General features: G+C 44.3%; 3 protein-coding genes across 5 annotated transcripts; 1 reads left to right on the top strand and 2 right to left on the bottom strand.

Moving 5' to 3' along the window:
- Nucleotides 1–98,577: 98,577 nt before the first annotated feature.
- PRTFDC1 (phosphoribosyl transferase domain containing 1) lies at nt 98,578–247,012 on the bottom strand. The gene is made up of 9 exons (XM_029588675.1): nt 246,708–247,012; nt 229,865–229,971; nt 180,613–180,796; nt 115,792–115,857; nt 107,550–107,567; nt 106,852–106,934; nt 106,725–106,771; nt 100,716–100,792; nt 98,578–98,913 (listed from the first exon to the last, which is right to left on the bottom strand). Exons 1-9 carry the CDS (start codon nt 246,756–246,758, stop codon nt 98,866–98,868), a joined length of 681 nt encoding a protein of 226 aa, XP_029444535.1. The 5' UTR covers nt 246,759–247,012; the 3' UTR covers nt 98,578–98,865.
- Nucleotides 247,013–331,941: 84,929 nt separating this feature from the next.
- ENKUR (enkurin, TRPC channel interacting protein) lies at nt 331,942–509,031 on the bottom strand. Of its 2 annotated transcripts, XR_003854490.1 has the most exons (6): nt 508,829–509,031; nt 458,873–459,018; nt 447,888–448,117; nt 400,604–400,750; nt 398,989–399,151; nt 332,737–332,835 (listed from the first exon to the last, which is right to left on the bottom strand). XR_003854490.1 is itself a non-coding variant. In XM_029588673.1 (5 exons), the coding sequence occupies exons 1-5, from the start codon at nt 508,918–508,920 to the stop codon at nt 332,662–332,664; spliced, it is 789 nt and encodes a 262-aa protein (XP_029444533.1). In that variant the 5' UTR covers nt 508,921–509,031; the 3' UTR covers nt 331,942–332,661. The 2 variants fall into 2 exon arrangements, 1 of the variants encoding a protein (XP_029444533.1); XM_029588673.1 differs by lacking the exon at nt 398,989–399,151 and having other exon boundaries at nt 331,942–332,835.
- Nucleotides 509,032–509,084: 53 nt separating this feature from the next.
- Nucleotides 509,085–557,589, top strand: THNSL1 (threonine synthase like 1). 2 transcript variants are annotated; one of them, XM_029588671.1, is made up of 2 exons: nt 509,085–509,143; nt 554,084–557,589. In XM_029588671.1, exon 2 carries the CDS (start codon nt 554,123–554,125, stop codon nt 556,364–556,366), a length of 2,244 nt encoding a protein of 747 aa, XP_029444531.1. In that variant the 5' UTR covers nt 509,085–509,143; nt 554,084–554,122; the 3' UTR covers nt 556,367–557,589. The 2 variants fall into 2 exon arrangements, with proteins under 2 accessions (XP_029444531.1, XP_029444532.1); XM_029588672.1 differs by lacking the exon at nt 509,085–509,143 and adding an exon at nt 509,161–510,251.
- The last annotated feature ends 19,127 nt before the right edge of the window (nt 557,590–576,716 follow it).

The following is a 576,716-nucleotide window of genomic DNA, read 5'->3' as shown; positions in this document are numbered from 1 at the left end:
CATGTACCATGATAGCTGGCTCTTTCCCAGCACTCTCTAAAATCCTACCTAAGAGGGACATGGGATTTAGGTAGTGAAGATGAAAACAGTCAAAGGGGCATGAGATAAACACTGTGGATCCCTAAAGGTTAGAGGATGGAAATGAAGAAAAGAGTGCATAGGAGAACTTGCTGGTGCAGTGGTTACTACCCTTAACAGAAGGTATGGAGATTATTACCCTTAATCAATAAGCCTTGATGCAACTGCAACATTGCTCTCCACTTCAATGGCACGCAGGGGGAAAAAGGGAATTGGATTCAGACAACAACAAATGAGAGCCCCGACTTTTATGGTCTGAGGAACTGATAACCATGGAGGTAACCTGCACGGAACGGCAGTTACTGCCCTTAACATAAGGCATGGATTACTACGCTTAACCAATAAGCCTTGATTCCCTTGATGCAACTGCAACATCACTCTCCACTTTGATAGAAGGAGGTGGGGGGTGGGGGGTGGAAAGAGGTAACAGATTCAGATGACAACCAATACAAACCTTGACTTTTGCGGTTTGGGTACTGATACACTTACATAAGGGAGAAAGCACAGGACTGCTTCCACTGCCAAGTCCAAAGCAAAGCGCGTCAGATACTGCCATAAGAAGCTTGCTGGGCAGACTGGATGGACCATTTCGGTCTTTTTCTGCCATCATTACTGTATGACTATGTGCGTAAACTGAATTTTCAAAAAAGGTTATGCACATAAGTGACATGCCATTTTGCAATGGGTAAAATTATGTGTGCACATTTAGTTACATAGAAACCTGATCTTCAAAATCAACTTGTGCATGTGTTTTGTGTTTGGAAATCAGATTGGATTTGTGCACGCTTTAACTTATGCATGCAACCCTGCATTAATGAAAATGTATCCCTGTATGTCTATAAACAATATGTTGAATACCTAAAAGGCTGTTTCCTATAGGCCTAAAAGAATCTGCTCTATGTAAAGAATGTAATGCAACAAATAGTATTTGGATCAACCTGTGTTTTTTTGTCCTAATTATGCTCTACTGTTTATTTTGAAGAGCTACATTATGTAATATTTCCAAAATTATATGTTGACATGGGAAATGCTTTCTGTTAACCAAATCCTTCCTTTTGCAATTTACTTACTATAGTGAGAAATATGTGCTCGATGAGTGAATGCAGGTAGGACAATAAGATCCAGCTGCAGGGTGGGGTTTTTTAAAACTCTGTTTTTTTGCCAAATACAATGAAATCAGTCTGACTCTGAGCCAGCATGCTGTTGATCATCGCCAAAGAAAGATGTTTTCAGTATGACTGTTTCCTACAAAAGAAAAAAAAAATCAAGTGGAAAATCAGGGAAAAAAGTTAAGGAATGCAAGGACATAATAACAAGAAGTGACAAAGATGAAGCAATATATCGAGCATTCATATTTCATTTAATTTATAAAGGGCTGTTCTTGGAAAAGCCCCCACACACTGTACAGTGTACTGAAAAATAATGCAGTTTTAGTTGAATATATGCTAGAACATGAGTGGCCAACTCCAGTCCTCAAGAGCCACAAATGCACCTGGTTTTCAGGATATCCACAATGAACGTGCATGAGGTAGATCTGCATACATTGGAAGTAGCGTACACAAATGCTATCCCCTGCACGTTCTTTGTGGATATCCTTAAAATTAGGCCTGTTTGCGGCTCTCAAGGACAAGAGCTGGCCACCCCTGTGCTAGAATAATGAAACATGAGCAAGGTTTTTCACAGCCTAGAAGTCTTTTGTCAAAAGAACATTTCCCTGGACCATAGTTGCAGTACTAGTGGCTCCCTCATGGCCTGCAGGCAAGTAAGCAGAAGAAGATAGAGAAATGATTGCGTGCAGAAAACTACCAAATGCCCTTGCTGTTCTGGTGAAGGAGGCATGGGATGTTAGCTTTACCAATCTGATAACTACCACCCGCTTATATTTCCATGCATGTTTGTTTCATTGTATCCCGCTGTGAACTGTAGAACAGCGGGTTGTAAATTTTAAAATTGAATTACTTGAGTTTTCTTATAAAGTTACCCAGTAATAAGCAATGGCTGAGAAACCTGAATCCCAAGTCAGTACTTCGGAAGAAAACTAAATAATGATTAAGGACCTTTGTTTTCAGTTTTGATTTCATTTTTCCCGGGAATTTAACAGTATATACTATAATGAACCGAAATAGGAGAAAAATCAGCGGAAAAAAATTAGTCTCTTTTTTTTCTATTGATTTTTCTCATAGTTTTGTTTGGTATAATAAACACTGATAAATTCCGGGGGGAATGAAAACGAAGGTCCCTAAAAGTGATGTATCAAGCAATTGCATATAAAAGAATGAAATTCAATTCTGGCTGTGATCAGTAGATACAGAGAACAGGAACAGATGTAACAATCTTAAGATTGCGGAGATCCCAGAAAAGAAAAGAGGATTGGACCCAATATAATTTCGGCTGGATTTCTTGAGCAGGAATTTACTTCATCCTTGAGAGGGCACACAGCCCACCTCCACACATGCAATAACACCAGAGTCAGGGGAATGACTAGTGTATCATGGCAGCTTATGATACTTCCTAGTAGGAAACTGTAGTGAATAGAAATGGTTGGCTAAAATGTCCAAACAATAAACTGGCCATAGGATTTTTCATTCCACTATAAATATAGCATAAATATAGCGGAATGAAGAGCCGCGGCTAGAAAAGGGGCAGGGAGGGCGATAGTGTGCACCCGGCCGCATTGCGGCAGTGCATTTTCGCCTGCTGTGGTTGTGGCTGCAGCGCACACTGTTGCCCCTAGAGCACTCCTGCAAAAGGTGTGTAGCCAATTCCGGCGCTACTGCCCACAATAATGTGTAAAACATCATCGCCTGCAGCGCAACCGGTCCCGTCCCCCCGATTTTTTAAATCCTACCTAAGCCCCTCCCCTTTCCCTCATTTAAGTTATATTGCCACGATGCGGTCATTATCGCGTGCTTTAGGGCGTTATCACACGCGAGAAGGCCCTAACGCACGTGATAACGGCCCATCGTGGGTTATGTAGCCCCCCGAGGTGAAAAGCTTGTCACATTATCCACATTCCAATACCAAGAGTTGCTTTCATTTTGAATTATCCTTTTCTACTACACCTTTGTCTACAGAGTTGATCTTTCATAACTAACAACTTTCTTCTTCATCAGGCGTTTACAGTGAAACATTTTTGGTAGTGAACTCATGGTGACTACGAATCCCCAGGATGCTGCAAAACCATGAGGCCTCAAAGAGATTTTTGGGATGGAAGTTTTTGGCAGGGGGGGGGAGGGGGTTCTGTTTATCATTGCATTAGCACTGTTCTCTTCATTCACAATAAAGTTGTGTTGCCTGTATAGCTTGGGAGTGTATTGTTACAACATCGGTTCAGAGGGTCAAAAATAGGCAATGTTGATCTAAACTGCTTTCCACCATAGAAACCACATCTGTGCTCTGGAGAAATTTGGTGGAACTGGAGACATCACTTGGTGCTGCAAGAGGTCACCTTCATTCCACATTTATTGCTTACAAAAAGGGATTTGGATATCTGAAAATCAAGTAAGACATAAGGAAACAAGTCTACATCTCACAGCTCAGCTCACACTGAAAGGCTTTTTGGTGAAGCCATAAATAAAATCGGGTTATACATGGAAGGGAATGTTCAAGCCGTCATAGATAATAAGGGATCATTCAATTTAGCTACCATTTTGAGAAAGTTTAAATGCAACATTGAAAGGTTATATTATATTGTATCCTAGCAGAAAAGAAAGGATAGAGGGCATACACTGTATTTTAGCTCTACAAAAAGAGATAGTAGAATTGGATTATTTCCATTAAAAAGTAAGAATGAAGCAATGTCAATGCATGCGGAAAATATAATCATGGGCTAATACTCCAGAAATGAAATAAAAAGCATCTTGGGCAAGGAAAAATAATGTACATAAAATATGTAAGTGATTAAACAAAACTGTTTAGAAACTAAAGAAAAAGCTATAAATGGGGAGAGCAATACTGAAACCCTTTGGGCAGCTTGCATTCCTGTGGCTACTTTGTGCTCGGGGGCTTGCAAGCAAAATTTTCAAAGGAAAACTCTCTACAGTTTCCCTTTGAAAATTCAGGCGGGTCACACAAGACAGGTGGGAGCAGATGCAAAGTATGAAGAAGAAAGTACATGCAGCAGTTTGAAAATACAATCATCACTCCTACTTTCCCTCCCCTGATCTAACTCTGCCTACTTGTTTAATGCAGGTAAAAGCGCACACACTATGAATCGCTGTGCATATTTTTACCCACATATGGGCGGGGGAAAACAATTTTCAAAACACTTTTTTACATATCGACTCTTCCTGTCTGCTTGCCTGCTGAGGTTTTGCCTAAGGTCCTGCCGACCTCAGAACCCAAGAGCTCAACCTGCGGGGGAAGGGCTGATATCAATGAAGCCTTCTTTGTGTCTGCCTGCTGTCAGCGTGGGCCCAGCTGTGTCTAAGTACTACTGATGCCGCAGTTCAAGGACTCACTCGCTGTGACATCTGCCTCTGGATGGTGGTGGGTATTCCCCAAAATGTGCAGGAGGAACCACTAAAAGACCCAGAAAAAGAAAATAAATACTGGCCAATAGCAGACAACTTACTCACCATCTATTCATCCAAGAGCAGAGTAGAAAAAAAAATAAACCAAAAGGAGTCCAATTGGTATTCAAAATAAAGTCAGTTTACTTCTCCTTAAAGACTGGGATCCAAACCAAAATGGTGAAAATCAGAAACAGCGTCAAAAACATGAGTTGAAAAAACCATACTCTCCTTGTCCATATTGTTTCTCCTAGCTGGTCTTCTCCCTTCTCTACCACCTACATGCTCAACAAACCCTTGTCCTGAAGGGCAGGGAAACTGGAATGCAACTCCAGTATGCACCAGTAAAAAAGATGGAAAAATCCCTAAGTTCAATACACTCTCCAAAATCCAACAAGTCAAAAATCTCCAACTGTAATCCAAAACTCTCAAAGTTTCTTCATACCTTTTGACTTCTCTTCGCCCTTGCTATTAACTGGTCACTTGGGCAAAAAAAAAAGAAAAAATCACCAACTCAGGCCTTCTGGATACCAGGGGAAGGACTTTCCTTCTCCAAATATCTTCCACAACAGATCAGAGATCTCTAGCAATGAGGCAATGGCCATCAGGAGCTCCTACTCTTTCTCTCATCTTCTCTCACCAAGCCACTGACATCTGAGCATGCTCCAAGGGGTTTTATACCCCAGTGAAGACTCCCACAAAAAGCTGGGTTTATAGCCAAGGGGAGGTCTCCAAAAGAGCAAAAACCCACTCCCACTGCCTATGATGGAAAAATACTAGGGAAACCATTAGTGATAGGCAAAGCTGGGTCACATTGGCAATTCCAATTAAATTGAGGATATGAATTCAGCTCATTCAAGGTAATCCAACTTGCTTACTGAGGAATTCTTAGCATACTGGGCACCTAGATGGTTTGAATCAGGTCTTACATACATTTATTGTCAATTTTTTAAAATTCTAGTTACTTGCTGTTTTGAACGTTTGCCACTAATGAGAGAATGTATCAACTCTTCAATGAGAAGTGTTAAATATTGCAAAATGTATTTGAATAAGAGTTATGCTAAAAATCCCAATTTCAGGGATCAGGTAAGGACAGCAGACAGGTAAGGACAGGTAAAAACAGCAGAAACCTACTAGGTGGATCCGAGAAACTGCAATGTATTTATGAACATTGATAGGCAAGTCACAAATCTTTCTAAATTTCCCTGCAATAGATATAAGAATTTTGGGTTAGCTAATTGAAAGAGATACTTTTTTTTGCCTGTGCTGCCCATTGTTTGTCTGTGGAATTCCATGTTTGGGTTTTAAGTTTTAACTATTTGTACCTCTTCCTAAAAAAGGGGTTGTTATAATCTTTTTTTCCGCATGAGTTATATGCAAAGTTCAGTGTGCAGATAAATGCAGAAAATGTTCATGACCTGGGATAACCGTTCCTTGTGAGCTGCATGTGATTAACCACACTCACGAAGGTCCGTGTTGAAATGATATTCAGCAAATGCCATACTTTAATGATGAAAGCCTTTTATATCTCAGTTGTGCATCATCCTCGGTATCCCTGGCAAATTCAAGCCATCTCCTGCTTTTACATCTTCAACCTTTTAGCAGCATACTCTGGAATAATCTTCCTTCTGATGTCCAAAACACACTGTTCAGTTCTCTCCTGTTCCAGGCTAAAATAATAAACCCGCCACCTTTTCAGACTAGGCTATCATTGTGGTTAAATTCCACAGTCTTTGTCACAGCTCCCAAGTCCCATTTGAACTTTGCACCATTTTGTTAACTCTGTTGTATTATCATTTGCCCTGGGTAGGGATACATATAAAAACTGAAAAATACATAAGGAAGCAATACCGATTATTCAAAGGTTTTTCTGCTTTCCTACATCTATTTTTACAGTACATGTACTTTCATAAGGTTTTTTTTGAATTCTTTATTTATACATTTTTTCAAATACAAATGTCATAATAATATTATTTGAACATATTGAGAATATTAAGAGAAAAACCATAATCTCATTTCATAAAACATTATATTACTTAAATAAGTAATCATTTCCCAACTATCTCTTCCTTCTCTAATATAACATAACATTGTAAAGAAATATAGTAATTAAATTCTATTTTTGGACAAATTGTCGAGCATTGCTGAGACTTAGGATATCAACAAGGAGAAAACTATTCTGAAAAATCAAAGGATAGACATTTACATAGCTCACAACTCTATATCCAATTCTTACCCTAGTCATTAAGAACCATAGGCGATGATTTGACTGGTACTTGTGCCTCAAAAAATTGCCGGAGCTGTTCTATTTGAAGAAAAACAAACGTTTGTTCACCTCGCTTTATCTCGCATTTACATGGGTAGCGTAAAAGGAATGAATAACCCAAAGACTGAACGTTTTGTCTTGTAGCTAAAAATTCTTTCCTTCTAGTCCTAGTTAGAGGAGCTGGATCAGGGTACAATTTCAATATTTGGCCATAAAACTGTATTGGGAATTTCTGAAAATATCTGCGCATAACTTTATTGACATCTTGTAATATTATAAATGATACTATTAATGTATTCCTTTCTAGAACATCTGTGCTGGAACTTTCAAGGAAACTAGTTAAATTGGCAGGAATATTTTGAGACTTAACACCTTTCCTTTCTAAAGTGAAAAGTATTAATTGAGGGAAAATCTGAATCATTAAACATTAAGACTTCTTTAAAAAGCCTTTTCAAAGTTACAAAGGGAATTTCTCCTGCCAATTTTGGAAAATTTAGTATTCTAATGTTGAGATGTCTAACTCTGTTTTCAATTATTTCCAACCATTATAGCTTTATCATTTCCATTCATTTTAACTACAATATCATTAATTTGTTGTTGTGTATTATTCATCTTTACTTGAAAATTTGAGGAGACATTATCTATTTTACTTTCCAACCTATTGATGGCTGCACTCAGATCAGACACAACATCCCATATAGTCTCAAGCGTTACCGTTTCAGGTCTAGTAACAACAAGTGGTAGCTGACTTATCTGCTCTGAGGGCTTCTGTTCACACTCTTGCTCATTATCTTCCCCTCTAGATGGTTCACCACTTTTCATAGATGCTCTCACCACTTCTACAGAGAATTCCCCCCAGATGCAATCTCAGAGAGTGCTCCTACTGATGCACAAACTTCCCCTTCTACCTGGGGAGATTGTTGGACCACTTCCTCTCCTGAGCCACGTTGTGCAGGCGGTAGACATGCATTAGGGCTTAAGGATGCCTCCTCCGGGGTGGTCACCCGTTCTCCTCCACAGGTTCCTCCAATGGATTCACCAGCAGCCTCATTTTCCAGTTGTGTGAGGAAGCGATCAATATCTAGTTGGGTTAATGCAGGTAAGGGCTCAGTAGGAAAAACCCTTATTTTCTCTTTCCTTTTGGGTGGCATATTAACAGTCTAACTCTTTCAACTGAGATGATGATACTATGCTCCTCAGCACTATACCGTTACTGCTCAGCTCCAGAGAAGAGAAAAAATTCAAATGAGATATCATAAAAAGTTATTCCAAGCCACTCCTAGCTACTCCAAGCTAAGCCGAGCAAAGCTGCGTGCCCCTTAGGCAAGCGTGGCTTTGGTGGCACACCGGCGGCAGCGGTGCGCTGCAGGAGTGCCTGTTCTTAATGCTCCTCTGGCCCCTCCCTGCGACATCAGGTACAGCACTCAGGTCTCACCAGGCAGGTAATTATCCAAAAGAAGAAACAGTTCTCTTGAGAGAAGGGAAATCAAGTGAATTCTCTGGCTGCTCCGAGACTAAGCCGCAGGAGTGCCTGTTCTTAACGCTCCTCTGGCCCCTCCCTCTGATGTCGGGTACAGCGCTCAGGTCTCACCAGGCAAGTAATTATCCAAAAGAAGAAACAGTTCTCTTGAGAGAAGGGAAATCAAGTGAATTCTATGGCTGCTCTCTTTCATAAGGTTTAAATCCTGGAATAATCAGTGATAAATATAAACAAACCTCAACCAAGGTAGGAAAGCCTTAAAATAGTGAATAAGACAAGAAGAAATTATTAATGTTCAGTAATGATAAAAATAAAAACATTGATATCATGCCCAGACACAATAGCTACAGGTCTACACTGTTCTCAGCAGGAAATTAAAAAATGCATTTTGTGTCAAGGGTTACTTTATAAACAAGCATATCCATGTTTTACCTAGTTTCCTACAGGAACACTAGCCTTGTAAAATCATTATGTCTCTATGTTTGTGTCCCCCCCCCCCTTGCAGTAAGTATAATCCCCCTCCCCCCAGCTTTCCCAATAACTTTTGAACTGTTCATCCAATTTGTTTCAAATTTCTGCCACAAATAATAGAAGTATCCCTTGACCCCCCTGGTTCAGGGAGACTGAAGCATATTGCACTAGTAATTACTGAATGGAATGTAGAAAGCCTGTAATTTTCCTATATGTTCCTTATCATATATTCTACAATATAGCAACATACAATACCAGTACACTCGCAAAAGAAAAAAATAGAAAATATAATATCTCACTGAGGTTAGAGGGCATTGTGATGTCACTGTTGCTTTGGAGGTGGACCCTTGGGCTGAGGTGGGGTTGACGCAACCCATAGGTGGAGTGGAGTTTCACCTATACCAGCCCTCGTTCCCCTCGGTGCCGGGGCCGGCAGGACTTGGGTGGGCCTCGAGGTTAGCTAGAGAAGAGTAGTAGTTCCGTCCAGAGACAGCAGTCTGTAGATGGCATAGTTCTATCCTGGACTGGATTCAGTAGGGAGGATCAGATGCCAAAGGAACAACAGGGAACTGGAGGCACCCAAGCAAAGGAAGGCCTAAGCCTTGAAAGTCCACGTCCGGAGGATAGGCGAGAAGAGGTGTCACTGACAGGCTAGGTTCAGAGTTGGTGGTGAATGGAAGTTGTGGCAAGCAATGTAGAACTCTGGACACAGGAAACTCTATAGCGTAATTGTGCTAAGCAAGGGTCAGGGCGCAGAGAAAGCAGGTGTCAATCCAGGCAGTAGTCAAGGTACAGAGAAGGCAAGCGTAGTCAATCAAGGCAATGGTCAGGGCACAGAGAAGGCAGGCATGGTCAGGCGTAGCGGAGGTCCGGGACTGGAGAGAAGCTGAAGAATAGTCAGGTGTAGCGGAGGTCCGGAGCTGGAGAGAAGCTGAAGAGTAGTCAGGCGTAGAGGAGGTCTGGGGCTGGAGAGGAGCTGAAGAGTAGTCAGGCATAGCGGTGGTCAAATCCAGAGGGTCAATCCAACACATAGACGAACAGGAACTAGGAGAACAGGAACTGGGAACCAGGAAGATGAGACGATTCAGGAATAGCAACGAGTACTTGGAGTACGAGGAGACCTGTTGCAATATCAGTGCTATGGAGCAAGGCCTGAGCTTTTATACACTGAGGACTCTGACGTCAGCATCTGGGCCCATGGCCAGGTTCCCGCTGCGGACCCTTTAAAAGAATCAGTGATGCACGTGCACCTAGGAAGGGGCGTGGTGCTGATGGCGGCGTCTCTCCCCGGGCCACGCCAAGAGGCCCGATGAACAGGGACATCTTGGATAGCAACACTGGGTAGCATGGAAGGGCCAGAGGCACTGGAGGGAATCCGAGGTTGGAGCCAGCAGCTGGAGTCCATCTGGAAAGGTGAGTGGGCTGCACCGCAGGGCTGCCACAGCGGCATGCATAACAGTCACTGAGCATTTTTAAAGCTATTCTGTTCATAGTTAATGTTTAGAGACAGGTTTCTTACAGGAAAACGGGAGGAGAGGAGGGTAATATTCAGTCGGTGGCCAGATAGCAAAGTTAGCCAAATAAACGTATCCAACTAACTTTGCAAGGATATTCAATAGTGCAGCCGACTAATGCCATAGACTTACTGTACGGCATGACCCGAGTGAGTTGGTTAAGTTAACTCCATTTAAGAATGCTCCTGGAACACCTCTTTGTAATCTGGCTGAATTTTGGATAATAAGTTTTCCAGCTAAAATTTAGTTGGATAAGTGGGGGACATATTCAAAATCAACATTTAGCTGACCCCTGGTTTTATAAGATAATCATGTCTGTCCATCTGTCTACTTAATAACTTTTTAACCATTCATCCAATTTCATTCAGACTTGCAACACAGATCATAAGACAACCAGTGACCTCTCCCAGCTTACCTTTCTTATGTGTTTATGTTATATATTGTATTAAATTATACTGCTATATATTGTCAAGTAAATTTTCAAAGGCCCATGCGCACAAATACTGGCGGTTACGCGTGTAGCCAGGCCCTGTGCGTGCCGCATGCATTTTCTAAAGGGTTCAGCCATGCACGTAACCACGATACGTGTACAAGTGCCAGGCCTCTCAGAAGGAGTGGGCCAAGGGCAGGCTTTGGCCAGGACAGCATCATTCGAGTCTGTATTGGGGAAGCGCGCACTGGCCAGCAGCCGGTGCGCAGAAATTACTGCTGCTCTAGAGGAACAGCAAGGTAAAAATAAAAAAAATGTACGAGTTAGGTAGGGGGTGGGGGTTGTGGAGGAAAGGGGAAGAGGTAGGAAGGATAGGGTTAGGGTTAGGAAAGTTCCCTCCCAGTCCACTCACTTAATTGGAGCGGACTGGGAGGGAACTGGGGGAGGCCTAATTTTGTTGCCACGCATGGGCTTTTAAAATTTCCTCCCTTTCCATGCGCAGAGGAGGCCATCCACCCGCACATGCATGCACGGATGTTAAAATTCACTGCACATGTGCACATGGATATCGTATTTTATAACAAGCGCGTGCCATAAAATAGCTGTGTCCATGTGTGCGCACCGGGAACTGTGCATACATGGATAGGCGCACACTCCTTTGAAAATCGACCCCTGCATTTTTAGCGGTTTGCTGTAGTCTAGTTTCAGTGAATAAGGAGGTGTAGAAACAAAATGACATTTAGAAATCATATTTTGTTAAACTGGTGGACCCTTGGACCGAAGGGGAGTTGACGCCACCTGTGGGGAGGAGCCCCACGGGTCCCCACCATTAGTAGGCAAGGCAGATGACAAGCAGAGACCCCACTGGAGCTTCTTCACTACCAGCTCGGATTCCCCTCAGATTCAGTTCTCAGGTGCCGGGGCTGGCTGGACTTATGTGGGGCCTCTGCGACGATGGAAGTCCAGAAGAGAGGCAGGCAGCATAAGTCGTAGTGGGTATCCACGCAAGGGTCATGGCAGGCGGCATAGCTCGTAGTCGGTATCCAGACAAATGGTTGTGGCAGGCGGCAAAGCTCATAGTCAAGTCTGGTCCAAAGTCAAAGCCAAAGACAAGCAGAAGCAACAAGAGGGAAGGAATGAAGAAGCAACTCAGGAGCAACATGCAGATTGCAGGAACGAGAAGACCTGTTGCCAAGGCAAGGCCTGCAGGCAGGAACCCGCCTTAACTAACGTCAGGATAATGACATCATCCGCGGCACCCGCCGGTACTTTCCCACCGCGGGCCCTTTAAATATCAAGGAGGAGCGCGCGCACCTAGGGAGCCCTGCCGGAAGCAGCATTGGGACGACAGCAGCTCCCGAGGAGGGGAGCAGCAGAAGGAAGGAAATGGTCAGCTTCGGTTAACAGTGGCAGCAGCAGCTCCCTGCTACAGTGAGGAGACCTGGGGCAGGCCCGTAGCGGCGTCGGGTGAGCGAGGCTGGTTGCGGGTTCCTGCGGCCGGCAAATGTAACACATTTTTATATTTTTCATAGAGAAACAGGCCAGTTGAATTCCCAGGGAGGTCAGAGCATATTATAATGTCATCAAGCAATTGGAAAGCTGCCCTGCCATTAGTTAATAATCATAGCTATATGCAAATTTCTGAATCTAAGAAAGAAAGGCATCCTAGTTCACACATCTTTTTTGCATTGAATGAGTTTTTAAAATGACTTGGAATTAAAATTTGTCATAAGCAGCTCCCTTGCTATGACCAGAAGAGGGTTAAGTGGTTCAGTGTAGGTATTCTCTAAGTTGTGGCATAAACAAAGGGCAGCATTTATCACCAAAGAAATAAAAAGGTAAAACATGAAATAATAGGTTCTGTTTTGTGAGTCAGGCCTCTGATTATTGTTTTGCATCAACTTCCATAACTAAGAAGAGGTGGAACTAACATTTTGTAATTATAGAATGGAATGTAGAAGTGCTGTATTTAATTGGTTGGAAACTAGGCCATACTTGTAGATATATCGTGATGTAACATCGTAAGTTGGAGCTACATTTCTTAATGTTATTTTATAATCATCATTATCCATCACCTTCACTGCAAGGTTTGCAGAGGAACATAGAAATGGGAGACAGTGTGAAAAAGCTGTAGCAGGAGCTTCAAAAACAAAGTAATGAAAGTGAACTTGGAGAATCACTATGCTATTCGTTTCAGCTTTTAGTAGATTTTAAAGGAAGGGAAAACCAAACCTATTATAGCAATGGAGGTTCCACCCTAGCAAAAGGGGAGACCTTTGAAGGCTCTCTGTAATTGAACTAGAGGTCGCCTTGTGAACAGCAATAATAAATCAAAGGAGAACGCAGACCGAAGATGTTCGTATCTGACTCTAGGAAATCTTAAATTATCTCAGGAAACATTTGGAGGCTTTCTGAGGTTTATTTATGTTGACAGTTTTCTCACGACAGCCTCCCTTTGTGTACTCTTGTTTAGTCAACCAATCATTTTCATGCTAATCGTTCCAACTATTAAAATGAATTCATTGTACACAAAAGGGAGAGAATGTTATCTTGAAACTACACATCCCTGGAAAATGCAGGCACAAGTGGGTGGGTGGGCGGTGTCATTTCATTAATGACACATACCCCTAAGTGCCTGATTGCATGTTTTTTGTTGGTGTATAAGCATTATTTTAACCTTTGGTCAGTTCAGAACATTGAGTGTCTATAGTGCTATAAGACCACATATGCCTATGGAAGGAATTGGTAGCCATTTGGGTTTGGCTGAAGTTTTCTGAGTTATTTCTAAAGCAGCTATGCAGCTATTAGTGAAGCAATGTTATGCATTTAGAAGTTTAAAACTAATACTATACAAATAGGAGCTACTCACTTTATTTATTAAAAATTTTCCACAAACTTATTGTGATTGAATCTATATTTCATCTAACAAAAAGGAAAAACCTAGCAGTGTATGGAGAGGAGGTCACAAACCAAATGCCATATTGAGACAGACTGGGCACTTTGGAGTAAAGGAGGACAGGATAAACAAGAAAGACTTGGATACAGAGGAAGTCCATGGAGGACCTGACCAAGGGACAACAATTGGTGGCAGAGGTGCAGCCAGATGGAAAGCAGAGAGATGGGAATTGGTGGCAGAAGAGAAGGGCACAGATAGGAGTGACTTGTCCGATGAGTGGAGTGCATGAAGAGGGGGATAGAGAGAGATAAGAAGAGGAGAGGTAGAGAGGTGCTACAGAGTGAAGGTCTTTGTAGGTGAGAAAGGGGAGCTTGAACTGTATGTGGGAGTGGACAGGGAGTCAATGCAGTGACTTCAGAAGAGGAGTTATACGAGCGTAGTGTCTTTGGTGAAAGATAAGTTGTGCAGCTAAATTTAGGATAGATTGCAGAGGAGATAGAGGGCTTGCTGGGAGACCTGTAAGGTGCAGGTTGGAATAGTCTAAGTGGGAGGAGATGAGAAAGTGGGTAAGGGCTCTAGTAGTGTGTTCAAAAAGGAAAGGACAAATTTTAGCAATGTTATAAAGAAAGAAATGGCACATTTTAGCAGAGTTTTGAATATGCATAGAGAAGGAGGGGGAAGAGGCTAAGAGGAGTCCAAGGTTACAGTCTAATGGGACTAGGATGATGACTGTGTTATCCACAGAAACAGAGAAAGGAGGAAGAGGGAAACTGGGCTTAGGGGAAAGATAAGGAGCTCCATCTTGGCCATGTTGAGTTTAAGATGGTGGCAGGACAACCAGATAGGAATGTCAGACAAGCAGGCCGAGATCCGGGATTGAATTTCTGGTGAAATTTCTGGTATAGACAAGTAGATCTGGGAGTCATCAACATAAAAATGGTATTGAAAGCCATGAGAGGAAATCAGAGCACCAAGTTAATTAGTATACAGTGAGAAGAGATGAGGGCCCAGGACAGAACCCTGAGGCACACCAATTGATAGTGGGATGGCAGTAGAGAAGGAACAACCAGAGGAAATGCTAAAAGTGCAATCTAAGAGGTAAGAAGAGAACAAGACAGGACAGAGTCCCAAAATCCAAGAGAGGACAGAGTATCAGGAGTAGGTGGTGATCAACAGAGTCAAAAGCAACAGACAGGAAAGGGACAGAGTAAAGACCTTTGGCTTTAGCCATAAACAGGTCATTGGAAACTTTGGCAAGGGCTGTTTCAGTTAAATGCAGAGGGCAAAATCCAGGCAGGAGTGGATAAAAAATGGCTTGAGATCTTTGAAAGTCAAGACATTGGTGGTGAACAGCACCTTCAAGTAGTCTGGAGGCAAAAGGGAGAAGAGAGATGGGACAATAGTTGGCAGGACAGGTAGGATCCAGTGAGGCCTTTTTAAGGAGTGGTATAACCACAGCATGTTTGAAGGCAGAAGGAACAGTAGCAGTGGAGAGTGATAGATTAAGGAAGTGACAGATAGAAGGGTTAACTGCAGTGGAGATGGAGATGAGGAAATGGTTGGGGACAGGGTCAGAGGATCAAGTGGTGAGTTTGGAGGAAGAGAGAAAGCGAGCAGTTTCCTTCACTGTGACTTCAGGAAAGGAGGATAGAGTGGTGGAAGCTAGGGGAAGGGTAGAGGAAAGAACTGAAGGAGAGGCAAGTAAAGGCGACATTATTGACAACTCAAGACTAAATTTGTGAATCTTGTGATGTATCACAGTAATATAGTAATGACGGCAGAAATGGACCAAATGGTCCATCCAATCTGCCCAGTAAGCTTCTTATGGTAGTATCTGCCGTGCCTTGCAGGTTACCCCATGTTTTTCTTAAGGGTAGCAACTGCTGCTTTGTGCCTTTATTCAATGAGCCTTCTTAAAAATTCTGATGGTGCTGATGTATTTTGCTTATGGACTTGGCCTTAGAAGCAATCTTGTATATTTTCAATTATGTTTGCATATCAGTACCCCAGACCATAAAAGTCAGGGCTTGTGTTGGTGGTCATCTGAATCCAATTCCTCTTCCACATACCTCCCTCCCACTGCCATGAAAGTGGAGAGTGATGTTGAGGTTGCATCAAAAGCCGTCAAGGCTTATTGGTTAAGAGTAGTAATCCTTTGCCTTCTGTTAATTGCTGCTCCGTGCAGGTTACACCCATGCTTATCAGTTCCCCAGACCATAAAAGTTGGGGCCCTCATTGTTCTTTTCTAATCCAACTCCCCTTTTCCCCCTGCGGTTGAAGCAGAGAGCAATGTTGTAATAGCATCAAAAGTATAAAGCTTTATTGGTTAACTACTGCTCTAGCAAGTTACCCCCATGCACCCTTTTCTTCATTTCCATTCTCATTGAAGTAGTCATTTATATCCATCTTGGAAGTAGTCATTTACAACCATCATAGAAGTAGTCAGCCATAGTCTGGGCAGAGAGTGAAGGGGAGGGCAGAGGCAAGGGAAATTTGAGGAGGGAATTGAGTGTGGCAAAGAGATGGTGAGGGTTGGATGTAAGAGATTTTTCAGATGGATATAGTAGTCTTGTTTGGCAAGGGCAATAGAGTACTGTGGTCAGCATGAATTTGAAGTGTATGAAAGCTGCATAAGCATGGGATTCTGCAGAATGGGCACGGGAACGTAAGTAGCGAATTCTAGGGGTGAGCCAAGGCTGGGTTAAGTATGCCTTACAGGATGGGTAAGAGAAGGGGCAAGAGTTTCTAAGGCTGAAGAGAATATAGTGTTGTAAGAAGAAACCGCTTCATCAACAGATTTAGACAAATTTGTGGAGGAAAGGAGAGAAGAAACAGCTGTGGAAAAGATACAAGGGTCAACAGCTTGGAGATTCCTAAAGATTAAGTGGTGACTGGACGAGTCTGTGGGGCAGTGTGGTTTAATTTGAAAGTTATCAGGTGATGGTCTGAGATAAGAAGAAGGTGGAGAAGACTGAGAGACAGCAGTTGGAAGCATAGACTAGGCAATAATGGCGAACTCCAAACCTCAAGTGCCACAAAAAGGCCAGGTTTCCAGGATAACCATAATGAATATGCATGAGATAGATTTGCATACAATGGAGGCAGTGCATGCAAATCTTTCTTATGCATATTCATTGTAGATATCCTGAAAACCTGGCTTGCTTGTGGTACTCAAGGACTGAAGTTCGCCTTCATTGGACTAGGTCAAGGCAGTGGCCATGCTGGTGAGTAGAGGTGGTAGAGCAGAGTGAGAAATCAAATGAGGAGGTTAAATAAAGGAGTTTTTGAGGCATAAGAGTTAGAGGGGTCATTAACATGGAGGTTAAAGTCACCAAGGATAAGGGAAGGGGAAGATGGGTCAATGAAGAAGGAAAGCCAGGAATCAAAGTCAGTGAGAAAGGAAGAGTGGGATTAATCAGGGGGTTGATAGATGACAGCTACCATGTGAGGTGGTGGAGAGAATAGGTGGATGGAATGGGCTTTAAAGGAAGAAAAACAATGAGACTGAGGTGGGAGAAAAGGTTGAAATCTATAGGAGGGGGAGAGCAGCAGTCCAACACCCCACCGTGAATGGAAATCGGGCAGGGCAAGCCACTCTGCAGGGAAGGTGTGCAGCCATGAGAAAACCTGGAGTGGAGCAGCTGGGGTATTGCAGCCCCAGAATGTAGCAGTCTGAAAGCACGACTGAAGAAAGCTGGCAGGCCCTGATCCAAAATCTCCAGGAGGGAGATAGGAGATTACAAGAAAGCCTGGCAAGGAGCAAAAATGGAACAGGGAAGCATGCTGGGCCGTCATCAACTCCTATATGGAGTGGAGCTTCGTGGCCTTGTCAAAACGTGGCGACGCAGAGTGCCCAGGAGGGGCCACTACAGAATGGCACTGGCTGGACAAGGAGTACTAATATCTCATGGAAGAATTGGATGAATGGCTGGCAGAGTGGTCTGGTGAGCAGACTGAGTAGTCGCAATAGTCTGAGAATGGCGCTACAGAAGGTCCAGAGGAAGACCCTGAGGGTGCTCAAACACTACCGGGAGTCCACAGACTGCTTCCGTGAGAAGCTCTGAGAAGGGGGCTGTGAAGAACCCTGAGAGACGGGGGTCACAGAGAGCCCTGGGGAGGGCGACATAGATTGCCCAAGAGGAGGCAGTATGGAGAAGTTGGAAGTTGGCGCTACAGGAGGTTGCGAGGAAGACCCTATAGGATGCCAAAATACTGCTGAGAGCCCAGAGAGAGAGTGCACAGAAAGGCAAGCAAGAGATGCTATGGAGAGCCCAGAGGGTGGCGCTGCAGAGACACCAGTGAGTGAGGCTATGGAGGAGACAGAGACTGGCGTGGACAAGTGGCCAGAATGTACAGAGGTGGAAACTGTGGAGATCCCAGAGGGAGGCGCTGCAGAGTGTACAGAGAAGGAAACCACAAGAGCCCAGAGGGAGGTGCTGTGGAATCTTCAGCAATTGAGGATACAGAGGAACCAGCACTGGTGGTTCCCCAATCGGTCCATATAACTCCATTGGGGTGGAATTCAAACCCGGATCCAGCAAAGGACTTAGAGGACTGGGGATGTGCACTGCCAAACGGCACACTGGGAGGTTTGGACTCTCCTGGATGGGATCTAGGAGGGAATAGGGAAGTTTGGCCCAGCAGATCCAAGCTGGGGAGGAGAATGTGAGGCAGTGCCCCTTGTGTTCCCCTATTTTCCTGTGCAGGACCAGGCTAGATGTCTGGTCCACCTTAAATCCACTAAGGAGAGTATGCTCTATAGGCAGGATCCTGCAGGGCAGGGGTGGCTCAAAGGGCATAACCAGAGACTGGGGAATAAGAGCTGGGATCCAGGAGGGGATAACCAGACCAGGCCCAGGTCTCTGGGAAGAAGGCAATTCCTGTGCATAACACTGTCCAAACACTGAGCTGAGACGAAGCAGCACAACTGTGAATAGAGAAAGAGTACCCTGTCTGATCGGCAAACTTTGAGAGATTTTGGACATATATATTTTCATTTAAGACCAACCATAATTTGTTTATTCTAACAGAGTTATTACATCTTATATTTTTTGTGTTTTTGTAAGCATATTGCCACAATTTTCACCATATATTTAGCCCCTGAAGAAGGAAGATTCTTGCAAAACATGAATCATGTTGTGCTTTTGGCTCATGTTGGAAAGGCTTCTGATATTGGCATACTAAAAAGAACTCTAAGATAAGTGTCTATGGTAATTTATCTCCTCAGAGTATTTTAAATGCATTAATAAGAAAATGGACATAAAAGCTACTAAAGAGACCAATGATTATAAATAAATCAATCGGGTGTTAATCATCTTAAGGGTTAAGGGTGTAGTATAATATCTCTCTAACCAAATATAAATGATTTTCAAATTAACCCGATTCTATGTATGAAGGTCTCAAAATTGTTCTCTTTTCTTGGTATTCTAACAAGTCCTGATATATGTGATCTTTGTTTCATATATAGATTCTATCACAAATGTATCAGTTTATTGGGTAATTTGAAGGTAAAGGCAGTCTATTGCTGTCTATATGAATGAAGCTGTGAATGAAGATTATGTTTTAAGAAAGGCTGGGGTCAGACTGAATTTCTGCCTCCGGGTCTGTGGGAATCACCACTCGTTCCCACAGCTCAGAGATGGGATCAGAGGTGTATTATCACAAAGAAAAGGTGAGGAGGAACATCCAGTTTTATACCTTAGTCAGAAGTTGTTAAATAGTGAAAATATTATGCTACCATAAAAAAAGAATGTCTAGCAATTAACAGGGCCATTCATCAAAATGCAGTATGATGTTAATCCAATAACGCATGTGGTGCAAAGTTTTCAAAGGGGTGGGATTGATGAAAAGGGAAATAACTACATCTTTTTTCCTGGTGTTAAGCTGGGCGGGGGGGGGGGGGGGGGAGAGAGACTTTTTATAAGCTCTTTATAGTAGTCAACTATTTATATCACTAGAGTGCCAGCTAATAACTCGAGGTGAGGTGTTTGTGGTGGTTTAGGGTTTTGGGGCCAGTTTTCCATGCAGAGTGAGACGTACAAACAGCACAGTACACCTCAGTAAAGATTTGACATCATTTGGAGTGAGGAAAGTCTCACAAAGATGAGATTCCTATAATATTCTCTCGCCCTAGCTTGATAGTTCTTTAAATTAGGGCGAGAGAATATTATAGAAAGCTCTACATCATTACAGGAGGGCCAGCTAATAACACGAGGTGAGGTTTTGGTGGTCGTTTAGGGTTTGGGAGCCAGTTTTACATGCAGAGTGAGATGCACGAACAGCACACCACACCTCAGTGAAGATTTGATGTCATTTGAGAGAGGAATAACAAATCATATTCCACTAAAACCTCACCTCGAGTTATTAGCTGGCCCTCCTGTAGTCGTATAAATAATTGAATACTAGGAAAGCCTTATAAAGAGTCAGTCTCTCTCCCTCTCTCGTGCAAAAACTTTAACACAATACACTATCTATGCAAGGCATGTGGTGCAGTAATTCAAAAATTATCATAGACATGCCCCTTTTTCTCACCACAGGCATTATCCATGCAAAATTATAGCATTTTGATGAATCTAGGGGTAAGTGAGCTATTGAGGCTTTACGGTATTATTTATTGGGCAGATGTTTTGCATTAATAACCAATCACATGCCACTAAAATGGTTTAATTTGATGAGAAGCTCCAATGTCTGTTTAACAAGATATTATATTGCACTACAAATGTTATGATTTCTCAGTAGTCCATAAAATGGGGAAAGAACATGCTGATTATTTATCTAGAGATGACAGTAAAGAGAATATTAGAATAACTAGAGGATCTCAAGGATAAAGATTTAAAGAGATTTAGGGTTTTTATATACCGACATTCTCGATATACATATCAAATCAAGTCGGTTTCCATATAACAAAACTGTCGCCGGTAAGGCGTTACATTAAACAATAGACAGAGTATTGAACAGCGAACGTGCAGCGTTACATTAAACAGTTAACAGGTTATTGAACACAAGAACGGAAATCAATAAATATTAAATATTAAATGTAAAAAAAGATATATAAAATAGGCGACAAAAAAATTCGTCAAATAACATGAATAAATGATACGATAACTGCAAATAATTGGTAGGTAAGGTTGAATTGTACCGGTAGGGGTATACAGGTGATAGTGTTCAATGTTGAAAGACATAACTTATGGGAAGAGCATGAGCTAGAGAGCTGATGCTTCAAGAGAGGATCTTTCATAGCAGGTGGGTGGACTGTCCAGATGAGGTCCGAAGGGTCATGAGGGTATAATGTCGGTAGTGGATTTTATATTGCGCTATTTTGCTCTTTGACCTGTGTCGAAGTGTTCCTGCGATTCCGGATAGGCTTGCCGGAAGAGCCACGTTTTAAGGTTTTTCTTGAAGGTTAGATGGCAGGTTTCTAGTCAAAGATCTGGCGGTAATGAGTTCCAAAGGGTGGGCCTGGCTGTGGAGAGTGCTCGTTTAGCTAGCGAAGTTTTAATCGGGGGAGCATATAAAGAACCTTTATAATTATATCTGATAGGTCTTTTTGATGTGTGAAGGCGGAGTTGCGAGGTAAGATTTAGGTGAGCGCTTCCCATAATATCCTTGTGGATCATTGATAATGTCTTGAAGGTGATTCTAGCTTTTATGGGAAGCCAGTGGAGGTTGAGCAGAATTGGAGTGATGTGGGCTCTTTTGTTGGTGTTGGTGAGTAGCCTCGCCGCAGCGTTTTGTACCATCTGTAAGGGTTTTATGGATGATAACGGAAGGCCTAGCAGAAGAGAATTGCAGTAGTCTAACTTGGACAGAATTATAGACTGAACTACTAAACAGAAGTCACTGAAGTGAAGGAGTGGTTTCAGATTTTTTAGCACTTGGAGTTTGAAGTAACATTCTTTGGTTGTGTTGTGAATGAAAGATTTAAGGTTGAATTGATTGTCGATGCGCACCCCTAAGTCTCTGACTGAAGGTGAGTGGTTGATGGGTGGTATTGTGGATTGTGTTGAGCTTTGGACGTTGAAGAGTGTGTGGTTTTTGTCAGGCGAGATGATGAGGATTTCTGTTTTATTTGTGTTGAGTATAAGGTTGAGGCTGGATAACAAGGAATTGATGGATAGTAAGCAGATGTTCCAATGAGCCCAGGTTTTTTGGAGTGATTCTGTGATGGGGAGAAGTATCTGAATGTCATCAGCGAAAATATAGTGCTTTAGCTTGAGGCTGGAGAGTAGGTGACAGAGTGGAAGCAGGTAAATGTTAAAAAGGGTAGGGGAGAGCGATGAACCTTGAGGTACTCCTCTGATTGATTTGATAGGAGGTGATTCTACGTTATTTATCTTGACTTTGTAGGATCTGTTTTCTAGGAATGATTGAAACCAGCTATGAGCTTCTCCTTGGATACCTATATCCGATAGCCGCTCTAGGAGGATGTCATGATTTACCGTGTCGAATGCGGCGGATAAGTTGAGAAGAGCGAGGAGGTACGATTGTTTTCTTTCGAGGTTAAGGAGGATGGTGTCAGATAGTGATGTTAGTAGAGCTTCTGTGTTTTGTGATTTCCTGAATCCAAACTGAAAGGGGGAGAGTATATTGTTCTCCTCCAGGTAATCGGACAGTTGCTTATTGACGAATCTCTCCATTACTCTTGAGATTAGGGGTAGGTTGGCTATCGGGCGGAAGTTGGCAGGGTCTGTTGTTGGCAAGTTAGGTTTTTTTAGTAATGGTTTCAGAATGGCTATTTTCAGTTGTTCTGGGACCTTTCCTTGAGTTAAACAGCAATTTATGATGTTTGCTAATGCTTTGGAGATGGTGTTGGGAGTGGATAGTAAGAGGTTGGAGGGAATGGTGTCCAGTGGGTGAGAGGATGGTTTAAGTTTATTGAGGATGATTTCAATTTCCAGGGATGATGGGGTCTCAAATGATGATAAGCTGCATTTTTTTTTGTGTGTCGGATTGCTGGGGGGTGTTGCTGTCAGCTGTTGGGTGGAGATAGGCTTGAGGAGGTTGGTGATCTTGTTATCGAAGTAAATTGCTAGTTCCAATGCTTTGTCGGCTGCTTGTTCGTCCGGGATGATAGGTGGAGAGGGTTTTGTAAGGGATGATACAAATGAGAATAAGGCTTTGGAGTCGAATGCGAAGTTATGGATTTTTTTTGCAAAAAAGTCTTTTTTGGCCTTGAGGATAGCTAGTCTGTATGTGTTGAGGTGGGATTTGTAGTTTAAAATCGTGGTGGTGGATGAAGATTTGCGCCAGTTGTTTTCCTTTTTCCTAAGTTCTTGTTTAAGAGTTTTTAGTGTCGGAGTGTACCACGGGTGTCTATTGGCTTGCGGTGGTTTCAGAGGTTTGGTGATGGATGGGCAGGATAGATCTGCGACCTCGTTTGTTATCTTAAGCCAGGAGTTGATTGCTGATGAAGCGTCTGTGAGGTCCAGTCGGTCGTGTTCTTTGGTGAGCACTTTATTAAGACTGTCAATGGAGCAAGGTTTCCTGTAGTGAATAGTGGTTGCTGGGTAGCTAAGACGAGGTTGGTCTTTGATTTGAAGTTCAGCAGAGATGAAGTAATGGTCTGACCATGGGACCAGGACACAAGTAGGGTTGGTGGTCGAAGTTATGCCATTGTTGAGAAAGATCAGGTCTAGCGTGTGACCCGCTTTTTGCGTGGGATCTTTGATAATCTGGTTGAAGCCAAGGTGATTTAGTGCTGTGAGAAGGATGTCACAATTGTGGGTTAAATGAGCACTGTTTACATGTAGGTTAAAGTCCCCCATCAGTATAGCTGGTTTGTCCTGTTTGAAGTGTTTGGTAGTGAATTCAATTACTGGTGAGGGGTCAGTATCTAAGGTACCTGGAGGTGAGTATACTAGGGCTATTTGTAGATGGTCCGAATTGAAAAAGGCGATTTCAGTATTGTTTATTGTAGTGGAAAGTTGTGGTGTGATCCCTAGGCTCTTTTTGGAGGCAAGCAGGATCCCTCCACCCTTTTTTTTGATTCTGGGGATGGAGTGTAAGTCATAGAGGTGGTTGGGGAGTTGGTTCAATAGAACTGTGTCAGTGGGTTTCAGCCATGTTTCTGTAACGGCACAAATGTGGGGGTTGTTATCAGTCAGGTGATCGTTGAGAAGGTGGAGTTTTTTTGTGATTGATTGTGCGTTGAATAATGTGAGCGTGAATAGGGAGATGTGTAAAGGAATCTAAATTCACTTGAGAAAGAGCAAGGAAAATACCCTGTAAACCCCACAGGAAAGGATTCTGGCTGGGAAGTTCCTCCGAGACAGGCAGAATGTAGGAAAAATGGGGGAAGGCTACAACTTCCAAATGCAAAAAGAGTTCTGGAGGGGGAATCTTCAAGAGTAGGGAGGGTGGAGTTAATGATCCAGCACAGGAAGAAGCAAAAGGAGAAAGTCCACACGCAGGAAGTGTGCAAGAAGAAACAGGAGTAGAACCCAGCACCAGGGAGCTAATTGAAACCAAGCTATTAAGGTAAAACTGATTAGCCAAAGAGGGTGGATGTGGTAGGGTTTTCTTGGAAGAAGTACGGAGAAAGAAAAACTTTAACGGACTGGAAAATTCAGAGGATAACTTGATAAAAGAAAAACCAGGCCACAAGAGGGTGCTGGCAGAACCCAGTCAAACTTACGCTTGGACAACGACTGTTTAGCAGTTGTGCTGATAGGAGGTTCCAGAGGAAAATGTTTACCTTTGTGCTCATTCCCCTAAGCCATATCAAAACAGACTAGGCATCTTGGACTAAAGAAGGATAGGGGTAGCAAGAAGGACTTGGATAATAGGGAAGCCCAAAGAGGATGTGACCGAAACTGCCTATACATAAATGTAAATTATATTGGGCTATATACTGAAAGTGGTAGCTGCTGAATATCCGATTATGTTCAGTGGCCACCACTTAACCAGATAAGTCACTTATCCAGTTAAGTAGATAACCGGATAGTCAATGGGCGGGGAATGGGCATATCAGGTTGGCGCTATTATCTAGTTATCTTAACCGAATAAGTGTCTATATTCAGTCTTATCTGGTTAAGTTAACCAAATAAGTTAGACCTGCCCAATAGCAGCTCTAAAAGTTGTCTGGATATAATTTATCTGGATAACTAGAATTTATCAGGTTATAGTCAGCAGCATAGCTGTGTAGCTGAATATCCCTTCTAAGTTATCCGGATAAGTAATATCCGGATAACTTGATATCTTTGAATATTGGGCTCATTGTTTCTTTTAGAAAGGAACAAAATAGAATTACAAAAAAATACTTTAAAATGACATACAACACAAAAGAGCCCAAAAACAAACTTCCTAGCATTAATACCAAAAAATTATTTGTTTTTCTACACAGACTAAACATTTAGGGGTAGATTTTAAAAGGCCTGCGCGCCTAAAAATCGGCACATATGCGCGTTGGAGCTGGTGTGCGTGCAAAGCGAATTTAGCATAGCGCCATTTGTTGTATGCTGCATAACCTTGCACTTAACAGACACATGCCTTCGCCAGAGGAGGCTCCTGAAGAGAATGAGGAGGAGGAAGAGCATCTGACTCAGGAGGAATTGCAAGAAATCCATCGCTTGAGTCAAAGGCAGGCTGTACAACAAAGGAGCACTCTCACAGAAAGCCATTTCATAAGGTGATAGTGGATTTATTTACAATAAAGTGCTTATTTAAGTAACGTGCATGTATGTACAAAAAAGTGCAGATAAATAAAAGTGAAGAAACTAAAATATCACTTCCTTCTCCAGCCTCTCTTTCTGGCTTCAGGAAGCTTAGGCTGCCCCAACCTGAAGCTCCTGCACAGTGGACTCCTCCCACTGCTCACGCTACCCTCAGAGGGCAGAGGAGGTTGGGGCAGTTCCAGTTCATGGCTGCAGGAAGGTACAGCTGGTGGCAAGTGCCATCCACGGATAGTCTGTTGCAGACGGAGGCGCAGGTGGCTATCCCACAGTGGGCTCTTCAGCATGGGCAGGTGCCATCCATGGGAAGGGTGGCCCATAAGGTGGAGAGTAATGCATCCAGGGCACCATGAAAGGCCATGGCGCACTGGTGGCTGCGGCTGCAGAGGAGGCAACCACTGCAGTATCTCCCTCCATACTTCTGTTTGTTCATCAGTTGCCCGGCTAAGGTCCCGTATCACCTGCTGAATCCCCTGTCCTCTCCATGACGGTATCACTGAGGGCTTGTGATTCCTCCCTGATGGTATCACGGAGGGACTCTGCTTCCTGCTGCACCTCATCAGGCAGGACTGAGATGGCATCCAAGAGGCTGGCGCTTTGCTATAATAACAGTCTCTCAGCCTGACTGGCAACCAGTTCAGGTCTGGGCTGGTCAGACGCATTGCTATCCTGCAGGTGATCCTATAGCAGATCAGCCAGTGTGTCCTCCGGCTCCTCTCCCTGCCACTGCTGCTCCTCGTCCTCCTCAGGCTGTTCCAGCTGTTCACAGACTCCCCCTTTCCTCCTCATCTGAGGAGTCTGGGATTACCCGCAGATGACAGTACAGCCTTTGGGGTCGAGTAGGTGCAGGTCCAGGATGCTCATCATCTGGCTCCCCTGAAAAAAAAAAGTCATTAAAAAATTATCACACACTGCCAATCAGTGTGTTATGTACTTTGGTTCATATGTGAAGCATGGTATAGAGCTATGAATGCCCCAGACATTATATATAGCCAACAACCCAGCTTTACTCTCCAGGTGGTATTCCTTGTGGCAGAGGGAGGGATTAAGTCAGGCAGCAGAGTGCTTGGGGAATATGAATTTCAGAGGAGACAGAGCATTGTCATTGTGCTGCACAGAACTGGGCCACAGTCTACCAGTTATACAAACACAAGGCCCTGTCCTTGGAAGAATCAGGAAAGTGTCTAGATACATAAAAAAAAAACCAGAGACCACCAATGCTATTTGCACTGCAGGGATATATGACATTTAGTATCTGCTGGGTACTTTGTGAGGTGGGAAGTGGCCGAGGAGCTAGGCCTAGGGTGAGCATACAGCTCCTTGATAAGGGGGACAAGCCAATCCAGTGCAGGTTTTACCACATTGCTTTCATTGCGAACCTGTTCTGATTTCTCTAGTGATCTCCCTAAGAAAAAGCTGAACAATATCTCATAGCGTACATTGTGGTAAGCCCGGAGCAGGTTCATGGAATTTCATGTTGAACAGCAGCTACTTGGTCAGCCTACATAGGCCCTAACAAAGAACCTCTCCTATGCATTTTAATATACAGGCTATGCAAGTAGACCTTAAAGAATCAACTTCATTAGGCCATAATACATACTCACAGCATTTCTTTATACATACATGAAAGACCACTGCACACTTTGACCTAGCTTATATGACCAAAGCTGCAGCAGATATAAGCTGTATGCTGGCTTTGTACATAAATGTGTAGATCATGCATTCCTACAATCTTAGGATAATGAATGCTCAAAATACAATGGCCCCTATGTTCATTACAGAGCTTAACATAATCTGCTGTACTCTATATTGTGTACATACAGATAGATTTAGATGCCACCAATGTTGCTTTCCATACAGTTCATGAAAACATTTACTATGGGAGTACCTTGAAAAAGGCAGGCTTCATAAGAAGTGCTTGATGGATATGAGTACAGCCTACTTAAAAATATTTATTACTTTGCTCACCTTCCTGCCGTAGATGAGGCATGGTGTCAAGCTGGCCAACTCCGACCACAGCTGCCTCAGATAAGGTGCTCAGTATCAGCTGCTCAGAGGGAGTGAAGCTGATGTGGCTGCCTTCTTCCTCTGCATTCCTCCTGGCCTGCTTCTGCTTCACAAGCTTTACTCAGGTCCCTCCACTTTTGCACCAGTTCCCCAATGCTACGGTTGTGGTGGAACACAGAGTTGACAGCGTGCCTGATCTGCTTCCAGATCTGCTCCTTCCTATTTGCACCTACCCTCTTAGACTAGGGACCATACAGCAGATTCTGGTGCCGCATGACATGTTCAACAAGCATGCCACCCTCAGCTGGCAAGAAGTTGGGCTTGCGAATCAGAGCTGCACGTGCCTGAGACATGGTAAAGGTGGCCAGTGAGTGGGCAAGTGATCCTTTTGTAGGCAGCCTAATTTGCACTTAACCCTACACACACCCGCGTACATCACGCGCACAGGTGGGTCCGATCTGCGCGTATTGCAGTTAAGCGCGCAGTCCGTTAAAATTGATGCGGAACTTGTGCACGCTGGCTGATTTGTGGGCGCTGCCTATTAATATTAATAGACATATGCACGCAGGAAAATGTGTGCGTACAGCTATTACCAATTATATGCAACATGTGCATGCAAGTTGATTTGTGCACTTTACAATCGAAAATGCTGGTGCACATGTATGTGCTGTTTCTTTTTGCCACGGAGAATTAAGATTATTCACCGACCAGAGTTAATAGCTGGTCGCCTTTGTCTCCATCCACTGTTTAATGTTGAGGATGACTTGACTGCCTTGCTGGGTGGGGGAGGGGATTGATTAGCAGCTGGCCATGATTGAGTTGACCTTCTCTGTGACCCAGCCAGATCCTGAAGTGTTCACAAGTATGTGCACATTCTGGTGTGTTGTATGCTGCGGCTATAGGAACCAAAGAAAAATGTTTAGAAAAGAATGCTTTCCTAATTCATGACAAGGAGGTAATGTGTATAATGTTTTTCTGTTCAGGGATACTTGTGTAGAGAGTTAGTATCTCTGATTTGCACGTTTCTGTGTTTGCTCTATAAAGGGATCCATGCCAGACATTAGCTTTCAAACATGTTTTGTCTGTTTCTCACCTGCCTATGTGAGTTTAATAATAAATGTTTTGTAGTCGCTCACATTTGTATGTCACTTGAATCTCTTTCCACTATACCTGCTCTGCAGAATTTCTTGTAGCCCGATGGTATTCTATTGTTTGCTATGTTGAAACCTTTTGAGAGGTAGAGAGGACCTGTATTACATACCTGGGACAACATTGGTTTTTTTCCAGGCTGTACCTGGGACAACATTGGTTTTTTTCCAGGCTGTACCTGGGACAACATTGTATTTTTTCCAGGCTGGGGGCAACCTGAAGCTCTATAACAGTGGTGAGGTAACAAAACAATTTTGCTTTTCTTGTCCTAAATAAATATGAGCATATGGTTGGGGTGTACAAGATTTAAATTGTGGATATGAAAGAATTGTCAAGTGATAAGTAGCAATGAGTACTCTGTTTCTATAATTGACTATGTATGTCCTGAGATATTTGAAGAGTCAGTGATTTATTTACTGATTTATTTGGCCTATGGTTGCTCCCTCTACATGGCTTCATGGTGTGTATAGTATTGCAGAGTAGGCATTCTGTCTAATCATAGAAAAAAGTATAGGGCTGGTAAGTACAAAGGTGTTCTGTCCCTCAGCAGTTCCTCCTTCACCAGTCCTTTATGATCCATATGTGCTCCATACCTACCCCCTGTGAGTGCGTATTTTTAATTCTGTCAGCTGTATTACTGTTACAATGTGTAAAATATGTAAACACATAAACCTAAATGTCAGCAAATTACTTTTTTGCTACACAGCTCTGAGTGCCTCTCTGCGGCCCACAGCTGTGAAGAAATGAGAAGATAGCTAGGGAACTCTTAGTCATCTGTTTTCCTATATGTCTTGCATGTCCATGGCATTGGACATCACAGCTGTTTGTGTAGCTGGAGATGGTGCTGCCGATCTTCATTGATGATGCTGACTTGATGATGATGATCCTTGGCTTGCCAGCTGGTTGTTCCTCCTTGATCATTGGATGATTTGTTGAAGTGTTACTGTAACTATACTCCCCTTCCCCCCCCCACCCCTTTCCTTTGCCCCATCACCTTCCATAACCCACCCATCCATTCCATAACCCCCTTCCCCTTCCAGCCATCACCCCCTCCCTTCAAGCACCCTGCCCTCAACTGAAATAAACACACCTGTTTCAATTAGCTATAATGAGGTTTATAAACTTTTAAAAATAAAATATTTACAGTATATATTTTGGTAAAACAAAAAAGGATAGGAAGGGGAGAACTAGGGAGCAAAACTATTTACAGAAAACAAACCCCCCAGGGAAGTTAGGGAGTTAGGGACAAGGGATGATGGTCAGGACTGAGAGATGAGAAACCACAGGGCCCTTATAGCTACTCCAAGCAGCTGTACGGCCCTGAGGATCCCATCCGTGTTCCGGACCACCCTCTCCTGGAAGGCATGCACAGCCCTCAGTTTCTCTCGCACCCCCCTCATGCAAGGGTGGAACTCACGCCTACTCATAGGCTTATCATCCGGAGAAGGTGCTCCCTACGATGAGCCTCTGTGCTGCTGGCGTGAGGGAGGGCATAGAGGAACCAGAGGGCCGTGCATGCCTTCCTGGACCAGCAAAGGCTGGCCCATGGGTGCCCCCGCGTTCCTAAGTCCCCGGGCAAAACAGGGAGGATGTCTTATGTGGGGGGGGGGGTCTAGGGAGAGGCCCGGGTGCACCTCTTCATGGGGAGGTGGCCGTCACCTCAGATGTTGTCTTGTGGGGGGGGGGGGGGGAGAATCCGGCTCCCCCCCGGAGAGGCTGCAGCTGATCTGTGTGCCGGAGCTGGGCCTGGCCTTTCCTCTTCAGGTTCTGCAGCATTGTAAAACAAAAGGAGGGGTCAGAATAAACTGTACATTCATGTGGAAAAGCATGGAAGGATCACTTACCACCAGGCTCAGCCCGCTCCGCCCGCAGCCGCTTCAGTCACCTCCTCCTCTTTAGGCGCAGTCACTGGGCCTTCTTCTTCAGGTCTTCTATCTATTAGAAAAAAATGGGAAAGAGTACCATGAATGTACGCTGTAGCTTCTAATAGGACTTGCATACTGGAATGTGAAAATGAGTGCTATAACAACATTTAGCTACCATGAAGAACCATAATACTGAGGTTCAATAGTCATTTCTGTTAATTGTGAACCGATGTGAGGTTACTAAACAAATGTCGGTATATAAAAACTGCAAATAAATAAATAAATAAATAAATAAATGTAGGTAATAAGCAATGCCAATAATCTTTGGGTTTTACATTACACTCTCTATCCAAAACCCTATACTATAACACTCTGTTTCTCATTTTGTTTCCTTCTCCCAGGCCTAACCCGACCTTCACACTTCCACAGTGCCCCCATCTGCAGTAGATTACATAACTGTTAAAACTGTCAACTTACTCCAAGTGGGTGTGAGGCCCTTTGCTCAAATCGGGCCTGCACCTCCCACCAGGCCCTCCTTAGGCGGGGGTAGTGTGTCCTCTGTCCACGTATAGGAAAGAGGCGCTTTTCTTTCTCCACTGCCAGGGATGCAAGCAGAGCTACGTGCCTGGTGGTGAAATTGGGCTGCCTCCCCCTGCCAGCCATTTTGCACACACTGGCAAAGCGGGAAGTCCCTCCCTCGCTTTTGCGTGCACACGGGCACCCACTCGAATGTATGTCCTGTGCAAGTATATGTGCGCCCGCTGCAGTGCGCACAAATACGCGCACTACGCACGACAGATGCGCACAAGTCAAGGATGAAACATGTGCGTATTTTGCATAGTTCGCGCACATATGCGTGAACTCTGTAAAATACATGCCGCCCTCAATGCGTACAGCCGTGCGCCGTTATACAGGCGCGCGCGCATCTTTGAAAATCTATCCCTTTATGCTTTATAAAAAGGAGGAATGAAGATGCTCAACTAAATAATCCAACACACAGTCTAGCATAATAAGTCTTTTTTCTCTCCTAGCCTCTTAAAACTCTTCTAAAAGGTCTCTTGAATTGTACCCAGAGGAATGATGAATGATTTACATTCGCATTATAAGCACATACAAAAATGTTACCCATATATTGAAAATAGTTCATGTTTTAATTAAAGTACACTTTTGTATATTACAGAATGCCATAAAAATATTTGAAATTGTCCTGTAATTAGAATACTTTTTTCCAACAAAGGCAACAGATTTATGACTTGGTCTTGGCCTGACTCCCATCCACCAACATTCAGTGTGGGGGAGAACAGAGGTTTCTCTTTCTGTCATTATGGTCATGCCAAGGAAACAGTAAACAAACAGGACTTTTTCAATTTTCAGTATTTAAAGCAGAAATCCTGAAAACATTTGCGTTCAGTTCTCACTGAAGAAAGGGATGGAAAAAGCCCAGGGATAGATGGTTGGAATCCATATTTTATTTTTATTTTTAAAATTTATATCCTGCTTATCTATAGTTTTAATCAGGTAATTAAAAATAATCATGAATATAAAAAAAATACATACATAGAAAACAAAAGTAACTCATTAGAAATATAGATCTAAAAGTAAACATGGAATAAGACAAGTAGTAAAAAACTTAAAAACAAATACATAAAAATTAAATCAATTATACATATTTTAGAGGGGTAGATAGTATTCCATTTACAGAGGAGAGGGTTGGCATAGAAATAGCAAAACTGAAAGTGAACAAGAAAGTGGAGCCAGACAGGATACATCCTAGGATATTAAAGAACCTCAGAGAGGTTCTGGCAGTTCCACTGTGTTCTCTTCAATTGTTCCTCAGAGTCAGGAGTGGTTCCAGAGGACTGCATTTGAGCAGACCTCATTCCTCTTCTTAAAAATTGAAACAGAAAGGAAATTAGTAGCTACAGGCCACTAAGGGGATCATTTTCCAAAGGGATTGCACGCGAAAAGGGACTTTCGCGTGCGATACCTAGATCGGGGGCATCCGCACCGGAAAGGGAGGAGTCGGGGCGGCACTGGGGCGGACGCTGCGAAGACATCGCTGACGGTGAAATGGCGGGCGAAAGCCGGCAGCGATCGCACCACGGTGGTGCGATCGCTGCCGGCTTTCGCAGGCCCGCCCCCCCCCCCCGGTACTGCGCAATTCACAGAGCCGCGTGACGATAGAAAATCTAGCCCTAAGTTTGACTTATGTTGTAGGTAACTTTATGCAGTTGCTTAGAGATTTTAGGTACTCTCATTGCAATACAGAGCAATGTCCCCCAAAATTAACTACATATATATGTGAACAAATAATACAGCAAACATTTACAGGGAGTAAGTATATTGAAAGAAAACATACACAAGACCTGCAAGAAAGGCAAGAGAATAAGGAAAATATCGGGAAGAAGTCAAATATAAAAATATTAGGTGCCATGGAAAATGACAAAGGGGAGAATATAGTGAATATTGTTTAAGAGCTACAGTACATGCCAGCGTAACATGCAGGGAGGAACTGGGACTGGAAAGGACCCACTATGTTTACAGAAGCCAGGTTATGAACACGAAGATAGAGTTTTTCTATGAGTGCTGTCGTTTTAAATGTTTCATGTTGAAGACAATGTGTGATTTATATTGCTGACCAGGTTAGCATTTTGGCAGAAGTACTTTGCAGCAACAGAAGTTTCATTATTAACGCAGTCTTCAGGTAACACAGATCAGAGACTTGCTCAGAAGATTTACATTAGAAGATCTTTGAATGTATTCCAATATGAGGACTCATTGTGTTCCCTGTGGCTTCCTTTGTTAAAGGGTATTTGGAGGGATAATTTTATAACTGTGCACTGAGGGACAAAGTCCGTGAGGTCCATGTTCAGACACAGTCCAGATAGCAAAATTAACTGGATAAACCTATCCGGCTAACTTTTACACTTACAAAATATTGGGTTTCATCCACTTTGGAACTCATTCATGAATAATGATGGCCTCAGCATTTCTGGAAATCTTTTGAGCTTTGTTACATTTTTTTGGAAGGCTTTCTTGAACCGTGATAATATTAAACACTTTCACACTCTAATATGATTTCCAACATATGGACTGTTGTAAAGAATGATGTGATGCATCTGAAAAGGATTGATGTCTGGCTGTCTGTGTATCTGTCTGGCTATCTGGGACTAAAATAACTCCAAAGAAAAAATGGAAAGGCATTAAGTTTGGCTTGCTGGAAAAAACCATGGAAATAATTCAGATGAGTTTGAAATTTAGAAACACTGGGTCAGTATTTTTTGGAGACTGAACCTTCTCAAAAACTTCCCATTGCTTTATTATGCGGGTAGTTAGAAGCTGGGGAATGTTAACAGACAGCCAAAAAAAAAGAAAAACCAGAAACAATAGCTCCCCCCAGCACATTCCTTTACAGGCATACTCCCCCCCCACACATACACAGCACCTCACACATCCCTACACAGGTCCCTCCCGCACACTGACAGAGACACACATACACCTTCACTTGCTGTTTATCATTGTCCCTGTGTTTGAGCACATGTGTGTCTTATGCAATTGTAGCCTACTCTTTCTTGCTTGCTTTGCAAAGTTTGAATTTATTGCAGAATGTTTTGTTGTAAGACAGTAAGCTGCAATACTGTTTCAGGTTTGCTCTGGGTCAAACTTCTGAGGTGGGAGTGGGGCCTTTTGGAATGGATCCAGCATTTCCACTGCATCTGACTGCCTCCCATGAGAGCCACACAAATGAACACCTAATGGACATTCATATAGAAATATACACACATCCCCCCCCCACACACAAACATTCCCAACAAATACACCCTCCGACACATATACATACCTGAACATACCTCTCACACACACACACACACACACACATATAGCTCACACACAACTCGCACACTCTTCTGTAGAGGTGGCAGTTTTGCTGCTCTGGAGCTGGGATATCTGGCTAGTGATTCAGAAGAGGGAAGGGTAACAGGCAGCCTGAAGCCCCACTTATCCCTATCACGTCAAAAGAGAATAATCTATTACAATATTGCAGCATTTTCCTGCTTAACAGACTTTTTCCATTCTCAACAGGGACTTTTCTCTCTCCTGTAAGGGGCTCCTAACGGTCCTATGTCCCTTATTTATTACCTGAGTGTCTCCAGAGCAAGGATGAGGTTTTGAGTAGAGGAAACCAGAAGGTTCTCTGCTCTTGCCCTTCTATTTATTTATTTGCTTTTATATACCGGTGTTCGGTTTACAGTATAACAGAGGTTCTAAGAAGAGAAAGGCTTCTTATTTTACATTGTAACTTTGTATCGTCTGTAACAATATAATTTAGAGTATAACTAGGTGCAACCTTATGTCTTAGGATCAAACAAGGGTAACAATGTTTTAACAGTATAACATATAACATGGTAGGAACAAGTTTTTTACAGTTTGATTTAGGGTAGGTTATAAAAGTTTTATAAATAGGATCAATGAAAAACATAGGTTATAAAAGTTCTATAATTAGATTCAAAGGATAACATAGGTTCAATGGGTAACATTGGTGGGTTACGATTGGTTGTTACTATGAATGTTAGTCGTATTGATAACGTGTTAGGGGGTAATGGGGAGGCATTGTCGATGCGAATGTAGTGCGGTGCAGCTTCTGGTGAGGAGAGGGTAAGGTAGCTGACGGGAATGCTTTTTTAAAAAGCCATGTTTTAAGGTTCTTTTTGAAGGAGTGAGTTGTGGGATCCAGTCTTAGTTGTGACGGTAGGCTGTTCCAGAGCAAGGGACCAGCTATCGTTAGAGCGCGATCTTGTATTGTGGTCAGGTGTGCCATTTTTGGTGAGGGTATTGGGATGAGCCCTGTGTTAGTGGATCGGAGGTTTCTTTGGGGAATGTAGAAATGGAAGGTCATGCTCAGCCAGTCAAACTTGTCACAGTATAGAGCTTTGTAGATGAGAGTTAGAACTTTGTAATGTATTCTGTGTGGGATGGGTAGCCAGTGTAGGTTTTTGAGTATTGGTGAGATATGATCAGATCTTTTGGTGTTTGTGAGTGATCTTGCCGCAGTGTTCTGAAGTAGTTGCAACAGTTTAAGGGTGATGGTCAAGTTTAGAGAATAGTCAAGTTTAGAGAATAGTAGCACTTGAAGAATAGTTCGGTAGTCATGGATATAAAGGAGCAGTTTGACTTTTTTTATGATTTGAAGTTTGAAGAATCCATCTTTTATTATTGAATTGATGTTTTTTTCAGGTTTAGATCACCATCTATGATGTTGCCTAGGTCTTTGACTATAAGGGCTATATTGTTTTCCATCATGCATACAATATATTTTAGAGTGGTGTTAGCAGAATGAATCCTCTCAAAGATGTGAGGATAATGATATATATTTTGAGTGACTGATTATTCATTCTATTTATATGATATTGAGCTTTATTGTTTCTGTGAAACATATGAAAATTGTGTGTTATTATACATGTCAATTTTATGTTTTTATTATGTATGTTGATGATGTAAATCGCTTAGGCCTCCTTGGGGTAGGCGATTAATAAATTTTAATAAATGAAAAAAAATGAAATCTTTGATTTTGCACGATTGAAGCTGAGTGCTGTGGTAAATTTGTTAGTTATGTGTAGAATTTCAGTTTTCTTATGGTTGAGGTGAAGTGACATTTGTGACAGTAGTTAGGTTATCTTCTGGAGATGTGTGTCCCAGAGTTTTAGGGTATTTGCAATGGTCTCTTTTAGAGGGAGCAGGATTTGGACATCATCTGCGTATATGAAATAGGATAGGTTTAATTTGGATAGAAGGGTGCATAGGGGCAGGAAAGTAGCTGAGTCCCAAAGTTGGAGCCCTCAGGCTTTCAAGGAGATGGAGTAAGATTGGGGTCCAGGGGGATCCTGAGTATGAGAAAACCCAGAGGTGATCCTTGTGAGAGGGGACTTAGCACTAAATTCCTTGTCTGCAGGAGAGATGACCTTGTCTTAAGATGTCGATTTACTGTCTGGAGGAAAGGACGGCTGCCAGACTACTGAACCTGCCTCAATGCATGGTGAGAAGCTCATCTTCAAGCATCCAGGAGGATTCTCACAAAGCAGGAATCAAGTTCCTGCTGGAAGGAGGGAATCAGCAGGTACCAATACAGGGTGGGGAGAATCTCTAAAGAGTGCTCTGCTAGGGTTGTGGGAGAAGAGAAAGCCCTTTGAGTTGCTGACTGGTGGCTGGGAACCTTTTGCACTGTGTTTGGATTTTTCTGTTTCTATATGGATGTCAGTGGAAGAAACCACACACTTTGTAACATTACCCGCATTGATCACATACTTCAGTAAGTCTTTCTTTTGGAAAAACAGTTATGTAGGCAGTGGATTGTTTTTTCTCAGTCTGGTACATGTGTCCTAACCCTGTGGGTCCGAAATGCTGTGCTTCTCCCCACTGAAGAATCCCAGGGACTGCAGTAGTCTAGTTAATTATCAGGCGTGGCAGAGACTGAACCCAGAACCCCAGGTGCTGAAGAATGAGAGACCTTGCAGCCCAGCTAGAAAGGCTGCTGACTCTAGGGAAATCATAGTATATGCATCCTTGGTATTAGAGTGAGCTGGACACGCCTCTGCAGGATCCCATTGGACCAGTATTGGGTGAGTCCCAAATTAAGGGCTGGATATAAGGAGTTCTAGCCTGATACGCCTTTGCTGGTCCAGCAGTCCTCTTACAGCTTTCTCTGATAAACTGGTTTATCCACTCTTGTTCTTGGTTCCTGTCCTGTTCTTGGTTGCTACTCTGCATCTGACTCCTGCCCTGTATTTAAGCTCAGCCTCTTGCCTGGTAAGCCCTGGCAGCCTCCTGGATCCCTGGGTGCAACCCGCAGGAAACAGAGGCTACCTCGGGCAGAAGATTGCCTGCTCAGCCTTCAGTGATGCCTGGCCGCTTCAAAGTACATCCTGTGTCTTGGTGAGGTATCTCCTGGTCTCACCAGAGCAAGTCCTTGACAATAATGCCCTACAGCACCCAAATGTGTCCCTTTGTCCTTGCTTCAAGTGGAAAGTGGGTTACGCTCAATGTATCAAAATAGTTTCTTCCAGCATGTTACTGTTTGATGCCTTCATCTGAAATGCATCACAGGAGTCTGAAACCCTTGAAAATTAAGATGCTTGCTCTCCTGTCTCTATTTTGGTCTTATTTGAATTGGAATTCTTTTGTCACACAAAGCAACCTAAAAATTATAAAGAAAAAACCCTTAGGAAACCTATAAAGCTTTGCAGTTTGAGACCTTTCCTTTAAAGATCCTATTATATGTAGAGAATCCAGTAGATTCCTACTAAGAGGATCAAGTCATCTTTAGAGGAGGAAATAATGTAGTATAGATATTGTAGGTTGTAGCTCAACAAACAAATGTAATCAAACGCTCCTTTCAAACGATGGGATGACGTCAGTTCCGGATGGTGAATTTACATCTGGAATTTGGTAAAAAAAAAATATATATGGATGTGGTGAATTAACTGTCTTCTTTTGAACACTTTCTATTTCTATGTGAGGTCGAGCGATGCAGATGATAACCTGTAATTTTGAGATATGTATTGGACGAGTTGTGGTATATCGATTGAATGGTGAATTCACCCTCAGTGTGACATCTGGATCCGATGAAGAAATTCATTGTAGAAATCCAATTTATACATTTAAGAACACCCGATTCATTTTGTGAATATGAAGATTTATTGAATGACTGGTGAAGTCACATTGCTGAGAGGGATTGTATGATCTACTTTATTCCGTTGGAATTTATTCATTCTCTCTATTCAAGATGTTTTTGATGCATTTCGTACGTTGAGTCCATCCCTGAGGAAGCCCTCCAGAGGAAGGGGGTGAAACAAAGATCTTCATAGGATATATGGACTGATATGATTATTCTTTCATGCTTTATGAATTACCGATTGGATACATGAACTGATATAATTATTCTCTCATGCTTTATGAATCACTGATTGATATTGTTGAAAATATTTTTGAGATTACAAATAAGTGAAGTACATGATTTTATATGTAATGTGTGTGTGTGTGTGTGAGGGGGTGTGTGTGTTAGAGAGATTTTAAGTGTTAGACAGGTGTCTAATATGTGTGAATACTAATAAATGTAAAAAAGTATTGCAAACTGTTTCTTCTTTTTGTGTATACTTACGTATTGTGTTAAAGAAGAGGTTGTTATTTTGGACCCGCTGTGTCACCAAACTATTCTTCTGGCATGTGTTCCAGCTCCACGGTCTTCCCAAGCATATTCTTTTGGACCGTGGGGTTCAATTCACCGCACGTTTCTGGAGATCTCTTTGCAAGAAGCTTGATATTTCCTTAGACTTCACCAGTCGGCTTAACCACCCTCAAGTCAATGGCCAAACAGAGAAGACCAATAGAACTCTAAAGCAATTCTTGCGAGCCTATGTGAAGTTTGCAGAAGGACGATTGGGGCTGAACCTACTTCCCTGGGTGGAGTTCACCGTTAAAGTCCCATCTGTCCACTTCCACTGGGTCGTCACTCTTCCAGGTGGTCTAGGGCGCCAACCTATTACCTCCACTTCCGCTCCCGCTCTCCGTGTCCTCCCCAGCAGCGCAAGCCATTGCCCAAGAATTGCATCAACTGTGGCAGAAGACCCAACTACTGTTTAAGCAGGCCGCTCAGAAATCGAAGAAGGCTTTTGATGCTCACCATCGCGCAGCACCCCCAGTTCCAGCCTGGGGATGGCTCAGTATCAAATTTATTCAGCTCAAGCTGCCTTCTACCAGCTTTGCTCCAAGGTAACATTGGTCCCTTTCTGGTGCTTCCGCCATCTGGGTCCCGTTACTTACTGACTATAGCTGCCTTTCTCGCACAAGATTCACAATGCCTTTCAAGTTTCTCTACTCAAGCCTCTGATTCTTTCTGGATTTCCAAGAAAACCACTGGATCCCTTACCGCTTTCTTCTGAAGCAGATGTCACCTATCAGGTCCGAGAAGTTCTAGACATTAGGAAAAGTGGAAGAAAATGGGACTAACCTCCTTGCATGGGAGAGCTTTGGGCCTGAGGAGAACAGTTGGGAACCCATGGCCATATCTTGGACAAGGATCTCCTCCAGCAGTTTCATGCTAAGCATCCTCACAAACACAAAACTCCGGGGAGGAAACCTAAGAGGGGGGGGGGGGGGTACTGTTATGCCCGTCGGTCGCAGGTGGCTGCGACCATCACTTACAATCCTGCAACCATTCTCCAAGCCCTCCCCGGGTCTGCTTGTAGGGCACAAGCCAATCACTACCACCGACGTTCCACTGGCTCCTTGTGGTGGCCGAGATGCCGCCGCCGGCTACATCGTCTCAAGGCCTTCCTAGGCGTGCATGTGCACGTCACCGGGCCCTCCTTTGAAGGCCTCTTCGGCGGGAACCTCTGAGGGCAATTACCACTTGATGATGTCATCGGATCAAGGTACTTAGAACGTCCTCCTTCGCCCTCAAGCTAGCGACTTGGCAACAAGTTCTGTATGTCTCTACTAGCTCCTGTTCCACTGTTCCAGTGGCTACGCTGTTGGACTCCTTTGGGACCTTGGGACTCTGTCTGGTACCCACTCCTCGGGGTCCAGTAGCGCTCTCACGGGGGACCATGTCTCTTGGCCTCTCCCGCTCCTCGGGCTGGCCCTGTGCTTCTTGAAGTCCTACTCTGCAAGGCTCCCTGCTCCTCAGGGCAGTCCCCTGGAACACCCTTACCACTCGGGAGTTACTCCAGCGCTTTCCCGCGCTCCTTGGGGTTGTGCCTATGTGCTGCCAGAAACTGTCCAGCACCTCCCCTGCTCCTTGGGGCTGCACCTCTATATTTCTCAAGAGACTCTCAGCACTGCCCTACTCCTTGGGACAGTGTCCTTGTGCTTATTGTGACTGTGTGCACCTCCCCCCTCCTTGGGGTCGTGTCTACGTGCTATGAGATTACCTGCACTTCCCCACTCCTTGGGTCATGCTTCGCTATCTACAGAGACTGCCGTTTCTCCCTGCTCCTCGGGGGTCTACCTACCTCATCATCGGAGACCTGACTCAGGCTTCCCTGCTCCATGGGTTAGCCTGCGGTCACTACACAGCCTCACCTCCCTTGCTCTGCGAAGCTCCGCCACTCGGGGGTGTGTCTCCGCTATTCTCCTGGCACGCCAGTCTCAAGCCTCGTACTCGACGTCCTGCCTGGCGCCTTCCCCTCCGGGGGGTCTCAGTCTAGGTATTATCAGCAGCCCGCTTGTCTACTGGGGAATCCCTCTCGGGACCCCTCCACAGTCTTACCCAGAACTCCCTGCCGTGCCTGACCTCGCTTCCCGTCGGTGTGGGCCTCTGGGGCTCCTCCCCACAGGTTGTAACAACTCATACTATGGGCCAAGGGTTCACCAACCCACAAACCATAACACAGACTTCAAAAAAATCTAATCTCTAAACACCTAAATTTGCAGTTTATAAACACAGATGATCAGAAGCCCTACTTACAGTTTAGTTTGAAAAGAACTTCCTTTCCTTAGTTTTGAAAGATCTCCTGGCAATACAGCACTGAAAATCCTGACCTGGGGGGATGAGGGACAGCAGACATCACAGATTGGGCTGCTGCTACTGACAGAATATAGATCCTGTCCGGAGAAGCAGGGAGTTCTTGGCACAGTACAGTAAGACAGCTCAAAAATCTGGTGAGTCTAGAGCTTATTGTTAGGCAAATGGTACCTTCAACAGCTAGACAATAAATTGCCTTGAATTTGGAGTATGAGATATGTTTTGGAATATGCTCTGTTACTATAATGAGGATTGTTCAATATTTGTTTACCAGAAAAACAAAAGGAATTTTCCTGCAATGCTCAGGATTTCCACTCAGAACACCAAGGCTTTGTCCTTGGCCTTCAGAATGACCCCTGATGAAAGAAGACATCTGCAGTTTAGGCAGGGAGGGTGGCAAATTAGTTTTTCCCAACTTTTACTTACTATTTAGTAACAATTTTTTTCTGAGTCGGCATCTGAATGCAGAATTCCTTACTGAAAAGATCCTTTTTACAACTGTAACAGTAAGTTATACATTGTGAGTTGGCCCCTTATCCCATTAGACCGTGTGTTTTGCTTCATACAGTGTAATGAGAACTGTGCTGTGCTCCTGACAGATCCTAGCATTGTGTAGCTCTAAGGAGATGAGCGTTTGCCAATAAGGCTCTTCCTGAAACTTTCCCATGGCATATCCCCTGACTTCTTCCTTCCTTCCTTTCTGGTGAAGAATGCATTCTCATATAGTCTGCTTTCTTTCCATAAATAAATGAAACTCTGAGGATGATGCTTACTTATTTGCCTACTTTCTGAAGGAAAAAAAAAAAGGCTCATGAGGTTTGCTATGTGTCTTTGGCTGTTGCGTATGGTGTGCCCTATTATAACATTTTCTGCTTGGTGTTCTATCCACAAAAACTTTTCAGGACATTTTGGTGGACGGGGGATAGCGTGAGGTATGTTTTTTCAGGTTATGCATAATAGGGAAGCATTTTATTTTAATTGAGCTGCATTCTGATCTTTGTAAAATGAGATCACCATTAGTAAACTCACTGCAGTGTGGCAAGATTTCAATATGAGTAATATCAGAGCCTTGAATAACCCTCTTTATAAAAGGGCAATACCATCGTTTTGAGTAACACAAATATTCTGTAATGCAATTCCAGTGAGTATTTAAAGGGAAGATGCATCCTTTACAGTATTTTATTATTTATTTAGATTTAGTGCACTCCTTTCATGGGGGCTCAAGGTGAGTTAATTCAGGTAGGTCCCCAAATGGTTTATAACCTAAGGGCCTGATTTACTAAGGCTTTCCCCCCATTCTGTGTCTATGGGAAAACATCCTAAGTAAATGAGGCCCCTAAGTTTGTATCTGAGATAATGGAAGATGAAATGACTGCCCAAGGTCACAAGGAGCATAGCAGGATTTGAAACCTTGACTTCCCTGGTTCTCAATGTGCTGTCCTAACCATTAGATTACTCTTCTACTCTAGAAACAAATGATCATTGCCAGAGATTACAGATGTAGAAAGTTATATGTATAGCTTGGCCCAGCTAAATTCCGTTTTCTGTAGGCCATTACAGAAATATTCTGAGTTAGTCAGAGTTCCTCCAGCAATAGCTGCAACACTTTGAACATGATCCGCTTGCATGTCTTTCCTAATGCTGCTGGGAATACACAAGCCCCCAGTTTTCTGCAGCAGATTTCTCAAGATTCTGAAGCAAGAGACAGCAACAATCTGTGCAGATTTTTCAAAACATTTGTGGCATTTTTGCATAATTTTGATAAAGATTCACACCTCTAGTGATGCAAAAAAGTAAACTTTTAAATTGAAAACCATGCATTTTGTTGGTTTGTACATACTACTTTAAATTATATATAAATAAAAAATATCATTTTTGTTTTGAATTGAAATAGTGCAAAAATCCTTTTTATATTTTCTTCTGAAAGTCCTTGTCGTCTTTCCAAGGAATATGAGTTTCTGTATGCTATAAATGCTCTCAATATCAACAGTTTTGTCATGCTGTTAATTAACAGAAACATACTGTATGTGCACATAAACTGGATACATGGCAAACAATTAAAAAAGGGTTAAATTAGCACAAGTTGAAAACTTGTCAGCAGTAGTGTCAGTCAAGGCTGCTATAAATTGAAATGAATGCCCTCTCGATCAGCTGTGGGACACCAGCAGGTGCAGACTTCCAAAACGCATCCGGTCTTTCAAATGGTGTACATTGGCCACATATGCAGGTGCAAGAACCTTTGTATAAAGAAGAAATTCTATGGGACATCACTCTGTCCAGAATTATCAAAATCATCTTTAGCTTGATAAGGATCTAAGAGATCTTTGAGGGATCAAACATTCTGATTTTTTTCTCTGTCTACTTCAACTTCATCCCCTCCCCCCCCCCCCCCCCCCCCCCCCGTTCACTTCAGGGACAGAAGAAGAAGGTGAGGGACCCTTGGTCTGACCCAGTATAGCAATTTCTTATGTTCTTAATAAGATTTCTGCAGGCTCTTATTGAGGGGATGGGCTGGAGGCAGGATCAAAGAGAGAGTTGAGACTGAAGGCAGGCCTGGCAACCGTACAGCTTTGTTTAAAAGATTGAATTAAGAGTTGTGAAAGCTTTCAGGAATGTTGATTCTGTGGCAGACTGCACAATTAGATTGTTGCCGCATATTTTACAGTATCTCCCAGTCGTGTACAATTGTGGGAGGCTAGGGCACTGGGTATAGACATGCATTTTCAGTCGCATATGGCAATGATAAATTCCACTATTTGGTAGTTCATATTGCCAGGCAGCAATTCAATATTATCATAACTTCAATAAATAACCCTATTTAATAAGAACATAAAAATTGCCATACTGGGTAAGACCAAGGGGTCCATCAAGTCCAATATTCAGTTTCCACGGTGGCCCCATCTCAGGTCAAAAGTACCTAGCAGGGTCTCAAACAGTAGATAGATACTATGCTGCTAATGCCCAAGGATAAGTAAAGGCTTTCCCAAGTCTATCTGATTAATAACAGTTTATGGACTTCTTCTCCAAGACCTTGTCCAACCTTTTTTAAATACCCAGGAGCTATGCTAGCTGATTTTACCACATCCTCCAGCAATGAATTCCAGAGCTTAATTGTGCATTAAGTGATTTGTTTTAAATGTGCTGCTTAAGGAACCAGGAGTAAAATCATTCCTCAGACTTTGCAAGTTGCCTACTCATTTTCCACCACCTTCCTGGGTGTCTACCCTATTTCAGATTTTGGGTATCATCTTCAAAAAGACAAATGTTTCCAGATAGACCTGCAAATATTGCTTACAATAACATTGAAAAGAACCAGTCGAAGGACAAATCCCTGCAGGAACACTGCTAGTAATGTCCTTCTCCTCAGAGGGAACTCTAGTTACCACTAACTTTTGTTGCCCTCTCACTCAAAACAGTTTCTGACCCAGTCACTTTAGGGGTCCATACCCAGGGTGCTCAGTTTATTTAAAAGTCATCTATGTGGAAACATGTCAAAGACCTTACTGAAATCCAAAATACTATATATGTAGCTTTCTCTCTCCTGAACCAAAATTTCTGATCACTCAGTCAAAGAAATTGATCAGATTTATCTGACCATAACTACCTCTGGTAAAACCATGCTGCCTCAGATTTTGTAATCCATGGGATTCCTCTGTTTTAGCAGCAATTCCATTAATTTCCTCACCACAGAGTTCAGACAAACCAGCTGGTAGTTCCCAGTTTTTTCCTTACTTTCACATACATGAAGATGAACCACAACTGTTTGTCTCCAGTCCTCCAGAACTACTCCTCACTCTGAAGAAGCATTGCAAAGGTCACCCAGCAGAGCTGCCAGAACTTTTCTAAATTCCTTTAATAACCTCAGATATATGTGTCCTGCCCCATTGCTTTATCTACTTTTAGTTTAGCCAGTTCCTCATGAACACAGTCTTCTGAAAATCATTTGCATCTTCGCTCTCCTGACTACTTTCCCAGTTTCTCTTAGCTTTTCCAGATATTGTCACCTGTCTCCTTCTGTCTGCAAGCTCTTAGAGTTTATGATTGCTAACCTTTTTTTCCTTATCTTTTCAGCAATTTCTTTAGAATAACCATAGCATCCTCTTTTCCTTTTGATGTTTACTTTTCTAACAAAAAGTTAATTAGTTGCCTTTACAATATCTCTTTTTAAGTTTTGCCCACTGCACTACTTCCCATAAATTTTCCCATCCGGCTAACAACTCCTTGAAAAACACACCATTTAGCAAAATTAGTTTTCCTGAATACCAGGATCCTCCCCATTGAATGAACCTTCATCACCTATGCTCTAACTTCTAATAGGATCCACACACCTGCTATTAGTAATCTGTAATCTATCTTTCGTCTCTGCTGCTGTATTCCAGGACTGGAGAATAGCCAATATAATGGACCAGGAGTGAATCCAGGAAACTACAGATGGTGCTGGGTAAAATGGTGGAAGCTATTGTTATGGACAAAATTACATATCATATGGATAAACATTGCTTAATGGGGAAAAGCCAGCATGGATTAGTAAAGGAATATGCATGTTTACTAATCAATTATAATTCTTTGAAGGTATAAATAAATATTTGAATACAGGTGAGCTGATCGATATGGTATATTTGGATTTCAGAAGGCACTTGATAAGTCCTCCAGGAAAGACTCCTTGAGAAATTAAAAAGTCATGGAATAGGAGACAATATTCTATTGTGTATTGGAAACAGGTTAACAGACAGGAAACAAAGAGTAGGACTAAATGGTCAGTTTTCAATATGGAAAAAGGAAAAGAGTGGCGTACCCTAGGAGTCAGTTCTGGAACCAGTGTTAAATGTATGCATTAACAATTGGGAAAGGAAGCAACGAGTGATATGATCAGGATTTGGAGATGACAGGAAATTATTCAAAGCAGTTAAACATGAGTAGAGACTGTGAGGAATTGCAGGAGGAACTTGCAAAAACTAGGGAACTGTGTTGTGTTGGAGGTGGACCCTTGGGCCGAGGTGGGGTTGATGCAACCCGTAGGTAAGGACCTACGGGTCCCCACCATCGCAGGGTGGAGTGGGGCTGATAGGCAGAGGGCCCGGAGCTTCACCTATACCAGCCCTCATTTCCCTGTGGGTTGAACCTTTGGGTGTTGGGAACCGGGCAGGACTTAGGTGGCCTCTGTGTATGGTTGCCGGAGAAGTTGGTCAGCCCAGAGACAGCAGGGCGAAAGATGGTACAGTCCTACTCTGGACTGGATAATGTCCTGGAAACTCAGGCATAATGGAACAAAATGCAGACAGGGGGCACTCGAGCAAAGGTAGGGCCGAAGCCTTATGAATCCACTACCAGGTGAGTAGGCAGAAGAGGCTTCCAAAAGTAGGCTTGAGTCAGGGCTGGCAGCGATTCAGAGGCAGTGGCAAGCAAGGCTGAGGTCTGATCACGGAGATGGTCAATAGCGTAGTCCAAGCAAAGCTGAGGTCTGATCACGGAGATCATCATAGTGTAGTCGGACGAAGCAAGGTCTGGGGTCTGGAGATAGGCAGTAGTGTAATCAGGCGAAGCAGAGGTCTGGGTCTGGCGATAGGCAGTAGCATAGTCATGCAAAGCAAAATTCAAAGTCCGTGTAGTCAATCCGAAGCAAAACAGAAGCAGAGAACAAAAGGACAGGAACCAGGAACGTAGGGATGAGACGAATCTCTAAGTAGCAACAAGTAATCTCGACCAGCAAGGAGACCTTGTTGCAAGGCAACTCTAGGGAGCGGAACCTGAGCTTAATACTATGGATAGGTTGACGTCATTATCCAGGGCTGCGGCCAGATTCCTGCCACGGTCCCTACTTAAGGATCAGCGATGTTAGCGCGGGTAGGGAGGGGGCGAGCACGAGTAGTGGTGTCTCTCCGCAGACCACACGGAGAGGCCCGACAAGCAGTGGCAGCAGGACCAGGAGACACCAGGAACTGTGGCAGAGCCGGAGGCGGCGCGAGAATGGGCTGGTGCCCACCTCCGCCGTGAGGAGGAACCAGAGGCTGGAGTCCCTGTGGAAAGGTGAGGGGGCTGTGCTGCAGGTCTGCCGCAGACGGCACACATAACAACCTGGGCATCTAAATAGAAGATAAAATATAATGTGGACAAGTGCAAAATGATGCACATGGGTAAAAATAAACTTTACAGTGCATTCAGAAAGCATTCAGACCCATTCACTTTTTCCACATTTTGTTACATTACAGCCTTATTCTAAAAAGGATAATATGCATTTTTCCCTCCTCATTCCACACACATACCCCTTAATGACAAAGCAAAATCAGGTTTGTAGAAATTTGTGCAAATTAATTAAAAAAAACAACTGAAATATCACATTTACATAAGTATTCAGACCCTTTACTCAGTACTTTGTGGCACATTTTGAAGTGATTACAGCCTCAAGTCTTCTTGGGTATGATGCTACAATCTTGACATACCTGGATTTGGGGATTTTCTCCCATTCTTCTCTGCAGATCCTCTCAAACTCTGTCAGATTGGATGGGGGAGTATTGATGCACAGCTATTTTCAGGTCTCTCCAGAGAATGATCAATCGTGTTCAAGTCCAAGCTCTGGCTGGGCCACACAAGGACATTCACAGGCTTCTTCCACTGCTACTCCTGTATTGTCTTGGCTGTGTGCTTAGGGTCATTGTCCTGTTGAAAAGTGAATAATCATCACCCCAGTCTGAGGTCCAGAGTGCTCTGGTGCAGATTTTCATCAAGGATCTCTTTGTATTTTGCTCTGTTCATCTTTCCCTCAATTCTCACTAGTCTCCCAGTTCCTGCAGCTGAAAAACATCCCCACAGCATGATGCTTTACCAACATGTTTCACTGTAGGAATGGTATTTGCTAGATGATGAGTGGTGCCTGGTTTCCTCTAGATATGATGCTTAGCATTCAGGCCAAAGAGTTTAATCTTGGTTTCATCAGGCAGAGAATCTTGTTTCTCATGTTTGAGTCTTTTAAGGTGCCTTTTGGCAAACTTCAAGTGGGCTTTCATATGCCTTTTACTGAGGAGTGGCTTCCATCTGGCCACTTTGATTGGTGGAGTGCTGCAAGATGGCTGTCCTTCTGGAAGCTTCTCCCATCTCTTAAGTGGAACTCTGGAGCTCTGTCAGAGTTATTATCAGATTCATGGTTACCTCCCTGAGCAAGGCCCTTCTCCCCCGGTTGTTCAGTTTGGGTGGGTGGCCACTGGCCAGTTCTAGGAAGAGTCCTTGTGGTTCCAAACTTCTTCCATTTAAGAATGATGGAGGCCACTGTGTTCTTTGGGAGCTTTAATGCTGCAGTAATATTTCTGTAGCTTTCGTCAGTTCTGTACCTTAACACAATCATGACCCAAAGGTCTACAGACAATTCTTTCGACTTCATGGCTTTGATTTGCTCTGACATGCACTGTCAAGTTACTGCGGTGTGTACTATCCAAATCATGTCCAGTCAAATGAATTTAGCACAGGTGGACTCTAATCAAGTTGGAGAAACATGTCAAGGATGATCACTTGAAGCAGGATGCACCCGAGCTTAAATTTGAGTCATAGCAAAGGGTCTGAATATTTACATAAATGTGATGATATTTCAGGTTTTTTTTTAATTAATGTGCACAAATGTTTACAAACCTGATTTCATTTTGTCATTATGGGGTATTGTGTGTAGATTGAGGAGGTAAAAAAAATGTCTGTTATCCATTTTAGAATAAGACTGTAAATAACAAAATGTGAAAAAAGTGAAGAGGTCCAAATACTTTCTGAATGCACTGTATATGTGCAAAACGCTGGCTTCCATATTAAGAGTTACAACTCAGGAAAAGGGCCTTAGAATCATTGTGGACAATATGTTGTTATCCTCAGCTCAGTGTGCCAAAGTGGTCAAAAAATCAAATAGAATGTTAGGAATTATTTGGATAGGTCTAGAGAATAAAACAGAGAATATCATACTGCCTCTGTATAGATCTGTGGTGTAACTACACTGTGGAGTATTGTGTGCAGTCCAGGTCATCCAATCTATAGTAAACAAACAAACATTTAAAAGAATTAGAAAAGGCACAAAGAAGGGCTCTTTAGCTTGGAGACGAGACAAATGAGAGGTGATATGATGGAAGTTTATACAATTATGAGTAGTGTGGAACAAGTTAATAGGGAATGGCTATTATTTACCATTTCAAACAGTACTAGGACTGGGGGATACTCTATGAAACTAATTGATAGAAGATTTAAAACAAATGAATAAATCAAAAATGGGGTTAAGGTTAATAGAATAGTTGAATTTAAAAATGGTTTGGACAAGTTTCAGGAGGACAATAAAGATGTTCTTTTGTTTCATTTCATTTAAAAAAAGAAAAAAAGAAAAGCTAACAAAATCTAAGGGCCTGATTTACTAAGGCTTTTCTCCCATTCTGTGTCTATAAGAAAAATGCTTAGTAAATGAGGCCCTTGAATAAGAACTTAAGAACTGCCATACTGGGTCAGACTGAGGGTCCATCAACAGTGGCCCATCCAGGTCACAAGTACTTGGCAGGATCCCAAATAGTAAGTAGATAGATCCCATGGTGCAACACCCAAGGATAAGCACTGGCTTTCCCCCATTTCTAACCTGGTGTCAGATGCTGCTCTTCTTAAAGTAGGATCCACAGCGCTTTTCTTCTTAATGAACAAATATATTCTGTCTAACTCAGACTGTGCTTCCTCAGTAAGTTAACCTCGTCAGTAACCAAGGGTCACAGATTACAGGTTCACAACTTAAGCACAACAAGGCCTATATATGTTTTTATCTAATAAAGTTCCCAGCAGAGGGCGTTCTATCTGGTGAATGGGTTTTAGGAAGGAAAACTCATCTCAAATCCTGGTTTAATGCTAAGTCCAAAAGCAAGCAAAATACCTTTCTTCTCTCTGTGCAAACTTACAAAATGTCCCCTCTGCAGTGCTTTAGCAATAAAGAAACAAGAGGAGTTCATTAAACCGTATTTGAACAAGTCCATAGGGAACGGTTGTTTACACTATCAAACATTCGGACTAGGGGATACTCATTAACTAACTGCCAGCAGATTTAAACCAAATTTAAGAAGAGCATTTTTTTTTGGGTGAATGCAAAATAAAGCCGTGGAACTTGGTGCCCAAGGATGAGCTGGGCTTAATAAATGTGTGGATACGTTTCTGGACACCAGGTCCATTTGCAACTATTAGCCAGATAGAGGTGAGAATTGCCACTTTTGAAAATGAGCAGCAGGGAATGGATTCTCAAAATGATCTGTACTAACCACTGCCAAAGACAGTACACACCGGGCTCAATGAACTACAAGGCCTGACTCACCAAGCGCTTATATTCTTGTGCGCTTGCAGCGCCCGTCCCATTCCTGGTCCTGGACACGGGGGTATTTGGGATGGACCACAGACCAAACAAGGCCCCATGACCTCCTGGGGAGGGGGTAAGTAAAGTATTTTCAAGGTCCTTCTGGTTTTGTTCCTTCAAGGGCTCTTCCTGATCACCAGTCAAGCATTCCAAACAGACCACGTCCATGCCAACAGTGTTTCTGACTGCTGGCAGGGAAATCAAAGTCCAACCCAGATACACTTCTGAATAGTGCTCCAACAGTAAACTCAATCCAAAAAGCAAAATAATAATAATATAATAATAATAAGACTAATCAGAGAAAATTCTTTTTCACTCAACGCACAATAAAGCTCTGGAATTTGTTGCCAGAAGATGTGGTTAGTGCAGTTAGTGTAGCTGGGTTCAAAAAAGGTTTGGATAAGTTCTTGGAGGAGAAGTCCATTAACTGCTATTAATCAAGTTACTTAGGTAATAGCCACTGCTATTAATTGCAATCAGTAGCATGGGGTCTTCTTAGTGTTTGGGTACTTGCCAGGTTCTTGTGGCCTGGTTTGGCCTCTTTTGGAAACAGGATGCTGGGCTTGATGGACCCTTGGTCTGACCCAGCATGGCAATTTCTTATGTTCTTAATTAAACCAGTCTCTCTTCACCTCTTCCCCAACACAGGTCAGTTCTTTGGGACAGGTACCCCTCCCACCCTGGGCCCTCCCAGTACCTGTTTGCTAGCTGTAATCTTTTTTTCCAAGATCCTTTTCTCTTTCTCTCTCTTCTTTAGAGCCTTGGGCAGATTTTAGCTGAACCAGTCTGTGGAATCTGGTGAATTCTCCCAGGCAGGCTGCCCCTTCCTCTGGCACTTCCCAGTAGTTCTGGGCCGCAGCTCTCTGGCAATCCTTCTTTCTTCAGTGCTTCCAATTCCATTCTGGTAGACTTTCCTAGGCAGGCTGCCCTTCCTCTCATCACTCTTTTGGAATCCTTTTCCTCGGCTCCTCTGAGCCTTCTCTGTGGAGGGAATGGCTGTCCTGATTCTGCTCTCTGGAGAGACAGCGCCACACTCCAACAGGATTCCAGGTCTCAGAATCCACTCCTTACTTCCTATTGCTTCACGTGGGAGCGGGGGAGGGGGGTGTTTATACTCTCCTAACGCCCCTCCCGGTGGTGCTCCCCTTTAGTACACCGACATCACAGGCTTTCTTCAGTCCTACATGGACAAAGTACTGCTACTTGCTTTTTTTTTTTATGTAAACGCAGAAAGACTTTGGCTTACCTCAAATATGTATAGTCAGATTGTTCAAAATCACTTTTAGCATTCCTAACTGCACTTTTACAGAGGTTGCTAGCATAGTATATTTTGCCATTATTTACTTACCACACACGACCTTCGTTTATGATTAAAAAAAAAAAAAAGTCTTATGTATAATCATTTCCTACTGACGAGGCAGGCAGCTCCACACAGACTCCTATACTGTGGATATACACGCTCAAGTCAACTGCAAAGAGCCAAAACAACAGTATTATAATTCAGAGAAGCAAAGGCAAACTAACAATGAAGCAAAAACCCACATAACATCAGCGTCATCAGAAAAGAGAATGAAAGGAGAGTATGAACTGGAAACTGTCAGGCCACTTCTCGGGATATTGTCATTATTGACTTCTAGTACCACCACTTTTGCCTTTCAGCTGTTGGAAAGGCCATGATAAACTTCCCTTCAGAAAGCAAAAGGTCAGCAAACAAGCTGCATACCAACAATTCCCTTGAAAATTCTGGCAAACATTAGCCTAAACTCATTTTCTACAAAGCAGAGGAAGGTAGTTTAACTCTTGAACACTAATCATACATGCATTCAGTTAGTCCAAAAAAAAAGTGTCCCCTTCGACTTGTTCAATTTTGCTTCTGCATATTTAAATGGAATAACACAATAGCCACACTACTTCCTTGACAGAGGTGACAGGGGAAATAGAACAGTGGAATGCAGTTTCTGAAAGCCAGGCCTCTTATTTTTAATTTGAAAAACCAGCCTTAAAGATGCCTGAGCATTATTCTGTGCAGGTTTCTTTTTGATGGTGAACCTTTCTTGCAACATGAAAGGCTAGCAGAGCACTATTGTAGTTCCGCTCACATTGTGCAACTGTAGTAAATGCGGTTCAACATTTATTAAGGATTTTCTTTTGCATTTCTTTCTATCTCCCCATTCTTCCCTATTGGCATGACCAACCTGCCTTGAAAAAAATTAAAGTAGCTAGCAACCCTGGCAGTGCATCTGTCCTGTCAGGCAGGCAACTTTAGCTCAATGCTTTATTAAGGCCTCCTTCTCATTTACTGTAATTCTTAGGAGCATTGTTCTTCTTCTCCTTGCCTTGAACTAATGTCAGCCTAATGCAGTCCAATAATGAACTGAACTTGGACAATTATTCCCTGTTTGTGTTCCTTCTTGTTCATTTTTCAAGCTGCAATTACCTTTAATTTGATATTTAATATATGGGATAGGTATAACAATGTAAAATAATGCATCTGGACAATTAGTGTCAAAAGGTTTCTGAGTGCAATAGCAGTTAGTAACATATTATTACCTTCTAAAATATAATAATCAGTAAGGGACCAAGTCAAACCTTTCGGTTGCTGTTTAAAGAGAGTTTACAGAAGTAGGACCCAATTTACTAAGCATTTTTCCCCACAGTCAAAAAATGGGAGAAAACTTTTTGAAAAACAGTCTCCTTAAAAAGATGATTTTTTTTTCAACTGGACTGGCCTGTATGATCTGTCATTTCAGTGTTCATCAAATACAGCTCTCAAACACCCCAAACAGGTCAGATTTTTAGGCTGAGCAAAAAATACAAATTAGGTTGATCCATAGACCAAAAGTATGCCCATATATCTTATCCATGTTTATTGTGGATTCTGAAAACCAGAACTGCTTGTGACCATGAGGACTGACATTGTGAATTATCTCTGCTTAAGCAATATCCACCCATGAAAAGGTCCGAACTGTGTATTATCTGCTGAAAAGGTAACCAGCAATTTGATTAGTAATATTAACAATCCTGATTCCAACTCTATGACAAATAGAAACATGACAGCAGAAAAGACCATACAGCCTATCTAAACTGTCCATCCACACAACTGCTCAACTTAACAATCCCTGCCATGCCCTCAGACATCCCCTGTACTTGTTCCAGGCTTTCTTGAATTCAGATACTTTGTCTTCACCACTTCTACTGGGAAGTTATTCCATACATTCACCACCCTGAATCTAATAACTTTTCACCCTCATCCCATGACCCTTCGTTCCAGAGTTTCCTTTCTACTGAAAGAGATCTGCCTCTTGTGCATTGATATATTGGAGGTATTTAAATGTCTCTATCATATCTCCTCATCCCCCCCTTTCCATTAGTTTAGATCTTTAAATCTGTCCCTACAAACTTTACAAGACCACTGACCATTTTAGTAGCCACCCTCTGGATCAATTCCATCTGATTTATATCCTAGTGTGCTCTCCAGAATTGTACACAGTATTTTAAATGAGATCTTAGAAAGGACTTATACAGGGGCAATATCACCTCCTTTCTTCTGATGACAATTCCTTTCCCTATGTACCCAAGCAACTTCCTGACTTTTGCTGTCACCTTATCTACCTGTTTGGCCACCTTGAAATACAGTATAGAAAGTGGCATTCTTCTGACAGATACTGACACCCCCAGATCCTGCTCTTGTTTCATGCATAGAATAATTTCACCCCCTATACTGTACTAATCCCTTGGGCTTTTTCATCCTAAAAGTATTACTGTGCATTTTTTAGCATTAAATCTTTGGTGCCAGTCTCTAGACCATTCCTCAAGCTTCGCTAGAACTCTCCTGTTTACTATGCCTTCCTGGGTGTCTACCCTGTTGCAGTAAAATATGCTTATCTTTGTATCTGTTAGGCAAACAGAGCACTGATTCTGTTTTGTGACTTTTCTAACATAATTGTTGCAGTGTGAATTATGGTAGCAGACATCTGACTGTTTATGTCTTCTGTACTCAAACTTTCCATAATACTGTGGCTCTCACCTCCCTAAGGCCAAGACATGAGGTACTATATTCCTCTTAGAGGATTCCTGAGGTTTTCATCTACCTTGTCATTGAGGCCTTCCATGTTGTGTGTATGCACTCCAGTTCTCTTTGCTCTGCTTTTCTAGTCATTTAACATCGGCAGTTTCTACAAATGTACTCAGTTTTGGTCTGACCTGAATGAGGCATTTTTGATGTTTATACTCCTCTGACTCTGTAACCCAGCAAATTCTTTCAGCTGCCAGTGATTCAGTTTAAAAATTATTTGTACAAATAATATTTGAGGCTCCAATATAAACATCACCATAAGTGTATTTCTTATGGAATGCCTAGCATGCGAGTTCAATTAACCAAACAGCAAGAATATGGAAGCCGTTTCTGGGATGTGGCAGCAGTACTGGGCCAGAGAGAAAACACATGCCAGTCCTCAGACCTTAGAGGAGCTGAAAATGCTCTAAAATTAGTCACATCCAAAAAAAGGGACCTCTGCGGTCTTGAAAGATCGTGCACAACAGCGCTGCTTAATTCCTATGTTCATGCAACAAAAGATAACACAATTCGCAAAGGCTATTTTAAAAGAAAAAGTGAAAACACAAAATTGACCTGGGATGAGAAAAGACATTTTATCAACTTATATATATATATATATATATATATCTATATATCTATATATATATATATATCTATATATCTATATATATATCTATCTATATATATATATATATATATATATATCTATATCTTCAGGTAGTATTTGTCATGAAAGGGAACTTATATAGCTGAAAAGCTTAGTGTCATAGATTTCTAATGGTATGATAAAGGAAAAATTCTCACTGAAAAGATGGTGGAGGATTCAGGAATTATACATACGAAAACAAACACGGCAGACAGCTGGTACTTTATTCTGTACAGTAGCAGCTGTCAGATACACAATAGCTGTCTTTTCCTTATGCATGTACTATGCAAACTTCTTTTTAAGGTTCAGTATTGACGTTTAAAACCTCGTTTGGCAGTTTTATTGAAATTAATGAAGGTATCATTTAAATGTATTGAATTCATCACCAGCATTGTTGCTGGATTTTTTTTATTGTTATCAGCCTCCCTTTGGTGAATAGCAGCAGATATTTGAATTTTCCTACAGAGCAGCTGTTATTAAATGGACTATCCAAAAGATATTCAGGGCTGATAAAAATGTTAATCATGGCTTGAATGAAAATATTCAGGGTGAGCTTTCAGCTCTGCCCCCAAAATATCCCAAAAGTGGTTATTTACCCATCTACTTGTTTGGCCGCTTCAAATGTATTTACTCCTGTCTAGGGCATGAGTAAGTCTAACTGGATTTCCCTTTTGCCATGCAACTCCTATTATGTTCAATGGGAGAAAATTATTTCCTCTCATGGAACATTACTGGAGCCAGGACATGCCACCTTCTGCCCGTTTTTCTCTTTCATATTGAATACGCATGGAATGTGAACAAATATCAGGGCACAGATTTCAAAGGTACCATTTCCACAGCCATTTTGAATGCTTTTAAATAGACAATATAACTTTTTCTGTCAGAGATTCAGATTAGTCTTTTTAAAGTGCTTTGCCAGACTTCACCTACACAACTATCCTAACACTCTCACATGCACCTTCCTTTCATTCATAGGTCATTCACTACAGCTCCCCACACTATATACCAGCAAATATCCTGCTAAACTCATACTCAGTCATGCTCAAACACCGCTGAACCTATCATAAAAGACACATGGACAACATTTTAACTACATATACAAATGTTACTGAAAATATTTTTGTAATCCCATCTCAGGCCTGATCCATCAGTGAGGGACTCACATTCAGTAGCAGAGCTAAATTCTCACACAAACCTGAAACAGGTCCTCCATTAGGGTGAAGGATAAACCTCCAAGGCCTTAGGTGTTATGTATATTCTGATCTAAATGCAAATAAAGAAACTGGACACTGTGATGGTATTCCAGCATAAAACTTTACAGACGTCGTTGTTAAACATGAATAATATGACGCTTGATACACATTTTTCTAGTAATATTCATAATGCAACTGAAAGCAGTAAATATGCCATTATTTAATCTCTCCCTCAGGGTTCCTTCTTTATCCTTAGTTGAAATATAAAGCTGCCCTGGACAAACTGGAAAGAGTCCTCCTAATCCCTTAGGAATTTCCTTAAAATACCTGGGTGCGTTGCTTATTCTTGAACTCTTCAGTTTTCTCCTCTCTTTTCTCATATTCCTTGTGGGCACCTCTGTAGCATGATTGCTCTCAGGGTGCACCAGTGTGGTAGCTCTTTTTCTCCTCTCTCCTCCCAGTTATGGTATCAACTGGGTATCCACTCTTTTTTCAGCAGAATCTCTTGGATTGAGGGCACCTACATGGTAAAACTCCTATCCTCACATCAGCTCTTCACAACTCTCATCCCACAAAAATCACACAATGAGTAAAACACTCAAAAACAAAAGAGAAATAAGTTACTAACTTTGGAAGTGAACTGGAAATACATTTTTCAACTACTGGTACTACTACTATTTATAATTTCTAAAGTGCTACTAGGCATACCCAGCACTGTACAGATAAACATAAGAGAATGTTCTTACTTCATGGAGCTTACAATCTAGTTAACTCATTAAGATTCTTGGCTAGGGCTTTGGGCCTGTACTATACAATCTTGAGGGAATTGAAAGGAAAAGCTCCAGCTCTCTCAATCCAAACTAAATAATCCACATAGACACAAGACTAATTGGAGAAAATTAAGACTAATCAGAGAAAATTCGTTTTCACTCAACGCACAATAAAGCTCTGGAATTTGTTGCCAGAGGATGTGGTTAGTGCAGTTAGTGTAGCTGGGTTCAAAAAAGGTTTGGATAAGTTCTTGGATGAGAAGTCCATTAACGGCTATTAATCAAATTTACTTAGGGAATAGCTACTGCTATTAATTGCATCAGTGATCACTAACCAACCTCTTTCCCTTATTAGTTAATTCACCAACTGGAACGTGTTCAAGGTAACCTTATCTGGTGGTCTCTGTACAGAAGTTTTTAAAAAAGGGTAACCGATTTTCAGTCACCCCTTGTTTACTTCCGTCTATTATTCTTTTATTATTATTCAAACATTCGTTTTTTTATTTTATTTTTTATTTTCTTAAGTTTCTTAAAATCCCTTCTCCCCGGCTGCTTTACCGACCCACTATGATTTTTATGTTATATTCATCAAGGTCGCCGCCTTTGTTGAAATTCATGGGTACGGAGCTGCCTGTCCGACATCGGCCATGTTTCGGCAGTGTGTGCCTGCTTCAGGGACTACGGGAGAGATTACTGTGTCCAATTTTGGGTTCACAGTGTTCGTGATACTCTTCAGTATGTCTTGTTTCAATCATGCGACGCCTTCTGTGCTTGTGCAAGCACAGAAGGCGTCGCATGATTGAAACAAGACATACTGAAGAGTATCACGAACACTGTGAACCCAAAATTGGACACAGTAATCTCTCCCGTAGTCCCTGAAGCAGGCACACAGTGCCGAAACATGGCCGATGTCGGACAGGCAGCTCCGTACCCATGAATTTCAACAAAGGCGGCGACCTTGATGAATATAACATAAAAATCATAGTGGGTCGTTAAAGCAGCCGGGGAGAAGGGATTTTAAGAAACTTAAGAAAATAAAAAATAAAATTAAAAAAACGAATGTTTGAATAATAATAAAAGAATAATAGACGGAAGTAAACAAGGGGTGACTGAAAATCGGTTACCCTTTTTTAAAAACTTCTGTACAGAGACCACCAGATAAGGTTACCTTGAACACGTTCCAGTTGGTGAATTAATTAATTGTATCAGTAGCATGGGATCTTCTTAGTGTTTGGGTAATTGCCAGGTTCTTGTGGCCTGGTTTGGCCTCTGTTGGAAACAGGATGCTGGGCTTGATGGACCCTTGGTCTGACCCAGCATGGCAATTCTTATGTTCTTATATGCAAGCAGGAATAAAATATTGTAACAACCTCCCATAGTAGTGGTACATTCCTCTACTTTATACTGCATGACCTCACTACTAGGCCCTTCTATTGGAGGAGAGAGTATCAGTTTCTTTATACATTTCATGCTTGATTATATTTGACAACATACATATCCGTGTACTGTGCTGAAATCTGTCAGACAGGATTCCTTCCCAGTGTAGGTAATTTTTATACTTGCAAGATCCTGGCATCCTGGAAGGCATAGTCTTCAGTATAAGGGAATGGCTTCTGGAGATGCCCTGTATGGTATATGTGGCAGATATAAAGCCCTTCTGTGGGGCAGATGAGGTTCCATTTCCCACTGTCCATATACTTGTTGACTTTTGTTGATGTTTTCCATGCTTTATGAACTTTTAAACTGGAAGATGTGGTTTGGGATATAGTATTTAGATTGTTTGGGGCAGGGGTGCTCAAACCAGTCCTTGGGGGCCCCCAGCTAGTCAAGTTTTCAGGATATCTTTAATAAATACACATAAGATTTATTTGCATGCACTACCTCCTATGTATGCAAAGATTTCTCATGCATATTTATCAGGGATATCCTGAAAACCTATCTGATTGGAGGAGGATGGCGTCAGGGACTGGTTTGACCATCCCTGTTATTGGGAACAGCTGTTTTTCCCCCAGTGCAACCTGAAGATGTAAATTGGGTGCATTGAGGGATTGGTATGTTTGTATGTTCATTGTACCTTTGCTGTATTGTACCTTTATAATGTAAACAACTTTGGGGCATTTTTTGACTGTATAAAAATACAAACCAGAATTGAGTAAAATGAAAGGTGCAAGAGTTGAATATTGAATAATGTCTGTAAGGGAAAGGTCTACTTTATAAACTGAAGGGGGTCAGTGTGGTACCAACGTCCTAAGAAGAGCAGAAAGATGGCAGGAAAACATTGTGTCAATAAAGCTGTTACCACAATTATTACTTCTATCCAGATGGATACGTTGATCTACAGCAAGAAACCAATTCAGTGTGAAAGATGCCTGAAGGTGATTCAGTCAGAAAACAGATGGTGGACCTGAGAGAGGAGGTACTGAGGCTTAGAAGCATCTGCAACAATGAAGACTACAGTACATTGAAGAAATGGTTCTTGAGGTTTTCTAGAATGGAAAACTCCAGTGGAGAGGAAGGATAAACTGGTCCACAAGATGACAGTGAAACACAATTACCAAAGCCACTAGAATCCTTACTCCTCCATCTTCCTTTGAGGGTCAGAACCAGTATGCAGTCCTACAAGTGGAAGTGGAAAAACCATCCCAGGATGAGGATGAACCAAAGCTTGTGAGCCTAGAATCTACAGGATCATCAACCACTGGGTCTAGGAAATGAAGGATACTGGTGCTTGGTGACTCTCTTCTGAGGGACACAGAGGCATCATCTGCCAACCAGACGTTGTCCTGGGAAATATGCTGACTGCCAGGTGCCAAGATCTGAGACAACACAAAATGATTGTCAAGAATCTTTTGTGTCTGTCGGTTCCCGACGCCCTCTCTTCGCCCTCCTTACCTCTTTGGCGCCTCCCTCTTCATCCGTGGGAAGATTGGCTGCTGCGGCGTCTTTCTGCCATGGTCCTCCGGTGTCCCCGGACCAACTCCACGCTGCTAACTGCCATGTTTCCTGGAGGCCTAGGGACATGCGTGCAGCATGGCCCCGACTGAAGTATTGGCAATGGCGCGAACCTCGGGGGCGTCCCCCGAAGATGATGTCACCTGCGACGGATATTTAAGGTATTAGAATTTGCTAACACATTGAGTTAGCAAGGATGAGGAATGACAACGGATTTGGATTCATTCTATCTAAGCTACTCTGCCTCCTCGGACTAACCAGGGGTATCCGCTCTTTAGGGGCCTCGCTCTCTCTCTTACTTTGTAGATTGCAGTCTGGAACCATCATATATTCTTAAACTATGATTGGACCTATATAATACAGTGTAAGACAAATTACCAGTAATACATCAGCCAATGTCTCTTCACTTTACATCAAACATATGGCACGTGGGACAGATCCTATGACCTCCATACCCCTGGGAAGTTTGGAAGCTTCTGATGAATCTGGCCATCACATTTTAAATGCTGGAGATGTGACTTGGCATGTAATCTAAATAAAATACATCATTCAATGAGGGCAAGCTACTTGTGCTGAATGCTGCGATTGTGTAGAACCCAGTAGCACACAAAGATAAAAAGTTGCAGAACTGCTGAATAAGTTTTTTTTTTGTTATGCTGAACTTTTATTGAACTTTCAGACTTCTGTATTCTTTATATATCCCCTACTGAAAATTACATTACAAAGCTATCTGGAGTCAGTTATGCTCCAAGGGACTGCCAAGTCTGACAACAGTATGGCTCTTTGCTCTAAAGGTAAAAATTATCCAGCAGAAAGCAAAACACAGAAAGATACAGGATAAGCAATTTGGTCTCATTTTTATCTTCTTCAATCAAAGGAAACAGCAAGAAAAAACAATTACAAGAATCCAAGTGATGAAATCTAATTCCAGCTGAAAGCATGACAAATGTGGAGATTGTGTTTGGGAATAAATGTTCAATTTACAGCGCTGAGGAAGAACAGACCCAGATTTGGATTTCACTTCAACAAAGATAAAAAACAAACAAACCTGTAAGTATGGGTAGGTTGGGTGGGTGGAGAGATTGTATCCAAAAGTGAAAATGATATATATACTGCGTATTTATCTGTGCAGAACATTAGGAAAACAATATTTACTAAAAGTTCTTGCTAATTTAATTGTGACCTATGTTAAAATATCCTAGAATGAGAACAGCATTGCAAAAGAACGGCAATATAATTATTAGTGTAAAAATATGTCTACAATAGACACTGAATTTAAAAATCAGTTTACAAAACTGGAAGAAGCAGTCAGCTTCAAATTTGTAGACGTTGTTAGTTATTACCTTTCATTATGGTACAAAACAGCGATTCTCAACCCCTGTGAGGTGAAACAAACCAGTGTGTCTCAAAGCACAAGCACGTGTGTCACCATCCTCCCCCGGCAGGATAATGTGCTTCCCGGTCTCTTACTGGCCCAGATGCTCTTCCCTCCTGCTCCTCTGCCCCAGCGAGACGCGGAGAACTCTTCCTCCATCCGGGACTGAAAATGCCCATGGCCTGGGGTGGGACCTGACAGCAACAGCAGCGGCTCGGCCTCTCCTTTTTTCCACCTGCGCGGCCCAGAAGACGAATTGGTGTGCGGAAAAAGGAGAGGCCATGCTGGCATCAGAAATGAGAGCAACATGGGCCCCAGGCCTGATTAATTAATTAGCAGGAGGAACAGCAGGAGCCCGGAGCAAGAAGAGGAGCAGCCCGTGGTCAGGAGCAGGAGGCAGAACAGGGTCAGCCCCCGAGACCGATGGGAATCTTCCTCTTTCTTAGGGCCGCAGGAGCTGCAGGAGGGAGAAGGCTGCTGCCACTGCAACTTGTGCTTCTGCGGGGGCAAGGGGGGGGGGGGGGCGGAGAGAGAGAGAGTAAGAGAGATTATGCGCGTGATTGAGCGTGTGTGTGAGAGAGAGCATGTGAGAGTGTCGTGTAAGTAAGAGAGAGCAGGTGTGTATAAGTTTGTATATGAGTGTGAGAAAGAGAGTGAGAGGAGAAAGTTTGTGAGAAAAGGAAAACAACCCCCCTTCTCCTCCTGCTAATTCATGACAATCTCAGGACACATGGAAATAAAAAATTCCCAGGTATGGAGAACAGAAGATCCTTATTAGTTTTAATTATTGGGTCTTTGTATCTGCTGTTTTGAAATATTTTATTGGTGTCTGGAAATTTTTTATATTAGTATTTAATTATTGCATGTTCTATTAATCAGCTGTTTTGAAATATTTGTTATTTTTTATTAGAATGGATTTACTACTATTCATTTTATATTTTTTTTATTTTAATGAGAATGGTAATGATTTTGCTTTTGCATTGTTGCAGTGCATAGTCTGACTTGTTGCGGTTTCCAGTTTAGTTTTTGTCTGCACGTGCCTATTTATAGTTTTCTTATTCTGTGTTGGGTGAGGGTCTGTCTGTGTTTTGAATGTTTTGCCAAGGTGAATTATTCTGTTAGCATATAGTTTCTGTGTAGATATCTCTAGCAGCCTGGCTCATTCTGTTTAGGAGGTATATTGGTGTTTTAGAACCTGGTGTAATATTTGCTGTGTTGTCTTCTCATAGGTAGAGTTTTTACTGTTTGAGTGCTGGCAGTTAGTGCTGTTCTGGTATGAGAGGTTTGCTATATTTTAATTGTATTTTGTTTACTCAAGGCTTTCTGAGAGCAAGTCCACACTCAACACATGTTACAATAGGCCTAATATCATATGGATGTTTTTTAATTTTTTTTGCAGGGTTTTCTATATAATCCCATGTGGCAACCCGAGTGGTAGCAGCTAGGGAACAGCCAGAGGGGAAAAAGAAGGCAGGTTCTAGCTGTTCCTTAAGGAGTAGATTTTCAAAAACGGCGCGTTGGCATACTTTTGTTGGCGCTCCAGGCGCCAACAAAAGTACGCGGGATTTTAGTAGATACGCGCGTAGCCGCTAAAATCCTGGATCGGCGTGCGCAAGGCTACCAATTTCGTGTAGCTGGTGCGCGCCGAGCCGCGCAGCCTACCTCCGTTCCCTCCAAGGCCGCTCCGAAATCGGAGCGGCCTCGGAGGGAATTCGCTAACGCCCTCCCCTCACCTTCCCCTCCCTTCCTCTACCTAATCCACCCCCCCGGCCCTGTCTAAACCCCCCCTACCTTTGTTGGAGGATTTACGCCTCCCAGAGGGAGAAGTAAATCCCAGCGGGCCAGCGGGCTGCTGGCGCGCCTAGACGCAACCCGGGGGCAGTTCCGGAGGGCGCGGCCACGCCCCTGGGCCCGCCCCCGAAACGCCGCGTCCCGCCCCGAAAATGGCGCGCCGCTCGGCCTCGCCCCCGACACGCCCCACTCGGAAAACCCCGGGACTTACGCGAGTCCCGGGGCTCTGCTCGCGCCGGTAGGCCTATTGAACATAGGCGCACCGGCGCGCAGGGCCCTGCTCGCGTAAATCTGGGCGGATAAATCCGGGCTCTTAAAATCCGCCCCTAAGTGTAGTTTGTTTACAGTGAAAACAAACAAAAGTGCAGTGCACTGCACAGCAACACCAGATGACTTAAGCAGCTCACTTGGCTTCAGATAACTCACAAATAATAAAAGGATAGAGCAAAGCAAAACAATCACTTGGAGGCAGCTCACCTTGACTTCAGGTAAGTCCCAAACTTAAATATAGCAGTCAGTCTCAAACCTTAAACGTAGCAAGTCTTCTCATATGGTGGGACTCTGTCTCTTCCCTGGGGCCTGCTAAACCTTTCTAGGCCCTGAGGTCTTATATTCTAGTGAAGGGCTCGTCCCTTCACCCAGGATTTCCCGTGGGTCTCAGTCTTAAGGAGGAGCAGGTAAGACAGGTGTGCCTGGTCCTTTAAGGTAAGTCTAAGGGAGTTTTCTGTACACTCCCTCACCCCATTTTTTCACTGTGAGTGGGAATTTTCTGAGCCATAGGCACATTACAACAGCTTTTATAAAACTTATGTAATTTCTGTTCAGAGAGAGTATTCTTTTCCTTCCCTTGTGTCATTCTTAACAATAGAAGTAATATTTAGGGTTTATTTTTTTTTAGTTCAGCTGTGGATTGTAATGAGCAGTGTGTCACACATGTAAGCAGTGTCCGTCAGGTGTGTCTTGATGGGAAAAAGCTTGAGAACCATTGATATAAAAGTCTGTGTGAAAGTCTGGGCCGGGGACCTGCAAACCCTGAGCTACACCCCTTGTGTGCCATAGCACTTTCAAATGACGAAAAGCACTTTCTATACAAAGTACCTGTTAACTCTCTATAAAGACCCAACTGAAGTCATATTTAGAGATACTTTACGATTATGTGTTGTGATTATATGCTTTGTGGATGTACTCCCTCATCACACCTGGTGAAATGGCTCAACAGTCAGTGTACTATGCAGAGCAGCATTAGGCTCAGAAATCCAGGGAAATGGGTTGTCCTTAAATCCAAGACGCTAATTATCTGAGTGCATGAATCCTTTTATGATGTACAGACAAAAACTGTGGCATTACTTCAGGTTCTGTGTAGTCTGCATGGGATTAACAATTGACTCCAGGTTATAAGGATTAGGTTGAGCCAAGGCTAGTTTTCCTTGAGAAATAGGAACTGCAGAGCCATAGATGCAATGGGGTAAACTGAGGACCACACCTATGCCTACCAAAATGCTGCAGGGTCTGCAATAGAAAATCCTATAAGCTAAGACTTAAGAATCTATATATATATATATATATATATATATATATATATATATATATACCTCTAAGGTATATATATATATATATATATATACCTTAGAGGTGAAAAGAGAGAGTGGGCAGAAAATAGAGATATTCAGATACCTCAAATGTATAAAACTATGTATAGTTAATATCTTTACAACTAACATTTCTCTACAACCGATGATAACCGCAATCTGTTGTTAAATAAGCTGTTAGCTTTAACCATTCTGTATTCATTGCTATAACCTCTCCTTATCTGTTATTATTCCAGTTATGTTCTTATACCAGTTGTTTCCTCAATTGTATTTCGTTGTTTTACCTGTAAACCGTAGTGAAGGCAACTAGCTAAACTTCGGTATATAAAAGTGTATGTATAAATAAACCGCTAAGATGGATAGATACCTACCCCTAGTGCGGTATATAAAAACTTTTAAATAAATAAATAAATAAATAAATAAATAAAAAAAAATACACAAAATGCAAACAATTTTAGTGGAAAGGAAGTTCTGGAACTTGATGTCATGATATGAGGCCCAAAGAGTATAGACTCAAGAGTAACATATAAAACCCCACCCTTGGAGCACATAAAATGATGGGAGGGTTTTCTCTATTAGAGTAAGGGTCTTTTTCCCAAATGTATTTAGTAGGTTCACAGTGGTCATACAGATGGTGAAGGGGACTTGGACAGAGAACCGTGCATGTTTGGAGGAACATCTTACTTCTTAAGTGGTCAGGAGAAGTGACAGGTCTTATTTCCTCTTCAATGAACTTCCATCATGTACCTCCTTAAATACTGGCATGGATACTAGCAGAAAACCACAAGAAGCACTGCAAGTTACAACTCAACTCTTAACTTTATTGAATATTTCTTGATTGTCCAGCCAGTACTATAGACAATGAATGTATTAGTTGAAACATTAAAAGCTGAATTCTCAGATTTCAATAATAGAATACACAGTCAAGATTCTTTGAGCACCCCCACTAATTCCCTTGGTATTTGGTTCAAAGGCACTGTGATCTCCTCCTCCATTAACCTTTCTCATAACCCCTCCAATGGAATGTTATGGGTGCATCCCTATTTACTATGGTATCCAGATATTCCCCACCCTTCAAGTATTTCATCCCCCATACATAAACCATCCTACTATGGGACTAGGTGAATCACTCTCTTAGCCTCTGTTCTCTTATAGACCCCCCAAGAAATCACAGCCTGGGGACATATGTGCTATATCCCTTGTGGTTACTGTCTCTGCAGTAAGCAGATTTCCCTGGTACCTCCCTCTCGGTTCTTTCATGGGGCACTCCTCAGTTTGGACTAAATCCGCTCCTCCAACTCTAGACCAACACTCCAAGGGCAGGAATTTTCTCTCCTCCATCCTCCTCTCATACCATTCCTCAGGAGGAGGAAACATCCCACTCTCCTTTGTCCCCAGGCCTCCACCAGCCTATGGAATGCCTACTCCAGGCCACTTCATGCTGGAGGTCCCCCTCACTCAGAGTCCAACCTAGGAAAGGGCTAACTCCCCCCAAATCCCCCCAGTTCTATATTTTTCCGGGAAAGCTTGTCATCCAATCAAAGCATCCCATAAATTTAAGGGGACCAACACACCGCCCCGTATTCACAACATTAAGACATCATATAGACCCTCCCTACAGCAAATGCCATGCTGTGGTCATTCAGTGGTGTTGTAGACTCAAACAGTTACAACATTTTAGATAAACTTTAATCAATGAGAATCCCAGGGCCTTCCCAACCAAATTATCTTGTATGACTAGAACTGAAAAGGCTAACAAAAAATAAACCCAAGAGTGAAGGAATCAAAGTGTCTATGTGCACCTGTGCTCCAAGTGGCTGTCTTGGCGTCTGCATTTGACTACATGCTTAAGATAAGTTCAGCTTGTGTACTGCACTTAAATTTCTTAATTGCAAAGAATGGAAAATATATATATAAAAAAAGAAAGAATATTTGACTCATGATATGAACATTTGAACTTTTCACAGTGACCAATGATTATACCTTTGCACATTTGGGTTGCTAGGAACTCGAGATTACTCGTGCCTGGCAAGTGCAGTATTGGTGGTCACTCATAATATTTAAATAGTGAGTCTTCCTATGGTCCAAGATTTACATATTACAGAGTGAGATCTTTTATTCAATGAAAAGGAGCACAAATTTGGAGGTCTCACAGATAAGTAAATAGTGAGGCATAGAAAGTGTGGTGGATATGTGGAACAGCCTCCCAGTGGAGGCGGTTGAAGAAAAAAACAACAGAATTGAAGAGAGTACGTGATAAACACCGAAGATTTTTAGATGCAAGGAAGTGGGGGGAAAGTCAGAGATCACCTGTAGTTTATGGGATTGCAAAAGGAAGCATACTGGGCAAATTAGATGGGTCTTATCTGCCAGCATATTTCATGTTTCTATGCGTTGGAGCCATCCGGTAAACCTAGGTCTTTGTCCTAAATATTTATCTATTCAAATCAGGGGTGGGCAACTCTGGTCCTTGAGGACCGTAAAATGAACAGGTTTTCAGGCTATCCCTAATGAATATGCATAAGAGAGATTTGCATGCACACTGCCTCAGTTGTTTTGTGCTTATTCATTAGGGTAGCCCGAAAATCTAATCATTTTACGGCTCTCAAGGGCCAGAGTTGCCCGCTCCTGATTTAAATGTAGCTGTTGGCCCTGCAGTTTGTCCAGGCTATCTATGATATGAAAAACAAGTGCTATAAAAACCATTTGTATTACAAAGAATTACTGAAAGAGCGAGATTTACTAAACGCTTGTACCTGTGACAAAAATACGTGAGATTCTGTGTTGTGTGCTACGGCCGCGACCCCCTACCTGAGCCGCAGCAGTCGGGCTGCCGCAGCAGCACCAAGGAACCCAGTCCGGGCATCTCCGCACCCTGCTGCACCTTCCCGCGGTGATGGCAGGTGGGGGAGACGCCCCAGACCTCCCCTCGCGGTGTCGGGCCAGTCTGCAGGGCTTCTGAGGATCCAAGATGGCTGCCCTGCCCTTAAGTGTGAGGCCGCGCCTCCTTGACTGATTTAAAGGGGCCTCATCCTCCTAAATTGCCTGCACCTATTTCCAATGGACAAGAACAGGGGAAGTATATAAGGAGACTTCCTCCGCTCACTCCTCGACTTGGCAACTTCGTTGTTACGAGACTGCTTGCTTCAGTGAGTCTTCCGGTTCCTCGAGTTCCTGATTCCTGGTTCCTGCTTCTTCTCGGTGATTCCTTGGTGTGTGACTTCGGACTGGCAAGCGGTGATTCTTCGGTGTGTGACTTCGGACTGGCAAGCAGTGGTTCTTCGGTGTGTGACTTCGGACTGGCAAGCGGTGATTCTTCGGTATGTGACCTCGGACTGGCAAGCGGCGATCCTCTGGTATTCGACCTCGGACTTCTTCTGGACCACCCGTCTTCAAGGGCCCACCTAAGTCCCAGTGGCCCGGGTCCCTACGGGCTCCTCCCGGGGGGGCCACGGGCTTCCAGTGGCGAAGATCCAGTTAGCCCTTGCACCGACCTCACGCCTCCTTGACCTCTCAAAGGTCCATCTAAGTCCCAGCGGCCCGGGTCCCTACGGGCTCCTCCCAGGGGGCCCGCGGGCTTCCAGTGCGAAGATCCAGTGGGCTCTGCTCCAACGTCACGCCTCTTCACCCTCTCAACTGTTGCCTCAGTCTTCAACACCGAAGGGCCAGCCAGCCCCACCTTCTGTTCCGCCTCGCCACATGACGGGGGAATCTAAGCAGCCATCTCTTAAGGTGATAACCTCCTGTCGGTCCAAGGGTTCACAATCCCTCCTGATCATAACACTTTGAACACATTCAAAGTCCAGATTAGCCAATATGACCGGCAGATGCCAAGTAAAAGCACATATAAAGCACCAGCTCAGCCCACGATTTATGCCCGAATAGGGTCATTAGATAATAAGATCCCAGTCGGTTTCGTTTTCTGCCCTTATTATCCATTCATAATGTCTTGTAGATGTGTTGGGGATGGAAACAGTGTAAGAAACAATGGCATGGAAGATTGAAACAGCACTGGAAGAGTTTAGTATGTTACATAAACTTGCTGTACTGGTGTCAGATACTTCCTATGGAGTAGAAAGCTGCCATTTCAGAGGAGTGTAGGACTGTGTGCTGCAAGGCAAACCAGAAACAGATAAACAGCCAAATACAGAGACACACACTGGACTGAAAAACTACTGATTGTAAAGAACATCCTCTGCTTGTTATATAATCTACCAGATGTTGCTGCACCGATTATAAAAAAAAAACTGGCTCATGAGTCATAGGGTGCAACCACGATCTTGAAGAAATATTTATATGCTCTTTTAATTGAACTATGTTGTTGCATATGAAGTAAGCAATATTAGACATAATAAGAGACAGACACACTATATATACATACAAAGATATACGTAAGTGTTCAAAGTAAAATGCCATTAGGACATATACAGGAAAAACAGGGACCAGTGGAGGATTCTATTCACCGTGGTTCCTTCTCATGAGACCAGCTTTCTTCTGCTAGAAGAGAAAAGAAAGTGTATGACATCATCTTGAAACTTTCCCCCACCGACACATTAATATAAATTTGGTGGCATCATCACATTGATCATTACCTGACACGTGAAACTCATAGAAGACACTAATTAATATAATGGCATCCGAGAGAATAAATGAAGCTACTGGAAGATATTTTCAGACATGTAACAGCTACATAAATTGCATTCCTTGAGATTTATTTGCTTATACATATTTGATTATACAGAAGTGTTAGTCTCTGTATAGTAATGATGGGTAAAAGAGTGTTTACCCACAGCTATGGCCTATTCTAAAGTTGCTTGCTTGACTGTGGTGAGGTGGGGGGAAAATTCCCCAGTCCCTGCTCAGCAAGGCCAAATACTACAAGTGCCAAACAGAGCCTATCCCTAGCCTAGAAAGCCTAGATTAGGAAAAGGATTACCCAGGACTACATTTGCCAGGTTACCTCTCTCCAATTTGGGATTATGGGAGGATGGTAGAGGAGAGACTAGAGCAGGGGGAGGGGGGCGGAACTGCCATGAGAGATAAATTGAGGAGATTGAGAGCCGAAGGGGTAGGAAGCCTGGGGGAAGGAGCTATCCTGATGCTGACCCTATGGCAGTAGAGGAGCCAGCAGATGCTGAAGGAAGTGAAGTACCTATGGAAGCTTCAGAGACAGTGGTCGACCTGAACATGGAGCTGGATTAGGGGTAAAGTGTGGAGTTTAAAGACTGTCAGTTTTCAAGCACTGCCACAATTGAGAAAAACTGTTGATGTGGAAGGAGGGGTGCAGTGAATTAAGCAGTACTCTTTGGATACTTTGGTCTCTGCTATAAGACTGTGGAATGCAGAGACTGCCCCTTTGCAAATACTGCCATAACCAGGGGTGGGTCTATAATGAGGCAGGGTGAGGCAGTCACTTCAGGCGGCAGATTTTTGAGGCGGAAAAAAAAAAAAAAAGCCTCTCTCAGAATGCTGCTGTGGCGCCTGCCTCACACTGCCTGCCCCTGCTGTAGGGTTGCCAAGTGCCAACTATCCGTAATTCCCACTGAAAAACCGGAACATGTCCGGATTTTCAAGTTCTGCTCTGCCTGAAGATTGCAGCGTGCAAATGAGCAGGGGTGGACCAATCAGGTAATCGCCCTGGGTGCCAGCCAATAGGGTGCTAGTTGCCTCCCTCTAGATCCAATAGTGAAAGAGGAAGCAGGCTGTGGGGCCGCCCAGCGGAGTCCAACCTGCTGATGGCTGAAAATGGCAGGAGCTCGCAGGGCCACCCGGTGAAGTCTAACCTGCCTGCGGCCGAAGATGGCAAGAGCTTGCAGGGCCGCCCAGCTGAAGATGGCAGAAGCTCACAGGGCCGCCCAGCGGAGGCCAAACCGCTGGCGGCTAAAGATGGCAGGAACTCACTGGGCCGCCCAGCAGAAAATGGCAGAAGATTGCAGCTGGGAGGAGGCTGCAGGGCTGCCAATGGAGTCCAAACCGCTGGCAGCTGAAGATGGCAGGAGGCCGTAGGATTGCTGGCAGAGTTCAAACCACCGGCAGCCAAAGCTGGCAAGAGCTGCAGGGCCGCCGGCAGAGCGCTAACCACTGGCAGCTGAAGATAGAAGAGGCAGCAGGGTTTTCAGCAGAAGCCAAACTGCTGCCAGCTGAAGCTGGGAGGAGGCTGCAGCATCACTGGCAGAGTGCAAACTGCTGGCAGCTGAAACTGGGAGGAGCTGCAGAGCCGCTGTGCACAGTGCGACCAAAGTGAATTAAATCAGAGATCATCGGGGAGGCCAGGAAGTGTGTGTGAGAGCTTGTGTGTATGTGTGTGGAGGGGGAGAACATGTGAGAGCTTGTGTGTGGAGGGGTAGAACATGTGAGAACTTATGTGTATATGTGGGAGAGCATTGGGAGCTTGTGTGTGAAAGAGCATGTGAGAGTGAGAGTTTGCCTGTGTGTATGGAAGAACATGTGATAGAACAAGCATACAAACGTGTGTGGGAGAGCATGTGAGAGTGAGCTTGCATCTATGTATGGGAAAACATGTGAGAGAGAGCTTGCATGTGAATGGGAAAGAATGTGAGACTTAGAGCTTACGTGTGTGTATGGGAAAGCATGTGAGAGTGAGAGCTTGTGTGTATGTGTATGTATAGGAAAGCATGTGAGAGCTTGTATGTTTGTATAAGAGACCATGTGAACATTTGTGCCTGTGCGTGAGATCATGTGAAAGCTTGTGTGTGAATGGGAGAACTTGTGAGAGTGCAAACTTATGTGTTTGGGAGAGCATGAGAGAGTGAGAGCTTGTGTGTATGTGTTTGAGACAGCTTGTCTTGGGGGGAAAGGAGGAAGAGAAGAAAGATAGAAGAGTGAAGAATCAGAAAGAGAAGAGAGACCCTGATAAAGGAATTAGAAGACCAACAAGGGAAAAGTGGCAAAAAGAGACCGGGACCAAATGTTTGGAAAAATAAGATGAGAAAACAAAGGTAAAAATTAAATGTTGAGTTTTTAGCAATTGTGATATGTCATCTTCGGGAATTTGAATTATTATTTTTTGTATTTTGCTTTTTCTTTAAAGTTCCACTGTTCATTTTGGTTTCTTAGGCTTTCTATTTCGGTTTTGTCTACACATTTCTGCTTCTTATTTGTAGTCCCTTATTTTTGTATTAGGTAAAGGTTAGTCTGTGTTCTGCCTGTGTGTGACTGAGGTGTAGTTTCTCTGCAGAGATTTGTAGCAGACCAGGTTGTTCTATTTGGCCAATGGTATATTAGTGGTCCAGGGTTGGTGTAATATGTGTATTGCTACCTTTTCCTAGATAAGGTTGCTGCTGTTTGAATCCTGAGAATTATTCCTGTGATTGTATGATATGGCAAAGTTCTAGTATCTTTTTTTGCAGGTGTTTGTGTTACTTCACAAAATATTTGGCAGTGGAGGGAGTTTGTTTTGCATGTTTGGTTGTAATGTGAACCATCCTAATTCTGCTCTGGAAACAGGATACTGGGCTTGATGGACCCTTGTCTGACCCAGTATGGCATTTCTTATGTTCTGATTATTGCTGTTTTATTGTAGTTATGATGATCTCTGCCTTTCTGGAGAGAGGATTCATGAAAGAATTCATGGATATGTGTTTTATTAAATGATTGGATCTGATGTTTCTGTTATATGTTCTTTGCTTTTTACATGATATTCTACTTGTGTACTTATAAACTGCAATAAATATAAAATAAGCTAATATACGTTAATAAGGATTTTTTACTGTTGTTAAATGCTTGAAATAAGTGAGTTAAAATTCTTTTAAGTTCACTCATGATGCATAACAGCTGTTGCAGACTACTTAGAAATCCTTTGTCAGGTGCACTCTAAGGCATTATTTATCAATACAAGTACAACTAGTACTGCCCATCCATGTTAATCTTGAGCCCACCATAAAAAATCAGTTCTGATTTCTTCACTGGTAATAGAAAGAGAGAGAGAGCCTGCATATGTGTATGAGAGAGAGCGAGGCCTTCATATTTGTGTGAAAGTCTGCATTTGTATATATGAGAGAGAGAGAGAGAGAGAGCGGGGCTACGTGTGTGTGTGAGAGCCCGTGTAGGTATATGAGAGAGGGAGCCTGCGTCTGCAAGAGAGAGAGAGAGCTTTCATGTATATGAGAGAATAAGCTTGCATATATGAGTGTGAAAGCCTGCATGTGTATGTGAAAGAGAGAAAGCAAGCTTGCATATATGTGTGTGAAAGCCTGAATGTGTATGAGACAGAGAGAAAGTGAACTTGCATATATGTGTGTGAAAGCCTGCATATGTATGAGACAGTTAGTGTGTGAGAGCATGTGTATGAAGGAGAGAGTGGGAGTACGTGTATGAGAGCAAGTGAGGGAGTGTATGAAAGAATGAATATGGGTAAGTGTGTGTGAGAGAGAATGAAGTATATGTGGCTCCCCCCAATCCACAAAAATCTCAGGGTGACTGGAAATCAAGAGTTCCCAGGTATGGACAGTATGGCCTTTTTAAAATCCTTATTAGTTTTAATTATTGGGTGTTATTTGAAATATGTGCTGTTCTGAAATATTTTATTATTGCTTGGGAAATGTTTAAAAAATGTAAATGATTTTAATTAATAGAAGTTATTTTATCAATAGTTTTAAAATATTCTTTTATTAGGCATTTGACAAAATTCCTCATGAGAGGCTTCTAGAAAAAGTAAAAAGTTATGGGATAGGTGGTGATGTCCTTTCGTGGATTACAAACTGGCTAAAAGACAGGAAACAGAGAGTAGGATTAAATGGTCAATTTTCTCAGTGGAAAAGGTTAAACAGTGGAGTGCCTCAGGGATCTGTACTTCGACCAGTGCTTTTCAATATAAGAACATGCCATACTGGGTCAGACCAAGGGTCCATCAAGCCCAGCATCCTGTTTCCAACAGTGGCCAATCCGTTGCTAGTAATAGCAGTGGCTATTTTCTAAGTCATCTTAATTAATAGCAGGTAATGGACTTCTCCTCCAAGAACTTATCCAATCCTTTTTTAAACATAGCTATACTAACTGCACTAACCACATCCTCTGGCAACAAATTCCAGAGTTTAATTGTGCGTTGAGTAAAAAAGAACTTTCTCCGATTAGTTCTAAATGTGCCCCATGCTAACTTCATGGAGTGCCCCCTAGTCTTTCTATTATCTGAAAGAGTAAATAACCGATTCACATCTATCCGTTCTAGACCTCTCATGATTTTAAACACCTCTATCACATCCCCCCTCAGCTGTCTCCTCTCCAAGCTGAAAAGTCCTAACCTCTTTAGTCTTTCCTCATAGGGGAGCTGTTCCATTCCCCTTATCATTTTGGTTGCCCTTCTCTGTACCTTCTCCATCGCAATTATATCTTTTTTGAGATGCGGCAACCAGAATTGTACACAGTATTCAAGGTGGGGTCTCACCATAGAGCGATACAGAGGCATTATGACATTTTCCGTTTCATTCACCATTCCTAATAATTCCCAACAAGGTGCACAAGGTGCACGTATCTATTAAAATCCGGCGTACTCTTGTTTGTGCAGGGTTGTGCGAACAAAAGTACGCCCGCGCCCTTCTTTATAAAATCTACCCCTTTGTATATTAAAAAAAAAAGTAGCCAGAAACTAGAAATAAGCTAGGAGTAGTGTATACCTAAGTAAAAAGGTTGAAAAATTCAGTTCAATTACTCACTTTGGAAAGGTGTTGAGGTAGTGTGATTTGGTTTGATTAGGTACCAACATTTGTTAATCAAAAGAGCAGTGAGTCACTCTGTGGTCTTGCAAGGCCTCGATTCTTCAGGAGGGCTCAGGTGAGACGTGGTTCTGTCCGGTGGCCATTGCACTACTGCTGCGACCCCAGTTACTCACCCACTGTGGGCCCTGTAGGGCTTTGGTCCCGCTTTCTGCTTCACAGCTGCAGGTGCCTGACTGTTGTCTTTAAGCACTGATAGCCGCAGGGCAGGAAGAGGGACTGAAGCCTTACTAGGCCATTATTCTTCAGGAGGGCTCAAATGGGAAGTAAACTGATGACCAGGTGATTATGGGCCATGGCATCACAGCAGCGCTGGTGGGGAGGGGATTGGGAAAGAAGGATGTGAGGGGAGAGAGTGAAGTCATTGTGGGGTTGGGAGTGAATGGGGTGGGGCTCAGAGTGAAAGAATGAGGGGTAGGAGGGAGTGTGAATAAGATTGAGTGAGGATATTGGGGAGAAGGGAGGTGGGGCAAAGGGAGAGAGCAAGGTTGGTGAGAGGATGGATGGGGCAGGGGATGAGAGCAAGCGTGTGTGGGGTTAGGGGGAGAGAGGAGAAGAGGTGGTGGGTAAGAGAGATGAGTTGCTGGAGGAGGGGCTAGGAGCAGAAAGAAATGAGGGAGCTGAGAAGAGAGGCCTGGTCATCAATTTTATTGGGGGGCTCCTTTCTCCACCTCCTCCTCCTCTCCCTTCTGCTCCTTCTTCTCCTTTTCCCTACTCCCACCCCCTACTCTTGCTCACTTCTTCCTCTTGCCACCCCTACTATACTGATGTGGTTCTCTGAAAACAGACACTTAGAGCCAACAGTTATGGAGAAAACGTCTGGAGGGTCATTCATCAAATCGCAATAGGGCATTATCATCTGCATTACCTCATCCCAGTTTGAATATTTAAATTTGAAATTAAAATAAAGGGAGGGGTTTGGGCGGGGTTTTGAATAATGAGGTGCTGGTAGCACTGTGGGTGATAATGTTTTGCACATTATCGCTAGCAGTAGCGCCAGTAATAACTACTCCTGTTGTACTGGTGCTATGGGGACGCAACTCCTTTTCTTCTGGCGGTGGCTGCACACTTTTGCCCCCCACCCCTTTTTTGGCTGTGGGCTATCATTCCGCTATATTTATGGTGGAATGATGAATCCAGGGCCTAGCTTGGTAAGATTTTTTTTTTTTTTTTATAAACAGGAAGCTATTTTCTGTGAGTGAGTTTTTAGCAAGCAGCGTCTATGACTTCTCTGGAGGGGAGCTGTACAATAGTTTGTCTGTATACAAGACTCTTTGTGCATCTCTTCTCTCTGGGATGCTTCTAATGTCTTTGCAGGATCCAATTAAAGCAGCCAAAGACTCAAGAACTAGTAGAAAAAGAAGGGGAATAGAGGTTACTCCTGTCTAAGGCCTCTACTTAAATCAAAACATGGAGATCTTATTTTTATACTTTATTATTTATTGATTTTAACACAAATTCCAAGAAATACATCTTGTTAAGAAAACTGCAAAACATGGGGATCTTGAGTCATTAACTAACGAGTCGATAGCTATTTGGAAAGGCACATGAATGATTTAAAAAGATCACTAGTTAAAGTTGAATCTGAGGGTACACTTGAGGCCAAATAGCAGCGAATCAGATGATAATAAATGTATGGGGCAATTTTGAGTAGCCAGTATAATTGCAAAATCCTCTGCTATTTTTGCCATATGTATTTTTCAAAGGGAAACCATGTGGGTGGGTAGCTGGTAAAGTCTTAAAGTACGTGCTATATATTTTGCTCCTGTTATTTCTGTGGACGATAAAAGGGGGGGGGGGGGGTAGTGTCGGGGAGAAGGAGGTAAAACAGTTTAGATACTTTTTTAAACGCCAAGTACATGCACTGTTTCCCTCCCCAATCTATGCAAAAGACAGCCCGTTTTTAATGCAGCTAAAAATGTGTGCATTAATAAATCCAAATTCATGTGTATATGTGACTTTGAAAATTGCCCTTTTAACAAAACATTTCAGGGACACCTTGCTCTGATATGAGGTATATGTTAGCTGCCTCATTTCCCTATGCATAAACCTATAGAAAAAGGCAAGGAAACCATAGAGAAAATGCTCAGGTTGTGATAGTGCAAGCTAAGGGCAAGAAGTTGAAAATGTCTGCTCAGACCATCTCGCTTTCATACTCTGAAGCATTTATTTATCCCAGCTCCATAAGATTCACTGGAGGGAACTCCAACATTCGCATACATAGAAAAAAAATACTAAATGCTAACATTATCATCAGTGACTTTGGAATGTACAAAATATCATGTGCTGTAGTCTTTAGAAACAAACATATACAAATCCTCTCTCTACTAGCTAGGACTAACGCAATAAAATGCATATCCTAGCGCACAGGTTTCCCTGCGGTTGGATGCAGCAAGGGGATTAGCGCGTCTAAAACATGAGTAGCCAATAGCACTCATCACATGTGAACTCCATGTAGATGAGGCTATTAGCTATTACCCCAATGCATAAAATCCCCCGGCGCCCAATACACTCTTATTAATGCGGCAAACTTAACGCTAGCCCTGGAGCTGGCGTTAATTCATTCTGCACGGCCTTTACTCTGAGTTTACCTTTAAAGGCCAGATTGATCTGTGGAGCCTATGACTGCAGACTCGAGCTCTGGTGGAGAAGACAGAAAATCAAATCCTGACAGCCTTAAGAATTTACCGAGGTTTATGATACACTGCATGATCCGTGAAGTCTGAGGCCCATACCGCTCATGGCTAAAAGGTCTTTTGCTGCCTGAATGGAAAATGATAAGGGGAATGGAACAGCTCCCCTATGAGGAAAGACTAAAGAGGACTTTTCAGCTTGGAGAAGAGACAGCTGAGGGGGGATATGATAGAGGTGTTTAAAATAATGAGAGGTCTAGAACGGGTAGATGTGAATCAGTTATTTACTCTTTCGGATAATAGAAAGACTAGAGGGCTCTCCATGAAGTTAGCATGTGGCACATTTAAAACTAATCGGAGAAAGTTCTTTTTTACTCAACGCATAATTAAACTCTGGAATTTGTTGCCAGAGGATATGGTTAGTACAGTTAGTATAGCTGTGTTTAAAAGTGGATTGGATAAGTTCTTGGAGGAGAAGTCCATTACCTGCTATTAATTAAGTTGTCCTATTTATTTATTTATTTATTTTAAATCTTTTCTATACCGTCATTTGGTGGGGACCGTCACAATGGTTTACTTAGAAAATATAAGAAAACTTCAATGCTGTGATACACTGTTGTGAAAAATTAGGTTATATTACAAAATTAATGATACCGCATCAGCAAGCCAGACAACGGCAGTGAACAACACTTGCCGTCTGGACCACTCGTCATTTGCGGTGAATTTCTTATTTTATATAGTTCATGAACTATATAAAATAAGATTTTCTATACTCGTCATTTGCGGTGAATTTTCTATACTCGTCATTTGCGGTGAATTTCTTATTTTATATAGTTTTATATAGTTCATGAATTTCTTATTTTATATAGTTTTATATAGTTCATGAACTATATATCTCATGAACTATATATCTCATCCACGCCTCCTTATCTCCGCCCACACTATAATCAATTATCTCCACTATCGTTTTTACATGTTTGAATTATAATCTGTCCTTTCTCTTCCTCCCCGCCAAGTTTTTAATTACCCTGTTATATGTAACTGCATTTTCCGCACCACTGTTCTAGTTTATGTTTCACGATGCACCCTTGTTTTATGTGAACCAGCATGATGGGACTGCGATCTCGAATGCCGGTATATAAAAACCTTAAATAAATAAATAAATAAAATATAAAATAAGAAATTCACCGCAAATGACGAGTGGTCCAGACGGCAAGTGTTGTTCACTGCCGTTGTCTGGCTTGCTGATGCGGTATCATTAATTTTGTAATATAACCTAATTTTTCACAACAGTGTATCACAGCATTGAAGTTTTCTTATATTTGGTCTTTTTTGTGTGTTTGATTGTTGATTAACAAGACCAGTGCTGGGGTTCTTTGGTTTTTTGGTTTACTTAGAAAATAGCCACTGCTATTACTAGCAACGGTAACATGGAATAGACTTAGTTTTTGGGTACTTGCCAGGTTCTTATGCCCTGGATTGGCCACTGTTGGAAACAGGATGCTGGGCTTGATGGACCCTTGGTCTGACCCAGTATGGCATGTTCTTATGTTCTTAACCAAGACCCACTGGAAACAAGAAGGCCTGCAGCAATTGTATTGAGTACCCATAGCAAACAGCCACATCCCCTGGACAACTAATGCCTTTGAGTGCTAGGGATGCACAATTTATCCATAGCGTATCTTTTTTACCACACCAGATCATTTAAATATTACATCACGTACCCAGGATAGGTGGCTGTGTGCGTGTTAGGAAATACGAGTGCCCATTTTACTGTGCATGATATTTCATTGGCCCCCTTGTGTTTCAAGAAGAATTGTCCTGGACATAGAGGTAACATACCCTCCTCCTAGCTGATCATCTTTATATTAATTCAAAGAAGCATCACTCCAACATTTCTAGTGCTAGGATATCCTATCATCTCATATGCACTTAAATATGGTGTTATGCTTGCTGCTACGGGACAGGCCGCGAGCAGCTCCCTCACCTTCCCGGATTCCAGCTGGCTGTTCTCAGGCCCATGCTCCGGGCCTGCTAATCTTTGAGGCTGTGAGCTGCTGCTGTTGGCCACTCCCGTGTGGCCTGGATGCCCCGATATCACTGTCCATCATAGAGGCCCCAGTGCCGCTGCTGTCTGTCTCTGTGTGGCAGGAGTGCCACCGCCGACTTCTTCATCTTTGCAGCAGGGATGCCGCCAACGCTGTTGTCTCACTCCTGCATTGGGCTCCATAAGCGCATGCATGTGCCTCTGTTCTTCTTTTAAAGGGCCAGCAGCGGGAAAAGCCCCATGGCCCAAACAGATGATGTCATCAGCCTGTGCCACCTTCAGCCCTATAAAAGGGCTCTCTTCCACTTCCTCGGGGCCTTCACATGGATCCTTATGGTCGTCTGTGCTTCTTTCACCATGCAAGGTTCTCCGTGGTCTTTGCCTGTCTTGATGGTCTTCAAGTTAGATGTTCCTGGTCTCCTGTGGATGTTCCAGCTCCAGCCTGTGCTTGGACACTCTCACCTCCTACGATATGTGCCTTGGGGCTCCTCCCTGAGCCGCACCATGGTCCAAGGGCTCACATCTCTCCACAGCAAGCGACTGCACCCCTGCGTTCGCAACACCAGGGCAAAGTAGCAGCAGAAAACAAGGGGTAGGTGAAAAGGCTTATAAAATTCTCTTCTCTTATTAGTGCATAAAGCTGTCAATCTTCTTTTTTTCAATGAAAATTCCCTGCAATGCAGATTAGAAACTGCAGTGTCATGTTTAATTGGTACTATCTCAGTGGCAAGTGCTGAACATTGGCATGCAGAAGATCAGGATTCAGTTTTGGGGCCAGGTCTCTGTTTCCAGGGATGGGGATGGCCCCTGGAAGGTAAGAAGCCCTCAGTCATTCACAGCCCCTGGGAAGGAGCCCTCAGTCATTGCTCAATAGCAACACCTAACAGTTGGACTTAAGGAGTATAGAAGCAGAGATCCAGAGGAAGCCCTAGTATATGGCCCATGTCGGAGGATTGACACTGCAGTGGATGAGATATAAGGCAGCTTAGTTTATAGTTTGCTTTTATTTTTAATAATTATTATTTATATATTTTTAATATTCATATTTTATTGATTTTTATTTAATGTTTATGCTTTTTCTCATGCTTTGCATGCACTGAGGATTATTTGAGTGATCATTTGAATTAGAAGGTGGTTTAGATTATTTGATCTGGAAGGTGGTTTAGAAATATTTGTAAATAAATAAAATAATAAATGACTGGTCTAGGTAAATTAGGGAAAACAGCCCTAAAGTGTTTGTAAATGAAGGTTCATGGCACAACTTTCAGTCAGTTATCAAATCCATAACACAAGAGTAGCTCAAGCACAATTCTGTTCAAATTTGTGTAATATATTTCTCTCAGAGTACCCTCAGTGGTCTCTACTACCAATTCTCTTCCTCAGATGATTATGCCCAAGCAGCCAGGTACCTCTTGCTGGCTCCAGGATTTGAAGGGTGTCACCTCTAAGGCACACACTTGGCACCGCTGGTTGGTCAGTGGCAGCCATCTTTTTTCTCTACCAAGACTTGAACATGCTATCTCTGTGGCATGTATAGGACTGTCTCTGTTGGATGGGGGGATCTGGACTCTGCTTCCTCGCACCACTGTGTGGAATGTTGCAATCTGAGACATTAGTTAAACCCCAGTTCCAATTTTATTGCACAAAATAATTCTACCGACAAACACTCATATGCATGGCTTGTAATCTACCCATACATTTTACACTGGAATCCCAATCCATGCTTAACAAAGGATCTCTATCAGGGTCGGATGTGTGTCAAAATCTTTAGGCCACCACAGTTTATGCAAGAGCTGTAGCGTTACTGGAGCACCATGGCATGAACAAACAGAAGGAAAATTATTTCTTTCTTTCTTTTTTTTTTTTGTTTAGCTTCTTATGTTTCTGGAAGGATAGGACTTTTTTTTTTTTTTTTTTTTAAAGAGATCCCCTTTTCATAGCATGCTAAAAAAATGGCTTGTTACAATTTGTGAATCATACACAGTATAAACTGCAGGGAAGGGCTTGCAATCAAACTGAGGTGCTTGGCAGTTCTAGACTTAACTGAAACATACTGTAGCGTTACAGCTACTTTTCTATCAGAAGAGTGGAACCAGCTGACTTATTGACTCCAAAACCAGGGACTCTTCCATAGAGCTACAGAAGCAGATCCTCTGACTCATCACATGTAAGAACCCTATCAACTCTATCCTGCTCACTCATTTCCCAACATTTATCACTCTCCCCTGTCACCCCTACTCTATTGTTTCTTGAAAGAGGAAGTCCTTCAAATGTGTTGCAATAGATAAAACAATTTATAAAGCAAAGGGATGTAATTCAAAATGAGTATGTTAAATTAAAGAATTGTTTCCCTTATTTTGAGAGCGCCAGTACTCTGCTAAATTAATAAATAATATACATCACAATATATAAAAAGTCAGCAGGCTCCCAAGAAGTGTAGGCAAAATCGAATTTTGCTGTCCCATTCCCCTCATCTGTCCCTTGCTGCTTTACCTCCTCTGTCACTCTGCTCCATTGTCCCCCTTCCTCCCTGTTAAGAACACAAATATGTCTGGAACACTCTGAGCAACCAAGAGTAGGGAATAAGAAACCGAAGTGTGGTCTTCAGTATTTATAACTCAACTATGACATTTTTTTTAAAATTACAATTATCCGCAAAGAGTGAATTATATAAAAGGGTATCAGGAAAATAAGAAAAAAAGTAATTGCAGTCAATTCAAATAGAAAAAAAACCCTTTCCAAAACCCTATTAAAAATTCTCATTTACAATTTAGAGGGAGAGACACAGGAAAGACCTTTGACTCTAAAGAATATAATTTTCATTAGCAATAATAGCAGCAGCTCACTTACTTTACAATTTGTATAGAATCCATTCTATTATGATTAGCTATATTTCTTGATTTTTGAGTCATTCCATAATTAGCAGAATTCAATTACATTTGGAGCAAACCGACACAAATGATTAATCGAAATAAACCAGCCTTATCTGAGTACCAGCTCTCTTTTGCTTGGTGATAGCACTGAAAAAGATTATTACTCTGTGTTAGAGGTCTTTCTCCAATTGATTCTTCATGGAAAGTGCTGTATTTTAAAGGGCACCATATTTAATTTAATTTACAATTTCTATTTCACCTTTCATGACCAGACAGCCACTTCAAAGCTGAGTACGATAAAGCTGGAAGAGCATCTGCCAGTACTATACAGGGGAAGCACAGTTAAAGAGTGGATTATGATAGAGTTACAGCTACATTGGGGAGCTGAATGTGTAGATATTAAGGGGGTAAATGTTCAAAGTTGTATGCGGAGGGTGTGCATATGAATTCAGCGTATACCCCTGCAAGCAGCCTCTGTGGATGGTAAATGAATTTTCGGAAAAGCAGGAATATTTGCATATTTTTACTGCCACGCTGAAAAATATGCGCGTACAAAAGGCGTTTTTGAGGGTGTCCCTCGGTCGGGTTTCAAAGTATGTGCACATTTATGTATTTCATAAACACAGTCTGTGCATACTTCATCACAGAAATTAAATCCGACTTGCTGGTTGACTGAAATGTTTGGGTGGGGAGTATGGAGCAAGTGGTGGAGAGTGTGGGTGAACTGGTGCAGGGTGTGTTTGAATGATAAATGATAAAGGGCTGGGTCAGCTGAGGTACTCTAGGTCTCAGTATACTGGTCCTTGGAAGTACGCACACAAAAATCAGCCAGCTTTATAAAATACCTGCCTCCACACATAAACTGAGGGTTATTACATGCAGATGTTGTAATTAATGCATATAATTTAACATAGGTGTTCTTTTATAAAACAGGTATATAAATTAGGTGGATCTTTGCATTAAAAAGTGTGTGCGTGTACTGTAATATATGTGCATACTTCCAGAGTGATGATACATGGTACCTTATACTATAAACTGTGTAACTCCTATGCATAATTTATAAAATACAGGCATAACTTTAGGCTCACCTGCTTATGCATGTATGTGCTGAGTTCTGCACACTGTTGAAAATGACCCTGTAAAGGCTGAAAATGTATGCATGTTAAAGTAACAAGGGGAATCGATATATGTTCTTATGGTAAGCCCCATGAAGACGACAGCCAAAGCTATTTATTTACTTGGTTAGCCTATGGGACAGGTCTCAAAAGTCCATGCACTTGTTGGCTGAGAAGCCATTATTTCTGTTGGTCATGATTGGGGGTGGGGGAGGAGAGAGAGAGAGTTCCAAGGGATAGATGCTGCTCCAGTGAAGGTCCTGGATCTGGTTTTTTTTTTCCCCCCCGTTTTTAAAATGTCTTTAAACACCATATTCTCTCAGATCACCCCAGTAGCATTTTGCCTGACCATGTTCATTTTTCCTGAAAATGGATGAGGAATGTCCAGGATATTCTTACAGCATCCTTTGTCACTGGCCCACTTCTCCAATGCATGAGTTATATCATCTGTTGAGGATTCTGACTCCTGTAACACTGAATCTAATTGCATTCCTAGAGAATTATCTTGGAGCCACCAGCAAAGCCCAGGAATCAAATGGCAATGCCTCAGCAAAAGTGGACTTAGCCCTTGTTTCCTGGGCCTTGTTCCTATCAGCAGTTCCTTCACAGAACCTACCCACTGACTCAAGCATGTTGCTTGGAAATACCAGTACACAGGAGAAACTGCAGCTGCAGGCCTCATTCTTTACCATCCTTCATGGGAAATAGTTACAGCCATTTTTAAGATCATGGGAACTCTCAGAAATGGTGAGGAGGGAATCAAAATGGCTACCTGTCAATAGGCTTGAGGCTCTCTTTCTTGTCCCTGGAGTTTCCTGTATTTTCCCTAGTTACTGTGGGTTAGAATAGGACTATCTTCAGCATCTGCTCCTGCTCAGGGTCCAATAGACATCCATGTACACTGTCCAAATTCAGCTGTAGGGGATAGAAGCAAGGATGCCTCTTTTGCTACTGAAGCCTTGCTGTCTCTGGCTGTGAGAATCCTGCTGCCAACACTGGGGGAAGGCCTGATGGCTTCTGATATTGAGCAGAAAGAAGTGATCAGCATTGCTCGAAAGGCTTGGCATTCAGTTGAGGGCTCTAGAACTTGGAAGCCTCCGGATGAGCACTAGGTGTGGAAATGTTGGAAGATTATGGGCTGATCCAGACTCAAGTGAAATTGTTGATAGAGTGGAGGGCTATCCTAGTTATCCAGATAAGGTTATCCCGCTATCTTTAGAATAGGCACTGAATATATGGGCTAAATTAGCCAGATAAGTTTCTCCAGTAAATTAGCTGCATGAATTTATCTGGCAGACTAGCCAAGCTGCACAGTGCCTGAATATGGACCTCCTACTTTTCTTGTGCTACATGTCCGACCAGTGTGAAACTTGGCAATTATAACTACCATCCCACACTCTCAAATTGTACCAAACATATTATTCTGTCTCCTGTCATGTTTGCCTATCATGAGGTCCGAGACAGACACACAATCTCCCCATAAACCATTCTTGTTATATGTCATTCAAGAATGTCTAAAATATAATGCCTAGTCAATAAAGGAAGATAAATATTTTATTTTCAGTTTAGTGACTGGAATATATCAGCCATAGGAAAGTGCATTTATTACAGTGTTTCCCAACCCTCTCCTAGAAGCACATCTAATCAGTTAGATTTTCAGGATATCCGTAATGAATATGCATGAGAGATTTGCATATACTGGGTGTCTAATGCATGCAAATCTATCTCATGCATATTCATTGTGGCAATCCTGAAATCCTAGCTGGATAAGTGTGCCTCCAGGAGAGGGTTGGGAAACACTGATCTATTATGTTTTTGAATTTTGCACATTATAGGAGGGAATTTCTGGTTATATTTCGCCAGTGTTGCACTACATGCAGAGCTCGGCTTCTTAGGGTTTCCATTTCAGTTTTTGTCTGCACAATTTAAATTTCTAATTTGCTTTCACTTATTCTGTATTTGGCGAGGGTCTGTCTGTGTTCTGCATGTAACCAAGAACCATCCCTGGAGGGATAGGGGTGGTAAACAGGAGTAACTGCTTTGGTCCCCAAACTTTGGGGGCAATTGCATTGCTCTGGGAGTTCTATTCCCAACGCTATAATTTAAGTGTCCTATGTTGCGGTCTCAGTCGCAGCACTCGCGACTTGGGCCTTACCTCTTGGCTCCTGGCATCGGGCCCAGTCTTGCTGGAGAGCTTCGCCGGGTTCCGGCCCTGTTCGGCGGCGTTCCCACGGGGGCGACGCCACCAGAACATCCAAGCCAGCCGCCCTCCTCCTAGGCGCGTGCGCACGCAAAGAGGCCGAAGATATAGGCCCGTTCCTGCCATTCACTGCTCCACCCGCTCCCGTGACATCAGACGCCGGCGGGTATGTAATGTCTGCGCCTGCCTCTAGCAGACGCCTTGCAACGAGGTTACCTTGCGGTTCATAGTTGTTGTGTGCCTCGGAATTCGCTAACTTCTCGCTTGTAGCCTGCTTCCGTTCCAGCCTGGTTCCTGCTATTGTGTCTTGCTTCAGTTCCAGCCTGATTCCTGCTTCTGTGTCTTGCTTCAGTTCCAGCCTGATTCCTGCTTCTGTGTCTTGCTTCAGGTCCAGTCTGGTTCCTGTTTCAGTGCCTTGCTTCAGTTCCAGCCAGGTTCCTGCCTCAGTATCCTGCTTCAGTTCCAGCCTGGTTTCTGCTTCTGTGTCTTGCTTCAGTTCCAGCCAGGTTCCTGTCTCAGTATCCTGCTTCTGTTCCAGCCTGGTTTCTGCTACTGTGTCTTGCTTCAGTTCCCGCCAGGTTCCTGCCTCAGTACCCTGCTTCAGCCCCAGCCTGATTCCAGCCTCCGTGCCTTGCCTCAGTTCCAGCCAAGATACCTGCTTGATCCTGGTTCACCTTCACAGTGTTCTTACTCGCCTAAGTCCCAGCGGCCGGACTCCTACGGGCTCCTCCCGGGGGAGTCTCGGCTTTCAGGGTGAAGATACCTCTTCTGTTATCCTAGCCCTAATCCCTCGACTCCCACAGGCTCCCCCAGTGGAGTACGGGCTTCCGGTGTGAAGGCCAGCTCCTTCACCCGGCCCGGTGTCCGCCTCCCGGCCTGCTCCCTCTCATATGGAGACAATAGTCCACCTTACCCTAGTTTCCAGCAGGCCGGCCCAAGGGTCCACTAAACTGTTAAATCATAACTTCCTAGGGCTCCACTGCAGTTGACTTGCCCTGTGCCCCTCAGCCTCCTAAAGTCAACTCCAGTTGCCAAGGTGAGGGATTTTGCTAAGGTGTAGATCTATAGCAGTCCAGCTTGGGTGTTTTTTTTCCAATAGAAGGTGCACTGGTGTTCTAGGACCCAGTGTAAGTTCACGGTTGACTTTTCATAGGTAGGGTTGTTGTTGATTGAATCCTGGCAGTTAGTACTGTTATGGTATGGCAGGTTTGTTATATAAGTTCTGGTTGTCTTTTTTGCAAGGTTTTGTATTTTACCATGTAAAAATTAAGAGGTATGTAAAGGATTACAGGCGAATTTTAAAAGTCCTCTGCACGCTAAAGCCGGAAGATACGCGGGAGTGTGTGTGTCTGGCCGGCATGCGCAGCGTGGATTTTAAGAAGCGCCTGAGTACATGCATATCTCCCAGGATGCATTTGAATCAATAAGTTAAAAAAGGGGCGAGGTGTGGGCATGATTTGGGAAGAGCAAGAGTGGGACATGGGCATTCCAGGAAGGTCACTTCAAATGTGTGCCTAAGTATTTACACGCACAAGTGCATGCCAGGGTCCCCTACCAAGTAATTTTACTTCTGCTTTGGATGGTGTTTACATTTTAAAATAAAAAAATCAGGGCTAGTCAGGGGGGTTGAAGCTAATAGGGTAAAAGGAAGGCTATCTAGCTAGGGGAGTTAGGAAGTCCTATCCTTTACCAGGGCGAACTGGGAATGAACTGGGGGAACGAGCATTTGCGTTGGCACGCATGCCTAGCAAAATCCCCCCACTTACGTGATAAAAGCAGCATTTGCACGCACAGGCATACATCCATATAAAATTGTGCACATGTATGTGTGTACTGCCGATTTTATAACATACCAATATAAAAGATCCAAAAATGGCTGAGAATTATTAAATATCAAAAACAAAAGATCCAGCTCAATGAATAGGAGTGTTTGTGAAAGCTCTGGGAATACCTCATATAGAGCCATTGAAGGCTATAAACTAGTGCATACAGCTCTAGATGGTGCTAGGGCTTTTTAATCATTGGAATCCCAGAGTTAGTGATTCTTCAAAAAGCTATCATATAAATGTTACCAGTTCTGTAGATTTCAATGTTGAAGCTGCCGGTGTGTGATAGCATAGAACTTCTTATGCATGCTGTGTATTATCCGACATTGCAATGTTTCGGGTAGTCCTTCTTCAGGGAATCCGAATGATTAGATGCCGGCGGATGCGACTGGTAGATGACTGGTAAACAACCTAAAATCGAAAAATTGTACACAAACAGTCCTTTGAAAGATGAACACATCTTTGACCTACGGTGGGAGCAATTATTTGTCATGACACTATAATCTCTGCTTTAATTTCTTCTGATGTTATTTTGGTGTATTCAATGATCAATAACATCAGATCCAGCGAACATTTGTTTAATATGGCTGCCCACTTTGCTAAAAAAATCTGCACGTTCAGTGAACATGAGTGGGGCTTTGATTCTCAATCCCCTTGGGATCAATTGCTGTTTGACGTACTCTATTAGTGTAATGCCATGAAGTTCAGCTCTGGCGCCTCTTTTATGCAATTTCGTGAGCTCACCCAGGAGATCTGAATTGGAAGCGGGAGATGCTGAGCCAGAAAACAAGGATGCTTCTTGGGCTACAATAGCTACATGATCTGCGGAGTAGCTAAAGCAGAGATTATAGTGTCCTGACATATAATTGCTCCCACTGTAGGTCAAATATGTGGGCACTAGGGGCTGGGGGGGGGGGGGGGGGGGGAGGGTAATTAGTTCATGGGGGAGGAGTAGGGTGGCAGATTTGGCAAAAATCTAGCACCAGAGTAAATGTTTGCCTATATAATGCCTATATATGCTTTCTAATAGATATATCTTTATACAGGCAAACGTATTTACTCTGGTGCTAGATTTTAGCCAAATGTGGCCTCAATGTTTATATATAGCCAGTATTTCAGTGTTAGGGTCTGTTGCATGGTTCTTCATACTCCACAAAGCTGTCCTCTCTATGAAAACAGATATTCCTGCTCTCTGCACTGCACAGCTACCTTAATAGTGATCTAGAGCAGGAGAGGCTCAAGACAATCTGCTGCCTGAGGCAAGGGATAAGATGTTGCCCCCTCCCAGGTGCAACATAAGTCAAATTACTGAACATAAGGCTTGCCATACTGGCTCAAACCAAGGGTCCATCAAGTCCAGTATTCTGTTTCCAACAGTGGCCAAGTCACAGGTACCTGGCAGGATCACAAGGGGTAGATAGATTTCAAGCTGCTTATCCCAAGAATAAGCACTGGATTTCTGCAACTCTCCCTTAATAATTGTTAATGGACTTTACCTCCAGGAACTTGTCCAAACCTTTTTTAAATGCAGCTATACTAACAGTTTTCACCACATCCTCTGGTTACGAATTCCAGAGCTTAATTATGCATTGAGTAAAAAAAATATTCTCTCTTATTAACATCATTGTCTGACCCCTCGTCTTTGTACTTTTTGAGAGTAAGCAACTGATTAACCTTTACCTGTTCCATTCCACTCATTATTTTATTGACCTCTATCATATCTCCCCTCTCTTCTCCAAGCTGAAGAATCCTAACCTCTTTAACCTTTCTTTATAGGGGAATTGTTCCATCCCCTATATCATCTTAGTCGCACTTCTCTGTACCTTTTCTAATTCTGCTATATCTGCCATGTGGTGACCAGAACTGCACACAATCCTCAAGATGAGGTCGCACTATAGAGTGATACAGAGACATTATCATATTCTCTGTTTTATTCTCCATTCCTTTCCTAATAATCCCTAGCATTGTATTTGCTTCTTGGCTGCTGCTGCACGCTGAGCAGAAGATTTCAACATATTTTCAAAGATGACACCTAGATCCTTTTCCTGAGTGGTGACACCTAATGTGGAACCTTGCACTGTGTAGCTATAATTTGGGCTACTCTTCCCTAAGTGCATGATTTTTGCACTTGTCTACATTAAATTTCACTTTCCATTTGCATGCCCAGTCCTCCAGTTTTGCAATGTCCTCTTGCAATTTCTCACATTCCTCTTGCGATTTGATAACTTTGAATAATTTTGTGTCATTGGCAAATTTGATCACCTCACTTGTGGTTCCCCTTTCCAGGTCATTTACAAATATATTAAAAAGCATTGGTCCCAGAACAGATCCTTGGGTCATTCCACTATTCACCTTTTTTTCCATTGGGAAAATTTACTATTAGCTCTACTCTCTGTTTTCTATCTTTTAACCAGTTGGTAATCCACAATAGGACACTGCCTCGTATCCCAAGATTTTCTAATTTCCTAAGAAGTCTCTCAAGAGGGACTTTGTAAAATGCTTTCTGGAAATCCAGATACACTATATCAACTGGCTCACCTTTTATCCACATGTTTATTTATGCCTTCAAAAAAATGTAGCAAATTTGTGAGGCAAGATTTCCCTTGGCTAAATCTATGTTGGCTTTATCCCATTAAACTATGCTTATCTATAATTTCAGCAATTTTGTTCTTTATGATAGTTTCTACCATTTTGCCTGGCACAGACATCAGACTCACTGGTCTATAATTTCCTGGATCATCCCTTGATCCCTTTTAAAACCTTCTAGTCTTCAGGTACTATAGACACTGTTATTGATAGTTTATAAATTTCTAATAGCAAGTCCACAATTTCATTTCTCAGTTCTTTCAGCACTCTGGGATGTATACCATCTGGTCCAGGTGATTTGCTACTCTTTATTTTGTCAATTTGCCCTAGTACATCGTCCAGATTCACTGAGATTTGTTTCAGTTTCTCTGAATCATCACCTTTGAATATTATTTCTGGCATGGGCATATATCTCTTACATCTTCCTCAGTGAATACTGAAGCAAAGAATTCATTTAGTCTTTCTGCTATGGCTTTGTCATCCCTAAATGCCCCTTTTATCCCTTGATCCTCTAACGGTCCAACTTTCTCCCTCACAGGCTTTTTACCTTGAATGTACCCGGAAACGTTTTTATTATGAGTTTTTGCTTCCACTTCTAGCTTCTTTTCAAATTCTCTCTTTGCCTTCCTTATCAATGCTTTGCATCTGACTTGCCAGTGCTTATGCCTTTTCCTGTTTTCTTCATTCGGATCCCTTTTCCATTTCTTGAAAGATGTTCTTTTAGATATTATAGCCTCTCTCACTTGGTGGTTGCACTGCATGAGGGGAGGTGGCTGGACCGGCTGCAGGCTCGGTGGGCTGGGACTGGAGGTAAGTTCTTTCTCTAGCCATCATGGTCTGTATAGGTCCTGTTTCTATCAGCACACACACATGACTCTGCCTCTCCTTTCAGCTTACAAAAATCCTCATTCACACATATTTGCATCGAGAATGCTCTCAGGGTCACAGGCAGCGCTGTCATGAAGTGTTCATCGAAATGTACCCTCTGGCCTAGCTGGGAAACCTTCAGATTCTTCACAACCATTCAAACATTTCTTTGCATGCAAATTATATGGGCCTTGGGACCACTACCCATCATTTCAAATCCTGTCACAGTGTCAAACACATAGCCCATTGCACATGCAATGCAGCATCAAACACAGTCAGCTGAAATAGGTATTCTCAATGTCAACAGATTTTTCTATTGGTTAAGCATCAGGTATAGGATGTCATAGCCTCATACCTATTAGCTTTTCCCTTGCCCTACACCTTCCCAACTAGAGCAATACCCTCTAACAGAATGGAAGCGCATGACACTATTGCTGTTCTCTTCACAGATGACAACTCATTGCCAGAGGAAGAGGAGGAAAAGCAGGAGGAGGCCAGCAATGACCCAGGCCTAGACCCTGCAGATACAGCTGCCATCGCTGGGGAGGAATAGGCTGCTCTTCTCCCACCCCTGCTACCATCAGGGTGAGAAGCTGCAGCAGTGGCGGTCCCCCACCTCCAAGAGGTATACCCCTGGCCACAGCACCCACTTTGTCTGTGTGTTCTCTCTTTTGTAGGGCTTGATTAATAGTGTTTCACAGGTTGTGAGGGTTTATGTTGTTTGATCAGAAAACCCCCTTCAATGCTAACAGTGCCTAACAGAGTCTCAATTCCTCTGTCTTTCCCAGAGGTCAAGGCTCCAGCAGGCTGATATAATAATCTTGGTGCTAGTAAAATGGGCACAGATTTTCACTGCACATTTTGTAATGCCAATATTATTATTTTGGGTAAACTCCTGATGCAGTAAGCTAATGATATGCTAATGCATTCAGAGTTTATAAATGGTAAGAAACTGTAAACTATAGCCCGGATTTTAAACACCCTGCGCACCTAAAATCCGGGCCGGGCCTTGCACGCACCAAGCCAAATTTCAAAGAGGCCCAGCCACGTGCGCGTACTGCGCACAAGTGCCGGGCTTCTTCGAAGGGGAGGGGCGGGGCAGGGGGGCAGGCTGGGACAGCGCCATTGTTCGCTGTCTCTGAGACTCGTGTGCCAGCCAGGAGCTAAAGTAAGTTGCAAAACAAAGAAAAATACCAAAAAACGGTAGGGTTTAGGGGTCGGGAGGAGAGGGGAAGAGGGAGGGAGTATGGGTAGGAGGGTAGGGCCATGAGGGTAGGGAAGTTCCCTCCCAGACTGGGGAAGGCCGGAATGCGTTGCCACGCGGAAATTGCTAACGCCCTCCCCCTTGTGCGCGCCGCCCGCACATACGTGTGCGGATTATAAAATCCGGCACACATGTGTGCGCGGCCCATGGATTCTCTATCATGTGTGAGCTGGCATGCGCATGATTGAAAATCAGCACATCCATGTGTGTGCACCAGGAAGCGCGTGCACATGGACATGCGTGGAAAATAAGGTGCAATGGCCAGGGTGAAGGCATTCCTGACAGGCTATCTGGGTACGTGGTGGCTGCTGCCACTTACTCGGAGAAGTCAGTTATTATCCGGGTAAATGGGGGTGGTTACCTGCCACTGTGTTAGACTATTTTTCATCTTTGTGTTAACTTTTTATAATAGCGCTGCAAACTTAAATCCAGCTGTGAGCAAGGGTTAACTTTCCAGTGAAAAATAAGGTGCACTGGCCAGATACAATCTCTCTGATGCAGAGAGATTGTATCTGGCCAGTGATTGTATCTGCTTAATGACCTCATTGGCATGGGATTTCCTTGTGAGGATGCTAAGCTGTACTCCCCATTTGGAAACACGTTTTCTACATGCAAAACTCCTTGCTGCATCGGCATTAACCTTTGCCCGCAGAACACACCTTTCTGCATAGACCTGCAAGTAGGGGGTCCTTGGATGTAGATAAATATAGATCTTACTGACAGTTTTCCAATGTGTCTCACAATCTCTCTGTCTTATCCCAAGTTGGCAAGGGATCCCCTGCAACACACAGCCGCTGATGTTCTTCTGTCAGGGCAGGAAGAAGGGGGCATCAAAAGTCTTAATCCCAAGTCTTCTCAACAAACTGCATTCCCAAAAAAATGTCTGAAAAATGAGAAGATGCTGCAATGACTCCCACACCATTCATCTGCTTCCTAGGAAGGTCACATTGGGGCAGGACGTCCCTACCTAGGTCTCCTCAGGGAGAGGATCACCATGCCCTCTCCCCAAGCAACACCCAGGGATCCGACAATGAGGAAGCTCTGCAATCTCCAAATAATCTGGGATAGAAACCTTGCTAGCCAGTGACTGGACTGGAAGGGCAGAGCCCCAATCTTTATCCAGGTACTTGAGTCCAAGGGCAGTGTGGCAATCTTTGAGTTAACTATTTAAAGAGAAAGAAGGAGGGCAGCTGAGAGGGTTGAGTGTGGTGGGAAGAAAGAGAGGAATGCATTGCATACATCATTTGTTGTAGATCCCTCCATTCCACACCAAAGGAGGACAAGAGATCATGCAGTACAATAGCAGGCAGCACATCCATGTCCAAGGAGACTGATGAAGACACCAAGCACACCAGTAGCCTTCCAGTCACTACCCTCTGCCTCCCTAAGCAGAGGGAAGTGACTTGATGAGGAGACCTGTACGTGAATGCTTAAGGAAGGAGAGAAGAGAATGAGACGTGGGCTTAAATAGTAGACCCTAAGGAAGTGGAACTATGGAGCTGGGGAGAGGGCAGAGAAAGAAAGAAGAGGTGTTAGGGGCTCAGCTGTGACCTGTGTGAGGAGAAAGGGCCAGGGCTGGGAATGAACACTCTCCTAAATGCACACGCTCATACACACATAGATGCCAAACATTCTTCTACTTACTTATTCCAGTGATCCTTCACCTTCAGCCTCCTGCAGAGCTCAGCCCTCAGCCATTCTAATTCTAGCAGAGCTCAATAAGCACTGGAGGGCAAAGGCTAACTGCGAGTTGCTGGAGGCTGCATATAGGTAAGGAGGAGGGCAGACAGAATGGGGATCCCTCTCTCTAGCCTCCCTTCTCCTTTCTGCTATGGCGATCTTTGTTCTCCATGCCAAGGCCCCCCACCAACCACCACATTAACCCTCTTGGTCTTCTCCTCACCCTCACACTACTTCCCTCCATTCCCTTCCCCCCTGGGCCAGCTATGGCCATAGGCAACACAGGCAGGTACCTGAAGGCACCTGCAAAATGGGGCAGGTCCATTGTCTTTCATCTCCAAGAGTAAAATCCCTTACCCCCAGTAGTCTGCCTATGTCCACAGATTTCTTTAATGCTGGCCTGCTTCCTGAGACCATCCCCTCATTTACTCTCTTGCACCTTCCCCCTACCCTAGTGTGGTTACCAGAGGAGGTGGGGGAAGCCAGTAGGGTAAGCAGCAACTTGGTCAGGAAGCTGACACTCCTAGTAGTGTCAGTAGTATTGGGACAAACAGGCAATCACCTTATGTGTCTTCAGTCTTGGCCATTAGACTTCATGGCTTTCTCAATTATGACAACATATAACACCCAAATCTGGGGCATATGGCTATTCTTTCTCTGGGTAAGCAGCTCCAACACACTCAGCTCTGCTGTGCCTTCCCGGGCCCTGGGTGACCAGGAATGATCAGTGTTCTCTGTACAGGAAAGTTTGAACAGGTTGCCACCCCCAGCTCAGCTCAATTTCTAGGGGAGAGGCAGAACTCATGTACACTGCTGTCTCTACTCCACTTCCTTGGGTCCCAGAAACATCCTGCTAGACAGCCACTCGGGGTTGATTCCCAAAAATTAATATTGAAATAGATGTACAGAGGTATGTGGCTGGGAGAGGAAGTGCTCCAGACTCACCGGGAGTAGGGGGATTACACACAGGGTGAAGGGAGAAGAGAATATGCAGAAACACATTGGGGTAGATTTTCAGTTTTTCCTGCTTTTCCGTACTTCTTTTACATGCGCTCAGGCAGGCGTTAATATCTGAGACGCACACTTTTTTTTTTTTTAATGCAGAGTGAATGAGTAATAGCCTCATTCACATGCATTTGCATGTGATGAGCGCTATTGCATTCACTCCGCGTCAGACACATGTTAAATAGGCGCTAATCCCCCTATTGGATTAGCGCCTATTTAACCCGTGTCCGAGTGCGGGTTATACAGTGCACTCGGCTGAGCGCACTGTATTGCATCGGCCCCATAGAGCTAGAAAGCAAGCCTTCTACAGTGTCTCAGCTTTTAGTACTTCCTTTCTGCTGCTTGGCCTGCTGGTGCTCAGAGGAATATATCATTAGCATGGGAAAACTTTCTGTACTATTTGTGGGGTGTTCGAAGGTGTGCTGTCAGGAATTATAGAGCTGCAGTCTTCTGAAGAAAGGAAAGCGAAGTACTTGTTACACTTTTTGTTGCATAGGGACATAAAAGATGTTCACTCTCTTCTGTTATGTTCCCCAAGGAGTAGGTAATTTATATTGGGAGAAGGAGAGCCTTCTATGCTGAGAGCAGAGGTGACCTCTAGGGTGTCTGTGTTATCATAGGTCTTTGGAAAGGCACATTTTCAAAGGAGGCTGGATTCACTGGACGGGTGTTTAAAACATGATAGCTTTGATAAGAAATAAGTGCCTAAAATAGGTGTCCAAGTACATACAGGGCCCCCAGATTTCACTGGGTCAGGATGTTAAGGTTTTCTGTCACTAGGGATGTGACTCTCAAGGCAGGGGCTGGGACCATGCTTATCCTCCATAGGGTGGGCTGGCATCACCTCACAGTGACGGCATCCACTACCACTTTACAGTGAAGCCTCAAGTCCAACCAGGCAATGTTCTGTGGCTCAGCTGTGGAAACTCCATTGGAGATGTCCTGCTTTTCTTCTCTTCCTTTCAATCCTCTTCAAAAGATAGGGCAGTGTCCTCCTGTCAGTGCTGGACTGGGGACCTAACACGTAGAGCACAATAAACAGCTCCTTCTCCCTTGATGTCCGAAATACCCTGCCACTATGTAGCCTGGATTAGCCCCTCCTTCTGTCTCAGGGACTCCCAAATCCAGTCTCTTTCTAGGGAGGTGCCGTATAGAACGCTATGCCGCTTCGTAGCTCTGTACCCGAGGGCTAGGAACTTGGGCCATCTAGTGGAGAGCACTGGGGATCCATGCATAAGGAAAACACATGTATAATGGCATTGTTTTGACACTTACCTATTTCATTTTGTTGGGGAGGCTGCTGAGGTGCATGCTAGTCCTGCACCTAGAGGCCCACAAAAGCCATGCCACTTGCAAGTCATACGACACCTCTGGTGAAGAGAGTGAGGGAGAGGGAGCTCCTGCGGTGCAGCGCAGGTCCATGGTGGATGAGGAGGAGCAGCTGGGGAAGGAGCAGGAGGGACCTAATGGCTGATCTCCAAGTGAAATTGAAGGCCCATGGTGCTTCAGCCCTGTCATTAATGTCTGAGCAAGTTAAGGTAAGTTCCAAATGGGCTGGAAGCCCACGGAGGAGGAGGTAGGCTGCTTGACCACACACATCCACACAAAAAAAAATAATGAAAAAAAACTGCATTCTGTTACACTTACACTTCATGCGTATCCAGTACTGAACAAGAATAAATTATGGACAAGAATTAATTCAGCTTTAGCTGGCGGGAACTTAGAAAATTAATCTGTATCAATTAATTTCAAATAAACAATGTTTGCCATTTTTTGTTGACCTGTAACATCATAAGCCTTTCCACAGACTAATATAGAAGGTACTGCCCGACACTCCATTTAACAAAAGTCATTAGTATTCTTTATTGGCCCACTATACATGGTAGAACATAAACTATCCATAAAGGTACAGTATAGAAAAGGTTTTTGCAGGTACAATTATCTAGAAGAAAGAGAATACCACTTGTTAAAAATGGAATCTTATAAAACCTATTTTTACATCAGAAAAAGCTAACTGTCTGTAGGATGTTTGTTCAATTAAATCACCTGAACATATTCAAGTAAAAGGATAAGATGTATGTGTACAATTCCTTAACCTCAGTACAAATGGTATAAAGCAATGTTTACAATGGAATCGCAGGAATACAAACCCATTTCCTTGATTTTGAACTTTGATGACTTTTTTTTTTTTTTTTTTAACAAGGTGGATTTTTTTGAGGAGGAGGCAGGATAAAATCTGAAGCCTTCCTCTCAATTGTATTCAAAGATCTATGCAACATAAATAACATGGTCCATCAGTGTCCAACAGACAGCACGTGGAGAGGCGAGTGCTTAGTTGTTCATTTTGTATCTTTGTTTTTGCAGTGCCCTGGTGGTACACAGAAGTCTTGGGATATGCTCCGAACGGGAAAGCATGCTTTCAGATTCAGCATCCAGGGCTTGATATGCTTTCACAATCCTGGGTGAAGTTTTGCCAAGAAGTTAAGCCACATTTTCTTGGATTGATTCCTCACAGCCTCAGGTAAAATTCAGTAAACTCACTACCTCATAGCTTGAAAGTTCAACTAGCAGGTGCTTTTTATGATTTCATTTCACAAAAATAAACACAGCTGTACATGGAATACAGATAGGGACTTTTGTTTTCAGTTTATATTTTATTTTGCCTGGGAATTTCAATGTTAGAACAAAAAGAAATCAGTGGGAAAAGTCAGTTGATAGGAGAAAAATCAGTGGGAAAAGTCAGTTTTCCACTGATTTTTTTTTCGAACATTGAAATTCCCAAGCAAAATAAAATAACTGAAAAACAAGTTCCCTAAATATGGAAAGAGTGCAACACAGTGTCTCATGAAGTTGAGAATATATGCACATGAATGGAAAGCTGCAATTAAAGATTCTGCACTGTCCCCATCACTTTACCTGTAGGAAAGTATTAAGGGGCAACCACAGAATAATGTGGCATAAAGCAGAACAGAAAGGACTCCAGAGTTTGGTCAGGAAGGAGAACGTTTCCTGTTCCTTGGCCTGAGAGTTTCAGATTCTCCTGGTTGACAGAAGTGCCGTATCGCCAAAGAAAACAACCCAAATGTTGCTCCTAAGCGACCTATACTCGACTTCTATCCTTTAGATTATGAAACTAAAAAAATGTATATAAACTAGGGATGTGAATCGTTTTTTAACGATTTAAATTATCGTCCGATAATTTTAAAATCGTCATTAATCGGTAAGGGACTCGATACAATAGGAATTCCCTCGATTTATCGTGAAAAATCGTTAAATCGAGTACGGGAATTATTTGGGGGGAGGGCGGGAAAACCGGCACACCAAAACAACCCCTAAACCCACCCCGACCCTTTAAAACCAATCCTTTACCCTCCCCCACCCTCCCGAACCCCCCCAAAATGTTAAATTACCTGGTGGTCCAGTGGGGGGGGGGGGGGGGTCCTGGCGCGCTCTCCCGCTCTCTGGCCATCGGCGCCATTTTGGCTACCACTGATAAAAATGGCGCCGATGGCCCGATAAAAAAAAAACCCACCCCGACCCTTTACAAATTACCCCTTTGCTTCTCCCACCCCCCCAAAAACCTTTTACATGTACCTGGTGGTCTAGTGGGGGGTCCGGGAGCCATCCCTTCAATCATACCCTCGGTGCCAGTGCCGGTGCTGGACTGGTTTCAAAATGGCGCCGATCGCCTTTGCCCTCACTATGTCACAGGGAGCGACGGTCGCTCCCTGTGACAAAGTGAGGGCAAAGGCGATCGAGTACTTTGCTCCCTGTGACATAGTGAGGGCAAAGGCGATCGGCGCCATTTTGAAACCAGTCCAGCAGCACCGGCACCGAGGGTATGATTGAAGGGATGGCTCCCGGACCCCCTGCTGGACCACCAGGTACATGTAAAAGGTTTTTGGGGAGGTCGGGAGGGTGGGAGAAGCAAAGGGGTAATTTGTAAAGGGTCGGGGTGGGGTTTTTTTTATCGTGCCATCGGCGCCATTTTTATCAGTGGTAGCCAAAATGGCGCCGATGGCCCGAGAGCAGGAGATCGCGCCGGGACACCCCCCCCCCCCACTGGACCACCAGGTAATTTAACATTTTGGGGGGGGGGGGTTCGGGAGGGTGGGAGAGCAAAGGGGTCATTTGTAAAGGGTCGGGTGGAGTTTTTTTTATCTGCTCAGGCCTCACTAAAAAATTAACGATGTGAATTGGAATCGGAACCGATTCCAATTCACATCTCCAACGATCCGATTTTTTTCTCCCTCCATCCGAACCTGATCGTTAAAACGATCGGGCACATGATTCACATCTTTAATATAAACGTTATACGTAGTAAGGTACATGGTTATCTGTATGTTTCCAGAGTGAACCTTTTAAACGCAGAGAAAAAATGAAAATGATGACTGAAAAAGATTTATCATTCGAGAGATGCTTCCAGGGATGTTTGTCATGACCTTCAGTTATATTTCCTCCTCAGATTTTATATTTTGCCTTGGCTTTTTCACTGATAATACAGATGTGCTGAAACAAGACAAAGTTCAAAATGTTAGCAATCATAATAATTTAAGACAACAGACATCATACTCAACTGCATGAAATACATTACCAATTCTGTCTTTGTAAAATCAGTTCATTTTGTTTAATAGGAGCGTTCGTTTCTTTGTATTCTGCCCAAGATTACAAGCTATAGTTACTACACAAATGAAACCGGCAACAAAATGTGATTAACACCCCCCATAAATATCACCATTTACTGAATTTTACTGAGACATTTCATGGAATATGCCGGTGTCAATCCATCTGATGTGGTCCTAAAAGGAGATACATTTAACATTTCTTCAAATGTCTTTGACTTCTCTCTTGCTTCTTAAAAAGAAGTTATCTGGTGGCGATATTGTTTCCTGACAGACAATCCCTTGATGTGTGGTAACATAAGTGCCATGCTAGGTCAGACCAAGGTCTATTAAGCCCAGCATCCTGTCTTCAATAGCGTTCAGTCCAAGTCACAAGTACCCGGCAGATCCCCTAATAGCTGATCTATTTCTAATATCTCACTCCCAGGGACTAGTGATGGCTTTTCCAATTCTACCTGGCTAATAACTTGTCCAATCCTCCTTTGAACCACACTATGGGGGTCATTTATCAAATTGCTTTATGGCATTTTCGCATGCGTTAAGGCGTTTTCACATGCGAAAAGCACCATAATGCATGATGCGATGCTAATTTGGAAAAGGGGAGGAGTTTGGGGCAGGATTTCTGGCCAAGTGGGCTGTCTTCGCAATTTGCGAAGCCATATCGCAGTTTTAACGTGGGAAATACCTACACCTTTTTCACTTGCGTTAAGCTGTGCGATATGGCTTTATCGCACTTTGTGATGTTTTCGCAAATAGTATTTTAGAAAGAGAGAGAGAGAGACTGCCTAGGTAGAGCCCATCAAGCTAGGTTGAGAGAACATTGTACAAATCTCATCTATGTGTGAGTTTCCTCACTCCAAAGGTCATCAAATCTTCACAAGAGTGTACTGTTCTGTTTGTATGTCTCACTCTGCTCGTCAAAGGGGCCCCTAACCACTACACTACTACTTAAACCTCACCTCGAGTTACTAGGTGGGCCTCATATAGAGGTATTAATACCTAAGTACTATAAGAGCCTTATAGCTAGGCAGGCTCTCTCTCACTCACTCACTCTCTTTCTCTCCCTCCCCCACCCCCTAGTGGTTGTAGGTAGGAATTACCACAATTGTGGTACTTACCACAAAGTGCAAAAAAGTTATCACACTCTGTAGTAATACCTATGCGAAGCGCTAAGACAGCACACTTTGCAATAAACAGGCTATTACCATAAAACACACCCCTTTTCCTATCGCATGCGATATTTACTTCATTTTGATAAATCTAGGCCTATGTTAGTTACCTTGACCAGGCCACTAGCAACAGATTCCATAGCTTGATTGTACGCTGAGTGAAAAAATACTTCCTATGATTTGTTTTCAACCTGCCGGTTGTTGAGGTGTTAGGGCTTTGAAAGAGAATCAAATACTCATGCTCTATCAGAATAACAACAACCTGTAGGGCCATTAATACCTATAAACCTCTCAGAGGTGTTTTTAAATTTAAGGTGAGTCTCATAGAATATTAATTTAAAGATCTGCTTCTGGATTGCCACTGGAGATTGTGGTCAGTGACCCTGCAAATAAAACAGAATGGTGACCATATCTGCCTCAGAAAGGATTATTTGTGTCCAGGCATTTCAGGCCTCTCTCCCCATGTAGTTCATAATTATTAGTAATTAAAACTCTTGTTTTTCTACCATACAGCACTTACATTTAAATCTCTGAAGTATTCATTGTAGTCCAACGCATAGCCTACCACAAACAGATCTGGAATCTCAAATCCAGCATCTTTGAGGAGAAAAATACAAAACAAGCATAAATAACTTAAAAGTGAATTAATTTACTGGTTCTGATTGGCTTAGTTGTGGAAGTGTTCTATTCTTTTTGTTCAATCAATAGACATATAGAGAGTAATTTTATAATTGTGTGGGTAGGGGTAAAGTATGTGTGTACTTTTTATGCCTAGACTTCACCTTGAATTTTCAAAGCAAATTTATACGCATAATTTTGCCTTGAGATGTGATGGTCCCTTTTCCCAGGTCCCTACCCCCCTATGTAACCTCCCTTACCCTTACCCTTCCCCTCTCCTCCCCACCCTCTAAACCCTTTGTCCTACCTTTTTTGTTTTTATTTTGTTGCTTACTGCTCCTTTGGAGCAGTAGCAACATGCACGCACCGGCGATCCATTCCCCAGTACAGCGGCAATGGCTGTACCTGCCGCCTCCAGCCCCGCCCACCGGACCGCCCCTTTAACTGGGCCCGGCACTTTGGCACATAACGGGGGTTACACGCGTGGCTGGGCCCCTCTGAAGATGCGCGCGGTGCACTCAAGGCCCAGCCACGCGCATTAACCCCCATTTTTTGCGCACGGGGGGGATTTAAAATTTGGCTGAATGGGATTGATTTTAAAAGTAGCGTACAGCCGTCCATATGTGCGCGGTACCTGTTACGCCGGCTTGCACGTTATAAAATTTGATGGCCGCATGCATATGCGGTCGGCACACGCGGGGGGGGGGGGGGGGGGGAGAGAATTTTCGGTAAATATGTGTGGCTGCAATTGGGCCTCCTCCAGTTCCCTCCCAGTCCGCTCAATTTAGGAGCGGACTGGGAAGAAACTTCCCTACCCCCTATCTAACCTCCCTCCTGCTTCCCCTCTCCTCCCCACCCCCTAAACCTAACCTAACAAACCCCCAATTTTTTATTTCAATACTCGCTTCCCCTCTGAGCAGAAGTAATCTGCGTGCACTGACCGGCTTCCGGAACACGCTTTCCCAGGACAGTATCTCTCCCGGCCCTCCCCCCTCCACCAGCCAGCCCCTTTGGAGAGGCCTGGCATTTGTGCACGTACAGGGGTTTACGTGCGTGTCCGGGCCTGATATAAAATGCACGGTATTTGCACGCTATTTGCGTGCACGGGCCTTTGAAAATTTACTTGAATACCGGCAACTTTGCTCACACAAAAAGAGCCTCAAGCTGTCCCAAAGTTGATCTCCGGTTTTCTTTCTTCCTTTTTTTTTTTTTTTAAATAAATCTTTAAAGGCAAGAAGGAGAGAAAAAGGGGGAGAAAGGGAGGCAGAATCAGAGAATCCTTTAAATATATGTACTTTTTATATCTGCCAACTCAAACCCCTTAGGCTCAAACAAACCCCATTTGGGGCTGGGAAATGTCTGCACGGGCATGCTATCTTAGTATCAAAAAACTGGGAGCTGGCCCTAGGACACTGGAGAAACTACTGCCTTATTCAAACCTCAAGGGCGAGGCAAGCCTTGTCAGAAAAAGATCCTGCTGCATCACCAGTACGTCCTACTGTCTGCTGGAGGTAAAGACTATTGAGGGATTTTCTGACTGCACCACATGCAAGTAGCTGTGATGATATCACAGAGAAAACTGCTTTTTATCTCCATCTGCTGGAAGGGAGGAACAACCTACTTGTCTAGACTGGTGTAGCAGGACAAGGAGGAAGAAGTCAATTTCTCATGCTGCTTGGGAATTGGATTTCTGATAAGAACATAAGAAATTGCCATGCTGGGTCAGACCAAGGGTCCACAAGAACCTGGCAAGTACCCAAACACCAAGAAGATCCCATGCTACTGATACCAGTAATAGCAGTGGCCATTCCCTAAGTCAATTTGATTAATAGCAGTTAATGGACTTCTCCTCCAAGAACTTATCCAAACCTTTTTTATACCCAACTATACTGACTGCACTAACCACATTCTCTGGCAACAAATTCCAGAGTTTAATTGTGCGTTAAGTGAAAAAGAATTTTCTCTGATTAGTCTTAAATGTGCTACTTGCCAACTTCATGGAGTGCCCCCTAGTCTTCTATTATCCGAAAGTGTAAATAACCGATTCACATCTACTCGTTCAAGACCTCTCATGATTTTAAACACCTCTATCATATCCCCCCCCTCAGCCGTCTCTTCTCCAAGCTGAACAGCCCTAACCTCTTCAGCCTTTCCTCAAAGGGGAGCTGTTCCATCCCCTTTATCATTTTGGTCACCCTTCTCTATACCTTCCCCATTGCAACTATATCTTTCTTGAGTTGCGGCGACCAGAATTGTACACAGTATTCAAGGTGAGGTCTCACCATGGAGCGATAAATGCCATTTTCCGTTCTATTAACCATTCCCTTCCTAATAATTCCTAACGTTCTGTTTGCTTTTTTGACCACTGCAGCACACTGAGCCGACGATTTTAAAGTATTATCCACTATGATGCCTAGATCTTTTTCTTGGGAGGTAGCTCCCAAAATGGAACCTAACATCGTGATCGTTCTCTAAGCTCCTTTTCTCCTCAGAACCTGGTCTGAACACAGGACTCAATTTCTTCTCCAATAGAAGATGGTATTTCAGTACATGATTGTTACAATCAGCCTCACAAACAAGTCTGTTTTCCCAGTAGAGTATGTAAAGTCAGTCCCCAGAAAAGTATTGCAGCTGGGTCTCTCCTGGCATCTACTCCAACTGTGAAACACCACCAAGGAGAACTTACACAGGTTTTCCCAAAAGGAGAAAAAGGAAATTGTTCCCCTCTGTAGGAGACTGGAGAGCAAAGCACCTCACTATCTCACACTTGCGCCTCTTGGCTGAAAACTCCTCCCAGTGGCTCGTGGAGTCATCGTTGAAGATGTGGACCAATAATCTGCCCTGTAGGGCAGGGGTGGGCACATTTCTTTCAACCGGGGCCACATCACTGACTCTTGGCTGCACAGGAAGCATTTCAAGCAGATGGGGAGGGGTAAGGGGGAAATGGGACACCCCTCCTGGAGCTCTGTCAGACAAGTTTTCTCACACTCCTCTCTTCCTCATCTTCCATTTACCCACGCTCTTCCTCTTTCCCTCCTCTCCCATTCATTCATCTCCCTCCCCTCCTCTCCTCCCTTTCTTCCTCCTCTCCCACTCTCTCCCATTTTCTTCCTCTCACCCCTGCCTCTCTCACTCACTCTTCCTCTCTCCTACTCATTCTATTCTTCTCCCACTCACTCTCTTCCTCCTCTCTTGATTTTCCCTCTTCTCCCACTCAGTTTCCTCTCCTGCCCTCTTCTCCCAGTCTTCTCTTTTCCCTCCTCTCCCACTTACACTTCCTTTCCCTCCTCTCCCACTCATTCCAGTCCTCTCCCATTACCTGCCTCCCTCCCACAGTCTTCCTTTCTTTCTCCCTCACTTCTCTTCATTCTCCCTTTCCCACTCAGTCTCTTCCTCCTCTTACTCACTTTTCATCTCTCCCTTCCTCTCTTTCCTCCCTCTTCTCTTTTCTTCACTCCCACTCACTCTTCCTCTTTCCCTCCTCTCCCTCTTATTTTTCTTTTCCCTCCTTTCCCACTCCTCTCTTCCTCCCGCTCAGTTTTCCTTTCTCCCTCCCTCTTCTACTCTCCCTTTCACTCATTCTCTTCCTCCCTTTCACACTCCTTTCTTCCTCCCGCTCAGTCTTCCTTTCTCCCTCCCTCTTCCACTCTCCCTTTCATACTCATTCTCTTCCATCAGATGACCTCAACTGACCTCTATGTCTTTCTATTCCAGACTCTAATTTTCCTCTGTTTATTGGTCTGGAATGTGTGCACTCACCAACCAGTCTTCAGCTTAGTTCGGGAAGTAAGCTGCCGCTTGTTCGCCTACCCACTGATCTGCTTCATTAGCAAATTAAAAGGCTGCAAACCTTTCAACATCCAATGCTGGGGGGAAAAAGTGAAGCCCAGCAGCTAATACCAAATCAAAGCCTGCTGATGGGAGAGTACTCCTTTCATTCTTCCACTCACAGTGCTTTTTTTCTTGCCCTGACACTTTCTTCTGCATTCTCTGGCTTTCCAGCTCTGATGAAAGCAACCTCTGCTGAGTTTATAGCACCGTTAGCCTTCACCTGCAACTACCTGCTGCTTCCCCCTCATTTTTAACTTCCATCCCAAGTAGCCCAGCTATTGCTCAGACAATGCTCGGCCACAGTTCCCCCCCTCCTGGAACCAGTCCCGGTGCCCCTTTTCAGTCCGGTCAGTAGGGGCGTCACTGGTGTGCAGTGAATGGAATGCCTTCCACCCCCGCCCCCCGCGATTTGAGCACTGCATCTGCAGCATCCCCAGTCCCAGAAGACTCGAGGATCAGACCCTGGGCTTGGGAATGAAACCAAGATCTCTTGCGTGGCAGCACGCAACCCTGATGCTGCATCACTGGGCTGGCTTACGGTGTTTATTTGTTCCAAAAGGGGAGGAGGGATAGAGCAAAAATTAAAGTCTAAAATCAAGTTTGCATTTTTACAAATATATTAGCCTTAACATGGCATCAGATCTACCCACTGCCCTGTTTAAGCTAATTTTATTTTTGATGGGATAACACTGACTTAATGTTGAGTCAAGTGAGAAAACTCACAACTTTGTGCATTTTAGTTGCACAAGATTCTTTGTTGATGTAGGACAATAACCACAAATCTTGGGACACATGGAGTGATATGCACCAATATTGTATGGTACAGAGAGAGAAAATAACACAGATAAGAACAGGAAATACTATGGATTCTACCTGATCTCAGACTTTATCCTCACATCCATGTAATTAAGGATCCTCTGTGCTTATTGTATGCTTGCTTGTTTTTATTAAATTCTGTTTCTCTTCAATGCCTTTCTAAGTGATGTTGTGGAAGGGGTAGAAGGGAAAGTGTGCCTGTTTGCAGCTGATATGAAAATCTACAACACAGTAGATACGCCAGAGGAAACGGATATGCTGAAATTATGCTTTAATCCAAAATAATTACAAGCCATGTAACTGCGGTGCAGAAATTCAAGGGCCAAATACCATTTTGGAGGTGAAGAACCAGCAGTTACCAGGCGGGAAAGAGACCTGGGGATCATCAGCTCTGATCTCAAGGTAGCCAAGGTAGCAGCTGGGAAAGCAAATAGTATACCTGGGTGCATCTTGAGAGCTATCGACCACATCTACAGAAGGACAGAGAGGTAGAGGCAGTTCAAAGGAAGATCACCAAAATGGGGTATGGCCTACAATAAGCCATACCCAGAGAAACTGAAGGGGCTAAAATTTGCTCTCTAGAACAAAGCAGAGTAAAGAGAGGTACAATACATTCAAATATCTAGCAGACTTCACTAAAGTAGCAGAAGGCAGCATCTTCCACAGAATGAAAAGCTGAAGGATTACAGGGTTACCAAATGAAACTGAAGGAAGGAAAGCTCTTGAGGAAAGGTGGGAAAATACTTTATCACTTAAGAGGGTGGTGGACACCTGGAACAAAACTCCAGTAGAAGGGATAAGAGTCCGAACAGTGGCAGAACCCAAGTGTGCATGGCCCAGGCACAAAGGGACCTTAGCGGTGGCGGGAAGGGAATGACCACCACAGAATGAGTTAAGACCTATGACAGCACACTAGGCAGGCACAAATAGGTGCTTAGCATTATTCCAGCTCTCACCACTGCTTGGTTGGGCTATCTTGACATTTTTAGAGATGATCATCCCAAGAGCTCTCGCCTTGTTAGTACACATCAGTTCTTCTTCCATCATTGTGTACTGCTCGCTTGAATGTCTGTACTCCAAATACATGGCCCCACTTTTTTTTTTGCTTTAAATTTTACTTATCAAATTCTTGATCATATCTCATGTTTTCTATTGCATCTGGAGTATCTATCATAATACAGATATTTGTTTCATTTGCATTAGGGTGGACACACTCTCATGTACTATATTAATTTTTTTTTTTCTATTTTCAACTACTACTTACAATCTGGCCGGTACCCATGGCCCTCTTGTGTTCTTTTCACCAGCAAGCTGTCATTGAAGAGAAAACAACCAGTTTAGCACAATTTGACTGCAATAGTTTTTAAATTTCATAAATGTTGAGGACTCACCTGACAACCTTTAACATTTTTGGCTTGTATTTTTCTATGTGAGTTAGCAAGCCCCGCATAGTCCTTCCAGTACCAATAATATCCTTGCAACAGAAAAAAAAAAAAAGAGAGAATATACAAGTTGACTAAAGTGCAGGTATGCATACATGGAGGATGTAATTTTCTAAGGGGCCTTTTTACCAGAGGATTTGTGTCTATGGGAAAAATGCTTAGTAAACTGGGCTCTAAATTTGTTACCAAATCAGTTTTTGTGTAACAACCCACTCTAATTTTAACACTCACAGTCCTCACAGCCCTCTTGCATATGCCTACTTTTTAGATAAATTAATGCAGTAGTCTGGTAATATATATACAAAAATACAGCTCCTCATATACCCATGCAGTCTCCCATCCAAGTACTAACCAGGCACAATCCTACTTAGCTTCTAAGATGAGACAAGATCAGCACACTACATACACAGTCTTGAAACAGTTTGGACATTTGATGAAATATTTCATTTTTGGCAAACTTTACTCATCCATCCTTGATTATGAGTTTATGTTATCTGTATTGTGTATTGTGTATTTAGAGAACAGTTCTTCCAGCTCAAATGAACAAGGTTCAATTAATTTTCCCTTTGACACAATGAACATAACAACTGCTAATTACAATCACATTTCAGGTTTTTATCTGTTAGAAATATAAAATGAAACCTTACCTCCACAATTAGCACATTCTGTATCAAAAAGGAAAGATAAACATTTTTTAAATAAAAGTAAGCTAACATTTTAACAGATGTGCATACAGTAAATTTGCGTTAATGAGTAGATGATGGATTCTAACTTAATGTGTTCTATAATTAGGCAATTATACATTGTAAATAAGAATTTACTAAAATCAGTTTCAATAACTTTTTTTTTTTGTTTAACAATACCAAGAAAGATGGTAGAATTAGTACCAGTCTGAAATCTGTGAGCAAGAACACCATGAAGAGTTTTTCTGTTATTGGCCACTCACTCACCTCTTAAAAGCATTAAGGGCTTTAATAAAAACTGAATTTTCCTCATTCTTTGCCTATGGACAAAGTCTTTATTGAATAAAGCCATCAGGCCCCACAACCAGGTCACAGAACAGGAGAAAAAGCAAAAATACCTGCCCAGTATGATGATGAGTGTATTAAAAACGAGGATCTTGGAGTCACGGTGTGTAGAGACTTTGAGCTTCAATAGGGTCTATTGCATTCTCGGAAAGGAAGAGTAGAAACTGATGGGGAAAGCAAAGATGCTTACCTGTAATGGAGGATCTCTGTAGATAGCAGGATAAATCAGACACACTAATGGGTGCTTTCAGTTGATAGTGCCAACCCAGACCAGCTCTCTCAGAATTCAGAAAAACTTCATGCAAGGAGTGTTCCTGTGCAGCCGCTGTCTCACAAGACTCCTCAGTCCTTTAGAAAACTTAGGAGTCAGTTTTCTGGTACAGCGGGGAAGGTATGTGTGTCTGATTTATCCTGCTGTCTAAGGAGAACTCCTGTTATAGGTAAGTAACTCTGCTTTCACTGTCAACAAGTAGGATGAAATCAGCCACACTAATGAAGAATCCTATTGAGGGTTGCCATGGTTCGTTTAGATGACTATTAATTGAAAAGGCTTTGCAGCTGTCCAAATGCACATCTTTCTGGGACATATTATCTAGGCAGTAGTTGGCTGTAAAGACCATGCTGCAGTTCTACGTATTTCTTCAATGGAAGCAGAGTGTAGATGTATGATCGGTACTGCCATCTCACTTACCTGATGCTCTTTCACTGTGTTACTCAGTAGTAGCCCTGCTAAGTTTACAACAGTGAGAAATTCTGTCCCCTAGCCATTTTAGTAGAGTTCTTCTGGCAGCTGCAGTCCTTAGCTGTTAGGATCAAATGAAATGAAAAGCTGAATGAACTGATGATGTGGCTGTGTTCTCTTCATGTAATAGACTTCAGCTCTTTGCCATCCAAAATGTACGGTGCCTGTTCCCCTTAATGTGAATGGGGTCATGGAAAGAAGGTAGGCAGTACTATGGATTGGTGTATGTGGACAACTGGTACCATCTTTGGAAGGAACTTAGGGTGTGTGTTCAAAGGACCACTCTGTTGTGGAAGAACTGAAGATACGGAGAATATGAGACGAGAACCTGAAGTCTGCTTACCCTGTAGGCAGAAGCGATTGCTAAGAGGAACAGAACCTTCCAAGTCAGGAATTTGTGCTTCATCTATTCAAAATGTTTGAAAGGTGGGTTCATGAGCTGTGCCTGCACCACTTTTAGCTCCAAGGGGATTGGAGATTTCTTGACAAGTGATTTCATGGCTGGTGAAAATGTAGAAAGGTATGGTAACTGCATCATGCTGAAATCCAGGCTAGATTTACCCTATATTTTAGATTCAGATTCATACAACCGGAAGGCAGAAAATAGGATTCTGACATGTCCTTAGTTGTAGGTTTTAGCAATATGTGAATTGGGAGCACAGCTGTTTCCTTTGGGGGGGGGGGGGGTGCAGGGGTAGGGAAGGGAGTGTGAATGAACTGCGGAAACTCAAACATGTCCAACTTTGGATCTTCTTCTTTGTGAAGGGTGATGGGTAAGGTTGTCATCATCTTTTATAGGAATGAAGAATAGCTCATGTTTTGCAGTGGGGATATGTGTCTACATAACTTTGTATTTGTGTTAGTTAACTTTCTTTCTTTTAAGTATGTTACTATGTGTTTTATTATATATGTTGCTATGTACATTGCTTAGGGCCTTGGCGTAAGCAACTCATAAATAAATAAATAACTAAATAAATAAGCTCCAGGGCATAGATAGTGGAAAATCTTATGGAAGCCCGATAAACTCTTTATTCTCTGATTACCGAGAGGAGCTTCCCCACAACATTTTGGAAATAGGCGGATTTGGAAGCCAAGGATATCTCCTGGTCTTCTGCAGGAGGAAATCTTGGAAAGTCCACTAATGTTCTGGAATTTATGTCCAATGGGGATTGTGAGGTAAATTTCTGCAAAGGAGAAAATAAATAGAACTAGGTAGTTGCCTGCTATAGTTTGGGAACAGAAATATGTGAGATCCCAACAATCCTATGAAGGAAGAGGATTATTGTAGGCATTCAAACACTGGTTCTATGGGTTCTAAGTAGGAGGCAATGGGGACAATTCTCTGAAGAAACCCCACATGAATTTCCAAAACTAATCTAAACTTTCCTATGAGATCATCATTGCTGTGATTGCAAAGTATATTGCAGGAAAGAAATTGTCAGCTTCTGGGACTAAGACAAGCACCTGCTTCTGAACTGCGAATGCAGGAAGTAGCCGCACTGAGCATTACCCCTCCAGTGTCGAGGTCCTAAGTGCCAGGGTCTTTGGCATTGAGTGTACCATGTTCAGTGCCCAAGTCTTCAGCATCAAGCAGGCTGTTCCAGGTGCACAATTTTTCATAGCTGTGTGACTCCTATCTGGTGTGGAGGTCTTCGGTCTCAGCAATTCTCTGGGACTTTTAGAGACTTCTGAACCAAGCAATGGCCTCAGGGAGGGAAAGGGCATCAGGCAAATCCTGGTGCCAAAGGATGTTTGTAGGTCACAAAGTGCCTGGAGGAGCTGCAGTTTTCCTCAGACAAATTTGTGAAGGATGCTCTCCGCACTAGTAAAGGGTCAGCCTTCTGTCTCAGTTTCTCCTTGGAGCAATTCTTTCTATATCAAGCCTCCTTTTCAACCTCTCTGGAAGCAGCCTTACTCCTCGTGATGGAGTAGCTTCTTTTGTCCCTTGCCACTAGAGAATTAACTTTGTCGCTCTTGGATGCCTTCATCTTACTTTTCGTCTCCAAAGATCGTCTTGAGGTAGATGGGGTCTTGGGGGACTGAAAGCCCTCCATCTTTGAAGAGTAGTATTGCCTCATCCTGGGGAACATCCACCTGCAGTGTGAGCAATTGGGAACCTTGTGGTCTGGGTCAAGGCACTTGTAGCAGATGGTGTGCATGTTGATGATCGACATCTTCCAGCCACACTGGCAGATTTTGAACCCGCTGACATCTATCATACTGAAGAAGGCCGAATTTTAAAAGGCCTGCACACATAAAACCTGAGGTTTACGCATGTGGCCGGGCTTTGCACGCGCCACACAAATTTTCAAAGGGGCCTGGCCACGCGCGTAAATCCCGGTACGCACATAAGTGCCGGGTCTCTTCAAAGGAGCGGGTTGGGGGGCATGGTCTGGGTGGGGAGGAGCAGAGGGCTGGGAGGGATAGTGCATTGTACGCTGTTCCGATGACTCGCGCGCTGGCCTCCAGCCATGAAGTAAGTTGCAAAACCAAAAAAAAGTTCGGTAGGGTTCAGGGGGTGGGGAGGGGAGGGGAAGAGGGAGGGAGTTTAGGTAGGGGGGAGGGAAGTTCCTTCCCATTCCGCTCCTTAATTGGAGGGAACTGGGAGGAACTGGGGAAAACCTGATTGAGTTGCCACGTGGAAATAGCAAAAGTTCACCCCCTCCCTTCCGCATGCCGCCTACACATGCGTGCGCGGATTGTAAAATCTGGCATCCATGTGCGCACAGCCACCCAATTTTATAACATGTGCACACCGGTGTGCACATGTTATAAAATCGGCGCGACCATGTGCGCGCGCTGGGAACTGGGCACACATGGATGCGCGCACGCATCTTTTAAAAATCTACCTCTTAGTCCAACTCAATGAAGATAGAATTAGGGAAAACTAGAGAAGGGACTTTTTTTTCGTTTGTGTTATTTTTTTTTTTAAGGAAACTAGAGAGGATTCACAAGGGAGAAACCTGCTATGTGGCGTCACAGCAGCAGACAGTGAAGAAAATATTTCTGCAAGAGTAGAGATCTGCATCCATGTGCTAATTCAGACAAAAAAGGATTGAGGAGTCTCATGCATGGAACATCCCCTTAGAAAGCGAGTCCACGAGTGAACCATCGGATGACATCACTCACTAGTGTGGTTCATTTTATCCTGCTTGTTTCTGGAGAAAGGAGTGTTGTATATTGGGTGAAGAAAGAAGACTGGGGAGGGGGAGGAGAGAATGGCTGGGAAACTTGGAAAAACTTGTGTTAACCCATTCTTTGTGTACTGCCAAGTATCTGATATATGCTATGTATTTTTTGGTGCAATGTAAAGAATCAACCATTGTCTCTTCATATTACTTGCCTGCCATCATTGACATCTTTGTCATGTTATATGAATTGTCACTTCTGATAATTCCAGAAATAAAGAGGTCAATATTGAAAGGCATTTATCCAGATAACTTCTGAGTTATTCAGATGTCGGCATTTATCCAGATATTGTTAAGTCATCTTTTGAATAAAATGTATCCAGACAAGAGGGAGGCATTTCAGGGGCTTTCTGAGGCAGGATGTTTTACGTTGATTAGTTAATTTATATTCTCTTTCAAAGAAAAAAAAAAGTTTCTAACCTTTGCTGTCTCTGACTTGATTTTCCTGCTCGGCAAGTCTCTGTTTTCTCATTCTTTGGTCATACCTCCATTTCTTTTCAATTTCTCTTTCTCTATGGTGTCCTCAGAGGTTGTTGTTAGGGATGGGCAAGATGGGCAACTGCCTGGGACACCGAGCCCAAGGGGTGGGGAGCAAGCATTGCGTGTTCATAGCCTGATCTCCTGCCACGTCTTCAGAGGAAAACCTGGCCGGCTTCCTTATGGGAGGGCCCACCTCGCTGCAGCCAGCCGAAAGTTTGGAGGGGCCACCTCCCCACCTTGGAGTGCCAATTAACCTAGCAACGGCCCTGCTCTTTCCTTGTCTCTTTTTTGTTTGCTATCTTACTCTTTCTTTGTTTGCCTCCCTTTCCTTCAGCACTACTCTTTCTACCTCTTCTCCTGCCCCTTGTCTTCTTCCTCCTTCTCTTCTACTTTCTATTATTTACTTATTTATAGAGTTTTATATACTGTCGTTCGGTTTTGCCATCACAACGGTTCACAATTTTTCATTTGGTTAACATGTTTAACGATTTTGTATAAGTAATGTGGTCAGAGTGTGGAAATGGGTTAGTTCATATGATACGACTGGTATGGTGTTAAATAGTGTAAGAGGTGAGGTTCATATAAGTGAAAAATAAAATCCTGAAGGAAAGGGAGGCAAACAAAGAAGGAGCTAGATAGCAAACATGCAGAATAAACAAGAGTGACAAGGATATAAACATAAAACATAGATTATAGTATAAAATATAGGCATGAAAAAAATGATTAGTTGTAGATCATCTTGTGCTGCTTTCTCCCCTCCGTTTTCTCTATTGATGTCCATTGTCCTCCTGTACACTCTCACCTCTCCTTTTTCAAACTACGTTCTCTCCTTTGCTGTCTCCCCAATCCTTCTGTTCCCAGCCATGGAGAGGAAGTTAAAGGCCATCAATCCCACGCTTCTGATCAGGTACTCACTTCTTCCCACTGCACCGTACCACAGCCTTGATCTTTCTTGCACACACGATACCCTAAATTTGCATTGCTCGGCCACTTTTCCCCTCCCTGAGCCCCTTGGCATGAGCTGCTCTTAATGTGCCCCTTCCAGTAGCATTGAAGGCAGTGGGTTAGGGACACAGTGAGCGTGGCTCTCCCAGTCCCTGCCTCTGCCAGGAAACACATGAGGGAGGGAGGGAGGGAGAGGCGCAGTGCTGGAGACTGGAATCTTATGATTAGGAGCAGATTTTCAAAAGCTTACGCATGTAACTTACGCGCATAACCCCGAGAAAGTGCCCCTGCACGCGCCGAGCTTATTTTGCATAGGCTTGGCGACGAGCGCAAGCCCTGGGACGCACGTATGTCTCAGGGCTTTGAAAAAGGGACGGGAAGGGGGCGGGACCGAGGCGCCGTGCCGGAGGATTGCGCACCAACAGCTGGCCGGCGAGTGCAAGTTATGCCTGCGAGAGGCAGGTGTAACTAAGACAACAAAGTTAGGGGGGGATTTAGGTAGGGCTGGGGGCGGGTTAGATAGGGGAAGGGAGGGGAAGGTGGGGGGAGTGGAAGCAAATCGGAGCGGCCTCGGAGGGAACGGGGAAAGCCATCAGGGCTCCCCTAGGGCTTGGCGCCTGCAAGGTGCACTAGTGTGCACCCCCTTGCGGGCACCGACCCCGGATTTTATAACATGCGCGCACATGTTATAAAATCTACGCCCACGTGGATGTTATAAAATCTGGCCCTTAATGTATTCTCCTGCTGTTGACTGGCACATCCAGCGTTGCTGTCAAAGTATTGCTCTTGGCTGTACTAAGAGGATTGAGAGGATCTGGGTAGGGGAAGGTTCAGTGTGCATTTCTAGGGGAGGAACTAGGCTTCTGGCGGTGACATACATTACATCTCAATTTTACAATTTTGAGGGGAGGGGAGGGGAGGCTTTTCAGACGCGCATGTTATAAAATCCAGGCTCGGCGCGCGCAGGGGTGTGCACAATTGTGCAACCTGTGCGTGCCGAGCCGCCTGCCTCCATTCCCTCCGAGGGAACTTTTTTCCAGCCCTCCCCCCCACCTTCCCCTCCCTTCCCCTACTTAACCCACCTCCCAGCCCTAACTAAATCCCCCCCATTCCCCGGCCTGGGGGCTGGTTCGGAAGCCTCGGCCACGCCCCCAGAATGCCCCCGTGCCAGCACCACGCCCCCGCCACGTCCCGAATGCCGCGCCGCCCCGACACGCCCCCCAAGCAAAGCCCCAGGACTTACGTGCGTCCTGGGGCTTTGCACGCGCCGGCAGCCTATGCAACATAGGTGCACCGGCGCGCAAGTCCCCTGCGCGCGTAAATCCAGCACGCGCAGGGCTTTTAAAATCTGCCCCTTAGTTCTCTTTTCTACAGAACTGCTTTAAAAGCTGCATTGGATCCTTTTGTGGTAATAAAATGTGCTTGCAGGTGCCAGGATTTTACCTACTTTGAGGGCAGACTAATTCAAATTTTTTTCTGATCCCCCTATAAACTGACCAAAAAATAAAATATGAAAAAAAATATACAACAATAAAAACAAATGAGAACTGCAGTCTTAATTCCACTGGTCCAAATATATTAAGTCCCAGATGGCAAAAACAGGAATGAGTAGGCAACAATAAATGGGCTTTTGCTGAGTAACAACTGAAAAGTATTTATGCAAATGCTTGCTGAAATAGGTATGTTTTTAAACTCTTGCAAAATCTTAATAGGTATGCAGGTATATCCAAACCTCTCTACAACTATAATGTTTTTAATGTTATTTTTATGATGTATTTGTTTTATGGGTATTGTTTAATGATTATTGTATGTGTTTATTGACTTACTTGCTTAAAGATGTATGTACACTTGTAACTCGCTTAGCATTTAAGATAAGTGGGCTATACATTTATAAATAAATAATAAATAAGCCCCAACCTTGGAAATGTCTCTGCTCAATTTGGGTAAATTTAAAGGTGCATATAGGATATATACAGGTGAGTTTACCCACATATCGGGTAAGCAGTTTTATGAGAGGACATGTCTGCAGGCAAAGCACTGTTTTACTCATGGAAGTGGCCTTCAAAAATTACCCTATAAATTCAATTGTCATATATTCTATTGTGTGTGCATATTTTAGGAAGGAGAGGAGCAGAAATGCAAGCATGTTTCTGTCTGGGTGTGCAGGGTAATAAGGTGGCAGCAGCAGCTGCTGTGTGCTTGTGAGTCTGTGCCCCACTTCTTTGCAGTACCTAGTAATGTCTCTGCATGCAAGGCTGTAAAGAAACCATTAACCTATTATATAACGTGTTTTTGACTAGTTTCATAATTAAATCATGCACAAATCATCGAGCATATCCTAATTATTACATTTTGGTGTTAACCTCTCCACATGCAAAACACTAGAAATGCTAAGATATAACTTTCCTTCCTTGCATAAATTATACAAACCAGAAAAGCATATAAGGTGTTTTGTTCTTAGTACTGTATATTTTTCTAATTTAGTCCCACTGTATGATGCACATACCTTTCCAGCCAACTTTGACAGTTCTTCTCCTCCAATTATTTGCATTTCTTCCATAGACTGATCATTCTAAAACAAACAAAAACCAACAAAGTCTTACACTGAATGCAACAATTTTTTCCAGCCATGTTCATGCTTTTCTCATGCTGAAAAAAGTTTGGGAGATATTTGGCTCTGTCCCGTGGAGATTTACCCCATGCAATTTTAAGTGTATAGCTCTGAATGTCACAGAACGTGGACCATACTTAACGTTGAGGAGCACCAAGGATCAGCTTATAATCTTACAAATCTTCCTACTAATTTACTGCGTGGGAGAAGATCCCCACTTATATATCTTGCCATGTCTTCTTACAGCAATGTGTTCCACTCTCTCAGGCTTCTTAATAGTTTGTCAGGCGTATGGTGAATTTTTGCATCGGGACATTTACATGTGATGAGCACTATTAGCTATGTGCTGGTTTGGAAGTGCATTTTGGGAGTTATTCTAGTGCGTACAAAACACACAACCAACCACGCATCAAGCTGGGCACTAGGCTGAGCTCACTATATTGCATCAGACTGAGAGGATGAAAGAGGACTGAAAGAGCAAGAGATTACTCGGAGGGACAGAGACACAAAGTTTTGTGAGATTGCAGAAGAGAGAGAAGGGGATGAGAGATCAAGGAAGAAAGAGAGAAAGGGAAAGACAGACACACAAAGGGGCAATTTTCAAGCTGTCTGTTTTGGGATAAAGTCCACAGATACTTTATACTTATTTATTTATTTATTTATTTAGCATTTTTATATACCAATAATCGTTTGGAACATCTAATCAGTTTACAGCAAAAGTAATGTAGCCACAGGCTTTACAATAAACTTTGAACATTAGATAATAGTACAAATGCGAACAGCAAAAGATTAAGGGGGATTAAACTATAAGATAAGAACAAAGATGCATGACATAATTCGAGAGGCTATAGGAAAGTATTTACAATACAATAGGAAGGAGCGAAGGTTAGGTGGGGGGGTCAAGTAGGGGGGCGTGTGGGTGCAGGGTAGGGGCTGAAAGAGGAAGTGGGAGGGTGGATGCGGGGGAAAGGCTGGGGGAAAGGGTAGATAATGTCGCAGGGGGATTGGATAGTTGAGGATAAGGGCTGGGGGAAAGGGTAGATAATGTCGCAGGGGGATTGGATAGTTGAGGGTCGAGGGGGGCTTGGGTAGTTGAAGTTCAAGTGAAAGCTTGCTTCAAAAGCCAGGTCTTGAGGTTCTGCTTAAATGTTTTAGGGCATTGTTCCTGGCGAAGGCTAGGTGGCATTTTATTCCAAAGTGTAGGACCTGCTATGGAGAGGATGCGGTCCGCAGTGCATTTGAGCTTTACGGCCTTGTGGGAGGGCGTGTGTAGTGTTGCCAACTGTTGGGTTCTGGTGGGTCTGCTATGGGTGCGAAACTGGAGGTGTTCATTGAACCAGGGCATGTTTTTGGTGTGTAGGGATTTGTGGATGATATTGAGAGTCTTGTATAGTATCTGGAGGAGATTGGCAGCCAGTGCAAATGTTTGAGAACAGGCGAAATGTGGTCATTCCTGTGGGCATTAGTGAGGATACGGGCGGCAGAGTTTTGGAGCATCTGCAGTGGTTGCATAGCATTTTTGGGGAGGCCTAAGAGGAGGGAATTGCAATAGTCTAATCTGGACAAGATGGTAGCTTGTAGAATAGTGCGGAAGTCGTTGAGGTGTAGAAGGGGTTTGAGTCTTTTTAGATTATGGAGTTTGAAGTAACAGTCTTTTAGGGTGGCGTTGATTAACTTTTTCAGGTTAAATTGATTGTCTAGGGTAACGCCAAGACTACGAACATGCGGGGCGAACGTGTGAGAGGAAAGTGTTGTGTTGGGTGCGGGAGGGTTCAGATTTATATTGCAGAGTGAAATTGTTAAAAGCTCCGTTTTCGTGGAGTTGAGTGCAAGGTGGTTGTCAGAGAGCAGGGAGCTGATTGAGGCGAGGGCCGATTTCCAGGTCTTCATGGCATTGGGTAAAGTGTCGGTGATGAGTATGAGGATCTGCACGTCATCCGCATATAGGAACTGCTATAGACCAAGATCAGAAAGGAGGCAGCATAGAGGCAGGAGATAAATATTGAACAGGGTGGATGAAAGTGAGGAACCTTGGGGGACGCCTTGCTCCAGGTTAAATGGTTTTGATTCACTATTTTCAATTTTTACTCTGTATTGTCTATTGGAGAGGTATGATTGGAACCAGCATAGGGGGATGCCAGACATACCGATTTCGTGAAGCCGTTGTATTAAGATGTTGTGGTTAACGGTATCAAATGCCGAAGAAATGTCCAATAGAGCAAAGATATATGAATGGCCTTTGTCTAGTGCTTTTAGTACATGGTCGGATAGGGAGAGGAGGAGAGTTTCCATGCTCTGATGTTTCCGGAACCCATATTGTGAGGGGAAGAGGATGTGATTATTTTCTAGGTATTCCATGAGTTGCCTATTGATAGTTTTCTCTAGGATTTTAGATAGAAAAGGGAGATTGGAGATGGGGTGGAAGTTGGCGGGATCATCCGGGTCGAGGGAGGGTTTTTTGAGAATGGGTTTTATGATAGCTTGTTTAAGTTGGTTTGGGACTATGCCAAGGGATATGGATCTATTAATGATGTTGGAGATTGGTTTGGAGATGATGTTAGGTATGGTGAGGAGGGTTTTCGTGGGAATAGTATCGGTGTGGTGCACTGAAGGTTTGATTTTCTTGAGTATGGATTCTATTTCCATTGCTGTGGTGTTTTCAAAGGAATTCAGTTTAGTCGTGATGTGACATAATTGGGGGTTGGTAGTGGTGAAATGCAAGTAGGGGGTTGGAGAGTGTACTGGGTGTGGTTTCATTGTTATTAGTGGCAGGGGCATTAGGTAAAGGTGACGAAGGAGGGAAGCGAGACATGATTTTCTGTATTTTATTATGGAAGTATAGGGTGAGGGTTTCGCAGGTAGCCTTGTTATCAGTATGTGGCGTGGGGGGGGGGGGGGGGAGAGTTTTTCAAAAAGAAAATACTGCTGTGCCTTCACTTTGAAATTTGCAGCAGGTACAATTTACCCATGGACACTTGCACCTGCTTTTTGTGCATTTTGTGTGAAAAACTACTACTACTACTGAAACTACTTATCAGTTCTATAGTGGTACTTGACATATGCAGCACTGTAAAAAATCAGAGATAGTCCCTTCTCAGTAGAACTTACAATCTAATGAAGACAAACATACAGGGCAAAATTGGGAATTTCATTTATCAATAAAATGGTTAAAACCAATAAGGCTATGAGCAGGATAATCAAGGGTTACGATTTAAAAGCAGCCTCAAAGACTGATTTTTAGATGCGATATGAATATAGCCAGAGAGGGAGCATGATGCACCAACTCAGGAAGACTATTCCAGGGAATTGGTGCAGTCAGATGAAAAGCACGGAGTCGGGAGTTGGCAGAAAAAGAGAAGGGCATAGACAGGCGTGACTTGCCTGATCACAATGAAAGGTGTAGGGAAAGGTAAGAGAGGAGAAGTAGTGAGAAACTATAGAATGAATGCTCTCCTAGGTGCATAAAAGGAATTAGAACTGTATGCAGAGACATCAGGAGACTTGTGAGGAGCAGGTTGCAGTATTCTCAGTGGGAGGTGATGAGAGAGTGGATAAGGGTTCTGATAGTTGTTCAGACAGGAAGGGACAGATTTTGGTGATGTTATAGAGAAAGAAATAATATATTTTGGCAGTGTTTTGTATATATGTAGAAAAGGAGAGTGAAAGAGAGAGAGAGCTAGAAGAGTAAAAAATGACCCCAAGTTATCCCTAATGAATAAACATGAAATAGATTTGCATACAAATGAGGAAGTGTTCATGCAAATCTCTCTCATACATATTCATTAGGGATATCCTGAAACCCCGACCAGTCTGCAGCTCTTGAGAACCAGAGTTGCTCATCTCTGATATAGAAAAAGAGAAGTGTGTCTAGGACAGAGCTCTGAGGCACACCAACTGATAGTGGGATGATGTAAGAAGAGAAACAAGACAGGATGGGGTCCTGAAATCCAAATGAGGACTGAGTATCAAAGCGTAAGTGGTGATTAACAGTGTCAAAAGCTGCAGGTACTTCATGGAAAATAAGGATCTAGTAAAGGCCTTTGGTTTTAGTCATAAATAAGTTGTTGGAGGCTTTGGCAAGGGCTGTGTCTGTGGAACACAGAGGATGAAAACCAAACTGGAGTGGATCGAGAATGGCTTGAGAAGAAAGAAAGTTAAGACAGCAGAGGTGAACAGCACATTTGAGTAGTTTGGATGCAAAAGAGAGGAAGGAAATAAGACGATAATTAGCAAGAAAAGTAGGGCACAGTGAAGATTTTTTGAAGAGTGGTATGATCACAGCATGTTTGAAGGCAGTGTTAACAGCTGAAAGTGATAGACTGAGGATGCGACAGATAGAAGGGATGACTGCAGGGGAAACAGAGCTGAGGAGCTGGGTGAGAATGGGGTCAGTGAATCAAATAGGGAGAGTTTGATGGAGGAAAGAAGATGGGCAGTTTCCTCCATGGTGATTTCAGAAAAGGAGGAAAGGATGGCAGGGGCAGAGGAAGGGGAGAGAAGACCTTGTTGAGAATGTGAGAGTAATTTTATGAACCTTGTCCTGGAAATACATAAGAGCATAAGACTTGCCATACTGGGTCAGACCAAAGGTCCATCAAGCCCAACATCCTGTTTTCAACAGTGGCTAATCCAAGTCACAAGTACTTGGCAGGATCCCAAGGGGAAGACAGATTCCATGCTGCTTATCCCAGAGATAGACAGACATATTCTGGGCATAGAGTGAAGAGGGGGTGGGAGGTGAAGGCAGTTTGAGGAGGGTATTGAGTGTGGCAAAAGGACAGCAAGGGCTGGACATAGCAGTCTTGTTTGGCAAGTGCAATAGCAGACTGGAAGGTGGTCGGCATGAATTTGAAAAGCACAAAGTTAGCCTGGGCACGGGATTTTAGCCAGACGCACTCTGCAGAACAGGCACAGGAACTTAGGAAGCAAATTCTAGGGGTGAGCCAAGCTGGGGTTTTGGTGCACCTTACTGGGTTAGTAAGGGGAGGGGAAAAAGTGTCTAAAGCAGAGGAGAGTATGGTGTTCTAAGAACCTGCCTCATCAACTGATTCAGACAATGTAGTGGAAGAAAGAAGAGATAACACAGTAGTGGAGATACACGAATCGAGAGTCTGGAGATTCCTGAAGGTGTTGGTGGTGACTGGATGAGGCTGTATGGGAGGGTAGTTTAGTGTGAAAGTTATTAGATGATGGTCCGAGAGGAAAAGAACTGAGGTGAAAAATTCTGAGACACAGCATTTGGAAGAAAGGTCAAGGTCAAGACAGTGGCCATGCTGTTGAATAGGAGAGGTAGAGCAGAGCTGAAGGTCAAATGAAGGGGTTAAGGCAAGGAGCTTTGAGGCATAAGAGTCAAGAGAGGTCATTGGCATGGAGGTTAAAGTCCACAAGAATAAGGGAAGGGGAAGATGGCTCAAGGAAGAAGGAAAGCCAGGAGTCAAAGTCGGTGAGATAGGAAGATGGGCAGTTATCAGTGGGTCAATAAATGACAGCTACCCAGACAGGTACTGGGGTGAAAAGGCAGATGGGATGGGCCTCAAAGAAATAAAAAAGAGTTAGACTGAGGTAGAAGAAGGGGTTGAAACCTACAGAAGGAAGAGAGCAGCAGTCTAATACCACCACTGTGGCCTACTATGTGAGGTGTATGGGAGAAAAGATAACCTCCATGACAGAGAGTAGCAACTGAAGCAGAGTCCTCAGTCAAGGCAAGAAGATGAAGTGTATGAGAGATAAGGAGGTCATTAATGTAGGCAAGCTTGTTGGAAACAGAGCGGGCATTCCACAGAGAATATGAGAAAGGTAAAGAAGAGGAAGGGAGGAAGATGAGGAGGATAGTGATAAGACTGAAGAGGTAATGGATCAATATGTACAGGTGAGGTGAAAGTTGCCTTGGAGGGCCAGGACTGGGACTGATATCCCCAGCTGAGAGGAGGAGTAAGAGAATGTAAAAAAGAGAGGTGAAGGTATGATGACAGTGATGAGGATGAGATGATTGCAGGGAGAGTAGAGATGGCTGGATGAGAGGAAAAAAACTTTTGAAGCTCAAGAGCAGTGGACAGGAGAAAAGTCAGAATGGCTGGTGAGGTGACACATTCTCACTCCCTTTTCTAAGGATGCTTTGCATTTTTTTGTGCCCAGCCTGTTATGAGTGTATCCAAAAATAAACACTACCAATAGAGCTGAAAATGCAATCTGCATGCATTATTTTCCTCCCCTGAGCTAGACATACCCCTGGGAATGCCCCCTGTAAGGGCGTAATTTTTAAATTGTTTATGGAAGTGCAAAGTCTGCAGGGAATGTTTACCCATGGGCTTTGCACATACTTTCCTTTTGAAAATTACCATACAAAAAGTACCTGTATACATTTAAACCCGCAAATTTGTGTGGCAACAACTCATGGCAAAAAATATGCCCTTAGTTCCAAACCCCAGCCCCAAGACTGTGTTACGAATTCGGGCCAAGGAGGCCTCAGACCAGGCCCTCCTACCTTCTGACGCCGGGCCCTGAGTTCGGTCCCTCCTGCTCTCGCGGTGGTCAGCAGCTCCCTGTGCGGCCATGTCACCGCCGCATGCCCCAGCCCCTCCAGCATGGTGGGGGGTTCCCCTCCATCAGTCTGCATCACTTCCGCTGCATGGCCCATGCCACCACCACCACCATCCTCAGTGTCCTGCTCTAGGCGCGCTATGCATAGAGACTTAAAGGGACCGCGGCCTGCTTTGATGACGTCAGTGGCCCAGAGTATTTAAGGCAAACTCTGCCAGTCAGAGCTTGCCTTGGCAACAGGTTGCCTCACTTGTCCTAGAGTAGTTCCTGAGTTGCTGAATTCCTGATCCTGAGTTCCAGACTTTGTTCCTGATCCTGAGTTCCACCTTTCTTCTCTGGCCCTGCCTTAGTTCTCCTCTGCCTTGCTCCTCGGACGGACTTTGGCCTGACCCTTGGACCGGACCCAACTATGACTTTGCCGCCTGACTCTGACCCTTGGACCGGACCCGATTACGACTTTCCTGCCTGCCTCTGACCCTCGGAATAGACCGGTCTTCTCCTGTTGTCCACTGTGGCTCCTGGACTGGAGCTTCGTTGCTCCTTTCTCGCTCCTCGCTTGGCCGCTCCCAGGATCATCCACGCAGAGGTCCACCTAAGACCAGCCGGCCCCAGCACCCAAGGGCTCAACCTGCGGGGAACGTGGGCTGGTATTGTCGAAGCCCCTATTTGCCTCTGCTTCCCGTCTGACCTCGCCTCCTGATGGTAGGGACCTGTGGAGATCCTCCCTCACAGGGTCCACCTTCACAAAAGACCGTCTTCCCTACTGTGGGTAAAAGTCCATGTGTAGAATCCCCGTAACTGTATGCAGGTGAGCAATCTTCTAAAATCCCTTTTCCATGGGCAAAGCCTTCTCATGTTTGGCGCAAATATCTTGGAACCCAGAGGCACTGCACTTGTTTGGCCGTCAGCCTGCTACACAGCTGCAATAAGATAACAGGCAGTACCATATATTCCTCAACATGAGAAGCTCCGAGACAAAGAGGTCATCATATTAAGCGACTCTTCAAAAGAATATGCAAAATACCAAAAGGGTGAGAGTCACCTGGAACAGACTTCCAACAGTGGTCATGTGAGCCAAACCTGTGACAAAACTGAAGCATACTTGACAAAGAAAACAACAAAACTTAATAGCAGGGCAAGGAAGGGAGAGCAGTGGTCAAGCAGAATCTGTGGACTGCACACTGTAGAGGTACAAATGAGGAAATCAAGTGGCTCTTATCTGCCGACATCCGACGTTCTGTGTAAACACAATGAAATGAGACCCACCAGCCTAATGGTCAAAACACTCTTTTTTTTTTTATCTCGGAGTTTCAACCTATCAGAATCATTTCTAGCACCTTTATGCCTCAAAGCTGAAAAATATCCATCATGGCGTGGCCAAGGCTACTTCTGTTCTGGCTCATGAGTACAGCGAGCCATCTTTTCTTGTCCTCGGAGCACATCTTCTGCAAGCTTGCTGTTGAATTGCCTCAGAAATTGGGTGCGTGGGAGTTTGAATCTGTGTAACCGAAAGCAGAGCTAAGGATTCGAAGTCGCAGCATAAGGGGTGAATATTCTATACGAGACTGGTCTGAATCCAGTTTAGTGCAAGTGTCAGCCCAATACACTCCTTCCTGGGTCATATTTAATTCCACCTCTGGAAATCTGAATGTACCCAGCATTCTTGTCAAATGCCTCTTTCTCAAGTGCTTATAAAGATGTCTTGAATGTGTGGTAACATAAAGGCAGTTTCCATATCTCAAATTTTTTTTTTGGGGGGGGGGGATTTTTTTTCATATGGTCTGCATTACTTTTGACTAGATTGTTCCCAAAATTTATCAAAACAAGCCCTAACAATAACACATTCGATGCACACACATATATGTATGTGAATACTCTGCCTTGGTCTCTTTTGCCCATGCAGAGCTGTAGTTTTCCTTTGCCCAGCTCCGCTGGGAAATTAATAGAGCATGCTCTGCAGGGTCCCGGGGGAGCTGCATTCAGATATTGGCCATATGGGTTGATTGTCTCTGTCCCTCCATCAGATTCACATTCACACCAAGGGGCTGTGGCTGCCTGTGCTGAAAGCATCACTTAATCCTTAAAGTAATTCAGGTCAGATTGGATCTGCTCAACACCAGGTGACAGCTGTGCAGAGTTTTCGTGGCTTTCTCAGGGCAGACATTATTTACAAGCAATTTTCCTAAGGCCATCCGAATTTATTCTATTTCTAGTCTCCCATCTTGAAAGAAAAAAAAATGGTACGGAGGCTGTGCTAATCCCCTTGAATACGTAGAAATTTTGCACTGACCCGATGAAGGGGAACCCTGGCTCTCCGTTAGCTCAATAAACAGATTATCACCTACAACTTGTCTGGAAGCCTTTATTTCTGCTTGTGGCCTCTAAACTGAATCCAAGCGCTGGCCGGGAGAAGAAGAAAATAGAGGAGGTAGCCTGGTAATTTGGTGTCCCACCCAGTTCATAACGCATGACTTAACACTGAAAGAATCCATACAGCAGCACTGCCAATCAACATGCACGCTATGGGCCAGAAAAAACCCAAACAGAACCGTTCTCTAAAGGCTGACAGAGACGAAGAACTGAAAAGCTCGGATTCCCCCTAGGCACTATTAGCTTTCACTGACATTTAAATACATTCTTGAAAATGAAAAAAAGAAGACAAAAAGATCAGTTCTAGCATCTCTCTTCCTCCTTTGGCTTATCTTCCTGTTAGACGCTGATTGCTTTGTTTCCAGTTCTCGCAGACATCAGAGCAGCATGTGTGCTGCATAGGGATGTCTGACTAAGTTAAGAAAATCATTTTTTTATGCTGTTATTTTTCTGTTAACATCTCTGTAACACAACTTGTGCTACTGCGGGAAGACGTTTCTCTGATTTATCTAGAAGAGCTTCTGTGAATCTTCAAATAAAGGCATCAAAGGCAATTCTAATTTTTTTTAAAAGCAATAATATCCCCTACCCCTTAACACATGTTTACATATAAGATTCCCTGGCTCCTTTTCAAATAAATCATTTTTTTTCTTTTTTACATCATTACGGGTTTCTTTATTGCACACCAGTTTTCCAAGTGCAATGCATGGCATGTCTTCCAACCTCTCAACTCCCTCCAAGAGTAAACTGGCGAGAACCAGCCATGACACTAATTAACTCCCATGTGGAGTTCGGGAGTGGTGCAAACATATTTTGGGTTGAAACAAATATTTTCTGGCAAGCCTCACTCTCCATTTTGGCAAACACTGGAGTGGAAAAACTCAACTAAAACCACAAACCAGAACCATGAATCATATTTATAATATTGGTTCAAAGAGTATTTAAGGGACATAGTCAATTACTTTTATGCCAGCTTCTACCATCATCTGTAAACACAGGGAGGCTGACTATACTTCACACAGGACTGAATACAATTCTGTCTGAAAACAGTGATTTGCTTTTATAAAAAGATAAAAATGAAGCATAGTCCTATGGGACAGAAAAATAAAGAACCTCTTTCATGGCTAGTGTAATCCTTGTAATATTAGTGGGTTTGGGAGCAAAAATGCCTCCTTTAAACAGGTTAAGATAAGAAAGCCCAATGATAAGAGGACATTAGTGATGTTCACCCCACAAGAGGAATTATAGACAACTGTAGCTGGCCTATATTGTTTCTAGATCAATAGGTAATAAGGAAGAGTACTTGGGAGAGATCACTCACAAACATAAATTAGATCTACTTTTTATTACCGAGATCTGGCACTATGATCATGATTTGATATTAATGAACAGTTTGCCTGGAAGGATATAGCTATAAACAGAAGGCATGCCCCTTGGAGAAAGGGGGTGGGATTATGATAATACATAGTGAGTTTACGTGACAGGGTCACTATGCTAGACTAGATAGAAAGAATAAAGCTAGGAACCAAAGATTCAAGGGAAGGGAGGGAAGGAAAATACAGCAACTCTAGGCAAGAGACGTCCCTTGGTTCCTTCCCCCGGATGTTACAAGGACAGAAGAACCACAGGTGTGGGAGGTTAAGGGTGGGACCTCCATGGAGCCAATCAGCTGGCAGAGGAGGAGGAGTTTCCACAGGATAAAAAGGACTCCCTAGTAGAGCAGAGTCAGTCTCCTGCTGGGGACTGAGGAGGAAGGATCAGATTTCCTATCTGCTCTGGGAGACTGCGAGGCTGGACATTCCCTGACTGTGTGAAGGACTGCCGCAACTATCACAGAGAAGGTGAGTGTGGGGACTTCTGTTGTTGGATGAACAACAAGGATATTTTGCCTGGAGAACTGCCAGTGGGTGGCTGTACCTCTGGGGAAGGGTTGAGGTATGGAGGGAGGTGGCAGTTAGGCCCAGTGGGGCTGGACTTTTGAACTATGGACTTTGAGAGGGACTTCTGAAGCCAGTGGTTGGAAAGTGAGCTGCTGGCTCAGTGGGGAAGGCATCTGCCTTCCATCCAGGTGGTGAGGGTTCAAATCCCACCTGGGGACTTTTAAGATAAATACGTTTAAACTGCTATTTGAGTTTCCAAGGGACCAGGGAAGCTTGGTCAAGGTTTGGACCCAGGAACGGATGCAAGCAGACGGTGTACGAACCAGGGAGAACGTCACAGTTTATAAAGATACAGGGGTAGATTTTCAAACTGCGGTGTGTGTAAATCCTGGGGTTTACTCGTACGGCCTGGCCTCACGTGTAAACCCCGGGACACATGTAAGTCCCAGGGCTTGAAAAAGGGGCAGTCTGGGGGGGTGGGACTAGAGGCACCTGGCTCAGTGGCCATTTGCCGCTGTGCCAGCACATGCAACTCGCTCCTGCTCTGAGGCAGGAGCAAAAGGTAAAATAAGAAAATTGGGGGTAGTTAGGATAGGGGGAGGACAGGATAGGGGAAGGGGAAGGGGAAGGGGAAGGGGAAGGGGAAGGGGAGGGAGGTTAGGATAGGGATTGGGAAGTTCCTTCCCAGTCCGCTCCTTAATTGGAGCAGACTGGGGGGAACAGGGGAAGGCTCCGATGCATCGCCACGCGTATTTGCTAAAGTTGACCGCCCCTTCATTAGAACCTTGCTAATTTATAATTATAAAGGATATTAAAGATCAAGCTTTTGAGATCATTAAAAACTTGATTACTTGCTCCCATTTAGAAGGTAGAGTACCAAGTATTTTGAAGCAAGCAACAGTTCACCCAGTACTGAAAGATATTAATAAGGGAACAAGTGATATTACCAATTATAGACTGATCTCTAACTTGCAACCTTAGCCAAAATTATTGAAAAAGTGTACTGCTACAATTGGATGAATTTATATCAGAAGGATATATATTAGCTGAAAAACAATTTGGGTTCAGGAAGCAGCATAATACTGAGCTTCTGCTTCTATGCTTATTAGACACGCTATATCATCATTTAGAAACAGGATGGTCTGGATATTGGTGCAGTTGGATTTAGCCAGTACATTTGGCACTGTTAAACATGATATCCTTTTAGCACACCTAAAGAATATAGACATTTCAGGAACTGTAAATAGTTGGTTCTCCTCATTCCTTCAAAACGGGAAACAGAGCACAAATGGACAAGTTTCTTCATGGTGACATCTCTCTTGTAGAATTCTGCTGTACTTTTCAACCTCTGTAACATTCCTTTAATTCTTGTCTTGAAGGGGTTGGACTGATTTTTATATGCAAACGATGTGCAGTTCTATATGTCCTGTGATAGAAGTGGAATAATTCCATTGAAGCTCTTTTAGTATTGTTTAACAGATAAAAAAATGGCTAGCCTGTAATAGTTTATGTTTTAATGTCATGAAAGCTAGGATATTATGGGTAGGGAAGAATCCAATTAATCAGAATATGTCTACATTTTGAAGATTAGCTAATTCCATTGCATACAAAGTAAGGAACCTAGGGGTTCTTTTAGACTCTCAATAAACAAAGCGCCTACAGGTACAGCTGTTGCAGAGGTGGATACTTGGCCCGAGGAGGGTGTTGGCGCTACCCATGGGGGAAGCCCCCATGGGTCCCCACTGTCGGGAGGTGAGGCCAAACGGGAAGCGGAGGCCATCTGGAGCTTCGCCAATATCAGCCCTCGTTCCTTGCAGGTTGAGCCCTTGGGTACCAGGACTGGCTGGAATTAGGTGGTTGATCCTGGAGCAGGTGCCTAAGGTGGGGTGCCAGGAAGCAGCAGAGAGGCAAGATGCAAGGTCGAACTGACTAGAGCAGAGGCAAGTCCAGACTGCAAGACAGGCTGAAATGAAGACAAGGCCAGGTTCCAAAGTCTGGACAGACTGAAGCAGGAAGCACGGTTAAGAACAGGGTTAAGTCCAAACTGTAAGTAGGCAATGCATAAGGCAAGACCATGTCCAAGCAAGGATCCAGGCAGCAGGTTTTTGTGGCCTGGTTTGGCCTCTGTTGGAAACAGGATGCTAGGCTTGATGAACCCTTGGTCTGACCCAGCATGGCAATTTCTTATGTTCTTATAGTGCATTTGCATGTCTGACTTGTTGTTTAATATCTATACATTAAAGCCAAACCCCTAATTTCTTAAGCATTTGTTACTCAGATCTGAAAACAGGCAGCTGTCAAGAGTAGGCATTTTTTGAGGTGTTACCTGTGTATGGCAAAGAGGAGAAAAGAATATGCCAGAGAAGGAATTTCAAAGCATGGTTGAACAGCCAGTGCAGGCAAAATATTAACAGGACCTGAAGGAAATCAGCTCTGAAGTGCCCAAAAGTAGAATATAAATAATAGGGGATGGTGAGAGAGACAAAATGGCTGACCTTTGAATGCTCTGCTCTGGCTCTCTAGCTCTATTTCTTGTTGAAAGATTTCCTATTTTTGTGAAAAAGATGCCACACACAAAGAGAAAAGCAAAACTAAAGTTTGCTTCAGCTACCTTGACTGTGGACTCAATGCAGAGGACCACTGCGGAGTGTTTCGCGGTATCCCCAAGTACTCCCGAAGTGATGACCGCTGAGGTAGGGGACCTAGAGTGAGGTCCCGATCCACCAGCTATACCGTCTCCCTCCCCGGAGCTGGTGGATTGAGACCAGCACAGGAACTGGGGGTTACCTGAGAACCTGCTTTGGAATTGGTGAGCCTTCGGGATGCAAAGGGAGAGGACGCCTGGAGCATGGAGAGGGAACCTGGTGGACAGGCAATTGAAGAGATGTCTGCCTCTGGGGCCTTCGGATCACCTCCCTTAACATCAATGGCGGTAAGTACGCCAATCTTGAAGGACACAGTTCAGGGAAATCAGCAGGAACTGGGGCTGGGGCTAAGCCCAAGCGCACAGGTCAGTGGAAAAGTAATCATTAAACCTCCAGTGATTACCCTAGAAATGCTATGGAATTTAATAGTAAGAATGGATTCCTCGATTTCAACATTGACACAAGCAGTTGCAGAAATAAATAATACCTTGACATTAGATTCCCAAACTTTAAAGAAACAAGAAGAGCTAACTGTGAACCTGGATAGGCGGCTAAGCAAAGTGGAAAAAATTCATTTTCAACAAATTAAAGCAGAGTGACATTTTAAAGAAAATGGAATATATGGAAAATAACACACGGGCATTAAATCTGAGGGTATTACATTTCCCCATTATAAAGCAAATGAATGCAGTGGAATTGTTTAAAAATTATATATTACAAGTGTTAAAAATGCCTTCAGAGTGTATGCCAGTGTTGAATAAGGTTTACTATATTCCTCAGAAGAAAGTACAAAATATATCTTGGAAGAGAAGAAAATCTACCACCACTGGATGAGTCATTGAATCCATCGGAATTTCTTCAAAGTTCTCAAGATTATGAGATCAAACAAAGAGGACATCTTATGGTGAACTTTGCTTTTTTGGCAGATAAAGAGAATGTTCTAAGGTTTTTTTTTAAGTTTAGATCTGTAACTTTTTATGGCCAGAAAGTCTGGATTTATCCAGATCTGGCCAGGAACACCCAGCAGCGAAGGTTAGCAAAATGTTTTGGTCAAAAAGAAAACCAGCTGTAAAAGGTGTTTATCAAATCACCTGCCAGATTAGCAGAGTTAATTGCTAGTGGATGTAAATCAAACATCTGAGACCAGTGAAACAAACTCCAGTGTCTCGTAGTTCTGACACAGTTTTGGCCCTCTTTAGAACGCGCATTCAACAAATAACAAAGTAAAGGTGCCATTTTGAAATCAGCAGTAGGGCCAAAAGGTGAGGGATGAAGTCACTCCTGTCAAAGAAGACTTGAATTTCTGCTGGGGGCAGTGTGTACGTTTGGGGAGAGTAGGAGGACTGGAAGCCTACACTAATGCTGGGGGAGTGGAGGGAGGGAGAAACAGAAGGAATGGAGGCTGGGAGGCCCAACTCTGCTCTCCATACCTGGGAACTTCTGATTTCCTCATGCCCTGACATTGTCATAAATTAGCAGGAAGAGAGGAGTTTAACTTTCTCCTCTCTCTCTCTCTCACACACACACGCACATACACATGTGTGCTCTCAATCACACACATGATCTATCTCTCAATAACACACATGCTGTCTCTCTCTCAATCACATACATGCTCTCTCTCTCTTTCAAACACAGAAGATTTTTGCTGGCTTGAGAAAATAAATGAAGAAATGGGGTAATGGGGTGACCTGGACAGAGCAGCAGTTGCTACTACCCTAAAACTAAACTGAAAATAACTAAGTAAATAAATAAATAAATAATTGCTGGACAGACTGGATGGACCATTTTGGTCTTTATCTGCCGTCATTCACTATGTTGTGCTATGAATTTATTAGCAGGAATAAAATATGTCTTCATTTTCGTAAGTTGGTAAAAGCCTAGCTGATTCCTTCAAGTATCATATTTAATGGGGGGTATGAAGAATCCTTTGTCAACTGGATGTGGTTTATTTTAGTTTGAGATATCCTGGTTGGTCATGTTGAGTGTTAATTGTCTTGTTTTGTGTTATTGGGTATTTTATGTTTCTGTAACTGTTTTCATTATGAGTTTTTTTTTTTAATTAGTTATAATAGTTTTTATTTGTGCTGTTATATTATGTATTTGCTCACTTTATTTGTTTCTAATTCCATACACTACTTTGGGTCACCTGTTTATGGCTGAGGAAGAAGTTTAGAAATGTTTTAAATAGATGGTAGGAATCAGTCTTAGGTCCCGTTCTCTTTGGTATTTTCATAACTGCAGAGAGATTATAAGGAAAGATTTTTTTTTTTTACAGATGATGTTAAGATCTGCAACAGGGTACACACTCCAGCTAGAGCTGAAAATAAGAAAAGTGTGGAATGATAGAGCTTGGCAACTAATAGTCAATGCTAAAAATTCTTCAGTAATGCATTTAAGGTGGTAGGGGAAGCACTGCTGTGCATCAAACAGGAAAGCGATGATGGGGTGATCACAGAAAAAGTATTTTTTCACTCAATGCACAATTAAGCTGTGGAATTTGTTGGACAAAGCATCTAGCATGGCTGGCTTTAAAAGTGATTTGGACAAGTTCCTGGAGGAAAAGTCCATAGCCAGATGCAACCGGGGAAACCCATCGCTTATTCTCGAATGAGCAACCGAGAATTGTATCTACTCTTTGAGATGTGCTGGGTACTTCCTAATGACCCAAACTGGCTGCTGTCAGAGAGAAAATGCTGGGCTTGGTCTGACCCAGCATGGCACATTTATGTTCTAATGTTTGAAGGGCTTGATTTTTAAAATGACTTACATACACAGAAACTTGTTTTATGTGCATAAGTGGCATTTTGTAAAGCAATGAGGAGTCAGTGCATGTAAAAGTATGCATGTAACTCCGTTTTATGTGTACTTTTACATGTACTAAGGAGAGGCTTCCAGGGGGTGGATTTGGGACTTCTGTGCATAATTTCTGAGTTTAAAAAGTATCAAGTAAATTTTAAAAGGAGCACGCATGCATCCATAAACTCGCATATTGGGCACGTGAGCAAAAATATGCTCAATTTTATATTGTGCGTGCAAGTACGTGCGTACCATTGAAAATATCCCTACCGCACATATGTGTTGGAGCCTTTACACGTGTACTCACAAGTGACCGGGGGGGGGGGGGGGGGGATAGAGAGAGAGAGAATCTGATACTCTATATATCTCCCACTGTAAGAGGGGCACTTTCAACTCAGGGTGGGGAGCAGTGTTACAAGGGTCTACAGACCCTTGCGTCCTAGGCAGACCAATGTAACACCGCCCCAACTAAAACCCACATAAGTTCCCTTTGACAATATTTGGAACAACATACACACAGCCTTTACTGCTATGTAGACTGTTATAAAATTACCCTTCCTATATCAAAATTGAAAAACAGTGACACAAGGCAAGGAAAGAACCAGAGGAATGTATAGGAAGATGTATTTGCCAGTATAGAAAATGGAGGCAGTAATACATGTGTAACATAAATCAATGGTGAGACTTCATTTGGAGAACTCTGTTAATGTAGCCAAGTGTTGGCCTACCTGGCCCTCAAACCCTCCTTCAGGGAGGGGTGATCTCCTGATAACAACATACAGGACTACAACGATGAATTCTAGGTGATGCTTATTTACAAAAACTGCTTCATCTTGCACAAAAGTGAGGAACTATAGCAAAATCACAAAACAGGGGAAATAACTCCAGAAGCAGGGCAGGTCCTTCTGAACAGTTTCTCCCTCACTGGCTGCCATTAAGGCTAATGTGTTTGTATTAGATACACAGTCTCTAGCATCATGCTTAATACCAAAGGTTCTCTTTCACAGGATCCACACTGACCTCGCAGGCCTCTTTTTGGTTTGGTTTACAGTCTCCTCTGCTCTCACCGTTTTATGTAGAGGCTTTTAGCTTACCAAAGAAGTGTCCTTCAGCCAAGCCCCCAAGCTGCTTTTACGGTAGACTGTTGTAATTTTCCTGTAAAGGTAGACTATGTCTTAGGAATGTATATTCTCTTATAATTAAATCTGTAGGACTTACTTTCAAAAGGATACAGACTGAGTTGAGGTGATCAAGAGAAAGGCTACCAAAATGGTGCAGATCCTGGCAATAAGCCCTATGAAATGAGACTCAAAGACCTAAATAGGATATACTAAAGAGGAGGTAGGGGAATATGCTAGAAATATTCTAATACGTCAAAAAGGTATAATACAAAAGCAACAAGCAATTTTACTTGGAAATGAAATTGTGAAAAACAAGGCCATGATATGATGTTCCAAGGAGTAGATGGATGCGCACATAAGGAAATATTTTTTCATAGAACAGCCTCTGAGGAAAGGTAGCAAAAATGGTACTAGAATTTGAGAAAGATTAAGTGTTAGGGAGCACTAGGAGAACGGTCTCGTTTCCAAGAAGCTTGTATGCCCTTGGATCTCGGCACGACCCCAGAGGACTCCAAGGCAGAACAGAGGTTGGTGAGACATGTCTGAGCTTGGGCTGAGACTAGGAAGCCAGGCCCCTGCCGACCTGCACAGCCTGAGTGAGGCCAACCATGCAAGGTTGGTCTCTGAGTGGTCCACCGTCTACTCCAAGCCCTTTCGGACCTGCCGCTGGGAACAGCAAAGGCGGCTGGCCGGACAGGAGGCGAGGGCAGACGAAGGCTCTGAAACATGAAGACACAGATGAGAAGCTTGGGACGTGAAGACTCAGGATCAAGGTTCAGGAACAAAGTCATGTACTGGGTTGAGGTTGCACGCAGCGCGCCCTACACAGCCCACCACAGGGCGAATCCACTGGACTGGTCGCGGACCACGCTTGAGTGCGAGGCAGACTCCAGACGAATACGTGGAAGATGAAGCTGGAACATGGCGAAGATTCAGTAGAAGCCTGTACCAAGGTGCGCCCTACACAGCCGCCCATGGCTAGTCATGAACCATGCTGAAATGGAACAGGTTCAGTCAGAGTCTTAGGCATGGACAGAGCAGACTCATGAACATCCGAGGGCCAGAACAAGAGTCTGGACGGAGGACCAAGATGAGACTTGGCTTCGGGCAAGGGTGACTCTCCAGAGACTTGAGCTGCAGACGAGAAGACATGCCACAAGGTGACATAACATGATATGGCAAGCAAGGAGAGGAACCAAGGGTTCAGGACATAAAAGTAGGAACATCAAAGATCATGGAACATCAGGAACGGATCATGGAACATCAGGATCAAGATGAAGGACATCCAGAAGAGACCAGGAACATATAACAACAACGAGCGATCCCACGAAGAACAGGAGAATGCCAGCAGGAGCAAAAATGAGAAGTCCTTGGGAGGAGTAACCCCAAGGAGACTAACTCTTTGCGAAGGCCACCAAGGACTGGAAGCTGGGCACTTATCTAGGGCTGAAGATCAAGAAACGCCCAGGGAGGAGTCCAGGTGGGCCCGGGGCATATCTGGCTGTGGGCCCTTTAAATCTCTGAAGGAGGTGTGGCCCGCGCTTTAGGAGCAGGAACAGGAAGCAGTGCAGGACTATGGCCAGCGGCGTCCTGCTGCTGAGCAGTGCAGGAAGAAGCTCGGCCTCTGCGCAGGCCCCGATGTTAGCGGCGGCATCCAGGCCACTGAGAGTCAGCTGGGGGCAGCCCCCGCAACATAGGCGAGGCCGGGGACTACGGCCTCCGGGCCGCAAAGAAAGGCTGGCGTCGGCAGTGATTCCAGCCGCATTAAGGCCCCGAAGTCCGCGGCTCCCTGCTGCAGTGAAGATCAGTGCTGGCTGCGGCTCCTGCCGTGAAGAACGTCGGCGGCTTCGTGCCGCAAAGGTGAATGCCTGCTCGCAGAAGTGTAACAATGAGTACAGAGGTTCCTTAGTTGTCAGAAGATTATAAAGCCAGAGATTGGATAGGCTCTGTAAAAAGGGTGAGGAAATCTTCATGGTACCAACGATATCCTGCAGAGACATTTCTTTTTTTTTTTATTTTTATTGCATTTTAGATTATTTACACAAAATAACATTGTGAATGAAAATTTGAATGATACATAACATTTAAGCTAACAACTTGGAGATATGTCATCAAAAGAAATAAACTATGTTAATATCATCCTACTAATAAGAAATTGTAGGGGCAGATACTTATACATATTTCTCTGAGCGAGAGAATCTTAAGCAATATGAAACAAGAATTTAATGGCGAATGCGAGGACGCCTACTTCATGCCTTCTGTGCTGCTAATGCAGCTGTCTTGTGTGAGTCAATGAAAAATCGTAATTGAGAAGGTTCAAAGAATACATAAACCAAATTTTGAAAATGAACTACACATTTACATGGGTAGCGTATAACAATTTTGGAACAAACAGTTAAAGCTTCATCTCTTAATTCAATGAACTTTTTCCTCCTCTCCTGGGTTGACCGGGTAATGTCGGGGAATATCCAGATTTTTTGTCCATAGTATTTTTCAGATCTTTTCCGAAAGAAAATTTTCATCACATTATTTTTTTCTGAAGCAAACGTCGCAAATAATACCCCTCTATTAGTAACTGTGTCCTCTGTTGATAATTCTAACAAATCCGGGATGTTCATCTGTGCTTGGGGCTCTTCTTTCTCCTGGTCAACCTCACTTTTTTTCTTTTGAAGTAAATAATAAGCCTTGACAATTAACGGTAATGCTTCCGATGGTATTTTCAATACCTCTGTTAGGTATTTCTTAAATAAATCAAGAGGAGGCATTAGAGGTATAACCGGGAAATTTAGTACCCTCACGTTTAAACTTCTAAGAGAGTTCTCAATATTTTCCACCTTTTTATTTAGCACAATCTCATATTGCATCATAGTTAGATGTTGTTTCTCTATATTTTTCATCTAATTTTCTATTTCACACATTTTATTTTCTTGCAACTCCAACTTTTTCTCATTCTCAATGCTTCTTTTATTCGAATCCATACATACTTTGGACAATTTCACAATGGCTGACTCAATGGCAGCCATTGCTTCCCAGAGACTTTCCAACGTAATTACCCCAGGTTTCACCAGGAAGGGAGTTATTTCTGGATTTGACTCACCCTTTTCAGCTGCAGCAGATACAGTGTCCCGTGCAATACTCTGCGATGGAGTTTTGGGGCTGCCTCTCAATATCGGAGGTATATATCCTCCAAACTGAGTTGTTCCTCTCGTTTCTGCCAGAACTTCTCCTCCTACTACTTCCTGGTTCAACGATGAACTTTTAGGTATTGACTCCCGATACTCGCCTTCTCACAAAGGTGGGAACGGGATCTCAGGCGCGCCGGGACTAAGCGATATCTCTTCTGCCTGGGCAGGGGACGCTCGCTCCTCACCCCAAACCCTCGCGGCACTCGCTCCCGGCTGATTCGGCGTCACAGCAAAGAAAGTCGGGATGACACTCTGTCGATCCTCCATATCTGCCTGACTCTCTCGGAGTCTGGCCTTCCGTTTCGTATGCGGCATTCTATCACGAAGAAAATAATTCAAAGCTGAAAAATAAGGGCTCCACAGCACGGCTTCCTCTGCTTCTCACTCAGACGCCATCTTGGACTCTGCCCCCTGCAGAGACATTTCTCAAGCAATTAAGTGAGGAGACTGCTCATGGTAAGGTGACACTGGTTCTACTACTGACAAACAGAGACAGTGTCACTGAGACTGTGGTGGTTTAATGTAAATACTGGATTGGAACTAAACATTACTAAACAAGGGTCCTGAGCTTCAGAACAAGGGTCCTGAGCTTCAGAACAAGCCTTGTCAGGAGCAGGGAACCTAAGAGGTACACAAACTACGGACAGCAATAAAAAAAATTATAAATTGGCACTCTATGCTGGTTGAGCAACAGAATTCAGAGGGGGGGTCAATGGGGAAAGTGATCAGTAGGGTGCCACAGGGCCCAGTCTTCCTCAATATCTTTTTTTTTTTTTTAGTCAGCGCAGGGCTCCGTACTCCAGACTCGTATCTTGCCCTCTGCCTCTTAACAATACTTTTAGTCCCCTCCCCCCACCCCAACCCTCACATCCAGAGGATGGAGGGGGAGAGAGATTTTTCTCAAAACAATTAATTTGTTTTTTAAATTTTATTTTTACTGAATTTTCATTAATTACAACATCAACAAATGTTCTCAGAAAAATACAGAGAATCAAAAGGAAAAAAAAAAAAGAAACACTATACATCTCTGAAATATCATAAGATGGGTGGGAGCCAAGATTACAAAAGAAGCAGATATTTTTAAGGAAATAGTAATATAAATTACAGATATGCATAATACCACTGCCATCACTCTAATAGCCTACCCCCCCCTGGAGAAAAATTTTAGGAGTGTGAGTTTAGATACTCTCGGAGATTTGAAGGTTCCATAAATATATATTTAGCATTTTGGAAGACCAAAAACGTAAATTAAATTTTGCTCCTCTAGTTACCACCTCATTTCGCATACTTAAAACATTTTTCCTTCTCTCCTGGGTTACTTTTACAATATCTGGAAAGACTCTCACAACCTGACCATTCCTCAATATCTTTATAAGTGACACAGTGGAAGCTAGAAGGCAAAGTGTGCCCCTTTGGAAATGATATGAAAATATGCTACAAAGAAGACATGCCATGGAAAAGAGATACGCTGAAGGATGACTTTATAAAACTGGAAGAATAGTCAAGGGTTTAGCAGCTATGTTTGTTTTTTGTTTACTTTATATTTATTCATTTCAAAATTATAAGAAGGAATTCACTTTACTTATAAAAAAGAGATAGATGGTTATACAATCCACAAAAGAAACAATACAAAAAATAGATATTCATGAAATATTATATACCATTCACCAACTAAGGTAATAATAAAAGAGGGGAGAGAAAAGATAGGAGATAAGAGGAAAATAATAATTTAAGAAACTAGCTTAACATGACTCAAGCAGTGATAAATTGACATGGATCACCATCTAGACCTAATTATTCCCAAAAGAGGGAAATAAAGCACTTCTGGAATTGATGAAGGCCTTAAGCTGCTCAGGCAGAAAAAAAATTACAAAACAATCATTACAATATCTGATAACACATTTACAGGGATATCTGAGAACAAAAGAATACCCTAAGGAAATAGCCTGAGACCTAAGAACAAGAAAAGCTCTCCTTCTCTCTTGTGTAGAGTGAGCAAAATCAGGAAAAATATGAATAGTTTGTCCATGAAATAAAGAAGAAATATTCCTAAAATATCTTTTCATCACCTCTCGCTCATGTCCTGGTCAGAAATAGAAGAAACATGGAACATTCAATAATCTCAGCACTGGAATCTTCAAGGAAATCAGTCAAATGTTCAATAACAACATTAGGTAGATATTCAGTCTGAGACTGCTAAGAATTCCCTTTGTTAGCAGAAGGATAAAGTACATCTTATTTATAGAGGGAACCTTTTCAGAGTCAAACTGAAGATTCTCAAGGAAATACTTCCTCAAGGTCTGGTAGCGCCGGCACTAATTTAAATACTATATCGTGCGCCCAGGAGAGGTGCCTGAGGGGGGATTTTCAAAAGTACGCACGGCGACGCGATCAGGCCTTTGCCCAGTTCCCTCCTGGTCTGCGATATTAAGCTGGAGGCCCCAAAAATTAAAAAAAAACCAAAACTTCTTTAAAAAAAAAAATCTGCCCACTGCTCAATTTTGCCGGTGTCCGTTTTCCGAACCCGTGGCTGTCAGCGGGTTTGACAACCGACGCCAGTAAAATTAAGCATCGGTTGTCAGACCCACTGACAGCCGCCGCTTCCACTAATAAGGAAGCGCTAGGGACGCGTGAATGCACCATATAATGCATGCCGAGTGTGCACAGAGAGGCTCAGTCCAAATTCTAGAAACTTTGACATAACTTTTCCCTGCTCACCCAGGCGTGAGGACTGCCATCCTGCTTGTCCTTGGACAGTCCGAGAATTATCTCCCCCAAAGAAAAGGTGTTTATGAATTCTTCATCCCATCAAGATTTTGAATCACCTGAGGAAGGTGAACAATTTCTCAAAGCAGAGGTAAGTGAAACAAAGCAAGATCTGTGGACTGGTAGCTTACAAATGTTTCAAAATAAAAGGAAGAAAAGAGAAAAAAAATCAATTTGTTTTTTACCCTTGTTCTTCATACCAAAACACTGGAGTAATCAACTCAGTGTCTCAACCTTTTATGCTGGAATGACATGAATCCCATGAAAGCCACTGCGTTTTTCTAGAATTCAGCAAGTGAACCGATATCTTATGAGGAAAACTTTCAAGACACTAGTCCGTCCAGAACCTTACCGAAAGTTGGTCTATTGAACCAAATTATGAGGAAAACAAATCACGCTGGGTGAGTATTACCGGCCAGTTATGTAAAATGTCCAGTGTAAGCATGGAATGTATTTCAGATTCTGTTTGGATAAAATCTTGGATATGATCAGAAATCACGTTCACAACAGGTTCAATGCAGAAAATGATACGGCTGGTAAAACTCAATACATGAAGCTCAAAAGCAGTGATGAACTTTTCTAACAATTGACATAAACATACTGGCAATCTGTTAGAAGTATACAGCAGTTATCATTCACTGCAAAATAAAGACAACTTCTTTGGATGGCCTTTAGATCAGCGACAGAGAAAAAAAAATACAAGAGTGGTGTTAGAGAGCTAGCAGATATTCTAAAAATAAAAAATAATACCTCCAGTCATCCAAATGTGTGCAGTACTTTTCACGCTTCTGTAATTTTTTTTTTTTTTTTTTTTTTTTTAACACTGCCAGTTACAAACACAAGGTCATGTTAAAAAGAAAATTCTGAAAAGTCCATGAGCTAAAACTGGGCTAAAACTAAGCAATCTCTCAATATTCACTGTTGAGCAATGAATGTGCCAACAATACTGATGCTGTAAATGTCAAATGAATCAATACTATGGCTAGACAACATGCAAGAACGGTTTGGTTTGCTCCTATAGAAAGAACCTTTTACCCCTCAATCTGCATGGTGCCCTTATGGGGTTATGAGCACTTCTAACAGGGCAAGCTTAGTGCTTGCCAGACTCAGGAACTCTGCACTATTTCCTGTGGGGCTCAGCAAATTGTCATCAGCTGTAGATTCACAGACAAGTGATTGTCTAATCTCTTCAGATCTTCTACCACACACTCAGGCCGAAGCAATGTAGTGCGCACATCTTAACCCACGATTGGTCGCAAATTTTGGACGCACTAGAATAACTCCCGATGCAATAAAAGGATTAATGTGTCCAAACAGGCATATAGTTAATAGCGCCTATCACATGTAAATGCCATGATGTAGAAATTGCCACCTGGCTAACACACTCTTTCTAACGCGGCAAATTTAACGGCAGCCTGGAGATGGTGTTAAGTCTTGCTGCGAGTCAAGGATGCATTAGTGATTGTTTAAAATCGAACAACCTTCACCAGGGAGATAGAGAGGCTGCAGCTTAGAGCAAAGAAGAGATCGGCCCCTAAATTTAAAGGTTGAGAGAGAGAGGGTAATGCCGGTGGCTGGGGCACTAAGTCGCGCCACAGTCGCTGAGCTAAAAGCTACCTGCTGCTGCTTAGATTACCGGAGTAGAATGAGACGCAGCCTCCCGGGGGTGAGGTGCTGACAGGAGTCTCGGGGCTGTAGAGGGGTAAGTGAAGGAGTGAATAAATTAATATTAACTGTCAGGCACTTAAAATTAATTAATTCACTCCTTCACTGACTACCAATTGATCCATTCACTGTCACATGTCTGTGAAAGGAATATCTCCTTTCAGAAGAAGGCTGTCCTGAAAGTGGATTGGTCCTTTCACTGACAAGTATCAGTGAAAAGGACCAATCGGGTACAGCCCTGCCGGGGGTGGGGAGGGAGCTCTGGCCAGACTGTTGTGGGCACCCAGTCACTTCTCCTGGGTGCCCGATGCAGAGTGCTAGGGACGCACAAATTATCCATTGCGCGAACCTTTTATCGCTTCAGCTTATTGCATCGGGCACCCAGGAGAGGAGGATGTGTGCATGTTAAACACATGTGCACAGTTTGGATGCATGCTTTTTTTTGTGCTTTATATTGCATCAGCCTGACAAAGCACATAATTTAGCAACCGTAAAACAAGACTAGAGTGGACACGGTCATGTCTACAACATTTACTTCAGAAGAAAATTGGAATCTAGCTGGAAGTAAAAAGTGATTGGAGGGTATGATGACATAATTAGACCACAAGGGAAAAGTGCGGATTCACAGATTTAAGTTGAGTGCTGTACTTGGATTTGAGAGCAAATTTCTTTCCCTACGCTGTAGTATTGACTATAGATGTACTTTTTTTTTTTTTGCCTTTCTCTGAATTACCATAAGAGAATTGGAAACCTAACTTTCAAAACTATCCATGGTACGGCATTTGCGCATGTAAAAGGGCATACAGAGATCAATACTAGTATTTTAAAACTGTACAGCTGGAGCTGCACAGTTATAAAAAAGTATGCACCTATGTATATATATATATGTATACTTTAGGCGCAAATGAAATAACCCTGATAATATGCGGAGGCAGGTATTTTATAAAGTATGTGTGCATTACAGCTTTGAAAATGTTTGCATGCGTACTTGAAACCACCACTTCACCTAGACCCTTTAGCACTTCACTCTGAGCCCCCACCAGTTCACCCAGACCTCCCACCCACAAATTGCAGCCAACAGGTAAGTCCAATTTTAACTCGTGCCAGCCAGTGAGCAGGTATAAAAGGGTATGAATAGGCTTGGTAACGTATATGCATATATCTCTTAAAAAATAGCACCTTCCGTGCATCCTTCTGAACCACACTCCGGAAAGCCCCTAGCCTGTCAGTAAAATGTATGCACGAAGTGGAAAATACACACATACTCTCGATGTGTATAAAATAGTATATCCATGTGTGCCTACTACTTATGCATGTATATGCTATTTTTATTTGTGAAAACCCCTTGCAAATTTACTCCTTAGGTTATTAGTTGGACAGGATGGACCTCTGGTCTTTTTCACCCTATGTTACATAGTTTTATTGTACCTCACACATACTGGTAGAGAATACAAAATATTCTGATGTATTATATTTTTAGTTGTAAAAAATGTCTAATCTATATATAAATAAAAGGCTTTTTAAAATGTATTTTTAAATTTAGATTTTTATATTCCGCTTTTCACACTTTTTTCAGCACTGGATTACACTGGATTACATTCAGGTACTGTAGCTTGTGTCGGATGGTCGGACAGAATGTTGTGTCTGTTGGTGGCCACCAGGAAGAGTGGAAGATGCACTGGGGAAAGCCAATATGGTCTGTCTGTAAAACACTGTTGCTAACACACACAGGTACACACTTGGACACAGGCACACATGGACACACACACACACACACACAAACAGGCACATACACATGCACATACAGATAAAGACGCACACAAACACTCACAGACACCCACGTGCTCCCTCAAACAAACAAACACACACAAGCATATGCACCCATAGACCCACACGCTCCCCAACACACAGGCAGAAGTGCACACTCACAGAGGTTGTTATTGACCAGACAACCCATGCAAGGCTGGGTGATGTTCACTAATATGATCTGTCTACAAAGCCCTTTATTCCACATTCCCACACATAGGGACAGGCAGGCATAGACACACACACATAGGCGCACACAAGCTCATGCAAGCGTACACAGGCTCGCACACACATACGCATGCATACACAAACACACAGGCTGTTATAGACCAGACTACCCAAGCAATGCTGGACACGTTTCACTAGTCTCCTATAATTTATATAACCGTGGAACTCTTCTCCTCCTTATGTCCTTGCTACAAATCAGTGCCTAGGCATGCAGAAGAATTTACTGATTTGGAAGAATCTGTTAGGGACTGTAATATGAAAACTTGTGCTATAGCCCCTGAAGCGGGACTGCGATCACCAACTCATTCTTCGTAGGCCACCCTCTTTATAAGTCCCCTACTGGTGGAAAGCTGGACTTCAACCAGTGACCTACAGATGAAAGGCTCATAGCACTATGGGAATTCCTTTGAGCCACCACAGACAATAATTTTGTGATGTAGTAGCAGTGCAAAATGGTGCTCATTTATCGGGTGCCAGCATACTCAGAACTCTGAATTCCCCCAGCTTTTATGCATTTACATTGGATCCAGAACATTACTCTGACAATGGGCTTTTTCAGTGAAAACCTATTCCCGTTCCTAGGCACAGCACTCTTACTTAGTCAGGTACCTAAAGAAATAACACACACAAAGAAAGCAATTTAAACCACTGTCTCAGCAATACTTTGAACTTTGAGAAAATAATTTAAAAGAAAATATGGAGCTACAACTTAAAATGTCTGTTCTTACAATAACATACGGGAAAAAGAATGTGAAACCTGTTTCTGCTCTAAAAAGCAAACAAGTCCTTGGAACCACTCTTGTAGCCAGTTGATTTAAATTGTGATTTTTTTTTTTTCAGAAGTGTGTATTTTTAGAATTTTTAAATGGCATGATAAGCACTGTTTACATAATCTCAGGATGGAAATGTATTTTGTATAATGGCTGTATTTAAACAGGAACAACCTTTTTCCTGTGCTTGTCTTCTAGAAGGGAGACCACAGAATGGATAAATTGTCATTAGTAAGTGTTTGCAAAAGATGCTGCCTTGGGAATCAGCAAGTTATGTGTGAAGTGAGGACCTAAATTAATAAAATGAATGCTGTAATTTTTGGAATTATGCCATGAAATCCTGTTTCAGATGCAAATAAATATCTGCACCATGATTAGATGTGCAGTTTACTGGAGATCTTACTTTTATGCTCAGTTTGCAGCACAACTAATTTTCTAAGAAGACCAAGAATAAAAGTTAGCTACATGTTCAAATGATTAATAAGGAAGAAAGTTAATTAATCTCATATGGCACCTTTTATATAAACTCTTAAAGCACTGACATGGTATCAAAATATTTAGAAAGTTAGGTGCTAGCCAAAACTTTAAGAAGCCAGGGAAAATGTGATTTTTAGACATTTTTTTCTGTAAAGAGAAAAAAGGAACTCCTAATGCCCAATTTCTGTTCATCCATCTGTGCCCTTCTCCTATCTGTGCACGTGTAACATAGGTTGTGTATGCTGTTGCAACATAGGTTGTGTATGCTGTTGCATACTAGGAGTGGGCCAGGAGAGAGAAGCAGTGGAGCCGGGAGCAGGTAAATGTCAATTCTGCTACTGGGTCTCCAGGGGGAAGTTGGCATGGAGATTGGAGGTACAAGGTGGGCTGCCACAGAAGCCATAATGTCCCACTCTGGCAAAACAGCAGTTTCATTGTAAAGGTTACTGTTTGTCGTTTAAAGCTCCTTCTTCTGGACAGCAGGTGGTAGTGTTCTATAGTTACCAGCAGCTGGCGCTGAAGGGGTTAACCTGAGACAGAGGCAGCTGCTGATATCACTGCTATTGCTGTGGAGTCTGGAAAGAATGCCAGTTACAAAACTGTGGAAAAAGATAGCTGGCAGCAGCTGAGAGTGGGAAACATACAACCGGGGTCGGTCTGCCAAACAATACCAGAATTGACACTGTTAACAGAGAGAAGGGCAATGTTAAGCACTGCAATGAGGTTCACTAAATAGTAGTTGTCACTACTTTTCTTTTTCCTCTGCCTGCTGCAATGTAGATTTATGTAATATCTTTTACATTCACTGTTTCCCTTTTTTAATAATAAACTCTTTAGTTTATTACCACTGTGCTTGAGACTGTTTGTATCCCAGATAAATGAGAAGCTGGGTGATCTCAGTGTTTTGGATATGTGGTCTGTAAGCACCTATCAGGGAAATGTAGGACCCCAGATTTCTGGAGTCACAGTGTCCCCAGAAAAAAACCCTCAGAGGGTAATTTTAAAAAGCATCTATATGTTTAAAACTTTGTTTTACATGTGGAAATGTACTTTACTTGTAGAAATGGGTTTTTGAACATTGCTACAATATATGCCATTGAATTGCCACAGGATATTCACGTGTAAGTGCACTTTACATGTGTAAATGGCTTTTTAAAATTGATATGATAGCATATTACATTTACACATGCAACTCTTTTTAAGATTACCCAATAACTTTGTGGGCAGGGTACTTGCCCAAAGGCAAGTAAAACCCCAGTTGATGGGTGGGTGGTTGCCAGGAGAGAGGAACATGCAGAGATGCAGGCAAGACCTACACAGAGGTAACCACGGGTTCAGCCCCTGGTGGTTGTTAGTGAAAGTGTAAAGATATTACATGACACCCACATATTGTGGGGGCAAGGTAAAGGGAGAAAATTGCAGCTTGCCAGGAAAGAACATGGCACTTCTCTATACAGTCACTCTGGGACTGGAACCTTTCCAATTTGTTTTTCATTTACTCCTATTGTTTTTTCCCCCCTTTTCCTGTTACTCTTTTTGTGCTTTTTTGTTTTAGCTTATTTTGCTCAAAGTTGTTTTTGCTTTTCTTGATTTCCCTCTCCCACCATTTCCTCTTTCAGATCCAGCTCTTCTCTCCCTCTAGGCTCCTCTCCCTCCTTTCCCAAAAGCTTTCTTCCTGCATTTTATCAATATTAACCACGTGTGGCAAACCTGACAGGGCCCTCATTAGACTGCCACCAAAAAGGTTTCCTTTAACAGCCCAACTGGGTCCGGCCTGCACATACTCTTCCTCCAGTGGACCCCCCCACTGCATCCCACCCGGCGTCACTACTTCCTCCAGGGGACCACATCGCCTCTTCCCCTGGTGGCGTGTGCTGTCCCAACATCTTCTCTTCCTCCGGCAGCACGCTCGCTGCACCTGCATCTCGTTTTCCCTGGCGACTCAGGGCAGCCTGCCTGCCTCAATACAGCAGGGCCACAGCAGCAAACCTGCCTCAATGTGGCTTGGATGGATTGCGTCGGGCAGGCACCAGCAACAACTTTTTATCCACCTGGGCACCCAGGAGTTTTCCAGCCCCCGAGCACTGCCACTTGATATTTTACACAGCCGAAATGAAGCTCGAAGGTCAAAAAAAAAGATGAAGAATCAATAGGACATCAGATCAAATTCTCATACTTCTCACTCTAAACTTTGAGCCTTTTTTTTTTCCCTCTGTGCTGTACTTGAGCTAAATATGACTGGAGAGACCTAATGCTACCATTCTCAGTCTTTCCAAGCTTCTTAAGAGGCTGTAATGCATTAAAAGTGCCCAGAGGTATTCACTGCTTTAGTAAACGCCCTCTTTTCTTCCTATATTATATTTGTTCCTACAAGAAAATCACCATACAGGGAATATATTTTCCTTTATGACACCAGTTACATCTGGATCCTTTAAGAAGGAAGCACACTCCAGAGGAAGGGGGCTTCCTGTGATCAATCATACAGGAGGCATGGTCTAGTGGTTACAGAACTGAACGAGGAACCAAGAGAATTCATGGGACACAAGTGCAGATCCTTTTTACCTCTGTGTGACCTTGGGAAAGGCACATTATCTTTCAGTTCTTTCCATTCTGATGTTTACCAAATTGTAATCAGAGATGTATGCTAATAGCATTGGGATTGATTCATCCAATTTCAGGCCAGAAAGGAGGCTGAGACAAATAGCTATTTGGAAAGGTCAGTAGAATAGAAAACATGCTATTCAAGCCTTGAGCAGAGGCAAGTAGAGAAACTATCTATCTATATATAGTAAAACACTATAAATATATATAACAGTCCAGTGTCGGTCACACTGTCGTGTCAGTCTGTGTCTACCAGATGGCACTCTGAACAGTGGAAGGTGCACTGTGCAAAGACAATGAGGTCGATACAATAAAAAGCCACATTCAAACTGGAATTAAATTTTAATGCAGGTTTGCCTTGGCGCTAGAGCTAAAAAACAGGGCTCCCACTGGATTCAGTAAGACAATGGCATGCAAATGCCCCAAGAGTGAAAAAACGCGTGTTAGAAGTAAATAGTGTGTTATTTTTTACTCAGAGTCTATTTGCATGTCCACAGAACTGCAAATTCACTCTTAAATGGCTGGGTGAGTCCTCCCTCCCTCCCCAGAGCAGAGGGGCTGAGCTGGGCTTGGGTTGGGCCAGCGGATTCTTCCATCCCTTCCCAAACCCTCCACTCTCACCTTAAATAAATGTTGCCCTTCCGGAAACCCCTCCTCCTCATTTTCACAGGCGGCACCCTCCCCCCTTTCCCAGGCAGCCCCAGCTGGAGAGACCTCACCTCCTCGGTTGGGCTGCTCGTTCACTACTGATAGCTCACTGGTGCCTCCACTGTCAGATGTCAGTGAAAAGGACCAATCCCTTATCAGAATTCTGAAAACATAGCCTTCTGAAAGGGGACTGGTCCTTTCACTGTCAGCTCTCACTGGAGGGACCAATGGGCAGACACTGAAGGAGCAAATACATTACTATTAAACCTTAATATTAATATATTCACTCCTTCACTGAGCAAAACCTGCCCCTGTGCAGCCCTCATTTCCCAGATAATGGTTTCAGATATGGGGGGGGGGGGGGGGGGGGGGGTGTCACACCTCCACCCACCGTCACCTCACAAAGAGGCCGAAGTGGATTTCTCACCTTTCTCTGGAGAGAGAGAGAGGCTCCATCTTTTTGCCTGGATCATCACTCTCTCCTCCTGCTTCACCTCGGACAGTCTAAGAAGGTAGGCTGCGAGACAGGCATCCCCTGTGCGTAGGCCGCGGCAGTTACTGGAACATGATGACCGCCTTCAGGCCAAGGACACAACCTGTTGAGCACTTTAGTGTCTGCTTCAAAGACTCAACAGGTAGCCAAGTCACACGCCATATGTGAAAGGCATGAAGCCACTGCTGCAGCTGTGCACCAGATATTTGATCAACATTTGACTGGCAGGGCCGTCTCTTCTAAAGCATTGCAAACTGACTCTGAAATGGACCTTTTCCCCCAACCCATTCCTGATCCTTTTTTTTTCTGATTCCATTAAAGTGGAATTGGATAGAGTAAAACAAAAAGAGATTTGTAGGGCTGACCTCCCATGATTTTCCATTGGATGAAAAGAAAAAGAAAAATTACATTTTTTTTCTTCTCAAGGGGAACAATCAGAGCTATTCAGCCACCGAGGAGGCCACTCAGAGTTACTCCTGCTCTGAAGAAAAGTAAATGCTTTTGGGGTAGAGGTATCAGGGAAGTGAATAAACACCATGTATCTAGGTGGATGGTTAACCTTTTGATGGGCAGGGACAGAGGTCTGGTAACGAAGAGCTCCTCCTGCAGACTCCAAATATTTTTCAGACCCATCTGCATAACATTTTCAGTGTTCCCAACAAACCAAACAGTGGCCGAACATCTCCTTTTACAAACTGATATTCAGTCACTACCTGCCAATCGGGGGGTCCAAATCTCTGCATGTGGAGCGGCCCCCTTCCTTCATCTCTTGGGAACGATCCCTGCACTCCAGATGCCTATTCCATTCAAACTAAAGATGGCTTCACATATATTTCTGAAGTCGTAAGATCTGAAGTGTGCTGGGTGCTTCCTTGGATGAAGGGTATTTTATACTGTAGTTCCAAATTATTATTATTTCTTATGTACAGATGGGTAAAAAACAATTTTGCAAGGGTTTCTGAGTAGTAGGGCAAAGAATGCTACTTTTACTTGTAGTTTATTCCATATATACGGTAAATAACAGCTACTGTGCTTATCATCAGTGGCGCAATCTCTGCTCAACCACATACCTAAGTCTGTTCTGTTTGACGGGGAGAGGATATGCTTTCTAAATACCCCATAGGAACTCATCCGAGAAAGCAGGGTGTCTTTTTTTTTTCCCCAGCGTCCCCTTTTGTGCTGGGTGCGCGCTACACGCTCAGCTATAATTCAAGTGGCGATAGGATGAACGTTTTGTGTGGGGAACGAAGGGGGTGCTCTAGAATTCCCTTTTCTAAAGCAGTGCAGTGGATTTAGTCAATAATAACTCTAGAAATGATGCAGCAAGGGGGCGCTCTCGCCGCGGAGCAAGATGGCCACCTAATCTAGAGCTCCCGCGCGTTCCGGGCCGAAATCTGCCGGTACCCCCGTGAAACCTGCAGTAAAAGCTGGTAAACCACCTGATTTCTCAATCGGAAACAATCGCGATGGCACAGCGCAAAAAAGGTACTGACTTAAAGCAGTTTGCGTTCTCAAAACTTCCCGATTTAGAAGAGGGGCCTGAGAGCACGCTGGAAGCCTCGGTCTCGAGTGAAATGGCATCCGAGGGGGAGAGTATGTTGAGTGGCACACAGACGGCAGCTTCGGAGCTCCCCACAAAAGATGATTTTCGCCGCTGGTTTGGGGACCTTCGTAAGGAAATGAAGGACAATAAAAAAGACCTCATGGCAAACATTCAGCAACTAAGGGAGGAAATGACTGAAATAGGCAGGCGAGTGGATGATTGTGATCTGCGTTTGGATGTGCACTCTGAGAAAATGGAGGCCATCACTAAAATGGTGACCAGGGTCACACAAGACTCAGATGCTTTTTCAGCTAAAATGGAAGATTTAGAAAACAGGAGCCGACGAAATAACTTGAGATTCAGGGGCATTCCTGAAACGGATATGTATGTTGACTGTGAAGCCACGATTCAAAGGCTATGTACTTATCTCCTGCAACAAGCATCCATGGGCACGGCAGAACAGGACTCAGCTATAAGGGTTGATTTGGAAAGGGCACACAGGACCTTGGGCCCTAGAATTGCTGGAAAACCTCGAGATATAATAGTCTGCTTCACCAGATTCCCTGTGAAGGATAAAATTTTTCAAATCGCAAGGAAAAAGGCAACCTGGGACTGGGAATCCCACAACATACAAATCTTCACAGATCTGTCTCCCCTGACATTGAAGAAACGCATGGAGTTTAAAGAAATCACGACATTGCTACGTAAAGAGAATATCCGATACCGCTGGTTATTCCCCTTTGGTATCGCTATCACCATCGACGGCGCCACGACCACAGCTAAGAATCTGCAGGAAGCGGCAGCCATTTTGAAATCAGCAGGCCATCATGTGAACGCTACTGTCCCAACGGGGAGTTCATCTTCATCTTCTTCTACTGCTCCCCTGGAGACCCCACGATGGCAGAGGGTCCGAAATGGGGGAAAGAGGCTGCGACGTCATTCGGAAGACAGCTCCTCGGACCTGGACAAGGGGAAGGGATGACCCTGTCATGCTTAAACTGGTGATGTTATAATCTGTTGGACTCAGGTTCCTGGTCACTGCGATGTTGTTTCATGTTTCCTTTACCTGTTTGGTTATGGTTTATATAGTGGATTACACTGTGGTTTACTTACAAAGTACTAGGGGGGGGCCGGTGGAGGAGGGGCCGGAATTGGGGGAGCGGGCTTCGCTGGTGACTGACACCCCCGTACCTTTACGGAATGTTATTTGTACAGTTCCGTGAGGCTTACTGGTGGAAGGGGGGTGGGGGGAGGGGGGAGGGAGGGGAAGGGTTTATAAATTCAATGCACAACGGAAATAATGCACAATACCTTCTTACAACGGGGGTCACAAGTTTTGACATGCAGCAGGGATTGTTTACTGGTCTGCGAGGGGGGTTGTATAGAGGACGAAGGGTGGGGCTGATGCAGTGTCTAGGGTGGAGATTAATGCGAAGGGAGGGTGGAGAGGGGGAGTACCATGATGTCCTTTAAAATATGGTCCTTGAATGTGAAGGGCCTCAACAGTCCTCAAAAGAGGCAGCACTTTAGACGAGAAGCCCAGATGTCACAGGCAGATATCTTGCTTTTACAAGAAACACACTTGCAGCAAAAATATGTCCATTTGCTTCAGTGGCATCTCTACCCCCACCAATACCATGCTGCAGCCCCTAAGGAAGGCAAGTACACTGGCGTTAGTATTTTACTCCGGAAGGACTTCCCTGGCACAGTCCTTCAACTTATTGCTGACCCAAAAGGTCGGTTTTTACTGCTCCAAGTAGCGGTAGCTAAGGAAATATACACTATTGTCAATGTATATGCTCCAAATACCTCTCACTCGGCATATATAGATCAGATTGATAACATTCTCAACACAGTAGCGGATAATCATTTAATTCTTGCGGGTGATTTCAATATCACCATACAGCCGAGAGTGGATAATTCTTCTGGGGGTGGATTGGGTTCAGCGGACGGTCGCAAGCGCCTCAAAAAATTTATACAGACCAGGGAAGTGCTAGATATCTGGCGACACAGGAATACTGCTACCAGAGACTACACATTTTATTCCCACCCCCATCATTCTTATTCCCGCATTGATTATTTCCTACTGGACAAAACACTTAACTTTCGGGTGAAAGATATTGGTATTGGTCCCATAACTTGGTCGGATCATGGTGCGATTTGGTTGTCCTTGAGAACACAGGTCACTCAGACTGGGTTACGTTATTGGAAACTTAATGATTCTTTACTGGAGAATGATGTATTTTGTCAAACCATACGATTAGCGATAAAGGAATATCAACAATTTAATAGCTCCGATGCACACTCTAGGCCTACTCTGTGGGAATGTTTAAAGGTGGTTCTCCGGGGTAAATTTATATCTCAGGCTTCTCACCAAAAGAAGGTCACTCAAGCACGGGAGGCAGAATTACTGTCCACTATCTCAGGCTTGGAAAAACAACATAAGGTATCCTTGTCTACCAAGGTTTATGGCCAATTACAGAGAGCTCGCATGGCTTTGAAAGATCTTCAAGCGAAAGATATTGCCCATAAATTACAACTTATTCGGCAAGAACACTTTGAGTGGGGTAACAAAACTGGTAGGCTTTTAGCCCGCAAATTGAAAAAATTGTTCACCCAAAATCAGATTACCAAGGTTAAAGCAGCGGATGGTACCATATTGGACTCTGCAGAGCAGATCCAGAGTCGATTCCAGCAATTTTATGGGGTCTTATATACGGCAGACTCTGGTATTTCTACCGAGAACATAGATGATTACTTAGCTACTATCAATTTACCCCAATTAACAGATGTTGAGCGGCAGTATTTTGAGAAACTTATTACGCCAGCTGAACTTTCGCTTGCTATTAAGGCCCTCAAACCTCATAAGGCGCCAGGTCTCGATGGCTATACTGGCCTTTTTTACAAAAAATTCACGGACCAGGTATCTCCTTATCTGCTTGAGACTTTTAATGCTTTGCGAGACGGTGAGTTCCTGTCCGCTGAAGCTAATGTAGCCGGCATTACGATCCTGGCAAAACCAGGCCGCGACCCCATGGAGTGTGGGTCTTACCGCCCAATCTCCTTGATCAACATTGACTTAAAATTATTGGCCAAGATTTTGGCTACACGACTGAATAGGGTGATGGCGAAATTGACTCATCCTGATCAAGCCGGATTTATTCCGGGGCGAAAGGCAGCGGACAATGTCAGAAAAATTTTAGATTTATTATGGAATGCCAAAAGGGATCAAACCCCGGCCATATTGTTCGCTCTTTGTATACTCCTCCTTGTTCGCCCTCCCTGTTCATTGTAATTTCTACCTTTAAAGTTACATTGTAAACCGGTATGATGTATGCATACTAATACCGGTATATAAAAGTTTTTAAATAAATAAAATAAATAAATATCGACGCTGAAAAAGCGTTCGATATGGTCCACTGGCAATTTCTTTTTCGTACGCTGGAGAAAATGAACTTTGGTCCCAAATTTTTAACCTGGCTCTACAAACTTTATGATAATCCCCGAGCGAGAGTAAAAGTTAATGGGACTTACTCGAATCCATTTCCAATCACTCGGGGCACAAGACAGGGGTGCCCCTTGTCTCCTCTGTTATTCGCTCTATTTCTAGAGCCTCTCACTACGGTCATACGGGGCGACCAGACAATATCTGGCACAGGGGTGGGGGTGGACGATTATAAAATGTCGCTTTTTGCGGATGACGTGCTGTTCACCCTTACAAACCCCCAACAATCTCTGAAGGGGGTAATAGACCGACTATCTGAGTTTAGCTCGGTGTCGGGCTTTCGCCTTAACCTTGATAAATCAGAGGTTTTGAATATATCCTTGCCCCCTGCGCAAACATTGGGCCTGCAACAACTCTTTCCATTGAAATAGGCTGGGTCAAAACTTAAATATTTGGGGATACAAATTGGTCAGAACTTGGAAGATCTGTTTAAATTGAATTACCTACCCCTAGTGTCTAAGATTTTTCAGGATCTGGATACTTGGACTAGTTTGCCTATATCTTGGACTGGGAGGGTAGCTGTAGTCAAAATGTCGATACTTCCCAAATTCAACTACCTATTCCAATCTTTACCGATCTCGATCCCCACGGCTATGTTAAAAAAATTGGCAGAAACATCTGTTCGCTTTTATTTGGAAGCGGAGACCTCCTCGCGTAGCACAAGCTACTCTTTATCGCCATAAGTTACGAGGGGGCTTGGGGGTTCCAAGACTCCAATGGTACTATGCTGCGGCCCAATTAGCTGCCATTCTGACATGGCACAAGTGTGGTGAGAAACCTAGATGGGTAGACATCGAACAGACCAACTTAGGCTCCATCCCGATACGCGCCCTTATATGGCAACCTAAGAAATCTTTGAAAATTGAAGGTTGTATTTCTTTACCTTTACGTACTACCCTACAATCCTGGGATCGGTGGAAAGCTCTATTGGTGGGCACGAGAAGATACTTTATGAACACCCATTTATTCCATCATGCATCCTTTCCTCCAGGGTGGGAATCTGCATTATTCCATGAGTGGAAGCGCAAGGGTATAACGACTGTAGCCAAGCTTAGAGATAGAACTGATTTTATGACATTTCCACAATTGCAGGAAGTGTATCACCTCCCGTCTACTGCCTATTTCTCGTATTATCAACTACAACAATTTCTTAAACAAGAGAACATAAAGGCAGAAATAGCTAAAGGTCGCTCGCAATTTGAAGGTTGGTGTGATATGGCAGATCGCATAAAGGGCGGTCTATCAAAAATATATACACTATTACAAAACTCGTTGTCATCACGGCCCAAATATGTTTCTAAATGGGAAAGTGATCTGGGAATGATACTATCGGAGGAGGAGTGGGATCAGATCTTTTTCCATACTAAGGGATGTTCAGTCTCCTCCTCCCTCACTGAGAATGGGTATAAAGTCCTGTTCCGATGGCATCTCACGCCGAGTAGATTGTACAAAGCTCAACTGTGTGCATCTGACCAATGTTGGAAGGGGTGTGGCTATAGTGGCACGTTCTTGCATATGTGGTGGGACTGTGTTCAAGTCAAGAGACTATGGTCGGATGTGCAGGATATTATATATAGTACATTAAAGAAACGTGCTGTCCTATCACCGATGCAAGGTCTGTTAAATGCACCGGTTGACGGCTCCAAATTTGAAAGTACACTGGTTGGTCAGTTCTGTCTAGGGGCACGATGCATTTTAGCGCTTTCATGGAAAAACCTTACTGTACCCACTAAATCTTGCTTAATCCAAAAGTTAGACAATATGTGTGTAATGTACAAGATCACAGCCCAAAAGCACAGACAACTCCCCAAATTTGACAGGACGTGGGCACCCTATCTTCAGTGGAGAAGGGAAGAGGGTTCTCTTGATGAGGACGCCACTAACTCCCCTACACAATAGGCATGGATCCCAAGAATTCAATCAGATTCAGATGATTATGGTACTGATCTCCTTTATTCACTTGTTTTGTTATAACATGTCATAGTCTTACCTCACATTTATTGCTGACAGCAGTATCCAATCCCATGAGACGAGCAGGTGTTTCCTTAGTGGCCACGGGAAAAATTTTATTCTTAACATTTGTTTATCATATTTGTGCATTTCTTATACATATTTTTCTTTTTGAAACGGCTGTACGATAGACCTTTGTATGTCTTTTATCTTTTGATTATGTGTTTTACTTGGTTCTTGATTGCGTAATTTTGTAAATTTATGCATCTTATTGTACAACGCTTCATAATCAGTGCATTTTTGAATAAACATTATATTGAAAAAAAAAAAAAAAGAAATGATGCGGCAGCCACACCATGAGCCACCACAGACAGAAAGCTGCAGAAAAATGTAGCAAAGCCAATTTAAGGAAAATACAGGAGCAAGTGCAGAAGAATCAGAAAACTGAAGAGAAGAAGCCCGAGCATTAACAAAAACGGCCCATTATATTGCACAGGCATTTTCCCAGTGGCCTTGGTTTTATACATGCCTTGTGTAGGGCTCAAGCCCCGTCACCTCACCGCTTTTTATGAAGTTTATTAGATGGGGGCTCAAAAGCATTTGTTTTGTTTCTATTCGGAGTCTCTGGACTTTTCATAGTTCTTGGTCTGATATTATTTAAAGCACATATCATACATAGAAATAATGTAATATGTCTGGGGGGTGCTTACCCTGGCTGGGAGAAAAGATAATATATTACTTCTTAGCCGTACTGAGAACAAAAACTACAAAAAAAGCATCAAACTCAAACTCTCCCTTCCCCAGGGATATCTGTATAACTGCAGTCTGTACCAACTAGTCCTGGAAGACGAGCAGAAACCCTGCTTGAGAGGTCACACCGCCGTGTCAGAAAGAATCAGAGTAAATAATTTAACCTCAGCCTTTAACGGTGGGGGTGAAGGGGGCGGACGATCATGATAGGCAGCTGTCAGCTGGAGTAATGACAGCGTGGCTCCGCAGCACGACCACCGCAATGAAACCAGCTCAGTAACTGAGAACGATCTGGAGTCTGCCTCAGCAAGGCGCTCGGGGGAAATGTTCAACGCATTTCCAATAATCGGAGGCGTGTGGTCCAATTATTTGCAATGTGCACTTCGTTCAAAGCCTTTGATTCTTTTCATCTGACATCCTCTTTTCTTCCTCTCGGAGACTCTCTTTCCGGGAAAACTCCCCAGTGAGGGAAGAATCTGACTCTTCTTTAAGACACTGTAAATCTCTGGAATGTGGGAAACTCAAACATGGTTCAAATATGGCGTATGCCGCGGCAAAGCGAGAAAGAGAGGAATCTAGCTGAATCATACAAGCTGGCTGAATCAAAGCCCTTTGTGTTAAGAGGAATATTTCAAGCTATAAATGCACTCCATGTGGATCAAAGTTACGACAGCCTGGTGCACAGATGCTTAAAGAGAGGAGGGCTCTGGAATTTCTTAAAATAGCTCAGCTGGGACTTGGTGGCTAGTGTGGTGCACCGCCATGTGTAGGTCCTGGGTTTGATTCCTGAGCCAGGCTTTTTGCTCCTCAGGCCAGCCGAGGCTAGGGATGCTGCAGAGAGGGCATTCATAGCCCCGGGGGGGGGGGGGGGGGCAGAGTCTCAGACATCGCTCAACGGTGACATCTGCTGGCCAGACCTAGGGTCCATGCTAGCCGGGTTCCAGAAGTAGCCACAGTGCATGGTCCCTGGCCACGGACTACTGCTGCAAAAGCTGAGCTGAGGTGGGAAAGGGGCATTAAAGAAAAGAAAAACCTTGGCTAGCTCAGAGGAAAACGGTTCTGCGTGAACTGCAAGCTGAAATGGAGCAGAGGGAAAATAGTTGGGCCAAAAAAAAAAGCCTTGCCAAGAAAAGAGATACAGTATACTATCTTTCAATTATTTATGATAATTTAACCCAATTCCGAGCCATGTTTATTTTAACCATGTTTTGTATGATAGATACATTTCCTGAAGTCTTAAGGCTATTTGTTTTGTCTGTGTCTTGACTAGATTATAAGATTCGTGGGGCAGAGGCTTTCACTTATACGTGTCTGTGCAGCACTGCGTACGTCTAGAAGCACTAAAGAAACAATTAGTACTAATGGTAGAGATGATTCATGGCCTGGCTTACTTCTGCTGGGGTAATCATTTTTTTACAAGGGCAGCCCTCAATGCCTTCCTGCTCCAGGCGTTCTCCTACTCTTCTCCCACTCCCTCCAGGCAATCTCTCCCCTCTCTTTCCTCCAGGTATTCTCTCTTCCTTTTCCCCTTCCTCCAGGCACTCTCTCCCTCCATTCTCTACCTCTCCTCTCTCACTTCAAGCACTCTCCCTCCATCCCCACCTCCCTGCCCTCCAGGCACTCTCTCTCTCTCTGACACTGAACTTTCATCTCATTTCTCTGTCTCTATCTGTTCACTCATAGCTAGATTTCACTCCGTCCTTCTCCCAATCTAGTTCTTGCTGCCCAGCTTTTCACCTCCCTAACCCTCCCTTCCTTGTCAGTCCTTCAAATCTCCATCACTATTCTCCAGACATCCAGCTCCATTATCCTTAGCCCAAAACTGCTGACTCCTTTCTGACTCCTTCACTCACCATCATCTCCAAGTTGACTCTCTTCAATCATTCCTCTTCTAGCTCTCCTATAAGCATCTCTTTATCTCTTTCTCCTTGCCATTTCTCCACATCATCTAATGTTTTGCCTCCTCCTTCACTTCTTTCCATCCTATCTCTCTGTCTCTTGCCCCATTGTCCATCCCAGTTCTCACAATCTCCTATTTTCATCTCTCACCTACCAGCAGTCTATTTCCCAATCTCACCCCTTTCCTAGCTCTTTTTCCACTCTCTATCTCTCACCGCCTTCCCATTTCCCCCAAGTCTCATTCCCTTACCAATTCCTGATTCCCCCTCTGTCTTTCTAGCTCCCCATCCCCAGCCATCATCTACTTTCTTCTCCCTCCCTTCCCCTCCCTCTCTCTCTCCCCTGGCTCCAGACCCTTTCTTCTGCTTTCTCAGGTTCTCATTCCCTCTTCATCCTCCCATCTCTAATCCCCTCTCCAGCTCCCTCCGTCCCCATGTCCTCTCTCTCTCTGTCCCCCACTTCGTCTCCAGATTTAGTCTGGCCCACCCCCAATCCCCTATACACACTCAAATGTGGTCCCCTTTCCCTCTCTGTTCCACCAGCCCCAGTCCTCTCTCTCCCTTTCCTTCCCGCCTCATCCCTGGTCCTATCCCTCTAACCTGGATCCACTCTCCCACTTCATGCCACCATCTCCAGTTCTCCCTCCCAGACTCCCTGTCCCCCCCAACACCTCATATATAGCCTCCCTCTCCCTGCCCCCACCACCTTATGTATAGTCTCTCTCTGCCAATCTCCATCATCCTCTATGATGTAGGTCTCCTGCCACGGCTAAATCTCTGGTTTTTCTTTTGCCCCCCCCCCCCCCCGTGGCTGGCAGGAGTGGTACTTAATAGCGCATCACCTTCCTCTGGTTTGAGTTGCAAAATCCCATAATCTCATGGCTCATAGTGTAAGGCTGGCTCAATGTGGTAGAGGAACTGATGCGCTATTAAGTGCTGCTCTTCCTGCCAGTCTGGCACTGCAGGGGTTCTTGGGAGGCGGACCTGGCCCACCAGCCTTAAGCCTCATTTTATACTGGCCGCTTATGATCACCGCCTCTGGCGGACCAGCCCGTCGGACAATGCTGGCAGCTCCCAGGGGCGCCCTGGTCAATCGCCCAGCTCGCCGTACCCTATCCTTTTTCAGCCTGGAGTGTGGCTTGGGAACAAGTATAAGTATGCAGTGTTTAACAAATTCTTCTTTTATATCCTCTGATTTATATATAACCTTTGTTGTCTTGATTTCCTTGATAGACTTTCTCTTTCTAAGCTCCTGCAACCGCCTAGCTAGTACAATATCAAACTTATTTCCCTTCTTGTAATACTTTTCCTTTGTCATTCTCAACATAGTTCAGTTGTGTCTAGCAATAATTAACTCTTGCATGGTTTTCTTATATGCTTTATGTGATGCCTCCAGTTCTTCGATCTTCATCTGAAAACTTTAATTCTAGATTTCCTAATCTTAAATTTTCTTCTGGAAGTAGAGCTGATTTAAAACCATCCTGAACAAGCCTTCCCAGCCTCCCATACTGTATTTTCTGGGTTCTCCCCATTATCATTATCACTGGTACTTACATAAGCATCCCACTCAGATTTAAGAAGGAAAATATAAGCCATATTAAAGAAGACAACATTTAACCTCCATAATATGCAGTGCTTGCCCACAGGACTCTTTCTGATAATACTCAAACATTACTGGGGGTACGATCAGAAATATACGTACTACCAATAGTACTGTTCTGCCATCCTAACCAATTAATAATCCATTCTTGAACAGGATGAATGAACTTCAGAGAAATATGTAAAATCAATACACCTAATATTGACGGATCTTTCAAACTAGCATGTAAAGACTGAGCTGTCAATCTGTCACCTTTGTTAATACGCTTAGAGCTTCTCACAAGGTGTACTGTCCTTTTAGCAACCCAGACAAGATGATTAAAGAATAAAAAAAATAAATTAAAAAAATCCTCAGATCAAGGCCCCAGGTTTTACATCTGGGAGCCCTTTTCCTACTAAAATTTCCATGTAAATGTGTAATCAAGTACCAAAATAATACATATATATTTTTTTCTCCTCAACACCTTTCTAATTTTTTGAAAGAGAAAATATCTTTATTTTCTAGTTCTTCTTCTTTGGCTCCTGAATGAGTGCATAATAGGCTGTAGCGTAACTCGATCATAAATATAGCTTACTGTATATCAGATCCCATTTTCCTAACTTTGTTTGAAATTATTCCTGTGGTTGTGCTTGGATCCACATATTGAGGACTTTATATGCAGAATATTTAGTTGAGAATTTGTTCATTTTCCCTCTATTTGATTTCTTTTTTTCCTTTCTGTATTTCTGCTTGCAAATTCAAGTTTGTTTCTTGAAATGTAATGTGAAAAGTCATAAAAAAAAAAATCCTCAGAACTGTCATAGGGGCGATAAATGTTAACAAAAATCTGACTACCGATCCTAGCTACCAAATTAAGGCATCTACCCTCTCTGTCATGTACCACATCAATTATGTCTAGGAAGATCCATGTCTTATTAAAACAGTCACTCCTCTCCCCTTTGGTGGTGAGTGAAGAGCGACACACCATACTCATCTGGTTTTGGATAAATTCCAAGCTTACAATCACATACAAGGTGCATTTCCTGTAAGTAAGCAATGTCTACATGCTCCCCCCTTAGGCAAGTCATTTTCTTTCATTTCAGCAAGACACCTTAAATCCAAGTGACTAGCCATTAACGAAGATAAACAATATCAAGCAAAAGGAGGAGCGTGCACACACCAGAGCCCTAAGCTATCATGTGGCAATGCTTTTCTACTACTGGAAAAATAGCAAATGAAAAGTCCAAAACAATCATCTACACAAAAAGTTAGAGAAACTTGTAGTGCTAGCTGATAAACTGAAAGCACTACTTGTGAAAACGTCTTCACCAACAGCCAGATCTCTTCTTCTGCTGCCATTGGTTGATTGTTCTGTACTTTATACCTAATTTTATGTCTGTTGGTTCAGTCTTTATGACTGGGTATATGTCTCGTGATAAAGTAACATTAATTAGTGATTGGGGTTACAATATACATATAAAGGAGTTAGACCATAAGTGAATTTCTCAAATTCCTACGTATGTATATTGTAACCCCAATCACTAACCTCATATAATAATTAGGTACATACCCAATGCTACTGGTCTCAATATAGTATGGAGGCAATATTGGTTGCCCTTTTGGATGATCTCTACTGGTTCTGGGAAAGGGCTAAGAACTCTATTGTTGTTCTGTTGGATTTGACAGCTACCTTTGAGATACTTGACCTCAGGATCTTATTAAGAGCACCTGTGTCCAAATGGTGTCAGAGGTAAGGCACTGTTTTTGTACAGATCCTTTTTTATAAGGGTACAGCAACTATTGTTTGATGTCCACCTCTCTGCCCCTTGGAATTTGACGTGTGGAGTCTTGCAAAACTCAATATTCTCTCCTCTTCTCACCGATGTGTATATTAAGCTACTGTGTAGCTTGATCAGATCTACTGGCATAAATGTCAATATATATGCTGGTAACATTCAGCTCCATTTGGAGTTGGACTCTGACTGGGAGGAGGAGATTGAGAGATTGAACAGTTGTTTGGGGAATATTTCCTGTTGGCTTCAGAACAATAATTTCAAACTGAATCCAATGAAATCTGAGATGCCTTGGGTGTACAAACACTCAATTCAAGTAGATGGTCCACTGATGATCTCGGATGAGAAGCATCTTCAAATGTAGGATTAGAAAAGGGCCGGCTTTTCAACTTGATGAGGATGCCGGAGGCGCCATGCATATGAAGGAGCACAAGCAAGGAGCATGCTCCTTTGTGCAATCCTTCATGCACTCTGAGTCGCTTGAGAAAGGGAAATTGCTCATCTTCTCCTTGTGAATACTTTCTGTGACTTTACCGGTCTAAGCTTGTTTTTGCAGGGTTTGGTTTATGTTCCCCTTTATCAATATGGCTGCCCCTGTGATCCAATCAATGTTATTACAGAGTGAGGCAGGTATGGTGTAAGGAATGGTGTGGGTGAGAGCCCTTAGTGCTGCTGCGTAGTTGATGCTGCCTTGTGGATGACCCCACGAGGCCTCCTCCGGCAGCTGGAAAATGTGCCTTGAAGCAGACCAGGCTGGAGCTTTACCTGTACCAGCCTCCTGCCCCATGGACTGAGCCCTTAGGTTCCGGCAGCTGGCAGGACTTCGTTGGTTCAAGAGATCTAAAACAGAGTCCAGAGAAAGGCCAAGAGTCAGGGCTGGCAGCAGACAGGACATGGTTAAGGTTCAAGGTTAAGGTCAGCCCAAGTGGTGAGCAAGGGGAAGGTCAAGGCATGGGGACCTGTTGCTGAGGCACTGAAGAACAGTTGCAGCTGGGTTTAAATAACCGCAAGACGTCATCAGGAGGCACCTGCTGAGTAGATTCCCGTGGCGAGCCTTCAAGAGGTGCCGCACGCCTAAGGAAGCAGTGCAGTCAGCAGCCTGGGAGCGTCAGCAGCATCGGAGGAAGAGTGGGGTGAGTAGCATATGGAAATTTGAAACAATGCTGGTATTAGAAGAGAGTGAGACCTAGGTCAGGCATAATTCCTTGTTATACAGAAATCAGTGCTTTTAAATGCTATGTGCACTTTGTCAATCTATCCTATCAAAGCTGACTATTAAAAAGCAGATTGACTTTTATCATGGTTTTTTTTTGGTCGATAGGCAGCCAGATATTCTATTTGTTACTGAATCCTGGCTGACTGATACCTACCATGCTTTGCTTATTCAGTTATGTCTTGTCAATTATTCTTTCTTATCTTTGTGCTCCTTCTACATTTTAAAAAATCCTTTAGTTTAATTCTGAGGGGTAGATTTTAAAGGAATCGTGCGCGCATCCATGTGCGTGAGCTTCCCGGTGCGCCAATTTTATAACATGTGCACGCTGGCGCGTGCAGGGGGGCCTAATCTTACAAATATATGAGTGGCGACGAGATTGGGACTCTCCCAGTTCCCCCCCCCCTACCTAATCTCCCTTCCCCTCTCCTCCCCACCCCCTAAACCCTTTCTCCTACCTTTTTATTTTTTTATTTTGTTGCTTACTGCTCTGTTGGAGCAGTAGCAGCTTGCATGCGCCTCCAGCCCCGCCCCCGGACCGGCCCTTTCCTTTAGCCCGGCACTTCTGCACGTACCGGCCTTTACGCTCGTGGCCGGACCTTACTGAAAATTGGTTCGGAGCGCGCAAGGCCCGGCCACGCTCGTAAAGGCCGGAATTTACGCACGTGGGCCAATAAAAATCTACCCGTGAATGCATTGCATTTTTAATCTCTGGATGAGGCATGGTTTACTAGCAATTCTAATGGGGTACATTTGTTTATTCTATTGCCCTCCTGGTTTGCTTGAGAATAATTTTTCACCTGTTATTGAAGCACTCACAGAAATTAAGCTTGAACTAAACAACATACTATAGTTGTTTTTGGCGATTTTAACTTACATGTAAATTCTGTTCCTTTGTCGTTATCTTGTGAGAGATTCTTTTATCCTCTATGGGGTTTCTCAGTTAGGAGCAAACAGTAGCAGAGCCCATTTATTGCCTAGGGCATACTTTGGATCTAGTTTTTTTTAAGTGCTTTACATCGTTCTGGTAGTTATATTGGGATTTAATGTGATGAATGTCCTTAGTCTGACCATTTTGTTTTCCAATTTAAGACTGATGTCCAAAATACTGATTATTATAAATTTGCATATACCAATCAGTATTCCAAATGTCCTCAAATAGATCCAGACAAACGCCATGAGCTATGTTTACCAAAATTGGATGTGATTAGTTCCTCTGATATCACCTTGGATGTTGACTTATGGCATGAGCCTCTATTAAGTGGTTAACAAAATTGCTCCTATGAAAGCAATTACTGTTAAGAGAGGTAATTCTGCAGCTTGGTTTTCCTTTGTGTTGAAATCTGCCAAGTCTACATTGCGTCAGCTTGAAGGGTATTGGCATAAACCCCATTCCAACTATGACTTGGCCAGATTTACCTAAATTTTAGAGAAGTATAGGTCTGAGATTATTCAGGCCAAAAAGGCCTATATTTACAAAGCTATTAAGACTTATGGAAATAGCTCTAGTGAGCTATTTCGAGCAGTAGGGAAACTACCTAACAGCATGTCTCCCTGTGATGCTTAGGGTATTCATTCACAAGGTGCCTCAGGCCTGGATGACTTTGCAAGGGCGTTCAATAAAAAGGTTTATGCTTTAGTATCTCAGTCTCCACCTACTGTAATACGTGATAATACTCAAGTTAATGATCCTCCTCTTTGGGAAGTTTTTGATTTAGCATCTCTTGAGGAAATTAATTAGGCGGTCAAATCTATAAAGGCTTGATCTTGCCCACTGAACCTATGTAGCGCTGTGGTCTTAAACAGTCTCTAGCTGATGAAACTGCTTGCCTGTTAAAGGAGTTAGTGAATGCCTTGCTTCAGCAAGGTATTGTACCAGTTTGCCTTAAAAAATCAGCGGTTTGGCCTTTATTTTAAAAAAATTCAGCTTGATCCCACAAAAACAATGAACTACAGGTCTATCTCTACAAGTACGTTCCTTGTAAAGGTGCTTGAGGCAGTGGTTTTCAAACAGCTGCAGACCTTTTTAGATGATCTTGAAATACTGGACCAGTTAAAGTTTGTTTTAGATCTAAACATTCCACTGAGATCTTGTTAAAATCCAGTTTGGATATTCTTCTTCATGGCCTTGATTGACACAGATTTCATCATAGTGCTTCTTGATATATCTGCAGCCTTTGATACCATTGACCATAACATTCTTATCAATCACCTTGAAGAGATTGGTATTTCAGGCACAGTTCTTTCTTTGTTTCGATCTTTTATGGTAATGAATCATCCACATGGCACCCAGTTAGGAGGACTGAGATGCCCCAAGGGTCACTCTATCCGCTATCCTGTTCAATATCTATTTATTTTTTATTTATCTCTTTATTAATTTTTCAAATCGATACAAATAAGGGTTTTATACATTACCATAAGGTATAGCATATAAACAAATAAATGCAAAAGAAAACATAATATGACTTCACCTTAATTATTATGCTATTACCTTATTTTTACCATGAAATCTGAGAGATCCTTCTAAGGAATTAATGGAGCACTTTAAACATGTCATCAATTTAAACAAAACTAGAAAGTGGTGGAGATATTAATTTATCTCCTGGATTTACAACAGAATTTAAGTTGTTACCTCTTTAGAAATCAACAGTTTTTCTAATTGCTTTTCTAATAGTTTTTCTATTTTTCTATTGTTATAATACATTTACATGGAAATTTAATCAATATTTGTGCCCCTAAAACTCGTGCTGTAGGACATAAATTCAAAAATCTTTTCCTACGAATTTGTGTCGTTCTAACTCATCTGGATATACCTATATCCTTTCTCCCAAATACAATTTATTCCTACACCTAGAAAATTTCTTAGAACATTACTTCTTTCCACTGCTGTGGTAAATGTTACTAATAATGTTCCCCTTCTCTCTATCTGCTCTTCTTGAGAGGTCTCTAAAAACCCTGATAGGTCTTCTAAAGGGGACAATGCCATTGGGTTTTTCTTAGGGGTACCTCTTTCTCCTTCCCCTTCACCTCTTTTCAACATATCAGGTGAAAAATAAACTTTAACTGTATTAGGCAAATTGGTGGAGGAGTAGGACAGCACTTCCCGTAAATATTTATTTAATTGTTCATTAGGAGAAATAAGTTTACATTTGGGAAAATTTATCATTCTCAAATTATTATATCTGAGGCTGTTTTCCAAATTTTCTATTCTTTTATCTGTTCTGGAATCCCCTTGAATCAAATTTGCTTGAATCTCTTTCATCTGAACTACTTGAGTATCCAATTCTTGTATTTTAATAGAATTAGATAATACTACCGGATTTACTATTGTAGACTGGTCTTGAAAACCTTGGAATGCTTGAGTTAAAGAAATAATTGTTTTCTCAAACAGATACAGCATTCCATAATACATCTAAAGTGACTACTTCAGGGGCTGACCTGAAAAAGAAGAGGCGAAGGACTTTGCATTCTAGCCAAGGAGGCTTTTTCTCTCTGCAAAAAAGAGTCCTTTGAGATCCGACTCAGGAGTCCCGGTAAGGAGGAGGGGCATGACGTCACTTCCGCCCCCACCGAGACCCAGCCAATAAATACAGGCTTGCAGCGGCGAGAGACGGGGCTGACCTGAAAAAGAAGAGGCGAAGACTTTGCATTCTAGCCAAGGAGGCTTTTTCTCTCTGCAAAAAAGAGTCCTTTGAGATCCGACTCGGGAGTCCCGGTAAGGAGGAGGGGCGTGACGTCACTTCCGCCCCCGCTGAGACATAGCCAATAAAAACAGGCTTGCAGCGGCGCGCAGCCGACGCTGGCACGCTGCCGAAGGGGCGCGTGCTGAAGGGGCGCGCGGCTTTGGCTGAAAAAGCTCTTCAAAAGCTTTTGAACTTTAATATTTCTTATTAAAATAGTTTGTCTTCGGATTCAAGCAGCCTTCACTGAGGGACCCAATGTAATAATAGAAAGGAGATGGTAAGTGGAACTCAATACTTTGTTTGATGTTTGGAGTTCCTTATTGAACCAATGCCGCATACAAAGAGGAAGGGGAAGGTGAGGGAGGGAACCTCGACCCTACGTCAGCCTTCCCCAGTTCAAATGAAGATAAAAGAGTTCTACCCCGTGGTGGGGACTGTACCAGGAGAGTCAGCTGGGTTATTGGATCAGGAGCAGAATCCTGAACCCCTTGACGAAACATCTTTGAGCCCTGTGGCTCCTGAGACCCCTTCTCCCCCTGTCCATAATAGAACGGCTGATACTGCAGACCCCCTGAGACCGAAGTTGTCACAGTTGGGAGAAGTGATCGAGGGAGGAACAGCCGTCATAAAGAATGGACAGACTCAAGGCGAGAAAGTTTTGTCCGCCTTGAAAGAAATTAACATCGGGACAATATGTGGAATTTGTAGTACATTGCCATTATCCACTGAAGTGGAATGTTCAACAGAAAAGGGTAGATTAGTTAGTCTTTCTCAGAGATCTCCAGTAAACATACCAGAGATTACATTGTTAGAAAAACCTTCAATATCTATTTAAGACCAACTAGTAAACTATTCTCTAGTCTGAGGCTTTATTACCATCTCTATGTAGAGGATACACAATTCTTTTTTCCAATAACTTTATTGGCCTTATTTCTATTTACTTGAATTCAGTCAAGATTTGGCTTATGCATAACAAATTAACATTTAATGTTGCCAAGACAGGAATTATCTGATTGGGCAGGCGTTAGCATCTGTTTTTCCTTCTAGTATTATGTTTGGGTCTGTTCCTATTACCATTCCAGTGAAGTCAGAAACCTCAGAGTTATTTTTTACTCCGATTTATCTTTCAAATCTCAGGTAAGATCTGCAGTGCAAAAATAAATTTTTAAGCTCTGGATACTAAGGAAACTCAAGCTGTATCTCGACGAGTCGGATTTCAGAGATGTATTTCAGTATCTGATCATATCCAGTTTAGCTATTGTAATTCGAGCTACCTAGATCTACTGTATGCTATTAAATCCCTTCAAGCAGTTCAGAACTCCATGGCCAGGATCCTGACTGGAGCAACTTGGTTTGAGCAAATTTCTCCTGTGCTTTATGTATTACATTGGTTGCCAGTTAAACAGATGTTTGAATTTAAGCCCATTATGATGGTGCACAAGACTACGTGTAACAAAATGCCTTGTGTGTCAGCTCTTTACTGAAAATCTATCGCCCTAGTAGGGCCCTCCATTCATCTGGCAAGTACCTACTTGAAATCCCAGATTCCAAATTAATCGAGATTTCCGGAACAAATGACAGATCATTTGTATTATTTGTACCTATGGCTCTAACATTTTTTAAATCATCTCTCAGAGTCATTGAGGAAAGATGTCTGTATAAAGAAATTTAGGAAGCAGGTTAAATCTATGTTGTTTATAGAAGCCTTTGGGTTCCGTTACGTTTTGTGTATTTTTGCACAGTGCTTTGGTATCTGTTTTATATTTTATAGATGGTTTTTGGCTTTTATTGCAACAGTTTTAACAAGTACAGTATCCCATTTATGTGTTTTTAGCTGCACAATTCTTTTGACATCTGCTTCATAGTTTATTGAAGTTTTAGGCTAAGTCACAGTTTTGAGCCTTATAATAGCCCTCTTTTGTATCTCTTTTTTATGTGCTTGTTTTATTTTATTATTAAAAGTATTTTCTATTATATGCTTGTTTATGTATAGTGTGAGTGTAATTCTGTGCACTGCTTAGGAACTGGGATAAGGTGGTTTATAAATGTTTTTTTAAAATTAAATAAATAAATAAATAAATAGATCAAGATCTTAGGAGTCTGAGTTAATGCAAACTTGATAAGGAAGCTTCATAGTCCTGGCATTAGCAACATCTGCTTCTTCTACCTGCAACAACTTCACTAGGCACAACTGATTCTGGAAACCAGTGATCTTTCAACTCTGATTCACTTTCTAATTGAAAATCACTTATATAATTGCAACTCTGTATTGGTAGAGTTACCCAAGAGTTCATTACTGAAATAACAGAATACTCAAAAGCATGTGGCCAGACTTTTATTGCATCTATAACGCCATTATCATGTTTCACCCTCTCAACAATCCCTTCACTGGTTCCCCATTGAAAGTCATAATAAAATTAAACTCCCATTATTAGTATAAAAGGTTCTGTATGGGAAAGTGTCTCCTTATCCAAGTATACATTTTCAATGCTATGTTCCTAGGAGCATCTACATTTGATGAATGAGATTTTGTTTCATATCCCTGTATCTAGGGAGGATGGGTTGGTTTAGACCAGTAAAAGAACTTTCTCTTGCAATATACTGCTCAATATTTTGGATGCATTTTATTTCCTTCCTTTCCATAAACTGCTGAAAACATGGCTTTTTACTCAAGATTTTCCTGATTAGGTATTGAGTCTTGTGTCATTTACTTTACAATAAGAAGGCAAGCTAGAAGTGTAGAGGGTTGACCTGGATAATGACAATGGATATAGTTGTATGTTCTTAGAATTATCAGTTGGCTTAGTGAGCAAGTATTTGATTTTACTTATTATTCTGATAAATGTGACTGAGGATAGGAAGGGACTGAAGTGGAATATTTTTTAGGCAGATTTTCAAACCACTTATGCACCTCAAACTCAGTTTTATGTGCATTAGTAGTGCTTTGAAAATCAACCAGGGTGGGGAGCAGCAAATGTCAAAGCATGCGCGTAACATGGTTTCATATGTACTTTTATGCATACTGAGAGTAGAGGTTCTGGAGGATGGGGTGGGGATAAGACTTACGCATAGACGGTTGCATTTTCAAAAGTATGCATATAAGTTACCATGAGCAAGTTATGCCCTGCTTGGAGCAGGTGTCATTTTGTGTGTGGACACTTCCATACCTACCTGGCCAATTAAGGATTTTCAAAGCAAATAAACTTATTGTTTGATCATTGATTTTATTATATCATGTATTGTATGTTATTGTCCTATGCAATTTTGCTTTGTGATTTATAATAGTAAGGTGAAATATCAAGTTGTAGAAAATAAATATATCTATGCTTTGGAATTTACTTCCAAATGATATGAGGAAAGTAAAGGATTAGTGTTTCTTTACCAAACTGGATAAGAGTTTCCTCTTCACCTTATACTTTGCCTGATTATTTTAGTTTCATGCTATCACTACGGCACTAGATGGAATGTTTTATTCTGGATAGGTGGCTGCATATTTTAAGGGATCTCAATTAGAGACATATTTGTATTTATTTTTTTTCCTTCTCCTGTCTATTGGAACTCCTGTTATATAATCATTGGAATTTGTGATTTGTGTATCTCTGTAGGTTTATTTCTAGGTTATTTATGATTTGTGACTGTGTTTTTCTATTCATTTTTTTGGTTGATTGTATATTTGATATTACTGCATAATATGGATTCTATGTTATTTCATTGGATTTGTTATGGTTACTGTATTTTATTAGATTATATGGTATTTGCAATTTAGCATTGTAACCTGCCTCAGACAATTTGGTAAGGTGAATCAGAGATATGAAGGAATAAATAGATCTTTCACTCACAGCTGTCCTCTCCATGAAGAGACAGAATGCAAGTTAGCTGCATCATACAATCCTTAGCCCCCTGCATTATTTTCGTGATCTCTCTAACTCACAAGCTGCTTTCATTCATCAACCCAGGGCAGAAAATTGAGAGGCACTGGCCACTGGAGTCTCATTTAACACAGACAAGGATGCTATCACTGTATCACCTACTTTGCACCTCTAGCAGTCATAGCAGCCGTGCCAGAATAGAGCAGGTGCTGCCTTCACACCTCCCACTCCCGCCAGCACCCTGCTTCTCACTGCAAAAATTCTGTCATGCTAGGAAGCCCTGTTCGCAGGCTTTTTTTTGTTTGCTTTTTCTTTTACAAATCTGTACAGGGATGCTGCAGCTATTAAGACATGCTGACATAAGGAAATGGACACAGTTGGAGATGGACAGTGACAGCTGCCACCAACCTCTGTTTCTCTGTTGACATAAGAAGCTCTTCTCTATTGAGGAAACATGGCAGGATGTGTGGGATCTTTGCTATGTTAAATGAGGATCCTTGAAATGACTTAGAAGTACCCCCCCCTCCCTTAATACACTGCATAATATTAAAAAAAAAAAAAAATCAGGGGCATGTACTGATGATCCTTGCCTGACTGATAACAAGCATGCCAGCATGGGCCGGCAATGGAGCCACGGGGCCACAGCTGCTGCAGCTCTTCTTCCAGGCCCTTCCATACTCTGGGGGGTCTTCATTCCCACTCACGTAAGTTAGAAGACAATTTAAAGCCCAAAACTGATTGCTAGATGTTAGCAAACACTGTTGATGTGTCCGTTGTTTGCCGGGAGGGTGAGTGAGCAAGCAGAAATATTAGGTTTGGACCAAATTGAAAATGTTGGTACAGCCTGTACTAAACATGGCTTTAGTTTTGTTATTTTCCAGAATGACCTGGGAGAAATCTTAGAAATGGGACTTTTCTCCCAGCTCTGTCCTTGGACTTCACTCTATGCCAATCCACTGGCTAGAATAAAAGAAAACACTGCATCACGAGCTCACTCCCATGATTTTCCATGGAAGAAAAAAAATGTAAAAATACATTTTCCTCCCCAGGAAATAATGGGAGCTATGAGAAAAATTGGAAGAATAACTGGGCTTGTTCCTGCTCTGAGCTTAAGTATGTAGTTTGACATAGAGGCCTCAGGGAGGTGAATGAAAGCTGTGTATCTGGGGGGGAGGTGCCATTTGTGCGTGGGAGCTAAGGTGGACAACAGCCTGCTAATGGAAAGTACAGGCTGGCTCTGCCCCCTGTGCACGCCGAATATCTTTGAGAGTTTGAAAATACACCAGACAGCAGCCGTATATCCCCTTTAATGACAACAGATAATCGGGAAAACCTAGTAGTCAGTAACTATTTGCCTGCAAATGTCTGGGATGCACCAAGCTCCTAGTCTTTTGTTCATAAATTGTTCACATTTCCCACTCACACATCGCCCCCCAATCTTTGTGCTGTAATAAATTTCATACATTTATTTAGTGATATTTGCATTGCATAAAATACATAAGGATGGACTTAAGAACATGTGTATCAAGAAACAATACAAAAAAAACCCTACTTGCATTATAAACAGGAAGAGAAAGAAAAGGAACAAAGACCCCATAACTAACAAACACCGGGAAATGGAATCTGGCCTCGCTTCATGATAAAGTTTCCCAACGTCAAACAGTATCGGGGTACAAGCAGAGCCGCAGCCCTCTCCTGTTCAGCTAAAACAGGGCAATCAGAACACGAGACTCATTCAAAGACGCTATTCTGCATGAGCTTTGGGGTCCAAAATAGGTCCCATGTTCAGAATTAAGGAATAGGGCCTATGTAATCTCAGGTGAAAGAACATTACCGAGAAATTCTCAAAGGAGTGCAATAAAAGCTATCACCAGCTGCAGGACCAGTACGGCATCTACACGTCTGCACCAGGGAGCCAGAACACGGGGAGTGCTAAAGGAAAAATGGCTTTTTCTTTCTAGCTGCTACGTAACTGTTCAGTGGTCAAAAGCATTTCTGTATTGTACCACTATCTGTTTCATATATTCTAGGTTTGTATTAGACTTAGGATTGACTTAGGATTTACCCCCAGGCATTGAATCTTGTGAACAGGGGCCCATAGTTTGTCAAAGAAGACATCTACCAAGGGGAAAAAGCTTCAATAGATTATGTTCTGTGTGCTCATGAATGGACCTACTATATTTGCAGCAACACCCAGAGGTCACGTTAAAATCTCGGTTTATGCTCCGAAAGTCATGAATAATTTCTATTTATTTCAAAGGATGAACTGAATCAACCCATGTAATTCTCCCTAGTTTCCTTCACATGAGCTATGCTAAAACAAACAGCTATTTTCCCCTCTAGCGTGCCTCTCCTCCCCATTTCTACAGTTAAGAAGACTATTCTAAAATGAAGATAAATCTGTACCAGCAAATATCCTTAAGTAGTCTGAAGTTTTTCATTGAAGGGACAAGCCCTTGCCTTTAGCTCCATCATGTATTAGTCTCAGTCAGCTGTTCCATGAGTTGACAGACTCCTTACAGGTACACTGGGGGGTTTTAACCTTTACAAGCAATTTCTGCCCTCATGGAAACTTACTGTTGGTGGTAGGGTTTACTGCCAATGTTAAGCTTTTGATGAGGTGATAAATTCATTACTGTCTGCTCACAAACCCTAATCTTTTGTAATCTTAAACCAAGGGCAATTGGGGATGGATTGCCATGTGACTGGATTAAAATATTTAAATCAAAGTGAGGCAACTAAGTGAATGCTAAAGTGACAGAAAATGGAACATAATGGTACTGCCTATTTTGGACTGGTTACAATGCAGCTGTATAGAACTGTAATTTTATTGTCTGTGCAAACCAGCAGCAGAACTGACAGAATCATCATTGTCACCAACATCAAGCATCATTTTTGATATGAAGATTGGAAACTATGATGTACCAGTTCTCTCTGCCTTCAGTTTTCCGTTCTGTTTCATCCATGTATCTAGACCTTAACTGTTTTTGATGCTATCACTCTAGACTGCTCTTTGCTTTCCCCAATCTCTTTTGGCCTTGTGCCCTTGGTCTCTTGCAATGTAGCAACAAGGGCAACAAAATACAGCCCTTACTGTAGAATTCCCCATTCCCTACGGAATGATCATGGGAGACGGGGGACCAGGATGAGCTGACCGTAACGGCAGGGGTAGCTGGAGCATCTCTCCCCCTCCCCATCCTGCACTGATCTAGGCTTGATGAAGAAACAGGAAAGCAGTGGTGAACTGCTTCGAATTGCTTCCTCTTCCTCTGTTGACTGGAAATAGAGTGTTGCACTTTAAACCATGCAACACTATGTTGCCTCTCCTCCTCACGGTTCAAAGCATGACATCCCAGCCCCAGGCAGCAGAAAAGAAGAAGCCTAAAGTATCTTACTGTCTCTGCCCTCCTTCTACCATCATGCCAAGATATTCAGGAGGATTGTCTGAGGTGGAGGAGGGATGAGATATTGGGAAGATGGGATTGGCAGAGGGAGGGAGTGTGGAATATGAGCATGTGTTAAGGGATCATAGGGTTGTGTGTGTGTGTGTGTGTGTAGGGCTAACAGTTCTCTGTCAATGATCCCATAATTACTTTCTGTGGGAGAAAATGTTCTTGAAAAGAAGGAGCATGGATATAGAACTCCTTTGTCAGAGTGCTGACTCAGGACTGCCCCCACTCCCAGTGTGGAAGTGTCTGCTTCGAGAATAAAGGGGCGCGTGGGATCAGGGTGATGGAGACAGGGCGTTTGAAGAAAGGCATCCTTCAGTTTTTGGAAGGCATTGATGGCTTCAGATGGCCAAAACTTCGTGTTGGCCCCTTTTCGAGTGAGGGTTGTGAGGGGAGCTGCAGTCCAGGAGTAGTTAGGAATGAAATGTCGGTAATAGTTGGCAAAGCCTAAGAATCTTTGCGGGGCCAGTCTTGGATATACTTGACTTTGTCAGGATTCATCTGGATTTACATCAGACAATGTGGCAAGAGATGGGAATACCTTATCTGCTGGGAGGCATATGGTCCAGAAGAAAATACATGGGAACCTGCCACCAATATACCGGATAGATGCCTTCTCAAGGAATTCCACAAGAAACTTCCCTCTCGGGAGAGGGAATTAAGGGAGGGGGTACAGCCGCTCTTACCTCCAGCACCGGATCCGAGTTGGCCCTAGCAGATGCTGAGGGAGACCGCCCGACTCTCATGTGGTAGCCTGCTGCGAGCCATCTGCCTTCCCTGCTCCTGGGACCTCTGACGTGGCTCTTCCCCATTGGCATGGAAGACCGCCATGCTCAACCAACCTTCGACAACGCCTCTGCTCCTGGGCCCTCCTAGGCACGCTCACCAATCTTGCCCTTCTTAAAGGGTCAGTGGCGGGAAACCATGGCTGGCACTACCTGATGACATTACTGGGACTCCAGTATATAAAGTCTGTCAGAACACCTCAATAGCTCAGCAATAGGTCAACTCCATTAGAGAAGTGCTTTGTCTCTGCATTCCTGATCCTCACTTCCTGTTTCCTGACTCTGCTGGGTGTTCTTACCGAGTTTCTGTGTCATGTTCCTGGTTCCTTGTAACAGCCTGATTCCCTAGACCTTATCTCCCATTTTGTGTCTATGGGAAAAGAACTTGATGAATCAGGTCCTAAATTAGCAAATTTAACACATTTATTTTATCATCTGCCTCTTTCAGGCAGAGTTTCTGTGTACTTAACCACAAATCTAATTATTCTTTTGGACCAGCACAAAGTGATCGCACACCTTGTAAAAGACTATAACTCATTCAGCACAATAAATCCCACTGAAAAAGTGTCAAATTTGAGGGGGTTTTTTTATTATTAGTTTTCAGCAGTTTGTGTTTTTTTTTCCTGCAAACATCAATGCTTCTTACATTTTAGTAAAACATATTAGCCAAGGAAGCAGTCAGCTTTTTGAAACTGTGCTCAGGCTGTATGCCTTCTTCAGTGCTATACTTTAATCTACTCTTTCCTACTTTATCCAAATGTGTAAAACCTGCCTGGTGGTACAGTGACATCTGCTGTGCACTGCCATGCAAAGGATCTGGGTTTGATTCCTGGGCCCACTTTCTGTTCTCCATGTCATCTGGGAATGGAGATGCTGCAGATTCTGTGTTTATAGGCCCCTAGGACAGTGATTCTCAATCAGTGTGTCGTCAAGCTTTGTCAGGTGTGTTGCCATCCTCCACCGGCAGGACATCATGCTTTCTGGTCTCCCGCTGGCCCGGCTGCTCTTCCTTGCCCCTCCTCTGCCCTAGTGAGATGCAAAGAATTCTCTCTCTGCCCGGGCTTGAAAATGCTGAGCCGAACAGCAGCACTATTAGTGAAGGCTGTGGCATTTGCGGATTGGTCTTTTCTTCTTTCTCCCCCCTGTCCCGAAAGAGGTAGTGGAGCACACGCTTAGGAAGAAGGAGAAACCATGCCCACTCAGAAGTACCAACAGCATTAGCTCCCAGCATGAGTAGTAATAGCACAGGCCCAGAGCAAAAAGAAGAGCAACTGGTGATCAGTAATAGGAGACAGCAGCATCAGTCCCTACAGCTGATAGGACTCTGCTTCTTTCTTGGGGGCTGGAAGAGGAGGTTGCTGCCACTTGTGCTTTAGAGGGGGTAGGAGTGAGTGAGAGTGAGAAAGAGAGAGCATGTGTATGGTTGAGAGTATGAGTATAAGTGAGAGATAACGGGTGTGAGAGAACGAGACAGAGAGAGAGAGAGAGAACGTGTAATAGTGAATGACAGCAGTCTACCCAGCAATTTATTTATTTATTTTTCTTTTCTTTTAGTTTTAGGGTAGTAGCAACTGCCGCTCTGTGCAGACCACTTCCCTAGCCTAAATGTAAACTATAGGAATAATAGAAAAGTTACCCCATTTCTTCAATTCCATTCTCAAGCCAGCAGGGATCCTCTGTGTTTGCGAGAGATAGAGACAGCATGTGTATGATTAAGAGCGTGTGTGTGTGTGTGATTTAGAAAGAGAACATATGTGTGTGATTGAAAGCGAGATCAGATGTGTGATTGAGAGCATGTGTGAGTGAGAAAGAGGAGAAAGTCTGCAAGCAAAAACCCCTCACCTTGCCTCCTGCTAATTCATGACAATCTCAGGTCATGTGGAATTCAAACGTTCCCAGGTATGAAGAGCAGAGTTTGGCTTCCAGTCCTCCTACTCTCCCGAAACGTACACACTGCCCCCAGCAGAAATTCAAGTCTTCTTTGACAGGAGTGACTTCATCCCTCACCTTTTGGCCCTACTGCCAATTTCAAAATGGCACCTTTACTTTGTTATTTGTTGAATGCGTGTTCTAAAGAGGGCCAAAACTGTGTCAGAACTACGAGACACTGGAGTTTGTTTCACTGGTCTCAGACGTTTGATTTACGTCCACTAGCAATTAACTCTGTTAAACTGGCAGGTGATTTGATAAACCCTTTTTACAGCTCTTTTTTTTTTTTGATCAAAACATCTTCCAACTTCCAAGACTGGAGGTTTTAAAAAAGAAATTAGGTAGAGTTTTCTGAATGTTAAGAACAGAGGCAGGCAACAGACAGGATAACCTCTGGATGATCCCTTTCAGTTCTATTTTTCTATGATTTTATGTACTATGTAAGTAAGACTGCTCTAGGATTTAAAAAAAAGAAAGGAAAATAAGAAAAGGACTTTTTATTCCCATGAAGGGCAGTATTTAACCTGAATAAAAATCATGAAACAAAAATATGCAAAAGACAGAACTAATGATGCACTCGTTAGACTATTATCTGTGCAATATACATCATTATAACTAAAAAAAAACTAATTACAAAATTGAAATGTGCACTTCAAAATGAATATACTCCTATTTGCCTATATTCTATATACCTTGCATTGAAATAAGAGCATTCCACTGGTGTGATGGTAAAGTAACACCAAGATATCCCGAAATGAAAAAGTGTGTTAAGTTTGGGAAAAGGAAAACCAGGAAATTCTCAGAGGAATTACGCCAGTGAAATGATAAGGGAGTTGCCAGTATCCCACAAAATATTTTTATGCCTAGTTAAGAGATAGGAAACCAGGACAAGTTGCCTGTGACAGCGTTTTAGAGATATGCATTGAAAAAATAGTTATTTATATTTTGTTTTTAAATTCCCCCCCTGGGTATCATTTCGTTTAATATTTATTTTATTTCTGACCTTTACAGAAATGAAGTAAACATTTAAAAAAAAAACCCTCCAAAACAAAATAAAACAAAACAAGGCCTCCTCAGGCCCCCCGTGCCCCATCTCATCCATCCTACAAATCTGCCTCCATGGGAGGTCCCATCAACATGGCCTGCATGCAACACTGAGGCCTAGACCCAGTGTTGCAACCCAGCCCAAGAACAGGTCCCTTCACTGAGGCATAGGCCTAGACCCAACACTGGAGCCCAGCCCAAGCTCTAGTCCCATTGCTGAGGCTTTGGCCTAGGCCCAGGCCCAGGCCCAGGCCAAACACTGGGGCTCAGACCAGAGGCCAGGTCCTGTCACCTAGGCCCAGGCCCAGGCCCAGGCCAAACACTGGGGCTCAGACCAGAGGCCAGGTCCTGTCACCTAGGCCCAGGCCCAGGCCCAGGCCAAACACTGGGGCTCAGACCAGAGGCCAGGTCCTGTCACCTAGGCCCAGGCCCAGGCCCAGGCCAAACACTGGGGCTCAGACCAGAGGCCAGGTCCTGTCACCTAGGCCCAGGCCCAGGCCCAGGCCAAACACTGGGGCTCAGACCAGAGGCCAGGTCCTGTCACCTAGGCCCAGGCCCAGGCCAAACACTGGGGCTCAGACCAGAGGCCAGGTCCTGTCACCTAGGCCCAGGCCCAGAAGCCAGGTCCCATCGCAAAAGCCCAGGTCTGATGCCGAGTGCCATCTCCAAGGCAAATGCCCAGGCCGCCATAAGTCCTCTTCCATACAATGTCCTCTTCAAATGATGCTCTCTGCTGGAGGAGGCACTAGAATAATGTCACTCCAAATCCTTCCTCCGAGCGGAGAGTGCCATTTTGATGTGCTGCTGTATTCACCCTCTGCTCAGGAAAAAGGCACCAGAGTGATGTCACTCTGATGCATCCTCCAAACAAAGGGCATCAATTGAAGAGGTTGTATGGCGTGCCTGGGCCTAGACTGGCGACTGGACCCAGCCTTTGGTCCGGGTGTCAGCACTGGACCTGCATCTAGGCCTCGGCAACACGAACAGGCCTCGGGCCCGGGAAGGTCCCGGGGAGCATCGGGTCAGCCAGAGGTGTTTTCCCCTTTTTTTTGTTTTAAAAATGGAATGAAAGAAAAACCAATTAAATCTTATTGGTTTTTCTTTTTCTGTTTTGAAAGTGTCATGAAACGAATGCACATCCCTACAGTGTTTGATCTGACAAATGAGGAGCAACAATGGGTAAGAAGGGGAAAAACAAAACTACTTGCATCTACTAGAAGGAAGGTATTCGACACTTTCCTACTGAAAGATGCAAGAGTGACCAGAGGGAGACTGATACTGATACAGCGCAACACAAACCCTTTTTTGGCTGCGGGAGTTAACGCTGTTAGTAGTTTTTTTCCTCACATCTTGTGCGCTGGATTTTACCCTAGTTATGCAGGTTGGGTCAGATACCATTACCAGAAAAACTCTAAAGGACTGAGATTACGCTTTTGCTTTCTACAGCTTGGATTTACATCAAGGGCTCTGTGCTTAGGATCAAGGCTGGTGCAAAGGCATTAGGTGCCCTAGGGGAATCTTATAGCCTTGCACCTCCCTTCATCCCCAGCCATGCCCTCCACACCAGAGGTCTTTGCCCTTTTGTTTTCTACTGCCAGCAGACAGGCTTTACCGACGGCCCCGCCAGGCCTCTCCCCTCTTTTTTTTTCAGCCTCCACCAGCAGCCAAGGGTTCACACTGGCGAGCTTGCTGCCACCTGAGAGCTGGCGCTCCAGACGACCGCCTAGTTTGCCTAATGGATGCAGCAGGCCCTGCTTAGGATTCCTTTTCTCCCTTTTGGACCTCATCACCTTCATGAGTACTCTTATGGAACAAAGTCATCAACTTTGGTTATTCCCACTGGGGCGGATTTTAAGAGCCCTGCTCGCCTAAATCCGCCCAAATCTGGGCGGATTTAGGCGAGCAGGGCCCTGTGCGCCTATGTTCAATAGGCGCACCGGCGCGCGCAGACCCCGGGACTCGTGTAAGTCCCGGGGTTTGGCGAGGGGGGCGTGTCGGGGGCGGGCCCAGTCGGCGCGGCGTTTTGGGGGCGTGTCGGCAGCATTTTGGGGGCGGGCCCGGGGGCGTGGTTACGGCCCGGGGCGGTCCGGGGGCGTGGCCGCGCCCTCCGTACCTGTCCCCAGGTCGCGTCCCGGCGCGCTAGCGGCCCGCTGGCGCGCGGGGATTTAAGTCTCCCTCCGGGAGGCGTAAATCCCCCGACAAAGGTAAGGGGGGGGGTTTAGACAGGGCCGGGCGGGTGGGTTAGGTAGGGGAAGGGAGGGGAAGGTGAGGGGAGGGCAAAAGAAAGTTCCCTCCGAGGCCGCTCCGATTTTGGAGCGGCCTCGGAGGGAACGGGGGTAGGCTGCGCGGCTCGGCGCACGCCGGCTATACAGAATCGATAGCCTTGCGCGCGCCGATCCAGGATTTTAGCGGATATGCGCGGCTACACGCGTATCTACTAAAATCCCGCGTACTTTTGCTTGCGCCTGATGCGCCAGCAAAAGTACGCCAATTCGCGCTGTTTGTAAATCTACCCCACTCAGTGGGAAATCTTATGGCTATAAGGAAAGCAATTTTCAAAGCCATCTGTACCTGTTTTGCCTGTTATCCTGTTTTCATGTTGGGACAATAAAAATAGATTATATATAAAAAAAAACAGTGCTTTAACCGTGGAAATGGACTTTTTAAAAACTGCTTGTCCTATAGGCAGGTGAAAGTACATGCACTGGGCCTGCCTGTGCGTATTTTTATGTGCAGCGAGCAAAGGAGCTCTTGGGGTCAGGGTTTGGAATTACTTGCAATGCTTTTGCATATTCAGCAGTAGGTGCGTAACTTTTCCCAAAAAAAACGATGCCCACGAATTAGCAGGTATAAATGTGTGTGGGTAGTTTTAATGGGATAATTTAGTATGCATACACTTTCCCTTTGAAAACTGATGGATAGCCTGTGGGTAAAAAGCATCTGCAGACTTTAAACCAATGCGGGCAGTTACAAAATCACCCCCATAAGGACCAATCTTCTCTCTGTGTACATGTTTTGCAATATTTTTTACTGAATTTAAAATCTTGGAGGTTTCCCCTGATGCAAGCAGTGTGCCAAAACATGGCCATGCTAGGATTTTATCAGGTTGTTTTAGTAGAGCCGATTGTTTATTAAATTATTTATTTGATTTTTACCTTTGTTGGTTTTTTTTTTTAATTCATTAATTTCCTGTTATGAATTTTGTCTGCCATTCTCGCTTCCTGTCGACGTGCCTCATTTCTTCAACAGGAAACTCTGGTAGGAAAAGGAATGCAGACGCTCCGCCCCCTCGCCCTTGCTCCATCAGCAGCAAAGCTTTATTTGGTTACCTGATGTATGCCCATATATCAGTAGAAAGAAGACAGGCCAAATATTTCCACGGAGAACTGTTATGACCATAGATACACACACCTAAGCATTTCTTAACATAGACAGATTGTATATCTACCACATTCGTGTTTTAGAAAATTACCATAGAAAGGGAGAATCCTCTCCTAGACCAAATTATTTCTCTTTTTAGCTTGTATAGGATATGGCCTACTAACCAGGATTCAAGTTTTGCTTCTCTCACAGACCCTGTACATAACCTTGGGTAAGACACTATCTCCCTTTGCTTCAGATGAGCCCCTACTCTTTGGAGTAGGGGCTTGTTGTGAAGTGACCTGGTGACCAGCATTATATATATATTCAGGAATAAATAAATACATCATTGAATTGAAAACTATGTTAACTTACACAGTAACTTTTGACTCTGACGAAGTCAACCCTCATGGAGATGAACTTGTCCGAATTTCGGCTGAGACTCTTGATGTGTTCCACGAGGTCAGCACAAAACTTGTAACCGCCTTTCAGCACACAGAGGACGGTGATGTAATTGTCTCCTATGTCGTTCATGATATTCTTTGCCAAGCGCTCTGTCCTGAGTAAAAGTAATTGAAAATTGGAGAAGGCAAAAAAGAAATTCATCAAGGCGCCCATGCAACTCCACATATGCGCTGCTTACACTACTAGATGAGGAAATCTGCACTTTTCATATACAGGGGCCGATGCAATATTTGTGTGCAGAAAATTTGCCACATTGCAATGGGCACATTGGCCGTGTGGGAAATTTTTTGCATTGCAGAGATTAGCTAATAGACTCATCTACATGGAATATACATGTGATGAGCACTATAAGCTATGAGGTGATTTGGACGTGCGTTTTAAAGTGCTAATCCCCATTTTGCATTGGAAGTTATGGATGTGTGTCCAAAATGTGCAACCAATCATGTGTTAAGCTGTGCGCTAGCCGCTGCGCACAATACTGCATCGGCCCCAAAGTCTGAAGTGCTTTACAAGCTTGTAGATGTGAGTGCATTTACAAACTTGTAGATGTGAGTGCATTTACATGACAAGCAGAAAGGAAAGGAAGACAAAAGGTGAGTTGGATTATAGTTACGTTTCAGTATTGCAGATCGAATATTAGGTAGATTGGAATGCTTTGCTATGGGTGGTGTCCCTCTATAGTGTGTATATATATATATATATATCTCCTTCGGAGAAAAACCAAACATTTTTTTCAACAAGTTGCTTGCTCCAAAAGGTCTGTGCTGATTCTGGATTCCAGACTCTCAGCTCCCCACTGACCCTTGCAAGCGCTGATGGTGACTTGCTCCTGGACTTTAGGTCCCTTGAGCAAAAGTTTTGCTGGGATGCCCAGCACCAAAAATTATACAGAAACCAAATTTGTTTTAAGGAAGTGTTAAAAATATTGGTGCCTTTGAAGAATGAACAGTGCTATTTTTTAACACCCTACATTTATAAGGGTGCACGCTTACAATTTGTAAGGGTGTGAACAACAACAACAAAAAAACATTAGAAGCTGGTTTGGCTGTTGAATAAGTAAGGTAACGATCTCCATTACCCAAATTCTTCTTAAAATTGCACAGCACTGCAGTTGTGCAGATTATATGCAAATTGTGATAAAGGCAATATCGATCTTTATTCATCAGTGCCAGCCTAGACTTTTGGCTCTCTCATGATCACCAATGGCTCAAACTCCAACTGGTCACTTTGTCATTCAACGCATGTGATCTTGTCCCACACTGAGAAGTCTATTTTTACAGTCAGTACTGTATCTCTAAATATACACATGGCAATTTTTGTGTGTGCAGAAGTAGGCACGGCAAACATTATACTTATATTTTATAAACTGTACAGTAGAAGTTCCACAATTTATAAAATATGGCAATCTCCACCCTCAAACTTATGTGTGTACTTTTTATGTGCACAAATTTATGCATGTACTTTACACAGCTGCACTAGTTCTACTTCTGGCAAAATGTGGGACCTCTGGCAAAATGGGGTCCATACCCCGCAAGTTGAATTTCACATAGGATGCCACGTGCCTTATCCAGCTCATTGTGGTTGACGAAGGCCAGTAGTTCCCCATCCATTGGGTGAAAAGAAATCTGCAGAGGATGTCCCACATCTAGCTGACACTCTACAGGTAATTTAACCATGGGGCTTTCTACTCTTGAGAGGTAAGAGACTTCAAATAAGCAGTCTCAGGAGCTACTCTGTATAGGTATGGGAAAGGTAGTTGCTGGTGGAAGCTATGAGCCAACTTGTATGCTCTTCTACCCAGCATGGTGTAGCACACCATGGTAGACAACAAAACTGCATGGGATAAGAACTGTGGCAGGTGGTCACACTCTGGTTGGCAGCTGAAACATAGCCTTGGCAGTGTGGACAACAGAACTGGACAGACAAGAGGGCCAATATCATTCTTGTCATGCTACTATGTTGTAACCAAAAAGGTATTAGGTGAATGGAATGTGCTCCCAAGGGAAGGGCTTGACACAGAAATGGTACCTGAGCTACACAAAGCATGAGAGACACATACAGGATACATAGATGCCAAAAAGGCAAGGAAAGTCCCACAGCAACTAGGGTCTAGAGCTATGCCCCTGGAAGGACATGGAACACACTGGACTGGCGTTATGATGTGCATCTGCTCTCGTTCCATATCTATGATTCCAGATTGAGGACCTCAAGAAAAATGTGATATGTTAGGCAAGAATTCCCTTGAGTAAATCCATGTTGACTGTGTTCCATCAAACCATGCTCTTGCTATATGATCTATGATTCTGATCTTTAGAATAGTTTCCACTATTTTTCCCAGCACTGAAGTCAGGCTCACTGGTCTATAATTTCCTGGATCGCCCCTGGAGCCCTTTTTAAATATTGGGGTTACATTGGCCACCCTCCAGTCTTCAGGTGGATGGATGATTTTAATGATAGGTTACAAATTTTAACTAATAGATAAGAAATTTCGTTTTTGAGTTCCTTCAGTACCCTTGCATGCATATCATCCGGTCCAGGTAATTTGCTACTTTTTAGTTTGTCAATCTGGCCTACTACATCTTCCAGGTTAACAGTGATTTGGTTCAGTTCATCTGACTCATCACCCTTGAAAACCATCTCCGGAACTGGTATCTCCCCAACATCCTCAATAGTAAACACAGAAGCAAAGAATTAATTTAGTCTTTCTGCAATGGCCTTATCTTCCCTAAGAGCCCCTTTAACTCCTCTGTCATCTAACGGTCCCGCACAGGTTTCTTGCTTCGGATATATTTTAAAAAGTTTTTATTATGACTTTTTGCCTCTACAGCCAACTTCATTTCAAATTCTCTCTTCGCCTGTCTTATCAATGTTTTACACTTAACTTGACAATGCTTATGCTTTATCCTATTTTCTTCAGATGGATCCTTCCAATTTTTGAAGGATGTTTTTTTGGCTAAAATAGCCTCTTTCACCTCACCTTTTAACCATGCTGGTAATCGTTTTGCCTTCCTTCCACCTTTCTTAATGCGTGGAATACATCTGGACTGCGCATCTAGGATTGTATTTTTAAACAATGTCCATGCCTTTTGAACACTTTTAATCTTTGCAGCTGCACCTTCCAGTTTTTTTCTATTTTTCTCACTTTATCAAAGTTTCCCTTTTGAAAATTTAGAGTCAGAGCTGTAGATTTACTTATTGTCCCCATTCCAGTTAGTTTAAATTTGATCATGTTATGATCACTATTGCGAAGTGGCCCCACCACCGTTAACTCTCTCACCAAATCCTGCGTTCCACTAAGAATTAAATCTAAGATAGCTCCCTCTCTTGTTGGTTCCTGAACCAATTGTTCCATGAAGCAGTCATTTATGACATCTAGGAACTTTATGTCTCTAACATGTCCTAATGTTACATTTACCCAGTCAATATTGGGGTAATTGTTCAAACATTCGTCTCCTTAGGATGGATGAACCTTTGGTTACACACTGGGTTCAATACCAACACACTATTGCTGAATTGCAGTTTTCAGTCTTAGAGGTGGTTGTTCCCCCATTTAGGGGAGGTAATTACTCAGAAATTTTAGGTAGACGGGAACAGAAGTGGATTTTTATGCTTTCCTCCGTCCATCCTAAGGGACTAAACAGGGATGTAGAATGGCATTTGTTTGGTTGAACCGTGTATAGAGAGGGCGGGGGTTATACGAACGAATCTATCGCGATAGCTGCTGTCTTTTGGCGCCAAATTACCTCTTTAAATTGTCTTTCAATTGTGTGAGCCGATGCGCTCCATGATGCATGTACAAGGTATGTTTGAAAATTTATTGAAACTGTGTAGCCATTTTTGTCAGGTCCATCAGCTTTATTATCTTTATGTTCTAGATGATACTGATTGTGGGTCCCTCCCGATGCAGCGACCGCGAAACACGGACCGTGTCGGGGGACTTTAATATTTGTTATTGAAGACGTATGGAGTTGCCACTATTAATATTGAAGAATTTCAGCTAATCAATAAAAATTTATTATAATTTTGAAGGTGGACTTGCTTTACTATTTCCTTGCACGCTGGATGTATGGGTAATTGAGATCTCCCATTATTATTGCACTGCCAAATTGGTTAGCTTCCCTAATTTCTCTTACCATTTCATCATCTGTCTGACCATTTTGCCCAGGTGGACGGTAGTATACTCCTATCACTATACTGTTACCCAACACACGTGGGATTTCTACCCATATAGATTCTACTGAGCATTTAGTGTCTTGTATGACCTTTATCCTGTTGGACTCTATACCCTCCTGGACATAAAGTGCCATACCCCCACCAAGTTGATTCTCCCTATCATTGCGATATAATTTTTACCCTGATATAGCACTGTCCCATTGGTTATCCTCCTTCCACCAGGTCTCTGTGATGCCAATTATATCAATCTCATCATTTACTGCTATACACTCTAACTCTCCCATCTTACTTCTGGCATTGGCATACAGACATTTCAAAGTGTGTTTTTTGTTTGTATTAACAACCTGCTTTTCAGTTCTTAGGGATAATTTGGAAATCTTTAGCTCACCCAGATGTTCCACCTACAAACTGATGACACTAGAAAAACGAGATTTAATTCCTGCAACTTAAATATCGGGTGTAAGGGCATGCATGCAAGTTGGGATAACGTATGTGTGTAATCTGCTTATAAAATACTGCGCTGTGCATTTACTTCTAAACGCCACCTAGACATGACCCTACAGTGCCCTGTTTTTTGTATGTATAGATTTCTGCATGCTGCTATTAGTACTCGCGATCTTCAGACTGTTAAAAAAAAAAACCCACTTATAGGCGTACATGCTGCTTACACATGCACCTTCCAATCCTGGATGCACGAACCTTTTGAAAATGACTCCCCAGTTGTGAATGTTTTATAAGATATGCTACAGAAAATAAAATACAGCCACACAGTTTCAACAAAACAACATTATATTAAATAGCTTTCAGCTCTAAATGAACACTTATTTTTTATTCATTTTTTAAAAATGTATATTCCGCTTGTACCCTACATTGACAGCAGATAGCATAAAACATACAAAGGTCTTAACATAAAATATGGATAATAAAAACATATATATAAATTACAACATGACATATGAGCACATAATTATCACAGAAGATAATCTTTTCAGCAATATAGGCTATATCTGGCTAGCAAGACTAAGTCCTGTGAGGTAAGCACATTGTTCAAAAGTTTTTAAAGGCTTAGGTAAATACATTTTTAACTGCTTTCTAAACTGCTTAGGGCAAAGGATTTGCTGAAGTTGCTTGGGGAGTGAGTTCCAAAATACAGGGCCAGCAATCGGGAAAGCTCGTTTGCAGGTCTCACTGAGCCTTGCATAGCGCACGGAAGGAACTTCTACGAGTCCCTCGTTTGCCAAATGTAGTGATCTGCCGGGATAGCATATTCACAACATGGAATTCAAATCGGTAACATCGTGAGTACTGAGCATTTTATGAATTCAAGTTGCAATTTTACATTTTATTCTTCACTGGATGGGATGCCAGTGGAGAGACTGAAACACTGGTGTGATGTGTTGACAAAGGCCTATGCCATCTAGTATTCATTTTATGTTAAATCTAACCACTGAATCTGAAGTTTCTAATATCTCTGTGGATTGTTCCATCCTGTCTTGACCTACACCAAATGTCAAGAAATGACGGAGGGACAGATCACCATTTGTATAGATGAATCATCTTTTAATCCTTTCATCATATCAGTGGCCAAAACAATGTTTGGACAAACACAACAACCTGTCAGTAATTCACAGGAACTGATCCATGTGTTCATCTTTGCCATCTCACAATGATTTCACCTTCCCTACAGAAAGATGGTATTACTTATATTCAAAGAGATTTCACACTACCAAGGAAGCCAATCAATTACACAAACCAACAAGAAGAGAAAGAAAAATGAAAAGAAAAGTGATTTCTGTACCTCCCGAACAGTAAAAATTCTTAATATCTGTCCTATCCTCCAGTCATAGAGGTTAACACGCTGCTACTGATTCCATTCAGGAATCAAACCTACATACCCTGCGCCTGCTCTTCTGCTCTCACGCTAACACACGAGCATTCTCCAGTGACTTAACACAGCTGCACTGGATTCTGCCAAGCCTGTATAACTCCAAGTAAGTTGGGGGCCAATTCTTAAATCCAACTGCAAGACTTGTGCCATATCCTCAGAGGTATGACCCCACTAAAGAGGTACCGTTTTTTGCACTGAATCTAAAAAATCAGTTAAAATCACAGGGATGGAAACTTTCAAAGGGGTGCGCGGGCGCATCAGCGCACGCCCAGGGATGCGGCTATTTTGTAACATATGAGCACAGTTTTGCAACTGGATGAGCACATCTGGGTATGAGCCATTCAAGTGGAGGAATTTTATAACTGGTGCAGGTCCACCCCATGACCAGTTTCACCAGTTCATCCATCAGTTTGCCAAATATAGAGCTAAGTGTAGAGCTAAGTCCTCCAACCCCCCCCCCCCCTCCAGTTTAATAGCTTGCACTCCCCCCAGTTACCCCAGATCATTTAAACCCCTCAGGGATGGCTGTGTTTTTTTTAAGTTACATCTCCTCCATAGCAGAAGTAAAATTATACAGCACTGGACCTGGGCACATGCCAGGCGCCTAAGTATGTACGTGCACATCTCATGGCCCCACCCCAGAACGCTCAAACCATGCCCCTTTCTGAAGCAGCAAGATATTCGTGCATCAGGAGGTGCGCACACATGTGAGCACTTTAAAATCTGCTAAGTGCGTGCATAGTGCATGCATGTAGTACATGCGTGCGCATCTCCTGATTCTAGCACGCACCAGGCTTTTAAAATTCACCTCTAAGGTGGCAAACATCAAACCATGAATAAATATCATTTATCCAACAGCACTGTTATCTAACCCACTCCATCGTGTCCACCATGATGGCTTCCATACTGCAGCCCCTTTGAAATCCAGCCTGTGCCAGACCTAACTTCTCCCTTTGTCTCCAGAAACTAAAGAGATCTGAGCTATTACAATGTTATCAAACAGTTTGGCAGCAAATGGGAGGTTTGCCACAGGCCTATAGTTGCTAAGGTCTCTGGGATCCAAGTCAGTATTCTTCAAAATAGGGGAAAAAATGTCAGTCTTTAATACTGCAGGAACCTTTCCCTCAATCAAAGAGGAAAATAGCAATCTCCATAGCCCCCTCAGTACCATATCTGATAACTCACCCATCAGACAAGAAGGACAAGGGTCCAAAAGAAAATCAGACTTCCATACGCATTTAAAAAAAGACAAACTCACAAAAGAAACCAAATCAAATTCCTGTATATTTTTCACCTCAACTAAATCCTGAACCCTAGCCTCTTTAAAATGCACCCCTCCCCCCCACTACCACCAAGTCGCCCTCCTCTCCTAAATCTCTATGCTCCCCACCAAATCTCCTACCAATTTTTGACATAGTGTCAAAATCTTTTCCTCAAAACTCCACTCACTCACAATCAGGAATACTCTCATAGAGATTTCTCATTACCATGACCCATTAGCAAACCTACTACTTTAAAAACCACTCTGGGATTCTTATTTGCTTTCTCAATAATTCCAGAATAAAACTTTCTCTTTGCTTTAAATAATCCATAGCTGCCACCCTGGATAAGTTTGAATATACCTGGTTAGGTTTAAAGTTATCCAGGTACAAGTCCCTGGATAGCTTTAACTTCAACTAGCTACATATAAAACTGACAGCCTGATTTTAAAAGGACCATGCATGTAAAAATCGGGTTACATGTGCATTTTAGAAAGGGTCCGGCCACTTGCGTACCAGCCCCCCATTACGTGCAGACGTGCTGGGCCCTGCAAAAGGGGCAGGCCGGGGGGTGCCGTCTGGGCAGGGAGGGGTGGGGCGGGAGGCAGGCTGGGGGGTGCCGTCTGGGCAGGGAGGGGTGGGGCGGGAGGCAGGCTGGGGGGTGCCGTCTGGGCAGGGAGGGGTGGGGCGGGAGGCAGGCTGGAACAGCGCCTTTAGCTGCTGTTCCAAGGAAGTGCGTGCCGGCAGCCAACCAGCGCACAGAACTTACTACTGTTCAAAGGAGCAGGTAAGTTCAAAAATTTAAAAAAATAGGTTAATTAGGTTAGGTTTGGAGCGGATTGGGATGGAACTGGGGGAGGCCCAATTGAGTTGCCATGCATATTTTTCTAAAATGCCCCCTGCGCGTGGAGCAGGCAACCCGCCCACACATGCGCGTGTGGACATGAAAATCCGATGCATATCTGCACGCAGGACTGGTATTTTATAACATGCGCGCGGACTGGAGGGATCTTTCCTGCACCTAACTCTATCCTTCCTCCCTCTTCCCCACCCCCTAAACCTACCCTAACTGTCCCTAATTTTTTTGTTTTAATATTTACTGCTCCTCTGGAGCAGAAGTAATCTGCGCGTGTCGGCTGGCTGCCGGCGCACGATTCCCCAGGATAGAGGCTAATGGCGCTGTCCTGGGCCCCCCCTCTTTCCTTGGCTGGCACTTCTGTGCGTTCCGGGATTTACACGCGTGTCCGGGCCCATTGCAAAATGCGCACGACACGTGCAAGGCCCAGCCACACGCGTAAACCCCGAAATTTACACACGTAGCCCTTTTAAAATCTGGGCTTGAATGAAAAAGAATTTTCTCCAATTAGTTTTAAATGTGCTTCTTGCTAACTTCATGGCGGGCCCCCTAGTCCTTCTATTATCCGAAAGAGTAAATAACTGATTCACATTTACCTATTGTATTTATTTAAGATTTTTTTCTATACCGACATTCATAAATACATATCACATCGGTTTACATGGAACTCGGATAGCAAACAATTAACATCGACTAACTAGGGGAAACAGAAGCAAAGAGAAAAGAAAAAGGGGGGGAAAAGTTACATTGAACAGGGAGAAAGAACTTGGATATCAACAGAGAGATTAAATAGTAGAGTTGGAAAAAAGGTGGCAAAACTGTGGCATAATTAAGCTATTTGATTTAGGCAAACTGAATGTCAACCGATAAGCCTATGATTTATATGTGTTGAGAAGGAATAGGGGAAGAAGAAGGCAATAGGGGTCAGCCTGTATATTTAAGGGTTATGTTGATGAGGTTAAGGGGGAGATGGAAGACGGAGAGGGAGAAAGGAGGTGGGGGTGGGGGGGGGGTGAGAGGGGCAGAAGGGGAAAAGAAGGAAAATTACTGTAGACCTCTGATGATTTTAAACACCTCTATAATATCCTCCCTCAGCCGTCTCTTCTCCAAGCTGAACAGCCCTAACCTCTTTAGTCTTTCCTCATAGGGGAGCTGTTCCATCCCCTTTATCATTTTGGTTGCCCTTCTCTGTACCTTCTCCATCGGAACTATATCTTTTTTGAGATGCAGCGACCAGAATTGTACACAGTATTTAAGGTGCGGTCTCACCATGGAGCGATACAGAGGCATTGTGACATTTTCCGTTTTATTCACCATTCCCTTCCTAATAATTCCTAACATTCTGTTTGCTTTTTTGACTGCTGCAGCACACTGAACCGACGATTTCAATGTGTTATCCACTATGACGCCTAGATCTTTTTCCTGGGTGGTAGCTCCTAATATGGAACCTAACATCATGTAACTACAGTATGGATTATTTTTCCCTATATGGATCACCTTGCACTTGTCCACATTAAATTTCATCTGCCATTTGGATGCCCAATATTCCAGTCTTGCAAGGTCCTCCTGCAATTTATCACAATCCGCTTGTGATTTAACTACTCTGAATTTGTATCATCTGCAGATTTGATTACCTCACACATCAAATTCCTTTCCAGATCATTTATAAATATATTGAAAAGCACCGGTCCAAGTACAGATCCCTAAGGCTCTCCACTTTTACCCTTTTCCACTAAGAAAATTGTCCATTTAATCCTACTCTCTGTTTCCTGTCTTTTAACCAGTTTGTAATCCACGAAAGGACATCGCCTCCTATCCCATGACTTTTTAGTTTCCTTAGAATCCTCTCATGAGGGACTTTGTCAAATGCCTTCTGAAAATCCAAATACACTACATCTACTGGTTCACCTATATCTATATATTTATTAAACCCTTCAAAAACATGAAGCAGATTTGTGAGGCCAGACTTCCCTTGGGTAAATCCATGCTGTGTTCCATTAAACCATGTCTTTCTATATGCTCTGTGATTTTATTTATTTATTTAAAGTCTTTTTTTTTTTCTATACTGTCGTTAAGCAAGGTGCCGTCACAACGGTTCAATCTTAAGAACAGTTTCCATTATTTTTCCTGGCACTGAAGTCAGGCTAACTGGTCTATAGTTTCCAGATCGCCCCTGGAGCCCCTTTTAAATATTGGGGTTACATTGGCCACCCTCCAATCTTCAGGTATTATGGATGATTTTAATGATAGGTTACAAATTTTAACCAATAGGTCTGAAATTTCATTTTTTAGTTCCTTCAGAACCCTGGGGTGCATACCATCCAGTCCAGGTGATTTGCAGTGGAAGGGGAAAGAATGAGGGAATGTGGGGGGGATGGGAGAAAGTCCCAGGGGAAAGTAAATAAGGGACAGTGAGGGAGGGGCTCTTAGGACTGAATGGAAGAGTGACAGAGAGTGAGCGATCAAAGAGTGGGGGAGAGTGAGAGAAGAAAATGACTGAGGGATTGGAGAGAGTGCTATTGTGAAAGTTAGGGAGAAAAAAGGGGAAGAGTGTGAGCAAACGGAAGTGGATATGAATCATGAATGAGGGGATCCCTGTGGGTGCAAGTAGAGTGAGGAGACTGGAGAGGGTATAAGATATGAGAGGACTGGAAGGGAGCACTGGTGTGAGATGGGATCAGAGACGCTTTGGAAGGGGGATGAGGGAAAAAGATGATGAGGATGTGATTGGAGAAGGGGCTGTGACTTCCTTTTTTCTCTACTCCCATCCCAAATTTCTCTCCTCTTCCTTTACCCTCTCCCTCTTTTCTCTTCCACCCTCATCCTCAATACTCCTTTTCTTCCCACTCCCCATCCTTGATCCTCCCTCTTCCCTTTCCTTATTCTCCTGTATCTCCCATCCTCTCCCTCTGTCCTCCTTCCTCCCATATCCTTCTCCAACCCTCCTGCCTACGATCCCTTCATTTCCCTCATCTGCGATCTCCTCTCTTTCCCTTCCAAGATCCCTCCCTCTCTTTCCTCCCCAACCCTAATCACTAAGATCATTTTTCATCTAGTAAAGAACCAAACAAATTAAGTAAACACAGAAATGTCAGAAAATGACTATTTTTAGAAAGTAAAGAAACCTAGCATTATTGAAATTGCAAATATATGCAAATCCTCCACATAATTGCCACAGACTCTCGAAAAAGTTGCCACAGAAAACTGAGGGCTCTGATTATAATTAATGTGCACCAATCGCTCTGCCCCCTCCCTCCAAGCCGTACAAAAGGTTTTACATATTACGGGCCTACTGGCTTCCCCCATAAATTCTGAAATACACTCTGGACTCTGGCCCCCCTAAAGCCCACCCTCCCATCCACAAGGCATCCCTGAAAATCCCCACTGCACGCAGTATAATCGTAGCACGGCAGGCAGCGTCCAGCATTAACCTCGGGACTCGAGACATTCGTTCCGGCAGCTGCAGGTCCGCCCTCTCCCCCCCCCCCTTGTAATAAAACTACTTGACAACTGTATGGTATTAACAAAGGCCGCAGTTTATTAACCTAACCCGAGCCGCTATCTTAATATGCATCCAAATAACAATGCCCCCTCCCCCTCCTTGGCCGCCTCCTCTTCTTCACTTACCACCGCGGCCCGGTGGTAAGCTAGCTATTTGCCCCCCCCCCCAACTTACCCCGCCACGGCATTAGCGAGGGTAAGATTGCGGCCTGAGCATCGGCCCCCTCTTGCTCTTTAGGCCTTCCCGTGTAACGGCCCCAAGTTACACGGGCATTCCTCCCCCTCCTCCGAACAGTCCATTACATTATTCCAATACACAAATACAACATATGGCTCGGGTTTTCCGCCTCCAACTGCGACATGCACCAATATACACAACAAAACACAACATCCAAAGGGAGGGAGGGCGGGAAGCAAAGAACCCTCCGCTTGCTCCGCTGCCTGTTTCCCAACTGCCGGTCAGCCTGGCCTGACTTCTGAGTGCCCCCGACGGTACACCAATGGGAGGACAGCTTTTGACTTTCACCGCCTCCCATTGGTGTAACCCGCCTGACTGGTTCTCCCCCCCCCCTACCTCCCTCTTTCTTCTCCCCGCCCCCCCTCTTCGCCGCCGTCCCTGCTCGAGCCCAGGTTACCTTCAACGACCCCAGACTAGCCAGGGTCGTTTCTTTTAACCTCGGGACTCGAGACATTCGTTCCGGCAGCTGCAGGTCCGCCCTCTCCCCCCCCCCCCCCCCCTTGTAATAAAACTACTTGACAACTGTATGGTATTAACAAAGGCCGCAGTTTATTAACCTAACCCGAGCCGCTATCTTAATATGCATCCAAATAACAATGCCCCCTCCCCCTCCTTGGCCGCCTCCTCTTCTTCACTTACCACCGCGGCCCGGTGGTAAGCTAGCTATTTGCCCCCCCCCCCCAACTTACCCCGCCACGGCATTAGCGAGGGTAAGATTGCGGCCTGAGCATCGGCCCCCTCTTGCTCTTTAGGCCTTCCCGTGTAACGGCCCCAAGTTACACGGGCATTCCTCCCCCTCCTCCGAACAGTCCATTACATTATTCCAATACACAAATACAACATATGGCTCGGGTTTTCCGCCACCAACAAAGACCGTTTACGGCCTTTGTACCCCCACTGCGGCCCCTTCATTTAACACATCTGCTGTCGAATCCCATCCTCCAAGGCATTATTAAACAGATCCAACCCCACTGCGGAAAGGTGCACCCCGCCCCAACAAAGGAACCCCTCCAGTACTACCCAGGACCACTGATGTCTAAGCCAGAACCCCTCCTCCCGCACCAACCATTTCCCCATTTGACGTTCAATTTGTTCGCACCGTTACGCCATAAGGGCTCCACCCGGTGCTTAATCCGAATGATCACATCTGACCCACCCAATTCAGTGTCGGGCAAGCGAGTAATAAGGGCAGCCAAATCCTTACGATTATTTTGATTAATTCTCCACAGGTCAACCTGGGACCACCCATCTGTCAATATTGCCTTGCACAATGTCACACAATTCGCCCCATTGCATCCCCCCTTTTGCCCTCCATCGCACTCGGACGTCTGCACGATTCATATTCAAATGCTCTCCGTAAGGCCTTCTCTTAGCCCTTCGGTAGGCTCGCTGAAGAAAGGAGTGACCCACAATCCATGCACACTCCGTACTTGACCACCTTCCCGAGCCCGATCTGCAAGACAAACAGACCCGTTACCAACAGCAATTTCCGTGACGCCTCCCCAACCAGCCGGATGCGTCAGGTCCCACAGACGCCCGAAAAACCTCCGACTTCCAGCTACCCGACGCTGGCATCCTCACGGCCGGCCAACCCATCTCCGCCGCCGTCGTGGCCGCACCGATACGCAACGAATGCGACATGTACCGAGTCGCATCCCACCCCAAGAGCAACACCGCTCTTCGTAACGAATCGAGACCTGGTAAGAGGGGAACCACCCCTCCTCCACCTCATCCCACTCCTCGCTTACACCGCAGCCCGGTGATAAGCTAACCATTTGCCCCCCCTTTTTCCCCCACTCACCCCGCCGCGGCACAGCGAGGGTAAGCTTGCGGCCTGAGCATCGGCCCCCCCCTTGCTCTTTAGGCCTTCCCGTGTAGCGGCCCCAAGCTACACGGGCATTCCTCCCCCCCCCCCGCACAGTCCAAGCGGGGAACCATCCGCATGCCCCAAGAAAGGCCCCCCACCCCTGGCCCAGCCGATCGCCGGATCAACTCCCATTGGTCACCGCCTCCAGGTGCCACAGGTGCACCGGGACCCGCTCCCATGCCAGGCCGCATGGGGCGCCGCCTCCCGGAAGGCGGCGCCGCCTCCCGGAAGGCGTCCCACTGAAAACGAGAGAGAGCATCCGCTACGATGTGCAGGGCCCCCAGCACGAGCCGCACTCTCCAACCACATTCCACGGAAGGCACAACAAGACCATGACCCGCAATAACGCAGATACCCCAGGACAGTTCGCAGCCTGAGTGATCACGACCTGCACGACGCCTAAGTGTCACACCACCAGACTACCTGTTGCGTAGCTAGGTCCTCCCCCCAGAGGGTCAGCGCCCCCTTGACAGGAAACAATTCCAAGAAGGTTATGTTCCGCCCCACGCCCTCCCTTATCCATGACGCTGGCCAGGACTCCGCGCACCACCGGCTCAGCAAGTATAGGCCGCAACCCGATGCCCCCGCCGCGTCCGTATACAAGTCCCTGTCCACATAGGACACTCCCGGCTCGGGCATCATCCGGATCCCGTGGAACAAGCGCAAGAAGTCCTCCCATACCCCCTACTCCTCCCGCACTGGGCACGACACCCTAGTAAGTGATGCCCCGGCCGAATCCCCGTCGTCCTAGCAGACAGGCGACGACCCCCTGGGGATCACCCAACAGGGGAAATTCAATGAACAGAGGAGATACTGCAACTGGCGCAAGGGAACCTTCGCCGCCCCTGTAACCGTGCGCACCAAGGCCCGCAGCTGGCCGACCGTCTCCGCCGGCACGCGACAAACAATGGCGTCCGAGTCCAATTCAATACCCAGGAAGGTCAACTTGGCGACCAGCCCCTCCGTCCTGGCCCTCACAATGGGTGCGCCAAACCGCTCCGTAGTCCTCAGGAAACCCTGCAACCGCCGTGGACAGTCGTCCGAGTCACCCGGACCCGCAAATAGAATTCATCCAGGTAATGCAACGAATCCTCGCAAGCGGGATGGCGTGTTGTGGCCCAATAAATACACGTACTGAAAGCCTCGCCAAAGGCGCAGGACCCCGCGCACCCCATTGGCCAACCGGTCAATGAAGTAACCGCCCTCGAAGAAAACCCGAATAGCGGGAAACACGATGGGTGGATCGGGAGCAGCCAAAACGCGGACTCTATGACCGCCTCCCCGCTTTGCGCACTAACGCCACCGCCCCGTTGAAGGACGCATACTTCATACTTCACTGTACCCGCAGCCCGCGGGATAAACTCGTAGACGGAGCCCCCCGGGTGCTACAAATCCAGAATCAAACTGCACTTGGCCGCCGCTGGTGTCCGGGATCACCTCTAACGGAGAGAAGCGCCTCTGGGCGAACGGCGGGTCCTGGAACGGCCCTGCCACCCTAATCAATTCCAGCTCATCGATCAGTTTAACCCTGGCCATGTGAGCCAGTCTAGACACCGACCTGGAATTCCTAGCCCTACCCCCCTGCCCCGGGCCCCCATATGGGATGCGAAAGCCCTCCCGAAAGCCATCCTGCGGCAAAACGGCGGCGACCTGATCCCTGAAATCCCGCAGACCCTTCACCAGCGCCACCACGCAGATAGGGGAGTCCGTCTAGCACGATAACACGTCTCTACGTGGCCCCCTAACTGACCCTCCCTTCCACCCCTAGTGAACGCAGACTGGCTGAGTGGGCCCCCCCCCCCCCCCCCGCAGGTATCGCAGGCATGCCTAACTACGCCCTCCGGAAACAAAGAAGTGAGTTTTGCTGAATCCAACAAACTTCCGCGGCCCCGCCGGCGCTCCAGACGCCCATCTCGCCCGCCTGCGCCCCCCCAACTCGAAAGGACTGCCCCATACTGCCGAACCCCGGCGCCATACCCCCCGCCAATCCAGTCCCCCCCCCCCCCCCCGTTAAACCCACCTTGCCACCCCCCTCCCCCGTCCACCACAGAGGTATATCCCGGGTGCCCCAGGACATAAATTTAGTCCCTGCCCGTTTATCCCGAAACTTCGCATCGGAGTTGAGCCAAGCCCGACCAACATAGTCCCGGCACGCGCCGCATAATGCTGTCCGCGTAGGACAGCAACGCGCCAGACTGTGAAGGATCAAAATGGCGTACGACGCTCGCCAGCCGTAAGAAAACCCCGCATCCATGACCCTTCACCAGCGCCACCACGCAGATAGGGGAGTCCGTCTAGCACGATAACACGTCTCTACGTGGCCCCCTAACTGACCCTCCCTTCCACCCCTAGTGAACGCAGACTGGCTGAGTGGGCCCCCCCCCCCCGCAGGTATCGCAGGCATGCCTAACTACGCCCTCCGGAAACAAAGAAGTGAGTTTTGCTGAATCCAACAAACTTCCGCGGCCCCGCCGGCGCTCCAGACGCCCATCTCGCCCGCCTGCGCCCCCCCCCAACTCGAAAGGACTGCCCCATACTGCCGAACCCCGGCGCCATACCCCCCGCCAATCCAGTCGTCCCCCCCCCCCCCGTTAAACCCACCTTGCCACCCCCCTCCCCCGTCCACCACAGAGGTATATCCCGGGTGCCCCAGGACATAAATTTAGTCCCTGCCCGTTTATCCCGAAACTTCGCATCGGAGTTGAGCCAAGCCCCGACCAACATAGTCCCGGCACGCGCCGCATAATGCTGTCCGCGTTAGGACAGCAACGCGCCAGACTGTGAAGGATCAAAATGGCGTACGACGCTCGCCAGCCGTAAGAAAACCCTGCATCCATGCTATTACGGTCTTGGCGATACCCGACCCCGCCCCGCTCCCACGCCTGCGCGTTGTTGCTGTTTCGGACCGCTGCTTCCCACCCCTCCTACCCTCCAACTGCTTAAATAAAGTTACGAATTTCCTCTTTCGAATCCGCTTGGCCAAGCGCTTAGGGACCTCATCGCACAGTTCAGAAAAGAGCCGCCTCAGCTGGGCCAGCCCGGGCACGCACTTGGGGACCCTCACCCAACACCCCCCTTTCCTGCTCACCCCCTCCGCACTAGCGGGCGACATAGAGGACGAGGAGCTCGAACTAGAATCCCCCCGCGACCGCCGCCGCCTGATCTCCCGTACCCTGCCCCCCGGAGCGACCCCAACTTACCCGCATGCGCGTACCCTCCGAGGGCGCCAGCCTTCTGCGGTCCCGTAGCCCTCCGAGCACACGGCCGCCGCTGCACCGCCATCGCCGACCCTCGTCCACCGATCCGCCATGTCCACACCAGACACCAAGCTCTCCCGCATCCCCCATGCGTTGTGGCCGGACCGGCCCAGGAGAGCCTCCTCCTCGCTTGCTGCAACGAAAACCCCCCGCGCCACCCGCCTCCCGTCTGACAACCGCACTCCGGGCCCACCAAGCACGCTCCGCCCCGCGCTGACTCCCGTGGGCCGCCCATCTCTGCCCTCCCGCGCGCTGCACGCCCCGGGGAGTGGCCCGCCCGCCCGTGAAAATTGCTCGCCCTGGGGAGCCCCGTATCCCCCTTGCCATCCAATGCTTTCTGCCTGACGCGTACGCTAGCCTCCCCGGGCCCCTGGAGAACAGTGTACCCCGCCTGGGCCATGTGCCCCCAGGATAACCGCAATTAAGGCCGCGGAAGCCACGGGGCCGCTATCCGGGGGGGGGGGGGGGGGGTTCCCCTCCAATAGCCGCGACATGACAGAAGGGGCTACCCCATGCTGATCTGACCGGTGCCGCGCCGCTCGCTGGGCGCCCCGTCCCCCGGGGACGTCAACCGGTGAGCCCCCCCAGATCCGCAGCACCTCGCGCCCGGGCCGTCCAGCCGACCCTGTGCGCCCACGAAGGCGGGCGGGGCAAGGTTCGCAGGCTGCAAAAAACCGACCGCCGCGCGCCTATGCGCCATCTACGCGGGGTTGGGACGTCGCCTGGGGCACCCCCCCCCCCGCCGTACGAGACGCCACGCTTGCCGGGCCGTCCCCGCACCGCGTCCCCGACGTGGCGCCGGAGTGTCTCCGACGGCCGGGGAGCACAGTCTCTAGGCGGCTTTTTTTTTTTTTTTTTTGTAGGCCCAAACCGGTTCGGATGGCCCGCCACGTGGCCGCGTTCTAGGCCCGCACTTGCTCGCAATCACCGCCAGCAGGACCGGAGTGAGAGCCCGTGCCACAGGTAAGTGAGGGGGGCAGGCCCCCCCGGCTCCGGACTCTTTCACCCGAATCAGCCGCCAGCGAGGTCAGCACCGAGGGCAGGGAGATGTGCGGCGGACTCAGGCCGCGGGAAACCCCCTTTGGAGCGCCCGGGTCAGGCAAGCTTACCGCGGGATACCGATCACGCTCCGCCGCATCGTCCTCCGGAGGCCGCACGCCCGCTCGCCTACGCTGCCTGGACCTCTGCTGCTCCATGGAGCGCCGCATCACGAGCACGCCGCCGCCGACCTGCACAGAACGCGACCCAGGAACCCGAACCGTCAAACGCCCGCACGCGCCTCAGCTGGGACCCAGGCACGCAGCAAGCAAAGAACCCTCCGCTTGCTCCGCTGCCTGTTTCCCAACTGCCGGTCAGCCTGGCCTGACTTCTGAGTGCCCCCGACGGTACACCAATGGGAGGACAGCTTTTGACTTTCACCGCCTCCCATTGGTGTAACCCGCCTGACTGGTTCTCCCCCCCCTACCTCCCTCTTTCTTCTCCCCGCCCCCCCTCTTCGCCGCCGTCCCTGCTCGAGCCCAGGTTACCTTCAACGACCCCAGACTAGCCAGGGTCGTTTCTTTTTATGTCAGATAGCAACGCTGATGTGAAAGTAATGCTGGATTCTGCCAGAAGCATGGCGATCGTACCCCGCTCCTGGTGACGTGGGGATTTTGGGGGTGCCTTGTGAGGGAGGAGGGTTCATGTCAGCTTGTGACTGGCTTTAAAAGGAGGCCCAGAGCCACAATGAATTTCAGAATTTATGAGGGCAAGGGGGTGAGGAAAGAGATGTTTTTCGTGCCAATAGGCACGAAGAGATGTTTCTAGTAGAGATTATTGGTGCCCAAATATAATCATTTTGCAGGGTGGGGAGGGGCATCGGGACTACAGGCCCACTATGTTTTCTTTTAGGCAATTAACCAGTTATAGTTTGAATAGAGCCAGCTAAAGTTAAAGTTATCTGGGGACATGTTCTCGAATAACTTTAACCCTATGCTGATGCATTTCCAGACTTCACCAAATAACTTAAATGGCTAACTTGAATATTGTAATTAGTTGAGCAAAGTTATCAGAGTAAGTTAACTCTGCCCCAGAATGTCTTCAATTTATACAGATAAACTGTATCCCATTAATGACTCAGGTAGATAAAATGTATCTGATTCAGGGGCCAGATATTTAAATCTTGGGGTTTGTCCAGCTAGCTCAAATGTTATCTGGACATTCCCTTTTGAATATCAACCTTATATAGTCTAAATATACACCCAGTGGCTGAGCAATTGGCCGGTACAGGGGCAGCAGGTTCTGAGGGGGCCTCTGGCACCTTTAACTTGCCATTCCTGCCTTGGCTGAGCTTTCATCCAGTCATTTCCCAGCTTCCCAACAGCAGAGCTATAAGTCCCTTCCTCTGGCTGCCCTGCTTCCAGTTTGCACACAGGCAGCCTCCTCCTGCAGCCTGCGGGCTGTCTTTTAAACTCCTTTAATTAGACGTGCTCTGCACCTGCCTCCTGCCAGAAGGGGCTCTGGACCACTCTTCTTCCCCAGGCCTTGCTCCAGGGATCCGACTATGCACACCCGAGCTGGCACCTGCCACTACATTTGACATCAGAACATCTCCCTGAGGCTGTCCTGTCTGCTGCGCTTCACAAAACCTCCTGGGACAGGCTCTGTGTGTACCCTGCTACATGGCTGCACAATTTAACCGCTCACGTTTGTACAGTCTGAGAGTGGCGTATCTTGCTATTCTGCCCTGGCTCTGTGATCTCGTTCATACAATCCCTTATTAGAAAAGAGAGATTTTCACTTTATGGCACCTAGACCATCATTACCGTGTCAATTTGTAGATTAGTCTGCCTTGGGTAAAAGCAACGGGAACAACAAAGAGATGACGTCAAGAAAGATGAGCAGACTCAAGAAAGTGACCCCCTTCTGCTGCTTCACTGCAATGTCTTGTAATTGGCTCATGCCGAGGCTGGCAACACTTGGGGCTTCATGGTGTTTAAGGCAGACTGCCAAAACAAACTCAAGGATTTGCTCAACTGGAAAAAGAGAATTTCAGATTATTTTTTTTCCTGTCTACTTCAAACGTTCGCCTTTGAAACATGTGTGTGCTTTTTAATTTTGGAGGGAAAGGAGGAATAAAACTCCAGAGTGACTGGAGTAGGGTTATGCCATTGTGTAGAGCAATAGGACACCATCGCTGCAATCAGTCCTGGTACAAATAGTGATAAGGCCGGGACGATGGCTCACCCTTCTGGGCTTGGCTGAAGCAGTTCAATGGCCAAGGAATAGCCGAGGGCGCTCTATATCTTCAGCTGGTTCGTGCTTAGGCCTGCCACGGCTATCAAATGGTCAGAGTAATGTAGATTTTCATAGTCTCGCAGCATCGCTATGAAACAGCCATTAATCATCTGTAACACTTCAGAAAAGCTCGAAAGTTGGAAATGATGGGACAAGGAAAGGGGCCTGGTAAAAGGAAACCCTAAAACAACCTTTTGACAAACTGTTTGAAACGCTGCATTAGATTAATATTACAGGTCTCTGATAAAGGCAGCTAAGTCACAACTGTCAGAAAATTCAAAGTTTTTGAAGCCTAGACTACAAGATAAATTATAATTACTTTTCACAATTATGTCTCAATCTTGAACCACACCGAGCTTTACCCTGTATCTATGACATCATCCCACCGGCATGCGAAATACAGATTTTCCAATTTAAAATAGAAAAGAATTTCCAGAAGAACCCTGGCCAGCCATAAGAACGGCATGGCGGCCTTTCCTCACCTGCGGGAAGAGGAACACGCACAATCAGAGGGAGTTGTAAGAGAGAATGCTGCTGCTTGGGGAAAGTATGATCCACTGAGATGGAAATAGTTTATTATGATTGCCAAATTACCAAATAAAACTGATTCAAGATCCTACACGTGATGCCACTCCTTTCCTTACAACACGAGAACAGAAGTGTTTACTGGTGTTACATCTACGTGTTCAAACATTATATGGTATCCCTAAAAATTAATAAGACGTTGAGCAATCCTCTTGCCAGACCAATTGTCTCAAGTAATTGCTGAATATATCTTTGAGACCTTTTGTTACTTCTATGAGATCCTATGTCCAAGATATGACACATGCTCTGAAAAAATTGCAAGATTTACCTCCTCAGACATTACTTGTTACTATGGACGTAGTATTCTTGTATACAAATGAGTCCCATGATTCAGGTCTTCAGGCTATTGAACATGTTTTATCTAGGTTGGATGAACAACGGATGCACAGCTGTTTTTTTTTTAATTGAAATTGTGTTTGAAGGAAGTTTCTACTTGCAAAAACATGGAATCGCGATGGGATCGTCGGTGGCAAATTTAGTAATGGAGGCTTATGAAGGGAGACACATATAAACGTCACCTGATTTTTCCCAAATCTTATGGGTAAGATATATTGAATTATTTTTCATTAGAATGCCTCTAGAGTTGAACTGCAACAATTCCACATTTGGGTGAACTCTATTGATCCATTTCTTTAATTTACTGTTAACAGCCATTCTCAACAGATTGCTTTTTTGGACATTTAAATTTTTAAAAGACAGGATATATTACATACATCAGTTTTTCGTAAGGACATCAACTGGAATAATTTTCTTAAATTTCAAAGTTTTCATCTTTCTGCTTTCAAAACGGTTGCCGACTTTATGGTACATACAGGAAACGGAGAGTATGTGTGTATTTTTAATGAGATACACGCATACTGTCCGTTTTCCCAAGTGTATTAGAAAGTCAGCGTATCTGCCGAAACAGTTGTAACGAATACATATCCCTACCTTCCAGTAAGCCAATTTTTCCTCATTAGACGCATCTGTTCCAGCCTATCAGAATTTAAATATCAATCATGTTTGCTGGCCCACCGTTTTTTTGAATGGGATTACCCCATATTGGCTGTAAAAAACTACATACTGACGGACACTATTCTCTGACCGTGACATGTTGCTGCAATATCGGGCAAAATCTGTTACATCTAATGCAGTGTGTGTTCTTCCTCACGCCGCTATCAGTTTTAATAGCACAGAGTATATGTCACCATTTGGAATATCCTGGTATTACATCCTATTTTTTTTTTAGAGCTTCCACTGATATCATATAGTAGAGGTATGAACATTCGAGACTGGATTATTAAGGCTACTTTACCAGATCTGTCAACATCCTCCACAAGCATTCAGCCGACTGGACACTATCCATGTCATAATTGTGATTTATGTTCTAATATTCTTACAGGAATTACCTGGGAATATCCAAATTCACATGAACAATTTAAACGAACAACTTATACAAACTGTAATTCCAGTAATGTCATCTATTTTAATCAATGCAATTATCCTTTATTGTACGTGAGAAGAACATCAAGACCTATTAAAATCTGTATGAGGGAACACTGCAGTTGGCTTAAGAGATATAAAGAAGATGCCCCGACTGTTAAACATAGTTTGCATTTCTATCACAAATTTGAGGACTTACATTGGTCTGTTAGTAAAGCTGTATCATCACAATGCGGTGGTGATGTACCTTCACTTTTGAATTTTAAAGAACAAGAATGGATCTTTCATTTAGATTCGGTAGCACCAAAAGGGCTGAATGAAAACACTGAGTGGTTTACACCTGTATATTCCTTGATATATGAAGGGGACTCTTTAAATAAATAAACTGTTTTTCTTCCTGGCAAAGTAATTGATGTTATTTTTAGTTTATCTGCTAGTATATAGTTACTCAAACAAAATTACATTTTATTTTTGGGACATTTAGTCTTTTAAGGTTGATGATTAACAAAGTAATCTATGAATGAACATTATTTTTTTTAAAAGGGGAGTAACCTGACCTGTACGTTGATTGGTTCATGTAATCTGACTAAACCGTCTTTGATTGGAGGGGCAGTAATGATATGGTTGTCAATTGGTCCATTCAGTATTCAAATACTTGAAAGTTTGTCAAAATATGCTATTGCCATTTTCATTAAGAACCTAATCGAGCCGCAGAGCAATATGAAACTTTGAATTAGAATACCATATGCAATAGTTGTCACCTACACCGTCTTTGTGTACTCAGAATACCATATGCAATAGTTGTCACATACACCGTCTTTGTGTTCTTTTACATGCATGGGGGAGAGGTGTTCTAAAGGGTGGAATCTGGAAACGTGCATACTTTTTTTTAAACTTTAAAATGTATGGAGGGAATTTTCAAAGGAGTATCGCATGCATGAATAGCAGGTATGAGCGCATATGCTATTTTATACACTCACAAGTAAGCTCGTACATTTTACCAGAGAAAAAAGGGGTGTTCTAGGAGCATTCCAGGCAGGGTTCAGAAATGCACATGAAAGTTGCTATAAGAGGTAAAAGCCCATACATTGCCAAACTTGTCTGAACATATTTACACCTTCTAATGGACTCATGCAAGTGAAATCGGACTTGCCTTTTGGCTGCGTTTTTTGGATGAGAGGTCTGGGTGAACTGGTGAAGGCTCAGGGTGAAGTGCTAGAGGGTCTTTTGTGCAGTGTGATGTGGTTTACCCAATTACTCATTCATCCTCTTGGCTCCAAACAGTCCCACACAAACTCTTCGAGCTTCCCAAGAGTTACTTGTAAGGTTTTAAGGTTGGAAGAGACACACTGTATTTAATTAGCTTCCGAGCCCTGATCTTGTGGAATTCATTACCCTTTCATATCTGCAGTGTACGTGACTATCTAAAATTCAGAAAAATACTCAAAACGAGGGTTTTTACATGATTTAAGTGTACTGTGACCATTAATTTCAAAGATTCTTTTCTTATGATCTGGTATTGCTCATGACCTCTTGCTGAAAGAACTTAGAAGGGCCAACACTTCTTTCTAACATCGCTGATGTTTTATTATATAAACTGAATTTATATGACAGTCTATTACTGAAGTTATTGAGCGATTGTCTATTATTTTAATGTAACTATGTATGGATATTTTTTTATTGTAAACTGCTTAGATTTGATAAATGACAAAGGAAAATTGGTTCTTACCTGCGAATTTTCATTCATGGAATACCACAGATCAGTTCACATGCATGGGGTTTGCCTCCCAACCAGCAGATGGAGACAGGTATGGAACAGTCCTTTGATATGGGAGGTCTTTACACACCATAGCTCGCTCTCTGCTTCCTGCGTCTCCACAAGTTCTCTGGGTCCTGCCAACTTAAGTCATGCTAAAGGGAACTCCCCCTGGACCAGAATCCCTTGTGGTGCTGATCCTTACAGAGGACTGGGCCAGATACCTGTGGCTAGTCTCTTAAGGTAGTTTGATGGAGTTTCTTATGGACTCCCTCACATACCCTCCCCTCAGCACAGTCTTGACAGGTTGAGCATTCAGCTGTGTCCGGGCTACATCCCGGCTCCGCCTGAAGGACATTCCCCTCCCAGGCAGTAAGCCCTGGCTTTCCATGAGCTGGTCCCACAGGGTTGAAAACTAGGGACAATCTCAACCCAGGATTATTGGATATGGGAGTTCTGGAAAGACTCCTGCTTCTATCATGGCCTGTACTACCAGGGTTGTTAACAGGATCTGACTGGTTGGATATTTCTGTTTGTCCCTATGGGGCAGATTTTCAAAGCCCTATGCGCATAAATCCAGGAGGGGTTTCGCGCACTGGGCCTATTTTCAAAAGGCCCAGCGGCACGCGTAAAGCCCCAAGACGCGTGTAAGTCCCGGGGCTTGAAAAAAGGGGCGGGGAAGGGGTGGGGCCAGAGCCTCCAGGCACAGCGGCCATTTGCTGCTGTGCCTGGGATCGCAGGCTGGCCATTGGCTGGCGCGCGCAACCTACACCTGCCTGGAGGCAGGCGCAACTTATAAAATAAAGGTTGGGGGGTTTAGGTAGGGCTGGGGGGCAGGTTAGGTAGAGGAAGGGAGGGGAAGGTGGGGGGGGGGGGGGGGCGGAAGGAAAGTTCCCTCCGAGGCCAATGGGAAAAAACATTTTTTTCACCAGGGTTAGTGCAATACTAGCCAGCCGCACACTGCCAGCGGTCATTGCCAAAGGTCTATCAAATAAATACAAATAAGACATTCTACCATTCCAATTAATATTTATTTTATTTATATTTATTTATTTATTTAAATGCTTTTAAAATATACCGACATTCATAGGACACATCATGCCGGTTCACAATCAACATTGCAAAGGAGGAAGAGGAAATTACAAATAACAGGGAGGGGGGAGGTGGAGCAGTGAAGGAAAAAGGAGAGGATGGGGGTCAGGTGACAGTAAGCGCAGAGGTTGCGGGAAGGAGAAAGGTAGTGAAGTGCTAGGGGAGAGAGAAATTGATAGGAACTGTGTTAAAAAACTGAGAATAAAAAATTAACAAATTTACAAAATCAGCAATTCCCTAGGATGCATCAACGGATTAGAAGGGGTAAGGGAATTGGAAGTGGCAGTGGAGGGGGTTTAGGTCTGAGAAAAGCCAGGTTTTGATGCCTTTTTTGAAGTTGGGTAAGGAAGGTTCAAGGCGGAGAGACGTGGGAAGAGAGTTCCAGAGGGAGGGGCCGGCTATGGTAAAGGCTCTCTCTCTGGTAGTTGAGTGGTCTGCTATTTTGAGGGGTGGGATGTGTAAAGTGCCCGCTGTGGAGGCTCTGGATGGACGATTGGATGTACGGAAACGTGGTGTTTCCTTGAGCCATTCGTGGTCATTTTTGTGAAGCATGTTATGGAGTATTGTAAGGGTTTTGTATTTTATACGGAAAGGGATGGGGAGCCAATGCAGTTCTTTTAAAATAGGTGTGATGTGTTCTCTCTTACAAGTGTCTGTGATGATTCGTGCCATGGAGTTCTGCAAGATTTGTAGGGGTTTAATTGTGGCGTAGGGCAGGCCTAGGAGAAGTGAATTGCAGTAGTCCAATTTTGATAGGATTGTGGACTGCAATACAAGGCGAAAGTCTTGAAGGTGGAGGAGGGGTTTGAGCTTTTTGAGGATGTGGAGTTTATAGAAGCCGGTTTTTAGAAGGGATTTGATGTGTGGATGAAAATTAAGGTGTTTGTCTAATACAACACCTAGGTCTCTTACAGATGGCAGGATGGGGAGGGTTGTGGGGGTAGATTTAGTAGAGGCCTGTGAGGTAACCTCGAGTTTGTTGGAAATGAGGATGATTTCAGTTTTTGCTGTGTTAAGAGCGAGTTGGAGGCTGTCTAAGAGAGAGTTAATGGAGGCAAGACAGGATTCCCAGAAGTTTAGAGTTTCTTGTAGGGTTTTTTGCATGGGGATGAGGATCTGTACATCATCCGCATACATGAAGAAATTGAGACCGAGGTTAGAAAGTAGATAGCAGAGGGGAAGAAGATATATGTTAAAGAGGGTGGAGGATAAGGAGGATCCTTGGGGGACACCCTGGAGGACACCCTGGAGGACACCCTGGAGGACACCCTGGAGGATGATTCAGGAAACCATGAACTTGTCTCCAAAAGACTTGTAGCTTGTGGCATTCAGTAAGTCCTGACATGACTGCTACATTTTAAACAGAGGTCCGAGTCCCATAATTTCATCTTGACAGCTAGAGCCTTAGTAAGATATACTCTATGAAGTATTTTAAATTGGGTTTCATGCAAGTTTGTTGGTTTAAGGTATCTGTCTAACGCTTCAAAGCAACTTTCATATCAGAATCTTCCAACTGAAAACCAAGGTCCTCCCCCCATAATTGAGCTACATTATCAAGATGCTGATTATGAATCCCCTGTTTAATGTGTTGCATCCAAATACCAACTTTATTAAACTGGGGCCTCGTTTCCACAAAAGATTCTTCAGCATCTGTAAATTTAATTTTTTCCACATCTCCTTCTATGAGACTCGTGCAATAATGCCCGACTTGCAGATAAGCAAAAAAGCTATTACTGGGAATATCCCACTCTTCTTATAACTGTTGAAAGGAATATAGACGAGACTGTTCAGGAAGAGTTAAATGTCCTAGACCAGTGGTTCTCAACCTTGTTTCTATCAGGACACACCTGAGAGATGATGCTCACATGCGAGACTCACTGAACACACGACCATCATGGGAGTAAATATAAGCATATGCTCTGCATCCACAGGAGTCCCCCACTTTCTAACAACGGGTGCAGGGCAGAACTAAGACATTTCCCTGTACAACTCACCATACAAAAAAGATATTCTGATTCTGGTGTCATCTTAATAACAGCATCACAAACTCCTTCTACACGGTGGCGGATGGAAAAGTAGCCTGCCTGCATGGCACTGGTACTGGAGGCGGGCTACTTTTCCATGGGCCACCATGTATTACCAGGTGCATTGTAAAATAATACAAACAAACCCCACTCTGTACACGTCTATCAAACCTGCCATACCTCAGCAGCACTAACTCCAAGAAATGGAATAGGAATAGCCCTACCCATGAAAAGGCAGCAGATCTCCACTAGTGCAATATAATATTGAGAAAAATACAAGAAATAAAACTGATACAAACCTCTAGTAAAGTTCCTCATCTGAGTCACATATACACAGAACACAGACAGACCTGCCTTCTCCAAATATAGAATAAAAGACCACAAATTACAAATGTGGAAACAAAACCTGGAATGGAAACCCTAAGACCTTCTGCATGCAGTGCAAAACTGGAGACGAGAGTATGGCCCTTGCACCCAATCACACCCCTCCATGCCCCCATCACCCCTCACTTCTCCCAACTACTCAATCATCCCTTCACATGCTCATATCCCTGTCCAACATTCCCCACACCCCACATCCTCTTCCCCATGCTCTCTCTCTCCCCTGCTCAACTCTTTCTGCCCTTCCCACTCCCCTTCCCTACCCAGAATATCTCTGCCCACCTCTTTCCCACCCCTTCCTGCTCAGCATCCCCCACTCCTCATTCCCCTCTCCCCCAACCCAGTAGCCCCTCACCTCCATCTCTCTCTCCACTTCCATCTCTCTTCCCTGCCCAGCAGCCCCCAACCCCTCCCTCCTTCACCACTCCCTACCCAGCAAACCCAACCTTCCTATCCAGCAGACTCCTGACTCCCTATCTTCCCACGCCTTCCTGCACAGTACATTTCCCCCTCCTCCTGACTCCCAGCCAGCAGAAAAGACTTCAGTCCAATAAAGAGTCTCTCTCCCTCTTTAACAGCAGCAGATGCGGGTAAGAAGCATTGAGGAGAGGAAGATGAGGAGGCAGCAGCAGTGGATCTACAGAGCATGCACCTTTCTTCTCCCTCATGCTCCTGCTTTCACGTCCAGGCCCCATGAGGTGAAGAGAGCATCAGCAACCTCACTGCCAGGCCAGGCAGAGGAAGATAAATTTGGAGTCCCGCCAGGTCCATATGAACAGGAGATGGTGATATCGCACTCTGATCTGTGTGAAGGAGGAGGGAATAACTTCCCACAGGCCAGGAAGAGGAGAAGGAAACAAGAGCAGCTTCCTGTCATACCCAATAAAAGAGAAGTCAGCCAACTCCTGCCCAGACGGATGAGGAAAGATCAGCCTTCTGCTGGCTCTGCGACACACCTCCCAGGACTTCGCAACACACATGTTGACAACCACTGTCCTAGACAGTATAGCCCTTTATCTCTCCAAGTCTGAAATTTAGCACTTTCCATTCCTGCAGGAAATTCTGGATTACTTGGCCTATGAAAAATATCTCTTCACTACCTCCAGGCTCTCTCTTGTTCACATTGGGGCGGATTTTCAAAGGATTACGCGCGTAACCCCGAAAACCCGCTCCTGTGCGCGCCGAGCCTATTTTGCATAGGCTCGGTGACGCGCGCAAGCCCCGGGACACGCGTATGTCCCGGGGCTTTGAAAAAGGGGTAGGAAGGGGGCGGGGCAGGGCGGTCTGGGGGCGGGGTGGCCGCTGTGCCCGGGATCGCGGGCCGGCCATCCGCCGGCGTGCGCAATCTACGCCTGCCTAGAGGCAGGCGCAACTTATAGGACAAAGGTAAGGGGGGGTTAAGTAGGGCTGGGGGGCGGGTTAGGTAGGGGAAGGGAGGGGAAGGTGGGGGGGTATGGACGGAACGGAGGAAGGCTGCACGGCTCGGCACAATTGTGCACCCCCTTGCGCGCGCCAGCCCTGGATTTTATAACATGCACGCGGCTGCGCATGCATGTTATAAAATCTACGCCCGCATGTAGTTTTTAAAATCCGGCCCATTGTGTAGCAAGTTAATGGGATGAAAAGGTTTAAGTAAAGCCTGCAACAGATTCTTGGTATCGTATTTGCTATAGGAGGATGTCCAGTCTTGTGTAAAACCTGCAAGGGATGTCAGCGGGGATGAGGCAACCCTCGGGGCTGAACAGGTCCGGTTCAGGCGGGATTGAGGGCTGTTTGGGGGATCTTCCTCTGTTTTCAGCAGCACAGGTTTTGGCGGGGCTTCCTTTCTCCCTCACAATTTTGCCGTGGATTGCTTAGAAAGTATGCTTGCAGAGATATCCCAATTTGGATCTTTTTCAAGGTTAAAAATAAAAACAAATCTGAAGCTTTTCCCATTTCCCTCACATTGGCAGATGAATGGGGGTCTGGCTTCCCACTTAAATAGAATCTAACGCATTTAAAATGTCTGGAAAGACTTATCAACCCAATATCATTAATAGTTTAGAAAAGGTAAAAACTCTAATTACTAGATGGATGGATTTTCCTCTGTCACTGATGGGACAATGAGCTGTGTGGGACAATGATCTGGGTGAAGGAGGCAGAGAAATACTGTTAAGGCAGGCGTTAATTTCAGCCAGCACTGGGAAAGTGTACAGAAAAGCAGAAAAAACTGCTTTTCTGTACACCCGCCGACTTAATATCATAGCGATACTAAGTCGGAGGCCCCAAAAATTAAAAAAAATTAAAAATCTACCCGCGGCCCGCGGGTTGGAAGACGGACGCTCAATTTTCCGGCGTCCATTTTCTGAACCCGTGGCTGTCAGCAGGTTCGAGAACCAACGCCGGTAAAATTGAGCGTCGGCTGTCAAACCCGCTGACAGCCGCCACTTCTGTTAAAAAGGAGGCACTAGGGACGCGCTAGTGTCCCTAGTGCCTCCTTTTACCGCGGGCCCTAATTTGCATATCTTTCTTTACTGAATCGCGCGCCCAGGAGAGTGGCCTGGGCGTGTGTCGGGAGAGCGGGCACTCGCCGGCTGTCCTGCGCGTCTTACTGTATCAGCCCGAAAGTTTCTTGATCTCATGACTCAGTAAAAAAATCAGTTCGAACAAGTGGGTATAGCGCAAGCAGTAAGATGCAGAACCTGTGGGAGAGAGTTCCACAGCTTGGGGGCTGAGATAGAGAAAGCATGCTCTCGCGTTTCAGTTAATCTGGCTTGTTGGAGTTTTGATGCGTTTAGCAGACCTCTCTCAGCAGATTGCAAGATTTAGGAGGGATTATATACCCACATAAGGACGTTAGCCCATGATAAGGAGTTTAGAGCCAGGCCGTTGTGAACTAGAACAGCTATTCTGTAATTAACTCATACAGGGACTGGAAGCCAATGCAAGGTCTTAAGAACAGGAGAAATATGCTCACACATACAGTAGTTGCACTAGTCTGTAATAACTGTAATGCCTTTAACATTGAAGTGGGAAGGCCAATATATAGTACGTTACAATAATCCAAGGATGGCAATATCAATACTTGCACAACAGAATGAAAATCTGCTATTGAAATCAGGGTTTTAAGGTTAAATAATGTGAATAATTTGAAGAAACCGGAATGAACTGACTTACAGGCCTATACAGTAAAGTGCGGCTGTGGTTACCCTGTTTCTAACCCGCTTTGTACCCAGAATTTGGCCGCATAAGTCTAACCCACGATTCACTATCCGTTTTTACCAATCCTTACCGCTTCTTTAAATCGACGCGTATCCCTTTCCGCCCGCGGCATGTATATGATATGTAAACGATCGGATTAGCTATTCCCTCCCATACAGTAACACGCGGCCCGATTATCACCTTTTTAACCAACTGTTTTGCCGCGTCTTTAACCCGCTAATTTACCGCCTACCCTGACCCTGGCATTAGAGGGACGTGACAGCAATAGGCAGGCTCTGGTCAAATAAGTGGGTGGGTTGGAGCAAGCGAGTAACATGGTGTGGCCTGGTTCTCCTACGCTCGGGCCTGGTTCTCCTACGCTCTGGCATCGGGGATTGCCAGTCCTCTCTCCCCCCCCTCCCGAAGCAAGGCACAGGGCGAAAAGCGACTCGACATGTTATTAAAGCAAATAGAAATTGTAACAAAAGTAAACTTACTGCATGCTTCCAGCAGCCCCAGTCCTCTCTCCCCTCCTCCCGAGGCGCGCACCGTGGCTCCCCTGCCTTCCGGGGGCAGCCGCAGAAGGCAGGGGAGGTGCGTTCATGCACCTTTGCCCCGCCGGCAAAGGTGCATGAATGCTCGTCCAATTTGGGCGCTCAAGGCAGCGAAGGTGCACGAGCACACGCCGTGACCTGAGGGCCCGGATGGGGGGGAGAGAGGACTGGCAATCCCCGATGCCCGAGCGTAGGAGAACCATCCACTTCCTGGTACCTGTCATTTCAAATGTCATTTGAAATGACAGGTACCAGCGCACCCAGGATACTGCATAGGCGCTGTATAGCGCTCTATACAGTAAAATGGATTGCGCTTCATGGACGCGGCTTGCATTTGCGTCTAATTTAAATACTGTATCGAGCGGTATGTGATCTGAACTGTGCGCGCGGCAAACGAGCGGGCGCCCGGCACTGCCGCACTTTTTCTTACGCGCCCTTACCGTATCGGCCTGCTAATCTGGTTGTTTAAGGTTAGGCCAGTATAGATCTGAAAGCCAAGACTCTTTATACAGGAGGATACTGGTAACAGAGTATTCTCAATTCTAATTGATTGACTTGGGCAACCAAGAATGTTGTGTCATAGTTAGGATTTTGCTTTTTGAGATATTTAGAGCCAGTTTACTATGAGTTAGCTATTGATGAACAATGGACACACATCAGGAGACTAGCAGGGAGGTTTCATCCCAGGAAGAGGCCATCTCAATGAAAAACTGTATGTCACTGGCCAGTACATAGCCCGGTGAGTATCCTGCAGACATGTAAATATTAAAAAGTAATGCAGAGAGGGCTGAACCCTGCAGGTCACTAGTATTCACAGAATGCCATTTTCAAGATTCTGTTCCTAATTTATCTAGTTGTTTTCACCCAGACAAGTATGAATGAAACATGTAAATCTGTTTTGAAAATTGGGTATAATTTATGTGTGTATTTGCTGATTTTTTTGTATGTGTGATGTCACAAAATCACCCCTGTGAGGGCAATTACCAAAGTGATATTCGCAGGTAAAAAAACTGTTTTGCATGGATATACTGGCTCTCTGAAAACTGGCCTCCAGGCGATAAGGTAAACAAGCAGGTGAAGAGCTGCTCAACATGTAGACTGTTACACACATCGTAATGGAGGCATTACTGGAATGGGTTAGGTTGGGGCAGAAAAGCACGCAAGTGGTGGTCTGCAGCACGGAATAAGATTGGGGAGGATTAGCATCAGGAAATGTAGATGGAGTGAAGCCATAGGAAATAAATAAAGGAAAAAAAATCTACTGACTGGAGGTAATGCTATGGTGCATACCTCCTGGCCAGCTGGTAGAAGCCCAAGGGGGTTGAAGGGTCCTCTGAGGCAGCTGGGGGAAATATGCAGATGCTCTCCATTGCTTTTGATGGATAACTGTTAGAATGCTGACCAGCACTCCATTGCCAACGCCCCTCCCTTCACCCTACCAGCACTTTGCCCAGAGCAAAACAGGCAGAAAGACAGAGAAACTGAGGCTGGTAAAGCTTGATACAAAAAGGGGCTTTCAGTGGTCATACACACACCCCATCCCCATACACCCCCAACTCACTGCCATGCACCCACACACTAACAATCCCTCCCCTCCCCCCCCCCCACACACACACACGCATCCCACATCAATGGACACCATCACACTCACAAACACTGCCCCAACCACAAACCCGGCTCATGTGCAAACCCTATACACACATCACCCCCACACAATCATACAGCCCACAGACATCACATACATTCTTGCTCCCAGTACACCTAACCACCCCCACAGAAACAGGTAAAATAAATGACTCAGTTTCTCAATTAACTCCACACACACACACTTACGCCAAACACACTCCTTCAGCCCCTCCTACACAACCCCCACAACCACATCCATCGCCTACAAATACACATAGCCATACTACCCATAAAAAACCCATCCCAATTGTTTCTTTCTGTATGATATAATCCTTAGCATCTTGAATTACTTCTTGTAAGCTTCAATGCTTGTATATAATTTTGAAGCATATAATTTAAAAAAACACACCCTTCTACTCCACTTAGACATACAACCCTGACACACATTACCCCCATACACACACCCTAACACCTACACATTCCCTTTTATTCCCATACACACACACACCCATACTCAGAGATGCTCCCATGCACACTTCGCTACATAGTATAACCCCCACCCAAACACCCACATCTGCCTACCAACACACAACCATACCCCCCAAAACACTCACAACCCCCATACAAACTGAACCCTACCACAGACCCTCCCACTCTCACAACCCCCTACCCACCCAAAAGCACATCCATACCCAATACCCCCCAAAGAACCACACTATGCACAGCCCTGTACCTCACACACATAAATACACACCTCCACCACCAAATACACAGACATTGCTTCCCCTCCTCCAACAAGCCCACCCGTGCACCTACACCCTGCATTCCTCCCAAACACACCTCACACGCCCTTTCAACAAATTACTATCAGGCTGATACAGTACAGTGCGCTCTGGCGGAGCGCACTGTTAACCCGCGATTGGATGCGCATTTTCAACGCGCTAGCTTTACCCCTTATACAGTAAGGGGTAATAGCGCGTTGAAAACGTGCATCCAACTCCCCCGAACCTAATAGCGCCCACAACATACAAATGCATGTTGACGGCCCTATTAGATATTCCCACGCGATTCAGAAAGCAAAACATGCAGCCAAACCGCACATTTTACTTTCAGAAATTAGCGCCTACCCAAAGGTAGGTATTAAGTCGGAGGTCCCAAAAGTAAAAAAAATAATAAAAAATAAAAAATAAAAAAATTTAAAATCAGTCCGCGGCTTGAAAACCGGACTCTCAATTTTGCCAGCGTCCAGTTTCCAAACCCGTGGCTGACAGCGGGTCTGAGAACCAACGCCGGCAAAATTGAGCGTCGGCTGTCAAACCCACTGACAGCCGCCTCTTTTTACCGCGGGCCCTAATTTAAATATTTTCATTTACTGTATCGCGCGCACAGGACACTGGCCTGTGTGCACGCCAGGAGCGCCCACTCTCCCACGACTTTTACTGTATCGGCCCGTATGTCGGAAAGCATTCCCAAAGCCATGCCTCTATATGCTTTTCCTACTTGTTTACTTCTGTGCAATATTTTTAGCCACTGCTACTCCACCTTCCCCTCCCCTCCCCCACCAAAAAAAAGCAAAAATTAGCTTGTTTTTAAATTGTAGTAAACCAATGAAAATTAAATTAAACCAAACATTTTGTGCCCTCAGCATAATCCATCCTGCTCTCAGTTTGTACCTGGGCACATCCTAGCACTTCTGTGATCTTTACTTCTGCTGAGTACAGGGCTCCCGTTTGAGGCAGATGGCAGCATCTTAACAGGATAATTCGCAGAGGAAACATATTTTGTGTTTATTTGATTTTTTTTTATAATATCAGAATATAACTTGTTTTCCAAAGAGAGCATCAGAATTCTCGTTTGTGCTCAGTTGCGATAGATGATTTGTCAGTCAAGGTAATAATTAAAGAGAAGCTAGACAAAAGAACTTTTTATGATTAAATATGGGCTATGGAACGGATGGTGTGGGTGTGAGCCTTTGTGCTTTGCAGTAGTTGGCACAGCCTCATAGGCGAGCCTACGTTGGCAGCTGGCAAACGTGCCCTATAGCGGGACAGACTGGAGCTTCACCTATACCAGCTGCCTCCCCCGCAGGTTGAGCCCTTGGGTTCTAGTGGCCGGCAGGTCTTAGGCGGGTCCCTAGGATGGTGGCTAGAGCAAAGGTCCAGTGGCACACTGTGGTCAGGGCAGGCAGCAGACTAACGGAGTCAAAGACAGGCCAAGGTCGGGGCAGACAGCTAACAAGAATGGTCAGATATAGGTGGCCGGCAATTGTGGACAGGTCCAAGCAAGAGGTCAAGATTTGGAGAGTCAGGCCAAGGGTGGATGGATGAAGACACACAGAAGACACACAGATGAGACAGGCAGGACAAGGCAAGGCTAGAAAAACAAAACTGGATGACAGGAACCACAAACTTGAAGCAATACACACCATAAAGGCAGGAAACCCGTTGCTGAGGCGTCTGATGCTCCTCGGGAGGAGGTTTAAGTAGCCAGGGCCTGGTGATGTCATCAGAAGGCACCGTGGCTAAGTTCCCGTCGCAGGCCCTTTAAGAGTGGGACTGTCAGGCATTCGAGCACCTAGAGGAAGTCGGGAGGAGTGAGGGCTGGCAGCGTTTGAAGTCCGAGACAGCGTCCTGAGCGGGTGAATCCTAGCTGCTGGCGGCATCCCAGCTGTGAAGTTCTGTTGCTGGCATCGAGGTGAGGTAGCTCACGGGGCAGTCCCAGGAGCCGCTAAACGTAACAGGCTATATTATGGCAACCAATGTTGGGTCTTAAAATTTTTGGGACATGACTCTAATCAAAATAGGCAGTGTGTATAAAGTTGTTTTTTCAGCCGAGACCACATAATCTGCTGATTAAGCTGGTCCGTTTGTCTTAGATTTGCTTCAGTACTACCTGCAAACATATATTATAAATTAGTGGCAGTTAAAACACCAGATCAAAAGGTAAAAAGAATCTTCCTTTGATCTGCCTTCCCTCCCAGCAGTAGTGAGTCAGCAGGGTTGAATGCCACGCCATGTCTCCACCTCCACTCTGCATCACATCTAGTTTAACACACAATACCTCAGACCATCATTTAAGGACGAATACGGCCGACATAACCACTTAACTCTAATCCATCATGGACACTTAGCTAGCTCTGGATTTCCAACGCCCAACTCTGACAATTTGAGGATTTGTAATCCTGCATTTCGTATTAAAAAAAAGAGAATGAAAAAAAAATCCCTGAATGCTTAACAGATGGAAGTTTAAAGCAGGGCTGGCTCGAAGCGTCCCTGCTGGCTTGGCATTAGATGAGAGGCAATCTGCCGACCAGGCACAGCTGCCACCGAGAGGCCGAGCTGGGCAAGGTTCCTTTGCTCATATCCAACCCTTGGATCACGCTCCTTCTGGCAGCAGACAAGTGCTTGCTGTGCCGTCTGATTCAGTAAAAGGCATTCAATAAAGCTTAGAGTACAAGATTTCATTTGAGAGCCAACTGCAGAGGTCACGACAGCTTTTAACCAGCAAAAAATAAAACACACCTGCACGTAAAAGGGGCCAGCACTCTCAGACTATCTATACATGCCAATTTCTTGGAGAGATGTTATCCCGCTGTGCTCTCTTCTTTTTGCCCTCCTCTCAGGTTTTTCTATCCTCAAATTTCTTTCCACTTATCAGGATTCCCACTATGCCCATTCATCCTCTCTTTTCTTCATCTCTCCTCATGAACTCTGGTATTTCTTTGATTCCCCCTTCCCCTTCCTGCCACACACACTATTTTCCCCAATCATAGAAATCATTCTCCCTGCTCTTATTCCTAGCTCTCCTTCTAGTCACTCAATCTCAGACTTTACCAAAGTCATATTCTCTCCCTTCCACACCTGAAATGCTTCCCCTAATCACAGCTTGGCTTCAGATCCTTCCAGCCATTCCCTACATAAGAAGTGCCATGCTGGCTCAGACAAATGGGCCAGGATTCCTGGCTCCAACCGTGGCCAGTCCGGGTCTCCTGGAAGTAACCAGCAAATCTCAATATGAAAGTCCTTTTTATGTTGCTCTCCCCTGCCTGGCTCCCATTCTCTCCCTTCCTGTGGATTGCCTGCTCACTTGGCCACCAAACTTTTCTCTGCCCATAATGAACTGCTTCCCCACCCACTCCATCTCCTTGTCCTCAGAACACTACCTCTTACCCCTGGACTTGACTCATTAGCTGCTCTGTGGTCTCTCCTGCTCCCATACCCTCACCTGTCCAAAAGGGTGAGGGTGGCGCAGGGCTTCTCTAGTCATGCGGCATTTCCAGATCCTCCCTTCCATTTTCTTCCTTTGTAGCTTGTTTTATCAGTTTCTTTGCCCCACCCCTTCCCCCTGACTGCACCTCCCCCCCCCCCCCCATTTTCATCACCTGCTCACCACCTCAGCCTCTTCTTCTGCCTCTTCCTCAGATGATGATGTTTAGCTGTCCTGTTTATCTTTTAACTCAACCACTTTTATTTTGGGTGATTTCATCTGTACTCATACAGTGCCTTCCTATCAGCTCTCAGTATCCTCCAGGTCCATCTTCATCACTTATCATTCTAAACACACCCCCCCCCCCCCCCCCCCCAAAAAAAAAAATACAAAAACAAAAAAACAAACAGTTTAGACCCCTCCTCTCTTCCCATTCATGTCCAGACTTCCGGAACATCTCATCTACTTCCCGTAAACTAGATTGCCTTTCCTCGTACTCTCTGCTTGACCCCCTTCCAATCTGGCTACTGTATCGGTCATGCCTTCACCAGAGTTTACAATATACAAGTATGATGACGAGAAATGGATTAGCTAATCTCCTCGGTGGTTTTACGGAGCGACACACTGCCATGCAAGAGACCTGGAGTTGGTTCTTGCCATTTCTCCTCAGGTTGCCAGGGGCTTAGGGGTGCTGAGAAGGCAGTGATACAGCCCCTGGTCAGACAGCCATTAAAAAGCACTTCACCCATCTACCAGGCTTAGGACGCGCATGAAAACACAGAGTAACATAGAATATGATGGCAATTGAGAACCGTAAGGCCCATTTAGTTTGCTCGGTTCACTTCCTTTACAATACCATACAGCCTAGCTCATCTTTGGCTTTCCCTTCATGTCTTTGCAACCAGGACTCCTCTCTGCTTATCCCACGCCTTCCTGAATGCCATTACTACTTCTGCTATGGTCTGTGACCCCCGACAACAGGAATGTCACTGCAATAGATAAGACTACAGGGAAAGGGTATAAAAATAATCAAAAATACAAAATCCCAGGGTATAAAGATAAAATAAGAGAAGATGCTAGTCCTCCTTACATGACTCTCTTCTGTTAGAGAGCCATTCATTGCTTTTCCAGATTAGCTCCATGTCATGAAAAAGCTTAAACCCCTACCCCACGCACACGACTTCCGCACAGTCCTACAAGCAACCATCTGCGCCAAATTGGACTATTGCAACTCTGTACTCCTAGGCCTCCCGTACTCTACTATCAAACCGCTCCAAATGCTGCAGAACGCAGCGGCTAGAATCCTTACCAACACCCGCAAATCTGACCACATCTCCCCTGTCCTCAAAGAACTCCATTGGCTCCCTATCTCCTCTCGCATTCTCTACAAAACCCTTACTATGATCCACAAAACCCTACATAACCCCAACATACATTGGCTGGATGACTCCCTCCGCTTCCACTCATCCAACCAAACCACTAGAACATCCTATAAAGGCAGCCTATACAGGCCCTCCCCTAAAACTACCCCCCTCCCCCCCCCCTTTGGAATTCCATGCCCTCTGAACTCCACTTAGAGCCTCGTACCCTCAAATTAAAAAAAAACTTAAGACGTGGCTCTTTAAGCAAGCATTCCCGGAATAGGATTCTTTTACCACTTCCTACTCTGCTCTCTGTGTACCACCTTCCCCCCCACTTCGTTTTATTATTTATAATGTCCTTTCAGTTCTTATCTCAAGTTAATTTCTTCTATCCTTTTTTCCTGTACTCCTCCTCCTAATTTAATCTGTACATAAGTCCTCTCCTCTTTTTCTCCTCCTGCTCCCCTGTTTTACCCTTCCCTGTTTATTGTATTTCCTAAGGTCCTTGTAAACCGATAGGATGTTGTCACGAATATCGGTAGAGAAAAACTGTTAAACAAACAAATAAATAAATAATAAATAAAAGAAGCTGTAACAGCTAGATCCTGGAGGGCTGTAAACGGGTCTGGTTTTCAGAATATCCCTGATGAGCATATATATTTGCATATGACCGAGACAGTATGTGTCATGCAAATTCATTAGGGATATCCTGAAAATCAGACCAGTTTGCGGCCTTCAAGGATTGCAGTTTGACGCCTCCTCAGCTAGATTCTTCAAACCATCAGCAAACTCATTTATTCGGGCTAGCACTTCCTCACTTGGTTTTATTCTAAGCAAAATTAAAAAAAAAAAAACTGGCAAAAAACAAAGTTGTGTAAATTGCACAAGATCAAAAAATACTCTTCTAAACTAAAACTTTAATCTTGATTCATGCACTTGATGTTGAAAAGTGATTTATAATTTTATATCAGGGAGGAAAAGACCTCAGAATCCAGAAAGGAAGATTTTGTAAAATCTAGAAAACTTGCTACGGATATTGTAATCACAGGTCCAAAAACCTCCCAAACTAACCTATTCTTTATTACTGCAAATTAATTTTTTAGTGGTTCTTCCTTTTTAATAAAATAGATCAAAAACGTATCTTGGAATAACTTGATCAGTTAGTGCTAGACTGAACCACCATGCCGCCGCCGATGGCTAGTGTTTCACATTACTGCTGCTTCAGGGCAATTATTGAGTAAGGTGGATTTTTATAACCAATAGAGCACATGTCTTTCTTGGAGATGAATGCTCTCCCATTGCCCTGAAGTAGCAATAATGTGAAACACTGGACATCGGCGGCGGCGTGCCAGTTCAGTCTAGCATAAGAACATAAGAAAATGCCATACTGGGTCAGACCAAGGGTCCATCAAGCCCAGCATCCTGTTTCCAACAGTGGCCAATCCAGGCCATAAGAACCTGGCAAGTACCCAAAAACTAAGTCTATTCCATCTTGATAATGGCAGTGGCTATTCTCTAAGGGGTAGATTTTTTAAAAAAGCGCGATCGCGTACTTTTGTTGGCGCAGCAGGCGCCAACAAACGTACGCAGGATTTTATAAGATACGCGCATAGCCGCGCGTATCTTATAAAATCCTGGATCGGCGCGCGCAAGGCTGCTGATTTTGGGCAGCCTGTGCGCGCCGAGCCGCACAGCCTATCTCCGTTCCCTCCAAGGCCGCTCCGAAATCGGAGCGGCCTCGGAGGGAACTTTCTTTCGCCCTCCCCTCACCTTCCCCTCCCTTCCCCTACCTAACCCACCCCCCGGAGGCCTGGACCACGCCCCCGGGCCGGTGCCACGCCCCCGGTCCCACCCCCGAAACGCTGCGTCCCGCCCCCGGAACGCTGCGTCATCCGGCCCCGCCCCGACACGCCCCCTTCAAAAAAACCCCGGGACCTACGCGCGTCCCGGGGCTCTGTGCGCGCCGGCGGCCTATGCAAAATAGGCGCGTGAGGGCCCTGCTCACGTAAATCCGGGCGGATTTACGCGAGCAGGGCTTTTAAAATCCGCCCGTAAGTGAACTTAATAGCAGGTAATGGACTTCTCCTCCAAGAACTTATCCAATCCTTTTTTAAACACAGCTATACTAACTGCACTAACCACATCCCCTGGCAACAAATTCCAGAGTTTAATTGTGCGTTGAGTGAAAAAGAACTTTCTACGATTAGTTTTAAATGTGCCACATGCTAACTTCATGGAATGCCCCTAGTCTTTCTATTAACTGAAAGAGTAAATAACCGATTCACATCTACCCATTCTAGACCTCTCATGATTTTAAACACCTCTATCACATCCCCACTCAGCCGTCTCCTCTCCAAGCTGAAAAGCCCTAACCTCTTTAGTCTTTCCTCATAGGGGAGCTGTTCCATCCCCTTTATCATTTTGGTCACCCTTCTCTGTACCTCCTCCATCGCAACTATATCTTTTTAGAGATGCGGTGACCAAAATTGTACACAGTATTCAAGGTGCAGCCTCACCATGGAGCGATACAGAGGCATTATGACATTTTCCGTTTTATTCACCATTCCCTTCCTATTAATTCCCAACATTCTGTTTGCTTTTTTGACTGCCGCAGCACACTGAACCGACGATTTCAATGTGTTATCCACTATGACTCCTACATCTCTTTCTTGGGTGGTAGCTCCTAATATGGAACCTAACATTGTGTAACTATAGCATGGGTTATTTTTCCCTATATGCATCACTTTGCACTTATCCACATTAAATTTCATCTGCCATTTGGATGCCCAATTTTCCAGTCTCATAAGGTCTTCCTGCAATTTATCACAATCCATTAACCTTGTGATTTAACTACTCTAAATAATTTTGTATCATCTGCAAATTTGATTATCTCACTCGTCGTATTTCTTTCCAGATCATTTATAAATATATTGAAAAGTAAGGTTCCCAAAACAGATCCCTGAGGCACTCCACTGCCCACTCCCTTCAACTGAGAAAATTGTCCATTTAATCCTACTCTCTATTTCCTTTCTTTTAGCCAGTTTATAATCCACAAAAGGACATCGTCACCTATCCCATGACTATTTACTTTTCCTAGAAGCCTCTCATGAGGAACTTTGTCAAATGCCTTCTGAAAATCCAAATACACTACATCTACCGGTTCACCTTTATCCACATGTTTATTAACTCCTTCAAAAAAGTCAAGCAGATTTGTGAGGCAAGACTTGCCTTGGGAAAAGCCATGCTGACTTTGTTCCATTAAACCATGTCTATCTATATGTTCTGTGATTTTGATGTTTAGAACACTTTTCACTATTTTTCCTGGCACTGAAGTCAGGCTAACTGGTCTGTAGTTTCCCGGATCGCCCCTCGAGCCCTTTTTAAATATTGGGGTTACATTAGCCACTCTCCAGTCTTCAGGTACAATGAATGATTTTAATGATAGGTTACACATTTTTACTAATAGATCTGAAATTTCATTGAGTTCCTTCAGAACCCTGGGGTGTATACCATCTGGTCCAGGTGATTTACTACTCTTCAGTATGTCAATCAGGCCTACCACATCTTCTAGGTTCACTGTGATTTGGTTCAGTCCATCTGAATCATTACCCATGAAAACCTTCTCTGGAACGGGTATCTCCCCAACATCCTCTTCAGAAAACACTGAAGCAAAGAAATCGTGTAATCTTTCCGCGATGGCCTTATTTTCTCTAAGTGCCCCTTTAACCCCTCGATCATATAACGATCCAACTGACTCCCTCACTTGCTTTCTGCTTCGGATATATTTAAAAAAGCTTTTACTGTGAGTTTTTGCCTCTACGGCCAACTTCTTTTCAAATTCTCTCTTAGCCTGTCTTATCAATGTCTTACATTTAACTTGCCAACGCTTATGCCTTATCCTACTTTCTTCCGTTGGATCCTTCTTCCAATTTTTGAATGAAGATCTTTTGGCTAAAATAGCTTCTAACTGATCAAGATATTCCAACATAAGATATTACCGCATATCATTTAAAAAATGATATGCGGTAATAAAGAATAGGTTGGCTTGGGAGGTTTTTGGACCTGTGATTATAATATCCGAAGCAAGTTTTCTACATTTTACAAAATCTTCTTTGCTGGATTCTGAGGTTTTTTCCTCCCTGATATAAAATTATAAAACACTTTTCAGCATCAAGTGCATGAATCAAGGTTAATGGATTAGTTTAGGAGAGTATTTTTTAATTTTATTCTAAGCAATACATTTACTTGTCATACTAGTCCGAGGGTAATTTTACAGCAGGAGGCACAAATTTGCAGGCCATTATGTGCCGAAGTTACAAGAATTTTCAAAGTGAATTCACACATGCTAAGTTTTCTTTGAAATTTACCCCAGCAACCCTACATGCACACAGTTACACTTGCTGTTCGATCCACAGTTTTGATGAAACAAATTTTGTATCTATTTTTTTAATCTGAAACATATGTGTGTAAGAGCCAGTCCTGCCCAGGCTCCAACCCCTGGAACGCCTCTCTCTGCGCTTGTAAAAGTACATCCATATGGTGTGTATGTACACAGTTTTACATGTGTATGAGTTGTGCAATTTTCTAAAGCAGCGATTCTCAACAGGTGTGTCGCCAAGCACCGGCAGGTGTGTTGCATGCTTCCGGACTCCCGCTACTCTTCCCTCCTCTTCCTTAACTGAGCGAGAGGCAGATGATCTTCCACTGCTGCCGTTGCTGCCCGGGCTATCAGCACGTTCAAGCCCGGATGAGAACAGCAGCAGCGTTAGCAGAAGCTGGCAACTGCGACTAGGCCTTTACTTCTTCCTGCACCTGCCCCCGTGGCCCAGAACAGGAAGTGATGTGCAGTGGGGTGCGTGGGAAGAAAAAAGCCATGCTGCATGGAAAAGCAGTGGTGGCAGCATCGGCCCGAGCAGTAGCGTGGGCCTGGAGCAAAATCCGAAGCAGTTGGCAATCGGCAAAGGAGACAGCAGCATTAGCCTTCCACGGCCGATGGGATTCTTCTTTCTTGGCCTGCGGGGTTGCAGGAGGAGGCTGCTGCAGCTACCATTTTTGCTCTGGGGAGGGGGAGCAGGAAGTGAGAGATAGAGAGAGCCAGCCAGCCAGCCTGTGTGTGAGAGAATGTATTTGATTGAGAGCGTGTAAGTGTGTGAGAGACAGCATGTGTGTAATTGAGAGAAACTGGTCAGAGAGGTGAAGTATGTATATGTGAGAGACAATGAAAGTGACTGGTCAGGGAGATGACTGGAGTATGTGTGTGTGTGAGAGAAAGAGAGACTGGTAAGGGATGACTCGCATGTGTGAGAGTGAGAGATTGGTCAGGGAGGTAACTGGTGTGTGTGTGAGTGAGAGAGAGAGAAAGCATGGAAGTGAGAAACCTGTGTATGTGAGAGAGCATGGGAGCAAGAAGCCTGGTGTGTGGGAGTGTGTGTGAGAGCATGGGAGTGAGAAGCCTGTATATGTGAGAGAGAGCATAGGAGGGGGAACCTGTGTGTGTATGCATGAGAGAGAGACTGGTGGGTGAGGTGATTGGTGTGTGTGTGTATGTGTGAGAGAGAGAAATAAAGTGATTATGGGAATGAGAAGCCTGTGCATGTGGAGAGAGTGAGCATAGGAGCAAGAGAGAGACTTGTGCATGTGTGTGAGAGAAAGTGATTATGGGAATGAGAAGCCTGTGCATGTGAAGAAAGCGAGCATGGGAGTGAGAAACCTGGGTATGTGTGAGACAGCATGGGAGTGAGAAGCCTGTATATGTAAGAGAGAACATGGGAGTGGGAAGCCTGTGTGTGTATGCATGAGAAAGACTGTTCGGGAAGGTGACTGGTGTGTGTGTAAGAGAAAGACTGGTCATGGGGGTGTAACTGGTATGTGTGTGTGTGTGTGTGAGAGAGAGAGAGAGACTGGTCTTGGGCCCTAAGGAAGAGGACCATGAGTACAGAGCTTCAGCCACTACTGCTTTTGGTGTGTGCTACTGGCCTGCATGGAAGAGGAATAGGAGAGCTGCTGGAGAGGGTTAGTACAGATGGCTTTTAAGTTTATTTTTCTTGATTGACTGCCATTTTAATTATTGAATATTATGTGATGTGTCTGCTGTTTTAAAATATTTTATTGGTGTTTGGACAATTTTAATAATTTTTATGAGTTTTTAATTGTTGGATGTTATTCCGTTCATAGCTGTTTTGAAACATTTATTCTGTTTATAAGTATAGTTTTACAATTATTTCTGTCTGGGGGCTATAGCTGCTTGGCTAGTTCTGTTTTCCTAATAGGAGGTGTATTGGTGTTTAGGGCCTGATTTAATATTTGTAGTGTTGCCTTTTCATAGATAGGGTTGCTCCTGTTTGAGTGTATTCCATAATACAGGTGTAACTGTGTGCGGATTAGTTTATGTGCATTACTACAGATCCTGGGAGTATGTTAGGTCGGTTCTGTGTCTGTTACCGAGATGAGATATTTTACTAGCATGTAAGCGTTTGTATCAGTCTTATTTGTTGTGTTTTCTCAAGAGGACATGCATTGGTGGTAAACTGCTGTCTTTTCATAAGTAGGGCTATTGAGCCTGGGAGTAGAAGGAGTTTGAGTTGCTGTTACTGAAATAACACCAGAACCAGGATACCATTTTTGTAGGGAGAGTTGTATGGGGAATGTCGTAATTCTGCTTTACATCCATTATTGTGGGTCAGGGGGGTTCCCATGGATGCAAACTCTACTTTTACATCTAGCCCCATGACGATCATGGGTCACTGTGTCATGCATGTGAGAACCATTTGTCAGGCGTGTCCCGACAGAAAAAAGGTTGAGAAGCACTGCTCTAAAGGACCATGTTTGCAGGTAAAACACCACTCTACCTGTAGAAGCCTCTTTGAAAATGATTCCCCCCCAACGCATAAAAGGTGTCTTCTTTTATTACACCAGGTCACCGCCTTCCTTAAACCCACTTCTCAGTTCTTTGTGCTCTATTCCTAGTTGCTGTATTTCAGTGCAAAAGTCACATGAAGTTTTATAGATGCAACAGAGCGCCAACAATACTTAAATTCAGAATGCAGGAACATTGAAGGATGTTAAACATCAACTCAAAAATGAACCGAAACACACAAGAAAAAAATGGAAATCTGTCAAATGTATTATCTAAAAATTATAAGGTTTTATTCCCACCAAAATGTAAGACTATTACATAAAAACAAACTAATATAGTTTAATATATACACCAAGACCTGAATAAGTCTTTTGGTTTCAACAGATGCACATGTCAGCAGGGCCCTTTGGCCCACATAACTCTAGCTAAGGGCACCATCCCAGCATTTAAATATTGTTGGCACTCTGTTGCATCTATAAAACTTCATGTGACTTTTGCACTTCATTAGTATCCTTTGAAGATACCTCCCTCCGAACATGCACTGCTGAGCGACTGTTGGCTTTTCCCTTTGATTTAGTTTAAAAGCTGCTCTATCTCCTTTTTAAAGCTTAGTGCCAGCAGCCTGAGAACACCCTGCTTAAGGTTGAGCCTATCCCTTCGGAAAAGAGTCCCCCTTGCCCAAAAGATTCCCCAGTTCCCTCCAAACTGAAACCCTCTTCCTTGCACAAATCATCTCATCCACGCATTGAGACTCCTGAGCTCTGCTTGCCTCTGGGGACCTGCGCAAGGAACAGGAAGCATTTCAGAGAACGCTACCCTAGAGGTTCTGGATTTCAGCTTTCTACCTAAGAGACTAAATTTGGCTTCTAGAACCTCCCTCCCACATTTTCCTAAGTCGATAAGAACATAAGAACATGCCATACTGGGTCAGACCAAGGGTCCATCAAGCCCAGCATCCTGTTTCCAACAGTGGCCAATCCAGGCCATAAGAACCTGGCAATTACCCAAAAACTAAGTCTATTCCATGTTACTGTTGCTAGTAATAGCGGTGGCTATTCTCTAAGTCAACTTAATTAATAGCAGGTAATGGACTTCTCCTCCAAGAACTTATCCAATCCTTTTTTAAACCCAGCTACACTAACTGCACTAACCACATCCTCTGGCAACAAATTCCAGAATTTAATTGTGCGTTGAGTGAAAAAGAACTTTCTCCGATTAGTTTTAAATGTGCCACTTGCTAACTTCATGGAGTGCCCCCTAGTCTTTCTATTATCCAAAAGAATAAATAACTGTTTCACATTAACCCATTCTAGACCTCTCATGATTTTAAACACCTCTATCATATCCCCCCTCAGCAGTCTCTTCTCCAAACTGAAAAGTCCTAACCTCTTTAGTCTTTCCTCGTAGGGGAGCTGTTCCATTCCCTTTATCATTTTGGTCGCTCTTCTCTGTACCTTCTCCATTGCAACTATATCTTTTTTGAGATGCAGCGACCAGAATTATCCCTGGTTTCTGCATGGAGCAGAAGGCCTGGTGCATGAAGACCACAAATTCTGGTGAGAATTCCCCTACAGAAGCCCCAGGTAATTCTCCTTCAGACTCTTGCACAATCCCACCTGCGGGATGAGGAATGTTGCTCCCAAACCCTCCCCCCTGGAGCAAGTTTCTATGGATGAGCCTGCTGAGCCTAGATGGTCTGGGAGCAGGAAGTCTTCCTCTTCTGGTGTGCGTTGGACCAGTTCTGACCCTTGCCCAGCTCTCTCGAAATGTCCTTTCCCTCCTCGGGATGAGGCCACCTTGTTGAGCCTGTCTGATGATGATGGATGGGGTCCCCCATTGCATTCAGGCAAAATGACCCAGCATCCCTGGGGACTCACTTTGCCCTGTAGGCTATACACCTGCACCTCTGGGAGGGGAAAAGTGAGTGTTGTTTTTGCAGGCTGCTCATTGCCAATGACTGCTGGCCATACCTGAAAAGCTGGCACTGATTATGTGTTACTCCCTCCTCTCATTTCAGTTGCTCTCCACTTTAATTTTATACACACTCCTTCCAGGAGGCCTTCCAAGCCAACCATGGCCGTGGTCATGTTCCTCCTTGCGGTCTCTTCACGTTACCTAACGGAAGAAGGAAAGAGCTCACCAGGGACAAGCTCTCCTGGTTCCTCAACCAGACTCCTTCCTGGGAAGCAGCTCTGCTGGGGGAAAACAGTCCCACTGGACTGTTGCCCCAGGAGCAAATGGGCTCAACCAGGCATAGACATCACCATGATTCTGGGAGCTTCAGCAAGATCAGTCTACACTTGCTTGCAGCTGCAGGAGACAGAGACTACTAGCAAGGGTCTAGAGCCACACCTCCTTCATAGCCAATGATGAGATCATGAAGGAAGTGTGTCCTCTATCTCTGGCAGCTGAGGAGTGGGGAAAACCTGAGTGTATGCACTGGTCTAGTAGGAGGAAAAGGAAGATAATGCTTTTAATGACAGAAATGCCACTGAAGACTATGGAGGCAAATGAGATGAGGATGAGTAAGAAATTTTACAGCAGGAAAGATGTTCAGCCTTCTCTGGTCTGCCAATTTTGTCCTTTCAACTAGACACCTTGGGGGTCATTTACTAAAGGTTTTCTCCCATTCTTTGTCTATGGGAAAACTGCTTAGATAAATGACCTTGTTAGATCTCCAGCTTTACCTTAATTTCCTCACTGTTAAGGATTCTCTGTGCTTGTTCTCATGCCTTCCTGAATTCCAGTACCACCTGCACTGCATGGCTGCTCTATGGTGGGACTTATTAAGGTCAAATTTACTGTGATAATGGCCCCGCAACCATCATAATGCACAGGGTTCCAGAATATATGTCTGGTAACCTAAAAGACTACTTTGCCGCGAAGTTCCACTATTTGCCGCGATGAACTTAAGTGAGAAAGGATTCCTTACAGGTCCGTGAATGCAATCGCGCTGTATTTGAAGTCAGACGCTTTCCTAACCCCTGCACTGACAGGAATATCCCTTTAAACCTTGCGCCGACATAAACTAGGAACAAGCCGCCCATCTCAGTAAGCTTTCCATTCAAGAATAAGCCGCACATTTCAATGATTTACAGCACACAAGCATACTGTACCCCTGAGGAAGGAAGAACTCTGAAACCCTGCAGCGTCGGGTGTCCAGTGTGTGATTGAATCCGGCTTGAAAGAGAACTAGAAACAGGACTTCAAATACAGCGCGATTGCATTCATGGACCTGTAAGGAATACTTTCTACACTTAAGTTCATCGCGGCAAATAGTGGAACTTCGCAGCAAAGTAGTCTTTTAGGTTACCAGACATAGTAGTCTTTTGAGATAGCTGTTTTACAGCACTCAATGACTCACCGTCAAGCTAAGTATCACTTTTAAATAAGTTACTTAAGAGATCAGCTTCACGAATAACAGAGAGAGAGACATAAAAGGCCCTAAGCAACCGATGATTAAATCTCAGCACAAAGAAGCATAAGCTCTTTTAGGTTACCAGACATATATTCTGGAATCCTGTGCATTATGATGGTTGCGGGGCCATTATCACAGTAAATTTGACCTTAATAAGTCCCATCATTTGTGAGAAATCTTTTACATGTATATATCATTTTGCTTTTTCTCACGTCAAAAGGTTTTTTTCTGACTTGGCTGCTCTATGGAGCATATCTATATATCATCAACTACCTTTTTCTCTTGTTTACATCTCAATGTTTTTGGAAAATATGACCACCATATTACAGGGACACAGAATAACTTACTGCCATTATGCTATAAAATCAAAAGCAGAGTATAGTCACCTGTCCATGATGACACCGTGAGGAATAAACACGCATTCCAAATCTTCAGAGTAGTGGCGTGGAAATGTGAATAAATCCAAATTATACCCAGGCCAATCATCTGGGATCTGAAAATTGGTAATAAGAATAATAAACACCACCACATATTTCCCGTTTTACTCCAAAAATATCCCTTTATTATAAACTTCTGCAGAATGATACATGGGCTAGGCTGGACAGCTGGACAGTATATTTCTAGGAACCGAATTGCTTAAAAGTTTCCAAATGGAACAGAGAGAAGGGAGCAAGGAATGCTAGTTATTACTGCCCAATTACAGCTGAATCAACAGAGACAAAGGGTGTTAAAATGACTTAACCAAAGTCATACAGCTAGGAGGTGACACAGTCGAGACGTGCCTCAGGGCAGTGTTCACATCACTAGATGATATCTTTTCTTGGGAAAATCGTTTGGCAAACAAGAAGTCAGCCCAGAGATCCTGTTTTCAGGTGCGCTCTTCTGAACTGTTTACAGTATCAGAATGAAAAAAAGCAAGGATGTTTATTTATACAGAGGGCAATAATGAAAGCCACGTCCATGGGCAGAAGGTTGTTTCCCCTGTGGAAATTAGCTGTTTATTGTCCTCCCTCTGTGCAGGTAAAAGCATCTGCGTATGTCAACAACGGGAGTACCTGTGGGGATCTGCAGACATTCTGGGGTGGCAACTGTACACACAGCTTTAAACAACAGACACTAATTTGTGCAGGCACTTTTTCATGGAGCTTTGCTTATTCCGGCAAACCCCGCAGACGAGTAAGTTTCATTATTGCCTCCGAAGTTTAAAAAATACCTGATACTTTGACAATTATAGGTACTGCTACAGTTTTACTCCCACTCCCATTTGCATTGTTCATTGGCCAAGGACTGAAAGAGAAGGCTCCTCCTAGACTGAAGACGCCAGTCTCACTCTTTTGCCAGTAGCGGCTCCTTCTCTGGCGACGGCCGTCTTCCCTCCCAGCCAGAGCCCAAGTGCACTGTGTCTCCTCAGTATGCCCAGGCTCTGCTGGCCCTGACAGGGACTCAATCCTCCTGCACCAAGCCACAGAGAGAACGGGTACTGCAGATTTAAGACCAAAAAGTGGGTTCCAAAAAAATGGAAGTTAAACATGTCGTGGTAAAGCTTGTGCAATATTTGGTTTGGCAGTCACTAACATATGCGAGCAGAGAGCTCAGTAGAGCCTTCTGCTTTCTGACTGTGAGGGCACCTGCCCAGGAGATGAACTGCTGAATGGGTCAGGCAAGCACAGCAGAAAATGTGCTCTAGAAACAGAGAGGGGAAGCAGTTTATAAGACTGCCAGATGGATAGGAAGGGAAGCCTCCTGAGGGGCTAGAGATGGAGAAATGGTTCCCAGCGAGGGGAGGTAAAATGGGCATGCTCTGAAATGTGAAGAAAGACTGCGTTTTGAACACTTGTTTATAAGTCATAAGTGGGGTTGGAATATGTCATTAGCAAAACAGGGAGTGGGGGGAGGGGGGGGATATTGCACAAATCCCTTGTATGTGTGCTGTTTCTCCCCTCCCGCATTGCCCACAACACGTTTTTCTCCCAGCTAAAAGGCCATGCACAGTAGAGGCCCATGCATGCTATTAGCCAGGCAGAAAGCAACAATTTTCAGAGAGGTCAATTTACCTTTGGCATTATCCTCAATGAACCTAAGGAAGCTATCAGAAACAAATTCTAGGCCTTTGTCTTTACAAAGACAGAAAGAACTAGCGGTCACAGAATTAACTAGCAACTAAGTCTGTCTGGCAGGAGACCTAGGAAGCTCCGGCACACTATTGCTCATTGTTTTTCCATCTCCCCCCCCCCCCCCCCCCCCCATTTAATTTGTTTGAGTTTTAAATTAAAATGTACATGTCAAAAAGATTTGACTTTACAGAAATTAGAAATCATTTCAAGAAATGTACAAGAAAATGAAAAAGAAAAAAAAAAAAAAGATACCATCAGACCACAACTGGGGGCAGGGAATTTAAGGAAATAAAGTAATTAGACCAAATTTCTGTCAATTAAATTTTGTTAAGCACACATATTGCTGACAAACCTATAATCAAACATGACCTTCCTCTGCAAAAAGCCCTCCAAGTATTCAGGATCACAAAATCACATAATAATTATCAACCCATTTAACTTGATACTTGCACAGAAATCTAAGAACGAAACTAACTCCTAAGGCCAAAACCCTCTGCTCTTTCATCAAAAATAGCTTCCATCTCCATTGAATGGCTTTTGCCACATCAGACAAGACAGCTACTTTACAACCTAATAAGAAACTTTTTTTACATAAAAATACAACTTCAGAGTCCACTCTATCTGGCTAACTGAGTTGCCCTACTACTACTTAACATTTCTATGGCGCCTACTCGACGTACGCAGCAGTGTACACACAACACACAAGAGACATCCCCTACTCAATGGAGCTTACAATCTAATCAAGACAGGCATACAGGTCAAGAGACTTAGGATGTTTCATATAGTATGGCAATGATTTAAAAAAGTTAATGAGGCTGAAGGTGGACAATCAGGCTTAAGATTTAAAAGCAGCCTCAAAAAGGTGAATTTTTAGATGGCATTTAAACAAGGTGAAATAGAAATGCCACCACTCAACCAGATGATCACAACCCTAACAGAACTGAAGAGAATAAAGAAGTTGTGATCACTTGAGACATTCCTATTCCAACCAACGTGAAGATCAACACTAGAAAACCAAGATAGTTGGTAAAGGAGAAATTGCTGAAAGAGGTGTCAGTACCCATCGACTAATCTATGGATCATATAGAGAAAGCAAAGATCCTTAAGAACTAACAGATACAATCAGAGACCAAGAAAATGTGGCAGAAAGATACCGAAATAGTCCCAATTATACTGGGAGCCATGGGCCACATTAAGAAGAATTTCAAAGCACATACAACTGATACCTTATGAACTCCAGAAGGAAGCTCTATTTGGCACAATGCAAGTATTAAGAAGGGCATTAACAATAAATTTGAGAGCCTGAAACCATGCCCAACGTATACTGGCTTATCAATGAGGTTCATTCCTGTCAAGGTATGCGCAAAACAATCCCATTTGGAGACAATGCCCCCTGAAACTGAAAGTGGGAGCAGCTGTCATGTTATTATGCAAATTCAGTCAAGCACATGATATTTGCAATAGAATACAATTCTTTTTTATCTTAATATTCTGCCTTTTCTGACATTTCAACTCAGATTATGCTTTTTAATATATTTATAAACGACCTGAAAATGGGAACAACAAGTAAGGTGATCAAATTTCCAAATGACAGAAAATTATTCAAAGTTGTCAAATTACAAGAGCATTGTAAGAAACTGCAAGAGGACACTGCAAAACTGGGAGACTGGGCATGTAAATGGCAAATGAAATTTAATGCCAGCAAGTGCAAAGTGATGCACTTAGGGAAGAGTAACCCAAATTATGGCTACAAAATGCAAGGACCACATTAGGAGTCACCACTCAGGAAAAGGATCTAGGTGCCATCGTTGAAAATACATTGAAATCTTCTGGTCAGTGTGCAGCAGCAGCCAAGAAAGCAAATACAATGCTAGGGATTATTAGGAAAGAAATGGAGAATAAAACAGAATATCATAATGTCTCTGTATCGCTCCATGGTGCAACATCATCTTGAGTATTGTGTTCAGGTCTGATCACCACATCTTAAGAAAAATATAGTAGAATTAGAAAAGGTACAGAGAGGGGCAACCAAGATGATAAAGGAGATGGAACAATTCCCCTATGAAAAAAAGCTAAAGAGGTTAGGACTCTTCAGCTTGGAGAAGAGATGGCTGAGGGGAGATATGATAGAGGTCTATGAAATAATGAGTGGAATGGAAGAAGTAAATGATCAGCTGTTTACTCTTTCGAAAAGTACAAAGACGAGGGGACACACAATGACGTTACTGGGTAATACATTTAAAACTAATAAGAGAAAATATTTTTTTACTCAGCGCAAAATTGAGCTCTGTAATTTGTTGCCAGAGGAAGGGGTAAAAGCTATTAGTATAGCTGCGATTTAAAAAGGTTTCAACAAGTTCCCGGAGGAAAAGTCCATTAACCATTATTAAGGTAGAGTTGCAGAAATCCACTGCTTATTCTTGGGATAAGTAGCTTGGAATCTATCTACTCCTTGGGATCCTGTCAGGTACTTGTGACCTGGATTCGCCACTGTTGGAACCAGGATACTGGGCTTGATGGACCTTTGGTCTGACCCAGTATGGCAAGTCTTATGTTCTTAAGTCATGTAAAAAAACAGTTAAGTCCAAGTTATCAGAAGGTGTTTCTGAAGTCCCAAAGTTCTCATTTTGGGGGGCCTCTGAGACACTCCCTGAAAAATGAAAAAGCTTATTAATTGGTGGAAAGGATTCAGTGGGCACTTTCAAAACTTCAGAATTAAACCTTAATATATCCATGAGAGAAACCAAACTTGATTTAGGGAAGTTCAAAAACCTGAGATTAGATCTTCTAATATGGTTCTCAAATTTCTCAATTTGATGGTGAATCCAATATTTGCCTTTAATCAAGGACAAATCACATTTACATTAATTTCCCAGCTGCTCTTCCAAGTACCTAAATTTTTCCTTATGGATCTTAATGAGAATTTACTACTTACCTGATAATTTCCTTTTCTTTAATATAGTCAGATAAATCAGAAGACGTGGGTTATGCACTCGTACCAGCAGATGGAGAAGGAGCAAGCTGACGTCACAGTACATATATCCCTGCAGTGATCTCAGCCCGCCAGTATTCTCTTCAAAAGCAACTGCTGACAGACTAACAAAAAACTTGATTAAAAATGGATAACCATGTCAGTACTCAGCCAACAGGCAAAACTGAACTCAAATAAGGCAAAACTGAACTCAAATAAGAACATAACACTAATCCAGGGACTGGAGTAACACTTCCAGTAATCCCTGTAACATGTAGGAGGATCATTATGCAATCATTCGACAGCCAAGGGAGGGAAGTTGGATTCATTTGACTGTCCTAAAGAAAAGGAAATTATCAGATAAGTAGTAATTTCTCATTTCTTAGCATCCAGTCAGATGAATCCAGAACTAGTGGGATGTACCCATGCTACTTGCAAATAGGGCGGGAGACTACCCATGGTCCAGTCAAAACCTCCCGGACCTGAAGATCAAGGCAATAATACCTGAAAAAGGTGTGCAAAGAGGACCACGTTGCAGCTCAGCAAATGTTGATGGAAGACAACAATCTAACTTCTGCCAATGATACTGCCTGAGCCCAAGTGGAATGAGCCCAAATCTGACTAGGTAACAGCTTCCCAGCATCCACATATGCAGCCGTGACTACCTCCTTAATCCAGCAAGCTATAGTAGCCTGCGAGGATTTGAGCTAGCAACTTCCAAATTCGAGCTTCCAGCAGGAACACCTTGCCTTGCTGCGGGTCGAACCAAACCCCCAGGTATTCCAGAGACTGAGAGGGCTGAAGGCTGTTCTTGACTAGGTTCACCACCCAACTGAGCTCCCACAACAGGGAAATAACTGTTCTCCTCCAGCGACTTGGTATAAATCAGTTTCTCGTCCAAATACGGGTGTACTGGGATTCCATCCTCTCTCAATGCTGCCACAACTACCATCATTACCTTGGAAAAGATTCTGGGAGCGGTGGCCAGACCAAAGGGCAGCGCCCGAAACCGGAAGTGGCATCTCAGAACTGCGACCCGCAGGTCTTTAAGCATTGATGCGCTAGTCAAATGGGAATGTGGAGGTATGCCTCAGACAGATCCAGCAAGGTCAGAAATTCCCCCGACTGCACGGCGATCATTACCATGTGCAAGTCTGCCATGCGAAAATGCTTCACTCGCAGATGACGGTTGACGCCTTTGAGGTCCAGGATGGGGTGAAAGGAGCCCTCCTTCTTCGGCACAACGAAATAATTAGAATATCGTCCCGCATTTTCTTGAGAAGTGGGTACCGGGATCACAGCCCTCAGACTGAGGAGCCTTGCCAATGTAACCTCCACTGCCTGATTCTTCTGTGGAGAGTGGCAGGGAGACACCATGAACATATCCTAAGGAATACTGCGAAACTGATCCGATGTGATCTCAGCCCACCTTTGATAAAAGAGAGAGAGGCGACCTCTATTTCCTGTTCCCAGGGGTAGGTCAGCAAACCATTATTGGGAGGGTTGGGAGAGTCCACCACCCGAGCTTGAACCTTGTCTGGGTTGTCAGGGACGAAAGGACTGAGACCTATCGAAAGACTGGGTGCTCTAAAAGGACGCTCTTCTATAGGGTTGAATATGCCTGGATCCTATAGCACGACCTTTCATGAAAAGGGGACACTGTGCCCGTCTCTTATACTCTGGCAAACAAGGAACCTGAGATTCGCCCCACTTACTGGTCAGTGACTCCAACTCGCTGCCGAATAAGAGCAAGCTGTTAAAGGGCAATTTGGTGAGATTAGCCCTGGAGGTCGCATCAGCCGACAAATTTCTCAACCATAACTGGTGCCTGGCCAACAAAATCAAAGACACACCGCTGGCCAAAGTGCGGACCAAATCACAGCCCACATCAGTCAAAAAGGCAGCAGCTGGTTTCATAACTGATCTGGGATTCACTCCAGAGTTATCAACCTCCTGGGAGAGAAGCAAATAAGAGCGAGCCACCAAAGAACAACAAGAAGCGATCTGCAAGGACATTGCCACAGCTTCGAATGCTTGCTTAAGGATAGTCTCAATCTTGCTATCATGAGCATCCTTCAAGGCCACTCCTCCTTTCATGGGAAAAGTGGTCTGCTTGGAAACTGAACATACAACCGCATTTATCTTCGAAAAAGTAAACATTCTCTCACCACAGAATACAAAGGATATAGGCCTTCCAATAGCCTACTCCCTTTGAAATTAGCCTCTGGGGCACCCCATTCAGGATCAATCAATTCCTCCCCTCCTCCCCCCCCCGCACCCTCCCCCTTACCTTATTCTCACAGCTAACCTTGTACCTCCCACTCTGCAGACTTTACTTCTTCCAATATTGAGACTCTCCACCCCAATAACCATCTTTAACATCTATTGTTTTTCTTGTTAAATGTTATACTTGTTACTTGTTCTCCCTCCAAAGTTTTTTCCACTCGTTTTAAAGTTCGCAATCGAAAATAAGTTACAATGTATATTTAGTACCACACAGTTAATGTTAAAATGTAAAATAGTACGACCTTCAGTCATACTATTCCAGCCGTTTTGATGTGAACCGATGTGATGTACGCCAATGAATGTCGGTATATAAAAGCAAATAAATAAAATAAATAAATAAAATAAATAAATAGCTTCTACTACGGGGAACAAACAAGAGGCTTTACGCAAGGAAACCAAAATAGAATTTCTCTATGGCTCAGCAACGGAATCCGCCCCAGGAACTTCAAGCATGGTCAAAATCTGGGAATCAGAGCTAGCAGTTCATCTCTGTGAAAGAACTGCAACATAGTTCTATACGGCTCCAAGCCAGGGAAGCCAGAGGACCCGCTGCTGCTCAAGGGGCACCTCTGGCACTGAAAAAATAGAAGCATCCAGACCGAGTGACATCTGAGGAGTACTTACTGAGCCATCTTCTCCTGCATATGAACAGTTAGGGGAGGTCCAAGGACAGGCGCCCAACCTGTGACGTCTTCAGCCAGACCACATCCAGCTGGGAAAAACCAGGCTTAGCCAAAAACAGAGGAAGACAATCACCCGGAGCCTCCAAGCAGCACGGACACAAATCAGTGAACACTCCTGGCTGAGACGCCCGAATATGACAGGCAGTGCAAAAATAAGGCACTGAGGCTGCTTAGGCACAAGCGCTATTATGGCCAACAATGCACTGAGGGGCGGCCAGAGGCGTGCGTCTAGCTGCGTTTTTGTTTTGTTTTTTTAAATATATATGCGCTCAACTAGGCGCCCAAAAATTATGCATCCAAGACTTAAGTGCGCACACCTAGGCGGCCAACAGGAAAGCGCGCAAAAAGCTTAAGCACGCAGTGCTACTTGTTTGCTGATGTAAGCGTGCAGCCAATAGGCGGCACTGAACATGGGAGCAGAGAATTCAAGGCTTTATTGGGCGTCCAACAACTGGGCACACAGCTGGAGGCACAGCGAGATACGCACGCTGGACCGACAAGACTGTAGAGGGCAGCCTCAGAAAGCAAGCAAAAAGCCGTTGCGGCCTTCCACACTACACGCAGCAAAAAGCCTCGGAGCAGGGCCTAGTCAACAGAGGCTGCTCAACCCACCAGGCTGCCCATGTCCCTCGACTTCCCACGGAGCAGGACGAATGTTGGAAAGGCACGCCAAAGCTCAGAGACCGGACGGAAGAAAGCCTGCACAGTAAAACCTCCCACTAAGTCTCTTTATATATTATATATTTTTTTAAACTTACTAGAACTCAGCCTTACCTGGTTGAGCACAGACATGGTCTCCAGCTGTGGGAGGATAGGGCATATGACATTACCGCCATGCTCGGCTTCCTGAACCTGCTACATTTCAGCTGCACAAGCAGCTTGGTCCACGCCGGCTAAACCAGCTACTGGACCAATGAATACCTCTGAGGGACCACGAAATCACCTCAGGAATTCTCAGCTGGGGGAGGGACCATTTGGTATCACCACAGGAGAGCGGGGCATTAATTTTCTTTACAGAATTCTCCTTCTTAAAATTGAAGCAATCTCCAGTGGAGAGATGCATGTCCACCATCTGCTGGAGACGGAGAATACTGGCAGGCTGAGGTCACTGTAGAGGTATATATACTGTGACGTCAGCTTGCTCCATCTCCATCCTGCTGGTAGGAGTGAATAACCCATTTGTTCTGCATTTATCTGACGGGACACTAAGAAATAGTTTGTTTAAAAAAAGCTACTCATCCTTGTAGTTTTCCATGACCAGATAACACATATCAATTTTACCAGATAATGATTTACCCAAATCTGAAACAGCCAACCATAAAGTATCCAATGTAATCAAAGTTGATTTGGATAAAGGAGAGTCACTAGCAAGGGACAAAGTTGCCAAAGCATCACCACCAAATCCATTACTGGCTCCTTGACAAGGGCACTAGTTGCCCAATACCTTCCCATCATGGAGACTTGAGTGAAAAAACACTTTGGGTATTGAAACCATGTCTTTAGGTTGGGGCACTGAATCCGATCCAAACTTAGGAGAGCGAGCATCTTGGCTGAGGGAGATGGAAGTCCCAGATGAAGTGGCAATGACTATGCCAAGCTCAACAAGCCCAGATTTGGAAGACATAAAACTTTGTATAAACGGCTGGATTGAGAAAACATGGAATTTGACCCTTGATGGATCAGATCTAGATCCCTTTCCTCTTCTTCCCTATATGACCACACAGAGAAAATACAGGGAGAAGACAACATACTTGAGATGTTAAAGGTCCCAAATTCCTACCTAGGAGTGCACCCCACACAGCTTTGTTGGTGCACTGGCAGCTGCGAACCTCAAGCCTTCACTCTTTATAGACAAGATAGGCACCTTAAGGTGACATCAGATGCAGAGATCGTACATCGTTCAACAACAGGAACTGGCAGGTAGATGATCTTGCAGGCAAGGAGTAGCACATGGCGTCTCCTACTCAAATGGCCCCTATGCTTGCTTATTTAAATGTTTATCGAGCTCTGTGGTTAGACATGGGAACGGTGGTGCCATTGGTGTGAGCTAAATAATAGATCTTCATGCTCATTTGACTAAGCAAATGAGGACAAGGACAAAAACTGTCCTGAACAAGGAGAAATATCTAATAAGCAGTCATGATCTATGGCTGTCAGCTGGGATGTATACTTACAGTAAGGACAGGAATAACTGGGCATACTAGATAAGAACATAAGATGTGCCATGTTGGGTCACACCAAAAAGGTCCATCACACCCAGCATCCTGTCTCTGACAGTGGCCAATCTGGATTTCAAGGAAGTACCCAGCAGATCTCAAAGAATAGATCTAATTCCTTTTTCTCACTCCCAGGGATAAGCAGTGGTTTTCCCCAAGTTTACCTGGCTAATAATTGTTTATGGACTTTTCCTCCAGAAACCTATCAAGACCCCTTTTAAATCCAGCTATGCTAGATACCTTGACTACATCTTCCGGCAAATAATTCCTCAACTTGATTGTGCATTGAGTAAAAAAAATACTTTATCTGATCTGTTGTAAATCTGCTACTTGTTAATTCCATGGAGTGTCGCATAGTCTTAGAACTACTTGAAAGGGTAAATAACCCTTCTCTATTTATCTGCTCCACCCCACTCATGATTTTATAAATCTCTAACATATCCCTTCTCAGTCATCTCTTCTTCAACCTAAAGAGCCCTAATCTATTTAGCCTTTCTTCATAAGGAAGTTGTTGCATCCCCTTTATCATTTTTGTTGCCTTTCTCTAACTTTTTCAGTTTTGTTATATCCTTTTTGAGATGTGACAACCAAAATTGCACACAATACTCAAGGTGCAATCACATCACAGATCTACAGAGAAGTGTTATGATATTTACAGTTTTATTCTCCATTCCTTTCCAAATAATTTCTAACAGTCTGTATTATCCACAATGATTCCAAGATCCTTTTCTTGGGTGGCAACTCCTAATATGAAACCCGGCTTTGTGAACCTATAACTGGGATTATTTTTCCCTATGTGCATCACTTTTCACTTACCCACATTAAATGCCATCTGCCACGTAGATGCACAGTTCTCCAGACTGGCAGTTCCTGACAGTCCATTTGTGTTTTAATAACTCTGAATAATTTTGAGTCGTCTGCAGATTTGACCGCCTCACTTACAGCTCCCTTTCCCAGATCATTAATATAAATGTTAAACAGCACTAATACTGGTACAAATCCCTAGTACGCTCCAGTATTCACCAACTGGTCTTTTTCTGCTAACATCAACTATGTTAGCACATTCTGATTCACTGGCAAGATCATATATTTCTAGGATGTAAACTGGATTATTATGAAAAAAATTGAGAGTAAAAGTTTGCATATAAAAAATTTTCCTAAAGTCATGTATGTTTCTGGGAAAGGCCTCTTTATAAGTTATTTGAGGATACTGGAAGGATCTATTCCACCTTTGGCTAAAAGTACATTACCTCCCTTTAAAAATCTAGTCATAAGTCTGAAAAGGTTCTAAGTAAGCGTGTCCTAGAAAGAAGTATAGATTCTTTAAATCTTGATTTATCTGCAGAAATTGTTCCAGTGTCTCGGGAGAAAGCTGCTTTATTGGTTTAATTACCAGACCATAACTGAATTTGAAACCTTTTATTTGAAAGAGAAATATGACATTTCTGGACCATAAAGTTAGAACAGAAGCCGATGTGACAGGGATTCTTGAAGTTTAGACAGAAGCTGGATGTCACCTTCTATCTTAATTATCCATGCAAGGGTACAATTTTTTTTTTTTAATTAAATATTACTTGTTTTTTTTATCCAGAACGATTTAAGTTCCTCCTCTTGGGATCACCACCTTGATGTTAGTGAGGAGGCTTGCCTATTCTAATGACTTTCAGAGCTGTTTCAGCAGAGTATAGAACAGCCTTGCCAAACAGGTATCAGGAAAATACCTACAGTACCTGAATGTAATCTGCTTTGAAGTGCCCTGAAAGGTGAATATAAAGAAAGAAAGAAGTCAAAAAGTGTACCACAGATCCCCCAAGTTGGGGCTTGTGCTGCAGGCTGCTAACCTGCTCACATAAAAATGAATGTACTCATAGCCTTCAAAGCAGAATTAAATCAAAAGGGCCTAATGGTTTCAAATCTGCAAAGGAAAGGATAAAGAACTGGAATAAAAAGCTACGTTTTTATAAACCACAGAATTATCATCGTCAATAGGCAACTCACTAGAGGCCACTTGACTGTAATTGGAGTATATGCCCCCAAAGAAGGGAAAGATGAGGAAACAAAATATTTTATAAGGCATTACAGGAACAAGTGAATGAATATAATTAAAATGATTATTTAATTATAGCTGGATATCTTAATGCCTGGGTTGGGAATCTACCTATCCTTCATGTATAAGAACATTTGGTGAAGATCATATGAATAGGAATGGTTATGAACTAAGGGAATTTGCAACATTTAATGATCTTAAAATAAATACTTTATTTCAACAAGATATACATACGTTTGTATGGAGTATGAGAGGATTAAGATTACTCATTGACTATATTATCGTCAATAAGAAACTATCCTCCCGCGTGAGAGATACAAGGGATTATAGAGCAGTGACATCTATTTCACATCACCTTCTTGTGATTTCCAAATGAGGAATACTGACAAAATGGAAAAAAACCCAGAAAGTTAAACACATAAACAAAAGAGAACAAGTTTATAAAGTATACTAGAGAAAAGTGCCCAGCGTTGCTCAGGTAGTCTATAACAGCCTGTGTGTGCACATGTGTTTGGGGGAGCCTGTGTGTATGTCTGTGCCTGCCTCTGCCTGTGCTGATGGGGGCCTGTGTCTGTATGAGTGTGTTTCTGTCTATGTGTATATATATGTGTGCGTGTCTGCCTGTACTTGGTTGTGTGAGAGCGTAAGGGACAGGGGTTCGTAGACAAGAGCATATTAGTGAACATTAACTGGCATTGCGCAGCGTGTCTAGTCAATAACAGCCTAAGGGGGTCATTTACCAAGTGGATTGTACGCAAAAAGTTCCTTATCGCGTGAGATACCAAGATGGGGGTGGAGTCGGGGCGGCGTCAGCCCCGGAAGAGGAGGAGTTGGGGCGGCACCGGGGCTGACGCCGCAAAGACTTTGCCGACAGCGAAAGGTACGCTTGTTTATCGCTGTCAGTTTCGCGCCAAATAACTACACTTTTTATGGTGTAGTTATTTGGTGCGACGCCGGCAGCGATCGCACCGCAGAGGTGCGATCGCTGCCGGCTATCGCAGGACCGCCCCCCCCCCCCCCCCCCCCGTTACCGCGGGATTCACTATGCCTTGCGGCATTAGTAAATCCAGCCCTAAGTGTGTGCTCTGGTGCATGTGCGCCTATGTGTGTGTGCGCAACAGTGCTTTGCAGATAGAACATATTGTTTTTGCACAGTGCACCTTCCACTGTTCCGGGTGCCACCTGGTGGGCACAGGTAAAGACAATAGTGTGTCCGACAGACCGACTCTATTTATACACATAGATAGATTTGTTGCAAGATGAATAAATGACTAAGTAGTATTTAGAATAGACCACCTTTAGTGAGCAGAAGAAAAAGAAAATATATAGTTGGCAATAAAGACATCAGCCTATACAGTATTAGTTAAGAAAAATAAATTTGTAAAAAATAAGTGTCTAAAAATCTGGAATAGTGAATTACAAAACATTATAAACAAAACAAGTAGCTTATAATATTTAGGTTCAGAAGCAGACAGATGAAGCAAGAGATATAAAATGAAAAAGAATATTCCAAATATAGTAATAAAAAAAGGCACATCAAGCATCTTGGGAAAGATTTATGAGCAATATACGGTGCCTTATAAAAGTCTTCTCATCCTTGTACATTTTTATATTCTGTCTAAAAAATATAAATGAAAATGTATTAAAGAAGGAGTTTGTTTCTGCCCTTTCTGCTTGGCTCTTTCTAGTTGGCTGGGGATCATCTGTGGACTGCAGTGATCTTCTGCAGCAGATTACTTAGCTCATGGGTCCTGCTTCTGGAGGGGGCGGACTGATCTAGGCAGTTTCCACTTTACAGTGATGGACCTGGCGACGCCCCAAGCCATATTCAAAGACACTGAAATTTTCTCATGGACTTCCCCTGATCTGTCCCTTTGAATAATGTTATCCTGGAGCACTCTTGGCAGCTCCGTGTTCAGCATCTTCTGACCTTTAATTCGAATTCACTTCAAATAGAAACTGCTTGATTCTTCATCCAAGAGCATTCGGATCAGCTCAACTGCCATGACTGGACACAAGTGGGATCCATTTAAGTTATTATGGGCCCAGGGAAGGCAAGGTTCTGAACGGGAGCTAATTTGGGTCTGCTATGACCAGGGGTGTGAAAACTTATGCAATCAAGTCTTCTAGATTTTTTTTGTTTAATCATAATTACTTTTAGAATATCCCTATAATTATTCTTTGATGATGAAAGTGTAAAGTATGTTGTCTAGCTCAGTGAAACAAACTCTTCTTACTTTAATGCCTTTATATTTGTATTTTTTTAGGCAACAGAATGTGGAAAATATAGGGAACAAAGTTGGGAAGAAGAGAGCAAAAAAAAAAAATCAAGAGAAAAATAATGAAAAACAAGAAAAATAAATTAGATTTAAAGAAGTAGGATAGCGTGTGCAGAGGCAGGGCGTTGGGGATGGTTTGTTCTTGGATACAGGTAATCACTCCATTCCAGAGCCCCTCAGCATGTCGGGAAGCATAAGAAGAGCAGGCAAGAAGTTCCAACCAGCACTAACTGGGGCCACTTTCCAGGACACACATGCAGGTCCTTGGATAGGCACTGATCCAAAAATAACATCCCCGACAGAGTCCTCCCGTTCCCCTCCACCCCACAGACATATCTTTATAATCTGACTGGATAAGACACCGAACACAAAAATGAATTTTTCTCCCCTTAGAATTTTAGCTGGGACTTAAGTTTTCTAAGAAAAAATCTTTCTTGCCCGCACTTGATTAGAACTTAATTTACTGCCCTGGGACATGAACTAGAAATGTTGAGGCCCAAAGCAGTTTGCCTCTTCGGTTGTCTAGAACTTGATATTCAAACGCTGTCTGAAAGTTTGATGCTAAAAGCAATGTTAGAAGTATCCCTGCAGGCCAATGAAATTGCAAAGATATATCCAAAGGCCAGGTCTTGCGGCATGCTAGCAACTGCTGTGAAGGGAATGGCAGAAAAAGAACCTGGAGGAGAGGTGTACAGCCTTCTATTGCTGAAGACAAGGAGTAAGCATGCACAGGACATCTTCTGTGGGAGAGACACATCATCATCCTGAACATTCAGCATAGACACTAGCATAGACACTATAAAATCTTCACATAATGCACCAGTGAGAGCAGCAGCATGCCTGTAGGAAGTCACATCAGGGCACAAATCCCTCAAACACTATTAAAAAAAACAAAAAAAAAACACCTGCCATTTCTAAGAAACATAAGAAATTGCCATACTAGGTCAGACCAAGGGTCCATCAAGCCCAGCATTCTGTTTCCAACAGTGGCCAATCCAGTCTACAAGTATCTGGCCAACAGCGGCCAATCCAGGCTACAAGTACCTGCACAGATTCCTTCATTGGGCCTAACTGACACACCACTAGAACTGAAAAAAAACACAGAACCATCATCAGATGGCACACCTATGGAGCTGTGATCAGTTGTCTGGGCCTCCTTACTGACTAAAAAGAGACGGTTACATATGTACATGAAGCTATGGTGTCACCACTGCCAAAATGTGGGGCTAATGTTAGGGTGGCATGGGGACCTGGTGCAACCATGAAATGTAGGACTTTTCATAGGCCCCATGATCACTGATAACCTGCCATCAACATGCTGTCTTAGCAGTTGGCCACAAGCTTAGTGTGCTTCAGCAGCAGGCTGGTATAGGGAAGAGATGTGGCCCACATGCCTGACCCAGTTTCCTCTTCCTGTCATTTGCTCATGCTGCATTACAGTTTTTAGGCCTGTAGGGTGTGATCACTGTGGGGTTCCCTCCAGCTGTGTGGCCTGGTGCATTTCATGAATGCCAAAAGACAGCTCAGCTGATACAATCATTTTAACTCATCAAAATGTTTCATCAAACTACAAATGAACGATTTCACTCAGGAGGGGGATGGGGTGTTATGTATTCAGCCCAGCAGCATGTAAACCTTATTTCCAGTTACCAGGTGGCAGGCAACTGTATTCTTGTTCCAGAGCACATTATCTGCCTCCACATCTGCAGCAACTGTCTGTCTCTGTACAACATATATGGATCGTAGCTCCTGAGTAAATCTATACTAATCATACTTTATCCTCACTGACGGCCAGATGTTTCTTTCATTTTATTATAGATATGGGGGAAAATCAAAATGTTTAGTACATCTGGCCCTAAAGCTGGGAAACAACACACTACTGTTTGTTTCTGTGAATACTAACAAATGCTTTTGTGCAGCATTTCACATTTTAGCATGTTTCCAGTATCCCACTACACATCCCTCCCCCATTCAAATGCATAGGCGCAAATGTCCTGCTGGTGACTTTTTTTTTTTTTTTTTCAAATCAAACCGATTCCCTCCCGAACATAAACCGCAGAAACTGCTAAGGTCATCGACCAATAGCTAAAGCAAGCTGCAAAAGGTAGACATGTTGGGCTTCTCCGCCCTGGCAGCCCTAGGGAGCTAGAACGGCACAATTCTGCATTGCTGCTGCTGCAGCGGCGGCCAGGCGGAAACCGGCTCGAGCGGCTGCGGCCTGCTGCCATCGCACGCAGGCAGGGCCCGATTCCCCGCCCCTCACCGTGAAGGGGGAAGAAAAGTTTCCAGGCGCCGCGCTCTGCCTCCACGTGCTGTTACAAAACCTCCCCCTCCCTCGATCCGCAGCATTGCCCCAAAAGCGCTTTCAGGTTTATTCGCCCCCCCCCCCCCCAGGCTGAACACGCGGTTTTCTCCGCCCGGATTAGGGAGCAACTGAGTTTACGTTCAGAAATTAACAACCGGGCCAACCCGTCTCTTTCTGTTGCACCTCGGGGGGGTTGCATTATTGCAAGTGCATCGGGATTAGTCACTTGTATGCGTGCATCGGGCGTTTGCAAAGAGAGCCAGGATTCGAAAGAAAGCGGGGTTTGTTTTTTTGTTGTTGTTTGTTTGTTTTTTAAGTTATTATTTACCACGAGCCCCTGATCTCCGTGCGGTGGAGCTTCCGAGCTGTTCCAAGCCATCTGCGAGGAAGAAGAGAAGCTTGAGGGAGAGTTTAGCTGCTGCCGTTTAGGACCGATCCGCTGGCTGCTGAGCGAGGGCCGCCGGAACCTCCCCGCCTCAGCTAGGGGAGAGCGAGAAAACAAAAGGATCAGATGTCAACGGAACTGCCTGCCAGGAAGCGCGGGGTTTGGGGAGCTGGCCAGGTGGCTTCTTGCGCTCGAGCCGCAAAGGCATGCGCAACCTGGGCAAAAGTTGGCTGGGGGGACGGCGGGGCTGGAAAGTTTCGCGGCTCTTCATCGGCAGCAGCCGGGGGAACCGTGCACGGGGAAAGTACCGAACCCCCAGCGGCAGCGAAAATGTTCGGTTTAGGTTTTAGTGCTCATTCGTCTGTACTGAGCATTTTCATTTAGAGCACTGTGAGACACTAAGCTTTCTCTCCACCCCCCCACTGCTCCAACGACCGGGATGGGACGGAAGTCTTAGTGCAACCGGCCCTTAGAACCGGTTTTTTACTTGGAAATAATGTACTAAAATGCAGCATACCAGTTACAGGAGAAGGGCATTTTAAAAGCCAAGAAGCCTTTGCTGAATATGCCTTGCCGTACCGTACAGCACTACCTTTGAAAGCCTGAGTGCAAAACATTCAGCTCTGTTGGAGAGGGCCCAAAAGCTGACAATGTGCTGTGGGAAGCACCTCTGAAGTAGGAATAGTAGGATCCTCTGCATAGCCTTTGATGTCATACCTGATCAAACAGAAAAAAATGGAAACTTAGGACAGATCACATTAGATTCATTCATTTTATGTGGAGATAATGTATAAGATTAGTGATGCAAATATGTCCGGTTTGAGAAAGTGAATGTGCAGCGTCTGATATCGTATTTTGCACCATACCGAAGGAAATGCATTTCTGTTTGTATTTAGCCAATATTGCACTACATGCAGATTCTGGCTTCACTTATTCTGTATTTGGTAAGGCTGTATTCATGTTGAATGTGTGTGATCACGGTGAGACAGTCTGCAAGTGTGTAGTTTCTGTGTTGTGCTCTCTAGTAGTGCGGCTTGTTTGTTTTCTTATTAGGAGGTGTATTGGTATTTTAGGGTTGGGTGTAATATTTGCAATGGACTCTGCAGCCAGTCAGGCGATATTAAGTTGGAGGTCCCAAAAGTTACAAAAAGTTAAAAAAAAAAAAAATTAGAAGTCTGCTCATGGGTTGAAAACCGGATGCTCAATTTTGACGGCGTCCAGTTTCCGAACCCGTGGCTGTCAGCGGGTTTGAGAACCAACGCCGGCAAAATTGAGCATCGGCTGTCAAACCCGCTGACAGCCGCCGCTCCTGTCCAAAATGAAGCGCTAGGGACGCACTAGCGTCCCTAGCGCCTCTTTTTACCGCCGGCCCTAATTTGAATACTGAATCGTGCGGACTTTACTGTATCGGCCCGGCCTGTATGTGAGTACCAGCACCTTTTTTTTCCCCCAGGAAAAAAAAAAAGCACTGGAAATAACCTTTCTGAAGCACTTGTTGCAAGCTCTTCTGTCGCACAGAAATGGTTTTAGAGTGCATTATGGCTTCTGGATTTTTTTTTTGGCTAAAATCAAATGTGAGGTCTGTGAAATGAGCCCAGGACAGGCCCTTCCTGACTTTTTGGCTAAGTTAGAAAATTTCTGTACTGTGGAGATGAGAACACTTTTTCACCTACTTATACTGCAGACATGAAACTAGATCCTGGCCAAACTGGGAGGATTAAAATCTTTTGTGGAAAAAAAACAGAAGTGCTTAAAAACACTGGATGAGTTATTTATAGATTTTGAGTAACATTCGGAAATGTCAATAATATCTGTACATTGTTTGAAGAGAGTGCATGTTATTGACATAATTGTTGTTCATTACATCACTTGATATATGGGGCTAAATCTGATATCTGGAAATGCTTCTGCATGAATACAGAAGTCATACAGCTGGGAGCTACTGTATCTTTGGTGAAGTTATGGGAGGGTGCCTAGCCTCTCTGTATTGCTCCAAGGTCCCAGTTTTTGTTGAATACTTGTTTGGCAATTTGCCATTAGCAAAACAATGCTTTCTTATTTTGAGATGAGATCTTGATATATATATATATATATGTAATAGTATGTCAAAACACCTGTCCTGGGCCTGGAGGAGAAATTGTTTAGAGTACTCCTTTTGTATCCTATTATGATTAAAATTCTTCAGAAAAATAAGTGAAAATACCAAATTACACAGGGCCAATGGCATTTTCATTGTAGGTTTCAACACTATTTCTCTCCCTCCTGCCACTGCTGCTAAGGACCAGAATAAAAGGCAAGCATTCCATACTGTTTTGTGTGCATCTTTTAATGTGCATGATTGTTTTATCTATGGATTTTTGTTTTGCATCAGATTTTTGTTTATGGGAACCTGACTGCCTGCGGTACAGCTTCATGAGCCTCCTTTTCCATGTGTCCTCGGTGGCGGAACAGCTGCCCTGCCAGTAAGGATAAATATACTTTTCTCTTACACTGAAGAATCGGCATTCCGTCCCTCCAACAATGGGATGCTGCGACAGCTCATAGCAGCATTCAGAGCCGCCTCACACGGAAAGAGTAGGAACAGTGGGAAACAGATCCTCATCTGCCCCATACATGGAGGCCATGATCATCCTTTACCAGCTGAAACACAGGAAAAGAAATTGCATACCAAATTTCAAAGCTACAAATACACACCTTGAGGTATGGAAGGACACTGCCACACGTCTAGAGTTGCTATCTGACTCAGGTCAGCCAGAGAGGCTGATCCAGTTCTGGTTTTGCCGCACTGCATCTACGGACTTGTTCCAATTTCTCTAGGTCGCTGTTTCCCAACCTCTCCTGGAGGCACACCTAAGCAGTTGAGTTTTCACGATTGCCACAATGAATATGTGTGTGATAGATTGCATACCCCAGCTTGCCAATGTATAAGAAAATAAGAAATTGCCATGCTGGGTCAGACCAAGGATCCATCAAGCCCAGCATCCTGTTTCCAACAGAGGCCAAAACCAGGCCACAAGAACCTGGCAATTACCCAAACACTAAGAAGATCCCATGCTACTGATGCAATTAATAGCAGTGGCTATTCCCTAAGTAAAATTGATTAACCATTAATGGACTTCTCCTCCAAGAACTTATACAAACCTTTTTTGAACCCAGCTACACTAACTGCACTAACCACATCCTCTGGCAACAAATTCCAGAGCTTTATTGTGCGTTGAGTGAAAAAGAATTTTCTCCGATTAGTCTTAAATGTGCTACTTGCTAACTTCATGGAATACCCCCTAGTCCTTCTATTATTCGAAAGTGTAAATAACCGATCCGGGAAACTACAGACCGGTTAGCCTGACTTCAGTGCCAGGAAAAATAGTGGAAAGTGTTCTAAACATCAAAATCACAGAACATATAGAAAGACATGGTTTAATGGAACAAAGTCAGCATGGCTTTACCCAGGGCAAGTCTTGCCTCACAAATCTGCTTCACTTTTTTGAAGGAGTTAATAAACATGTGGATAAAGGTGAACCGGTAGATATAGTATACTTGGATTTTCAGAAGGCGTTTGACAAAGTTCCTCATGAGAGGCTTCTAGGAAAAGTAAAAAGTCATGGGATAGGTGGCGATGTCCTTTCGTGGATTGCAAACTGGCTAAAAGACAGGAAACAGAGAGTAGGATTAAATGGGCAATTTTCTCAGTTGAAGGGAGTGGACAGTGGAGTGCCTCAGGGATCTGTATTGGGACCCTTACTGTTCAATATATTTATAAATGATCTGGAAAGAAATACGACGAGTGAGATAATCAAATTTGCAGATGACACAAAATTGTGCAGAGTAGTTAAAATTGCAGGAAGACCTTGTGAGACTGGAAAATTGGGCATCCAAATGGCAGATGAAATTTAATGTGGATAAGTGCAAGGTGATGCATATAGGGAAAAATAACCCATGCTATAATTACACGATGTTGGGTTCCATATTAGGTGCTACAACCCAAGAAAGGGATCTAGGTGTCATAGTGGATAACACATTGAAATCGTCGGTTCAGTGTGCTGCGGCAGTCAAAAAAGCAAACAATGTTGGGAATTATTAGAAAAGGAATGATGAATAAAACGGAAAATGTCATAATGCCTCTGTATCGCTCCATGGTGAGACCGCACCTTGAATACTGTGTACAATTCTGGTCGCCGCATCTCAAAAAAGATATAATTGCGATGGAGAAGGTACAGAGAAGGGCTACCAAAATGATAAGGGGAATGGAACAACTCCCCTATGAGGAAAGACTAAAGAGGTTAGGACTTTTCAGCTTGGAGAAGAGACGACTGAGGGGGGATATGATAGAGGTGTTTAAAATCATGAGAGGTCTAGAACGGGTAGATGTGAATCGGTTATTTACTCTTTCGGATAGTAGAAGGACTAGGGGACACTCCATGAAGTTAGCATGGGGCACATTTAGAACTAATCGGAGAAAGTTCTTTTTTACTCAACGCACAATTAAACTCTGGAATTTGTTGCCAGAGAATGTGGTTCGTGCAGTTAGTATAGCTGTGTTTAAAAAAGGATTGGATAAGTTCTTGGAGGAGAAGTCCATTTCCTGCTATTAAGTTCACTTAGAGAATAGCCACTGCCATTAGCAATGGTTACATGGAATAGACTTAGTTTTTGGGTACTTGCCAGGTTCTTATGGCCTGGATTGGCCACTGTTGGAAACAGGATGCTGGGCTTGATGGACCCTTGGTCTGACCCAGTATGGCATTTTCTTATGTTCTTATGTTCTTACATCTACTTGTTCAAGACCTCTCATGATCTTAAAGACCTCTATCATATCCCACCTCAGCCGTCTCTTCTCCAAGCTGAACAGCCCTAACCTCTTCAGCCTTTCCTCATAGGGGAGCTGTTCCATCCCCTTTATCATTTTGGTTGCCCTTCTCTGTACCTTCTCCATTGCAACTATATCTTTTTTGAGATGCGGTGACCAGAATTGTACACAGTATTCAAGGTGCGGTCTCACCATGGAGCGATACAGAGGCATTATGACATTTTCCGTTCTATTAACCATTCCCTTCCTAATAATTCTTAACATTCTATTTGCTTTTTTGACTGCTGCAGCACACTGAGCCAACGATTTTAAAGTATTATCCACTATGATGCCTAGATCTCTTTCCTGGGTGGTAGCTCCTAATATGGAACCTAACATCGTGTAACTACAGCAAGGGTTATTTTTCCCTATATGCAACACCTTGCACTTGTCCACATTAAATTTCATCTGCCATTTGGATGCCCAATCTTCCAGTCTTGCAAGGTCCTCCTGTAATGTATCACAGTCTGCTTGTGATTTAACTACTCTGAATAATTTTGTATCATCCGCAAATCTATCTCATGCATATTCATTATGGATAGCCTGAAAGCCTGACTGGTTAGGTGTGCCTCCAGGAGAGGGTTGGGGAAAAACGGCTCTAGGAAAAGCAGAACTATGACCTATAAATACTCTGTGCTGGTCCTTAAATAAGAAGGACCTCCCAAAGTCAGAAATCCAATATCTGCCTTCTCTTGCCATTTCTGTAGGCATCTCAAGGGCAAATGGATGAGACGAGCTGAAAAGGAGGATCCCAGGGAAAGTTTAATTAGTGCTAAGTTCCTCCTGCTTTCCTTTGCTCGGGAATTTGCATATGCTTCCTGCCTAGAAGAGGAAATGAGCTGGCTCTATGAAGTTGAATGCATTTAATGCTGGTTCCTGTGAAAGGGGCTGGAGAAGGGCCACTGTTTGCAAGCAAGTCCAGCCTAGTCCCTCCCTGTGCTCCTTGACCAGATACTCCATTTTCTTTCCCTCCCCTTGCTTATTTCTCTCTGTAGCATTGCTCTGGTTGTCAACTTTTTAAATGAGAAAAACTAACCATTTGCTCCTCCCCCTCTACTACCAACAAGTGCCCCCACTCCCAAAGCAAATGATCTGTGTTCCCCAGAGCTCCATCTAATACACATTCCCCAGAGCTCTCTCAACCATAGTAACATAGTGAACGATGGCAGAGAGAGACCAAAATGGCCAATCTGATCTACCCAGTTGAGTTCATGGACTTTGGGGGTCATTTACCAAGCTGCAATAGGCGTTTACTGTGCAGTAAATGCTTTACAGTAGATATAACATGCAGTATTTTAAATATTTTATTCCTGATAACACAGGTATGTATGCAAAACAGCTCATTACTAGGCAATTGTAAGTAAACTAGGGGTCACGAGATGACTCGGAGCCAACGTCAGGAAATTTTTCTTCACAGAGAGATGCCTGGAATGCCCTCCCAGAGAAGGTGGTGAAGATGAGAACAGTTAATGAATTCAAAGGGCATGGGACAAACACTGCGGATCCCTAAAGGCTTGAAGAAAGGAATGGTGTAATATTTCCGCATGGGGGTAACATGCATGGAATGGCAGTTGCTAGCCTTAACAGAAGCATGGGGGTAACCTGCACGGAGCGGCAGTTAGTACCATAAGCAAATTGTTGGGTAGACAAATGGACCATTTGATCTTTATCTGCTGTCAATACTATATTAAAATAATGCAGCTTGTCTGTCATATCGCAACCTGTGTTATTTCAATGAAATTTAGCTACAACTCAGGAGTTGTAGTTAAGTTTCCCTGGGAGATCAGGATTCTAACATGGGTCCTAATGCACCCAGGCTAAGTTATAAGAGTCCAATTAACCCAAATTAACCACCTCTAGAGATGGCCCTAAGGCACTAAAAGTCTAGAAATATATTAAATCATGGGATGACAGCCCCTTCCCAATCCTGCATTTCAGCTTATGTCCCTATTACCTGATGGGGCATAAGATGAAATGCGGAGGTGAGCACCATTTTAAGTCAGATGCCATTGGACCCAGAGCTTAGGGGATGCACTGGGCCCCTCTAGGCCACCAGGGATACTAAGATATGACCAGGAGGAATCAGGCTAGGGTAGGGGGGTCCAGATGCCTATGGGAGGTTTGGAGGCCAGGATGGAGGCAATTGTTTCAAAAGGATGGGACAATTGTCACATGACTTTTAATATTTTATTTTTTACTTTAAGTGCCTTGGGGATCACCTTTAGTGGCGCTGAGGTTCTCACAAGATCCATGCAGGCTTCTTGAATGTCTTCTGGAAATTACAAGGCATTACTGATGCTGTGTTTTGGTTGTAACTACTGCTCCGTGAAGGTTACCCCCAGGGCCTTCTTGGAAGCCCAGAAATGTTATGATTGTATCCACTGGTCAGTGCAAGTCTCAACCAGTGCTTCATTTACATAATCTTGCCACCTGGGATCCTCTGTGTATATCATGCTTTTTGGAATTCTGTTACTTTTTTGTGTCTATCATTTCTTCCAGAAGGGCATTCTAGGCATCCACCACCCTTTCTGTCAGAAAGTATTTGCTGATGTTATTCCTGAGCTAACTCTCTTGGAGTTTTATATCATGACCCTAGTTCAATACATTTTTTTTCTGTTGAAAAAGGATTGCTTCTTGTGCATTAATACCTTTCATTATATTTAAGTGTCTCTGTGATGCCTCTCCTGTCTTCTACAGTGTACATATTTAGGTTCTTTAATTTTATCTCCTATAGCTTTCGGTGCAGACCCCACATCATTTTGGTTGCCTTTCTTTAGATGGTCTCAAGGCTATATCTTTTCTGAGATACAGCCTCCAGAAATGAACATATATTCTAGGTGAGCCCTTGCCAATGATCTGTACAGAGGATTTATCACCTCCTTTTTTCTGCTGGTTATATGTCTCTGTGCACCTCAGTATCCTCTAGCTACTGCCTTATTGCATTTTTGCTACCTTTAGATCATCAGACACTATTACCCTGAGGTCTTTCTCCTGATCAGTGCTCAGCAGCTTTTCACCTCCCATCGTGTACTGCTCCCTTGGATTTCTGTTCCCCAAATGTATGACTTAGCTTTTTTGCATTGAATCTTAACTGCCGAGCAATTTCCTTCAAGCTTTTTTGCTTCATGTTCCATTCTGTCTACTCCCTCCAGGGTGTCCACTCTGTTGCAGATCTTTATGTTGTCCGCAAAGAGGCACACTTTCCTTCTAACCTCTTGCGATATCACTCTCAAAAATGCTGAGCAGAAGTAGTCCAAGAACCAATCCCTGAAGCACTCCACTAATCACCTTTCTCTCTATTTATTTAAAAGATTTATTACCCACTCTACCAATAAAATTTTGACGTGGGATACGATGTATACAATAAAGAATAATGTAGTATACCAAAAATAACAAGCATCCAGTCAACACACTTAAAATAATATTACAACTTAAAGAAATATAAAACATAATAAATCATAACAATGAAGATAAAAACTATGATCCCCTTTAGTCCCCAGAGCTAAACGGTGGAATGAGTGGTGGTATATTATATCATAGAATACAACACAGATTTGTAAAAGCAAAAACTTAGTTTATTAAATATGGTTAAAATAGTAAAGGTAAATAATATCACATATCATCACAGCAATATTATATAAATCAGTAAAAAGCAAATAGCATTATATAAATATTGCAATAATAAAAAGAGATTTCTATAAAGATTTATAAAGAGATTTCTCCCTCACAAGTCTTCCTATTGCAAGTCAACAGATCTGTGAAAACCAGGAGTCACAGCAGGCCTGGAGACCCCAGATGAGATGGAAAATGGTGCTTTCCCTCTCTGATGGTCTAAAAGACAGTGTAATTGCCATTTTCTTATATTCACATTTTCCAGCGCTAATTCAGGTTTATGAGACCCACAAAAAAATTCAGGTTATGCAAAGCCAATAGTTTTAGTTAGAACTTACAGTTTCACCAAGATTTATGTCCCAGCTGTGGCTCATTAGGGAAACATCCTGTTTACTGCTGGACTCCAGGCACTGGCCTTGTTTAGACAGTTAATAGATGTCTCCTGTTCTGAATCTCAACACTAGTAAGCAGACTAGAGAAGGGAAGAAAAACAAGATAGTATGCAGCAGTATCATGTTTAAAACTTATGCTAAATTGTGGAATATACATTGATCAACATAAGAACAGAAGAAATGCCATACTGTGTCAGACTAAGGGTCCGTCAAGCCCAGTATCCTGTTTCCAACAGTGGCCAATCCAAGTCACTAGTACCTGGCAAGTACCCAAACATTACATCACAAGCTACTATTGCTTATTAATTGCCATAATAGCAGTTTATGGATTTAAGTTCTAGGAACTTATCCAAACCTTTTTTAAACCCAGTAACACTAACTGCTGAAACCACATCCTCTGGCAATGAATTCCAGCATTTAACTGTGCACTGAGTGAAAAAGAATTTTCTTCAATTTGTTTTAAATAATCTACTTGCTAACTTCATGGAGTGCCCCCTTCTATTATCTGAGAGAGTAAATAACCGATTTACATTAACTTGTTCAAGTCCTTTCATGATTTTGTAGACTTCTATCACATTCCCCCTCAGTCGTCTCTTCTCCAAACTGAACAACTCTAACTTCTTTAGCCTTTCCTCATAGGGCAGCTGTGCCATGCCCCATATTATTTTGGTCGCCCTTCTCTGCACTTTCTCCAGTGCAGCTATATCCTTTTTGAGATGCGGTGACCAGAATTGCACACAGTATTCAATGTCCGGTCTCACCATGGAGCAATATTTCCTAACATTCTGTTTGCTTTTTCGATTGCTGCAGTATACTGGGCCGATGATTTCAATGTATTATCCACTATGACTCCTAGACCTGTTTCCTGGGTGGTAACTTCTAAAATAGAAGTAACTGCAGCAAGGGTTATTTTCCCTATGTGCATCACTTTGCACTTGTCCACATTAAATTTCATCTGCCATTTGGAAGCCCAATCTTCCAGTCTCACAAGTTCCTTCTGCAATTCACGATCCACTTGAGATTTAACTACTCTGCATAATTTTGTGTCATCCGCAAATTTGATCACCTCATCTTACCCCTTTAAAGATCATTTATAAATATATATAAAAACATCTGTTTAAGTACAGATCCCTGAGGCACTCCACTGTTTATCTTTTTTCACTGTGAAAACTACCCATTGAATCCTACTCTCTGTTTCCTGTCTTTTAACCAACTTGCAGTCCACAAAAGGACATCGCCTCCTATCCCATGACTTTTTAGTCTCGTGCAGGACTTTGTCGAACTCCTTCTGGAAATCCAAATACACCACATCTACTGGTTTACCTTTGTCCACATGTTTATTCACCCCCCTTCAAAAAAAATGTAGGAGATTTGTGAGGCAAGACTTCCCTTGGGTACATCCATGTTGGCTGTGTCCCATCAAACCATGTCTATCTAAATATTTTGTGATTTTATTCTTTATAACAGTTTCCACGATTTTTCCAAGTACTGAAGTCAGGCTCACCAGTCTGGAGTTTCCTGGATCACCCCTGGATCCCTTTTTAAATATATAGGTTATATTGGCCATCTTCCAATCTTCAGATACATTGGATGATTTTAATGATAGGTTACAAATTTTTACTAATAGTTCTGAAATTTCATTTTTTAGTTCTTTCAGAACTCTGGGGTATATACCATCCAGTCCAGGTGATTTACTACTCTTCAGTTTGTCAATCAGGCCTACCACATCTTCCAGGTTCACCGTAATTTGGTTCAGTTGAACAGAATCATCACCCATGAAAACCTTCTCCAGAACGGGTATTTCTCCAACATCCTCTTCAGTAAACACTGAAGCAAAGAAATTGTTTAATCTTTCCGCGATGGCCTTATCTTCTCTAAGTACCCCTTTAACCCCTTGATCATCCAACGGTCCAGCCGACTCCCTTGCAGGCTTTCTGCTTCGGATATATTCATTAGTTTATTTATTGGTGATTGTTTTGTTCCACCATCCCAACTGGGCATACAAAGTTCTTCACGTAATCTAAAATAACTCCCTATTACTTCTTTCCACATACATACCTATCCCTCAGAGCCCACCCCTGCCATAAACATTTCTCAGTACCCAGAGCCCACCCTCTTCCATACACATCTGCAAGTCCTTATAGCTCTATTTTCTAACCAGACCAAAGCAGCCCCCCAGAAAGAGACATTGTCTGTATTGCTGACTGTGAAGCCTGACAGTGGGATTCAACAGTAGCACTCTCAACTTAATGGGCTGGGATTGGGAGGCAGGGAAGGAGAAGCCAAGGAATAAACTTTGGAGGTGGCCCTGAACCTGGGTCCTTTCCCTCCTCTTTCCATTCTCCCTCTGACCCCTTCACGAGTTCTCTTCCTCCTACACCCCATGGCTCTTTCTTGGGTTCTCTCCCTCTTACCTCGCAGTCTCCTTCCCAGCTCCTCCTCCCACCTCCCAATCAGGGGGATATATTTGTTTTCTAAGGAAACAAAATATGTAACAAAAAACTTTTGTTCATTTTGTTATAAAATGAAAAGAAAAACCCAACAAAATTTGTTGGATTTTTGTTTTCATTTTGGAATGCCACCACCCTTCCTTCAGCATGCAGAAACTGAATAATTGAATTCATTCCCCATCATAGCTTTCTCCATCTATGGAGTACAAGTAGTCCAAATGGGGCAGGAGCCTTGCCCCTTCAGATTCCGTTTTCATAATATGGTAACATAGTAATGACAGCAGAAAAAACCCAAAATGGTCCATCTAGTCTGCCCAGCAAGCTTCCCAAGGTAGTTACTGCTGCTCCATGCAGGTTACCCCCACGTTTCTGTTAAGGGTAGTAACTGCTGCTCCATGCCGGTTAAGCTTTCTTATTTATTCCCATCCTCTAGCCTTTAGGGATCCACAGTGTTTATCCCATGCCCCTTTGAAATCCTTCATGGTTTTAGTCTTCACCACTTCCTCTGGAAGGGCATTCCAGGCATCCACCACCCTCTCAGTGAAGAAATATTTCCTGACATTGGTTATAAGTCTTCCTTGCTGGAGTTTCAAACCATGACCCCTAGTTCTACTAAATTGTTTCCAATGGAAAAGGTTTGTTGACGACCATGGATCATTAAAACCTTTCAAGTATGTGTATCATATCACCCCTGCTCCTCCAGGATATACATATTCAGGTACTTCAACCTCTCCTCATAAGTCATTTGATGGAGACCACCCACCATTTTGGTCGCCCTTCTCTGGACCACCTCCATCCTGTCTTTGTCTCCTTTGAGATACGGTCTCCAGAACTGAACCAGTACTCCAGGTGAGGCCTCACCAAGGACCTGTACAAGGGGATAATCATTACCCAGAGGATGGCACCATTCTATTATACAGCTGTATGACAAATGGATGCTAGTTTCAGGGCCAGCAGGCACCATTTTCAGATTGTGATCCAGTGGGGCAGAAGTGACTGGGGATCATTGCTGCTGCCGTGTTTGGACTACCGAAATCCTGCATATGGAGCAAAGCTACCTCCGGGGGGGGGGGGGGGGAGGGAGGGAGTTGAGGGGCGAATTCAAGCTGTCAGTTTCTGCATACAGGGGTGGGGATTTGGAGATGGTTTAATTTCTGCACTGGAGAGGAGGGAACCCAACCTCTGGTTCCTTTTTTTTGTTTGTTTGTTTTCTGGGTTTTCTAAACCTTTGATGTTTATTTTGTTTGAAAAAAATGAAATGAAACAAAATAAACATCAAATAAAACAAAAAATGAATGAAAAATAAAACATTTTTTTCTATGCACATCTCTCCCCCCATGGCCACTTGCAATATGATCCATCTCCCATGCTCCTGGTTAGGTCCCCCCTCGTTATAACTCCCCCATCATTATCCCCTCTTTGCTAATTTTCCTTTTGCACTCTCACTTTTCCTCTTACCTTCTCTACTAATTGTAACCCCCTCCCTCTCCCTTGATGTGCACATTCTCCATGAATGTTAATTACACAAAAATATAATTGGGAAGGCAAACATGAAATCCAAGAGAAATCAACTTCAATTAATGGTTCAAAATGGATCTCTAATATCCAAGAAAAAGAAAAGTATTTTTCCATTTATAGATTGAATATACTTGCCAGTCTAGTAATAGGGGAGGTAATTTTCAAAGGAGTTACACATGTAAATGTAAAATACTATTAAAGAAATTTTCATAAGCCCATTTACATTCTTAAAATGCACATGATGGTAAAACCTATTGACAGTACATATTGTAACTCAAGCATAGTGAGAACAGTCGGAGGAAAAAGGATACAGAATCCGGTTGTTCCTTCAGTGCACTTTATTTACAGTGGAAAGCACACACAGAAAACAAATAGTGCAGCACAACTTAACTTCAAGTTTCAAAACATGCAGTACAGTTCACCTTAACTTCAGGTTAAAATCATTTAGCACAGCTCAGTGCCATTCACCTTAACTGCAGGTCAAAACTTGTAGTGCGCCTCACCTTTAGACATAACAGGTTCTGGCAGATGGTATGTCTCTCTCCGTTTCCCAGGGCCTGTCTAACCCTTCTACCCCCTGAGGTCTTATGCACTGGTGTAGGGCTCCTCCCTTCACCCAGGATTCCTGTGGGTCTCACCATAGTAAAGTCAAAATGGCACCGGTCTCAAGACTGGATGGTGAGATTTTGTTGTACGGCCATATTTTTGTAATCTAAAGATCTAGTGTGGTTTTTGTAAATGTGCAATAATTTTGTGTTTTAAATGTTTATTTTTGTGTATATTAGAACATAAGAAATTGCCATGCTAGATCAGACCAATGGTCCATCAAGCCCAGCATCCTGTTTCCAACAGAGGCCAAAACCAGGCCACAAGAACCTGGCAATTATCCAAACACTAAGAAGATCCCATGCTACTGATGCAATTAATAGCAGTGGCTATTCCCTAAGTAAACTTGATTAATAGCTGTTAATGGACTTCTCCTCCAAGAACTTATCCAAACCTTTTTTGAACCCAGCTACACTAACTGCACTAACCACCTCCTCTGGCAACAAATTCCAGAGCTTTATTGTGCGTTGAGTGAAAAATAATTTTCTCCGGTTAGTCTTAAATGTGTTTCTTGCTAACTTCATGGAATGCCCCCTAGTCCTTCTATTATTCGTAAGTGTAAATAACCGAGTCACATCTACTCATTCAAGACCTCTCATGATCTTAAAGACCTCTATCATATCCCCCCTCAGCCGTCTCTTCTCCAAGCTAAACAGCCCCAACCTCTTCAGCCTATCCTCATAGGGGAGCTGTTCCATCCCCTTTATCATTTTGGTTGCCCTTCTCTGTACCTTCTCCATCGCAACTATATCTTTTTTGAGATGCGGCGACCAGAATTGGTACATAGTATTCAAGGGGCGGTCTCACCATGGAGCGATACAGAGGGCATTATGACATTTTCCATTCTATTAACCATTCCCTTCCTAATAATTCCTAACATTCTATTTGCCTTTTTTGACTGCTGCAGAACACTGAGCCGACAATTTTAAAGTATTATCCACTATAATGCCTAGATCTTTTTCCTGGGTGGTAGCTCCTAATATGGAACCTAACATCGTGTAACTACAGCAAGGGTTATTTTTCCCTATATGCAACACCTTGCACTTGTCCACATTAAATTTCATCTGCCATTTGGATGCCCAATCTTCCAGTCTTGCAAGGTCCTCCTGTAATGTATCACAGTCTGCTTGTGATTTAACTACTCTGAATAATTTTGTATCATCCGCAAATTTGATAACCTCACTCATCGTATTCCTTTCCAGATCATTCATATATATATTGAAAAGCACCGGTCCAAGTACAGATCCCTGAGGCACTCCACTGTTTACCCTTTTCCACTGAGAAAAGTGACCATTTAATCCTACTCTCTGTTTCCTGTCTTTTAACCAGTTTGTAATCCACGAAAGGACATCGCCTCCTATCCCATGACTTTTTAGTTTTCTTAGAAGCCTCTCATGAGGGACTTTGTCAAACGCCTTCTGAAAATCCAAATACACTACATCTACCGGTTCACCTTTATCCACATGTTTATTAACCCCTTCAAAAAAATGAAGCAGATTTGTTAGGCAAGACTTCCCTTGGGTAAATCCATGTTGACTGTGTTCCATTAAACCATGTCTACAATTTTGATCTTGAGAATAGTTTCCACTATTTTTCCCGGCACTGAAGTCAGGCTCACTGGTCTATAGTTACCCGGATCGCCCCTGGATCCTTTTTTAAATATTGGGGTTACATTGGCCACCCTCCATTCTTCAGGTACAATGGATGATTTTAATGATAGGTTACAAATTTTAACTAATAGATCAGAAATTTCATTTTTGAGTTCCTTCAGAACCCTAGGATGCATACCATCCAGTCCAGGTGATTTGCTACTCTTTAGTTTGTCAATCTGGCCTACTACATCTTTCAGGTTCACAGTGATTTCGTTCAGTTTGTCTGAGTCATCACCCCTGAAAACCATCTCTGGAACTGGTATCTCCCCAACATCCTCATTAGTAAACACGGAGGCAAATAATTCATTTAGTCTTTCTGCAATGGCCTTATCTTCCCTAAGAGCCCCTTTAACCCCTCTGTCATCTAATGGTCCAACCGACTCCCTCACAGGTTTCTTGCTTTGGATATATTTAAAAAAGTTTTTATTATGAGTTTTTGCCTCTATGGCCAACTTCATTTCAAATTCTCTCTTCGCCTGTCTTATTTATTTTATTTAAATTAATTTATATACCGGAGGTTCCTGTATAATATACATATCACCCCGGTTCACAAAGAACAGTAACTATCGCTACAAATAGCGGTTTACATAGAACAGAATAAAAGAAGTTTTACATTGAACAAAAACAAAGTAATAAGTTTTACATTGAAGTCAGCATGTGTAAATTTCTGATTAACAAAGGAAGAAAAAAATAGATCTGAATAACTCGTTGTGGGCTTGAAAAGACTTTTCTTCATGTTCTTGGCTCTAGGAGAAAGCTTGTTTGAAAAGCCAAGTCTTAAGTTTCCCTTTAAATGTAGAGTGGCATGGTTCTAAACGAAGGTCTGGAGGGAGCGAGTTCCAAAGTGAAGGGCCCGCTGTGGATAATGCACGTTTCCTCAGAACGGATTTCACAGGTTGTGTGATTAGTCTGTTCTGATAGGCGCTTCTGGTTGGTTTCACAGATGTGTGTAATTGAATTTGGAGTGTTAGGTTGAGAGGTGCGATGTTGTGTAAGGCCTTATGTATCATCATTAAAGACTTGAACTGGATCCTGTATTTAATTGGAAGCCAGTGGAGATGGTGGAGAATTGGGGTGATATGATCTCTCTTTTTGGCATTTGATAGAATTCTTGCAGAGGCGTTCAGGACCATCTGAAGTGGTTTGATGGTGCATGCTGGAAGGCCTAGGAGGAGAGAGTTACAATAATCCAGCTTTGGGAGTATGATGGCTTGTAAAACCATGCGGAAGTCTCTGTATAGGAGGAGAGATTTGAGTTTCTTTAATGTTTGAAGTTTAAAGAAACATTCTTTTGTTGTGTTGTTGACGAATTTGTTGAGACTGAGTCTGTTGTCTATGATGACTCCCAGATCTCTAACTTGTTGTGTGGTGGAGAGCCCTGTGGTGACCGGATGTTGATTAGTGTTAGAATGTGAGGAAGGGGTATAGTTTTCCGGAGTTATAATGAGGATTTCAGTTTTGTTTTTATTTAGAACCAAGTTGAGGCTGGTGAGTAGATTGTTGATAGCTGACAGACATTTATTCCAGAATGATATGGCTTTGTATATGGAATCTTCTATAGGGATGAGGATTTGAATATCATCCGCGTATAGGTAATGTCTTAGCTTAAGGTTAGTGAGAAGTTGACAAAGTGGGAGTAGATAAATATTGAAAAGAGTCGGGGAGAGGGATGATCCTTGTGGTACCCCCCTTTTGGATTCGATGGTGTGGGACTCTTTGTTATTTATCTTGACCTTGTATGTTCTGTTCTCCAAAAATGATTTGAACCAGTTAAAAACTACTCCTGTAATGCCAATGTCTATTAGGCGTTGCAGGAGGCATGAGTGGTTAACGGTATCAAACGCTGATGAAAGATCAAGGAGAGCGAGGAGGCAAGGTTGGCCCTTTTCTAGGTTGAAAATGATAGTGTCTGATAATGATGTTAATAATGATTCGGTATTCATAGACTTACGAAAGCCAAATTGGTTTGAGGTGAGGATGTTGTTTTCGTCAAGATATTCTGTAAGTTGTTTGTTTACAACTTTCTCCATAACTCTGGCAATCAACGGGAGGTTTGCTATGGGTCTAAAGTTTGCTGGGTCTGAGGTGGGTAAGTTAGGTTTTTTGAGGAGCGGCTTGAGCATGGCTAACTTGAGTTGGTTCGGGACATGTCCTTGAGAGAAGGAGCAGTTAATAATGTCTGCTAAAGGTTTGGCTATGGTGTTGGAGATCAGACACAGTTTGTTGTATGGAATATGGTCTGATGGATGAGAGGATGGTTTTATCTTCTTGAGAATATTCTCTATTTCTAGAGTGGATGTGAGCTCAAAAGTGTTGAGTAGTGTTAGTGAAGTGTTAGGTTGTTTGACATTTGGGTGCGATGGTTGTTGATCTGTTGGGAGTGGTGGTTGAGCGGTTGAATGAGGTGTTTGTTGAGCGGGTGATTGCGAAGATTGGGGGGTGAGGTTGATTACGTGTTTTGGATGTGTAGATGGTCCCTTGAGGGGAGCTAGAAGTGAAGTGATTTTGTTGTCGAAAAAGTCTGCTAGTTCGTTCGCTTTAGTGAGTGCTTGATCGTCTGGAATGGTCGGTGCCGGGGGTTTTGTGAGGGTTGATACATAGGAGAAAAGAGCTCTTGAATCAAAGATGAGGTGGTGGATTTTTTTGGAGAAGAATATTCTCTTTGTTGTGTTGATGTTGTTTCTGTATGAGTTAAGGCATGATTTGTAGATGAGGAGGGTGGTTGTAGATGGGTTTTTTCGCCAATTTTGTTCCTTGCATCTCAACTCGTGTTTATGATTTTTTAGCTCTGGTGTGAACCAGGGTCTCCTGTTGTCTTTGTTTGGATTGATAGATTTAGTTGTCATGGGGCAAATTTGATCTGCAACCTTTTTAGTGATGTTGGTCCATGATGAAGTTGCTGAGTTTACGTCGGATAGGTCTAGGTGCTCAAGTTCCTTGGCTAGGTGTTCACCGAGTTGGTCTCCTGAGCACTGTTTCCTAAGCGATATAGTTATAGGTTGTGTGGATTGTGGTGGAAGTTCTTTTATTTTTAAAACCGATGATATAATTCGATGGTCTGACCAAGGTATTGGAGTGCAAGTTGGAGTGGTGTGGGTTGTGATACCTTCATTTATAAAGATAAGGTCCAGCGTATGGCCTGCTTTGTGGGTTGGTTCAGTCACTATTTGTCTGAAACCCATATTGTTGAGAGAGGAGAGAAAAGTTTTACAGTTGGTAGAATGAGGTTGGATATCTACATGTAGATTAAAATCTCCCATGAGGATGGTAGGTTTCGTGGAATTTAGGTGTTTTGCTGTAAGTTCTATGATGGAAGATGGGTCAGCTTCCAGTATTCCGGGGGGAGCATAGATTAGGCCGATAGTCAGATGTTTTGAGTTGAATAGGGCAAATTCAATCTTTGATATGTTATTGGAAGTCTGCAAAGTCAGACCCAGCGTTTTTTTGGCTGCGAGGAGAAGTCCACCTCCTCTTTTTTTAGGTCTGGGAATAGAGAGAACATCATAATCCTGTATGGGTAACTGATTTATTAGTGCAGTGTCGGTGGGTTTTAACCAGGTTTCTGTGATAGCACAGATGTCAGGTTTTGTATCGGATAGGTAGTCGTTGAATATATGACTTTTCTTAGCGATCGATTGCGCATTAATCAATGTGAGTGAGAAGAGAGTTAGTCCAAGGAATTGAGTGAGTGGTGTCAGTAAGATGGGCCTGAGCCTCTGTTGACGATTGTGATGGGGGAGGGAAGGGGGCTTTGGTGTTCTCCATTTGGGATTGTGGATGATGGGAATTGTGAGGGGGTGCATGTTGGGATGTAAGTGGCTGAGGTGGAAGACTGTGGGAATTGTTACGGTTAACAGGAGTGCTAGGCGAATGCTGTCTGAAGAGAGCTGGACGAATGTGGTTTGAAGAGTGCTGGGTGGATAATGTTAGAAGAGTGCTGTATGTATGATGGGGTATGTTGGGTGAGTGCAGTCCGGAGAAAGATGGGTGAATGTTAAGTGGAAGCTTAAGGAAGACCTGGTGGTATTGGGTGGACGTATAATGAGATATTACAAATCTTCTGAGGGGTCTGCTGGTAGATCTGGAAGTTCTGCGAGCTTTCTTTGTGAAGTTTGTTTGGGTTATGTAGATCAGTGGCTTGGAGTCTCTGGTGCCACTATCTACCTGTATGTGGTTTGGTTTACCAGTTCTTTTGTAGATAGATGGGGCTTGAAAGTTAAAGCCGTTCTTTAGTGATGTTTGTGCTTTGATTTGTTGGTGCTGATATGTTGAATGAGCTGGTAGGAGGGCGGACAGAGATAGAATGGAATTATAAAATCAAACCAAAGACCAGGATGTAGACTCGGGGCTTCCTCGGGGCCGCGCCGAAGGGGCGCGACAAAGGGGCAGGCCCCTTTGTCGCGCACCTTCGGCGCGCGACGCCGGAGTGTGAAGAATTTTAAAAGTCCCTCTGCAGCTTGATTGGCTGTTCGCGTTGGTGGGCGGGTCTTGGTATCGTGGGGCTGCCGCTGAGCCGCGGGATCGACGGTCAGGCTCGCCGGGGGGGAAGGGAATTCAAAGGCCTTACCCCGACGGGTCTGGGCGCCGACCGCGCAGGCCTCCCTTCGTGATCGCTGCAGCGGCTGCAGCTTTAGGTGAGTAGGGGCAGCAGGAAATAGAGACGCCGCCGGAGGGTGAAGAATTTTAAAAGTCCCTCTGCAGCTTGATTGGCTGTTCGCGTTGGTGGGCGGGTCTTGGTATCGTGGGGCTGCCGCTGAGCCGCGGGATCGACGGTCAGGCTCGCCGGGGGGAAGGGAATTTAAAAGGCCTTACCCCGACGGGTCTGGGCACCGACCGCGCAGGCCTCCCTTCGTGATCGCTGCAGCGGCTGCAGCTTTAGGTGAGTAGGGGCAGCAGGAAATAGAGACGCCGCCGGAGGGTGAAGAATTTTAAAAGTCCCTCTGCAGCTTGATTGGCTGTTCGCGTTGGTGGGCGGGTCTTGGTATCGTGGGGCTGCCGCTGAGCCGCGGGATCGACGGTCAGGCTCGCCGGGGGGAAGGGAATTTAAAAGGCCTTACCCCGACGGGTCTGGGCGCCGACCGCGCAGGCCTCCCTTCGTGATCGCTGCAGCGGCTGCAGCTTTAGGTGAGTAGGGGCAGCAGGAAATAGAGACGCCGCCGGAGGGTGAAGAATTTTAAAAGTCCCTCTGCAGCTTGATTGGCTGTTCGCGTTGGTGGGCGGGTCTTAGTATCGTGGGGCTGCCGCTGAGCCGCGGGATCGACGGTCAGGCTCGCCGGGGGGAAGGGAATTCAAAGGCCTTACCCCGACGGGTCTGGGCGCCGACCGCGCAGGCCTCCCTTCGTGATCGCTGCAGCTTTAGGTAAGTAGGGGCAGCAGGAAATAGAGACGCCGCCGGAGGGTGAAGAATTTTAAAAGTCCCTCTGCAGCTTGATTGGCTGTTCGCGTTGGTGGGCGGGTCTTGGTATCGTGGGGCTGCCGCTGAGCCGCGGGATCGACGGTCAGGCTCACCGGGGGGAAGGGAATTTAAAAGGCCTTACCCCGACGGGTCTGGGCGCCGACCGCGCAGGCCTCCCTTCGTGATCGCTGCAGCGGCTGCAGCTTTAGGTGAGTAGGGGCAGCAGGAAATAGAGACGCCGCCGGAGGGTGAAGAATTTTAAAAGTCCCTCTGCAGCTTGATTGGCTGTTCGCGTTGGTGGGCGGGGTCTTGGTATCGTGGGGCTGCCGCTGAGCCGCGGGATCGACGGTCAGGCTCGCCGGGGGGAAGGGAATTTAAAAGGCCTTACCCCGACGGGTCTGGGCGCCGACCGCGCAGGCCTCCCTTCGTGATCGCTGCAGCGGCTGCAGCTTTAGGTGAGTAGGGGCAGCAGGAAATAGAGACGCCGCCGGAGGGTGAAGAATTTTAAAAGTCCCTCTGCAGCTTGATTGGCTGTTCGCGTTGGTGGGCGGGTCTTGGTATCATGGGGCTGCCGCTGAGCCGCGGGATCGACGGTCAGGCTCGCCGGGGGGAAGGGAATTTAAAAGGCCTTACCCCGACGGGTCTGGGCGCCGACCGCGCAGGCCTCCCTTCGTGATCGCTGCAGCGGCTGCAGCTTTAGGTGAGTAGAGGCAGCAGGAAATAGAGACGCCGCCGGAGGGTGAAGAATTTTAAAAGTCCCTCTGCAGCTTGATTGGCTGTTCGCGTTGGTGGGCGGGTCTTGGTATCGTGGGGCTGCCGCTGAGCCGCGGGATCGACGGTCAGGCTCGCCGGGGGGAAGGGAATTTAAAAGGCCTTACCCCGACGGGTCTGGGCGCCGACCGCGCAGGCCTCCCTTCGTGATCGCTGCAGCGGCTGCAGCTTTAGGTGAGTAGGGGCAGCAGGAAATAGAGACGCCGCCGGAGGGTGAAGAATTTTAAAAGTCCCTCTGCAGCTTGATTGGCTGTTCGCGTTGGTGGGCGGGTCTTGGTATCGTGGGGCTGCCGCTGAGCCGCGGGATCGACGGTCAGGCTCGCCGGGGGGAAGGGAATTTAAAAGGCCTTACCCCGACGGGTCTGGGCGCCGACCGCGCAGGCCTCCCTTCGTGATCGCTGCAGCGGCTGCAGCTTTAGGTGAGTAGGGGCAGCAGGAAATAGAGACGCCGCCGGAGGGTGAAGAATTTTAAAAGTCCCTCTGCAGCTTGATTGGCTGTTCGCGTTGGTGGGCGGGTCTTGGTATCGTGGGGCTGCCGCTGAGCCGCGGGATCGACGGTCAGGCTCGCCGGGGGGAAGGGAATTTAAAAGGCCTTACCCCGACGGGTCTGGGCGCCGACCGCGCAGGCCTCCCTTCGTGATCGCTGCAGCGGCTGCAGCTTTAGGTGAGTAGGGGCAGCAGGAAATAGAGACGCCGCCGGAGGGTGAAGAATTTTAAAAGTCCCTCTGCAGCTTGATTGGCTGTTCGCGTTGGTGGGCGGGTCTTGGTATCGTGGGGCTGCCGCTGAGCCGCGGGATCGACGGTCAGGCTCGCCGGGGGGAAGGGAATTTAAAAGGCCTTACCCCGACGGGTCTGGGCGCCGACCGCGCAGGCCTCCCTTCGTGATCGCTGCAGCGGCTGCAGCTTTAGGTGAGTAGGGGCAGCAGGAAATAGAGACGCCGCCGGAGGGTGAAGAATTTTAAAAGTCCCTCTGCAGCTTGATGGGCTGTTCGCGTTGGTGGGCGGGTCTTGGTATCGTGGGGCTGCCGCTGAGCCGCGGGATCGACGGTCAGGCTCGCCGGGGGGAAGGGAATTTAAAAGGCCTTACCCCGACGGGTCTGGGCGCCGACCGCGCAGGCCTCCCTTCGTGATCGCTGCAGCGGCTGCAGCTTTAGGTGAGTAGGGGCAGCAGGAAATAGAGACGCCGCCGGAGGGTTTCTTGGTTTGGATATATTTAAAAAAGTTTTTATTATGAGTTTTTGCCTCTATGGCCAACTTCATTTCAAATTCTCTCTTCGCCTGTCTTATCAATGTTTTACACTTACCTTGACAGTGCTTATGTTTTATCCTATTTTCTTCAGATGGATCCTTCTTCCAATTTTTGAAGGATGTTTTTTTGGCTAAAATAGCCTCTTTCACCTCACCTTTTAACCATGACGGTAATCATTTTGCCTTCCACCTTTCTTAATGCACGGAATACATATGGACTGCACCTCTAGGATTGTATTTTTAAACAATGTCCAAGCCTGTTGAACACTTTTAACCTTTGCAGCTGCACCTTTCAGTTTTTTTCTATTTTCCTCATTTTATCAAAGTTTCCCTTTTTAAAATTTAGTGTTAGAGCTGCAGATTTACTTATTGTCCCCCTTCCAGTTATTAGTTTAAATTTGATCATGTTATGATCACTGTTGCCAAGTGGCCCCACCACCGTTACTTCTTTCACCAAATCTTGCATTCCACTAAGAATTAAATCTAAAATAGCTCCCTCTCTTGTTGGTTCCTGAACCAATTGCTCCATGAAGCAATCATTTATTATATCCAGGAACTTTATGTCTCTAGCAAGTCCTGATGTTATATTTACGCAGTCAATATTGGGGTAATTGAAATCTCAGGAACACTGGTGCAGGAAAAAGTTCAATTCCATCCAATGATTAAAGTTATTTTATTGTTGAAGGTTACAGCAAATGTAATACGGCAACTCCATTCAAGGTAGCAGTGAGTAATTTAAAGTCCCCCGACACGGTCCCGTGTTTCGCGGTAGCTGCATCGGGAGGGACCAAATAAAATTTTTATCTACAAAATAACAACAGATATATGTAAATAATGGAACGCGGTGGCTGCTAAATAGAGTCTAAAAATACAGTCACATACCTTTTAACATGAAGTCAGGAGCGCAAGTGCCCTCAGACTTTGACAGCCATTTAAAGAACAAAAAGGCGCAAAATGGAACTCTCGCGAGATGCTGTTACTGAGAGGACAACACACGTGAAGAGAATAACATATCAACGACACTTTCAATAAAATAAATGCCCCCGGGCCGGCCTATTGTGTCCGGTATTGGATCCTTGCTTGAACCTTTGTCCCAGTTTGTGGATGTTTTTCTCAAACCATTGGTACCTAATATTCGATCTTATGTGAGGGACTCCTCCCATCTCATGTCCATCTTGTCACACCTAGAGGTTACTCAGCCTATCACGTTCTTAATTACCTTAGATGTGGTTTCACATTATTCAAATATACCGCAAAGCGAGGCCCTTCTAGTTATTGAAAAATTTTTGAACACACGCCCAGTACCACACAGGGTGACCACATCCTTCTTGGTTCAACTAGCAGAAATTGCATTGACTAAAAATTTCTTCCGATTTCAGGATACAATTTACCAACAGGTTAAGGGGACCGCAATGGGGGCCACGATGGCCCCCAGCCTTGCGTGTCTATACATGGATGACTATGAAACATCATACATCTACTCTTCTGACTGGTTTCAATTCATCCATGTATGGCTACGCTACATAGATGATGTCTTTATTGTTTGGATGGGTTCCGATATCCAGTTTTATATGTTCCTTGATTGGGTTAACTCACTTAATTCTCACATTCAATTTGACTTTAGTATTCACCCTACCCATATAGCTTTTTTAGACATTTTTATCACTTGGACAGTAGATCATTTTGAGACCACTTTGTTCCGCAAGAAGACCGACCGGAACACCCTTCTCTCTTATAATAGTTGTCATCCCAGGGCACTCCGAGATAACATACCCACGGGGCAATTTCTAAGACTCCGTCGCCTGTGTTCCACCCGCACTGAATTCCTTCACCAAGCCCAGAGCATGTCTACTCGTTTTACAGAAAGGGGTTATCCCTTGAGGGTAATTAAAAAGGCATTTAAACGTGCCCTATATACACATCGTGAATGGCTGTTTACATCCCCTCCAGTTTCTGATGACATTACTCACAATTGTATCCTCCCTATCTCTATTGTAGGGAGAACTATAGTAGAGATGTGAATCGTGTCCTCGATCGTCTTAACGATCGATTTCGGCTGGGAGGGGGAGGGAATCGTATTGTTGCCGTTTGGGGGGGTAAAATATCGTGAAAAATCGTGAAAAATCGAAAAAACGTAAAATCGCAAAACCGGCACATTAAAACCCCCTAAAACCCACCCCCGACCCTTTAAATTAAATCCCCCACCCTCCCGAACCCCCCCCCCAAATGACTTAAATAACCTGCGGGTCCAGCGGCGGTCCGGAACGGCAGCGGTCCGGAACGGGCTTCTGCTACTGAATCTTGTTGTCTTCAGCCGGCGCCATTTTCCAAAATGGCGCCGAAAAATGGCGGCGGCCATAGACGAACACGATTGGACGGCAGGAGGTCCTTCCGGACCCCCGCTGGACTTTTGGCAAGTCTTGTGGGGGTCAGGAGGCCCCCCCCCAAGCTGGCCAAAAGTTCCTGGAGGTCCAGCGGGGGTCAGGGAGCGATTTCCCGCCGCGAATCGTTTTCGTACGGAAAATGGCGCCGGCAGGAGATCAACTGCAGGAGGTCGTTCAGCGAGGCGCCGGAACCCTCGCTGAACGACCTCCTGCAGTCGATCTCCTGCCGGCGCCATTTTCCGTACGAAAACGATTCGCGGCGGGAAATCGCTCCCTGACCCCCGCTGGACCTCCAGGAACTTTTGGCCAGCTTGGGGGGGGCCTCCTGACCCCCACAAGACTTGCCAAAAGTCCAGCGGGGGTCCGGAAGGACCTCCTGCCGTCCAATCGTGTTCGTCTATGGCCGCCGCCATTTTTCGGCGCCATTTTGGACAATGGCGCCGGCTGAAGACAACAAGATTCAGTAGCAGGAGCCCGTTCCGGACCGCTGCCGTTCCGGACCGCCGCTGGACCCGCAGGTTATTTAAGTCATTTGGGGGGGGGGTTCGGGAGGGTGGGGGATTTAATTTAAAGGGTCGGGGGTGGGTTTTAGGGGGTTTTAATGTGCCGGCTCACGATTCTAACGATTTATAACGATAAATCGTTAGAATCTCTATTGTATTGTGTTCCATAACGGTTTAAGACGATATTAAAATTATCGGACGATAATTTTAATCGTCCTAAAACGATTCACATCCCTAAACTATAGTAAATATGATAAAACAACATTGGTCAGCCTTGTCCCTTTCAGACCTCTTCCATGGCCCCTTACGTTTTACATTTAGAAGGGGCACTAATTTACGGGACCAGCTTGTACACACAGTATTATCTCCCTTTAATAACCAACCAAGTTTGACTGGTCAGCATGAACCCTGTGGCCACTGCACTATGTGCAGTCACTCGGAGTCGGTGACAGAATTTATACATCCCAGTACGGGACGTGTGTTCAAATTGTACTCCCGGTCAGACTGCACAACTAGAGGAGTTATCTATGTTGTGAAATGTCCCTGCTCACTGTTATACATCGGTAAGACCACATGCATGATTAAAACATGTATTATTGAGCACTGCTCCAACATTAGGTCCTCTAGAATAGATGAGCCTTTAGTAGCTCATTGGCTCCAGACTGGTCATTCCATCGCCGCTCTCTCCTTCCTGGTGTTAGAGGTGGTCCCGCGCCCCCACCGGGGGGGGAGGGGATTTCGCCGGTATACTTGGAAGGAGGGAGCAACGATGGATCTTTACTCTTGACACAGTTTTCCCTAAAGGTCTCAACAAAGACATAGAATGGCATTTATTTTATTGAAAGTGTCGTTGATATGTTATTCTCTTCACTTGTGTTGTCCTGTCAGTAACAGCATCTCGCGAGAGTTCCATTTCGCGCCTTTTTGTTCTTTAAATGGCTGTCAAAGTCTGAGGGCACTTGCGCTCCTGACTTCATGTTAAAAGGTATGTGACTGTATTTTTAGACTCTATTTAGCAGCCACCGCGTTCCATTATTTACATATATCTGTTGTTATTTTGTAGATAAAAATTTTATTTGGTCCCTCCCGATGCAGCTACCGCGAAACACGGGACCGTGTCGGGGGACTTTAAATTACTCACTGCTACCTTGAATGGAGTTTCCGTATTACATTTGCTGTAACCTTCAACAATAAAATAACTTTAATCATTGGATGGAATTGAACTTTTTCCTGCACCAGTGTTCCTGAGTACTTGCTTATGTGCAAGGTTTGCTTCTGTGGATTATCGGTAATTGAAATCTCCCATTATTATTGCACTGCCAAATTGGTTTGCTTCCCTGATTTCTCTTAGCATTTCATCATCTGTCTGACCATTTTGTCCAGGTGGACGGTAGTATATTCCTATCACTATACTCTTACCCAACACACATGGGATTTCTACCCATATAGATTCTACTGAGCATTTACTCTCTTGTATGATCTTTATCCTGTTGGACTCTATACCCTCCCGGACATATAAAGTGCCACACCCCCACCAAGTTGATCCTCCCTATCATTGCGATATAATTTGTACCCTGATATAGCACTGTCCCATTGGTTATCCTCCTTCCAACAAATCTCTGTGATGCCAATTATGTCAATATTGATATGTAAAAGATTTTATTGTTTTAACATTTTATGTATATGAATGTAAAAGAATTTATCTGCCTTGAAGATACGGATTTGGTGGAATATAAAGTGGAATAAATAAGTAAATAAACTAATTAATTTGTAAGGGACATCAGAAGGGCAGGAAGAGAGTGGGCATCCCTCCTGTCCCTTTTACTAACCATGACCCCCCATGGAAGGAGTATGTGGGGGCCGGGGTGGTTCCTGGCCCTGGCACCTATTTTGGGAGGGGTCTGAGGGGGGGGCCCGATTTTGTTGTTTTTTTTTTGTTTGTTTTGGGGGTTTTCTGTGCACCACCAACTTCAGCAACCACCTCACCCTTCTGGCTGCAGATGAATGTGTTGCTTTAATTTCTAAAGCACCACCCTGCCCTCTTGAGTGCTGGCTGATTGTGCTAGGCTTAACAACCACGAACTGTACACTCCTGCTACCCGCGCACATCAGCAGCAAGAGGATTCCATTTTTGTTACCAGCAAATGGGTGTAGAATATTAGGAGGAGCCAGCAGATATTAACCAACTTTTATTATGAACACCAGCATCCATCTAGGTGGGAGCTGCACAGCCTGTCTAGCACAGAACCTGAACATTCCATGCAGAGCACCCTGCTGCATACTTAACAGAGTGGATGAAAGTATATTAAAAGGAAAAAGAGTGAGTGGACGCTTGTCAAGGAAAGAGAGGGAGCAGTGGCGTTCAGGTCCCTCAGATCATGAGAGCACTGACTTTAGGCAGATGCCTCGAGAAAAGGAGCTGCTGATTCCTCATTGCCTCGCCTATGGTCCCCCAAATTGTGTCCAGGAGTAGCTACTGTAGGGACAAGTTAATGTGCTGTACATCCCAGACCCTGGGATAGCTGCTGATGCCGGACATGTTCCAGGGAGTATGGGAGAGATCAAGGAAGAAGCAGCTGATCCTTTTCCTACAGTCCTGTGACGGTGACTTTTCCTGTGGCCTGGCAGCAGCCTCCTCAGGTTTGTTCACTGCATGGGGTGGAATTGGAGCTGCAAGCTCTGGGGATACAAATTTAAGGGAAATGGCATTCTTAGGGTAGAGAGAAATGGGTGGGATACCTGGGAAGCAGAGGAGGGGAAGATGACAGGGAGCAAGAGAAGGTGACCTGGAAGGTGGAGGGAGGCAGACTGAATGGAGAGCAAATGAGTCTTTGGTGTCGAGGAGAAGAGACAAGAGGAGATGAAGGGATGGATGAGACTGTCATGGGGGAGATGGAAGAATAAGGACTGCTTTTCACTGAAATGTTGAGTGAGATAGAGAAGAGGAAGGTAAGTAAACAGGTGATGACAAAGTAAATGGAGAAAGGCAGAGTAAAGAAATGAAAAATGGAGAATAAATGTCAGAGACAAATGGCAAAGAATGAGAATAGAAAAGACAGAAGAAAAGGATAAGAGAACCAGAGGAAGGATGCATGAGGCAGATAAAGAGAGTAAAGGAGAATAGAAAATATTTATTTTGAAATTAAATATCAGATTATGTGACTTTTTATAAAATTGTGTAAATAGTTTAAGAAATCTAGGTGTAATAACTGAGATGTGGTCCTGCTGTGCTCTATTCAGACTCGAGAAATTTTATTGGCATGACAATTAATGCATAGGATGCCAAAGTGGTACATTAAGGGCTTTAAGGGTCAATATTCAGATCATTTGTCCAGCTGAGTTCAGGACTTAGCCATACAAAATGTGAGTTTTAAATTTCCTACCGCTCTGACCACCTCTGGTTTATCCAGCTAACTAGTTAGCCAAATAAAATATAGTTGGATAAGCTGGAGGTGTTCCAGGGCAGAGTTAAGTTAGCTTGTCTGGCAAAGTCCAATATTCCAAGTTAGCCAGATAACTTTCCTGGTTAAGTCTGGTCATGCTGGAGATAAGTCCTAAAGTTAGCCGGATAAGTTTATCGGCTCACTAGGACGTTAGCTGGCTATATTCAATATAGCGCCTAATTGGCAGTGTTCAATTGAATATGCTTGGCAGGTTATTCGTCTAATTTTGGCGAGATAAACTATCCAAATGCTGCACTGATCAATATTGACCTCTAAATATTTTTCCCTTAGACACAAAATAGGAGAAACTTTTAGAAAGTAGTGGTTAAAAAAAAAAAAAGAGGTTTAAAAAAAAAAACAAAAAAGTAAAAAGTTTACCTCTCTCCTGCACTATTTAGCAAATTTTTCTTTTTGGCATTTTATGTGGGGAGGAGGGAAGGGGGAAGGTTGTGTAACCCCCGTCCCCGGGTGCGGATTGCAGCACATTGGGACCATAAAATAATTTGTTGCTCTTTGGGGCTGGAACCTTTCCAGGCTAGCTTGAGCACAGTTTCTTACTCTCAGGGCCTGGATTCTTGGTTTGGTGGGGGGAAAGGTTATCCTTTCAGGACCTGGAGTGCTGCAGGTGCCTTTAGTTTTGACTCTTTTTAGAGGGGTACCTTTTCTTCTCAGTGCGTGCTGCATGTGCCAGTAATCACACTGGAGCCACTGGGTTAATGACCAAAATAAAACTTTACTGATGGAAAAGTCAGATGAAAATGGTGCAATTAATGTAATCCCCAGCATCACAGGGTTTTTTTTCCCCTCTTTTGTTATAGTCCTTCTCAATCTGTGCAGGAGTCTCTAAAGCAGGGCAAGGGAAACTTCTACCCTCCAGCGCTTGGAAAAATAAAGAGTTCCCCGGTGGGCAAGATGTCCTTTAGCTGAGTGGAAGGCCCCGTCCAAAACTGGCAAAATATTAAAGCTCGCTGCACAGAGAGCCCAAACCTCTCTCCCCAGGGTGAACACTCCAAATGGGTGTCCTCAGTGCTCTTAAGTGTCTCTTTACTCACAGTTAGTAGATACTTTTCTTTCTCTTTTCTCGGTCTTTATACGAATCCCTGATGGAAAGGATCCGTCCTGGAACAGCAGCTCCCAAAAGTCCTTAGAATGGGTAGGAAGATGGGCAACCAAACTTCCTCGCAGATCTTCTAACAAAAAATCTTCTTCCCAAAAATGAAATAAACACCGGAACGTCCTGGCCTCGGTTCATCACCTTCCTCAGTCCTTGTTGGGGGTATAGAGAGGCAGGGTCTTCCTTAACCCGAGCAGCCCTAGACCACCACAGGACTCCCCATGCCCTGAGTCCAGGAGGTGCACGGGGTTTCACCAGGCTTCCTACAACTAAAAAGTCTCTTACAAGTCCCCCAAAACACCCCAAGATCAGTCCTTATCCACCAGGGAGTGGATAGCCAGGGCAGATCCATGACCCAGCAGGGATTCCTGGAGTCCTAAGAGCAGGCCCAAAATCCCACTTAGGCAAAGCTCCTAAACTCCTATAACTTTAAAAGCAAACTCCACTGCCCCCAGAGCTCCCAGGAGAGAGCTGCTTAAAAAACCTCTCAAAGGGGATGGCTATTCCAATTCCCTCAAAGGGAGGGGCTGTGCAGAATGATTCCTCCCATCTCTGTAAGTTACACTTTGCCAGCTAACCTATAGAATAGCCAGGACTTACTGGTAACATGACTGTAGGGTCCGTTACAGTTGTGTATGGTATAACTTTTGTTTCTCTCTCTTTTCTCTATTCTCCCTCCCCCCCCCCCCCCCCCCCCAATGTCCTTGAAGTCAACAATTTAAAGTTGGTCAAGTGTTTACAGCAATATCACAATTTACAACACACACACAAAAAAAAAGACTAACTTACAAAATACAGATTAGGGCTGACTTTATGGCTCGGTGGCAGGACTGCATGGGTTGGCCTGGGCTGTAAAGTGGTGATTTCCTTCAAGGTCACATGTTAGGTCGCTGACCTAGAGCCTTTTTGAACTTACTTCCTTTTTCCCGTTGGGAAAAAGTGGAAGAGGGAGGCCTCCTGACCTGGTATGTTTTTGATTTAGAAAATTAACACTGGGGCTGGGGAAGCTGTGGAAGCAGCATTCACAGTGCCTGAGGGGAGGAAGTACAGGCCATTGCACAAGGAGGATAGCACCTATTGGCTGGACTCTAGGTTCACATGTACTGGGGGTTGGAGAAACCACGGCCTACAGACTCTGGCCAAGGACCATTACAGCAATGGCTAGGTTAGCTGGGGGTGAGTTAATAAACAACAAGGGAAAAACCCTGAGGTAGGCTCAAGGTATCCGTAACAGAGGCCATTTTCAATTGAGCTAGAATCCTAAACTAGCAGGAGGAACTTGTCATGCCACAAAATAATTGCAGAGCATGTGCCAGCTCTCTGCTGCAATCCAAGCATGAGCTCCCCATAGCACTACAAAACTGCTTTTAAGGAACAACTCTTGCAGTAGAGAACTAAGATCACTTTTGCCAGTCAAATGCTTTTCTCCTATAAGAAGTATGTAATAGGACCGCTGATTGGATGGTTGGCTGCATTCAGTTTGCTAGAAGTTCATCCGGTGAGGAGGAAGCTTGATTTCCTGGGCCCTTGGCGTAGACATAGTCCGGGGTCACTAACAATCCTTCAAACCTCATTGCTCTTCCGACTATATGCAAAGGGTGATGCTGGAGGGGGCCTAAAGACAGAGAACAACAAAAAAGCAGGAAAAACACCCTACTAGTCTCTCTGTTTCTAAATGATCCTAAGTCCAAGGAAAAGAGCAAGACTTTGAGTCCAACTTGGTGTTAAAAGCAACATTTTACTTCAGTTTATAAATTAAAATCCAAGCCAGGCTGGTGAAAATCCAAAGTAATATGAGGAAAATAAGTGTTAGAAATCCATGCCTCTCCTCCTTGTAGCTCTTTGCTACCTTGTACCATCATCCATCTCTCAGGGTAGGATATCCCCATTGCATCTCCAGCATTAAAAACTGGGAAATAGGTGAAAAATCCCCTCAGTCCAAAACAAGTATTTCAAAAGCAAGACCACCCCAGCCAGTCCTGCTGACTGTCCACGTAAATCTGAGCTCTATTCACCTCTTATTTTACCCCTTCGACAAAGGCAAAAGAATCCCATCCAGTCTATCCAGACACCGGGAGGAATCCCTTCTGTAGGAACTGGCTCTATTTCAGCTGTGGAAAAAGTCCACAATCCAAAAGCTCAGAAATCCACTGTCTAGAATGATCAACTCCACTTCAATGCATAGAAACCTCTATACTCCTGGTCAGTACACCCAGGAGATGGCAAAGACCCAAATCACATCCTGGGTGGGGGATTTTTATAGCCTCCTTAAGCTTATGCACAAAAAAGGTGGGGATAACTGCAAAGGAGGATCCCCCAAAATTGTCCACCCCCTACTGTACTAACATGTATAGCAAGAGCTTAGTGACAGGCAAATCTGGGTCTCAATTAATTTATATATACTGAAGAACTGTGAGGTCAGCCTGCACACATGAGGATTTTGTTCAAAGATTATTTTTCTGTTGGTAAACTTTCAAGACAGCTGATGACTCTTCAGCATAGAAAGAGATTTATATTCCTGGTGCATATTAACAGAGTTTTGGCCTTGCTCACAAGACATTCATGGACATTTTTTTAAATGTTCATTGAAGCACTATTATATTATATCTATAAGGAAATTTTATTCATGATTTTTTGCTCTTCTCTGCTCATTTTTGATTGATGTTGTCACTAACAAAATCCATACATTTGTCATTTTGTGTTGATATGCACAAACTTGCTCTTCTTTTGGATGTGGGGGCTGAAAGATGACTGGTATAATCAGAGATGCGATATAGTGGAGGAGTCTTGAGTGAGCTCTGCCTACCTGTTGGGATGTCCTTTTTGCCATCTGGGGCTGTCGCGGCAACTGTGACATTATCGAGGAGCGACCCTGTTGCACTGTTAAAATCCCTTGTGCTTGTGGCGTGAGCCACCAGCATGTGCCAGACCCACACGCCAAAGGGGCACACACCTTTGGCAGGTTTTGCTCTATTTCTGAGGCCAATGGGGAAGAGGTGGAAAGGAGTTCTCCAGGCTGTCCCAACAAAGATGGAAGCTCCTACCTCTACACTCCAAGCAAATCTCAATTAGTTTTTCAACCATATACAAGCTGTAGGAGCTCAAGAACTGGAAGGCTCGGCATCTCTTTTTCTTGACGTATCCATCTCTCTTAGTCCTGACACCAGACCTCCACCATCCTTACAGAAGGGGGATGTTTCTGTACTGGTAAGGGCTACTTTAATTACCGAAGATGTATCTAAATTGCTTTCCCCTTTGGATCCAGTGTTGATAATAAGAGTTAGACTAATTTTCCAGTTACTCTGGTTAATACTGCCAGTTCCCAGTCTGGCTTGTATTTTTCCAGTTCATCTAACACCCCTTCCCCCCTTATAACTATGGAGACTCTGAGGAACACCATTTCTACCTTGGAGAAACCATTGGTAGTAGGATGGACAAGTCCATGTTATCTATAGAGAACATGCTTTCTGAAATGGGCACTCATTCTCACCAGTTACAAGATCATGAAGGTAGATTAGGAAGTTTACAGGTTCAGATTTCAATGTTGCAAAATTTTTCTTTGGCATTAATTAAACACAATGAAATTCTACACAGGAAGTTTGAATAAAAGGAAAGTCATGATAGAATATTCAATTAGCATTTTTTGAACTTCTCTTATGATATCTTTGTGTCTCCTCTTGATAAACAAATTTTACTTGGATTTTCTTAGATTTTCTTCTCAAGATATTCCTATTATTCTTAAAGCATTTTATTTGTTAGCTGATGGATCTGAATTGTGCTCTTCTGATACACTGTGGCTACAGCCACCACTGATGTAAATTAGTTGCCTCCTAAGTTTTCAGAGACATGAGGGGTTCTCCCTAAGGTGACATTGATTATTTGTTGCGGAAGTGGACCCTTGGACCAAGGTGAGGTTGACGTACCCAAAGGGAGGAGCCCTGCAAGTCCTCACTGTTGGCAGGCAGAGCTAGCTGGAGCAGAGACCCAACAGGAACTTTGCCAATACCAGCCCTTGTTCCCCTTAAGTTGAGCCCTCAAGTGTTGTAGCTGGCTGGACTTAGGTGCAGGCCTCTGTGAAGAGATGAATCCATTGCAGAAGAGGTTTGCCAGCAGGACGAGAACAAAGTCAGTCCAAGCATAGGTCGGGGCAGGCAGCAGACAGCAAAGATGAGAGCAGGCCGAGGTCAGGGGCAGGTGGAGTTCAGCAAGACGAGGAGAAAGCAGTGGTCATAAAGCAGGTAGAAGTCAAACGTGGTTGAGAAGCAGTCCGAAGTCAAGCCAGGAATCCAAGCGAAGACAAGCCAGGGATCCGAACTGAGGTCAAGCTGAGAAGTCAATCCAGGGGGAAGGAGGTAATGTGGAACAGCAGGAAGACACTGAAGATGGACAAGGAACTGCAAGGCAGGAATGCAGGAACTCCGAAGATGTAGGAAGAATCCAGGAACATGAAGACAAGGCACTGGAACAGAAGCAGGAACAGGAAACAGGAACAATGAAGCAAATAGCTACTCCGAGGAGTTCGACCTATTGCCTAGGCGTCTGAGGCCTGTGATTTCTTCCAGGGGTGCCGAGATGGATTTCCCACCATAGGCCCTTTAAAATTGCCTGAGCCACATGCGTGTGTGCCTAGAAACGTCCCACTCAGCTGAGCGGTGTCCCTAGCTCGGTGTGTCGGGCCTGCATGGCAGCTGGCTGTGTCTTCAACTGGGGCCCAGCCGAGGCATCAGCGGGTCCCTTTTGACCCAGGACTGGAAGTAAGAGCAGCCGGTTGCAGGACAGACCCACGACCGTCCAAATGCAACATTATTTACGCATAAAAATGTGTTAAGGATGAGATATTTAAGAAATAATGAAAAGATTTTCTTGGAAATCATATAGCTATATTTTCTGATGTGTCCAGAGGCACACAAGCTATCCATAAGCTTTTTCTCCAGTTTAAAAAGAGGATACTGGCATTGGGAGCCAGTTTTATTCTTCTGCTGTATTAAATTGAATAATGTAAAACAGATTTTCTACAATCCATATCAGCTGGATACATTTCTTCAGTCTAGTTGGCCTTTACAAAAGAACATAAGAAGTTGCCATACTGGGTCAGACCAAGGGTCCATCAAGCCCAGCATCCTGTTTCCAACAGTGGCCAATCCAGACCATAAGAACCTGGCAAGTACCCAAAAATTAAATAGATCTCATGCTACTAATGCCAGTAATAGCAGTGGCTATTCCCCAAGTCAACTTGATTAATAGCATTTTATGGACTTCTCCAGGAATTTGTCCAAACCTTTTTTTTAAATCCAGCTACACTAACTGCATTGCCACATCCTCTGGCAATGAATTCCAGAACTTAATTTTGCATTGAGTGAAAATAATTTTCTCAGATTTAGTCACAGATTGAGTCATAGGGCAAGTGGGATTTAGGATTGTGTAGAATAGGCCTCTTTGGTAGATGATACTTCTTGTACTTCCTATGATTTTCAATTGAAATTAATATAATGTTAACACCCAAGTCACCACAATTTTGCATCCTTTGCTTTGTGAGTCCCAGCCTTACTGCACAGAAGGCTGTCATTTATATTAACAAATCTCTTGTGCAGTAATATGATAAGTATCTTTAACAGAAAATAATTCACTGCATACCACTTTTTATATCAACTTTACTATGACAAGAAATAATGACTCACTGCCTTAATTTGCAGTTTGCTGGCTATGTAAGGCATTACTTTTGCATTTGTATTTATAATATTGTAAATATAATTTCCTCTTTGTGGAATCAAGTTTAAGATCTTCTGCATATTCTCTCATTTTTTAATTTCCTTTTTAAGTTATCCTAATATTTTGTTAATATGTAAATATATTTTCCAGTTATTAATAAAAAGGAATTTGGACATTGAATGGTAAAATTTTATTCCCACAAAGATCTATTCATAGAAATATAGCAGAAAAAGACCATATGACCTATCTAATCTGCCCATCCACACCAACTATTCAGCTTTATTATCCCTCAGAGATCCTCTGTGATTACCTGATGCTTTCTTTAACTCATATACTGTCCTTGTCTCCACCACCTCCATGGAGAGGCTACACTACCCTCTCTTTAAAGAAATATTTATTTAGATTACTCCTAAGTCTACCCCCTTTCACCCTCATCCCATGATCTGTCATTCTAGATCCTTCTTTCCATTGAATGAAGACTACCTCCTGTGCATTAAAATTTGGAGGTATTTAAACATCTCTATCATATCTCTCCTATCCTACCTTTTGTAAGGATCCATTGTTGAGTGCTCCTCTGGCCTGCAGCTGGTGCTGTAAGCCACTTAAACTGTCTATCTAATTCTCTCAGATCTGTGCTCCTCACTCCCCACCAGTGGCCATCTTGTTTCCTGTATAAGTGTGTATTAATACTGAGGCAGTCTCAGCACTTAGTTGCTAGAGCTTGGTCCTACCTTCGTGTGCTCTGGCTCCATTCCTACACCCAGAAGGCTGCATCATCTTCAGCTTCTACCTTCAGTGCTCTAATTTGTTCTCCTACATGGGCTTCCGGATTTCTGAGTCATTCCATCTCCTTACTTTATTCTAGACCTCTCATTCCCTGTTCATGGTGGGGTCCAATCCCACTTTTCTTGCCTTGTTGGCCACCAGCAGCAGAGGGCTCAACCCAAAGGGAAGATGGCTGGCATAGGTGAAAGTCTCTCTATCTGTGGTGGCCTGGATTTGACTCCCTTGGCACTTGGCTGCTCGATCCTGAGGGAATTCACAGATGACAACTGTCACATCAAGCTCTGGCTAATATGGACCCCACTGAGCTAGCCAAGCATTTTGCAGACTTACAGGGTCATTTTTCAAAATGCAATGGACTGTTATCGCATGCATTAGGGCCTTATCGTGTGCGATAATGACCTAAAGCATGCAATAACGAGCACATTATGATAATAAAATTTAAATGAGGGAAAGGGGAGGGGTTTGGGCAGGAAATCCTTGGGAATTCTTATGCAGTCGAAAATCAAAAAACCTAGCCTTATGCCTAACACCTGTGTCTCCTTTTACGTTTTTTTATTAACCCCATATATCTGTTTCCAAGTTCTATCTACCTGTTCATTGTAAGACATCAACTTGTCATTGTTATTGTTTAGAATGTAAACCGAATTGAACAGTAATTCTGTTATTGGAAAGTCGGTATAGAAAAGTGCTAAATAAATAAATAAATAAATTCTCCAGTGATATAATTCTAAAATCCAAATTCAACTCTATCCTTAACCTCTGTTCTGCAGAAATTCACAAAATAGGCATATTATCAGTGCCAGGTGCTTTAATCATAATTTTCTTTCTTGGTGATATTACTTAAACTTTTTGGGGGGCTTGTATAGTACAAAGTGCAACAAGGGTTCCAATTTTTGGGCCTCATTTACCAAGCATTTTTCCCATAGACACAGAATGGGAGAAAAGCCTTTCCTACCCCAGTTCCAGCAACCCTGTTTTATTGTAACTTTTGTTCCTTTCCACTTGTTAAATGCTTAAGGTTATTTACACCCTCTGTTACCTGTAAACCGGCATGATATGATTGTATCATGAATGCCGGTATAGAAAAGCTCTAAATAAAATAAATAAATAGATAAATAAATAAATGAGGCCCTTAGTGTGGATTTTTTGGTGCTTGCATTACCTCACTGGCTAATTTTAAAAGGGACACTCTCGGGTCCATTGGCACGTGAGCAGAGATATGCTTTATTTTATATCGTGTGCTCAAGTACATGCGTATCATTTAAAATATCCCTGCCAGGCATATGTGTGCAGCCTTTCAGGAAGATTTTCAAAGCTTGCGCAAAAATGGACACTTTCTATATATCAATCACAAAGAACACCCAAAATTACACAATGGGGCGGATTTTAAAAGGGCCGCGCGCGTAAATCCTTCCTATTTTGCATAGGCCGCCGGCGGGCGTAAAGCCCCGGGACGCGCGTAAGTCCCGGGGCTTTCGGGAGGGGGCGTGTCCGGGGGCATCCCCGAAACAACGTGGCGTTTCGGGGGCGGGCTCGGGGGCGTGGCGCCGGCCCGGGGGCGTGGTCGAGGCCTCCGGACCAGCCCCCGGGACCGGAGGACGGAGCGGGGCTGCCGGCGACAAAGGTAAGGGGGGTGTTTAGATAGGGCCGGGGGGGGTGGGTTAGGTAGGGGAAGGGAGGGGAAGGTGGGGGGAGGGCGAAGAAAAGTTCCCTCCGAGGCCGCTCCGAAATTGGAGCGGCCTCGGAGGGAACAGGCAGCGTGCGCTGGGCTCGGCGCGCGCAGGTTGCACAAATGTGCACCCCCTTGTGCGCGCGCGCGCCGACCCCGGATTTTATAAGATACGCATGGCTACGCGCCTATCTTATAAAATCCAGCGTACTTTTGTTCGTGCCTGCTGCGCGAACAAAAGTACGTGCTCGCGTATCTTTTGAAGATCTACCTCAATGTGTATTCCAGTAAACCTATGTTGTGGTACCACAAATAATAATAAATGGTTTGGACTGGTATATTTCTTATGCCATTTTCACATAGTCAAAAATAGTATAACCATCAAATATTGTAAGACCCTTACTCACAGACAGGCCAATACAGTACAGTGCGCTCTGACGGAGCGCACTGTTAGCCTGCTCTTGGACGCGCGTTTTCCCTTACCCCTTATTCAGTAAGGGGAGGAAAACGCGCGTCCAACCTGCGGCACCTAATAGCCCTATTAGATATGCGCGCGCGATTCAGAAAGAAAAATGTGCAGCCAAGCCGCACATTTTACTTTCAGAAATTAGCGCCGACCCAAAGGTCGGCGCTAATTTCTTCCGGCACTGGGAAAGTGCACAGGAAAGCAGTAAAAACTGCTTTTCTGTGCACCCTCCGACTTAATATCATAGCGATATTAAGTTGGAGGTCCCGAAGAGTAAAAAAAGTAAAAAATAAAAAAAATTTGAATTCGGCCCGTGGCTGTCAGGCTGAAAACCGGACGCTCAATTTTGCCGGCATCTGGTTTCCGAGCCCGTGGCTGTCAGCGGGCTCGAGAACCGACGCCGGCAAAATTGAGCGTCGGCTGTCAAATCCGCTGACAGCCGCTGCTCCTGTCCAAAAAGAGGCGCTAGGGACGCGCTAGTGTCCCTAGCGCCTCTTTTTACCGCCGGGCCTAATTTAAATAAATTAACTTACTGTAACACACGCACAGGAGAGTGGGCGCTCGCCCGCTCTCCCGCGTTTTTTACTGTATCGGCCCGAGAGTCTGTATAACAATCAAACTCTCATTAGGTGTGGGGTCACTTTATTTTAAATCAATTATACTTTGTTCATTTTTTTATATTGTCATTTTTTATAATGTCATTTTTTGTTAAAGAATAAAAATTCTCTTATGCTGACGAACTTCAAATTTCTATAAGAAATAGGAACAATCCTTTGTTTCAAATGCAAACTGCAAATCTCAAGTCTCAATCCCAAAAATTTCAAAAAGGAATAATCTCAAGATAACCACTCAAAGTCCCAATTCCCTTTAAATCAATTATATTTTGTTCATTTTTTTATATTGTCATTTTTTGTTAAAGAATAAAAATTCTCTCATGCTGACAAACTTCAAATTTCTATAAGAAATGGGAACAATCCTTCGTTTCAAATGCAAACTGCAAATCTCAAGTCATTATCTTGAGATAAGTATTCCTTTTTTAAATTTTTGGGATTGAGACTTGAGATTTGCAGTTTGCATTTGAAACGAAGGATTGTTCCCATTTCTTATAGAAATTTGAAATTCGTCAGCATGAGAGAATTTTTATTCTTTAACAAAAAATGACAATATAAAAAAATGAACAAAATATAACTGATTTAAAATAAAGTAAAGTGACCCCACACCAAATGAGAGTTTGATTGCTACACAGACTCTGTGAGTAAGGGTCCTACAATATTTGATGGTTATACTATTTTTGGCTATGTGAAAATGGCATAAGAAATATACCAGTCCAAACCACTTTCTATCTATCCCACTGTAAGAGGGACACTTTCAACTCAGGGTAGGTTTGGGGGGATGGAGGTGTTACAAGGGTCTACAGACCCTTGTGCTTTAGGCAGACCAATGTGATACTACTCATCCCCAAAACCCACCCTGAGTTGAAAGTGACCCTCTTATAGTGGGGGATATGTAGAGTATCAGATTATCTCTTTAAAAGATTCCCCCTCCCCCTTGCTCTCTCTCTCTCCAGGATCCCTCTGTTTCAAATCTCCAGACTTGTGCCCTATTATATTGAAAGTTTATTTAAATTCCACTCCCCACCAAGCTGCTTTGATGCAAAATCATGCTAAGCAACTGAAGGGGAGGAATTTGTGAAAAAGATTTGTGGGCCTCTTTTTGCACAAAAAAGAAAAATAGAACTCAAAAAAGAGTAGATGTTTTTTTTTGCAGCCTGCGGAAGAGTGGAGTTTTGCATGAAACAAGTGCATAGTTTGCAGGAGTCCCCCCAAGTAAAATACCCTTTTTGGTGGGGCAATGACAGCACCCCTTACACCCCCCAACCAATCCTCCTTGAGCCACTCGGGGAGGTCAAAAAGTACAGTAGCAATGGCACTTTTAGCAACCCCTTTGTGGCTGTTTTATAAAAAGTCAGTATATCAAAAATGCTCTCTCCAGTCCCTGCCCAACTTACCTATTATCTGGGGAATAGAGGGTGCCCTTCCTGAAACAAGAGCAATTCCCACTCACTTCTGCTCCTTCAGCTTCCATTTTCAAAATGGTAATGCCTAACCAAGGCACCTTATTCACTCCCTTGAATGTAAATCCTTTAACCTATGACGGCCCTGGATGGGACCGCCTGCTTGCAAAATATTCCACAAGTTGCCTTGAAGGTTTGCCATGGATACAAATGAACACATAGCAAAAATTCACAAAATGGCAGCTAACCCATGGTAAATATCTCAGATTGGTACATCAGCCTTTAAGATACTGATATGCAGCGCACACATGCATTCAAAGAGCCACATTAAAGGGAGCATGGATTTATGAGTGCATGTGTTCTGAATTTGATACATGTTCCCCTATGCCAGGGATTGGCAAACTATGATTTGTGGGCCAAAATCGACCCTTCAGGATCATTTTTCCAACCTGCCTACCACTTTTTTTTTTTTTTAATTCTTTATTTATCCATTTTCCATATTATACAAGTATCCACTTGCAATATTGCAATTACAGAACCAGAAAATTTATATAATCATTACAAATAAACACTACTAAATAAATATTTCACTTTCTGTATTCTTTAAAGTAAAAAGAGAAAGTTTATCAACTATAGAGCAATCTTATTGCAATTATATAATAAACAGAGAAAAAGTAAGTTGAATTATTCTCCAACTTCTATCTGCTTATGCCTGTTTATCTACCCCTAGAAGTACTCTGAGTTGTTCAGGGTCGGTGAATTGATATTTATGTTCGTTGAAATTTATCACACATTTGCAGGGATATCTTAATAAAAACTGACCACCCTTATCTATTACCAGTTGTCTTAAAGTAAGAAATTTCTTTCTCCTAAGTTGGGTAGTTTTACAAGATCTGGATATACCCAGATTTTATAACCATAAAAGGTCTTCATTCTATTTCGAAAAAAGAATCTAAATATATTATCTTTATCAGAGATGAATGCTAATGTGACTAACAGATTTCCTCTTTTTTCAACAATTAATTCACTTTGAGGCTTTTCAAGAAGATCAGATAACTCAAGTGAAATTTCATCCTTTTTTTGATCTCCTTATTCTTTAATTTGTTTTCCATCTTGCACTTGCTCTTTCTTTCCATTCAAGGTATTTATATAAAAAGCTCTTACTATTGTTGGCATGCATTGGTCTGGAATTTGTAACACTTGTGTTATATAAGACCTGAATAAATCAATAGGATTCATTTTACTAATAATTGGAAAGTTAATGATACGCAAATTCAGATTTCTTGAATAGTTTTCAATATTTTCTATTTTTCTTTGAATCTCATTTTCACTTTTTATCTGATTTACTTGAATTTTCTCCACTAATGATAACCGATTAACAATTTCTTTAGTTTGCTTTTGTTGATTAAGCGTCATCTCTGCATTACTTTTAACCGCTATATTGATCTCATTCGTAACTTTAGTTAAATTCTTAATAGAATTATCCAACTTAGACATATATGACCATAAAGTGTCCAAAGTTATATTGGAAGGTCTTTTTTCCTCTTCATTAATATTCATTTCTTCTCGAATTAACATCTGATCTAATTTTTTGGGAGGATCAATCTATACAACCAGCATCCCTTGTTCTTTTCCTATATTTTCACCGGTCACTTCCACACTCCCAGAATCTCCTTGTGGGGTATCCGGTAAACTAAGGGATAATAATCCTTCTTTACCGGGTGGTGTAGGAGTCTCAGGCGCCCCTGGGCTTAATGAGATGTCGTCGGCCAGTGGTGGTAGATTTTGCCCTGAATCCAACCCCACAGCGGCCCCCTCACCAGGGATGTTTTGTGGAGAATTTAACCAATCCACGACAGTCCTTTGTCCTTGTTCCATAGTGGAAGTACTAGAGATTGTCCGCAACTTAGCCTTTCTCTTTGTGTGAGGCATAGAAAAAGTAATTACTTAGGAACTTAGACTTAGGATTTTTAATGAGATAATAGTAAACTTACTTACTAAGATGAACTTTCTCTTATTGAGAGGCAGAGAGGAGATATAAAGGAAATTTTTACTTTCCCTTCAGTCAATTAATAAGTAAATTATTTTTACCTTGACCTTTAAATCACTTTCAGGAAGTTTCCATTATCCAAAATAGAAAAGTCCATGCTCATCTGTGCGAATCCGGTCGGAGCCGGTCAGAGCCGCGCACGCCTTTGGCTTGCGGCTTTGGCGGCACGCCGTCGGCAGCTGCGCGCCGATAGGGTAAATTATTTATAATTCCTTACCGGCCCCTCCTACTGACGTTTCAGGATCTGATTGGCTGTTCTTAAAGCACTGTCGGGGCAGAACTACGTCTACCCCCGGAAGCTCAGTTCTTAAATTCCAACGAAGCAATTTTCATCAGGTAGGGTAACCAGGTAATGGAAACAGTAGAAAGTAGTGCGCCTTGCAGGAAAAAACCCTCCTCGCCTCTAGAGAAGCCACAGGAGACTCAGTATTTGTAATTCCTTACTGGCCCCTCCTACTGACGTTTCAGGATCTGATTGGCTGTTCTTAAAGCACCGTCGGGGCAGAACTACGTCTACCCCCGGAAGCTCAGTTCTTAAATTCCAACGAAGCAATTTTCATCAGGTAGGGTAGCCAGGTAATGGAAACAGTAGAAAGTAGTGCGCCTTGCAGGAAAAAACCCTCCTCGCCTCTAGAGAAGCCACAGGAGACTCAGTATTTGTAATTCCTTACCGGCCCCTCCTACTGACGTTTCAGGATCTGATTGGCTGTTCTTAAAGCACCATTGGGGCAGAACTATGTCTACCCCCGGAAGCTCAGTTCTTAAATTCCAACGAAGCAATTTTCAACAGGTAGGGTAGCCAGGTAATGGAAACAGTAGAAAGTAGTGCGCCTTGCAGGAAAAAACCCTCCTCGCCTCTAGAGAAGCCACAGGAGACTCAGTATTTGTAATTCCTTACCGGCCCCTCCTACTGACGTTTCAGGATCTGATTGGCTATTCTTAAAGCACCATTGGGGCAGAACTACGTCTACCCCCGGAAGCTCAGTTCTTAAATTCCAACGAAGCAATTTTCAACAGGTAGGGTAACCAGGTAATGGAAACAGTAGAAAGTAGTGCGCCTTGCAGGAAAAAACCCTCCTCGCCTCTCGCCTACCACTTTAAAAAGCTGCACTGTCTATAGCCTGCAGGTGCTCTGTCCTGTCTGCTTGACAACCTTTGTTGATGACATTGGCTGGCAGACTAACACAGGCCGATAACCATATCAGCCACTTCATACCTCCTCAATCCACAATGGCACAGGGCACTGATTCTGCCTTCTGTATCTGCAGTCGCATTGGCATCCCAATGAATGAGCCAGATCCTGGGTTTTGAAAGATCTGTGAGCTGGGAAGGCGTGGCCTAGTAGATTGTAGGTATTTGATGAACTGCATTTTCTAACGGTCAGTGCATTAGGGTCATTGTCAGAATGTGAAGTCGCAGACAAAGCAGACGAGAAAGACTTGGGAGTGCTGTTTTCATGTGAGAAAGCTGTATAAGTGAGAGGAGAGAAATATTATTCTTGGATCAAGAGAAGAGAGGTGATGGCAGCCAATAAGGAGCTACTGCTGCTTCACCTGCACTCTCTGCTTGGGATTAGGGTGCAGGCTGCAGAAAAAAGACTCTCTGACTGGCCAGAGTGCAGGTGAGAGCTACAAATGTGGCCCTGCTTAAAGATTTGCCACCCCTGTCTTATGTCAACTGCTCCAAAATGAATGTGCTGGCTAACCTAAGGAAATATTCCTGGCCACAGCACAATAACCCCCATCTGGCCATTATCCCAAATACCTCCCATCCCCTGGTCCGAAACTCTCCCTGATCCACAATCCAGTAACTCTCCTCACCTCCCAATTCAACAATCGCCTTCTCCCCAACCCAATAACCCAGCTATAGGATGTCTAGCAGTATCATTGGTGCTGCTCATCCACATTGGTACAAATGTTACTGCTAGGCACTGCACAGAGCATATGAAAAGTGAATTAATGGCTCTGGGGAAAAGGGTAAAATAGGTGCCCAGGAGGTATTCTCCTCAGTCCTACCAGTTAAGGATAAAGACCCAGGCAGGGAAGGTTGCATTCTGGAAATGAATGAATGGCTGCATAGAAGGTATTGTCAAAAGGATTTCAGCTTTATGAAACATGGGATGATGTTTCAGGGACTGCTGAGCAGAGACAGCATCCATCTGTAGAAGAGGGGGGGGGGGGGGGGGTGCAGTATTTTCCAGAACAGACTAGCAAATCATTTGAGGAGGGCTTTAAACTAAGATCATCGGGGATGGGTGGACAAAGCTCTACGTAAAAGTGCTTGGGTAAGTACATCTTAAAACACAGAGAAATGGGAAAAACAAGGTAACATCTGGATAGCTATGGACACTAATGCTCATAGCATGTGAAATAAAAGTTATAAAAAAACAACAAAAACATATATGTAAGGTGATATTTTTTAATTGGACTAACTTACGGTAATACATTTCATGACTAGCTTTCAAGAGTTAGTACTCTCTTCTTCAGGTCTGAATTCTGATCTGAAAAAGAGAGAATTAGCTCTTGGAAGCTAGTCATGAAATGTATTAAGTTAATCCATTAAAAAGGTATTACCTTGCATAGGTTTTTTTGTTTTCACTTGGTAACCTTTTATTTCTGCACATTCAAATGGAGTAACACACAGCAGCCAAACAACTTCATCCAGGATGTTGATTGGGACATCTCGGCTGCGGTGTCATCTAGAACGGTGTTTCCCAAACAACGTGCCCTCAGTCGTGATCAGGTGCGCCACGGGAAAGTTACCACTGCCTGATACTTAGAGCTATAGATCGGCACTTGAGCTCTGCTGCTCTCAGCAGCTCACAGAGGCAGGAGTTGCCGGCAGTGGCTCTTAAATGTGTAGGAACTCCTTTCTGAAAGCAAGTGTAATCATGAATGTCTTGTCTTCCTAGCTTCAGCATGAGCCTTGGTATGTGGCAATCAATGGGCAGCGTGCAGGGCACGGATAGCTGGCCCTTACTTTGTGCTGCATACACATTGCATACAACACCACTTCATCTTTCCCCTCCCGAACTTCCTGTTTGGCGTCTGTCCAGCCTTTATTTATTTATTTAAAAGATTTATTACCCGCTCACATCTGAAGTTCGTGGCGGGGTGCAATAGAAACAAACATAGAAGCAAGAACATAAACATAAAAAAACACAGATCTTCTAAATTAAAACAGCAGACAATCATATGACTCAGTTGTTTATCTTATCCCAAGGCTGAGTAAGACAGGGAGCGCATACACTAAGCACTGGATGCAATTCATTCTGCGGCCAATGTAATAAGCTGCACTGACCCTACTGTGGGTTTAATACCTGTTCTAATGCTAACCTAATCTTGCTATGTAATAGCTATTTTAGCACCAGCAAAATCCGCTTTGTAAAACCTGCAGCAAGGTTAGCACATCCCAAGCTAATTAGAGGGTAATAAGCCCTATTAGCTATTACCCCGCAATACAAGAATATGCACTCGTGGGGAAGCTGCCTGCTGAGTCTCCTATTACTGTGGAAAATTTAACGCCTGTTCAGAGGCGGATCCAGTCAAGTTGGGTTGGATCCATCTGTCCCAGCCCAATATTGTCTGGTGGGCCCTCCTACGCTATTCTGTTTCACCTTAAACAAATGAATTGGCAGTATTCAAACTCCCACCCTCCCAAACCCCCTCCTACCAGGAGCCCTCCAAATCTCTCCCCCCCCTCCAAACAGGAACCCCAGCCAGAGAAGATCCTACCTCCTCTAGGCAAAGGTGCTCTCTCAACTGACAACTGATTGGACCCTCTACTGTCACATGTCAGTGAAAGGAACAATCCCCTTTCAGAATTCAGAAAGGACACTCTTTTGAAAGGGGATTGATCCTTTTACTTACAGATGACAGTGGACAGACCAATCGGCAAATAGTGAAGGAGTGAATAAATTAATTTATTTGTTTAAGGTGAGAGAAAGGGGCTGAGAGGGCCCACCAGACTGAATCATACCAGACCAGACCTGAATGGATGGAAGGACCAATGTGACCCAACCCAACTTGATTGAACTTGGCTTTTTTTTAGGTAAGGGATTCGGCATGCTTGGGAGAGGAGGGATGACTCGTCTTGCCCACCTCAATATTGGGCCAAAATAGGAAGGAGGGAGATGTAAAATTGAGGACAAGGAACTTCTTTTTGTATAGTTTGTTAGATAATGACTTGCAAATCAGCCGCACAGTACAAAAGCGGTTTAGCGTACTTTTTTTGTGCCTGTCTATTAGCATGTCATTAGCTTACTGAATCCCATGGGGACCACTTATTTAACTGCACATACAAAAAAAAACAACCCATGCTAAAATCTAACTCCAATTTTAGCATGGGTTTTATTAGATTGTCCCCTCTGAGTGCTGGGCGCAGCAGCAGTGGAAGAGCTCTGGCAGCCTAATGCTGCATTCAAGGTAAAGTCAAACTAGCTGCCTGCTTTTTCCCCAAGTTCTTGCTTCTTCCTTCTCCTGAACTTGTATATAGAGGGAACCGACCCACTGTGATGAGTTCATATTTGTTTCTGCTCCCTCTCGCCCTTTGTTTTAAAATTTGGAAGAGAGATTGGTGGGATGTTTAGTGCTTCTCTAGCTCTTCGTTTGACCTTGAGTCCTCTCCTTGTCTTTACTGGTGTGCTACACAACATTTTTGTTAATGTAGGGGGTGCCTTGGGCTTGATAAGGTTGAGAAACATAGATCTAGAAGCAGGGAGATCTTGCAGTGTATGCAGGAAGAACTGTTGTTCTAGCAACTAGTAAAAGTACTGATAAAGGAAGAAGGACATGCTGGACCTGGTACTTAGAAACAGGGAGACTGTCTCTGTAGTCATAGAGCTGGATCATCAGGGATTCAGTGACTGATCACTGGATGGTGTGCTTCAGAATCAGAATGCAGGCAGTGGCGATTCATTCAAAGGCGAGGGTCCTGAACGTCAGGAAAACTAACTTTGTTAAGCTGGGGGCGTTCCTCAAGGAGTCATTGACTGGATGAGAAGGCAAGGGAAAGCAGAAGAGCAGTGGGCAAAACTGAAAGGAGATATTCCCAAGGGCAACAAACCATTTTTTGTTAGGAAGATAAAAGGAAAAAGAGACCACTGTGGTTTTCTAAAGAATAAACTGAAAAGGTAAAGAGGAAAAGGTAACTATTTATAAACTACAAGAGATCACAGAAAGAGGAAACAGGCAACAATATCTGGAGAAGCAAAAGCAAGGAAAGCAGTCAGGAAAATGAAGGAGTAAATGGACGAAGAAATAGTATGGTAAGAGAGGGCAACAACACTGTTTAAAGATATATTAGTGACAAGAGAATGTGCAAAAATGGGATTGTAAAACTCAAATGGGAAGGTGAGGTGGGTATGAAGAGGCTGCTGAGAGAAAGCAGAATTGCTTGCAAAATATTTCTGTTCAGTATTAACTGAGAAAGGTCTTGGAATAGGACCACAAATATCTGCCACACATAGAAATGGAAAGGAGGTAAATCTCAATCAATTTTCAAATGACTTGAGTTCACAAGAAGCAGGCAAAACTAAAAGTAAATAAAGCAATGGGACCAGATGGGATACATCTGAGGGTATTAAGGGAACTTAGGGAAGTGTTAAGACTAGCGTCAGTCTTGAGCAAGCACTCGAGGCTTAGCATACCAGGGCTCTCTAGGTGGAAGAGAAGTGAGGTGTGCCCTTGCTGTGGTGAAGACGGTCCAAGTCTCGGCCACTCTGCCGACCTACACGCCCCGGAAGACTGCAACATTATGGTGGTCTCTGAACGGTCCTCCGACCGTTCCCAGCCCTTTTGGATCTGCCGCAGGGAGCAGCAGAGATGGCAGGCCGGACAGAGGTCAGGAAGGCACAGGACTGAAGCGGTCAAAGCAAGGTCTTGGAACTTGGAGCAAGGCACAGTGGAGTTCAGGACGAAGACAGGAACAAGAGGGATGAGCTAGACCCGCAGGTGCCCTACACAGCCCATCGTAAACGGGCGGACCCAATGGGCTGGTCGCGGACCACACTGTCTCCTACGTGCCCTACACAGCCAGGAGGCTGGTCGCGGACCACGAGAAGAGCGGGAGAAGCTCGGAAATTCACTTAGCACAGGGTAGTGGAAACCACTCGGATCCTCCAGAGTCGGAACTAGGCAAGGCAACAAGGAAATTGAAGAATCAGAACACAGGAGGAGACTCTCGGAGGCATGGGTCCCACATTCTGGCATCTGGACCAGACACAACAGGTGCACTGGAACACACAGGAAGTCCAAGGAAGACATAGCCTAGGTAGACTAGCCCCTTGCCGAAGCAAGGACTGAGTGAAGCGGAAGTCCTTTTATAGGACAGGAAACAAGCAACTCCCTGGGAAGAGTTCAGATGGGCCACACCTGGTTGGCCCTATAACTGGAGAGAAGAGCTGCAGGCCAACCCCTAGGGAGAAGGGCAAGGCCCAAACCAGGAAGTCCAGGCGAAGACTGAAGCAGGCCTCAAGCAGGCTCCGTGGACGTTGAAGGCCTCCCAGGCCATGGAGCAAAACCTGGGCAACCAGATCAGGCGAGGCCCCAGCTTCAGAGCGGTCTCCAGAGAAAGGTGAGAGGCCTCCCGTAGCTCCAGCTATGGGAGGAATCATAACAGGAAGTTCTGGCAGCTTCGCTGTTTGACCTCTTCAATGCTTCTTTAGAGTTGGGAGTGGTTCCAAAGGACTGGAGACAAGCAGATGTGGTTCCTCTTCACAAACGTGGATGTAAGGAGGAGGCTGGGGACTATAGGCCAGTTAGTCTAACCATGGTGATCAGTAAATTAATGGAATTAAACAGAGGATAGTTTAGTTTCTGGAATCCAGTGGATTGCAGGATCTAAGACAATATGGTTTAACCAGAGGTACATCTTGTCAGATGAATCTAATCAATTTCTTTAACCGAGTGACCAGAGAGTTAGATTAGACAAGAGCACTAGATGTAGTGTGCGTGGAATTCAGTAAGGCCTTGGACACTGTTTCGTATAGGTAACTTATAAACAAGCTGAGCATCCTAGCCATGGGTTCCATTATTATGTATTCAACTACCCATTAGTATTAAGAGGTGAAATTATCTATTGTTTCACAGAGCCTTGAAAATGTGTATTTTAGCCATTTTTTTAATGGTTGAGCTGCGTGTTTGGGAACAGAGCTTTCTGGGATAGGCCTGAACAGAAGAAATTTTTTGGGAGGTGGGGTATGGGTAAGTTGGAGGTGGGTTGTAGGTTGATGGGAGTGATGTCACATTTTTAATTTTCATATATAACAGGACATAGGAACGACAGAAAAATCTTATAGGCATATACTTATATTGTATGAGAGAAAGAAGGGATATCAGCAAGCTGGATACCTATTTTAAGTCTTAGCAATAGACCTGTAAGGGGTCTTAAGACAACCAGGATCTCTCAAACATGTATCCCAATCTATAGTCTAACTTCCACAGCAAAACATTGCTTGACTAAAGTTCTTTGGGTTTCAGCAAATAAAAGTTCAATATGTATTAAAAAAGTAGAACTGATGATTAGGCGATTGCACAGTACCTACTAGGGGTGTGCATTCGGATTGACCGCATTAGTAAAACGCAACTCATATTTTTTTTTTACTTAAAAAATTGATTCGACATAAACGATCGGATTTCCCACATATCGAACATAGATATGTTCGATATGTGGGAAATCGCGATTGTTGAGCCAAAATAAAAATATAAACCCCCTCACCCTCCTTAATCCCCCCCCCCCCCCCGACTTACCACAACTCCCTGGTGATGGAGCGAGGAGTGAGGACGCCATTTCTGCAATCCTTGGCGAGAAGCATGTGACGTCGGCGGCACGTCGAGTGACGCCGGCGTCACGTGATTCCCGGCTCGTTCGCGCCGGACGGCTCGTTCGGCCCAAAAAGAACTTTTGGCCAGCTTGGGGGGGTCAGGAGGCCCCCCCCCAAGCTGGCCAAAACTTGCCGGGAATCACGTGACGTCGCGTCTGAGTGACGCGGCGCCACGTGATTCCCGGCTCGTTCGCGCTGGACGGCTCGTTCGGCCCAAAAAGAACTTTTGGCCAGCTTGGGGGGGTCAGGAGGCCCCCCCCAAGCTGGCCAAAACTTGCCGGGAATCACGTGACGTCGCGTCTGAGTGACGCGGCGCCACGTGATTCCCGGCTCGTTCGCGCTGGACGGCTCGTTCGGCCCAAAAAGAACTTTTGGCCAGCTTGGGGGGGTCAGGAGGGCCCCCCCAAGCTGGCCAAAAGTTCTTTTTGGGCCGAACGAGCTGTCCGGCGCGAACGAGCCAGGAATCACATGACGCCGCGTCACTCGACGTGCCACCGACGTCACATGCTTCTCGCCAAGGATTGCAGAAATGACGTCCTCACTCCTCGCTCCATCACCAGGGAGTTGTGGTAAGTCTGGGGGGGGGATTAAGGAGGGTGAGGGGGGTTTAAATTTTTTTTTTGCACATATGTACATATACCCAACTCATTGGATTTTTTTTATGTCCATATTGGCCGCAAGTGGGACCCCCTTTCGGACATAAAAAATATGAACATAAAATTTTGCTCTGCACATCCCTAGTACCTACCACACACTTTGCTACTTTGTAGACAAATTCATTGGAGTGAGCCCCAGTTGTTGGAGGGTACATACTCACATATGTAGTGGGAATGTCCTGGGATCAGTAAGATCTGGGCAGATGTGACACAAGAGATCTCTGATATCCTTGACATCTCTTTTCATTTGTCTAGAGCCTTGGAATTGCTCGGTATAAGGGCAGGGTCTGGAGTTCCAGTTAAATTGAGAGCTCTGACATCCCAACTGCTCTTGGAAGCTTAAAGGTAATTTTTAAAACCCACGCAGGGGGGACTCGTGCATGTAAGGGGTGAAATTTTATATAGAAAAGGAGACCTCCTGGGGTGGTGAGAGGAGTACTTTATAGACCAACACCGGAAGGGGGTATTGGAGTACCTAATTTAACAAAATATTATGTAGCTGCACAGGTAAAAGCAATTGTGGAAAGTCATTATGCAGGAAATAGGAAGCAATGGGTGGATACAGAGCAGGGACAGTTAGACCCATTGCCTATTCAGTATATCTTTTGGTTGCCACAATGCAGTTCTGGGAAGCAGAGACAGATGTCTCCTTGTCTGCATAGTACTCTTATGATCTGGCATAGATGGAAGAAGTTTATTTTGGGTGATAAAGACGTTTGTTATATGTCGCATATAAAATATCTTAAGAGTTTTGGTGCAGGACAAGAAAATGCCACGTTCAGAAACTGGGAAGTAAAAAGAATTTGTAGATTAGGTCAAGTGTGGACAGGATGGGAGTTAATGAAGATCTGAGACTTAAGTGAGACTGTTGGGGTTACTCCAATTGATTTTTGGAGTATGCACAATTCCATCATTTTATAAATATGCGTACAGTAAATGATAATTTGTTAAAGAGATATTCCTTATTTGAGGGTTATTGCACCAATGCAGACAAGATAACCGGAATAATCTCTAAGCTATATGGTATTTTGATAAAGGACAACCCTTATACTTCTAGGCAGTTGTTAGCCTGGGAGACTGATTTAGGGGAAAAATGGGAAAATAACACCTGGGATCAATGCTTTCATAGTATAGGTAGGTTTTCTCTATTTTCTGCATTGATAGAGAATGGGTATAAGATGCTATTTTGCTGGTACCTATACCATACTAAACTTCAGAAGATCTACCCACTGAGTAGTAACATTTGCTGGAGAAATTGTATTGAGGAGGGTTCTTTTATTCACATATGGTGGGGATGTCCTAAAGTGGGGAAATTTTGGGGAAATGTGTGGAAGTTTATTGAAGAGGTTTTGGGGGTTGAAGTTATATTATTTTCCAAGATCTGATTATTGAACTTACCTACTGTGGATCTGTTTTTAGAGCAACAAATATTATTAAATTTTGTGGCATCAGCAGCAAGGTGCATATTAGCTGCATGGTGGAAAAAAGTAGATTCCCCTCCATTGAGATTGGTTCTGTAAATAAGTTTAGGGGGCAGGGACCTGTTTACTACAGGACACTTTCAGTTTCCCTCCCACTTCATACACGAGCCTAAATTCAGGAAAAAGACGTGTTCTCATCAGAAATAGACTTTTATTTATCAGATTTGGCAGAAATTATCATTTAGAAGATAACAATAATTCCTGTCTCTAACATCCTGGCCACTAAGCGCCAATTTGCCCTAAGAAAGTTCTGTACCATGGGTGGTTACAAACATACTATAAACCATAGCCTGCTTAATATATTAGTACTTATGGATACTTGGATTTGTCCAAACTTGGATTAGTCCAAACTTCAGGTGATAGCCCTTGCTTCACCTCTGAAGCAGTTCTGGCTGGAGGTCTGGAGAATGTGGCCAGGGGAGAAGGCTGGCTTCTGGGTCTGGTACTGGCAGAGCTACTGGGCTGCTCTCCACTCCTTACCGCCTCAGACTCAGTGTCACCATCCAAACCTAAGCAGGGCATCTCTTCTCCCTGGTCTTCTGGCCATACCTAGTCCTCTCCCTCCTTGATAGCAGGGGGGAGGGGGGTGCTGGGCTGCTTTGAAGTCAAGTGTGATGTCAAATTTCTTACACAAGGCTTTCCAGAACTTAGCTATAAATTGAGTTCCTCTGTCTGAAACAATGTGTTTAGGCATGCCGTGTAGGCGAAAGATGTGACTGATGAATAATTTAGCAAGTTCCATGGCTGATGGCAAGCCCGGAAGAGCTATGAAGTGAGCCATCTTTGAAAATTGATCCACTGTAACCCAAATGGTATTGTTACTAGGGATGTGAATCGTGTCCTCGATCGTCTTAACGATCGATTTCGGCTGGGAGGGGGAGGGAATCGTATTGTTGCCGTTTGGGGGGGTAAAATATCGTGAAAAATCGTGAAAAATCGTTAAAAATCGAAAAATCGAAAAACCGGCACATTAAAACCCCCTAAAACCCACCCCCGACCCTTTAAATTAAATCCCCCACCCTCCCGAACCCCCCCCCCAAATAACTTAAATAACCTGCGGGTCCAGCGGCGGTCCGGAACGGCAGCGGTCCGGAATGGGCTCCTGCTCCTGCATCTTGTCGTCTTCGGCCGGCGCCATTTTCCAAAATGGCGCCGAAAAATGGCGGCGGCCATAGACGAAAAAGATTGGACGGCAGGAGGTCCTTCCGGACCCCCGCTGGACTTTTGGCAAGTCTCGTGGGGGTCAGGAGGCCCCCCACAAGCTGGCCAAAAGTTCCTGGAGGTCCAGCGGGGGTCAGGGAGCGATTTCCCGCCGCGAATCGTTTTCGTACGGAAAATGGCGCCGGCAGGAGATCGACTGCAGGAGGTCGTTCAGCGAGGCGCCGGAACCCTCGCTGAACGACCTCCTGCAGTCGATCTCCTGCCGGCGCCATTTTCCGTACGAAAACGATTCGCGGCGGGAAATCGCTCCCTGACCCCCGCTGGACCTCCAGGAACTTTTGGCCAGCTTGTGGGGGGCCTCCTGACCCCCACGAGACTTGCCAAAAGTCCAGCGGGGGTCCGGAAGGACCTCCTGCCGTCCAATCTTTTTCGTCTATGGCCGCCTCCATTTTTCGGCGCCATTTTGGAAAATGGCGCCGGCCGAAGACGACAAGATGCAGGAGCAGGAGCCCGTTCCGGACCGCTGCCGTTCCGGACCGCCGCTGGACCCGCAGGTTATTTAAGTTATTTGGGGGGGGTTCGGGAGGGTGGGGGATTTAATTTAAAGGGTCGGGGTGGGTTTTAGGGGGTTTTAGTGTGCCGGCTCACGATTCTAACGATTTATAACGATAAATCGTTAGAATCTGTATTGTATTGTGTTCCATAACGGTTTAAGACGATATTAAAATTATCGGACGATAATTTTAATCGTCCTAAAACGATTCACATCCCTAATTGTTACCTCCAGAAAGTGGTAGGTCCACCACAAAATCTGTTGCAATGTGAGTCCAGGGCTCATCGGGTGCTGGCAAGGGTTGAAGCAGGCCCCAAGGACATCCGAGCAGAGGTTTCTGTCTGGTACAATTGGAACAGGAGGCTACGTATGCAAGAGTGTCTTCTTTCATGGAGGGCCACCAATAGTACTTTTGTAGCTTAGCCAATGTTTGTCGTTGACCAGGGTGTCCGGCCTTATTCGAATTGTGAGCCCAGGTTAGCACTTTCTTTCTTAAATTGCTGGGTACAATGGTCTTGCCCGGGGGTACCGGATGTGTAGCTGTGAGAATCACTCTCTTTGGGTCAATGATATGCTGGGGTTCATCAGGTACGTCCTCTGAGAGGAAAGAGCAAGATAATGCGTCTGCTCTGACATTCTTGTCACCAGGGCGATATTTCAGCAAAAAGTCAAATCTGTTGAAGAACAGGGACCACCTCGCCTGTCTATGGTTGAGGCGTTGAGTGTGACGGAGGTACTCCAGATTTTTGTGATCAGTGTAAACAGTGATCTGATGTTGTGCATCTTCAAGCCAGGGGAGCCATTCTTCAAATGCTTTTTTTTATTGCCAACAGTTCTTTATCCCCAATGCCGTAGTTCTTCTCCACTGAGAAGAATCGGGAAAAGAATGAACAGGGGTGCAAGATCTTAGAATCACTGGTCTGGCTTAGCACGGCCCCTACACCTACGTCTGAGGCATCAACTTCCACAATGAAGGGTCGTGTAGAATCCGGATGGCGAAGACATGGTTTGCTTGAGAAGGCGTCTTTTAACTTCTGGAATGCTGTCACAGCTTCCATAGACCAAGTGGCAATGTTGGCTCCCTTCTTAGTCATCACTGTTAATGGAACAGTCAATGAAGAGTAATTTTTGATGAAGGTCCGGTAGTAGTTGGTAAATCCCAAAAATCGTCTTAGAGCTTAGGCCAGTGGGTTGTGTCCATTTTTTAATACTCTCAAGCTTCTGAGGGTCCATTTGGAAACCTTTGTTTGAGACAATGTACCCTAAGAAGGGCATGGATTCCTTGTGGAATTCGCATTTAGTCAACTTGGCATACAAGCGGTTCTCGTGAAGTCTCTGCAGAATTCTTTTGATATCTTCCTGATGGGACAGCAGTCCTGAGAAAATATCAAGATGTCGTCTAAGTAGACAACGACACATTGGTAGAGTAAATCACGCAGAATATCATTCATGTTTTGGAAGACAGCTGTGGCGTTGCACAAACCGAAGGGCATCATCAGGTATTGAAAGTGTCCATCCCAGGTATTAAAAGCCGTCTTCCATTCATCGCCAGAGTGGATGCGAACTAAATTATGCGCTCCTTTGAGGTCAAGCTTGGAGAATATTTTGGCTCCCTGTAACCTGTCGAATAGCTCCGAGGTGAGTAGTAAGGGGTAGTGGTCCTTTATGGTGATCTCATTCAGACCTCTGTAGTCAATGCATGGGCATAATTTTCCATCCTTCTTCCCCGTGAAGAAAAATCCTGCGCCGGCAGGAGACTTGGAAGGTCTTATGAAGCCCTTCTGGAGATTCTCCTGGATGTATTCTGACATCGCTTTATTTTCCACTATGGAAAGAGGGTAGACTCTTCCTTTGGGTGATTCCATATTTGGCTTCAAATTAATTGCGCAGTCATAAGATCTGTGTGGAGGCAAGACATCAGCAGCTTCTTTTGAGAATACATCTTGGTAAGATGCATATTGAGGTGGCAACCCAGGCAACAACGGGATGGTTGGCATGCATGGCTTTGGAGAGACGTCCATCAGGCATTTGCCATGACAATCTGGACCCCAATGTGAAAGCTCCAAAGTGGCCCAGTTGAATTGTGGCATATGTTTCTGTAGCCACGGTAGCCCCAGTACCAAAGGGTGCATGGCCTTCTCTAGCACAAAGAAGGAAATTGTCTCTATATGAAGAGCATCGGTGCGTAAGCTCACTGGTTCTGTAAGCAGTGTTACTTCACCCAGTAAGGGCTCTCCATGAATAGAGGACAAAAGTAAAGGAGACGTCATGGTAGTGGTAGGGATCTGCAAATGTTCCACTAGACTTTTCAAAATGAAATTTCCCCCTGCCCCAGAGTCCACTAAGGCAAGGGTCTGGTATTCCAGAGGCCCGCAGATTAAAGATACTGGAAGAGAGAGTGAGGGAGAGGGTGCAGTTAGACCTAAGAAGAGTCCTCACACAGGGCTTAGGTCTGCCAGTTTCCCGGACATATAGGGCATGTTTGAACAGCATGGCCAGCTTGTCCACAATACATGCATAGTCCCAACCTTTTTCAAATTCGTCTCTCTTTAGAAGTCAAATGGCTGCGGCCCAATTGCATTGGTTCTTCTTCACCAGCTACAGGTCCTGGGTGTGTAGGCCTGGGTACAGACTTGACACGAGTCTCTCCCTGAAGTGGTCTTCTGGGACTCTTGACCTCTTGAACCTTATCGTGGAGTCGGCGATCAATTCTCGCTGTCACCAGCTCATTTTTCAACCGTGAGTTCAGGCCTTCAAAGAAGAGGGTTTTCAAGCACCTATGATCCCAATGTAATTCAAAAGCCAACATCTTGAATTCAATGTCGAAGTCTGGTAAAGGTTTATTACCTTGTTTTAGATGAACCAAAGTTAATCCTGCTGTCGAGTACCGGGCAGAGTCATCAAATACTGATTTGAACAGTTCAAGAAACCTGGCAAGATCATTCAGGATAGGGTCATTGTACTCCCACAGCGGTGAGGCCCAAGCCAACGCTCTTCCGTCCAGATTCAAAAGGATATAAGTGGTCTTGGCATACCCTATAGGGAAATGGTTAAGTTGCAGAGAAAAGTGCATGTAACATTGATTAATAAATCCTCTACATTTCCAAACTTCACCCGCAAAGCATGTCGGGGCAGATAGAGGCACTGTAGATTTGACCGTCACTTCTGGCTGTGCAACGTTTTTACCTGCGGTAGTCGGTGTATTCATCTGTGCGTGTAACTAGTTAAAGGCAACAGTCAAGTTGTCCTATGAATTCTGTTGTTCGGAGATTTGCTGGGCCAGGGCCGGAATGGCCTGCAGAGCGGTGGGCTGAGCCGAATCCATGGAGTTAGCATTCTGTTATGGTTTTGAGGTGTTGGAATGGATTCTTGGGTACTGCGGTGATGGCCACGCCCACGGGGAGGAGCCCCATGAGGAACCGCAGTACTAGGCTAGACTCTATACACACAGACACAGAGAATTTGCATTTATTATACAGCTTGATGGTACTGCCCGGGGAGCGGACAGCAATGAGGTAACCCAGTAGAAGTAGTCCAGGGGTCCTCAGCAGAGGAGACCAGTCCCACACTCGAGTAGATGGTAGGCAATGCAGGGAGCAGAGGAAGGTCCCGGATGGAGACTCTGAGTGCTGCAGCTGAAGGTGAGACAGACTGACAAGGTTAGTACTCACTGAAGAATATAGCTGTATGATGGAGATTCTAGCAGGCAGAAGTAGTTCAGTAGTAGGCATCATAGTAGGGAGAGCAGGCCCTCGAGGAGCAAGTACCTGATGTCCCAGATAGGTACCTGAAAGAAAGCATAAGGGCCCCCGAGGAGCGCATACCCAGGTTAGCGATGAATTACCCTGAAGGGCAGAGAGAGAGCTTCCTGCAGCAGCTAGGAAGTGGCAGAGCAGCTTAGACTGGAGGCAATCCAATCCAATCTTGATCCTTGCTAACTCAGTTTGTTAGCAAACGAAGGGCAGGCTAAATACCAGGATGTGATGATGTCACTCAGAGGGGACGCCCCAAGGTTCCCGCCATGATGTGGATAAAGTCATGGGTGGCATGCTTGCATGCAGCCTAGGAGGCCCTCAGGAAATCATGGCAAACACTGTCGCCGTTGCCGTTCCGGGGACGCCAGAGAGAGCAGCATGAAGATACGGCAGCAGCCATCTTCCCAAGGCTTGAGGAGAGAGAAAGAAGAAAGGTGAGGCACAGAGTTCGAAGCCATCTGAGACTGACGGACGCAACAGAAACTATAGACCAGTGAGTCTGACTTTAGTGCTCGGAAAAATCATGGAAACTGTTATAAAAAATAAAATCACAGAACATTTACATAGACATGGTTTAATGGGACACAGCCAGCATGGATTTACCCATGTGAAGTCTTGCCTCCAAATCTCCTACATTTTTTTGAAGGGGTGAATGAATATGTGGACGAAAGTGAACCATTAGATGTAGATTATTTGGATTTTCAGAAGGCGTTCAACAAAGTCCTGTTAGGAATTATTTGGAAGGAAATGGCAAATAAAAAGAAAATGTCATAATGCCTTTGTATTGCTCCGTGGTGAGACCGTACCTTGAAAACTGTGTACAATTCTGGTCGCCGCATCTAAAAAAATATATAGTTTTACTGGAGAAAGTACAGAGAAGGATGACCAAAATGATAAAGGGGATGGAATGGCTCTCCTAAGAGAAAAGGCTAAAGAGGTTAGGGCTGAGTAGCTTGGAGAAGAGATGACTGATGGGGGATATGACAGAGGTCTACAAAATAATGAAAGGACTTGAACAGGTAAATGTAATTCAGTTATTTACTCTCTCAGACAATAAAAGGATTAGGGGGCACTCCATGAAGTTATCAAGTAGCTCATTTAAAACAAATTGGAGAAAACTCTTTTTCACTCAATGCATAATTAAGCTCTGGAATTCAATGCCAGAGGATGTGGTTATGGCAGTTAGTGTAACTGGGTTTAAAAAAGATTGGATATGTTTCTAGAGGGGAAGTCCATAAATTGCTATTAATTAATAAGGAATAGTAGCTTGGGATCTGTATAATGTTTGGGTACTTGCCAGGTACTTGTGACTTGGATTGGCCACTGTTGAAACAGGATGCTGGGCTTGATGGACCCTTGGTCTGACCCAGTATTGCATGTCTTATGTGGTTAATACAGCTAGTGTGACTGGGTTTAAAAAGGTTTGTATAAGTTCCTGGAGAACTGCTGTTGATCAATAGAGAATAGCCACTGCTTGTTGCTGACATTAATAGCATGGGATCTATTAATGTTTGGGTTCTTGTGACTTGGATTGGCCACTGTTGGAGACAGAATACTAGGCTTGATGGACCCTTGGTCTGACCCAATATAGCATATCTTATGTTCTTATGTTCCCTAAAAGGCACCACTGCCTTAGAATATTTTCAAATAGTTTGTGTGCCTTTTTGGATTCAAAGATGACACTGGATATGGGAATTGGATGTGACTACTAACGTCTATAAAGATTCTCAAGGATGCCAATTGAGAGGAGATATAACAATACACAAACATCTACCTGCTCTGCCATTAAGAAGGAAATTTTGCGTCTCCCTGTAGTGTTTTCAATTTGAAAATCCTATTGTGGACCAATGCCATAGGAATTCTATACCTTGCACTCTTTGCCGATACTTTGCTTTTGTGTAATCAATGAATTTGTTTTCAAAGGAAGAGTTGGTTATGAAATGAAGGCACATAACTGAAAATGGATGGAAGTGTCATGTGTGGGCTATCGGATCACTTGTTACAGGGTAACCAGCACAGGGTAGAGCCCAAGTAATCCAGTGACATCAATAGGAAAGCAAACATTATAGATGGGGCCTTTTTTCTGCCAAATGTTTGTTGGTGAGTGGCAAGCCCAATCCTGCCATCCCTGGTTCAAGGGCCCCACTTTCTTGAGCTGCTTTGTAGGGTTGCTTGGAGTCCATGAAGGGTTTGGAGTGGTCCACCTGTGGTTAAGGGCCTCATTCCTTTGTAGGGTTGCTTGGAGTCCATGAAGGGTTTGGAGTGGTCCACCTGTGGCTAAGGGCCTCATTCCTTTGTAGGGTTGCCACCTGGTACCATGCCATAATGAAAACCAAACAACCTGTAAACACTTTCCCTAAAGGCAAATATCCACAAAAAAGAGGAACAGTCTAGCTACTAATGGAAGGCAACAATTTGTACCTAAGTTGGATGACTGCCACTAGTGCTAAAGATGGGTTCAAAAAATGTCATAATGAACAGGCTAAGCCTGTATTTCATGTAGGAACTTGTAGTTCTGATTGTCCATTCATTTACCTATGAAAATCAGAACTACAAGACCTTGCATGCAATGAGGTAAAGCCAGGACTGGATTAGCCTGTTCATTATGACATGGAGCCTAATCCCCTGGTGCACATTTTAAAGATCTCACATTTATTTATTTATTCATTTCTTTATTTATTTAAAATCTTTTCTATACCGTCGTTTAGTCATACACCATCACAATGGTTTACAGATAGGCACATATAGTAATGTTCAAATTGGGTAATACTTTCTAACAAGGTGCCAATAAGGTTCCGGTTACATAGTTTCAAAAATAAAAGCTACTTGATAAGTGTCATGGATCTTTTCCATTTCTATGAGTAATAGATTAACTATACATGTATAGTACTTTATTCTCTCTTTTATGTAGTATTGGTAGTTAGATAGAAATAAAATAATAAAATACGCACATAGATGACTGTGTGCTGCTGTGTGTTGATGTTCTGCTGCCTGTTTAGTCATTTCCCTATTCTCCGTTCTCATTGTAATACGCTTGTTTAAAAAGTCAAGTTTTTAAACTTTTTTTTGAAAAGATTTAAATTTCTCTGTAATCTGATTTCCAGGGGCATGGTGTTCCATAATATTGGTCCTGCTAAGGATAGTGCCCGCTCTCTAACTTGGGTCCTGACCGAAAGGATGGTTAGGAGGGCTTTATTGGCCGATCTAAGAATTCTCTGTGGGACATGTAAACGTAGCGCTGTGTTCAGCCTCTCAGCTTTTTTCTTCATTAATTAATTTTTGTATTGTGCAAAGTGTTTTGTACTGTACCCTTTGTTCTATGGGTAGCCAGTGTAGTTCGGCAAGTGTTTGAGTGATGTGATCTCTTTTACTTTTACCAGTAAGTATTCTTGTGGCAGAGTTTTGTAAAATTTGGAGTGGTCTTATAGTTGAATATGGTAATCCCAGAAATAGTGTGTTGCAGTAGTCTGTGCTTGCAAATATTAGTGCCTGTAGAACTGTTCGAAAGTGTGTTTGAGTTAGTAAGGGTTTTAGCCTCCTGAGGACCATAAGTTTGGCGTAGCCTTCTTTTACTTTTAGAGATATGTGTTGTTTAAGGCTGAGTTCCGTGTCAATTATTACACCGAGGTTTCGAGCTTTCTCGGCTAATTCCACTTCATGGAGGTGATTGTGTTGGTGCGTTTGATCTGGAGTTGATGAGAGATCTGTGTTGGAACAGTGTACATTTTGAAGACATTATGATTCTGTTTCCTGATATCTCTGCAAAGATATAATTTGTTTTTCCAGTTTCTGGATATTAGTTATGGCTTTTCTGAAACAAGCCTGGCCCACTGTCTTGATATGCTCTTTGAAAGGTCTTGAGAGTGCTGGTTGTGTCTCCTGTAAGAAGGTAGGGGAGGGACTGGAGGAAGAGGATTACTTCATAGAGGCTTTTGGTATTGAGCTTATCATCTGCAGGCCTTTTGCAACCCTCCTCCATTTTAGATTCCTGATGAAGCTCCTCCATGTCCATTCAAAAGAGAACCAGGGCCATCTCCAGCAGCTGTTCAGGCTCAATCTGCTTAAAGAAGGGCAGAGTAAGGAATGATGCAGTTACATTAGTATCTTTTCCCTTTCATGTATTTGTCCTTGAGAATTTCACTAATATGCAATGTTTTGTGCAATGTGGAAAAGAAGGTCTTGTCCTAATTCCCCTCTAACACAAATATAAGGATCCATTTCTGTAGCTGAATATGTTTAGATTTAGAAGATATTGATGCAGCATATGTGAATATAGTGAATGACCTAAGTACCTATATAGTTACCAGAACTAACCTGAGAGATATGTATGGATATTACGTGGGAGGGAATGCCAATGTGAAAAGGGACTTGTAATCTGAGGCACAGCTTACTATCCAGATAGTATAACCTAGAAGTCACCCTACTCATATGTGTGTAACTAATGTGAGTGATTTCACTAGCTTCCTCCTCAGCCAGTGCTGCAGCAGTATCTAGATCCCCAGGAAGACCCTTGACCTGTAGAATCCTAGGATGAACTGCAGGCATTCCTCCATTACCATATGCTCAACCAAGGATAGTGGATTTCCTCCAAACTTCGTGGCCTGAAACCAGATCATTTATTTTGACTCAGCAGTTTTCTTCTGCTCCTTTGGAACAGACATCTGAATTTAGAAACATTGCTGGGATGTGCCTCCATGAGCAACTACCTAGGGATTTTTCCTCTTGCTTTATATCACTCCCAAATTACTTAGTCTAGTCATTGCAGTAACAGACCTTCTGAGGCCAGGGAACTATGGACTCTAAATCTGGACACTAGGTGTCACCATTGATTTTGATTCACTTCTCCCAGAGCCTATGAAAGCTGTTTCCACTGCATCCCCATTCCCCAGCCTCAGCCAACCAAAGGAGCAGAAGGCCCATGTCTCTCCTTGTGGCAGTACACAGTATTGCCACTGAGCCACTAGCAGCCACTGGCAATCACAAAAGCTCTTCTTACGATGGTCTGCTGTTCCTCAGGACATCCCAGAGTGCTGACACTGGTCACAATTGCCTTCTGTAGGCTATATTTAAAGGCATTGGACCTCTTCATAGAATCTTTCCCAAAGAGAACCTAGCCATTCTCAAGAAGCTCATGCATCAAGAGTTTGTTTTTTCACACATGTTCCAGATCCCTGGCCTGAGCTGTGATGTCCCAGCACAGCTGTCTCCAAGTGAGCTTAGGTTAGTATTAGGAAATTCAGACTGCTGAGGTTCCCTTCCTGCGTGCCATCTTCTCCCCTGCTTTCATGCCCCATTCCCTCTGCAGACATGCATGCACTGCCAAAACACACCACAAACAGAACCGGAAAGAACAGTATAATACTAGGACTGACAATGACTAACAAACATATAATTATACACACTCTTTCACTCCAATAGACACAGAGGAGACAAGTGGAAGTGAAACAGAAAAAGGGAAGACAAACAGCATGAACATCAGTCAGAAATCACCATGCAGATCTATCACTTGAAATTCCTTCCTTTCCTGGACAACCTCTTCACTCCCTTTGCAGCACTAACAAATTAAAGTGAATTGTGAAGGCCTGCCTTTTTTAGTTTTCTGAGCTGGAGTGGGGGAGGAAGATCCTGCTGATATTTTGCATGATCTTTTTACTGCGTGGTAAACTTTAGCATGCATTAAGGTGGTATCAGACATCACCACATGCAAATTGTGATAATGCACAGAACCGCATTCAAATTTACTGCAACCTGTATTTTGCAAGAATTATCTTATATATAAATTGTCAATAGTCACTCAGCAGTGAATCAGCCAGTTCCATTACAGATGGCTACTAACTTTAAGGGAATTTTCAGTCACAACCTAGCCGGCTATCAACGCAGCTGACTAAAGTTATGTCTGCTATTTATGCACTCTGACAAAGTACTGAAAATTCAAGTTAACTAGCTATTTTCCCCAATCTGTGCCCATCCCCAGGACAGGAATGTCTAATTTTAAAGCAAATTAATATAGCCACCTAACAAAAATAGGCGAGGCATTTCATTTAGCTAGCTGCTCCCTGTGGGTGGGGGTGGGGTAATTTTCAGCCATTTGGATCTAGTCATGACTCATCTATCTCCGTAATTAGGCAGCTACATCCATGGTGCATCGTGTGTGAGCACATACATCTCTTGTAATATGCAATGACTCTGGTTATTTACAAAGGGAAATGACTGAAATGATTCAGGTTCAGTACATGTGCCCCTTCGGTAATGTAAAAGAAGACAGTTTTACAGCTCATGCTTTTGCCAACTATGCTTTCTTTTTTATTCCTAACAAAAAGAGAAGTATTCAAGAGCAAATGCAATTTATTAAAGTAATAACCACAACTATGAGTGGTATGTGGACCGTTTCCCATTCAGTGCTATCACTCTCTAGGTTTTCATAGCCTGGAAAGAAGCTTGTTAATACTGCATGTGACTATTACTGAAGAAAGTGCATAGAGCGTGCTGGACTCTTTCTGAACTGTGCAGGTTTCACATCTGTCACAGTGGTATTCTGAAGTACTTCCTGTCAATAGGAAATGGACAGTACCTTATCTGAGCAGTGGCACTACACTACTACTCCCCCAGTCATTTTCATCAGTGGTGCCCCCTAAGAGGCTGAATGCCTGGGAGGGGAGGATGAGCAGCTTATTCTCTGTTCTAGTCTCTGCAGTGTTAGGAGAGCTGTGGTGGGTTCACTTTACAGCAAGTCAAGATGGGTTATGTCCACCCTTCTCCTCTGCTGCATTGTTAAATTAGTAACGTTCACGGTAGAATTATGGGTTGCAAAATGTTATCTGCCTATCCAAATTGCATCTATTCTGAGCATTATACCTCTGCTGTCAAGCAGCAGCAGTAGGTTGCATTCACCCTTGCTGCTCTTGTCACCCAGATATCACCTTGGACTAGAATAGCAAAACTGAGAGCCATTTATCGGCACTTCCTGCACACATACACACACAGACGGATGTAGAAAACCACATTCCTTGGATTCAATATATCTACTTATCCAACTTCTTGACGTGAGGGAAGAGATAAAAATGCTTTTCTTGTGTTAGTGGTTTCTGTGCGTTTCTCTGTAAAATTCTTTTAGCAGCTTGCCTGGTGCTATAGAGAGCGAATACATCTAATTAAACTATGGTAGATTTCTGGGTGTAAGCAGCATAAAGCATTAGGGATGTGAATCGTTTTAGGACGATTAAAATTATCGTCCGATAATTTTAATATCGTCTTAAACCGTTATGGAACACAATACAATAGAGATTCTAACGATTTATCGTTATAAATCGTTAGAATCGTGAGCCGGCACACTAAAACCCCCTAAAACCCACCCCCGACCCTTTAAATTAAATCCCCCACCCTCCCGAACCCCCCCCAAATGACTTAAATAACCTGCGGGTCCAGCGACGGTCCGGAACGGCAGCGGTCCGGAACGGGCTCCTGCTCCTGAATCTTGTTGTCTTCAGCCGGCGCCATTTTCCAAATGGCGCCGAAAATGGCGGCGGCCATAGACGAACACGATTGGACGGCAGGAGGTCCTTCCGGACCCCCGCTGGACTTTTGGCAAGTCTCGTGGGGGTCAGGAGGCCCCCCACAAGCTGGCCAAAAGTTCCTGGAGGTCCAGCGGGGGTCAGGGAGCGATTTCCCGCCGCGAATCGTTTTCGTACGGAAAATGGCGCCGGCAGGAGATCGACTGCAGGAGGTTGTTCAGCGAGGCGCCGGAACCCTCGCTGAACGACCTCCTGCAGTCGATCTCCTGCCGGCGCCATTTTCCGTACGAAAACGATTCGCGGCGGGAAATCGCTCCCTGACCCCCGCTGGACCTCCAGGAACTTTTGGCCAGCTTGTGGGGGGCCTCCTGACCCCTACGAGACTTGCCAAATGTCCAGCGGGGGTCCGGAAGGACCTCCTGCCATCCAATCGTGTTCGTCTATGGCCGCCGCCATTTTTCGGCGCCATTTTGGAAAATGGCGCCGGCTGAAGACAACAAGATTCAGGAGCAGGAGCCCGTTCCGGACCGCTGCCGTTCTGGACCGCCGCTGGACCCGCAGGTTATTTAAGTCATTTGGGGGGGGTTCGGGAGGGTGGGGGATTTAATTTAAAGGGTCGGGGGTGGGTTTTAGGGGGTTTTAATGTGCCGGTTTTGCGATTTTTTTCGATTTTTTCACGATTTTTCACGATATTTTACCCCCCCAAATGGCAACAATACGATTCCCTCCCCCTCCCAGCCGAAATCGATCGTTAAGACGATCGAGGACATGATTCACATCCCTATAAAGCATTAACTGAAAATAGTAACATAGTAATGATTGCAGAAAAAGACCACTTGATTCATTCAGTCTACCAGCAAGTTTCTCATAGTAGTAGCAGGTTACCTCCATGTTTCTGTTAAGGGTAGTAACTGCTGTTCCATGCCGGTTACCCCACAAGCCTTTTGTAAAGGGTAGTAATATTTACATTCAAAACCAAGCAACTGTCAAACTCATAACAAAATTACTACTAGCAACATTTTTAGAGGGTGAGCAGCTTTCTTGATAATTTTGACAATGCTGCTTGAATGTCCTTTGCTTTTGGACTTGGCCATAGAAGCAGTCCTGAACTTTTCCCCTAATGTCTACATATTAGTTCCCCAGATCGTAAAATTCAGGGCCCAGCGTTGGCTGTCTCTGAATCAAATTCCCCTTTTTCCTCTGCTGCTGTCAAAGCAGAGAGCGATGTTGCCTTCTATTAAGGGTAGTAGCAACTAGCACTCTGTTCAGGCCACCCCCAAGCCTATATGTAAATTATATGTGTAGCAGAAACGTTACCTCAATTCTTCATTTCCGTTCTCGAGCCAGCAGGGATCCTCTTCGTTTGTCCTATACCCTTTAGAATTCCATTACCGTTCTTGTCTTCACTGCATCTTCCAGGGTGACCAGAAAGAGAATAAGCTGCTCATCCTCCCTCCCAGGCATGCACCCACCATCCTTTCTGTGAAGAAATATTTCCTGACATTGTTTCTGAGCCTTCCTCTTTGGAGTTTCATATCGTGACCTCTGGTTTTACAGCTTCCTTTCCATTGGAAGAGATTTTTTTTTTTTTTTGCGCATCATTAATTCCTTTCAGGTATTTAAAGGTCTGTATCATATCTCCCCTGTCTCTTCTCTCTTCTAGGGTATACATGTTAAGATCATTCAGTCTCATCTCACATGACTTTTCCTGCAGACCTCCACATCATTTTGGTTGCCTTTCTCTAGACTGCTTCCATTCTGTCATTATCCTTTTTGAGGTGAGGGCTCTAGAACTGAATGCAGTACTCTAGGTGAGGCTTCAACAATGATCTGTACAGGAGCATTATTATCTCCTTTTTCCTGCTAGTTATGCCTCTCTCTTTGCAGCCCAACATCCTTCTGGTCTTAGCCACCACCTTACGACATTACTTCGCCACTTTCAATTCATCAGACACTATCATCCCAAGGTCTCTCTCCTAATCTGTGCACATCAATCTTTCACTCCCCAAAAACATGACTCCTTCGGATTGCCATGCCCCAAATGCATGAACCTGCACTTCTTGGCATTGAATCACAACTGACAAATCTTCGACCACTTCTTGAGCTTTCCTAGGTCACTTATTCTCTCTACTTCTTCAGGTGTGCACACTCTGTTGCAGATCTTAATATCATCTGCAAAAACACAAATTTTACCTTCTAATACTTCTGCAATATCACTCACAAACAGGCCGATTCAGTAAACCGCGAGGGAGAGCCGACGCTCCAAGGCGAGCGCCCGCTCTCCCAATGCGCACCCAGGCCATCTCCTGGGCGCGCGATTCAGTATGCAAATGAGGGCCCGCGACAAAAAGGAAGCGCTAGGGACACTAGCACATCCCTAGCGCCTCCTTATTGGCAGAAGCGGCGGCTGTCAGCGGGTTTGACAGCTGATGCTCAATTTTTCCGGGGTCGGTTCTCAAACCCGCTGACAGCCACGGGTTCGGAACATGGACGCCAGCAAAATTGAGCATCTGTCTTCCAAACCGTGGGCAGATTTTTTATTTTTTTTTTTAATTTTTGAGGCCTCCAACTTAATATCGCTATGATATTAAGACGGAGGATGTACAGAAAAGCAGTTTTTTCTGCTTTTCTGTACACTTTCCGGGTGCTGGCCAAAATTAACGCCTGCCTTTGGGCAGGCGTTAATTTCTGAGAGTAAAATGTGCGGCTTGGCTGCACATTTTATTTTCTGTATTGAGCGGGACTAACTAATAGGTTCATCAACATGCATTTGCATGTTGAGCGCGCTATTAGTTTCGGGGGGTGGGGGGGTGGGGGTTTGGTCGCGCGTTTTCCATGCGCTATTACCCCTTACGGTATAAGGGGTAATAATAGCGCATCGAAAACGTGCTTCCAATTGGGGGCTAACGGTGCACTCGGCCTGAGCGCACTGTACTGAATCGGCCTGATAGATATTAAACAGAACCGGTCCCAGAATAGATTCTTGAGGAACTCCACTTATCACTCTTCTCTCTTCGGAATAGGTTCCATTGCTGGCATCTGCCAGTCAGCCAATTTGTAATCCATTCCACCACCTTGGAAACCACTTCCAGTTTTCTCATTGTATGTATGAACCTTCTATGTGGAACCATATCAAAAGCCTTGTTGAAATCCAAGTAAACCACATAAATGAAGGATGATAATTGGGAGAAGGTGCAAACAAAATACAAATAAATATATAAGCTCAGTTTGTATTTATTTTTTTCCACTTTTTGCAGAGCAGAATTTGAATATGTGAAGAAACAGAAAAGTGGCCTTTATTTTATTTTTCTTTTGTAAACATCTGTCTTAGAGGGCAATTTTGAAACTCTGTGGCAGGTGCACAAAGCATGGCTACATTTGTACCCTTGCATGTTGCACCTACATAGAAAGGGCTGCAAAATACATGTCTGCACATACTCTAACTTCCAATATCTGGTTCCCTCACCCTCACCCTCTCCCTTCATCCCAGGTCCTCTCTTCCTACCTCCACCCATCCAGTGTTCTTTCTCCCTTAGTCACTGGTCTTTCCTTGCCTTAGTTCTGCTCTCCCCATCCCCAGATCTCTCCTCCTATTACCGTCATTTCTCCATCTCCCTCTTCCCAATACCCAGATTTTTCTCTTTCTCCCTCTCCCTCCATTCTGGGTTCTCTTTCCCTCTCCATCACCCTGCCCCTTATCCAAGGTCCTTTCTTCCTTCTTCCTCTACCCTCCCCAGGCTATCTCTCTCTCTCCCTCCCCTTCTCCTGTCCCTTCCTCTTTCCTACCTCTTGGATTTTCCCTCTCTCTCCCTCAATTTTGTATTTAGTCTCATGCATGAGACTAAATATAAAATTGAATCTTTATGGATAGAAATCCCTTGGGTGTCGGGGAAGACTATAGTGATAGGGGTATATTACCATCCACCTGGTCAAGATGGTGAGACGGACAGTGAAATGCTAAGAGAAATTAGGGAAGCTAACCAAATTGGTAGTGCAGTAATAATGGGAGACTTCAATTACCCCAATATTGACTGGGTAGATGTATCATCGGGACATGCTAGAGAGATAACGTTCCTGGATGGAATAAATGATAGCTTTATGGAGCAATTGGTTCAGGAACGGACGAGAGAGGGAGCAATTTTAGATCTAATTCTCAGTGGTGCACAGGACTTGGTGAGAGAGGTAACGGTGGTGGGGCCGCTTGGCAATAGTGATCATAATATGATCAAATTTGATTTAATGACTGGAAGAGGAACAGTGTGCAAATCCAAGGCTCTCGTGCTAAACTTTCAAAAGGGAAAGTTTGATAAAATGAGAAAAATTGTTAGAAAAAAACTGAAAGGAGCAGCTACAAAAGTATAAAATGTCAGAGGCGTGGTCATTCTTAAAAAAAATACCATCCTAGAAGTACAGTCCAGATGTATTCCACACATTAAGAAAGGTGGAAAGAAGGCAAAACGATTACCGGCATGGTTAAAAGGGGAGGTGAAAGAAGCTATTTTAGCCAAAAGATCTTCATTCAAAGATTGGAAGAAGGATCCAACAGAAGAAAATAAGATAAAGCATAAACGTTGGCAAGTTAAATGTAAGACATTGATAAGACAGGCTAAGAGAGAATTTGAAAAGAAGTTGGCTGTAGAGGCAAAACCTCACAGTAAAAACTTTTAAAAATATATCCAAAGCAGAAAGCCTGAGAGGGAGTCAGTTGGACCGTTAGATGATCAAGGGGTTAAAGGGGCACGTAGAGAAGATAAGACCATCGCAGAAAGATTAAATGATTTCTTTGCTTCGGTGTTTACTGAAGAGGATGTTGGGGAGGTACCCATAATGGAGAAGGTTTTCATGGGTAATGATTCAGATGGACTGAATCAAATCACGGTGAACCTAGAAGATGTGGTAGGCCTAATTGACAAACTGAAGAGTAGTAAATCACCTGGACCGGATGGTATACACCCCAGAGTTCTGAAGGAACTAAAAAATTAAATTTCAGACCTATTAGTAAAAATTTTTAACCTATCATTAAAAAGTGTTCTAAACATCAAAATCACAGAACATATAGAAAGACATGGTTTAATGGAACAAAGTCAGCATGGCTTTACCCAGGGCAAGTCTTGCCTCACAAATCTGCTTCACTTTTTTGAAGGAGTTAATAAACATGTGGATAAAGGTGAACCGGTAGATGTAGTATACTTGGATTTTCAAAAGGCGTTTGACAAAGTTCCTCATGAGAGGCTTCTAGGAAAAGTAAAAAGTCATGGGATAGGTGGCGATGTCCTTTCGTGGATTGCAAACTGGCTAAAAGACAGGAAACAGAGAGTAGGATTAAATGGACAATTTTCTCAGTGGAGGGGAGTGGACAGTGGAGAGCCTCAGGGATCTGTGTTAGGACCCTTACTTTTCAATATATTTATAAATGATCAGGAAAGAAATATGACGAGTGAGATCATCAAATTTGCAGATGACACAAAATTGTTCAGAGTAGTTAAATCACAAGCAGATTGTGATAAATTGCAGGAAGACCTTGTGAGACAGGAAAATTGGGCATCCAAATGGCAGATGAAATTTAATGTGGATAAGTGCAAGGTGATGCATATAGGGAAAAATAACCCATGCTATAATTACACAATGTTGGGTTCCATATTAGGTGCTACAACCCAAGAAAGAGATCTAGGCGTCATAGTGGATAACACATTGAAATCGTCGGTTCAGTGTGCTGCGGCAGTCAAAAAAGCAAACAGATTGTTGGGAATTATTAGAAAAGGAATGGTGAATAAAACGGAAAATGTCATAATGCCTCTGTATCGCTCCATGGTGAGACCGCACCTTGAATACTGTGTACAATTCTGTTCACCGCACCTCAAAAAAGATATAGTTGCGATGGAGAAGGTACAGAGAAGGGCAACCAAAATGATAAAGGGAATGGAACAGCTCCCCTATGAGGAAAGACTAAAGAGGTTAGGACTTTTCAGCTTGGTGAAGAAACGACTGAGGGGGGATATGATAGAGGTGTTTAAAATCATGAGAGGTCTAGAACGGGTAGATGTGAATCGGTTATTTACTCTTTCGGATAGTAGAAAGACTAGGGGACACTCCATGAAGTTAGCATGGGGCACATTTAAAACTAATCGGAGAAAGTTCTTTTTTACTCAACGCACAATTAAACTCTGGAATTTGTTGCCAGAGAATGTGGTTCGTGCAGTTAGTATAGCTGTGTTTAAAAAAGGATTGGATAAGTTCTTGGAGGAGAAGTCCATTACCTGCTATTAAGTTCACTTAGAGAATAGCCACTGCCATTAGCAATGGTTACATGGAATAGACTTAGTTTTTGGGTACTTGCCAGTTTCTTATGGCCTGGATTGGCCACTGTTGGAAACAGGATGCTGGGCTTGATGGACCCTTGGTCTGACCCAGTTTGGCATTTTCTTATGTTCTTATGTTCTTTCTCTCCCTCTCTCCCTCCTTTCCTCCCTCCCTGTCCCCATCCTATATCTGATCTCTTCTCTGCATATCCCCTCATTATCTTTGGGTTCCTTAGGGTCCATTGTTTTCAGTTTAAACCAATTTTCACCCATAAATTCCCTGTTTTTTCCAAAAGTGACACTGATTTTCACCCTAATTTTAGGCTCCAGTGCTGCAGATGCAGCATTTCAAGGCCTCCAGCAACTGCTGGAAGCCAGTGCTGGCCAAAGCACCTGCAATGTTTTAAGTCCATCCCCCAGCTCCCACCAGCGAAAACACTCACCCTCCAGTGCCACTGATAGGTGTTTCAAGCCCCAGCTCGCCCTCCCTCCAAGTAAAGTGCCTGCTGCTTGGTGCCTCCAATGCAGCATTTGAAGCAGGCCATGCCCACTAGACGCACTTCTTGGCGGGCTCCCTGAAGAAGTGCAGTGCTGCAGAGCATGGGAACCTCAGCATGCATGCTAGCGAAGGAGAAAGGAGAAACCTGGAGTTATTAGTAAGGATGAATGCTGTTGCAATGGGGGAAAAGAGGGAGATTCTTGTTGGGGGTGTGGGAAGAAGGAAGGGCATGCTAAGCTGGGGTTGAGGTAGAGGTAGAGATACCGCTGAGGAAGTGAGTGGGAGAATCTGCTTAATATTGTTTTATTGTCCTGACTTCTGTCAATCAAAAGAAACTCCAATATTTACCCGGAAAAATGAGTCCCATTTTTCCCACTGATTTTCTCCTAATGTTCTTGTCATAATAAACCCTGATAAATTCCCAGGAAAATTAAAAAAAAATAAAAACCGAAAATGTACGTCCCCCTCAACCTGTAGGATTGCCAACTGGCTCCAGATTTTCAGGACAGCTTGATCCAGTTCTGGGTTTACCCCATTGCATGCTGGGACTTATTCTGATTTCCCTGTTGCATTCCCTAACATAAGCAAGACCATAAGTACCTGCATGCAGGGGAAATAAAACCAGTACTGGATCAACCTGTCCTGAAAATCTGGAGCCAGTTGGCAACCCTATCAACCTATAATAGCCAGGCTTGTCCACCTAATGCTCTACCTACTCCTGGCTGGCAGCAGCAGCAGTGCCTAATAATGCATTAGTATCCTGTGCCCCCTCCCCCAAACATTCACACCCCTCCTCACCTCCCCCAAGCATTCCCCACCTTTTGCACTGTCTACCCAAGAAATCACCCCTTTCCTTCCCCATAAATCATTCTTGCCTGTTTGGAGTTCTTTCTGTGTGATCCTCTCCTCCCCTCTGCTGTCAGCTGAATCTCTGCAGCACAGATATGTAGAGAGGGAGGGGGCAGGGAGCAGGGGCTCTTCACTGACATTCACTGCTGCTTCTGTGCTCCCTGCTCCTGCTCCCTCCTTCTCAGCCCCTCCCCTTCTATCTTCCACAGTGTTGCCTGGTTGCCTTGGAGACAGGTGGGAGGAGCTGTAGAAGCAAGCAGGAGTTTAGTGCACTGTCCAATATAATTAGGGCATGGGCCTTGGGGGTGGGAGGAAGGAGGGAGGGAGGATCTGTACTCAGGCTGCCAGCATTGCAGCACACTAGCTGTCTGGACAAAACAGATGATGCTTTACATCAGAAACAACTTTTTAACACTCCAAAGATGTGCTTCATGACAGAAGAAATGGACATATGTGTCTCACTGCCCCTTCTCTCTGCTGATGTCCTAGGGTGAGCTACAGGAGTGAGAAGTGAGAGTTGACGCCTATATCCTGTGGAAGCAAATAGGGTTGGCAGCTGTCCTCATGGATTCTGGCCATGTTCATACAAGCCAGGTTTTCCTCCAGCATGCCCTATCTTGTTCTTCATCTTCTCTTACTAAAAGCTTGGCTTTATCTCCATACATGCAATGGAATCAAAGCAGAAGCAGATGGGGCACTTTTGAGCACATTTGCAGGTGTGGCAGATGCATTCCAGCTTCTATCAAACTGCATGCATGGATATTGTGCCAAGCTTTCTTTTGGTTGGGAAATGTAACTAGCATCTGAGCCTCTGTGTCCCTGAGAAATTCACTTTTGAAACAGTCCATGGAGTCCATGCTTAGCCTATGTATAAGGAAGATTCAGGAGTTCTGGAGTGTTTCACCTATGTCTAGAGAAACTGACAAATGGAAGCAACACTAAACCTCAAGCTGAGAGCCCAGAAGGGTCCAATGTATTCCTGGAAGCTTGTCGGTGCTAGGTAGAGTATATCTTATCAGACTGCCAGGCATGATGACCGTGTAGTGTTGTTAGTTATTTAGTCTTGACTATGTTGATTATGTCATTGTGTGAGTCTTGTATAAAATGATTTTATTGTAATCCGCTTTTAACAATCGTTTGTAGATGGCAGAATATACATTTTTTAATGAAATAAATGTAGCTTATTGTCATGGAAAGCATAGGTGTAGATGAAACAAACTTGAAAAGTATTTACCGAGCAGCCATCTGTTGCCATGCTTTACTTGCTGTCTTCAAACTGTTAGAAGGGGGGGGGGGGGGGTTCATGCAGGATATGAGTGATGGATTCCTGTGCAACACATTAAGGGGTAGATTTTAAAAAAATGCGCGTTCGCGTACTTTTGTTGGCGCACCAGTCGCAAACAAAAGTACGCTGGATTTTAGTAGATACGCGCGTAGCCGCTAAAAATCCAGGATCGGCGCGCGCAAGGCTGCAGATTTTGGGCAGCCGGCGCGCGCCGAGCCGCGCAGCCTGCCTCCATTCCCTCCGAGGCCGCTCCGAAATCGGAGCGGCCTCGGAGGGAACTCTCTTTCGCCCTCCCCTCACCTTCCCCTCCCTTCCTCTACCTAACCCACCCCCCCCTACCTTTGTCCACGGATTTACGCCTCCCGGAGGGAGACGTAAATCCACGCGCGCCGAGACGCGACCCTGGGGCGGTTCCGGAGGGCGCGGCCATGCCCCCGGACCGCCCCGGACCGAAACCACGCCCCCGGCCCGCCTCCGAAACACCGCGTCCCGCCCCCAAAACGCCGCGTCGATCGGCCCCGCCCCCGACACGCCCCAACACGCCCCCGACAAAAAACCCCGGGACTTACGCGAGTCCCAGGGCTCTGCGTGCGCCAGCAGGCCTATGGAAAATAGGCGCGCAAGGCCCTGCTCGCGTAAATCCGGGCGGATTTACGTGAGCAGGGCTTTTAAAATCCGCCCCTAAATGTGCGCGTTACAGATAGTTCGTATTCAGGGACTCTTGTCTATTATGGGGAAGTTATTCACTGCATGTGCACAATTTGTTTCACCCATCATGTATGGGAGTCCAGCAACTGCATAGAAATCGTCCTTGACCACCAGCCGTGTTGCCTCTAGGTAGGGAATTAGATATAATTTTTAGCCTGGTTTCATATGGCTTGTAGTACCTGGTGGAGGTGCTGGGGGAAGCTGGCTTTCTCCATTCCACCAACTATGGTTACTGTGGTTTGGTATGGCCTGAGATACAGCCATCAGTAGATCTAGATCATTTTTAAAACTCTGCCACTGCTGAAGTTCACCTGATAATTTCTCATCTCCCAGAAGGCCCAGCAGTGTATTGCAGATATGAAATATGTGCTAATGCATTGGCCTTTATTCTCTCCTGCAGTACCGCACTTTCCTGGGCATAGTACTGCCTCCTGCATCGCACCTACCCCGTTTCTGCATGGGCACGAGCCCTGGCCACATCTCCTCTGGGTTCTGCTAGTGTGCAGCTGAACCATCCAGTGTCCCAAACACAGGCATTTCTTCCTATACTGGTATCTGATGGTAAGGGGCTCTTTTACAGGTTTTCAGCTGTGTAGGCATGCTTGTGACATTTCGGAATCAACAAGCATAACTCCACAGGAATTTGGCAGTAAAATCCGTTAACTACACCTCCAGAGATGTGGCTAATTTTTAAAGTTAAATCTTCAGCAGAGATCGTTACATTCAATAACTCATGTTAATGAGGTGATTTACATATTTTAAATCTCATTTTCTCATTATAATCGTTTTTCATGGTAATTGTGATAACTTCCATATGTTAGCAATAACATCTGTGGGTTATTTTCCAATTAATGCACATTAAGTGCCAAATGTGTTGCTTATGATGCATTGTCAAAGCTCAATAAATAGGCTCTTAAGTCAGTTAATATTTTACTTTTTTGGCTTAGAGCATTACTTTAATGTATTGATTTCACAAACACTTTCCTTCCAACAAAATGTTTACAGGGTGCAACCATGTTACTGAACTTTCCAAGATATTGGATCTTCTAAGCCATTTGTTAAAAGGTTGTGAAATGGAGTGGGAGAAGACTTAAGCATTGACAAAGTAAGGTTACATATTAATTCAATACTTTTGTCATGGTTTCTATTTTTATTATCTATAGCTCTCAATCCTTCTCCTTTATTGTACATGAATATGTACAGAGTGTGCCAACTCTTTACAACACTATCTAAAGTTCAAATTACAGTTTTGTAGCATTCACTATATATCTACAAAGCATGCAAGGTGATAAAGATCCATTTTCTAATTTCATGCCCAACAATAATGTTTAAAGGGTATTTTATGTTGATGTGCCCCTTAAAAACCATGGTTAGTGACCTCTTTAGAAATTATTATTGAGCAGTTGGATTTTGTATAATATTGTTAAATTAGCTAAACATTGATATTTTGAAAACCTGTTAGTTGACAGTTAAAGAGTTTCTGGGCGTGGGCGTGCAAAGATATGTGTTTCTGGCTCTTGTTTCCTAAAGTGGCTATCCATTTTCTGTTCTCTCAAATGCTGTGTGAAGGAAGAAAAAGACAACACTGCAAACTAGCGCCATCCATGGCTGTCATTGATAGCCACCTGAACAGAGAAACCTAGAATTTCATGACAGATAAGAATCCTAACACCTATCTAGTCTGCCCAATTTATTTGTTGGTGCATATGATTTATATCTGGTTTTCCTTTCACTTCTTTGCATCTAATAATTCTTTGTGCTTAGCCCATGCCTTCTGGATTTCTGTTAGTTTTTAACTCCACTGCCTCCCTTGGAAGGCAGTTCCTTGCATCCACCACCTTTTTCATGAAGAAATATCATCTGATTTTACTCTTAATTCTATCTCCTTTGAGTCTTATATCATGACCTCATGTTCTAGAACTTTCTGTTGAAAAATAGTTTGCCTTTTGTGCATTATTTATACCTTTGTTATGCTTGCCGCCCGCAGCAGCCCCGCGGTGCGGCCCACTCACCTCTCTATACAAGCTTAAGGCTCCAGCTCCTCATCGCTGGCGGCGGTGGGCCGCCAGTCCCGACCTCGGACTTCCACCAGCACCTCTGGCCCTGCTCCGATTCTTGGGACCTCCAGCCAGGATGCCCCCATCCATTGGGCCTCTCCGTGGGGTTCACGGAGAGACGCCGCCGGCAGCGCCCTGTCCCTCCCTAGGTGCGCGCGCGTGCACCAGTGAAATCTTTGTAGGGCCCGCGATGAGAACCTGGCCGCGGACCCGGATGTTAACGTCAGTTCCCTCAACATATAAAAGCTCAGGCAGCGCTCCTCAGCGTTGCCTTTGCAACAGGTCACCTTGGTCTCTTGTTCCGGTTTCCGAGTTCTAGTTGCCTTGCGCTTGTCTTGTTCCTGTGATTCCTGGTTCCTGTTCCTTGTGTTCGTCTTGTCTGTCTACTGGATCGACTACCTGATTCTGACCTCTGCTACGCCTGACTTCGCCTGCCTTCTCCAAGCCTGATCTCTGCTACGCCTGACCTCACCTGCCTTCTCCAAGCCTTGACCATTACTACGTCTGACCACGCCTGCCTTCTCCAGGCCTTGACCATTGCTACATCTGACCACGCCTGCCTTCTCCATGCCTTGCCCATTGCTACGAACGACTTCACCTCAGATTTTCTTGAGTCCAGAATTCCATGTTGCCTCCTACACATTCCAAGTGCCGCCAGCTTCCATTCAAGCTTGACAGTGACGTCTTTGTCCCTATCCTCTGGACACGGACTATGAAGGCTTCGGCCTTCCTTTGCTCAGGCACCTTCAGTTCCTTCTTGTCCCTTGGTGCTTGAGTTCCTGTTCCATATCCCGACCGGGATAGGACCACGCCAACTGCTGGCTGCGGTCTCTGAGCTGAACCATCTCCTACCTGTGCTTAACCTTGAGCCTGCCTAAGTCCTGCTGGTCCCGGTATCCAAAGGCTCAACCCAAGGGGAAGTTCCAGTGGCCTCCAGCTTCATCCCACTCCGCCTGCTGACTGTGGGGACCCGTAGGCCCTCGCCTACAGGTCGTATCAACCCCACCTCAGCCCAAGGATCCACCTCCTACACAACATTTGAGGTATTTGAATAGCTCTATATATATCCCAGTCTCTCCTCTCCTCTAAGGTATACATATTTAGGTCCTTAAATCTCATGTCATCGGATTATGTGGCAGACCCTGCATCATTTTTGTAGCTTTTTTCTGGACTCTGCCTATTTTGTCTATACTGTTTTGGAGGTATAGCCTCTAGAACTGGATACAATATTCCTAATAAAGTCTCATCACTGACCTGAACAACAGCAATGTCACCTCCTTTTTTTCTCTAATAGCTATATTGTGCTTCTCCTTGGGCATACTAGCATTCCTCTAGCTTTGGTCACCACTTTATTGCATTGATCACCCTGAAATTTCTTTCCTGCTGGTGGACAATAGAATCTCATCCCTATTCATGTATTACTACCTTGGATTTCTGCACCCCAAATGCATAATACTATACTTTGTTTTATTTATTTATTTGTTTGTTTTTATATATCGTTGTTCGATCTGGCATATCACAACTGTTTACAGTATAACATTAGATCTTTAAGAGTTAGGCATCTTATTTTACATTGTAACTTTGTATCGTCTGTAACAATATAATTTAGGTTAATAGTAGTAATAACAGCATGTCTTAGTGTTAGGCAAGTGAAGCAGTTAAATAACAAGTGAAAGTAACGAGTAATAGTTGCTACAGCATGGCTTAGCATCAGACAAGAGTAACAAGAATTTAACAGTATACCGGTTGATTTAGGAGGGTGTATACCAGTTTTATAAATAGGGGAATGTGTACAAGTTTTATAAATAGATTCAATGGAAAGCATAGACTCAAGGGTAAAATTGGTGGGTAGTGATCGGCGGTTACTATGATTGTTAGACATTGTTAGACATATTGATTGTGTGTTAGGGGGAAGAGGGGGGGCATTGTCTGAGTGAAATTTATTGGTGTCCAGCTTGTGGCAAATAGGAGGAAACAGCAAGGGGGGGGGAGCTGGTAGATTAGAGGGGGTGGAGGGGCAATTCAGGGGGGGTTGCTTTTGTAAATGAGGTTGGTAGGAGGGAATTTTGTAGCTGAAGGGAATGCTTTTTTAAAAAGCCATGTTTTGAGGGTTTTTTTGAAGGAGTGAGTTGTGGGATCCAGTCTTAGCTGAGATGGTAGGCTGTTCCAGAGCATGGGACCTGGTATCGTTAGAGCACGATCCCGTGTTGTGGTCAGGTGTGCCGTTTTAGGTGAGGGTATTGGGATGAGTCCAGTGTTAGTAGATCGAAGGTTTCTTTGAGGAATATGGAAGTGGAAAGCCGTGCTCAGCCAGTCAAACTTGTCGTAATATAGTGCTTTGTGGATAAGAGTTAGCACTTTATATTGTATTCTGTGTGGGATGGGTAGCCAGTGAAGATTTTTGAGTATTGGTGAGATATGATCAGATCTTTTGGAGTTTGTGAGAGATCTTGCCGCTGCGTTCTGTAATAATTGCAGCGGTCTAAGGGAAATGGATGGGAGGCACAGAAGGAGGGCATTGCAGTAGTCAAGTTTGGAGAATAGTAGTACTTGAAGGACAGTTCAGTAGTCGTGGGTGTGGAGAAGCGGTTTGACTTTTTTTAGGATCTGAAGTTTGAAGAAACCATCTTTTATTATTGCATTGATGTGTTTTCTCAGGTTTAGATTATCATCTATGATGATGCCTAGGTCTTTGACTATGGGGGCTAGTTTAGTCTCCAACTTTGATGTTGAGTGGTTGAAGCTGAGTGCTATGGTGGATTTGTTGGTTATGTGTAGGATTTCAGTTTTCTTATGGTTGAGGTGGAGTGACATATGCGAAAGTAGATGGGTTATTTTCTGGAGATGTGTGTCCCAGTGTTTTAGGGTGTTTGCAATGGACTCTTTTAGAGGAAGCAGAATTTGTACATCGTTGGTGTATATGAAATAGGATAGGTTTAGTTCGGACAGAAGTATGCATAGGGGTAAGATGTAGATATTGAAGAGGGTTGATGAGAAAGATGATCCTTGAGGGACACCATATGGAAGGGGAATTTGTTTGGATTCTGATGCATTTAGTCTGACTTTGTAGGATCGGTCTGATAGGTATGATTTAAACCATTTGAGTGTGGTATTGCACAGGCCAATTTCACTTAGTCTGTGTAATAGTGTTTCATGGTTGACGGTGTCGAAGGCAGCCGAGATGTCTAGAAGGATCAGCAGGTATGAGTGTCTGCTGTCGAGGCCTTTGAGGATGGTGTTGGTGAGGGTGAGGAGTAGCGTTTCCGTGCTGAAGTGTTTTCTGAATCCGTGTTGTGATGGGGATAGTATATTCTGGTTTTCCAGGTGTTCGGTGAGTTGATGGTTGACAATTTTTTCGAGGATCTTGGCTATAAAAGGAAGGTTGGATATGGGTCTGTAGCTTGATGGGTCAGACTTGTCGAGTTGAAGTTTTTTGAAGGTTGGCTTGATGACAGCACATTTGAGGATGTCTGGGAAGGTGCCTTGGTCGAGAGATAGATTGGCGATGTCCGCTATAGATCTGGCGATGGTGTTGGGGATTTGCTTTAGTAGTTTTATAGGGATGGGGTCGAGGGGGTGTGCAGTGGGATTAAGGTTTTGGATGATTGTTTTGACTTTTGTTGAGGCAACTGTTTCGAAATGGGTCCATGAGGTTGTAGTTAAGTTTGGTAGTTTGGGGGGAGTCATGTTCATGTGTGGATTAGTTGTGATTATCCTGATGATCTTGTTGTTCAAAAAGTGGGCAAATTCTTCACAGGTTCTCATGGGGTTTTCTTGAGAGGATGTATTGGTGGGGAGTTGTATTAAGTCTGTGATGTATGCAAATAGGGTTTTTGGATTAAATTGGTAATCATGAATCCTTCTTGGTAGTAGTCGCGTTTGGCTTTTTCTGTCAGTTCTGTAAATGTATAGAATGGTTCTGTATCTGACCTTTAGGAGGGGGGAGGGGTCTTTTCTCCATTTTCTTTAAAACTTAACTGCGAAACATTTGACTTCTCCCCCAGCTTTTTTAGATCACTTCTCATTTTGCATATTCCCTAGGGTGTACCCACTCTGTTGCAGATCTTAGTGTCATGTGCAAAGAGACAAACTTTTCCTATTAACCCCTCATGAAGATACTTAATAGAACCATCCCCAAGATAAATCCTGAGAGACTCCACTCATCACTCTTTCTTCCTCAGAGTGAATGCTTTATTACTACCCTCAACCAGTTTCTATTCCAGGCCACTACCTTGGATTGTGCTCTAACGATAGCAGGTCCCATGCTCTGGAACAGCCTACCATCTCAGCTAAGACTGGATCCCACAACTCACTCCTTCAAAAAAACCCTCAAAACATAGCTATGAGCCTTCTATCTGGGATAGTATCAAAACTTTGCAGAAATGCAAGTATACCACATCCATTGCATTCCCTTAATATAATTTTCTAGTCACCTAATCAAAGGGGCTTGGGATGCTAAGAAGGCAGTGTTCACAGCTTCTGGGTGGAAAAGGGAGTCGTGGACATCAATAAGGGCAACAGCTAGTGGCCAGATTTAAAGCCTAGGAGAGAGTTCCAGAAGAAGACCAGGTGCATGGCTCCTCGCCTCAGGAATAATCCTGCAATGCCCAGACTAGGAAAATTGGGAAGGTGAGCATTTTAAAGTAGGAGAAAAATCATCTGATAGATAAGAATGAAGGCTCATTGTTTCAAATGACCTGGAGCAAAAAAGAGAAAGGAGGAACTAGTGGGGTAAAACAAAACAAAAAAAAAATTGATCAGATATGTTTAACATGAAAATGTCTGCCTTTTGTTCACTACTGTAGTACAAAACAGATATACAATAAATTCTACAATAATGACCATACAATTAACAAAAACTTTCCTAAACACAGTTGTTCCTAGAGCTATCCCCATAAGACAGAGCCATAGCTAGTCTCTGGCCAATGTGACCATGGCCATATATGCCATTCCTCTAAGTTCGCTGTAAAGCCATGCCACCCTATAGGTCCAGAAATCATTGGGATGGAGGGGCAAAGGAGCATCTGCCTTGGGTGTTGTGCTTCTAAGGGCATCATCAGGCCACTGCCATGTGCTCAAATCTGATGTCATCCATGGGGCTGAAAAGAAAGTGCTGTGCTATTGCCCCTCACCTGATCCAGCTTGTGAAGGACTGAAGAATCTGCGGCCACTGTGGAAGCCAACCACTTGAGTCAACTGCTAGCACTTTCCTTCCCCATGTTCCAGCACAAGCTGCAAGAAAAGTGGAGATAGCACCTTTCCATTCCTCCCATATGGTTCGGTTTACGAAGTATCGTATTGCATGGGGATCCCTAGAAATCTAAGGTGTACTATGTGGTTCAAACAGCTTCTTAGACCAATTATATTCACCCCCAGCCCTCAAGGGCCACCAACAATTCAATTTTTCAGGATATCCTTAATATTCATTAGGGATATCCTGAAAACCTGATTTGTTGGTGGTCCTCAAGTGCTGAGAGTGAATACCATTGTCAGACTGAACTGCATGGGAGAGAAGGAAAGGTGCTGACTTTGCTCTTCTTCCAGTTTGGGATCAGCCATAGGCAAGGAAGGCAGCAGTTGGGGCTTTTGAGGGGACAGCAGGGGCTAGGAGTTGGGAGGGGGAACAGCAGCACCTGGGATATTTGGGCACAGAGCAGGGATGGGGGTAGGGTTAAGAATGAGGAGAAGGGATTGTGTAGTGTTGGGATTAGGAAGAAATGTACCTGGGGATTTGGGTGGGGGAGGAGCATGGGGATTGGGAAATTACAGTTGGGAGGGAATGAACTAGGAGTGGGAGATTGGGGGTGGGCATGGAGAGCATAGATTGGGGGTGGATGAGTTTGTGGGGGAACTGCAACTGTGAGTTGAGATGGGGAGTGAGTGAGTGGTGACTGGGGGTTTGGGAGTGGAGAGTAGGCATTGGGGGATTAATGTTAGTGGCAGCTGGGGCATGGGTGGATGGGGACTGAGGGACTGAGTGGGGAGCACATCATCTCATGCATCGAGGGGGAGCATGGAGACTGAGAGATTAGGTGGTAGGAGATTTGTGGGGACTGGGAAATTGGAGGTGACAGTGTAGGAACAGCAGCAGTGGTGACTGGGGAATTGGGTGAATAGGGATTGGGGACTGGGATGAGCTGGGGTTTGTGGGGCTAAGGTGTGAGCCTGGAGGGTGTGAACCTGGGATCATACATGAGGACATATAATACAGGGAGCCAGAAGTGTGAGAGAGAGATATGCTATGTGCCTAGGAGATATTAGTGATGAGGTGTAAGATGAAGGCTGAAGGGTGGGGAAAAGGCATGAGATGGTGTGAAGGACTTGGAGGCATGAGTGTGTGGTATGTGTGAGAAACAATGTAAAGGGATGGGGTGAGAGAGGGTGAAATGGAGACTGGGGAAGGGGTAAAAGAGAGGAGGGATGGGCAGCTGGGTAGGGAGTAAGAGAAAAAAAGAAGGATCTCAGCTGCTGGAAAGGGTAAAAGGGAAGGAACTTGAGCTGGTGAGGGAATGAGAGGCAGATAAAATAGATGAGGGATGGGGAGGGGGTGAGTACAGAGGATGGAAATGGGGCCTAGGGAGTGGGTAAAAGACAAAGGAAAAACGGGAGGCTAGGGAAGAAGTAAGAACAGAGGGGAATGGGAGGACTGGTGGGGGAGGGGTAGAGAGAGAGGGAAAAACAGGCTAGGAAGGGGTGAGAGTGGGAGATAGAGAGCTAAAAATAGGGATTGGGACTGAGGACTGGGAGGAACAATGTGGGTAAGAGGTAGAGATGCCAACAGGGGAATGGGAAGTGGCAAGGAAAGGTACAAGACAAAAGATGTGGAACAATGGCAAGGAAGGAGAAGTAAAGAGTCTAGTATGCCCTGCCCCACTGTGAAGAGTATGTGTACAGAGCCTGTGGGGCATGGCTGGTGGCTGTCCCAGCACCCACTTGCTTGTACACCACCACTGTAAAGTCCTCTAGTTATTTATCATGTTGTGCGCAGGGTGAAAGGCACACTTACAGGCCGATTTTAAAAATGTTCCTTGCCCAAAAATGCCCATATACATGCTATGTAGGCCGCGTGGTCAATGCAGATTTTAAAAGGCAGCAAAATACACGTGTGTACCAGTGTGCATGTGAAAAAAAAAAGGGCTGGAGCATGGGCTGGGCATGGGCATTCCAGGGCGGGGCCATGACTTACACGCGAAACTCAGAATTTTAAAAGCAAAACTCATGTAACTTTACTGCTGCTCCTGATGAGGAGCAAGTATGTAGATCTCAAGATTTAGAGCTTATAGGACATGGTGAGGAGTTTGGGTCAACTGGGCGGCTTGCAGGATGAAGAACCAGAGGGGTCTGAAAGACCTCACTAGTACCTGGACAAACTGGTGGACTAACTGGAAAACTGTGAAAGGGCCTCATACGAGCATGTTTTACAATTTGCTGACGTATGTGCTTGAGTAACCTCTTAAAAGTAGGAGCATATGTATGCACGTTTGGTGCATTTTAAAACAAATGTGTGTAAGTGCGTGCACGATTAAAAATTCTAGCGTATCCTCACTCATGCGCCGATACATGTGTGTCCATACGCCTTAGGGTCTAACTGATGGCATCTTATTTCCATTCCCTATTCGCGGGAAAACCTTTGAATCAGGTTCCTTGTTATTGAACCATACCACACATTCCTTAAAACAGTAATGAAAAAAAAATGTAAGCATTACTATTGTGAAGCAGTTGGCTGTAAATTAAGAATTTGTAAAAAGCTGTTAACTGCTATAGTTATTAAACGGTACTTGAATATGAAGTTCCCGTTTATGGGATGACAACAGTAATGGGTCTGCTCCTTCGGCATGTCCTGTGATTGGTCCTGAAGCTGAGAAAGGAAACCTCTCAGGGCACTAAAAGCATTTAAACAAGACTCCGAATAGTGGAGAAAATATATCTGTTTACTGAAAAACATTTTCTCAAACAGTGCAACATTTACAACAACTCACATTAACTTTGAGATGATGGGTGAATTTCAGAACATTCATTATTTCATAATGATTTAGGGATTGCAAGAGTGACTGCTTTTTGTTCAGTACTGTGGTATACACCAAACAAACTCCACAATAATATCAAGCTCACAACACTTCTTCTAAACACCTTTGTTCCCAGAGCTTTCCTTAGAAGTACGGTTAGCAGTTTCCACACTAGGAATCTGGTTTTAAGAAATATCCACACTGGGTACTTTCTTAGGGTAACCTTTTACTAAACCAGGTCCTCTGTTACTGAAAGATGTGGTTATTTAAAAAAAGTAGCTTTTGCAAGGTAGGAAAGATACATAATTAATTAGAGAGTGAAAACCAAACTAATAGGTTTGTGTTGTGTGTTATGCAACAACAAATACTGGGGGTATTAAAAGATGAAAAATGTGATCTCGTAAATGCAGGACAACAGCTATACTTTGATAAAGCCCTAGGGTAATTACATGAACAATATTTCACATTAAATAGTGTAATTTAGTTGCAGCAATTTATTTCCTTCTTTCATTCCTGTCAGAAATGTGTTCAGTTCCTATCTGTATGTATTTCATTTACTATTCTTTTTTGTAACTTGGGTATTTTCATGTCTTTCCTCCAACAAAAGCAGTCATTGTCAGGCAATCCTCAATTGTTGGCAATGTAGATAATTTTGTGCCTTTCAATCAGATGAATGTCTCGCTCCAGTTGTTTCATCTCCATTTCCAGTCTTTCCTTGCGCATTTTCTTGGGCAAAGTATCTATCACAACAGAAAGGCCTTGATATTCGTGATGCACCTCATCCCAGTTCTTTTTCAGCCCCTAAAATTAGTACATAAAAATGGAAACTGATGACTAGGAAACAGTAAACTCATATCTAAAATGCTCCAAATCCACTACAGGGTTTTAATTTATATGTGCTACTTCTCTTGAATTTTACTGAAAATAATGCATACTATATGCTTGAGCATCAATCTTGCAAGACAGAAGTATAGAAACATTATGGCAGAAAAAGAACATATGGCCTATCTAGTCTGCCCATCCACACTATTTAGTTTTACAGTCCTTACCACTCCCCCAAAGATCCTCTGTGTTTATTTCATGCTTTTTTAATTTAGATAATGTCCTTTTCTCTATCAACATCTGTTCCATACATCAACTACCCTGTCTGTAAAGAAATATTTGCAAAGATTACTCCTGAGTCTACCCTCTTTTACGTTCATCTCATGACCCTTGTTCTAGAGCCTGCTTTCCTTTAAAAAAGATCTGCCTCTTGTGCATGGAAACCTTGGAGATATTTAAATGTCTTTATCATATCTCCCCATTCCTCAAGGGTATACCTTTAGATCTTTAAGTCTGTCTCCATATGCTTTACAACAGGGGTAGGCAGTTCTAGTCCTGGAGTGCCACAAACAGGTCTGGTATTCAGGACATCCACAATTAATATGCATGAAATATATTTACATACAATAGAGGCAGTGCATTCAGATATACCTTATGCATATTCATTGTTGAGATCCTAAAAACCAGACATGGTTATGGCACTTCAGGACTGACGTTATCTACTCCTGCTTTAGAAGGAAGACCACTGACTATTTTAGTAGCCACTCTCTGGACTGACTCCAACTGGTTTTATCTCCTTTTGAAGATGTGGTCTCCAGAACTATACACAGTATTTCAAATGAGGTTTCAACAGGGACTTATACAAGCGCAATATCAATTTCTTTTTTTCTGCTGACCATTCCTCTCCCTAGGCAGCCAAGCATCCTTCTTGTTTTTGCTCTCACCTTATTCACCTGTTTGACCACTTTAAGATCATCCGATATGATCACCCCCAGATCTCACTCTTTTGTGCTTAGAATTTCACTCCCTATACTGTACCGCTCCGTTCGGGGGTGATTTTAAAACGTCCGCGTGTGCAGTTCCCGGCACGCGCACACATGGATGCTCTGATTTTATAATTGGCGCGCGCATGTGTGGGCGGGTGCCCCACTCACGTGTGGGGGGGGTGGGGGGAATTTTTCAATTATGCATGGCGACACGATTGGCCTTTTTTCCAGTTCTCTCCCAGTCTGCTCCAATTAAGGAATGGACTGGGAGGGAACTTCTCTACCCCCCTACCTAATCTTCCTAACTTTTCCCCTTTCCTCCCCGACCCCTAGCCCCCTACCTAACTTTCCCTCCTTTTCCCCTTTCCTCCCCAACCCCTACCTATCTACCCTATTTTTTTTTAACTTACCTGCTCCTTTGGAGCAGGTGTAAGTTATGTGTGCCGGCCGGCTGCTGGTATGCACTTCCCCAGGACAAGGCCTAATGGCTGCTGTCCTGGCTGGCCTCCACCCCGCCCCTCCCTGCCCAGACTCCACCCCTTTTTATTGGCCCAGCATTTCGGCGCGTATCGGGGGTTACACGCATGGCTGGGCCCATTCGATGATGCGCACAGCGCTCAAGGCCCGGCCATGCACATAACTCTGAATTTTATGCGCACAGGGCTTTTAAAATTCGGGCATTAGGTTTTTGTAGCTCAAGTGCATAACTGCATTAAATTTTAGCTGCCAGACTCTAGCCCATTCTTCAAACTTCATTAGATTCCTCCCTCAAGCTGGTCCAGTGGTTCACAGAATAGTAAATCACACTGGCATGAGGGTAGATGGAATAGGGGACTTGGTATAAAATCTAATTTAAAGCCTTTTACGCTTTTGGGGTGAAGAGCATGGTGAAATAGATTATCACAGTGTGAAGAGAAGTGCCTTAGGCAGGACAGTAACCTTTTCATCTAAAGGCAGATTTGTGATTAGCTATTAGAAAGTATTACTGGGTCATCAGCATTAGTTGTCTTTGGTCTGCTGCTGTTCTATCTTTTTTACAGATGAGGGGCCTGAGATTACAGGAAAATAAATCCTTGGGAAAAGATACACTATTTTAGAAATATGTAAGCAAATTGTTGCAGGCATGGACCCTTGAACCGAGATGGAGTTGATAAACCTGCAGAGAGGAGCCCTGCAGGTCCCCACTGTCAGCTGGCAGCGCTGGCTGTGGCAGAGGCCTAACTGGAGCTTCACCTATACCAGCCCTCGTTCCCCTTAGGTTGAGCCCTCGGATGCCAGGGGCGGTAGATCCTAGGCACGGGCCTCTGCTGCTGAGGTGGAAGATCTGACAAGGATGCAGAGCTGCAGGCCAGGTCTAGTGTAGGGTGGAAGCACTGGCATCGGAGACAGACTGTGGATGGGGAAGGTGGCATATGTTCTAGGTCAATGTCCAGGCAGTGGTCAGTGGCAGGCGGAATATAAGCAGTCAGTTTCCAAGCTGAAGTCAAAACCAGAGATCCATCCGAGGGGAACAAAGGACAGAGAGAAGGCAGGGAGATGAGGAACAGCACAGGCAGGAACAGAGGACACTGAAGACTAGAGGATGAGGAGTTGAAGACTGACCACAAAGAAGATAAAGACAAGAACTCAGGAACACAAACCAGACTACCAACCCAGGAATGGGAATCAGGAACTCAGGAACATGTGACAGGAACACAGAGACCAGGAGCAGAAGCACAGGAACAACGCTGTGATAACTAGCTCTACCGGAATGTAGTCAATCTATTGCTGAAGAGAGGAAGTGCTGCTGTCGTGGCCTTATATAGGCAGGAGTTCCTGATGTCATCAGGAGGCACCGCGGGCAATTTCCCGCTGCGGGCCCTTTAAATCGGAATAGTTTGGGACAGCCCCTTCTGGAGTCATCGGCGGCTTCCTGCAGCGTGCGTCGGGCCTAGTCAGACATGGCGGGTGGCTGTGCGTGCTACTGGGGGGGCTTGCTGCGGCATCGGGAGAGCTTGAATATGGGTCAGGGCTGGAGGTAAGAACGGCGGACCGCGGTCCCCTCCTGTGGCCCACCGAGCACAATACAAACGGACTTGCAGACGTTTGCAATTTTTTTGCCGTTTGTCTGAAACGTATTTTTTAATCGGTTCTGAAAACCTAAACTATTTATTTTTAATCATTCAAACTGATTATTTCTACATTTTCCTGAAACTGTTTTGCATATCTCTATATATTATTTAAATACAGTATTAGTTCTTTACAGATTAAAAACAATAAATAGCTCAAAATCAAAGTATATTGAGGAAATATGAAAATGTAATATTCATAAGGATAATTAAACTCGAACAATATTAGTTATTTATCAATTTTAGGAAAATCTTCAAATTTGGCAGTAAATTTTGGGTAAGCTGCTTAGCAGCAATATATATAGGTATACTATGTACCCATGTAACTTTAGGAAAATTTTAAAACAGTTCCTCTTTGAAAATCTGCCTAAAAATTACACAGGTACAAAGTACCCAAATGTGTAGAGATTTATACTTGACAAACTAACACATATAGTTTGGAGACTAATATATATGCATAGTTTTCTCCCCTGACATAAACATGCCCCCAGGAACACTTACTTATATGACAAAAAGTGCATACATAATGAAATATGTGCATATATTTCACTTGCAACATGGTTCTAAAGATAAGGATACCTGGCTAATCTGCACATTTCTCCTGGAGACTCAGGAAATTTGCATCAATTGCCAGGTCTCTGAGGAAACACTGAAAAGCTCCAGGTTTTCTGTTTATTATTTCAGCCATTTCCCTTCAATAATCCTGCAAGTAGTTTCCATATTAGGAGCTACCGCCCAGGAAAGAGATCTAGGCGTCATAGTGGATAATACTTTGAAATCATCGGCTCAGTGTGCTGCAGCAGTCAAAAAAGCAAGCAGAATGTTAGGAATTATTAGGAAGGGAATGGTTAATAAAACAGAAAATGTCATAATGCCTCTGTATCACTCCATGGTGAGACCGCACCTTGGGTACTGTGTACAATTCTGGTCGCCGCATCTCAAGAAAGATATAGTTGTGATGGAGAAGGTACAAAGAAGGGTGACCAAAATAACTGCTGCCCTATGAGGAAAGACTAAAGAGGTTAGGGCTGTTCAGCTTGGAGAAGAGATGGCTGAGGGGGGATAGGATAGAGGTCTTTAAGATCATGAGAGGTCTAGAACAGGTAGATGTGAATCGGTTATTTACTCTTTCGGAAAATAGAAAAACTAGGGGGCACTCCATAAAATTAGCGTGTAGCACATTTAAAACTAATCGGAGAAAGTTCTTTTTTACTCAACGCACAATTCAACTCTGGAATTTGTTGCCAGGGGTTGTGGTTAGTGCAGTTAGTGTAGCTGGGTTTATAAAAGGTTTGGATGTTATTGGAGGAGCAGTGCATTACCTACTATTAATCAAGTTGACTTAGAAAATAGCCACTGCTATTACTAGGATCAGTAGCGTGGGATACACTTAGGGGGTCATTTTCGAAAGCTTTCGCACGCAAAAAGGGACTTTTCGCATGTGATAGCTAAATCAGGGCGGAGTCGGGGTGGAGTCCGCACCGGATTTTCTAAGGTCTGTGACCTTAGAAAATCCAGCTTAGTTTTTGGGTACTTGCCAGGCACTTGTAGCCTGGATTGGCCACTGTTGGAAACAGGATGCTGGGCTTAATGGACCCTTGGTCTGATGCAGTATGCAATTTCTTATGTTCTATGAGAGACAATCCGTGGCTTTACCAACAATTGTGGAGAAGCACCAACCAGTTCTGAAACAATCTCACCTAAAGTTCCTCAAACAACTGGCCTCATGCATCTGTCTTCTTCAGAGCTTCCACTCTCTTCTAGCCCTTCCGCTGCTACTGCCACTGGTAAGCCTTCTCCCGAGAGACACCAGGAACAGCAGGACCTTGCTTGACAGCGCCAGCATTCTCCAGGCTACCCTGTGCTGATGCAGACTCTCCGTGATCATTCAGCTCTTTACATGCAGGCGGTCGAATGTCAGGCGAAGTGAAGTATCAGCCCCTAGAGAGTGGACGCTCTCATGTCTGGACTCTCAATGGGGCCAAGTCACCCCTTTATTCATTGGGTTAGACTCTGCGAATCCTATAACCTTCAATTGTGTCATAGATTGTTTCCCAGGCTCCAAAGGTTAAGTCCTTAGTTTCCCTTTTGTGTTTGAGGGACATTGCCAAGAAAACAAAAGCCACTCTCAGGAGATGCCGTGAACCACCATCTTTGACTCGTCCCCTGCTAGTTAAAGTTTTAAAGAACCCACAAACATTATGCATGTGTAGGGAAGAGGAAGGAAGGGATGTGAAGAGAGGAAATATCTACAAGTAGGTCAAGGTCAGGGCACTTATAATCAAGGATCTGGTACTCCCAAAGCAGATCTTGTTTTCTTTGCACTTTTATATTCAGTCTGATTCCTAGAGTACCAGGGACACAGAATACAGAACAGCTTCTCCAGTTTACTCAGTTAGGTATCCAGCACAAGGCTGGCTGCTCAAGGATTTACAAGTGGAGGCTGCATAAACCCCTCTTGAACAGGGCTCTAATTCTGTCCATTTTTGAAAAACATCTATCCTAAAAACAGCCAAATTGCTTACCTGTAATAGATGTTCTCTGACAACAGCAGTTCAATAAGTCACACATATGGGTTATATGACTTCCTCTTGTGCCTACATGGGGGGGTAGGAGCAGACTGGCCAATCAGGGCTTATGGTTTGCCACGGTGGGCAAGTTTGGCCAATCACGTAGTTGGTATTGTTCGAAGCAGCCCCATGTCTGCACAGCCACCACAAGCAATACCAGCACCACAGTAGCATTTCTATAGAGCAGGAGCCTATTCCCAGGCTCTCTGCTCACATCTGCCTTTTTGTTTTCTTTATAGCTGTAGCTGCGGCTCCATTGTCCTGCTCAACTCATCCCCTCCCTTCCCTTCCCCTCACCATCACTGTGTCTGCAGGGGCCTGCTCTCCTCATCCCCTTCCCTCCCTCATTATCATGGTAGTTTGAAACACTCCCATTTCCTCCCCTCACACTCACCCTATTTCTGCCCCTGCCACTGGAGGCAGTCAGCAGACTTCCTGCAGCCTCCTCATTGCTGTCACTGTTCCTCATTGTTCTCTGTCATGTTTGCCCCTACCTTCATGCTCAGGCTGCAGCAAAAATACCATCCTCCCATCACTGAGGCCTTTCAGCTGTCTCTTCCAACACCAAGGGATACCCTCAGAAGCCTCAACTGACAGCCATGCTTGGGTCTCTCCTGTCCATCAATATAAGTAAAAAACAATGTTTTAACTTATTCAGAGGTGAGGGAGAGAAGAGTGAGAGACCCTGTGTGTGTGAGTGTGCATGACAGAGCATTTGTGTATGAGTGAGCATGAGAGAACATGCGAGTGTGAGCATACATGTGTGAGCGTGCAAGAGCATGGATGTGTGCAAGCCTGAGAGAGAGTGTGTAAGTGTATGAATGTATGAGCATGACAGAGTGTATGTGTGTGTGAGCATGTGTGTGATCTTATAAGTATGTGTGAGCAACTGAGCATGCATTTATAAGCACATAAGAATGTGTGTGTGAGAGCATATGAATGTATATCAGCATATGTGGGATCTTGTATGTGTGAGCATGTGTGTGTGAGAGCTAGTGAGTCACTGAGCATGAATGTGAGTATAAAACCATGCATGTAAGAATGAACATGTATGATAGAGAGTGTTTGCGTAAATGAGAGATATGGAGGGGAGGAGAATTTTTTAAACCTTATTAGTTTTAATTATTGGCTGTTAATTTGATTTGTCTGGTGTTTTGAAATATTTTATTGGTGTTCGGGAAATTTTTAATAATTTTTATTTGAGTTTATAATTATTGGATATTTTCTTCATCAGCTGTTTTGAAATATTTATTATTTTTTAGTATGGTTTTACTGTTATGACTGATGTTTTCTATTTCTTTTTGATAAACTTAATTTTTATTATAAAACAGCAGTATACAAATGCAACCATCCAATGTGAGACACATTAGTTTTTAAGCCAGTCTTCAAATCAAGATGAATGTCCAACACTGAGCCCAGCACACCACACCGAGTTCTGGTCTTCGCATCCTGTTGCGAGCGCAGCCTTCAGGGGCCGATGGTGTGGGCTAGGTGTGCATCACTTGGCTCTTGGGAGAGCAGAACCCTTGAGCCACAGGGCGGCTCAGGTCAGGACATGAGTCGCACCCGTGGTGAGGTGTGTGTGCAGGAATGGGCATCACAGGAGCAGAGCTGGACGGAGCTAGGAACACCGGTTACGAAGTAGGTCTCTGGCTAGGACTAGGAACTTGGAACATTGGAAGTTGGAACTAGGAACTCTCGAGGAGGACGACATGGAACTTGGGACTTGGAACGTAGAGACATAGAGCTGAAGACTTAGAACGTAGAGATGGAGACTTGGAACTTGGAACGTAGAGATGAAGACTTGGAACTTGGAACGTAGACTTGGGACAAGGGAGGCGAGTCCCTCAGGCACCCTACTCAGCACATGGAGCTGGTCACGGATCACACTGGAGACTCAGGCGAGGGACAAGACACAGGCGGGATGAGCAAGACCCTCAGGCGCCCTACATAGCACGTGGGTCTGGTCACGGACCACACTGTCTCCTTCATGCCCTACACAGCAGGATGGCTGGTCGTGGACCACGAAGAGATCGGGACAGATTCAGGCAGTCTCATAGCGCAGGTTAGTGGAAACCCCTTGGATCCTCCGGAGTTGGAACTAGGGAACCAGATAAAAGCTTGGAGTATGGAAACTCGGAGTAAAAGCAGGAAATCTCTAGAGGCACGGGTCCCACCTCCTGGTGCATTAGGACCGGGAACATGACGGAACTTGGGAGATCAGGACAACAAGAAACATCAGGATATCAAGGAACATCAGGATATTAAGGAACAGACTGCAGGACTTTAAATGGACTGCAGGACTCACACACATACGGACTTGGAATAGACATCAGGATCCGGACTTCAGGAACAGACATCAGGATCCGAACTCAGGGACAGTTATCAGGATCCGAACTCAGGAACAGGCATCAGGATCCGAACTCAGGAACAGGCATCAGGATCCGAACTCAGGAACAGGCATCAGGATCCGGACTCAGGAACAGGCATCAGATGAAGAGACGTCTTCCAGAGCATCTGAGCTGATGCGAAGACAAAGCTGGAATGAAGCAGGGCCCTCCATTGTTCATCAGGGATACAGGCTGAACTTTCGAAAGGTTCCCCCGATATCCCCTCCATGTCCCTCATGGGAGTCTTCGGTGAACCAGAAAGTACTGCAAGTAGAGCTCTCAAATCTCTTAAAAGCTCAAGTGGTCAAACCTGTTCCACCAAGTTAGTGGGGTAGAGAGTTTTATTCTAGGTATTTCCTGATTCCCAAGAAAACAGGAGACCTCCATCCTTTCCTGGACCCAAGGGCTTTGAACAAATTCCTTGTAAGAGAAAAGTTCAAAATGGTTTCACTGGGTGCTTTAATCTCTCTCCTAAAGAGAGTAGACTGGCTTTGCTTCCTCAATCTGAAGGGCGCATACATTCACATTGTAATCTTTTGCAACCATCAGAAGTACCTTCGCTTCCTGGTGGGAAAGGAGTACTTTCAATATTAAGTGCTGACCTTCGGCTTGGCATCCGCTCCCTGTGTCTTCACGAAGTGCCTAGCAGTTGTGGGTGCCTATCTCTGGAAGCAGTGAGTGCAGGACTTCCCCTACCTGGATGACTGGCTCATCAAGAGTGACACCAGGATGGGGGTGCGGCAGTCACTCCTGTTACGTCGGTCGGCCACCCAGACCGTGGCTGACTGTACTTACCCACCTCCACAACGGATCCGCGGTGCAGGAAATGCCGCGAAGCCTTCTCCCGCGATGGGAGCACTGCCTCCGCCGAGGCCACACCCCCTGACATTGCCTGGACGCGAGCGGCAACGTCAGCTCCTCAATTAAGGGTCTAACACGGGAAATACCCGGGGCCGGCCCAGGAAGTGCCCCACTCCTGTGGGATATTTAAACTTGCTTTCTTCTGACAGATTTGAGTTAGCAAGGACTCGAATCAGTTCCTGTCTGCGCTACTCTGCCGCTTTCCTGCTGCTGCAGAAAGCTCTACCTCTGCCTTTCGGGGTTTACTACTTACTTGGGTACCCGCTCCTCGGGGGCCCTCTGTTCTATTTTCAGGTGCCATTCAGGGAACAGGTACTCGCTCCTCGAGGGCCTGCTCTCCCTGCCTCTATTGCCTGTACCATCTATAACTATCTGGTGGAATCGCATCCATAACAACTAACCCGAGTGAGTACTCATCCACAGTAACTCCTTGTTGGGTATCCTGTTGCGGAACCTCCTGACTTCACCTAGGAGAGCAGGGCTCCCTCTGCTGAGGTCCCTGAGACTACAACTCACCATTGCCACCTGGTGGCTTCTTCAAGCTGTATAATAAGAGTTCAGATTCCGGTGTTTTGTGTATAAGAGTCTAGCCCAGTGCTGTGGCTCCTCCCGCGGGCGTGTAATAACATGTAATAACAACAGATTGCTAACTCCATGGATCCGGCTCAGCTCACCGCCTTGCAAGCCATTCCCGGCTTGGCCCAAAAGAATCAAGAACAACAAAGGTTCCTGGAAGCATTATCTACCTCAGTGGACCGATTAAATGCTCGACGGGATTCGCAAATTGAGGATTTGAAATTGCTGCAGTCAATTCCCGGTCTTCTTCAGAAGGTCCAGAGCTTCCAGACCTCCCTTGAACTAGTAATGGCAGATGTTCATTGTCTGACTCTTCGCCAAGATCTTCTACAAAAACTAGACGTGAATTCTCCCTCGCTAGTCTCAGGACTCATCACTATTTCCAAATGATGTGACTAAGACGACCTTTATCCTCTCCCTATTAGACGGCAAAGCTCTGGCATGGGCTTCACCCTTATGGGAGCACTCTGACCCCCTGCTATCTGATCTATCTCACTTCATTGCCGTTTTCAAGCAGGTGTTCGATGAGCCGGGCAGGCTCCCAGCTATGGGCGCAGATCTTCTTCATCTTCGACAAGGCTCTCAATATTTATATGAATACGCTATAGAATTCCGTACCTTGGCCACTGAACTAAACTGGCAAGGAAACAGTTTAAACACCATATTTCTGGAGGGGCTATCTCCTCAGATTAAAGATGAGATTGCGGCTCGAGAACTTCCCACGACTTTGGAGGGGCTTATTAACCTCACAGGAAGGATCGACTGGAAGTTGCGGGAGCAAGTTCGAGAGACCCATGGGGGTCGACAGGGCCATCTTGCAGACTCACTCTTCTGACCTGAAGTACCACCACTCACTACTGAAGAGCCAATGCAACTAGGTCGGACCCAGGTTTTGGCGGTCATCACTGCACCCTACGTTGAGGAGTCTTCTCTGGAGATGAATTTCCTTTTGCTTCATCTTCTTTGCCCGCGAGGAGGATGCCACATTACTGAAAACCGGATGAGACTATATCCTTCGGCCATGCTGCAGGATCATCTTTTTTTCCTTTTGCCTGCATCTGTGGAATTCTCAGCCTCCAGGGTTTCCTCCCAGGCGCTGGTGGACTCAGGTGCCGGGGTGAACTTTATTCGGCAGAACCTGGTGGATCTTTGTGGTCTTGTTACCTCACCAGTGGAACCTCTATTGTCCCTCTCATCTGTATATGGGAACCCTCTTCCGGGTGAGGTTACGCGAATCACTCAGCCGTTGTCGTTAAGAATTGGAACACATCATGTAGAGCACCTTACCTTCTTTGTCCTACCTAAAGCTGTGAGCCCTATAATTTTAGGGTTACCGTGGTTACAAAGACATCAGCCTTAGTTCGACTGGACTTCTCCTGACCAGATCCTATGGGGTCCCCATTGTGCAAGTACCTGCTTTGAGGTTCCAGAATCATTCCGGTCCAAGAAGACGGCTACCATCATATCGGAACCTATAGTTCTCTGTGAAGAGGTTAAAAAGGATCCTAGAAGAGCCAAATCTTCAGGACTACTTAACTCATTGGAGGAGCTTGCACAGTTAAAAGAACAGTTGAACCATAAGACTTTAGAGAACGAGGAACTGAAGAAATCTCATGAACAAGTCACTTAAGGTCTTTTGGCCATTTTGGATTATAAGGAACAGGAAATTCAGCAACTACACACTTGTTTGCAACAAGGGAATGCTCCAGGGGTTTCCATGGTGTCATCATCAATTATCCCGGACTCTGTGAGAACAAGACCTTCCTCCTTGAAAGGTTCAGAATTGTCCAGTTTGGAGACCGAGGATAGCGAACAGAACTGGATTACGGAGGATGAGGTGGATTGGACAACGGATGACGACAACCTATCAGAAGGGGCCCCTGAAGAGGGGGTACTGTTAAGCCGGTCGGCCACCCAGACCGTGGCTGACCTTACCCACCTCCACAATGGATCTGCGGCGCAGGAAACGCCATGAAGCCTTCTCCTGCAATGGGAGCACTGCCGCCGCTGAGGCCACGCCCCCTGATGTCGCCTGGACGTGCGCGGTGACGTCAGTTCTGCAATTAAGGGTCAAACGCAGGAAATACCCGGGGCTGGCCCCAGAAGTGCCCCACTCCTGTGGGATATTTAAACTTGCTTTCTTCTGACAGATTCGAGTTAGCAAGGACTCGAATCAGTTCCTGTCTGTGCTACTCTGCCGCTTTCCTGCTGCTGCAGAAAGCTCTACCTCTGCCCTTCGGGGTTTGCTACTTACTTGGGTACCCGCTCCTCGGGGGCCCTCTGTTCTATTTTCAGGTGCCATTCAGGGAACAGGTACCCGCTCCTCGAGGGCCTGCTCTCCCTGCCTCTATTGCCTGTGCCATCTATAATTATCTGGTGGAATCGCATCCATAACAACTAACCCTAGTGAGTACTCTAATATCTCATCTGTCTCATCCACAGTAACTCCTTCTGGGTATCCTGTTGCGGAACCTCCTGACATCACCTAGGAGAGAAGGGCTCCCTCTTCCAAGGTTCCTGAGACTACAACTCACTATTGCCACCTGGTGGCTTCTTCAAGCTGTATAATAAAAGAGTTCAGATTCCGGTGTTTTGTGAATAAGAATCTAGCCCAGTGCTGTGGCTCCTCACGGGGCTCCTCCCCGTCAGCATGGTCATCTCCACAGCACCCAAGGATCCATTAAAAACACATAACAACTCCAGTCCACTCTCTAGAGCTTGGAAACCTTGGAGCTTCTGATCAACTACCCAAAGTCCCATTTTATTCCATCCCTTCAGCTGGACTTCATTGGGGCCAAATTCGCCACAGTTCAAGGCCGGGCATTTCTGTCCCGGGACTGGGCTCTAGCCCTAGTGTCCTTGGTGAGGGAGGTCTCCTGGAGTCAACAAGACTCTGCACACAAGATGCTGCTCTCTTGGGTCACATGGCAGCCACGGTTCATGTTATGCCCTTTGCCTGAATACACATGCACAGAGCACAGTAGAATTTATGGTCCCAGTGGTGCTAGGGCACCCAGGACCTCTGGGCACGCATTGCAGTCACCATTCCAATTTAGAGGTGGGGATCTCTTTCCAGGTTCTTCCTCCTCAGTTCATCTCACCACAGATGCCTCCCACCTAGGCTGGGGAGCCCATGTTGCGGATCTCTGCATCCAGGGTTGATGGTCCATGCAGGAGTGACAATGTCAGATAAACATCCTGGAGCTCCATGCGGTCAGGTAAGCTCTCTGGGCATTCCAAGATCGCCTAGCTAACTAGTTGGTTCTGGTCCAGACTGACAATCAGGTCACCATCTGGGACCTGAACAAGCAGGGAGGCATGGGTCTTTCCTTCTCTGTCAAGAAGCAGTCCAGATCTGATCCTGGGCCCTGCCATGTACCTGCCAGGAACCAAGAATGTGGCAGTGGACATTCTGAGTTGCTCGTTCCGTTCCCATGAATGGTCCCTAAAGCAGGAGGCTGCAGATCAGATTTTCTACCTCTGGGGGATCCCAGATCTGGATTTCTTTGCGCCCCCTTGCAACAAGAAGGTGTGGAAGTTCTGCACCCTATTCAGGGAGGACAGTAAGCCGACATCGGATGCCTTCACCTGCCATTGGGCCTCTGGCCTTCTGTATGCATACCCTCCACTTCTGCTGGTAACGAATAATCTCCTGAAGCAACAACAGGACTGGGGAACCATGATCCTAATCGTGCCTTATTGGCTGAGGCAGATCTGGTTCCCGCTTCTACAGGACCTATCCTTCCAGATGCGATCAGTCTGGGAACCTCTCCAGACCTGATCACTCAGGATTAGGGTAGGCTGCATCATCCCAACCTCTGGGCCTTATCTCTCACGGCATGGATGTTGAAGGGATAATCTTGCAGGCCCTGGGCCTCTTGGAAGAGGTGTCTCGAGTCCTGCTGGACACCTCAAAACTTCTGGATTAACTTCTGCACCTCGCAGAGGCTGGTTTGAAGACCACCTCCATGAGAGTCCACCCTCAGTGCTATTGGGGCTTATCACAATGGGGTGGATGGCTTCCCCATCTTGATGCAGACTCTCGTGGGATGCTTCATGTGAGGCCTACTTCAAATCAAGCCGCCGAATCGGCCCCCGGCAGTATCCTGGGACCTCAATGTGGTCTTAGCCCGCCTTATGGGGGTCCCTTTTGAACCACTGAGGTCATGTGACCTGAGGTATCTGCCCTGGAAGGCCCTCTTCCTAGTTGCGGTCACCTCTGCATGCAGAGTCAGCAAACCTTTTTCATGATAAGGTGGTTCTGCGGACACACCCTAAATTCCTGCCAAAGGTGGTCATGGAATTCCATCTCAATCAATCTATTGTACTGCACACCTTTTTTCCAAAACCACATTCGCACCAGGGTGAATATGCTCTGCACACCCTGGATTGCAAGATGGCCCTAGCCTTTTATCTGTAACATACGGCGAGCCATAGACAGTCCACGCAACACTTTGTCTCTTTTGACAAAAACAGATTGGGAGTTGCAGTATCTAAACAAACCTTATTGCACTGGAGGGGAAGTGACATCATCGTCCGATATGGCTGCATAAGCCCGGAGCTCCTGACCCGATTGCAACAGAATCACTGGCATCGTCTCCCCACGGTGCATAATCACGCTACGGAGCACCTTTGCAGCTCTTACCGGCAGTGGAATGTCGTCCCTTAAAAAGAAAGTGGATCTGTTAAAGTTTTCCTTTACAAACACTGCTGCAGCGCTGGCTCTCCTGATGGTGGAAAGCCAGCTGACCATGCGGCTCTGGAGGTGACTGGTGCTTCCAGGAGTGAGACTTGTGGTGGCAGGCTGACCAGGGATGACTTTTTAAGCTGGTTCAGAGCCCTGCGTTCAGACATGGCAAGTCTGAAAACTGAGATACAGGGAATGCTTTCAGAGCTGAGATCCATTGTCACCCAGCTGGGGAAGTGGGTGGATGATACTGAGGCCCGCCTGGAAGATCAGGCCTCAGAATTGGCAGGCTGCAAGACTGCACAGATAAACTAGTGTAGACTAATATGGACTTACAGATCTGCATTGAGGACCTGGAAAATAGGTTCAGAAGAGTGAATCTTAGGTTTCACAGGATACTGGAGAGTCCTGATTTCATGGACTGCAAAAAAGTAGTCGTCACTATCTGTGAGCAAGTTCTGGCACCCCGTGCGGAAAACTCGGAAAACCTGGTGGTGAAACTGGAAAGAGCGCACTGCGCCCTAGGGGCTATGCACAATAATCGCCTGCATGACATTATAGCATGCTTTCACAGTTTCGTAGTAAAAGAGGATGTTGCTGCAGCGGCCCAGAAGTCTGGGTTCACATTGTGGAAGGGCCACAAGGTGGAAATATATCAGGACTTAGTGATCTCAACAATCTGAAAGCGCAGAGTTTAGAGAGGTTGTCTCCACGCTTCATGGGCAAAATATCAAGTACCAGTGGCTGTTCCCATTTGGACTGAGCTTTAGCTTGGCTGGAGTGGCCTCTCATGTCTCCATAGTGTCCGAGGTGATGGATATTCTGCAAGTTGTGGGTATGGAAGTTACCTCCTCTGCTTCCAGTGCACCTGCTGCCGATGGTGGACGACCGTGTAATGAGACTCCAAGATGGCAGTGAGTGGATAGGGGAGGCTGTAAGGAGCCTCCACTCTGAACTGCTTGGTCCTCCTGAGTCATGGACTGGTAGCTTTATATGGAGACGTAAGTGTTCCTGGGTATTTGCATTTTCTCAGTTGTTATACCGTGGATCTGTTTTCCATTGGACTGAGTTAGAAGGGGTCAAATCCCTGGGAGGAGCTGCTAAGAGAACCACACCTCTCTGTCCCTACAAGAAGGGAAGAGAGCCGCGGGCCTGCCCCCTAGGAGGAGCAGGAACAGGAAGTTCAGGACCCTGGATAGACAGCGTCTGTGATGTCATTACATAAGGGGAGGGAGGGGGGGTGAGATTTTGGCTTTTTAAAGCGAAGGTTTGGCGGTGAAGCTAACAGCCGCTATAACAGAGAGTGTATGTCATTCGGAGATGAGGATTGAATGCGGTTGGGTAAGTGTGAATGTGTTGTATATATCTTTTATGGGGAGGATTAGGGGGAGGTTTTCTGAATAGAGGTTTGTCGAACAGAAGTTATATGAGTGCTGTCTATTTGCAGATTTGCATGGAACCAGCGTCGTCAAGATGGAGACTAATATTCAGCCGAGAGGCATTTTGAAATTTTGATATCCATTGACGGTTCTGTGAAGCTGGTCGTAAACCAAATGTGATATATAAACTTTCCCGTGATGCAGGTGGCAAAAGAGCCGCCGAAATACCCGCCATGGCGTCGGGTATTTCTGAATAAGGACAATTCATGTTTGTTGAAATCAAGGCAGTCTGCACATCCCACAAGAAAGGACTGTATTGTCTACACAAGTGATACGGTTGGAGTTGGAACATTGACGGTGATTTTGATACCTTGCAATAGAAAGCACTGGGGACTGTGGAGATCTCACGGCAACAAAGTATCTACTACTTTGAGGGTTTCTGCAAATGAAAGAGATAATGATGTTTAAATGATCGGCTGTATAGTGATATTGTTAAAGTAAAAGGGTTTATTTAAGATATTGATTAGATTACCTTTTAGTTAAGGGTCTTTTCCATGACAATAAAGGTTAAGTTATAGGGGGTTAACGGTTTACAGAGATTGTAGGTATGTGGTTTGTGTGAGTTTTAGTATGAATCGGGATGAATGAATGGATGGTTTGGCTTTTTTAAATAAAAATATGAGTATTATCGATTGAAGACATATTTATACAGTTTAGAAATAATAATAAATTGATAATTAAAAGAATTAAATGAGTATAAGGTTATTTGGTGAGCAAAAATAGGGGCCTTATCTTTGGTATTCAATTAATTACAAACTTCTTTCAAAATGGCGGGGTTACACTAAGAGCTTAAATACCCCTTTCAAGAAGAAACTATTATTTCAAGAGGCTAAAGATCTATGAGCCAATATTATCTTTTGTCAGGAAACCCATCTGCTTAAACACACGGAGCGATTGTTATAGGATAACATTTTTTCCTCAGCAGTTTCTGGTCTCCACTACAGTTAAAAAGAAATATTATGGTGAGGGTATTCTAATCATGAGAACATTAGTAGCAGAAGTCAAGGATGCTAAACACAACTCTGAAGGCAGATATATAGCTCTTAAAGTGATGCTGGATGGAAAATTCTTTACACTCCTTTCCAGATATGGTCCAAATATAGAGCAGGACTCTTTCTTTAAACGTGTATCTGCTCTCTTGAAGGACTGGGCAGAGGGTCATGATATAGATTTTAACCTAACCAGATACCCATATTAAACAATTTTCACTCAGAAGCCAGGGGATCTCGGAGCCATTGCCAGGCGCTTAAGAATTGAATCTCTGATCCGGGTTTAGTTGATATATGGTGTTTGTGAAATCCTACCGTGTGTAATTATACCTACTTCTTGCATACACACCAATCCTATTCACATATAGATTTTTTCCTTATTGATAAATCTTTGGTACAACTGATCTCCAAAGCTGAAGTGGGTTCCCCTACTTGGTCTGACTATTCCTCAATTTGGGTGGCATTGTGACTGAAGGGCAGTGGCACTGGACAACTTTTTTGGCGTTTGAATGACAGCTTGCTGGATGATAAATCTTTTAATGATTCCCTTTCTGATGATATACAAGCTTATCTAGACCTTAATCAGACTGGGGATGTCTTTCCTGGTACAGTTTGGGATTGTTTGAAAGCTGTGGCTAGGGGTAAGCTTATATCAAGGGCCTCTTATCCAAAGAATAAAAGGGCCGCTCACAGGTTGCGCCTTATGCAGTGGATTGCCAGATTGGCATTAAGTCACAAGTGCACCTTGGACCCCAGAAGCAAGTGGAAATGGAGGCTGTAAAGAGGGAACTACAGCCTCTAGATTTAGCTAGAATGGCATTCCAGTTAGACATGCTTAAATAGAGACACTTTGAGCTTAGCAATAAAGCGGGGTGGTTACTCGGCCGGAAATTAAAGGAGTGGGCTGCGCAATCCCTTATCACAAAAATAAAGGATCTATTTGGGTCTTTTCTATATGAGTTGGGGGATATAAGCAAGCGATTTATGGCTTTCTACGAGGAGCTTTATGCTTCTGATGATTCAGTGGGGGAACAGGATATTGAATCCTACCTTTGGGGAGTGGAGCTACCTGCCCTTTCACATAGAGCTCATAAGCTTTTGAATAAAGAAATTATCCATGCTGAAGTTTTCCACACTATTCAGAGTCTAAAGTTAGGGAAATCACCAGGGCTGGATGGATTTACAGCCAAGTTTTATAAATCATAAATCATTTCATCATGTGGTGATTCCTCCTTTGTTAGATATGTTTAATGCCCTTAGATGTGGAGGTTCGATTTCGTTGGAATCTAATCTTCCTAGAATAACTCTTCTAGCTAAAAGAGGGAGGGACTCTACACTTTGGGCATCGAAATGGCAGATGAAATTTAATGTGGATAAGTGCAAGGTGATGCATACAGGGAAAAATAACCCATGCTATAGTTACACAATGTTAGGTTTTATATTAGGTGCTACCACCCAAGAAATGGGCAGATACAGAAAGAAGCATGGGAGAGCCGGCGAGCGTCCGCTCTCCCGACGCGCACAGAGGCCAGTGTCCTAGGCGCGCGATTCAGTATCAGCCCACATGCAAATGAGGGCCCGCAGTAAAAGGAGGTGCTAGGGACACTAGCGCGTCCCTAGCACCTACTTTTTGACAGAAATGGCGGCTGTCAGCGGGTTTGACAGCCGACGCTCAATTTTACCGGCATCGGTTCTCGAATCCGCCGACAGCCACGGGTTTGGAAAACGGATGCCGGCAAAATTGAGCGTCCACTTCCAATCTGCGGGCCGTGGGCAGATTTTTAATACATTTTTTTAAAAAAAATTTTTGATTTTTTAAAAATTTTGGGGCCTCCGACTTAAGATCGGTATGATATTAAGTCAGAGGGTGTACAGAAAAGCAGTTTTTTCTGCTTTTCTGTACACTTTCCTGGTGCTGGCTGAAATTAAAATGTGCGGCAAAGCCGCACATTTTGCTTTCTGTATTGCGCGGGAATGACTAATAGGCCCATCAACATGCATTTGCATGTTGCGGGCGCTATTAGTTTCAGGGGGGGGGGGGGATTGGCAGCGCATTTTCGACGCGCTATTATCCTTACTGTATAAGGGGTAAAAATAGCGTGTTGAAAATGCGCAGCCAAACACTGGCTAACAGTGCGCTCTGCTGGAGCGCACTTTACTGTATCGGCCTGAAAGAGATCTAGGCATCATAGTGGATAACATATTGAAATAATCAGTTCAGTGTGCTGCGGCAGTCAAAAAAGCAAACAATGTTGGGAATTATTAGAAAGGGAATGGTGAATAAAATGGAAAATGTCATAATGCCTCTGTATCGCTCCATGGTGAGACCGCACCTTGAATACTGTGTACAATTCTGGTTGCCGCATCTCAAAAAAGATATAGTTGCGATGGACAAGGTACAGAGAAGGGCAACCAAAATGATAAGGGGAATGGAACAGCTCCCCTATGAGGAAAGACTAAAGAGGTTAGGACTTTTCAGCTTGGAGAAGAGACGGCTGAGGGGGTATATGATAGAGGTGTTTAAAATCATAAGAGGTCTAGAATGGGTAGATGTGAATCGTTTATTTACTCTTTCAGATTATAGAAAGACTAGAGGGCACTCCATGAAGTTAGAATGTGGCACATTTAAAACTAATCGGAGAAAGTTCTTTTTCACTCAACGCACAATTAAACTCTGGAATTTGTTGCCAGAGGATGTGGTTAGTGCAGTTAATATAGCTGGGTTTAAAAAAGGATTGGATAAGTTCTTGGAGAAGTCCATTACCTGCTATTAATTAAGCTGACTTAGAAAATAGCCACTGCTATTACTAGCAACAGTAACATGGAATAGACTTAGTTTTTGGATACTTGCCAGGTTCTTATGGACTGGATTGGCCACTGTTGGAAACAGGATGATGGGCTTGATGGACCCTTGGTCTGACCCAGTATGGCATGTTCTTATGTTCTTACCTTTTATTTACGGTGACAGATTCAGAATCCTCCCTCCCAGTTCTTCTGCAGGACCTGAGAGCTTTTGGTAGAGTTTCTGGTTTTAAAGTTAATGAAGACAAATCAGAGCTCCTAAATATCTCGTTACCCAGTGATTGCTTTGTTCGGTTTGCATTTCATCTCCTCTTTCGTGTGGCTAAGGGATGGGTAAAATATCTAGGGTTTAAAACTGGCCCAGATATTAAGGGGCTCCAGAACAGGTTTCTCCCCAACATCCTCTTCAGTAAACACAGAAGCAAATCATTTGTTTAGTCTTTCTGCAATGGCCTTATCTTCTTTAAGTACCTCTTTAACCCCTCAGTCACGTAACAATCCAACTCCCTCGCAGGTTTCTTGTTTTAGATATATTTTAAAAAGTGTTTATTATGATTTTTTGCCTCTACGGCCAACTTCTTTTCAAATACTCTCTTAGCCTGACATCAATATTTTACATTTAACTTGCCAATGCTTATGCTGGACTGTGCTTCTAAGATGGCATTTTTTAACAGTGTCCACACCTGTTGCACACTCTTATCCATTTTAGCTGTACCAACTTCGGCAGTCAACCTATACCCCTGGCTGGAAAGATGATTGATTGACTGATTAAGATGTCCTTTACCACCTTAAGTAGGAACTTGGGATGGGTATAAAGCATAGTTCTGTTCTGATTGAATTTAGTAGAAGACTGATAAATCAGTAAGGGATCAGTTTTTAAAAGGATCTAGCCATTAGATGCGTAGGAGTGAAAATTATCTCCTGTAGTGTCTAAATGTAGATTCACATGGGAGGCATGGGTGGATCAGAGGAGGAGGAGAGGTGAACTTTGTCAGCGAATGCCAATTTCTAGTGCTAGCTGGCTAAATTTAGCCAGTGATTCCTGTGCACATGGATACCTGACTTAACTCTACTATACTGCTGTTACTAAACATTTATATAGTTAGTTACTTTGATATATCACCTTTAGATAAAACATCAAAGTGGTTTACAATATAGTGCCACAAGGTGTACAGAGCACTGTTCAGATACACATAAGAGATAGTTCCTGCTCTGAGCTGCTTACAATCTAGTCAAGATAACAAACAAATAAGCATAGGGAATAACCAGGAAAAAGAATTAAGTCTCAAAGGTGGGTTAATGCGTAGAGTTTAATTGAAGACAGAGACCATTTTAGGTAATAGGGTAAAGCAGTGAGAATTGAATCCTAGCCCCATAAACAATCTATATAAGAAAACCAGAAAATGGGGTGGGTGGCTGAGGGGTAGGGTAGGAGAAACTTAACAAGAGAAACTCACTCCCAGTCTCTTATTAATAAGGAGGCATATAAAATGATTAATCCACAATAAACTAGCCATCAGAATTAGGAAGACTGACATTTTATTTATTTAAACTTTTTCTATTCCACCTGATCCAAATTCAATTTTTTCTGGGCATATTACAACTCCAACATAGACAGAAAGATACAAAAATAATAAAACGTGACACTATACAATGACAATGCAGGGAACATATCCAAATAAAACAGATTAGAGCCAAGTTGCTAGTAAACCATAGCAGCAAGCAGAACAATACAATGTACATTTCTAATAAACTACTAAATCACATTAGCATATTTCAAGTAAAGTAAAAGCTTGTGCAAACAGGACCAACTTAACTATCTTCCCGAAGAGTTTGTAATCAAGTTCCTCCCTAATGAAAGAGGGAGAAAATTCCAAAATACCAGGACAGCTACCTTACTTGCTTACAGATTTCAAGCAAGCAAACATCTTTAAAGGAAGGGACATCCTATAATGTTTTATCTGCAGAATGCAGGGAATGACCTGGCAAATAATTCACTAAAAGTTCAGCAAGATATCTAAGGCCATCTCCCTTTAGGGTTCTATAAACCAAAGTAATCAATTTAAAAGTTACCCACAATGAATTGAAAGCCATTGGAGGTTCTTTCAATATAGGAGTGACATGATCACAAATTATGCAGCTGGTTATCAAACAGGCTGCAGAATTCTGGAGGGTATGCCACTGGCACTTTCGGAGCTCCAGGCAAAGGACATTACAATTGTAAAAGTTAATCAAAACCAGAGACTGAACCACATTACAAAAGTCTTGGATACTCAGTTTATACTTTGGGTGCATTACCAACCTGTTTAAAGAAAGCAGAATTCAGAACAGATATAATCTATGATTTTAGCATATGGCCAGAATCTAGTATAATCCCTAAATCGTTGACCTTGGAGAAAAAAGGAAATGTGATTCCACCTATCTGAATTTGGGCTGCGTTTGTAGGGCCTGGTTTATGGCTCACCCAATGCACTTCAGTTTTACTCAGGTTAAGAGACAGTTTCTTTTACATTAGATGGCCTAAATACATTTAGAAAATGAGGCAAAAGAGGTTTGCAATCAGGAATCAATAATTAGAAAAAGCTGGCTGTCATCAGCATGTATTTTAAATTGGACCCCAAAGGAAGGGATGAGTTTCCTCAGGGTTTGAAGATAAATATTAAACAGGGCTGCTGAAAGGCAAGGAACTAGGGAAAGCCTTAAGCAACAGGTCATCAAAATGAATTATCGTCGCCCTGCAAAAAAAAAGGACTAAAACCCTCTCTGGACTACGTCTTCAATCCAAATGTAGTGGAATCTGTCTAATAGGACCAGTATTGTTGAGTTGCCTTTATCTAGCTCACATAGGAGAAAATCAGATAAGGAGATCAGCAATGTTTCAATGCTATGGCCTTAATGAAAGCTACACATGAACATTGTGTTCAGCTAGAAAATTGTCTAGCTTAACCAGCACACAATTTTCAATTAATTTTCCCATAGCTGGGAGATTCAAGATAGGCCTATAATTCACAGGTCTGAAGACTGGATGAGGACTTTTTAAGAACAGGGCATACAAAAGCTCATTTAAACACATCTGAAACCAAACCTTTTGAAAGAGAATGTCAGGAATTGCCCAGGCAATGAGGTAGCGTCCCTGGAGAGGCTAGGCCCCGGTGTCTTAGTAGAGCCCAGGCATTGGAAAGGAGCCAAGATCAGGTGATGAAGGCTCACAAAAGTCAATGGAACAACTTGGACAGCAAAAGGATCAAAGGCCAGACAGTTTCCACAGGATAGACCCCAAGGAGTTTATTGGACCAGCAAAGGTGTGCATTCTTGGTGCTGCTTGTATGCTGGTCTCAATTTGTTGTATACCCAATGCTGGTCCAATGGGGAGCCTATAGAGGCATGTCTAGCTTTCTTGAGTGTAAAGGATAAATATTCTATGACTTCCTGGAGAGCAGGTTTCCAGCCTATAGCTGTCAGAGCCACAAGTTCAAAACCTGTCACCTCTGACAGGAGTGATAAATTTTGAACCTGTGACAGCTAAAACTTCTGAGAAAACATGCCTTAAAACACACACTATCCACAAAGGTTATAGTTCCAAAGGACAAAATGATGATCTCATCTGGGACAGTAAAGGATATTTCTGCTAAAGAAATTTGGTGAAATTCTGTCCAAATGGAAGAAATAGTCACCAGTATGGATACAGACAGAAGTATCTAGGAGTGGTTCTATAATGAGGCAGGGTGAGGCTGCCATTTCAGGTGGCAACATTTTGGAGCAGCAAAAAGTGACCCCACCCCCACCGAAACACTCCTCTGGTGGCTGCCTCTCTAACATGCCTGCAGGGTTCCCAACCCTGCGGGCCAGAAGTTCCCAACCTGCCAGCATCCAGAGAAGGCCCATTGGGTCACTGGTGGAGCCCAACCCACTGGCAGTTGAAAAAGGGATGAGGCCCAACTGAGACTCCTGAAGAAGGGAAGAGGCCCAGTGGCTGCTGGCAGTAGAATAAAATAAAACCCCTGGCTCTTCCTGAGCTCATTCTACCCACAGCCAAAAATGAAAGTAAGTGAGGTAGAGGGAGAGCATGTGTATATGCTTGTGAGAGAGCATATGTATGTGTGTGTGTGAGAGAGAATGAATGTGTATGTGTGTATATGAGAGCATAAAGATCCCTTCCCATGCCCCCCACACTAATCCACTGCAATCTCAAGGTAACTGGAAATAAAAAGTTCCCAGGTAGGGAAAGCGGATTTTTTTTATCCTTAGTTTTAATTATTGAATATTATTGTATGTGTTTGCTATTTAGAAATAATTAATGTTTTGAGAAATGTTTCATAATCTTAGGCCTGATTGTTTGCTTCTAGCCTCATTAATTAACCTTATTTTCTTTATTTATTTTTAACCATTGTCTTGTTTTATGAAATACCCCAAGTCTCTTGTCCTGTATAGAAACATAAAAACATAGAAATGACAGCAGAAAAGGACCAAATGGTCCATCCACTCTGCCCAGTAAGCTTATGGTAGTATCTGCTGTGCCATGTAGGTTACCCAATGCTTATTTGTTTCCCAAACCATAAAATTCAGGGCCCCCGTTGTTTGCTGTTTGAATCTAATTCCCTATTAAGCCTTGCTGTTGAAGCAGAGAGCAATGTTTGAGTTGCATCAAAGTATCAGTCTTATTGGTTAAGGGTAAGTAACCGCCGCATCAGCAAGTTACCCCCATACTTGTTTCCCCAGAACCGTAAAAGTTAGGGCCCTCAGTTGCTGAACAAATCCAATTCCCCTTTTCCCCCTACCATTGAAGCAGAGAGAGCAATGATGGAGTTGCATCAACAGTATCAAGGCTTATTGATTAAGGGTAATAACCGCCGCACCATCAAGTTACTCCATGCACTCTTTTCTTCATTTCCATCCTTTAGTCTTTAGGGATCCACAGTATTTATCCCTTTAGAATGCTTTCACTGTTTTGGTTTTCATCGCCTCTTCTGGAAGGGCATTCCAGGCATCCACTACCCTCTCCATGAAGAAATATTTTCTTTTTTTTTTTTTGTAATTTATATTTTATTTGCTTTTTCACAACTTTACATATTTAATAACAGTTACAAAACCAAAATATGAAATCACGATAGGGTTGAAAATTTCCTTCCCTATCCTCATTATAGAAAAATTATACATATCATCTTGGAAAATTGTACTTTTGTCAACCTTTTGTAGAGGCTTTATTAAACACTTGGTAGAATTCCATCACAATATTTTTAACCAAGAAAACACAACCTGTACCCTAAATTAACATTGTTCTTCTCTGGATAGTGGGGAAGAGGTGGTTATTTTCCTCTGATCTACAAATAATTTTAATTGGTCTGGCGAGAAAAAAATAAAAACATCCTGATCTTTCCTTACCACACATTTACAAGGGAATCTCAGATTATATGAATAACCTAAATCTATTACGTCCTGTCGATGAATCAAGAATTGTTTTCTTCTTAGCTGAGTAGTGAATGAAAGATCCGGAAATATCTTAACAGGATTGTCATGAAATATGACAGGGTATTTTGAAAAATATTTTTTCATGACCTTATTCAGATCAGAAAAATTAATAAAAGATACTAAGAGAATACCCCTGTCTATTATAGGATTATTAGAATCCTCTAAGAAATCTGTTAAGTTTCCCTGAAAAGGTAGCTCCATAGCATTCAAATTTGAGTTTTTCTTGGGTAAGAAATAGCAATAGCTTATATCTGGAAATTCTTGTTCTGTAAATAGTAATACTTCCAAGAAAAATCTCTTTAAGGTTTCTATAGCAATTTCCCCTGCTACCCTAGGGAAATTAAGTACACGTAAGTTTAAGTGTTTGGAGTTATTCTCAAATAACTCCATACGTCTAGATAGAATCTCTCTATCTTTCACTAAAGCTGCTTGTAATTCAATATTCCTCTTACCAAGATCTTCTAATATCTTGATTCTATCTTCGGACTTTTTTATCTGACCTTGAATTTGTACAATATCTTGCTGATTTTTCCCTGAGGTAACATCTATCTTTCTCTCTAGACCTTTAATATCTTTTGACATTGATACCATCAAGTCCCACACTAAGTCCAAAGTTACCACAGCAGGGTGTGTCGTTATCTCCATGGACCCACCGGTGGCTTCTGTTCTCTCCCTTACACTCACAGACCCAGAGGTGCCACCTCCCTCATGTTCTAAATTCTGGTCTGTGTTAACTCCAGACCCATTAAGGGAGTCTATTTGGGCAGATGTTTCCACTGGTGATATCTCAATCACCCTTTGCATTGGTGGTATGTCCGGATTTGGGCTCAGCGATGCCTCCTCTATATATGCATGTCTCTCTCCCACCAGACATGAATCCGCAGGATCCTTGGTCGCCGGGGTTTTGGGTACAGAAGCTGTCATAAACTGGACTATTTCCTGTTGGATAGGAGAGGCAAAAGAGGTCGAGGGATAAACCCTGACCTTACCCTTCCTTTTTGACGGCATAGTCATTAATAACTTTAATAAACAGAAAGCCACTTATGTCAGCAAGTTGTGTATTTTCTCACCTCTGTGGCAGGCTGTTGTGGGTCGCTTAGAGTCTTCCGTCCTCCCGGCCTTCTCCGGACTAAGCCGGAACAAGCCGGCGCGCTGCCCCAGGGCCGATTTTATGGGCGCGTGGGACTTCCGCTCACGTCAGAGGCGTCGGGGGGCGGAGTTCAGATCACGTCTCGGGTTTGCAGGCAAAGAGGTCTCAGGTCAGGCCCAGCTGCTCCGACTCTGGCACGTTGACTCCTCTGTGTCCCAGGTAAAGCTCTCGCCACTCACGCAGCCGCAGCGAAAGTCTCTCCCAGGCCGATTTTATGGGCACGTGGGACTTCCGCTCACGTCAGAGGCGTCGGGGGGCAGAGTTCAGATCACGTCTCGGGTTTGCAGGCAAAGAGGTCTCAGGTCAGGCCCAGCTGCTCTGACTCTGGCACGATGACTCCTCTGTGTCCCAGGTAAAGCTCTCGCCACTCACGCAGCCGCCAAGAAATATTTTCTAACGCTAGATCTGAGGTGTCCTCCTTGGAGTTTCATTTCCTGACCGCTAGTTCTACTGATTTCGTTCCAACGGAAAAGGTTTTGACATTTGCACATCATTAAAACCTTTTAGGTATTTGAAAGTCTGTATCATATAACCGCTGTGCCACCTCTCTTCCAGGGTATACATATTCATATCCTTCAGTCTCTCCTCATAAATTTTCTGATAATGACCCCACACCATTTTGGTAGCTCTTCTTGGACCGCCTCTATCCTGTCTCTATCCCTTTTTGAGATAAGGGCTCCAGAACGGAATACAATACTCTAGGTGAGGCCTCACCAAGGACCTGTACAAGGGCATTATCACTCCATTTTCTTACTGGTTATTCCTCTTTTTATACAGCCCAGCATTCTTCTTGCTTTAGCTATCGCCTTGTCATATTGCATTGCCATCTTCAGATTGCCAGAAACTATCACCCCAAGATCCTGCTCTTGGTCTGTGCATATAAGCCTTTCACCCTCCTTCATCTCATACAGCTCTTTTGGATTACCGCATCCCAGATGCATGACTCTACACTTCTTGGCATTGAATCCCAGCTGCCAAATCTTCGATCACTCTTCAAGCCTTCGTAAATCACTTTTCATTCTCTCTAGTCCTTCAGGCGTGTCCACTCTGTTGCAGATCTTGGTATCATCCACAAATAGGCAAACTTTACCTTCTATCCCTTCCGCAATGTCGCTTACAGAACCGGTCCCAATACTGATCCCTGTGGCACTCCAATTAACATGGCTCTCTCTTCAGAGTAGGTTTCATTTACCATTACATGCTGTCTCCTATCAGTCAACCAGTTTGTAATCCACTCCACCACCTTGGCACTCACTCCGAAGCTTCTCATTTTGTTCACAAGCCTATTATGTGGAATGGTAACAAAAGCTTTGCTGAAATCCAAATAGATGACCTCGAGTGCTCTTCCTCGATCCAATTCTCTAGTCACCCAATAAAAAAATTGATCAGATTTGCTTGACAGGACCTTGCTCTGGTGAATCCATGCTGCCTCGGGTTCAGCAACTTACCGGATTGTAGATAGTTCAGTAGCCTTTCTTTCAGCAGCATCTCCATTAATTTTCTCACCACCGAAGTGAGGCTAACCGGCCTGTAGTTTCCAGCCTCCTCTCTGTTACCACTCTTATGAAGCGGGATCACAACCGCTCTTCTCCAATTTCATGGCACCACTCCCATTGAGGGATCTATTGAATAGGTCATTTAGCGCACCTGCCAGGACATCTCTGAGTTCTCGTAGTATCCTGGGATGTACCTCAGCCGGCCCCATTGACTTGTTCACATTCAGCTTTCCTAGCTCTTCTCATACATACTCTTCTGTAAAAGGTTTCTTTTTCCTTGAACTTTTGTTTACTTTTCTAACATACAGATTTATTGCCTTTGTAAAAGTTCCTTTTAATTTAGCTCACTGTTGTTCCACCTTGCCCATTTTCTCCCAGTCTTCTAGTTCTTCCTCCAGGTACATTCCCATTTTGTCAAAGTCGTATATTTGAAATTCAAAACTTGGGTCTTCGTGTGACTTCTTTGTATCTTATTTACAATATCAAACCATACTGACTGATGATCACTTGTACCCAGGTGGGCACCTGCCTGGACATTATAGATATTATCCCCATTTGTGAGTACTAGATCCAGGATTATACCATTTCTTGTGGGATCCATTACCATTTGTTTGAGCATAGTTCTTTGGAGAGCATCCAGTATCTCTCTACTTCCCATAGATTCTGCAGAAGGGATACTCCAGTCTTCATCTGGCAGATTAAAATCTCCAACAAGCAACACTTCTCCCTTCTTTCTCATCTTTTCGATGTCTTTGATCAGATCTCTGTCCAGCTCTTCTGTCTGAATAGGAGATCTATAGACCACACCAGTGTAAATGGAAGCATCATCATCTTTTTTTAGGCTAGCTCATAATGCTTCTTCCTTACCCCATGTCCCCTTGCATTTCAATTGCCTGGATATTGCTTCTTACATAAAGCGCTACTCCTCCCTCTTCCCTGTCCTCTCTGTCCTTCCTTAATAAATTATAGCCAGGGATGGCTATATCCTAGTTATGTGACTCCATAAACCATGTTTCTATAACAGCAACAATGTCTAGATCTGCTTCCATCATTAGAGCCTGCAGGTCTGGGATTTTATTGCTCAGACTATGAGCATTTGTGCTCATAGCTTTCCAGCTTCTCTCCTTAAGGTTATTGCTCTTCTTTGACTTCTTTTGTGCCTTATTCAGCTGACTTCAGTTATCCCCTTCACCAATTTCTTTGAGATTTGGGGGGTGACATTCCAATTTCCTTCTTTCACCCTTTCCACTAGTTTAAATGCCTTAAGACATATAATTTGAATTTATCACTTAGGATCTTTTTTCCTACCACAGACAGATGTAAGCCATCTTTGACATAGAGCCTTTTACTGTTTTATACATGGCCCCAGCCCCCAATATATCCAAAACTTTGTTCCTTACATGACGTTTTGAGCCATGCATTGACGTTATCTATATGGTGTAGCCTCTTGTTCCCCTTTCCATGAACAGGTAACACTTCTGAAAAGGCAATAGTCTTTGCTATGGGACTAATTTGCTTTGCCAGAGTCTGGAAATCTCTCTGTACCAGTTGGATGTTGTTTCTAGCAAGGTCATTGACTTCAGAGTCCTTACTTTCTTCTTTGATTGCATTTGACTATCTCAATAGCATTTCTACCAGCCAATGATCCTGGAAAGCTATAGGGGCGGATTTTAAAAGGAGCGCGAATAGCCTACTTTTGTTTGCGCTCCAGGCGCAAACAAAAGTACGCTGGATTTTAGTAGATACGCGCGGAGCCGCGCGTATCTGCTAAAAACCTGGATTGGCGCGCAAGGCTATGGATTTTGTATAGCCGGCGCGCGCCGAGCCGCGCAGCCTACCCCCGTTCCCTCCAAGGCCGCTCCGAAATCGGAGCGGCCTCGGAGGGAACTTCCTTTGCCCTCCCCTCACCTTCCCCTCCCTTCCCCTACCTAACCCCCCCGCCCGGCCCTGTCTAAACCCCCCCCCCTTACCTTTGTCGGGGGATTTACGCCAGTGGAAACATCTGCCCAAATAGACTCCCTTAATGGGTCTGGAGTTAACACAGACCAGAATTTAGAACATGAGGGAGGTGGCACCTCTGGGTCTGTGAGTGTAAGGGAGAGAACAGAAGCCACCGGTGGGTCCATGGAGATAACGACACACCCTGCTGCGGCGTAAATCCCCGCGCGCCAGCGGGCCTCTTGTGCGCCGGGCCGCGACCTGGGGGCGGGTACGGAGGGCGCAGCCACGCCCCCGGACCGCCCCGGGCCGTAGCCACGCCCCCCGTACCCGCCCCCAAAACGCTGCCGACACGCCCCCGAAACGCCGCGACGACCGGGGCCCGCCCCCCGACACGCCCCCCTCAGAGAATCCCGGGACTACGCGAGTCCCGGGGCTCTGCGCGCGCCGGTAGGCCTATGTAAAATAGGCTTCCCGGCGCACAGGGCCCTGCTCGCCTAAATCCGCCCGGTTTTGGGCGGATTTAGGCGAGCAGGGCTCTGAAAATCCGCCCCATAGTGTTTCCCTCGAAAAGAATTCCCAAATTAGTGCCTCTGATGACTGAGTCACCCAGCACAATGACCTTTTTTCTTAAGATTATTGGTTGTATTATGGAATTTTTGTGCATTGTTTTTCATCTTTCCTTTCAGATACAACTTCAATCTCCATTGCTAGAGCTTCGTCATTATCTAATACAGAGAAGGCATGTGTCTTTGGGTTACAGGTCTTATCCTACCTGAGCCTATTGTAAACCACTTTTTTCTGGGCTTTTGAATTTTCTGTGGTAATGGGGAAACGACTCCTGAATACTGTAAAGTGGGTAAAGATTTCTTGGTGGTTGCTGATTCTTTATTGCAGCTAATTCAGCTTTAAGGTGAGCCAACTCCTTTTTCATGGAAGAGAGTTTTGAATAAATGGGGCAAGCTCTAAGTTTCCAGATGATTTGCCTCAAGATAAAGGCTCTACCATTGTTACATTGAATAGTCCTCATTTTATTTATTTATTTAACATTTTTTTATATACCGACATTCATGAAAAAAGATCATATCATATCGGTTTACAGGGAACAAAGAAATATAACATAACCTTAACTAGTGGAAGCTTAAAAGTTACAATAAAACAGGGGTATGTAACTGGGGAGGAGGAGCATAGAGGGGGACAGATAAGTCATGAACTAATTACAACGAAGAGGAAGTAAGTGCAAGAGAGTCATGATCTTATCTAGATGTGGCTGATGCTATGTGGCTGTTAGCCCTGGTTAGGGAAGGCTTGTCTGAACAGCCACGTCTTAAGATTTTTTTTGAAAGACTGTAGGCAGGGTTCCAGTCTAAGATCTGGAGGTATGGCATTCCAGATGGTGGGACCAGCTAACGAGAAGGCCCGGTCTCTGGTAGTTGAAAAATGGGTGGCTTTGAAGGAGGGGGCGTTTAGAGATCCCTTGTGGGGATCTGACGGGTCTGGAAGAGTGGTGCAGTTTAAGTGGGATTTGTAGGTCAAGTGGGATCAGGTGATGAATGGTTTTATGGATGATAGTGAGAGATTTGTAAAGAATTCTATAGCTTATAGGGAGCCAATGCAAATCTCTGAGGATAGGCGTAATATGCTCTCTCCTATTGGTGTTTGTTAGGATTCTCGCAGCTGCATTTTGGAGCATCTGGAGAGGTTTGGTGGTGGAAGATGGGAGACCTAGAAGAATAGCGTTGCAGTAGTCAATCTTAGAGAACAGCACGGTCTGAAGTACTGTTCTGAAGTCTTGGAAGTGCAGTAGTGGCTTAAGTCTCTTCAGTACCTGTAACTTATAGAAGCACTCTTTTGTCGTGTGATTGATGAACTTCTTTAAGCTCAGCTGGCTGTTGATTATAACTCCCAGATCTCTTGCATGTGTGATTAGAGTGTTAGTGAAGGATTGTTGTTGGGGGTCACAGCTGTCTGGTGAAATAAGGAGTTCCGTCTTGGCCGGGTTCAGTATCAGGTTGAGGTCAGTGAGGAGGAGATTTATTGCTTGTAGACAATTGTCCCACCACTTAAGTGATTTTGTAATGGATTCAGATATGGGGATCAGGATTTGAACATCGTCTGCAAATATGTAGTATTTGAGCTTTAAACTCGTGAGCAAATGGCAGAGGGGAAGGAGGTAGATGTTGAAGAGAGTGGGTGATAGAGAGGAGCCCTGGGGAACTCCAAGGGTAGAATTGATACGCGGAGACTCTTTATTATTCACTTTGACTTTGTAGCCTCGGTTGCTGAGAAAGGAGTTGAACCATCTGAGGGCCATTCCTGTTATCCCTATGTCCAATAAACGATTTAGTAGGATTGTGTGGTTTACTGTGTCGAACGTTGCAGAGATATCGAGAAGCACTAGCAGGAAGGAATGCCCTTTATCTAAGCCCATGCTATTTTGATCATTTGATTTGATAGAGAACACTTAGCTTGGAGTTTGGAGCCCTTATGGACAGGAATTAACCATAAACCAGACAGATTCTAAAAACTCTAGTGAGCAGGGACTGACTTTTTTGTGTGTTTGTACAGCGCTGCATATATCGTGTAGCACTATAAAAATATGTAGTAGTAGCAGTAGTAGTAGTTTTTACTTATTGGTTGTTATTCTGTTCATCAGTTTTGAAATATTTATTCTTTTTATTAGTATGTTTTTACTATTATGATTGATGATTTGTATTTCTTGATTTTATTATTTTGAGGAATGGTATTTTTATTTTTCCATTTTTGCATTGCATAGATTCTAGCTTTTTGCAGTTTCCAGTTCAGATTTTGTCTACATGCTTCTGTTTATACTTTGTTTTCTTTTTTCTGTATTTGGTGGAGGGTCTGTTTATGTTCTGTAAGAGTGACTGTGGTGAGGTGAGGTATTCTGCTAGTATATAGTTTCTGTGTAGGGATCTATAGCAGGTTGGCTTGTTCCATTTTCCTAATAGGAGGTGTATTAGTGTTTAGGGCTTGGTGTAATATTTGCAGTGAGGCCTTTTCATAGTTAGGGTTTTTACTGTTTGAGTCCTGGCAGTTAGTGTTCTTTTAGTATGGGAGGTTTAGTATATTGTAATTCAGTTTACTCTGAGCTTTCTGAGGACAAAGCCCATACCCAACATGCATTACAAAAGGCCTAATATCATATGCACTCCAAGTATGGTTTTTGTTTTTTTTACACGATTTTGAAATTTTTACCTTAGAAGACTATACTTTCAATGTTATTTTTCATGTAAATTGGTTATTATTGATATGGGTGCTAAGGGCCCTATTACAGTCAAGTTTGTGATGGAGAGCAGTGAAGAGGCAGTGAAAACTTTTGGCAAGACACACAAAGAGTCATGATTCTTGTTATTCTATGTTTTTGATCATAAGTAGCTTTATAATTACTCGTAAGTATTTCATAGAATTTACCCTTAAGTTTGTGCATTACTTTTGCTAGGAAGACAGATGCCATAGAAGAGAATATGCTAGATAAAATGCTGCATAAACTAGAAAACTTACTGGGCCACTGTGTAATATTTATAGTACACTAAGGCTGATGCTGACACTTTGACCTAGTTGTAAGCTCATTTTACATGTAGATAGTATTTGCATACTGAGTGATATCGAATTTACATATAGCTACTTGGAATAATTGTTTAAACCAATATAGCCAGTCACAGAAATATTTGACAATTGTGCCTAGTATCAGTAAATCATCAGAGAGAGCTGTACTAGTGTCCCTAACATGGCATTCTGTTACTCTCTCTCCATAAGGTGTATCTTATTATGTTATTTGCAGACTTTAATAAAAATGGATTTTTCTCCTCAGCTGCTGGCTAAGTATTTCTTTAACCACAATAACTATAAATGTGGAATTTTTAATTCTGTGAAGTAAGGGCCGGGGGGGGGGGGGGGGGGTGGCTGGACACAAGGCTGTAAAGTTCACCTATGGTGCCTAATGCTCTTTCACCAGCCCAGAAAAAGTGTGCCGCACAAAGACACCCACCATTCATCCATCTCCCACTTCTCCAGGGAAAAATGCTGGGGGACAGGTAGGAGGCAGGTCTTAGAGCTCCTGGGAGTATGAGAGTGTTGCCAGCTTCCTAGAAACTTTATCATTGACAGTCTGCCACTTCTCTGGGAACTCTGACCCCTGCTTTCCCCCTTCCACAGCATGGCTAATTCTTCCTGCTTTCTCTGAAGAACATTAATAAGCAAAGTTGCTTTCTCTGTCGACAAGGGCTGAATTTAGCCATGATGTGGGAAATTCCAAGATGGAGATTGCAGTACAGCATTTACTTAATAAGCAAGCCAGAAGAGTAAACTGCTGAGTGAAAAGACTACATAAAAACTGCTTGTCTGAGTTTACTGTTACTCTTTGAGAGACTGTCTAGACAGTAATGTGACACAACGGCATGTACTGATGACCATGTTGCAGCTTTGCAGATGTTTTCGAGTATAGCTCGCAGATGAGTCACTGATGCAGCCATGGCTCTAACTTAATAAACCTTGATGAAGTCTGTAATTTGTAGATCTGCTAGCTTATAGCAGTGCGCAGTGCTGTCGGCTAGTCATTTGTATGGTTGGTCCCAGCTATACCCAATCTGTTAGGATCATAAGAGATGAATGGTTACAATGTGTCTGAGTTCTTTTGTAATACACCAATGCCCTTTTTCAGTCTAAGGTATGAAGGGCTTTCTCATCTACATGTGTATGTGGCCTCAGGAAGAACATAGGTAACAAGATGGCTCGATTAATATGGAAAGTTAATATTACTTTTGGTGGAAACTTAGGATGGTTGCAGAACTCCACCCTAATGTGGAAGAATTGCTTATAAGGATCCCAAAAAGAGGAATACAGGGAAGAATACCTGGTGAAAGTGAGGGAGATGAAAAAAGAAATCAGGAAAGCAAAAGGTCAAATGGAAGAAAGGATTGCCAAAGAAGTAAAATAAGGTGACAAAATATTTTTCATATATTTTTCATATATTTTTCATATAGCACTGTTTTAAGTTTTTTTTCTTTTTTTTTTTTTTAATTTGTTCATTCTATGGTAACAACACTTTACCGGCCTTTCTTCTTTCCAGCTTGTTGTAAGCTTCCAAGTTCTCTCCCCCTGTTGATTGTAACTTTGACTTATTCCTACCTATTGTTATCTTTCGTTTACTTGAATTATTACTCTAGTTTTCCCTTTGTTAAACTGTAAACCGATCCGATATGGTTATTTACTATGAAGGTCGGTATAAAAAACTGTTAAAATAAAAATAAATAAAATATATATCAGAGAAGAGAGGAAGGCCCAAAGTGATATAGTAAAATTGAAATATGATAAAGAGCAATTATGGAGAGAGACAAAGAAATGGCACAAATATTAAACAAATACTTCAGTTTGCTGTTCACTAAAGATGACCCTGGAGAAGAACTGTTGCTGGTTGATAAGAATCTAGATGTGGGTGGAGCAGTCAAAACTCCATTTACAGAAGAGATTGTATGGGAAGAGCTAGGAAAACTGAAAGTAGACAAGGCCATGGGGCTGGATGAGGTACATCCCAGAATACTGAGGGAGCTCAGAGATGTGGTGGTGGGACTGCTGAAAGACCTTTCAATAAATTCCTGGAAACAGAAGTAGTGCCATGAGACTGGAGAAGTCTGATTGTGTTCCTGCTTCACAAGAGAGCAGAGAGGAGGCTGGAAACTGCAGGCCAGTTAGCCTCACCTCGGTGGTAGGAAAATTAATGGAGATACTCCTGAAGGAAAGGTTAGTGAACTATCTAAAATACAGTTGGTTGCTCAACCCAAGGCAGCACAGATTCACAGGAGAAGGTTCTGTAAGACACTCTGCTTTATTTTTTTGAATGGGTGACTAGAGAACTGGATCAAGGAAGAGCGTTCAATGTGATTTTCTTGGATTTCAGCAAAGCTTTTGATACAGTCCCACATAGGAGATTTGTGAACAAAATGAGAAGCTTGGGAGTGGGTGCCAAGGTACTGGCTTGCACTACAAACTGGTTGATTGACAGAAGACTGCATGTAATGGTAAAGGAATCTATTCTCAAGAAAGAACGATGTTAAGTGGCGTGACATAGGGATTGGTTTTGGGGCCATTTCTGTTCAATATCTTTGTGAACAACATTGCGGAAGGGACAGAAGACAAAGTTTGTCTATTTGTGGAAAATACTAAGATCTGCAACAGAGTGGATATGCCTGAAGGAGCAGAGAGAATGAAAAGAGATCTAAGAAAGCTTGAAGATTGGTCGTGGATTTGGCAGTTGAGATTCAATGCCAAGAAGTGCAGAATCATGTATCGGGGGTGTAGTAATCCAAAAGAGCTGTATGTGGTTGGGATAAAAAACTAATGGGCACAGACTGAGAGAGTGACCTTGGGATGACAGTGTCTGGTGACCTGAAGGTGACAAAGCAATGTGACATGGTGATAGCTAAAGCCAGAAGAATGCTGGGATGCAGAGAGAAAGGAATAACCAGTAGTCCTGTGCAAATTCTGCGCTACTGCCAATGCTATGCCCTGACTTTTACAGCCTTGGGTACTGATACACTAACATAAGGGATAAAGCACAGGACTGTTTCTATGGCCAAGTCCAAAAGTCCAAAAGTAAAGCACATTCAAACAGCACTGTCTGAATTATCAGGAAGCCTGCTCACTACATAAAAATATTGTTAGCTGTAATTTTTATGGGTTAGACAGCTGTTTTGTTTTGATTGTAAATATTACTATTCTTAACATAAGGCATGGGAGTAACACGAACGAGTAGCAGTTATTACCCTTACCGGACACATGGGGGTAACTTGCATAGAACGGCAATTACTTGCTGGGCAGACTGGATGGACCATTTGTTCTTTTTCTGTCATCAGTACTATGTTATTATGTAAGGAGAATAATGAACTAAAGCCTACAGCTCACTGATTCTTCTGGCTGATGTTTCTGCTGTACATAATATTACTTATCATGTTAGAAACTTGAGAGAAGCTGACTCCAATGGTTCAAATAGCAGTTTCATTAGTTGTGCCGAAACAATGTTAAGATCGCAAGGAACAGGAAGTTTTACAACTGGAGATTTGATATGCCAGATACCTTTCATGAATTTGGATACTAATGGATGAGTGGAGATAGGCTTATCTTGGATTAGAGTATGATAAAGAGCTATGACTTTGAGATGTACTCTCGCTGATAATGTGATCAGACCTGAATCTGAAAGAGAGAGCATATAGGTCAATAAGTCTTTTTGTTCACATGTGAACAGGTACAAAGTACTGTGTTGACGCTATGTGGACAACAGCTTCCATATAAAACTGTTGGCTCTCCTAGTTGATGGTTTTCTAGCAGATACTATTATATCCTCTACTTCCTTGGGTAAGAACAATCCGGCGATCTTGGAACTGTTACGGGACCGGGCCGTGCCCCGGCCCCTCCACTCACCTCGGGGTCGGCCCGTGCGACGTTCTCTTCAGCCCACTGGGCCTGTCCTGCTGCCTGCCGCGGCGTCTCCACCACGAGGGAGACGCCGCCGACTCCCGTCGCTGGCCCTGCCCCCCAGGCACGCGCGCGCGGGGACTCCTTTCTTAAAGGGGCCAGCGTGGGAAACCGAGGACTGCCGGCAGATGACGTCAGACGCTGCAGGGTATATTACCCTGCAGCTCAGAGAAGATCTTCGCCTTGCAACAAGGTTCCTGGTCTCCGGTCTGCTGTTGCTGCATTCTTGGTTTGCTCTTTGTTTTGACCTGGCTTGTCTCCTGACTCCTCTCCGCTTCATCCCTGGTTCTGGTTCTTCATCCCGCCTCTGCTCTGCCCTCCTTGCTGGATTGATTCTTCTGGACTCTGACCCCTGGACTGGATTTGGACCGCTCTCTGGACTCCGACCTCTGGACTGGCTTTGGACCGCTCTCTGGACATCGACCCCTGGATTGGCTGCGGACCGCTCTTTGGACTCAGACTCCTGGACCAGCTTTTGGATTTTCTTCGACTTCCCTACAGAGACTACCTACGACCTGCTGGAGGCGCCAGCCATCTGGAACCTACGACCTGCAGGAGGCGCCTGCATCCAGACCATCTTCCGTCTTCAAGGAGTCGCCTAAGTCCCAGCGGCCGTGTCCCTACGGGCTCCTCTTGGGGGGACTCCGGCCTCCAGGGTGAATCTCCAAAAGTCCCAGTGGCTGGACTCCTAAGGGCTCCTCTCGGGGGAGTGCCAGTCTCCAGGGTGAAGACTCTTTAATCACCAGGGCCCAACGTCATCTGTCCTTCCTCTGGGTACCGAGTCCTTGGTCGCATAGGACTCCACCGTAGTCCAGTATCACAGCCTGCTCCGAGTTCCCCGAACTGCCTCCCGGTTGGGGCATCTGCTGTGGACTTCTACAGCACTCCTTCCTTTGTTCCAACTGGTCCAAGGGTCCACGAACATAACAGGAACATTCAACATTCAAGCTGTCAGGTTGATGGGGTAATTTTTGTATGAAACAGACATCCCTCTTGAGTTAACAAGGATGTTTCTGATCTGAGGAGGATTGGAGGACTGCTGGACAGCTGTCCCAGCTACATGAACGAAACTTGTCTGGGCCATATTGGTGCTAAGAGGCTCAGATGTGCCCTGTCTTTGAATTGGTGGAGAAGTGTACATGAGATCTGCATTCTAGTCAAATAGAAGAGCATTCTTGTGGAAAATACTAAGATCTGCAACAGAGTGGACACACCTGAAGGAGCAGAGAGAATGAAAAGAGATCTGGTAAGAATGGAGTAATATTTCCAGTTTTCTGTTTTGTTCTGATGCAAGTCTGCCTAGACCTAGCAGTCTGTTGATTGTTCATTGCCGCAAAGACCATTCATGTGATCGAAATATTTTGCTTAGGTGATCTGTTAATGTGTTGTAAATCCCTGGAAGGTAGGTCACTTGCAGGACAAACTGATGTTTGCATGCCAATTCACATATCTTTATTGCTTTTAGACCCCCTTGTTTATTCCTGTAGAACATGGCAACTTAGTTGTTGCAATGAAAATGCTCTTCCCTTCTTAGAGGTGAGTAAAAGTTGTTAGAGCATACCTGGTCATTCTTAATGCTAGGAGGTTGATATGAAATTGCTTTATAAGGGATGCAGAGTCCCTTGAGTTCAAAAGGGGCCTGTGTGGGCTACCCAACTCCTTGTGGAGGCATCTGTTGTCTACATCACCTGGTGAGGGAGTAGACAGTGGTGCTCCTTCCTGAAGAAGGAAGGGGGTCTAGCCATCAATGCAATTGCTGTTTAATTTTTTTTTTTTTTAAATGTCCACATTGATTGTCAAGGGTCAAGTTAGCTGGTCTCATTGGGAATGAAGGCCCCATTGCAGGAGCCATGTGTGAAGGCGAGTTAATGAAAGTTTGTAAATTGCCACCACCATGTGGCCCAGAACAACCTGCATTTCCCTGGCTGTTGACTGATCTATGTTCAGTAGTCTGTATAAAAGAGGTATGAGAGTGTTCACTCGATCTGACAGAAGAAAAGCTCTCTCCAGCAGAGAATCTATCCACAATCCAATGAATTCGATTTTTTTGGGAGAGAATTAGAATCGCTTTCTCAAAATTCATCAGGAACCCGAATAATGTTAGGAATTGTTTTGATTTTTGCAGGGAGGTAAGTACAGTTTCCTGGAAATTCGCTGTCACAAGCTAATTGTCCAGGTAAGGAAAGACTTGGATGCTCTGATGATGTACATGTGCTGCTACTACATCCAGGCTCCAGGCACTTGGTGAAAATCCTCGGTGCTGCTGATAGGCCAAAGGGGAGAACTCTCTACCAATAGTAGCAATAGTCCACCATACAGTGCAGGTAATATTAGTGGGAGTGATGGATGGCAATATGAGAATAAGCATCTTTTAGATCTATAGCACACATCCACTCTCCCCTCCGGATTAAGAGAAGAATTTTGTTGAAGGATTTAATTAATTAAATCCAGGATGAGTCTCAGTCCCCAAAAACTTTTGAGAATAAAAAAATAGCAGGAGTAGAACCTCTAGCCATGATGATGTAGAAGAACTGGTTCTATCGCCTGCCATTTGAGGAGCAACTTCACCTTTAGGCCAAGTTATGTCAAATGAGACAGATTCATATTGAAGGCTGAGCGATGAGGAAGTGTGGGAAGCCATGAAAAAATGCAAGTGGTTATCCAGACTCCATGATGTAGAGAATCCAGTGAACTTTGGTGATTTTGTGCCACTGCTCCAGGTAGTACTAGATTCTCTCCTCTACCACAGATGATGGTTGCTGGGTTTGAAAAATGGTTAAAACTGGGTCTAGGTTTGGATTGGACTTGTTGCGTTGCTTTTAGTTGATGGTGCTCACACTGTCGAGCGCAAGTCAGAAGTTGTTGCTTATGTGGAAATAGAGGAGAGATCTGTTTTTCGTTGGTATTATCAGAAGGGGCATTTCTGAAAATACAGTCTTTTGAAAGTGTAGTAAGTAAGCCATGCAGAAGGCTGTTGTTCCAGTCCCAGAGCCAGGGACTGGACTGCCACAGGCAGTTCCTTTATTTGAGCTTCTGTTTCTCTGAGCTTTCTCCCTCCTGCCCCAAAGAGATGATCCCCTAAATAGGGAATATTCGCCAACTATTGGTGGAAAGCATCCCGTAAGATACTGTTACAATTCTTTCTTTACCAGGTGAAAGAAAAGGGGTGAACAGAGATCTGTGCATTGAGTATGAAGCTTTGGAAAACTTTGAGGCTAATAATCAGTAGGGTGGTTAGTGGAAAAGTTATCCACTAGATAACTTTTCCTCTATATTCAGCGGGATAAATGTCCTGCTGAATATACTTGCTTAATGTTATCTGGCTACATGTAGCTGGATAACTTACAAACATAAACGGCTAACACTAAAGTTTATGCTTCCAGTGCTACCTCTATCAGAGCAGTGCTAGAGGCACCAGGAGCTGGACAAAGGGACCCTTGCTCCCGGCTCACATAAAAAAAAGGTTATGGGGCAGATGGCCAGATTCATCCTTCTGCTGGGGAGGAAAGGGGGAGGTGGTCAGATCGTATATTTATGAAATAATCAAGACGGGTTTAAAGCTGGCACAACTTTAATGTTTTAAAGGATATGTGTGTATGGGTTAGAAGAGTAAGATTTAGATGGAGGAGGAAGGGGATTCCGATACTAAATTTTACGTGAAGACAGTGCTACTTAGTCGCTTATCTTTTAAAGCAATGCAGCTAAGTAGTGTATTATCCGGCCACATATGGCTGCATAACTTCAGTCCTTCTCTAAAGCAGGTCTAAAGTTATCTGGGTAACCTAGCTGGATATACCTGATATTCGTCTAGGTTAGCCAGATATCTCAGCTCCTCTCCTGAATACCCTCAAAACGCCCCTTTTTCAGCTAGTTACCCAGCTAGATTTTAGCTGAATAAAGGCTGAATATAGCCAGCTAAGCTATTTAGATGGATAACTGTTAGGTTATCTGCTAAATGGCTTTTGAATATTGACCTCTGTTTTTTCCCCCAAAAGTTGTCCAGTAACCTGGGACCCTTCCCTTGTATTATTTCAAATCCCTTGGGTTTGTGCTCTCTATATCTGAGGTTTAGTTTCCTTGGAATTAAGGCACAGGAAATATTTTCCCATATTCTTGTTTGTAATTCATGTAGGATATCATTGATTGTTCCACCAGCGTATCTGGAATTTGGAGGAATCTAAAGAGTTTTATATGATGATCTCTGTCCTTAAGAACATTAACTCTGAGTGCTTTCTACAACTTGTCCAGAAACCTGGAGTAGGAAAAGTCTTCCAGTGGAGACAAGCATCCTGGAGAAGGGGTAGGAAGAAATCCCTGTTGATCCCTCTTCAGAGGGTAGAGATGAGGTCCTAATCTAGGATCTTCAACAATGAAGACAGTAATCCAAGAGCAGTATTTAACGATTGACTCAGCTATAGAGAATTTAAAAGATACTAGTAATTATGGGTATAGCTTGCATGTTACGGCGGTTACTACCCCGAATCAATTAAGCCTGATACTTCACTTAGATGCAGCTCCAGCACTGCTCTCTACATCAATGGCGAGGGTGGAAGGTAACTAGAACCAAAAAGTTAATAATAAGGGCCAAGAGTAACAGATAAGTATGAGGAAAAAAAAAGTGTGAAAGCTTGCTGGGCAGACTGGATGGGCCGTTTGGTCTTCTTCTGCCGTCATTTCTATGTTTCTATGTTTCTATTAGTATTGTCTGCAACTGGTCAATACTAGACTCACAGACTACCTCGAATCCCACGACATCCTATACCCATCACAATTCGGTTTCAGGAAACGCAGAAATACAGAAACTCTCATTAACTGACACCATCCTGCTGGGCCTCGACAAAGGTCAATCATACCTTCTAGCTCTGTTAGACATCTCGGCAGCATTCGACACAGTGAACCACACAATCCTCATCGACCGTCTCATGGAAATAGGTATCTCAGGTGCTGCTCTCCTCTGGCTAAAATCCTTTCTAAGCGACAGATACTACAAAGTAAAAATAACCAACAAGGAGTCCCACCCTGTAGCTGCTAAACAAGGAGTTCCCCAGGGTTCCTCGCTCTCGCCGACCCTATTCAACATATATCTTCTCCCCCTATGCCAACTACTCGATAACCTCAACCTCATACACTTCATCTATGCGGACGACGTGCAGATCCTAATCCCCATCAAGGAACCCGTCTCCGACACACTAAACTACTGGAATAGCTGCTTTCACGCCATCAACCTCCTTCTCACAAGTCTCTGCCTCGTTCTCAATACGTCCAAGACCGAACTGCTAATCATTTCCCCTAATGATAACAATATACTAGCCATCAATACGAACATACCTCTAGTAAATCAAGTGAGAGACCTTGGAGCCTTCCTAGACTCCAGAATGAATTTTAAAAAATTCATCAACAACACCACCAAAGAAGGCTTTTACAAACTACAGGTATTAAAACAACTAAGACCTCTCCTTCACTTTCATGACTACCATTCGGTCCTTCAAGCCATACTATTCTCAAAGATAGACTATTGTAATGCGCTTTTACTTGGTCTCCCGGCCTCTTCTACCAAACCTCTTCAAATGCTGCAAAATGCCGCAGCCAGGATCCTCACAAACTCCCGCTGCATGGACCACATCACCCCGATTCTAAAAATACTTCACTGGCTACCCATTCGCTACAGAATTCTCTTCAAGACACTTACTATTATCCACAAAACCTTATTTCAAGAATCCTCGCTCCAACTTACCATACCCCTCAAACCACACTCCTCTGCAAGACCCACCAGATCTGCATACAGAGATTCCCTCCAAGTTCCCCCCAAAAAATCCATTTTTCACAACTCTATTGAAAAACGGGCACTATCAACTGCTGGACCGCTTCACTGGAACTCCCCCCCACCAGATCTCCGCCAGGAACATTGCCATATCACGTTCAGAAAAAAATTAAAAACTTGGCTATTCGCCCAAGCTTACCCCTAAAAAAGCCTCAGGGTCACCCACACAGTCTCTTACCTCACGGATGCGTCCATTTCCGCAACTCAAAGGAACTGTTGCCCGACTAATTGCACTATCTTATAACTTGCTTAATTTCATATACACTATGTAAATTTGTAAATTTGCTTAATTTCATATATACTAGGTAAATCTGTACATAATTCTTATCCTGTAAGCACCCTCTCCTCCTTTGCCCTTCTCTCCAGTTAGAATTTGTTTAACTTAACTTTTAAAATTTGTTAGAATTTGTTTAACTTATTTTTTCTCTAACAGCCTAGTTCTACATTCCCTGTTATAATGTAACTTTTTGTTCTTCTTGTTGTTGTTTGCTCTGTTAACTGGTTACCCCTAGTTTACTGTAAACCGGTCCGATAAGACCTGGTCTTGAGCATCGGTATATTAAAAGAATTTAAATAAATAAATAAATAAATAAACTTGTCGGGGTCATATACTTGATCAGCTAATTGTTTCTGAACCTTTAATTGGAAAACGTGTAATTTCAAATTTATCAATTATGCCAACATTATGGTCTGACCATTCGTTAATTACTTATGATTTTTCGCCTTTCAATATTCAGTCACAACCAACGATAATTGCTGCTAATAAAAAGGTTTCATTGCCAATTGATACTGACAGATTTAAAACTGAATGGGTATTAGTGAAAAATCAACTTGACCATACTTCAATTGATAGTCTAACTAATTCATTGTATTCTATGCTGATGACAATCAGAGAAAAGGTCACCCTGTTTAAAGATATAAAACTTGTTCCAGCAAGGTGTAGGGTGCCTTGGTTTAATAGTGAATAGTGAATTCAGTAAAAGACAGATGAGGAGAGCAGAAAGAAAGTGGAAGAAAAGTCCTTCGGATTCCTCGACTATTTTTAAGTGTTCGAACTGAGTATAAAACTCTTTTTGAAGTCTCCAGAAGTCGCTATTATACTTTATGTCTTCAGGTATCAGTTAACCATCCTCAGAAATTGTTTAGGATCATTAAAACTCTACTGAAAGGGCAAAGGGTTCCGATGCAGAATTAAAATTTAGCCCCCAGGAGTTTGCTAACCATATTTATTTATTTGTTTTATATACCGTCAATCTGAAACAATCTTAATGGTGTACACAATTATATAAAAACCTATATAATATTACAATAAAACAAATTTTGAAAATTAATCAATATAAAACATAAGTTATTTGCTACATAATAAAATTAAATTCAAATAAAACTCAAAAATTATAACTAATATGGTAAAATTATAGATTTAAACTTAAGAAATAAAATAAATCCAATAAATTAAAATAAAACATAATTAAAAAATATAAAACATAATTAAAAAATATAAAACACACATAAGCCAGATGTTATAGCTTTAAATGCAACAAAACAGCCAGAATAAGGGATTATTGCTCGCACAGTCATATTGATTTTTTTACTCTGCAGTCAGCTCATATGCATTTTTAAATAATAAAGTTTTCAGTTGTTTTTTAAAAATATTAAAGGCCTTTTGTAGTCTTAATTCTTCGGGTAATGAATTCCATAATATGGGTCCTGCAACTGAGATTGCCCGTTCTCTGACCTCTGCTAAGTGTGCGGTTTTGATTGATGAAATTGATAACAAGCATTTATTTGCAGATCGCAAATTCCTTTGTGGGGTATAAAGGTGCAATAATGCATTTAACCATTCAGTTTGTTTGTTGTTTATGGATTTGAATAAAATACATAGCGACTTGTATTCAATTTGTTGCTTAATCGGTAACCAGTGCAGTTCCATAAGAGTAGGGGTTATATGATCAAATTTCTTTCCGCTACATAACACTCGAGCTGCTGTATTCTTTGTAAAGCTGATAATTTGGTATACCAAATGTTAGTAAAGCCACAGAATATTGCTACCTGCTCATCAGGGTTGGATATGGCTTGACTTAGTAATTTTATTTATTTATTTTTTTTATTAATATGTTTTTATATACCATTGTTTGGAACTGGCATTCACAACGGTTTACATCTGAAACAACAGTACATATAACGTTATGCAGAAGAAACAGTAATACTTGTAACGTTTAACAGGAACAATAACAGATAACATTTAACTAATGTATGGATTAGAAGTATGTATGGTCACAGATTGCGATCTGGTTACAGTTTATGGTTTGAGTAGAGGGAAATAATTACGATGAAAGGAAACGGGGGGGGGGGGTTTACAGGGGGAGGGATGGAAGTAAAGGTCGATGGTTGATAGAGATATCGAATGCAGTTTGTTAAATGATTTATATACAGTGTTAAATGATTTATATACAGTGTAGGTTTGGAGTGATTCTGCGATTGGTGGTTGTGCGTGAGTAGGGGGATGTTTGTGCTTATATTTTCTTATCCAATGCCATCTCTGTAGGCTTGTTGGAATAGCCAGGTTTTTTTTTTTTTTTTTTTTTTGAGGAGTTTTCTGAACATTTTTTTATTGCTCTGTAGTCGTATGTTGTCCGGGAGTTTGTTCCAAAGGTTGGGGCCTGCCATTGAGAATGTTCTTTCATGGGTTGTGGTCAGTTTGGCTTCTGTAACTTGTGGAATTTCTAGTAGTGCTTTGTTTGTTGATCTTGTGTTTTGTCATGGTATGTGTGTGTGTATTATGTCTTTTAGCCATTTGATTTCGTTCCCATGTATGGTTTTGTGTATCATGGATAGTGTTTTAAATTCAATCCTTTTGTCGATGGGAAGCCAGTGTAGTGACTTTAAGACTGGGGTGATGTGGTCTGTTCTTTTGTTACCGGTTAGGACTCTAGCTGCCGTATTTTGTAGGACCTGGAGAGGACGTGTGGTTGCTTTGGGTAGGCCTAACATCAGGGAGTTACAGTAGTCTAGGTTTGTCAGGATTAGGGATTGTAGGATGGTTCTGAACTCGTTATGCTTTAGCAGAGGCTTTAGTCGTTTTAGTATTAGTAATTTGTAGAAGCCTTCTTTGATTTTTGCAGATATGTGTTTTTTGAGGTTGAGTTCGGTGTCGATCCAGATTCTGAGGTTCTTCACTGTGTCGCTGAGTTTGATGTTATTGTTTTCTATTTGGATGGTGTTGTGAGTGTTAGTTTTTGTGGGTTTTGTTTGGAGGAGAATGCATTCTGTTTTGTTCAAGTTGAGGCAGAGTTTCAATTGGGTTAGGAGGTTTTTTATATTGTTCAGGTGTGAGATACATGGTTGAGTGAGTTCTCGATTGTGTCTGTTATTGGTATGATGAGTTGTATGTCGTTGGCGTATATAAAGTAAGTGATGCCAAGGTTGGAAAGGAGTTGACATAATGGGAGCAGGTAGATGTTGAATAGTATTGTGGATAGTGCTGATCCCTGAGGTACTCTGGTTTCTAGTGGTGTTAATTCTGATTTGTAATTGTTGATTTTAACCTGGAATGTTCGGTTGTGGAGGAAGGATCTGAACCAGTTTAGAGATGTTGCGGCTAGTCCGATTTCAGCGAGTCTTTGTATTAGGCATTTATGGTCAACTGTGTCAAAGGCTGCAGATAGGTCAAATAGAATGTGTAAGTAGGTCTGGCCATTTTCGAAGCTTCTTATGGTTGTATCGGCAAGGTTGAGAAGTAATGACTCTGTGCTGTGGTGCTTCCTGAAGCCACACAGCTTGATGTTTCTCGCTGTTGGGATTTTTCAAGCCACCAGCAGGACAGAGACAGAAACTTTAATGGAGCAATTAAAGAATTCTGACTGTCTTCTAAATCCTTGTCCTTTTTCTACTATATATGTATTGCGAGATGATTTTTTTTTTAGATATTTTTAAGTTCCCTTTTTAATGTATCTTTATCTGAAGGAAAGGTGCTTGCAATGTTAAAATGTGCGGTTGTATGTCCAATCCCAAAATGAGACATTACAGCTGTTGGCTCTGTCTCCAGCTATCATCCAATCTCTAATTTAACCAATATAGGGAGTCATTTTCTATCCCTATCGCATGCGAAAAGGGACTTTTCACACGCGAAAAGTTCCTTTTTGCGTGCGATAGCTAGATAGGGGCAGAGTCTGCACCGGAAGAGGAGGAATCGGGGCATCGTCGAGGCGGACGCTGTGAAAACTTTGCTGGCGTCGAAAAAGTAAGACCCTCTATCGCCGCCAGTAGCGCACCCAATAGCACCACCTTTCACGGTGGCGCTATTGGGTGCGAAAGCTGGCAACGATCGGTGGTGGTGTGATCACTGCCGGCATTCGCAGGCCCGCCCCCCGCTTCGCCCCCTGCTCCCTGTTACCACGGGATTCAAAGAGCTCTGCGATATTAGAAAATCCAGGCCATAGGTAGCTTTTAGAAAAAGTAGTTCACTCTCAATAATAAAATTCTATACCCATATCAATGTGTTCTGTCAAAAACAGTACAGAAACTTTGCTTCTCTCTATAACTGATTTTCTATTGTGTGAATTTGATCAAGGTAGAGAAGTAATTGCCATTTTTTAGATGTATCCTCCGCTTTTGACATTGAATCCCTTCCTATACTTCTTGATCGTTTGAAAAGTATTGGTATAAGAGAAATGGTTTACTCCTGATTTGAATCATATTTGAATCAGAGAGAACAGCAAGCCTATATTGCTGAAGTCGCTTCTGATTGGTATACTGTACCATCAGGGATACCTCAGGGATTTATATTATCATACACACTTTTTAATTTGTATTTGACCCCCCTGTGCTCTCTATTGGAACAATGCTCTTATCACTATCAGGATTTACACTTATGACATACAGCTGTATTTTCCTGTAGATATAAATTTAGAATCTACTTTGGTTTTGGCTAAGAAAATTCTGTTAGTTAATATTGAATGTTGAGAAAACGGAGGGATGGTGAATTCTTATCTAAACAAAATACTAGTTCCTTTAAAACCTATTCATTTTAAAGATACTGTCCAGAACCTGGGTTTTCAATTTGACTCAAAATTATCTTTTAAACTACAAATCCAGCAGTTTATCAGAACTGGTTTCTATAAACTATGGATGATTCAATATCTTAAATCAATCCTGGATCTGTTCTGTATTGTGATCTAGATTTGGGATTTTCTGTTGTACAATTTCTTGATTTTTCCTGTCTTTTAATATGTTTCTGACATTAATCCCTATTTTTGTAAAGCATTGTTTTGCTTGTATTTGATTTGTGGAAAATTATTAAAAAAAAAAAAATCCATTCAGGATAGTACAGACTTTCGAGCAATAGTCCAAGCATTTCTTCTCACTGCAACACACTATTGCAATTCATTACTTCTTGGCTTACCTGCTTCTTCAACTAAAGCCTTGCAAGCTCTACAGAACTCGGCTGCTTGATTGATAATGGGAGGCCATTGGTGGGACCACATATCCTCTTTGCTACAAGATTTACATTGGCTGTCTATTAAGCAGCAGGTGGAATTTAAAACTTTTTATTGATTTTTAAAGTATTAAAATGTGATCGTCCCTCCTACTTGGCTAATTTATTTACTCGATATGAGCCAACACATCTCAAAACTAAGTCGTCAGATTCCTATAGTTAAAACGGCTCAATAATCTGAAACATGAAATCATGCCTTTTCAATTCAGGGCTCTTTTTTTCTGGAATGCCTTCCCTGAATCAATATGGGCCATAGATGATGTTACTCATTTTAGAAAGAAGCTGAAGTGTATACTTTTTCAAACAGAATATCCTGGTTCCAAATACTAGATCTTATAATAGGGCAGATTTTAATATGTTTATTTTATATATTATGAATTTTTTTCATAAACCTTTTATTAAGTTTTTTATTATATTATGTACAGTATCATGTAATCTGTTTAGCACATTTTTGGTATATAAGCATTTACATATAAATAAATAAGAAGAAGGTGACTGAGGAGGGGCCCTTGGTTACCTCGGAAAAGTATATTCCTGGTGTACATCCTATGACTGGCTGAACTTTGCTGCAAGCAAATGTCATGGGTTAGAACCACTACGCAGGAGGTCTGATGGAGTATCTGTAGAAACTGGGGCTACTGGGACTTCTTATGGGAATAAATCTGATATCCTGGAAAGGAGAGGTTTGAAGATACCCTCTTTATTCTTAGCCACCAGAGAAGTAAAGAAATCATTCACCAATCCAAACAGGCTGATGTGCCCTCTGTCCTGGTATAGGTGGTGGAACATTCCCTAGTGATACTAGAATGGAATCCTGCACATCTTCTGCACTCTGAAAAGTTTTGATTGGAGACTGATTAGATTATTAGAGATAGTAGAAAGCAAATGGGACCTGCCAATTCCAGACATAACCCTTTGTAAATGCTCTGGTAATTGGTGGGGGGCAGGAGTATCATATCCACTTCTGCCCCTGATAACATTCTCAGTAGGCCAGCATACAGCTGCATAGGAAGTTCTGGAGCAAAATGTGTTGATGATGGAACAGCCTCCTCTGAAAATCAACACATTTCATGTTCCAAGGTTTGATGCATTGTGTGTGTCGAGCATTGATGGGGCTCATGCAGTGTGCATCAATGGGGCTGATGCACCCTGTGTCGATGATGGCACTGAATGACTCTTTTTCTTCAATGAGTATCGCTTATGCTTACTTGACCCCAAGAATTCGTCCTATTCCGCCAATGGGGAGAGATATTTTTGAGGAGCTTCTGCTCAACTCCAATCCCAGAGAGGCAAACAAGGCTGTGTTTCGGGACGAGGACCCAATGTGGCTTCTCAGACTTAACGCAATTCCTCCATTTACCAAGCCCTTGATCTCTGGGTACATGGGGTCCACAATTGTTACAGCTGGTCTGGTTGTCCAGCTGGTCATTTCCATCAATAAAGGACATTCCAAAAATCAGTCCTTGAAATCACTCTTTTGGTTTTCTTCTTCCTGAAGAAAATTTGTTTTGAAAAGTAGCACTAAAAAGTGCTGTTTGGGGGCTTCTGAGGGAGCAAGGCAATTTTTAAGAAAATAATTAAGATTTTCACAGAAAAATAGAGATAGAGACACCAGTCCATGCTGGTGCTCAAATAAAGACTGAGGGACTAACTAACAAGGCATATGCTCAGCAGAGCAAAAGATTCTACTAGCTGAGAGAGAGGTCTGTTTGGTGCCGCCAGATAACATCACCCACATATCATGGCTAATTCAGCTCTGCTTGTAAATGGAGAAAACACAGTGCCCACAAATTTGTGCACAGTACAACGCACTCGCATTCAGTAGCAAAATCAAAATTAACACAAGAAAGTTTCATGAACCAAACTGAAATCAGGAAATCTAAACATTTTAAAACCCAAAAGCCATCAGAATTATGAAGGCTGACTTATCTGAACAAGCTTTGCAGGGGCAAGAAAGTATTATTTTTAATATCCATTAAAGAGAGGTTGGCCCCTTGCCCCCTCTTCTGTATATAGTATTTATTATATTTTATTTCATTTTATTTATATATTTATTGCTCCGTTCACCCCTTCTTTATTTTCCTACTCCAAGTTAAGGCTTCCTTGTTATAATGTAACTGTATGCTGCGTATCTCTTGTTGATTGGTTAATTGTATACTCTGCTTAGTTCATTGTAAACCGAATTGATTTGATTTGTATCAAGAAAGTCGGTATATAAAAGCCTTAATAAATAAATAAATAAATAAATTATTTTATTTATTTTTACTCACAAAAATTGCTAGCATAATTAGACAAGCCTTTAAAAAGTTAAGGATTTATTAGCATTTTGGAGTCACAATATCATCTTATTCTCTAACATCTTGAGCATTATCTCATGATTTTTTAATGGCATTATAGCCATGTGATACAACATGATGAAACATAAAATACTAAGCTGTCTCTGCTTCCTGTGAAAACTGACTTTAACCTGCTGTAAATTATTGAAATATGAGAACAAATTTTTTTTTACAGGTTCCTAGTTGTAACTATGCCAGAGCTCCATCTAGTGAAATCAATTAAACAAACGGCTTCATTTGAAATTTGATACATTTAGTTTTGGTTGCTGTAAAGGACTATTTACTAACAAGCCAATTTTCAGTCCAGGCTGAGTGCCTAATATTGGCTCCCAAATTTTGGCTGTCTATGTTTAGGAGAATTTTCAGCTGAACCATGACTGCTGGGGGGGGTCCTTTAATGGTCAAAGAACCAAGGAATCAGAAAGCACAATATCAACAGATTTCCTTTGACGAGCAAGGAGAGGAGAGGATCACAACTGGGGACCCCGTTCCTCCATATCACCACTAGTATCACCACTAGACAATTTAGCGTGCAAATTGGGAACGCCATTTCCAAACCCCTAGCTCTTGGACAAGGAATACCCCAAGGCTCATCCCTTTCCTCTACACTCTTTAATATTTACCTCCTCCCCCTTTGCTATCTACTATCCAAACTAGGCTTTCTGCACTTTATCTATGCTGATGATGTTCAGATACTGATACCTGTAACTGACACAATACACAAGGCCATGCAAACCTGGAATTCTGCCCTCTCCTCCATCAGCACCTTGCTATCCAACAATTTTCTCGTTCTCAACATGGCTAAAACAGAACTCCTCCTCCTCTCTCCCCCCAACATCAACCATCACCTAACAATGAACTCCACGCCCCCTACTAATATCTCTTTCCCCCCTCACATTTGCAGCCTTGGCGTTACACTCGACAATCAGTTCAACTACAAAAAATTCATCAACACCACAATCAAAGACTGCTATTTCAAATTACACACGCTTAAAAAACTTAAACCCCTCTTACATCTCAACGACTTTCGCACCATACTCCAAGCCCTCATACTCTCTACGATTGATTACTGTAATTCCTTGCTTCTTGGCCTACCTGAAAGCACCTTGCAACCACTACAACTCCTACAAAACGCTGCTGCCCGCATCCTCACCAACACACACAGAAATGACCATATAACCCCGGTACTCAAACATCTGCATTGGCTGCCTGTCTCAGCTCGAATCACATACAAATCTCTCACCCTAATACACAAATCCCTTCACAACCACAACATGCACTGGTTCAAAGAAGACTTCTCCTTTCATAACAGCAGCAGACCCCCCAGAAATCAGTATCTCGCCACTCTTCACACCCCTTCTCCCAAACTCACTAAACTGCGCACTACCAATGAAAGAGCCTTCTCCCTCGCAGGTCCCTCCCTTTGGAACAAGCTACCCTCCTCACTCCGCCAAGAAACCTGCCCCAAAATATTTAAACGAACCTGAAGACTTGGCTCTTCACCCACTCTTACACTTAACTGCCTGCCTCCCTGTTCCACCCCACCTAGTACAGCTCAACCCCAGGAACCTTTTGCAATGTTATCTTTACTTACCCGTTATATAGCCTGTATATAACATGCTTTGCTGCCTCCTTGTAAATTTGTGATGTAAACTCTTCTGCCTCCTTGTAAATATGTACTACTAACTATATTATATAGATTTTTTATGATAACCAGTTCCCTACCCCCCACCTTCCTTTTGTTCTTGCATTCACATTCTTCCCTTTTACCCTTGCATTACTTGTTCTCATTGTTACTTGTTCCATGTAAAGCCCGTTGCTAGTTTTGTTCTCTGTAAACCGACGAGATGTTCCCAACGTACGTCGGTATATAAATGCCATTAAATAAATAAATAGTATCTATCAGGATCCTCATCCTGCTTCCTTCCTCCATATCACCACTAGTATCTATCAGTATCCTCATCCTGCTTCCTGCCCCCACCAGTCTCTCTTAGTCCTCTGATCAGTCTCTTTTTCAATCAATTCCTTTTCCCCATCTGTTTCTCTCAGTCCTCCCAAGCTATTTTCACCAGGCTCTATCTCAGTTCCATTCTATCCCCACCAGTCCTTCTCTCTCTCTGTCCTCCCACAGTTTCCCACCAGTCTCTTTCTCAGCATACCCAGTATAATGCCCCACCTCACAAAAACAATGATGGCTTGGCAGCTGCAATATAATACCTACCACCTAACTCCTTGTGCTACTTCCCCTTCCCTCCCCTCCCTCTTGCCCAGTACCAGTAACCTCCCTGACTCCCTGTCTTTTTCCACCTGCCCCACATCTTTCACTCCTTCCCTATTCTCTTCCTAATCTCAATTTCCTCTCTCTCTCCCCCTACTCCCACCTCCTCTTTCTCTCTATCCCTGACTCCACTCGCTATATTTTTCACACCACCATCCAGTTTTCTCTCTGGATCTCTGCCATTACCCATTCTGCTTTTCAAATACCCCCTTCATCACCTCTTTGTGTTTGTGTGTGTGTCTCTCAAACCCTTCCCCCCTCCCAATCCCAATCTCTGGTTCTCCTCACTCCTCCATCCCTGTCACATCTCTGGATTTTATTATTCCTCCCTCCAATCACCACTTCTAGCTCTATTATCTTTTCTCTCCCAACTTCAACATTTCTGGCTCGCTGTCACCTTACCTGCCCATTAAGGAAAAAGCAGAGTTGCTTACCTGTAAAAGGTGTTCTCCCAGGACAGCAGGATGTAGTCCTCACATATGGGTGATGTCACTCGACGGAGCCCTATCATGGAAAACTTTTCTGTCAAAGTTTCTAGAAAGCTTTGACTGGCACACTGAGTGCACTGAGCATGCCCAGCATGCCATGATCCCTGTGTCCACAGGGGTCTCCCTTCAGTCTCGTTTGTAGCAAAAAGTGCGAGCGAAAAAATAAAATAAACGTTAGCAGACCCAACTCCGCAGGGTGGCGGGTGGGTTTCGTGAGGACTACATCCTGCTGTCCTGGGAGAACACCTGTTACAGGTAAGCAACTCTGCTTTCTCCCAGGACAAGCAGGATGGTAGTTCTCACATATGGGTGATTAGCAAGCTACAGGCTGACTCGTATTACAACAGGCCAATAGCAGACAACTCGTGCAGAGGCACAATAATTGGGGTGCTATTGGCAATGATGAAGCAGCCTGAAATCACAGCAGGTGGTTGTAGAAGGAGTGGGGGATTATAGTGGAAGAAAGCTTTTCAAGACAGGTTGGCCAAAGGCAGAGTCTTGAATGACTTCCTTATCTAAGCAGTAGAGGGCTGCGAATGTGTGAAGAGAGCTACATGTCGCAGCCCAGGAAATGTCAGCAATTGGTATTGAACAATAGCGTGGTACCAATGTTGTCATGGCCGTTACAGAATGTGCCTGCACTCACCCCTAGAGAGGAAGGTCTGCTGCCTCATAGCAGAATTCTATACAGTCTGCTAGTCAGTTGGAGAGAGTTTGTTTGCCCACTGGAACTTGCATCTTGTCTTTGTCAAAGAAGGAAAGAGTTGGGTGTATTTCCCATGGAGTGCAGTGCGGTCTAGATAGAATGCAAGTGCACGCTTACAGTCCAAGGTGTGGAAAAACCTTCTCGCACTGGTGAGAGAGAGGCCTTGGGAAAAAGTGGACAGAGTATATTCTGAGTAAGGTGAGAGGCTGCGTCTACCTTAAGAAGAATAGTAGGGTGAGTATGGAGGACTACTCGGTCACGGAGGAACCTAGGGTCGGGTGAGTTTGCAACAAAGGCTTGCAACTCACGGACCCTTTTAGCAGAAATGATGGGTACTAGGGAAAGAATTTCCCATGTTAGAATGTTAAAGTTATAGGAATGCAAAGGTTTGAATGGGGAACGAATGAGTCTTGTAAGCACTACATGTAGGCCGCATTCCGTAACCAGTGATTGTAGAGGAGGCTTAATCTGTAGAGAACCCATGATAAGCCGACTCATAAGAGGTTGAGCCATTAATCAGGCATCCCCCTACTCCCAGCTGGTACGCTGAAATGGAACTGAGGTGTACCCATATGGAGGATGTCTGGGGACCAGAATCCGAGGGGTATCCTAAATAGCCTAAGAGAGATGGAGTGGTGCAGAAAAAAGGGTTGAATACCTTTTTGTGCACACCATGTGGTAAAACTTGCCCATTTCGAATGGTAAGATTTACGTGGGAAAGGTTGTCATGAAGCTACAAGTACCTGAGCATATCAGTGAGTCTGTGTTATGAGACTGACCTGTGGGCAAGCGAATTGGATACTGGAGTGATAGATTGAGAAGTACGGGGAGCATACTTGTCGAGGCCAGGACGTGGTTATGAGAATCATTGGAAACCTATCCTGCTGTAGCATCACGAGAGTTTTGGCTATGAGCGGTATCGGAAGAGACGCATATAGGAGATCTTTGTTGCAGGGGCGAGCAAAGGTGACCATGGGAATGCATTTCGATACATGTGTAGGGAGTAGAATCTGTCCACTCTGTGGTTTGATTTGGATGCAGAGGTCAAGGTTGGTTGACCTCAGTGCTAGAAGATTTTGCTCGCTACACATGGATTCAGAGACCATTCATGAGGATGGAGACATCGATTGAGATGGTCTGCTAGTGCGTTCGGTATGCCTATTAGATAAGTGGCCCGTAGATGCATGGAGTGTGCAAGGGCCCAGGCCTAGAGCTGCGCGGCCTACTGATAGAGCAGATAAAAGCCTGTGCGTGCTTGTGTGTTGGAATACCACATTGCCTCTATGCTGTCTGTCTGTATGCACAAAGGTTTGTGTGAGAGGCAGTGTTTTAAGGCATAAAAGGCATAACGCATGGCTCGAAGCCCCAGAAAGTTGATCTGAGACTTTTCATGGAGTGGAGTAGATGCATTTTGGGTTGGGAGGATGTGGATTCGAGCTCTCCAGCCCTAGTTGAATGCGACCGTGGCCAAGATCATCTGAGAATTTGGTACTGGATCGGTAATATGGATCAGGGACGAAAGCAGTTGAACGGCTTAGAGCCACTGAAATTTGAAAATCCACTGAATCTTACTCATGGCTAGTCTGGCCATATGAGTGACGTGGATAGTGAAAACCCTGTGGCCCAGCAATGAAAGAATTGATGGGCTGAGGCTATGTTGCATGCGTGCAGAGATGTGGAGAATTTAACTGGATGTCTGCGCGGTTGTTGGGCAGGAGATCTGTTGCGACTGTAGAGCCCAGAACTACTCCATATGGGATTTATGGTAGTTCATCAGAAATCCCAGCCAAATTGAGAAGATTTATAGTGAGTCTTGGAGAATTTAGAGGTCCTTGCTTGGATTGATTCCTATTAGGCAGTCGTCCATGCAAGGAAGGGCATGAATGCTGTTTTTCTCCGTAGAGAAGCGGCAGTCACTGCTAGGAATTTGGTGAAATACACAAGTTGTCGAAGCTAGTGCGAACGGCAGAACTTGGTACTGAAAATGTTGTTGACTCACCTTGCCTGGTCCTCCTTATAATCCAAACCCACAGTGATTCCTGGTTGAAGGGAGAAGCCCCTCACCTGAGTTTAAGAGCTCAGGGCGTGGAAGGTTTAGAAAGGCCCCAGGGAGCAGGTAGGATGCCACTGTATGAGAAAACCTGCTATATTTGAGGATTGTGTGTCTACCTGAAGTATGGTGAGCTATATCAATTTTTGATTTTGCTTTATTCTTCATTCTCATCTGTAATTAAATTGCACAAACTGGAAATAGCCAGGTTTTGCCTCCTTATTCTTTCTGGCTGTTTCCAAGCCACTATGGCCAAGTTACCACATGGACATTGTTTAAAAATACCATCTTGGAAGACCAGACCACATGTATTTCATGCATTAAAAAAGACGGAAGGGCAAATGACTGCCAGCATGATTAAAAGGTGAGGTGAAAGAGGCAATTATAGCCAAAAGATGGAAAAAGGATCCTGATGAAGAAAATAGGAAAAAGCATAAGCACTAACAAGTTAGATGCAAAATATTGGTAAGGCAGGTAAAAAGAGAATTTGAAAAGAAGCTTTCTGTAGAGGCAAAAATACATAATAAAAACTTTGTCAAATACAGTCAAAGCATTAAGCCTGTACGGGAGTCAGTAGACTTCTAAATGACTGAGGGGTAAAAGGGATAGTTAAGGAAGATAAGACCATAGTGGAAAAACTAAATTAATTCTTTGCTTCAGTTTTTATGGAGAAAGATGTAGGGGAGATACTCATGCCGGAAACGGAATTTAATAGTGAAGCTTTGATGTAACAAACAAATCACAGTGAACCTGGAAAATGTAATAGGGCAAACTGACAAAATAAAGAGTAGCAAATCATCTGGACTGGATGGTATACATCTTAGAGCTCTGAAAGAACTTTAAAATATAATTGTTGACCTATTACTAGTAATTTGTAAGCTATCATTAAAATGGTCTATTGTACCTGAAGATTGGAGGGTGGTGAATGTAAACCAATCTTTAAAAAGGGTTCCAGGGGTGATTTGGGAAAGTATAGACTGGTTTCCTGGCACTGATTGACATCAGTGCCAGGAAAAATTGAAGAAACTATTCTAAAGAATAAAATTACAGAACAAATAGACATGGTTTAATGGGACACAGGCAACATGGATTTACCTGAGGGAAGTCTAGCCTCATCAATCTGCAACATTGTTTTGAAGGTGTTAACAAAACATATGGCTAATGATGTGCCAGTGGATGTAGTGTATTTGGATTTTTAGAAAGTGTTTGACAAAGCATCTCATGAGAGGGTCCTGAGAAAATTAAAAAGTGATGGAACAGTGGCAATGTCCTATTGTGGAATGTGAACTGGTTAAAAGACAGGAAACTAAGAGTAGGACTAAATGGTCAGTTTTCTTACTGAAGGTAAATAGTGGAGTGCCCCAGAGCAGCCAGGTTACCTACTTTGAGGAGGGAGATTTTAGGCTAGTCCTGTATTTCAGACAACCTAATTCTGATGCATTATCGGTCCTGCAGCACCAATTTGAATAAGTAAAATCAGGGACTACAACTACCTCACAATTTAAAATCAGAACTGGCCCAAAAATCTCCCTTTTGTAACTGGATAAACTGGCAGCTCTGCTGCACTAGGAGCGATGCTTTTTAATATATTTATAACAGATCTGTAAAAGGGAGTCTTGAGTAAGGTGATCAGATTTGCAAATGATACAAAATTATTCTGAGTGGTTAAATCACTAGTGGACTGTGAGAAATTGCAGGAGGACCTTATGAGACTTGAAGACTGGATATTGTTGCGTCCATCGGTGCTAGACGGCTTCGCCCCGTTTGCCTCACCTTGTTCACGGCTCCTCCTGCTTCCCTTGGGAAAATGTCTATTGCCGCGTCTACAAGAAGACCTCTCCGATGTCCCAGGAACGGATATGGTGCTGTCTCCCTCTATGCTCCTCCCAAGGGCCTACTAGGGTGCTTGCGCGCACGCCACCCACGTCTTTATTCCAGCATTGGCACGAACCTCGGGGGCGTTTCCCTCTACTGACGTCATGCCATCCGGGTATATAGCCTGTACTAAGTTGCTAGCTTGTTGAGTTAGCAAAGGATTGGTCTCAGCCGGTCTAAGCTACTCTGCCGCTTCCGTGCTGCCACTGGAAGCTCTCTCTCTGCCCTTCGGGGTATTGCTAACCTGGGTACCCGCTCCTCGGGGGCCCTCTGCTTTATTTCAGGTACCTTACTGGGATCAGGTACTCGCTCCTCGAGGGCCTGCTCTCCCTGCCTCGGTGCCTGTACCATCTTCTTCAACCTGGTGGAATCACATACCTACATCCACAGTACTGCCTTGCTGGGAAACCTACACCGGAATTCCCCTATACCAACGGGTGAGAAGGGTCCCCTCTGCCAAGGGTCCAGAGACTGCTACATCCAGACTACCTCACTACATTCCACCTTTGGTGGTATATTTCTTTTTTTTTAATTCTTTATTTATGAATTTTGCACAATACATATTTAATGCAATTATTACATATATTCAAATTAACACTTGAATATTCTTAGGAGCAGGGTTACTTCAATCTAATTTTCAGTACATATTCAAACTGACAAAATATTCACCTAACTCCTGTTACAAAACAAATGGGGAGCTTAAGATGAGCAAATAAATTTACCGTAATATTAACTTAACATACAGATCACGGAGTTTTCTTCTATTTACCAATTTACCTGGTGTTCCAAAAAAAATTAAGTGTTACTACTCTCCCTCTGTTTCTTGCACTCTTCCAAAAATTTTTCTAAGTGTTCTGGGTCATAATAAACAAATCTTTTTCCTTCTCTATGCATGACATATTTACACGGAAATCTAATAATTATATTTATACCATAAGTCCTTGCCAAATTGGCTAACATTATAAACTTTTTCCGTCTCTGCTGTGTTTCTTTAGAAACGTCAGGGTAAACCCATATTTTTTGTCCAAGGTAGAGAGTGGCCCTATTTAACATAAACTTTTTTAACACTTTGTCTCTATCTGTTGATAGAGCAAATTTCACTAAAAGGGTGCCTCTTCTCTCTACCTGGGAACTATAAGAGGTCTCAATTAATTCGATTATGTTAAGAGATGTTTCTTGTACTACTGGGGGGGAATTCGTACCCTGATCTTTATTTATATAATATGCACTTACTACCACCGGTAATTTATTCAAGGGTATTTGTAAAATTTCAATAAAGTAGTTTTTTAATTGTTCTTGCAAGGATATCATTTTACATTTTGGGAAGTTTACCATTCTCAAATTGGAATGTCTAATAGAATTTTCCATATTCTCCACTTTTTTTGAAATTGACAATTCACCTTGGATGATAGTAGACTGAACTTTCTTAATAGTATTTATCTCATCTTCAACTTTTTTCAAAGTTGCCCCATAGTTTGTAACAACTGGGTTTATATTCAATAGAACTTCTTGCATGTCTTTAATATTTACATTAAGTTTCATTATATTATTTTGAAGTACAGACATTGCTTGCCATAACATTTCTAATGTCACTGATCTTTTATCGGGCATTGGTGTAAATTGTAAGGCATGAGAATTTTCCTGTTTTTGGTTTGAGGCAGACTTCATAGGGGGAGAGACACTCACACCAGGTGTTTCATTACTTCGGTCAGGAACAAATATATTTTCCCTGACTGAAGACTCTCCCTGGACATGGGGACGTTCTTCTCTTCCTCCCTTTTCATTCGCTTCCTTAAAGTCACAGCTCTCCTCAAATCGGGCTTGATTGAAGAAACGATATACGTTCCATTGTCAAGCCTATTGCTGTGGCAGTGGAAGCGGTCGCAGGTGGTATTGGTGTAATAGGGGCCCCGGGACTGAGAGTCACATCTCCCAACAGAAAGGAAGTTTGCTCACCTACCCTTTCTGTAGCGGGAAACTCCGGGGTCAGTATCTCCGTTGTCGGATAAAAAGTAGTCAGCATTGTTTGCTTAGGGCTCGATCTGGCAGGGGTTGAGGCTTCCTGCCTAATTTTACCCTTGCGCTTTGTATGCGGCATAAGGAAATCTATCACTTCAAATCTTTAACAAAACAAAGCTGTAACTTCCTCCGGCTTCTGTAATTTCTCTATAATCCTTGCGGAGACATGAACAAGGTCCAAGCTAACGTACTGGGCAGCCTCTCAGCCTTCACCGGCCTAAGCCGGACCAAGCCGGCGCGCCCCTTACGGAGCGCGCGGCTTAGGCAGCACGCCGTGACGGCGGGGCGCCGCCTATCTTTTGATTTTATAGGGCAAGGGGCACCCTTCCACCACTCACGTCACTCGGCTCCGCCCACTTTCACCATCCTGCGGTCAGCCAGGTCTCTCGGGCTGATTAGGGGATTCAAACAAAGTTATTCCGGGGGAACCACGCCAAGTGCAGGTAGTAACTTGAACCTCTCACCTCCTCCTTAGGCTCCCCTGGTGGTATATTTCAAGCTGTCTAATAAAAGAACTAACTCTGTGTTTGTGTGTCCTGCATTTAGCCCAGTACTGTGGCGCCTCATGGGGCTCCTCCCCATGGGCGTGGTCATCTGCCACAGTACCCAAGAATCTACCCAAACACCGCTTAACCATAACAGATATCTAAATGGTAGATGAAATTTAATATTGCCAAGTGCAGAGTGATGTTCATATGAAAAGTAATCCAAACTGTAGTTACATGTTAGGTTCCATATTAAGAGTCACCATCCAGGAAAAGGATCTAGGCATCATTGTGGACAATACATTGAAATCCTTGTGTGTGGCAGTCAAAAATGCAAACAGAACGTTATGAATTATTAGGAAATGAATGAAGAATATCATAATACCTCTGTGTGACTGCTTCTACAGGATTGTGAGTTCTGGTTGCCACATCTCAAAAAAAAGATACAGAGGAACTGGAAAAGATTCAGAGAAGGGAGACCAAAATGATAAAGAACTGGAACAGTTCTCCCATGAGAAAAGGTTAAAAGGTTAAAGGTTCTTCAGCTTGGAGAAGAAAAGGCTCAGGGGAAATATGGTGGAAGTCTATAAAATCATGAGTGACGTGAAATGGGTAAATGTGAATCACTTGTTGACACTCCATAAAGTTGCTAATTAGCACATTTAAAATAAATTGGAGAAATACTTTTTCACTCAACACACAAATAAACTGGCATTCATTGCCAGAGAATGTGGTAAAGGAAGTTAATGTAGCTGGGTTTAAAAAAGGTTTGGGCGAATTCATGGAAGAAAAGTCCATAAACTGTTATTAATCAGGTAGACTTGAGGAAAGCCACAGCTTATCCCTGGGTGTAAGCAACATGGAATCTATTTATTTGGAATCCTTCCAGGTACTTGTGACCTGGATTGGCTACTGTTAGAACAGGATACAAGGATTGATGGACTCTTGCTGTGGCTCAGTATGGCAGTTCATATGTTCTCCCTTTGCTGCTTATGGCTCTCTGTCACCCCACCTCACATAACATAGTAAACGATGGCAGATCCAGTCTGTTCAACAAAATATTTGATATTTAACTGCTGCTCCGTGCAGGTTACTCCCATGCTTACTGTTCAGGGTTGTAACTGCCACTTCATACAGGTTACCCTCATGCTGAAATGTTATACCTAAAGATACCACAAATTACGCTGTCTTTTCACTTCCATCCTCTAAGCCACTAGTGATCCTATGTTCTTGTTCCATGCCCTTTGGAATCATTGATGTCTTCACCAACTCTTTTGAGAGGGCATTCTATGAGTCCACCACCCTTTTCGTTAAGAAATACTCCCTGATGCAGCTCCGAAGTCTCTCCCCTTGGAGTCTCATATCATGATCCCTAGTTCTGCAGCTTCTTTTCCATCAAAAAGTTTTGATTCCTGTATTTAAAAGTCTGTATCATATCTCCCCTGACTCTCCTCTCCTCCAGGTAACTTGAGCGACAGCGGCTTGGAAACAGCTAGGAAGAATATGGAGGCAGAGTCTGGCTGTTTCCCTTCTGTGCATTTTATTTACAGTGAACAAATCAAAACAAGCAGTGAAGCTCATTTTAACTTCAGGTAACTCACAATCTTTAAAAGAAGCAGCTCTTAAACTCACGGTCCTTAAACGTAGCAGGTCTTAGCGCATAGTGGGTTCCTGCCTGCTCCTCCCTTCACCCAGGAATCCCTGTGCATTTGGATTTTAAGGAGGACAAGGTGAGATAGCTGTGTCTTGTCCTTTAAGGTAGTCTGAGAGAGTTTTCTATATACTCCCTTACAAACCCTTCAGCTCAGTTCAGCATTGTCAGGATGAGCACCTGCCTGAACAAGGGACACCTCTCCGGACAGGAAATCTGCATTGGCATTTTCCTTTCTTGCCCTATGTCGTATTCGATAGTTGAAGGGCTGTAGGACCAGGAATCACCTTATCACCCTCGCATTGGACTCCTTATTTCTGTTTATCCATAGGAGTGATTGGTGATCCCTTATGAGCATGAACTGCTGTCTCATCAGTTAGCCTTTTCCAGCTTAAGGTTCGGGTGTCAGCAGACCCAATGTTGCATAAGCTATTCCAGGCTGTCTAGGAAATGTTCTAGTGGAAAAGCTTTGGCTAATTCCACTCTGGTCTTCCCTTCTGGGCACAGCCACTTCCAAGTGACATCCTTGAGTCTGTGGAACATGTTCCTTGTATTTTCACCAGCCTAAAGAACACCCTGCCAAAATGGCCGTGGGTAAGCTTCCGGGGTGAGTCCCGCCACTCTAGAATGGCGGTTTTGGCTTCTTGGTATGTGGCCCTCCCTTCCAGACTGGCGGTTTGGAAGGCATCTTGACTTCTCTTGATGAATAGATTCCCAGATAGGTATTACACCTGTCCTCTGGCCAGCCTGCCTGTCGTCAGTGCATTCAAAGTTATTTAAGAAACCATCAGAATCTTCTCCTGGTGTCATCTTAAGTAGTGTTGGTGACATGGGAATTAGACTGGTTACCACAGTTTACACAGCTTGCACTGTCTGTGTTAGCACCATATCCTGCTGCGTCACCTGTTCTTGCAGTGCCTGCTGCTGATTAATCTGGGATTGCAGGGCGTTCTGCAGTTGCTGCTGCCCTGTAGCAAGGACCTGAATTACTTGCTCCATCTCCACTTCTTTCCAAGCCGCCTCCCAAACTGGGTCACTCTCCAGGGAAAAGAGATTGGGGGGGGGGGGGGGGGGGAGGGACAATAACCTGCTGGCCTGTCGGGCCCTGACTCACTTCTTGAACCCTGATTGTACAAGTGAGGCTAGCCCCCTTAGTGCGTTGTATGAAGGTAGGGTGAGTAGAACTGGGAAGCCCAAGGAAAAAAAAAATTCTGAAGGGTTTTTTTTTCTCCTCTGCTGCTGTGGTTGTGGGCCCTTACCTGTGCTTCCCACTTAGGCAAGAGATCCTACTTCTTTTTTGTATTTAAAGATTTTATTGTCAATCAATGCAGCAAGTAATATAAAGAGATCCTACTTCTAACACCACATGTGGTAACTTGGGCGACAGCCAGGAAAAATAAGGAGGCAAACTCTGCCTATTTCCCATTTGTACAATTTATTTACAGTGCACAAATCAAAAACAAACAGTGCAGCTCATCTTGACCTCAGATAACTCACAAACTTTAAACGTAGCAGCTCTTAAACTTCAGGTAACTCACAGTCCTTAAACAAAGCAGGACTTTGCAAATGGTGGGTCCCTTCCTGCTCTCCAGGGCCTGCTTAAACCTTCTTAAACTCTGGTGAGGGGCTCCTCCCTTCACCCAGGAATCCCTGTGGGTTTGGATTTTAAGGAGCACTGGGTGAGACAGCTGTGTCTGTTCCTTTAAGATAGTCTGAGGAAGTTTTCTATATACTCCCTCACAGGATCCTCCAGTCTCATCTCATAAGTCTTTTATAGACACCAAATCATTTTGGTTGCCGTTTTTTGGACTGCTTCTCAGGTCCAGTACTTCCTTTAGAAAACTAGATTGTTGCCTGGAGTGCCATAATTTTGGGGCTGGCAAAATCCTGCCAGTGTAAGGCCCTGAGGGGTGCTCTGCAGATCCAATACCAGCAAAGGGAGGGCTGTGCTGAAACCATTACTGCTGGTAGGAGGGAGCACTAGGCTGGAGTTACTGCTAGTAGGCAAGCTGGGGGAGGGAATGTATGATCAAAGACTTACCTGCGCTGCCAAGTAATCTTGCATCGGCCATGCCACTTCTATACTGTCTCTATCCTTTCTGAGATAACGTCTTCAGAAATGAACAAGGTATTCCAGGTGAGGCCTCACCAATGACCTGTGCAGGTACATCATCATCTCCTTTTTCTTGCTAGTTATGCCTCTCTCTATGCAGTCCAGCATCCCTCTGGCCTTTGTCATCATCTTATCACATTGCTTCATCACTTTCAGACCATTGAAGGCCTCTCTCCTGGTCCATGCACATTGAATGCTTGGCCTTGATCTAATTTTCTAGTCACCCAATCAAATAAATCAATTAGATGTGTATGACACAACCTTCCTCTGGTAAAACCATATTGCCTCACATCCTGCAACCCACTGGATTGTAGATAGCTCACTATCTTTTCCTTCAACTGAGTCTCCATTAATTTTCTCACCATTGAAGTAAGACTTACTGGCCTGTAGTTTCCAGCCTTCTCTCTGCTATTACTTTTGTGAAGCAGGACCACAACCACCCTTTTCCTTTCTTATAGCACCACTCGCCTCTCGAGGGATCTACTGAATAGATCTTTCAGTGGACCGACCTGCACCTCTGAGCTCCTTCAGTATCCTGGTGTAGCATATTTGGGCCAGCTGCAGGAACAGTTCAGAAAAACATTGACTGGACCAACTTAGTTATGGTGCAGGTATTTATTTACAGTGCTTCAAAGATATAAGAATCAAAATAGTAGCTCACCTTGCGTCAGCCACAACTAACAGGTAAATGTCCACTGCCTGAGTGTATCGTGAGGTCCTACCCACTCCCTGTGGCCTCCCCAAATCTTTCTAGGCCTGGGTTCATATGGAATGGTGAAGGGAACTCACCATTCCTGTCCTCCCTTGCGGCAATCTGCCTTGAGGAGGATAGGGTTAAAATCTTGACCCAGGCTCCTTAAGGTAGAATAAGGGTATTGTCTGTACACTCTGTCATACCTGGGATGTATCACATCAAGTCCCATGGACTTGTCCATTTTCAGTTTTGCCAGTTTCATCCAAACACTCTGTTCTGTATATGGGGTGGTATCTATCCCATACTTATCCATACTCTTGCCAACTAGAAATGGTACTCCCCTGAATTCTTCTTTAATGAAAATTTAACTGAAGTATTTGTTTAATTTTCTTATTTTTCATTTTTCTCTACATATTGTTTCTTGTCTCTTTTCTTCCACTTGACCTTTTGCCATCTTGTCTCTTTCAGCTTCACCAAATATTGTTACCTGTGTTTCTCTTTTGAGTTCCTTTGTACTTTTTGAATGGTGATCTGTTTGCCTTTATTTTTTTAGCTGCCTCTTTGTAGAACCATATTGGTTTCCTTTTTCTCTTACTTTACTTCTTTTCCTCTTATTTTTATTTGCCTCTGGCTCTCTTTCACATACACCCTCATCACCATTTCTGCCTTGCCTCACTCCTGACACTATTTCTGTGTCTTTCACACACACCTCTACTCCCCTATCACCACCTCTGGCTTTTCCAGACACGCCATCCCCCTCTAGCTCTCTCAAACCCCCTCCACTCCTCCACACTATTTTAAAAACAACTCTCCTCTCCCACATGGCTTTCCTGCAACCTCCTATCCTAACCCTCTCTCACTTCCTTTATTCTTCCCACCCTGGCCCTGGTTCCATCACACCTGCTACAGAACTCATGGAAGCAAAGACCTTGGGGTGGCAAAATGAAGGTCAGCCAAATTTTTATTGATGACTTCAGTCCTGGGAGGGAGAAAACATTCACCCTCTCTCTCCTCTTTCTAGTATTTTTTACCTTCAGCTTTCCAAACATTCCTTGCTTTTCATGGTATACTCCCAGAAGTATTCATCCCCTCTTGCATCAACCCACCTCAAGCATTCAAACCCCCCTTGCACTGGAATCCCCCAAAACATATAAAACTTGCATTTACCTCTTTCCCCCTCCTTCCATTGCCACAAATCATTATGACCTGACTGGAGCTTCAGGTGACTCCTTCCTCTCCTCTGCTGTCAGCTGGGAGCACAGTAATCTGCTAGGACTGGGGTGGTGTCCTCTCCAGTCATTCCCCTCTGGACAGCATAGCAAAGAGCCACCTACAGAAAGCAGGTGAGGTGGAAAGTGGACAGGATGGTGAGGGTTGGAACAGGGGTCTGACAGGCTCTTCTCTACTGTCCTGTCAGCGCCAATGTTACCCCCTCTCCTCCTGTCATCCAGTGTTGCTAGTTGTAGGTGGGGGTGGAGTGGGGAGAGAAAAAGCAGGGAATAATGGAGAAAAGCCTCTGTCCTTGTCTCCACATCATCCAGAAGCAATGCAAGGACAGAAGAAGTAGAAGGGCAGGATCAGGGAACAGAATGGCTCTCTTCTGCTCTGTTATGCTATGTGTACTCCCTTCTCCAGCCATTCTTCTCCTGACCTTCACAGTGCTTCCCAGCTGATATGGGGGACAGGAGGCAAGAGGCACATTTTGGATATGAAAGAGCCACATGTGGCTTATGAGTCACAGGCTGGCCACTCCTGACCTAGGCACTTAAATTTTCAGCTGAAAATGTTCTTAAATCTAGGTGGCAAAAACTTGGTCATCTAGTTTTAAGCCATTCAGCCTCGGGTGAAAATAGGCACTATTCTCCCACTGAGTTTCAGTGTCTGTTCTTCCTACTGCTGCCTTTCCAAGTTGTTCAGGTGGGCTGCGAGAATGCCCCCCACCCTGCCATCATATTCCATGTTGCAGGAGTAGAACGGGTCTGCCAGCCCCATTATGATCCTGCCAGCTTCCTGATATCTTTAATTAAGTGGTCTCCATCAATTCCCCACCTCCAATTCTCATCCCCCCATAGGATCTCCCATAGCTGCCTATGCCGAGCCATGAGAAAGCTAGATATGTTCCTCTCTGCTTGGCATTCAGCATTGCTCTGACAAGCCTCTATTGTCTTCCCAGCTTGGCATGGGCAGGTTTGGAGGTATCTTTTGGGGGGATGGAAGTTTGAGAGGAGGGAATTGATAGGGGCCACTTAATTGATGACTGTCACGATCCCAGCTGCTAGGCAGCCTCCCCAGCAGCAACAGTCCACATGCAGCCATGCTTGCTCCTGTCCTATCCACCTACTTGATGCTCCTATGATTCAGCAAAGCCAGCCCTATTTAGCCCTGCCTCCCTCACAACTTCATTGAGTCACTCTGACTTTGCATTGGATCACTTTACCTTGCTATGCCTTGCCTTGCTTTCCTGCTGTGTGTTCTTCTTGGCCTCCTGCCTTGCCTTTTTTTCCTATGCACAGTACTACTTTTCCCTGCCCTGTCCATGCCCACTTTTTAGCTACTTAAATTTGCGTACCTTGAAAAATAGGCATCTAGATTTAGGAGCTGAACCTTGTCAGTTTTTAAAGAGGCACCTATCTCCTTAAGTTGAGTGCCTAAGTCCTTTGACAATTTACCTCTAAGCATTTTCCCCCATACACAAAATGGGAGAAAACCTTTAGTAAATAGGCCCTTAATTTTGCTCATGTTTTCAGTAATTTTAACATAACACAAAATTCACAAGGCTTACCAACAGCACATCGTCCCTTTCTTCTTGGGAAAGTTGCTTCATGGCCCCCTCCCTGAGGCGCGCCTTCACATAGGCATCATATTCTTCCTGAGCTCTCTTCACTTCCTCATTTTTCTTAGTCAGGTACTTAGGATTTTCTCCATAGTCCTGAATATAAAAACAAACACAAGGGTAAAAGGGTTTGTTAAAAGCATATATAAAACTAACTGGAGTAAAAGTGCATTATTAATTTTTTATTGGTAAATAATACATTTCTAGGCAGGGATCGTGCTTTCCTTAATAGGATATTATATTCTATAAAAATATTTTGTAAATTTAGGACCCCAGAATCTATAAGCATATTGAAGAGTGGAACTTGCACATGTAATTTTGCAACAAATATGGAAAAAGCAGCTTCCGGATAATTAGATGGGAGGCCATGTGGTACAGACCAACAAACCTCAGGAATATGATAGCAGTGAAGTGGATGAGTCAGAAGAGAGTGAGTAAGCAACTAAGAAGGATGAACTACTAGGGAGGGAGACTGTAACAGGGTAGAGAAGGGACCTATTCATTGTTATAGAGTTACTGAATTAGTGAGTGCAATCCAAGCCAGGGTTTGGATCTTTCCTGCTGGACAGGTGAGAGGCTCGGATTCAAATCTGCAGGGTTCAAGGAAACAGGCTTCCCCGATTTGGGTACAGACACACCCAAATCGGGGAAGTCTGAAAATCCTAGCCTAGAGATTGCTGGCCAGAAGGATGAAGACTCTTCTTCAGAAAACATGACATTCTGAATTCTGGTATATCTGTAGTGTATAAATGCCTTGCTTATGTTGCTGTTAAGAAGTTGTCTTTTAATTTCTATTTAAACTGCTGGCAAGAAACTGTGCTGTTTATATTACTGAATTTGTTTGGCCTACCAGCCTTAAAAAAAACCTTCCTGAACTGTTTCCAGTGTGTCATAGTTTGCCTGTTCCTGCACGCATCTCTACATAAAAGCTGCAAGTGGATTATTCTCTACCACTTTTACTTCAGAGGGTGGAAGAAGTCTTGTCCGAATCATGACTAAATTCTATTGTGGCAGAAATCAGCATGGTAGTATTACCCCTCCATGGCAGCAGTATGATAGAGTGTGTATATATATGTATCTGTGGGGGGTGTAAGGCAGATCTTAACAGTAGTAGCATTAACCGTCCAAAGTGGCAGTAGTATCACGAGAGCAGCATATCTTAGTGGTGGCAGTACTTCCTTCACTGCTAGAGCAGCAGGTCCTACAACACATGCCAAGTTTGAGAGGTCTAGAATGGGTAGATGTGAATCAATTATTAACTCTTTCGGATAATAGAAGGACTAGGGGACCCTCCATGAAGTTAGCAAGTTGCACATTTAAAACTAATCGGAGAAAATTAAGCTCTGGAATTTGTTGCCAAAGGATGTGGTTAATGCAGTTAGTGTAGCTGGGTTTAAAAGAGGTTTGGATAAGTTCTTGGAGGAGAAGTCCATTAACTGCTATTAATCAAGTTGACTTAGAGAGTAGCCACTGCTATTACTGACATCAGTATTTATTTATTTATTTATTTATTTATTTATTTAGAGTTTTTCTATACCGGCATTCGTGATTAGAAACCACATCATGCCGGTTTACATACAACAAGGGATGTGAACAAAAAACTAAGTAGCACGAGATCTACTTAGTGTTTGGGTACTTGCCAGGTACTTGTAGCCTGGATTGGCCACTGTTGGAAACAGGTTGCTGGGCTTGATGGACCCTTGGTCTGAACCAATATGGCAATTTCTTATTTTCTTATGAGGCAACCAACACTGGAAGTGGAAAGGTGGCTCATTCAGCAGAGAAGACGAGGAGAGGGCCCCTGAGGAGCGGGTACCCGAGCGTGTATGTGAGTGTATGTGTGTGTATGGGGGGCAGGGCAGTTTGACGGTATTCCAAAGTGCAGGGGAAACCACATACCAGAAGCATCACTGCTGAGCCTAACCAAACCATCAATAAGAACACAGTATCCAGTGGGATGCACAGCCAATCCTAGAAGCATGGCAGTAGATAGGAACAAAGCAATTGGATCATCAGAAATATCCATTGTCAGACCCAAGAGGCAACAGCCCCAGTGTGTTGAGTGCACATCAGCCTGGCAATACCCGCAACCAATACTGGCCCAGAGCAGCATGAGCAACGGGAAGAGCTAAATGATTTAACCGACAGAATGTAACAGGAAAAAGACAGAAAATGTTGGCTAGCAGTACAAAACAAAGAAGACAAGCAAGGAACACGAGACCTGTCAGATTGTTAGCCACAATACACGAGACACGGGAATTTCTCATGCAATGCTGTATTTATTCATAACAGAAAGGATAACAGGTTCTCTTCGCCTTCATTAATTTACATAGTAACATAGTATTGACAGTAGAAAAAGACCAAATGGTCCATCCAGTCTGCCCTGCAAGTTTCTTATGGAAATAACTGTCACTCTGTATAGGTTATCTCCATGTTTCTGTTAAGGCTAGTTACTGCCGCTCCATGCAGGTTACCCCCAAGTCAAAACCAAGCTCTGTGAAATCCATATCAAAATTACTGCTATCAATATTTTTACAGGGTGAGTAGCAGACTTCTTGATAATTTATAAAATGCTGCTTGAATGTGCTATGCTTTTGGACTTGGCTGTAGAAACAGTCCTACACTTTTCCCCTAATGTCTGCATTTTCAATACCCTGAACCATAAAAGTCAGGGCCCTGACCTTTCCCCCCGCCGCTGAAGTGGAGAGCGATGTTGCAGTTGAGTCAGAATCATGAAAGTTGGTTAAGGGTAGTAATCCCCATGCCTTCAGTTAAGGGAGGTAGCTGCTGCTCGATGCAGTGTACCCCCTGTGGTAACTTGGTGACAGCAGCTTGGAAACAGCCAGAAAGAATCAGGAGGCAGACTCTGGCTGTTTCCCATTTATGCAATTTATTTACAATGGAGAATAAAATGTAAAGCAAAATCAACAAATGATTCAACTCACCTTAACTTCAGGTAGACACATAGTCCTCAAACATAGCAGGTTTTCTCATACAGTGGCTTCCTGCATGCTCCCCGGAGCTTGTCTAAACTTTCCAGGTTCCGAGTTCTTAAACTCTGGTGAGGGGCTCCTCCCTTCACCCAGGATTCCCTGTGGGTTTGGATTTTAAGGAGGACCAGGCAAGATAGCTGTGCCCAGTCCTTTAAGGTAATCTGAGGGAGTTTTCTGTATACTCCCTCACATACCCTCCCCTCAGCTCAGCCTTGTTGGAATGAGCACCTGCCTATATTAGGGACACCTCTCTACATAAGAAATCTGCATTAGTGTTTTCCCTGCCTGCATTATGGTACATTTTATAGTTGAAGGGCTGTAGGGTCAGGAACCATCTCATCACACTCGCATTGGACTCCTTGTTTCTATTCATTCATAGGAGAGGTCGGTGGTCTGTTATGAGTGTGAACTGCTGTCCCAGCAGGTAATAGCGCAAGGCCACTAAGGCTCACTTGACTGCCAAGGCCTCCTTCTCAACTGTTGAGGAACACCTCTCCCATGGCATCAGCTTCCAGCTAGTGTAAACCACAGGATGTTCTTGGCCATCCTTTTCCTGGTCTAAGACTGCTCCCAAGCCTATTTCTGAGTGAAGGGTTCAGTGAAGTCATCAGGACTGGTTTGAAGCATATCGCCTCTTTCAGAGTCTGGAAGGCTTTCTCTGCTTCATCTGACCACTAGTTCTTCTCTGGTGCTTTCTTCAACACCAACCTTGTGAGAGGCTCCGCCTTTTCTGAATAATTGGGGATAAACCTTCTGTAGTACCCTGTAAAGCCTAGGAATGATCATACTGTTAGGATTCTGTTAGAATAGTTGGTAAGTGGCCCTGGGCCGAAGTGAGAGGTGGTACCGCCCACAGGGAGGAGCCCCGTGAGCCTCACTGTCGGGAGGCAAGGTCCCAGCTTACGTCAGACACAGAGACAGTCTTAGAGTTTTTATTAAAGGGATAGAAGCACTACTCGCAGAGTAGTGAGACCCAGAGGCACAGGGTTGGTGAAATAGGGAATGCCTACAGGAATACCTCTGTAGAGTTGGTAATGGTCTGCAGAGCGGGGTACACCAGCGAGGTCCTCAGTAGAGATGGTAGTGGCCCTCGGGAGCGGGCTACACCAAGGAGGTCTCTAGTAGCGATGGTAATGGCCCGCGAGGTGGGGTACACCACAGCGTGTCCTCTGTAGAGATGGTAGTGGCCCGCAGAGTGGGGTACGCTGGTGAGGTCCTCAGTAGAGGTGATAGTTGTCTGCAGAGCAAAGTGCACAGATGAGGTCCCAGTAGAGATGGTAATGGCCCGTGGAACAGGGTACACCGGTGAAGGTCTCTGGTAGAGATGATAGCGTCTGCAGAGCGGGGTGCACCAGTGAGGTCCTCGGTAGAGTGGGTGAAGGTCCAAAGAGTGAGTGCATCTGAAGGGTTCCCCCATAGAGATGGTAATGGTCCGCAGCGCGGGGTACACCAGGGAGGTCTTAGTAGAGTAGGAAGTGATCCGCAGAGCGGAGTATTCATGAAATAGCAGTGTTTGTTCCAGGGAAGCCCCGGGGAGCGAGGCAGGCAAAGTCCCAGGTGTAGGCCCTCCGAGGAGCGGATAGCCAGGACGAGGAGAGGGCCCCCGAGGAGCGGGTACCTGAGACGTCCACACCAGGAGGCAGGAACTGGAACACAGGGTCCTCAGGAAGCGAGGCGGATATGGCAAGGATGGAACTCTTTGCCAAGTCGTCCATAGGCAGGGCCAGCTGGTTTAAATACCCGAGAGTGATAACGTCATCTGGAGGGGACGCCCCCGAGGTTCCCGCCTTGACGTGGCTAAGGCTAGCCCTTGCGCGCACGCTCGCCTAGGAGGTCCTGATGGCAAGATGGCGGTCGGCGACGTCTGTATCGTCCCGGGAGGCCTGGGAGCGGCAGGCAGGTCGTTGGCAGCTGGCGGAGGCTGCCAATCTACCCCACAGAGGACGTCTGTATCGTCCCGGGAGGCCTGGGAGCGGCAGGCAGGTCGTTGGCAGCTGGCGGAGGCTGCCAATCTACCCCACGGAGACAGGGAAGCAAAGAAGGAGGTGAGCAAGAGCGGTTGCAGCCGTCTGCGACTGACGGGCGTAACAGTACCCCCCTTCTTAGGGCCCCTCCCTCGGGGTTTTGGCTTTCGAGGGTGCGAAACGTGGAACTGTTTGATCAACTCCTTGTCGAGAATGTTAACCGCAGGCTACCAGCTGTTCTCTTCGGGGCCAAATCCTTCCCACGAGATCAGATACTCCCAATGCTTCCCAAGCTTCCTTACATCCAAGATGTCCTCCACTTGATAAGTGATATCTTCTTCCAAAGTTAGAGGCTGAGGCTCGGGAGGTTTCTTGGAGAATTCTGATAGGATGAGCGGTTTTAACAGTGAGATGTGAAAGGCGTTATGGATTTTAAGCGAAGTGGGTAGGTGAAGGTTGTAAGTGACTGGGCCCAGCTGGCGAAGTACGGGAAATGGCCCGATGTATCTGGGAGCAAAGCAGGCTGAAGGCAACTTTAGACAAATGAAGCAGGTGCTGAGCCACACCTTGTCTCCGGGGTTCAATTGAGGGACTGCCTGATGATGGGCATCATAAAACTTCTTTGATTTTAGGGCAGCTTGTTGCAAAAGTTGTTTAGTATGCTGCCACACCTGATGCAGTTCTTGAGCAGAGGCTTGTGGAGCCGGAGAAGGTATAGACAGAGGTATCGGAAGAGGAGGCAGAAGTTGACATCTGTACACCACTTGGAAGGGGGAAGATCCAGTACACGCAGACTACTAGTTCTAGGCAAACTCGGCCCTCGGCAATAGATCGGACCAGTTGTTCTACCAGGAGTTCACATACGCTTGAAGAAACTGCTTCAGGGTGTGGTTGGTCCTTTCTCTCTGCCCATTGGCCTGTGAATGATAGGGCGATGTCAAATTTTTTACACAGCGATCTCCAGAACTTGGCCATAAATTGAACACCTCTATCCGAGAGGATGTGCCTTGGGAGTCCATGAAGACGGAAGATGTGCCAAATGAATAGTTTGGCTAGTTCTGGGGCGGAAGGTAGACCGGGCAGCGCCACAAAGTGAGCCATCTTCAAAAAGCTGTCCGTGGTGACCCAAATGGTATTAATAATGTCACTGGAAGGAGGTAGATCCACAATAAAGTCCGTGGATATGTGGGTCCATGGCTCACTAGGTGCAGGAAGAGGTTGTAGGAGGCCCCAGGGATGGCCTGTAGGCGGCTTTTCATGGGCGCAAGTAGGACATGATTCCACGTATGCTTGAGCGTCCTGCTTCATGGTTGGCCACCAATAGAACCTCTGGAGTGTCGTGAGTGTTCTTGCTTGCCTGGGATGACCAGAGAGCAAGGAATCGTGCGCCCAGCAGAGGATCTTCCTACGAAGAGGTCGGGGAACCACTGTCTTCCCGGATGGCACTTTATGTGTAGCGGAAAGGAGTACTTTAGTCGGGTCTGCCAGGGAACATCTGGGACATCATCAGTGGTAAATGAACGAGAGAGGGCATCTGCTCGAATGTTCTTATCAGCGGGTTGGTACTGGAGTAGGAAATTAAATCGAGTGAAAAAAAGAGGCATTGGGTGTTGTGCAGGTTCTCGAGGTTCTTGTGATCAGTGTACACTGTTATTTGATGTTGTGCTCCCTCAAGCCAGGGACGGCACTCCTCAAAGGCTAGTTTGATCGCTAGCAATTCTTTGTCCCCGATCCCGTAGTTATGCTCAACTGGAGAGAAGCGTCGGGAAAAGAATGAACATGGGTGCAAGGTGTGGTTATTGGAATGCTGACTGAGTACTGCACCAACACTGACATATGAAGCATCTACCTCGACGATGAAGGGTCGTTGGGGGTTAGGATGACACAGGCATGGCTCCTGCAGGAAAACCTCCTTAAGTCTCCGGAATGCGGATTCGGCTTCGGATGACCATTGGGATGGATTGGCTCCCTTTTGGGTCATGGCCGTGAGTGGAGCGATGAGTGTCGAATAGTGGTTGATGAACGACCTGTAGTAATTAGTAAAGCCTAAAAATCTTCGGAGCACCTTGAGACCCATTGGCTGGGCCAGTCCCGGATGCTTATAGTCTTCTGTGGATCCATTTGAAATCCTTGGCTCGAAACCACATAGCCTAGAAAAGGAACAGACTCCTTGTGGAAACAGCATTTTTTCAGCTTGGCATACAGCTGGTTATCCCTTAAGCGTTGTAGGATGTTGATGACATCCCAGCGATGGCTCTGGAGGTCTCGTGAAAACACCAGGATGTCTTCCAAATAGACCACGACACAACTGTAGAGCATGTCTCTGAAGATTTCGTTCATCATATTCTGGAACACCGCAGGCACGTTGCAGAGGCCGAATGGCATGACCAGATATTCAAAGTGGCCATCGCGGGTGTTAAATGCGGTTTTCCACTCGTCACCCTGGCGTATCCTGATCAAATTGTAAGCTCCCCTGAAGTCCAATTTGGTGAATATCTTGGCCCCCTGGAGCCTGTCAAACAGTTCGGAGATTAGTGGCAGGGGGTAGCAATCCTTTTGTGTAATTTCATTTAATCCACGGTAATCTATGCACGGCCAAAGGAGCCGTCCTTTTTCCCCACAAAAAAGAACCAGGCTCCAGCGGGGGATTTAGAAGGCCGAATGAAGCCTTTGGCCAAGTTCTCCTATATGTACTCGGACATGGTTTTGGTTTCAGACAGAGAAAGTGGGTAGACTCTTCCTTGAGGAGGCTCAGTGTTGGGCATTAGATTAATAGCACAATCAAAGGAGCGATATGGAAGTAAGACATCTGCAGCTTTCTTGGAGAATACATCCTGGAAAGAAAAATATTGCGGTGGAAGTCTCCCGGGACCAATGGCTGCGTGGCCAGGCAAGGCATTGGGCACATGCTCTCCAAACATTTCTTATGGCAGTAGTCACCCCAATGAGACAGTTTGTGGAGTGTATATTTGCAGCCATGCAATCCTAGGACCACTAGATGTATAGCCTTGTCCAAAATCAGGAAGGAAATAGTCTCAGTATGCAGTGATCCTGTGCGAAATTGAATAGGAATCATGGAGAAGGTAACTTCACCGGGTAGTGGCTTGCCATGGATAGAAGACAGTAACAATGGCTTCGGTATACGGACCGTGGGAATCTGTAAGAACATAAGAACATAAGAAATTGCCATGCTGGGACAGACCAAGCCCAGCATCCTGTTTCCAACAGAGGCCAAACCAGGCCACAAGAACCTGGCAATTACCCAAACACTAAGAAGATCCCATGCCAATGATGCAATTAATAGCAGTGGCTATTCTCTAAGTAAACTTGATTAATAGCAGTTAATGGACTTCTCCTTCAAGAACTTATCCAAACCTTTTTTGAACCCAGCTACACTAACTGCACTAACCACATCCTCTGGCAACAAATTCCAGAGCTTTATTGTGAGTTGAGTTAAAAAGAATTTTCTATGATTAGTCTTAAATGTGCTACTTGCTAATTTCATGGAGTGCCCCCTAGTCGTTCTATTATCCAAAAGAGTAAATAACCTATGCACATTTACCCGTTTTAGACCTCTCATGATTTTAAACACCTCTAACATATCGCCCCCTCAGCCGTCTCTTCTCCAAGCTGAACAGTCCTAACCTCTTTAGTTTTTCCTCATAGGGGAGCTGTTCCATCCCCTTTATTATTTTGGTCGCCCTTCTCTGTACTTTCTCCATCGCAACTATATCTTTTTTGAGATGCGGTGACCAGAATTGTACACAGTATTCATTATGACGTTTTCCATTTTATTCACCATTCCCTTCCTAATAATTCCTAACATTCTGTTTGCTTTTTTGACTCCGGCAGCACACTGAGCCGACAATTTCAATGTATTATCCACTATGACGCCTAGATCTCTTTCCTGGGTGGTAGCTCCTAATATGGAACCTAACATCGTGTAACCATAGCATGGGTTATCTTTCCCTATATGCAAGACCTTGCACTTGTCCACATTAAATTTCATCTGCCATTTGGATGCCTGATTTTCCAGTCTCACAAGGTCCTCCTGCAATTTATCACAATTCGCTTGTGATTTAACTAATCTGAATAATTTTGTATCATCTGCAAATCTGATTACCTCACTTGTCATATTCTTTTCCAGTTCATTTATAAATATATTGAAAAGCCCGGGTCCCAGTACAGATCCACTGCCCACCCCCCTCCTCAGAAAATTGTCCATTTAATCCTACTCTCTGTTTCCTGTCTTTTAACCAGTTTGTAATCCACGAAAGGACACTGCCATTTATCTCATGACTTTTTACTTTTCCTAGAAGCCTCTCATGAGGAACTTTGTCAAATGCCTTCTGAAAATCCATATACACTGCATATACCAGTTCACCTTTATCTACATGTTTATTAACTCCTTTAAAAAAGTGAAGCAGATTTGTGTGGCAAGATTTCCCTTGGGTAAAGCCATGCTGACTTTGTTCCATTAAACCATGCCTTCTATATGTTCTGTGATTTTGATCTTTAGAACACTTTCCATTATTTTTCCTGGCACTGAAGACAGGCTAACTGGTCTGTAATTTCCTGGATCACCACTGGAGCCATTTTTAAATATTGCGGTTACATTAACCACCCTCCAGTCTTCAGGTACAATGGATGATTTTAATTATAGGTTACAAATTTTTACTAATAGGTCTGAAATTTCATTTTAGAGTTCCTTCAGAACCCTCGGGTGTATACCATCTGGTCCAGGTGATTTACTACTCTTCAGTTTGTCAATCAGCTTACCACATCTCCTAGATTTACTGTGATTTGGTTCAGTCTATCTGAATCATTACCCATGAAAACCTTCTCCAGAATGCGTATCTCCCCAACATTCTCATTAGTAAACACCGAAGCAAAGAAATCGTTTAATCTTTCCACGATGGCCTTATCTTCTCTAAGTGCCACTTTAACCCCTCGATCATCTAACAGTCCAACTGACTCCCTCGCAGGCTTTCTGTGTTAGATATATTTTTTAAAGTTTTTACTGTGAGTTTTTGCCTCTGCGGCCAACTTCTTTTCAAATTCTCTCTTAGCCTGTCTTATCAATGTCTTATATTTAACTTGCCAACACTTATGCTTTATCCTATTTTCTTCTGTTGGATCCTTCTTCCAATTTTTGAATGAAGATCTTTTGGCTAAAATAGCCTCTTTCATCTCACCTTTTAACCATGCAGGTAATCATTTTGCCTTCCTTCCACCTTTCTTAATGTTTGGAATACACCTGGACTGTGCTTCTAGGATGGTATTACTTTTAACAAAGTCCACGCCTCTTGCACGCTTTTTACCTTTGTAGCTGCTCCTTTCAGTTTTTTACTAAATATTTTTCTCATTTTATCAGTTTCCCTTTTGAAAGTTTAGCAATAGAGCCATGGATTTGCTTACTGTCCTCCTTCCAGTCATTAATTCAATTTTGATTATATTATGATCACTATTGCCAAGCGGCCCCACCACCATTAGCTCTCTCACCAAATCCTGTGCTCCACTGAGAATTAGATCTAAAATTGTTCCCTCTCTCGTCGGTTCCTGAACCAATTGCTCCATAAAACTGTCATATATTTCATCCAGGAACTTTATCTCTGTAGCATGTCCTGATGTTACATTTACCCAGTCAATATTGGGGTAATGGAAATCTCCCATTATTTCTGCACTTCCCTAATTTCTCTTAACATTTCACTGTCCGTCTCACCATCTTGGCCAGATGGACGATAGTATACTCCTATCATTATACTCTTCCCCAACACACAGGGGATTTCTACCCATAAAGATTCGATTGTGCATTTAGACTCTATGCCATCCCAGACATAAAGCACCATCCTGCCTCCCAGATGCTCCTCTCTGTCACTGTGATATAATTTGTACCCTGGTATAGCACTGTCCCTTTGATTATCCTCCTTCCACCATGTCTCTGAGATGCCAATTATGTCTTTGTCATCATTCACTGCTATACATTCTAATTCGCCCATGTTACTTCTTAGACTTCTGGCATTAGCATACAAACATTTCAAAGTGTGTTTTTTGTTTGTATTTTCATTCTGCTTTTTAATTGATAGGGATGAATTGGAATTTTATTAGCTCATGTGAGTTTTTAATTACAGGCATTTGGACTACTTTTCTTATTATTGGAACCTCACTGTTGGGATGCATTAATTCTAATGCATCATTAGTATTCTTTGAAGATACCTCCCTCTAAACCATGCATTGCTGAGCGACTGTTGGCTTTTCCCTTTGTTCTAGCTTAAAAGCTGCTCTATCTTCTTTTTAAAGGTTAGCCCAGCAGCCTAGTTCCACCCTGGTTAAGGTGGCGCCCATCCCATCGGAAAAGACTCCCCCTTCCTCAAAAGGCTCTCCAGTTCCTTACAAAACTGAATCCCTCTTCCTTGCACCATCGTCTCATCCAGGCATTGAGACTCCGGAGCTCTGCCTGCCTCTGGGGACCTGTGCGTGGAACAGGGAGCATTTCATAGAATGCTACCCTGGAGGTTCTGGATTTCAGCTTTCTACCTAAGAGCTTAAATTTGGCTTCCAGAACCTCCCTCCCACATTTTCCTATGTCATTGATGCCCACATGTACCACCACAGCCAGCTCCTCCCCAGCACTGTCTAAAATCCTATATAGGTGATGCGTGAGGTCCGCCACCTTCACACCAGACAGGCAGTTACCAGATGATTCTCACGCCCACCAGCCACCCGGCTGTCTACATGGGGGAAAATGTGTGTTTCCTAAATTTTCCTGTTACTAGGTTACTTTCTGCTTATGAATTATTTAAGAAGTATATATTTGAGATTTTGTCTATACCTGAAAGTAAATGTCTCCTCCTTTTCAAAGATTTATTACCTTCCCAAATCTAGAAGGATGATTTCCTCTGAAGGCACAATGGACTCTCTTTTACTGGAGTCCATTGCTTTCTGATATCCTTGAATCATCAGTTGATGACAGTCCAGCTAGAGTTTAAGTAACGGCATAATTTTAAAGCCCAGCATGTGCCAATAAAGAGAGATATGTGTGTGGCCGGGCCAAGCAAGTATCTCCCAGTATGCACAAATAGCCGGGTTTGGAAAAAGGGGCGGACTGGGGAGGGCGGAGTCTGGGTGGGACGGGGGCCAGCCGGGACAGCACCATTAGGCCCTGTCCCAGTGAAGCGCGTGCCAGCAGCCAGCTAGCGTGCAGAACTTACTGCTGCTCAGGAGAGCAGGTAAGTTAAAAAAAAAAAAAAAAAAAAAAAAGGTTAGTTAGGTGGGATTTAGGGGTCGGGGCAGAGAGGGGAAAAGGGAGTGTTAGGCCTGCTGCTGCTCTTACAGCATCTCCCAACACCACCGCTGCCGACACCTCCCATGGTCCCTCTAGGTGTGCATGCGCGCCTCTTGCCTCCCGAATCACCAGAGGCTGAAATCCATCAATTTTAATTGTTTTCTCTCTCCCTTTGTCTCCCTGTCTGTGTTTTCTCCCTCCACAGGTCCCGCAGTACTCTCCAGGCCTCCCCAGCGTCCGAGCCACGCTCCTCCCCCTCGGTGACGCGGCTGACGTCACCGAGGGACGCCGAGGATAAAAGCTCGCCAAGGACCCAGAAGCGGATGTGCCCTCCTGCCTCCCGAACCACCAGAGGCTGAAATCCATCAATTTTAATTGTTTTCTCTCTCCCTTTGTCTCCCTGTCTGTGTTTTCTCCCTCCACAGGTCCCGCAGTACTCTCCAGGCCTCCCTGGCATCCGAGCCGCGCTCCTCCCCCTCGGTGATGCGGCTGACGTCACCGAGGGACACCGAGGATAAAATCGCGCCAAGGACCCGGTAGGCGCCCCTTGCACAACCCACGAGACTCAGAATGGACAAAGACCAACAATCACCCTGCATCAGGACCAAAACAACGAACTCAAATGCTACATTCAACATCCAAGCAAGCACAGGATACGGTAAGTATGCAAATGACACAAAAAGACTGCAATACAAAAAACAGCACAATAAAAAAGTAATTAGTGAGTCAACTATATATAACCTAATCCCATTAAAACATACCTCCAGTACCAATTTGAAAAGCTTACTAATGATCTCATTTCTTCTTGTGAATGCACAATCAGTGACAAAAAAATTTCCCATCATCACGGACTTGCTATATGACACTAAACCCAATTTCATAGCAATAACAGAATCTTGGCTAAAAAAATCAGATACAGTTTTAAAGAATCAGATACCACACAAAAACTATGAGGTCTTCTCGATCCCAAGAATAAACAAAAGAGGAGGGGGATTATTATTAATTATTGAAAAATTATTTAAAACTAAATTACTCTCAATAACATCACCAACAAATCATGAAATTGCCCTTTTTGACACCATTTTCAAATCTGCCTAGTATATTGCCCACCCAGTCTCCTTGAACTTAACATCTCCCCTCTAATTGAATTTTTTACAACCCATCTTAACCCTTCTAAACCCACCATAATATTAGGGGATTTAATCTCCATATGGACATTCACCCTCTTTCTAACACTTGCCAAACACTAATTGACGTAATGACTGCACTCAGTTTCAAACTTCTCACAAATAAACCAACACACAAAGGAGGACATTCTTTAGATCTTACCTTCATGAACAGTAACCTCCTTGAAAACATTAAAACTGAAAACATGCAAATCCCTTGGTCAGACAACTTCCTTATTAACTCACAGATCAAGTACATAGGACCAATACAGAAACATATCAAGGAACCAGATAAATTCACATACCGCCCCCCCCTTCAACACTGAAATGCTTAAAGACAAATTAAATGAAGAATTAATGCACATAAATTGCACAAATAGCCACAACACAACAACAGATTGGTTAAACAGAACAAACACTTTAGCTAATGAATTGAACCCTCTAAAAATAGCCCACATTAAAGAACCAAGGCTGAATAATCCATGGTACAGTGAACAAATTAAAGAAGTAAAACGAACCCTTAGAAAGAAAGAAAAAGAATGGAAAAACAACAAAACAAAGGATAATCTAACAAAGTACAGGAAACAACTCGCCTACTACAAAAAAACAATATTAGACTCCAAAACAAAATACTATAGTTCAAAAATAGAAAAATTCGCAAATAACGCCAGAACACTATTTAACATAGTGAAAACTTAACTAATGACAATACAAACAATCAAATAACTCTACAAGAGAACCAATGCAATGATGTAACCCAATTCTTTAAAGATAAAATTGAAAACCTGAAAAAAAAAATCCCCAACACAACAAAACAAGAAAGTAAGATGCCCACTAGAGATGTCAGTAAATTACAAATCCCTCTCAGACACTCCTCCACCAGACCCATCAGAGAAGCTTACAGAGGATCACTAATGGTTCCCTAAACTAAATCCACACACCATCTAACTTTTAGAGACCGGGCCTTCTCCACAGCTGGACCCACGATATGGAATTCTATTCCCTCGGATCTGAGACAAGAACCTTGCCTACTAACTTTCAGAAAAAGGCTTAAGACTTGGCTGTTTAAACAAGCCTTCCCAGATCCTAACTGAAGTACAGCAACAACTCCAATGAGACACTACAATAGAATGTAAATAATTAATCCCATTATTGCACAGTTCATCTAACTCTCTTTCTTCCCCCAGTTAGATAAACCCTGTTTTAATGTAACTTTACGGTTTCTATGCACATGTTTAATGTTACTGCTTTTTTTCACCCCCTGTTATCTGTAAACCGGCATGATGTGATTGTATCACGAATGCCGGTATAGAAAACCTTTAAATAAATAAATAAATAAATAAACACATAAATAAATAAATAAATAAAGGTGAAGGACCTATTGAGTCATGTTTCCCAGAACCGCCTCCTGACGACAAGGACCTACAGCGGCCATCCCCTGAAGGTAGCACAAACCCTGTCTCGGCTCAAGGGTGTTATGGTTTCGAAGTGTTTGGGTTGATTCTTGGGTATTGTGGGAGATGACCACGCCCATGGGGAGGAGCTCCGTGGGGAGCCACAGTACTGGACTAGACTCAGGACGCACAAACACAGAGTTTTGTCTTTTATTGTATAGCTGGTGTATATCACCAGAGGTGGCAGTAGTGAGTTAATCCAGAGGTAGCAGTCCAGGGACCCTCGGCAGAGGGAACCCGTCTCACCAAGATGGTATAGGGATATCCAGATGTAGGTTTCCCAGCATGGCAGAGCTGGATGAGACAGACTGAGAATTAGATTACTCACTAGATGATAGCTGTAAGGTTGATGATTCCACCAGGCAGAAGTCATTGCTAACAGACACCGAGGCAGGGAGAGCAGGCCCTTGAGGAGTGAGTACCTGATCCCGGTAAGGCACCTGAAAGAAAGCAGAGGGCCCCCGAGGAGCGGGTACCCAGGTTAGAGTATACCCTGAAGGGCAGAGAGGGCTTCCAGCGGCAGCAAGGAAGCGGCAGAGTAGCTTAGACTGGATGAGTCCAATCCTTCAATCCAATCCTTGCTAACTCAATGAGCTAGCAAACAAGCATAGGCTAAATACCAGGATGGCTTGACTTCACTTGAGGGGGATGCCCCCGAAGTTCCCGCCATGACATGGATAAAGACGAGGGTGGCGCGCGCGTGCACCCTAGGAGCCCCTTTGGAGAAACATGCCGTGAGGCTTTGCCATAGCCATTATGGGGATGCTGGAGAATGCGGCTTGCAGATGCGGTGGCAGCCATTTTCCCAAGGCTAGTGGGGAGAGCAGAGAAAAAGATTAGGCACAAGGGTCGAAGCCGTCTGAGAACGACGGACACAACAGTATCCCCCCTCAAAGGACCCCCTCCAGACCTCTTACCTGGTCTTGGTTTCTGAGGATGCATTCTGTGGTATTGCTGAAGCATCTCTTTATCCATGATATTTATTTATTTTATTTTATTTATTTATTTTTAATTTTTATATACCGGAATTCCTGTATACAATACAAATCAGTCCGGTTTACATAAAACGAAAAGATTGCCCTGGTCTGGGAGGTCAGACCGGGAGGTTCCCAAGAGTTTTCTTCAGGTCCATAACCCTCCCATGGCAGTAGGTATTCCCATATTCTGCCTCTCTTTCTCACATCAAGGATAGCATCTACTTTGTATTCAATGTCTTCTTCTGCATCAATAGGTGTAGGTTCAGGTGTCTTAGTTGAAAACTCGCTAAGGACTAGTGGTTTCAGTACTGAGACATGGAACGCATTATGAATCGACAATGCTGGTGGAAGTTTCAGAATGTTCGTAAGAGTACCTAGTTGTCGTAGAATGGGAAAGGGTCCGACAAAGCGTGGAGCAAAACGATCTGATGGTAGCTTGAGGCTTAGATGTTTTGTAGACAGCCAGACTTTGTCACCAGGCTGGAATTCTGGAGCCTTGCAGTAATGAGCATCATAGCCTTTCTTTGCTTGTTGTCCTGCTCTACGGAGCATCTCTTTGGTTTTATTCCATAGTTGTTGGATATCTTTGGCAGTAGACTGAGCTGCCGAGGACAACACTGAAAGTGGAAGTGGTAAGGGTGGTAATGGTTGTCGTCTGTAGATCACTTCAAATGGTGTTGATCCAATAGATGTTGCTGGATGAGAGTTGATGGCGAATTCAGCCCAGGGCAACAGTTCAGCCCAGTCATTTTGACGAGTACCTATATAGGCACGAATGAACTGCTTGAGTGTCCTATTCATTCTCTCCATTTGCCCATTAGACTGTGGATGGTATGCAGAGGTGAAGTCGAGAGAGATATCAAACTTCTTGCACAGTGCTTTCCAGAACTTAGCTGTGAATTGGGTTCCTCTGTCAGAGACGATGTGCTTTGGCATGTCGTGTAGGCGAAAGATGTGAGTGATGAAAAGCTTTGCAAGCTCCATGGCTGAGGGCAAGCCAGGGAGAGCCACAAAGTGAGCCTTCTTCGAGAAACGATCCACTGTTACCCAGATGGTGTTGTTACCTCCCGAGAGTGGTAAGTCTACCACAACGTCTTAGGCGATGTGTGTCCAGGGCTCATCTGGCCAAGGATGACCAGGCGGCGATTTCTGCCTGGCACAATTGGAACAAGAAACAATGTACGAGAACATGTCTTCCTTCATGGTGGGCCACCAGTAGTACTTCTGTAGTTTTGCCAGAGTTCTGTGTTGACCAGGATGTCCAGCCAGCTTAGAATCATGAGCCCATGTTAACAGCTTTTTCCTTAGGTTCTTGGGTACAACGGTCTTACCTGCAGGTACTGGGTGAGTAGCTGAAAAGATAACTCTTTTTGGGGGTTGATGATATGTTGGGGTTCATCAGGTACATCCTTGGAGAGAAATGAGCGAGATAGGGCATCTGCTCTGATGTTCTTATCTCCAGGGCGGTATTTCAGCACAAAGTCAAATCTTTTAAAGAACAGGGACCATCTCGCCTGCCTATGGTTTGGAGCCTTGCAGTGATGATCATTATGATTTTTATGATCTGTAAAAACTGTGATCTGATGTTGCGCACCTTCAAGTCAGGGGCGCCACTCCTCGAATGCCATCTTTATTGCCAGGAGTTCTTTATCCCCTATGCCGTAGTTCTTCTCTGCTGGCGAGAAGCGACGGGAGAAAAATGAGCATGGGTGTAAGGTCTTAGAGTCACCGGCCTGGCTTAGCACGGCTCCTATGCCTACGTCTGAGGCATCGACCTCAACGATGAAGGGCCTGGTTGGATCTGGATGTCGGAGGCATGGCTTGCTCGAGAAGGTGTCTTTCAGTTTCTGGAATGCTGTTACTGCCTCCGTAGACCAATTGGCGACGTTGGCACCTTTCTTAGTCATTGCTGTAAGCAGAATAGTTAGTGAGGAATAGATCTTGATGAATGTTCTGAAGTAGTTGGTAAATCCCAGAAATCGTCTAAGAGCCTTTAGATCTGTGGGTTGTGTCCATTTCTGAATGCTCTTCAGTTTCTGTGGGTCCATTTGGAAACCTTGGTTGGAAGCAGTGTACCCTAAGAAAGGCACTGATTCCTTGTGGAACTTGCATTTTGACAACTTGGCGTATAGATGGTTCTCGCAGAGTCTTAGCGTACTCTTTTGACATCTTCCAGATGAGTGTTCATGTCCTGGGAAAATAAAGATGTCATCCAAATACACGACGGCACATTTGTAGAGTAGATCACGCAGAATGTCACTCATCATGGTTTGGAAGCCAGCCGGGGCGTTGCACAAGCCAAAGGGCATCACTAGATATTCAAAGTGCCCATCCCGGGTATTGAACGCAGTCTTCCATTCATCGCCAGCGCGAATGCATACTAGATTGTAGGCTCCCTTGAGGTCAAGCTTGGAGAATATTTTGGCTCTATCAAATAGCTCTGAGATGAGTGGTAAGGGACAGCAGTCTTTCACAGTGATCTCATTTAGACCTCTGTAGTTGATGCATGGATGCAACGTCCCGTCTTTCTTCCCCACAAAGAAGAAGCCTGCGCCGGCAGGAGACTTGGAGGGTCTTATGAAGCCTTTCTGAAGGTTCTCCTGTATTATTCAGACATAGCTTTATTGTCTACCACGGAGAGAGGGTAAACCCTGCCTTTGGGTGGTTCAGTGTTAGGCTTCAAATTGATGGTGCAGTCGTAGGAATTGTGTGGAGGAAGTATGTCTGCGGCTTCTTTGGAAAATACATCTTGAAAAGATGCATACTGAGGCGGCAACCCAGGCATCAATGGGGTAGTTGGCATGCAGGGTATAGGAGAGAACTCCATAAGACATTTACCATGGCAATCTGGACCCCAACATGAAAGTTCCAGAATGGCACAATTGAATTGAGGCATATGTTGCTGCAGCAATGGTAACCCCAATACTATAGGGTGCATGGCCTTCTCTAGGACAAAGAAGGAGATAGTCTCTGAATGGAGAGCACCAGTCCGTAAACTCACGGGTTCGGTGAGCTGGGTTACTTCGCCCGGTAAGGGCTCCCCGTGAACTGAAGACAGGAGTAGTGGAGTCATCATGGCCGTGATGCGGATCCGCAAGTGCTCCACTAATCATTTCAAAATAAAATTGCTTCCGGCCCCTGAGTCCACTAGGACAAGAGTCTGGTATTCTAAGGGTCCGCAGATCAAGGATACAGGAAGAGAGAGTTAGACCTAAGAAGAGTTTTCCACAGGACTTAGGTCTGCCAGTTTCCCGGACATATAGGGTATGTTTGTACAGCATGGCCAGCTTGTCCACAATACATACATAGGCCCATCCTCTTCCGCGTTCTTCTCTCTTTTGACGTCAGGTGACTGCGGCTTAATTCCAGTGGCAGCAAGGAAGTGGCAGAGTAGCTTAGATCGGACGAGTCCAATCCTTCAATCCAATCCTTGCTAATGCAATGAGCTAGCAAACAAGTGTAGGCTAAATACCCGGATGGCGTGACATCACTCGAGGGGGACGCCCCCGAGGTTCCCACCATGATGTGGATAAAGACGTGGGTGGCATGTGCGTGTGCACCCTAGGAGGCCCTTAGGAGAAACATGGCATGAGGCTTTGTCATAGCCATTCCAGGGACGCCGGAGGACGTGGCTTGCAGACGCGGTGGCAGCCATTTTCCCCAAAGCTAGCAGGGAGAGCAGAAAAAAAGGTGAGGCACAAGGGTCGAAGCCGGCTGAGACCGATGGACGCAACAAAGGGTCCACCATCCTAACAGGGAGGAAAGTTAGCTAGGGGATTTAGGAAGGTCCCTCCCAATCCGCTCTTTCAGCAGGGTTTGAAGGGTCGGGGCTAATAGGGTAAAAGGGAGGCTATCTAGCTAGGGGCATTAGGAATTCCTAACCTTTACTGGGATGAACTGGGAATGAACTGGGGAAACGGGTATTTGCGTTGGTATGCATGTCTACCAAAATCCCCTTACTTACACAGTAGAAATGGCATTTGCACAAGCATACGCACGTCCATATAAAATTGTGTGCACATGTACGCGTGTACTGCCAATTTTATAAGATATGCGCATATGTTATAAAATAGCTGCATCCATTTGCGCAAGCCGGCATTCGCCAATGCGGCTGTTTAAAAGTTACCATTTCTAGTTTGGGCAATGGAAGCTTCCTATTTCCTTAAATATCCATGTAAGTGTCTCAGGTCTTAGCATAAAAATTGATCTGTGTTTATGGGCCCTCTTCATTTTGAGTCTTTTATTAAGTATAATGCTGGTGGGTAATTTTTTTGGGGGAGTAAACGTGTAAAAATTGTATGTGTTCCTTCTGTTATGATATATCTAATTATTCTTTGATATTTCCTTTATTCCCCTCTTTATATGGGCTATTGCGTATTATGCTGAAATGTTTAGTATTTTGTTTTCTTATTTTCTTTATATAATTTTGCTATTCCTGATTTTCATTTTCATGTAAAAGTAATGACAATTTAATAAAATGTAAATTAAAAAAAATTTTTAGGCATATGGATGAACATGGCATCATGAAACTTATTGATAGCAGATTTTAAATAAATTTATCAATATTTTTTAAGTCGATGCGTAGTTAAACTATGGTGACAAGTCCTAATACGAATGAAGGCAAGAAAGCAGGTTGGTTGGTTTTACACTAATAATTAGAAATCCTAGTGGCACTAAAGATATGTAGCCAGGTTTGTGTGGCAGATTATGTATTCTTCTGTTGCACTGGGAGTGGACCCTTGGCCTGGTGCAGGATTGGAACGGCCCTCCGATCGGACCCGGAGAGCGCCTGCCACCAGAAGGCGGAGCACAGGAGACAGAGGCTAGCTGGAGCTTCGCCAATAGCAACCCGGGGTTCCCTCAGGTTGAGCCCTTGGTTACGCGGGCCGCCTGGTCTTAGGTGGGCCTCGCAGGGTCTCCTAGAGAGAAAGTTCAAGCGAGTGCCCACCATGAACAAGGGTGCGTGGTCGGTGTCCAGACAGGCAAGACCAGAGGTCGCAGGCAGCCAGAAGAGAGTGTCCGATGTATGGCGAGGATCAAGCCCAGAGTATCAGTCCAGAATGGTCAGCCAAAGCAGGGTCGGTAACAGAGGTCAATCTGGGCTTAGTCAGGTCAAGCCGAAGGTCAAATTCCACGTGGCAGTCAAGAATAGTCGGAGTTCCAGGCCGAGGTCAGGGCAGGCAGCAGTCAAAGAGTAGTCGGAGTTCCAGGCAGAGGTCAGGTCAGGTCAGGTAGCGTGCAGAGTAGTCAGAGAACAGGCAAAGGTGAGTACCGTGAGATCAGTCCGAAGGGCACTACCAGGAATGGAGAGATGAAGGAACAGGAGACACTGGAACAGGAGACACAGGAGATGCTGGAACAGGAGACACAGGAGCAAGATACTGGAACGCAGGAAGGCAAACTAGAGACACCGGAGAGTACGACCCCGATTGCCAAGGCCCCAAGCTAGGGGCCGGGCTGGTGTATATATACCTTGCATGAGTGACGTCAGAATCGGGCGCTGCCCGCGGTCTTCCCGCACTTGGGTCTTTAAAATCATCCGAGTTCTGCATGCGCGCTAGGGGGGGGCAGGGCCGATGCCAAGGAGGACGTCAAGCCCCGGCACAAGGAGAGCTGCAACGACAAAGGCCATGAGGGAGCTGGGGATGCCCGTGGAGGACACTTTCGGACAATGCAGGAACATGAGGCCGCGCTGGTGGAGGGTAGCCCCAGGTAAGCGGGCCCGGTTGTGGAGCCAACGTGGCCGGGAAGTACAACATCTTCATGTCAGCTGAGTTGGTTTAGTGAGTTGATGCCAGCCTTGTTGCTGTAACAGGCTAAGAACAAGGACTTAAATGAATGGACTGTATATTGATAGTTTATTGCACATGTTATCAATGCCATTGGGCGGCCCCTATCACATGGTAAGTGCAATGGATGGCCCGCACCATTTTTTAAGCTGGCGCCGGGCGTCCATTGCTCCTACCATGTGACAGGGGCCGGCCAATGGCACCGATAGCCCCTGTCACATGGTAAGGGCAAAGGGCCACCGGCGCCATTTTGTTTACTGGAAGCCGACGGCCCAAGTGTGGGACATCGCTTCAGGGACCCCCACTGGACCTCCAGGAACTTTAGAAAAGTTTTTGGGGGGTGGGGGATTGTAAATAATTAGATTTAAAGGGTTGGGGTGGGGGGTTTTTTCGGCTCGGGACAGCCAAAAAACAAAACCATCCGGACCACAGGAAACGGAATTTCCCACGGGTCTACGATACCGAAACTGGAACAGATTCCGGCACCCGATTCACATCCCTATTACCTAATACATTTGAAAGTGGCATTTGACATACATTGTTGCAAATATGAATTGAAAGTATCTTTATGTTTGTTACAAAGTATAGATAAAGGCTATTCCTAACACAGTGTCAAATGCATGTAGCTATAAGCTTTGAGCACCCAAACTAATGTAAGAAATCTATTACAATGGGTTGGTTGTTATATAGGACTTGTTTAACAAAAAATGTCCACCCAATTGCATCAAACTATGTGTTCTCCCATCAGATTATGAAGTCTCCCGATAAAGAAGAGTCTTCTCCATTTCACTTACAAGAGACTTCTTCAAGGGATATATCACAATAAATATTTCCAAATGTATAGCTGATGCAACGATTGTTATCATAAACAATCTAAATGGGAAAATTCCCCTCTTAGATCAAACACATGAAGTCTCTATAAATATAGAAATGTGTGTGAGTGACTCCAATAGTTATGTGTCATATTTCAAATCATTAAAAGAATACAAAAAATTACCAAGGGCAATTAACAGGCTTTCTTTTAAAGAATGTTTAATGTGTACGATTCAATTTGCAACTTGTTTTCTGAAATAAATAAAAAATAATTAACACTATATGCTGTGTCGATTGATTGACTTATAACTGAGATAAGAAAAATGTATATGCATTTTACTTACCATTTCTTTTGAGTCAAAAAAAAAGTTTTATCTGCAATGTTTAATTACACAAGTTAAAGTCCAAAGCGTGGATAGTGTTCGTACTGCTGTCTCGAACACACATATCTCGCTGCTAAGTATCCTCCAAAGATAGAGCACAACAGTTCTTACAAATTTAAATACCCGGCTCTACAACAGATATAATATAAAGTTATAAATAAGCTATAAATAAAGATCAAACATATCAGTATTGTTCCAACGTTACATCTTAGCTGTATATGTACACAAAAGGAAAATGCACTTCTGGTAGACCATTGGCATACTAGAGCACATCAGGAAAGTGATTTGAAATATTTTGTGATTTACCAGCTCATTAACAGCCAGGGTGGGGATATATCTCACATCCTCACCCAGAAAGAGCAGAGATTTATTTATCAGTGGCATACACTACATCCATCTGGATTAAATCGCGAAATTGAATGGACATCATTATTGTGAGATAGAGTTTTTTTTCTGGGATATTAAGTAGTTGTACCATCCTTAGTTTCTAGTATGCACCAGTAATATATGCATTTTACTATGTTTTTATGATGTTTGTTGTATATTCTCGGTGATTCACCCTGGCTACTTAGATGTAACTTCATCAGTTTTTTAATGCACATTGCCGCATGTTTCTAATCAAAAGTGACAGCGATATTAAAGTTACCGTTTCCTTCTTTTACAAATATTTCCATTGCAACCCCACTTGTTTTCGCTTTATCAGCATATCACATAATGAAATTCAATGTTCATTTTACAGCTCCTACATTTTCCTAGCAACTGATGACGTTCTTAAGGCTTTTTTATTGCTAGTTTATACATATATGAAGCTTTCCATTGCGCATTTGTGGCATCTTTTCTCAATTTGAAGTGCAGCAATATCAGGATGGCGGTTTGGCAAGTATAGCATTAACGTTGAAACAACGCTGATATGTTTGATCTTTATTTATAGCTTATTTATAATATTATATTATATCTGTTGTAGAGCCAGGTATTTAAACTTGTAAGAAGCGTTGTGCTCTATCTTTGGAGGATACTTAGCAGTGTGTGATATGTGTATTTGAGACGCCAGTACGAACCACGCTTTGGATTTTAACTGGTTTAATTAAACATTACAGACAAAATATTTTCTTGATTCAAAAGAAATAGTAGGTAAAATGCATAAACATTTTTCTTATCTCAGATATGTCAATCAATTGACACAACTTATGGTGCTGTAAATTATTTTTTATTTATTTCACAAAACAAGTTGCAAATTGAATCGTACGCATTAAACATTCTTTAAGAAACAGCTTGTTAATTGCCCTTGGTAATATTTTGTATTCTTTTAATGAATTGAAGTATGACACATAACTATTGGAATCACTCATACACATTTCTATATTTATAGAGATTTCACGTGTTTGATCTAAGAGGGGAATTTTGCCATTTAGATCGTGTACGATAACAATCATTGAATCACCTATACATTTGGAAAAATTTGTTATGATATATCCCCTGAAGAAGCTTCTTGTAAATGAAACGGAGAAGACTCTTCTTTATCGGGAAATTTCATAATCTGATGGCAGAACACACAGTTTGATGTAACTGGGTGGACATTTTTTGTTAAACAAGTCCTGTATAACAACCAACCCATTGTAATAGCTTTCTTACATTAGTTTGAGTGCTCAAAGCTTATAGCTGTTATGGCCGCCAGCCACGGTGGTCCGCAACCAGGGCCGGCTGTCGTGGCCGCCGGCCGCGGAAGTCCGCGACTGGGGCCAAGTGCTTACCTGTAGCTTCGGGCCGTCCCCGAGGCTCCTGCTGGAGCAGGCAGCCTCCCTCATCGCTCTCCTCATGGCTGTTGCCACTGCTGAGGCTGGCCGCACGGCTCGTGCACGGCCGGGCTGACTCCTCCTCCTCCGGGTGTGATTAGAGCCGTGCGCGTGGCTGAAGATTATATTTAAAGGGGCCACGACAAGAAGTTGTCGTGGCTCCTTCCTGAAGACTCCTCCCTTGGCTCAGGTATTTAAGGCAAGGCCTGCTCCTCAGACCTTGCCTTGGTATTGAGGCTTCGAGTCTAGTTGGTTCCTGAGCTCTGAGTTCCTGGTTCCTGGTCTTGTTCTTCCATCCTGCTTTGGCTCTCCTCTCTCGTTGGACTGATTCTTCTGGATTGACTTTGGACCTGCTTCTGACCATTCTCCTGGCTTGCTACTGGACCTGCTTATGACCCTTCTCCTGGCTTGGACCTTGGACCGGCTTCCGACCCTTCGCCTAACTTGGACCATTGGACCGGCTTTGTGACAATTCTTCGGCCTCTACTCCTGGACTGATGTACGACTTGCTGGAGGCGCCAGCTATCTGGAATCCTCGACCTGCAGGAGGTGCCTGCATCCAGACCTATCTCCAGTCTTCAGCGATTCTCCTAAGTCCAAGTGGCCCGGGTCCCTACGGGCTCCTTCTGGGGGGACCACGAGCGAAGTACTCATTCAACCGCTGATACACCTGGCCTTGCCTTCCGACGGTAGGGATCTAAGAGGGTTGATTCTCTCCTAGGTAGGTTAACTCTACCTCGGACCAAGGGTCCACCTCCAGATCCGTAACAATAGCTACATGCATTTGACATTGTGTTACATAAGAATAGCCTTTATCTATTCTTTGTAACAAACATAAAGATACTTTCAATTCATATTTGCAACAATATATGTCAAATGTCATTTTCAAATGTATTAGGTAATTTGTTTGGTCTGTTTCAGACTTCTGTGGTTTCTTACTTGCAAGTATACATTATTCTTCACCTTGTCATGTATATTATCATTTAATGTATGTTAGTTATCTTTGCAGATTTCTTGTTAATGTACATTGTTATGTGTATTGTTTTTTCAAGGAATGACATTAGACAGATTAGTATTTTAATTTCATATACAATCACACATTATAGTGTATCCTCTGTGCTATGTAATTGTAAAAACGTATGGTTATTTAACACATTTTAATGTTTGATTAGATTATTAAAAATGAAGTTTTAATATATATAATACATGGGATTCCTTTATTTGATGTGGCCAAAAGCAAGGTAAAGTTATCTGGAAACATGTTTCCAGATAACCTTAACTGGCTATATTCTTTGAATATAGTTGGTTAAGATTATCTGCGAACACACTGAACAAATATAGCTTGTTAAGTGGTGGCGATATTAAAACAAACAAACAAAATAACCTAGCAGGCCTACCAGCCTGATCCCCTACCTCAATGAGACTAATGTGGAGCCTGTTGGCCTAATGCTCTTCCAAAGCACGTTCAAAAGTTAAAGGTCTATGGGCCCAAATCGGTGCCCCTCTCCCCACAGATTGTCTAAATAAACTTACCTCTGGCCCCTGCTTTATCCCCTTCCCGCCTCCCTTCCATTACCCCAAACCTGCCCTTCCTGTACCACCTGGCACCCCCACCCTTCAGGTTGCTGGAATCATGGTACACTCATATCTCCCAGTGGATTCTAGCATTGCTTTGACAGCAAACCCTGAAGTGTAAGCCACCCGGATAACTTTGAAATGTAACTGATGATATTCAAACATAGCCAATTAGTTCATAGTTATCTGGTTATATACAGCCGATAACTTTGAGGATAATCAGCGGGACATTTATTCCGCTGAATATCCCTGATAACTCATCCAGCTAACTTTCTCTGGATAAATTATACATTTTTTTTTTTAATATTGACCTTTTTGAAAATCTAAAAGTATGCACATGAGTTCAAATCTCTCCCCATCTTCACCCCCAGGAACTCCTCCGTACAGTCCAGGTAAACTTACAAGCAAACAGGACAAACGCAAGTAAAGCAAGGTGGCTTATTGCAAACAAGATTTTCTGTAGGCAGCAGGAAGAATTAGTCATGACACTAGGGTGATGTCATCTGATACCACTGGACAGACCCTTCTCTCCTAGCTCATAGAGCTTTTACACTACTGAGCATGTGGGAGAGTTCCCTAGCATGCTCCTTCATGAAACCCTCATTCTTAATACACACCCCCACCCTCTTGTACAGGGGGGTGGGTATTAAGAATGACTAATTCATTCTGTTGTCTATGAGGAACACCTTTAATGGTAAACAAATTTGTTTTCTTTGTCAACCAGCAGGGCTGAATTAACCATGAAACATGAGGTGTACTAAGCTGAGGGTTGTGTGGTAGACGACTTACTGCAAAATCAATCTGGACCCCCTCCTATGGAGAGTAGACTATTGGGTTAATAGACTGCACAAAACTGCTTGCTAGAACAAAGGGGAAAGCCAACAGTCGCTCAGCAGCGCATGGTTCGGAAAGAGGTATCTTTAAAGGATACTAATGATGCATTAGAATTAGGGCATCCCGACAGTGAGGTTCCAATAATTAGAAAAGTAGTCCAAGTGCCTGTAACTAAAAACTCACCTGAGCTAAAAAATTCTAACTTATCCCTATCAATTAAAAAGCAGAATGAAAATACAAACAAAAAACAACTTTGAAATGTTTGTATGCTAATGCCAGAAGTCTAAGAAGTAAGATGGGAGAATTAGAATGTATAGCAGTAAATGATGACATAGACTTAATTGGCATCTCAGAGACATGGTGGAAAGAGGATAACCAATGGGACAGTGCTATACCGGGGTACAAATTAAATCGCAATAACAGAGAGGAGCATTCGGGAGGAGGTGTGGCGCTTTATGTCCAGGATGGCATAGAGTCCAACAGGATAAACAGCCTGCATGAGACTAAACACAAAATTGAATCTTTATGGGTAGAAATCCCTTGTGTGTCAGAGAAGACTATAGTGATAGGGGTATACTACCGTCCACCTGGTCAAGATGGTGAGACGGACAGTGAAATGTTAAGAGAAATTAGGGAAGCTAACCAAATTGGTAGTGCAGTAATAATGGGAGACTTCAATTACCCCAATATAGACTGGGTAAATGTATCATCGGGTCACGCTAGAGAGATAACATTTCTGGATGGAATAAATGATATGGAGCAATTGGTTCAGGAACAGACGAGATAGGGAGCAATTTTAGATCTAATTCTCAGTGGAGCACAGGACTTGGTGAGAGAGGTAACAGTGGTGGGGCCGCTTGGCAATAGTGATCATAATATGATCAAATTTGATTTAATGACTGGAAAAGGAACAGTGTGCAAATCCAAGGCTCTCGTGCTAAACTTTCAAAAAGGAAACTTTGATAAAATGAGAAACATTGTTAGAAAAAAACTGAAAGGAGCAGCTACAAAAGTAAAAAATGTCCAAGAGGCGTGGTCATTGTTAAAAAATACCATTCTAGAAGCACAGTCCAGTTGTATTCCACACATTAAGAAAGGTGGAAAGAAGGCAAAACGATTACCGGCATGGTTAAAAGGGGAGGTGAAAGAAGCTATTTTAGCCAAAAGATCTTCATTCAAAAATTGGAAGAAGGATCCAACAGAAGAAAATAGGATAAAGCATAAACATTGGCAAGTTAAATGTAAGACATTGATAAGACAGGCTAAGAGAGAATTTGAAAAGAAGTTGGCTGTAGAGGCAAAAACTCACAGTAAAAACTTTTTAAAATATATATGAAGCAGAAAGCCTGTGAAGGAGTCAGTTGGACCGTTAGATGATCGAGGGGTTAAAGGGGCACTTAGAGAAGATAAGGCCATCGCGGAAAGATTAAATGATTTCTTTGCTTCGGTGTTTACTGAAGAGGATGTTGGGGAGGTAACCGTAATGGAGAAGGTTTTCATGGGTAATGATTCAGATGGACTGAATCAAATCACGGTGAACCTAGAAGATGTGGTAGGCCTGATTGACAAACTGAAGAGTAGTAAATCACCTGGACCAGATGGTATACACCCCAGAGTTGTGAAGGAACTAAAAAATGAAATTTCAGACCTATTAGTAAAAATTTGTAAATTATCATTAAAATCATCCATTGTACCTGAAGACTGGAGGATAGCAAATTTAACCCCAATATTTAAGAAGGGCTCTAGGGGCGATCCAGGAAACTACAGACCAGTTAGCCTGACTTCAGTGCCAGGAAAAATAGTGGAAAGTGTTCTAAACATCAAAATCACAGAACATATAGAAAGACATGGTTTAATGGAACAAAGTCAGCATGGCTTTACCCAGGGCAAGTCTTGCCTCACAAATCTGCTTCAGTTTTTTGAAGGAGTTAATAAAAATGTGGATAAAGGTGAACCGGTAGATATAGTATACTTGGATTTTCAGAAGGCGTTTGACAAAGTTCCTCATGAGAGGCTTCTAGGAAAAGTAAAAAGTCATGGGATAGGTGGCGATGTCCTTTCGTGGATTGCAAACTGGCTAAAAGACAGGAAACAGAGAGTAGGATTAAATGGGCAATTTTCTCAGTGGAAGGGAGTGGACAGTGGAGTGCCTCAGGGATCTGTATTGGGACCCTTACTTTTCAATATATTTATAAATGATCTGGAAAGAAATACGAAGAGTGAGATAATCAAATTTGCAGATGACACAAAATTGTTCAGAGTAGTTAAATCACAAGCAGATTGTGATAAATTGCAGGAAGATCTTGTGAGACTGGAAAATTGGGCATCCAAATAGCAGATGAAATTTAATGTGGATAAGTGCAAGGTGATGCATATAGGGAAAAATAACCCATGCTATAATTACACAATGTTGGGTTCCATATTAGGTGCTACAACCCAAGAAAGAGATCTAGGTGTCATAGTGGATAACACATTGAAATCGTCGGTACAGTGTGCTGCGGCAGTCAAAAAAGTAAACAGAATGCTGGGAATTATTAGAAAGGGAATGGTGAATAAAACGGAAAATGTCATAATGCCTCTGTATCGCTCCATGGTGAGACCGCACCTTGAATACTGTGTACAATTCTGGTCGCCGCATCTCAAAAAAGATATAATTGCGATGGAGAAGGTACAGAGAAGGGCTACCAAAATGATAAGGTGAATAGAACAACTCCCCTATGAGGAAAGACTAAAGAGGTTAGGACTTTTCAGCTTGGAGAAGAGACGACTGAGGGGGGATATGATAGAGGTGTTTAAAATCATGAGAGGACTAGAACGGGTAGATGTGAATCGGTTATTTACTCTTTCGGATAGTAGAAAGACTAGGGGGCACTCCATGAAGTTAGCATGGGGCACATTTAAAACTAATCTGAGAAAGTTCTTTTTTACTCAACGCACAATTAAACTCTGGAATTTGTTGCCAGAGGATGTGGTTAGTGCAGTTAGTATAGCTGTGTTTAAAAAAGGATTGGATAAGTTCTTGGAGGAGAAGTCCATTACCTGCTATTAAGTTCACTTAGAGAATAGCCACTGCCATTAGCAATGGTAACATGGAATAGACTTAGTTTTCGGGTACTTGCCAGGTTCTTATGGCCTGGATTGGCCACTGTTGGAAACAGGATGCTGGGCTTGATGGACCCTTGGTCTGACCCAGTATGGCATTTTCTTATGTTTCTTATGTTTCTTACAGTAAATTCTTGATAATTTAAACAGAAATGGGATGTGAAAATGAGAACTGATAACCAAGTTGCAGCTTTGCAAATGTCTTCAACAGGCACAGCCCTTAGATGAGCCACTGAAGTACCATGACTCTTACTTCATAAGTCTTGACAGAGTCTGGTATCTGGTGGCCAGCTTAAGCGTAGCAATGTGTGATACAGTCTGTCAGCCAGCTGGTCAAAATACACTTGGCAACAGCTATTCCAAATCTGTTAGGATCATAAGAGAGAAAAAGTTGAGAAGTCTGTTGATGTGGTTGATTTCTTTTCAGATATGCTAAGGCCCTTTTGCAGTCAGTGAATGGAGGGTCTTCTCCCCTTTATTCACATAAGTCTTGAGAATAATGTGGGTAAAACAATGGCTTGAACCAGATGAAAAGCCAAAACTACTTTTGGCAGAAACTTAAGATGAGTGTGGAGCGCCACTCTTTTGGGGAAAAACTACAGCAATGGCAAGCATTGTAAATAGGTGGGTTATACATTTTTAAATAATGATCCAATGCCTGCATCTTGCTGACTCTTCTAGCCAATGTCATGGTGATTAGGTACACTACTTTCCAGGTGAAGAACTTTAAGGAAACCAATGCTAACGTTCATAAGATGGTTTCATTAGTTGTGTCAATACAACATTGAGATTTCATGGCACCATTAGTTTGGTGACTAGAGGTCTTGTTTGCCACAAGCTTTTCATGAACTTCAACATAAAGAATGTATGAAGATTGGTTTGTCATCCACCTGATCATGGTAAACTGCAATGGCACTGAGATGTAACTTGATCAATGAAGTACAGAGACCTGACTGTCAGGGTGATCCAGTACCGAGCGGTAGGAAGAGCTGCGTTAGTGCCTACGGCACCCGCGGTTACCGCCCGCACAGTGCAGCTCACCTACCGCTCGATCCTGAAGCCTAATTATATGTAAATGTAAGTCGCGTCCGAAAAGCCTTAGTCCCGCGCAACCCAGGATACTGGATAGAGCGCCTATACAGGATCCTGGGTGCGCGGGCCTAAGGCTTCACGCCACGCTGGTATCTGTCATTTCAAATGTCATTTGAAATGACAGATACCAGGAAGTCTGGTCCGATCGGATGCAAAAATAAGTTGCTTCGCCGCTGTCATCTCTCTCCGGGAGGTGTCATCTCTCATCCGGGAGGTGGAGAGAGAGATGACAGTGGCGAAGCAACTTACTTTTTCATCTGATCTGACCCGACAGCGCTTCTCCCCCCCTCCCGGAGCAAGGCCTGCTTTGGGAGGAGGGGAGAGAGATGACAGCGGCGAAGCTTTCCCCCAGCCCGGACCCGACCCAGACCCCCAACCCGGACCCGACCGGACCCGACCTGACCGCTGTCAGTCTGTTCTCCCTCCTCCCGGAGCAAGGCTGCTTTCGCGCCCTGCTCCGGGAGGGGGGAGAAGAGGTGACAGCGGCGAAGCAAAAAAAAAAAGGGGAGCAAATTTTGTTTTTTTTCAAAAGCGACTTACTTTTGGGATCTGTCAAGATCCCAAAAGTAAGTCACTTTTGGACGCCGGCAAAACTTATCTTTTTTGCAGCCATCAGCCATCAACAGGAACACAATCTGGCTCCCGTAGCTCCTCCCAACAAGATGGCCGCCTGCACGGGGAAAGCGTACAATTGGCCGCTGAAGACGTGACGTCACGACATCACGTCTTGAGCGGCCAATTGCACGCTTTCCCCGTGCAGGCGGCCATCTTTGTCTTCATCGGGAGGAGCTACGATCGCATGTGTTCCTGATGATGGCTTCAGAAAAGTAAGTTGCTTCATCGTTGCTAGTGTCCCACCTCCTCCCGGAGCAAGGCGGCTTTTCACGCCCTGCTCCGAGAGGAGGGGGGACACTGAAAAGTCGCTTCGCCGCTTTCTTCGTCGTTGCTTCGCCGCTGTCAGTGTCCCCCCTCCTCTCGGAGCAAGGCGGCTTTTCGCGCCCTGCTCCGAGAGGAGGGGAGACACTGAAATGTCGCTTTGCCGCTTTCTTCGCCGTTGCTTCGCCGCTGTCAGTGTCCTCCCGGAGCAAGGCGGCTTTTCGCGCCCTGCTCCGAGAGGAGGGGGGACACTGAAAAGTCGCTTCGCCGCTTTCTTCGTCGATGCTTCGCCGCTTTCTTCGTCGTTGCTTCGCCGCTGTCAGTGTCCCCCCTCCTCTCGGAGCAAGGCGGCTTTTCGCACCCTGCTCCAAGAGGAGGGGGGACAATGAAATGTCGCTTTGCCGCTTTCTTCGCCGTTGCTTCGCCGCTGTCAGCGTCCCCCCTCCTCCCGGAGCAAGGCGGCTTTTCGCGCCCTGCTCCGAGAGGAGGGGGGACACTGAAATGTCGCTTTGCCGTTGCAGTCTCCGTGGCAGCCCCAGTCCGGACATCGGAGGGGGGCTGCAACGTTTTTTACGCTTTTTTTTTTTTTTGGCTTCGGGAGCAGGGGAGAGGACTGGGGCTGCCACGGAGACCGGCACCCATGATCGCGGCCGGGGCAGGCGAGCAGGGGCCGGGGGAAAGCTTTCCACCTACCCTTACCCATGCCTCTACCGCCTGGGTCAGGGTAGGCGGTAAGTTTCCAGGTTAAACGCGCGACAAAACGGCAGGGAAAGGTAGCGATAGTCGGGGCGCGGGTTACGGGATTGCAGGTGAATAGCTAATTCGCTCGTTTGCATGCAATATCGCGCTAATTCGCTCGTTTGCATGCAATATACATGCCGCGGGCGGAAGGGGTTGCCCAGGGAATTTAGGACGCGGTAGGAGTAGGTTAAAGGAGATTCGGGATCGCAGGAAGGGCTAACCCAGCCGAAAACGAAGTTAAAAACGGCTTAGGAGCAGGGTAAACGCAGCCGCACTTTACAGGATAGGCCTGAAGGAGAGGGAGAATAAGTACTGGGGCAAATCCTTTGAAGCACAGGTAAATGGGTCCAGGGAGCTTCCTTGGCACCAAGATGAAAATATTTAACATTTAAAACTATAAGTCTTTTAAATTGAAGGCTTTCTGAATGAAATCAAAATATCCTCAACTTCCTTGGACAGCAATAGCAATGAAACTAGTGAGTGTTCAAAATCCAAGCAGAAAAGTTGAGTGAGAAAGGGTTTGGATGACATAGATGACACTCCTCTTGAGTTAGCAAAGTCAGATCGGATCCCACTGGGATCTAAGGACTGACTAACAACCTGACAAGGTAAGAGAATCACATTTATCCTGGATCATGTTGAAGTAATGAAGATCTGGCACAGCTATCCTTGCGTGCCTTCTGCACTGTTTTCATCACCAACTGAAGTGACGGAAAAGCATATAGTAGATCTGGATCTCACTTGAGCAGAAAAGTGTCCAGAGCAGATTTGAACTTGTTTTGCAGATTGGAAAAACATTTTTCAACTTTGTCTTCTGATGTGAACAAGTTGATTGATGGGTAACCCCAGAGGTTGAACAATCTATTTGCTACTGTTTGGTATAGAGATTATTTGTGAGAACAAAACACTCTTTTGAGGCAATGCACCAATGTGTTGGAGATACCAGAAAGGTAGGTTGTTTGTAGGAAAGCTCCATGACTGCAACCCCACTGCTAAATTCTTACAGATTCTTGGTAGAGGATCCATGGCTCTGAGCCTCCTTGCTTGTTCACGTAGAACATAGCTATTTCATTGTTGGTTTAGATCAGAATTATCTTTCTCCGAAGGATATTGAAAAAACTCAGTGCATGTCGGATTGCTCATTGCTCCAGGAGACTGATCTGAAACAGATGTTCTGTTGTTGACCAGATCCTTTGGGTTTGGAAGAAGCCCATATGTATGCCTCACTCTCTGGTGGATATATCCATTGCCAGTCTGTTTTGAGGTAGAAGCCGAAGAGGAGCCTCCAACTCCAGGATGCTTAGGTGTAGACACCACTGAAGAGACCTCTTCATGTCTGCTGTGACCCTCATTTGTTGTGACAAAGCTTGAAGCAATTGATCCCACTGAACACAGAGGCCCCACTGAAGAATCCTTATATTGAAGTGGGTCATAGAAACTACATTATTTATTTATTTATTTTTAGATTTTTATATACCGGTGTTCCTGTATTAAAATACAGATCACATCGGTTTACATTGAAACATAAAAATTACGCCAAGAGGCGGTACATATAACAAGGTTATAGAACTTGGAAAACTTGGAAAACATGGAAAACATGCACTGCTGCTGTTGCGTCCATCGGTCTCAGACAGCTTCGACCCTCGTGCCTCACCTTCTTCTCTGCTCTCCTCGCTAGCCTTGGGAAGATGGCTACCGCAGCATCTGCAAGTCGCTCTCTCCGGCATCCCTGGAATGGCTATGGCAAAACGTCATGCCATGTTTCTCCTAAGGGCTTCCTAGGGTGCATGCGCGCGCGCCACCCATGTCTTTATCCACATCATGGCGGGAACCTCTGAGGCGTCCCCCTTGAGTGACATCATGCCATCCGGGTATTTAGCCTGCCCTTGTTTGCTATCTCATTGAGTTAGCAAGGATGGATTAGGATCGGATTCAGATCGGATCGAGCTACTCTGCCGCTCCCTGCTGCCACTGGAAGCTCTCTCTGCCCTTCGGGGTAATTCACTAACTTGGGTATCCACTCCTCGGGGGCCCTTTGCTCTCTTTCAGGTGCCTATCTGGGATCAGGCACTCGCTCCTCGAGGGAGCCTATTCTTGAATCTAACTATATCATCTCAGTAAGACGGGTCCCCTCTGCCGAGGGTCCCTGGACTGCTACCGCTGGATCACCTCACTACTGCCACCTCTGGTGGTATACATCAGCTGTAGAATAAAAGACATTACTCTGTGTTTCTGCATCTTGAGTCTAGCCCAGTACTGTGGCTCCTCACGGGGCTCCTCCCTGTGGGCGTGATCATCCCCACAGTACCCAAGAATCCACTCAAACACCTCAAAGCCATAACAGATGCTTCCTTATGATCCAGGTCAACCAAGACTTCAGGCTGGGGCTTGATCCTGTCATAATAGATTCTGGATCCAGATTTGAAGGCAGACTGCTTTCTACAACAGGAGAAACACTCTTTCCTTCAGGGAATCTTGATTCTTCAGGCAGGAACAGGATTGACTTTGAAACTAATTATGAACTCTACTAACAGAAGGAGTTGGAACATCTTCTGTAGGGAGTCCAACATCCCTGCTTGGGAAGGTCCCATCACTAGCCAATCATCCAGATAAGAAAAAAAGCCACATTTCCTGGCAATGAAGGTGCGTCACCATTACTGCTAGGCATTTTGAGCACACACCTGGAGCCAATGACAGTATGAAATGGAGAACACTGTATTAGTAGAAGAAATCTACTATGAAATGAAGGTATTTCCAGTGGAGATGATGGATAGTTGTATGAACATATGCATCTTTTAGATCCAGGGCACACATCCAGTTTCCTGCTTGAATGAAGGGAAGGATGGTATGGAGGGAGATCATTTTGAGGATAAGGAAATAGCAGGAGTAGAACCCCTGGCCAAATTCTTCATGAGAGATAGGTTCTATCGTTCACCGGCTGAGAAGAGACTCCACCTCAAGATTCATCTGAACCAGTGTGATTAATCCAGATTAAAGGCTGAATTTTGGTGCAGTGCTGGAGGTCAGAAGAAGTGCAAATGGTAATCAGACTCCACAATTTTGAGGACCCAATAGTTCTTGGAAATTCTGCTCCACTCTTCTAGGAAAAGGCAAATCTTCCTTCCTACTGGAGGGGGTCAAGCATGGAAGTTGAGTCCCATCAAAAACTAGGCCCAGGCTTAGGCTGAGTCTGTTGTGGCATCTTAGGCTAATGTCTCTTGCACTGATGTTCGCATGCCAGAAGCTGCTGCTGTAGTAGTGCAGTAGGTGCATGATACCTCTGAAACTGGCAGAAGGGGCATTTAAAAGCAAAGTAAAGAAGCCTAGAAGAAGATGGTATTAAGAGAGTGGATCCTTGAGCCGGCAGAATAGGGAACCAATGGGGAGAAGCCCCAGAGGGCCCTTCCGACAGCAGGCAAGGCTATAGGAGACCCGAAACCCCTCAGGACCTTCACCACTACCAGCCCTCGTTCCCCGCAAGTTGAGCCATTGGGTACCGGGGCCGGCTGAACTTATGTGGGGTATCAGGCCGGATACAGGCAAGGACGTACCTCGTAGTGAAGCTGGCAAGGGTCTTGGCAGGCAGCGTATCTCGTAGTCTGGCAGGCAAGGATCTTGGCAGGCAGCGTATCTCGTAGTCTGGCAGGCAAGGTTCTTGGCAGGCAGCGTATCTCGTAGTCAGGCAGGCAAGGGTCTAGGCACTGAGAAGCAGAAAACGATGGCAGATCCAAACAGGAACTGGAGCCAGGAGTAGCCAAGGCAAGGCCTGAAAAACAGGCCTGCCTTAAATACTTGCAGGTTTGGGAGGAGGAGTCCGGGCCCCTCCCATGGTGACCCCTGAAAAGGGGTCAGGGGGCACATGCGTGCCTGGGAAGCCAGGGGTCAGGAGGAAGGCCAGAGCAGGAGCCACTGGCATGCTGTCCTGCACGCGGCGTCGGCATGGTGGTCTGGAGGGAGAGCTGCGGTGCAGCTCGCTGGCTGCGACCGCCAGCTGAAGCAAGGTTCCTGAGTCCGAGGAGATGGAGGTGGCTGAGCCAGTAGGTGGGGAGGTCTGGCTGTAGTCCCGTTCGGCCGACTTTTGCAACAGCACCCCCTCCTCTAAGTCCCCTCCCCGGGGAATTTGCTTGATCAAATCTTTATCAAGGATGTTGGTAGAGGGTTCCCAAGAATTTTCTTCAGGACCAAAGCCTTCCCACTTGCACCTCCGTCTCCGGACATCTAGGACCTCGTGTTCCTGGTAAGTAGTATCTTCTTCGGCGGACATAGGTGGAGCCTCGGGTATCTTCCTGGAAGGCCAAGACAAAACTAAGGGCTTTAGTAAAGAGGTATGGAAAGCATTATGGATCTTCAAGGAGGCTGGCAAGCGGAGTTGATAGGTCACCGAGCCCAGTTGCCGAAGGATGGAGAAGGGACCAATGTAGCGAGGTTCAAGTCGCATAGAAGGTACCCGTAACCGGATAAACTGTGTATTGAGCCAAACCTTTTGGCCAGGTCGATATTGAGGTCTGGCATGGCGATGGCGATCTGTGAATTTCTTGGCTGAACTTCAGGCTTCGAGGAGCATCTTATGCACCTGTGTCCACAGGTTCTTCAGGTTCCCTGCTGTCATCTGGGCAGCCAGTGAGGGCACAGGAAGTGGTAATGGAATAGGAGGAAGAGGCTGCTTGCCATAGACTATCTGAAACGGGGAAGCCTCCGTGGCAGTGTAGGGATGAGAATTGTGCGAGAATTCGGCCCATGGGAGTAGTTCAGCCCAACCGTCTTGATGGGCATTGATGTACTTTTGCAGAAATTGTTTAAGGGAGTGATCCATCCTCTCTGCCTGGCCATTCGCTTGTCGGTGATAAGCTCAAGTAAGATCCATAGTTACGTGGAATTTCTTACAGAGACTTTGCCAATACTTGGCAGTGAATTGTGGGCCACGGCCTGAGGAAATGTGCTGGGGTAGGCCGTGGAGTCGAAAGACGTGCTGGATAAAAAGTTGTGCCAGGCACGGAGCTGAAGGAAGAGAGGGCAGAGCCACAAAGTGGGCCATCTTGGAAAATCGATCCACAGTGACTCAAATAATAATGTTCCCTCCAGAGGGAGGGAGGTCCACCAGAAAGTCTGTTGAAAGGGGTGACCAGGGTTCACTAGGTGGAAGCAGAGGCTGGAGCAGGCCCCAGGGTTTTCCCATGGGTGCTTTTTGTTGGGCACAGGTTGAGCAGGAGTCCACGTAGGCATGAACATCCGAACACATACCGGGCCACCAGTAGAAGTGTAACAGGCATGCCAGTATTCTAGCCCATCCGGGTTGTCCAGCAGAAGGAGAATCGTGACCCCAAGCCAAGACTCAGTTTCAAAGCATGTGTGGCAACACAGTCTTCCCTATGGGGACCATCTGGGTGGCTGCAAGGATAACATGTGCAGGGGCAATGATGTGGCTCACACTATCGGGTGCCTCTTTTGGGGAGAAGGACCGTGAAAGGAAATCTGCACGTTGGTTCTTGGAGGCAGGACAATAACGCACCTCAAAATCAAAGCGCATGAAGAAGAAGGCCCAATGGTCCTGGCGGGGGTTGAGGCGCTGCGCCTGGTGCAGGTGCTCTAAATTCTTGTGGTTGATATAGACAGTTATACGATGCTGTGCACCCTCGAGCCACTGGCGCTACTCTTCAAAGGCCATTTTGATTGCCAATCGTATAATTCTGTTGAGCTGGAGTGAACTTCTTGGAAAAGAAGATATTAGGACGTATCGTCCCAGCTGAATCGAGTTGACTTAAAACGGTCCCGACTCCTTCAGAGGAGGCATCTACTTCCAGAACGAAGAGCAGACAGGAATCTGGATGGTGGAGACAAGAGTGTTGCAAAAAGGCCTGTTTTAAGGCTTGAAAGGCTTCCTCAGCCTCGGCAGGCCAGTCTTTTACCGGAGCCCCTTTACGGGTTAAACTGGCCAGAGGTGCCGCCAAGCGGGAGTAATTCTTGATGAAGCTTTGGTAGTAGTTGGTGAAGCCTAAGAAGCATTGAAGACTGCGTAGGCCTGTTAGCCGGGGCCAATTCAGAATATTTTTCCTCTTGGCTGGGTCGATTTTGAACCCCTGGTTGGACGCTATATAGCCCATGAAGGGCGGTGAAGTCTTCTCAAAGACGCATTTCTCTAATTTTGCATAGAGACTGTTCTCTCTCATGAGCTTCAGGATGCTGTCAATGAGTTTGCAGGTGCTTGGAATATATCAAAATGTCGTCCAGATAAACGACTACGCAGACATATAGGAGGTCGCAGAGGATCTCATTCATCAAGTTGTGGAAGACGGCGGGTGCATTACAGAGTCTGAACGGCATGACTTGATACTCGTAATGACCATTTCTTGTGTTAAATGCCGTCTTCCATTCGTTACCCTCCTTGAGTCGGACAAGATTGAACGCACCTCACAGATCTAATTTAGAAAAGACCTGGGTCCCCTGTAGTTGGTTAAAGAGCTCCATTATCAGAGGCAAGGGGTAGCGATCCTTGACCGTAATCACGTTCAAGCCATGATAGTCAACACAGGGCTGGAGAGACCCATCCTTTTTCCCCATGAAAAAGAAGCCGGCTCCAGCCGGTGAGTTGGAAGGATGGATGAACCCATTCTGGAGGTTTTCCCTGATATAGTCAGACATGGCTTGAGACTCCAGTTCCGAGAGCAGGTATACTCTGCCACGAGGAGGTATGGAGCCCAGAATCAAGTTGATAGCACAGTCTGATTGCCAATGGGGCGGCAAGGTGCTAGCTGCTTTCTTAGAGAATACATCCGCGAAGTGAGCATATTGAGGCGGGAGCCCTGCCAGAACTTCGGAGCTAGGTTCAGGAGAAACCTCGCCAGAAACCAGGAAACATTTAGGGTAGCAGGAGGAACCCCAGTGGCTGACTCGGAGAGTCGTCCAGTCGATCTGAGGATTATGCTGCTGCAACCATGGGATACCCACAATCACCGGGTGAATGGCCTTCTATATGAAGTAAAAGGAGATGTGCTCACGATGCCCAGATTCTGCAAGGCACTCCAGCGGAAGGGTTGTATGACTGATCCGAGCTGACAAGGGCTCTCTGTGGATTGATGAGAGAACCAGTGGAACAGGACAAGGCTGAGTGGGAATCGATAACTGGTCCAAGATCTCTTGCATTAGAAAATTCCCACCAGCCCCTGAATCCACCAGAACCAGGGTAGGAAGGCTGCAGTCTTGGAAGGTCAAAGTCACCGGCAAGGTGAGTGGAGGGACATGATCAGTTAGGCCTAGGGTCACCCCTCCAATGACTCCTAGGCCCTGGAGTTTACCGGCCGCACTGGACATTGGACCAGGAGATGACCAGAACCCCCGCAATAGAGGTAGAAACCTGAACGGTGCCACCTTTGGTGTTCCTCTGGCGACAAGGGACCACAACCCAGTTGCTTGGGCTCGTCTGGAGAGGCCTCAGAGGAGGACTGCGGGGAGGCGCTCGGTGAGACGTGTCTAGGTCGAGGAGCTCCAGTAGTACATCGTTTAGATCCTGCAACCTTGATGTACCTCTCCCGGAGATGGCAGTCTATTCTTATGGCCAGGTCAATTAACGCATCTAGCATTCCTGGAACATCATGGGCTGCAAGCTCATCTTTGATCTTAGGGTAAAGACCATCTAAGTATATCGCTCGCAGACATGGCTCCTCCCAATGGAGCTTGGTTGATAAGGTGCGAAACTCCAAGGTGTAGTCCATCAGGGAATGACTACCCTGTCTAAGATGAAGGAGTTCCATGCTAACTTGCGTCTGCTGCCCAGGGATTTCGAAGATGGCTCAAAAACGTGCCACGAAACTCGAAAGGTCCAGCAGCAGTGGATCTGACCATTCCCATAAGGGCGAAGCCCAGGCCAGGGCCTTCCCTTCTAGCAGAGACAGGATATAAGTTGTCTTGGTCAACACATCTGGAAAGAGTGCCGCCTGCAGGCAAAAGTGCATATTGCACTGGTTAAGGAACCCACGACAGTGCTGAGGGTCTCCTGCACAGTGAGGGAGAGCTGGTAAAGGAATCACCAGTCGGGGAGGTGCTGCTGAGGCCAGCGAGCCGGAAGAAGGGACAGCCTGGATAAAGGTGGCGGCCACAGAATCCAAGCCGCCAGCGACTCCAGGACTTTCTGTTGTTCCAGGACTCTTTGGGCCAGCCCAGGGATTGTCTGCAAGGCAGGATCCTCAGCTGGATCCATGGCCTTGGCCAGCTATTACGAGAGTGGATCCTTGGGCCGGTGAAGTAGGGAACCAATGGGGAGGAGCCCCAGAGGGCCTTTCCGATGGCAGGCGAAGTTATAAAAAACCTGAGACACCTCAGGACGTTCACCACTACCAGCCCTCGTTCCCCACAGGTTGAGCCCTTGGGTACTGGGGCCGGCTGGACTTACATAGGGTCTCAGGCCGGAGGTGAACCAGAGACTGCAGGCAAGGCCGTAGGCAGAGGGTGTATCTCGTAGTCAGGCAGGCAAGGGTCTTGGCAGGCAGAGTGTCTCGTAGTCAGGCAGGCAAGGGTCTTGGCAGGCAGAGTGTCTCGTAGTCAGGCAGGCAGGGGTCTTGGCAGGCAGAGTGTCTCGTAGTCAGGCAGGCAGGGGTCTTGGTAGGCAGAGTGTCTCGTAGTCAGGCAGGCAGGGGTCTTGGTAGGCAGAGTGTCTCGTAGTCAGGCAGGCAGGGGTCTTGGTAGGCAGAGTATCTTGTAGTCAGGCAGGCAAGGATCTTGGCACTGGGAAGCAGAAGACCAGAGCAGGAGCCGCTGGCGTGCCATCCTGCACGCGGCGTCCGCATGACGGTCCGGAGGGAGGACTGCAGCGCGGCTCGCCCGCTTCGACCGCCGGCTGAAGCGAGGTTCCTGGGTCCGAGGACGTGGAGTCGGCTGAGCTGGTAGGGGGTGGGGGGACGGGACTGGCTGCAGTCCCGTTTGGCTGACTTTCACAACAGATAGTTGTTCAGTTCTTGTCCATAGAGACTGAACGATGGCATATTGTTTATTAATTTGGGCTACTATTTCCCTGATCATGTCCATTGATAAGGTACATTGGCAAGCTTGTCATGAAAATCTTCCATAAGCTGCTGGCTCTCAACCGGTCCATAAGACATGGTCTGATGTCCACTTGTGAAGATTTGTTGCAGTACTGAACGATTCATATACCGAACAGAGAAGATGATGTTTATACTTTTCTGCATCTAGATGAGCCTACTGATAACTTTATCATTTCTTGTCCAGCGACTCCACCAGGGGACGGCTGAAGGGGGATATGATAGAGGTCTTTAAGATCATGAGAGGTCTTGAACAAGTAGATGTGAATCGGTTATTTACACTTTCGAATAATAGAAGGACTAGAGGGCATTCCATGAAGTTAGCAAGTAGCACATTTAAGACTAATCGGAGAAAATTTTTTTTCACTCAACACACAATAAAGCTCTGGAATTTGTTGCCGTTAGTGTAGCTGGGTTCAAAAAAGGTTTGGATAAGGTTTTGGAAGAGAAGTCCATTAACTGCTATTAATCAAGTTTATTTAGGGAATAGCCACTGCTATTAATTGCATCAGTAGCATGGGATCTTCTTAGTGTTTGGGTAATTGCCAGGTTCTTGTGGCCTGGTTTGGCCTCTGTTGGAAACAGGATGCTGGGCTTGATGGACCCTTGGTCTGACCCAGCAAGGCAATTTCTTATGTTCTTAAACTTGTCCATACAACTGTGTAAATATTGTGCCATGTAGAATTGGTGGACCACAATGCAGGTAGTGAGCATTGAGCTCTGGAAGACCTTTCCAAAACTGTTCAAAAATCTAGGATCCTTACCTGGGGGTAGTATTGGAGAAGATTCTAGTGTTTTTAGCTAGGTGTAACACTAACTCTGTTAACTAATGTGATAGCTGGACCACTCCAAATCCTGGGGTTTATTGAACTCTCATTTTAGGTCCAATTTCTTAGCTACTGGAAAACATGCAACCAGACTCTCCCATTCTTGTTTTTAAATTCCATAGGACTGAAAAAAACAGGATTGCTATAGGCTTGGATGGTGTTTCCAGAGTACAAACTAAGCCAAACATCTTGGTATGGGGGTCTTTGTCCTTATCAACATTGACTCCCATTGCCTTGCCCAGCTTGTCCAAGAATTTGGAATATGAGAGGTCTTCTGGTGGCAAAGAATGCTTCAGTGGATCAAGTAGGATCTGAGAACTATCAAAGAGCTCCTACTCAACTTGGTACAGAGGGAATTCAAGGAGGCCCAATTCTGAGAGGTAGGAATGACTCTGTCTTTTCACCAACCTGCAAAGTTCTTCATCTTCCAGGCCCTCTGGGACTTCAGTGACATCCAGCCACAATCACAGAAGTTGGCTGGTTTATGGTCTGGCCCCAGACATTTAAGACAATTATCATTGCCATCAGTGATAGACATCTTTTAACCACACACACAATTCTTGAAGCCACTAAAAGTGGCTTTCTTGGAGCAAGACATTCCTCAAACTTTTCTGAATTAAGTTAAAGTTTTTCTTTTCTTTTTTTCTGGATAGACCTGAAAAGTGCTATTAAGGGGCGTCGAGGCAGCGAGGCAACTCAAAGTGAGTTTAAAAATGAAATAAAAACTACAAAGTAGCAAACTAGAAACTAGAGGGTACATGTCTGTGCAGAAGCTTGGAAAAAATAGACAAGAGGCTCACGAGACAGCATGCACGTGAGCTAGGAAAGGTGGGTCTGTTCGGTACTGTCAGATAACATTACCGATTTCTCATGGCTAATTCATCCTGCTTGTTGACAGAGAAACTTACTAGCGTAGCAGACAGGCAATTTCATAAGAAGCCATTGTTGCGGGTAAAACCCATTTTACCCATGGAAATGCCTTTGAAAATTACCCTCTAAACAAATAGTTACTTTTAACAGTATGGCTGTCTTCATCACAGTCAATATTTACTTTAGGATCAATAGAGCTTGATATTCATATCCAGAGATGTTCCTATCTATTTATTGTCTGTCAAAATAAATACTGATGTGAACTTTAACTCTGTTAATATTTGTCCATTAGGTAAATAAATCTTTAACAGCAATTCAAAAGAAGTTTTGATGAGGACACCTTTCAAAGCCACTTACCCTAGTACGTAGCAATTTATTTATTTAAAAGATTTTTATATACCGCGAATACACACACAAAAGTGGATCTAAGCGGTTTACAAACTAAAAGAGGCAAACATTAATAATAAACATTAAGACAGAAAAGCTCTCAGAGCTCAGAAAAACCTTCTGGGTTTTTGAGTCCGTGAGGGCATTCCTGCACAGCCACTGTTATGTTCAGCGGGCCGGCGCGACAGCATCAGGGGAAGCTGCAGGAATCTTGTGCCCGTCATTCCCGCGCGCCGGCTCGGGCTTCCAGGGTGGCTGCCGGGCTGGGAGCCGTCCCTGCTCCTCCCTTGTGGCATCGGGCAGCCTTCCTCCGCGGCCGGGGATCCAAGATGGCTGCCGCCATCTTAGGGCGAGGCTGTGCCTTTTTACTGGATTTAAAGGGACCTCGTCCCTTTAATTGCCCACACCTGTTCCCAATGCACCGAACCAGGGGACGTATTTAAGGTGACTTCCTCTGCTCATTCCTTGACTTAGCAACTTCCGTGGTTGTTCGAGTCTGCTTGCTTCGGTGAGTCTTCTTGTGCTTCGGATCCTTGTTTCCTGGTTCCTGTTTCGTCTCTGTGATTCCTGGTATCTGACTTCGGATTGGCAAGCGGTGATTCCTGGTGAGTGACTTCAGACTGGCAAGCGGCGATCCCTCGGTGTGTGACCTCGGACTGGTAAGCGACGACCCTCTGGCACTCGACCTTGGACTTCTTCTGGACCATCGTCTCCAAAGGCCCACCTAAGTCCCAGCGGTCCGGGTCCCTATGGGCTCCTCCCAGGGGGACCACGGGTTTCCAGTGGTGATGCTCCAGTTAGCCCTTGCACTGACCTCACGACTCCTTGACCTCTCAAAGGTCCACCTAAATCCCAGCGGCCTGGGTCCCTACGGGCTCCTCCCGGGGGACCACGGGCTTCCAGTGGCGAAGACCCAGTTGGCTTCTCCGACGTCTCTACTCTTCGCTTTCTCCACAGTCGCCTCAGTCTTCAGTACCGAGGGTCAGCTGGTCACATCTTCTGTTCCGCCTCGCCTCCCGATGGAGGAACCCATCCTCCCGTCGGTCCAAGGGTTCACAAGCCTGATCATAACAGCCACTGCTGTATGGGTCATCTTTCTTATGCTAGCACAAAATGATTTTTTGACTCTCTCCCTATAGCTGCTTGTCAAGGTACTTTGACTATTTTGTAAAATTTTTATTTTATTTATTTTTCATTTTGCTTTTCGTCAAAAGACAGGCAAGGAGTCTAGATAGGGCATATTCAGTCTATCAAAGATTACAGAATCTCCAAACCAGATTGCAGCAGTGCCAATATATAGATGATACAGGAACTTTAAACAAGAACTGTTAGGAGTTAGCACTCTGTTATGCTGAAGTTAGCAATCTGTTAGGAGTTATTATGGAGTAGAGGTGGACCCTTGGACTAGAGGCAGGTGACCACGCCCCCGGGGGGGGGGGGAGATCCCAAGAGGGACCACCGGTCAGGCTCAGAGTTTGGAGACAGACACACACTAGATCTTTTATTAAACCATAGAAGGAACCACCAGAGGTGGCAGTAGTGAGCTGGAGTGCCCGGCAGGGCTGTAGTCCCTCAGGTACTGGAACAGCGATCCCTGGATGACTGAGCTGTTGAGAAACTGAAGATAGTGAGTAGGCAGGGTATGCAGAGTTCAGTATAGGAACCTTGATGGAACACTCACACAATAGTCTTATAGAAGCCCAGGAGTTGGAATGAATAGGCCCTCGAGGAGCGAGTACCTGGTTCCAGGGAAAGCTCTGAGAGAGTGATGGTAACTCACAATGTAGTTGGCAGAGAAGACTTCCAGGTAGAAGAGAATTCAGCAACAAGTCCAGGAACATAGGTCCTCGAGGAGCGAGTACCGGTTCCAGACTGTAACCTGAAAAACAAAGGAGAGAGCGAGACCCCCGAGAAGCGGGTACCCCTGGTAAGTCCGAGGAGGCAGAGTAGCTTAGGTAGAGAAACCCTTACCCTTGCTAACTCGATCTGTTAGCAAATTCTAAGACCTTTTATATCCATAGCGGATGACGTTATCTCAGGGGGACACCCATGAGGTTCGCGCCAACGCCAGTACTTCAGTCGGGGCCGTGCCGCACTCGCGCCCCTAGGCCTCCAGGAAACATGGCGGGTTGCAGCGTCTAACCGGTCTGGGGATGCCGGAGGACTTTGGCAGAAGGACGCCGTGGCAGCCAAACTTCCCGCGGGCAAAGAGGGAGTCGCCAAAGAGGTATGGAGGGTGGACAGAGGGCATCAAGAAGCGACAGACACAACAAGAACATAGCATACTCTTTTGGAACATTGCAGCATTTTTTTTCCACTGTATCCGGAGTGTCCTAACTTTTACAGATCTTTGTATCATAATCAAAATATTTACTACTAACACTTCTGAAATCACATATAAGAATATTGAACAGAATGGAACCCAGAATTGATTCTTGAGATATTCCACTGATGACCCCTCTTTTCTTGGAATAAACTCTATTTACCATTACCCTGTATTGCCAATCGCTCAACCACTATCTAATCTATCTTATCACTTTAGGACTCATTCCAAGGCTGCTCAGCTTATTTATGAATCTCCTGTGTGGAGGCTACTGTATGTAGATAAAAAAATACTAAATTTAACTGAGCATTTTAAAATAAATACTGAGACAGTTATTGAGTGTGAGAGTATACAGAATTGTGATACTAGCTGAGAGCATAGAGCAATAGTTCCCAAATTGTGGATCGTGAACTGACATAGGTTCACAAAATCAGTAGATGGGGGTCAGAAGAAACAGGGAGTTTCCCTCTGCATGGATTTTTGTTCCCTATCTTTCTGGTCCTCCACTCCAAATCACTGGTAGAGTAGAGCAGAGTCTGTGAAAGTGCACGGACTTACAGGGCAAATCCCCTCCTTCTGCACAAGCTTCCTGTTAGACTGGAAACACATGCAGAGGGTCCAGACCTGTGATCATACACTGACTTGATCCCTTCTCCGATGGCTGCTGCTGTTGGCACTGCCGCTTTTCCTCTTTCAGTGAGTGGGGGCTGGGGGTAGTTGAGATGTTTTGGTTGGCATCTAAGGTCATGTGTATTTTTAAGTGTTAAAATATTGTCAAATTAGATAAAGGTTTGAGAAGCACTGGCATAGAGGAAGTGTAGCAAAGGGAAAACATCATACATATAAAAATCTATCAAGAGATATACCTTCTATAAGAGGTAATTATTATGCCATTACTTATCTCAGTAGTTAAAAGAATGGAAAGTCTGCAATTGTTAATACATTTTTAACTGTTACCTTTTTATTGATGTACTTTGGAACAAGCCCTGAGGTTTCCAGAGGATGTTTGTCTCCTCTTTTGCTGTCAACGAAAATAAGTTGAGGTTTCTTAGGAACTCCCATGATGGCTTCAGCGGCATTGGTGCGTATGAAATTTTTTTTAGTATAAATTCCCATGATCGGTAGATCTGTCCTATGTGGTATGAATGACTGCTTTGGTTGTTTATCTTCCGGTTTGATTATTTGTCCTGTGGAATCGAAAAGAACACTTGCTTGCTGCTAGAAAGTTTTCTGAGCTATTGAAAAAGCAGTATTTTCTCAATAAAGAAAATAGTGAACGTCTCATAAATCTTATATATGAAGGGCAGTGTCTATAATGAGCTCTGATTTTTTCCTGATATTTGCTCCATTTTGCTTCTTTGTTTTACACTATCACTGCACATAAGGAACTTGCATTATTTCACAGAAAACAGAGGAACTATATTATTAGAAAGCAGAAAGAAGCAAATATGACAAAGAGGCTGGTGGCTCCTTATATCCTAACTGATTTACTGAAGCCTGAGCTTTGGAAGACATGAACCCACTTCACTGTATGCCATCATCATCAGCAAAGTGGAATCACAGTTGTAGACAGATTTCTAAACTGTTTCCATTCCTAGCAGGAAGTTACAGTAATTATTTCCAGGATTTTAACTCTCCTTGTATCAGTTATTGTCAAAATGACCAAAAATGCATCATGGAAGTTCTATGTGACAATGGCCACAAAATTTAAGAAACAGAATACTGTCAAACTATTGACTTGTGCTGTAATAACAAATATAATTTTTCTGCTAAACTTATTCAATGTGATCTTATTGCAGGAGGGTTAGATAAAGTAATGGAGCAGAGATTAGAAATTCACTGCTTTGTATCCAGTTCATTAAAAAGTTTTGTTAAGTAAAATGTTTATCTATAAATGGTGCACTGGCCTACGATCTGATCAAACCGATGTACTAACAATGCTCACAAAAGAAGGCAGCATGCGAAAAGAAACACATAACACCCTGAAACACACAAAAACGTCAAAATTAATGTTTTTTAAATTTGTTCGTGCCTTAGTCCCTTTTGCAAAGAAATTCACAAATTTTGCTATTTTTCTGTAGTAATCTTTTGTGCATAGTCTGCTATGCATAAAGGTTTATTTAAATTCATAAATAATTAACTGCTGCAATACAAAAACATAGAAAGCAGCTCAATTATGATTTTTGCAAAAATTGGTATGCAAAAATGTCTTTGCATATCAGTTTTCACCAAAAAGATAACCGCACCTCGATGAGATGCGGTTATCTTTTCTGCCTATTCTAGGAACAAACTTTCATGCACAATTTTGCTATCCAGTTTATCTGTTTAGATAGCTATGTTAGGCCTGGATTCTCCATTCTTGCACAGAATGGTGAATCTGGTGGTAACGGGGGGCGGGGGCGGGCCTACGAAAGCCGGCAGCCATCACACCACTGCGGTGTTATCGCTGCCGGCTTTCTCACCCAATAGCGCCACCGTGAAAGGTGGTGCTATTGGGTGCACTACTGGCAACGATAACGGTGCTTACCTTATCGCCACCAGCGAAGATACCATTGTGTCCACCTCCTCGCCGCCCCGACCTCTCCCCTCCCCAACTCCGCCCCCGGCAAGCTACCACACGCGGAAAGGGACTCCTTCTTTCCCCCCCTGCGCAGCAATATTGAGTATTGCAATCCTCTCATTCTGGATTTCCCAAACAAGATTATTCATCACTTACAGTTAGTTCAAAAGGCTGTATTTCTATCCCCTGTTTTAGCCAGTATCCATTGGCTTCCTGTTAATTATGACATTCAGTTCAAGATTCTTTGCCTGGCTTTTAAAATCCTTCATATTATGGGTGTCATTAACCTTACCCACGAACTTCAAAAATATACTCCAATGCAAGCTTTATGCTCATGTTCCGATTTTCAACTGTGTATCCCTTTGTCTAAGGATCATAGGGGAATCCAGACAAAAGCAAGAGAACTTCTTGTTTCCAAAACCATCCTTACCATCAAGGATCCTATGAGAGAACTAAAGAAACTGTGTAAAATAAAAGAAGATCCAGAAGATTTGCTAACCGTGAGTAAAGGAAAACATTATTGGGGACACGCATTCATCACCACCCTGGGGAGAGAAAGAGAGGAATTACTCTCTGTACCATAGACTGTAACATTTTTGTCAGCTTGGAAGCGGTTTTGCCCAGCCTAAAAAGATCCTGACCACCTAGTAGCCCCACTTCATCTTAACCCAAGAAAGTGGTTGTTTTCTCTTGTCTCAATACAAGTGACTCCTGCACAGATAGAGGAGAGAGACTGAAATAATTGGAGAAAATTTTGTGGTTCTGCACATTTATCATCAGTGTTAACAGTAAAGACTTTTATTCTGGATAGTATCAAAATGACTCCAGAATATTTATTTTGCACTCACTGATGGTCAGGCGTAGCAATAGTCAAGGCACGGAGAAGGCAGGTGTGGTCAGGCACAGCAATGGTCAAGGCATTGAGAAGGCAGGTGTGGTCAGGCGTAGCAATAGTCAAGGCACGGAGAAGGCAGGTGTGGTCAGGCGCAGCAGAGGTCAGGCTTAGAGAAAGCAGGCAAAGTCGAACATAGCAGAGGTCAGGCTTGGAGAAGGCAAGCAAGACTGGATGTAGCAAAGGTCAGGCTTGGAGAAAGCAGGCAAGGTTGGACGTAGCAGAGGTCAGGCTTGGAGAAGGCAGGCAAGGTCAGATGGAGCAGAGGTTGGCACCAGGAGGTCAATCAGCATACAGACAAGACGAAGGAGGAATCAGGAACTTGGAAACAGGAACTGGTGACACTCAGGAAAACAGATCCTATGAGAAAAGACTGAAGAGGTTAGGGCTGTTCAGCTTGGAGAAGAGATGGCTGAGGGGGGATATGATAGAGGTCTTTAAGATCATGAGAGGTTTTGAATGAGTAGATGTGAATCGGTTATTTACAATTTCGAATAATAGAAGGACTAGGGGGCATTCCATGAAGTTAGCAAGTAGCACATTTAAGACTAATCGGAGAAAATTCTTTTTCTCTCAACGCACAATAAAGCTCTGGAATTTGTTGCCAGAGGATGTGGTTAGTGCAGTTAGTGTAGCTGGGTTCAAAAAAGGTTTGGATAAGTTCTTGGAGGAGAAGTCCATTAACGGCTATTAATCAAATTTACTTAGGGAATAGCCACTGCTATTAATTGCATCAGTAGCATGGGATCTTCTTAGTGTTTGGGTAATTGCCAGGTTCTTGTGGCCTGGTTTGGCCTCTGTTGGAAACAGGATGCTGGGCTTGATGGACCCTTGGTCTGACCCAGCATGGCAATTTCTTATGTTCTTATGTTCTTAACCGAGGAGACCTGTTGCAAAGGCAATGCTTCAGTCTGAGGCCTGAGCATTTATACGCTGAAGGATCTGAAATCAGCATCCGGGTCCGCGGTCAAGTTTCCGCCACAGGCCCTTTAAAAGATTCACTGATGCTCACGCACCTAGGGAGGGGTGAGGCGGCGCTGGCAGCGTCTCTCCGCGAACCCCAAGGAGAGGCCCGACGGATGAAGGCATCCTGGATGGAAGTCCCTGAAAGTGAAGCAGTGCCAGAGGCACTGGCTGGAATCCGGGATCGGAGCTGGTGGCCCACTGCCACAAGCAACGGGGAGCTGGAACCTGGAAGGTGCTTCAAAAGGTGAGAGGGCCACACCACGGGGCTGCTGCGGGGGTTTGCCCGGATGGACACGATGGAAGTTCAAGAGGAGGATCTTGTCCAAGATGTTCAGAGCAGGCTCCCAGGAATTTTTCTCGGGTCCATAACCCTCCCAGGAGAGGAGGTACTCCCATCGGCGGCCTATACGGTGGACATTTAAGACTTCATGGACTTTGTAGGTTCTATCGGTTTCTGCCACCAATGGAGGTGGCTCAGGGACCTTCCAAGACGGCCAGGACAACACTACCGGCTTGAGCAGTGTTACATGGAAGGAGGCAGCAAGAGCTGATATGTCATGGGTCCAATGCGTCGAGTAATCAGGGATGGTCCAATAAATCTCGGAGCGAATCTCTTTGAAGGAATTCAGAGTCGAATATACCTGGTACTTAACCAGACTTTCTGGCTGGGAAGTAATTCAGGAGCTGCACAGCGTAAACTGTCAGCAGACCAGCAAGTTTCATGAGACTACTGGACCCCGTGCAGTTTCTGTTGCAGAGGAGAGGCAACAGAGGGGAAAACAAGAGCAGCTGCTAAGTGCTGCTCTCCGACACTCCCTGCTGGTGGAAGACCACGCTGCAGGTCAGGAGGGAAAGAAAAAAGGAGAATGCAGCTGTGGCACACTGGTTGGGAAACACGGAACTAAAGCATAAGGATAAAAGGACTATTTTTAAGCTTTGATAAAACAATACAGTAGAATTAAGAAAAAAAGCAAGAATAAAAAAAACTTTTTCTGGCTGCGAGGAGAGAAGATTTTAAAAGGAACTGTATTTTTCCTTGAACTGTTATGGTTTCTGCTATTCTGTTACAATGTTTTATTCAGAATCTTATTCAGTAAACTATTTTCTTTGTTCGAGTGGAGAATAGTTTATTCATTTGGAGTGTCCCTAGCCCAGTTCTGGCCCTGCAGGTTATGCTGCCTCCAGTTCACAGACCTTTGGAGAGTAACCACAGTGCTCAATGAGGCTGAGAAGGTGACCCAGAGTGGAACAGGGGTTGCCAATGGTGTCCAATGTGGGGCAAGAGTGGCTAGGTGAGGACAATAGTATTTCAACAGTTTTGATGCCTTTTGCCAAAAACCACATCGATTTTGGTGCAGAAACAGCAGAATATAACTTTTTTCCTTTTTTCCATAAAAATCAAAGATGGCTGTGTTTCCCACTGACGCAAGAAAGACACAAAGGGAGAGAACATGCACATTGCAAGAGAGGATGACGGAGCACAGGATACGTATGACACCACCCTCCCAGTGACTCAAGGGAGCCAATTGCAGAGGCTTGGGTGGCTAGCAGCTGAGCTGAGCAAGCCTGTGTAAGACGCAGGTACCATATTTATGACACAACAGGAGGAAGCCATGGATAGCCTTATAACAAGACAATCTCTAACCTGACATCACCCAGAGTGGTGTACAGCTACCTTGAGACATGGCTTACTGTGTAAGTGGCCAAATCTAGCTCAACATCGAGCATAGCAACATAGTGGGTAGTGCTGAATGCCAGTTGTGCCACCAGCTCCAAGAGCCCCTCTTTATTTAAGAGCAATGCATGTTTTGCTGGGAAGCCTTATATGAATAGGCTGGGTTGGCTGCATGACAGCAAGAGTGCCCGTGAAGCGGCTGCAGATGAGGAGACCAGTACCGAGCTGGATGACACTCGAGCTGCTGGAACTCCCCAGTTGCTGTAAGAACATGCCATACTGGGTCAGACCAAGGGTCCATCAAGCCCAGCATCCTGTTTCCAACAGTGGCCAATCTAGGCATAAGAATCTGGCAAGTACCCAAAAACAAAGTCTATTCCATGTTACCATTAGCTAGTAATAGCGGTGGTTATTATCTAAGTCAACTTAATTAATAGCAGGTAATGGATTTCTCCTCCAAGAACTTATCCAATCCTTTTTTAAACACAGCTACACTAACTGCACTAACCACATCTTCTAGCAACAAATTCCAGAGTTTAATTGTGCGTTGAGTGAAAAGGAACGTTCTCTGATTAGTTTTAAATGTGCCACATGCTAACTTCATGGAGTGCCCCCTAGTCTTTCTATTATCCGAAAGAGTAAAAAACCGATTCACATCTACCCGTTCTAGACCTCTTATGATTTTAAACACCTCTATCATATCCCCCCTCAGCCGTCTCTTCTCCAAGTCCTAACCTCTTTAGTCTTTCCTCATAGGGGAGCTGTTCCGTTCCCTTTTTCATTTTGGTTGTCCTTCTCTGTACCTTCTCCATCGCAATTATATCTTTTTTGAGATGCGGTGACCAGAATTGTACACAGTATTCAAGGTGCGGTCTCACCATGGAGTGATACAGAGGCATTATGACATTTTCCGTTTTATTCACCATTCCCTTTCTAATAATTCCCAACATTCTGTTTGCTTTTTTGACTGCTGCAGCACACTGAACCGACGATTTCAATGTGTTATCCACTATGACGCCTAGATCTCTTTCTTGGGTAGTAGCACCTAATATGGAACCTAACATTGTGTAACTATAGCATGGGTTATTTTTCCCTATATGCATCACCTTGCACTTATCCACATTAAATTTTATCTGCCATTTGGATGCCAAAAGTTTGAGACTGGAAAATTGATCACAATCTGCTTGTGATTTAACTACTCTGAACAATTTTGTATCATCTGCAAATGTGATTACCTCACTTGTCGTATTTCTTTCCAGATCATTTATAAATATATTGAAAAGTAAGGGTCCCAATACAGATCCCTGAGGCACTCCACTGCCCACACCCTTCCACTGAGATAATTGTCCATTTAATCCTACTCTCTGTTTCCTGTCTTTCAGCCAGTTTGTAATCCATGAAAGGACATCGCCACCTATCCCATGACTTTTTATTTTTCCTAGAAGCCTCTCATGAGGAACTTTGTCAAGTGCCTTCTGAAAATCCAAGTACACTACATCTACAGGTTTATCTTTATCCAGATGTTTATTAACTCCTTCAAAAAAGTGAAGCAGATTTGTGAGGCAAGACTTGCCTTGGGTAAAGCCATGCTGACTTTGTTCCTTTAAACCTTGTCTTTCTATATGTTCTGTGATTTTGATGTTTAGAATACTTTCCACTATTTTTCCTGGCACTGAAGTCAGTCTAACCGGTCTGTAGTTTCCCAGATCGCCCCTAGAGCCCTTTTTAAATATGGGGGTTACATTAGCTATCCTCCAGTCTTCAGGTACAATGGATGATTTTAATGACAGGTTACACATTTTTACTAATAGGTCTGAAATTTCATTTTTTAGTTCCTTCAGAACTCTGGGGTGTATACCATCCGGTCCAGGTGATTTACTACTCTTAAGTTTGTCAATCAGGTTCACCACATCTTCTAGGTTCACCGTGATTTGGTTCAGTCCATCTGAATCATTACCCTTGAAAATCTTCTCCAGCTCGGTTACCTCCCCAACATCCTCTTCAGTAAACACAGAAGAAAAGAAATCATTTAATCTTTCCGCGATGGACTTATCTTCTCTAAGTGCCCCTTTAACCCCTCGATCATCTAACGGTCCAACTGACTCTCTCACAGGCTTTCTGCTTCGGATATATTTTTTAAAGTTTTTACTGTGAGTTTTTGCCTCTAAGGCCAACTTCTTTTCAAATTCTCTCTTAGCCTGTCTTATCAATGTCTTACATTTAACTTGCCAATGTTTATGCATTATCCTATTTTCTTTTGTTGGATCCTTCTTCCAATTTTTGAATGAAGATCTTTTGGCTAAAATAGCTTCTTTCACCTCCCCTTTTAACTATGCAGGTAATCGTTTTGCCTTCTTTCCACCTTTCTTAATGTGTGGAATACATCTGGATGGTATATTTTAACAATGACCACGCCTCTTGCACACTTTTTACTTTTGTAGCTGCTCCTTTCAGTTTTTTTCTAGCTATTTTTCTCATTTTATCAAAGTTTCCCTTTTGAAAGTTTAGCACGAGAGCCATGGATTTGCTTACTGTCCCCCTTCCAGTCATTAAATCAAATCTGATCATATTATGATCACTATTGCCAAGCGGCCCCACCACCATTACCTCTCTCACCAAATCCTGTTCTCCACTGAGAATTAGATCTAAAATTGCTCCCTCTCTCCCCCTATCATCCTTCTTTAAATGAAGCAGCAGGACCCAAAGAGCCTCAGTGCACCTGGATGGCATAAGCAACAGCAGTAGCATCAAGACCCGGCACACTGCTATAAGTATCGGGGCATTGTTCATCTTGTACTTAGAGCAGTAAGAAGAGATGTTGGAAGCAGCGAGCACTGAAATTGGGGGCCCCAGTCACATGGAGATTGTCAGGGACAGCACAGAGCAGGTGGCATTCCTGGAATTCAACAATGCCCGTCATAAAGAGGCACCGCAGTAGAGGAAACACTGCAGGTAGACTGTGGGGGAGGTGAAACTCCTGCCCTGCCATTGCCACTGCCACCATCTACACCCACTCAAGCAAGGGGCCATGGCCAGATCTACTGGCTGTATGAAGAGGCTATGGGCTACCGCTGAACCTCCACATTCAACTGGGAAGGGTACCCATGTGACAATAAACAGAGAAGATGTGCACCATCTCCACTATCATCCAGGGCCAGATGAGACCATGGCAAGTTCTTGGGACGTGAGGGTGGATTTCTGGGAGCCCAGAGCTCCACCACCACAGAGCAGGTTTCTATAACCAGTAGATGCATGCATTCCTAGAAGATGATGGTCCGGTGTTGCCTTATGAAGATAGAGACCCTTCTGGACTTCATCATCTTGGCCATGGAGTCTATCATTGAGAAGTATTTTTCATCTGGGATATCTCCAAGTTGGACTATCTCAAGCCGCTAAGTAGAAATAGTATCCACTGCAAGCAGCACTACTTCTTGGCAGTGCAGAATGTTGGGGGCTGCCCTGTAGGATTCTTGGGTTGGACATGGAAGAAAATACCATGGACCTGTTGCAGGTTCCAGCTCCTCTGGAGTTGAGCATCACACCCTGGTTTTAACCTGGTTGACCTAGTGTAAAGAAATTACCACAGTGTCCTGCGAGGAGAGTTTCATATGCTGTACCATCTATGAATTATGGGATTACTCATACCCATATGTCCGACTCCTTTGATGGCTGTTATCGAGTGGATTAGGGAAGATTGGGTGTGGCAAAAAATATACAACTGCATAAAGCATGAAATCACTGTAATGTTTGTGAGCCTTGTGCTGTGGTGAAGTCAACACAGACTATTAGGTGAACCTACACCCTACTGACAGCTAGCAAACATCCCCTGATGTGGGACAAGCTGGAGTTTTGCCTAAACCAGCCCCATTCCCCACAGGTTCGGCCCTTGGATTCCAGGGGCCAATAAGACTTAAGTGGGTCCCAAGGACAGTCCAAGAGGGTCAGAGAAGGCCAAAAGTCAAGGAAAGGCAGCGGGTAGGGCATTGTCAGGGTTCGTGGAAAGATCAGGTCCAGGTGGCAGGCAAGGGAGTAGTCCATGTCCATAGCAGAGGCCAGATCCAGGTGAGCAGTCTGATGGGCTGAAAGGGCATGGAGCAATGATGAGGCATGGCTCGACAAGGCAAGGCAAGGCTGGATCAATACACATTGCATTAGGCAGGCAGACCTGTTGCTGAGGCACTGGCTGAGAGCGCAACTGGGGTTTAAATCCCCAGCCCGCATGATGTCATCTTGCCAGCATCACTCCAGTTTTCCGCTGCGGTGCTCTTATCTTCTGGTACGTGCCTAAGGTGTCCGAAGCAGGAGCAAAATGTCAGCGTCCATGCCACATTGGAGGCAGCTGAGCATCAGGACCATCCAGCAGCATTTAGAGGTGAGTGGGCTAGTTATGGGGCCTGCCTGCCGCCAGTCAAACATAACAGTACTACCCCCTTCTAAGCCTCCTCCCCAGGCCTCCTGTATTTGGTTTCTGGGGAGAATGCTGATGGAATACTTTTATCATCTGGGGAACTGGGAGGTTAGACATGAGTTCCAAAGAATTATTTGGATTCCGAAGAATGTGAAAGAGTATCAGCCCATTGACCCTCTTCTGCAGGAGGGGAACGTTTGGAGAAAGGAAAGCATAGCTTATGGGTCCCTGGGTCATCATGTTGAGTGAGGACAGCCCCTGTCTCAATGGCAGTGGCTTCTACCTTCACGGCAAAGGGCTTCAATGTATCCAGGCAGTCAGCAGAACTGTGAGGCACAGGGTGCTAGGCTGTGGCTTATTGCACATGTTGGCAAGTGATGTGTACTAGAGCGGCAGACCCGGCAGGTCAGGCAAGATGGTCTGAGCCACCGTGACCGGAGGCAGTATCCGAACAGAACAATGCTCCTAGCAGGAAGGGCCCCATTATGTAATTTCAATATAGGTCAGTCGATAGAACATTGGTGGAGTCTGAGCCAGGGAACCCGGGAATGGAAGGGTTGACTGCTTTGGATAGTACATAGAACTTGATGCTTTCCTGATGTGAACCGATCTGCAAGGTGATGGGTAAGATAGTCACGGTCAAGCAGCCAGGCAGAGGCTCACCATAGACTGATGAAATGGTGTGGGCTTTGGTCAAGGTGGTGGTGGTCCAGCCACACTGGTGGAGCAACAACTCCTGGATGAAACTGCCCCCTACTCCAGAATCTAGTAATGCCTTGGTCTGAATGGTGGTCACCTTGAAGGTGAGGCACACAGGTACCACTGGCTGTAGAGAGAACTGGGTGACTCACTAAGTCCCCATTCTAGGTTTTTCTGACTTCTTGGGACAGTGGCTAGTGAAATGCTCCTGTGCAATGCAGTAGAGGCAGAGGTTATGCTGTCTTCACCTTTGTTTCTTTTCATCCAAGTTCTGAGACCTACCTAACTGCATGGGTTCTTCAAAGGTGATAATCATCATGTGGTTCGAGGTGGGTTTCAGGGAGTGCTGGTAGTCAGAAGCCAAGCAGATAGGTTGATGGGATGTCTTCTTCTCCTAGGCTTGTTCCTGGAATCTTAAATCCACACAGATGACCAGATGAGTGCTTTTAGAGAAGGTGGAAGATCTTGGCCTGCCAGCTTGTCCTTTATTCTTCCAGCTAGCCCTTGCGAGACAATGGCCATTTAGCTGTCTTACCCCAGCCAATATCAAAGGCCAGAGTGCTAAATTCTAGAACATAGTTGCTCACACTGTGAGTGCCTTAGTGGAAACGTAGCAATTCCATTATATATATATATATATATATATATATCTTGTGAATAAATGACTGCTATTTATGTCCTAATACAAAGACTAATAAAATGAGGGCAAGTTTGGTTTTAATGTGTTGCTTCACATACTTACTTTCTGGTAACTTGGGTTCCTTAGAATGTTTTAGTAAGAATTCTTTAGGAGAGGGTACTTCAACTTTAACTGGTCCCATGGTTTTGCATGCAGTTTTGTTTTTCTTGGCATCATATCTCACAGTTTCTCTAAAGGTTGACTTATATCTTCAAAGAAAAAGACAGAGTGAAATAAACCATTGTTCCCAAAAATAGTTGTTCTTTACATTTTCTATATTAAAAAAAAGATATTATAGCAGAGAATCCTTTTAGGGCTCCATATTCCCTGCTATGTGTACTAAAAATACAAGACCAGCTTGTATTTGCATATAGAGAATGTCAGCCATATTCTCAACTGGGCAAGCATGCTGGCTAGTCTTATTTTCAAATGCTTTTGTTTCCTATTTTGTAGCAATATCATAGATCATTTCAAAACTAGGCCTACTGGTTATCTGAGTCCTATCCACAACTTTGAGACTGAACTGACCTGATTTGATGTAACTTAGGATCTGACTCGAAAAACTTTGTCCTGCATGGCAGTTATTTCTGAAGATATTTCTGAAGAAGTCTGGTCGCTACCTACTATATCGGGACATTATCAATGATATTTCCATTGATATTTATACTACTAGTCTTCTTGTCACCTTTTTCTTTTTCATTTTCATTGGCAATATTTGTGTAACCCACTGTCCATATTTGTGTAACACATGTTAGTTTTCTCTTCAACATTAATGCAACTGATGGTATCGGAGCTTACTAGAGGGAAGGGAGGGATGGGGAGGGGGGTGGGAGCACAGACCCTACCTTCCTGGCACTGTACAAGGGACATTTTAAACGCTATAGTGCATTATTGTTCTGATACATTATATACTCTGTTTTCTTGTTTAACACTGATTATTCGTGAACGTATCACCTTGTTATTTATTTATTTATTTTATTTATTGTTTTTGTTATACCGAGTTTCATGATAGGCATCACATCAACCCGGTTTACAAATAACAAGGAGTGTAAAGCATAACGTAACGTAAAAAACAATATTTTCAATAAGAACCTTGAACTTTAAATACAGTGAATCAGAAAAAGGGAGAGGGAAAGTTACAAAAAAAACAAAACAAGGAAAATAAACTTGGGATGGAAGGGGAGAAATTGAACAGCACAATATTTACATTTCAGCCTATTGATACATTAGAATAGCAAGTGAAAAAATAAGACTATGAAACGGTTAGGGATGTGAATCGTTTTAGGACGATTAAAATTATCGTCCGATAATTTTAATATCGTCTTAAACCGTTATGGAACACAATACAATAGAGATTCTAACGATTTATCGTTATAAATCGTTAGAATCGTGAGCCGGCACACTAAAACCCCCTAAAACCCACCCCCGACCCTTTAAATTAAATCCCCCCCCCTCCCGAACCCCCCCCCAAATGAGTTAAATAACCTGCGGGTCCAGCGGCGGTCCGGAACGGCAGCGGTCCGGAACGGGCTCCTGCTCCTGAATCTTGTTGTCTTCAGCCGGCGCCATTTTCCAAAATGGCGCCGAAAAATGGCGGCGGCCATAGACGAACACGATTGGACGGCAGGAGGTCCTTCCGGACCCCCGCTGGACTTTTGGCAAGTCTCGTGGGGGTCAGGAGGCCCCCCACAAGCTGGCCAAAAGTTCCTGGAGGTCCAGCGGGGGTCAGGGAGCGATTTCCCGCCGCGAATCGTTTTCGTACGGAAAATGGCGCCGGCAGGAGATCGACTGCAGGAGGTTGTTCAGCGAACGACCTCCTGCAGTCGATCTCCTGCCGGCGCCATTTTCCGTACGAAAACGATTCGCGGCAGGAAATCGCTCCCTGACCCCCGCTGGACCTCCAGGAACTTTTGGCCAGCTTGTGGGGGGCCTCCTGACCCCCACGAGACTTGCCAAAAGTCCAGCGGGGGTCCGGAAGGACCTCCTGCCGTCCAATCGTGTTCGTCTATGGCCGCTGCCATTTTTCGGCGCCATTTTGGAAAATGGCGCCGGCTGAAGACAACAAGATTCAGAAGCAGGAGCCCGTTCCGGACCGCTGCTGGACCCGCAGGTTATTTAACTCATTTGGGGGGGGTTCGGGAGGGTGGGGGATTTAATTTAAAGGGTCGGGGGTGGGTTTTAGGGGGTTTTAATGTGCCGGTTTTGCGATTTTTAGATTTTTCACGATTTTTCACGATTTTTCACGATATTTTACCCCCCCAAACGGCAACAATACGATTCCCTCCCCCTCCCAGCCGAAATCGATCGTTAAGACGATCGAGGACACGATTCACATCCCTAGAAACGGTACATAGGTAATCAAATGAATAAATATGACACAGTTGTGAATGGTAATAGTATGATAAATATTCAGCAGGAATTAGTGAGAGAGGGTTTGAGGTTGGTTGATTCGTGTTTACATTCCATTATTGCATACGAGTTAGTGCTAGTGAGAGGAGGTTTTATTCAAGGCTTGGAAATGCTTTTTTGAAAAGCCAAGTTTTTAGTCTTTTCCTAAATGTTAAAGAGCATGGCTCTTGTCTCAAATCAGGTGGGATCGAGTTCCAGAGAGCTGGACCTGCTGATGAGAAGGCTCTGAGACTCAAGGATTTATGTTGGTAGGTTTTGGCCTTTGGAATTTGGAGTGACTCTTTGTAGTGTTCCCTGATAGGCCTGGCGGAGGTGAATTTTTTAAGTGGTATTTGTAGGTCGAGTTGTGTGTGTTGGTTGATAGTTTTGTAAATGATGTTAATGGTTTTGTACATGATTCTATAGTGGATCGGAAGCCAATGGAGGTTTTTGAGAATAGGTGAAATGTGGTCAATTTTCCTGGAATTTGTAAGGACTCTGGCTGCAGAGTTCTGAACCATTTGTAAAGGTTTGGTGTAAGAAGCTGGGAGGCCTAATAGTAATGAGTTGCAATAATCTAGTTTGGAAAAGATTATTGCTTGCAAGATTGTTCTGAAGTCCTGAGTGTGAAACAGCGGTTTTATTCTTTTCAGGATATGTAATTTGTAGAAGCAATCTTGGGTGGTTTGGTTAATGAATGTTTTGAGGTTGAGACGATTGTCTAAGATGGCTCCTAAGTCTCTTACGTGGGTTGTTTGAAGGAGTGTGGGTGGTTTAGGAAGTGTGTTATTGTTTTCCGGTGATATGAGCAGGAATTCTGTTTTCGAAGCATTGAGTACAAGGTTTAGACTGTTGAGAAGTTTAATTTCTAATAGGCAACTGTCCCAGTATTCCATTGTTTTTGAGATTGATTCTTTTATAGGGATTACGATCTGTACGTCGTCTGCAAAAAGGAAATGTTTCAGGCTTAATTTTGTAAGTAGTTGGCAGAGTGGTAGCAGGTAGACATTGAAAAGGGTGGGTGAAAGTGATGATCCTTGCGGCACTCCTCTATTAGAAGGGTGGTATTGGGATTCTTTATTATGAATTTTGACTCTGTATCCTCTGTTTTCTAGAAATGTTTTGAACCAGTTTAGTGTGGCACCTGTTAAACCAATGTTTGCCAGCTGTTTTAGAAGAAGGGCGTGGTTGACGGTGTCAAAGGCCGCCGAGAAGTCAAGGAGGATTAGTAAATATGCTTGGCCTTTATCAATACCAGAGAGTAGGTAGTCCATGAGTGAAATTAGTAGCGTTTCGGTGCTTGCGGCTTTGCGAAAACCATATTGGTTTGGGGACAGAATACTGTGGTCCTCTAGGTAGTTGGATAGTTGGGTGTTTACCAGTTTTTCCATGATTTTAGCTATAAATGGTAGGTTGGATATAGGGCGGAAGTTGTTGGGATCACATGCATTTAGATTTGATTTTTTTAGCAGTGGCTTGATTGAGGCAGTTTTTAGGTCATCTGGGTAGATGCCATGTGATAAGGAGCAGTTTATAATATCTGCTAGGGTTTTTGCTATTGTGTCCGGGATAAGAAGAAGCATTTTGGTAGGGATTTGATCAAATGGGTGTGATGACGGTTTCATTTTTTTTAATACATTTTGTATCTCTGTGATTGTGATGGGTTCAAAGGCATTAAGCTGGATGTCTTTATTTTGGGGAAGATATGTGTTATCTGGAGACGTAGTGTTTGGAATCAGCTGATTAAGGAGATCCGATATTTTTTTGTTAAAATGAAGAGCCAATTCGTCTGCTTTAGTCTGGGCTTGTTCGGGTGGTATATCTGGAGTGATAGGTTTAGTGAGGCTGGAAACGAAGGCGAATAGAGCTTTTGAGTCAAAGCTGAGATGATGAACCTTTCGGGCATAGTAGTCTCTTTTGATTTTCAACGTGGTACTTTTGTAAAGATGGAGTGATCGTTTGTAATCAGAGAGTGAGGCTGGTGAAGGGGCTTTGCGCCATTTTCTTTCTTTTTGCCGAAGTAATTGTTTGAGTTTTCGTAGTTCATCATTATACCAGGGATGTCGTTTGGATGTATTAGCAGACCTTGTTTTGGTTGTCAGTGGGCAGAGAGTGTTTGCTATAGATTTTGTTATTTTGCACCAGGATTGGAGGGCAGCGTTAGGGGTAGATACTTCAATGAGTGGTAGATCCGAGGTTAGAGCTTTACTTAGATGTTCCGAGTTGCAAGGTTTTCTGTATAGGAAAGAGGGTCTTGAGTTGAGTTTGGAGTCTGATCGAGGTAAGGAAAAGCTGGTGGAGATTAGAGAGTGATCTGACCATGGGACTTTTTTGCAATTTGGTTGTTTTGTAAGAGAAATACCAGTGTTTGTAAAGAGTAGATCGAGCGTGTGGCCTGCTTTGTGGGTGGGTTTATTGATTTGTTGTCTGAATCCCATCGCTGACAGTGCGGTGAGGAGGGCTTCACAGTTTGTAGAGAGGGGAACTTTGTCAACATGTAAATTGAAGTCACCCAGGATTATAGCAGGGGAGTCAAGATTGAGATGCAGAGTTATGGTTTCGATGATAGGAGAGGAGTCTGACTCTAGTAAGCCTGGAGGGGCGTAGACTAGCAGGATTTGGAGTTGTTCTGATTTGAACAATCCTAGTTCTAGTTTAGTTACTGTACTGATGGGGTGGTGTGAGAACCTTAAGGATTTTTTTGCAGCTAGGAAGATACCCCCTCCTCTTTTTTTTTGTCTTGGGATGGAGAAGAAATCGTAAGTCTGCGTTGGTAATTGGTTAATGAGTGTGATGTCCGTGGTTTTGAGCCATGTTTCTGTTATGGCGCAAACGTCTGGGGTTGTGTCCTGCAGTATGTCGTTGAGTATAAGAGTTTTGTTGGTGAGAGATTGGGCGTTGAATAGGATTATGGTGAATAGGGTGAGGCCTAGTAACTGTGTAGTGGGGGAAATCATGATTGGGATGAGTGATTTGTAGGTGCGTGGTCGGTAGTACATTATTGTTCAGGTTGGATCGGTGCTGGATGAGTGCTACTGGAGCTTGGATGTGCTGCTAGAGACTGGATGTGTGCTTCTGTAGCCTGGATGAGTGCTGCTAGAGATTGGATGCGTGCTGCTGGATGAGTGCCTCTGGGGACTGGATGAGTGCTGCAGGAGATTGGATGAGTGCCTCTGGAGACTGGATGAGTGCCGCAGGAGACTGGATGAGTGCCTCTGGAGACTGGATGAGTGCCGCAGGAGACTGGATGAGTGCTGCTGGATGAGTGCCTCTGGGGACTGGATGAGTGCTGCAGGAGACTGGATGAGTGCTGCTGGATGAGTGCCTCTGGGGACTGGATGAGTGCTGCAGGAGACTGGATGAGTGCTGCAGGAGACTGGATGAGTGCTGGTAACCGCTTTATTTACATTTGTGTGCAAACAAAACAATAAAATCTTATAATTAAAAATAAACAAAAAAACCCCCATCATTATAAAGGTCAAGGCCAACATTTAAAAAATCCTGCAACGGATAACTTATCCAGCTAAACATTAGCTGGATAAGTTATCAGGAATATTCAGAGGGATAAAGGTCCTGCTATATGGCTATATGTAACCAGATAACTTTAAAAGCTAACTGGCTATCTTTAAAAATTGCCAGTTAGATTTCAGTTATCCGGGTATATATACCTGGATAATTTTGACTTTAATCAGCTATATTCAAAGGATATAACTAATTAAGAGCCAGTTTTCTGTGAAAAAAAAGGCTATGTGTAGGGTCTCTAAGCTTGATCTTCCCTCCTCCCTCAGTTAAAAGTTTATATATCACTGGTGGTCAAGCCTCCTCCCCCCCAAGGCACTCCAAAATAAAAGGTCACATGGGCCTAGGCCCCAAAACTCACCCTTCTGATCCCCACTCCCTAACACTGTGGAATTGCTAAAAACATGGAATTGGAGGTGGGTTGACCCTCTCTGGTCAACCGAACCCAAGTCCTTCTGGCCCACCTTTTACAATGGCCAGAAGCTGAAAAGAAGAGTCCACCTCCCAGCACGTCCAGCATTACTCTAGCAACCATGCCAGTTATGTAAGCTAACAGTGTTGCTGTAAGACATGAACGCTGATAGCTTACACGACCAGCGTGGTCGCTAGAGCAAGGAGGGATGTTCTAGGAGCTGGGTGCCTTTTCCTAGCTCCTGGCAGATGTAACAGGTTTATGGGGTTCTAGATGGGCTGGGAGGATTCAGAGTGACATGACCAAGGGGATGTGGAGGGGATGGGAAAAGGGTGGCCTTCCGAAATTTTTTGGGGGGGAGGGGAGAGGAAAGGGCGGGTTTTGAGGCCTAGGCACGTGCAATTTTTCAACTTTATTTTGGTGGGCCTTCGAAGGCGGGGCATTGACTGCCAGGAACATGCATACTTTTAACTGGGGTGGGGGGGCAAGGAAGATTGAGCTGGAAGATCGCAAACACAGCCCTTATTTATATATTTTTTAAACAGGAAAACAGCATTTTACTGGCCATATCCTTTGAACATGTTCCCAGATAACTTTAGACCTACTCTCAAACACATCTGGAGATAGCCAAATAACTTAGCTGACTAAATAGCTTGAATATTAACCCCGTGCTGTGTTAAGGCCAAGGAATGAGGGAAGATGACTGCTAGCTTGGCATGCTGTTCAGGAAAGAGGGAATTGGAGAAACTATTCAAAGAGACAATTAGTTCCATGTAAAATTAATGGAGCCAAATTTATGAAACACACATATATGCATATATGTGGATTAAAAAAAACAAAAAACCTGTCAACTTACTCTTGGATACAGAAGTATAGAACATAAAAGCAGATAAAGACCAAATCTCCTGCTTAGCTTTATCATCCTTTCCTCTCTCTGAGATACTTGTGCTTGTCCCATGATTTCTTGAATTCTTATACTGTCTTTGTCTTCAACACCTCCACTGGGAGGCTATTCCATTTCTGTAAAGAAATATTTCCTTACATTATGCCTGAGTTCACCCCCTTTCACCCTCATCTCATGACCTTCCTTTGTATTGAATGAGGCCTGCTTCCTGTGCATTTATTCTTGGAGGTATTTAAATGAGTCTATCATATCTTTCCTTTCCTTTCCTCCAGAGTCTACATGTTTAGATGTTTAAGTCGGTTACTATATGCTTATAATAAATAGAGGTGGTAGTTCCTAAAACTTTGTTGAGGTTGTGTTGTTTCGGGGGGTGGGCAATTTAGGGTCTAACCCCGGATCGGTATCTTTTATTTCATTTTCTTTATTCGTAAAAAAAAAAACAAAAAAAAAACCTAGACCCTGAACATTTAATTTAATTTATTTATTTATGTATTTTTGTATACCAATATTCAAGGTAACATCATACCGGTTCACAACATAAAATAAATACATTCAAATTAATAAAATACATCAATAATAGTAAAATACAAATTAATGACATAAAATAAATCAAAAAACTACTTAAAATCATAAAAGTAAATTAAATTACACTAAAATCATATAACCAAATGGCAATAAATTAAAATAAGATAAAAATAAGATAAAAAATGTTAGTTTAAGACTACTATTACACTATAGATCTATATCAGTCCATCGGTTGATCGAGTTATTGGATTACTCACACAAATGCTTGATTAAATAACCAAGTTTTCAATTTCTTTTTGAACGCCTGCAGATTACCCTCAATCCTTAATTCTGATGGTAATGAATTCCATAATTTGGGCCCTGCTAGCGATAAAGCTCTCTCTCTTATGCTATTTAGATGTGCCAGTTTGGGAGATGGTATTGTTAATAAACCTGTGTTAGCTGATCGCAAATTCCGCTGTGTATGAAAGTGGAGAGCTGCGTTGAACCATTCAATTTTTTCATTAAATAATGTTTTGTGGATTAATGATAAAACCTTGAATTGAATTCTGTATATGATATATATGAACCCAGCAGTAGGAGTAACAGATAAGTATGACAAAAAAAAGTATGAAAGCTTGCTGGGCAGACTGGATGGGCCTATTGGTCTTCTTCTGCCGTCATTTCTATGTTTCTATGATTCAAAACCAGTGCAGTTCTTTTATAATCGGTGTTATATGATCATATTTTTTGCTATTTGTTAGGATTCGTGCAGCTGGGTTTTGGAAGAGTTGGAGGGGCCTAATGGTAGATAGCAGAAGACCTAACAAAAGAGCATTACAATAATCCGGTTTTGAAATCGTTAGGATACGAGAAAGGTTTTAGTTTCTTCAGAACTTGAAGTTTATAAAATCCATCTTTATTCAATGTATTTTATTTTATTTTATTTATTTGCATTTTTTCTATACCGGCATTCATGGTTAGAAACCACATCATGCCGGTTTACATGTAACAAGGGGTGAGAAACAGAGAACGGAACATAAACAAGTGCAAGGAGATCAAAAGTTACATTACAACAAGGGTCTTAAACTTGGAGGAGAGATAAGAATAAGAGAGCCGAACTGTAAGGATTACATTATTTACATTATATACATTATACTGTGAAGTCTCCTTGTATAATTTACTATCTCTTATAAAATTGCTATCATTTAGTTCGGATCTGGGAAGGCTTGTTTAAATAGCCAAGTTTTAAGTCTTTTTCTAAATGTTGGAAGGCAGGGTTCCTGTCTCAGTTCTGGTGGGATGGAGTTCCACAAAGTAGGTCCTGCTGTGGAGAAAGCCCTGTCTCTGAGAGTCTTATGGTGAAAGGTTTTGGCAGGAGGAGCCTGTAGTGAATCTCTGTAGGACTCTCTGATTGGTCTGTCGGAGGTATGTTTTTTAAATGGGATTTGGAGGTTAAGTGGAGCGAGTTGATGGAAAGCTTTGTAGATGGTGGTAATGGACTTATATAAGATTCTATAGTGAACTGGTAGCCAATGTAAGTCTTTGAGAATCGGGGATATGTGGTCTCTTCTTCTTGTGTTTGTCAAAATTCTGGCCGCCGTGTTCTGAACCATCTGGAGGGGTTTAGTGTGGGAAGACGGTAGACCTAATAGAATGGAATTACAATAATCTAGCTTAGAGAAGATTATTGATTGCAGGATTGTTCTGTAGTCGTGGAAGTGGAAAAGTGGTTTAATTCTTTTTAAGACGTGCAGTTTATGAAAGCAGTCCTTAGTGGTTTGATTAATAAAAGATTTTAGATTTAGCCGATTATCAATGATTGCTCCTAGGTCTCTTACTTGTGCTGTTTGAAAGCCGGTTGGTGGATATGAGGCGAGGTTACTGTTTTCGGGGGAAATTATGAGGAGTTCGGTTTTTGAAGAATTTAGGATTAGATTTAGACTGGAGAGGAGGTTGTCAATTTTTTGAAGGCAGTTTTCCCAGATTTTAATAGTATTTGTGAGGGATTCTTTGATGGGGATGACAATCTGGACGTCATCTGCGTATAGAAAGTATTTGAGGTTCAGATTGGTTAAGAGTTGACATAGGGGGAGGAGGTAAATGTTAAAGAGCGTGGGGGAAAGAGAGGAGCCCTGTGGGACTCCTAGTGTGGAAGGATAAAACTGTGATTCTTTGTTATGTATTTTGACTTTGTATCCTCTGTTTCCCAAGAATGATTTGAACCAGGCAAGTGCCATGCCTGTTATTCCGATGTTTGCTAGTTGATTTAGGAGAAGGGAGTGATTTACAGTATCAAAGGCGGCCGATAGGTCGAGGAGTATCAGCAGGTAGGCATGACCTTTATCAAGGCCCATGATTAGGTAATCTGTCAGGGAAATGAGAAGTGATTCTGTACTTAAGGATTTTCGGAAGCCATATTGAGTGGGGAATAATATATTGTTGTCTTCAAGGTATTCTGATAATCTGGTGTTGACTAATTTTTCCATTACCTTAGCTATAAAAGGGAGGTTGGAGATTGGGCGAAAGTTGGAGGGATCTTTGGGATTTAAATTAGGTTTTTTTAATAGAGGTTTGATAGAAGCAATTTTCAGGTCGTCTGGATAGATTCCTTGGGCTAAGGAACAATTGATAATGTCAGTCAAGGTTTTGGAGATGGTATCTGGAATTAGCAGCAGTAGTTTGGAAGGGATATGGTCAAATGGGTGAGATGAGTGTTTCATTCTCTTCAATACTGATTTGGTCTCTGATGTTGCAATGGGTTCGAAGGCTTGTATAGAAATATTTTTGCAGTGATGGAGGTATGTTAATGAATCTCTTTAAATTAAGTTCACTATCAATGATCACTCCTAAATCTCTAACTTTGTTGACGATAACATATCTTGGCTGAACCTTTTTTATATCTATTGTTCTCCTTTCGTCTAGTTTATTACATATTAGGAGGATCTCTGTTTTTGCTTGGTTTACAGATAGACTCATATGGGTTAGGAACTGTTGTATGGATGCGAAATATATTTCCCTTAGTTTTAAAGAGTCAATCCTAGTCCAGAAAGTAGTTTACACAAGGGCAACATATATATATTGAAAAGTGTTGCAGAAAGGGAAGAACCTTGTGGTACACCAGTGGTAAGTGTTGCATCCGTCGGTCCTAGATGGCTTCACCCCGTTTGCCTCATCTTATTCACGGCTCCTCCCGCTTACCTGGGAAAGATGGCTACTGCCGCGTCTACAAGCCGACCTGTCCGGCGTCCCTGGAACGGCTATGGTGCAGCCTCTCACCATTGCTCCTCCCAGGTACCTACTAGGGTGCATGCGCACGCGCAACCCACATCTTTGTACCTACTTAGGCGCGAACCTCGAGGGCATTCCCTCATGCTGACGTCACGCCATCCGGGTATAGTACCTTCACTAATTTGCTAGCTCTTTGAGTTAGCAAGGACTTGAATCCGTTCTTGTCTACGCTACTCTGCCGTTTCCGTGCTGCCGCAGGAAGCTCTCTCTCTGCCCTTTGTGATAACTGCTAACCTGGGTACCCGCTCCTCGGGAGCCCTCTACTTTATTTCAGGTGCTTTACAGGGAATAGGTACGCGCTCTTTGAGGGCCTGCTCTCCCTGCCTCGGTGCCTGTACCTTCTACAATATACCTGGTGGAATATCAACAGCAAACACCTAGTGAGTACTCTAACTCTCAGTCTATCTCATCCATAGTATCTCCTTGCTGGGAGACCTGCTGTGGAACCTCCTGACGTCATCTAGGAGAGAAGGGCTCCCTCTGCCGAGGTCCCTGAGACTGCAACTACTGACTGCCTCACTACTGCCACCTGGTGGCTCTCTTCAAGCTGTCTAATAAAGAACTTATTGGTTCCTCCCCGTGGGCGTGGTCATCTCCACAGCACCCAAGGATCCACCAAAACACATGTAACCACAACAGAAGGAGGTGCTAGGGTCTCTTGCACGACCTTAGTGCCTCCTTGCTAATGCAAGCCACCGGCAGTTATGAAGACCGATGCCGGTAAACTCGGCCCCGATTTTCATCTCATCTTTGTGAGAGAGAGAGAGAGAGACTGACTAGCTACAAGGCCCTTATAGTAGTTAGGTATTTATACCTCTATATGAGGCCCACCTGGTTACTCGAGGTGAGGTTTAGTTGGTAGTGTTGGGTTAGGGGCCACATTGACATTCAGAGTGAGACGTACAAACAGAACAGTACACTCTTGTGAAGATTTGATGTGCTTTGGAGTGAGGTTTAGATAGTAGTGTAGGGGTTAGGGGTCACTTTGACATTCAGAGTGAGATGTACGACCAGAACAGTACACTCTTGTTCTCAAACATTGTACAAATCTCATCTTTGTGTGAGTTTCCTCACTCCGAAGGACATCAAATCTTCACAAAAGTGTACTGTTCTGGTCGTACGTCTCACTCTGAATGTCAAAGTGGCCCCTAACCCCTACACTACTACCTAAAGCTCACCTTGAGTAACTAGGTGGGCCTCATATAGAGGTATAAATACCTAATTACTATAAGGGCCATACAGCTAGTCTCTCTCTCTCTCCTAAAATACTCAAAACGATTCTTGCGAAAAGATTGCAAACTGCGATATAGCCATATGGGCAGATTTTTAAAAAGTACGCCGGATTTTAAAAGATACACGCGTAGCCACGCATATCTTTAAAAATCCGGGGTCAGCGCGCGCAAGGCTGCACAAAATTGGCAGCCTGCGCGCGCCGAGCCGCGCAGCCTGCCTCTGTTCCCTTTGAGGCGGCTCCGAAATCGCGCGTCCCAGAGCTTTGCGCGCGCCCGCGGCCTATGCAAAATAGGCGCGCAAGTACCCTGCGTGTGTAAATCTGGCAAGGATTTACGCGCGCAAGGCTTTTAAAATCTATCCCATATCGCACAGCTTAACGCAAATGAAAATGGTGTAGTTATTTCCGGCATTAAAACTGTGCGAAGCCAGCCCACTTGGACAGAAATCACGCCCCAAATTACCATGCGTTATGGTGCTTTTTGCATGCAAAAACGCCTTAATGCGTGCGAAAAGGCCATAATGCGGCTTGGAAAATAACCCCCTTACATTAGTATAACGCAGCTGCCCATTTAAGAGCAATTATAGAATGGCATAAAAGTACCCATTACCAAACCTTGGATAAAACTTGAACAAGCCATGATAAAAAATATGCCACTGCAAGCACTTATATAGCAACCAAACAAGACTTGGCATAAAATACAAATGATTCCCGCTACATTAGAGGCTTCAATGTGGCTCTGGGAACAATGGCGAGTAAAATTAATGGGAAATAGAATTTATTATAATAGCACTTTTCTTTTTCATAATTCATCTTTCTCCTCAGGTTTACCGCCTCGAGCTTTCCACAAGTGGAAGGCCAGGGGCATAACAAAGATGGAACATGTTTGGGGGCTCAATGGAGTTCTATATTTCCCCACATTATGTCTGAGATATAACCTCCCCGACAAAGAAATGTACTCGTACCTCCAGATCAAGCATTTTCTATCTGTTCCCAGTGTAACTGGTAGCTTAATAAAAGGGGTCTCTTTCTCTGAAGGTTTGTGTAGGGGGGCAAACAAAATTACAAGAGTAATATCTAAATTATACATGTTTATGAACTCAGATCTTCAGGAAAAACCACATTATATACGGGCTTGGGAAAAGGATCTGGCCAGAGAATTAGAGCATGACGGGTGGAAGGAGTTTTACCAAGAGGTGGAAAGGGGTTTGATAGCCTTATCCCTTATCAAAAATTGCTATAAGATGTTATATCATTGGCATTACTACCCGACCCAATTACATAAGATTTTTCCTGAAGTCTCTGACAAATGTTGGTAAGGCTGCCAGAAAATAGTCACCTATCTGCATCTTTAGTAGGAGTGCCCATGTGTTCAAGCTTTCTGGCAGAAGATTTTTAAATGGGTCTCAGTAATTTGTCACATAGAACTGATCTTCTCACCCGGCCAAGTTCTGTAAAACTTTGCTGGAGGGATAGAAGACAGTTACCTAAAGAAATTAGTGAAGTATATATTTATAGCTGCTCGATGTGAACTTGCAAAATCCTGGAGGAAACCTTGAACCCCTTCACTACAGGAGGTGCAAGGAGAGGTCTCTATTATATACCAGCTAGGGAAAATAACAGCATTTAAAAATAAGAATTTTGGGACCTTTGTGAAAATATGAGCTCCATATGAGGTTTGGGCAAATTCTTCTTGATTTTGATTGATATCTATATTTCACTATCTATATGCTGGACTGCTTATGTCAAGATATGTCTCTTTGGTTTTTTTTTTTCTTCCTTTTTTGATAGACCAGTCAAAAGGAAGCACAACAGACTGCTTGATTTACTTTATTGGTAGTTTACAAATGTTATAATCTTGGGTGATAAAGTGTGGACTCTTGGTCGTTGCAAAAGATGGTACCTCCCACAGGGAGGAGCCCTGTGGGGACTTGCAACGATAGGCCAACTCAGATAGCGATGGACACAGGTTAATCCACCTCCCGGGATATCCTTGTCACCCAGCCCTATTGACGCCCTTATGTTTTCACTCTTATCGCCTCCCCTTTACATTGAACGCCTGTTACAGCCTCCCTCTCCCATCTTTTCCTCTCTCTACTTCTATCCCACTCCCCACCTTTCCTTGTCATACTAATATACATTCACCAATACTAATCTTAAGCTATACGTAATCCTAATTTGTCATATTTATTATTGACCCTTTGCTACGCATATTTAATTTAAGCCTTGATTGACTCCCCCTCATTATTAAGTTGTTCACTGTATCAATTTTATTTTTTACATAATTGTTCTATATATAATTCTTTGGCGAATAGTTTTTTAACTCTTACTATCTTGTTCTATGTAGAAAGTTAAAGCGTTTTATGTATAAAGCTAAGGCGTTCGTTTTATAACGCCTAGGTGTATGTTAATATGTTCTCTGTACACCGACGTGATATCTTGATAAACGGCGGTATATAAAAACCAATAAATAAATAAATAAATAATATCTTTATTGTACTGCAAAGAGCTTGTAGTTGCTGGTCCCTGCCAGAGGGAAGGATCTGGAGCTGATGTGTTCTCAGCAGGCTGTGAAGGATCCTCACTAGCGTTGCCTCAATAACCCCGATAACCGGTGGAAGCAGAATGAAGCCCATGGAGGTGGAGTAAGGAGTTCTGTAAGAGACAAAGCAGAGAGTGCAGGAACAGCAGTACTCACTGAATTGATGTTGCAGTAGAGAGGATCTCTGCAGAGCAGAGATATGGGACAAGAAGGGGGCCCCCCCAGACTGTCCAGGTAGTGGTAATGATACCCCGAAGGGCAGGCAGGAATGAAGCAGGACCCAGAGGGGCGGTGTTCCTAAGCGTCCCTGATGATAGCAGTAATTCTGGAACTTAGAGAGGCAATGCTTCGGAGGTAAATACCTTGAGCTTCCTCAATAGTCCCAGCGTCGTCCTTATCTAGGCCAAGTGGAGGATGGGATAGCCCTCGAGGAGCGAGTGCCAAGTAGTCCAGGTGAAGACCAGAACAGCGTCTGGTAGCGAGTCAGAGAAGCAGGGAAAACCTTGCTAACTCGTATTGCTGAGAGCGCTGTGAGATTAAATACGGAAGCTTCATGACATCATGAGAGGGGGACACCCCCGAGGTTCCCACCTTGACGCTGGTAAAAGGGCTGAGTAACGCACGCGCGCGCTAGTAGGAGCATCCCGGGCAAGATGGCGAACGCAATCGCCCACGCTGACAGCGTCAAAATGTAGAAACCATGGCCGCCATTCTTCCCCAGGGTGTCGATGAAGAAAGAAAGGTGAGCAGGAGTGGGTGCAGCCGTCTGCGACTGATGAGCGCAACAAAAAATAACGATTAGTTTCACTAGGATGGGAAGGGGGAGGTGGGAGGGAATAGGAAGGTAAAAAAAAAATAGAAGTGAAATGTATTAGGAGTTATCTTTGAATACAGTTCAGCTGATTTATTACGGCCCTCTTAAAACTTTGATGTAAATAACTTACCAAGAGGTCAATGACCGTATATATATATATAATTTGTACAGCTACTTATGCTCGGATGAATATGTATGTGTTTTATTGTCTTCTAATAAACATTATAATGGAAAAATAATTGGTACAATAGGAGATAGCTGTGCCCCCATCCATGCCAAGAAATTTCTGAACATGGCTCCAGACCGAGAGTGTATGGGCAAGTATAGGTCTATTTCTGCTTATTTTACGCCGCAAGGGAGATGAGGGAGCAAGAAATGGGAGGGTAGCTAAATTTACTAGCTTAGCTTGCTCCTTTTCTAAGCCTAGCCATGAAATGTCCCCTCTAGGTAACCAGTCCCGCAGCCCAACTAATCTGTCTGCCCAATAATAAAGATGTACCACCCTGAACTTTGGGCAGCCAAAGAGTGCTTAATTTCAATCTACTCTTTCGCCGTTTCCAAATAAATTTGGCCATTGCCCTATGCAAATCAACAAAACTCTGGGCAGGCACATCCCAGGGAAGGTGCTTGAAAGATAAAGCAACTTAGGTAAAATGGACTTTTTAAGTAAATTAATCCTACCCACCCATGAGACGGATAAGTGCTCCCAATCTGTCAGGTCTTGTTTGATGAGTCAACATAGGGCCCTAATTTTTTGAATACAGATCACAGAAATATCTAGTAAATTGGATACCCAGATATTTAAAGCCTGTATCAACTCTGCGGAAGACAGATAAACATGCTTACCATAACGGTGTTTCCATAGAGAGCAGGATGAATCAGCCATGCTGTCTTGGGCTGTCTGTTCAGGCCCAGGAGGTGGAGCTTCTCAAAGCTTAGCTCTGTGCGGCTGCACGTGGGTTCCCGTGCTGGAAAGCAGATTCTCCTCAATCTGTAATATAGCAGCAGGTGAACGCGGGCAAGTTCATAAGGCTGTCTGTCCAGGGAGGTGGGTGGGTTCGCATGGCTGATTCATCCTGCTATCTACGGAAACACCATTTACGGTAAGCAAACTTGCTTTTCCCATCGATAGCAGGGCTGAATAAGCCATGCTGTCTTGGGAGTCCCAAGCTGATGTCACGCTTCCCTTGTGTGCTGTCCGTTGCAGGGGAGCGTGACCGTGGAGTGTGGACAGCAGCTGAAGTGTTCACCTGTGAAGGATATTGAGTATCGCTTTGCCAACTCTGGCATCATCTGACGTCTGCTGGCTATGCAGTAGTGCGATGTGAAGGTATATAAAGATGACCAGGTTGCTGCCTTACATATATCTATGGGCGGAACATTCTGCAAATGGGCAATGGACGCAGATACTGCTCTTACTTGATGTGTATGAGGGGGCGAAGAAAGGGGAAGGCCCTTCTTTTCATAACAAAATTTTGTGCATTGTACAATCCAGCTGGATATGGTTCTCTTGGCTACTGGCAAGCCGGGAAAATTAGGGTTAAATGTGAGGAAGAGCTGTGAAGGTCTAGCTGACTGAGTCCTGTGTTTGTAGTACACTAAGGCTCGTTTACAATCCAAAGTGTGTAGTAACTTTTCTCTGTCAGTATGATGTGGTTTTGGACAGAACATTGGCAGCTCAATAGATTGATTGAGATGAAAGGCAGAAATTACCTTCAGTAGGAAAGATGGATGCGTGCGAAGCACCACCTTGTCATGATAGAATTGTAGATATGGACTGTAATGCACCAACGCTTGAATCTCACTGACTCTGGGCGCTGATGTCACTGCCACTAAGAAGACTACTTTCCAGGTAAGGTATTTTGCATGTGCAGTGTCCATAGGTTCGAAGGGAGGTAACATGAGTTGTTCCAAGATGGCATTGAGGTCCCAAGGAATCGGCGGTTTAGTAGTGGGGGGGGGGGGCAAAGAAGTGAAAGGCCCATCATGAAACGAGAAACCATTGGGTGAGTGGAGATGGATTGACCACTATGGTGTGAATGGAAGGCTGCAATTGCACTTAAATGAACTCTCACAGAAGCTGTCGCAAGTCCCGATGTGTAAAGAGAGTGCAAATATTCTAAAAGGTGCTCCGGCGGACAATGGCATGGGTCAAATTGGTGAGACTCACACCAGGTTACATATCTTTTCCACTTGAAATGGTAACTCCATCTTGTGGAAGGTTTCCTGGCTGCCAGGATGACATCTTGTACCGAGACAGATAAACCCATCTCTGTCAGTAATGACCATTCAACCTCCATGCCGTTAGGTGCAAGGACTTGTGCATGGTATGCAGGAGGGATCCCTTGTCTTGCAACAGGAGATCGTTGCGATCTTCTAACGGAATTGGATTGTCTATGGACACTCATAGAAAATAAGTGTACCATGGCTGTCTGGGCCATGCTGGAGCAATTAAAATCAGATTTGCTCTGTCTTGTATACATTTCTGAATTGTGCGAGTCAGAAGAGGAATCGGTGGGAAAGCATATAACAGGTCCCCTGTCCAAGGTATCAGGAAGGCGTCTTGCACTATGCGATGTGGGCTGTTCATCAGTGAACAGAACCTGGCCACTTTCCTGTTGTGCTCTGTGGAGAAGAGGTCTATGGCCGGGGTCCCCCAATATGCGAAAATTCTGTCCGCTATTTGTTGATGTAAGGACCATTTGTGAGGACGAAAGATTCTGCTTAAGTGGTCTGCACGGGAGTTGACTATTCCTGGCAGGTACGTCACCTGGAGATGAATGGAGTGTTGCGCCGCCCATTCCAGAATTATGATTGCTTCTCTGCAGAGGCTCCAGGAACCTGACCCTCCTTTCTTGTTTATATAGAACATGGCTACTTGATTGTTTGTGTATACCATGACACGTTTGCTCTGCAGGTGGGTGAGGAATGTTTGTAAGGCATTCCTTATTGCTCAGAGTTCCAGTAGGTTTATCTGTAAAGTACTCTCTTTCTGCGACCACCGACCTTGTGTTTCGAGGTGATCGAGTTGAGCCCTCCATCCTATGTGGGAAGCATCTGTTGTCAGAACTGCATTGTGCGGAAATACCCTGATAGGATCTCCCTTGGTTAGTGTCCATTTCTTTAGCCACCAAGCTACATCTTTTAGCATTTCTGGGTTTAAAGAAACATGGCTTAATAAGGGTTGATGGTGTTCAGGCCATTGCTGCTTTAAACCCCACTGTAGCCTTCAAATATGAAGTCGAGTACTCTGAACTGTATATATGGCTGCCGACATATGCCCCAGGAGAGTTAGGACTTGACAAGCTGTCGGTCTCTGTGTACCTTTGATTTCTCGTAACAACTTCCGGAGGAAGAAAGGCTCTGCTCTGATGGGTTACCAAGAGAACCCCAATTAATTGAAGGGACTGTGTCGGTGTGAGGTAGGATTTCTTGAAACTGACCACCGGGCCTAAGGTTTCAAGACAGCGAATTGTTTGCTGTACCTGAGATCAAAGTGTTTGTGCATCCAATGCCACTAGGAGCCAATCGTCCAGATATGGAAAAATTTAGATACGTAGTTTTCTGAGATGGGCCACTACCTCTGCCATGCATTTTGTGAAAACTCTGGGTGCAGCCGCTAGACCGAAAGGTTAAACCTTGTATTGGTAATGTCGACCCTTGCATTGAAAGCATAGGTATTTCCATGACGCTGGGTGCATTGGAATGTGGGTATAGGCATCCTTCAGATCTAGGGAGCACATCCAATTGTTGGGTTGAAGAAGAGGAAGAATGGATTTTAAGGATACCATCTTGAATTTTTCTTTTACGAGTATTTGTTGAGTTCTCGTAAGTCCAAGATGGGACATAAACCTTCCGTCTTCTTGGGAATGAGGAAATATGGGGAATAAAAACCTTTGTTCCACGAGGAATGGGATATGTTCTGTATCGCTCGTTGTTTGAGCATTTGAGTGATCTTCTGTGATAGTTGAAGGTGATCCTTTATAGCATTCCTGGAAGAAGGTAGGGAAGGAAGGGGCGGAGTAGAAGAAAAATGAAGGTGGTATCCATGATGTATGATATCTAGGACCTATTGGTCGGACGTGATTTGTGACCACGCTTGGGCAAAGGATTGTATTCTGCCCGCTATGGCTGTAGGAGGAGGTGGTGGCCCTGCAGAGTTCAAAAAGAGGACTGAGGCTTCAATGTTGACCAGCCGCTTGTCCTTGGGAGCGTTGGGTTCTAGGCCTGCCCCTTCTGGTTTGTTATTGTTGGGAGCCCTGTGGTCGTTGTGGTTGTTGGTATGCTGGTGGTCAGTATTGTGGATATGGGCGAAATTGCCTTCTTTGGAAAGGCTGTCTTTGCGTCGGGGCATAATAATGCCTAGTAAAGGTGGAGTATGGCGGAGGGGTAACCAAAGATTGAACTGCCACCGATTGTTCTTTCAATTGAGATACAGTTTCCTGTAGGCGATTGCCAAACAAATTGTCCCCACGACATGGTAAATTTGCCAATTTGTCGTGGACGTCTTCCCGTATAGTACTTGCTCGGAGCCATGCTTGTCTACGAGCAGCTATTGCCGAAGCAGAGATGCGGGAAGACGTCTCAAAAGATTCATATATAGTCCTCAAAAGATGACGCAGTCCCTCTTCCATATCTTGTATTGGTTGAAGGAACCCAGAAAGTTCTGTTGACGTTGGCAGAAGGTTCTTCAGTTGTTGGAGACAGTCATAAAGGTATTGGACAATATAAAATTGATGTTGCCCAATACGCGCTCCGAGCATTGAGGACTGAAAGGACTTTTTTGCAAAATCGTCTAATTATTTATGGTCCTTTCCCATTAGGGCATTTGAGTGTGACCTTGTTTTCTTAGCCCTTTGTAATGCAGACTCCACCACTATAGATTGGTGTGGTAGTTGCCGAGTTGCATAGAAAGGAGATTGCTTCATCTTATATTTAAGGTCAATCTTACGCGACACTGGGACGATGTTATACAGAGTTTCCCAGGACTTTTCCATGACTGCATCAGTTCACATGGAAGGTCAAATATTTTAAGGAGATCTAATATTTCAGATCTAGGATCAGGAATCTTTTGGATTTCCAGATGGAGAGCTGTACCCACTTTTTCAATAAATTTTGGGTATGCCAGGTCTTCTGGCGGTGAGTATGGCTCTTGATATTCTGACTCTGTATCCGACAGGTATCCCATTGAAGATGTCAGGGAAGATGGAATTGATAGCGGTTGCTGGGGCAATCAGATAGGGCATGGTTCTACTGGTTGCTCTGGCGCTGGTTGTGGTGGACTAGGTAAGTGTGGTAAAGGAGTTGTAGGATGTTGAGGTGACGATTCTCCTGAGTGTATGGAAGATCTGTGTGGACTACAACGTGGAGATTGAGGAACTTGAAAGGAGGTTTGTAGAGAGGTAATGAGCCCAGTCAACAGTGAAGAAATTTGAGTAATAGACCGTTTGGCGACGTCTGGCATCTGTGGCATGTCTTCCATGTCCAGAACCATATGAGGAATAGTTGGCGGCTCTATGCCTGGATCCTGCACATCTGGTGGTATCCTGCCAGGTAATCTTCGTCTCTTTTATCTGTTATGTGTACTGGATGAGACATCTGAAAATATATCTAGAGAGGAAGACGAAGAGTGGGAAGAGAGCAAAGAGACATGTAAAGCCTCGTCCCTGGAGGACTTATGGGATTTTGTTTCCTCATTGTGACCAGATGGTGTAGTGCAAGGTGAAATTTCCTGAGAGTCTGGATGTTGTAAGTGTTTTCTCTTTTGAGAATGTTTCAACCCCTGTACCACTTCAGCTGAGGGAGCTTCCAGTAACTGAGGGTTAGATAATCCCCTATGCCTAGATTTTGATGGATGTCAAACTCCTTGCGGCTGCTGAGGCTGAGTCAATATATGCCTCGATTTTGGTTGTTTAGATTATGTGGGTGCCTTGGTTGACTTTTCTGCGTCGAGTCCTGAGGCGTCCTTTGTGGTTGCGTTGGTTGGAATTGTTGTGCCGGCGCCAAAGGTTGCACCGGCGTCGATAGCTGCGCCGGCGTCGATGGTCGCATCGGCATCGTTGTTCACGCCGGCGTCAGTATGTGCGTTGGCTTGGAAAGTTGCGTCAGCTGATGCTTTCACTTCTCTGAATGTGCCGATGTCGAAGATGGAGCCAGAGGCATGTGGTGCATTGGCATTGATGCGAGCGTCATGCCCAATGCATGCCATGATGGTTTAGAATGTTTTCTGGATTCGGACAGACCCTTTCTATGAGAGTAATCCTTGTACCTTTTAACCTCACTCGAGCCCAAGGAGGTCGGCCCCATCGATGCAGCTCTCTGGCTCCTCTCAGTCTGATGCATCGCGGGTCCTGGCGACAAATGTGACTCCGAAGGAGGGGCATAGGAGCCCCTAGCCAGCCTCAACTTCTCTATTCTGTCGGCCCTTTGACATCGGGCCCTGGGCGACATCTTACTACAATGCCTGCAGGTCTCTTGTATGTGGATCCCTGGGCCACCGGCCCAGGGATCCATCCACAACTATAACAGATTCATTTCAGATTGCTAACTCCAGCAGCTCTCTCACAACAGATTGCTACTCCTTAGCAAGACGATATCTGAGACACTACAGATTGCTAGCTCCTCCCTCCTTCAGGAGCCTGCAAAACAGATTCTAATAGGATTGCTGACTCCTCCTTCCTTAGGAGTCAACTATAACAGAATTCTAACAGTTTGCTCTCTCCGCAGTCAGATCAACAACAGATTGCTAACTACTATCTGATTGCTCCTCCTATCAGGTAGCATGTCATCAACAGATTGCTCCTCCTCAGCAGACTGTTCACAACGTTCACTTCACATAACAACCGATCGAAAGCCTTTTCCACATCTTAGGAGAAGACCAGACCAGAAATACCTCTTTGTTTGACCAAGTGAAGAATGCTGAATAGGTGTCTTGTGTTTGAGGTGGACACCTTCCCCTGAATGAACCCTTTCTGATCACTCTGGACCAGGCTGGGTAGAACACATTCAAGGTGCAATATTTTTCCCAGTATTTGTAGATCAAAATTTAGGAGACAGATGGGATGGTAGGAGCCACAATCCCTGGCAGGTTTATGTATTAAAGCAATGGAACAAAGCAATGGAACAAAGTCAGCATAGCTTTACCCAGGGCAAGTCTTGCCTCACAAATCTGCTTCACTTTTTTGAAGGAGTTAATAAACATGTGGATAAAGGTGAACCGGTAGATGTAGTATACTGGGATTTTCAGAAGGCATTTGACAAAGTTCCTCATTTGACAAAGTTCCTCTCTCTATGCAGCCCAGCATTCTTCTGGCTTTTGCTATCGCCTTGTCACATTGTTTCGCCAACTTCAGATCATTAGACACTATCACCCCAAGGTCTCTCTCCTGATGTGCATGGAGCAGGAGAGAGACCTTGGGGTGATAGTGTCTAATGATCTGAAGTTGGCGAAACAATGTGACAAGGCGATAGCAAAAGCCAGAAGAATGCTGGGCTGCATAGAGAGAGGAATATCGAGTAAGAAAAGGGAACTGATTATCCCCTTGTACAGGTCCTTGGTGAAGCCTCACCTGGAGTACTGTGTTCAGTTCTGGAGACCGTATCTACAAAGAGACAGAGACAAGATTGAAGCGGTCCAGAGAAGGGTGACCAGAAAGGTGGAGGGTCTTCATCGAATGACTTATGAGGAGAGATTGAAGAATCTAAATATGTACACCCTGGAAGAAAGGAGGCGCAGGGGTGATATGATTCAAACTTTCAGATACTTGAAAGGTTTTAATGATCCAAAGACAACGACAAACCTTTTCAGTCAGAAAAAAATCAGCAGAACCAGGGGTCACGAGCTGAAGCTCCAGGGAGGAAGACTCAGAACCAATGTCAGGAAGTATTTCTTCATGGAGAGGGTGGTGGATGCCTGGAATGCCCTTCCGGAGGAAGTGGTGAATACCAGAACTGTGAAGGACTTCAAAGGGGCGTGGGATAAACACTGTGGATCCATCAAGTCTAGAGGACGTGAATGAAGAGGGGGTGGCTCGTGGGAATGAAGGCTCCTACCTGGAGATAATACCATTAATCAACATACATACACACGGTTAATGCAACTCCAACATTGCTCTAAGCTTCAACGGTAAGAGGAAATGTGGAAAAAAAAAGGATTTGCATTCACAAAAAAGCGGGGTGTAGCTTGCTTGTTACGGCGGTTACTACCCCCAAACCAAATAAGCCTGATACTTTACTTTCAATACATATCTAGCATAGCTCTCTGCTTCAACGGCAGGGGAGAAAGTCTGATACTTCACTTTCAACTCACAGCCAGCATAGCTCTCTGCTTCAACGGCAGGGGCAATGTAGAAAAGAGGATCTATATATAGACAACAATCAACAAGGACTGAATTACCTAGTTGAGTAAACAAAAGCATGGGTGTAGCTTGTTTATTGAGGCGGTTACTACCCCTAACTAAGCTACATATTCAATTAGATGCGGTTCCAACACTGCTCTCTACATTAATGGTGGGGTGGAAGGGAAATAGAACTAAAAGGTACTAAGAGCTAAGCGTAACAAGTAAGAGGGGGGAAAAAAAAAGTGCATAGCTTGCTGGGCAGACTGGATGGGTCGTTTGGTCTTCTTCTGCCATCATTTCTATGTTTCTATGAGAGGCTTCTAGGAAAAGTAAAAAGTCATGGGATAGGTGGCGATGTCCTTTCGTGGATTGCAAACTGGCTAAAAGACAGGAAACAGAGAGTAGGATTAAATGGACAATTTTCTCAGTAGAAGGGAGTGGGCAGTGGAGTACCTCGGGGATCTGTATTGGGACCCTTACTTTTCAATATATTTATACATGATCTGGAAAGAAATACAACGAGTGAGATAATCACATTTGCAGATGATACAAAATTGTTCAGAGTAGTTAAATCACAAGCAGATTGTGATAAATTGCAGGAAGACCTTGTGAGACTGGAAAATTGGGCATCGAAATGGCAGATGAAATTTAATGTTGTTAAGTGCAAGGTGATGCATATAGGGAAAAATAACCCATGCTATAGTTACACAATGTTAGGTTCCAAATTAGGTGCTACTAACCAAGAAAGAGATCTAGGCGTCATACGGGATAACACATTGAAATCGTCGGTTCAGTGTGCTGCGGCAATCAAAAAAGCAAACAGAATGTTGGGAATTATTAGAAAGGGAATGGTGAATAAAACGGAAAATGTCATAATGCCTCTGTATTGCTCCATGTTGAGACCGCACCTTGAATACTATGTACAATTCTGGTCGCCGCATCTCAAAAAAGATATAATTGCGATGGAGAAGGTACAGAGAAGGGCTACTAAAATGATAAGGGGAATGGAACAGCTCCCCTATGAGGAAAGACTAAAGAGGTTAGGACTTTTCAGCTTGGAGAAGAGACGGCTGAGGGGGAATATGATAGATGTGTTTAAAATCATGAGAGGTCTAGAACGGGTAGATGTGAATCGGTTATTTACTCTTTCAGATAATAGAAAGACTAGGGGCACTCCATGAAGTTAGCATGAGGCACATTTAAAACTAATCAGAGAAAGTTCTTCTTCACTCAACTCACAATTAAACTCTGGAATTTGTTGCCAGAGGATGTGGTTAGTTCAGTTAGTATAGCTGTGTTTAAAAAAGGATTGGATAAGTTCTTGGAGGAGAAGTCTATTACCTGCTATTAATTAAGTTGACTTAGAAAATAGCCACTGCTATTACTACCGTGTTTCCCCGAAAATAAGACAGCGTCTTACTTTCTTTTTACCCCCAAAAGTCCCACTATGTCTTACTTTCAGGGTATGTCTTATATTGGAAAAAAAGTGTGTTATGTGAACAACAGGGGGCAATATTACCCCCTGCTATGCACACAGGACACAGAACAAGTACTGTATGGCGATATCTCACCGCTGCAACAGCTACCGTACCTCTCTATCCTGTGTCTTCGCAGACAGCGCGATATCAGTGCGGGAGATCGCGCGGGGCACATCCAATGAGAGCTGCCAGAGACACAAGACGCTATGTCTCTGACAGCTCTCATTGGCTGTGCCCATGTGACCTCCTGCTCTGCTACACAATTCAATGAAGCCGGCGCCACCGTCCTCCTCCGCACTATGCCGTGGCTACCTTTTACTTTACTACGTCTTACTTTCGGGGGATGTGTTACATTAGCCGACCCCCCTAAAATTCCCACTACGTCTTACTATCAGGGGTGTCTTACTATCGGGGAAACACGGTAGCAATGGTAACATGGAATAGATTTAGTTTTTGGGTACTTGCCAGGTTCTTATGGCCTGGATTGGCCACTGTTGGAAACAGGATGCTGGGCTTGATGGACCCTTGGTTTGACCCAGTATGGCATGTTCTTATGTTCTTATAATATTAGAATCAGCCATCTCTAACAAGGAGCTCCCTTCCCAGTAGAGTTGTATATTGGGTGCAAGAACTGCACAATATCGGGAAAAAATGTTTTTGTAAAATTCAATGGGATACCCATCCGGACCCTAACATTTCCCTCCAGAGAGGTTAGAAATGACCAATTGAATCTGCTGTAAAGTAATGGGCACCATCAGCCCCTCAACCTGTTTCAGCGAGAGCACAGGCATAACTAAACATTCAAGAAACTTTGTATGTCAGCCCTAGACACTGAAGTCGGATCTGTATATAATTCTGTGAAAATGTTTACAAAAGCCTGTTCAATTTCCTTAGGGGTACTGGTAACAGAAAATCTGAATTCCTAATTTTGACTATAAAAGACTTACCTGCTTTTTTTTTCACAGCCCTGGCCAGAAGTGCCCCAGTCTTATCCCCATGCTCATAAAACTTAACCCTTGTACATTTCAAAGCTTTTTCTATTTTATCTATTTCCAAAGACTAAAGGTCCCGTCATGCCCTCTCAAGCATCCACAATGTACGAAGGGAATAGTTCTGTTTATACAGTTTCCAACTCATGAATTTTAATCAGTAGCTCACAAATTTTCTGATTCCTGTCCTTCTGAAGGAAACGGGTATAGAAGAAAATTATTCCTTACCTGCTAATTTTCGTTCCTGTAGTACTTAGGATCAGTCCAGACCGTGGGTTATGTCCCCCGTCCAGCAGATGGAGTCAGAGCAAACTTCCAGGGGTGCTGACATATAAGCCTGTGCACCCCCTAGGGATCCTCAGTATCGAGAATATCAAAGCCTAGAGCCAGAAATACTGGACAGGAAAGTAGGAAGGATCAAGCGCCAAACAAATTGTAACCACAGAACACAAATAACCAATGCAACTTGCAATGCGAACTGTGAAAGAACTAAGTAACAACACAAACATCAGGATGTAGAAATATGAGAGACAGAGGGTAAAAAACGTACACGAGCAGGCGTCTGACCAGCACTTAGCAACCACGGGCGGGCGTCTGGACTGATCCTAAGTACTACAGGAACGAAAATTAGCAGGTAAGGAATAATTTTCTTTTCCCTGTACGTACTAGGATCAGTCCAGACCGTGGGATGTACCAAAGCTTCCCTAAACCGGGTGGGTCCCTGAAGACCCTGCTCGAAGAACCCTGTCTCCAAAGGAACCCGAATCACCTACCGGTAGTTGCAACCGGTAATGCTTCGAGAAGGTATGCAGCGACTTCCATGTCGCCGCGCGACAGATTTCCTGAATGGGAACATGTTGAGACTCTGCCCGGGACGTGGCCAGGGCACACAACGAATGAGCCCGGACTCCCTCCGGGGGCGCCTTCCCGGCACCGATGTAGGCCGAGGAAACCGCATCCTTGAGCCAACGTGCGATAGTCGTCTTAGACGCTTGCCGTCCTTTCTTATTGCCGGACCAAAGCACAAAGAGATGGTCGGAAGCCCGGAACTCATTGGTCACTTCCAAGTAGTGCAGCAGAGAGCGCTTCACATCGAGACGCCGGAGGGCCTGAGGCGCGTCCGACGGGAAGGCCGGCAACTCCACCCACTGGTTCAAGTGGAAGGACGACACCACTTTAGGTAGGAAAGAAGGCACCGTACGAATAGAAACTCCCGAATCCGTGAAGCGTAGAAACGGTTCCCGGCACGAGAGCGCCTGAAGCTCGGAGATGCATCTCGCCGAGGCTATGGCGACCAGGAACACCGTCTTAAGTGTGACATCTTTGAGGGAGGCCTGCCGCAGTGGTTCGTAGGGAGCCTGTCCAAGGAGGCGGAGAACCAGGTTGAGATTCCAGGAGGGATAGGGATGCCGCACCGGCGGCCGCAGGTGTTTGACTCCCTTGAGGAAGCGCGAGACGTCCGGATGAGACGAAAGGTCAGGTTGCCCCGTGGTACGAGCCAGAGAGGCTAGAGCCGAGACTTGCACACGCAGGGAGTTGTAGGAGAGGCCCTTCTCCAAGCCCTCCTGGAGAAAGGCTAGGACTTGACGGAGCGAAGGTGTGGTCGCGGATGCTCCGTGCCCGGCACACCAGATCTCAAACACCTTCCAGACCCGAACATAGGCGACGGAAGTGGAGGTCTTACGCGCCTTGAGCAGCGTGTCTACCACGGTTACTGTGTATCCTTTGCGCAGGAGACTCTGCCTCTCAAAAGCCAAGCCGCGAGACAAAAGTGTTCCGCCTGGTCCGAAAATACCGGACCCTGATGGAGCAGCCGCGGGAGGTGTGACAATCGTAGAGGTCCGTCCACTACCAAGTTGAGTAGATCCGCAAACCACGGACGCCGCGGCCACTCTGGCGCCACCAGGATGACCTGCCCTGGATGATCCTCTATCTTCCGCACCACCTTGCCCACCAGAGGCCACGGAGGAAAGACGTACAGCCGAAGACGAGGGGGCCAAGGTAGAACCAGGGCGTCCACTCCTTCCGCCCCGTGGTCCCTTCTGCGACTGTAGAACCGCGGGGCCTTTGTATTGCAAGCCGTCGCCATGAGATCCATGGCGGGCGTTCCCCAGCGCCGAGTGATGAGCGACATTGCCTCGTCGGAGAGAGCCCATTCCCCTGGGTCCAGCGTCTGCCGACTCAGGTAGTCTGCCTGAATATTGTCCACACCTGCGATGTGGGAGGCCGCTAGGCGGTCGAGGAACTGCTCCGCCCAGGCCATGAGACGGGCCGCTTCGACGGCCACACCCGGGCTCTTGGTGCCTCCCTGACGGTTGATGTAGGCTACCGTGGTCGCATTGTCCGAGAGAACGCGGACCGCCCGCTGTCGGATGAGGGGCAGGAATTGAATGAGAGCCAACCGGACTGCCCTGGTCTCCAGGCGGTTGATCGACCAGGCCTTCTGTTCCTGTGTCCACTGCCACTGTGCCGAGCTTCGGAGACACACGGCCCCCCCAGCCGGTCCAAACTGGCATCGGTAGTGACCACGATCCACTCCGGCGACTCCAGGGGACACCCCTGTGCCAAGTTCCTGGGGTCCAGCCACCAACGAAGGCTGAGTCTGGCCGCCGGCGGAAGGGGTAGGATCGCCTGATAGTCCTGCGAGACCGGTTTCCACCGCGAGAGTAGCGCCATCTGTAGGGGCCTCAGGTGTGCAAAGGCCCACGGCACTAGGTTGATGGCGAAAGCCATCGATCCCAGGATCTGCAGATAATCCCTCGCTGTTGGAACTGGGGAGAGCGGCAAAGTTGCAAATTTGCTCTCTGAGCATCTGGGCCTTGTCCGGCCGCAAGAAGACCTTGCCTTGAGCGGTGTCGAAGCGCGCGCCCAGGAAGTCCAACTGCTGCGACGGAAGGAGACTGCTCTTGCCGAAGTTGACTACCCAGCCGAGAGACTGCAGAAAACCGACCACCCTGTCGACTGCTTGCTGCCCTTGAGAGAAGGTCTTCGCTCGGATGAGCCAGTCGTCCAGGTATGGATGTACTAAAATCCCCTCTCTTCGGAGCGCGGCCGCCACAACCACCATTATCTTGGTGAACGTCCTGGGCGCCGTTGCCAACCCGAAAGGGAGGGCCTGAAACTGGAAGTGTTGATCCAGTATCTTGAAGCGGAGGAGCCGGTGATGGACCGGGTGGATCGGAATGTGTAAGTAAGCCTCCGTCAGATCCAGGGAGGCCAGAAACTCCCCCTGATGAACCGCCGCTATGACTGACCGAAGAGTTTCCATACGGAACCGGGGTATCCGGAGGGCCTTGTTGACTTCCTTGAGGTCTAAGATGGGACGAAAGGATCCATCTTTCTTGGGCACCACGAAGTAAATGGAATAATGACCCGAGCCCACTTCTCCGGAGGGGACGGGTGAGATGGCCCCCAGGGCTAGGAGACGGTGCAGTGTGCTTTGTACTCCCACTCGCTTGTGACTCGCCCCGCAGGGTGAGAAGACGAATCTTTCTTTGGGGGGATACCGCAAATCCAAAGCGTAGCCTTGCCTTAGAATGTCTAGGACCCATTGGTCCGTGGTGATGTTGGCCCACTCCTCGTAAAACCAGGCTAGTCGTCCTCCGATCCTCGGGAGGGGGGAGTGAGCCGGCCTGACATCATTGGGTAGACTTGCCGGAGGGGCCCGGAGCCGAGGAGTCCCTGGGTGGTCTGCGGCCCCGAAAGGACCGAGTCCATGACTGAGACCTGTTCGAGGGATTTCTCGGCCCCTGAGACCTGGAACCCCGAAATCGCCGTTGAGAGCGGGACCGATTCCTGGAGAAGGAAGTAGACGGACGATACGACCGCTGGCGGTCCTCGGGCAACCTGTGTACGGAATTTTCCCCCAGGGATTTGATGATCTGGTCAAGATCCTCACCGAAGAGGAACCTACCCTTGAAAGGTAGAGACCCTAGGCTGGATTTGGACGAAGCGTCCGCCGCCCAATTACGAAGCCACAGCAGGCACCTGGCGGAAACAGCCGAAACCATGGTCCGTGCCAGGACTCGCAGTAAATCGTGGAGGGCATCAGCCCCGTAGGCAATGACGGCCTCCAGCCGGTCCGCTTGCGCCGCTTCTTCCGGTGGTAGTTGCTGTGAAGTCAGGAGCTGCTGCACCCACCGAAGTCCGGCTCGCTGGGTAAGGGAGCCACAGATAGCAGCACGGACCCCCAGCGCCGAGACCTCGAAAATCTTTTTGAGGCAGACTTCCAGCTTTCTGTCCTGTACATCCCGGAGGGCCGTTCCCCCTGTCACGGGAATTGTGGTCCTCTTCGTGACGGCGGAGACTGCCGAGTCGACCTTGGGTACCTTAAGCAGATCCAAGAAGTCGCCGGGAAGAGGGTAGAGTTTGTCCATTGCTCTGCCCACTCTGAGAGAGGCCTCCGGCGTGTCCCACTCCCGCACCAAAAGATGGAGGAACGACTCATGAATCGGGAACGTTCGCGCCAGAGGACGTAAGCCCGCCAGGACCGGGTCCCCTTTTGAACTAGCGGAGGCTACGCAGGGAGCTGGGGGCCCCGGCGGTTCGACGGGCGGATCGAGGTCCAATTCCTGGAGGACGTGTGGGATGAGGTCCGACAGCTCCTCCTTACGGAAGATCCGGAGCACCCGTGGGTCGTCACACTCCAGGTGCGCTGCCAGGAGCGAGTCATCGTCAGCCGTGGAGGCCGGGTCGTTCCCAGGGTCCTGCATTGGATCCACTCCGCTGGGTGGGAGAGCCAGGAGCGTCTTATGGCCACCCCCAGATGGCGCTGGATTGGCGCCCCCCCCCCATAAGTCGGGGAATCTTCGCGGGCGTGGGGTTCGCTGGAGCACCCCCTGGGGATCCCCCCGCCGGCTGCAGGCTTTGGAGGTACGCCTGGTGCATCAAAAGGACAAAATCCGCCGTAAACCCCCCTGCCGGTGGAGGGACTGCGAGCGAGAGGTCCGTGGAGGGGCCCGCAGCGATGGAGGGGGACGATGGCGCTGGTATCGGCCTGAAACGCGGCGAAAAACCATGTGGGGACTCCTCCGCCTCCGAATCAGCCGCGCTCTCCAGCTCTAAGATGGCCGCCGCTCCCGCCAAAGAAGGGGGCGGGACCTTTCCCCTGGAGCCGCGGCGATCGGAGCATGCCGGCGAAAAAGTCGGGGAAGCCGCTCCGGTCTCTCCCCCGGGGAGGCCAACCCCGGAGGACCCGTCTCGCGATCCGCCCTGCCCCGGGTCGGGGCCGGGAGACCCCTTAGAGCGCTGCATGGCGCGCGGCCGGAACGAAGATTCCCCTCAGCGACCGCCCCTAGGCCGGAGCTGAGTACTGCGCGCCGCGGGAGGAGCGAGCTCGTCCGCCCAGGCTCAACCAGGCACCCTCCCCGTAGGAGCAGCAGGGGAATGAGACTTCCCTGCTGCCGCGGCCCCGGGGAATGAAACGTCGCGGGGCCGAGGGGGAGGGAGCGCGAATCGCGGCGTGCCGGAGGGGAGAGGCTGGCCCCACCAGCATCCACCTAAGCCGTCCGACGGCGATCCTGTAAAAAAAAAAAAAAAAATTCCACACAAACTCACCGCCGGAAGGGAGGAGAAAAGGGAGAAACAGATAGTCAAGAAAACATACCCAGTCCCGCTGGCAAGCTGACAAGGACAGGGAGGCCCGGGCAGGGCTCCAGGCTCCCTGAAGTGATAGGAAAAAAATTTTCCCTTTTTTTTTTTTTTTTTTTTAATTTAATAAATTTAGCAGCCCAGGTCCGCTTGATCCAGTCAAAGAAGAAATAGGAGAGAGTAAAAAATGTAGCAAAAGCCACACACTGGGGAAGCAAAGGTTCCCCCACTCACATCTGCTGGAGTCAGAGAGATACTGAGGATCCCTAGGGGGTGCACAGGCTTATATGTCAGCACCCCTGGAAGTTTGCTCTGACTCCATCTGCTGGACGGGGGACATAACCCACGGTCTGGACTGATCCTAGTACGTACAGGGAACTAATATTCCTCCCTCTCAAATAGGCCTTGAAGGCCTTCCAGCACAGGACTGGTTCATAATCACCTACTGGATTATGGGCAGAATAATCAGCTATAGCATCTTGCACCAATTCATGAAATTGCTTGACCCCCAACAGGGAAATGTTTAGCCTCCAGGAAAAGGAAGGAGGATGTCATCCCTGAAAAGAAACTGTAGTTAGACCGGGTGATGATCAGAGATAGTACTGGACAATATATCATAACTATGAACACGAGAAACAAGATTTGGGGAGCAGAAGTAATAACCGTGCCTAGGGGGAAAAAAAGGTATAATCCCGAACCCCTGTGTGCTGATCGCACCACACGTCTACCAATCGTAATGTTTTAAGTCCTTGAGTGGAGATAATGAGAGACCACAGGACCTCGACACAGAGGTCTTGCCCAGCATAGGGTCATGGCATACATTCCAGTCTCCTCTCATACCCAACAGATCATACCCAAAAGTGATGAGACGGTCAACTAGTGCTTGGAAAAATTCAGTATGACCAACATTGGGCCCATACATATTAACCAAGGTAAAGGAGAGCGCTCAATGTACAGGCAAGAACATAAGAACATAAAAACATAAGTAAATGCCATACTGGGTCAGACCAAGGGTCCATCAAGCCCAGCATCCTGTTTCCAACAGTGGCCAATCCAGGCCATAAGAACCTGGCAAGTACCCAAAAACTAAGTCTATTTCATGTTACCATTGCTAATGGCAGTGGCTATTCTCTAAGTGAACTTAATAGCAGGTAATGGACTTCTCCTCCAAGAACTTATCCAATCCTTTTTTAAACACAGCTATACTAACTGTGCTAACCACATCCTCTGGCAACAAATTCCAGAGTTTAATTGTACGTTGAGTAAAAAAGAACTTTCTCCGATTAGTTTTAAATGTGCCACATGCTAACCTCATGGAGTGCCCCCTAGTCTTTCTACTATCTGAAAGACTAAATAACCGATTCACATCTACTCGTTCTAGACCTCTCATGATTTTAAACATCTCTATCATATCCCCCCTCAGCCATCTCTTCTCCAAGCTGAAAAGTCCTAACCTCTTTAGTCTTTCCTCATAGGGGAGCTGTTCCATTTCCCTTATCATTTTGGTAGCCCTTCTCTGTACCTTCTCCACGCAATTATATCTTTTTTGAGCTGCAGCGACCAGAACTGTACACAGTATTCAAGGTGCGGTCTCACCATGGAGCGATACAGAGGCATTAAGACATTTTCCGTTTTATTCACCATTCCCTTTCTAATAATTCCCAACATTCTGTTTGCTTTTTTGACTGCCGCAGCACACTGAACCGACGATTCCAATGTGTTATCCACTATGACACCTAGATCTCTTTCTTGGGTTGTAGCACCTAGTATGGAACCCAACAAGAAAAGCATACCTTCCTTCCGGATCACTGAGAGAGTGATTAACCACCAACGGTAGATTTTTATCAGTAAATATACAGACACCTCTACAATGGGAGTTATAAGAGGAATAATAAACAGACCCCACCCAGCCACATTTAAGCTTCTCATGTTCAGAGTTAGTGAGGTGTGCTTCTTGTAAAAGGAAAATCCGTGCCCCATGTCACCTAGCTAGCTGCAGAATGTGTTTTCTTTTAATTGGGGAAGAAATGCCCCATCCATTCAAAAAGAAGCAATTCAAGGCGCTAACCATAGAGACAAAAAGAGATTTATCTGGGAAAGGATACTAAAACTGAGTGACACATAGGAAAAACCCCAGCTTGCTGCCCATCCATGCAGTAAACAACCCAAGTGAAGTTTATCCAATATTAGCCAAAAAAAGGTTTGAACCATGTGACAAACAATTAGAGACCCTGCAAACATAACAGTTGTATGCCCAACCCATTCCCCACCTTTCAAACCTAAAAACAACTTGTTACGTTCTGTGTGTCTTGAACTAATAGTAGGCCCTTGGGTCGTGGCAAGTGTAGACTCCACCACAGGGAGGAGCCCTGTGGGCACTTACTACAACAGGTGGGGTCTCAGCAGTGATGGACAACAAGGAAACAACTTTATTATACAGCCAATGGGGATCCGAGGAGCGGATCAATAGAGTCAGTCCAGAGAGTATGGCCTGCAAGCTGATCCGTCCGGTAGTAATCCGCAGCGTGGGGTAGACCAGGGAATACCTTCTCTAGGTGTAGCTTGTGCTGACAACTCCAGTAGTAGTCTGCAGCGCAAGGTAGGCCGGAAGCCGGTGGAATAGTTGCACAAGACAGGATGGATCCGGTAGTGACCCGCAAGTGGGATAACCCGAGAATCCGTGCCATGAAGGTAGAAGAGCAGGTTGTGTACTCACACCGACTCTGAGATAGTAGGTAGAAGATCAGGCACCGAGGAGATCCGGAACTGGAACAGCAAAGGGTCATCCGAATGATGCAGGAACTCACTGGTAACAAAGTGAGGCAGGTAGCAGTGGCTCTCCGAGGAGTGGGTAGCCCTCAGTGTGACAAGGCCCCTGAGGAGCGGGTACCTAGATCACCCAGATAGGACAGTGAGGCAAAGTCCCAGAATGGCGGAAATAGCAGGACAGGAATCCCTGCTAACTCGTATTGCAAGAAGTGAGCTGAGCTTAAGTATGGTAGGCGGATGACGTCATGCGGTGGGGACGCCCCCGAGGTTCCCGCCATGACGCGTTTAAGAAGGGCGCACGCGCGCGTGCCTTAGGTATCCCCCGATATAAGATGGCTTCCGGAGCACCCACGCCATCCCGGGCACGCCATGAGGGTTGGCGTGTGGAAGCGGAGGCCGCCATCCTCCCCAGACTCAGAGCTGTATAGAGAAAGGTGAACAGCAAAGGTCGCAGCCGCCTGCGACCGACAGGTGCAACACAACTGACCCCTACATACACAATGCTTCATCCTCAAACTCAGAACCACTCCCCCCCCCACCCAACAAAACTAATAAACCCCATATCCCTCAAGTAGGAATTTCTTCAGAACTCGAGTGGGGGCAGTATGGAATGCCCTCCCACCCCACCCTGTAATAATAAAACTGAACCCTTAATTCCTATATGTGAGTCGACCAAAACTCTTCCTTATTACCACTAATCAAACCTGTTACTAACAAACAAACATTCCGTCCCAGAAGCCCCTTGACACTGCACCTTAAGAAATCAAGAAGAAAAAGAAAAAGAAAAGAAAAACTGCAATTTAGCTCTCTATATATTACAAAACAGTTGAAAATCCCAGCAAGAACCATCTGCAAAAAAAGATATGGATACTGGGTCTTTTAACAAAAAATATGAAACCAAAAAATCCAAGTATATCGTGACTTGAAGGAAACCGGGCCCTGAATCCAAGGGCCACTGAAAACAGGCACCATCCATTATAGGGAAGAAAAAGAAAAAGGGAGGAGTCACACCGTACCAAACACAAAGTCAATGAAAAAGAAAGTAGAAAAAAATAACGCTACCATACTTCCCATGTGCGTAGTTTACCCAGAGTCTGTTCATGAATGGTTGGCCCAAAACTACCAGGTTTGAAAGTCCAGGTGCCAATAACAAGAAATATGTACAAATAAAAACCAAAAATCCAAAACCAAAAACATTGTCAGATAGAGAACTGGCGACTGCAAACACTCTGGAGAACGAAAAGGGCAGAAAGTGTCGAACGTGACTAACTTGCCCCCACAGTGTAAGGACATAAAATCCGGGAGTAGGAGGAGAAGTGACCAAAGAAATAATGCAGGTATAGCAGGGCGTCTCCATAGGCGACTTCCAACACATGTGGACAGTACAATTCCTGCCAATGAACCACCGGTCGTGACTCCTGCAGAAAAGCCAGGTTCACAAACATTTTACCTGTCACCTATATTTGCAAATTACAAGTTATGCCGCCAGTTGATGACTGACCCTGTGTGCCTGTATCCACTGAATAACGGCAGATACGGATTGCAAGACTTCCGAGCCGCCATTATGAAAAAAACACAGTTTGACAGGGTATAATAAAGCATATCTCACATTCAAATTTTGTAATTCCCCTCTTCATCGCCGCAAACTGCTGGTGTTTACGTTGTAATTCGGGAGAGAAATCCGGAAAAATTAGGATGCGTTGACCTTGAAATTCCAGCTTTTTCAGCTCTTGGGCTGCATTGAGAACCAGGCTTGAAATTGTGCAATCAAATAATTACTCCTCATGGTTGGCCACCTGGCGCCAGTGGAGGGGCCACCTGGCGCCAGTGGAGGGGCCACAGCCCTGGGTGCACAATCTATTTTCAATGTAGACGTTTTCGCACGCAACTTAAGGAGATCGGGAAACCACTTAGAAAAGAATTGCACTGCATTACTGCCTTCAGTGCGCTCCAGCATCCTGAAAACACGTATATTGCACCTCCTCGAGCAATTCTCAAGGTCGTCAAGTTTTTCAACCGCAGTAGTGTAATTTTTATCCAATATCTCCACCTTAGCCACAACAGAGATGGCAGCCATTTCCAGTTCGGCACTGCAGCCATCTTGGGCTCCTAGGTGTTCAGAGTGGTCTTTGACACTCTGAACTAAACTGGCCACTTTTCCCACAATAACACACATCTGAGAGTCCAATTTGGTGGAAATACATTCTGCAAAACATTCAAATATGTTTTGAAGCTGCTCCAAACCCACCTGCAGCCCAGAGGGAATAGCGGAGAAGTCATCGTCAGAGGCCGAATCAGCCCCTTCATTGTCACCCTGCTGCTGATCGTCCGAGCAGGCCTGAGAGGCACGATCCTCAGTTTTGTTCTTAACGTCTTTCGTTGCCCTTAGCGAAGATATGGAACATTTCCGGTTTTCTTTAACTGGAAGCATAATAAAGTTTAGTGTCCAGATGTTCAAGAAAAGTAGGCGATATAACTAGATATCGGCAGGAGCGCAGTGGGTGTCCATCTAGCTCATGGCATACCCGGAAGTGCCCTAAACCAACAATTTTTGAGCACCATTATTAGCATTGCTTTTCTGTATATAGCACAAAGAAAAATTTATGTGAGCGACCATGTAAAACTTGTGAATGATCCTCCAAAATATATAAGCAATTGCTCACATGCTCAGAAGGAATTATGCCCCCATGCCCCTGGCATCATCATCATCACCTTGCCTCTCCCACCATCACTTCCCCCTTCTTCATATTCTCATCACCTTCCCTCTCCTTCCCTCACTCCCTGGCATCATCACCTTCTCTCTCCACTTCCTCACCCCTGGAATCATCATCACCGCATCATTCTCTTTCCTTCTACCTCTCTCCCCACTCTCTGGCATCATCACATTCCCTCTCCCACCACCTTTTCCCCTACCCTTGCATCTTCATCACCTCCCCTCTGCCTTCATCCCTCTCCCCCATCCCCAGGCATCATCAACACCTTCCACCACCTCTTCCCAACCCCCTCACATCATCATCACCTTCCCTCTCCCTTCACCCCCATCATCATCATCATCACCTTCCCTCTCCCCCTATCTCCTACCCCCTGCTTCTACCCCTCTCCCTCACCCCTTAGCATCATCATCTCCTTCCCTCTCTCTCTACCCCCTCTCCTTCACTCCCTGGCATCATCAAATTTCCCTCTCTCTCCATCCCCTGGATTAATCGCTTTCTCGTCCCTCTCCCTCCATTCCCCATGCCAATCACCTTTTCTTCCCTTTCTCTTCACCCCCTGGCATCACTTGCCCTCTCCCTCACTTCCTGGCATCATCATCATCTTCCCTCTTCCTCACCCCGACATCACCTTCCTTCTCTCTCTAATCTTCCACCCCACTGAAATCATCATCAACATTCCGTCTACACCATCCCCTGACATCACTTTTTCTTCCCCTTCCCTCCACCCCCTGGCATCACCTTCCCTCAACTTCACTCCCTGGCATTTTATCATCTTTCCTCCTAACCCCCTTGAATCTTCATCTTCCCTCTCCCTCCACCCTTCTCCTCCAACCCCTGACATCAGCATCTTCCCTTCTCTCTTCCCCCATATCCTGTGGCACATTCATCTGACACTTTCCCTACTGCATCCCCAATTCTTGAACAGCAAAGCATTGGGAACAGGCTTACCGAGTGCTGCTTCTTTCTCCTTTGCCAGCTTCCCTCTGCAATCTTAACTCCAGGGGTCCAGCAAGTCTCACAAGCCTACAGAGCCCTATGGAGTTTCTGTTGCAGGGGAGAGCCAGTATAGGAAAGCAGAAGTAGCTGCTGATAAATGCTGCTCTCCCATGCCACCCTGCTGGTGGGAAGACATCCTGCAGGCCAGGAGCCAAAGAGAAAAGTAAAATGCAGCGCGGCACACCTGCACTTCAGCCACGGCACACCGGTTGGGAAATGCCGATCCAGGGAACTGATCCTTAGGGAGAGGCTAAGAATTTAAACTAATAGAGAGAGATGAGGGAAAAACATCCATGGGAAATGAGGAAAAATTATGTTGGAAAGATAGCTTGAAGAGATCTACATGATGAAAAAGTGTCAAGAGCATATAGAGATTCTGAAAGGTACAAAGTCCTTGTTTAGTTTTATTAATACTTGATTATTTGCAATTAATCACAAATGTAAAACAAAACAATGCAATTTCTGTTTCATGCAATTCTTATTTATTATGTCATCCATGACTTCATTATAGAGCATAGGGATGCCAAGTTATAGTTTCCATGATGGCCATGAATTAGCATTTCCTGACTTTTAGTAATTTCTTACAATGATAATCTTATTCTAATTCAGTTTTTGTAAGTGAAAATAAAACATTTTCATAGCTCCAAACACTGTAAAGCAACAAAATACTAATTTACTCCAAAATCTCTCTATAAAATCAACAAAAAATAATTTTATTGTTCAAATTTATTCATTTTTATCCTTAGGTTCCTTTCTAGTCCTACTCAAAATTTAATTAAAAAAAAAACCTTTTGATCTAAATTGTTTTTCCCGTCGATAGCAGGGCTGAATTAGCCATGCTGTCATGGGATCTGTCAATCAGGCCCGGGAGGCGGAGCGTGTCAAAGCAGAAAACAGAGCTTTGCTCTCTGCGGCTGCGCGTGTGTTCCCGCGCAGGAAAGTAACGGTATCTCCTCAGTCTGTTTTTTCCGCGAGCGGGATCACACGCGGAGCTGATCTCTCCTCAGTTTAAAAAAAACAAAACAGATTAAAATGTCAAAACCGGGGTTTAAACCCTGTCCCTGTGGTAAAAGAATGTCGGTCACCGACGGACACGATCAATGTTATAAATGTCTCGGACCACACCACAATCCAGCAAATTGTGAGTATTGCTCAAAAATGTCACCTAGAGCATTAAAACAAAGAGCCTATAGGCTTCAAGAACTTTTTGCCTCACGGGATCCGTCGGAGGCTCACTCATCGCCGGGCCCGTTAACTTCTTCGGCTCCAACAAAAAAGAAAACTTTCTCGTCGGATCCTAAATCCTCCATTCTAGGAGGTAATGGAAAGCCAAAAAGACGAAGGCCAATGGATTCTCAGAAATCCTTAGTGCCTAAAGAGCCGCAACATACCTCATCGGAGAAGGAAACTTTGGCACCGACGACTTCTGCGCCTATGGCGCCAAATGCGCATATACCGGCGCCGAAGACAGAGTCTGCGCACAACTTAGCGCTTCCGGCGCGCATGGCGCAGAAGAAACCACCGCGCCGACCAGATATGCACACGGCGCCGGAAACACCTATGCGCATGGCGCCGAAAACACTTATGCGCATAGCGCCGGAAACACCTGCGCGCACGGCGCTGACTGTAAGAAAACTTATGCGCACAGCACCGAAAAACCCTGTGCGCTTGGGAATAAAGAAATATGCGCATAAAACTACAAGCGTGCACAGTTCTACTTCCGCGCACAGATATTCAAGCGCGCATGAGTCTACAGTCGCGCATACGCGCATACCTCTACATCTGCGCGTAAATACATATCCGCGCATAAATCTAAATCAGCGCATAGATCAAGATCTGCACGTAGAAACCTAAATTACTCGCCTCAAAAATTAAAGAGAGAGTTGAAGCGAAAATGATACCCTTCACACAGCTCTTCTTCCGAGGCTGAAGTCACAGATACTGAGTCGTCATCTGAGGACTATCATAAGTACTCACATCACTCCCATTCTAAAAGATTAAAAAAGAGGAGTGCTACATGGGAGATGAGTTCTTCGACTTCTAAATCATCTCATAAAGTTCCGTCTACTACCGGCTCATTAAGAGAACTGGTACAAATTCTTACCTCTACCACTTCTTCAGATTCGGAAGATTTACAAAATACTTCAGTCAATAAGACACAGAGAGATAGGGAAGTTCCTGCAACTTCACCTACAACAACTATCTCACATCAACAAGACAATCGTATGTAATGCCCTCTCATACAAGAGAAGCATTTTTTCAATTGTCGCAGTCTCTAGCAGGATTTTATGAGACGCTTCAATCATCATTTAAAATGACTAATACTTCTGAGGACAATGCTACAAAACATAAAGTACAGTCTAATGAAGAGCAGTCGGCAGAACCACCGACATCTCCCAGGATAAACCAAACAACCTCGCCTACTCACATACAGGATACATATTTTGATTCTCCTTCAATACAAACATCCCCATCATCATCGGTGGGATGTCTGTCAGATATGCAGGACCAACTACAGGAGCCATATTCCCCTCCTGAAGACCTTACATACCCAAAGTTCATAGAAAAAATGGGTACCATTCTACACCTAGAGGTCCAAAAAGAAACAGACCCTAGAGCGGAAACCCTTGGACTTCTAAAGATATTTGATACTCAGGTGGAACCAACATCTCTTCCACCACAAGAAATCCTGCATTCCGTCTTACAAAAATCCTGGGAAACGCCTTATACAACTGCAGCTGTTTCCAGGAAAACAGACATGAAATTTCGTATGAAGAAAGCATCACTATACACTCTACCACAATTGCCTCACGCATCAATCGTAGTAGAGTCGGCGATGCAAAGGTTCAGGAAAACAAAGTTGCACACTACTTTCCCACCAGGGAAAGACAACAAATATTTGGATGAATTTGGTAGGAAAATATACCATAACTCGATGTTAACCGCAAGAATTATGCAACATCAGTTCTACATGGTACAATATCTGTATGAGTGTATGCAAGCTATGAAAGGTATACATTCCTCAGTAGCTGAACAGATACCTCAGCCTCTTCATGACATGGAAGAATGTTCTCGACACCTCTTGAGGTCAATCTATGAGGCACATGAAACATCATCCAGAGCATCTGCAGCAGCTATTGCAGCCCGCAGACTAGCATGGTTACGTTCAAGTTCCATACGGGATGACTTGCATGAGAAACTAACAAACCTCCCATGCACAGGAGATAACCTGTTCGGAGAAAAGTTCCAGGACGCAGTAAGTAAATTAAAAGAGGAAGCTCTAGCAGTACAATCTCTAACATCAAATCCTATTTACTCGACTGCACGTCGTTATGTGGCATCTACTCGTAGACAGCCTTATGCCAGACGACCCTATAGAGCTTATCAAATGTTTCGTAACCAGCCATACCCTTCCTACCAGCGTCCTGCTCCACAAACCAATACATCAAATCAATGAAGAGGTAAACCACGTAACCAGAGACAACAGGCACAATAGCCTACTACTGCAGCAAAGGCGACCTCATCTTTTTAGTTATTCAGCCGCCACCACAACATCAAGCTCCTCCAGGCAGAATTTGTTCTTGCCTGAAAGCCTGGGAAACAATAACATCAGATCAATGGGTTCTGGAGATAGTACGTCAAGGTTACCAACTCCAATTTCTCACAAAACCCATCTTGCCCCATCTTTCCACACTCAAGATTCACAATTCCCATCCACAATTGGGGGAGGAAATTGCTTCACTTCGCAAACAACAAGCAATTCGACAAATCCACCCACATCCCAATTTAGCAGCATTTTATTCCCCGCACTTCCTCATATCAAAGAAGTCTGGGGGCCTTCGCCCAATACTAGACCTAAGGGAGTTGAACAAATTTCTCATCAAGGAGAAATTCAAAATGGTATCGTTGAAGTCAATTCTTCCTCTCATTCAAACCAACGATTGGATGTGCTCCATCGATCTGAAGGATGCTTACACGCACATTCCAATCCATCCTTCATCATGGTGTTACCTGTGCTTTCGCTACAGACATCAACACTACCAGTACAAAGTTCTTCCCTTGGGCTATCGGCTGCACCCAGAGTTTTCACCAAATGCATGATGATGGTGGAGGCTCATCTCAGGAAACAAGGTATAACCATCTTTCCATATCTGGATGATTGGCTCATAATCGCCTCAACTCCAAACATCTTACAGGATCACTTCAATCGGGTGATACATTGCTTGCAAGAACTAGGGTTGGTGATAAATTTTCAGAAATCACAACTACAACCAACACAGCAGTTACAGTTCATAGGCGCATGCCTGGACACTACGTGCAACAGAGCATACCTCCCAGACAACAGAATATCACATTTCCGTCAACTTCTACACATCTTGAAACATACTCACAGACCGTCAGCAAGACAAGTCCTGGTAATTCTGGGTCACATGGCAGCGGCGAATTTCATGGTTCCCAACACCAGGCTACACATGAGACGCCTACAATGGGGTCTAAAACGACAATGGAAACAACATTCACAACCATTGACGCAAAAGGTATTGCTGACCGCAGAAATGAAAAAAGATATAGCATGGTGGCTCCTAGACTCCACCTTGTCCAAGGGAGCATTGTTCAGCCCCCCTCCTCACAATGCAGTTCTAACCACAGATGCGTCTCGCAAGGGATGGGGTGCTCACCTCGAGATTTACGAAACCCAAGGGTTATGGACACTCTCAGAACAAAATCTACAAATAAATCTACTGGAACTCAGAGCGATTCGCAATGCATTGCGAGTCTTCCAAGACCACCTGAAGGGACGCAGGGTCATGATCTACACAGACAACCAAGTAGCGATGTTTTACATCAACAAACAAGGAGGGTCCGGTTCATGGTCCCTCTGCAAAAAGACCCTGACAATCTTCGAACATGCTCACAAAAATTGCATACATCTACAAGCAACTTACCTACCAGGAGTTGCAAACACAAGAGCGGACAGACTAAGCCGCATTTTTCATCCCCACGAATGGACACTCAATAGAGAAGTAGTCCAGGACATATTTCTGCAGTGGGGGACACCCTCCATAGATCTCTTTGCAACAGAGATCAATTCTCAAGTTCCCAAATTCTGCTCGATAAGACCAAGCCAATTCAGGATTGCTCAAGATGCCTTCCTCATTCCGTGGACGACAGGCCTTCTCTATGCCTTTCCTCCCATACCTCTCATAACAAGAACAATTCAGAAATGCATAGCGGACAAAGCTCAACTGATACTCATAGCCCCGGCATGGCCGAGGCAACCATGGTACAGTTTCCTACTTCGACTATCTATCAAGGATCCAATTCTATTACTGAATCGTCAAGATCTTCTCAGCCAAGATCAAGGAACACTACTACACCCGCTACATTCATCTCTACACTTGACAGCTTGGAGATTGAAAGGCTCCTTCTAACAGAACAAGGAGTTTCCACTTCAGCACAATTCAGTTTGTGTTGTGGAGCGCTAGGAGAGCGATCCCACTCCTGGGTGATGTGTGTCCTTGGGCTACGGCTCGACCCCAGAGGGCTCTGAAGAGGTGCCGCGGGAGGCGTGGCATGCCCAAGCATGGGCTGGACGGGAGCAGGGCTGGAGTGACATGGAAGACAGGCCCTCCTCCGGACCTGCACGCTTCGGAAGACCCAACAACGCAATGTTGGTCTTGTGAACAGTCCTCCGACCGTTCCTAGCCCTTTCGGACCTGCCGCAGGGTACGGCACGAAGCGGCAGGCCGGATGGAGGCCAGGGCAGCGAAGACTGGAACATGGATTCAGACGAGACTCAGGAACGACGTAGACTCAGGCATAGAAGTGGACTCAGGATGAGGTGCAGGATCCTTAGACGTGGACTCAGGCAAAGACGTGGACTCAGGAATGAGGTGTAGGATGCATAGACGTGGACAGGCACAGGCATGGACTCAGGACTGGATGCACAGAGGTAGAATCAGGAACGAGGGCTGAAGGTAGGCATGGGCACTGACCCTCAGGGCGCCCTACTCAGGCCACCCGCAGGACTGAGTCGCGGACCACCTTGTCCCATGCGCGCCCTACACAGCCCTGGAAGGCTGGTCGCGGACCACGCAGAGAGCGGGAGAGCACAGGAAAGAGGAAGCAGATTCGCTGCACTCCTGGCAGCACAAGGCAAGAATACGCTGCTCTCCTGGCAGCACAAGGCAAGGATACGCTGCTCTCCTGGCAGCACAAGGCAGGTTAGGCATCAGGATCAGGAACAAGGATATCTGGAACAGCAGGAACATCAGGACTGGAACACAGATACTGGAACAGGAGACACACCTCAGGGCTGGAACATGGACATCAGGAACAGCAGGAACATCAGGACTGGATCAAGAGACAGACCTTAGGACTGGAACGGCAGGCAGACATCAGGACTGGACGAGGAGCTCCGACAGGTAACACAAAACACAGGACCTTGCAGAAGTGCTGGAACACGGACGACTTCCTGGAGCAAAGGATCTCAGGAGTGACCAACTCCTTGCGAAGGCAAAGGCACACTGAAAGCTGAGCCCTTTAGTAGGGCTGAGGTGGACAACGCCCAGGGAGGGGTCAGCAGGGGGCCACACCTGGCTGGCCCTTTAAGAGGAGCAGAGAGGCGCGCGCTCGCGCCCTAGGAGGCTGGAGAGAAGAGCTGGAAGCTGGTAGCATCCTCAGCCACGTGGAAGGCCAAGGAAGCAGTGGAGCAGCCCTGGGCTGGAGCTGGGTGAAGGCAGGTCAGTGGAGCAGCTCCCAGTTGCAAGGACAGAAGCAGAGAGAGGTAAGACTGGCTGCAGAGGAAGCGGGGGAAGGGCTGACTGCAGGAACGGCTCCATGCCGTGAAGACAGCCCCAGGAGCAGAGGTAAGACTGCAGGCACTGGCAGGGACGGCTTCCCAGCCAGGCAAGGACCCGGGCTGAAGCAGGCACTGGGAGGGACAGCCTCCCTGCTGGCTGAAAGGTCCCGGGATCGCAGCAGTACGTCGGGGGAAGGCAGAAACATGAGCAGAGGAGCCGACCACATGGCAGCAGCTCCGGGGAGCCCCAGCTGATTCAGGGAGAAAGCAAGCAACAGCGTCAGCAGCCTGGCTGGCTGTCTGTGAGAAGGTAAGAGCCTGCCCATGCTTCTTGTGGGCAGGAGCATAACAGTTTGTTACAATCAAGGAAACTTTCCACCAGGAAAAATTATAGCTAAAAATGGAAACGCTACTCTGCCTGGTGCACTTCCAAAGGTGTACCACCATTGGACTGTTCCCCGGAATTGCTCATTGATTATCTTCATACACTATATGTAGCTGGTCTAGCAACATCATCCATCAGAGTTCACCTCAGCGCCATAGGCGCCTATCATAGACCAATCAATGACATTCCTATATCCAATCACCCATTACTGACTCGTTTCATAAAGGGTTTAACACACATTCGTCCTCCGGTATCCACACCTCCAGTTCCATGGAACCTCAACATAGTTCTGGAACAGCTCATGCTTTCCCCATTTGAACCTATGGACTCAGCACACATTAAATACCTCACTTGGAAGGTGGTATTCCTGGTTGTGGTAACATCAGCACGAAGAGTTAGTGAGTTACAAGCTTTGGTCCATTATCCTCCATACTTGCAATTTCATCAACAGAAGGTAGTTCTACGAACTCACCCATCCTTCCTACCGAAAGTAGTTACCCCATTCCATCTCAATCAGACAATGGAACTACCAACTTTTTTCCCTAAACCTCATGTAAACGATAGGGAAAAACTACTGCACACACTGGATTGCAAAAGAGCTTTAACACACTACAAAGAAAGGACGAACTCGGACTCCCGTGTTTCTCAACTCTTTGTTTCCTACGACCCAAAGGCACCTGGACTGCCAGTGGCTAAACGCACCATCTCCAGTTGGATAGCGCAGTGCATCAAATTCTGCTACGACAAGCAGAATTTACATTTACAGTCTACTCCTAAAGCTCACCAAGTCAGAGCAGTAGCAACATCCTTAGCACACCTGAAGAATGTGCAACCCATAGACATTTGCAAGGCAGCTACATGGTCATCACTGCATACCTTCACATCTCATTACTGCCTTGACCAACAAGCAGCCACGGATGCGAAGATAGGGCAAGCAATATGCAATCTCTATCCTCCTGTCCTCGGTGACTGCCACACTGTCAAAGTTCACGTCCAACCATATATATCATAAATGACGTGATCGTGAGCTTTGGACTCCCATGACAGCATGGCTAATTCAGCCCTGCTATCGACAGGAAAAAGCAAGTTTGCTTACCGTAAACGATGTTTCCGTAGATAGCAGGATGAATTAGCCATGCTGACCCACCCTCCTCCCTGACAGTCACCAAGTCTTCGACTACACTACAGCTTTATTACAGACTGAGGAGATACCGTTACTTTCCTGCGTGGGAACACACGTGCAGCCGCAGAGAGCAAAGCTCTGTTCTCTGCTTTGACAAGCTCTGCCTCCCGGGCCTGATTGACAGATCCCATGACAGCATGGCTAATTCATCCTGCTATCTACGGAAACATCGTTTACGGTAAGCAAACTTGCTTTTCATACTGGACACCTGAAGAAGCAACAAAGGTCAACCAAAAATGTATAATATACATAGAATTTAAGTTTTCAGTTTGTAAATGAAGCAAAGAAATAGGTTGTAGTTAATACTACATAGACAGAGGCATAATTAGCAGGAAAAAGAAATAATGCCTCTGTACAAATCACTGATGAGGCCTCACCTGGAATATTGTGTTAATTTCTGGAGGCAGTATCTCAAAAAAAATAGGGAGAGGATAAAATCAGTACATAGAAAGGCAAACAAAATGGTGTTCGGTCTGCACCAAAATAATGAAAGAAGACTTGAGGACCTAATCCAAATATGTATAATGTAGAGGAGAGAGAGATGGGGATGTGATACAGACTTTAAAATAACTGAGAGGTATTAAAAATGTACAAAAGACAAACCTTTTCCAATGGCATGAAACTCCTGGGGTAAGACTCAATAATATCAAGAAATATTTCTTCATGGAAAGACTGGTGGATGCCCGGAATGCCCTCCCAAAGGAGTGGTGAAGAGAAATAAGATGATGGAATTCAAAAGGGTGTGGGATAAACACAGAGGATCAAGAGGATAAACATGAAGCACTGGGGTAATATAACTTTTCTGTCTTGAGGTAATCTGTATGGAATGGCAGTTAAAACCTTAAAAGGAAACTGGGGAGTTAACTTGCACAGAGAAGCAGTTGCAACCCTAAACAAGAAGGTGATGGAGCCACAGTTACACTTGGTTTTATCTTTTATTTATTTATTTTGGATTTTTTATATACCGAAGTATAGCGTACTGCCTTCACTCCGGTTTACATGATAACAACATAATACATACAGTTAACTTAGAACCTTGTGTAACATTCTAACCGAAATTTTATATGAATACGATATTCCTTAATAGAACTATTAAATCATTTCTTGAAGGAGCAAATAAACCAAATTAACAACGTAAGAGTTAAATAGGGGTCTTGACTGAACGGCGATAGGGGTCAGAAAAGGAGATCGGGGCAAATAGGGTGAGGTAGGTCTGGGAGCAGGGAGGGTGTGTCAAAAGGGAGGGATCGTCGACGAGTAATGGTTCAAGATGTGAGTGTGTTACTTAGCCCACGCCGTCTCTGAAAGTTTGGCTGAATAACCAAGTCTTTAGCTCTTTTTTGAAGGATTTGATGTCATAAATTGAACTTAAGTGTTGTGGTATGGCGTTCCATAAATTTGGGCCTGCTATCGAGAACGCTCTGTTCCTGGTGTTGGTGAGTTTCGCTAGAGGAAGTGAGGGCATTTCAAGGTGTAGTTTATTGGCGGATCTGGTCAGTCTTTGAGGTTTGTGTGGTTGGATTATTTCTTTGAGAGTGGTGTTGTCAGTTGTATATAATGCGTTGTGAACTATTGTTAATGTTTTGAATTTGATTCTTTGGTCGATTGGAAGCCAGTGAAGCGATTTAAGGGCAGGGGTGATATGGTCTGATTTCTTTTTTCCGGTTAAAATTCTTGCTGTGGCGTTTTGTAGTAGTTGCAGAGGTTTTAGTGTGGTTTTTGGTAGGCCGATCAGGAGGGAGTTGCAGTAGTCAAGGCTGTTGAAGACGAGCGATTGTAGAACTGTTCGGAACTCATTTTGGTGGAGTAGCGGTTTTAGATGTTTGAGGACGTGAAGTTTGTGAAAGCCTTCTTTGGTTTTGATAGCGATGTTCTTTTTTAAGTTGAGTTCGTTGTCTATCCAGATGTTGAATTTTTCAGTTGGATGTTGATGTTATCTGTTTGTAGAGAGAGGGATGTGGAGGATTGTGTTGAGATGTTTCTTCCTATGAGTATGCATTCTGTTTGATTCATGTTGAGGCATAGCTTTAGGTGGTTCAGCATGTCTCTGATGGTGTTTAGGTGTTTGGCTGCGGTGCTTAGTGCCTCTTCTATTGTGGATGTTACTGGGAAGAGGAGTTGGATGTCATCGGCGTACATATAGAAAGTAACTCCGATGGTTGGCAAGAGGTGGCAGAGAGGGAGTAGATATATGTTAAAGAGCGTGGCCGAGAGTGCAGATCCCTGTGGTACGCCAGTTTCGAGTGGAAGCGGGTTTGAGGATTGGTTATTAATGGTAACCTTGAAGAATCTGTCTTTTAGGAACGATTTGAACCAGTTGAGGGTTTTGCCAGAGAGACCAATGCTGGCTAGTCTTGAAAGTAGACATGTATGGTCCACAGTATCGAAAGCCGCGGATAGATCGAGTAGGATGAGGATGTGGCTTGGGTTATTGTCGAAACCCCTAATTACCGTACTTTGTTTGATAGGTTGACGAGGAGAGTTTCCATACTACGGTTTTTCCTAAATCCATGTTGAGCGGCGTGGAGAATGTTGTTGTACTCGAGGTGTTCGTAGAGTTGTGTAAGAGCTGCTTTCTAGGTCATTTTTGCGAGTAGGGGGAGGTTAGAGATTGGCCTGTAGTTGTTTAGATCTGTGATATCAATGATGATATCTGCCATCATTTACAATGTTAATATGTAAGTGAATACATTTGTAACAATCTAGAACTTTGCTCCCTTGAACAAGTCAGAACAGAAATAATGAACGGATCATGGCTCTCAAAACACAGAAACAGATAAAAATAAGGGTAGCTAAGAATATTAACGCCCATCTAGTCTGCTCAAAATTATTAAATAAATAGGTATCACAACCTGTTGGATGACATTTATCTCTATGTATCCAAGTAGATGAACACTGTAACTCACTTTGCTAAAAAAACAAAAACAAAAGCTTTCTTGTTCTGATTTTTATTTCAAACCTGAAGAGTTATTATTGCCTACATTTTTGGAAAGCTCTTCTTGCTTAGCGACTTCGACCATTATGAATCTAAGTAAACTAAAGGTAGATTAAAACCAACAGCTGCCTTGAAAGATACAAACATAGCAGAGCAGTTCTCTGCCCTGTAGACTTCCTCTGCCTCCAAAGACTCCGGCCAGGGGCACGACGCCTGACCCCCCCCCCTCACCTACCTAGGCGGCTTGACAGATGTCACCTCCTCCTGTGCTAGGAGGTTATACACACTCTCCACCGGATACACCTCCTTCATTTTCGAACAGATCATGGGATCGAGAAAGACCTTCGGCCGCGCGCGTCTGGAGGGAGCAGGAGGATCTGCTCGGCGGCCCCGGCAGCGGTATGGCGGCTTTCCTCCGCTTCGGCTGTATGGTAACCCCTGGAAACCGTCGCCGGGCAACGCCGGAGGGAGGGTAGTTGTTACGCCACTTCCGGCGAGGCCCGCCCGCCCGCTTCGAAGAGAGTGGCTGGTTGGCAGGCGGTGGCCTGAGGTTGGTGTGTTGTAACTTTCTGTATGTAGAGGGGGGGGATGTTGCTGGAGGAAAATGTTTAATTGTTTCTTCTAACTTCATGTTCGTATATTCGTTGATCTATATTAACTATGCCTTTGTCGCAGGAAGATTCAATTTGTGGATTTAGCTTCATTTTAAAAGGCGTCGCGCTGGGGTTTTTTTTTTATTTTTTGGTTTTTTTTTTATAGCAGCCTCGGGAGAGTGGTTGTTTTGAAGCTGTCTTACGCGGAGGAAGTCACGAGGGCGGGCTTTTTCTCTTCTTCCTGCATCGGTTGCAAGCTCCTTGGATCGAGACATCTTCACGGTGCCCTCCCCCCCCTTTTCATTAAGTTAGTCTAATGAAAAGGTATCGCGTTGTACACTTATTTGTTAACCTTTACTGCTTTTTCTACTAGCAGATCGGTATTGGGAAAGTGTGATAGATGCTTCACATTATTTATTTACATTTGTTGACGGGAAAGCCAGGTTAAGTGGAAAACCTTTTTCTCGAAGGTGTTTCCGGGGGTTTAGAGGCTACATGAAATATTTTAAACGTATAGCAATAGATTAGTTATTCTATCGAGTTACAAAAACGTTTACACTGGGTTTTCTAACTAAAATATTCACCTAGACCAGGTTTGAAGTTTGTTAGAGCGAATATGATTATTATAATTGGAGCTGATCTGAAAAATAGGTATTAGATACGCTGTTATTTCTACCCTGATTTCCTGAACTGGAATTATTGTGATCGTGAGGTAATTAACCCTACCTGAGACAGAAGTCTATCTAAAAAAGTGAGGTTTTGCCGTCAGTGGTGATTTTGTCTTTTGTTTTATCTCTTTAGAATAAATTTTAGAACCGTATAAAATAGCAAGTAACCAGGAAAAACGTTGTGTTCATCTTGATTTAATAAAAAGGAAATTAGCTGTTGCACTTTAATATGTTGTTCTGTATACTCGTGGATTCCCATTTGGAAGATGGTGAAATCCGTTTTTGCGGTTGACTTACATGGGAAGCTTTATTTGTTGTTTCGTGCCAGTTTTGGCTGTTATAGGAGAGGAGAAGCACTAAGATGATCACGAGGATTATGGGATAAAGTGGGCAAGTGGTAAGTCCTGTTGGTTTTTATTTGTGCTTTTAGCCTCACGCTAGCATATTCTGGGTTTTGCAATCCTGTTTTACATATTTAAGAAAAGTAAAACGTCAAAGATTTTTTCTAAAGGCTAAAATAGGACTGATTAGCCTTTCCTAGTGGTAGACCCATAAATTCAGACCTTTCATCTCATCTCCATATTGCTTTCATTGAATGTTATTACATCAGTTACAGCTGTGAAATTTCATCTCTGTCTGACATACACAGACAGCTACCCTTAGAGACTCAACGGGTTGCCAGATTTGCTAGTTGCAACATTTTTCCAATGTGAGAGGTGCAACAGCATCATAAATAGGACTGGTTTATTTGGCAACAAGATTTATCCAGTAAATTTTTTTTTTTAACTGCAGGCACAATACAGGAACAATCTTGCAGAATTCCATTCTGTTTACAGTTTGGGGAAGAGATAAACACATATGTGGAGGGAGGTAGGAAGTCTCCAGGAAGTAGTAAATACTCTGTATTAAAACAAAACAACAAAGATCAATAAAATTACCAAATAAATGGATTTAAATTAGTATTCCTTCCTATTAAGTGTTTCTTCAAACTGGTTGGTATTTCGTATGGACTCTTGCTGCTGCTTCTTGGGTTTGATAAATAGAAAAATATTGATCCCCAGTAGTTCAAGATTGGTCAGAATCCCTAGATCAGTTTCTGTTGGAGTTGTATATCACTGCTGTGCTAGTGGAGGATGGGGGGTTTTGTTTGGCTGCTGTATTCAACTAACAGTCTGAATGCAAAGTTTTCCCTCATACATAATCTAGATCAGGGGTGAGCAAATTTTGAGATCCACTGTTCCCCTTCAATCCATGCCTTTCCTTGGGCCCTCCCTCTGAGTTGGATTACATCATATGAAGGATATCCTGGATTCTTGGTCTGGTGTCAAATATTCATGCCAATCACTTAGCTCTTGAACCAGTTGTCAAGGCATGAAGGAGCCATACTGCTAATCAGTGGTTCAAAGCCCCCATTTTCTTTCTGTTCAAGGAACTGAGGTACAGAGACACAGGCAGATAGACCACACAGCATACTAGATACACACAGTTCACACCCAGACAAGAACATTTTTCAAAAAAACTCTGGTGCTATCTAAAATTTTTAGGAGCTAGGAAAATCTCCAACCCACCCTGCACATTTTTTTGTTTTTACTGTTTTCACTAATTGTTCGTTTTTTTTCTTAGTTTGCTCATTTTATTTTTATCATGTTTTGTTTAACACTTTTTTTTTTTTTTTTTTTTACATTTTTTGCCTGTATTCTCCCACTTAACTTCCTCCCCATTTCATTATTCTTTCCCCTCTACCTGCTCCTTCATTTTAGCACCTCTTCCCATACCCTCTCCTACCTCGCCACTTCTTTACATTCAGATGGTCAGCAGCTGCGATCTATCTCCCTGGGTAGAGACCTAGTGAAAACAGGAACTCCTTCTGGGCTGGGGATCTGAAGGTGGTAGCTCTGTCTGGGTTTAGAATACTGCGCCAACTGCTGTAGAGGCAACTCCTTTCCTAGTCCTGCTGGAGTAAAAGTGGGTCTTCTCCCAGGCCTGCTAAACCATGGCATGCTTAAGACAGCATGGTAATCTCAGGGTGACTGGAAGTCAAAAGTTCCCAAGTATGCTTATAGGCCTTATATCAAATAATTACACTAATAATATCAGTGATTCTCTGCTTCATTACTTCTATTGTGGTACAATACTCTTCTGCAAGCTAACTTCCTGCTTAAAATAATTTCCCACAGTGATTATTATTGTCTTTCTCCAGAGGTTTTCTTCTGAGGAAGGTGATGTCACATCTTGTTTCCTGCATTCGTACTTTCGTACTGCTGCTGGTACTAGTGCTACTGCTACAAACAGCTTTTTCTTCTGAAACTTCTCAATACTGCATGTGATAAGCTTCTTCCTAACTGGTTTTTCTTCACAATTTATTCTCTTTTCCACCTTTAATTTTCACAGAGATGGGATTCTTTTTGCCATCTCCTCCAGATAACTTGTGCATATTTTGTTCTGTGTCCAGCTCCCTGATGTTCACACTTTCTTTGGTCTGTTCTGCTATTTAATTTTCTTTAAGGAAGTGCGTTCTACTCTCTGGGGAGAATTTCTCTTTTTTTTTTTTTTTTGTTCCATTCTCTCTTCACTTGTTATCTTCTCTGCCATATCTTTCAACTACACACAGATCACATCCTCTTCTCTTTTGGTTTCCTGTTCCTTTTCTTCTGTTCAATCCTCTGCTGAAAGCATCTTATCCTCTTTTGAAACATGGCCAACGCCACCGGAATTTTAAAGCAAATAGTTCTTGAAGATCACAACTCACTTCTTCATTCTCTATAGAGTTTGGTTCATATGCATCCTTTTCCATTTCAATGTTCTTATTATATTCTTTTTAAACAGAAAGGAATGTCTTTTTCACCAAGGCTGGTAAGTCATCAGTGCTGGTTATGTAAATATTAAGTGACATTCTTCATTTAGAGAAACCATTTCAATAGCTGGTTTCTGAGAGATCGCTTGCACAAAGAGTTCTTTCTGAAGTTTTCCTTCTCCAGCACCCATCTCTGCATGAGAATATTCATTTGGGCCCTCGTCAAAAGGAGAGTTCTCTCCAATGCCCATATTCAACTGATATCGAGCCTGAGGCTCCATTTCTTGCAAAGAACCTTTTTCTTGTCCTCTATTTCTGCAAGGAAATTTTAATGGGGATGAAAATAGCTCTCACCTCTGCCACAGGATTTTCCATTGCCAGCCCTTTTTTATTGCCACAGCACACGCCTCCTCTTCCCATTTTATTTTTAAGGAGCGATGTTTCTCTTTAGCAATGTCTGCCACTGAAAGTTCTTGGACCATGTCTCAGCAGAGGATTCTTTAGTCCTCTTTGCCAGAGTTTGCGCTAATATCTGTTACTCTGAGTACTCCTCTTCCTTTACAGAGGGCATTTTTTCGCAATTTCTCTGCTTCAGAGTTTCCTTATCACTCCATTTTCCTCTGCACTGCCATTCCTCTTCAAAACGTTGGCGCTGTTTCTTTATTGTACACATCTCTTTGCATTCTTTCCTCTCCTTTCCTGAGAGCTGTTTGGCACTGTTAGCTAACTTTTCCACATATTCCCACTCAGATCAGAGCCATTCTTCATGCTCTTGCCTTTTAAAATTATAAGTTGCTACCAGCTTCTCTTCCTGCATTTTTTTTCTTGGGTTCCATTATCAGAAGGACCCTCATCATTTTTGGCTTCTTTACTGATTCTTTCTTCCTCCAGCAGGATCTCTTCTTTATCTGGATTTATTTCAGGATTCTCATTCTCCCTGAACATTTTCACCTTTTGTAAGCCACCATTATTTCATCTTTATGTCCTGCAATTTCCACTTATTTGTTTTTTCTTCTGCAGGCCAATACTCCATTTCTTCAGTCAGCCTTTCTGTTTCTTTCTTTGCAAAACAGAGTAATTCATCTCACTCTTTCTTAAAAAGAAGCCATTCTTTCTCCAGTTGTCGTCTTTGGGAGTCATTATATTCTATCTCTGCTCTCTTCCCACCTTTATCCTGCCAATATGTTCCTATCATGTCTGTCACTGCTGACTCCTGCCATTTCTGCTGCAAGTTGTCATCCATCCTCTCAATGAAAAAAGTGTTTTCTCACTTTTTTTTGTCTCCATTTTCAGATGATGCCCCTAGTCTTTCAGCTTCTCAGTTTATGAAAATGTTACCTTGTGGTGCTTAATTGAAGACTGCTAAATATTTAATTACTTGTATCATATATCCTTGTTCCCTTCTCTTCTTTTATGGAGTGCATTTTTAGCCATTTCAGTATCTAATAGGGCAATTTTCAAAATAATGTGGGTGAATGCACAATCCCCAGGCACCTTTACTCACAGATTTTGCAACTTTACCTAGATACTGTTGGCAAAGTGTGAATGACCTTGCATAATCTTGACACCCACACCTTCTAGCAGACAGACTGCATTCACAGGATCTATATCCTGGGTGTATACAAGGTTCTAATATCCGTCTCACCAGCTGGCAAAGAAAAAATAGAAAACTTCAAAAGTATCCTGGTGCCCAGTAGAGGGAATTCTGCAATCCGGTAAATAAAACACTCTGGGATCACTTGAACCCAGCAGCTGGGCAAAGAAAACAGAGGAGAGATTGAATAGTTTATTATGTAAATATCTTTAGCTGACCTTGCATAACTAAAAACTAAGTAAAGAAGCAAACACCAGTGGAGGTGTATTGTAGTTGACTTCTAAGTAAATAACTGTGGAATGTGCATTCTTGCCAGCAAGTTGTATGATTTATTTAACTTTGCATGTATATATGAAGTACGAATTCATGTTTTATTATATTTTCTAGATTTACTCACTTGTTCTGTCAAGTTGTTGTTTGATACAAGGAGTGTGTCTGCTTAGTTAGAATTAGACACACAAATGATGAAGTGCTGGCTTTGTTGCGCTGGGAGTGGACCCTTGGCCTGGTGTAGGATTGGTGAGGCCCTCCGGTCGGACCAGGAGAGCGCCTGCCACCAGGAGGTGGAGCACAGGAGGAGACGGAGGCTAGCTGGAGCTTCACCAATAGCAACCTGGGGTTCCTTCAGGTTGAGCCCTTGGTTACCCGAGCCTCCTGGTCTTGGGTGGGCCTCGCAGGGTCTCCTAGAGAGGAAGTTCAAAGGAGTGCCCACCACAAACAAGGGTGCGTGGTCGGTGTTCAGATAAGGAGAACTGGAGGTCGCAGGAGGCCAGAATAGTGTCCGAGTGTATGGCTAGAATCAAGGTCAGAGTCTGTTTGCAGAATGGTCAGCCAGGCAGGGTCAGTAGCAAGGTCAGTCCAGACGTAGTGAGGGCAAGCAGGAGGTCGGGTTCCGGGTGGCAGTCGAGAGTAGTCTGTGTTCCAGGCAGAGGTCAGGGCAGGCAGCAAACAAGGGAGTAGTCAAGAACAAGCAGAGGTCAGTACTGTGAGATCAGTCCAAAGGGTACTACCAGGGATGGAGAGACAAAAGAGCAGGGGACGCTGGAACGGGAGACACGAGACCCTGGAACAAAAACTGGAATAGGAAGACACAGGAAACGCAGGAGGGCAAACTTGCTATCAAAGTGATCAACCTGATTGCCAAGGCGAGGTCCTGGGGACAGGGCCTCGCTATTTATGCTAGGACTGAGTGATGTCATTGGGGCGCATCTTGGAAGGGTTTCCCGCGCTAATCCCTTTAAAGGGGATGACGGCCGCGCGTGCACCTACGGGTGGGGCCAAGGAGATGCTGGATGCGGAGCCCCGGCAGGAGCTCTGCTGTGAGACCTGGGATGCTGAGGGAGCCTGAGAGCAACGAGGACGGCAGAGGAGGTGAGACTAGAGCTTGAAGACGGCTGGGAGAGGTGAGCAGACCCTGCCGCGGAGCACAACAGTACCTTCCACTTACCGGTCTTGGTTTGTCAGGGTGGTCTCTGTGGAATTCCTGGAGAAGTTGCTTGTCATAAATGTGGTGGGAGGGCTCCCACGAGTTCTCCTCAGGCCCGAAGCCCTCCCGCGACAGGAGATACTCCCAATGGCCGTGCCTTTTCCTGACGTCAGGACTTCTTTTATTTGTAGGGTCTCCTCAGAATCTGCGGAAACTTGTGAAGGAGGAGGAGCCCTACGGGATGGCCAGGAGAGTACGAGTGGCTTCAACAAGGATACGTGAAAGGTATTGTGGATAGCCATTGATCGTGGTAACTGGAGTTGGAATGAGACTGCTCAGACTGAAACGGTCCGATGAATTTTGGTGCTAATCACTGTGAGGGTAGTCTTAATCTAATATGTTTTGTGCTTAACCAGACCTTTTGGCCTGGTTGGAACAGGGGAGCAGTGCGTCGGTAGAGCGCTTGGCCCAGCCTTTACTTGATTCCATAATCTCCTGATGGTTTGAGCTGTTGACTGGGCTGCAGGTGAAGGCACTGAGAGTGGGACTGGTAGAGGCCAACGTGGCTGGCGGCCAAATACCACCGAGAAGGATGATACATCCGTAGCGGAGGCGACATGAGTGTTGTGAGACAACTCAGCCCAGGGTAACAAGTCGGACCAGTTGTCCTGCTGGTCATTAACGTAGGAGCATAAGAAGGTCTTTAAGGACCTGTTAGTTCTTTCTGCTTGGCCGTTCGCGTGGGGATGATAAGCGGACGTCAGACTCAAGGTGATTTTGAATTTCTTGCATAAGGATTTTCAGTATCTGGCGGCGAACTGTGGACCTCTGTCCGAGATGATCTCTTTGGGAAGCCCGTGTAGGCGGAAGACGTGCTTGAGAAAAAGTTTAGCCAATTCAGGAGCAGAGGGGAGTTTCTGGAGTGGGATGAAGTGACCCATTTTCGAGAATCTATCAATGATGACCCAGATAACTGTATGGCCTTTGGATGGAGGTAGGTCCATGATAAAGTCTGTGGAGATGCTTGACCAGGGTTCTGTTGGTGCTGGGAGAGGTTGGAGGAGTCCCCATGGACAGCCAGTCGGAGGCGTCTGTTGGGCATATATGGGACAGGAATCTACATAGTTGCGGGAGTCCTTGACCATGTAGGGCCTCTAGCATTTCAAGGGTCTGAGCCCGGCCGGTCAACTTCGAATTATGGGCCCAGTGAAGGACGCGTTCATGGAGACCGTGTGGGACCACAGTCTTCCCCGCTGGCACAGTATGAGTGACTGCTAGTGTTACACAGGCAGGGTCAATGATATGCCTAGGGGTGTCAGGCGTATCCTCTGGTTCAAGAGAGCGAGAGCATTCGCTCATGTGTTCTTATCTGCAGGATGGTAACTAAATTCGAAATTAAAGTGTTCGAAGAACAGTGCCCAGCGGGCCTGACTGGGAGTCAACAATTGGGCTTCCTTCAAGTGCTCAAGATTTTTGTGATCTGTAAAGATCGTAAATGTATGCTGTGTTCCTTCTAACCAAGGACGCCATTCTTGGAGTGCTAACTTAACTACTAGGAGTTCATGATCTCCGATCATGTAATTTTGCTCCACAGGGAAAACTTGTGCGAATAGAAGGAACCAGGGAACTCGGGCTCCTTTGGAGAAGTACTGGCTCATGACTGCCCCTGCCCCAATGGCGGAGGCGGCGACTTGGACAACAAAGTGGCGGTTAGGATCCGGGTGACGTAGACAAGGTATGGTGCAGAAGGCCTCTTTCAAGGCCTGGAAGGCGGATTGAGCCTTTGGACTCCATTTTTTGGGGTTACTGCCCTTCCTAGTCATGGCAGTGAGTGGAGCAGCTAATGTGGAGTAATTGGCAATGAAGTTCCTATAATAGTTTGTGAATCCAAGGAACCTTTGTAGGGCGCAGAGACCTATAGGTTGAGGCCAGTCTCGGATTCCTTGGAGCTTTTCAGGGTCTATGGTAAAACCACGATTGGAAATAATATATCCCAGAAACGGAAGCAGAACCGCTCTGATCCACACAATCCACCCGCCCCCACTAGAGCAAATCTCAAAGGCACCCTACAAGTCCCTCCCCTCAAGAAGGCCCGTCTCACAGCAACAAAGGACCATGCTCTCTCAAGTGCTGGCCCAACTCACTGGAATGCCATACCCACAAACCTCCGCCTGGAGCCTTGCCATACTAAATTCAGGAAAATGCTAATGACTTGGCTCTTCCACCAGGCATTTCCAGACTAACTCCACATACCTCTCACCCTTTTCTCCTGCTTCTCTGTTATCTTTGACTCGCTCCAAGTCATTTGCATCATGTAAATGTTACCTCTCGAGTTATTGTTACTTCTCTAGTTCAATTTTCAGGCTCCCCCTAGAGCCTCCTGCCCTAGAGTTTCTACTATTGTCCCTCTCCAACCCCTGTTCATTGTATTTTCCACCTACTGTTGAGATTTAAACCAATATGATGTGCATTCTAATGTCTGTATAGAAAAGCTGTTAAATAAATAAATAAATCCATGAGGCGTTGAAGGACTGTCTGAACATGAGAATGATGGGACTTTAGATCTTTGGAAAAGATCAGTATATCGTCTAGATATACAATGACAAACGTGTATAGTAGGTCCCGGAAGATCTCGTTCATCAAGCGTTGAAAGACTGCAGGGGCATTACAAAGTCCAAAAGGCATCACTACGTCCTCGGAGTGGCCGTCCCTGGTATTGAAGGCGGTCTTCCAAATGTCCTCTGGTTGGATCCTGATGAGATTGTATGCCCCTCGGAGATCTAACTTCGTAAAGATCTGGGCTCCTTGAGGACGATCAAAGAGTTCGCTGATGAGTGGTAGAGGATAGTGATCTTTTTGGGTTACAGCGTTTAGCCCACCGTAATCGATGCAGAGGCTGTCATCTTTCTTCTTCACGAAGAAGAAACCGGCTCCTGCCGGAGAGTTGGAGGGTCTTATGAATCCTTTGTCAAGATTCTCTTTAATGTACTCGGACATTGCCTTAGTCTCAGGTAACAAGAAAGGGTAGGTCCTGCCTTTGGGAGGCGTGGTACCTGGTAGAAGTTCAATGGGGCAATTAAACCTCTGGAATGGAGGTAGATGTCTGCATTCTGTTTAGAGAATACATATTGGAAGTCTGTATAAGGAGCAGGCAACCCAGTTAGGGTTGTAAGAGTTCAACATGGTAACTGCTGGAGACACTGGACGTAGGCAGCGCTGTTGACACTGGGGTCCCCACTGGATTAGCTGTAGGGATTGCCAATCGAATTGCAGACCATGCACCTGGAGCCATGGCAGTCCGAGGATTATTGGGTACGTGGAACGCTTCAGGACGTACAATGAGATCTCCTCTTCATGGAGAGTTCCCACGGAGAGGCGGTGCTCTCCCTGGATGGACGCAAAGGCTGGAGCGGAATTTGGAGGAGTTTGATATCGTCCAAGATGAATTTGCCACTCGCCCCGGTGTCCACAAGGGCAGTGGTGGCAAAGGCTCGTGACTCTCGGGAGAGAGAAACAGGAAGTAGTAATTGGGGGCCAGCAACAGTGGTGCCCAAGCTCGGGACCCCCGCTGGGCTCAGGCTCTGCAATTTCCTGGACAAACTGGACAGGTTTGTAAGATGTCCGGAGCCGCCGCAGTACAGGCAAAGGCCTTCTCTTTCGTCGAAGGTGCTCTTCAGGGGATAAGCACCCGCACTTGATCTGCATCGGCTCTTCTGTTGATGGAGGAGGTGCTGGTAAGGCCTTCAGCTGAGGAATGGTAGCACGGACTGGGCGTACGGTAGAAGGCCGAGAGGCTTTCACCTTCTGATGTCGCTGGTGTAGGCGGTGATCAATCTTGCCAACCAAGGTGATGTCATCTAGAGATGTGGGAATCTCGCGAGCGGCCAGCTCATCCTTGAGGGCAGGAGATAAGCCATCCAGATTGCCCCTAGGCAGTCCTCTTGCCATCCCAGTTCGTTGGCTAATGTCCTGAATTCCACCGTGAATTCGGTGAGCAAATGTGAGCCTTGACGGAGATGAAGGAGTTGACCCGCAACCGCCTGTCGACCGGGGACCTGGAATGTTCACTTGAACACGGAGATAAAGTGAGAGAGATGATGGAGGATGTCATCCAAACATTCCCAAAGTGGAGAAGCCCATGCCAGGGCCTTCCCCTCAAGGCGTGAGAGTATGAAAGTGATCTTGGTATACTCACTTGGAAAAAGTTCAGGCTGCAACGTAAATTGCATAAAACATTTGGTTGAGGAAACCTCGACAGAGGTATGGATCTCCATTGAAGCAAGGTGGAACAGGAAGGGACAGATGCCCATGGGGGTGCTGGTTGGACCCAGCCTCTCAAGTTGACCTTAAGATACTTTTTAAATTGAGACCGTAGTCTCTCCACAGAAGTCGGTGCTTCTAGGGTTTACTGTTGTTCTCGGACATAAGCGGCTAGGCCAGGGATGGCCTGCAAGGCAGGAGTCTCCACAGAGTCCATGGCCTTGGAAACCTGTTGCGCTGGGAGTGGACCCTTGGCCTGGTGCAGGATTGGTACAGCCCTCTGGTCGGACCCGGAGAGTGCCTACCACCAGGAGGCGGTGCACAGGAGGAGACAGAGGCTGGTTGAGCTTCACCAATAGCAACCCCGGGTTCCCTCAGGTTGAGCCCTTGGTTACCAGGGCCGCCTGGTCTTAAGTAGGCCTCACAGGGTCTCCTAGAGAAGAAGTTCAAAGGAGTGCCCACCATGAGCAAGGATGGGCGGTCGGTGTTCAGATAAGGAGAATTGGAGGTCACAAGAGGCCAGAATAGAGTGTCCGAGTGTATGGCTAGAATCAAGGCCAGAGTCTATATGCAGAATGGTTAGCAATACTCTTGTCTGCCGCCTGGAACCCAACCTCCTGCTTGACCTCACTGCGTGGCACTAGAGGACTGAAATTGCCTACCTCTGTTCTATAATTATATTCGGAATCAACTACCCCTGTTTTTTCTGTGGTAGGTTCTGTGGCAAGGATTAGAAAACTCTGCTGCGCATCTTTTAAATATCAGCAATTCTATGGCGCACATATCGTTTTTACATAAATTTGCATATATGCAGTTTTATAGGCATAAGGCGTTTTTAAGGAAAACCTTTCAAATTTTTAAGTATTTTATTTAAAAAGCTTTCTAATTTTTGTTAAACACATGAATCCTCTTTTCTTCCATTTTGATGCAGGAGGGGGTCCATGCTCAACCTCTTACAAATTGAACTAAATTTTGCATGGATGTTCTCTAGGGTCTCGAACAAAACCCTACTAAATTTTTCACCTGGATCTCCACTGTTCTGGTCAGCTGAAAGGTAGGGCAGGACTGACAGTAGTCCTGAACGTGTCGATACAAGCCAGGCCAATAGATCTGGGCTAGAATCTTTTCTTGTGTCTTCTCTTCTCCTATGTGCCCCCCCCCCCCCCCCAAGAGATGACTATGGGCGAGCTGTAACACTTGCTGTTGATACTGCTGGGGGACCAAAAGTTGCTCAACCGTTTCACCCTCCAGATTCCCCTTTTCTACTCTGTATACTAGATTTTTCTTGAGTACAAAAAAAAGGGGGGACAGGGACGACTGGCTTTTGACCACCCACTCCGGAGACTAATTCCCCATCTATCATCTGTATATTCTCCCGGGCCCCCTTTTAGTGTCCCATCTTCTTGTTGGGCCTGCCTAAAATTCCCAGGGTTTCCTTGCCTGTCCAGTCTGAGGGAACGTCTATGGGGTGGGGAGCCCCCTCTAATTCCACGGCTGCCTCTAAATGTTGGGTATAATTATACTTTTCTAGTCTACGTTATCTACGAGGCTTGGGTGTCTAAGGATTATTAATATACAAGTACGGGTCTTCTAACGGAAAGACCCCCGGAAATGAGGTCTCTCCTCGCCGGAGTCATCTGGGCCCCTCATGATCCGGGTCCAGAGAGTCCCAAATTCTTGATAATCTCATCCCAGTATCACAGGATATGGCAGGGGCAGGAACCTTTTTGGCTGAGAGAGCCATAAATGCCACATATTTTAAAATGTAATTCCATGAGAGCCATACAATATGTTTAAAACTAAATACAAGTAAATGTGTGCATTTTATGTAAGATCACACTTTTAAAGTACAATAAGTCTCTGAAAATATTACACCAGGCCTTAAGACACCAATACATCTCCTATTAGGAAAACGGACCAAGTCAGGCTGCTATAGAGTCCTACACAGAAACTACACGCCAGCAGAAAACCTCACCTGAATCACGTGCTGTCCCTCACCTAACATAGAATAAAGAGACCAAAACGCATAACAAGAAGCATGCAGAAAAAACTGAATTGGAAACTGCAACAAGCCAGAATCTCTGTATGCAGTGTAACAAAGGAAAAAAGAAACATCACCCATCCTTATAAAACAAATCAAGAAATATAAAAGCATCAGCAGTAAAACTGTACTAACAAAAAGAACATATTTCGAAACAGCTGATGAGTGGAATATCCAATAATTAAAAACTCATATAAAACATTTCCAGATACCAACAAAATATTTCAAAATAGCAGACACAAAGACCCAGTAATGAAAAATAATAAGGATACAAAAATCTTTTTGCTCTGCATACCTGGGAACGTTTGATATCCAGGTGTCCTGAGATTGTTCTGAATTAGCAGGAGGAGGGGTGGTTTGCTTGGAACTTTCTCCTCTCTCAGTCACATACCAGCGCTCTCTCTCACACTGGCTCTCAATGACACACCTATACACACATGCTCTCAGTACTCACATATACACATGTTTTTTCTCTCTCACTTATATAGGCTCTTAATTACACATTTACACACATGCTGTCTATCTTTTCACGCTTACACACACACAGGCTTTCAATCACACACATACATGCTGTCTTTTTCTCTCACACACAGACTCTCATTCACATGCTTACAAACATGTCCTCTCTTTCTCTCATTTACACACAGGCTCTCAATCACATACTCACATGCTCCCTCACCTAAATCAGCTCTCAATCACACACAGACACACATGGTCTCTCTCTTACTTATACACACAGGCTCTTAATCATACATACACATGATTTCTCTCACACACAAAGGATCTCAATCATACACACATACTCTTTCACACAAACAGGTTTTCAATCACAAACTTACACATACAGGTTCCCAATGGTAAACTTACATTCATGCTCTCTCTCTCACAGGCAGGCTCTCAATCACAGACATACTCTCTTTCACATATACAGGCTCTCAATCATTCACATACATGCAATCTCTCTCACACACACACACACAGGGCCCCCCCTCCCAGCTCTCAATCATTCATATACATGCAATCTCTCACACACACAGGCGCACCCCCCCGCGGCCCGGAAGTGGAGAGTATCGGGTGCCTGCACGGCAAGAAGAGGCCACGCTAGTGCGCTCGGCATCGGCCCGAAGAAAAGAAGACTGCAGCGTGGCTCGGAGGAAAATGAAGAGGTTCAACCGCGGCCGATGGGACTCCACCTCCGCGAGGGCTGAAAATGAAGAGGTTAGCGTTGGGAGGAGGCTGCTGCTGCCGCGAGTTCCCGGGGTGGGGGAGAGAGAGAGTGAATGAGCTCATTCACTCTCTCTCTCCCCCACCCCGGGAACTCGCGGCAGCAGCAGCCTCCTCCCAACGCTAACCTCTTCATTTTCAGCCCTCGCGGAGGCGGGGTGGGGGTGGGGGAGAGAGAGAGTGAATGAGCGAGCAAATGCTTGCTCGCTCATTCACTCTCTCTCCCCCCCACCCAGGGAACTCGCGGCAGCAGCAGCCTCCTCCCAACGCTAACCTCTTCATTTTCAGCCCTCGCGGAGGCGGAGTCCCATCGGCCGCGGTTGAACCTCTTCATTTTCCTCCGAGCCGCGCTGCAGTCTTCTTTTCTTCGGGCCGATGCCGAGCGCACTAGCGTGGCCTCTTCTTGCTGTGCAGGCACCCGATACTCTCCACTTCCTCTTCCGGGCCGCGCGGGGGCGGGAAGAAGAGAGCACGCCGATGCCGCTGACTCCAGCTGTCCTGCCGCGTTCCGCCCGGGCGGAGGAGGACCGGGGAGCAGCTGGGTCAGCGGGAAAGTGTGGCGACACTTGTCTGCGAGCCAGATGCAGCCCTCAAAAGAGCCATATCTGGCTCGCGAGCCATGGGTTCCCGACCTCTGGGATATGGTATCCAGGGGAGCACTCCCACTTCTACTGTAGCTTGTCCCACTGGAGTCTTCTACAGGACCTGACTGGTCAGGTATTTTCTCTGGTCTCCATGTATGCAAGCGAGGGTCACTGTCTGTTCATAATCAATCTGTATTCTTTTGACCAGTTCCCTCCCAATGAGAGTTTTTACACTTCCCGGGTCTACTAGGGCTTGGGTCGGGTAGCCATCTAGCTCCACCGGAACAACGAAGGTTGCAAACCCAGAGCGGGGAATGTCCACAAACAAGCAGGAGTGAGGGGACCACCAAATTGACTTCCATAGATTCATCCTCCACTCAATAGCAGTCACGAGCATAGTGCCCCCCCCCCCCCCCCTCTCCACAGTTGAAGCAGGTCCCTTTGGGCATCACTGCTTCTGGGCGTTTACTCCTTCCACCCTCAGGCCCTTCTAATGCATTATTGGGGTCTCGGGGGGGGGGGGTAGGGAAACTCTCTTCTCTTCTCAGCCAATATAGCAGTTTAGGGTTCTGCCCCTCTATTCTCTCCTTCCCCTCTCTAGGCCCTTTATTCGGGAATTGTTCTCTGCTGGAGTGAGCCCAAGGGCTGTGTCTGCAGCATCCAGATAGTACTCTTCTAGGGAAACCACATCCTTCAGAGTCACCGCTGTCTGTCTCCGCACCCATTCATACACTTGGGCGGGGAAAATGTCCACAAACTGTTCCGCCACGACAGCCTCCACCACTTCGACTCTCCTTTTATTATCGGATTCTAGCCACCGCCATCACCGGTCCTTTAACTTCTGAGCCAGAACTCTGGGCCTATCTCCTGGTGTAAAGGTTAAGCCCTGGAAACATTTCCGATAAGACTCCTTAGACAGTACCAGTCTATCAAGTATGGCAGCCTTGACCTCCTGATAGTCTTGGACTTGCTGGTTGTTAAGGGCCTGGGCCTCACCATGGCCTCCACTATCCTCTCAAAGGTGACCATGAATGCTTCCTGGTCATCTTGGGGCTCCATCTTTGTCAGCCGGATTTCCAGTGTTGGAGGGAGTGGACTCTGTTCCGTGCCAGTGTCTACTCCAGCGGCCCCTACCACTGATATCCTTTGTAGTAATTGGGCATTAAGCTGTGCTTGGGCTTCCAGGTGTTGCTGCAATTGTAGCTGTAGCTTCTGGTGCTGCGCATTCTGAGTCTGAGCGGCTGCCCGGAACTCCACCAGGGCTTGAAGTAACTGCTCCATTTTCCAGGGAAATAAAAGAAAAGCCTGCTTCTCCAGCTCTGACTCACTTCTTTTGTTCCCTCACTCCAGCGGAGCTTCTCTCCTTAGCTGGTACCAATAAACAAACCAAACTTCCCACAAAAAAATTGGGCAGAGTATATTCTGAGTAAGGTGAGATGCAACTTCTACCTTAAGAAAAATATGAAGTTGAATATGTAAAACCACTCTGTCACGGAGGAACGCAGGGTCGGATGAGTATGTAACAAGGTGTGTAACTCACTGACCCTGTTGGCAGAAATGACATTTATGAGGGAAAGAATTTCCCATGCCAAACTGTGATATGAGAGGAATGAAAAGGCTCAAACGGAGAGCGTATGAGACTTATAAGGATAAGATATAGGTTCCATTCCGTGACTAGTGAAAATAGAGGCGGCTTGATCAGTGGATAATCCATGGTAAGCTGACTCAGAAGGGGTTTACCGTTAATCTGGTATCCCCACTCCCAAACGATACACCAATTGCAACAGAGGTGTACCTATGTGGAGGATGTCTGGGGAGCAGAATCCGAGGGAGCAAGAGAAAAGAGTGGTGTAGAAAGAGAAAAAGGGAAATTTTTTCACTAGGGTGGGTCCCCTGTCTGTTCAGGCGCTTAGAGCAGGCAATCTCACATCTGCCACCATATGTGATGCCTTTGGAGCAGCCTGGGACTGGGGTAGGCTGGAGAACAGACCAGGCTGGAGTCTGGTCTGCTTTTCACCAGTTTATTTATAGATTTATGTAACAGAACAGAAGAAAATGGCTGCTTACCTCAGCAGATGGACAAGCAAAAGAAAAAATTTCCAAAACAGACACAGCACTTAATTACAGCTCCCTTCTTCTCTCTTTTTCTCTCTCAGGGCCTCACCTTTTATCCCTTACCTCAGGGAAATGCCCCCACTCGAAGATCCCCTTCCTGTCTGTCTTAAGGTGGACCAGGCCAGATAGCTGGAGCCCGGTCCCTTAAGGCAGTCCGAGGCTTTCTGTCATGTACTCTATCACAGGCAGTTTATCTCAAGTATAGAATCATAGAAAACCAGGGACCTTGTCTATGACCACTGATAATTTTTTTTATAGAAATGCTTTAGCTTTTTCTTAGAATACATACTTTGCATGAAAAAATATCAAAATATCCAAACCAAGATGCATAACATGCCATCGGATGACACCACTACCTTGTTCTTTGGATAACCTATGGAATCAGCCTGGATAATTAGAACCTCCATTTCAATAGAATCCAATTCAGATTGATTCCCTTCCATACCATTCCTTCTACTTTTCTATAAGCATCCCAAATTTTGTAAAATAATTTCATATGCTCAGATGTCTTATATTATCTTTCCTAGAAGCCATAGGGTGCCTGGATGTTAAATAAAAATGTCAACCAAAATACTTCAAATATAATTAACCTTTATCATGGTCATACAGAGAACACAACGAATTAAACAATATAAGGAGAAAAAGGCTTTAGATATTGCTTAGTATATAAATGAATTGTGAAACCAGGCAGACATTCTTCTAATTATCTGTCAGAAAAATCTCTATTTAAAAATTTAAAATATTGCTTGCCAATAAAGTATTTATGCATTCATATTTATTTGTCTTGATTTGTCTATGCAATAAAATGCACATGTAAAAAGAGAAGTTTCTCAGTTCTGAATAAACAAACTCCCATTTGATTGCAGTATATGGATCTGTTGAATTCTTACTTGGTGTAATTGTAATTCCTTCAAAGTTCATCAATAAATATTTGATATCTCAAAATGCACTTTGCAATCTGAATAAATTAATTCACAATCTATGAATTCACAAAAAAATGTTTGTATGGTTCTCACACCTGGGTAGATCTTGTAAAGTGCAATGGTTGGTATCAGGAGTGACAAGGATCGAATCCTCACCCAGGAATGTTCAAGGCAGTGAGCAACAGTGACTCTTGTTCATGAAGAATTGTAAAGTGGAGTGGAGGAGTAGCCTAGTGGTTAGAGCAGTGGGCTACAAACCAGGGTTCAAATCCCACTGTTGCTCCTAGTGAACTTGGGCAAGTCACTTTACCCTCTGCTTAATCTACAAAATTAAATTGTAAGTCCTCCTGTGGATAGGGAAATACCTACAGTACCTGAATGTAATCTGTTTTATCTGCTATAGTGCAGAAAAGCGGAATATAAAAATCTAAAAATAAAATAGCTATCAAGTGGCTCAGATTAAGGATACCATACCTCTGGAAGCTCCCAAGATTGTGTGTATGTCCTAAAGCGAGGGCTGAACATACGGAACCTTAATCTGACACATCTTTGCCAGTCCAGCAGTCTTTGTGGAGTTCTCTCTGCGAAACCTCTATTTGTCTGGTTCCTGCTTCATGTCAGGTAAGCACTGGTGGTAGTCTGCACCCAAGGATTCAATCCAGTAAAACCTAGACTCCTCTAAGGCAGTGGTTCTCAACCTTTTTTCGGCCGGGACACACCTGACAGATGGTTCTCATATGCGTGACACACTGAACATGTGACCGTCAAGGGGCAAAATGTAAATATACATTCTGCATCCTCAGGAATCCCCTCCACCCCCAAAAATGGGTGCAAAGCAGATCTAGGGCATTACCCTGTACAACTCGCCATACAAAAAAAGATATTCTGGTTCTGATGGCATCTCAGTAAAAGCAAAACAAACTCTCTTTACTGGCAGGCACAATACCCCTCCTTATGAAAAGACAGTAATTTACCACTACAAATATTTAACCAGGCCCTAAACACTAATACACCTCCTATTAGGAAAACAGAGCAAGCCAAGCTGCTATAGATAGATACCCACTTAGAAATAATTGTAAAACTATACTAATAAATGTTACAAAACAACTGATGAACAGAATAACATCCAACAATTAAAAACTCATAAAAATTATTAAAAATTGTCCAAATATCAATAAAATATTTCAAAACAGCAGACACATCACATAATACCCAATAATTAAAATGGCAGTCAATCAAGAAAAATAAACTTAAAAAGCCGCCTTTACTTACCCTCTCCAGCAACTCTCCTACTCCTTTCCCTTGCAGACCAATAGCACTCACCAGAAGCTGCAGTGGCTGCTGAAGCTCTGTCCTCACAGTCCTCTTCCTTAGGGCCCACAACCAGTCACAACCAGTCTCTGTCTCACACAGATCAGTATCTCCCTAACTAGTATCTCTTCCTCACACTCACACCAGTCACCTCACTGACCAGTCTGTCTCTCTCTTTCTCACACACACACACACACCAGTCATCTTCCTGACCAGTCTGTCTCTCTCTCATAGAAACACATCACCTCTGACCAGTCTCTCTCTCAATCACATACAAATGTTCTTGCTCCCGTTCTACCACAACCCACAAAGCTGCCACTCACGCACCCAGGCACCCATTCTACCACAACCCACAAAGCTGCCACTCATGCACCCAGGCACCCATTCTACCACAACCCACAAAGCTGCCACTCACGCACCCATTGTACCACACACACACAAGCTCTCACTCATGCACCCAGGCACCCATTCTAACACACACACAAAGCTGCCACTCAGGCACCCATTCTACCACACACACAAAGTTTCACTCTCACACCCATTCTACCACACACACACACACACACAAAGCTGCACTCACACCCCCATTCTACCACACACACACACACACACAAAGCTGCACTCACACCCCCATTGTACCACACACACACACACACACAAAGCTGCACTCACACCCCCATTCTACCACACACACACACACACACACACAAAGCTGCACTCACACCCCCATTCTACCACACACACACACACACAAAGCTGCACTCACACCCCCATTCTACCACACTCACACACACAAAGCTGCACTCACACCCCCATTCTACCACACACACACACACACAAAGCTGCACTCACACCCCCATTCTACCACACTCACACACACAAAGCTGCACTCACACATCCATTCTACCACACACACACACACACACACACATCCATTCTACCACACACACACAAAGTTGCACCCAGGCACACATTCTACCACACACGGAGTTTCTTCTCATTGTTTTCCCCAATAAGCCTGGCCTCCGCTTATCAGCTGCCGCTGACCTGACTTCCGGGGGTGCGCAGGGAATCTCCGCTCTTCAGTCCCTCCGGCTTAGCCTCCAGCAGCGGCGCACAGGTCTCTTCATTCTTGACTTCAGTCCCGCCGGCGGTGCACGGGCCTCTCCACTCTTCGGCCGCCGGCGGCCAAGAAGGAAGAATTCCCGCGGCACGGCCTTTCTTCTTCCCGCGCACCGCGTATCACTTCCTGTTCCGGGTCGGGGGGGTGGAATGCAGGCGCGGGAAGAAGAAAATGCCAGCCGCGGATGCCACAGTTGTTTTTTGCACTGCTGCCGTTCCCGCTGGGCTTGAACGTGCTGATAGCCCGGCGGCAACGGCAGCAGGGAAGAAAGAGCAGCGGGAGGGACCGGGAGCCACGCGACACACCTGCCGGTGCGTCGCGACACACTGGTGTGTCGCGACGCACCGGTTGAGAACCGCTGCTCTAAGGGATGTCTCTTTTCTAGGTATGGTATCTCCTGGGCTCACCAGAAGGAGCATGATTCATGTTTTTGCCAAGTAACCACAACATTACTTATCTTCAAAGGTCAATATTTCACTAATAGGATTTGCTCTTGCTTGTTGCATGGTACTTTCACTAGGACCTCAGACGCAAAGCCAGTGTAAAGATTTCATGTCTAAAAAAAAAATGCTGATATGGCCAGTGTGAATAGGAACATTTTCTGGATAATTGGTTAAAATCAAATAATGGATTTAAAACATTCAGGTTTATTTTGACTGGTCTTCAGCAAAGCTGTTCTGATTGCTTTTAAAGACTAGTTTTTGAATCAAGTAGGCTCAGGCAATCCCAGTTAATTTTTTGTTTGGGTAAAAAAGAGTTGTAAATGTGCTTCTAAGATTTGCATTGTAATTGTTTTCTTCCACATTGTTTATTTGTTGTGAAATATTTTTGGGAAGCACTGATATAGCTGATTGGGAAAAAATTGGCCACATTCGGTTGTTTTGCTGTTTTCTTCAGACCTGAAACTTATTACACTGGCTTTACATCTGAGATCCTAGTGAAAGTATCAGGCAACAAGCAAGAGTAAATCCTATTAGTAAAATATTGGCCTTTGAAGATAAGTAAAGTTGTGGTTACTTTGCAAAAATATGAATCACGCAGGGATTGTGCATAAATAAAGTTCATATGTGTGAGAACTGCATAAACAGTGTTTGTGTATTCTTGGATTGTGAATTCATTTGCAGAGTTTAGGAACAATATGCTCTTTTGGACTTCTACCATCTATTGACAAATTTTGAAGGAATTATGATTACACTGGAGGGTGAAGTCAAGATGGCCGCATGAGCAGACACTCGCCATTGTTCTGCTGTTTCCTGTTCTGGTCAGCTGAAAGGTAGGGCAGTGGAGAGATTTACAAAACCCAAGGGTTATGGACAATCTCCGAGCAGACCCTGCAGATAAATCTATTAGAGCTCAGAGCAATTCGAAATGCGCTACAAGTATTTCAAGATCACTTAAAGGGCTGCAGAGTCATGATCTACACAGACAATCAAGTGGCAATGTTTATTATCAACAAGCAAGGAGGGTCTGGTTCATGGCCCCTTTGCAAGGAGACCCTGACAATCTTCAAACATGCTCACCAACATTACATACATCTGCAAGCAACTTATCTACCAGGAGTAGTTCTTAGGCCTTTCTTTCCAGCTGTCTATGCTTCCAAGTTGACTATCCTTGTTGAAATGTAACTTTGTTCTTCCTGTTCAAACTATTGTTTTTTGTTACAGTTCCCCAATTCGATGTAAACCGATTTGCTATGGTCATTACCATGAAGGTCGGTATAGAAAAGTGTTAAATATAAATAAATACAAGGGTGGACAGGCTAAGTCGCATCTTTCATCCTCACGAATGGACACTCAATTCGGAGATAGCCCAAAGCATCTTCATGCAGTGGGGGATGCCTGCAATAGATCTCCTTGCAACAGAGATCAATGCTCAAGTTCCCAAATTCTGCTCGATACGACCAAGTCAGTTCAGGATCGCCCAAGATGCCTTCCTCATTCTGTGGACGACAGGCCTCCTATATGCCTTTCCTCCCATACCACTCATAACAAGAACAATTCAAAAGTGCATAACAGACAAGGTTCAACTGATACTCATAGCTCCAGCCTGGCCAAGACAACTGTGGTACAGTTTCCTTCTCCAACTCTCCATCACGGACCCCATTCGATCACCAAATCGCCCAGATCTTGTCTTCCAAGATCAAGGAACGCTTCTACACCCACTACACTCATCTCTTCATTTGACAGCATGGAGATTGAGAGTCTCCTTTTAACTGAACAGGGAGTTTCCACTTCGGCACAATCTATTTTGTTAAAATCCAGGAAACTCTCAACAAGGAAAAACTATAGCTATAAATGGAAACGCTACTCTACTTGGTGCACGTCTAACAGTGTACCACCATTAGACTGTTCACCTGAGTTACTCAATGATTACCTACATACACTGTACACAGCTGGTCTTGCAATCTCATCCATTAGAGTTCATCTCAGTGCCATAGTGGCATTTCACAGACCACTTAACAATATTCCTATTTCCAATCACCCCTTACTATCTCGTTTCATCAAGGGGTTAACTCACCTTCGCCCTCCAATCTCTAAGCCTCCAGTTCCATGGAACCTCAACATAGTTCTTGAACAGCTCATGCTTTTCCCATTTGAACCCATGGACTCGGCACACATTAAATACCTCACATGGAAGGTGGTATTCCTCGTGGCAGTAACATCAGCACGACGAGTCAGTGAATTACAGGCCTTGGTCCATTATTCTCTGTATTTACAGTTTCATCACCAGAAGGTGGTTCTCCAAACTCACCCATCCTTTCTACCCAAAGTGGTTTCTCAATTCCATCTTAATCAGACCATAGAACTGCCCATCTTTTTTCCTAAACCTCGTGCAAATGACAGGGAAAAATTACTGCATAAGCTAGACTGCAAAAGAGCCTTAGAACAAACTCGGACTCCCGTGTTTCTCAACTCTTGTCTCTTACGACCCGAAGGCGCCTGGACTACCGGTGCCTAAACACACCATCTCCAGCTGGATAGCACAGTGCATCAAGTTCTGCTCCGACAAACAAAACCTACAGCTACATTCTGTTCCCAAAGCTCATCAAATTAGAGCAGTGGCGGCCTCCTTGGCACACTTTAAACATGTACAACCCATCGACATTTGTAAGGCAGTTATATGGTCATTGTCTATTCCTTCACATTGCACTACTACCTTGATAAACAAGCAGCCACTGATGTGAAGATGGGGCATGCAATTCTGCAATCTCTATCCTCTTGTACATGGTGAATGCCACACTGTTCATGATCACGTACAAACATATATACCATAAACAACGTGATCGGGAGCTTGGGACTCCCATGACAGCATGGCTAATTCAGCCCTGCTATCGACGGAAAAAAGCAAGTTTGCTTACCGTAAACGGTGTTTCTGTAGATAGGATGAATTAGCCATGCTGACCCACCCTCCTCCCTGGCAATCACCGTCTTTCCAAACTACAGCTTAATTACAGACTGAGGAGAATCTTACTTTCCTGCGCGGGAAACACACACGCAGCCGCAGAGAGCTAAAATCTAATCTCTGCTTTGTAAAGCTCCGCCTCCCGGACCTGATTGACAGATCCCATGACAGCATGGCTAATTCATCCTGCTATCTACGGAAACACCGTTTACGGTAAGCAAACTTGCTTTACTGAGCATTTAGTTTCTTGTATAATCTTTATCCTGTTGGACTCTATACCCTCCCAGACATAAAGTGCCCCCCCCCCCCCACCCTTCCTATCATTGTGATATAATTTGTCCCCTGATATAGCACTGTCCCATTGGTTATCCTCCTTCCATCCTGTCTCTGTGATGCCAATTATGTCAATCTCATCATTTGCTGCTATATACTCTTAACTCTCCCATCTTACTTCTTAGACTTCTGGCATTGGCATACAGACATTTCAATGTGTGTTTTTTGTTTGTATTAACAACCTGCTTTTCAGTTCTTAGAGATAATTTGGAAATCTTTAGCTCAAGTGATTTTTTACATATAGGCACATGGAATATGTTTGCTTTTATTGGAACCTCTCTTGAGATGCCCTAACTCTATTTAATTAGTATCCTTCAAGGATACATTTCTCTGAACCATGCACTGCTGAGTGACTGTCGGCTTTCCCCCTTGTTCTAGTTTAAAAGCTGCTCTATTTCCTTTTTAAAAGCTAGTGCCAGCAACTTGGTTCCACTCTGGTTAAGGTGGAGCCCATTATTTCAGAAAAGTCTCCCCTTTCCCCAAAAGTTTCCTCAGTTCCTTACAAAGCTGAATCCCTCTTCCCTGCACCATCGTCTCATCCATGCATTGAAACACTGGAGCTCTGCCTACCTCTGGGGACCTGCACATGGAACAGGAAGCATTTCAGAGAATGCCACCCTGGAGGTTCTGGATTTCAGCTTCCTAAAATCCTAAATTTGGTTTCCAGAACCTCTCTCCCACATTTTCCTATGTCGTTGGTGCCCACATGTACCACGACAGCCAGCTCCTCCCCAGCACTGTCTATAATCCTATCTAGGTGATGCGTGAGGTCTGCCACCTTCGCACCAGGTAGGCAAGTTACCAGGCGGTCCTCACTTCCACCAGCCACCCTGCTATCTACATTTCTTTTATTTCTTTTTTTTTTATTTTTTTATTTATGCATTTTCACAAACTAATACAATCACTTGTTACACAATTCGGATACATTGTAACTTTTCTACCTAAATTAATCTTAAACTATACATCATTTAATCTGATTGTCAAAAGAAGTAATATTTCAGAAGGGTAGCTGAAATTAAAAAGAGCGATTCTAAAGGAAATAGGATAGCAGGATATCCCCTGCTTCCTGTAACAATTGAATACTGAGAGTACTACTGATTTATGTTATTGCATCAAATACCATCACAGCTAATTATTGGGTGTGGGAGTCGAGGAAAACACGCAATTGCGAAACTTCAAAGAAGACATATTTTTGGTTTTGATGGATAATTTCATATTTACATGGAAATTTTAAGTTCATTTCCCCCCCTATAGCTTCTATCTCTGTTCTCAAGTTAATAAACTTCCTTCTCCTCTCTTGGGTTACTCTAAAAAAATCTGGATAAATCCAGATTTTTTTCACCGTGGTCAGCAATAATCTATTTCTCATATACAATCGAAATACTGCCTCTATCTGAGGCAAAAGTAAAAGAAATATGTAAGGTAGCCCTGTTTGTTATCACTGTCTCAGTACTAGCTTCAATAACATCAGTCAAATTTAACTGTTCTTCACTAGTTTTCTTCTCAGCTAATACTTTAGTTTTAGATGTAACATAATAAATCTTAGACAGAACTGGAAGGGTTTGTTGTGGCATTTTCAATAATTGTATGAGATATTCTTTAAACATATCATAGGCAGATATTAAATCATGCCTAGGAAAGTTAATAATAATTCTAAGATTTATTTATTTATTTTATTTAAGAGCTTTTATATACCGATGTTCATGTACTGGTACATATCACGTGAGTTTACATAAAACCAAAGTAGGAAATTACATCGAACAATCGAACATTATGTCAGACAAGAGGTAACAAGTAACAGGTCAAACATCATGAGAACTTATAGATTATGCTGGGAACTTATGGTTGGAGCTGGGGACAACTTATGGTTAAAATTAAAATTGTTATTACAATATCAAATAAATAAAATTAACAAACAGTCAGAAATTACAACCGACTTATTAAACATGGGTGTAGATAGATGTAAAGTAGAGCTAAACAGGGGAATTAAGGGCTATGGCGTCAGGGTTCTAACGTGATGGGGTATGACATGGGTGAGTCAAAACCTAGGGAGAGATCTTTAAGTGAAGGCTTTTGTAAAAAGCCAAGTTTTTAGCTTTTTTCTGAACGTTCGATTACAGGTTTCGAGACAAAGTTCCGTGAGGAGTGCGTTCCATAGGGTAGGACTAGCAGTCGAGAAGGCTCGTTTCTTAAGTAGTGACTTGGCAGGAGGTGCGTATAGAGTGCCTAATAAGCAGGTTTTGATGGGTCTTAGTGATGCATGGGGACGAAGAGGGTCGCTTAGATCTAGCGAAGTTTGGGAGTGAATGGTCTTGTGGGTTATGGTTAGAACTTTGAAAACGATTCTCTGTTTAATAGGGAGCCAGTGAAGGTTTTTTAGAATAGGTGTGATGTGTTCACCTCTCCTAGAGTTAGTTAGAATCCTGGCAGCCGAGTTCTGCAACATTTGTAGTGGTTTGGTTGTGATAGCAGGTAGGCCAATTAGCAGAGCATTGCAATAATCGATTTTTGAGAATAGAATTGTTTGGAGGACTGATCTAAAGTCCTGAAAATGGAGGAGAGGTTTCAGCTTTTTCAATACGTGTAGTTTGTGAAAGCATTCTTTCGTTGTGTTTTTGACAAATTGTTTGAGATTCAGCTTATTGTCAATGGTGACGCCAAGGTCTCTGACATGTGTGGGTGGGATCCAAGATGGTATGATTAGATTGCTGGCGGCCTGAAAGTTGTCATCGAAATTGATCAGCATAAGTTCCGTTTTTGAAGTATTGAGAACTAAGTTGAGGCTAGTGAGTAGGGAGTTTATGGACTGTAGACATTTGTTCCAGAAGTTGATGGTGTTGGATAAAGATTGAGTGATTGGCAGCAGAATCTGGACGTCATCGGCATATATGAAGTGAGTGATCTTTAGGCTTGAGAGCAGATGACAAAGGGGGAGAAGGTAGATGTTGAACAGGGTTGGGGAAAGGGAGGATCCTTGGGGGACTCCGAGAGTGGACTTGACCGGGTGAGAATCCTTGTTGCTTATTCTAACCTTGTATGTCCTGTTGGTAAGGAATGATCTGAACCATTCGAGGGCTGATCCAGAGATGCCAATGTCAGAGAGCCGGGTGATGAGGATCAAGTGCTTTACGGTGTCAAATGCTGCAGAAATATCTAAAAGAGCCAGGAGGTAGGGGGTCCTTTTCTCCAGTCCGGAGAGGACTCTGTCTGTCAGTGAGATTAAGAGGGATTCCGTACTGAGGGATTTGCGGAATCCGAATTGGGTTGTTGTGAGAATCTTGTTGTCTTCTAGGAATTCTGACAACTGTTTATTAACTATTCTCTCCAAGAGTTTGGCGATAAATGGTAGGTTAGCGATGGGATGAAAATTGGCTGGGTCTGCAGGGTTCAGGTTGGGTTTTTTGAGGAGAGGTTTGAGGGTGGCTATTTTTAGCATGTCTGGTACTTCTCCTTGAGTTAACGAACGGTTGATGATCTCTGCTAAGGGCTTCACAATGATGTTTGGGATGGAGAGTAGAAATTTGGATGGAATAGCATCTATCGGATGGTTGGAGGGTTTCATCTTTTTGAGAATAGATTCAATTTCGAGTGAAGAAGTGAGTTCGAAGGATTCTAGGTTCACTTTCTGGCTGGAGGGAGGAGAGAAGAGAGAGGGCAGTTCTATGTTAAGCATAGCCAGAGGTGCTATTAACTTCAGGATTTTGTTTTCGAAGAATTGTGCAAGTTCAGTGCATCTAGATTGAGCTTGATTGTCAGGGATAACTGGGGAGGTGGGTTTAATGAGCTCTGAGATATGAGAACAGTGCTTTGGCATCAAAAGAAAAATTGTGAATTTTGTGGGCATAAAAATCTCTTTGTGCGAAGGATGTTATTTCTGTAACTGTGCATCAGGGTTTTGTACTCATTTAGTGTAGCGTTGGATGGTCTCTTTTTTTCTCAGTTCTAGTTTGATGTTTTTTAGTTCTTGAGTGAACCATGGTTTTTTGTTTTTATGGGTTGGGTCGAGCTCTTTAGTTTTTAAGGGGCAAAGTTTTTCTGCCATCTTGTTTGTGATGCTGTGCCATGTGGAGATGGTTGCTTCTGCGTCTGAAAGGTCTAGGTTAGTGAATTCTGAAGAAAGGTGAGAGGTAAGGTCTTCCATAGAGCAAGAGTTCCTATAGTGGATTGTGGTTTTAGTGGTTGTTGACAAAGGGTTGTCTTTGATACAGAGATCCGTTGTGATCATTAGATGGTCTGACCATGGTCAAGATTAAGATATCTCAAAGTATTTTCTATCCCTTCTAGTTTTTTATCGTACATAATCTCTGCTCTGGCAAACTTTTGCTGCCAGTTCTCTACTTTACATAGTCTAGTCTCCATCTGTACCAATTCATTTTTATTTTTCCCCAGAGAGGTTTCGATGAAATTAATACGTTGGTTAGAATCCACAGTCAATTTTGAGAGATTTATAATAGCCTCCTCTAAAGATTTTATTGCTGTCCAAAGCAGATCCAGAGTAATTTCTGATGGTTTTTCCAAAATATGCTCCCCTTCTTCTGCTCCTTTAACTTCCACCTTTCCCATTGCTGCTTGGGTTCCCTCCCTCAGCTTAGGTAATAAGTCCATCTTGAGGAAATCCGGCTATCTACATTTCTAATAATCAAATCACCAACTGTGATGGCCGGCCTAACCCTTTCCTCCTGGGCAGTAGCCCTGGGAGATTTGTCCTCAGTGCAAGAGGACATCACCTGGAGAGCAGGTCCTTGCTACAGGATCACTTCCTGCTACACCAGGGTGATGATCTCCTACTGGGAGACCTTTCTGATCCAAGGCAGCACTGGGGCTGCCAGAATGGATTTGGGACTTGGCTACTATGTCCCTGAAGGTCTTGTCAATGTACCTTTCTATCTCCCTCCGCTCCTCCAAGTCTGCTACTCTAGCCTCCAGAGATTGGACTTGTTCCCTGAGAGCCAGGAGCTCTTTGCACCGAGTGCACACATACAATCTCTCATCGGCGGGTAAAAAATCATACATGTGACACTCAATGCAAAAGACTGGAAAGCCCCCCTCTTGCTGCTGGACTGCTGCCTTCATCTTAGTTTTATTGAGTTCCAATCAATAAAATCATCACCCCCCCCCCCCCAAAGTGACCCCGTGGAGAGGAAGCAACGACCTCCATCATAACCAGGAGTCTTGGATATTCCCCATCAACATTGGTGCCAGATATCAAGCCTCCCTGAGGTTCTGTGGAGGCTCCGGTGATGCCTCATCCTGCTCCTCCTCCCTCCGTTTTCACTTTAGCAGACTTCCAGGAGGAGCTGGACTACGGATTGCAACAGGTGGTGCTCCAAGCCCTCTGGTGTCCGAGCCTGCCCCTGCGATGCTAGCACCACTGCTAGAGCGACTTGACGTCCTCTTGGGTGTCTTACCTAAGCAGCCATCACTGGTGCCCAGGGGTTTCTTGATGACCCAGCGGCCGCCAAGTCCTCCTCCATTATGGGCTTGGAGGAGGATGATGCCTCCCGGTGCCAATACCACACACCATCTTGCTTGGTCCAGTTCAGGGTCCCTCAGGACCCTCGGTGTCCTCAAGTCCATCAGTGCCATTGGTGCCTTTGGCTCTGAGGCCCATGGTCTCAGACAGGGACCCTTCTTGGGAATCCCCAGAAGACTTCAGTACGGAGGAAACCTCATATGATCCTTGGGGGGATGATACATCTGAGTCTTCTTTGCAGGACTCTGAAGACATCCCCTCAGATCCGTCTCCTCTAGATGAGATGCGTAGATCCCTGCTGGAAGATCTGAACTTTTGTGGGCCATGGCTGAAATTGTCCCCTTCCAGCTTCTGGTAGAGGAGGATGCCCGTCACAAGATGCTGGAAGTTCTCCAGTTTGTAGGTGCTCGCTATCCCCATTCATGATATTTTCAAGGAATTGCTCCTCAGGATGTGGGAGCACCCAACCTCCATACCACCAGGAAACCTTAAGACACAGAGCACTGTACCTTGTTCAACCGGCCTTAAGTTTTGAGAGGCACCAGCTCCCGCACCAGTCTGTGGTGGTGAAGTTGGCCCTCAAAAAAGTTAAATGCTCCTGTACCCATGCTTCGGTGCCTCTGGGGTGGGAACACCGGGCTGCAGATGCCCTGGATAGGAAGGTGTATCAGGGCGCAATTTTGATCCCTTGAATTGCCTCCTACCAGTTTTATATGACCCACTACTCTCACAACCTCTGTTAGCAGGTCCAGGAGGTAGCCGAACGCCTTCCCCAGCAACAGCAGGAAGCCCTCCTGGCCATTGCCCAGCAGGGCTTCAAGTGCAGCAAACATGAGATGCGTTCCACCCATGACATTTTCGAGACTGCGGCTCAGGTAGTGGCAGTGAGTATTGGTGCCTGTAGACTGGCATGGCTCCGAACATCAATCTTCTGACCGGAAGTCCAAGACAAGCTCGCTGACCTGCCCTGTACTGGGGAGAACTTGTTTGGGAACAAGGTGTGGGATGTTGTGGCTCAGCTGAAGGACCACCATGAGACCCACCAGCATCTCTCTGCCAGCACTTTGGACCCTCCATCCTTGGCCCAGAAGTCCTCATGTCAGGGCAGCAGAAAGTCCTTTTATCGCCAGAGGAAATATTATCCTCCGGCCCCAAGTACTCGTGTGCCGCAAGGGAATTCTAGGGGCTGCTTTTGACAACAGCAGACTTCCAGACCTCAGCTGGCTCCCTAGCAAAGCCTGCCATGTGGTTTTGACTGGTCCTGAGGGAGCATAAGCCTTGTACCTGTACCCTCGGCTTCGGCGCCCCTGATCAGAGGTCAGCTACAGTCCTTCCAGGACTGATGGCCATAGATCACCTCTGACCAGTGGGTCCTGTCCCTCATCCATCGAGGGTATCTATTAAATTTCCTGAGTGTCCCTGCAGACTCTCCCCCCTGTTCATCATGGGGCCAGACCCCACATCAGGAGGTTCTTTGGAAAGAGCTCTCTGCTGTGTTAAGGGAGGGAGCGGTAGAACCCATTCTGCAAGGTCAATAAGGACTGGGATTCTACTCCAAATACTTTCTGATTCAAAAGAAAACAGGGCGGTTCACCCCATCTTAGACCTGAGGGCCTTGATCAAACATCTATGAAAAGAAATGTTCAAGATGGTCTTGCTGGGCACCCTGATTCCCTTCCTGCAAAGAGGGGACTGGCTTTGCTTCCTCAACCTAAAGAATGCCTATGCCCACAAAGGAATCTCACCCAGTCACAGGAAGTACCTACGATTCCTGGTAGACAACAATCACTTCCAATACAAGGTGTTGCCATTCGGTCTGGCCTCAGCCCCATGTGTCTTCAGCAAGTGTTTGGCAGTTGTGGGTACACATCTTTCCCTACTTGGACGATTGGCTGGTCAAGGCAGCCACACGCGAAGGAGCGCTTCACTCCCTCAACTTGACCATATGGGTGCTGGAATCCCTCGGGTTTGTCATTAACTACCCGAAGTCCCATCTTGTTCTGTCGACTCAGTTGGACTTCATCGGGGCCCGCCTGGATATGACCCAAGGTCGGGCTTTCCTCCCTCGCGACTGAACACTTGCTCTAGTGTCTCTGGCAAGTTTGGTCTGCTGCAGCCAATGGGTGCCAGCCTGCGTTATGCTTCAGTTGTTGGGTCACATGGCTGCCTCTGTCCATGTCGCCCGCTTGCATAAACAGAGAGCCCAATGGACTTTGCGGCTGCATTGGTGCCAGGCCTTCCAAGACCTCAGTGTGTAGGTGAGTATCACGCCATCCCTCTAGGTCTCCTTATCCTGGTGGGAAATTCTCCCCAGCCTGGAGTGGGGGCTTCCTTTTCAGACTCCTCTGTACCAGGTTGTTCTCACTACGGATGCTTCCACCTTGGGCTAGGGAGTGCATGTGGACAGCCTCCACACACAAGGTCGCTGATCGGCCCAGTAGGCTTCATGCCAGATCAACTTCCTGGAACTTCGAGCGATCAGGTTTGCGTTCTGGGTGTTCTGGTTTTGCCTATGCAGTTAAACAGACCTGGTCCAAACCAACAACCTCTTCCTCTGCCAGGAGGCTGTCCAAATTTGGTCCTAGGCACAGTCCTAGGGAATTCTGCTCCGGACTGTGTACCTAGCGTGGTCAGAAAATGTGGAGGTGAATCGCCTGAGTCGAGTGTTCCACCCCCATGACTTATCCTTGGACCCAGGCAGTGGGGAACCGGACATAGATCTCTTCACCGCCCCCTACTACAACAACAAAGTGAGTAATTTCTGCTCCCTTCAATGGAGAACCAGGAAAACTAGTCTCAGATGCCTTTGGCCTGCCATTGTGTCAAGGGCCTTCTGTATGCATATCCTTTGCTTCCGCTGCTGTTAAAGATTCTCCTGAAGCTCCAGCAGGTCGAGGGAGACCATGATTCTCGTGGCTTCCCACTGGCCGAGGCAGGTTTGGTTCCCAATCCTTCAGGACCTCTCCTTCAGGCATCCGATCAGTCTAGGGACTTTCCCCACCTAAGCACACAGGATCAAGGCAGGCTGCACCATCCCAACCTCCAGGCACTGTCCCTGACAGCCTGGATATTGACATATCTAGGATATTCATATACTCCTATGGTTCCTTGACTGCTCTAGGATGTATCTCGGGTCCTGGTAGCTTCTCGAAAGCTGTTCACCACGAAATCATACACTTTGAAGTAGAGGAGGTTCTCCATTTGGTGTGAAAACCATGGCTTGGATCCATTCTCTGGGCCTACTCCTCAAGTTGTTGGACTACTTGCTATCTCTTTCCAATGCTAGTCTGAAAACCAACTTGGTCAGAGTGCACCTCAGTGCTAATGAGGGGTTTGCTTCAGCTGAAACATCCCCTGCAGCCTCCTGATGTGTCCTGGGATCTTAATCTAATTCTGGTGCATCTCATGCGTGATCCCTTCGAGCCACTGCATTTCTGCGAGTTGAAGTACCTGACATGGAAGGTCATCTTCTTGATTGCAGTTACTTCGGCATGCAGTCAGTGAACTTCAGGTGTTTGTAACATATCCACCTTAGACAAAATTTTTCCATGACAGGGTGGTGCTTTGCACCCATCCTAAGCTCCTGCCTAAGTTGGTGACTGATTTTCATCTCAACCAATCAATTGTCCTGCCTACCTTTTTTCCCAGACCACATTTTCAATTCGGTGAACGGGCTCTACACAGTCTGGACTGCAAAAGAGCCTTGGCTTTCTATCTGGAGAGAACAGCAGGCCACAGACATTCCACACAACTCTGTCTCCTTTGATAAGTACAGATTGGAAGTTGTGGTCACCAAGCACACATTATCCAACTGGCTGGCAGATTGTATTTCCTTCTGCTTATGCGCAGGTGGGCCTTCAGTTTGGAGGCCATGTCAAGGCTCATTCTATCCATGCCATGGCAGCTTCATTAGCCCATCTGCATGCGGTTCCCATGGTTGACATCTGCAAGGCTGTGATGTGGAATTCCCTCCACACATTCATGGCCCATTACTGTTTGGATAGAGATGGCTGTAGGGTCAGCAACTTTGGTTAAGCTGTCCTGCGGAATTCCTTCTGTAAGAAACAACCCAACTCTTCCTGCCTAGGGCCTACTTTTTTGGGGCTTCTCCCTAGGTTTTCCACACCACTGCAGTGGTTGCGCCCGTTAGCACCACTTTCGGTATCTGTAGATCTATATAAGTTTGGGAGCAGCCTGCAGCTTGGTATTCATCCATGTGTGAAGACTACCATCCTGCTTGTCCTAGGAGAAAGTAGAGTTGCTTAACTATAACAGGTGTTCTCCTAGGGCAGCAGAATGTTAGTCCTCAGGAAACCATCCTGCCAGCCGATGGAATTATTTTATTTTTTCGTAATTCTATGTAACAAGACTGAAGGGGCACCTCGCGTGGATAGTGGCATGCTCAGTGTGCCTAGTCAAAGTTCTAGAAACTTTGACAAGTTTTCCATGCTGGACTCCATCTGATAATTTCACCCATGTGTGAGGACTAACATCCTACTGTCCTAGGAGAACACCTGTTACAGATAAGCAACTCTGCTTAACTAATCAGGAAAAGGAGCTCTACATATGCAGAAACGCTAAGCAATATCATAAGTTGGTGCAGGTGACAGTGTAACAGAGAAACACATACATAAACTGTGGAGGCAGAACAGATTTTTTTGGGTGAGTAGAAGAATTGTAAAACCAGGCAAAAATTCATTTGCATACTGAGCAGTATCTGAGGCCTTTTCCTTCTCATTATTCAGTTCATGGTGTCGCTGTTTGACTATGTGAAAGATTATATCTGAAGGGTTTTGGTTTGGAGTTTTGATTTTTCATTCACAGCCTTTTTTTTATTACTATATTTTACTTTGTTTTTCAAGATGTTAAATAAACCATTGGTAAGTTAACTGGAGCAGCTGAACTTTGGACTTCAGACCAGGCAGGAAAGATTAGGTAATGCATTGGTTTTCTGTATTTCTTGGATTAGCATTATTGTTGACAGTGATATCATGGTGATGCCATACATACTGGCAGTAGCTATGCTAACTGTATCCATAGAGTTACTTTTTACCTAGGAATGTCAACATAAGGAGTGTCTATAGGGATATGTGGCATATCATAGATAATGATATTCAGGTCAATAACCAGGTTGGAACATAGTGACTTGATACACTGCATTCTAATGTTCTTCCACAGTGCTACTTGTAACAATTTTTTTTTCTACTAAGAATGTGCAGAAACCAATTCTGAGAACAGTAATTGTTCAAAAGCTCCATATTTAAAATTCAGAACTCTCTCAAAGATTCCCATTTTGAGTTGAGGTCTGAGGTTGCCAATTTGTTTTTAAAATTTGAAGTCAATTTTGAAATAGTCAAAAGGTGAAAAATGTTATTTGGCTTAACATTTTACAAGATTTCATTTTGCATACCTTCAAAATCAGTAAAATGTAATAGTGATTGCATCTAGACCCTGTCTACCAGTTTTTCGAATATTTGATTTCATGCACTGGAAATGCCACACAGATTTTAACATAGACAGTTATAGTCATAGTAATCAAAGGTCTTCAAATTACTCTGTGAAATTCAACCAAGGAGCCTGAAATATTCTTGTTCTATTCTTTCTGCTATGAGTCTTGCAGCTAGTGTTGGTGGTATAGTGGTGAGCACAGCTATCTTAAGTGTTGACCTGGGTTTGATTCCTAGCCAACTCACATTTTTTCTTCATAGAAAGGGTGATGCATGCATGGAATTGCTTCTCACACTTTCCCATGGTGTAGGTCAAAACTGTAACCTTATTCAAGAAGGCATGGCATAAACACAGGATTCCTTGATGGGGTGGGCTCTATAGTATTTGCTTCAGGAATGAGAAGACTAGATGGGCTTTGAGTTTCTTATTTATCAGCATTTTCTCTGTTTTTATGTTGCTTTTATTTTCATGTTTTGAACTTGATTGCATTGTCTAGTCTTCCACTTGGGCCATATAAAAATACATCTACTTACATTAATATTTTACCTTCTAGTAACAATACAGTATAGTAACTGGAAGTTATCACACAGAGCAAAATGAATCCGTGGCATACCATGGGTTTCCGGTACTCATGCACACTCTTTCTCATGCCTCCTTTACCCTGTTCTTCTCATAGCAATATTTAGTCACATAAAATCACAGAAATACAAACACAATAGGGAACTTTAGGAGTATTCCACTTCTGACCTCTGGGGCAAACTCCTTCCCTCACCACTCCAGAAAAACAATTTAATCTCAATTTTCCATTTTTTCCCCCGCTGGGTCTTCACATGTCACTGTGGCCTCATTACATCGCACTAGCAACCTCCTCATATAGAGGTGGTGAGTTGGATGAGAGCTATTTACTCAGTAGCAATGGTAAGGGCCACACTGACAGTGTGAACTTTTCTGGGAATGAGACTTTTTGTTTTTGGCCAGATGTTGGAGGGGGAAAATGTCATGGTTGAGGTTCTGGGTGGTGAGCTGCAGCATGAAAAGGACTTGGAGGGTGGTGGGAGGTTTGGGGTTGGGGGAGTGACCAGTGGCAGAGGGAGGACTCAGCAGTGAAGCATCATCAACTGGTGATAGTGAAATCTGCATGGGGGAGGGGGAGCACTGCCACTTTGGCACACACAGATCCACAGCTTTCCTCTCTCTCACAGTTCACTTGGATATACGAAATTAAGGGCCAAACTTTTTACTGGACTAAATCAATCCATCAATACAAGCTTTTGAGAGTTATCTTCTCTTCAAGTCAGTGAAAATAAAACAGCATAGTTAGTTACAGCTCAAGGGAAGATCATTCTCTTAATGTCCTCACAAGTGAACTTTAGGAGTTCACAAGAATGGAAAACATTTAACATTAGGATGATCAACCACTTTGAACAAACACAAAAGGATTCAATAAAGACATTGGCTTTCTCATTCATTATGGAATATACAGTAGATCCTTCCAACTACAGAATTTTACTATCTCATCACCTGTCATTTCCCCTTCCCGCGGTTCCCTTTACTGAACTATGATGGCAGCCAAAGACTTCGATGACCACTATTTAAACCCAGCGTAACTGTGCTGTTTCTTCACTGACACATAAGATTTAAACCAGTGAAGCACAGTGCCTGACACACCATCTTTCAATCGAGCCAGCAATATGTAATGGTTTACATTGTTGACGCTGTGTGCAGATGGAGTCAGATTTGACTTAAATGCCTGGGACTGAGATTGATAGCAGCAGTTGAGAGGAGCAGTAGGAGAAAAGAAGCAGTGGCGTGATAACCTTGATAAAGATGAGATGACCTTAGCGTGGCGATCAGCTGGATGAGAGGGAGAAAGCTTTGAAGTTTGAGAGAGAAGAGAGAATTACTGGGAAGGTGGTGAATATAGAGAAGGGGCAGTGTGGTTTGATGTTTGCACTGGGGCCTAAAACTGGAGAGTGACAGCAACAGAAAGAAGAAGGGTAGTTGAGCCATAGGAAGCAAAGAAGAGGAGAAATGGTGCTGGTCTGAGGTGGTCATAGTGTGATGCTGAGTTGGTCCTATGGCATGCGCCACCTAGCATGCTGATTGAAGGAGCATGGGGTGGCAAAAGGCCAAGCCCCAGTAGGTCATGATGTCCTCAGATGTTCATAGCCATGACAGCTGGGAGAAGTGTGCAGAAGAGCTCCACCATCCCCAACATCTGATAGGATTGCAGAAGTCCAGGCCCTGGTGGATCACAATATCCCTCCCAAGGAGGGAAGAGCATTGTTGCTGCAGCATCTTAAACTCAGCACATGCAAATCTTAGGAATTCCTATGTGCTTCCTGGACTTGAGTGCATTACCTTAGTGGCACATTCAAGGATTTTTGGACAGCAGACCCAAATGTTACTCTGTGCATTGCAGTGCTACAGACTGTCCTAGTTTAACATTTTTAGCAAGATATAAGTTGTAATCAAGTAGTTAGTAATTGAAGAGGACTAAAAATCATCTCAACATATGTAGCTACAGAAGACTAATAAGAATGGCATTCTTTACACTGAGTGCAGATTTCCAAAATGTATGTCTGTGTGAGACAGGAAGCTGTGTTTGTGTAGATGAGTAGGACCTTTTGTGTGTGTATGTGTGAGAGAGACAAAAGTAATGGGTGATTCTTTGTGCAACTGTGTGAGAAATTGAGACTGTGCATTTGAGAGAGAGAGCTTGAGTTAGTTTACATGTTTGTGTGCATTGGTGATAGAGATGCTACTCTTTGTGTGGGTGGGTGTGTCAGAAAGAGAGTGCTTGTGTGTTTGAGAAATGGAGTATGCATGTGTGCATGTCCTTGCAGATTCCTGTCTGTGTCCTTTTTTTCAACTTTTGCACATAAGTTCAGCTGCATCAGAAAAATACATTCTTGTATCAACTAGGATGTGGGAATGGACAGTATCTTGCTGCATCTTCTGTAACGAATGCCTAAAAACAATGCCAAAGTGCAGTAAAACATTGCCGTGCAAATCAGCATGGAAAATATAGTCTAGAAGGCTCTTCCTGAAATTGAAGCTTAGCTTTCTGAAATAGGAAAATACATGTGCACATATTGGACATATCTTTCTGAACAATAAATTTCTGTGTACACTTTCTGTCCCATGGCACCATCTACTGGCAGGGAGAGAAAACTGCCCTGAAGATGCCACACTTCAAGGCACCGGAAAATGGTACTGCAGGATGAGAACTCCTCCCCCTCTGCCATCTGCTATCACAGCTTAAACTTACTCATTACCTCTATGCAGACGACATCCAGATCCTCATCCCTATCACAGAATCTATTCAAAAAACCTTCGCCTACTGGGAGAATTGTCTTCAACCAATTAAACAAGTACTCTCCAGCCTGAACCTGATTCTAAACTCCAGCAAAACAGAGTTGCTACTGATTTCACACAACCCGAACACCCACACACCTAACCTGACACAAACCACATCTTTAAACATTGAGCTCTCTGCTGACGTCAGGAATCTAGGAGCATGGCTGGACAATCAACTTAACCTAAAAAAATTCATAAACACAACCACCAGGGACTGCTTCTTTAAACTACAGGTCCTAAAGAAACTAAAGCCACTCCTTCACTTCAATGACTTTCGCCTCGTACTTCAATCCATTATTTTTTCGAAACTTGATTACTGCAACTCAATCTTACTTGGCCTCCCCTCCAACAGCATCAAACCCCTACAGATAGTACAAAATGCCGCAGCCAGAATCCTAACTAACACGAAGAGAAGAGACCATATTACCCCCATCTTGAGCAACCTCCACTGGCTACCCATCAAACAGAGAATCCTATATAAAACATTAACCATCATTCATAAAGCAATTCATAACGTCGCACCTATATCTCTACAAACCCAACTTCGTCCACACTTATCTTCCAGACCCATCAGAAGCGCCTACAAAGGCACATTAGCTGCAGCTCCTGCCAAATCAACACTAAGAAAAAGAGCACTCTCCACTGCGGGACCACACCAATGGAATGCGCTCCCACCAGACCTTCGACTCGAATCCAATCTACTAGAGTTCAAAAAAAGGTTAAAAACCTGGCTCTTCAGGCAAGCTTTCCAATAGGCACCTCCTCCTGACTTTCAGATCCAACCATTGCAGGGTATCACCAACACCTTGCCACTTAATTTTCATACCGTAATTGCTTATTCACAATTCTAACAGTCATTATTCACCTTTATATAACCGTCTACTGCAGACCATATTCGCTACTAAAGTTCCTTGTAAAAAAGGTTAAATCTGTTAAACGCTATTGTTACACTCTATGTTATTTGTAATAATGTTCAATGGTTTATTGTTATTGTTCCATGTTCTATGTAAAAAAAACCCAGGTCTAACTTCCCAGACCAGGGCAACCTCTTTCGTTACTTGTAAACCGGACTGATTTGTATTGCATACAGGAATTCCGGTATATAAAAATTTAAAATAAATAAATAAATAAACTATCCAGTGAGTCAAGGAAACACTCTCCTGTCTATGTGCTGCGAGGTCTGCAGCCTTAGCTCAGCAGCAGCTGTGAGATAGGCAAGAAGGAATGAAGAACAGGAGAAGAGGAACCTGATAGCAGAGGGAAAACTCAAGACATTGGGGGGAGCTGAAAGGTGAAAAGAACACTCGGGAAAGGGATGAAAAAAAGAATAGATGGGGAGGCAGATGCTCAGGCGAGCCGATGGAAAAAAGTAAAACCCAAAAAATAATAGTTGGAAGAGAAAAAAAGACATAAAAATACAATCAGATGAACAAAGAAGTGACAGAGCTAAGTTAGAAAAAAAAAGGGGTAAAGTTCATATTAGAAAAATGTCTAATCATTTTCTGTCAAATTATATTTGCTATACAGTTTTTATCCACTGGTTCTTATGTAGTAGACTGTGTTATACAAAATCCTTTGGGTAAAAATATTCCTTGACTTCTGGGAAAAACAGATCACTGCTTTTGTTGTTGCAATGGCTCAAGTAGGTCCCCTGTCAGTGTGGCCTAGCAGGAAACTGATGTTCAAATGCGGGTAGGAAGGGAATTTAAAGGGAAGAAAAGTTAGGAGCCTGAGAGAAGAGGGAATTGGGAAGGAGGATGGGAATAGGTGATATAGCAAAAGGTTATGGAGGAGGTAAGAGGAGAGGGACTGGTTAGGGGGGGAAGGAGGAGGGCGTACACAAATTATTGGAGGAGAAGTGCTATTAACATATATAGAAACATAGAAATGACAGCAGAAGAAGACCAATCGGCCCATCCAGTCTGCCCAGCAAGCCTCACACTTCTTTTTTTCTCATACTTATCTGTTTCTCTTGGCTCCTAGTAACCTTTGGTTCTATTTCCCTTTCACCCCCACCATTAATGCAGAGAGCATTGATGGAGCTGCATCCAAGTGAAATATCAAGCTTGATTAGTTAGGGGTAGTAACCGCCGCAATAAGCAAGCTACACCCATGCTTATTTGTTTTACCCAGACTATGTTATTCAGCCCTTATTGGTTGTTTTTCTTCTCCCCTGCCATTGTAGCAGAGAGCTATGCTGGATATGCATGAAGTATTAGTTTTTCTTCTCCCCTGCTGTTGAAGCAGAGAGCTATGTTGGATATGTATTGAAAGTGAAGTATACATTGAAAGCCACATTATCTATCAACAAATATTGAATAAGCCTAATAATTGGTAGTACCTATAGCTTATGAACTCTTCGTTAATTATACATACTCTTGCCCACCCCTGTTTTTTGTTTTTTTTTTAAATATGGAGATGGCAGGCCTCCATCCTTCCACTCCGTGAAGGTGGAACACCAACCACTGGCCACTGGCATCCCGCTCCGTGAATGCCTCTGTGGCTACTGCCGCTCTGTGCAGCGTTTTGCTGCCTCCTCTTTATACACTTCCTCTAGACCTGATGGATCCACAGTATTTATCCCACGCCCCTTTGAAGTCCTTCACAGTTTTGGACTTCACCACTTCCTCCGGAAGGGCATTCCAGGCATCCACCACTCTCTCCGTAAAGAAATATTTCCTGACATTGGTTCTTAGTCTTCCTCCCTGGAGCCTCAGCTCCAGGGAGGAAGACTAAGTTCTGCTGATTTTTTTCTGACGGAAAAGGTTTGTCATTGTCTTTGGATCGTTAAAGTTTTTCAAGTATCTGAAGGTCTGACTCATATCACCCCTGTTCCTCCTTTCCTCCAGGGTGTACATATTTAGATTCTTCAATCTCTCTTCGTATGACATCCGATGAAGACCCTCCACCTTTTTGGTCGCCCTTCTCTGTACCATTTCCATCTTGTCTCTGTCTCTTTGTAGATACGGTCTCCAGAACTGAACACAGTACTCCAGGTGAGGCCTCACCAAGGGACCTGTATAAGGGGATAATCACTTCCCTTTTCTTACTCGATATTCCTCTCTCTATGCAGCCCAGCATTCTTCTGGCTTTTGCTATCGCCTTGTCGCATTGTTTCGCAGACTTCATATCATTAGACACTATAACCCCTAGGTCCCCTCTCCTGCTCCATGCACATCAGCCTTCCCCCCCCCCCCCCCCCCCCATCGAATACAGTTCATTCGGATTTCCACTCCCCATATGCATGACTTTGCACTTCTTGGCATTGAATCTCAGCTGCCATATCTTCGACTACTCTTCCAGTTTCCTTAAATCCCGTCTCATTCTCTCCACTCCTTCCGGTGTGTCCACTCTGCAGATCTTAGTGTCGTCCGCAAAAAGACAAATCTTACCTTCTATCCCGTCCGCAATGTCGCTCACAAAGATATTGAACAGGACCGGTCCCAACACCGATCCTTGCGGTACACCACTTAAAACCGCTCTCTCTTCAGAGAGAGTTCCATTTACCATCACACATTGTCTTCTGGCCGTCAACCAGTTTGCAATCCAGGTCACCATCTCAGCACTCACTCCTAAGCTTCTCCTTTTATTCACCAGTCTCCTGTGCGGAACTGTATCAAAAGCTTTGCTGAAATCTAAGTAGATGACATCGAGCGCTCTTCCTCGATCCAATTCCTTGGTTACCCAGTCAAAAAAGTCAATCAGATTTGTCTGACAGGATCTTCCCTTGGTGAATCCATGCTGCCTCTTGTCCAGCAATTCTCCGGACTGTAGATAGTGAACTATTCTCTCTTTCAACAGTGACTCCATTACTTTTCCCACCACCGAAGTGAGGCCAACCGGTCTGTAGTTACCAGCCTCCTCTCTATTCCCAGTCTTGTGAAGCGGGACCACCACCGCTCTTCTCCAATCACTCGGCACCACTCCCGTTTCTAGGGATCTATTGAACAGGTCACACAGCGGACCCGCCAGCACATCTCTGAGCTCCATCAGTATCCTTGGATGAATCCCATCAGGTCCCATGGCTTTGTCCACTTTCAGCTTCTTTAGCTCTTCTCATACATTTTCTACTGTAAAAGGGTTTTCTTCTATTCCACTTCCTTCCAGTTTCTTGTTGTGTAGAGATGGTCCTTCTCCAGGGTCTTCTTTAGTGAACACAGAACTGAAGTATTCGTTTAATATTTCTGCCATTTCTTTGTCACTCTCCACGCATTGATCATTTCCACCTTTCAATTTCACTATACCACTTTGAACTTTTCTCTTTTCACTGATGTATCTGAAAAATGTTTTGTTACCATTCTTTATCTCCTTGGCAATCATCTCTTCCGCTTGACCTTTTGCCGACTTTATTAATTTCTTCGTCTCCCTCAGTTGACTTAAATATTGTTGTTTGTGCTCAAAGTTGACAAGGGAATAGCCACTGCTATTAATTGCATCAGTAGCATGGGATCTTCTTAGTGTTTGGGTACTTGCCAGGTTCTTATGGCCTGGTTTGGCCTCTGTTGGAAACAGGATGCTGGGCTTGATGGACCCTTGGTCTGACCCAGTATGGCATGTTCTTATGTTCTTAGGAGTGACCAAAGGATATATATGAATCTGTGCATGTCAGGTTGAGTGGTGTGTGTAACATGGGTTAGACGACTCTGGTCCTGGAGTGCCACAAACAGGTCTGGTTTTCAAGATATTCACAATGAATGTACATGAGATGCATTTGCATACAGTGGAGGCAGTGCATGAATACGTATGAGGTACCTCATACGAATTCAAGCAGGCCTAATCTGTAAAGTGCGCTCGGCCGAGTGCACTGTTCAACACACGTTTGGCTGCATGTTTTCTAGGGGCGTCTGTTACCCCTTATACTGTAAGGGGTTTAGCGCCTCAAACACGCAGTCAAACCCTCTGAAAGCTAATAGTGCTCATCACGTGCAAATGCAGATTGTTGAGGCTATTAATTAGTCACCAGGCATTCTGTAAGTAAAATGTGTGGCCAATCCTGCTTTTCTGTACACCAAAAATGTAAAAAAAAAAAAAATGTGCCGGCCGGTCCAGTTAGGAGAACGGAGGCTCAGTTTTACCGGTGTCCGTTTTCCTAACCGATCGCTGTCAGTGGTTTTGGAAAACTGCCACTAGTAAAATTGAGCGTCGGTTTCCCGAACCCGCTGTCAGAACCACCTCTCCTGGGTCAAGGAGGTGCTAGGGGCACATAATAGTCTCTAGTGCCTCCTGTTAGCATGACCCATCATTTAAATATAGGGCTGCGCGCCCAGGAGAGGTGGCTGGATGGCATCGGGAGAGCGGGCACTCAACAGGGAGTGCCTGTTCTCCTGCGATCTTTACTGTATCGGCCTGATTGTGAATATCCTCTAACTCCGACCTGTTTATGGCACTCCAGGATATCTAAAGAGCGTCAAGTGTATCCCACATAATGTGTTACAAAACAATGACACTTTGCTTTTGTGTTGCCTTGTTTTTCTCTTCTTCCCCCCCTCCCCCCCTCCCCCCCCCCCCCCACCTCTACCACTACCTCAAGCATCTACAATTCTGGCAGGGAGTAGCTCTAGGCCATTAGTGGCAGAAATGGCTCACCCTGAGCCAGTGCCATGTGCCAATTTTTAAGTGTCCGGGTGATTTAGCACCCAGAAATCCCTACCCCGACCCCCTAGTCACCAGTCTTATATTTGCAACTATATTAATACCATGCACTTTTATGGACACCAATGAAAAAAAATAAAAACGACTTTGTTTCTCATTATGATGAGATGACAGTTAATTGGCATCAATAGGGGGTAGGCTGAGAATGCCTTGGCAATACATTTTGAGTCTTTTTACTACCACTGTCTTATTTATGGAAATAAAAATTGTCTATACAAGCTTTTCTTTTTTTTTTTGTTTCCCTTTTCAAAAACTGGATTTTTATAGTTTTATTTAACTGCTGTTGAATTACTTTCATTTCCACTAAAATCAAATTGTGCTAATATGATATATCCCCAGCCCATACCCCATGCTATACAACTTGATATATTTTAAATATTAGATAGCACTATATAAACAAGCCACATTTGGTAGAAATACATTTATTGAAATTTTGTTTTAATTTATATTCTACCTTTTTGGGATTGGTCAGCTACTTCAAAGCAGATTATATTCAGGCACCGTAGGTATTTCCCTGTTCCCAGAGGGCTTACAATCAATATCATTCAAAATATAAATTCATTTATACCATATACTTGTAATCCAGCAAGCCTTTATGAATCCAGAACAAGAGATTGCTTATCTAAGAAACCTTCATACATAGAACATATTGCAGGCTGGCTTGCTCTTGCATCGTTTCCCTTTTATAATCATAGGTCTTAAATTGGTCCGTTTTAAAAATATATTTCGGTTCAAGAAAGGAAGGTTGATGAGTAATATGATGTTGTACTATAAATTGGCTTTAAGAGAAGTGCATAGAAAATCAAATTCATCTGTGTTAAAAAAAAAAAAAAAAAAATCTGATACTTTTTTGAAGATGTATATAAAATTTTAGGAGAAGTACTGGTCTTTTCACTGGGAAACAAGTTGCAGACTTTTATTTCCCTCAGGAACCTGAGAAAGGACTGGACATGTATCATCAGCTCAGAACTGTATATATATAATTGTTGTATTAACAATTTGGAAAATGTTTTTAGATTAAAAAATGCAAAACTTCATTGTTTTTCTATGCTGTTTTGACATCAAAGTTCTTCAAAAAGGAAATGGGAATTGAGTTGACAATGTTCTTTTGCTTATAGTAAAATGTAATTCTTATCTGAATTAAATATTTTTATCTTCTTTTACAGCACATTTTAAATCAATTGGCCTTGGACACACAGGAAAAGATGCTTCAAATTGCTCAGTATCGAAATTTGAAACGAATAGCCTGGAATTCCTTTTCTAACTTATATCGTACACATGACAGATTTCTTCAATTGACTTTTCCAAGACTTCCTGCAGATGCAGAATTTCAGAAGTCATGGCTCACAACCCATTGCACTCTTACTGGAGACAAGAATCTTATCCTGATGGGACCTCCCGGTGCCGGAAAAACAACAGTAGGCAGAATAATCAGTCAGAAACTAGGCTGTCCTGTCATAGATGTGGATGATGATGTCCTAGAAAAAAAATGGAATGTGAGTGTTTCACAAAAATTGCAGGAAGTTGGTAATGAGCAATTTTTAGAAGAGGAAGGAAAAGCCCTTACAAATTTTTCAGCATCTGGAAGTGTAATTTCTCTTACTGGGTCTAATCCAATGCATGCTGCTAGCATGCAGCACATAAAGAAAAGTGGAATAGTTGTTTATCTGGATGTACATGCTGAAGACATCATTGATAGGTTACAGGTAATGCAAGTGGATCGTATTATAGGTCAGAGTTCTGGGACTTCAATGAGAAACATACTTCAGGAAAGGAAGCAGTTTTATAAAAAGTGGCATGATGTGCGTGTCTTTTGTGAAGCCGGGATTACAGCAGAGATGATTGCCAGTAAAGTACTTGATGAAGTGAAGAGATACCAGGACTCAGAATCAGAAACCTTTGTTTCAACAAGAAGCAGGTGGCCTGATGAATATGAGATAAAAGGCTCCCCAAAGCATTTTAGTGATGTTGTTGTTGAAGGCTTGGCTTCTGATGGTGGGCTTTTTGTTCCAGAAAAAATGCTCCCACAACTAAAACCTAGGGAATGGGAGGGCTTGTTAAGAGCAACCTATGTTGAAAGAGCACAGGTAATTCTGGAAAAATGTATACATCCTGCTGATGTACCCGCTTTTAGATTGGGAGAAATAGTTGAAATGGCTTATGGAAAGAATTTTGCTTGTGCTAAAGTTGCCCCTGTTAGGCATTTGATGGGAAACCAGTATATCCTTGAACTGTTTCATGGACCAACAGCATCATTTAAGGATATGGCCCTGCAATTGATGCCTCATCTGTTTGCCTATTGTATTCCAAGAACATGTAACTACTTAGTATGTGTAGCAACCTCTGGAGACACAGGGAGTGCTGTCCTGGATGGTTTTAGTCGTCTAAATAACACTGACAAAAAGAGAATTGCTGTGATCTCTCTATTTCCTGAAAATGGAATAAGCTACATTCAAAAATCACAGATGATTGGTTGCCAACGAGAAAATGGGTGGTCAATTGGTATCAAATCAGATTTTGATTTTTGTCAGAGGACTGTAAAACAACTATTTACCAATTTAGATTATACTGGGTTTCTTACTGCAGAATATGGAACTGCCTTAAGTTCAGCTAATTCTATCAACTGGGCTCGATTGCTTCCCCAAGTGGTTTATCATGCCTCTGCCTATCTTGATCTTGTCGCACAAGGCATTATTTCTTTTGGCGATCCAATAGATGTCTGTATTCCCACAGGAAACTTTGGGAACATACTAGCAGCTGTCTATGCCAAACTGATGGGCATTCCTATCAGGAAATTTGTTTGTGCTTCAAACCAAAACAATGTTTTGACAGAATTGATAAGAACAGGACATTATGATCTGAGGGAAAGAAAATTAATACCCTCTTCTTCCTCAGCAATTGACATTCTGAAGTCTTCTAATCTTGAACGCTATTTGCACCTGCTTTCTGGTGGCAATGGGCAGCTAGTGGCACAGCTATTTGGTCATCTGGAGATCGAGCATCATTTCCAGTTACCAAAGGATGTGCTGGGGAGACTTCAGAAAGATTTTGTAGCTGGCTGGTGTTCTGAAGAAGAGTGCTTAGCTACTATCCATTCGGTATATTGTACAACAGGGTACATTTTGGACACACATACAGCTGTTGCCAAAACTGTTGCAGATCGATTGCAGGATAAAACTTGCCCAGTTGTCATCTCATATACAGCTCATTATTCCAAGTTTGCACCTGCTATTTTGCAGGCTTTGAGGATTGCAGAAATAAAATCGGATCCCTTAAGTCAGCTTCACTTGTTACATTCTTTTAGACCTTTGCCTCCAGTCCATAAGGCTCTGATAGAGACACTGAAACTAAAAGAGAAGCTGAAACATCAGGTCTGTGCTGCTGATGTGAATGCAGTGTTCAGCCAAATAGAAACTATTCTACAAAATCATTTCCAGAAAGTTTACTAAGTAACCAGCTTCTGAAGGCAAGTTCTTTTTGGCATGTTTCTAGAAAGTAAAACATTTAATAAATAATGTACCATGTACGGGCTAATATTTTATTTATTTTATTTATATTCCACCTTTCACATACTTCAAAGAGGATTAAATTCAGCTACTGTAGGTATTTCCCTGTCCCCAGAGAGCTCACAATCTAAATTTGTACCTCAAACAATGGTGGGTGAAGTGACTTGCCCAAGGTCACAAGGACTGGATTATAAGTCATAAAATATAGTCAATCAGATGAAAGGTAGGATAAACATTTCATGTTTTATAATATACATTTCTATGGTCTGTTGGAGGCATCTCTCTTCTTGAAAGTTGACCCTTATGAGGATTCTAAAATATGTAGGGCAGTGAATTGAAAATTAGTTTTGGGTTTTGGGACCCTTAACAGATAGCTCTCTGAAGAACAAGAGATCCCACATACCAACTGTGTATACATTAGGGTTTCCCAAACCTGGCCTGGTGGCATCACAGTGGATATGCAGGAGTTAAATTTGCATATATGTATGCATATTTAACTTGTGCATATTCATTGATGATATCCTGAAAACTGGGCTGGCTGAGGGTGTCCAGTAAAGGTTTGGGAAGCTCTGATATACATCAGTTATTAAATAATATTTGTTAATAAGTGGGAAAATCTCCCTTCAGAAACAAATAACCTATTTTAGAAGCAGCTTCTTTACATACACAATCAAAATAAAAAGAAAAATATTTACATTTTTTCCTTGAAGGTGATATAGCCATATAGTCCTAACCATAACAATATGCTTGCTGAACATTTTTTAAATGAAAGTGTGCATAACGGTGGCTTTTTCTAAATGAAAGTGTGTATAACTCTTTAAGTAAAGAGCAGCATGACATTTTAAGATTTGGAGAATACTGCTTGGCTGGCAATTTTAAATTGCTTTGTAATTCTGAATTAGAAGTATTGTTACTTGGCCTTTGATTGGCCAGCCTATGTAAATCTTCAATGCTTTCAGAAGCCAATATTTAAATCTAACTTCTAAGATCCTGTTTGCTGCTACAGAGTCTCTCACACACTAAAACAATGCCACAGTATGTTGCAACTTCCAGTAAGAACATAAGAACATGCCATACTAGGTCAGACCAAGGGTCCATCAAGCCCAGCATCCTGTTTCCAACAGTGGCCAATCCAGGCCATAAGAACCTGGCAAGTACCCAAAAACTAAGTCTGTTCCATCTTACCGTTGCTACTAACAGCAGTGGCTATTTTCTAAGTCAACTTAATTAATAGCAGGTAATGGACTTCTCCAAGAACTTATCCAATCCTTTATTAAACACAGCTATACTAACTGCAGTAACCACATCCTCTGACAACAAATTCCAGAGTTTAATTGTGCATTGAGTAAAAAAGAACTTTCTCCGATTAGTTTTAAATGTGCCACATGCTAACTTCATGGAGTGCCCCCTAGTCTTTCTATTATCTGAAAGAGTAAATAACAGATTCCCATCTACCCGTTCTAGACCTCTCATGATTTTAAACACTTCATATCCCCCCTCAGCTGTCTCTTCTCCAAGCTGAAAAGTCTTAACCTCTTTAGTCTTTCCTCATAGGGGAGCTGTTCCATTCCCCTTATCATTTTGGTTGCCCTTCTCTGTACCTTCTCCATCGCAATTGTATCTTTTTTGAAATGCGGCGACCAGAATTGTACACAGTATTCAAGGTGCGGTCTCACCATGGAGCGATACAGAGGCATTATGACATTTTCCGTTTTATTCACCATTCCCTTTCTAATAATTCCCAACATTCTGTTTGCTTTTTTGACTGCCGCAGCACACTGAACCATCGATTTCAATGTGTTATCCGCTATGACGCCTAGATCTCTTTCTTGGGTTGTAGCACCTAATATGGAACCTAACATTGTGTAACTATAGCTTGGGTTATTTTTCCCTATATGCATCACCTTGCATTTATCCACATTAAATTTCATCTGCCATTTTGATGCCCAATTTTCCAGTCTCACAAGGTCTTCCTGCAATTTATCACAATCTGCTTGTGATTTAACTACTCTGAACAATTTTGTATCATCTGCAAATTTGATTATCTCACTCGTATTTCTTTCCAGATCAGTAGGGGGCATTATAAACATATTTAAATTGCTAGTTATTTTTTAATATTTATTAGCTGCTCTTTTCATACACTATTTGATAGAGGCAGAATATGAAAATTATACTGAATAAATGTTTTAAAACTGTGGTAGTTCTTGTCATATAAACATACAGAGATGCATGACAGCATACATTTTCTAATATTAAACAGTTTACATGCTACTGCAAAATCAGAGTATGGAAAAGAATTAAAATATATATATATGTAAAACCAGTCATTTTCTAGTTGGACAATTTTGCACTAAAAAAGACTGCATAAGCATGTTATAAAAATTCTCCATCGACAGACAGAGGGTACCAAACTGTCCTTTCTCCCTAAGCTGCTAGAGCTTTTGCTCTACTGAGCATGAGCAAGAATTCCTGTGTGGGCATTGCCTTGTGAGCCCTCTCTGAAATTTTTCATACGTCTGCAAGTATGTATACCCTATCTTTTCTGTAAAATTTTTTCCTCAATAGTTAAGTTTTTATAAACTTTTCAATGAAGTTGTCTCACTGCCTCAGCAGCCTCCTAAACAGCACTTTTCAGTGCTACTAAATTTAAAAAAAAAAAAAAGAATTTTCTTCATAGAATGATTGGCTTCAAGATGTCCACACTAAGTGGTTTCAAAGACTGTATAGGCGGTAGGAAGTTGTCCATTACAGATGAACATGACCTCTGTTACCACTGTCAGGGATCAGACAATAACTAGGCAAATTGCTACCACTGTGGCCACATGTCTTCATGTTCCCAGAGGTCTAGGGCCTGGAAAATGGAGGAGCTACCTAAGACCATGAAGATCTACAGTTGATCCTATTCCCAGAACAGAGCCTCTTCATGCTCCTCAGGTAGAAAGTTGAACAGAAGCTCCTCAAAGAAGTCTCTCCCTTTGGAGGAGCAAGCCAAGTCTTTGGTTCAAACAAGCAAAAATGGGGCGCTGTGAAGAAGAAGCACCAATCTTCAGAACTAGCAACACACGCTATGCCAAAAAATCATGCCTCAGAGCTGTCGATGCAGCTGACACACCATTCTCTGGCACACCAAGCCACAGTGCCATCTATGTATCAAGTCATAGTGCTTTTGACAAGTCAGTTGCCAGCACTATCAGTGCATGAGGCTTGAGTGCCGCCATCGCACGTGTCCTTGATGCATTTCATGTATCAAACCCCGAAGCATGCAATGCATCAAACTTCACCATTAATGTTTCAAGCATCAGAACGGACTGCTCCATCGTCTATGTACTGGGCCATGGTGCTTCAGTCGCAACTGTTCTCTAACTTACTAGTGTTCCCATGCATAAAGGAGGGTCCTTGGGGACAGAAAAAGAGTGATTCGCTTACCCCCACAAATCTCCAGAACAATATCGCTATTGAGGTAACTGGAGCAAGGATTTCATCTAGATATACCAGATCTCATTTGTTCCATGGTACCCTTGATTGCTCATTGGTCCCCAATGAAAAGTTTGCAAAGTCCAGATGGTGTGCAAGTAGGTTCTGGACCAGTATTTGAAGATGATGTTCCACCTGTAATGCCCGACCAGAGGGATGTCAGCCCTTACAGTAAGTGGCAAAGTCAGTGAAAACTTTCTTTATCTCTCTGGTAACTAAGGATAAGAGGATACACTTCAACCCCCTTCTTTCCAAATATCAGATTTACTCTTGCAGGAAAGAGTCCTAGTTTCCTGGGATCAAGCAGATCCTCTATCAGATCCCCCATGAGATTTTTAGCCCCTGGAGTCCTGCCAGTTGGAGGATATACACCACTCCAAGGTGTATATCCTCAGTCGCCTAATTCATCATTTGGGTCCAGGGAATAGTATTCCCTCCCCTCTAGTACTGGAGAAGGGTTTGACATTTTCTGTTTTATTAACCATTCCCTTCCTAATAATTCCTAACATTCTGTTTGCTTTTTTGACTGCTGCAGCACACTGAGCCAACGATTTTAAAATATTATCCACTATGATGCCTAGATCTTTTTCCTGGGTGGTAGCTCCTAATATGGAACCTAACATCGTGTAACTACAGCAAGTGTTATTTTTCCCTATATACAACACCTTGCACTTGTCCACATTAAATTTCATCTGCCATTTGAATGCCTAATCTTCCAGTCTTGCAAGGTCCTCCTGTAATGTATCACAGTACGCTTGTGATTTAACTACTCTAAATAATTTTGTATCATCCGCAAATATGATACCCTCACTCATCATATTCCTTTCTAGATCATTTATATATATATATTGAAAAGCACCAGTCCAAGTACAGATCCCTGAGGCACTCCACTGTTTACCCTTTTCCACTGAGAAAATTGATCATTTAATCCTACTCTCTGTTTCCTATCTTTTAACCAGTTTGTAATCCACGAAAGGACATCGCCTCCTATCTCATGACTTTTTAGTTTTTGTAGAAGCCTCTCATGAGGGACTTTGTCAAATGCCTTCTGAAAATCCAAATACACTACATCTACCGGTTCACCTTTATCCACATGTTTATTAACCCCTTCAAAAAAATGAAGCAGATTTGTTGGGCAAGATTTCCCTTGGGTAAATCCATGTTGACTGTGTTCCATTAAACCATGTCTTTCTATATGCTCTACGATTTTGATCTTGAGAATAGTTTCCACTATTTTTCCTGGCACTGAAGTCAGGCTCACTAGTCTATAGTTACCTGGATCACCCCTGGAGCCTTTTTTAAATATTGGGGTTACACTGGCCACCCTCCAGTCTTCAGGTACAATGATGATTTTTAATGATGGGTTACAAATTTGGATCAGAAATATCATTTTTTAGTTCCTTCAGTACCCTAGGATGCATACCATCCGGTCCAGGTGAGTTGCTACTCTTTAGTTTGTCAATCTTGCCTACTACATCTTCTAGGTTCACAGTAATTTCGTTCAGTTCATCTGACTCATCACCCCTGAAATATTTATTTATTTTATTATACCGACATTCAATTTGGTTTAGGAGAGACAGCAGGACTTGAATCCTGGTCTCCTGGGTCATAGCCCACTGCTCTAACCACTAGGCTATTCCTCCTCACAGATTCTGGAGATCCTAGCAGTCATTTCAATCCATGTTATTCTGCAAGAGTTACAAATAAGAATGGGAGAGAACCCGATTTCTTGCACCTCGTAGCAAGAAAATTAGATTTCAAAAACAGAATACAGAAATCTCCAGGCTTTAGAGAGGTACAACTACTTCATCAATCAGTTATAGTGAGGCAACACTTAAAAGAACAAATGGTAGATTTTAAAAGGTATATGCGGTTCCCAGCACGCCCACATGGACTTCCTCAGGACAACAGCTAATGGCTGCTGTCCCAGCTGGCCTCCGTCCCAGCCTGCTCCTTTTTCAGGGCCCGGTACTTGTGCGTGTATTGGCACTTACACTCGTGGCCGGTCCCTTTTGAAAAATACATGCAGCACGTACAGGGCCTGGCCACATGCGTAACTGCCGGTATTTGTGTGCGTGGCCCTTTTAAAATCCAGCCTAAAGAAAATAATAATTTTAAATACTCAACCTGGTATCCTCTCTAAGTGATTAGAAAACTTTAGGAAAAAGGTATTCTAGAGCTCCATGCTTAATGCACACATATCTACTCAGCAGTTCTGCATGGATTAATACTTCATGATTATGTGTAAAAATTGAAACCCTTCTTTCCTTCAAGTGACTGCATTCCTAGATTCAGAAGAGTGCATACACCATCTTATTTGTTCAGTTTACAAAGCATTCCATACAACAGTCCACTTTTCATTGGATGGCTTGGTTGAGAACCAGTAGCTTGCAAGACGATGTCCACATTAAGTTAGCAGATGTCCCCTGCCTGGAAGACTACCTCTTTGGCATCAAACTCACAGAAATGTTTGCTCAAATTAAGAAGCAAAACATATCATCCAGTTACTCTCAACAGGCTCAGAGCAACAGTCCATATCACAGCAGTCCACTATGCATTTAAAAGGCTGTACTTCAGATACTGTCCTTCCAGCAGTTTCAGAGGTACTGGATTCCCACCTCTGCTTCCACAGCAGTAGCAACCTCCAACTCAAAGTCGTCAACAGGATTGCCATCAGATAAAAATGACACAACAGGTCCAGCCCAAACCTGGGCCAAGTTTTTGAACATCCTCCAAACCTAGCTCTACCTAGAGGAATGGCATACAATTGTAGAGTCTGGATATTCCTTATGTTTCTTCTGAATTCCATCTCTTCTCCATTGCTCAGTCTTCATTCTGGATCTGATTCACTCAGCACAAGTCTGCCTGGAGGTGGAGTCACTCCTCAGTCAGAGAATGCTAGAATCTGTTCCACCACATCAACATGGTCAGAGATTCTACTCACGGCACTTCCCTATCCTCAAGAAAACTGGAGAATGAGACCCATCCTGGAATTAAGAAGTCTGAACAAGAATCTGCTCCAGGAGGAATTAAAAATAAACTCCCTCCATGCAATTCACCCTTTTATCCGTAAGGGGGAGTAAATACAGTATGTACTCTAGGTTTGAAAGATGCTTATGCTTATATTCCCATCTACTCTCCCCACTGGCCATATCTATGATTTGTGATGGATTCCTCTTGTTACTATACAGAGTACTTCCCTTCAGACTGTCAGCAGCACTGAGAGTCTTTACCAAATGCCTAACTATAGCAGCAGTTCACTTTTGTCATCAAGGCATCCAGGTCTTCCCTTACCTAGATGACTAAAATTCATAGGACCCAAGAAACACAAAGGTAGGCAATCCCAATTTTAGCAACAATGGTTTTGAAATATTTTATATATAAATAGGTAAATTTCAATCCTAATGACTGTTTGATGTTGTATGTTCTGTTTTATTTATGTCACTATTTATTTGTATGTCACCATTTTAATGTTATGTTGATGTTTCTCAAATTTTATTATGTATTTATTATGTTTTTATGATTTATTCATAGCCCCTGAGGCAGCCGTTTTAAGAGCGGTGAAACTCGGCCTGAGTCGGGCATTTGTTTTAACACGTCTCCACCACAATAAAGAATTGGAAAAGACTTTGGCATTTGTCCCTTTTGTTGTCCTAAAATTCATAGGAGTCTGGATAGATTCCCTGCTAGAGAGAGCATTTCTCCCATCAGAGTAGGAAAACACCCCTCTATATCGATTGCTGAATCCAGATCAGACAACAGCCAGGGAGATTCTAATTGTTCTGGGATACATGGCAGTGGCAGTGCCTTCCTATGCTACTTCTACAGTGGTACTTCCACTCCCAATGGAACCAATTAACTCAACCCTTGATGACCTCAGTGGATGTTTCACAGGAAATGAAACAGGAACTTCACAGACCGGGGGGGGGGGGGGGGGGGTAAGATGGCAGCATTCTAGAGGGAGAGGTTGGCTGCTCTGCTTTACCTTTGATTTCTTATTGCCGTTATGCTGTTCCTTCTTGTCCGAATGCCTTCTAAGAGGAAGGGAAGGTCTATCCCCCTGAAGCCTTTTTCACTTTGAGCCAGCAGCTACTCACCTCTTTTGCCATCCAGTTAACTTTATTTGAAGGAGCTGAGGACTCTAATGCTGCTCATAGTGAGGGAGCATGGTGGGTATCCACAGTGGAGGTGTCCTTAAATCCACTGGATCAGCGGCTTCTACCGGCTCAGCAGCTCTCTTCTCCTACCGGTGTGGCCATGCCCGATGATGATGCTATTGGTGCAACTATCTCAGAGGGGGCCCAGGGGATTTTGGAGCCGATTCGACAGGGTTCAGCCCTGAAGCCTGGAACTGATCAGGGAGAGTCATTGGAGCTAGTTCGACTCTCGTTGATTGTTCCAGTTCAGCTGAGGTGGCAATAACTACGGTGGTACTCTCTCCAGTTCAGTACAGGACTTTCCTTCTTCAATTGGCTGTCCTGTAGTGTTTAGTCACCCAGCTCTTATGACCCTGTAATCCCTTTGGGGTCTTATGGTGAGTTTTAGATCCTCCTTAAATGCCTGTTTCTCCAAATGGACTCTCTTCCTTCTCGATTAGATCAGATGGGTAATTCATACAATCAACAGTTTATTTTTTCTCAGAAGATTTCTCAGATGGAGATGAAGATTTAGAATATTGAAAGTTTTCACTCTACTTTTGTTAAAGAACAGAGTGTATTGTCCAGAAAGATTGAATTATTGGAAAATCAGACTTAGCATTGAATCTGCGTTTCTTAAACTTCCCTAAGGTTATTGGGAATTACTTGATCCTACTCTTAAAAAATACTTTCTTGAGGTCTTGAAATTCCCACCTGATAGTTTTCCGCCTACAAGTAAAATCTTGTCTTTCTTCTGTTTCTTCTCAGAATCTTAATACTAATGTAGCTTCTGGTTTTCCAAATTTGATTGATTTCCTTGAACTCTTCTGATATTTTTGATTGTGCCACACTGTTGGTTACCTTTCTTACTTTGCAGGACCTAAGTTCAGTTATGCATAATTACTTTCAAAATTTTGCATCCTTATTTTATGGTCAGTTCGCATGTTTCCAGATGTAGCACGTGTAACACAAGAAAGAAGAAGAGCTTTTCTAACACTAAGACAAGAGGCTATTTCCTTAGGGGCGGATTTTAAAAGGCGCGCGAATAGCCTACTTTTGTTTGCGCTCCAGGCGCAAACAAAAGTACGCTGGATTTTAGTAGATACGCGCGGAGCCGCGCGTATCTGCTAAAAACCTGGATCGGCGCGCGCAAGGCTATGGATTTTGTATAGCCGGCGCGCGCCGAGCCGCGCAGCCTACCCCCGTTCCCTCCAAGGCCGCTCCGAAATCGGAGCGGCCTCGGAGGGAACTTTCCTTTGCCCTCCCCTCACCTTCCCCTACCTAACCCCCCCACCCGGCCCTGTCTAAAACCCCCCCTTACCTTTGTCGGGGGATTTACGCCTCCCAGAGGGAGGCGTAAATCCCCGCGCGCGAGCGGGCCTCCTGCGCGCCGGGCCGCGACCTGGGGGCGGGTACGGAGGGCGCGGCCACGCCCCCGGACCGTCCCGGGCCGTAGCCACGCCCCCGTACCCGCCCCCAAAACGCTGCCGACACGCCCCCGAAACGCCGCGACGACCGGGCCCGCCCCTGACACGCCCCCCTCGGGGAACCCCGGGACTTACGCGAGTCCCGGGGCTCTGCGCGCGCCGGGAGGCCTATGTAAAATAGGCTTCCCGGCGCGCAGGGCCCTGCTCGCGTAAATCCGCCCGGTTTTGGGCGGATTTACGCGAGCAGGGCTCTGAAAATCCGCCCCTTAGGTTGCTCTTTTTCTCTTAGGTATCCATGTAAATGTGTCATTAAATATAGTAATGATTTTTTTTGCTCCTGCACAACATAAAGCCTTTTTGGAGTCCAAACTCCTTTAACATGTTCTCCAGCATCACTTTAATATCAGCGGAATTAATAATTAAGCTTGACTGCATGCCAAGTTAATGCTTTCTTTTCTTTTTCTTGATTTTTCCCTTTGATTGTAACCTCCTTTTTCTTTCCTTTTTGCTGTTATATGAAGCTTATGCCATTTAAATATTTTGTTTCCTTTTATCATTTTCTATTTGAAGTTCATGATTTGCTTGAATTTCTGTCCATGTATTTCTATGCAAAGGTGATTCTTTGTATGTTATAAAAATGTCCATAAATAGAAAGTTAAAAGAAACAGGAACTTCACTGGTGGCCTCGGCCCTTCATCCTTCAAGAAGGAGTACCACTTCATTGGCTTCCTCACCAAGTAGCAGTAGTGACAGATGCCTCCCCAAAAGGATGGGGAGCCCACACAGGCCCCTTCTGAATTCAAGGGACTTGGTTGTTGATAAAAAGACAATTTCATATTAACCTCCTAGAACTGTGAGCAATCAGATATTTTGACAACTTTCATGCATCGCCTCCAGGGGAAGTGCAGTCTCATTCAAACTAATAACCAGGTACCCAGGTTCTGTGTGACCAAACCAAGGTAGCAAGGGGTCATGGACTCTGCCAAGAGGGGATAAAGATATAGGAATGAGCCTGCAAACATCAAGCTGTCCAGCATGCAGCCTGCCTTCCAGGGATTTCCAGTATTTCACCGGCATGAATGGTCCCTGCAACAATCAACTGCCAACAAGCTATTCAGTCTCTGGGGACTTCCAGCAATCAACCTTTTCACGTCAGAATGTAGAGTGATGAAGGGGTAATTGTTTCTTGTGTTTGCTGCATTAACACTGCATATACTGAAAATGATTGTTTAATTACAAAAAAGGCTGAAGATGTGATTGAAGTTTCTGCATTTGTTCAAAAAGAATATAATGGAAGGTGGTATGCTGGAGATTGAAAAGAACTGCGGATCTAAATAGCATGCAATATGCAGCCGTCAGTCAGAAGAAAATGCAGCGACAGTGACTGTGGTAAAAATACTACAGATGGACATTTTGTTGCTAAGTACTACAAAATAGCCATGACTGTATATGACCAACATCATATAACCTGACCATTCAACTAAGATGGTATATGAAGTTCTTTCAAGAGAGAGAATTTGAACATATGTCCAATCAGAAAGAAACACATTCTCAACTGTTTACTCTAGGCATCTAAGAATTATAAAAAGCACTGTTAAATTTGCATCATCAGATACAAAGAGAAGATGGAAGGAAGAAGATATTTCTGCATATTCAGTCTCCCACCTTACATTCCTGAAGCTTCTGAATTAGCGAATCAGAATGATTCAGTGTAAGTGACAATGCAGAGATGAAAGACAGAAATTTAGAATTGCACTACATTACCTCAATTTTGCCATTATAGATCCTTAGACAATGTTAAGAGAGAATCTACTTTTACAGTATATATTATGTAAACTAATTAATAATAATCTATTAATAAAGTTTAACAGTATATTATCTGATGTCCAAAACAGATAATTTTTAAAATTTTCATAATTGGAATAAATCTAAATTTTTATATACAAAGTTAGAAGTGACTATTTTTATTATTATATTCCCTGTAATAAGAAAATAGAAAAGTGGAAATATCTTGCTCCATTCTTCTTGATGAACTCAGATCCACTCAGGATGCATTTCTGCTCAGTTGAAATACAGATCTTAGGTATGCTTTTCCACTGATTCCTCTGATAGCCAATGTAGTGCAAAAAGTACACAAGGATTGGACCATCTGATTCTTATTGCCCCAGCATTGCCCAGATGAGTTTGGTTTACAAACCTTGTACAGTTGTTCAGTACCTCTCCAATCCCTTTTGGGGTAGATCCATCATTATTCACTCGAAGAAGAATGTCTATATCTGAATCTTCCCTCCCTCAACCTGATAGCATTGAGGAATCAGGATATAATATTGTCTGCCAGAAAGTCATCTACTAGAAGAGCTTACAGATTTAAATAAAAACTGGTGTTAACAGACTTTCTTGGACCCATTTACATGCAGATCAAAAAAGCTACTTAAGTACTTACTCTGTCTTTCTTCCTCAGGTTGCAGTAGCTCATCAGTAAGAGTACATCTCTGTATCATAGCAGCTTACCATTTTCTAATAAAGGGTAGGCCAATCTCTACTTATCCATTGGTATCCAAGTTCATGAAAGGCTTATGGCATACTAAATTAGAGGTGTGATTCAGCCTGCCGTGGGAAATTTTGTTTTCCCGTGGTTTGGGCCTATTTTATTTTGGCTGGCCCAGAACGAAACCCGAAACCCGAAACCCATCCCCAACCCTTCAAATTTAATTAATTACAAACCCCCCCCCCAAAAAAAAAAAACTTTCCAAAAGTTCCTAGTGGTCCAGCGGGGGTCCTGGGAGCGATCTCCCGCTCTCTGGCCATCGGATGCCAGTAATCAAAATGGCACCGATGGCCCTTTGCCCTTAGCGTGTGACAGGGGCTATCTGTGCCATTCGCCGGCCCCTGTCACATGGTAGGAGCAATGGATGGCTGGCACCATCTTAAAAAATGGTGTGGGCCATCCATTGCTCCTACCATGTGACAGGGGCCGACCAATGGTACCAATACCCCCTGTCACAAACCCCTGACACAAACCAAATACCCCTGACACAAACCAAATACCAATACCCCCTGACACAAACCAAACTTAATATCTCCGCACCTTAGCCCCCCCTCTGCACGACCTGACACCCTGCGCCCCCCCCCAGGTCCCCCCCGCCCGGCCTTTCACCCTCTCTCTCAGCCCGCCTGATCCCCTCCCCTCCTCCCCTGGCCACCTCCCTTTATCCTCGACACCCAGCCACCTCCCTACCCCCCCCTTTTTTTTCCCCTTTTCTCTTGCCCTCCACACCCCCTACTTACCCTTGAAGAAACCCTTCCCAGTAATTACCTCCTGTTTCAATTGTTCCTTATTCCTATTTAATCAAATGTTTCCTGTACATTAGGCATCTGTACATAGCATTCCTCTTTTCCGCTTTATTCCCTCCCTTTTACCTCTGTAATCTATACCTCTCCCCCCTTCCCCCCTTATCCCCCTTTCCCACCCACCTCCTACCCCTTCCCTTTCTCCCCCCCCCCTACCCCCCTCAAATCTCTATTCCTTGGTTCCATTTATTGTTTATTTTGTTGTATTTGGTTTTGGGTTTGTTTTTGCTCTTGCGTTAGTTTTTTCATACTGTTTTATTGTCATTTTGTTATACTGTATCTCCCACCTGAGTTCATTGTAAACCGGCATGATGTGCTTCACGAATGTCGGTAGATAAAAGTTAATAAATAAATAAATAAATAAGGGCAAAGGGCCATTGGTGCCATTTTGATTAGTGGGAGCCAATGGCCCGAGCGAGGGAGATTGCTCGTGGGACCCAGCTGGACCACCAGGGACTTTCGGTAAGTTTTCTTACAATCCTAACGGACTGGGCATAGCAGTAGGTAAATGTCCATTTGGCTAGCAGACTGTATTGGATGTTATGCCCTAACAGGCATCCAGATCATAGACTTTATCGTGGCTCATCTTAGAGTAGTACCGATTGAAGACCTCTGCAAAGCTGCAACTTGGTCCTCAGTATACACCTTCACATCCCATTATTGTCTGGACAATCTTTCAAAGAGAAACAGTAAATTTGGGCAAGCAGTTTTATATAGCCTGTTCATCCAGAAGTCTACTCTCCATGGTGGGGTTTAGGTTACATATTCATTAATTTTTCCACTGCAGCCATCAACTCGGGACTCCCCATGGGTCATGGCTAATTCACTCCTGCTTGTTGACAGAGAAAGCAAATTTGCTTACTGTAAATGATGTTCTCCATAGGATGAATTAGCCATACTAAATACCCACCCACCTCCCTGGAGAGTTCTCCATGTAGCTCTAAAGTTGACTGAGGAGAGGCTCATGAGGCAACACCCACATGAGAATTCCTGTATATGCTCAGAGCAAAAGCTCTTTGACAAGGATGGCCAGCTCCAGTCCTCAAGAGCCAAAAACAGGCCTAGTTTTCAGGATATCCACAGTGAATATGCACAAGACAGATTTGCATACATTGAAAGCACTGCATGCAAATCTATTTCATGCATATTCATTTATGGATATCCTTAAAACCTTTGTGGCTCTTGAGGACCGGAGTTGGCACCCCTGCTGTATGAGTTTAGTGAGAAAGATCTCTTTGGCACCATTGGATGATGTCACCCATGTCCAATGCTTAATTTATCCTGCTGGCTACAGAGAATATCATTTATGGTAAGCAAACTTGCTTCATTAACAAAATATCTTTTATCTTCCTCCCCCTAAGAGAGCAGTAAATAAAAATAAATCAGAGACCATAGATTAAAATAAGCTATATCATTGGGACGATGGTGATGGTGTATTCTAAGCTGCTCTCATGACCTAGAAAGGATCCCTTCCCTCCTCTCTCTTATCTCAAAAAACAATCTCTGTTCAAGCTGAGTAGCCAAAAGGGATTCACTGTAGGGGCGGTATAAGAACATTTAACTTACTTGTACAGACATCCTTACATTTCTTGACACACTAACTTAGTTTTGGACTTTGTTCTTCCTTGTCTTTGTTTGGAAATTCACATCTTTTTTTTAACCAAATATATGACTATAGTATAAAAATCATTACAAGCATGGTGTGGAAAAGCTATGCTGAAAAATTATCTGCTACTGAAAGTAACATCCCCAAAACAAACTCATTTTTTGGCCCTCTCATCCATTAACTAACTTAGGGCCTCATTCAAGATGATTTTGCAAAATGGCAGCAGAAACTGCTTTTATTATATATAATCTTTTTCCATTTATTTCCCACAAAGTCACTCTTCAACTGTTTATGCTGTATCCATAATTTTAAACACAGGATGGCCATTCAGTTCTTTGAAAAAAGAAATTTCTTCTGAGGACTGAACATTCAGACATAAGGGAAAATAATTACATATATCCTACTAAGGGGCCGATACAGTACAGTGCGCTCCGGTGGAGTGCACTGTTAACCCGCGTTTGGACACACGTTTTTGACGCGCTAGCTTTACCCCTTATTCAGTAAGGGGTCGAAAACGCGCGTCCAACCCCCCCCCCCCCCCCCCCCACCAAAACTAATAGCGCCTGCAACATGCAAATACATGTCTATGGCCCTATTAGTTATTCCCGCACGATTCACTAAGTAAAATGGGCAACCAAGCCGCACATTTTACTTTCAGAAATTAGCGCCAACCCAAAGGCTGGCGTTAATTTCTGCCAGCACCAGGAAAGTGTACAGAAAAGCAGTAAAAACTGCTTTTCTGTACACTCTCCAACTTAATATCATGGTGATATTAAGTCGGAGGTCCCAAAAGTAAAATATATTAAAAAAAAAAATTTTAAATCGGCTCGCGGGTTGAAAACCGGATGCTCAATTATGCCGGTTTCTGAACCCGTGGCTGTCAGCGGGTTTGAGAACTGATGCCAGCAAAATTGAGCGTCGGCTGTCAAACCCGCTGACAGCCGCCGCTCCTGTCAAAAAAGAGGTGCTAGGGACGGGCTAGAGTCCCTAGCGCCTCTTTTTACCGTGGGCCCTCATTTAAATACTGAATCGCGCATGCCGGGAGAGCGGCGCTCGCCCATGACTTTTACTGAATCTGCCTTTAATAAAACAATGTTGGTAGTTGTACTGCTTTAAATTGGGGTTGGTGGCTAGATAAGTCACTTGAGACTTTTATGTGCAAGAGTTAGAGCATTGTCAAATAATAGTGCTCAGTATGGATGTCTGCCCACTATTAGCATTTGTGTTTTCTGTATGTTTTTGTGTCCTTGTATTGTGAAACACCTTTAAATGTGTACATGTAGCACAAAGAATATTTAATTTACAGGTTTAAAGAAGATTGTATTGCATCATATACACTTTTTTATGATAATTTAAATTAGATTTGATTTTCCCTTGGGGATTGCACCATGGTCTGCTTGATTTGAATTGGTGCTGCCTGTGCTTGCTCATTTTGTGATTTTTGATTAAAAAGTTACTTATTTTGTTGAGAGGGGAGTGCAGGAGGAGGAGGAGAACTTTTATTATATTTTCAAAAGCAATTCAAATACAACTTGGAATAAAGAAAAGTGTACAAAGGGGAAAAATAATACATAACACAAAATATACACAAATTACACTTCTCAAGACCAGAATAGTTAGGAGGGAGGTAAAAGAAAACACCAGGAGCAAGGAAGCTTATAAGAAATCGGCAAGAGGAATTATATAGGTGTATCCCAAACGTACACTAACTTGCATATACATCATCACTCCTTAACCTTCATTATGGCTAGTAAACTAAATTCAGACTTTTTTGAATCTAGAAATATTTTTTACCAAGGAATTAAAAACTAACACCAGCCAGTACTAAAATACACTTACAGGGAATTTGTGTAAGGTTTGCCCCCAAAGCGTGAGCTTCCTGATGCTTAGACAAAGATTTCCTCCTCTGTTTCTATGTTGATTGAGATAAGTCTGGAAATATATAGAGTCCTAACCCTGAGAAAATACAAGAAAGTAGTCCTATAGGTCTCCCAGTGAGCTCTTTAAAAAAAATTGGTCAAAATCAGCCAACACATCTTCTTCACGTCCAATTATCTTCTGCCCCACAGATTTCCTAAGGGGGAGGAAGATAAAGGTTTACTTATAGGAGGGATTCCATTGTCTGGAACCTGCGGAACTTATTTAAGAAATGTCTTTAAAAGTTTCAGTGAAGAGAGCAGAGAGACAACAGGGAAGTTCAGTACACACAAACTGAGAACTCTGACTGAGTTTTCCAGTTTTTCTAACCTGTGATGAATAGTATTTTAATATTATATATGGTTTATTTGTACTCATAACAGAATACTGCAATTGCTGGGAAAATGCACTGGATTCCTGAGACTGTATCCTTGCATGAATATCAGTATTCACTATTGCCAGTGAGAAAATTGTTCTAAAGCCACCATGACCTGTAAATACTTTCCAGAATGACAACAGGAAGCATGGGTGAGAGAATTCTGGACTTCAGCCCAGATTAAGTTGTAGACACCTCTGTAGAATTGAGGGGACCTTCTTCAAGTTTTAACCTGAGGTTCGCCATATGACAAACTAACCTCCAGATGCTGTTAACCAAACTCCAACCCCTCACTTCCTCCAAACACTGGTACTTCTGATCTCATCAACCCACTTGCGCTTGACAACTTACCTGATGCCTGAGCATTCCCAGTCATCAAGAGTTGTGCACCATCTAGAAACAACAGCTCCTCACCTTGCTTCTGGAATGCCATCTAATGAACTGGGAACAGAGACACAGTTGCTCTTTCAGGACTCTGATACACTGGCCCCAACTGACCGTTCCACCACCAGTGAGGTAAGATCCATCCGATGGTGAGACATAGGTTTTGACTTGGTTGTGACTAGCTTCTGAGGACTTAAGAAGAACTTAAGAACATGCCATACTGGGTCAGACCAAGGGTCCATCAAGCCCGGCATCCTGTTTCCAACAGTGGCCAATCCAGGCCATAAGAACCTGGCAAGTATCCAAAAACCAAGTCTATTTCATGCTACGGTTGCTAGTAATAGCAGTGGCTATTTTCTAAGTCAACTTAATAGCAGGTAATGGACTTCTTCTCCAAGAACTTATCCAATCCTTTTTTAAACACAGCTATGCTAACTGAGCTAACCACGTCCTCTGGCAACAAATTCCAGAGTTTAATTGTGCGTTGAGTGAAGAAGAACTTTCTCCGATTAGTTTTAAATGTGCTACATGCTAACTTCATGGAGCGCCCCCTAGTCTTTCTATTATCCGAAAGAGTAAATAACTGATTCACATTTACTTGTTCTAGACCAGTTGTTCTCAACCTTTTTCCCATCGTGACACACCTGACAGGCCACGCTCACATGTGTGACACACTACTCATTACAATTCACGGCGGAAATAAAAAGTAAAGGTCCGGTAATTATTTTTATTGTTTAAAATGACACAAGGAGAGATCACGTGATGTGCTGAGCTGTGAGGACGTGCGGACCTCCGGCTCCCAGGCCCACCCCACGCATCGCGGTCCATCGTAGCGCGGCAACTGCTCTTAAAGTTTTATTCTGCACTCCCCGGTTTTAAGTGCATGTCCTCTATCCGTACCTGGTGTAAGCCCTCGCCTGCCATGACCTCCAAGAGCGGGAGGAGGGAGAAGGAAAAACCGCGGGCCCGGAACCCAAAATGGCGGATGTCAGCACGGGTGAGTCGACCCATGATCCCCCACCGACTTTAACTCTCACGGACATCAAAGCTGCCATTAAGGAAGCGCTGGATGAAAAATGGTCTCAGCTCCATGAGGAGTTGGGGGAGGTCCGGGACTCCATTGCTGCCCTGCAACCCCGTTTGGATCAGATAGAATCCCGCGTCTCGGGGGTGGAGGATGACGTGGCAGCGGTGTCGGGCAAGGTAGAGGCCCAAGTAAAATTAATCGCAGCGCTCTCCCAGAAAGTGGAGGACCTCGAAAACAGAGCCCGTAGAGACAATTTAAGATTCATGGGCTTCTCGGAGGATATCGCTGAGAAAACCTTGTGCTCCCTGCTTGAAACCTGGCTCCCGGAGGCCCTGGAGCTGCCCCAGCTCGGTGGGAAATTGGTGGTGGAGAGGGCCCACCGTTTGGGATCTAGGCCGGCAAATCAGGGGCGCCCCCGCCTTATCATCGCCAAGATTTTGAACTCGGCGCACAAAGCCGAGATCTGGCGGGCTTCCCGCAGCAAAGCCGCCCTAACATATCAGGGCCAGGTTATTCGGATCTTCCAGGACTTCTCCTCTGCGGTCTCGGAGGCTCGGCGGCGATTTTCCCCACTGTGCACTCACCTTCATAATCGTGGGGTTAAGTTCTCACTCCTGTACCCGGCCCGCCTTCGGGTGTGGCACGCTGATGTCCCCCACACGTTCGAGTCTCCGGATCAAGCCCAGCGGTTCGTCGATACCATCTCCTGAGAGGGCTCCACGTGGCCCATGTGGTTTTCTTACTAGGCTTCAGGGGCGCAGCTGAGCCAGTCCGTGGTCGACATCGGAAACTTTTTTTTTTATTATTAATTTTATTCATACCCCTTTCTCCCGGGGTTACTGGCTGATTGGTCGGAGTTGGACTCCAATGTGTTCATGGGTTTTTTTTTTTGGCACGCCAGGGTTGTTCCCGGCTCAGGACCACTGCCTTTGGGGCAGAACTGGGGGCACATAATGTTTTTTTAAGCTCTGGACTGACAGTTCCTAGCCGTATGGTATTTCTTTCCCTTGGAGAGGGACACATGAACCTTGAGCTGGTTTGCTTTTTGTTTTTTTTCTTCCACTTTAGATACATTGCCAGTATGGCTGTCTAGTGGACACCCTGCAGTCAAGGGTTTATTTTTTTTTATTTTTCCTTTCCTTTTCCCTGCCTTCCTGCATTTTGTTTTTCCTCTGCGGATAGTGGGCTATCAGACTCTGATACACCCTACTACTCTGCGTGCTTCCCTTGGCCCATGTGTCCACTTTGCCCTAGTGCGGGTATTTTGTTTCCACCACGGCTGGGCTCATAGCCTTTGTGTTTTTTTTTTTTCTTTTCTTTTCATTTCTTTTCTCATTTACCTTTGTTTCCAGAGACATGCCATTCCATGTGGCTCCCCATATTAACTTAATTTTTGAGAGTTCCTGTAGGGCATGCGCCGGGGCGCCAGTGTCTGGTTGCTGTAATGTAACTTTTCCTGTTCGTTACTGCCATTGTACGTTTGGATGTTACTTTACCTTGGGGTGGACCTGGTCACGTCTTGACGGATCTCATTGCCTTCTATATGAAGGCCGGGTTGGAGGAACAGGGAGGGGGAACGTTTTGGGCACTGCTAGTGTTGGCAGTAGGGAGGGGGGTTGGGAAGGGTAGGGGGGGGACAGGGATAGGGTTCGGGGGGAAGGGGGATTGGTTCGTGGGGGACGGGGGGGACAGGGATGTATCATGGGGATTTCGTGTAGGGATAGAGGCCATACAGTCTGGTGTAGTAGAGGGGGGAACACAGGTAGATGCTTTTTTATTCTCTGCCTTGGGGGATACCTATCAGAATGGGGAGGCCTGGGCTGGGCAGGCCTGCTCCCAGTTTCTCTCACTATACCAAGAGGTTCGTCCTGCTTTAGCTCTGTGTCATGAGTAATGCTACGAAGTTGATATCATGGAACGTATGCGGTCTTCACTCGCCTATTAAGCGCACAAAAGTTCTGTCCCTGTTAAAACGGCAGTCGGCGACGGTGGCTTTCTTACAAGAGACCCACCTTACAGATACCGAACATGTGAAGCTCAGTAGGGCCTGGGTAGGAGAGGTCCGGTACGCTTCCGCTTCCTCTAAGTCAGCGGGGGTGGCTATCCTTTTTCACAAACAGCTCCCGATTAAAATCTGTAAGGAAATCCGGGATCCGCTGGGGCGATACCTTATTTTGGTCACTGAACTGTTTCACCAGGTCGTGGTTTTTTGCAATGTCTACGCACCCAATGTGTATGATCCCCGCTTCTTTCGTACACTGTTCACTCACTTGTTGCCTTATCTGTCTGATATGTTAATTGTAGGGGGAGATTTTAATACTGTCCGCGACTCCCAATTGGATGCTTCGCAGAGCCGTGGATGGGATGCGGGCGCGGGGCGGGGGCCAAATTTGCTGGAATCCCAGTTACAGTTGCTTGATGTGTGGAGGATGCTTCACCCTATGGAACGCGACTTCACACATCTTTCTAGGGCACATGCCTCATTTGCTAGACTTGATTACTTCCTTGTGAGTACACATGCCTTCCATCGGGTTTTAGCGGCGGGCATTGAGAGCATAGTTGTATCCGACCATGCCCCGGTGTGGGTGGAGGTGC

Source organism: Rhinatrema bivittatum, chromosome 2 (genome assembly GCF_901001135.1).
Source record: "Rhinatrema bivittatum chromosome 2, aRhiBiv1.1, whole genome shotgun sequence".
NCBI classification, from domain to species: Eukaryota; Metazoa; Chordata; class Amphibia; order Gymnophiona; family Rhinatrematidae; genus Rhinatrema; species Rhinatrema bivittatum.
This window is presented reverse-complemented; position numbering and strand designations above follow the sequence as displayed.

What these genes read in the sequence shown, in the direction of transcription:
- PRTFDC1 (XM_029588675.1), bottom strand. Translation starts at nt 246,758, where the DNA reads ATGGCTTGGAACAGCTCGGAAGCTCCACCGCACGGAGATCAGGGGCTC. An exon ending in ACGGAGATCAGGGGCTCGTG is followed by an intron (nt 229,972 to 246,707) that starts GTAAATAATAAC and finishes ACCAATTTTCAG; the next exon opens with ATCCCAGATGATTGGCCTGG. An exon ending in CCATGGGTACCGGCCAGATT is followed by an intron (nt 100,793 to 106,724) that starts GTAAGTAGTAGT and finishes TTCTCCTCAAAG; the next exon opens with ATGCTGGATTTGAGATTCCA.
- ENKUR (XM_029588673.1), bottom strand. Translation starts at nt 508,920, where the DNA reads ATGATCTGTTCGAAAATGAAGGAGGTGTATCCGGTGGAGAGTGTGTAT. An exon ending in CAAAGTACATCAATAAAAAG is followed by an intron (nt 400,751 to 447,887) that starts GTAACAGTTAAA and finishes TTTTATATTCAG; the next exon opens with GACTATGGAGAAAATCCTAA. An exon ending in AAAGGGACGATGTGCTGTTG is followed by an intron (nt 332,836 to 400,603) that starts GTAAGCCTTGTG and finishes TACTAATTTTAG; the next exon opens with GGGCTGAAAAAGAACTGGGA.
- THNSL1 (XM_029588671.1), top strand. Translation starts at nt 554,123, where the DNA reads ATGCTTCAAATTGCTCAGTATCGAAATTTGAAACGAATAGCCTGGAAT.